Source organism: Lycorma delicatula, chromosome 3 (genome assembly GCF_047948215.1).
Source record: "Lycorma delicatula isolate Av1 chromosome 3, ASM4794821v1, whole genome shotgun sequence".
Lineage (NCBI taxonomy): Eukaryota > Metazoa > Arthropoda > Insecta > Hemiptera > Fulgoridae > Lycorma > Lycorma delicatula.
In genome coordinates this window covers 168,437,573-168,925,159 of record NC_134457.1, presented here as the reverse complement: position 1 = coordinate 168,925,159, position 487,587 = coordinate 168,437,573, and the positions used below count along the sequence as shown (strand labels likewise).

Genomic DNA, 487,587 nt, shown 5'->3' with positions numbered 1-487,587 from the left:
TAAAATAACATAAAAATCATGTAAAATAATGGACCAAAAACAAAGACTTGCTGTAGAATTGACATCACAAAGACAGATACTGGTTCAACAAAATATTAATATAGTTACAAAAACAAACCTAATAAATGCACAGTGTTTAATAAGTTTATCTGATGCTGCATTTTTAGAATTATGACACATTAAAGATTAGTAAAGGTACAATTCTAGTTTTAATTTTGAAAAAAGAAGGAAAACAATGGTTTTGATGGAAAAACATGTAACAATTAATGTGTGAATTCACTAACTACCTGAACATGTAGCTGTTTTCGACATTTTCTTCTGCTCCTTAGCTATGAAATGGGATAGGTATACACAAATTCCAAATGTACAAAAGTGTTTTTATTCCTGTTCAACAAAGCACGATTTTTTTCAATAATCTACATTTTTGTTTAAATTACACACAAAATGAAAAAGGAATTCTCTCAATCAGTGTACTAAGATATACTAAATAACATCCATAGCAATAAACATTATGACAGACAAATAATTGAATAATTGCTTTAGAGGGAAAGAGAACCAGACAATTTTCAACGGATTAGAAAGACTAATAAGAAAATAGAAGTTTTCAAATAGCTATGAGATAGTACACTGATAATTTGTCTAATTTAATTGATGATATATATTTGCTAAGTTACTAAACTATGAATCAATGAAAATTAGGAAAGACAGCAACAAGGATCCTCACAAAGTCAATAACAATAATTACAATATACCTCGCAATAGCACTTACTAATCATTTCACTATAACTTCTTGAAAAGAATATCACATACTAAGACAATGCAAAATAAAGACAAACATAAATAGTCACTTGACCACATGGAATCAAAAATAAATTCCACAAAGCTTAGAAGTTATAACAATGCTAAATGGCATTCTCTTTGGAAAGGAGTTATGATTTTTCTATTAATCACTACTCAAAGAAAACAAATTAAAGAAGAAAGTAAAACAGGAATTTGAGGAATCTTACAGAAATAGTTGAGGCTATTTCTACTGACTAACTGGAGCCAATAAGTGAAGCTGAATCTGAATTATCTAAGCAACCTCAGTGGTGGAGCAGTAGCATCTCTACCTTTCATCTGGAAGATTCTAGGTTCAAATTTCAGTCAGGTTTGGGAATTTTTAACTTGTTATAACAATCACTTCTCATTACAAAAAAGCTAGAGGGGAGGGTAGCTGTCAATGAGAATCATTTTGTAGTTGGCAGATTAAAAAAAATAAATAATAAAAGTGAAATAATAATGAGAAACACACACTTCATACATGCAGGTTTTGTGTATTTTTTTTTTATCAATACTATCAAAAAATATGATATCAAAGGTAAGAGGATGTTGACTGCTACTTTTTGGGTCTTATACCAAAAAATCTAAAAACTCATCTGCAAGTCAAATGTTCTGCTAGATGTTTGATATTTTTTTAATAACTAGCAAGAATGTTTATATAACTCAAGCTGCTTTCTGCCTGGGAAGAAGACAATTATTAAGAAATTAAAAGACTTCAAATCTGAAATTATTTATCAAAAAGTAAGAAATATAAAATAAAAGCTGCAAATCAAATTCAAAACCTTAATTCATTTTACCCACATTAATTTTTCCCAGTTTTTGTTAACAAATTTTATGTATTTATTTAATTGTTTATAAATAAATTTTTCCTTATAAGAGAAATATATCAGTCAAACAGTTTAAAATATAATCGAAATGATCAGACAAATAACATGAATTTAAAAATTTATTTCAAAAGAGTCAGTCATCCGGATTACTTCAATCTAAATTCACTTAATGAGATAGATTCACCACACTAGAACAGTCATTACTGAGCTATCCCTACTTTTAAGTTATTTCTGAGAAATTATTTTTAATTTTATATATTTTTAAATTCTGCTTATCATTCATTAAATAAATAAAGATATCATCAAATGATATGAAGATTTCACTTTAATTAAGTATTAAAATAAAGAGTGATTTTATTAATAAAATTCTATAATCAGTAACACTTTCCAATAAATTTAAATGTTAATCTACAAGTCATCTTATCTAACTAAAAAAATGAAAAAAAGATTCACTAAACAGATTCAAGGTTTTATTGGGTATGTGGAAGAAATTTCAGCTTCCAGCAGCACAAACTAGCTTTAAATAATTATAACAATTTATAATAAATAAGATATTGTAAAAATTAAAAAATCTCAAAAATGTATAACTAAATAATACATATATTTATTTAAAAACTCATCGAAGATAGTTTCATGCATTAAAAGTTAATTCATTAGCATATTAGTTAAAAATTTATCATATTTGTGATGTTCTTTTCAACTTTCGTCAACACATCGTCAAAAAAACACCAACTGTTTATTTGCATTAGAGTAATGCTCATAAGGTTTCTGCTGAGTAGTATTTTTAATTAATACTAAACTAGTTTAATTTGTTTAGTTCACATTATTCAAGGATTTAAATGATTGAGACTTAAAAAATTTTAAAAAGATTAGCCTAAAAATACTAAACTAACTTAAAACATTTATAATAGGATTTTATATACTTCCTACTTCATACAAATATGAGACAGAACAAAAACTACTAGATAGAAAATATAAAAGATTTCCACTTATTAAGAAATTATACACATGTATTATTTATAAACTACTGCTTAAATGAATTTCAATATAAACAAATATATTCTGAAAAAAAACTACAAAAGGAACTTATTAAGAATTATGCTGTTTTTACAAGGAATCTTTTTAAAGTTATAAAAAAAACAATAAATATGCAGCAGCAACATTTAGGGTTAAATGTAATGAAAGTGGCATAAGTCATGGGGAATATCAGTAAACCTAATCCCTTGTAAATTGACAATCTATAATGACTGTAGGGCCAAATCCACTTAACCCTTTCCACTTATTTGATGACCTCACATCAATCAAAATTTTTTTTTCCCATTCCACTTGTATGTCGATGCTATATCAATATTTTTTTATTGCCTTCTATATTTAACTTTCGTTAATTTTGTAAACTGTTGCTATCTATTAATAGATTTAGTAATCTTTTCTTGTCTTTTTTACAAAGTAACAAATTTTAAATTGCATTGATAAAGAAAGTGTGAATATAAAAAAAAAATGTGAACATGTATTCTGTATGTTATGACTGCCATGTTTGTTGTTTACGTGATAAACTAAATGCTCATGATGATTGATTGTGCTTATATTCATTTTTTATTTTTTACGTTCTTTATAATATTCTGTTTTACTTAAAACAGTATCTGTATCATTAGTATTTGTATAATACTAATTAACATTATATGTATAATTTAGATAATCTGCATGATTTTTATTTACGTTTTACTTAAGGGTTAGTGAATTATTTATTTGATTTTTTTATGTTCAACAATATTTTGTTCATTGTATAAGTGAGGTTATTGTAAAAATTATGTTTTCTGTGTTTATTTGCATATGATTTTATTATTGTCTTACAATAATGGATAAGGCTGGTTGTAGTAAAAGCTTACTTTTGAAATAGAAAATGTATTTGATCTTGAATTTCCTGATTGTAACAGTAAAAGTGTTAGCAGTGCTTCAGAGGTTAGTCCTCTTCCCATGCTTGAAAACCCGAGTGATTCTGATGAATCTAATATTGATGGAACTATACACAGGCCTACTGATAACGAAGATTTTGATTTACCCCTGGTTGGATGAAATATAATAGTAATATAAGGGAATATGGGAAATTAAAATATTTTTATATTTTCCTTACATTAAAGTATCAGGTTATCAACCTCCTATATTGGCCTTGATAAACCTAATAAATCAATTTTTTGGGTTATTTTTTAATAATGAGCTAAAAATGAAATAGCAAGTGAAACAAAGAAATGTGTCAGTAATAGACAAAATGAAATACATTGTTCAATACTTACAGACTAAATTTGTAGAATATTTCATTCCTCCTTGTGAATTATCTGTTGATGAAAGCATAGTTGCTTTGAAAGGTATTGTATTCATTTAAGAGGGATGGTAATGGGAAATAGGAAATGTAAATAGTAAATGGACAATATAAAGAAATATTAGCATTTACAAGTAATAAAAATATGAAAACACACTTGGCATAATAAGTGCAATGTTATTATGTGAAGCATTTAATACGCATTGCTTCTGTAAATGTAGAATGTAAATTAAAAGAAAATATAGCAAACAATTGAAAAGCCTGCAGTTGTAAATGAATATAATCATTTTATGGGCGGTGTGGACACTGCTGACCACCCACTGTACTGCAAGTTATCAGTTAAGCAGAAAAAAAAAAAATGGTGGAGAAAATTGTTTTTCTGGTTGTTTGAGGTTTCTGCAGTGAACAGTTGCGTTTTGTATAAAATGTATTCATAGAATAATAATGAAAATATATTGTCAATAAAAAGTACAGGGAAAAGCTTATATAGTCCAAATAGCTGGCGATGTATGTAATGAACATCAACAAATGCGTGGCCCTTCCTCATCATCTGATGATCAAAAACGACTAAATAAAATTCCACAATTTATTGCAAAGCATCCAAAGTTAACTAACAAGTATTGTGCAGCATGCAGCAACCACAAATTTCAAAGAGGAGGAAGAAACCAGTTGGATTTACCAAACACACTCACAGATACTTGGGTTATATCATAGCGATTGCTTTGAATGGTATCATACACACAAAAAGTCCAACATATATTAAGGCGAAGAAAGTTGTATAAAACTGTTTCAATTATGAAAATGTATAAAAAATAATTGTTAGAAATTAGATAATTTGTTATAAAACCGATATATAAAAAAATGTTAAAAATGAATAAATAATGACGAGTGGTACAGGCTAAAAGGTAGAAAACAATATGAGGGGAAAGGGTTACAAATACCTAATTAAACCATCAACTCAAAATTTTGTTTGACCAATCTGAGTAGAATCAGTGGTTTAACCAAGTCTAGGCCATGCTTTAAAAATTGATCAAAAAATAAAAATTAAAATAAGCTGGAATAATAGACGATACAGATTTAGATGAGCTCTCTCTTTTTCCTGTTTTGGCCTCCGATAACTACCGTTCAGATAATACTTCAGGGGATGAATGAGGATGATATGTATGAGTGTAAATGAAGTGTAGTCTTGTACAGTCTCAGTTCGACCATTACTGAGATGTGTAGTTAATTGAAATCCAACCACCAAAGAACACCGGTATCCACGACCTAGTATTCAAATCCGTGTAAAAATAACTGACTTCACTAGGACTTGAATGCTGGAACTCTTGACTTCCAAATCAGATGATTTGGGAAGATGGGTTCACCACTAGACCAACGCAGTGGGTTAGATTTAGACAGCTGGTTGATTTAATAGTTTTCATAATGTATTTGTCTCTACCAAATTTATAAAATTTACATTTACAATATAAAATTTACCTTTTAGAATGGTTTAACTTATATGTATACTTCAGATACTATTTACTACATTCTCTTCGTTCACAACCGAATTAGCATTTTCTCTATGTGTATCTGGCAGATAATTTTTCTGTTTACTAATATATTTATCTACTTTGTTTTATCAATTTCCAGTTTTGATATATATAAATTTAAACACAAGGGGCTTTAGTTGTTTGTGAAGCTATTTTCCACACATCAGTTTTCCAATTATATTTTTAGCTTGTTTTAGAGTGTTACTTTTATAGTTTATTAATGTAAATAATTAATTTAACCAATAAAAGAAAACTTAGATGTTTAGTCTTGTATACTAATTCTGTAACTATGTTGTTACTGTTTGACTGATATTACACTCACTTGTTACTTTAAGTTAGTATTTAAAAAATTTTTTTTTTTTTTTATTAAGCTTAGTTTTTATTACAAATATTAAATTTTTAGTTTTTATTAATATTAATGTTTGTTAAATTACTTCATCTATTAGTATTTATTTATTGACTGATTTAGACATTTGTGAAAGAACACATTAATATAAAAAATAACTACAGCCCACACGGTACACTGTGTAGAAAAAACTCATCATGTTGAAAGGTTAAAAAACTATATAAATCTTAAATTTAAAAAAAAAAACTAATATATTTTAGTTTATCTGAGTAAACAGAATTCTTTTTTATTTCTACTCCTTGTGACTAAAGGAAAAAAATATGTGCTCTATTTGACTGCTTTCTCAATTTTTAGTTTTATCATATGATAGCTTTGTCTTTCAATATTTTTATCAAATAAAAAATAGCCTAATGTAATCTTTAACTGAACCAGAAACTATAGAATATCTTACATTTAAATCTCAGATGAATTGATTAAAGTTAATTGCACTATATGTTAGCATAGATGTCAAATTTATTTGACACAAAAAGCACGTTACATTCTAAACAAAAATAAATAAATAAATTTAATGTTAAAATCCTTTCTAAATATTTAGCTAGACTGTACACAATAGGTTCCTACTGAATAAGATAATAATAAGTAAGAGATTGTTACCTACAGATTGTAAATCATCAACAAAAGTAGCCATAGTAGTTATTAAACAATTATTATAAATCTATTACATTCTAATGTACAATAGTTTTAATAATTATCAGTAAATATAAACAGAACTGGTATAGAAATGTCCTATTTATGGGTGAGTTTTTGAAAAACCTACTGATAAAATAATAATAATACCATTAAAATTTTGTGGCTTTATTTAAAACTAACCATTCTTTTAAAACACTCAATAGAAATACTTAAAAGTGTAATTATCACCTAAATCTAATTACAATTTTTTTTAATAATATTAACGGTTTACAGACTGATTGTTTTAGTGGTATCTTCAGTTGCATTAGAAATTAATATGGGTAGATCACACCTCTTTTCTGATCACTAAGTCTGTACCATTCACTTCAGAAAATTTTTGAAGTATGATACCAACTGTAATTTTTAATATTTTATTATAAATTTATTTAAAATTAATTAACATATTTATAAGAAGTCTATTCTTTCATAATATAAAACTGTTAATCTCTGCTGATCTCATATTTAGTAATTCCTCATATTTAGTAATCCAGCCATACTGATAAGATATCATTAAAATTTTGCAATTTTTGTTTTCTTTCTTTATATTATTAAAAGAAGTTTTATTTTTAAACTGCTACATATTTATAATTATTATCAAACATCCATAACAGGACATTAAGTAAGAATAAATGTCAACAGCTGAAGAACCATACTTAATAAACCAATTTTTATGGAACACTAAATTAAACAAGTACAATTCAACTCTTCAATTGCATCCTGTTGACAGTACAGGAAGATAATTACAACAGAACTTCCATATCAATTTAAAAATGATCAAACATATAAAATATTAATCATAATATTAAATCAAATAATTCAATAAATAAAACTTCAAATTCATTAAAAAAAAAAATGAATACAGTGACCCAATACAAAAATATTTAAATCAGTAACTTAACATTACTCTCAACAATTATGATTTTTCTCTGTCTGATTATTATAAGCAATTGTATTTATTTAGGATTCATATTTTATGTAGTTAAACTTATTAAATTTATTGTTTTAAGTGATCTTTTCTAATCTTTTTAATACAATTTATTTTATTACATTTTCAAGAAAGTATTATAACAACCAATTTGAAGTACTACTTCTAAGAGTAACTGTTAGTTACAAATTATAATTATATTAAATGGTAAAAAACAAAATTAATGAAATTAACAATTTTATACAAACTGATTTCAGTTTTATTAAATAATACAAACCAAAATAATAAATCAATTTTTTTCTAAAAAATAACTTCTTTTGTTTTCTAAATTTAGTAACAAATTCATTCAGAATGTAAGTTTCCATATAAAGTAAAGCAGATTTAAAAAAAAATAATAATTTAATTCTAAAGTAACTATTACAGTATATAAAAAACTTATCTTTTGGGTATGTAAAGAAATGAAAGTTAAAATGTAAAATGCACTATAAATATTCACTTCTGAATTAGATAAAAATTAGAGTTGCAACATTTTTTTTGCTTGATATGTATAAATTAAATTTAAAGATTTAATATGATTAATTTTAGAACAAAAATAATCATTTTTTAAATTATTTTGTAAGAAATAAAATTTTCCTATGTTAATAAATACCGATTAGAATTAACCACAAAAATTATTACTTTAATGAATAAACATTAATATCCTTTAACATTATACAGTGCTGAAATTCTTCATCGGATTAGAATTGGAAGAAAATATACAATCATGAAAAATTCATCAAAACCAATCTTAAGTCAAAAACCATCTGGAAAAATCTGGCGTAAAATCCACATGAGAAACAAAGTATATAAAATAGATTTCCAAACAAAAATGGTTATTTTAAATATAGGAGAATAAGTTCTTTATTAAGTATATTTTTCCTACTTGTTTAAAAAAATTATATAAATATAAATTAATTTATGACAGTCAGTAATAAATGGAACATGTATATATTTAACCTGGGAATACATTTAATTTTGTTATTAATACTATTTGATTATTATTATTATTTGTGTGTGTTATATATATCAATATATATCAATTTGATAATAAAATATAAAATGAAAATAAAATTTCTTTCATCAATTAAAAGAAAATAATAAATTAACTTACCACAATTAACTGTAAAAGTTAGTAATCTTTTTAAGTCTGAATACAGAGTATTTTTTAAACATATTAATTTATATTTAAAAAAATAAATAAAATATATTTAAAAAACTATAATAATAGAATTAAACTATGTTTATTTTCAAAATAATAAATAAGGAAAAAATAGTATAGAAATTTACAGTATACCTTTTTTTATGTAACATACAAATCTACTGAATTGCAACAAATATGACAATACATCATAATATAATATAGTAATAATAATAATAATAATAATAATAATAATAATAATAATAAATAATAATAACAGTGACAGATCATTCATTCGATATGCCTCTTTTATATTTATAATAATACAAAAAATAAAATTAATCTTAATATTATTTATTCTAATAATAATCAATGTAACTAAATAACTATGACTTGTTCCTAAGATTTCTATAGTTAATAATAAAAATAATAGTACAAGTAACAGTAATAGTACTAATTTTTTTAATTTTAGTGGAAGTTGTTAACTGTAGTTCTAACAGCAGCAGCAGCAGCAGCAATAGTAGTAGTAGTAGTAGTAGTAGTAGTAGTAGTAGTAGTACAAATAATAACAATATCAATGTTGAAGTTGTTAACTGTAGTTAGAGTAGTAGTAATATAAATAATAACAATATCAATTATGTTAATTAACTCTATTTGGAACAAATCTTTGGCCAGTGTTTTATTCATATTATATGGCAACTCATCTTAACCAGCTGATGGTTGTCCATAAAATACAATACTAATATTATTAATAATAGTAATAGTAGTAGTAACAATAATAATAATAATAATCTTTAATTCTAGCAATACACAATAATAATACAATACAATAACATGTATATATATGATTGTCACATTTGTCACAACTAACAGTCCTCCGGTCAACACTTTGTAGTCTTAATATTATTACCATTATGATGCCGCACTATATAGCCATTAGGCGTGGGCGTAGTGCTACCATTACTTACTTTACTGCTGCCGCTCGATTGCGGCTGCTTAAAATCCTCATCATCACTTAATGAAAAGTCTTCTACCTCCCTTGTAATACACAAAGGTGTATCTTCCCCACCCATAGCCCCGACACTAGTTGAACCACCTCTTAGTTCGACCCCTTCCTCACTATGATAAAATGAAACGGAGGGAAAATCAGGGTCAGCATCATTCAATAAACAAGAGACTAAATCAAGAAAATTTGGCCGTAATGTCGGCTTATGCTGCCAACATAACCTCATCAGATTATATAGTTTATCAGGACAGTCATCAGGCCGCTCCATAACACCACCGTCTTTGACATACTTTAACACTTGGTCATTGGATAGACCCTGAATAGTAAAGAAGAAAACAAACAATTATAAACCATAATATTTACAAATCAAAAATAATATTCAGATCATATCACTACTATCTTATAAAGGTTTTCTTTTTACATTACATTTTATGAAACAACATAGAAACTGGAAACTTACACATTGTTCATTCAGCCAGAAGCAAACCAATAATTAAGTCAAACTCTCAACTTCCAAGACAAATGGTTATCTTTGTCAGCCATTTTTATCATCAGTTTTCATTGATTTTTTAACTTTAACACTCAATAAATATTTCATTCCCCATCTCAAAAAACATTTTCTGTCAAATTTACTGTATACTGACTTTTTTTCTTTTTAAATAGAATACCCAAGAATAATGTCAATAAGAAACTTCAGATAACTTGGAATACCATACCACCATTCATAACATAACATAATTAATGTATGACTTATTCTATCTAAGTAAACTGTTTATTTGATAACATAAAGCTAGAAAAATGTAATAATTTTTTAATTATTATTGAAGTTATGTTCTTTTACTATTCTGCAAAAAAAAGTTAATATATGTTTTTGAACTGACATAGTCTAAAATTGTTGGTCCTTTATAGAATGGCAAGTATAGATTTATGAATTTACATATTAACCTTTTGAATTAAAAGGTCAGTAATTGAATCAACAATTTACTACTTTTGACATTTTTTTCATTAATATTTAGATCCCACAAGTTTTAGAAAATTATTTATGTAATTAATACTTATGCAGTCTAGTAAAATCTATACAAATGTAAGAACAGCAAAATTGGAGCTAAGAAGAAATCATTATGTACCATTAACACAAGAATCTTACACTTAATTTATACAGATCCCTCACGTACTCATGCACAGCTGAAAAAGTGAACAACAATCTTTCTTCTAGCTGTGAGTCAGATACAATTACATAATTAGCAGTAACAAATGTGATAAAAAATTTATCAAAATTTTAAAATAAAAACTATATTTTTCAACAAGATAAAGTTCAATCAACCATGAGACATAATTATTTTATATTGTATCAAAAAACTAACTTACAAAATATATCATAATTACTATTATGGAGTTAAGTAGCATAGACTACAAACCTGATAAGGCTGTGATGCTAAAGTCGCCATCTCCCATAAAACAACACCAAAACTCCAAACATCTGAGCTAGTTGAGAATACACCATCTTTTAAACTTTCAGGTGCCATCCATCGGACTGGTAGAAGGCCTTTTGTACCTATTGCAACAAGATTTCAAGATTTATCAGATCATTGCAGTAAATGGCAAATGTGATCTTGTACTTAAAAAAATATCTTTGCAAGCTTAACACAAAATCTATTTTCATAAAATAAAAAATAATCAGAACTCATTTTTAAAATATCAGTGGTAATTACTAGGATAATTACAAAGTATCAGTAGATAATTACAAAGGATCTATATTATATAGTAAACACAGTCTATAACAGAGCTCTTCATAATGAAAATTTCTCTCTTAACGAAACAACTGGCTGATCCCTTCACAACTGCTATACCAATCAATGAATTATAGTATTATGCAAAAGAGCCAAAATTCTTCAATAATAGTAGAAAAATATGTATCCACAATTACTTTTGATAATGGGCCTGGCCCATTTTTCAAGGCTTAACAACAAAATATAACTCTTTAAATAAAAAAAAGTTACACTTGATCTCAAATGCTGGTTTTTCCCTTTCTATGAATTTTATAAATAACTTTCTTTATTGACAAATCAAAGCTGCTGACAATTCAGCATCACACTCAGTGACCTGCCTTTGCTTTGTAGGCCATTAACACTGGCCTAAATCAAGTAATGTAATAAGCAATGAAGTGATGCACATCACCTATATTCAGTAGCAGAACTGCAGTTCTCATTAAGAAATTCTTGGAATTTGTAACTTGTCTAAAAACTTCAGATAATATATGGACAATAGAGCGAACTGAGTTTCACTATTTAAATTACCATTATTATTAAAAAATTCATAATTCAGATACAGTAGTTATTGTATTTTTATGTAGTGTAACACTACCATACAGTAGGTTCAGTATTTGCAATATATTTACAATATATTCTTCCACTTTATTAAAGCTCCTTTTCTCATAATTAAAATTATTCAGCTGTTAGAAGTAAGAAATTTGATATTTGCCATAATTTTTGTTAGATTTCTTCTACAGTAGGAAAAGTATATTACTTAAGTAAACTACTAAAGAAACAATAATAGTAAAAAAACTTGAGCACTGATTTACAATTTTCTAGATGGAAATTCTTCAGCAATTTCAACAGCAATGAAATTCATACTTTCTGATTAATGGCTTGAAAAGTGAAATTCCTCACTAAAAATGTTGATGTAGAAATTTTTAAAGGTTCTGATAACCAACTACAAAAATTTTAAACATCACAATCTCCTATTTGACAAAATTAATGGTGAATATTGATTGGTAATTATCCTCTTCAGTTGCAAGTTTTATATTCAGTACCTGCTGCAAACAGAAGTCAGTGTTATGCTAAAATACATCAAAACAAACCTATAGTGTCCTAAGCTTATTTGGAACTTGGTTGCAGAATAATTTCTTAGACTTGTAAATTATCTTTGTTATCATATGGGATGAGAATGTTTTCAATGACATTATCTAAGTAAATTTTGTTGCTAGTTCATCATGAGCCTTTGGATATTTGTCAGTATCAAAAAAATGTACTAAAAGATACTGCAACACATATTGTTTAATTCATTAACTATCACTTTCATCATCTGCTTCAGAAATTTTTGTGCAAAGTAAAACCAGGATGTCAAGAGTGTTAAATATTTTAAAAATATGTAGTCCTTTTATTTACTTATCACTCACTAGTAACTTCCATCTATCAGTTCCTGTCACACTGGCACAAAATGGAAGTTACTCTTCTTTTCTTTTTTTTTTTTACAATTTTACAATTATCCACTCAACAAAAATGTTGACTTAATGTCAACATTTTTTTTTTCTAATATCATTGGAAAAAAAATTAGAATTAAAATATTTAATATTTTACAAGTGATTTTGCAGGCAATTGCTGAAAGTCAACATTAACCTGAACTTCTTGTCAGAAAACATTACATTATAGCGTCAGTGTGGTTATTTTTTACATGTATTTCTTCATAATATAGTAACATCATAATTTTATTTTATTTCAACTGTTCATGAATAAATGTTTTTCATGGATAAATGCTGGCAGTAGAAGACTTCTGGGAATAAAAAAATATGAACAATTTAAAAAGAAAGGATGGATGAAAGCCATTAGTGGAAAGCCTAACATGGGTTTTAGTGCCAATAGATTGATGAAGTATGAAATGAAATATATAAATAAAAGTATAAATGAAATGAAGTAAGAAAATTTATTAAATTTTGCCTTAAAATAGATCAATGGAACAGTTGTCAGGGACAGTTTCCCAATATTTCAATGGATACCTTATGTTCTTAAGCACATTTACTGAAGCAGGACCACTCTGAGAGCAAAATATTATCTAAGTCACATTATTGTCTATGGTAACACTAATGAACTGCAATCAAATCATAATAATATTTGCTCTAAAACTGACTTACCTTTCCTATAGTAGTCTGTCTCATATATATCTCTTGTCATTCCAAAATCACCTATTTTAACAGTTAGATCTTCAGCCACCATACAATTACGAGCAGCTAGATCACGATGAACAAATTTTTTTGCAGAGAGATATGCCATACCATCTGCTATTTCTACAGCCATTTGAAGAATTCTCTAAAAATATAATAAATATAATATAAATACAAAATAAATCAGTTAAAACCCTAATATAGGGACTTCAAATGCTAGTGTCCATGATTTAGACAGTACTAATTAAAATATATGAATAAGATAATAGCAAATCAAAATTTAAAAAAATAAACAAAATAAGATAAATGAGGAAATAAATCTTTCTCATTTGATGCTTCTCCAAAAAAAATCATGACTTAACACAATTTTTACAAAACTACATTTTTCTACTTTGGGATGGAAATGCTTTCCTTCAAAAAGAAAAGCTAATAAAAAATTCTCATAATAATTGCAACAATAGGAAATAGCATGACGAATTAAAGCTTACTACCCTACCAGGGAACTAAAGAAAGCTAAACACAGATACTACTTGATCAGAAAAAAAATTATTTTCAAAGATGGATTACTGTTTCCAACCTGATTTACAAGTTTTCAAATCCACAAAAAAAAACTAGCTGTATAGAATATAAATAAACTGACTTTACTGAGCTTTATAATTAGACACCTTTACTTATTCTGTAACAGATTCATGTTCTTTTCTATCATTGCAGAACCTATTTCTGTCAAGAAATATAGGTTGAAAAAATTAAAAACTTGAATGATAACTAAGAAAAGAATTCAACTTCTTGATTTACGTCTTAACTACCAGTTAAGTGTCTAAGACTTAAGTTACAAAGATCCTTAATTAATTAACTCAGAAACACAATCCACACACACACACAATCTCTCTCTCTCTCTCTTTGCAAAAACCAAATTCAATATTGATGTTGCTTTGATGGAAAATTTTAAATGTAAAACATTTCATCTCCATAAAAAGTAAAATACATTCCAATCTCAGATCGGGATACTGTTGTATTTATTGTAACAAAAAATGAGAAATTTGAAAATACTGTATATATTTTATTATATAAAAAATGTAATTACTTCATACTCTATATATATGTATATTATTCATTTTTTATGTTCTTAAAACAACATCAATCGTCGCTAACAATATCCTGCATTGCTAAATGTACATGCCATGCAAGTTAATTCAACCATGTACATACTGTTATTACGAGAATAGTTATTGTTTTAACAGCAAGTAGCTTTTGTTTCATTTTCACTAACATGACATACTCTTTCATTGATTTTCAACATTGAGAATATTTTTTAATTATTTATTGCCTCAAATTAACAACTTAATAATAACTTTCAATAACACAAATAATAACCACTGTTAATCTATTTTATTTTATAACTTAAATTCTTAATTTTTTTATATTAAATTTTATAATTAGAATTTTTGGATCACTCCTTTCTCTAAGTTTTAAGTGTATATTAGAGCAGGATCATTTGATCAGCTATCCATAATTATATAAAACAAAAAAATTATCATTAGTAACTTAAAAATTAAAGCATTGTCCCAAATATCCTAAATTTAAATTAGTATATAAGAGTGTATAATACTGAATAAAAAATAATAAATCATACTAATTTTAAAAAACTTTTAAATAAAAAAAGTTTGTATTAGTTTTCAGATATAAAAAAAATAAAACTTGAATAAATTTATCATTATTAGTTTTTTTGGTTGTACTATTTTTTTTAAATTTTTTTAAAGCCATTGTTTATGCCATCACTGTCCTGTCACCGTCATCGTTGTGGTAGTAGTTGTTTTTGTTGTTATAATTATTGTGTCTGTAATTTATTTTTTTATTATTACCTTGCTGCTTTTTTTACACTACACCTTTGGCCATATACCTTACAGATTAGAGTAACAAACAATACTTAAAATATATGTAATCCCCCTATAAGCCAGTAGCAGCATACTATCATCTATATCTGCCTCCACCACAGTGGTCAACGCAACAGGTACCCCAGAGACAATCATATATGCTTTCTCCAAGTCAAAGAAGACACAAGGAATTCGCACAGGATAAAAGAATTTTGGATAACAGTTTCAAGAGTGATTCAGTGACTGATGGAAGATTTGTCATAACAGAATCTGCACTGTTCCATAACAGTGTAAAGAGAGGACAGTCTATGGTTCACCATTCTTTCAGCCATTTGCATAAAACACTCATTACCATATCACTACTATATGGAAGATGGAGTGATAACTGTAGGCATATTATTTATCTTTTCTAGCCATGTAGTATGGTAAATGATAAACCTATGTAACAATGTTATATAGAATTAGCTAAATGGAATAGCAATAGCAGCCAAATACTATCATTTTCAAGGAACAGTGTAATGAAAGTATTTTATATCAACACTCTCCTATATACAGACTTAAGTATTCTCCACACACACACACACACATATATATACACACACACACACTTAAGTATTCTCCAAATAACAAACTAGTTAATTCATTGCATAATTTGTATATCTGAAATTTTAAACTGTTTTAGCAGGTGCAAGAAGTTTAACAGCATGTTTGCCAAAATATTAGCTACATCATTGATAGATTCGCCTAGTTTTCTTCACATGATTAAAGTAGGTGTTGCTGTGCTAATCAATTAAATTGGGCAGGAGACATTTAGTGACTAAAAAACTTATATTTGATGCAATATAAAGTTTAAATGATAGGTGTTTTAAAATGACAATTCTCTCACCCTTAAAGAAGGAGGTTGTTTAATAACATCATCTGTAACGTCTGGCCGATGTGATCTCAAATATGATTTGAGATCACCATTAGCCATTAATTCCATTACAACCAAGGTAGGCTGCCCTTTAGAGACAACTCCAAGCAAGCGTACAACATGATAAGTGTTGAATGCCCTGAAAAATGTTTAAAATAACAATAATTACCAAAATGCCAAATTCAATAATGAATAATGAATAAAATAGTATAAATAATAAAATAGTGGTTTAACTCCCTCTGCTAGTCAGAAGCTACTTATTTACTTATTATTTCATTCACAATATATATGTGACTGAAATAGCAATTTTTTTACACCAGCTGTTCTAAGATAATGTAAATACCTAAGTTAAAATTCATTTAAACAACAGTTACTTATAACTGGATTCAAATGCCTGGGTTTAAGCCAACTATAAGACAGGGTAATATAAAAAAATATATATATTTATTATTTATAACCAATTTCTTCCAACCACACTTCTGGCAAATAGGAAGTCCGACACAAAAATGATTGACTTGCATCATGTGTAGTGATGCATACTACACTACTGACATCAGCCTATGATTATAAAGAAAGAAGTGATAAACCACTGCTACCACAACTTACAAATAAGCACAAATCAATTCACTAAAAGAAACAAATGAACACTGAACACTACACACTACACAGAGTTATAGCAAAACATAATTCAGCTGCTAAACCATCAGTTTGCCCAACCAACAGATGTAGTACGTTTTCCCTGATGTACTAAAATTATCTATTGCTTCAGATTTTTGTGAATTTTATTCAGTAAATACAACTTATTAAAAATGATATGGTAATTCATATAATTTTTTTTTTGGAACCTATTTAATCTAGAATTTATTGCTTTTAAATGAATGACAACTATTTAATTTTATTTATTTTTAATATAAATTCATAAACTAATTACTGTCTGAAAGAAAAGCAGTTAGATTTCATATAATCATTAAATATTTGAAAAATGTATCTACTACTAATGTTTTGATGATAATTCCAATAATATAACTTATCACATATGATTGCAAAATAATTCCATATGAAATAAATCAACCTTTATTACACATGCTTTTAGTATAATGTAACCTATTTTGTTTTTTACCTCAGTTAAGCCTTGAATTACATCTCTACTTTTCAGCATTTCCTTTTGTCTGTCAAAAATGTTTTTATCAAACATATTTAAAAATAAAATAGTTTTTAGATGTTAAAACATGATTACTGAATGTAAATAGAGACAAAATAGATGGATTAATGGGATGCAAGACTCTAAACATATGTGTACTGGATATGACAGATTGACCTATCCATACATCTACTTTTTATTAATGTTTAACAGATCATTTTTTTTTAGTTTTATTTTTGTGTATTACATGTTTGAAAAAGTAAAACTGATATTAGAGAAGACATTTCATTCAAAATTTTAACACAAAAAGAAGAGGTGATATGAAATAACAGGTAGTATAAGTATTTCAACCACATGTTGTAAACAGCATGTATAGAAACTAAATCCATAAGAGCATCCTGTTGACAGCCTGCAGCTTTAACAATACAAGCCTGATCTCATACAATACAATAAAGCATTAGGTTAGTAAAGTCATTACTACTTGCTAATATTTTCTATTTTCTGGATTGCTATCATAACTTAACATCACACTTTAGCTGACTGTAGAACTGCAGATTGACTGGCTAACTTTTATCATTACAAATAGATGTACAAATAGATGGATGAGAAGAGTAAATCTATTCAACTTTTTTTATTGCTTTTATAACTCATATTTAGAGTAGGACTATACTATTATTACCAGACGAATTTCTGAATGTCAAAGGTTAAATTTCTGTAAGTAATTGAATAATAAAATAAATTATGGTTTATTTTTTTTTTAGGAATAATGCAAATACTGTAAACACCTACATCCAGTGATAGAGGCCTTTTACCTTATTTTTTTTTTATAAATAATTATATAAATAATATTTTTTATAATCACAGGAGGGGCTAATTAAGTCTTGTGAGAGAGAATATGATACATGAAATTTATAACACATAAAAAAAAACCGTATGATTTATCTATAAAATAAAAAATGTATTTTATTTTAATCAATATCTATGTAACTATCTAATAAGAAATCAGTTTTAGAAAATCAGTAATAAGAAATCAGAATTATCATGAAATAAAGGTTATCAAGAGAAACATCTACAACTTGCACCCCAAACAGATACTAAATTAAATATTTATATTTGTCCATACATTCTGCTTGTATAAATCTGTCACAGAAAAACTTGCTTACTAGCGTACATAAAAATTTAGACAGTTATGAAAGTGATGATTCTACTATTTTTTTAGTAATGTAAGTTCATTAGTAGATAGGGTTTGCTTCAAACAGGAAAGGAAGTGGCTGTCAGAACAAAGAAAATCTCTTTAACACTGACTGAGCTTTACATTAACTGATAGCACATTCTGTACATGAATAGTTGGCTACTTTCATACCCATATATTTATTTAGTCATAAATCAAGCATTATTAAATTTTAAAGACTTTACTTACTTCATAACAGATGCTTCATTTAAAAATTCCATTCGTTCTCTATCTGTGGCATTATCAGTAACTGTTTTAATAGCGCAAGGTTTGTTAGATTCATTTGGTACAATGTTATGAGCTATACCTTCATACACCATACCGAAAGATCCCTGACCTAACTCTCTTATAAGTTCAATCTGGTTCCTTGGAACTTCCCATTCATCAGGTACATATGCTACAGAATGAGTAAAAAAAAATATTAACATTAATCATATTAGTATTAGTATTCAGTAACAATAAAACAAATTCAAAGACAAGATAAATACACTGACAAGTAATAAATAATTCTTTTAAAAGTCTACCATTTTATAAAAAGTTGAACACATCAAAAAATTTAGAAAAAAATATTTTTATAAATAAATAAGAAACAAAAAGATAACTTTCTTGGGATGCAAATGACTTCATGGGGTATTGCATTTAACTTCAGTAGTAAAACAAATTTTGGAAAAAAGTACTATAGTATAGTACTTATAAGTATATGTAGTAAGTATGTATTTGTTGTTTTTCGTCAGTATGTATTGTACTGAAATATTTTTTTGGCAGTAGTAAACTGTTTCACTTCACAAAAGAAGTTCAAAACTGTGATGACATATAAAATGAGAATCATATTTATAAAAAAACCAAGAAATTATTACAAAAATTTTATTTAGATCCGACAACTGCTTGCACATGAGGAAGTGAATCGAGAAAATTCCACATGTAAATAAACTATAAAATGTAGTACTATTGTAAATACCTAGCCTATCATCTGATACATAAATAATTACTTTGCTTTTAGAAACACCTTAGTGTATTTCATTTAGTAATACGAGGCATATTCATAAAATAAGGGTCAATGGCTTATATTTAAATATTAGCAGGTCTGAACACAGTTTCACACAGCAAGGCCATCTATCAGCTTTTTACAAAGCCACTGCAGTTGTTGTTTTGATTCATTAGTCGTTTGCCTGCCAGTGAATGCAGATCATAATATCTGCGACAATCGTTTCTCCTGCCAGTTGTAAAGTGCACGCTGTGATTCAATTTTTGTGTGCAAAAGGATCTTTAGCTGTTAAAATTCATCAGGAGTTGTGCGTAGTATTGGGACCTTCAGTAATGAATGAAGAAAAGGTTAGACAATGGTGTTGAGACTTTAGAAATGGCTGCACGAATGTGCATGATGAAGAGTGGAGTGACAGGCCCAGTATTCAGACCGACAAAATCGTTGAACAAGTGAACCGAAAACTGTGATGTGATTGGCGATTGATGATTAGTGCTCTGGCTGATGAATTTCCACATGTTTTACGACTTCTATCTACATAACTGTCACAGAAAAGCTCGGATATCACTAACTGTGTGCAAGGTGGGTACCAAAAATGTTCACTGACCAACACAAAGAGCAAAGAATGTGCAGTGGATGAGCATTTTTTGACTGCTACTGACAAGATGATTTATTTTCCTACATTGTTACAGGCGACTACATGTAAATATCCCACACCAATGCAGAATCGAAACAATAATCAATGCAGTGGCGCCATTAAAGTTCCCTAAAACCAAAAACGTTTAAGCAACCTCCATACTCAAGTTGAAAAATGTTGGCTACCATTTTTTGGGACAAAAAAGGCATCATTTTGATCGATTTCATGGAATGTGGATCATCAATTACAGCTGATGTATTTTGCAAAATGTTTACCAAACAGATGGGCAATCCAAAACTGACGACGTGGGAAACTGTAGTCTGACATAATCCTCCTTCAAGACAACACACGTTCTCACAACACTGCCTTAACAAAGAAGAAGATTCAAGATTTTCATTGGGAACTTTTGACCACCCTCCATACAGTCCTGACCTTGCACCCAGTAATTGCTTCCTCTTCTTGCATTTGAAAAAGTGACTTGGTGGACAACAGTTTGAAAATGACGAGGACCTCAAGACTGCTGTTGTCAAATGGTTCAATTCCCAAACGGCGAACTTTTATGCAGAGGGGTTAAAGAAACCAGTGCAGCATTATGATATGAAATGTGCTTAGAACTGAATGGCGATTATGTGGAAAAGTGAAGTAGATATGTAGTAAACTAAAACTGTATGTAAAACCCTTTTCTCACGAGTTAATTTTTTTTAATGACCAAACAGCCCTTACTTTATAGATATGCCTCATATCTATTTACGTATCACAAAAATACAAGGTTTGTCAGTTTGAGAACTAATCAAATATTTAAGTGTATTTTTATTATTATCAAAAGTAATACTTACTATTTCTTGCTACTATAGGGCACACAGAAAATTTATTTGATACACTAAATTTGTCTAACTATTAAAAATGATTCCTTTGAAAAGGAAACATAAATTAATTAGAACAAGCATTTATGACTCATATTTTTTGTACAGAATTATGTTCTTTAAATTAATTTTTTGTACTGAAAGCCAGCTTTCTAGCATAGCATAATACTAGAAAGCTTTACTTTCCAGCACAGTAAGTTTCATCACCTGCAATAATATGAGTAAGAAATTATCTCATTTCCTTTCATTTTGATCCCAAAACAACAAAACAGTATCTGTTCGGTTTGCTTTATGTTGGAACAGTAAGAATGTGTATTTCACCCAAAGTTTTGTGTTCTAGAGATGAAAGATATTAAAATTTTGTGCTTGTGGTATAAGAAACATGTGGAAAATCTTCATATATATTATCAAGAGAATATACCAATCAAGTCTGACAAATTTTTCAGTGTAAAGCAACAAAATATCAATACCATTCACATGTCCAGTTACTTTATCATAATAGACATTCTCTACTTTCAATGAGGGTCTACTTTGAGTTTAACCCTTGTAATATGAGAGCATAACTGGGCCATCTTTTAAAGAAGAAACATACTTTTAAAGACTGGCAAAGCTACAGTTGTGAATTTTAATCCATATTTATTACTAATCTTGTCTGATTATTCACCTGGTATGATAACAAATCAAAAATTTGTTGATCACAATTATACGATAAACTGTTGAAACACACTTGATAAATTATTTACAATTCACTTTTAGATTACATATTAATTCTTTTTCAAAGAACCTTTTCATAACTAAATTATTTAATACCACTGGTTCTGAAGAAGGTTCTTCAACTTTCTGAAGAAGTAATTCCACAATTAGACCTGAAGAGATGTCTTGGAAGAACAGTTTCCATGAAATGTGAAAAGGTGTTGTACATGATTTTTAAAATTCAGAAGTTTTTTATGTTAGCTCCAACAACAGACAGAGAGAATATCATAGAAAGTAACATAAGACAAAAAACAACCAATCACTGCTAAAAGCTCAATTGAATTGCACTTGAGTGCTCATGGTAGAGAAAACTTACCCAAAATGACATACAATTGTGATGTATGAATCATATGAGCAAGATATGTAAGTTTTATAAGCCTGTTATTTTATTCACTAAATTTGTCTTATAATAAATGTCAAATATATCTTCAATTTTTTATTTTTATTTTTAGGCTGAGCCAGGAGTATTTTTACAGTTAACATTTTAACTGTATTATTTTTAACTGTATTTTTAACATTTTAAGCAAACTATTTTTTTTTTCATAAATACAATTCTTGTACAGTCTATCTACATTATATGAATATAGAAACTATAGAGAGGTGAAATTTCTAAGAACATGGGATATATCACATCTTAGAACACATTGTTTACACTTAAGTTTACACACAGATCCCCTATAAAGTTTTCATAAAATTCACAATTTTTTTAATGAGCTGGTTGAGTGAGCAATTAGCTATGTATTTAATCAACTGTTATATAACTATTCTATGAAGTTACAAGTTCAGTTCCAAACTGTAAGAAATAATCTCTTTCATTAAATCTTGATTTCTATCCTGTATTTCCATAGTTATTTAGTGTGCAGGTATATGAGGTTTGATAAAAAAAAGTGGCCATTGTATAGCTGAGTAGGTCCAGAATTTTAAACCATGGAAATGTTTATCTACTTTCTGGTGATTCCCTAGGGGCATCATCAGAAAAGTTGTCCCTAAGGGTTAGGTTAGGTTAGCTTTGTATAGCAACATATGTTCAGAACCAATCACTTACCTTTATGCCAACACTGCCTTTAAAAAAATTGTGTATCACATTCTCGTCTTTCACTGAATATCTAAACAGGTACTCTCTCAAATAGCCTTCCATATGGTCCTTCTTCTTGCCAAATGCGTTCACATCAAAATATATAATTTTTCCTCCATTTCTTTATTTTTAAGTCATTACTACATTTTCCCCACTGTGTCTTCAAATTCAATAATCCATGTCTCCACAAATTTTAATATATCTGCTTCCTTCCCAACATAGTACATATAAAGTTGAAAATAGAAATATCACATCTGATACACGTGCCTGCCATTATTCTATACGGGTAACTACTTGAATCGCTGTATATATCCTCCCTCATGCACACTTCTGCTTAGTGCATATAATCCCAACAATATAACATATCGATCAGTTTTACAGTGTATTTTTATTAAATACCTCCTCCAATTGCATGAATAACCATTACTCTTTGATTACTTCAAACTTCTCTCCTGTAAATTTTCCAATATTTACCTAGTTTTTGATCTAGTCTGCTATACATAAACCAAAATGATACACTGAATTCTAGTTTTTCTCAAAAAATCTTAATTTATTTATCAATATTGATTTTGTCTTCAAAATACTCCCCTTCAGATATAATACATTTGTGCCAGCACTTTTACCAATACTCAAAGGATTTCTAGAACTCAATAATCGATATGGCATTTAGCTCCTTCGGGCGATTCTGTTTTTATCTCTTCAATGTTGGTGAAACATTGTCCTTTCTTGGTTCTTTTCAGCTTGAGGAATAGGAAGTCATAGAGTCATGTCTGGCAATTACAGAGGCTGAGGCATCATAACAGTGTTGTTTTTGGCCAAAAATTCACCAACAAGCAGTGAAGTGTGAGCAGGTGCATTATTGTGGTGTAAATGCCATGAATTGTTTTGTTACAAATCCCAAGCGTTTTCTTCAGATTGCTTCATGCAAACAGCATATAACTTCTAGGTAGTACTCCTTATTGACTGTAGTACAACCTGGTGGCAAAAACTCATGATACATTAAGTCTTTGAAATCAGAAAACACAGTGATCAGAACCTTCACATTTAATCAAGCCTTGAGATTGAGAGCTTTTTTGGGTTTTGGCTCTTCAGAAAGCTTCCATTGGAACAATTGGGCTTTAGTTTCAACGTCATACCCATACACTCATGTTTCATCACCAGTTATGATCACTTTGACCAGTTTTGGATTATCATTCACTTCATTCAACAACTCCTGAGCAATGTACATTCAGCCCTGCTTTTGATCAAAATTCAACAATTTTGGAACAAATTTTGTTGCCACACAACAAAACATGCACAAAGCATTCAAAAAAATTGCTTGTAATGAGCCAAATGATATGCCAGCACATCAGCAACCTCTCTAATAGTGATTAGGTAATTTTCCATAATAATTTTCTTCACTTTTTCATCATTGTCATAAGTTGTTGATGTGCTGTAACATCCAAAACGCTCATCAATGTCTCACGGCCGCCCTCTTCGAAATATTTGTACCTCTTGTAAACATTTGTTTTATTTATAGAAGAATCACCAAAAACAAGTCAACATTTCCAATACGGTGCTGCACTTTATTGCAAAATTTAATGCAAATTTTGGTCCACTTTTCCACAAGTTAAAAATTGCTGAACATATCAAAACACATGTAATCTTTTTGACAGCCAGCAATAAACTAAGCATCCAACATGGCTACTAATGTAAATATATGTTAGGGTCAAATGTACCAACACAACAAAAACAAAAATTGTAACAATTGGACTTATACAGCTCAGGAAATTTAAAAACTTTGTGTATTTTTTATCAAACCTTATACTTAGATCATTATGGTGTAATTAATGACACTATCTCAATAGCGTATCTCATAGAGGTATTACAGCATCTATTTAACTTCTCAGAAATGAAGTTACTCAACAGAAATATCACAGTTTAAGTCAATATATGATCTTTACAAAATGGAGGCATATGCAGATATGAAAAGTTGGTGTATAATGGAAAAAGGAAGAACTTGGATAAAACAAAATTGAGTTATGATTGAAAAACACTGAACAAAAGAATGCAAGATAAAGGATGTATTTTAGGGTGCTAAAATGTAAAACTGAACTGATGTGATGATAGTTAAGAGATTTAAAGGGAGAAAAGCTTTCTACAACAGCACTTCAACACTGGAAGATAGAACACTGATTAAGTAAAACTGGATGACCTTAACAAATAAGAACACTGAAAACTGAATACATATTTTTAAATTAAAATTTTTATCTGGGTCATTAACTGGGTCACTTTATAGACCACATCAAAACAATCATAATGATCTTACAATTCCAACATCAGCTTTGATAACTTAAACTATTAATTAACTATAAATACAAGTAATAGTTTATTTAAATTAAATAATATACTTACCAGTGCTAACATACTCAGGGTTGACAGTTGCTATTAATCTATTTTTAGGTATACCTCTGTTATACTGTCTACGTAGATATATAACCATTACACAAAGCACAAAAAGTAGTACACCAACAATAACACCAACTATTATTTGCAACTTTGAAACAGCTGGAGGACCCTACACATAAAAAAATAATAATAAATAAAACAAACCAAATAAGAAGGTAATCACCACACTTTTTACAAGTAAACTAAAATTAATTAAAAAGATTATTAAAGAAAGCCACAAAGATTCCATTAACTGTAATTTACTGTATTTTCTTCATTTAAAAAAGTATCCTCTAATCTTAAAATGTACATGTTTAAAAATTAGACAAAAGGAATTAAATTTAGATGAATTACATGCCAAGTCATAGTTTATATGGTTAGATTTTAAACAACTACTGATTTTTTTTTTTTTTTACTGTAACCTTTAGTGGTTTAAATTAATATTATTTCTGTTTACTGAGCACTCCTTTTCTGAAATGTTATTTTTTATAAATGGTTCTTTTTATGTGAATATAATCATTTAAAATACACAGTCATGCAAAATCCTGACCATTTTGTTTTTTGAGCAGCAGGGAAGGAGGCCTACTCAAAAATTTCAAATGGGTCCAATGGTCATTTGATATATCATTTTAAAGAGTTTGATGAGACAAGAAAAATGATATAATTAAAACTTAATTTTGATCACCCAGTTCAAAATGATGGCCAACAATCTGTTTGCTACAGATAGCTAGAACTTTCATTATTTGAGATATCCTGATTATCTCTCTGGAAATTATATCCAATCAGAGAGGCTAACTCAGTAAGCTCCAATTTAGAGTATTATGCCTTCAGGGGGGATAGGGGGCAGCTTAAAAATCTAAATGGGATATATGATCTCGTGATGTTATTTTAAAGGTTTGTGAGACAAACAAAACTGTATAAATAAAGTTAAATTATGATTATTTAAACCAAAATGGTGACTACAAATGACATTAAGTTAAAAAAAAAAATTGAAAAAATTAATTATTAAAATTTTTTAAATAATATTTTTAATTAAACTTCGTTCTGAAGAATTTTATTTAATTTAGGCAAATAATAGTTCACAATTTAATTACTTTTTCACATACAATTTATTCTTATCTTTCATTTTAAAAAAGTCCTATGATCTCATGAATTAAAAATACCATCTAATAACATTATTTCACTTAAAACATTTACTGTTTCTCACCTCACATTAATGTTTAAACTACCCTCCCTGCTCCTTCATGCAGTAACATAAGACGTTACTGCATGATGATGACCATTTTATTTTTATTTTACGTTATCTGTTTGTGTATTATATCTGAGAGCACAAAACAATTTTTTCACAATTTTATCTTAACACCTGGGCTGCTAGCAGCCATTTTGTTTAAGAAAATCTGCTATTTTTGTTGTTTTCAAGGGTTAGCGATAAGTTAAATAACTTTTTTATTTATTAAGATAATAACTTAAAACAAGTCATCTTATTCTAAATGAAACCATTTACAATTCATGTGTGACCAAACATTTGGTAGGTTTTGAGAAAATAACCTAAAACTTAATTAGAAAATTCTGTTTTGATTAGAATAAATTAACTTCAGAAATTTTTTTTCATACTAACGATGAATACACAATTAAATATCTTTTTCCACAAAGTTGCAACAGTTTACTAAACTCTGTAAAAATTTGACATCTTTCACATTCATCCTTTAGGCTTTATGAGCCTTCAAATATTGATATTTGGCCAAAATAGGTGATATTGAAATTGGCATATCTCAAAAAGAACTAAACAAAAAAATCTGAAATTTTCTCAAAATATACTTCCAATAACTGGTAATTAGAATATAAAATTACATCACTGTGTTTTGAGCAGAAAATACAAAAAGTACAGTAAAAAGACCAAATGACGCAGACAACAAAGTTATTAAAATAAAAAAATAAAAATTGGGAATGTGAGGCTGTTAAAACAGTTAACAGCCTCTGGGACAAATCTTTTGTTTATAATAAATATTTTAAAAAATTGCAAGCAGTTATTTGATACCTCTATATATATATATATATATATATATATATATATATATATATATATATATATATATATATATATATATATATATAGAGGTATAAATAAAGTATATATAAAGGCTTATAGCCTTTTTTCAGAAATAATTTTGAAATCAAACATTATTAGGCTAGCCTATTCAGTTTTTTTTAAATTTATATATATATTTACAGTGTATATATATAATAACATTATATATTTTTTAATATAATATAAGTTCAGGGTCATGCCTGACAATTTAAAAACACATTACAACATGAAAGAAACAAGTTTATCCACAGGAGTACCGCTGGAGCTCATTTGTTCAGTAGTTGTGTTAGTGAGTGGTTGTCACTCACGGTAGTCAAGTCAGGGATAGTGCTTTATTTAATAATACCTGGAGCAAAGGTTTTTGTTTAGAATTGTTTTTTTATTATGTTATTATGTCAACAAAAAAGTACAATGGAGTGTTCTGTTGGTGTTTTTGTTAATGAAGTTTGTCGTAAAAAAAATTACTCTCCATTTTCCAAAGAGGTTTTTCAAGTAAGTCACCTACCTACAAACAAACAAATATTGATCAAGTTGAAAGTTGATCAAAGTACCACTTCAATTTGTCAGTACCATAAAAATAAGTATATAGAAAAATACAACCATATTTTTGGAAAAGTCTGCTGTAATCCTTTACCAGTACAGGAACATAAACAGCCACTAAAAAAAAGTTTAAGAGAGATTCAGCTTGACTATCTTGAAGGGGCAAAGCAATTTGAGGTTATTTGATCCCAGGCAAATCTCTTTACCCTTCATGCTACAAAAAAATATTTACTGCAGCAGAGAATCACTTAAGACATGACAATGACTTTGCTAAGACTGATTCAGTAGGATTTTCAGAGACCCCCTTTAAATGAAATAAACTCATGTTTATTGAAAACTCATGACAGACTCATGTTTGTCATGAATTGGATATTTCCCCAGTCACAAAAATAATAAAGCTAAACAAGACCCGAAAGGTTCCTGCTTTACAAAAAAAAAACTAAAAATTTCAAATGCAGTCAAAAGAAAACTAGAGGAATCATTTGATGAAAAGTTAACTGAAGTTGTACTTCCCTCTACCAGTAACTATGTATGAGTATGGGTATGAATATGTTAAATTAATAAAAAACCTTAAAGAAAAATGTGCCTTAAGTAGTAAAGAAGAAAAAATTAAAATAATTAGTTTACTACCTGAGTCTTGGTCAACGAAAAAAAATTGTGATGAGTTTAATGTAACAGATTATTTGGTACGACTTACAAGGGATCTAGTGAAATCTCAGGGAATTCTTTCTGATTTGGCCAAAAAAAGCAGGCAATCCTTTGACTAAGAAGGTTGTTAATGCTGTGACAGAATTCTGTCAAGAAGATAATATATATAGATATCCAGGAAAGAAAGATTGTGTTTCTATTGGTAATAAAAAGTATAAACAAAAGAGGTTGTTCTTATTAACACTAAATGAGTTATCTGTGCAAGTCAAACAGCAATTTCCTTAGTAGATAATTGGGCGTTCTTCATTCTGTGCTTTGAGGCCTAAGCGGTATGTGTTGCCAGGAGCTGTGTGTACACACAATGTATGCATATTTAAATATCACCAGAATGTGAAACTTATGACTGAAGGCTTGAAAATAAATCTTAACAACAAAAATTTATTGGACTTAATGGCCTGTAGTAATGAAAAAGAAGCTTGCATGTTTGATAAATGCAAACCATGTCCAGAACCTGAGCTATTAAAAGAAATGCTCCAAAATGGACTAAAAGACCTACCAGATAAAATATCATTTAAACAATGGATTAGCACTGATAGAGCTAACTTGATCACTGAAGTTTTACCATTGGAAGAATTTTTTGTAGTTCTGATAGAAAAGCTATTATTCTAAAGAAACACCACTTTATCTTTAAAGTTGAGTCAAAGTACTTAAAAGACCTGAAACATTCAACGGCAAACAAAGAAGACTGCATAGCTCTGGGCAATTTTCACCTTCGACGTTCAAAATGAAATCCAGAGCTACCATTGGAGTAACCCCCAAGTTACCTTGCACCCTTTTGTGTATTGTTACTTAAATGATGATGAAATTTGTCACTGAAGCCTTGATGTTATAAGCAACTGCTTAAGACTATAGTACTAAGCTGTGTACAGTTTTGAAATGTCAAAAAAAATTATTTATTTTAGCAATGGAGCTGGCAGTCCATAAAAACAAAAAAAAAACTTTTTGAATCTTTGATATTACTTCAAAGATTTTGGTCTTGAAGCAGAGTGGAATTTTTTAGCTACATATCATGAAAGGAATGCCTGTGATGGTATTGGAAGGTCTATAAAAAGGGTTGTTTCTATGGCAAGTTTGCGAAGACCATATTCAGACCACATAAACTTCAGCAGAAGAATTGTTTAAATTTTGTTCTGAAGAAATGAAAGGGATTGTCTATGTATTAGTACCTTTAGAAGTAGAATCAAATAAAGCAAAACTGAGTCAAAGATTTAAAACCTATAAAAAGGCTCCAGAAACTAGAACATATCACAAGTTCGTTCCACAAGATCCTAGCACAATACAGTGTTATGAACACTCAAAAAATAACACTTACATTGACTACAGTAGCGTGTGTTTATGATCATAACTGGTGGATTGGTGAAGTTACAAGATGTGAGTTTGGAAAACAGTGACTTGATACATTTCTACCATCCACATGATCCTTAAACATCATTCAAGATTTTAAAAACTGACAGACTGTGGGTACCAGTGACAAAGATTTTGAGGAAGTTATCACCAATGGAATTTACAACTATGACAGGTCAAGGTTACAACATAACCGACAACTTATCTCAAAAAATATCTACGCTCAACACAATGGTTTCTCTTGGACAGCTGCAGTAAAGTTCTTTTTATCATAACTCTCAAGGAAAGACACTTATACTTTATTATTATAGAATATATTAGCCCTACTAAGTAAGTGGATTAGTTTTACTGGGTAGCAGTAGAAGTGTTAAAATTTCAAAATTTTTTGGACTCAATTTGTAGTTAAACACAATAATAAAATCTTATATGTTAATTACCAGCTAATAAAAGTATATTTTGAGAAAATTTCTGATTTTTTTTTGTTCAGTCCTTTCTGAGATATGCCAATTTGAAAATCGGCTATTTTGGCCAAATATCAATATCTGAAGGCTTGTAAAACCTAAAGGATGAATGTGAAAGGTCTCAAATTTTTTTACAGAGTCTAGTAAACTATTGCAACTTTGTGAAAAAAGATATTGAAGTTGTGTTTTCATTGTTTCTAATCTTGTTAATTTATTCTAATCAAAATAGAATTTTCTAATTAAGTTTTAGGCTATTTCCTTAAAGCCTACCAAATTTTTGGTTACAACATTAATTGTAGATAGTTTCATTTAGAATAAGATGACTTGTTTTAAGTTATTATCTTAATAAATAAAAAAGTTATTTAACTTATCGCTAACCCTTGAAAACACCAAAAATGGCAGATTTTCTTAAACAAAATAGCTGCTAGCAGCCCAGGTGTTAATGATAAAATTGTGATAAAAGTTGTTTTGTGCTCTCAGATATAACACACAAACAGAAAACATACAAATAAAAATAATATAAAATATGTCAGCAACAAATTATTTTGTTATTGGTTGATTTCATTTGGACTGAACTCAGTTATTGTTGAGCTATGGCCGATCACGAATGTTGTCTAATTCACAGCACACTAAAGTTGTGCTTCTTTATGCTGAATCAAAAAGTGTTATAGTGATTCAGCAACAATTCTGAATTAATTTTAACACTCAGACTCTAGCAACAAATAATTCTCAATTTATACTATAAATTTGAGGAAGAAGGCAGCATAAAGGAAGAGAAACGACAACGTAAAGCAGCTTCCATTCGTTGGAAAATATTGAAGCACTTCAGAGTTGCCATGCAAGGTAGTTTGGTAAGTCTACATAACAAGCCTCATGAAAAATGGGAATATCTCGTCATACAGTACAAATTATGTTACGCAATGATGTCAAACTGTTTCCATACAAATTGACTGTCCTGCAAAGGTTAACACAACCTAACAAGCAAAAAAAGATTGGAGTTTGCACAGTGGTCAGAAGGGAAAGATTATGTTCTGTTAAAACTTCTGGTTTTCAGACAAGGCCTATTTTCATATTGATGGGACTGTTAACAAACAATGTCTGTTTTTGGGCAATAGTAGCACCACAAATTGTGCATGAAAAACAACATGGGCCTAAAGTTACCATTTGGACAGTTTTATCCGGTCACGGATTGATAGGGCCAGTGTTTTTCAACATTTAATTTTTAACTCTACTTGGATATGTAAGAAATGATTTTCCACCCAAACTGCTTGCAACTGAGTTGCCTACAGATGCTCAATGGCTTATGCAAGATGGTGGAACCCAACACACCGCTTCTGTTGGGTTGGATTTTTTGAATTCAGTTTTTGGTAATCATGTAATTTCAAATCACATCCAGACCGCCACAATCCAAGTTTCTTTTGGCCACCTTTGAGCCTGGATTTAAATCCTTGTGATTTTTCTCATGATGATATTTAAAGAGAAACTTTCCATTAAGACTTCCAAATTTTACAGAAAAGCGTATGTGAACAGTTCAATTGTGTGAAGAGATTCAAGAGCACGTGTGTAGCAGTCATCACAAATATACACACTCGCCTTGAAGAGGTTTTCACGCATAACAGCGGCCATGCTGAACATGTTATGCAGTAAAAGAACTTTCCACAAACTCTGCACTTGGTATGTAAAGCTGTTATCATATAAATTAAAAAAATAAATAAGTAATCCATAATTTAAATATGTCAATTTATTGGGCATCACTCTGTTGTAAAAGAAATGGACATGATAAAAATATTCTGATTAAAAAATAAAAGAGGTTAGTCTTCACACAGGGGAGCTGAGCTGCACAAAAATAATTTCAAATAATTTAAAGAAAGATTTAAGTTATTACAATTAATCTATAAAAGGCAAATTTATATTTCTGGCCAAGCTCCAGTTAAAAAATGTTTATTAATCATGTTTGGTGGGGGTATATTAATACTAAAGTGCAAATTTTTGTATCTTCTTAATAAGGGAGAACGAAACTGACTATCTCTTCAATAACTGACAGAGAAGCCACTTCTACAATGTTACCTAGGAACTGTATAGCAGAAGATGGTAGCAATGGGTAGATAAAACCACTCTTCAAGGTAATATCTATAAATTCAGAATGGCATCCTAATTAAAAATGAATATCCACAAGAAAATTTAAGTAAAAGTTAAAATAATTATCAGGTTATACATTATCAATACAGGTTATACATTATACATTATCAATAAATTTTGCAATTGATAGATAATGAAATATTAATTTTTAATTTCTAGAAAAAAGGAAATTTTCAACAAAACAGCAAGCATTAAAATAAATTTTACACAAGCCCAAATCTTACATGATATATTAAAAAAATGAATTTAAGAAACTATTACTCACTTTAATTTGAAAATACTGGACAGAAGTAAAATCACCATTACCAGCAAGTGACGTTGCATGAACTTTTAGACTGTAATTACCAGGTGTTAAATTTTGCAGAGTGTATGATTTACCTTGTTCAAGGAAGTCACGTCGAGTGATACATTCAATAATAGGTTTAACCTGTAAAATGTCAATAAAAAAGCTACAACAACATAAATTTAAATAATAATAATAATGATGTGAACCATTACACTACAAAAAAATTGATATCTCACTAAGTAATGAAGTAATCAACATTATTAACAATGAAACTAAGCACAACAAGTTTCATATCATAAAATTAAAATTCAGCTTAAAGAGTAAGAAAATATTAAAAACTAGTAATGAATCGTATTTATTATAAATTAAAATTCTGTAATGTACTTTATATTCTGTATTTTGAAACAAAAACTTGGAACAAAAATATATTCTCTCTTTCAAGGCAAATAACCAAGTATGGTAAAGAAATTAGCAAAGTAAAAAAGAGCTTACCTAATAAAAATTATATTCAAAGAGAAAAAATAAAACTAAATAATTGTAAAAATTAAATAAAGACAAATGTTTTAGTAAGTTATATCATTTTAAGGGTAAAAAAAGATATATACTGCGTTTAAATTGTTAGAATTTTTAATGAACAAACCAGGGAGATTATCCCCCACACAGCAGCAGAAACAGACACCACACTACAGATCTATAATAGATGTAAACCATTATGTACTTTTTCTAAAAATGTTAAAATAAATAGATACAGTACAGTAAACTGTACACAGAACAGTTTAAATAAAAGAAACACACACAACTAAAAAGCTGTAAAGATCTGTTATTAAAGAAATAAAACAGAAAAAACAAATTAAGACTAAATACTGTATGGATGTATATGAGCGCTTTACATACAGATTGAAACCTTTTATTAACAGACACTTCCCAATAATGGGCAACTCTACATTAGGCAAATTTACAATTTCCAGTCTCTTGAAATAGTGTTTCTTAAAATAAATTAATCCAATCTATGATCACTCTAAAAAAATGTACTCATAAAGATGGTTAACTACCATTTACAATACTCTCTTTAAATTTACTACCACCACACCAACTGAATTGTCAGATCCTAATCCATCAAACATTAGTGTAACACTAGTATTCAGTACTTCATAAGCAGAGTGATTAAATCAGAAATTATTTTTTTATAATTATTTGAATTGTAAATAATACTGAAAAAGATCCAGCCTGAAGTGTTAAATAACTCCAACTGAACAAAAGATCAGAATTTCAATGATAGTCTGATAACTTTAAAATTTAAATTTATTTCTTTCATCCAAATAATGCAAATGAATATTTACCATAATAACAAACAAGATGTAATGAGATATTAACTAATAGTTAAATGGGTAGAGTTGTGGAGTATTTCCAAATGAACTAATAAAACCATGGGTTAACTTAAATAACCGGACTAAAAGCATCAAAAGATGAGTTCTTCATACTAAATATCTTATATTGACAATTTCGGTTTTCCTTTAAATATCAAAGTTCATTGCTGACATCATCTGGTCACTTAATTTGTTACACTGTTTTAACTAATATTTCACAAAACATTTAAAATGCAAACAGATTGCACCATTCATGAACATCATGATGTTGTTCAACTTTTCTTTAGAAACTAAATTGGCTTCTATTCATTGCCCAATATTCCAGCATGACTATGAACTCAGCAAAAACTAACTTATATTTTACAATTTTCCAACATGAAGTTAAATAACTGAACATCTGAAATAATCAGATGAATTGTAAACACAACTGTTATGTTTAAAATGCACTGACTGAATAACATTAAATTGTAGGGCCAAAAATTATGGATTAAATTCAACAATAAATGTGCTAGTTTTACGGTAATGACACAATATACAGTTTTTACAAAAGCATAACCAGCACACTTGTTTAACACCATCAGTGTAAATCAGTATATTTAATTTCATTTAGCAAATGGGATTAGGAAGTTCTTGCTTGATTTAAAGGCCTTGTAATTTTATAAATTTATACAGTTATTTCTCGTTGACCCAACAATAATTTTGTGTATTATTCTTTTATAAGCACACAACATATTAAACTACAACAGGAAACAACTGGGCTCCACTGTGTGAGGTTCTATGATACAAATAAGAAAAAAAATTATTCTGGAAATTTTTTTTTTAGAAACTATTGAGTGAAACTAAATTCTGTAAAAGAATTACAGAAAAAAACAGTCAGGGGTGTCAGCATGTCACAACTGAAAATATTTGTTAGTTAAATAAACTAGTAAAAGCTGTTTATTTTACAGATGTTACACATTAACATTTATGAACATCTACACTGTTCAAGGACAATTAATTAAATCAAAGAACGTATGAAAATACGTAACTATATTTAACTGCTCTTAAAGATCTGAATGTAAAAGGTAAATATTTTGTTAATCAAACAATACCAAATAATTAAGTAAATTGTGAAAATAAAATAAAAATGTTATTTAAATTACATGGATGAATTATTTAACATTAATCTCATCATTATAAACATTGACTGAGTACTTTTAAATACTTCAAAAAATAGGGCAGTGAGGTAAAACATGTAGCAAAAGTGTGACTAGGTACTACTCACATTTTCTATATCCACAAGACGATATTCAATTTGATAAGTTACAATCAAACCGTTTGGAGATGGAGGTTCATCCCACCATATTTTCACAGCACCTAAAGTGTGATTAGACATTTCAACAACACGATGATTCAATGTAGGTATTGCATCTGCTGGTACTAAAAAAAATAATAAATAAAACAAGAATATTAAAAAAACTTTAAAAAGGTTAAAAAAAGTCAAAATTAATAAAAAATATTAATACTATCTTCCATCAAACCAGACAATATATCATAATTCCTATAAGAAGGTCTGCAGGGTGTGTGGATTGCTCCTATAAACAATCTCTTTAAAGTAACCCCACAGAAAGAAGTCTGGACTAGTCAGATCAGAAAATCTTGGTGGCCACAATCCTTTAGAAATGATTCTTCCACCGAAAAATATCTTGAAGCATCTCCATAGTAGAGCAAGCTGTACTGTCCTGTTGCAACCAGCAGTCATGCTCATACTCTGGATGGAGTTGGATAATTTCTTGGAAGATAGCAGCACACAGTTTTTTGCAAAAACAAGGGTCCTATTATTTATCACATTGAAACTGCACACCATACTTACTTTATTTCATAAAAGTATTATAATACATTAATATAGATTCCAAACAGAGGTCTTCCTGTGGTTTCCCTTGATCCTACCAAGCAAAGAAATTCATTTTCATTAACATACCTACTTTGTTACTATGAAATAACATACCTACTACAACCAAACACTATGTATAAGTATGTTAAGAACTGAATAAAGACAAGAACTTATTTACTGAAAATGACTTTCGTTTAAGGAGGAAGAAAGAAGTTTGTCAAGGATTTTTTAATATCTTAGAATATTATTGTTTTATTTTATTCTAAACTAAGCAACTATAAACTAAGGAAAGCATAACTAATATTATATATATATGTATAATATATTATGCTATGATTACCATGTTGTAGTGTTCTAGCTGTAACTATTGATTTATCACTACAGTTACTTGAAAGTGAAGTATTTTCATTAGGAACTCTTTCTCGACACGCACGTATACTAATTGTGTACTGAGCAAAGTGCTGCAAATTTCTCACTACTAATAGATTTTGGCCCCAAACCACATGTTTGAATGATTTAAACGTTTCTGAAACAGAAAGTAGATGCTTTTCTTAATGCAATAAATTATTTTTACATTTTCATATGCGCTACTTCAAATTCCAACAAGCAAATGGAAGCAAGTAATTGATTAATAAATAGTTTGAAATAACTAATAAACCATAAATAATTGTTTGTTAATTATAACAAACAATTCTATATCAAATTCTACATAGTTTTAATTCAAAGAAAAAAATCTTGATCATTATCATCTGGTGTTCTGCCTGGCAGGAGGTTCCTTAAGTCACCAGTATTTCCATCCATACCTGAAAAGCCTTCCCCTCTGTTCCCCCATAGTTTCCAATCTTCAGCTTATCTATTAACTTCATTCTTCTTCTCCCTTATTTTCTTTCTCCTTTTAAACTAACACTTCCAAAGCAGTTTCTAACATTTTGCTTCCTCTAATTATATGGCCCAACTGATTTCTTTTTCTTTTTTTTACTTCCTACATAAGTGATATTTTTCTTTAATCTATTTAAATTAACATTGAGTTTGATTATGCAAACAATCAAACTTAATTTACTGTTAATTTAAATAACAATTAAATAAGAAAATCTTACAAAAAAAAAGAATATGATGTAAATAAAAACTTAATCTCCATCTACCTTTCTTTCTTCAGGTGTTAATCCTGAATAATTCATCCTCTTTAAAATAAAATTCATAGGTTAATTTGCTCTAGGCCATGATTCAAACTTCGGCTCCCATGTGACATTTTAATAATAAATTTCTTTGTCAAAAATGATTTTTCTTAATCTCCTCGCTTCCTACTCACGAAAACAATATTTCTGCTAAGAAATACAGGTTTTTTTCTTAACTGTACTATAATGCTTTACACAATCAAAAATAAATTTTTTTAATTTATTATCAGACTGGTTTCAGTATGGTGGTTATCCCGCTGATATCAAACACAAAATGCAATGGCAAGATAATTTGCTTGTTAAAACTAGACTTATGCAAACATTTTTTTATTAAAATGTCTGCATGGAGTTACAGTGAAATGTAAAAAAAAGAAAATTGAGTTCATTAAATTAACAAAATCAGTGTCGCTAAAAACTCTATGCTACTTCATCTTTTAACCCAGAACAAAGAGACAGAATTAATTAAAGGAAATAACACTAAGGAAAAAATAATAAACAATAAATTAATAATAACAAGAATAAGATTAGATATTTATATTCTTAAAAAAACTGACGCGATTACCTACCTTTATCATCTTTAATGTTATTTTCTGTATTTGTAACTGTTGTTGCAACTTTACTCTGTTCTGTTTCTGGGTACTCATTATTACCATTAAATAATTTACCATCCTTTTCTATTTCCCTTTTTACTCTAGTCCTAAAAAAAATTATATGAAGGAACAATTTTAATTACATATCACAATCCTCAATTTAAAATATCAAAATATTTCTAAAAACAAAACAAAAAATACACATATATATGTAAAATAAATACTGAAGCCACCAATAATGATGGTAACAATTAGTGTAAACAAATATAATAGTAAAACAACATTTTTGTATTAAAAATCTACCTTTTAACATAAACCAAGTTGTGAAGATTGTTTTCAAAATGTATTTGAAATTGCGCTTCTTTGTCTCTAGCTTCAATATCAGGCGGCTTTTTTCCATCTTTACAGTTACATTCTTCAGTTCTATCTCCATCTTTAACTTCATTAAATTCAGTGTTTGTCATATCAACATGTTTTGTCTCAGTTAAACTCAGTGCTATAATAGTAATAAACACAAAGCCAAATTAGTACACTGACAGATGAATAATATTAAATTTAATTCAAGAACACTTTTTAAAGAATAGCCGAAATAAGAATAATCAGTATAGACAGACAATGAAAATACAACACTTACCTATGATAATTTATTTATGGACAAAGTAAAGATTAAGACAATATGCATAATATATGCTAATTTGATTCACTTTTTGCAAAAGTGATAAATAAGATATAGCAATACAATCAAAAATTACTCCTGGTAGGAAATGAAGTGGAATCACCTTAAAAATTGCACAAATAAAATTCATTGAATACTGTGTTGAAAGTTGTTTTGTGTTGTTTTTGCATCACTACAACATAATTACAAGCTACAAGTACAGTTATTGTAGTATTAAAGAAGAGATGGGTTAAAAATGCAGAAATTTAAAAGAACAGCAAATCCTCTTAATACAATTCTTATATTAGTTTCTATATTAATTTTGTTTCACGTTGCTCAAGAAGTTATGTGATATAAATGAGAATGTGTCAGATCAGTAATCATGCACACAACGCTTCAAATTCGACTTCATATACATACATATTTTTTTGTTTTTTTTTTTTTTAATTTAAATATATTGATTGATAAATAATTATTAACCTCTCTAAAAATTTTTGAATTAAAATGAAAAGTACATAAATTTTATTTCACTAAATAACTTCTGATTTTTTTTATTGTCATTATTGAATTATTATTAATTGTAAAAGTTTTTTTTTTACAATCATAGGTTAATAATTAATTATTAATAAATCAATAAAATAAAATAAGTTAAAAAATATATATGTACTGAAGTTGGATTTGAACTGATGTTTTGCTTTCCCCTTGTAAGATCCAAATAATTCATTAATTAAAATTTTATTTGGCTATAACTCTAGAACCAATGAAAATAAGTATCACTTATGGTATATCATTGAAAAGTTCTCAATAAGGGCTTATTACCGCAATTAAGTCCAAAATCCAAAGTTTTTGGATTTTGGGATTTTTTGGTCAAGTTGATTTTAATAAAAAGGGGAAGTACACAACTAGATGTTACATCAGTCCTAAATCCAAAATTTTAACATTCTACACCTAATCATTTTTGAGTTATGCGAGATACATACATATATACAGATGTCATGCCAAACTAGTCAAAATGGATTCAGGGATGTAAAAATGGATATTTCTGTTGAAATCTGAAAACTGTAATTTTTCACAATACAATACTTCTTTTATTTCATACAAGGAAGTAAAAGTAAGTATGGAATCTTTATTATGTAAAATTTAATATTCATTTTCAATTCATTTTTAGTAACTTTTTTTAAACAATAATAAAAATGATAAACAAATAATGATTAAATTTTTTCAACTTACGTTCTTTGCAGTAATTTCTTTGTTGCAAGAAGTTTTGATCATCTCTCTCCCAAGTTCCTTGAATAATGTAGTGAGTTACGTTGCCATTTGGTTGATTTGGTGGAAACCAACTTATAACTAACTCATGGCTAGAATTTGAGTAAGCCTTTGGTAATATTGGTTTTGTTGGTGCTATAAAGACACAATACAATGAATTTTTTAAAAAGTAAAATACTATAACAAAAATTTATTCTAGGATAATAGGACATTCCCAAATCAATAAAAATTTCATTGGTTGTATATTAAAATATAAATTTCAGATTTTTTTCTTAATATAAGAAACCAGAAATGTCTAATGTAAGAAATAAGGCACTGATATACCAAAAGAAATATTTGCAAAATGTTATATTCCTATACATAATTAGGTGTAGATTAAAATATAAAACCCACTTACCACAATCTTTTAATGTGTCCTAGTGCTTTCGAAAACAAATTCCATCTTCAGGAACTTAAAATTATTTTATTAACTAGAACTTTGTCGTTATGAGTAGAATTGTTATGTAAAGTGTGTAAAATATATAAAGATGGTCATCATGGGTAAAAGTTGCATCAACCTAACGTCCTGTCATAAAGAATGTCTCCACCATTATGGTAAAATGGAAGGGGAACGGTATGGTCAACTAACTCTATAGTTATTGTTTAGTACTTGTTTATATACAAGTACTATTTCAAGTACTGCTTCTGTAGACTAATTGAGTTAAAGAACAGTGGTTCAGTTTTGCTTAAATTAGTACAATCCAAATCTATTTCATGGGTTATTATGTCAATATAGCTGTCAATGAAAATCATTAAAGTGAATTAAAATAAAAGTATATAATCACAATGGCAAAATGCTATCACACCTCATCAGCCAACACAGCAGTATGGTAATGTCTTCTGTTTCCGTTTGGAACATGGGTTTGAATTCCAGTCAAAAGCAATTTGCAGAACACTTATACTAGTTTTCTGAACTACTTTGGTAAATTACACCATTACACAGAAAAAAGCTTTATATAATCGATGATAATTATTTACTAATCTATATTTTATTTTTAAGATATACTAATCATAAATAAGATTACCAGTTATAGAAACAGAAAAATGAAAGATGTTCAGAAATCATTGATCTAAAAATGAAAAATAACAGAATTTAGATATATAAAAGCACAAAAAATTCTAAAAAACAATGATGTTGAGAAACATTTAAGTGGTAAAGGATAAGAACTGTTTATCCAAAATGTAGACAGGAAAATAAAAATAAAATATTCTGCAGAGTGGTTTCAAGTGGAAATAAGGGTGATACAATAAACTTTCTGTAAGAACTAATATTTACTGATGGATGTAAACAAAAAGTTTGAAGAAGAATTAAAAGATTAACATTTTTTTATGATAAAAATCTATGGGCATCTGACAGATTCTATTATAATATAAAGAGAAAGGAGAAGGCCAATGTATAGAAAGTTAGAAATATGGAATAGAATAATACCTTATGATGAGAATAAGATGAAAGCACGATTATGTGTTACTATCTAAATAATACACATGTATTATTGTTAATGTTTTACCACTGCTAATGTTTTATAAATATAAATTTAGATTTTATCTTAAAAATCAGCCTGTTCAATATAAGTCAATATTTTTGTAACTAACTGCAAAGTTAAATTAAATAAATATTTTTTGCAAGGTTAATGTTTTTGTCATATTTTATCAACTGCCATGGCTAATAGCCATTAACAAGTAATTACCAATTACCAACAAGTAATTTACCATAACTCTTCAATTTAGTGATCTACAGGAACTAATTTATTAACAAGATTTTTTCCTTACTTCGTAAACTTCAACTTGAATGCTATTCCATGAGATATTCCAAGATTAGTATTACCATCAGAGAGTAATGGATTGTAGTTTACTATCAAGCACAAAACCAAATGGCTTCTTACGATTAGATTGTTGAAACAAACTTGGGTCCAACAAAAACATTAGAATATCTATGGGAACTTTTTAAATATTGGAATCAATTAACCCATTTAATGTAGACAGCCTAGACAGTACCAATCCAGCTCAAATTGCACCATCCATAGACTAGCTCCCTGCTTCACATTACTTTGTTCCCACCATCTACATTTGACCATCATTCATCCAAAAAATTATAAAAGGAAAATCATATGTACTGTTTGAAAAAATTTACAATCAGAAAGTTATATTTTAATTTTTATAGATTTTAATCTTTTTTTTTTTTTATTAAATTTGCAAAATGTCGACAATCTCAAATTTTATCTTTAAAGTACCATCAATTTTGATATTGTATGTAAATAATTTTTTTTTTAAACATTTCATACTAAAAAAATCTGCTACATGAACATAATTGAAAATATGATTTAATTCATTTTAATTAGATTTTACTCTATACTGAGGTAGAAGAATTTGGGAAGTAGAATTACTAAAGATGGACGAAGCAGGAGTGACATAAAATGCCAAATAGCACGGGGGAAATGAGCTTTCAGTCAGAAATATAATTTGTTTACATCAAAAATTAATTTAAATGTCAGGAAAAGATTTTTGAAAGTATATGTTTGGAGCGTCGCTTCATATGGAAGTGAAACTTGGATGATCAGAGTACCTGAGAAGAAAAAAATTAGAAGCTTTTGAAATGTTGCGGCAAATTGATGAAGAAAGAAGCATTTGAAAAATATAGTTAAAAGAAGAGACAGACTTAAAGGCCACATATTAAGGCATCCTGGAATAGTCTCTTTTATATTAGAGGGTAGGGTAGAAGGAAAAAATTGTATAGGCAGGCAACATTTGGAATATGTAAAACAAATTTTTAGGGATGTGGGATGTAGGGGTTATACCGAAATGAAACGACTAGGCACTAGATAGGGAATCTTGGAGAGCTGCATCAAACCAGTCAAATGACTGAAGACAAAAAAAACTCTATACTAATAATTATTTTCCTTAATTAGAGTTTAGAGAATTCAAAATTTTCATAATAGAATATTACCTTTTGTGCACACATTACTTAAAAATTTGAAAATGAAAAAGATTAAGTTCAGATGAAGTAAGAAATGAATAAAAGAGAATAAATAAAAAATTTGCAGACCAGTTTGCAATGACTTATGTATAGTTATATAAGTTATTGTAATTCCCCATAATGACCTATATTTTTGATACAAATTTATAAAAATTAATTATTCTATTTGAAAATCATTCTACTACTGAATTTATCCTCAGTAAAGAATTTCCTCCAGATCCACAAAATACTCAATTAAACATAGAATCACTACCAAATACAAATGACTGTGCAACATTAGCATTATACATATATATATATATATATCTTTTTATAATCAACTGACAAAAAAATATTTACTTTTGATTAAATAAAGCTTCATAACACAAATTCTTATCAAATTAATAAAATGTTAGATTATATTTATTCAAAATAACTGACATTTTTATTTTTTGTGCAAATTAAACCAGTACCTGCTTTTCAAAATTCTAAAACTCGAATTGTTTTGCTTTTTTATTTATATACACAGCATTTAGATAGTTTAGCCTCTATATAGCGAATATATATTTTTGTATAATTGTAAAGGAAAAATATAGAATATAAAGTGATGAAGAGAGAAAAGTCTGACATTTATGCTAAATGCATGATCCATTTAAGACAAGTAATGATTACAATATTTTATGCCAAATAGATAAACAGTTTGATCCATATGTGCATTTATTTTTTGTCAAAGTCTAATTGATTAAGTTTTTTTTATCTTATTTTTAAGTTGGATAAACAATCTATCTTCAACTGGGATCCACTCAAGTATATAACATATGTGCAACATAAATTATTTTTCTTACATGAATATTACAGAATACAATGACAAAAGATACTTCCATTGCATAACTTAAAACATCACTTTACCTAATTAAAACTCTATTAACAGTACAACTTGATTATAGATAATTTTCTTTCTTTAAACAATAATAATGATGGTCTACACATAATACTCACTATCAGGATCAGTGCGAAAATACTGTATTGGACTCTGTGCACCAGTTTTCTCAGTAGCAATAGTATAAGTTTTTACATAGAAGGCATACTGAGTATATGGCTTTAACCTGGTCAATATGTGCCTAAGTGGCTCATTTTTTGGAGTGTCTTGAAGAGGTACATCATCTACTAGCCACCTAAATTACAACAAAATAAAAAAAAAATTAAATTTAAATTTTATCATTGATATCTAGCAACCATACCTTACTAATGACAGTTAATGGGTTTCTAAGAATACAATTTTCCAAATCATTAACAACAAATATTGGACTTACACAAATCAAAATATATAATGTTTTCAAGACAACAAAATGTTGTAATCAGAAACAAGATATGCTAATTTTTTTTAACTTAAGTATATGCCAAGAATTAAAACTAAAATCAAAATAAATAATATAAAAATGAAATTAGTGTTCCTCTAATTAAAGACCTTGTAATTATAGAAGAGATATTAAGGTCTAGGAGATATAATCAATTTATAATTCTGCTATCCATAATATCAGGTGAACAGTAAAATCATTCGTAACTAGGACTAATTTAGATAAAATTCTGGATATGAGAGAAAAATCACTTTCTCATTAATTCTGCATTCGTAAAAAGTGAAGCTATATTTTAAATTACAAGCTTTCCTTGATTTTTCAGGGGATATTTGATAACACCTACCATAAACTTTTAACAAAAAATCATTTTACAAATGATCACTCCTTTAACCAAAATGTAAACATTTACCAAAATTTTAGAGGTGTCCCCAGTCGACATCTGTTTTAATGATGTGTCTGACCAGACATTACATAGGAACTCATTTATTTACTTAACACCTCTAGATTACAGTGGAATAAAAAGGAACAGTTTTTTTTTTATTTGATTAAGAAGCTGTCAATTATTTTATACTGCTTTTATTTAAATAATTAATCTAGAAATGGAATCGGTGACTGTTTAAAGCTTCAAGGCCATCATCAAAGTAGTGACGGTATGTAGTAGCTTTTGTAAAATTTGCTACAACCTTCTAAAATTTTTAATTATGATATACAAGTTAAATTATCTCAGAAACTACAAGTTTTATGAGAAACTGTAAATGGGGAACCTTCCCTAGATTTTTCCCTACATTAAAAAAACAGTATTACCAATTTTAAAATCTTTACCCTTTTTCCAATATTACTATCAATTTCATTACCACAAATGGAAAGATCATGTTTTTATGGCATTTTTGGGTAGAAAATAATATTTTAAGACATTTTTATTTTTGGGTATTTATTTCTGAATGCAGACATTATGGAGCAACTAGTAGACAATTCTAATATCAAATATGGTGCCATCTGTACTATTTTAAATGAAGAACTATGTATAAGTAAGTGATTATAAAATAATATTTTCTAAGTTCAAAAATTAATTGAAGTGGAAAATAACGTAAAGATAGGATTAAAAGATTTTTACCTAGAACAGTGTGGTTTCAGCTTTATTTTTAGGAAGGAAGAATTGCAGTGTCAGTTATAACAGTTTTCAAAATGGCCACCATTAATAAAAATGCAGGCAGTTATATTCCTGACAACACCATTAACAGCTTTTGAAAATGTGTTGTGATGGATGTTGTACAAAATTTTGACTAAGTTGTTATTTCTTCCACAGAAGCATACCAAAATATGTACAACTGGTCTTTCATATACCACAGAAAGTAATCTACTGGGAAAGGTATGAACTTCTTGCTAATCAAGCAGTAACACCTTGATTAGTAATCCGCCAGTATTGGAAATGATCATTTAAAAATTTGTTTATCTCACCAAAGTTGGCACAGAAGCTCCATTTTGTTGGAAATACATTTTACATTTGCAAATCTAAAGGTAAGTCATCAATAGATGGCAGTATAATGTCCTCCAACAATAGATGGTACCAAGCTCCCATAAGATTTCCCTTCTAGAAAAGCAAAGCCAAAATTTGTTGCTGATGATGGCACACCAGTAGTTTATGAAAAATCTTACTTGATTGTGTTCAGTAAATGGCAATTAATGGGTTTTCTTTGATCAATAATGGTTGTTTTTCAACAGTGCATTCCATTATTGGAGAAATTGGTTTCATCACACCAGATAATACAAGATAAAAAATTAGGATAATTCACAATTTTTTTGCAATCCAACTGTTGAATTCAAACCTTCTTCCTTCTTTCTTCTTCATCAGGCATCATAGTGAAAAACTGCAGGTTTATACACAAGGTAACTACGTTTCTGTAACATACTTGCTATTGAGCCACATACAGGTAGCAATTGTTTCCCTTGCGGAAGATGTAGGGTATGCTTTAAAGAAGATAAAATATTGGTCTCAATATTTTCAGCAACAACTCTGTTCTGGCAGACCCAGACTCTGTTCTGTTCTAAAGCTTTCTGGCAGACTCTGTTCTGAAATAACCCCTTACTTCGCAGACTTCCAACTAATCTTGAAAATAATTTATGGTGAAGTAGATGTCCATCAGGTTAAAGCTGTACATTTGTATTTCTGGGTAATGTTGAATTTCTGTTACTTAAAAAAAAAATAAATTTCCAGTACATCCACTTTTTTGTAATGATCAGACTGCATTATTAAAATAAACATTATACAAACACATGATAAAATACAAATAGAGTATTGCATACTAAAGTTTAACTTTTTCACAACAATTCACTAATGAATAAGGATGACACATTAACCATCAATGAGTTTACAGCTAAATTCAAGAAATTTTTTAACAATGGAAAAACCAGCTGTTAATAATTTGGCAATAAAATTGCATTTATTGTTTTTGCAAGTTTGCAATTGACAGCCCACAGCTCCCTTAGCTGACAATTATCAGCTGCATTTAGAAAAAAATACCCAGTAATAAAAATGACTTCAAATGGAAACTTCATTTTTATTGCATTTTTGGGTAAAAAATTAGTAGTATTTTTACTTTTTACACAAAAATGCAATAAAAATGAGGTTTCCATTTGAAATAATGAAGTTGGCTGCCATATTGGAAAAAGGACGAAGATTTCAAAAATGGTAATACTGTCTTTTTAATGTAGGGAAAATCTAAGGAAGGTTCCCTGTTTAAAATTTCTCATGAAACTTATTTGTACTTTCTGAGATCCCAATGGTGGTCATCTTGAGTTAATCACTTATACATTTATAACCAACTAGAATGGAAATATGATGAACCCTTAATGCCAATTTTGAAAAATTGTAAAAGATTTGGCATTCATTTCAAACCATATATTCTGTTCAAACAATGTATGTTTCCTTTGTTATATAACAAAGACCAACCTATATTTTACGTACATCTTTCATATGAATTAAAAGTACATAGTCATACACACCCGTCTTTACCACAAGCGTCTCGCCCATCATAAAGCGTTACATTCTGATAAGGTGCCTCGATATAAAATAACACATAACTTAACAGAGTACGTGAGTCATAATGTTCAAATTGATTCCATTCTATAAGAGCACCACACGAATGTTTTTTTGTCACTCTTGCTTCTAATTCTGAAATGGTACCTGAAAAAAAGTTTTAAAATAAGAATAATTTTACCAATAACAATCAAACATCATAAATGCATTTACCAAACATTAAAATAATTTTTTCACATTCTAGAGAGATTTAACAGAGCAAGTTCAGAAGTAATGCGAAATAATGTGAAGTGATAATGAAATACATGAAGCTTACATTAGTTACTTTTAGTGTTAAGCTTACATTAGTTTCATATTATTATTATTTTAATCCTTGGAACAGCGAATCAATTCAATAAATCACAGTACTATGAGGTGATTTTTTCCAACCCAAATCACCAATCGTTATGAGTGCAGAACAATATAAGATATTGATCTATTTTATGGCTTTTCCACTGCTGTGTTATTGCTAAAACAGTATTTATTCCAATTTGTATAAGTCTTCTGCAAACATGGTGAATGTGACTATACCTGAGCAGTTTCATCATGATTTTTGAGATTCACCATTTCATATTGACAGTGTAATGTAACAGAAAAATTAACTAGTTAATGGTATATGAATGGTCGTAAGTACTTACTTAAGAAAAAAAATTGGGTATATCTGTTGGAATGGCTAAAATCCCTTAAAATATATGAAAAATATATACATTTTTCTCAGCAGAAAAGTGCTTGGCTGCATGAAAAATGCAGACTAGAAAAAAGTAAATTTTTCTAACATGAAAAGACAGCAGTTCAAGAATTAAACCAGAAAAAGTAACTGGTTCAAAAATTTCTTCAAATTACAAGCAGGCAATATTGAAAATAGTTCAGCCTACATAATCATACAGGTAAGAAAGTTTCAGTGTTAAAGTAACAAAATACATGATTGGTGGACTTCCAAAAACCCATCAACCACATGTGTAATTCCTCTAGATAACAGAAATATTGGAAACAACATCTAAGATAAGACTAATAAGCTAAATATTCTTCAAGAAATAAAATGTTCTTCAACTTATTATATACTTAATATTTATGTGCCTTCATTGATAATGAAATAATACCACATGATATTAACAAGGCAGCACCATGGCATGTACAGCCAGACATTCAATGAATCTCCAAACAGTTTTTAGTGATAAAATCATTCCACCAAATACCTGGTTTCCTTATTCATTAAAATTTAGGCCGTAGATGTTTACTTTAGCTACAAAAACAACATTCTTTACAAAAAATCTCAAATATTGGTTTTTCATGCACTATCACCAATTTCATCAGGAATATTACACATGAAGAAACGGTGAAAGAAATAATTTTTTTTATTCTGATTGTTAAGTAAAAATATATTATTTAGATTACATCAACACAAAATAAATTATAAATATAAAAATAAATGTGTTTAAAGCCCAAATTAATTATTTAAATAACACATGGCATAAGATTTAAGATAAGCAACATAAAAATTTACTACAAAATAATTCACAATTCAGAAGCTGCTATTGAAAATTATTTTGAGTACATATTTATATACACGTTGAATGGGATGCAGATAACAAAAGGTTTTTTGTTTTTTATTTTTAATTAGTATTATTTAAAAATTCATCAACAAAATAATATTGTTCTCATGAAAGAAAAATCTTTTAATTGCATTTTAAGTAAATTGGTGGATTTAAGATTTTTCAAATGTTTTAGTAACTTATTAAAAATGGAAATAGTAACATAATAAGACCTTTTCTTGTAGTGAAGTATTGTATTGAGTCATACAGAATCAGCTCCACTGTCTGGTTTAGTAAAGGTGAATATTGTTATTTTTTAAGAATAAATGATCACTTATTTTAGAAAAAATTGCACATTCATAAATATAAACACAAGAGTAAATTAACATAATATTTCATTTTGTAAGTACAGTAATCCCTCGCTATTCGCAGGGGTTCCATCTGCATTAATAATGTGAATAACAAAACCGCGAATAGCAAAACCAAATTTATATGGCAAAAAGGGGATTACATTCTTAAATAACCTTAAGTCAATTTTTTATGCTACAGTACCTATTAAAAACCTACATACTAACATACGAGATCTGTTCAGAAAAAACTGAATATATTTAATTACATGCAAACTGAGATATTTAGTGGTGTACGGTTGGCAGCACTGTGTTTCACATAACCTCCTTTGCAACCATATGTTCTTGGATTGTTGTTTATCTTGTTTAGTTTCTGTGTTATTGTTATCTGAGTGCAATGTGTTTATATATATGTGGTGATTTTTGTAACATATAATTTTCAGGAGCAACAATATAACATAAAATTTTGCATGAAACTGAGGAAAAACTTTCACAGAAATGTTTCAATTTTTGAAACAAGCTTACGGAGATGATGCCCTGGGTCATAGACAATGTTACAATTGGTTTTCACGATTTAAAAGTGGTCGTCAGTTAATTGAAGATAAAACTCAACCAGGAAGGTCTTTGACTTCAACTGATGACATCCACATTCAGAAAATCAACAATCTGGTGCATGCAAATTGCCGATTGACTGTTGACTGTCAGAGAACTTGCAGAAGAGGTTAGCATTTTGATTCTATCATGCAATGACATTTTGACTGAACAGCAGAAATAATCTCGAGCGGAGGATGTTTGTCAGCAATTTCTTCAACATGCCAATGACGATGAAACAATCATGCAAAGATTCATAATAGGAGAAATAAGCTGGGTTTATGGCTACGACACTGAGACAAAAGTTCAATCACCACAATGGATTGGTAAAGGATCTCCACACCCCAAAAAAGTACATCAGTCTCGATCAAGGTCAAAGTGATATTCTCAGTTTTTTTTTTTATTTTAATGGAATTAGTCATTTTAAATTCTTGCCTCAAGGTGGAATAGTGAACTGTGCATACTGTCAAGATGTTTTACAACAGTTACATGAAAAAATCTGCAAAGAGAACAGAGCTCTGATGAGACAACTCATGGTTCCTTTACCAAGACAATGCGCCTGGACACTTAGCTTAGTCAATTTATCAGTTTTGTGCGAAAAATCAGATGACTGTCCACCCTCAGCCACCCTACTCATACCTGGCTCCTTGCAATTTTTCCTTGTTTCTGAAATTAAAATCATTGATGAAAGGATGCGATTATGAAACTGTTGATGACAAAGCAAATTCGTTACAGACCTTAAAGGCCATTTCAAATGAAGCTATACAGGAACACTTCGGCGAAGTGAAAACACCACTGGAAAAGTCTGTGAATAGGGAAGGGGAGTACTTTGAAGGGTACAAGGGCCAATAATTTTTATAATTAATAATAAAGATTAAAAAAATAAAGTTAGACTATTTTCTGAACAGACGTTGTATTACATGCTTATGAATAAGTGTAGCTATAATAAATATGTTTTATTTACGTACAGTATTGTATTTTTATTCAAGTCATGTTATTTTGAACAATGAAAAACTTAGGCACAGTATGTATAAAACTGTTAACACTAAACACTAACTAAGAACAGAATCTTTTAACCACATAATGTAGGCCTATGTTAACTTATTTATTCTTCAAAAAAAAAAACTAGTAATTTTTGTTTGTTTTTAATTTTTTCTTTACACAATTCACAATATGGTGCTTCAACCTGTCATTTAAAATTTACTGACTACTCTTGAAAAGGGTCCGTTTCAGAAACTTTTATAATTAGTTGCGTGGCTAGACAAAAATTTCATTTACAGATTTTAAGTTTAGTAATTCACTTGTAACTTCTTTATTTTTGCCTTCATCTTCCAGAGTAGGTAAAGGCTGTGTTTCCAGTTCTTCATATTCTTTTTCTGTGAGCTCTTCCTTGTCACAGTGTATCAGCTCCTGAACATCTGAACTATCAATTTGATTTAAACCTTCACTTTGAATTTTATGTGCTATTTGTACAATATTGTTCACAGTTTTATCAGCAGTTTTGTTTTCTTTCGTTTTTCAGTTTTCATTTTTTTCTTAGCAATGTCAGACCACAGATTCTGCCAGCATGCATTGATCACTGATGGTTTAATTTTATCAACTGACTCCTTAATAATTGCAATGCAACCTGCAATGGTATAATTTTACCACCACTGACACAGTTAATGAATTATCCACATCTGTTTCATTTATAAATCCATCATCACAGATAAAAGACTTTGAAACCAGCAATGATCCCTTGATCCAAAGACTGAATCACAGCTGACGTGTTTGGTGGCAGAAATAACACTTCTACAATAGGATTCATAACTTTTACTTCTAGATGTATTGGAGCATTATCAATTAAAAGAAGAACTTTAAGTGGCAAAAACTTTGTTTTCAGATAAAGTTCAACATGTTTCACAAAAAAAAGAAACCACTCAATAAAAAAAGATGCTGTTACCCGTGCTTTTTTATTTGATTTCCATAAAACCGGTAAATGATTTTTTGTCTTTACTTTTCAACATCCTTGGATAACGATTTGCAAACAATAGTTGGTTTCAGCATGAAGTCACCACTATTATTGCAGTAAAATAGGACTGTCAAACAATCTTTAGATTTTTTAAACCGGGAGTGGACTTTTCCTTTTTTGGTAGAAAGGTTCATGAAGGCATCCTCAACATAAGCCTGTTTCATCTGTTTTAAAAACTTGATCTGCTAAATATCCTCTTGCAGGATATTATAATATCCTATTGCAGGATATGAGGTTATGCAGTTGTTCTGGAAATGAACATACTATGCTAACATTGTGCAGGGAAAATCATTTCTTGACTTTTCAAGCAAGCCTGTGCTAGTATAAAATGTAAATGCACTGGTCCTAGTTTCATTCTCAAATTTAAAAAAGTGGTCGTATAATAATTGTCCTTTTTCTTAGATAAGAAGTGAACTGAAAAGTACCCTTTTTTCGCATTTGATCTTTGATCCATAAATTAAAAGCTTTTTCAATGTTTTTGGAACAACACACAGACAGAACTTTAGCTGATTGAGAAGAACTTATCATTACACTTGCCCATATCTTTCTTTACTTTTCTTTTTATAGTGAACAATTGATTGATTAATGTTAAAACAGTTTTGCTACTGAAGCTATGCTTTCACCAGTTTTCAGTTTATCAAGAAGGTATACATTTTTTTTCTTTTCTTTTTGTTGTTCACTTTGGACATTTTTGTTTAATAAACACCGAAGACTTTGTAACAACAACAAAAAAAAACAATAACCATGACACATGTCTTGGAACTTACTAAAACCACATACAAACCAAATGTATATGCTCAATATCACAACTAAGACTTGCTGTTTGGTTATTTTCACTGTACATACTGAACTTGAGAAAAAGACATAAGTAGCCCACATGCCAACTGCTGTAGTTTGCAGATGAGTCGGGACTGGCACCAAGATTGGTAACATCAACAGAGCAGTGGCTGGTGGTATCCATATTTTCTTTATCATCATAATTAGGGTACAATTAAAATAACAATTTTTCACAAAAAATACACATGACATAAACGTCAGGTAAATCTATTATTTACTACTATTATTAAAATAAATGTTATGTTTATTATTAAATTATTATCCTGCTATGCTGATAACCTCTTTCCAAATGCAGATGAAGATATTGTTTTCAAGTTATAAAAGTAGTATAGTAACAACAAAACATTTGATAAGTACTGTACTAAATGTTAATTTTTTTTTATTAATTTGCAGTTATAGTGTAAAATTCATTCTTTAGAAAATTGGAAGAGGCAACCGTCAATAGCAAGGAATTACTGCATAGGTTTATAATAATCAAACTTGTGAATGTCAAATAATGATCTGACAGCCCATTATTGTATCTTAAATCTGATGGATCTTAAATCTTTTGTATCTGACTTTTTGATGGAACCCCAAAAGATGACATTATACTTTACACAAGAATATTACTGTAAGATTAAAATTAAGTATACATATTACTGATAATTTTAAGAAAGATGAGAAATTTGATGATGAAAAAAGAATTTATTAAAAAATTATATGAATGATTGATGAATTTATTCATCAATGATAATATAATTTCATTAATAATGCACAAGCAAAAATATAAGTAAGAATCTATACAACCGATACATTAGTAGCTCTTGGAAAATCGTCTCAAATCCTCCCACCCCCCCACTTCTGGTTTTGATTTTCAAGAAATAAGAAGACAGGAAGAGTTGAAAAAGTTAATAATACTTACAAGCAACTTTATCCCCATTTGAGTTAGATGCTACCTCCATTTCACTAAACGGCAACAAATTGGCATGCTTCCTTAAACTTTCAATTTTATAGATACAAAGCTTTGGATTAAAATGGAAAAAAAGTTTTCCATTTCTGATTTCTAAAGAAATATTTCTTGTCTCAAAATCCCAAAGCTCTACTAAATTCTGATTATCCAAAACAACCAATGCATTCCTAAAAATAAAAAATGATTTAAAACAGTAACTACTTGAGTACAAGAAAAACTACATAAATTAATATTTATAACAAATAAACCACATAATGTAATGCATTGTTTTCCTAAAAATGTTCTAACAATTTAAATTTATTATTATTATTAATATCTCAAGTTTATAATTTAGATAAATCTCAAGTTAGACTAATAACTAAATTATTAATATCAAAGATGAACATTTAATAATAAAGAAACTAAATTTACACAACTAAAATCTATAATTCATACTTGAAATTAAAAAAAAAATAACTATATACTATCTGAACATATAACTTAAATACAGGTTGATTCAAATAAACGGGAAATTTTGAAAGTTGTGTAGGTAGCCGTGGGCGATTGGTACCACTTGATAAGTGGCGCCAGCCTCTCTAACCTAACCTGCCATTTAGTTGTCATGGATCCTTGGAGTGGTGCGCAACGTGCATTTGCTATCAAAGCGTTTTACAAAAACAATGACAGTGTGGAGGGAGCGCGTAGAGAATTTCGCTGTCATTTTAATCTGGGACGGCACGACCGTGTTCCATCAGCACATGCAATTAAAACATGGATATCTAATTTTGAGGAAACTGGTTCGGCAATGAAGAAGAAACCTCCAGGCCTTCAGCGAACCGTCCATACACCACAGAATGTTCAAGCTTTACAAGATGCTGTCACACGAAGTCCACATCGGTCAATCCGTCGTCTCTCAGCATCTTTACAATTGTATAGTTCAAGTGTTCGAAGAATGTTAGTGAAGGACTTGCAATACCATCCATACAAGTTGCAGATCGTTCAGGAACTGAAACCGAACGATGCAATTGTGCGAGCATAATTCTGTAATGTAATGCTTCAGAAGATAAATGGTAACGAAGAATTTGTTCACAAACTGTGGATGTCAGACGAAGTGCATTTCCATCTCAGTGGATTTGGTAACGAGCAAAATTTCAGATACTGGGCTCAAGAAAATCCTACGCAGCTACACCAGCGTCCGTTGCACACCCAGAAAGTGACCGTGCGGTGTGCTATGTCATCTTACGGTGTTGTAGGCCCTTATTTTTTTGAGGATGACAACGATCTTGTGATTACAGTGACGTCGGCTCGTTACGTAGCCATGCTTGAAACCTTTGTTGTGGAACAACAAAAGAGATTTCCACTAATTCTTAACACAGCCTGGTTTCAACAAGATGGAGCAACATCACATACTGCACGAATATCGATGGCAGCTGTATGCCGATTGTTTGGACAACGTGTCATTTCACGAAATGGTGACATTAGATAGCCTCCCAGATCGCCTGATCTCTCAGCTTGCAATTACTTTTTGTGGGGTCATCTTAAAAGCAAAGTGTTCCACAGTAGACCTGCTACAACGGAAGAACTGAAGGCAAAGATCCGAGAAGCAATTGCGGAAATTCCAGATGAGATGTTACGTCAAACTATGAACAATTTAACGAAGAGACTTCGTGAGTGTTTACGTAGAAGAGGAGGTCACCTGGAAGATGTCATCTTTAAAAAATAAACTAAAATGTATGTATCCTAAAATGGCAACTTTTGTACAATTACATGAAATAAAATTCATTTTCTAAAAAAAATTGTTCATTAACATTATTTAATGAACAAATTTTTGAACAAAGGAAATTTTTTAAATTTCCCGTTTCTTTGAATCACCCTGTATTAATAACACTGGTATTTAACATAAATATATAAGCATAAAAAACTATAATCATCCACGTTAATAGAAGTGACATAACAATTAACAAATAACACAAATATTATACATAATAAGGAATGATTAAAAATTAAAACAAATTAAACTTTAGCTAAACAAAATAATAAAGATAAAAACTACAGAAGTAGTATATACAAAAACAACAGATTTAACCTTTAGTTGGTGAGGTGACATTTCACAGACACAAATGGTGAGGTGACATGATTTTGACACGCCTTAATTTTTTGTTACTTTTTACATCACTTTTAAGTAAATTTTTAATATTAGTTATCATCAAGTGAAAAAAGCTCCTTAAAACATTAATAATTTAAACCACTTTTTAATACAGTAAAATACTTTTATACAGTAACTGAGGGACTGAGGGGTTTCGCTATACCACCTAATGTTTGGAGCAACTTTCATACGACTCACAGAAACTGGGATTCTACCAATATATGTTCTGGTCAAAACAAAGGGTAGTGATTGAATGTTCACCATCAACAAAGATAAGCAATAACAGCGGTTTCATGAATTTATATAAATATACAATAATGTAGGATCCAAAGCCAAATTCCAACAAGGAAGTAAAAGATTATATACAATTTGAGTGGTTGGCTGTATATCATTACTGATTTACAGCCCTTGTTGGGTAAAGTTAACAAAAAACACAGCTCGTATTTGCCAAAAGAAATTGGACTTTAATGAGAAAGAAAACAATTGAACTTATGTTAAATCATAACCTTAAAAACTAAAAAGAAATTATGAAATTAACATAACTTAATGATACATAAGAATATCAACTGAAATCAGCATATCAGTAATAATAATATTAAATGTGATTTACAATTATATACTTAGAAAAACAAAACATCAATAAACATAGTATGACTGGCAAACTATTGCATTACTGACATATGCTGTAATATTGAAAAAATTAGCAATGAACAAATGTCATTAACTTAGAAAAATAAATTACAGTAGATCTTAATTGGCACTGGCCTTTTCTAATTTATGAACATCATCAAACTTAGCACTAAATAATTAAAACTAGCAATTCTAGTTTAGTGTAGAAAAAAGGCCACAATAATATTCTAGTACAAAAAAGTTAATTACAATAATCAAATTGAAATAAGTAAACATATAAGTAGAGTTCAAGCTTTCTTGAAAATATAAAATTACAAAGAAGTCCTAAAACATAACTGCACATCAGGAGTAATTTGCTTTAGGTTAATTTAAGAGAAGTAATATGAATACAGTTCATGATCAGAAAAGAAATAATCTCAGCGATTAACAAGTTACAAATTATAGAGTTAATTACAATAACAACAAATTGAAATAATTAAGCACGTAAAATATGTTGCAGCTGAACAATGACACAACCTTATATAAGTCACATGTAGTGACTGCACATAAGTGAATAAATGGTTTTTAAACCAAACTTGAGATTGAAAATGCATAAGGTACGATGAACTGAATGTTCCACAAATTTTAATGAAAAAATAACTGTTTAACGTAATAAATAATGAAAATTGAACTTGCCTGTAGCACACAAAAATTAGCAAGAGACGAACTCGTGAATGAAGGTAAATGAATACATCCAGTAATCCTGGGCGTAGTCTGCAGTGGTGTATCAGGAATGCAGGGGTGAGACGTGGTTTAGAGGTTGAGCAGGATTGGTGTCTCAAAAATATAGCAACGAGTTTGGAGAGATTCTGCATCTATGAAAATGTAATCAGCAGCTCGAGAAGATTTGGCGTCAATAGAATTGGCAGTATGTAGTGATTGAAATACTTTCAACAGAGAGGTAATATAGTGAATTTGAAGAATAACTTAACAAAGAAACGAGGCTGGACGAACATAGAAAACTGTGAAATCACAAAAACTGACGAGTAGAACTAGAGAATATTTTGACAGAGAAATACCACAACGTTTATGAAGACGAAGAAAGTATTAACATTATACGAGCGAAAGAGAACATCGAATCCTGGTCCTCCAACTCTGGAGGACCAGGATCCGCACAGCGTGAAAGTCAGGACTAGAATGACAAACTGGCGTGGTGAGAAGTAGGGGAAGCGAACAAAGCAATGGACAGAAGAGTGTGTGTGTGTTGACAACAAGAGTAGTGTCTAAGTGTTAGTATGAGAACGATTAGAGAAAACATGTGGAATTCAGGAACGAAGACATAATAAAAATAATTTACAAGCAAGCAGACCACTAAAGAATTACGTAAGATTGATAAAATAATTTCTGAATACGCAAGTTGAAGAAATGACATCAGGGCAGAAGAAGAGAAATAGACTTCTAGGAACTATGACAATATTGAAATTGGTTAAGAATAAAAAAACACTTAAGAATAATATATATAATAAGACTAAACAGCAATAAAATAATGCGTGATAGAAATAAGCTAACGCCAATATGATGATGCAACAGTCAGTCAAGCTGGAGCCTGAGAGAAATGATATCGAAAATAAACCCAACAACCTATTTAAAAATACATATAGATAAGCCTTACAAAAAATGCAAAATAAAATTACCAAGCCTGTAAACTACAAGACTCGACCATAACCTTGAATTCAATGGAATAAAACGACTTTACGCAAACGGCGTAAACAGCCCTAAAGTACACGAATTTACAATACAACTAAGATAAAGCCTGGAATACAATTTGAACAACATTTATTAAAGTGCAATATAATTAATATGAAAAAATACTTCATAGTTTGAAATAATTAACCCATTAAATGAGATCCTACATGAATAAGTTTCCATTCTAGGGGTTAGTACCTTTATATATATTCTTAGAAGGATATAAAGGTGGTTTCTACTAGAAAATATGATAACTAGGTAATTGGCGGCTGAAATCATTCTGATTTACAGCTTTTACTTTTCCATTGTTAGATGATTGTCTGTAGTTTCAAAGGAATTTCTGACAAAAAGAATCGCATGGTTGCAAATCTGGGGAATTTGGTCTTGGAATCCTAAAGTAGGAAAACCAAAAAATAAAAAATTTTGAGTTGATTTTTATTTTGCTTTGTTCATTTTATTTAGATTTGAAAGCATACAGTTTATTTTATTAATATTATATAAAAATACAGATGAATGTAATATGATAATAATAATAACAATAAGTAATAAAATTTAAAAAAAACTGAAATAAAAAAAAGTTGTAGTTTAGTCTTCATAGCAGTTAGTGCAAATCTTTTTCAGACAGTCTAAACATGCAGGATTTTAACATTCATAGCACAAATACGATGTCCGTTTCTTCTTTTTTGCAGGGCAGATATTGCATGTCTTTCGTCTTGCAGCCTTCTGGAAGTTGTTTAAAGTACCTCAGATTCTTCTTGCAATTTAAAAATTCTTTTTAATGAAATTCATATATCTTGAGAAATTCTTTTATTATAAAATCTTCACACTGCATGGGCAGAAACTAATTTTATTGCTACTACTTTGAGATAGTCAAAGCATCTGTTATAATACTGTATGTCTTTCTACTGGTAAGCGATATAAGAATTCTCTGCAAAAATATCTATTAATCTGTAGAACAAAACCATTAGCCACCTGTTTATATGCCGGATACAAGAGTAATTATTACACATATTGTCTAAGCCATCAACCCCATTTTTGTAGCATAATAGTAGGATATAATCTCAGGCTTATTATTTACATGGTCATCACCTTTATTATGATGATAGAACTAATATGTGTTACTGCTCTGTTATGTTTTGGTACATAAGAAATCAAGGTCATTTGTTTAGTAAAGCCATATAAACTTTCCCCAATTTTTTATTTTTTGTCAGGGAGAAATTCAGCTGGAATTTCTCATCTTCTTTTATTTAGGGTGCCAACATATGTTAGCCCTTTACCTCCCAGTTTTTCGACCAAGTCAGTTGATGAAAACCAATTGTCCCCAGTAATGTTTCTATTTGAGCCATAAAGGGGTTTTGCCAGTCATATTGCAGACTGTATTGGTTTGGAAAATTTGTTTTCTTCTGACAATCCAATTCCATCAGAACCCTTACCACTGTAAATGTGCGCATTATATAAATAACTAGTTTGCAAGGCTGTAATACACATCATTTTAGTCCATATTTATTTGGTTTTTTGGCATAAACAATTTGAACACACATCTGCCTTGGAACAGGACTAACATTTCATCTTCGCAAGCATTTTAACCGATGGAGTAAATGCACTGACAGTTAACAATAATAACATAAATACTTCTGTAAACAAAGCTGCTTTGTAAATGGTTTTTCTCTGAACTCTTGTTTCAGAATTGTCAAATCTTAGAACAGTGAGTAACTTTTCTGATATTACTAATCAAAAGATTTCTCAACTTGTTCCATCAGTAGAAAGAATTGAGTCGATGCTTTCGCGGTTACATTTGTATATTGCTGTACGAAGCAGTATTCCTATAAGTGCTTTAATTCAACAATATCACTGTCATTCAGTGCAATAATATTTGGATTTTTGTATCTTGTTCTCAAAGAAGGCAGTTTTTTGTTTGTCCACTCCGTAATAATATGTAAAATATCATCAGAAAATACTTTATTCCATACTCCAACTACACTTTCATTTCAAATATTACATCTGTTACCAATTCGTAATGTATTATGTGCCGTAACTCAGACATTTACTTCTTCTCAGTTCTACTTTAGACCATCTAAAATTGGATTTACTCAGATAAATGTTTTCATCTACATCCCCAAGTTTATCAATCCCTTCATTTTCACCACCTCCTGAAAAATCGACCTCAGAAACTATATCATACATTCATTCCGATCAACAGCCTATTCCACATTTCCTACAGCAACTACCGCTTGATTTCCAACTGTAACCCATTCTTGATTACCATTTTCACCTTTCTCCCTATTTAGACCTGTAATTGGTTCATCAATGTCCATATTCTCACTTTCCCATCCATCCAGTTTGCAAAAAATTGCTTCTTCAAAATTCTGATCATTCATGTTCAGTTTTACAGTGAAAAAGATAAATATGATTTGCTAATAAAATTGAAACAACTAGATGCAAAGAAATTTATATTTAAGCAAAAATCTGTATTATTTGATCATTTTAGAAAGGAAATTATTACATAAATGGTGAGCACGTCAGTCTGACATCAGATACTCGATTGAGAAAAAAAAGACACAATAAAAACTCTCATCGCATGGGAGACACAATCTAAATACAACCAAAGAAGAACCACCTACTGCAAAGCACACTTCATTATGTGATCAAGGGTGGGGGTAATCACATAGCAACCAGATGGGCACTGTCATTTTGATGTCACCTTACCAGTTGCAGGTAAATTTCAAATTGTTTTCAAAACAAATTCAAAATAAATAAAAAAAAATCAGATCTTAGAAATTAAATAAAAATATGGTAGTAAATTTATGATTGTATATCAAATAAAAATCCAATTAAACATTTTATGCCTGAAATTCATACATTAATATTATAAATTAATCATTCAATAGGATTGAATTCACTGAATATATCAAGGTTTTCAGAAATGGAAATTCAATGATAATTAATATAGCAGAAAAATTAACAAACACACAAATAAAATACTTAGAAATTAATTTAGAAATACTTAATAGCTAACAATAATGGCACTGAAAATAATAAAATAGAAAAAGAAAAATATTATATGAGGGTCATTCAATAATTATACAAACAGCTGCACAGTAAAAATGGTTTATTAAGTAAATACAATCTTTTTGTTTACTGTTCCACATAATCCCCACCAACTTCACTGCACTTGTCCCATCTTTTCATGAGTCTTCTTATCCCCTCAACGAAGAATTCATTACCTTGATCTCAAAACCAGTTTTGTACTTTCTTTTTTTACCTCTTTGTTGTCATTCAACTTGATGACACACAAAGCTTCTTTCATTGGATCAAACAGATAAAATCCGAAGGGGCAAAAGTCACAGCTGTAAGGAGGATGAGGTAGGAGCTCCCAACCCACTTCTCCAATAGTTAACAGCATCAGTTGTGCCGTATGAAGTCCGAGCGTTGTCTTGAAGAAGAAGCACGCCTTTCCTCTGCCATCGACATCCTCTTCAATGTTGACTATGTTCTCAATCATGGCTGAGTAGTATAGGCTGTTGATAATGCATTGCTCCTCCAAATAATCACAGAAAATCAGACCATGGGCACTCCAAAATATGGTTAACAACCAGCCAATGGTTGCGTTTTGAATTTCTTATGGACAGACAATTCAGGGTGTTTCCACTGCATGCTTTGACTTTTGGATTCCAGCTCAAAATGATGTATCCAAGTTTCATCACAAGTTAAAATCTTGTCCAAAAATGCATCACGTTCATTATTGAAATGATTTTGAGTTCAGTGCAAATGCGAAATCTCTTGGCTTGGTAATGAATGGTAAGCTCTCTGGGAACCCACCTTGCACAAGTTTTATGGTAGTTCAGTTAGTTTTGAATGCTAGAATGAGTTGTGCCAACTCTTGCTCAACATTTTATATTTTCAGCATTTTGTTGAATTGTATTTCATCGGTCTTCTTGGATAAGTGAATCAATACGAGAATCTAACACCAAGATTGACACTGTTACCAGATGCCTGGAGCAGTGCTCATCAGTCATGCTTTTGCAGCCACTTTTAAACTTTTCCACCCATACATAAAAATTTGCACAGTTCATCCAACTACTGCCATATTGTTTGTCCATTCAAGAGAATATTTATGACAGTTGTACACTTTCTAAAAGTAAAAATCGGATCACAGATCACTGTTCTTCAAAAGTACTTTCTTCAAGCACATATAGCATCGCAACTAAGACTTCAGAGGTTATTTTTATGTAAATATTAATCGAACAGCTGACTAACATTCTTTGCAAGGTTGCCAACTATCACTTATAAAAGTTTCAATTGCCTGCATTAAGCATTTCCTTCACTAAAAATGTTTGTTTAATTATTAAATGACCCTCATAATTACAAACTTAAAATGAAAACATAAGATGAACTTAGAGAAAATTCGAATTGTAGGTTGCACTATTATAAATTTATTTTAGTAAAATTTTATATTAAATTCAATTCAGGCACAAAAAGTTTTTAGATAGAGAACTAAATATTTACTACAGAAATTATAAATTAATGGGAATGGGAAAAGGATAATAAAGCAAGTTTTAGAATCATGTTGCATGATGGAATTGTATTAAAGGAGGTAACAATAAGACATTCTTACCAATTACAACTCTAGTGATTTATATATTGTAAATGATTTGTAAGTGAAATAGCACTTCCTCAACCAAACCATTAGGTCTTTACACGTATTTATAAATAAATAATAATAATAATGGTAAAATAAAAACTAATACTTACTTATTATTTTCCAAAAAGTTGCCATGTATTATTCTTAACTTTTTTAAGAAGTTAAGTGACACAATAGGAAAGGATCTAACAATTTTTAAGTAACCATTAATTTCTTCAATCATATTTAAATTTTCTTCAAGTTCTTTTACAACATTGCCTGTAATCAAAAAAGAAAAAAATAATAATGATAAAAGATAAATAGTGATATTAATCAAATTATATACGAATTCGGCAAGAAGTTCCTTTACATTAATTATAAAATTATTAAGATAGGTGCAGCTTACCTTCTATGCATCTAAAACAGCTATGGGTTCCACCATGTTCAGAGCACAGCTGTATATGTCCTTGTCTGGTTGTTCATTTGTAACAGCATGTCTAGGTTGATCATTTCAATACTGACTGAATAGCATTTTGAAACTGCTCCATGTAGATATATTTACATTTTTGGATCTCTTCTTTTCCTAAACCCCAAAGTGCATTGCCAGGTTAGCTGAGATCAGGGCTTCTTGCTGCCAAGGTAATAGAGCCAATAACTCAAATTGTCATCCCAACCCAAATCATAACATGAAGCAGATGGTGTTAATTTACTTAAAAAGGAGAGGATTGTCTTTCGCCCAGAATAAAATATTTTGGTTACAAGATATTCGATCAATTGCCTGAGACACTCGTCTGAGAACAAGATTTTTTTTTATTGTTTAATCTTGGAAAGTGTTCAAACAATAAATAACATGCATAAAATGTTGATCAAGGTCATTCTCACACAGCTCATTAACATGTGGCCAGAAAAAACATTTAGCTTTCAAATCCTTCCGTATATGGACTCGCACTGTCGATCTTGCAATGCCAAATTCTGCAGAACATTTGCACATTGATTTCATCAGTTATCGTTGAATCAATGCCTCCACAGCAGCACACGTCTCAGCTCGAGTGCTCGGCCTCCCACTCCATGATACATCAAAAACACTTCCTGTTCCAATAGTCTTCTTTTCCCACGTCAATAACATTTGCCATGATGGCAACAATTACCTAAAATGCACAAAGAAGTGCATTCATTATGTTCTCCAATGTTTTAGCAGTGTGTGGATGTTTGTAGACTCACACGGAAACTAAAAAACACTCTTTAACAGTGAACTCACTCGTATCCACCATCATCCACACTTGACTATGGCTAAGGTCATCCCACCATAGAATGAACATAACGGATTATCCCTACCACAGCTTATCCTCACCAGTTTTTCCAGCAGCAGTGAATGATATCAGAAATGAGCAGTAGAGCCCAATTAAGCTGAATTTATTACAATGTAAAGATACTTCCTGCCCACCCAGTACAAGACAAAATAAATGCATAAATCACAAGTCACATAACAAAGTAACACACAAATGCAGAACAAAGAGTCATAATGTATATATGAAGTTTTAATCAGTAACAGGAAATTTATTTGTAAACTGAGTCTTAGTCAATAAATTAAGTGTATTAAGAGCAATAACAGAATTAATATTGCTCACTGACACTAACTTTTATATATGCCACCAGAGGAAGTCTGGTTTAACAGTAAATAGTTTAGTTACTATCATACAATACACAATTCAACAGATAAGCGAGCCCGCTGTGACTTCATCCTATTCCCCAAGCTGGAAAGAACCATGAAAGGCAATGTTTTGCCGACACTGAAAAGCTAAAGACAGAATTGTTGAAGGAACTAAATGCCATACCAGAAATTGCGTTCCAGAGTGCTTTGAAAATTGGAAATCGTTGGCACAAATGTGTTATATCTGAAAAGAAGCAATTTGATGGTGACAAAATCAATACTAATGAATAAATAAATATGTTTTGAGAAAAACTAAAATTCTGCATATCCTTTTATCAAACCTTATATATTATTATTTTAGATCACCCAACTTATTATGAGTCACTAACTAAATCACCTTCTGTAGAAATAATTACAGAATATGAATTACAGAAAACAGATTGAATCTTATTTTAGTATCTCAGTTATCAATATTGGATTACTTATTCTCCAGATATTAGCGATTTAATAGACAATTTTTTTGTTTCAAAATTTTTGTAGCTAAGTAAAACGTAATTATTCATAGTAAATGCTTCCTATAGTACGCTACGTATAAAATTAAAATTGCTTTAAATTATAATGTTATCTATATATTTCAAATAAAACTAAGAAAATCCAATTTGTGCTACTATAATAGCAGCTCATTATCTCCATTTTTCTGTTTTTCATACTTTGTTTTTTTGTTGAAACTAAATAGAATTTTCTTTCCTCCAACTTGCAAAACGTTTTCATTTGTGAATTTTACTAGGAATATATTTTAGTAAAAAATTTCAAAAACCAAGAAAAAATGTAAAAAATTTTCATAGGAAGAATTTTTGGAAGTTTGAAAGAAATTTCATTCTGGATGATTTATATAACACTTTATATATATATATATATACAGGCGTTTCATTTTAAATGCCCCAGGCATTTTCTCATAAAATACACACAATACAAAAAAATGACCTAAAAAAAGGTTACTCAGATTGGAGGGGGACAACTCATCATGACCTTGTATTTGATCTCGACTTTTATTTCAAGGTTAATATATTTTTTTCAAATGGAATGACATATTTTTGACCCCACAAATGAAAAGAGCAAAACAGTTTTCATTGAAATGTATGGTCACAATATGACTTTGGACCTTTTTTCAGGGCGTTTCATTTAATCGCCCCAGGCAATTTTTTCGTAAACTACACACAATACAAAAATATGGTCTACACAGAAGTTACTCATATTGAAGGACACCTTGTAGTGACCTTGTATTTGACCCTGAACTAGGCATTGACCTTGTTTCAAATGGATGTATTTTGATGATTGTATGTAATGGAATATAATGTAATTTATGTATTTTGGATGAAATGTATTTTTCAAACGGAATGATCTATTTTTGAACCCATCACTGAAAAAAGCAGAAAATTTTACATTGAAATATGTAGTCACTCATATGACCTTGGACCTTTTTTAAAGGTCATATGGTTAACCACCTGAGATAGTGTTATATGATAGTGTAAGGTCATTTTTATTGCTCTCTCCCATAGTTTGTTAAGTGAATATAAATATTCAGATTATTGTAAAGTAAATATAAGAGTATTGCATGACCTTCAAAAACGTGTAACTCGTTAGCCATGTGACCTTCAAAAAAGGTCCAAGATCATTTGTGTGACTGCATATTTCAATGTAAAATTTTCAGCTCTTTTCATTGATGGGGTCAAAAATATATCATTCTATTTGAAAAAATCATTTTAACCTTGAGGTGTCCCCTCCAATCTGAATAACTTTTGTTTAGGTCATTTTTTTATATTGCACGTAGTTTACAAGAAAATCACCTGGGGCAAGTATAATGAAACTTCCTAATTTACCGTAAATATATATTTGTTATTGTATTTGTCCATATTCTCCTCTGTACCAATTATGTCAAAGACAAAAGTATATAACACAGTTTTCCACCAACAGTACAGAATTCAATAATGTCTCTTACCTTATGATTATTGTTTTTCAATTTTAAGAGCGCTTTCAAGGGTTTCCCCTCATTGTCAGTTAACAAAAACTTTTTAAAATCACACATTAACTCAAAAACATTAAAGTTGCTGCATATTACAAAAGTATGTAGTTCAAAAATTAAAATAAAATACTTCATGTCCCCAGCCACACATACATTAATGTACTCATAGCATAAAGTAAAAAGCATTATTGAATTCTGTATTGTCAGTGGAAAACTGTGTTATACTTTTGTCTTTGATACATATATTTATGTATTTTTCTTTTAACTAAAAATTAATCAGAATTCTTGCTTACTGCTTTTATTTTTTTGTTATCTCATGTTTAGTACTTGGAAATCTCCTTTTTTGAATTTGAGAGCTTTGTGGAAACGACGATTGACTGCAGAGAATTTATTTAAAATTTAAATTTAAAAATATATTTAAGAAATGTACAAAAAAAAAATAGTAAAAGGTATTTTGTTCAGGTGCTAGAATGCAATTTGTTAAATTATTTATTAATATATAAAAGTAATATACTGGCTGTATTAATTTTTTTGATTTTAATATCATCATAAAACAATTACAGTTTGACAGTTAGTACAGCCCAGTATTAGTCTCATCATTCTCATTTCATTAACTGGATTCGAATAACCATAGTACAATGAAGTTTAAAAATGTGCCACATTCGAACTTATAAATAGATTCTATAACAATTTCTGTAACAAATACATTCTGTAACAATGCAGAAATGCATAAATGTTTGAATAAGAAGTTATTTATTTGAATAAATAACATACTTGCAATTTTTTATTAATTAAATATTTAAATTATGTGATTTAGAGGCTAAACAATTATACTTTCTTTTCTTTTTCTGTTTAGCCTCTGGAACCACCATAAAGTATTACTTCAGAGGATGAATGAGGATGATATGTATGAATGTAAATGAAGTGTAGTCTTGTACAGTCTCAGGTCGACCCCATTTCTGAGATGTGTGGTTAATTGAAACCCAACCACCAAAGAACACCGGTACTCACAATCTAGTAATTAAATCTGTATAAAAGTAACTAACTGCCTTTACTAGGATTTGAACCTTGACTTTAAAATCACCTGATTTGCAATGATGAGACCACTAGACCAACCTAGTGGGTAAACAAATATACTGGCAATGCTCTGATAACTGAATAAAATCCATATAACTTTAGAGTACAAAAAGCAATTTTTTTGTACTTAATATTACTTTGTTAAAATTAAAATTCAAGTGTGTGTGTTAACGAATAGCAACTACACATAGAACTGCCAAAACAAAGAAACTAAATTTACGTAAAAAAATAGAAATGTATTAAAATAAAATCTAGGAAATTCATTAAGTGTGTTTGCGTGCAAAAATTTCAGTATTAAAATTATTTCAGTTTAAATTAACCGAAACAAAAACTTATCTCAGATTATAAATCAGAAATAACAGGTAAAAAAAAAACAAAATTTTTATAAGAATCTTCCATGTATGTATGTACATGAAGTATGGAATATGAGAGGGTTACTTTTCATAATACATTATTATAAATTACAAATTGAAATTGTATTTCAACTAAAAAAACATTAAAATAAATAAAACTTTCTCAAACATTTTGAAACATTGATTAAAAAAGAGTATCACTGCAACTAAAATAATGCTCGTTAAATACTTATTTTATTAAAATGTATACTCTTTTAGCATATTATTTAAATAAATAAATTTTAAATATATAATGTAATGAAAAAGTTATTTTTAATTAATCCAAGCTATTACAAATATTACAAGCTTACAAATATTAAGTAAAGAGTTTAATAGGAAATAAAAACATAATCGTAAATATAGCCTAAAAAAGGTTCTCTTTTTTTCTTTTTTAATTTTAAATCATACCTTAATATTTTTAAATGTTTTCTTTTAAGATAATTACTCTCATGGAAGTAACAGTGGTAGTAATTAATGCAAAAATAGGTTTTAGTGACACATCATGTTGCATTGAACAACAAAGACAGAGATAGAGATAAGAAGTTTACATATATTAAAATACTGCATTTATTTTACATTTACTGCGGTACATGACAATCCATAAGCTTGTAATTTAATTCATAAAAATAATTATTATTAGAATGGCAAAGTTTAACATTACAAGAAATTTATTTTTTTCTTTATGAATAACATCATCTTTAATCTATCAGATATTTATAAAATTGGTGTGACAGTTAAGAACGCATATTGAGGGAAAAATAAAATATAATAAAATAACATATTGAGGGAGAAAATAAATTTAAAGAAAACATAAAATACTTGGAATTCAGGTTAGATATAAAACAACTAGAAGAAATTCAGAGTTATAAAACCGACAGAATTTTAAAATAGTCCCTCACGGAACAAAAATTGTTAACTTGCTTTCAGAAAAGTAACTTACTCAAACGAAGTCAAAAGAAAGAATAACTAACTGAACTTATTCGGTATCTGTAAAAAGTTTTAAATTTAATCCTTCGACAGTGATAAACTTAAAAAATATTACTACTCTATCTAAATAATTTTCTTATTTATTTACTGAAAAAAAATAATAAAAAGATTGTCATCGATTTGATTACATTAATTTACTTTTCCTATAACAAAAGTTTGAAAATTATTTCATCCTGATAATTTTTAATTTAGAAAAAAATGATTTATTAAAAGATTAAAACATTTACAACATAAATTTATAAAATAACAATTTTATGGCTGATATTTTTATTACCTACATATATTCTGATAAGGTTTTAAAACTGAACATTACCATGTTAGTAATGTCCAGTTGAAGAAAGATTTTTTTTTTTTAATTCAAAGATGAGATTATAACAGTAAAAGGTTATAAAATTCTAAAATAACCAAAAATCCAACAAGGTTAACAAATAAATATGCAGTAAATACATATGTGTGTGTGTGTGTGTGTGAGAGAGAGAGAGAGAGAGAGAATGAATTATTTCCATTCCTTCTACTGTATAATGTTTTAAATAATTACTTTAAAATAGTTCAAAAATTTTAATGTAATAAAATTCATTTAAGTAATTAGACTCCAAATCTGGGGTACGGCATGTGCCAGCAATAGAGATTATGAAGGGTGTCCAGAATAAATTTGCAAGACGCATTACACAGGCACCATGGTTCACACGGAACAATGAAATTCTCGAAGAATTAGGGTTACCATGAGTTCAAGGAAGTTGATCGATTTGCAAGAACAAAATAAGACTTAACAACCACGTAAACTATTTAGCTGTTGACCTCTTAGACAATGGGGAAGTAAGGCGATTAAAGAGGATACATGAATTGGACCTATGAACCTAATAGAAACACTCAGGATGAAGTGCCTCTTCTTAAGTTGTACATCATTAAAGTATTTATGTTTATTTTTATGATCATTTATGAGTGTAATGTAATTTATTCCTATGTTAATATTTTTATGCTATAATTTCATTTGTAGTACTGGACATTATTATGATTTCTAGTTCATTACTGGCGATTTTATCAATGCTTATGCTACCTTTGATTTACTATTGTTGTCCAGAATGTATTTAATTAAGGTATTTCAAGAGAAACTCCTTTTTTAAGTTGATTGTTGTGATGAAATTTACTTATGGTTTCTAATTTATGACACCAATTGAAAATATGAAATAAAAAAAAAGTAGTAACAAAAAAATTGGTAGTGAAATTAAAAATCATGAAAAGAATAATGATATTCAATAACCACACATTTTAATGAAGTCAGACATTTTAATAAGCTGTTTTCCAGTGACAACTATATGTATTATATAAAGGCTGAAATATTATTTTAGTGTATAACAATAAACTATTATTAAAATTTTTGAAAGCTTTTTCATGGAATGAAAAACTTTGAGAATCTCAAAGTTGAGAATTATTTTCTGGAAAGTCTACTGTTCTATATTATATTAGTAATAAAAGAGCAAATAATGCATTAGTTTCTACGCTTAAGAAGAAATATTGGTGTCAAATCGACAGTTTGTAGTGGCCAGATGGAAGCTCCTCTGCCTGTCTAGCTTTCTGGAAACTTGTTGAGTACAATTTGCACAACTTCTGCATGTTGTGGAGGGGCTCCATCCTACTGGAAAATTATGAACTCCATATTTTCAATGTGCAGAAACATAATTCTGGATTTTCTGAACCCCATATTCAAACATTATGGCGATTCACAACTCAGTGAACATGATGAAATGTTGCATCAGAAAATAAAATGCACTGCAGTTAGTTTTCAGCACCAGAAATGAAGTCTTACATGGTTGTAACACATCAAGCTCTTTATGGCTTATTGTTAGGTTTAATTTAATGGAGGAACTATAGTTTTTTATAAGCACAAAGTTTCAATTCCTTCTAAATAAAATCATGGACAATGCTTTTAGAAACGTTTAGTTTATGACTAACACTACAAACTGAACAATTTGGATTTTGTTGGAAAGACAGTTGATTTCTTTTTGTTTTCAGTACATGTTTTTGGCCTAACTGGCTAACCAGGTCCTTTCAAAACACTTCATTTTCTAAAAACTTTTCACACCACTTACATATGCTTTTATCACTTGGAGAATTTCTATAACTGACTTGTGTATGATTTCTCTGTACAATAGTAGTAAATGCATTCTGCTTTCTCTCATGGCAACATCATGTACTGAAGCCAAGGCTCATAACAACTTGGCTAGTGCAATATTTTAATGTAACTGCTATCGAATGGAGATTGTGTACACTAAAATTTAATGGTTATCGCTTCAAGATTATATATAAACACTATTGAAGGCTGAAAAATAAAAACTACATTCATTTTTGAAACCCCAGATTTCTTTTTTGGACATCTATTATTTAAATATAAACTTAAAAGTTTTAAAATCCATAACAATTTAATTTTATAAAGTTTATCATTATAATACAATATAAATTAACAAATACTCACTGCCACCACGTATTTGAATCTCCAATGAACTCTTGATGTAAGTGCAACCTCTCAATTTCTGAGCAGAAGCTATACTGTCCACACTCAGACCTTCACATTCTTTTTTACAAGGTCCTAATAAAAAAATAAAAAAAAAGGATTACATTTAACTTAAAATCTCAAATGGAGTTAGATAATTTGTATCTGGGTTTATAGTATTTGAAATCTCACAATTCGGGAAAAACTTACAAGTATTTCTTTAATATGCTTAAAAATGTGCTACAAGATATACTTAAGGAAACAAAAAACTATATTATTAAATGACTAAAACAAAAACCTATAAATATGAAACTAATTAGTCTACCATAATAGTATTGTATTAAGTTAACATGAAAATGATTATGTTTCCAGGTTTAACAGAACTGGATTATTTTAATATTTAATTTTTTTTTAAGAATAAGCAACTTGTCACTTCCTTCTATGAAAAGTAGAAGTAATGTGATCGGGAAAAATTTTGGTTTTCAGATTTCAACGGAAATATCCATTTTAACCATCTCTGAATCCATTTTAATTAGTTTCAACGTGATGTCTGTACATACACATGTATGTATGTACGTATCTCATTTAACTTAAAAACGATTAGCCATAGGTGATGAAATTTTGGATTTAGGGCTGTTATAACATCTATTTGTACACCTTCCCCTTTTGATTGCAATCGACTGAATTAAAAGGGTCAAACAAAGCCAGTAATCCTAAAAAATCTGGATTTTGGATTTTTTCTTAACTTCAGTAATAAGACCTCATTGAATGCTTTTCAACAATGTATCATGAGTGGTACTTATTTTCATTGGTTCCAGAGTTATAGCCAAATTAAATTTTAATTAATGTAATATTCACATCAGTTCAAATCAGACTTCACTCCTTTTTTTATTTTTTTAACTTTTTTAAATTTATTTTTATTTAATTTTTTTTTTTTTTTTTATTATTAAATATATTAATTTATTTACAATTATTAACCCATGATTGTAAAAAAAAATTACAATAAATAATTACTCAATAATAAAAAAAAAAAAAATATGAAAAATATTAAGTTATATTAGTGAAAAAGAATTTTATGTACTTTTAAAAATGTATATATGTAATTTAAAAGGTATTATTACATATATATATATATATATATATATATATATATATATATATATATAAAATAGAGTTGATGAAACATCTGATTATTTAATATTAACTAAAAATTATAATTTAGAATCATATTATTTTTTGGATTTTTTATTTTAATTTTATTTAATTATTCTGGAATTTCTGTTAAATTTTATCTACAATAAAGTTAACTACAGAGTGACTGAAAAATAGATCCTCACAAGAACAACATATACACTGAGACATACATGCTCAATCTTTAATAAATTGCAAAATATTCTTATCTTTTAGTTCATTATGCCTCTTTTGTTGTCAGACAATATTCTCTCTTAAGTTGGAGTGATCATCATTTCATTTGTATTTTTGTTGCCAATCATTTAATCATTCTTTGGTTTGATATAATTCTTCTGATCTTAGTTTGTGTACACGTTCTCTAGTTTTCAAATTTTTTCTCTCTTTATATTCATCACACTCTTAATCTTAATCTTTTTATTCTTTCCTTGGTCTTAATGTTTTCTTCCTCTTTATATTTATCATTTTCTCTTAATCTTTTTATTCTTTCTTTGGTTTTAACATTTTCTTCCTCTTTATATTTATCTTCTTGTCGTTTTTTTGAGATATATTTCTTTATGTTATCTTTCTTTTTCCTGTATTTCTTCTTCATTTTTGATTATTCACCAAATAATCCAATAACAAAACTGAATATTTTACACCATAAGGTCAAAATTAACACATGCAGCCAGTATACAGGAATTCACTAAACAGAATAGTTTAATTAATTATTATTAACTTTAAAATGTATAAATGTATAATCGTTAATCTCCTCTATGAATCATGAGACCTTGCCGTTGGTGAGGAGGCTTGAGTGCTCAGGGATACAGAGTAGCTGGACCGAAGGTGCAACCATATCGGAGAGGTAACTGTTGAGAGCCAGACTAAGGAATGATTCCTGAAAGAGGGCAGCAGCTCTTTCAGTAGTTGTTAGGGGCGTGAGTCAGAATGACTTAAACGACCATATCAACATCACTCAGTCCTCTGAGTACTGCGCAGCTGAAAGCAATGGAAAACTACAGCTGATTTTTATCCAAGAAAATGTGGCTCTCTGCATTTTCATATAGCAATGATGGAGGCGCCTTCCTTGGTAAAATATTCCGGAGGTAAACTAGTCCCTCGTTCGGATCTCCGGATGGGGACTACTAAGGAAGGGGTCACCAGAAAATTAAAAAATAACATTCTACGAATCGGAGCGTGGAATATTAGAAGTTTAAAAAAGGTTGGTTGGCTAGAAAATTTAAAAAGGGAAATGGATAGGATAAATGTGGATGTAGTAGGAATTAGTGAGGTTCGGTGGGAAGAGGAAGGCGACTTTTGGTCAGGTGATTTTAGAATAATTAACTCAGCTTCAAATAATGGGCAGGCAGGAGTAGGTTTCATAATGAACAAGAAGATAGGGAAGAGAGTAGAGTATTTCAAAACGCATAGCGATAGAATCATTGTAATAAGGATAAAATCAAAACCTAAACTGACAACGATTGTTAACGTCTATATGCCTACAAGCGCCCATGATGATGATCAGGTAGAGTGTGTATACGAAGAGATTGATGAAGCAATTAAACACGTAAAAGGAGATGAAAATTTAATAATAGTTGAATTGGAATGCAAGCATTGGAAAATGCAAGGAATGAAATATAGTGGGTGAATACGGGCTGGGCAAAAGAAATGAAAGAGGGGACTGAATTATAGAGTTTTGCACGAAGTATAATTTAGTAATTGCCAACACCCAATTTAAAAATCATAATAGAAGAATATACACTTGGAAAAAGCCAGGCGATACTGCAAGGTATCAGATAGATTATATCATGGTTAAGCAAAGACTTAGAAATCAACTTGTTAACTGCAAAACTTACCCTGGAGCAGACATTGATAGCGACCATAATTTGGTGATAATGAAATGTAGATTGGGGTTTAAAAACCTGAAGAAAAGGTGTCAGATGAATCGGTGGAATTTAGAGAAACTTGAGGAAGAGGAGGTAATGAAGATTTTTGAGGAGGACATCGCAAGAGGTCTGAGTAAAAAAGATAAGGTAGAAAATGTAGAAGAAGAGTGGGAGAATGTTAAAAAGGAAATTCTTAAATCAGCAGAAGCAAACTTAGGCGGAATAAAGAGAACTGGTAGAAAACCTTGGGTTTCAGACGATATATTGCAGCTGATGGATGAACATAGAAAATATAAGAATGCTAGTGATGAAGAAAGTAAAAGGAACTATCGGCAATTAGGAAATGCTATAAACAGGAAGTGCAAACTGGCAAATGAAGAGTGGATTAAAGAAAAGTGTTCAGAAGTGGAAAGAGAAATGAACATTGGTAAAATAGACGGAGCATACAGGAAAGTTAAGGAAAATTTTGGGGTACATAAATTAAAATCTAATAATGTGTTAAACAAAGATGGTACACCAATATATAATATGAAAGGTAAAGTCGATAGATGGGTGGAATATATTGAAGAGTTATACGGAGGAAATGAATTAGAAAATGGTGTTATAGAGGAAGAAGAGGAAGTTGAGGAGGATGAAATGGGAGAAACAATAGTGAGATCTGAATTTAAGAGAGCACTAAAAGATTTAAATGGCAGAAAGGCTCCTGAAATAGACTGAATACCTGTAGAATTACTGCACAGTGCAGGTGAGAAAGCGATTGATAGATTATACAAACTGGTGTGTAATATTTATGAAAAAGGGGAATTTCCATCAGACTTCAAAAAAGTGTTATAATCATGATACCAAAGAAAGCAGGGGCAGATAAATGTGAAGAATACAGAACAATTAGTTTAACTAGTCATGCATCAAAAATCTTAACTAGACTTCTATACAGAAGAATTGAGAGGAGAGTGGAAGAAGTGTTAGGAGAAGATCAATTTGGTTTCAGGAAAAGTATAGGGACAAGGGAAGCAATTTTAGGCCTCAGATTAATAGTAGAAGGAAGATTAAAGAAAAACAAACCAACATACTTGGCGTTTATAGACCTAGAAAAGGCATTCGATAACGTAGACTGGAATAAAATGTTCAGCATTTAAAAAAAATTAGGGTTCAAATACAGAGATAGAAGAACAATTGCTAACATGTACAGGAACCAAACAGCAACAGTAATAATCGAAGAACATAAGAAAGAAGCCGTAATAAGAAAGGGAGTCCGACAAGGATATTCCCTATCTCCGTTACTTTTTAATCTTTACATGGAACTAGCAGTTAATGATGTTAAAGAACAATTTAGATTCGGAGTAACAGTACAAGGTGAAAAGATAAAGATGCTACGATTTGCTGATGATATAGTAATTCTAGCTGAGAGTAAAAAGGATTTAGAAGAAACAATGAACGGCATAGATGAAGTCCTACGCAAGAACTATCGCATGAAAATAAACAAGAACAAAACAAAAGTAATGAAATGTAGTAGAAATAACAAAAATGGACCACTGAATGTGAAAATAGGAGGAGAAAAGATTATGGAGGTAGAAGAATTTTGTTATTTGGGAAGTAGAATTACTAAAAATGGACGAAGCAGGAGCGATATAAAATTCCAAATAGCACAAGCGAAACGACCCTTCAGTAAGAAATATAATTTGTTTACATCAAATTAATTTAAATGTCAGGAAAAGATTTTTGAAAGTATATGTTTGGAGTGTCGCTTTATATGAAGTGAAACTTGGACAATCGGAGTATCTGAGAAGAAAAGATTAGAAGCTTTTGAATTGTGGTGCTATAGGAGAATGTTAAAAATCAGATGGGTGGATAAAGTGACAAATGAAGAGGTATTGCGGCAAATAGATGAAGAAAGAAGCATTTGGAAAAATATAGTTAAAAGAAGAGACAGACTTATAGGCCACATACTAAGGCATCCTGGAATAGTCGCTTTAATATTGGAAGGACAGGTAGAAGGGAAAAATTGTGTAGGCAGGCCACGTTTGGAATATGTAAAACAAATTGTTAGGGATGTGGGATGTAGGATGTAGAGGGTATACTGAAATGAAACGACTAGCACTAGATAGGGAATCTTGGAGAGCTGCATCAAACCAGTCAAATGACTGAAGACAAAAAAATAAAAATAATGGTTAAATGTGTATATGTAATTTAATAGGCATACAAGGAAGTCATGTGGTGTCCACATCAGACTTTTTTTATCTTAGGTTCATAAATATAAAAACATGGTTAAATTAGTATTTTTAATTTAATAAATATCAATCTACATGATTCATATTTGTGGGCCCCCAACAACGATTTAACAGTCCATTTTTGAACAAGAAACTTGTTCTGATTTATTAAAGGAGCCCCAGAAATGATATATAGTACAACCTTGTTTAATCGAACCCCATTCAACCAGACATTCGATCAATCCACACTGATATCGGGAAAGGCATTTTTAATAATAAAATATGTACTGTAATACAGTAGTACATAGTATATTAAATTTTTTTAAATAAATTATATGAAGAACTACAGTAGTAGGCCTACTGTATAATGTATCCATTTTACTGGCAGTTAGTTTGTACCACAGGTTTTACATACTGTAGTACTTAAAAAATAAACAATATTCAGTTTCACAGATGTATTTATTAATGTTATTATAAATGGATTAATAATTATTTACAGTTGCTTCGCTTTTCAGTTAGTCCAGTTAGTTCTTCACTTTCATATCCATTTTCAGATCCAGAATTAGGTCTTTGTCCTCTTCATTTTCCCATGAGATATCATCTTCCATCCCATACATATTGTTTGAACTTTTTTTAAAGCTTTTAATCACTAGCTTGAAGATATATTTTCCCATGCACTCAGTATCCATTTACAGACCAAGAAGAAAGATTATCTTTTAATTCGTCCAGTGAGTGAAAATGAAGAAGAATAAAATCGTTTCAATATCTTTAAAAGGCTTATTAATACATATATCTAATGGCTGAAAGAGAGAAGTTAATCCTCCTGGAAAAATGACTAATTCAGAATTATTTTTCGATAAGGAATTTTTCACAATTTCAGTTAAATGTCCCTGAAAGCTAACAAGGACAAGCATAGATTTTACTATCTTTCACAAGCTTTTGGGTCTCTGAAACTACACCAGTTTCAATCTCTCACCATTAAATGAGTATCTATCCATCCATTTTCATTACATCAAACAAATTCTCTTTGGGAAATTTTCTTAGAGCAGTCTTTTTCTTGAAAATAGCAAAAGGTGGATATTTTGTTCTATTTGCTAATATGGCAAGTATAACTAACTGTACACCTTTGTTTTTTGCAACCACCACTTTGAACACTTCTTTCACCAAACTTATAGTTGAATTCTGTGGCATTTCAATGTATACATGCATTTGATCAGCGTTAACTATTTCTGATAATTCAAACTGAATTTTTTGTGCAAGCAAATAATGTAACATTGAAATTCTATAAGTTTTTCTTTGTAAGCATCTAGCAATCTTTGAGAAAAACCATTCATCCGTCTTCTTATAGTCAAACCAAATTTACATATAAATTTTTGAAACTAACCTCTGCTAGTTGTAAGATTCCAAATATAACCTGCTAAAGCTATTTGTTTCACCTTTATAATGTGCATCTCTGTAGAAACTGCAAAACAACTTTTCCTTTTTTCTGTAATAAACAAAAATAGCTCTTGCTCTAATTCAGGAATTTCCCAGATTTCAGTCGACCATTCTTTTTTTGAAGAACCGCCAAGCAATAAATCCTTTTTCTTTCACCAATCTTAATTAAATACATGACTCATCAATGATATATTTTTTACCATCTGCTCAGTTACCAATAATTTGAGCTGATACAAACTTTTAATTTTTCAGCAAAGGTAAAGGAAAGAAGTATTTTCTTGTTTGAAATATAACTTTTAATCAAAAGATATGTTATTAAAAAGGAAGAGGAATGTGACTGAAATGTGATGTTTACAAGTTTGAAATTAACTGAATATTGCAAGGTAAACAAAAAGCATGAAGGAAATTCACTTGAAATGAATAAAACTAAAAAATGAAATGTGTCATATTTCCAGAAACTCATTTCATTCTATGTATTTTTTTACAGAATGAAAAACTAATAAAAGAAACATAACAGTATTTTGTTTTTTGTTTTTTTTTAACCTCCGGGACCACCATTAGGTATTGCTTCAGAGGATGAGATGAATGACAATTTTTGTAGCATGTGAAAGTGCCATGCCTGACTGGGTTTTGAACCCAGGACCTCTGGATGATAGGCTGAGATGCTACCTCTCACACCACGGAGACTGGCATAACAGAATTAATTATTCCTTATACTATTCCTCTAGTGGCAGAGGCAGGTATTATCATAAAATTCATTTTTTTTACATTTTGCATCTGATTTTGTATATTTCATACTCACAGTTATGTACGACACTGGCTTGTAAAATAATAATGAAATATCATTCAAGCAGTAATGACACTGGTCAATATGATTTTTTTCTCACGAGTACCAATAGGTGTACTTAATGCAGTTTTTATCCTGTTTTCAAATATATATTCGGAATTTCTCCATCTCCCATAGTTATTTTTATTATTTTAATTTTTTTAAATATCTTAAAACATTTTTTCATTCATTTGTCCATTGTCAAGTAAAAGCCCCTAGACTATTGTAAATATGATGGAACCAAATGAGCTAACTCAAAGGGTAGCATTGCTACTGTTGTGCAGGTTCAGATGTATATAGATACGTAAAAACGTGATCTAGTGTAGCACACACTCTTCAGAACGATGCCAGTTGTGAAATAGTAGTGAACCAATAATCACATCATCATGAGTGCTTTGTGTATCTGAATTATTGTGTAATACATAATTACAACTTTATTTCTTTTAATTAGTCATTAGTTACAAAATGCCTAGAGTTTGTTTAAATCATCCTAACAATTTTTGCTATGTATGTGATGAAGTGACGCTCAAGTCCCAAAGGCGAAACCTTACTTCATTAGTAAAAAAGTTTATGAACTTTATTTTGGGTGTAAAGTCGGGGACCAAAGAAGGGCAGGCCCTTCTTCAACCCCGGCTCCACATATTTGTTGTTTATCATGTTGTAGGCTTCTCACTGCATGGATAAATGGTACACGCCACTTTGGTGGTGATTTGAAGGTAATTGCCCTTATTCTTGGTTGCAGCTTGGTTACACAAAATACTGTTGTTTTTTGTGTGAAGAAAAAACCATTTCATTAGAAAAGAATGGCCTAAACACGAATCACTCATTCCTGAACAGAAAAATGTAAAACATGACCAATTGTGTAATCCTAAAAATGTGTATCTACCTCAATTACATATCAAAATAGGATTAATGAAGAATTTTGTCAGGGTCATGGACAATACTCCTGGTTTCATGTTAATTAAAGAAGGGATATTTGTGGGTTCACAAATACGATGACTAATGCATGATGAAAAGTTTGAGGAACTACTGAATCCACTGAAGAAAGTAGCTTGGCAGCTTGGCAAAATGTTACTCAAAAGATTTTTGGTAAATTGAAAGGCAGAAAATTACCATGATATTATCAACGATCTTATAAAAATTTGGGTTTTAATATGTCCTTAATAGTAGATTTCCTGCACTAGCACCTAGATTTCTTCCTGGAAAATCTTGGCGCAGTGAGTGATGAGCATGAGGAACACTTCCATCAGGAAGTTTCAGCTATGAAAAAGAGGTATCAAGGTAAATGGAATCCTAATATCCTGGCCAATTATTGTTGGACCATCAAGAGGGATGCTCCACAGACAAAATATAGCAGAAAATTGTCATTTCTTACTTTCTATGCGAGTCAAATGTTGGAATATTATGTAATTAGGAATGCAGAAAGTATTAAAATTTTTTAAATTATAAATGCCTGTCTCTGGGATACCTTGTGTGATGGAGAAAAACTGATATCATATTTGAATTGAAGGGTAAAAATACTATCAGAATCACATATTTTTCTTCCCGAGACAAAAAAAAATTTTTTTGTTACCCAGTGCAATCATTCAATCATTATAATGATTTGAATACCTACAACCAGAAATTTTAAATTGAAAATCATGAAAAATGCTGCAGGGCTTATGCACATAAATATGGTAAAATACAAGATTTTTTGTTCCAGAACTTTTCGACTGCACCATCACAGCTGTCAATTACATCAACAAACACCAGCAAATTTGGAAATGTTTACACTACTTTAAATAATACTTAATAAAACAACCATTAGGGAAAACTTCAGTCAATAGTTAAACATTTTATGTTTCAAAAAAACCATCTTCATATTTACCAGATTCATCAAAACAAAACAAATTCAAGTTTAAAAAAATACAGAGTGTATATTTGCACGAATAGTGTATAATAAACAATTTCCAAAGAAATAAAAATGTTAAAATGTAACAAATTTATAATTACAGTAAACATATTTTGTTGTCTTATTTACTAATTTCATAAATTTTGATTTAAACAAGGTGCTCATTAAAGGTCCTTAAATTCAAGTTTTGATTTTTTTTTTTAAATAATGTAAATATCAATTACTTATTCTAATACTAATAGTTCATACTTGTTGCTTCTTTTTTTCTGACTGCAATTTTTAATTATACTCCTTTCAACTTTAGTTATTCAATCAATAAGTAGCATTCTAAAGTGAACTGTTTTTAATTAAATATAAATTGCCATCTGTCAATAGTAACTAATGTGTTATCAATCTACAAATATCTGAAAAGTATGTAATATGAGGTATTTATGATTTTTAATAATATGAGGTTTTACAAAAGCTCTAAGATTAGCCTTTAAAAATTAATAAATTACCTTAGAAATGATTGGTTTTATTCCCTTCAAAATACTCTTCAACCATGGACAATGTGTTCTACTATTTTTTCCACAATTGGAAAAATTTCTAAGAATCATATACGAGTAGTATTTACTACCTTCAGAGATCTGCCTGGATCTCTTTAAAGGTCTCAAAACATTGTCTCTTAAGCTTATATTTCATCTTCAGAAACAATAAGAAGTCACAAGGGTAAAGTTTAGCGAGCAGGGAGGGTAAGGAACTACTGTTGTGTTAATAAGACAACAAAAATTTATGCAAACATGATGTACAAGTGGATGCAATTTTTATGGTGCAGGAACTGAGATTTGTTAGTCCACTTGTCAGGATGTTTCCATCAGATATTCTCTCCCAGAATCTTTTCATAGAACTGTCTGTTCATAGTTTGACCTGGAGGAAGAAATCCTTTGGGCATGTTGCCAACAAGGATAAAAAAAAAGCAAAATCAACATTGACTTGATGTTGCTTCAAACCTGCCCTGTATTCTTTGGCTGTAATGGTGTTGGACTCTTCAATTGCGATAACTGCTGCCATTATTTCAGAATTTTAGCCATAAACCCACCATTCATTATAATTAATGATGTCGGAGATGGAAACTTGGGTTAATTTCAGAAAATTGTTACAGTTCATGCAGACTATAAAAAAAATGCTAATTTTGTTCAATCCTGAGTAGCCTTGGAAAAATCTCATGGTAATTCTCCATACATTGAGTTGCTATGATAAAATTCATTAACAAACACCACATAACAGTACTATAATCTCACAGAATCATGGATTCTTCCTCGTAAGTCTGGCAGGATGACTTCACACATTTTTTTTACATTCTGAAGTGAACTGGCAGCCACGGAAGATAAGTATGCTTGTCATCATAAAGTGACTTATCCATTTTTAAAACCCTTGAAATAATATACATTTAGGTTTATACTAAAGCATACTTACCAAATGCTCATTTCATCATTTAGTAAATTTCTGTGGCACCTTGCCCAGCCTGAAGCAGAATTTGATACAAACTCATTGGTCTTCAATGTCATTCATTTTCATCCACTTATGAATCACAAAATGACACAAGTAAACAATTACAAAAAAACACAAAATCACAGATCCAATTAACATAAAGCCACTTGGCCAACCAAGTAACAAGAAAAAAAATTTTCCACTGCTGTAAAACTGATCCACATATTTTTAAATTTTAGGTAGCACCTCATACATCACTAAAATTAGAACTTTTAGCAAACCTTTTTTTTGTATTGTAAATTTAAGCTGAAAATACTATAACTTAATATAATCATAAACTGTTTTATTCTAAATCAAGCTAATTTACAAAATAAGTATATGAATTATATGCAAACATAAAGTGAAATGTTTAAAAAATAAATAACAAACCTTTGCAACGTTCACAAGAGTAGTATTTTTCTCCAGGTGGCGATTCAATTTTAACTTCCATATAATTCAAAGGACATTCTAAACGACACTCATTTTCAAAAGGTATCCATGGCTTTAATCGCATATCTTCATTTGCTTTTTCTCTAGGTTTTGGCATATCGTAACATTCACTCTCCAGTACACATCTTCTATTCAAATACTAAAAAAGAACAAGTAAAAAAAAAAAAATGTTTACTACAAAATAAATACTCTTAAAAAAAATTTCATTACTAAATAAATTTTATACAGTTACTACTATCAAAAATAATATAATCAAATAGTGCCTTACACTACTTTATTCTTATACACTATTTCTTATTCTTATTATCTTATACACTATTTTATTTATTTTTTAAATACAATGAATTGTTACATTGGATGATACCAATATAACCATTGTAAACCCCAAACTGAAACTAATGATAATTTAATGGAACGGAACGCAAGGATAGCAAGAAAATTTGTATCTTCCTACTAATCGCAGAACTTGGTCAAATGCCCCTTGGTGCTGTTTTTCATTTTTCAGACAGGTTATTATTTATTTAGTGGTAGTTATTATTATTCTGTTTTATTTATGGATGGAATTATTAGCTGTGTTCCAGTCCTTTAGACCAGGGAGAATTTGTTGACTGCGGCTGACCATGGGAGACTAGTCACATATGAACTTTGTTTTCCTGAAGTGATTCCACTTCAGTCCATCCCCTGAAGTCCTTTTGGTGCTAGTGCTTTCTGGCTTAGCAGGAATGCACCTTTTGGGGGCCCTAGTGTTTGGAGGATGCAATGCGCTCCCCCTCATCCCCTTTGTCATTACATGATAATGTAATGACAAGTATAAATTTAATAGATAAAGCATTCATTCAAAAAGCAGTACAACCATAAGATGATAAGAGAAATCATGAATATCTCTCAACATCTGGTCATTTTGTAATTTGCAATAATTTTGATCAAGACAAAAAATGTGCTGTGGTTTGCACAACCAACTGGCAGTTAACAGCAATCAGATAAAAAACATAATTTGAATAAAATAAATAAGATAAACTAAATCCTCACTAATTTGGACTGACATAAATTAAGTTAAATAAAATTCTGAATATACGGATTTTTGTTTAAAGTAAAATTAATTTCTTCTAAAAGTACTGTATGTTATTTGTAAAGGAAATGTAATTTCTTGTGTTGAGGGATATCAGCAGTTGTTTTAGATAGTGATTCATTTCTGTTAATCATTTAAAAATGTTTACATTCAATGCAGCTATTTATTAATATAACTACATTATAATTTTTGTATTGTATTTTATTTCTTACACTCTAATTAGCATTTAAAAGTACATATATTTGTTGTAAACAAAAAAAAATGTGTATGTTTTTATTACAAATATATATAAACAGTAAGTCCTTATTACATTTTTTGTTTGCATTCTTATAAAATAACTTAATTTATACTTTTCCCTAGCAAATATCTTACATGGTTGGTCCAAAAAAAGATGTTCTGGGAGATAAAACAAAACTAATCAACATCAAAACAATTTAATGGATAAAGATAAGCTGTTTTTGTACTACAAAAAATGATAAGTTATAAAATGTTAATGTATTGCTGTTACTAATTTCTACCAGTGACATAATCACATATCACAGCTATATAACTTTAACATCGAGTTTGTAATTTTAAGGTTAAAACAAATTACACACACTACTCATATTTTAACTTGTACATAAATTAAGGAGGAATAAGGATCCCATCCTTAAGTGACAGGCACTAAAACTACTAATTAGACTTATTCTGATCAGGAAATGTATTCCCTAGGAAAATCAACATTGTTGCAAGGTTACAATAGTGTTTATTCAACCACAAAAGGAACATAAAAAAGTAGAGTGTGGGTGGGTAGTCTGAGAATAATCAATTGAAATAGCATCAGTGATAGAGGCAAATCCGGTATTACCCAAAACTACACTTATAAGATGTTTACTTCAGGCATAAATTGGCCATTCTGTTCAAACCCTCTTGCGTAAGATAACAAAAAGAGTTTAGAAGAAAAAGTATAACAATTCTTAATTAACTAATTATTAAATATCCATCAACATATTGTTTTTCTTCCAGAAATAAAAACCCAAAATTATGAGAACAGGCATGAGGAACATCACACTTATCACTAGTACATTACATTACATCACTAGTGCAAGCACAATTTCTATTCAGCTTTCCATTGGAAGGGATGGGTTACACAAAATAAAGATCACTTTTATATTTACCTTAAATGTATTTCTAGGGCAAGCTGTTAAGCACTTATCTTGAAATAATACACCACGACAAGCAACACAACCTGTGTTACCTGTGCTATTGCAACCACCGGTACAGTTTTCATCGCAGCAAGTTCCATCAGCCATACAAGCTTGACCTTGTTTACAATGTGGACACACTACAAAAAAAAAATATTAAAAAATACAACACATTTTTATTTTAAATGCAACTGATATTAAATGACTGGCTTTTACTATACAAAAATCAATAGGATTCATATCATTATTGAAAGTTTACCTGCTAGTATTTTATAATTATTTTTTTAATGATATAATTCCAAATAAATAGCAAAAAATAAAAGCAAACCTATGTAAATCTAATCCATTTAGAAGGTATAATTAGCTTACAGTACCAATCGATGAACACTACCACAACTGCAACAATAAGCATTATTATCTAAGTTAAAAAGCAATAAATAAAGTAAATTAGATTCACTTTATCAAAAAATTAATAATTTTATTTTTTACGCCAACCATTGTGAACAAAACACCATCACAAAAATAAGCTTAATTTAGAAGTATATTTGAAATATAAATATCTTTAATATTTCATATATTCCCATTATATTTTCTCACAAATGTTCTTAATTAGCAAAGGAAAGATATAAAACTACTGCTATAAAAATCTGAACCTTGGGGGGCAAAAAATAAATAAAAAACCTTGTAAATTTCAAAACATTCTTTTTTCTTTTGTAAAAAAAAACTTTTTATAGTTTCTGTCTTTTTCATCACTGAGGAAAAGGTTACATATATTTTCATTTATTTATTTACATAGTAACAAGAGAAAAATATAGTATAATACCTACCAAAGGGCAGAAAAAATTCATTAATAATACTGTTCTTTTGGTAGAAGCCAAAAATTTGTTTGAAGAAATTCTAAATGACATGGATTTTAGTGCAAGCAGATCAGACTGAACATTTTTAAAGAGAGAAATTTATGGTAGAATCTTATAAAGAGATAACAAACTACACTATTTGTAATTTTTATTTTTAATTTGGTAATACACAAGATATTAATAATTGTTCAGGAAGACAAAAAATTAAATATATATAACAGATAATTAAGGATAGGCAAAGAAGCAAACATGCCAAAGTTAAAAGATTAGCACAGAATGGAAAGGAATTATTGAAAATAGTATCAAACTAGTTAAATGAATGATGACAAAAAAAATTAAAGTGTATAAATGATTTATGCATTTGAAAAGTCCTTATGCTCTTCATTGTACTTTAACCAAAATATACTAAAATAATTTAATGCATGCAGAATACTGTGGCATTATTGTCATTGTCAACCCATTAAAGTAATCCAGTCTCAGCAGCTATGACTATGCAACATGAATTTTAAAACAACATATGACAATTACTATAACATTAAAATAAGAGTGAATAAATGAAACAGAATATATGAATGAGCAAATAAGTGAATGAACTCGTAGTAATATTAGTAAGATACTGCCATTGGTTAATTCTTCAGAACAGCATTGCAGCAAAATAATAACCGGAAATGTGCAGCAGTTTTTTTTATAAAATTAGTTTTTCCAGATGCTTTTTAGTTTGAACACCAAGAAGGAAATGAAACTAAAATAATGCAATTTGAAATTAAAAAAATAATGTAACAAATGTAGCATTTATCTTGATATCTATTTTTCTTTTTTAATAATCATTACATCATTACGTAAAAATTGTGGAGGTGAACACAATTCCAATTAGATATGACATAGATCCTTTAATCATAACATATGATTAATCATTCTGAAGCTGGATCAGTGCATTGCACAATGCAAAGATACACCACATGACATCCTCAATTCACCCAATAAGCATCTCTGTCAATAGTTTTGCTTCCTGTGCAAAACTCACACAGGAAAAATTTCCCTGGGTAGATCCACAGGTGCACAGGGTCCCCACCCTAGTAATCAGATGGAATCAGGGTAGAAGACCTAACTCCCATGGCACCTCCTCAAAGAAAAAGGAATAAAAATCAAGGAAAATAGTGACCATCAACCCACAGAGGACTGCCACTGATTCAGACTGATCAGGGTATTTTACTGCCTTGCTTAGAAACAAAACTGAATATTACAAATCTACAAACAGACTATATATATATATATATATATATATATATATATATATATATATCAGTAAATGTCACTTTCCAATGAGAAATCCAAATAAAAAAATTTAAACAAATTATTTAGTCTTACATTTCTGACAATGTTGACTGTTCCAACAAAGCGAATCCCCAGTACTACTTGTAGGACAAATCTGTGTTGTTGGGCATATTGGACATTCATTCTTCTTTTTATTACCCTATAAAAAAAAACCAAGCACATAATTCAGAAATTAAACATTTGACAACAATTTTTTACACTTTCTTTTTTTTTCAAAAACTTAGACAAATTTTAAAAAAGTACAAATAATTTCAAGAATTATCAAAGCTAAAATGTAAGATGATCGACAAAATAAAAGATCTCCTTTACTTGTCCCTGAGATGTGACAGCAGCTGATGTACAGATATTTGCAACTGATTTCTTAAAATGTAATGGAAGATAGTTTACTTAATTTTTTTTTTTCTAAAACACTTTCTTTTTTTTTAAAGCTTGTGATAGAACCAGTAAGGTTAATATTTTTCCTAAACCCTCTCATTTTCCTATCAGAAAGTTAAAACTTTCCAATACCGAAATAATTGACAATTGAAATAATTTTTTATAAATAAATGGAATAATTTAATTTAATGATTTATTTATACCTATTTAATTTATTTTTTTTTAATAAAACAATTGACACGTCTTCCTCTTTTTTGTATTACCAAGTTCCACCAGTAACTAACTGAAATTATGATGTGACTAATAATTGCTCCAAGAACTCTGGTCCTGCCTAATATAGTTGGTTGACATCCAAATAATGAAGCTCAACAGAGCTTTACAAATTTGGTTATTCAACTTATTGTGAAAATATCTACTTTTTTAAATCTGAACCTCTTAGAATATTGTTTAAAGTATGAAAAATAAAGAACAAAAAAAAATTTAAATGCTGAATCTAAAAATATTTATATAAACAGATATGTAATACAGATTCTTTTTTTACAATGAGATGATACAAATATATAAACTACGCCTATAAATTATATTATGATTATGAATGTTGGTCAAGCAGTGAAAAATACTAATTTTAAATTGCTGAAAAAGACCACAATGAAAGGGATTAGAACATAAACCATCAGCAATAAATTTTTAACCAGATAAAATATTCCTAAGTCTGATAAAAATGAAGGCAGGTAAATGAAGAAAGGATTGTGATCTCATCAAAATCTGCTAATAACAAGGCTAAATAATCACTATATAAATTTCTACAGTTATTTGACTGAAATTTAGGCAACTGATGGCAAAAAATCTGCAGGTGGTTTATCAGTTACTTACAGAATATAATAAAGTATGATAAGTATAAATACGAGTTTATAGTAGTTATAGGAGAAAAATTTTGATTAAGTTGATCTTTTTGTCTGAATTTTAAATAAATTATTTTTTCATAAAATAATAATATGTAAATAACACAGAATAAACCTGCTGAATGTGCATAATGTATAATTCTTACAAAGGAATGAACACATCATTTGTAATAGTAATATTAATCAGAACAGTTTCTTGTCTGTTAATTAAGTACAGAAGACTGATTTTCTAGTACATTATTTATTTTACCCATAATTTTCAATTCTGAATTATCATGATTTCACAATATATATATATATATATATATATATATACAGTTCATGAAAACACTTCACTCAAATCAATCATTAATATTTTTACTGAATTTCTACCAACAATAAACATTACCACATTCCTTCCAGATTTTGTAGAAAAATAGCAAATAAAAGTTAAAACCCAAAATAGATTTAACTCAATTTTAAGAAAAGAATGACTATATGAAGTAAACATTTTTTATTTTCTTTTAACTTACCATAATGTAATGTCCATCGATACTCATATGGGCTATTTTATTCCAATCAATTGTGTCAACAAAACAAAGTGATGGATTTTTATTTAAATAAACTGCACCTCGTAATATATCTGTTAATGATTTCAGACCGAGTTCCTGAAAAATCACAAAACAAAACATTAAACTTGTGGCTTAATAAATTAACAATATAGAATTCAGCACTGCAATTAATCAATCTCAGTCCTGTGGAAATAACCACAGAAAAGTGACTGAGCCACTTGTAAGAAAAAAAAATTTAAGAAGTTGCAATGTTATTTTTGAAAATTTGCAGAGATGGTTAAGACCATGTATGTTACTTCCTGAATTACAATTACTACACAGGTACTTGGTATAAGACTAATGAAGTGAAAGAGGTTCAATCTTTACAGAAAAAAACCACCAGAGTTAGAACCCAAGACCTAATATGGAAAACAGTAATCTGACACCTACAGCACGTGACCGGCCATTATAATTCCATATAAAATCTAACAATAGAGCAATAATAAAGATTCCAAAAATACTTCATCAGCTTTCCAGTACCTTCTAACTTTATATTAATTAAATAAGCATTGTTACATTACATTTTTATTCAGTTTATCAACAAAAAAGATAACTGATTTGGGAACCATTATAATCAATTACTCAAAGATTTCAAGATAGTTGTATTAAAATGTTTATAAAATAATTACAATAAAAAGAATTAAGCCTACCTGCAGATGTAACATTTCAAATATAACTAATGCGTAGTTGAAGAACAAAGTATTTCCACGGATTACAGCAAGGTTAGGAAAAATATGAGATAGTGATCGTAATCCATTGACTCTATACAGTAGAAGATAGCCAGTAATCTCTCGTAGTTCAGGAAATGAGATATTGGCGTATTCACTCTCGTTTGCTTTATCTATCAATACGATCTGCACAAATCCTTCTACAACACGGCAACCGTTTAACTGAGAAAACTCCCGAACTGAATTTCTAATATCCCGACTCTGACACACTGAAACAGAAAAAGAAATAAACAAAATATAATATAAATGCTTAAATAAGTTATTTTTAATAGATAACTTATCTACTGGTGGTCAGAAACTTAGTAAATTAAAATTTCACATAAACACAAAACACTTAAAGGTTATGTTGTACAGGTGAATAAAAAGATAAGCTACCTCCAATCCTGAAAAACCTAACTGTAAGAAAAACCAAGATAATTGAGAAATTAATCAATCTTGAACATACATTTCTTTAAAACCACATTTGATCAGCAATTACACAAATCTTTACTTCTCAATATTGCCTCAAAAGAAAGAATTCATCAACTGTTCAGAATAAACTTAAAATATCTATATGAACTGGATAAATAAACCTCAAACAAGCAAATACCAAGTTATAATGTTAAAAAGAAAGATATTCTCATTGACTTCCTTAACTGTCTTCCACTGCACGATATGTGTTCACAGCAGTGCAATAATACATGTACCTAAGCGCATTTGTAAAATTGACAAATTTCCAAAACCCAGGTCGATCACATTAAAGAAAAATCAGTCCATCTTACAATCATTAGGTAGTAAATATATAAATAAAAGATTTTAGTATTCCTTTCTAAACACAATTAAAAGTAGTTCAAAAAAAAAAAATATATATATATATATCAAAGATGAAAGTTAAAACCTAGCTTTCCACCAGCAGTACAGAATCTAACAATGTTTTTTTTTTACTTTATCTTATTGTTTCTCCAAATTTTACATTAAAAGTGCTTTTCAGGGTTTCCCTCATCATCAGTTAATCAAAATGTTTTTGAAAAATTACACATTAAAATTAAAAACTGTCACATATTCTACAACAAAATGTAGTCAAAAATTAAAATAAATATGACTGCATATTTTACAATATGCGACAATTTTTAATGTTTTAATTTAAAAAAAAAATTTAAACCCTCAAAAGCGCTTTAATGTAAAAATTGGAGAAACAATAAGATAAGGTAAGAAACATTGTTACATACTGTACTGCTGGTGGAAAGCTAGGTTTTACTTTTGTTTTTGATAAAATTAGTACACAGGAAAATATAGACAATCCAATAAAAAAAGAATTAATTTTACTAAATTAATGTGTATACATATATATATATATTTCAAAAAACTTCATAAGGGAATATTAAAAAATTATAAAAAAGAAAAAATAATAAACTTAGGAAACAAAAAGTTGCAAAGGAAAGTATATAAAGAATACCAGCAACATTAATTACAATCAATTTAAGATTACTTTACTTCCCATCTTGGTAATGAAGATTCTGGTATAGTGTTCAAAGAGAAAATGTCATATAAGTTTAACTAAATTATTAAAGCCCCACAACATAGTCCATTAAGAAAAATATATAAATAACTTGGCTGAATATAATACTGGATGGACAACACAAAAAATACCAATGCTTACTGGTATTTCATTAAAGAGAAAAATGAAAGTGATATGCATAAAATAAAAGTTACATAACCATACAATTTAAAATATCACATCACCAAAATAATCTAAAACTAATTATTTAATTAGTACAGAATTCAAAGGTAAGATTAAGAATTGTGTTCCACAACACTATCTTATTATAACTCAGCAATAATTTTTATAACAGAATCAAATTAGAAAGTTTAGGATCATTTTATATAAGAACTTTCAACCGATCTTAATAGAAGGGAAAATAAAAACTTCAAACAATATCACAACTAAAAAAATCACTCTATAATCTACAAATTTCTTCAATGATAGCCCCAAAAAAATCACTGTTTAAAATGTTGAATAAAAGAAACCAAACTAAGATCCTATTAACCCATAAAGTTAAAAACTTCCCTTTTAATTACTTTGTTATCAATAATGTCAAATAAAAATAATAATAAAAAACTTTTATAAAATCTTAAATGAAATCATAATAAAATGTGCAATCGAAAGGAATTCAATTATGTATACCCATTTATACCCTTTTCGTAATAATAAAAAGTTAATTCGATGACTTACTGCCAAAATATAATGTAATAATTCAATATTTATGGAGAATAAGATTAGTCTATTGAGTTGACCCACCGGGTTGGTCCAGTGGATAAACTTGTCATCATAAATCAGCTGATTTTGAAGTCAGGAGTTATAAGGTTCATATCCTAGTAAAGGCAGTTACTTTTATACAAATTTGAATACTAGATTGTAGATACCGGTGTTCTTTGGTGGTTTGGTTTCAATTAACCACACAACTGTAGTTTTGACCATACAGGTTAAAACTATACATCATTCTCTGAAGTTAATACCTTACAGTGGTTCTGGAAACTAAACAGAAAAGGAAAACCATCAAGTTCTGAGTTCTTGGTCACGAATGAATTAATAAAAATTTATTTATAAAAACAGTGACAAGTAATATTTATTTATTTTTTTTTAAAATCATCCTTGAATTTATCCACTCAAGCAATGTAAAATGGTATTTTTACAATTATATCATTGTGGGAAGTTTTTATTACCTCAACACACCTGGACTGACAGGGTCCTATTATCAAGACTTATTTACTGATCTGGTTTTACGTCATGATTACATAACAATATTGGTCAGTAAAAACACAAAAATAAACATTCATTTAATAACAATAATAAAAAAACCTATATTCTTTTATATATCCTCTAATACAGTTTGTAATTAGAAATTAAATGTATTTTATTATAATTAATGAATATTTGTTATTTAATTAACAATTCAAACCTCCACTTTGTACTTATGATGAAAAATTTATTGTATTCAAAGTTATTTTTTCGAACTTTGAGAACTCTTCAAATTTTTAATTTTACAGAATTAAGAATTTGAAACCAGATTCTATCAGTTTCTATAAATATTAATTGGGAATTAATTATAATGAATTGAATAATTTTATTTTGACGAAGAATTAACTAAATATGCTTCTGCTTACTTACTATTTGAATCAAACAAAAAATAAAAACAACTAACCAATGTTGAAGTGACTGAGATCCTTATACTAAAAAGGGACTGAACCAAAAATAAACTCAGAAAATTAATTTAAACAAACTCAGATGATAATTAATTAATCAGACATACCTCACTGATCTCTTCAAACCTCTGCCCCACAGATCACCAATCATCGACAGATAAATATATTAAAAAATGGCCTGTATCATTTGATATAAAGATTAATTATTACCGTAATAATTTACATCATGGTTACTAGAGTCTAATTTTTGTATGAAATCTTCTTTTCATCTTAAAAAAACTAAATTTGTTTCCACATCTACAATTATTTTAAAATATTACATATGCAGTGATAAATGTGCAATTTCAGACTACAAAATAATTTGTCTACCTTCAATGCCTGGAGTTAAATATTCATTGTTTTTTGTGTTTGTTTTTAGGTTCTCTGGAAACAAATAAAGAACTGTCTGATTCATAACTCAATTACAAAAATTTTAATCAGACTTCCCCAACAACAAGCTGCAATTGAAACAAAAAATGTTGATACCTTTTTTCATCGCATCATGAGTTCTTTTAATAGTAGTAAGCCGGTAAATAATTGTCTTCCACATTTTGACTTTAATAGGAGTATTTTCAAAAGGAGATTTATATTCAACCTGACAAGATCTTTAACCATATTTTTATACAAATAATACTTAAACTTTTTAATCATCCAAAAAAGAAATGATACCAATAACACTACCTCAGTTTTATTAAATATAAACTTCACTAACTTACGGGTTATAAAAAGTATTGAAAATTATGTAGGTTGAAAAACAAATAAATGAAATTTTAAAAAGAAAATTTAACACATAAAGCAACCAAGAACTAGAAATAACCATGAAGATAAAAGTAAATTTAAAAAAACTGTAATAAACAGTAAAAAATACATAAAACTGTGACACATTAATAGAGTATCAGTAAAAAAAAAAAAAAGTAAGGGATTCAATAACAAAGAAAATAAATTTTATACAATGGAATGGAATGCAAAGTTGGCAGGAGTCTATTACTCCCTACTTTATCGCAGAACCTGGACAGAGTCCCTTGCTGCTGGATCATTCTAATCGGGCTTGTTTTTAAAAGGGTTATTTTTTTTTTTTAATCTCGGATCTAATTTTTCAAGTTTTGTCTATTATTATTTTAGTGAATTTAAGACGGATTTAATTGCATTCCAATCCGTTGTTAAACCAGCGTTATCGAACCCATTTCATGGGCCGACCGCGGAAGGCTAGGCTTATAAAGCCTGTCCTCCCGACGTAATTCCCCTTCAGACCGTCCACTGAAGTCCTTTCGGTGCTAACTCTTTAATAGGCTAGCAGGAATACGCCACAACGGGGCACTAGCTATAAGGAGGGAGCAATGCGTCCCCTTTTCCGGAGGAGTCGCAATTGCTGGGATATTTTGTCTTACTGTAAGTTTTTTTTAAAATTTAGACCGCGTTTTTGTTTTATGCGCGACTTACCGTGTTTGACGTCTTCAAACTATATAACTCGCGAAAACTTTTTACTCGCGACCCCGGAAACGCGTCTGACGCACTATTCCGTTTATGGCTCATGCGATATGGAGGCCCCTAAGCCTGGTTTGTCGATTTTCGGCTACCGCACCGCACCATCACGGTGGTTCGTCCAGTACGGCGTGAGGCCGCTTCCTTACAACATTTTATACAAAAGAATTTTAAAATTAATTAAAATTAAAAACAATTAAGGACCCATAATGATTCAGAAAAACACATTGATTATTATCTTGATAGTAAGTTAAAGTGATAATAACGATCTTAAAATTTTGTAGATACATTTTGTCAACTAAGACCACAACATTAAAGAATGACTAAACCAAGATTTAAAAAATTAAAATTGACAGATATTCGAACGAGCCCTCATAATATCGGTAACATCCGGTTGAACAATTTATCTATTTCAGTTGAATACTTCTACAAACAATATAATTTTGGGAACGGGCGAAAGTTTTCCTTAACGAAATCTGATTCTCGTCTCAGGAACTCTTTAGTAATCTAAAGAGGAAAGCAATTTTTCAATGTATATTGAAAATCTATGTTTTTAACAGCTTTCTATACAATCATTGAAAAGTAAAGTATCGTCCCATCTCGGGTAAAGATATCCGATCTCATGAGGGATGTGAGCGAGTTGGATACTCACTACTCGGAGGGAATCGAAGGTTCTCCGAGTACTGCAATTAATGGGATGGTCGTTTGTCTCACTTCGCCGTCCCTCTATGAGTAAATCGTTCCTTAACATCGTCCATTCCTCTCGTTTATCATTAGATCCTTTCCTCGACGGTGATTTTCGATCTTTTAATGGTGATTTTCGATCTTTTAATTTCGATCCGTGATAAAGGTGTGAATACCTTTTTTTTATTCATGAGTTGTAGTTTGATGGCGGCAGATCTAGATATATATCTGTCGGGGGACTCAAAAAAAAAAACAGCCTATCCATTTTCCATTAAACGGTCGTATAAAAAAAAAACCATAACCTGGGGCCGAGAAAAGCGGCGGCCTTTTAATTCTTCCTTATACGATACGACACAAAACGTATTTATATTACAGTTTTACCTCCAATAAGATTATTAAAAAATAATTTCATTGATAACGAGAAAAAGTAAAGTGTGTTTGACGGTTATCCAGAGTCGCTCATAAGAACAGAAGAACTAGTTTTGAAGAAAATTTTCAGGATGAAAGTTCATTTTTATCCTAAGTAATTCTAAAAGTCTAGGCATAATCTAAAAATAAAACACCAAAGGAGACCTCCCCAAATTTTAACAAAAAATTGTTTGAAGCTTTATTAATTAGCTAAGACACATAATTTTATCGAAAATTAAACTACAAAAGCAATAAAGATGCTTTTTTTAAACAGTTTTGACATTTGTAAGAGGATTTCGCTTTCTCTTATAAAAGTAAGTACAGAGTATTTATTCGTTCGGATTGACTTTAAAAACACAATTCGTGTGAAAAAAATAACATCAAATAACATTTGAAACAACCGTAATCTTGAACGGGCATTTCTCTTTCTACTTGTAATAGTTATTAAAAACAGTTTTAAATCGACCTGGTGGTCTTAAGCACGTTTTCATGAAACAATATTTAATCGGCCTGCGAGGAAATGCTAGCGGCATAATGAACAGTAACAGTAATATGGAGAAGCTGGGTAAAGTTAAAAATAAAATAACGAAATTTCACGTATTGAAATTATAACCAATATGATATTAAAACTAACATGTGTTCTCGATCAACTTACCTCGTTCCTCTCCGCAAAGATTTGACATTTTTTAAGTACTATTTCAACCGATTCACATTCCTCGTTAAAATAAATACATAAAACTGCTCGAGGTCCACACATCAAAATCTCTACATTACAGTCGATCTTTACTAGATTACGTTACAACTTAAACAGAAATATTAAAATAAATAATTATAAAAAAACAGAGAAGAAAAACATAAGTTTTCGATTGAATTCTCTACATCGGTAATGTGAATGGTTTCTTTTTTTTTTTTTAACTGATATAAACTTACCGATCTTATACAATCTTAGATGCGAGGCAAAATATTTGATATCTTATCGATGAAGACAGTTTTTTTTTTTAATTTTAAAAAGCAATTTCAAACTAATTTATTACTTTAATTTAAAATTAATAAAATAATTAATTGTACTTTGATGTTTCTATAACAATCTAGTTATCTTACAACATAATTTTCATATACATATATGTGTGTCATACACACCTACAACTGATGCTGTCATACAATATTATAAAAAGGTTAAATAATTTATGGTATTTCCGACCACTACCATCACCACATCATTATTCAATACAGTCATATCTATAAATATAGAAGGATTTTCTATTACCATCACATCTACCCCACTTACTAATTTTTTAATTCTTAAAGAGAAACATTTATAAACTTCATTGTCTTCATCCATCTCAAAACAACACTCGAGTCACCAAAACCCACGTAATTCGATGCAAATATAAAGATAAATTTAGAGAAAATTATAGACTTCATATCAATATGTACACGGCCAATCTCCGTGGCGGAACGAAAGCGTCTCCATTTTTAATCAGAGGTTCTAAGCGCGAGACCCGATCAGAAATTGAATTTTTTTCAAGCGCTACAAATATTAATATTGTCATCGATAGGAAGTTGTTACATGATGCCAGCCAGAATAAACGGGGTTAATTGCGTCAGGCTTTCTCTCCTTCAAGTCAATTACAAGCATTTATCATATCTATTCATTGTTCCGAAGGAACAGATTGTAGATAATTATTCTGTCAAAAAAAATCTGTGAAATATTATCTTACCGCTTGATGCTGTCATTGTCCAAATTTCGAATTATTATTAAGATAGTCTACTCACTAACAAACTTTACTGTATATTTTACAGATTACCGGTAAGGAGAATAAGACTAATAAAATTTGTTCCCCCCCTCCCAACAATGATTATAATATTGGTAAAATGAAGAAGTTATTCACGAAATATGCATCTCCTTTTTATCGATTTATGTTTGACACAACTGACACGTTTTTATGAATTATTTTCCGTAAATTAAAATAATAGAATGCAACTTATATTGCAACACAAGATATTTACCTTTTTGATGCAAAACTAAAAGTAAACTGACAAACCGGCCCTTAACTCTGGATTTCAGAGTAAGCCGACTTTTGATAACCCCAATGTATTCACTACGAAGTATCAAACACAATTTTTAGTTTCTGAAACGTCAAATTTTTTAAAATTTTAATAATTTTATTACGTATGCATATCTATAATCTGTTAAGTACAAACTGACTAAATAATTTCACGCGTTAGAAATACATGAATATTATCTAATTATTTATTTCATACACATTTAAATCTTCAAACAATAAATCTATAAAAAGTAATTAAGATGTTTAACGTCAGATATAATTTTTTTTTAGATTATTTCAATAGTTAACATATCTAAGTATCTAAAATCGATGATTACAGTTTTAAAACTAAAATTACACATTATACAAGTAGAATGAAAAACAACATTCAATTTAATAATGATAATTAAAAAAAAAAGAATGAAGTCAAATTTAAATAATATAAAACGATTCAAAGTATAATGTTACATAATTGCACAATTTTTTAAACTAATATATATATAGAGAGAGAGAGAGAGAGAGAATACAATTTAGCTCGATTAAATTTAGAAATAACGCACTGAAAATCGACCAAAAACATAACGTCTCATAATACAAAATGAGATTCTTTTATTCGTATGCAAAACAACACATGAAATGTATATATATATATTTACATATAAATTAATCGTATTTTCTTTCTCATATGTAGTCTTCTATGGTAACGTATTACAAAATGCGCAAAAACCTGTCTCAAACATGAACGTAATTATTATAATTATTATTAAAGGATAATATATATTAAAAACGGTTAAAAAAAATTACATAAGTGCTCTGTACAGTAATAACGTATCAGATTACGTTAGTACTTATGAACACCTACAGAGCTCAGCACTATTGCAAACTATAAAGAAATGCGCAGAATGTAATGAAAGTAGTTAGGGAGAAAACCTGGAAATTTTAACTACTATTAATCTTAAAACATCATAACATATAATTAAGAGTCCAGTAATGTCAATTAAAAGTGTAATTCAACACTGAAGAAAAAATGCAAACGCAAAAGTTATTTTAAAATTGGTAAGGAATTAACAGATCCTATCTGCCAAACACCAAAATAGAAATTGTTTTTATTAATTTAAGGTAAAGGAAAAAGCGAATCTCGATAAAATTCTCAGAGATTTTATATGTACAACTTTTAATAACACAAATTTTCATCTAAACTTTTACCACCTCGCATGAATCCGCTCAAAGCTAATGACTTAATTTAAGCTAATGACTTAATTTAACAACAGCAACAGTAAATCATGTACGACAAAAAGTTTTTGAAATTACTACTCGTAATATATATTTTATTTTTGCTCCTTTTAGCGCAACTCGTTACATTATTTTCAAATTAATTAAAATGAATCATATACAACCATATTTGTTCCATAAAAAAAATCGATTTCTTATATTTTTGAGTTTTTTGTTCATTAATTTACTTACCGTACACGGGTGTTCACTCAAAGACACAATAACACAACTATGAAAAAAAATTATTAATGAATAAATAAATTTGAAGGAATTGAGTTTGAAAGGAAATAAAATTTGTAGTCCTCGGCAAATATTTTCTTCACAGAGCAGTAAATAAGTATCCCTTAAATAAGTATAGTTTACCTTAAAATTTATCAAACTTTTACAGAAAAAATCGATCGGTGAATTAAACGTCGGGCGCACTTCCTCATGAAACTCGACTACAGTATTTAGTTCCATAGCTTCCACCGCATAATTTTCGAACTCCTTTAAGTTGTCTCTGTCATTCATTCAACACAATCATCAACAACAGCAAATTACTTGGTTGCAGGTCGGTGGTACTCGTTTGCAGCGCGAGACGTTCAACTGATAACACCTTGCCTTTCAAACGGTGTCAGTAAACCCTCTGATGTTCAATATTGGTCAATTTATGCTTTTTGGATTTGCCGTGATCTGTTTCACTCTCTCGTAGGCGTTTGCGATACTTCTGAACACGTCTCATTATACAAAATGAGGTTGTTCTATTCATATGCAAATCAACACATGGAATATATATATATATATAAAATTATAATATTTTTGTATTAAAAATACATAAATTATTCGTATTTTCTTTCTTTTCAACAACATTTTTCTTTCAACAAAATTAGCACAAAACTGTATCAAACATGAACGCAATTATTGTAATTATTATTAAATAAATAATATATATTAAAAACGGCTAAAAAATTACACAAGTGCTCTGTTCAGAAATAACATACAGATTACGTTAGTACTGCGACATTTCGTCTTAACAGATAAATTTTACAACTTTAATTACGATCTTTAAACAATATTATCGCTATTACAGTAAACTAGATACATGGTACTCGACAAGAGAATTTCAGCGACACCTCATTCAACGTTCCATCACATCGAAGTCCAGAAATATGTATATTTTAGGTCACATCTACGGGCGCAAAAGAAACCTACTACTTTTCCCCCTTTACCTTTGTTTCTTCAATTGTCAGATGATATAACCGTAGATTTTTGTCGTTTAGAAGATATTGCAATTTCAAACGTTACATGAAAATGTAAGGCACGATTTTCTGGTCGGAGGGCCTACCTGCCGGTCTGAAAGGAAAAACGTATTATTCTACATCGATATACGAAACGAAGACCGGACAATCTTTTGTCTTCAATTAATTGTAATGTTTAATCTTGGATTTTTGCATTCTACCTGCAGGCCAAAGAACAAGGAATTACATTCCACAATACCGAATCCGGCCGATGAAAGACGGAGAATATGGCAAGAACCAAGCGGATAATAGAAAACCTAAACTCACCAACCATCCTTCTTTCCTTCAACTTACAATTGTGGTATATCGCTAGCACATGCTGCGACTTCCTCCACAGTGAAGGGAGTGTTATTGCACCCTCCAATAACTAGAGTCACATCAGGCGCATTCTTGCTAGACCGAAAGGCTTTCAGTGGACGGACTGAAGAGAAATCGCGCCGGGAGAAAGGCGCAAATACCTTGCTAATCTCCCAAGGATAGCCCAAGTACTGATAAATGATGATAGATCAATACTGATGAAAGATCATACGATAGATCCGATCGTAGTACTGATAATAGATCAATTTGAAATTGATCTGCTCTGCAAGGATCGAAATGTACAAATTAAACAAAACTAATATATAACGGACACTAAGTAAACAGATACCCGCTTGATAATATGAAAGACCCAGGAACAAAGGACTGTTGTACAGTTTCTGCGATTAATAGGAAATATATATGCCCCATTATCCTAGCCTTCCGTTCCATAATTGCATAATTCAATAAACGCATGATTGTTACACAAAAAGCAAACTGATGATAATAATAATAATAATAATAACAACCACCAATAAAAATTTGTAATTAATTAAATCCTAAATATGTTAACAATATTTTGACAAAAATAGATCGATAAGTTGATTAGGATTCAATGGCAACCGACTCATTTCGTTTGGAAATATAATTATTACTTTTGTACAATGGAGTCCAATAAAAAGTCAACAATTTTCTTAAACCCCTTCATCAGCTTTCGTTATTTGAGAATTTATTCCGCCGTGTCGGAAGTTCCAACTTGCCGGCCTATCTAGCTTTATGGTCTATACAATTCAACTATTCCCATAAGCATGTACCAAAAACTGCAAGAAAAAGGCCGAGGAGTAAAATTATTTTTATTTTTCCTCATGTGTATGTCGCTATCTGTTCAACTACTGAACAATAAGTAACTCCCCCCCCCCACAACCGATGATATGTATGACGTGTAAATTAGGTGTAATCTTGTACAGACTTAGGCAGACCATTCCTTAGATGTGTGGTTAATTGAATCCCAACACTAAAGTACACCGGTATTCACTGTGTAAAAGCAACTCGCTTTAACTAGGATTCGAACTTCAGAACCATCAACTTCAAAAAATGAGCTGTTTTGCGACAACTGACTTGTGACGATGAGTTAACCGCTAATGGAATAAAATGCAATCAAAACTCAATCAATCGACTAGAGTTTACTGTTATTCTTTTTTCTTTTGATAAAAATGCTGCAAACGGAAGCCAACCAATCAGGAATCATTTTATTCGGTCTCATCCATGTAGTTCTGTAATGACATATTTTCTGTTTCATGCTACCGATTTCAAATTAGTCGTTACTTTTTATTATAACTGACGGAATAATATAAGTTAAAATTTTCATAACTTTTTTTCATTTATGTTTTGTTTCAAAATATTTTATTTTTTTGACTACAAACGTAGTGAACAACGAGTTGACTTATGGAGTTGTTGACTAACGGAGGCCGTTGTAAGACCTGAACGATCTCTGTACACATCAATATAAGGGAATGCTGAAGCATATATTTTTTTATTCTAAATTGATTTTTAAACAAAAAAAAGTTCTCTAGAGTCTATAATTAAACTGATAGTTACTGTAAAAAAATCGATCGGATTCGATACTTGCAGAAGGAGCAGCCGACCATTTTATGGGCAAAACCCGCCGCCATATTAACGTATGAAACGATATGAATTTTTAAGAGAAAAAATAAAAGTCCATTACTTTAAAATTTTATGCAGATTAATTTTCGGTACTGTTTTCTGAAATTACGGAGCGCTGGTTCGATTTAATAGAGAATTACAACAAAACAGCGTAAAACTAGGATTTTCTGGGTTTACATAAAAATATAAACGTCAAGTTACTTATTATCTTAATAAAATAATACAGGCTTTTTATTTGGGATAAGAATGGGAACTAGAGGACTAAAGATTAACTGTTCTGCTTTCGCTGATGATTAAGCACAATTAGCTAATAAATGGAAAAAAGACGAACAACAAATTAACGAATTAGAAAAACAAGCTGCTAAAACGGGATTAAAAATCGTGTTTGAGAAAACGAAAATTTTGACTAATGATAAAAACTACCCGAATTTTCTTAGTATAAATAATAAAAAATAAAGAAAGTGGATAACTTCAAATATCTCGGAGAATGGATCGGTTGGAAACCTTTAAATAAAAAGGCGTTAACAGTTACGGCTAATAAAATTGAATTAGATTTCCGACTAACGAAAAACATATAAAAAACAAGTCTTTATAGTGGAACTCAAAATTTCGACACTATAAAACAGCGATAAAGCCAGAAGCACTCTATCGGCAGAAACCCTAAGACTGTGCAACAAAGTCTAATTGAAAATGTAGGAAAAAAAGAAAGGAAAATTATAAGGAAAAAATTTTTTTATTATAAGAAAAGTTTTAAATAATCAGGTAAAATTAATTCCAAATAACAAACTTTATACTAAAATTGAAAAATTATCAGACACGATAAGAAAGTGGCGAATTGGACTTTACTCCCTCTTTATTTAGTAAGAATAAGATCGATTAAACAGTTCTTTTTTTGTTCCAAAGTAAAATAACGAAAGGCAAACGGTTCACACAAATCCAAGATGATCTGAAAGAACTGAAGATAAATGAAGAAATTATAAGAGAAAGAGAAATTTCAAAGAGAATATTAAACGACGAAAATAAAAGGATCCAAGAAGTGCCAAAACTCAAGAACAACAGAGCTGAACGTTTTGAAGAACGAAGGAAAGAGATATCAGAAAGAGTGAAGAGATACTGGGCAGATAGAAAAAAAGAAAAACCGCCAACAAATAAATGATCTAACATGTTCCAAGGTGAACTATTCGGAGAATAAAACTACGAGTATATATAGGCTTTAATTTGGTATACAATATGATTTTTTTTTTTTTTTTTTTTTTTTTTATAAAATTATCACAATTAAAATTAAGATGTTTTCTTTCATTACCGAACTACAACTATTATTTTATTCGTATGCGAAGGCAGAAGGGATGAAATGAAAGATGATAACAAGAAGATTTTCAAATATTTTGAGAAGAAATAAGACGACAGAGAAAGGCATAGAGAAAGAAAAAGGAGCAAACCTTCCTCACGATCATAATCATCACCGTCAACAACATGGAATTACTGTAGTACCTCGGCCTCTATCCTTCGCTGTTCGCACGAAGCCCCTCCACCGCCGACCACCGTGCCAAGGTTTCATTCACCTCGGCCACCCCTCCATCGATCTACACCACCACCACCTGACACACAACTGCGCACTTCACTAATTCAACCGTCAAACTATGCCGCTGGACAACTTCACTAATGCCGCCGCAGCTCGCTCTAAATTTTATTACGATTGCAAACGTACACGCAGACAAATATGTATACTTTCACAGTTGATATGAACATGAAGCATAAACTATTGAATATTACTTTATGCGAAAGGAAAACTTGGGTTTATTCAAAATAAATGAAATTAAATTAATATTACGTTAAAATGAAATTATTTATTTTAAAATAAAACATATCATTACAATTTATTACACAAATTTTCTGAAAACATATCATGACACCCTTTTCCCACATAAATCACTACGAATCAACCAATCGATCAACTTAATTCAACATCAAACGTGAATGCGATGAAAAATACAAATTATCGAAAAAGCATTTATTTATCTTCTTCTTTAATTGAAAAATGTAATCTAAACAAATTAATGACGCAGTCACTTATTTGATATTAGAATCGACTAAACACGTTTCATTATCTTGACTTCGTTAGGATTAGAAATTTTATGTTTTACGCTCGATTATTACGCGTACATGTAAAGAAAAAATTAAGGCATTTTAATCCTGCGATCAAAAAAAAATTGTACTTTCTTGAAAAGGGCCTTAAACAATAAACAGATTTCAGATGATCTGGAATCATCCTAGAGTAATCAATTTATGCCGTATCCGAATATATGTTTATGTATAAATTCATCCGTACAATAAAACCCCTTTCCAGCTAATTTATTATTTAGAGATCTTCTGTTTTAAAATAATGGACAGAACATCGACTGATTATTGTATTTATGATCACTAATCTCCTTACATAAATTAATATTAATAGAAAAACTTTTTAATCTGGAAAATGTTTTTCTAGTTTTGTGAAATCGAATAAAAAATAAACAATAAATATATTAAAATTTTATAAAACTCATATTTATAAACCACTAGACTATCTGCCGGGTTAGTTTAGTAGTTAAACTTGTCATCCCAAAATCAGCTGAATTTCGAAGTCAAGAATTCTAAGGTTCAAGTCTTTGTAAAGGGAGTTGACTTTATATGAATTAGAATACTAGACTGTGGATACCGGTGTTCTTTAATGGTTGCGTTTCAATTAATCACACGTGTCAGGAGTGGTCGACCTGAGTCTATTCAGGATTAAATGGTTACCAGTACATATAGACTTACATTTACCATGGAATCTTTTAGACGTAGACATCTTTTTACTTTTATTATTTTTCATAGGCGAAAAATGCTTCCGCGTTATCAACGCCCGGAGACTATGTAATTCTTGGAATAAACAAAGATATATATCACATTATATATCTCAAAGTAATACAATAACCATCTGATTTACGGCAATTAGCATGAATAGCTGAAACTAACTACAGCAATTCAAATATTTGAATGCAAACGGACAGCCTTAAGAAACCGCAAAACATAAGACAACAACATTTCATTACCCCCTAAAATGGTTCGTACGTCAGCCTCTAGATGAAACTTGCGACGCAATGCCGCATAACAGATACAATCCACAAGGATGTGGTGTAGACGTAGAAATCGCACATTACACAAAATTATACTGCTTTTCAATTAAATTTAAGCTGCTTATAAACTAATTTAATCAAACGATCTTAAGGAATTCCTAATTCACTGCTGAAGTGTTTCCCAGATCTAAATTTCCGTAGATTTAAACGCCTTGTTCCAATTAACATTTTGTTTCAACCTTTTGCTAAACACTGTTCAATTTTTCTAAAGGGCCTTATTTTTCTTTATGTTTTACGTCTAATTCTATTTTAACCTACATTTCTCTTCGCTTTAAAAAAATTCCAAGAAAACTAAATAAAACCGTTTCGTTTATTGAGCTACAACAAATAATACCTTCGGTTAAAATTTTAACATCGAAGATAAATTTAAGCTCAGTAACTTGTCTTGATAAGGCTAGCCGCTTCCGTACCGAACGCTGAGCTACAAGACATACAATGAATAAAAATATATCAAAGCACAGAAAAAAAATGTGAACAAATTTATAAAAAGGTATATTCCCCCGTCGATTAAAGAGATGTAAAAAAGCATAATTTCATATAACAGAAAAGGGTTCATTAATTTGTCGATTTACATTATTTATCCCAGGACTTCTTGTGACTGTGATGCATAAAAAGCAATACGGTACGAAAGGACTCGGTCAAAATGGACTTCTCTAAAAGCAATGTTTACAGGATACAACCGTTCTCTACGATGAATATCATCGGCGCTTCAGTGAGGTTGTCATGTCGCCATATATCTGGTTCATCAAAGAAGGAAAGGTTAATCACTTCTCATTTACTCTTGTGAGCCTGACACGAGATACTTCTTATTCTTCAAAACGACCACGTCATTTTCAGGATTAACCTTTGGCTCGTCTCAGATCCCCTACGACTGTTACTGTTGTAGTAGCACTTAATGTAGATCAGGAAACGATAAGGATTAGAGTAAAATCACGGGAAGTGGTAGGCGAAAAAACGTATTACAATAGAAAATAGTTTTTAAGTTCTATGCAATAAAACTGTCTAAAGGTGTAACCACAATTTTGCATGAAACAGCATGATAAGTCACGCCCATAACATTTTTTCCCCTTACAATCCAAATAAGTTAATAATTTACACGAAATAAATAGGTCTATAACTTTTAAAGATTTTTGAGCAAAACAAGAAAAGAGAAGTTAACATTCTATGTAATACAATCTTCTTCATCCCTTAATCAGCTTAGATTAAATTAGAGCCCAACATTAATCACACCAGTTCACAGAGTCGTTTATGTTGTTAATTTAACATTAAAATGTACCAGAAGTATGATAGTAGTAGACAATAGATTTGAAAGTCACAACATAAGCCATGTTTTCCCATATTGTCGTTTGTAAATTTTACCACTGATTTTTTTTTTCAATTAAAAAATAGCATATAACTTTCAGTCTTTAATAATTACTGTTCATTTTAAGAAAAGGGTATTACAGCTTCAATAACCTTTTACCAAGTTGTAGAGATGTGGTTTTCCTTTTTTTTTATTCAGAAGTCCAACTTATCTAAAAAGAAGTTTTGGCATATCATCCGATAAATCAATGTAATAATTATTTTTAAAAATGCACTTGACAATAACCTGTAAATTATTTCTGAACTAAGGGACCTCAAATTATTATCCGATACTTCCACCGATCGAACGATAAAAAGGCATATTTATTTAAATTATAAATTAAAGTACGGTCGAAATGTAATTCAATAAAATTATTATATAAAGTAAATTGTAGATTAAAAAATTGAAGACAATATGTTTTTGTTTACGTTAACGTAAATAAAAATCTTTGAAATTTTCAAACTGATAAAAAAAGTAATGTTTTTGGTGTACGTTCTTGAGCTCACTGAAAATACTTAGCGCGGCACATTCCATTAATCGCTTTATTTACACTCCGATAAAATAATTTTTACCTTTTCTTATAAAAATGAATTCCTCTTTCCAAAAATATAACTGATAAGAGTTTTCACTCTAAAGATTTCTCCTACAAAACTTTGTTTTGTCTCTGACCTCCTTAACAAATTTTTAACTTAAAAGAGCATATGAGAAACCCGGTTAAAAAAATAAAAACATTGAAATTCGTCAGTTTTTTTCTTCTTATATTTTGTCGGAGAAACAATTTTTCCATAAGATTTAAATTTTTTTAATAGTTTAAAATATAATAGTTTTTAATACCTTATGTATTTAATTGTCGCCGTTATATTCCCTAGATCTTTTATTAGGACGAAACCACGATTATCTTTTTTAAACAAAAAAACGTATTTCTTAAAAGCTTTCTGTCTCCTCTATCTAACAGTTCCTCTCGCTTATGTTTTACAATGGATTCCATTTCTAACTAAGATCCTACCGGGAAAGATATATCCTACACTAATATCGAGGATATACGTTTTACTACTAACAAATACATCGCCAAAAAATATTTCAGCCAACTACTTCGCAAAATACTTATTTAGGAATTCAAAAATGGACCTAAGAAAAATACAGAACAACGCTAAACTAACAAAAAAATTGGCCGATCGAATATGACGGAAAAATTATTAGCTTCTCCTTATGGAAAATAACATTTTCTCAACACAGTGTGTATATTATGAACAAATTTTGTGATGGTTAATAAGTTTATTATTTTTATTATCTTATCCCTGTTGAGGCCTGTTCGATCGGGAATAGGTAGCATAGAGAGGTTTTTTGTCCTCGGTAGAGGTGGTTTGCCGATCCAACCCTGGTTTGGAACGGTTTTTTTTTTACATCAGACATAACACAAACACGGATTAATACTTATGCTATTGCGCCTTCAAAAAATTGAATATGCAATTTTAAAGACATAATTGGCATTTATCTGTCATCTTAGTTCTGAAATTTCAAACGAAAGAAACTCCTTTTCAACATCATAATAAATTATGCCTCCCTCTGAACTGCACAATTATTTTTTAATTTTTTTAATAAAATTGTAATTTGTTACAAGGAAATAAAAAAAATTGACGGAACAGATATACTCTTTCCTTGTATCATTCATACATTTGCAATATAAAAGATTTTAAGCTGATTATCAGTTATACTACAAAAATAAAGCGTTTTAAAGAGGCAGCCCCTCTAATAATGCTAATTTTCAACGTTATACCAAAAAAAATTTCAATAAACTAGTTAAAAAACGACATAAGTGGAAAATTTAAGTCATATAGAGAACAATAATTAGTTATTTTCAACATGAATGTGTTTACGGAACCTTCACTGTTTATGTTACAATGTCTCTTCTAACAAAATATTCATCCGTATTAAATGAGCATCTCTTCCAAATTTATTTTCTACACTAAACTTTTTCACTAAAACTATACTATTGTATAAATTAAATTTCCACTTATCAACAATTTAAAAAGTGTAAATCCTAGTACTTTCGGAGCTGTTACTCCATCTTCAGGGACTTTCTAAAAAATGTTAATGTAAAAACTACACTAGCAAAGTTTTGTACTTTATCATAGATTAAATTAATAAAAAATACATTATTTAATTAAAACACAAAAAAGCATCGGAAAAATCAAAATTCTGAATATTAAATCTATTACATAATTTTAATACCTTAATAATTAAAAAAAATCTTCAAATATATTTTTAACAGGTTTTAACTTTCTTATACGGGTGTTTCGTAATGTTGTTTTATTATTATAACCTGACAAATGATAACGTCTTTTGAAATAATTTTTAGGTTTTTCTTAATTGTTTCCATTAAAATTAAAAAAAAAAACTTGCATTATTTTAAACAAACATAATGGTGTTATCTTCCTTTTCCATTAATTTGAAGCCGTTAATATAACGGATTGCTTCACAAAAAAGGGGTACGTTATTTTATTGCTTTAATCTACCTGTCCCATACTTTATTACGTCTGATGAATATAAAGCACCGATTATTGTTACTTTCTCTCCGAGTGATAATGTTCATAATACAACTCTTTTGAAAAGAATGAAACCGTCACAAACTAAATATCACTCGTATTTCGGTGGGCTTGGCATGCTGATATGCAACCACAGCTTTACATTTAGCTCTACGAAGAAGCGCCAATAGGAAATCAATTCCGTTTACGCTTCACTTTCTTCAGTAAGTCATCACGGGATCCTTGATTTTATTGACAACGATCGGTTAACGAATAAATTAAATCGGTAACAGCTTTTGACAAAACACAACTCTTTTGTGGCATAGTATTTTCTCCTTTTTTCCCCAAAAGCTCTGTACAAGCTCAGAACATGTAGCAGCAATCTACAAACCGATTCCTTATTTATAAGACATACTGTAATCCACAAAAAATAACCACATTTATTTGTTGATTATTAAGACTGGTAATATTTTTTTAAGTACACAAACCGTAACTGGATGCTTCCTTAAAACTAATTCATCAGTATATTTACGTATCTTTTATATTTATATGTATATTTACGTAAATGTTTACAGTATTGGGCTTGTATCACACATAAGAATTATTGTCAACGGTAATGGCTTCAAAAACATTTTTAATCAGAATAATTTTAGTTGCTTACTAATTGTTTGTCGAAGAAAAATCACTAAAAATGTAAATAATGATAGATTTGGAAAAGGAATTCAATGAATATTTTTCACAGGCGAACGACCAGAAATCTTATTATATTCCAAACATCAACAAACAATGCAGCATTAGAGGATCTCTAAAACATTTACTTAATTTTGTAAAAAATCCAACAAAAACCATAAGGCCATACGTAGTTTTTAACGATGTAGAATGATAGAAAAAGAACAATTATAACCAGATAACAAAGAGGTCTAGGAAAACAGAAAAAGTAAGCCAGAATGGATAAAACATTCATAACAAAGAAAAAAATTAAAAAGAAGGAATCCCATAAAAGAGATAAAAATACATAAATATATGAACGTAGTTTACTTTCAATAAACAGTAATCATACAAATAAAAACGTGAATAATTCAAGGTTAACTGAAAAGAAGCTCCCACAAAAATTAGAAAAATAAAACGCATTAAAAAATATTCTAAAAACATTTGCTAAAAGGGAATACAAATTCTGCTTACTTAGCAGATACGGCCCATTAGTAGCCACATATAGATATTTTTGACTGCCCTTAGCCTCAAATTTACAAATCTAAATTAGTTTAATGATACAAGAAAACAAATACGAACGATATTATTTCATTCGTAAGCAGGTGAAAATAAAAACTAAATTTAAATTAGAAGGTTCCGATTCAATCACAATTTCTTATCCACGCGTTCATATCATCAATAGGATAACAATTCACAAAATTGGAAAATGAGGTAACGAGATATACGGTATATCTCGATGATATGGAATCATTAACATATAACTGTAAAAACAAATAAAAAATATATTACATTTTTTTAAAAACACCACTCTTAAATTAAATGCATTAAAAGGTAAAAAATAATTTCAGGACCCTATCACAGAATGGATTTGACAACAAGCTTTGATAGTGATATGTAATGGTGTAGTGGGGAGCAAATATTTGTTCATTAACAACATGAGCTCCCCAGTCTTTAGCCCATGCATATGAAAAAATTGGCAAAAACATCAAATTTTTAATTTGAAGCTATGACTTTAACATAATCTTACATATCACCATCAAAGTTTGTTGTCAAATCCATTCTGAGATACTGTCCTAAAATTATTTTTTACCTCTTAGTGCGTTTAATTTAAGAGTTTTAAAAAAAATTGTTTTTTTATTTTTTATTTGCCACTTTTTGGGGTTTGAACGATCTTTCAAAGTTTTCATATCTCCAATTTCCAATACCGCAGACAAGAGTATAGGCAGCTTTAAAAGTTCATATATCTTTTTAAAATATTACTGTATACATTCATATGCACTACAAACATCACAAACAGCTCAAATCTTAGGTCTCTACTCTCACATATTAAAATCTCTCAAGCATTCATACACTGAACTAATCAATAATGCCACTCATTACACCAAACGAAATTCCGGATTTCCAAACTCCAGCCACAATTTAACAAAAGTTGCGGGAAATTTTTTTTTCACCGTGTGTGCAGTCGAGTATTCAAGTTCTGTCGGCCGCAAAATTACTTTTTGATTTTTTTTTTGTACTTTCTTGAATCTTTTTGATGTTTCTTTTTGGAGTTTTAAGGTCATTTTGATATTAGTTTGTAATCTACGCGGGGAAAATGCGCACTTCCTACTTATGATCGAAGAGGACTAACGACTAGCTCATAAGTATCATGAATCTTCAGACATAAATATTGAATGTAACGGTTATATGAAATTTGAATTTTTGCCTCGGCCGTAAAAAAAAAATACTTTTGTTCACTTAATTGAAATGATAAACATGGATAATTTTTTCATTAAGAAAATATGCATGTAAACGAGGTTCCAAGGGTTCCAAGTTCAAGGGGCATTTTTTTTTTTCACTAATTAATGCATAAAAAATTAACGCTAAAATGTGTTGTCGGCAGAAGCAAACCTGTAGGCAAAATTTCAGAGCGAATGGATAAGCGGAAGTGCTTCAAAATTTGACTGAAAGGTATCGTACCATGAATCTCACATACATAGTCCAAGAGCAAGTTAATATAAGAGTGGTAACAGTAAAAAAAAGACAAAATTTCCAAGCATATTAGCGAGTAACAGCATTTTATCGGTGTTTATATTCTATTATAAAATATACGTTACACCAAAACCCGTACAGTTAGTTAATGCAGTGATGATGATTAGCACGGTAGATAAGTTAACATTCCTAAAATATTTTGAGAGAATATCTGAGAGTATCGATGTTTTAATTTCTGTTAATCGTAAACCATTAGTGTACAAAAACATTGAAGCTATTTTCTTCACAGCAGTTTTGACTGCTCAAAATGAGTGTAATGTATTTAGGGTGTATATGTATGTTTGTTTATGTTGTTGTATGTATGTCTGTTGTGAAGTGTCATAATATATATGTTTAAATAAATTTAAAAAACGCTATACAATATACAAAATTGTCACCCGCACGCTCTTTAATAATTATCCTATATTGATAATTATCCTATAATAAAGAGCGAGGTTTTTTTTTAATGTCGTCGTGTTTTTTAATTTTTATTATTTATCATTTGTTAAAAACTTCATAAAAAAATATTGTAAAATTAAACCGTAAAATAAAATTTCTTAGCGGAGATCCTAAAATTCATAAAATTTGATTTTGTTAAGAATCAAACTTTTCTGACACGAATTTTTTTTAAAAACGGTTTTATACTATTTTTCGTTAATAAATGCAAGAATTGAATTATAAACAAATAATAATAATTCGCTGTCCATGAAATGACTAAAAAAAATACGAATTAACCTTTTGTAATAGTCGAGGTTTATGTGGCCTTGATATCACATCACTAGACACCTTTAACTGGTGATCATAAGAGAATTTTATACGATAAAAAATGCAGAAACACCTCCATTTTCCTCGGTCTGATTTACTTATTCAAAAGATGGTGTTGAAAACCCCCATTAACCGACTAACAAAAAGAAATAATGTAAAAAAGGTCACTGAAAGGAATTTATTAATATCATTTATTTTGTGAAAAGAATGAATGACTTAAATGAACCTTTAACTTTAAATAATAATCACTGTTTTAATTAGAAAATGAACCTTCCAACATTTTAACTTGACTGTGCAATTTAAATCAAATAACAAGTTTTATTTCTCTTTATCCAATAAAATTATTACCTTAATAATTTTTATGAAACTATATAATGAAATTAAAAAAAAAAATAGATAAAATTTCCATAAAAAAAATCGATAAATTAAACAGTACGATATTTAATCTATTTTACAGAAATTTTTATTTCCATTGTGATATTCTTCAAAAATATAATATCGGGACTTAAAATAATCAATCACTTCTACAAAATTATTTGTATGGAGCTGCTACTGAGTTTTTTTTAATTATGTCCTCGCATGGAAAGCAATTCTGGAAAAAATAAAAGAAACTCTTTCGATTTATTAGATATCAAAATGTCTAATTCCTGATCGCCGATAATTTTTTGTAATTTATCATTATAAAATTAGGGAGACTTTAAAAAAAAACATGGGATTGAATAATAAAGGAGGAATTGTAAACGCAAATCGAATTCAATAAATCGAATTCATAAAGGAATTTAAGGGGCTAGGCTGTTTCTATTTGGTTGAAGACAAAATTTTAGTCGAATGACTATAAAGAATTTTATAATTTCTTAATCTTCTTGGAAAAAAAGAAAACATGATTACGCAAGCAAAATTCCTCTGTAACATGACAATTACTTCGGTTAGGTACATTTAAAAAAAGCTGACAACATAGTTGTTTCTGATGCACGGCTTACACACATAACAAATGGCGACAGTCCACTAATTAAACTAATGTAATCTCACAACTTATATAGAACGAATTTTGCTTGAAGGTCGGCAGACTGGTATAGCCGCGAGGCTAAACGCACCAGATACCGAATCAACCGGGCGATCGAGTTCGAGACCCAGCCAGACCTAGTTACTTTTTTACACTTTATATATTATTCTTTTTATTTAATTCTACCGCTCACCTGTGACGCCACAACTTAGCAGACGACTACAATAGAATTTTTGCGGTGGGGATTCGATTTTCCAAAAACGTTTTTGCAGATATTATTTTTTAATTGTTAAGAAATACGCCTAAGAAAAATATATGACCTTAATTAGGCGAAATCTCGAAATACTGAGGTTACCTTGCTTTACAGCCTCGCCCCCTTGACTGTTCAGTTGAAAATTTAATGGTATCAAGCCCCCACTCCCACACATATAAGTTATCTGACCAAGTTTGGTAAAAGTCGGTCCAGTAGTTTTGGAGATATAAGGTGATTTAGAGGCCAGCACCGAACACACGTACATACGGTACATTAACATAAGGAAAATTTCCATCCGATTTTTTGGGTTCCTTAGGTGTCAAAACGTAAAGATCCGATGAAAATCGCACATGTCCAACAAATTGGACCGATTAAAATATTTTTCCTTCTAAAGCTATAGCTCTGTTATGGCCCTATCTAGACGGGAACATAAAAATAATAACCCACCCGTTTGGTCTAGTGGTAAATTCGTCGTCGTAAATCAGCTGATTCGGAGTCCAAGTTCTCAGGTTCAAATCCTAATAAAAGTAGTTAGTTGCAAAAAGGTATTAGGTTTCAATTAACCACACGTCTAAGGAATGGTCGGCCTGAGTTTGTTCAAGACTGCACATTTACCGGTACAGTTATATTACACTGACAAGTCGCTAATGACTTTAATTGTTGATGCGACTGAAAGAAAAAAAAAAAAAAATATATATATATATATATATATATTAGTTTTGCAGCTAAAACAAGACAATAATTTATTAAACCAAAAAAATTTGCCTATTCATTTCAAATCAAAGCACAAAGAACGATCTGTTTTTCCATTTTTTTATGCGAATTTTTTTTTATCAGAGCAACAAGAAAAAAATTCAATGTATTTCAAGTTATTGAGGAAACTGTTTCTGATTATAAAAATAATAGAATGAAAAATCTGTGTTCTAAACATTTTTTTTAAGACGTAATTTATTAATTTATTTAAACTATGGTATTAAAAACTAAAAACATCCTTGATTTACTGAGGTAGTTTAGAAAAAAAAAGAAAGAAATACTAAACAGTAAACAACAACAGCAGAGGTAAAAATAATCTTTAAAAAAAGGAAGGTTGTACAGAGCTATACAATATCAGGCCATTTCGTATCATGTACTAAAAATAAATCTGTAATGGCTAAAATTAAACTGAATAAACAAGTTAGTCGATAGTATTAAATGAACTCAATTGGATGTCAAATTTATTTCATTTTATAGAAAGAACCTTTAGACATTTACATATTTTTCATTAATACAGAAACTAAACAAATATAAATCAAATCCTAAGTGAGCAAATTAATGATAAATAAATAAATAATATTTTTTTTTTAAAGTTACATTATTTTAATATTTAAATAATATAAAAATTGTTTAATTTTGTTTCATGATAATCCTTTAATAAATTATTTAAATCATGAAAACCGCTTACAAAAATTTTTTTATCTAAGTTAATAATCCTGAAATTTGAACATTCAATCTTATTAAGTGCAAGAGTAAAAATTATCAGTACCTTACAATAACTCAAATTGTTATGTTCTGAGTACAATATGAAACCAGTTTTTTTTTTTATTAAAAAAAAAAGAAAAACTGAAAATATTTATCACCGTTAATTTTTATCATTATTAATCTTCCGACAATAAATTTAGATATTTCATAATTTTTTTCCTATGAGGGGGACAGAGTCACGAAAATGCTTCCCAACATAAAAACTACATTTTTACAGGAAGCTATTAACATTCATTTATAAAAATAATTAAATAAAATTGTCACATTATTTTATATTTCCGCCAGGATTATCATAATTTATTTGAGTGTATTTTCTGCCCTTCCTAGCATTGTCACTCTATTCGTAGTTGACCGTTTCGGAGTACCTCATAGCTTGTTACAGACAACAGCAACTGTAGAAAAAACAGAAGAATTACAGTCAAAATGTTATTACGCATTAGTTTCACTTTTCTAAACATCGATTAAAAACATTTTGTGACCGAGATGCCGAAGGACGAATGAATTTTTTTCCTCTCTAACGAAAGATTACTCGTATTCGACATAACGCTACTATGAAACGACTCCGTTTTTTCCACTAAACCCAACACGAACTTTTCCAAAATTACTGGTATGAAGAGTACACGAAAAATGAATATTTAAAGTTTTTTTTTTAATGAGATGTGCAGACATTAACTAGTATGATCATTTAACCTGAATGGAAATTTGTAACGTATGAAAAATGCCATGCCTGACCAGGATTTGAACCCAGGATCTCCGAGTGAAAGGCGGAGACGCTACGACTCGCGCCACGGAGGCCAGAAGTTCACTATCTATCTTTCTTTAACTTACCTCCAACATTTTTAATATTTAGTTTTATATAATCCTATATATTACGAGTTAATGGATTCGGTCATGCGCAAGGATTAAAGAAATATTCATAAAGAAATATCGGTATATAAACATACTTAAATAAACGGAATCGATCGACATAAATCAACCAAAAATGTTGAAGGACCACTCTTCAAACCCAGTTTAAGCCTACACTAAGCTGCGTGAGGCTTTGGACTACTTAAGTTGTGGCTCTGTAATGAAGGATAGGCTTGTTCAAGTCTAGCTGCTAAGACATCTACGCTCTTTAGTGTTCTGTCTTGTGTTGCGTCTGGGTTGTGGGCTGCCTGATCGCCGGGGTTGGGGATCATCGTGGTTACCCTTCCGTGCGGCTTGGCTTTCCTTCTTCTGGAACATGCGACGGGGAGGCATGTTCCGAGTGATGCAGGAAGGTTGGTATCGGGCATGTCGCTAACAGGGGGGGATTTTTCAGTCGGTCCTGGCTTGATCGACCCCGGTCGGTTTGGCTGGAACCTGACGTAACCACATACGGGTGCGTTGTGGTACAGCGAGCAGATTTTTTGGCCTCCTCCTATGTAAAACCCAAACAAAAAAAAAAAAAAAATCCCAGTTAAGTTGCGAATTGGATAACGATGTCGTAAGCTACTACAACACTAAACTTTCATCGTTAACAGCACCGATTCAAGAATGACATGCATAATAACTAATAACAGAAAGAATAAATGTTATATTATAATAGGAATTACAACCTATCGAGAGAAAATGCAAACACAAATTAAAGCAATAAAAAAAATTAATTAAATATTTATTAGGTCTGTTGTGGTTTTCTTAATTTATAATCTTAGTTTATAGGGATTAATAAAATATGTATAAGTATTAGTTTCAAACAATCAAAAGTTTAAAATCACCGTCGATCGATCGAAGCATCACTGATAATTTATTTTTTAAAGCACCAATGTAATAATCAATAAATAATGTAATAGAACTTCTGCTGTTCAGTTAAAAAAAAAAACCATTCAATTTTATACCCATTATTTCTACCCCGCTTTATAAGAGTGAAGATTATTTTAACGAAATTTAGAATTTGAAACATAGAAATAACTACTGAACAATAGAAGGCATCAAAAAAAAAAAAAATCATCGATTTTTAAATTTAGACAGAAAAAAATTAATTCTGGGTTCGAATCCTGGTCAGGTATGACATTTTTCATACGCTAAAAATTTTCATTCTCATGGTGCAAAATGACCAAAGCAGTCGACGCCCGTCATCTCACAAAAAATTAAGAAATTAGGGAGAAAAAGAAATTATTTCAAGAAGAATTCAAGATAGCCGATTCTGGGCTAAAAAATCAAAAAGATAATTAGAGGTTATGTTACATACAACCACGTGCAGTGTAAAGCAAAAGAAAAAAATCCCTTTCGGCAAGCCGTAAGGAAGAGGTAGATTTCATCGGTGCTAAGTAGGGGATAAAAAAGAGTTCCCCCTTAAAGTTAGAAAAATTTCAATACGACAACGGTTGCATGTGAAAAAAGCTTCACATTTTTAGCATACGACAAGTCCCATCTTCTTAGAATTCCATAATTTTGATCACCCTTGCCGTGAGGGTTGGTCATATCAAAAATTGTTTCAGACAAAAGTTTTAGGTAATGTTTAGAGGACTAACGACCACTTAAAACCGATTCGATACTATGCCTATTAAGGGAGATATGATTTTTTTTTGTCTTCGAAACCCCATTTTTTCCACCCCCTGGACCGATGGTTAGCGATATCAAAACACTTTAGATACGTTTTAGGCCCTCATACAAAGAATAGTAGGAACTTTAAACAAATTCATTATTTTTTTTAATAATAAAGTTATAACGATATCTTTTTTTCGAAAAAGCCCCCCCTAGTACCCCCCCTCACGGTCCGATTTTGCCCATTAACGAACTCGATCGAGATTTTGAGTTGTTATATTTTATGCATCAATTTGAAAATGATTGGTGCAAAATTACGGCAGTTACCGTGTACACAAGAAAGTGAAGTGAAGTGTGTGTGTGTGCGCGTGCGTAAACTATTGAACTGACAGTGATTTTTGTGTCTGGGAAGATGGGAATCGTGAAAATATGTCGAAATTTTCCGGAAATCGAATTATGGTGCCCATTACAATAGGTAGCTTTGTTATGAAATCTTACCTGAAAGTACAATAAAAGCGTGATCTGTAATAAAATTTATCTTATAATGTAGGGTAAACAATGATCGATTTAAACATAACCGATACCCTGATACAATACAATACTCCTAATACTGTTAATAACACTCCTTAAAATTAATGAAGATAATTTTTTTTGTCTTCAGTCATTTGACTGGTTTGATGCAGCTCTCCAAGATTCCCTACCTAGTGCTAGTCGTTTCATTTCAGTATACCCTCTACATCCTACATCCCTAACAATTTGTTTTACATATTCCAAACGTGGCCTGCCTACACAATTTTTCCCTTCTACCTGTCCTTCCAATATTAAAGCGACTATTCCAGGATGCCTTAGTATGTGGCCTATAAGTCTGTCTCTTCTTTTAACTATATTTTTCCAAATGCTTCTTTCTTCATCTATTTGCCGCAGTACCTCTTCATTTGTCACTTTATCCACCTATCTGATTTTTAACATTCTCCTGTAGCACCACATTTCAAAAGCTTCTAATCTTTTCTTCTCAGATACTCCGATCGTCCAAGTTTCACTTCCACATAAAGCGACACTCCAAACATACACTTTCAAAAATCTTTTCCTGACATTTAAACTAATTTTTGATGTAAACAAATTATATTTCTTACTGAAGGCTCGTTTAGCTTGTGCTATTCGGCATTTTATATCGCTCCTGCTTCGTCCTTAAGAAGCTTAAAAAAATGAAGATAAAGATTACAAAAATTTCAGAAAGCCGTATCGAAGGAGCATAAACAAAAATCAAACAAGAATTTCGATTCTGAAAAAAAACGTAGATCAATAATTTAAAAAATTAAAAATATTAAGAAAGACCGCGAATATAAATTAATGCTTAGAATAAAATACGTAATTAGTGAACCGCACCGGATTGAGATGAACAGACAAAGTCAGGATTTCATTCCTCTAAAAGCGAGAGAAAATATAAATAATGAATAATACTCTTCAGTGGTTTTAATACAGGACTTTCGGAATGGGGATTTAACCCTCTCACCGATTCCTTCGACAGTTAATTAGCATGCAAGGTATATGCGGCAAATAATAGCCGATTATTTTTTATATTCGTACTTCACAAATTAACCCGTCTGTTTTAAATCTAATTAACCTAAACGTTTCAAGACTTTTTACAACACTGTTTACGACATAATTGGGAATATCAATCGGCGGGTTTCTTTTTTTCTAGTCACGAGATGAAGCTACATCATCAACGGATATGAAATCAACATAAATTTACGGAATTCACGAGTACGTCTGTCTTCCAATATAATTAAATTAATTTATTAGAAATTTAACTCTAATTAAAATTTAATTTATTATACACACTGTACGGGCGATATTGTCATTACGATATTTTTCTAAGGACGAACAATCAAAAACCTAAATTTAAAGGAAAATCAAAAATATAACCAGATGTAATAAAACCGTTGTATATTACTTCTACCACACATTATCGTAGTTTCGTTAAACGGCAAAAAAAAATACAGGTTATAAAAAAAATTAAGATCAAGAAAAGATACTGTAATACATACAAACAAACTGTAAAGGACTGACAGTAGTACCGAATATAGGATAAGAGGGTTTGTTTGGCGGGCTACGTGCAGGATCAAGCGTAAACAACAAAACGGAAGTGTATCGGCATCGGCAGTCAGTGGCCGAGGGAAAAGAGGAGAAGAGTACGGTTTACCTTCTCCATCCCCTTAGATAGAAAACGTCTCACTGTATAATGCGTACTCAAGATCGCGCCTTCCGTAATTAATTACAATGAAAGTGATTCTATTCATAAAAAAAATAATACTAGCACAGCGGCCGGTGATCTATCCCACTAATATAAAAATAAGTATGTAACTAAAAAATATTAATAATGGACATTATATTTTTTATAACCTATGTTCTTGCAAAAACATAATTATGTCTCCATATTATACTACAACAACAATAATAATAATACATCCATGAATAACGGAGAATAATAATTCCCACGCTGATGTATTTCTCAACAAGAAACCACAAAAGTTTCTTTTTTCGTGAAAATGAACAAACATCGTCATATTTTTAATAAACAACGCAAAAAGTAAAAAAAAAAATCATTTCTCTTTTAACAACTAAACTAAATAACCATACCATATTAAAAATATTATAGCCTACTCCAACGCACTTTGGCGACAGAAGCTGATGAAAAACCACTTTTCAAGCTTCAAGCATTTTCAAAAAAAAAAGTCGATATTTATTAAAAGTCGTTACGGGAAAAAACAATTTCTTTGTTCCTCTTCAGTCCCTGATGTGCTAAAAAGAAAATTTACAACTAATAAATCGGCCGGGTATTGAGTACTATTGCATAAAGAAAACCGTAAAGAAATTCGTTAATCCGTTCAAAGTTTACTGTAAAGTCGCAGAATCTAAATAAATTACAGATAAAATGTATTGCGTATATTAACTATTATCCAATGAAGAAAGCTGACGACAATATAAAACAGAAGAAACTAGAAAAAGCATTAATAATAACCAGTTAACCGGATAGAATATGAAAAAATTATCTTTCGTTCATACGAAAAGTAATTTTTAACACCGTGGAAAAAGAATGGCATTTATATGATTTTTATTAACAGTTTTAACTATTTTCCTTACAGGAAAAATACATTTATAATCTAATTAAGACGGTTTTCATGACTAAGTGATCAGGAAAAAAGAAATATATAGAAAAATGTCTGCTTTCCGGAAAATATAACGATGTAATCATTCTCCGAGATACAACCTTAATGTTGTAACAAATAAATAAAATAAATTAGCCAAAAAAAATGAATTTTTACACAAATCGGATGGCAGAAAATAGGCACAAACACTTCAGTCTATAATTTGCTGTATTGCAAAAAAATGTAAAGGATGAAATAACTGAAGAATTAGTTAAGAAATATTTTATTTAATATTGTATCAAAATTTTATAGCAATGAGGATATTTTGTGGAAAAATAAAATAACTCACCTTCTATTTGGCGTACTATATCTTTTCCGATGAGTTTAAAGATGAAGAAGTTAATGAATTTGAAGATTTAAGATGTGTGTATCATGTAAGTAGGTAAAATTTTAGCGAGTGGTTTTATTCCCTTTTCAATTTTCTGTTAATCAAAGAGATGCCATCTCAAATCATTACTGAAATTCTTTCTTTAAAAAAATGGAAGATAAAGAAAAGTATTCTTTTTTTATTGCTTTTAAATCTAACTCTGATATACGCTAATGTGTAACACAAAAATCTGATGTGGACACCGCATGAATTCCTTGTACGCCTACTGAGTTACATATACACATTTTTTTTCTTTTTTTTCTTATTGTTATTATTGAATTATTATTTATTGTAATTTTTTTTTCAATCGGAGGTTAATAATTATTAATAAATCAATATATTTAAATAAAAAAAAGGAGATGAATTCTGATTCGAACCGATGTACCTTCCCCTTGTAAGATCCAAATATTTCATTAATTACAATTTTATTTGGCTGTAACTCTGGAATCTATGAAAATAAGTACTAATTATGATATGTCGTTGAAAAACTCTCAAAGAGGGCTTATTACTGCAGTTAAGAGAAAGTCCAAAATCCAAATTGGTTTGGATTTCACTCGAAACTAGTCAAAATGGATTCATGGATGGCTATAATGGATATTTCCGTTGAAATCTGAAAAACGAAATTTTTCGCGATCACAATACTTCCTTTACTTCGTACTAGGAAATTAAAATAATTTTTTTTTGATAACTTTTTTGTAAACTCGAATTTATGCAGGTGTTAAACGGACAAAAAATTCCGAAAGGGTTCCTTATAACTGTTTTCTTGTTGTCTTCACAAAAAAAAAAATCAGAAGTTATTAATGAAATAAAATTTTATACACTTTTCATTTAAAAAAATTGTGTATATGTAATTTAATAGGCGTACAATAAAGTCATGTGGTGTCATCAGATTTTTTTGATTTTTCTTTTAGTTAAAAAAAAATCTCTATGTAATTTGAGTACGTAGGTTAAGAAAAACATAAACCCCAATCGATTTTACACAACCAAAGTAAATAAATTACTTAGTCCTTCTTGGGCAATCATGTAAAAACACTATTAAGACAACTTCACGAGTATGCGATACAAGGTTTCTGAATTGTTCAGAATGAAGCGTTGAGATGCGAGTTAATAAAAAACAACTCATTTATCTAATAGATTTTTCAAATTGATTTAAACATATATATATATATATATATATATAGCCTAACACATAACCGGTAACGTAAAGATTCCAACGCGGGGTCATACATCTAAATCGGTTCAGCCGTTGGGCTGCTACAATGGAACATACATACACATTCTTATGCATTAACTCCTTCTTGGACAGACGTATAAGACCCCAATCGATTTTTTTACCATTACTATGATGAAAGGGATCAGCTTGATCCCTATCAGCTAAAGATATAGCACGCCAAGTATAATACAAAGAGAAAAGTGATAACGCAGAGTGAGCGTGATTCAATTTGAATAAATATACTTATATGATTTAAAAGAATAATAATGTTAAGCGAAAATATTCTTTAAAGCGACACTATTTGGTCACAAATTTAACATTTAATCATAAAAACTTTACTCTTACGTTATCTTTTAACATGTTTTATTTTTCTGGGTTTCCTAGTTTTACAAACAAGGTGTAAGGATTACAAGCAGAAAATTTGTCATGGTAATTAAAAATGTTTAAATATATATATATTTTTTTTAAAAAAACTTAAAACTTCAACTAACCGCTTGTAATAAACAATGTTGGATTAACCTCCTCGACTCAGTGGGGGAACTTATATAACGACATATTAAACTGTGTAACTATAAATAAGCAGAGAAAATTGATAAAATTAATAAAATTATATTATTAGAACGATAAAAAAAAGTGAAATAATAAATTAATAAGCTATATAAAGCAACACGTGTATGAGGACAAGCACACATACGTGGCATAAATGCAAATCGCACCGTTCAAAAGTTAATTATCATTATGTAACGGCTAAAAATTATAATAATATCTAATAATAACTACACGTATAAAATTACGCATATTGGCAGATTTCTGTATTCAACTCATAATAATATGAAACGATGCCTCGCACAGCAATATATTGGTTACGTAATTTAATAGAAAATCATCAATCATTTTTATAGAATAACCACTCTTTACCTCTCTACTGAATCATTGAGGAGTTGTGATTTATTTTTAATCTTATCCAAAAATTTAATGAAAATTTTAACTGAAGAATTCCACAACTTATTTTTTTATCAGCACATTATTTTTCTCGACACGTTTCCAAACCAAATTTACTCAATATCAAATTTTGGGTAAAAATATATCTGATGTTCTTTAGTGACACGGATCCTACTTCTTACTTTGTATAAAATATGTTACGTAAAGCTATTAAAAAAACAAAGTAGTTCAAAGCGAAAAATACATTTCACAGATAGCAGTCAAATGTTGAATATCTGGTTTAATATTTAAATACATATTCTGCTTTTAAGTTACAAATAAAGCGTAGTTATCGAGCTTCATAAACCGATTACATCATGTTTCCTGTTGAAAAAATAAAAAGCATTCAAAAAAATATTTTTTTGAATGCATATATGTAAAAGATTTGAATACGATAAGAAAAATATTTTAATTCGAAGTACTAAACAATTAACTATATTGATCGCTCAATTTTCCACGTTCATAATATTCTTTCCAGAAAAGGTCCTTATTTAAAGATAAAAAGTAAAATTATAAAGTTAACAAAATTCTGAAGCACAGGATTAATTTAATATTTTCAGGGCGATACCCAGATATTATGATGTAAAGTACCCGACTTTTGTAAAGTACATGAGCTTTACGTTTACATTATTTTAAATTTAAATACCTTTGCCCGAATCCTATTCGAGTGCCATATCATCCTGTCAAGTATTTTAATTTTTACTTTCCTGACATCATAGCTCTAAAGGCAAGAAGGAAAGTACGGTAATGTCAAAAAATAGGATATTATTTTTTTTTATTTCTCGACGTTTCATGACCCATGAACCCCAGCAAACAAGAAAAGGGGAAGAAAGGGCCAACACATGTATGTTCGTACATACATGTGTTGGCGGGCACTTTTATTTAGTTTTATGATATTACCACATACGCTTGAAGCTTGCGCGTGGGGATATGGAATTTTATGAAAAATGCCTTGCCTGACCGAGGTTAAAACCCGGGATCTCCAGATAAAAGGCCGCGACGCTACCACACCACCACGAAGATCGGTACGGTAAACGTTTGATAGGATAAGCCTATTTTGATGAAATTTGGAACAGACTCGTGTATATAGGGCAATTTGTTGGTAAAAGTCTGGGGTCAATTTACTTAAAATATTTTTAAACAACCCTATTTTATTTAAGCTCAGTACAGGGTACCTTAACTTCTTTAAAAAAAACCTTGCTCCCCAAATTCGCCCTCTTTCCCGAAAATCGAAAAAGCTATCTTTTTATTTATTGCATATTTGTAACAGAATCTTTTTTTTTGTCTTCCTGGGCATAATATTAGTGCAAGCGACCACAAAAAAACCTTTAGGAATAATCTTGGAGAAAGGGGAGCCAATTAAAGTTTAAAAATGTCGATTTTTGAAATTTTTTAAAACTTTTTTGGTTTATTTGAACTTTTAAAAATAATGTTGCAATAAAATTTCATCATAATTCACCCCCCACCACCAAAAAAATAATCTTAGGTAACTTTTTATCGATTGAACATTTTTCATTGGATTTTTCTTGTTTCTTCCATTTAACGTAGTAAACGTAAACAAATCAAAAGAATTTCTTGGGAGATGATTTTGGTGGAGGGGATCAGAAAAAGTTTAAATTTTTTAAATTTTGTATTCTTTTTCCATATATCATTATTTTTCCACTGTACTATAAGAATATAAGAAAGTATAAAAACTTTGTTGTAATCTTTTTTCTTAGTCCACTGGTAACGTCACTTAACGGGTTTGCTTCGTTGAAGAATATAATTCTAAATTGAAAATCAATCTATCGACTAAAATCGAATTCCGTTACTTGTCGTTGCAATACCAATTACTACTATTGTTACTACTAGTCGATCTCCACGGCGGAGTGGTAGCGTCTCTGCCTTTTATTCGGAGATTTGGGTTCGAGTCCTTGTCAGGTAACACATTTTTTCACTAGCTACAAAAATTAATTATTATCCATCGGCAGCTTTTCTCACTCAAGTCAATTATGAACATTCACCATATCTATTCATTGTTCTGCGATCAAATACTGTAGATTATTAAAAAAAAATTGTTACGCACGATTTTGTTAGAAAACATATAATTTTAATGAATGAAAACAATATTCGTGATGTAATGGATAATTGTATACATTAATAATAAAACAATGAAAGAAATTGTATGGAATCGGTTGCTTTGAAATTAGCAAAAATGGGCGAAGAAACCACCATCTCGGAGTATCGATAGAACTGTAGCTCGACACTTTGCTGGTTTAAAGAAAGTGAAAAAAGAAAAGAAAAAAGATTTTGGTGTGAAGATTTTGGATGTGAACTGTTTTCCTCACTGAACAACGGTTTAAAAAATTCTTCTATAATATTCTTACTATTCTTTATTTGTTCTTTATTATTTTTCTTTTTTCATACGGTGGATAAATTTTAATTAACTTAAATGTTAATTTTACCTGTATAATATAACCACTACTTTTGTTGTAGAAGTCTCCAAAAGAGATACACCTGCAGTAAATGCAAATTAAACTCCAAGAAAATAAGCTGGACTGTTACATATACAAAAGTGTTTTTAAAGAACAAGTTTCCAGGTTTAATTTCAAATAACATCCGCTAGTATAAACTAAAGAATAGTTTAACTTTTTTTTTAAGTAAAAAACAGTCTGTCTACATTATTAAACCCTCTATCTTACATTAATCTTTTATTTAAAAAAAAAAAAAAAAACAATTTGGAAATCAATGTGGTTAACAGTGAAAAGCAATGAGAATTTTTTCTCATTGTCTCACTTAATCGTGACAAGTGTTAAAATGTAAACCAAAACTGTCTAACTTTATCTAGAATATCTACTAACTTTAATCATTTCCATTTAGGTTTTAATTAGTAGATAAAGCTCACGTCTAATCAATAGGGACTTGATTATTTGTTTTTAGAAAAGGACTGCGGAAAATTGCTGTGTATTATCTTTTACGATCTTTTCTTCAGAAAATTCTAACCTAGATTGCAACTATTCATGACGTTAACTCAAAGAGAGAGAAATAATGAAACGTACGTTCTGAATATTGTCCTCCTTTAAATATTATTCAATGAAAATATTTACTACGTTTTATACACTAAACAGTTTTTATTTTATCTGTTCTACAACAAAAGGAAGGCACTAACCCGGGAACAGATAGAAATCTATTTAAGAATTAGTAAAATATCGATAATAGTTAATGGAACTGAATAGCTAAGATAAGGCACGGCAGCTGTTAAAACTACTGTTACTACACGAATAGCACTAAACTAAGTGAAGAAAAAATATCTATGCGTTTATCTATCACTGAAGAATACTGCATAAAAAATTTAGAAAATCGTAATAATAATACTACTTCTACTATGCTACGATTATAATATGCAAACACACTGTAATATAAGTTAATTAAAAAAAAAAGAGCAAAGAATCTCAATAAACAGTATATTAAAATTAACAGGTTCTACTTGTATCCTACTTCTTCACGTTGCAAACTTCACTCTACTTTTTCTTTGAAAAAAACTTTTAAGACTTGAATTTTTCTATAATTATCAGAATAACGAAAAAAGGTAGGACATATTGCTTGAATCAAATATAGTCTCGAAATTCGAAATAAATTTTTATCCCCATAAAAAGCACCTACTACAGCATTATTAAACTGACTTATGTTATGACAGAATGTTTCTTTTTTTGTTAATTATTACCGGTTTTTTATCGGTTATAATATTTTTATTTTTTTTCTTAAATGAAACAAAAACGTCGTAAATTGTTTTTTTTTTCATAATCATTTCATTGCATGTCATAATTAAATTATGATTTTTTAAAAGAAAACATTTAACGAAAGGTGAAAAATTTTCCACCCGATATTATCGTGCACAAGAAAAGGGATGGATGAATAATGAATTATTACCGGACTGAATTCCAGTATTAATCCTCTTAGTACTGGGTGCGCCGACCAGGCGCTTTATTACGAAAAAAACTCCATACTTATTACGGACACTTTTAGGGGATCATCCGTTTTTTTCCTAGGGGAAAAACGTTTCCGCGTTATCATCGCCCGGACACTATATTTCTTGTAGTAAACAAAGATATATCACATTATATATCTCAAAGTAATTCAATAACCTACTACTTTACGGCAATTGGAATGAACAGCTGAAATTCACTACAGTAATTTAAATATAAGTGCGAGTTTAAGCGGACTGCTCTAAGAAACTGTAAATCTAAAGATACAAACATTTCATTATCCCCCGAGACGGTTTGTATATTATACCCTAGGTCAGGGGTCGGCAACCTGCGGCTCGCGAGCCACATGCTTCTTTGGATGTGAAGCTGCGGCTCTTTAGTTCCATACGCAAATATTATTTATTTTATAAAAAAAAAAAAAAAACATTTAAAAATCGTTCTGAATCGATTAACAAGGATTAGGCACCGATTCTATCGCTTTGCCACTTGTACTCGCTTTTCACCGCACCCCTCCACCGTGACACGCGTCGTCACTGTCGTCAGTCCGTCAGAAGCTCTCGAATGACACCGTCGTTGGATGTTTCTATGTTAGGTGTAAGTACCTACCCACCGGGTTGGTCTAGTGGTGAACGCGTCTTCCCAAATCAGTTGATTTGTAAGTCGAGAGTTACAGCGTTCAAGTCCTAGTAAAGCCAGATATTTTTACACGGATTTGAATACTAGATCGTGGATACCGGTGTTCTTTGGCGGTTGGGTTTCAATTAACCACACATCTCAGGAATGGTCAAACTGAGAATGTACAAGACCACACTTCATTTACACTCATACATACATATCATCCTCATTCATCCTCCGAAGAATTATCTTAACGGTAGTTACCGGAGGTTAAACAAGAAAAAAAAGGGAGGTGTAAGTACCTATAAATTGTTATTTAATAAACCTATTTTCGAAAAAATTTTGTGGTTCTTTAAAAACACGGAAATTTTGTAAATTGTAATTTTTGACTCTTCTGACTCAAAAGGTTGCCGACCCCTGCCCTAGGTTAAACTTGCAATGCAATGCCGCATAACAGATACAATCCACAAGGATGTGGTGCACAGTTAGTTGGCAGTCCCAACAAGCACGAACTGGTTCATCTGTCTGAGTCATCAGATATCCGTGAGTGAGCTTAGTGTACCGTAGCAAACGGCAGATAATAACCTCCTCTCGACGGTTATTTCTGAATGAGGAGCTCCACGGTGAAACAGTGTTTTTAGTAATCGGGTAAAGTTTATTGTTCATGGTAGCATTCTAACTACTTTGCTACTCATCACGAACACCCGCTTCAGGAAACAGACAAGATAGTTAGGAGCGACGCGATCGGTAAAAGGAGGCTGGAAACATGCTTCCGCCGCACTATCAGCGCGCTCATTGACTGTAATTCCAATGTGGCTGGGGATCCAGCAGATCACTGTTATATTACGTCTAATCATTTGCGAAATGACACAATGAATTTCACAGACAACAGGGTGTCTAGAGTGCACGTCATTAAACGCCCGACTGTACGGCACTCGTGGAATCTCAGCAAACAAAAACATACCGATATATTGGGTGAAATTATATGTAAGGCTTTATTAATAGCGTACAGTTCTGCAACGAAAATACTGGTGATGCTGGGAAATTCAAACATGTATATTCTGTTGCCAACCACGAATCCACAACCAACAGAATCAAAGTTTCTAGAACCGTCCGTATACACTGTAACTTCAGGATTCACGCAATTTTTAATATTATAAAATTAATTTTGCATGAGTACCGGATTTGTGTACTGTTTATTATAAGACAAAGATCAAAACAGTAATTAAAGGTCGGGGATCATACAACCGACGATGTGAAACGATGAACGATCGATAGTAAGTTTGATCAGGTTATTATTCCTGGTGGAATGACATCTATTCTTCAACCTGTAGATATTTCCGGAAACCGATCACTTAAAATCAAACTCCGTAAAAAAGAGTACACAAACCGGATAGTAAACACCACTACAGTAAAATTAAGAAACCCTCTTCGATACAGATTTGTGAGTGGATTATTGCGGCTTGGTTAGATAATTTGATTAAAAATTCGTTAAGGAATGTTGTAAATTGCGAACTCTCTTGATGGAAGTGAGAATGATTATTTGTGGTTAAGTGATTACGAAGATAATTACAGTTCTACGGATGACGGAAACTCGAGCGCTGATGACAATAATTAATGTAAATACCTACTACAATTTCTATGTTTGTAATTAAATTTTTACAGTATAAAGTGATTTACTATAAATAACATATATTGTTATTCGTTCAATCTTCTACGGTTATTTTGTTAATAAAACGCAAAAAAATTGACGATTTTTTTTATACTTTTTTTATTTTTCCCAACCTGGGTGCGCGTTTTACATAAATACGACACGTGAAACACGGGTGTATACACGGTTTTTAATTGAAGTGATGTTAATAAATTTTACTTAAACGTTTTTCGGAGAAACTAAACATTAATTTCATAATAATAATAACAGTAGATATATAAAATAACATTCAGAAATGAATAAATCAACTATATCTAACGCAATTAATCTGACATTTACAAACATAACAAATAATATTGTGTAATAAATAAACTAGAAATGACATATAAGTAAGTATTGAAGGACATAGCGTAACTAAGTTCCTGCACTAAGTAATTCTTTATAAAAATAATTGAATAAGATTCACTAGCAATTTTAGTTCTGGAACAACCCGTTTAATATTTAGTTTCGTAAATCAATAATAATGCATTCTCTAAAATGTAATGTATAACTACAGAATCAGAATATTTGTCATAAAATAATTTAAATTATTTTCAAAAAGCCATTAATAACATATTTAAAAAATGTCCAAAGGTATATTTAATATTTAGTTTCGTAAATCAATAATAATGCATTCTCTAAAATGTAATGTATAACTACAGAATCAGAATATTTGTCATAAAATAATTTAAATTATTTTCAAAAAGCCATTAATAACATATTTAAAAAATGTCCAAAGGTATATTTAATAAATTTAATTATTATTATATATCATTAAATTCAAAAAACATTTTTGATAAATTATAATTTGTCATAATCCAATCAATCATAAATCTAAGATATCTACACTCACATATCCATAATCAAACTGTAATTTATGGTGTATATGTTAACGTGAAAGTTCAAAATTAGATAATGTCAATATTATCCGGTAAATATCAACACATACCAAATACGTCGGTGAAAAACCGAAATATTTACTTATGTTATTTATTATACATTCAGAATATGTCGGTATATGACGACAAACACAGATAAGCTCTGGTGGGGGGGTCGAAAAGATAACTAAAGATTAAAAAAAAAAAAAATTACTCAGTACCAATCTCTAAGGTAAATAGATTACGAGAAACCCTAGTAAAAAAAGGAAGTTTAAATTAAAGCCAAACATAATCTGCGCTCGCTAACCTCGTCTAATTAATGATAAATGTACAAATTATATATATTATTCTCCAACAATGGAGGCGATAAATCAAATTCACAGCATTCAGCATGCACTGATGGTGAAAAATGAATAAAAATATTTTTATTAAAAACTTAACTAAGAGCAAACCATCTGATCACTTATTTGTATCGTTATCGTTCATTCATGCAGTTAACATTTTCTGTGTATTCTGATCAGCCCATTCAATTTATAAAATCCTGAAAATTTGATTAAATTTTTTTATAAATGCGGAGAATTTGATTAGTTGCGTCCAGTCTTGGATGGAGAATGACATATATAATTTGTATATTTAATGTTTATTAGACGAGGTTAGCGAGCGTAGGATATGTTTGGCTTAAATTTAAACTTACTTTTTTTTTACGAGGGTTTCACATAATCTATTTACCTTTCAGATTGATACTGGGTGATTTTTTTTTAATTTCTAGTTATCGTTGACCCCCACCACAGCGTATCTGTGTTTGTCGATATATACCGGCGAAAGTCCGAATAAGCAAATATTTCGGTCTTTGATCGACGTATTTGGTATGTGTCGACAATCACCGGAAAATATCGACATTCGTCAGATATAGGTCTTTCACAATAATATATATATATTTGTGATATTTCACACACAATCATATATTTATAATATTTTCATATATTTGTGATATTTCTATTAGAAATGTATATATAGATTTAAAAAAAAAGAAATACTACAAATATTTCTACTTTACACTCCAGTATTAGTCGAAATATTTTCTTTTAACCTTTTGTAAATCTTATTTAAGAACACGTTACGTAATAATACTAGTACCTCATTACACCACTAGAAAAAGAAATGAAAAAATTAATAAATACTGCCCCCGCTATAATTTTTTTTATGTATTCGTATCAGAAATATCAAAATTAATTTTAGCAGGTTATTTTATGGGAAAGTTATATAACAGTGACAACCTTGTTAAAAATGAAAGAGGTAGACTAAGCGGGTAATCCATTGTCTCGTCGGACGCATTCTTAAGTGAAGCCTTAGCTGAGCCGTTTGCTTGTTCGGTTACTTCACTTACGTAGTATTAATGAATGATCTCTAACGATCGGAACGTTTCATTCTGGTGAAATTTATTTTTTACTCAAATAAACAAGCAACCAGTACTTGTACTTGTTATGAATAATAAATGTCTCTAAAATACACGTACCTGATCGAAAATAAAAATATATTCATTAATTTTTGTATTTGTTTATTTATTCATTCGTTTGTTTGTTTCTTTATATAATTAATTTATCAGTGAACAACCCCAAATGAGAAAACGCTTGTGTTACCGTTACAATAAATTACAAAAAAAAGATACGACCCAAAGTGCACAATTAAAAATACAATTTAAAAAAAATTAGATAAATAAATAAAAAACAATAATAAGAAATATCCTCGGTATAAAAACTGTATCAAATAACCACTGGCATTATCATCTCGAAAACGACCACAGGAAACAGACCTTTCCCGTAATTACTAGCACAAGTAGTTGTGATATTTTATGTAAACGATTCCTTCCTTTTTCTTTCTTTTTCCTGTTTAGCCTCCGGTAATTACCGTTCAGATAATACTTCAGAGGATGAATGAGGATGATATGTATGAGTGTAAATGAAGTGCATTCTTGTACAGTCTCAGGTTGACCTTCCTGAGATGTGTGATTAATTGAAACCCAACCACAACAGAACACCAGTATCCATAATCTAGTATTCAAATCCGTGTAAAAATAACTGACTTTAGGTCAAATATAAAACAGGCGTGAATCATCGTCGTTAAATTACAACCGCTGAACTGAGATGTTACAAAACGTGTTGGAAATCCAATAAATATATGCATATATAAATTGATTTAACTGTAAACTGCGTTTGACTCCTTACAATAACAAGTGAACCTGAACTACATCAGGACTGGTCGGCCTAAGACTGCCAAGATCAGTATTTGAATGAGTGAACAATAACTTTATTGTCAATACCAATATTTAAGTAGTAAATGAACGAACAACAATTTGAAGGGAAATAAACCTTTATTATCCCTGTACAAAATATGGCATAAGAAGAATTACAATATATAATTAGAAAACATAACATCTGCAAATGATAACCTGTGCGCATGTATGAACCACTTTATACAATATTTTTAAAAAGAGAATGTACAAATTAAAACTATTTTTAAAATAATAATATAAAAATTTTTGAAAATTTTCTTTATACTTTTCAGTCATACTTTAATTAAATTATCATACATTGCATGAGTTTAATTAGTATGTAAATTTGGATTTCAAAAGATAACATCATATATTGAAATTTCTGATAGATATATTTATAAAATAGAAAACAAATTTTAAATCAAACCTGTATATATATGAGTTTTGAAGAAATGATCTTAAAATCGAAACCATAAATACTATCGGTTTTGTCATCTGCGACCCCAAAAACTCCGTATAGCCGTTTTGTAGATTTTGCAATTTTTTACACCCGTACCCTTAATTTACCCCTGTACGGGGAGATGTTTGCATAAGTATTAGTGGAATACTGTATTGCCACCCGACCTTAGTAAGTGTGCCAAATTACATCAATCGGCAATGTCAGGAAGTATGTTAAATTAAGGACGCAAGATTTGAGGACAAACATGAAAAAGAAAACAGTGAGTTAAAGAAAAGCAAGTAACAAATAGTAACTAGAAGTTCCTATCTAAATAAATAAACTTTCTTACAAACAAAAACTTAATCGTTAAAGATTGAGATCGATTAAAATTTAAACTTATTATCTTGGAAAAATGACGAAATAATAAAACAAAGAACATAAGAATACTACAACAAATGAGCACCCGCAATCATGCATTAAAATTCAACATTCTAGATTTGGTAATATCAAGAACAAACAAGTATATTAAGATGATGTAATAAATAATTGCATTGATATATACTTTTATGCTTAGTATATTGTATAAATTGGAGTAAAATGAATATTGTTATATCTGTTATGTTGTTAACACTACTTGTAACAATATAAAATAATAATACTAAATAATATTAGTATTAATATTATAACTATAATTATAAATTTACCCTTAATAAGTTTGTCTTCCTTAGTTTGAATTAGCTCCGCTATAGGATAGGATTATGTATAAAAAAACCAAAACGTTATTCAGATTGGATTAGAAAATTAACTGATTATGTACCATTTAGACACGATCGCAGAAACATGTATAGAATAGTGATTCATACACATTATTCACTCATCTATTTCTTTAAGGTTTTTTGTTTACGCCGCTATACTTAAATTTAGCAGGAATAAGATTTATTAGTTTAACATAAATATAAATGAAATGTCTTCTGCAGACCGATAGGTAATTTCAGGGTATTATTAAGGTGATACTAGATGGCCTTAGATTATATGAATCACTAGTATTAAAGAGGTTTCAATTTTTGTTAATATATAAAACTTTTGACGTAGAGCTGTCACATTGTTAAACCCTTAAATTCCCAGAACGAGTCAGCTGTAGCGTAAAAAATATTTAAACGTTTATAAACTAAATAAGCTTTTTTTAATTGATCCGAACAACAAAAAATAACATGGAAAAATGAAACGAGTCTTACTGACTCAGAAAGACAAAATTTTACAAATAGTAATAAAATTATCTGCACTAACAAGAAAAACTTTAGCTTTTATCACTGAAAAATGAAATTTACAAAAACGAAATTCTTTAAAATTTGATAAAAGAAATCATAATAACTAGAAAACCGGAGAAAAAAAATTTTTAAAGTTCAATTATTTTGTTTTAATAACTATTTGTAAACGAATATTATCTTCTGTAATTACCAAGTCAAAATAACTCAAAGTGCAATTTATTGAACTACGTGCAAGCCTAGAAAATTATTAGAAAATGGCATTTGAATTTCACTGATTAATGAATAAAATCCTTCATACATTAATAACCAATTTTAAATACATTCTCATCCAATCGTGCTAACTTTCTAAACAATGTTATTCGCTCTTTAAAAATAACGTGTAAATATATTTCACGATAGGAAATTTTCATGAACTTAGCGAAGATCTTGAGAAGGAAAACATATGCTATTTTCATAAATCAACCGGAAATATTGAAAAGCCAACGAGTAAATCTTGATTCAGAAAAATAATAAACATAAATTAAATTTTAAATCCTATAATTCCGAGGAAATACTGAGAATATCAATCATCAATTTCAGTTATAACACTGTATTATTATTGTAAAGTACAATAATAAAAACAGATGTTAAAAGTTAGGATATGATAATGTATATTGCAACATCACGATATCGTATACATAAATATACATATAGCACAGTAATGCAGACTATTATGACACAACTAATGAGAATACGGGTCGTATTGTAACCATATAATGATCCTAATCATATAAAATAGACAACGTATCCGTATTGACAGCTGGAAATGGTAGTCGTCTCTTAAGTACATGTCGGCAGATGATACTGCAAAACGAGTTACCAGCATGAGGCTACAAAATAACAATCAGCAAACAAGTTATTATTATTATTTTTATTCACGAATCATTCTCTTTTTATAGGTGTAATTTTACACAACAAAAATGTAGAATGTGCATAGCATTTTTAAAAATAGATTTTTATATACTGTACGTACATTAAAAAAAAGTCAAACCTCGCACACCAATTTCCCGCTTAAAAGAACAATAATATTTTCAATACTTTTTCGACGACGGGCGTCGATAATAGTAAATTAAAAATATTAAAGAAGTAAAATACGTTTTTAATAAATTCATTCAAAACGTTTTCAGTCGTCTTAACGAGCTTCTTCAATTATTATTAGTGCAGCTGTTCTGACCATGTAATCAAATGTTACTGCTGGCGGTTTTTTTTATTTTTTTATTAAGACAGGTATTTAGAACACGATTGAAAAGTGCATTGGATAGTTATTGTGAGTTTATTCGTATTTCATAATGTTCAAATAGGTTAAAAAGTGGTCAGTGTTGACTTTACGCTGCTATGGAAGTCATTTGAATTTTCATTACGTTTTTGTTTGCAACTACCTCTAGTTTGACTAATATAGAAAGAACATTGTACGATCGGTACAGTTCAATTTACACATCCAAGAGAACAGTCACCGAACATAGTGATGTTCGGTGACTGTTCTGTGTGTAACGATCTGTTTTGCTGTTATACTGACTGAAGGGTATATTTGTACTCGGCTTTTTATTTCCTTGTACGAAGTAAAGGAAGTATTGTGATCGCGAAAAAATTTGGCTTTCTGATTTCAACGGAAATATCCATTTTGACCATCTCTGAATCCATTTTGATTAGTTTCGGCGTGACGTCTGAACGTATGTACGAATGTATCTCGTGTAACTCAAAAACGATTAGCCGTAGGATGTTGAAATTTTTTATTTAGGACTGTTGTAACATCTAGTTGTGCAAATCCCCTTGATTGAAATCGACTGGAACAAGTCTTCAAAAAAGCCCAAAATCCAGAAAATTTGGATTTTGGTGTTCTTCTTAACTGCAGCAATAGCCCCTCAATGAGAGCTTTCCAACGATATATCAAAAGTGGTACTTATTTTGATTGATTCCAGAGTTATAGCCAAATAAAATTTTTATTAATGAAATATTTGCATCTTACAAGGGGAAGGCACATCAGTTTGAATTAGACTTCATATCCTTCTTTTCTAACTTTTTTTAAAATTTAAAAATATTGATTTATTAATTATTAACTTCTGATTGTAAAAAAACGTTTTACGATAAATAATAATAATTCAATAATAACAATAAAAAAAAAGATATTAAAAAATATCAGAAGTTATTAATGAAATAAAACTTTATGTACTTTTCATTTTTTTAGAAATGTGACATGTAATTTAATAGGCGTACAAGGAAGTCATGTGGTGTCCACATCAGTTTTTTTTTTAAATTGGTCACTTATCTTCCCTAAGGCTTTGTTTGTGTGTTACTGATGTATATATTCTCTGTTACGTTTATCTCTGTTTTTATTTTTATTTATTTCTTATAGGAATGTGTCTGTACTTGAAATGTTATATCCGCTTGTTTGCGTAAGTGTAAAGTTAATCTGTTGTGTCCAGTGTTGAGTTCGGTATCTTTCCGTTAAATGCCCGCCACTAGATAACTTTTCCACTAAAACACGTTTTATTCACAGAAAACTACGCACTAGCTAATTTTTTTATTTTTTTTTTTATTAAAACTGTATGTAATGATGTAACTTACCCATTTTGAAAGCCAAAAAGCGTCAATATAGTATATCTTCAAAGGAGTTGACGTCGTTTACGAACTGCCGCCGCCAGAAAAATTCACGGATAGCAAACCAACAACGGGGTTGCCGTTCCAGATTTGATGACTGAAAATCCTCACCGGTTGAATAAGCGCCCACTACACGATGAGAATATCGGTGTGTGGTGTACTATTTCTGGTAATCTTATAATGGGGAAATTATTTTTCGACAAGGTTGTCAATATAGAAGTGTACGTAAAATTTTCAAAGAATTCTACGCTTAGTTAAAAAACAGATCATTAAAAAGAGTTCGCCTTCTTCCAATAAGACATCACACAACAAACGGTACACCAGTACGCGTTGATCCGACTTTTACAAAACGAACTTTCGGCAAAGGCCGGTGGTCACCGCGTTCCACAAACCTTTCTAGTTGAGATTTTTTCCTTTGGGACTCTTTGAAGGATATAGTTTATGAATTTAATCTTATAAGATTAAATTCATAAACTATATGATTGTCACAAATGTGTTATCATTGTAACAAATCATTGTTTGATTTGGTTTTTTTTCTTTTCCTTTATTTATGATTTTTCTTTCATGTATTTTGGGTGAAACTAATCGTTCTCAGTTTGATTTTTCTGAAGGTGAGTCTGAGCTAGTTTCTCGATTTAATGTTAAGTATAGATCATTTAGATTTTCTTTATTTTTTTTTTGTCTGAGTATAGAAATATGATGTTTATGTGATTTTTTACTTGTTTAGTTTTCTTGAGAGGTGATTGTATAATTTCGTTTTTTGTTAAGGTTATTTTTATTATTTATTCTTTTGTTTGGGAGCGAAGGGAAAATTCAACCAGAAACCGACAGTAATGACATCGTTTATGCCAGGTGACTCAGTATGATCATTAGTCCACAAAAATGCATCACTCTGCAAGGCACTTCGAAGATCTTTTGTAAAAATATCGTAAATATGTAAATTTTGCTAATGTAAACACGGAGTTTAATTTTATTTACTTTTTCATTTCGTTCATAAAATGTTAAAAGGCCGTAATTGTGTTTACTTCGTACGCATTTTGGTTTTAAGCTGCTCATCCGGTATTTCCGGTTCGTAAACCGAACATTCAATCTCCATCGTTGAGTCGAAACCACCGACAGCCACAGGATTTTTCAACAATTTTGATCAGAAACTTTTTGGAATTGTTCCAATCGACAGTGGTATTTTGATCTGGTTCGAGTTCATATTCGAGAAAAAATTAATCCCAATATATTAGAATTACCCTAAATAAATGAACACTATAACGTATGGAAAACACGTTCCTTACAATCACGCCTCTTAACTAAAGAGCATCTTTACGCGGCATTCGAAATCGTTACTTCTTCAGTGCTCTCTGATTTCTGAAATAGTTGGAATCATGTCATGTCCATGTTTACATTTCTTGTATCGCAGGGATATCCGAACTGCTGCAGAAAAATTACTGCATCTATTTTTCTGCGACACAAATCAAGATATTCAAATATATTTGCCGAAATATTCCCCGTGGTCTGTAACTAGATAAATGATGAAAATGAAAGGTGACCTCATTTCTGTATACGGATTTAGATAAAGGTCAGGTGTACTCGTAATAAGAAATACAGAGTAAACTGAAGTAAAATTTATTCATAACCGGTATAATAATCAAGAAAAACAACACTAACAAAGTATCATTTTTATAGATAATTTACTTACGGTATTTCATTTCTTACACAGCAACAAAAAACGGTAATGAATTTGTTCGTACTTATTATTGTATTGTACTAAGTAATGTATTTATTTGTTCGTACAAACTATATTACAGAGTAATATAACGTCATGTTTGTTGTCTGTGAGATGAGTGCAAAATAAACTCTTTCACCTAGGATAGTAGAAAGAAGAGAACCTAATTCACCCTCACACACATAAACGTTTCCTGAAACTAATCGACCCTACTCTTCAACCCCCTACCTATCCTTCTAGGCATTTAGAAAAATATATAAACCCAATATTCCTAAACGTAATAGTGAAATTATTAAAAATATTTTATTTCAGAATCTGATACAAAAAAAATAAATAATAATTTTAGATTAGAAGGACAAATCAAAATAAATAAATGTATTAAATTGAAATTAAATAAGTTTAATTTTGAAATCAAACATAAAACAAACCGGTGTTTGATATTTTTTCCAATTAAACAACTCATCGAAAATCATAAATAGTATCTTTTTTACGTCCAAAAACTTTTCGCGAATTATTTATGAAAAGAATTGTTATTAAATAACTATAATTTATAATTAAATTATAATTATTGTACTAATGTACATGGTAATTTATAAACGAATTAAATATCCATTTTACAGTGTCAATCCTAAATTAAAATAAATTAAAGAAATAATTACGATAAAACTTAAGACAGCAAAATTAGTAATATTTGGGAAACGGTGACTGTTATATTGAATAATAAAGAATATTTCACAACTAATTTAATTTTAAAAGAAATTAGTAAAAATTAAAAGACGAAAGGATAGTCTAATCTGTGAGACTGTAAAAAACATATTTGTAATACATTTTTTTATCTGACTGATTTGTAATTTAATTTTCACGATAGGATAGGAGTAAAATAGTTTTGCAAATGAAAACCTAACTTCAAATTATTAATGCCATAATATTTTGCCTTGTTCTTAACAGAGTACTCGAGTATTCGTCGTCATTTCTGTTACATCATTACTGAAATTCTCGTTCCGATTAATTTTAGTCGATTTTGTATTTGTCATTTTGAGCTAAACATTAAACACTTAAAAGACGTTGGATTACACCGGTTTACGATCGAGGAATATTTTAACGTATGGTGATCAAAAAAAGGATAGAGGAGAAAGTTATGAAGAAGTCAAAGGGAAATTTTGGCTTTTGTTTCAAAAAATTAGCTCTAACTAAGGTTAATCTACTTATTTTGCAGAGGAAGAGTTCCTAAAGCAGTGTTGTATTTTTTGCACAACGTAGTGTAAAAATTACAGCAAAAAATACGATGGTAATTTCAGTAACAGTCTTGACGAGTCTCTTCTTAAATTCACAACAACAAAAAAACGATACGGAGAGCGATCAGGAATTTTAACATAAACATTGAGATGAGTAGTTTATCGAAATATTTTTAGTCGAAATTTTAAATTGTATTTACGGTAAATTAACGCATTTTTTCACAATTCTTGGAAGAATCAAGAAAATAAATAATTCTCGAATTTCCAAAGATTTCGTATTTATAAAATAACAAATCGATAATCATCCGAGATTTCGGAGATCATAAGAGACGTAATATAGAAATCAGTTTGTAATCTACGATTCCGTTCCAACAGATTGCTATTCGATGACATTCTGGCGGTCGTCATTCAGGTTCAGGTACTTCCTTGACCACCCTCCTTATGGTAACTCGTACGACACTCCCAAAACATTAACTAGAATTATTTATTCGTTCGTGTTAATTAGTAAAATCCGGTCGAACTTATTTCGATGAAAAAATTCCCTCCTTAAATAACAAATCTATTTAGGTCGACAATTATTTATTTTCCTCAAAATATATATATAGAATACAAAGTAAATAAATACCGTGTGATTTTAATGTCGATGAAAAATATGCGACAAACAACAAATGCCGATTAAATTAATTAAATTTAATAACATAAACGGAATGTCGATGACCTTGGCCTTCTCTGGAATTCCATCCATGTGGAATGAAAGAATTATCGAAGGAAAGAGAAGAGAACGAGTAGAAGCGAGTCGGCCGTACAAGAGAGGAAGGGCAAGAGTGCGCAGTCACTTCGACGGTGGCACGTTGCGGCCGCTCGATCTCTTTACTCATACCGGCTCGAGTTCTTTCTCTTAATACAAAAATAAAGAACATCGATTAAAAACTGAACAAAACTATACGAGAACGGATTAAAATACTCAACGATTAATTAATAATAAATAACTTGCAACATCTACACCATAGAAATCGAGGAAAAAGGGGAAACAGTACACTACAAAATGTGACCTACTGGAAACATAAAACTGTATGTAACTTTAACAGTACAACCGTTACAATACAACAGAAATATAATATCCTGCAAAAGTAAAAAGAATATCCATTCTCAATGAAAAAAGACCATAGCATAATTATTCCTAAGCTTCATGAATTATTCCTTAAGCGTCAAAAAAACAAAGCGACAAAACAAAAAACTTGCAAATTTATGAGGTCCCGCTAGATGACATTCGCTTCAACAAATAATTTAAATGTATTTTGATTCTATTTTTTTTTTTTTAAGGATATCTTATCAACAACACGCCTTCTGACCAATAGTTTTGAAATGGCATCCGTAAATGTGAATCGCTTTAAATTAATAAATCTATTTCTTTAATAATTTTATAAAAACTGATCACAAGTTTATTAAAAAACATGCAGAATAATAAATAGAATTGTTTTACGAAAAAACAACATAACTAAATATATATATACTCGTATATACACGAGGTCTGTGAATAAAGTAATGAGACTGATCCAGAAAAATCTTTTATTTACAATTCAATTACACATCTTCGAAATAGTTCTCTAGGGAAGCCACGCAACGCATCAAACGGGTTTTTCACTCTTCATAGCAGTGTTGGAACTCAGAAACCGGAATATCCTTCTGATGGTTGGTTACATTTTTTTTAATGTTTTCTACTGTTCCAAAATGGTATCATTTGAGGTGTTTTTTTTTTAAGTCGGAAAGAGTTAAACGTCTCAGGAACTCAAGTCAGGTAAACAAGGTTGAGGAAATACAGGAATGTTTTTCTTTACCAAAAACTCATTTATTGAGAGTCCAGTGAGATAAGGATTCACATGATGCAGCAACCAATTGTCTTTGATGGCTGGTCTCATGCGGGCAACTCTTTTTCACAGTCTTTCAAGAATTTCTCGGTAAACATATTGATTTACAGTCTGTCCTGTAGGTAAAAACTCCTTATGGACAATGCCATTACCATCGAAGAAACAAATTAGCACGGTTTTGATTTTTATTTGCTCATTTTTGGCTTTTTTGGGACATTAGTGAGTTAGAAGTGTGCCAATCCTTGCTCGGGCGTTTTGTTTGTGGGTCGTACTCAAATATCCAGGATTCATCACCAGTAATAACATTTTTTAGAAAATCAGGATCAGTTTCAATGCCCCCTAAAAGATCGCGGCACACTTCCATCCTGTTGTTTTTCTGTTCAACAGTGAGTCTTTAGGGACCAATTTTGCACAAAATGTTTTCATGTCCCATTCGTTTGTCAAAATTTGATGGACTGTGATACGGTACAAATTCAATTGTTCTGCTATCATTCTGACAGTTAATCGCCGGTCGTACCGTATCAAGTCTCTGATTCGCTCAACACTGTCGTCACTTTTTGACGTTAACGGCCTTCAAGAGCGTGGATCGTCCGTAACTGATACCCGGCTATATGAAAATGCTTTAAACCATCGAAAAACTTGGGCTCATGACAAAGCGTCATCTCCATACGCCCTTTTCAATTTTTGAACAGTTTCAGTAGTATAGCATTATCACAGAGTTTAACACAAAACTTGATTGCACAACGTTGCTTATAATTAGTATGACTCATTTTTATAACGCACAACAAAAACTCGTTTCATAACAGTTTTTTTACGTCTCATGTGGCAACAATAGACTAAAAATATTAATACCTAATATAAATCAGCAGTTCATACAGCCATACGTTTACTAGTTACTTTACAGTGTTGCCACTTTGGCTACGAGGACATGTTCTGGTGAAAATAATTTTAAAAAAAGTCGATATAAACATAAGTCCGGAATCGCTTTGTTTTCCAGTAACGGCTAGCGAAAGATTTCAGCTCTTCTAATAAAAAGAAGCTCTACTGTAATTTTTGAGACGCAAATTAACGAGTCAAGTTGGTGGTTTCTGATGTAATTTGCGCTGGTAAATAGGATAAAACAGGTCCCACAACTGTAACTCCAGTAGGTTTTATGATATCCGACGTAAAACAAAAAATTTGGTATCGAAAAACAAGTTTTTTTCAAGTTTGTACTACTACTACAATAGCATTGTTAAATGACTAATAAATCCGGAAGATTTAGTGACAAAACTTGTTTTTCGACAAAGAATTTTGCGTTTTACGTCGGATATCTTAAAAAGGGACTTGTTTCATCCTACTTCCCAGCTCAAATTATTTAAGAAACCACCAACTTTAATCCTTAATTTGGGTCCCAAAAATTACAGTAGGACTTTGTTTTTATTTTAAAAACTAATATCCGGACAAAATATATCGCTAGCCGTAACTCAAAAACAAAAGGTTTCCATATCGATGTTTATATGAACTTTTTTTCATTATTTTCATCAATAGAACATGTCCTGAAGGTTTCTCGTGAAAACACCTATATTAATTCGGTACTAAATTACAATAATTCAGCTTAATATTATGCTGAATTCAGTAATTCAACTTCAATAATTTTTTCTAAATAAAATGCATATCACATAACTTAAATTTTCAATCGGATTACGCAGATCCATAACAGAAGATGATGAGCACACATTTGTAACAATACACTAATTACGATCACCTATAGCAAGTAACAGTTCATCAACGAAAACGACCGTGACATCACCTAAATGACAAGGGCCGTAACACTGCTTGCAGCAGTAACATTATAATAACTGTAATACGGATATGATGTAAATGAGTGTTCAACTTCGATGTTGATACCACAATCGATTTCAGATATGCGCTTATTCGTCGATGATCTACTACTGAATTATCGAAGTAGCTCCCTGGAAACTACTGCGTCAAATGTATTTTTATAAGACAACGAATTATTTCCGTATCCGTACTACGTACTACCAACGTTTTACGACATATTACTGGTGCTTTTGTCTCATTTTTCTACCAGATATTAAAAGTATTAATGGATATTTTAAGCTAAAATATAAAATAGTTCAAAAAATCCTGCTGTTCACTGTAGTAACAACGCTCCCCAACCCCTAATGGTACGGCAATATTTAAAAGCAAAGAAAAAGTTGTTAATGATTCCGATAAATCAAATAAACGTGCAATATACATTTAAAAAAATGTTTTGTAAGTGAACACACGCATACATTTTTTCTCACTGAACAATTGTGTAACGTATAATTTGTGTAACGAATAAATTGCACTACTGATTCTCGGTGGCCCAAAAGTCGCAATACAGCCTATAAATTCAAAAGTTGTAAAGAAAATGAAACATTTCGATAAACCAACGTAAATTAGGTATGAGGTATCTTTGGGGCATAACACAACAATGGCCGCCATTTTGAATCGCCGTTTATTTAAATGGAAAGGGGGTCATTTGACGTATCAAAAAAGATTGAAATTTTATCAGGAATTCATTTCTGCAACCAGATTCCGTAGGATTTATTGGCATCCAAACGTTTGAAAATCTTATTATTCTCTTTCAGGTGACGTACGATGGCTTTGACGAAGGAAGAGCGAATTGAGGTGATCCTGATATCTGGCGAACGAAGCAGTAGAGTCGTTGCAGCAGATTTCAACAGGCGCCACCCATAGAAACCATCGATTTCGCATAACACTACTGCATGTCTCATATCTAAATTCAAGGAAGTTGGAAATGTGTCCGACAGGTAACGTAGTGGTCGCCCCAAATCTTCCACTGATGAGACAGCCACGACGATCGTCTTGGCTGCCTTTTCAAAGAGCCTAAAACGCAGCAATAGACAGACGTCTTGCAAGAGAAATTGGTGTTAGTCGTTCCTCCTTTCTGCGTATTCTTCATAGCAACAAATGGCATCCATTTAAAATGGAAATGGCGCAAAAACATTCTGAGAATGACCCAGACAGACGTGTAGAGATTTTTACGTGGGCATTAAGTCAGTATCAGAACTACCCTACATTCCCACAGAGTATCCTATTCGGTGAAGAAGCAATGTTTTATGTCAGTGGCGAGGTGAACTGGCAGAATCACCGATATTGGTGTGATGAAAATCCCCACTGGATTGAACCATCTGATGTTGTTGGAAATGTTAAAATTACGGTCTGGTGTGCGATATGGGATTCCCGTGTGGTTGAACTAATCTTCATCGATAAAAACGCAATATTCGTCGAGCGGTACTTGGATATGCTGAGAGACATTGTCTTTCCTTCCCTTTTAAATGAAGATGGAACATTCCCATAGTTTTTTCAACAAGATGGTACTCCGCTACACTTTGGGCTAAATGTTTGTCAATGGCTCGATGTCCAGTTTTCTGGGCAATAGATTGGTCGGCGTGGCCCAGTGGAATATCCACCAAGATCACTAGACCTAACACCTATGGACTTTTATTTATGGGGGCATTTGAAGCAACTTGTTTACGCGGAGAAGATTCGTGTTGTTCACCATCTGCAACAAAGAATTAAGCTGTGCTGCACGGAAATCGCATTAGAAGTGCTTCTGCGAGTGTCTGTTGACTGGATTAAGCGTAAGGAGTTACGCAACCAACAAAACGGTCGACGTATTGAACACATCATGTAGCCCTCCAGTGTCAGTGTTGGATGCCAATAACTCCTACACCGTAACAGTTACGTGAAATCTGATTACAGAAATGAATTCCTGGTAAAATTTCAATATATTTTGATACGTCACACGATCCCTTCCCATTTAAATAAATGGACGGCGATTCAAATTGGCGGTCACGGGCAAAAGGCATAACACAACCGTGTTATGGGTTGTGGGCCCTCATACTTAATTTACGTTGGTGTATCCTGATGTTTCATTTTCTTTACAGCTTCTGAAATAATAGGCTGTACTGCAACTTTTGGACCACCCTTATAATTATATAACAAGATGTTAGAAAAAAATCTTAGATAATACGATCTTATAATCTAAGGAAAAATTTAATCGGAGAAATTTTTAATAAGTAAAACGAAAAACTAAAAGAAAATATTCGTAACTTCAAAACGAATATTTTTCGAAGTTTCGTAAATTTAGGTCTAACGTATTTTATCTTTTTATAATAAAAAAAAAATAATAAACCATATTCTAAACCTATGACGTAAAGTAAATCCAAGTAAAACCACAAAAAAAAAGTTAAGTAAAAAAAAAAACATTTAGTAAGAGGACGGTGAAATTTGAAAATCGTACAACCGTAACATAAACGCCCCAGCTTTTCTGTTGAGAAAGTTCAAGGTGGTACGAAATCCTTTTCTTTTTACGTTAACATTTATGTTCGTAACCTTCGATAGTGAGAGAACTATTCTAGCGATAGTAAATGTGTAATAAAAGTTACACGTGGCACTTAAAGTTACTGCGGAAAGAGGGGGAGGGAGAAACAACGCGCCCATAAAAGAAAGACGGTTCGAGGGAATAACAGAAAAGAAACGAGAGGAAGGGAATATCTATTATGTAAATATAATATGCTTATTTTTACGCACTCATAACGGAACTTAATAAAAACGATACAAGGTGAAGGCGAACAGTTACTGTCACAAATGAACTTTTATCGCTCGTGCAATGAGTCTTTGTAACTCGTGCATTTTATGTAGTAATAAAAATCTACAGTACACTTGAATACCGGGGTAATTTATAACCGACGCATATTACTACGACGACGCGAAGGCTTACCCGTGTTAACAGTTTTATTATGTACAGAAACGTACATCTACGCAGAAAAAAAACAAGACACATACAAAGAGACGTTATTTAAATGCTTACACGTGTCGCTGCAATTCATTAAAAATATTAATCAAAAATAAGAGGCCGCCGTCGTTAAAAAAAAAACTTTACGCCGCATTATAGCCTAAATATAGTACACGACTACGCATATAACTATTATATCTTTTATAACAAAACTATTCAGCCGTTTTAAAGATGCAAATAACTTACACGAGAAAAACAGGAAATAAAATTAATGCGTTTGTCTCTAATTAAGTCTACATAAAATAACAGAAATAGTAATATAATTTTAAGAAGAAAAAATTTTCGATAAGAATATCTGATCAAATCAAAGGCGAAGCAAATAGATTTTTCCGTAAAATATTAGAAGTAATCGATTTCCAAAATCTCAGCAGGAAAACGGAAATACCAGCATCAATACCATAATTATTTCCAAATATTTACAATAAGGTATAAGTGATCCATTGAAAAGCAAAATAGTACGCCTATAAATCAGTGAATAATTATATACATTTTGATTAAAAGAAAAAAAATATACGATATTCTGATCGATCACTTAAAAAATTGTTACTGTAAAAAAAGACACAAGAAAAGCCAAGAGAATAAATAACATTTCAAACGATTTCGGGCGTGCCTTATCTCAGTTACCAAATTCCTCTTCAGTTTAAGACTGCTCAAACTAACGTTTAAAAAAAGTTCACACTCTTGAGTAACAAAAAAAAACCCACTTTTCCATCACGTAAATCCTATAACCTGGAAGTGAAAAGGAAAAATGTAATTAATCGGATGAAAGGTGATTTTTTTATTAAGTTGTGAGTTGTTAAAACTTGAAATCACCCATCTTAAAATCTCAAACAAAGAAGTTGTTTTAATTCGGATAAAAAAAACAGTATACGCAAACATATATAAGCGATAAAGAGATCTTACTGTAAGCACTCTCATAAAAAAAAAATCTGCTGTAACATAGAAACTATAAAATTCGGATCACAACTACTAATTGTAAATTACACTTATTAGTTTTTAAACATATGATTTATCTTCTACCGTACAACAGCTGCATACGACAAGAATTGTAAATAACGGATCACCTAACTACCATACGTAATGCCTTTCATCCGCATTCCGTAAAAAAAACAGATAAACCTGAAGCTTATGTAACAGTAATAACAACGTTAATATTAGTAATTAATCGTAACAATACAAAACTAAAACTTTTCTACGGAACTGACTTTACATACATATTTTATTTAGATAATTAAAAGAAAAAAATAAGACGTAATAGTAAGATAAAAACAGTAACAAGAACGCTACTACTTGTCTGGCTCCCATGGAAATGTGTATTCTTAGCAGCAGATATAATGCGTATCAGAAGTGATGTTAATGGAAAAAACCTTATATTTTTCCGAGAATAAGATTCCTATTTCAAGCGATGAAAATATTCATTTACGCCAGTAAAGTATATATAATTTACTGATATCCATAGCGCGAGGAGTAGCATCTCGACCTTTCATCCGGACGTCCCGGGTACGAATCCCGGTCAGAGATGGCATTTTCACGCTCTACAAAAGTGTCATTTCATCTCGTCCTCTGAAGCAATACCTAACGGTGGTCCCGGAGGCTTAAAAAAGGAATATATAATTTCATCTTATATAGTAAAAAATTTAAATATACACAGTAAATAAAATTTACGTTATACTATTTAATTTTATACGATAAAATAAAATTCTATAAATATGAAACTATATTGACTACCGTACCTTACCGATGATGTACAAGTAAACAAAGTAAATAAATATTCACCCAACAATTACCACAGCGTAAAAAGTCTTTTACGCCGTGGTAATTGTGACACAATCAGTCGATTGTGTTACATAAAAGTATCAGAAAAGAGTATATATATATATATATATATATATATATATATATATCACAAACAGTTGTATAACAGACCATGAAAGAGCAAATTATATAACTTTGGGTAGCTCTTGAATGTCACCTGCTTCATGCGACGGAGCTTCGACTGCCAACACGTAAGAAAGTAATTTTGCAAAATACAGTACGGTCAATAATGTTGACGACTATTTTAAAGATTCGAAAAACTAGACATTAATGAGAATTGTACAGCAAAAAAATTGGAATTATCTGAACGTAGTGGTTATGCAATCATATAAAGCAAGAAGTCGTAAAACTTAACTGTTAAAATTACAGAAACAAGAAAGAGGAAAAGAAGTTTTGGTATAACCGTTGTAAAAGAGAGGCAAAGAAAGAACACTAATTGAAAGAAAATGGAAAAACAGAATTAGAATGTAATACGCTATACCAACGAGATAAAAAAATTCTACGCGTTTTATTACGTTTTTATTATAATAAAGAATAGATTTCTTAAGTAAAAAAAAAAAAAAAACTCTTACAGATAAAGCGAATTTTTAGTTTTATTTCCGTGGACGTAAACAATCAAAACAAAAACTCGACTTTAAATTTATTAAAAGGTCTACCTTCGTTTGTATCGACATTTTTTCTTTTTCTGTTTGGCCTCCGGAACCACCTTAAGGTATTACTTCAGAGGACGATATGTATAAATGTGAATGTAGTTGTACAGTCTCAGGTCGAACACTCCTGAGAGGTGTGGTTATTTGAAACCCAACCACCAAAGAACACCGGTATCCACGATCTATTATTCAAATCCGTATAAAAGTAAATGCCTTTGCTAGGATTTGAACCTTAACCTTTTATCGATTTGTTTTTTGTTTTTTTTTTAACCTCCGGAACCACCGTTAGATATTACTTCAGAAAATGATGAATGATTTTGTAGCATGTGTGGAAATTCCATCCCTGACCGGGATTCGAACCCGGGACCTCCAAATGAAAAGCCGAGACGCTAGCACTCGCGCCACGGAGGCCGGCTGTGGAAAATCGACCTTGGGAAAACTTAACGTAACGTATTAATCGATAAAACAATCGGATCGATTGCTTTCGATTGCGATAAGTCCTGAGATATAGGTACTGAAAATCACGGAAGATGCCGAGAGGCGCCGCCTATGATTTACCTTTACATAGTCAGAAAACGCCCAAATTCTGTATACAAAATAATAATGATATTTATTATAATAACCGTGCAGCATGGCTCTTTCTTTAAATAAAAAATATTAATTTTGTTTTAATTTAAGTACTAACTTTGTTAAGTATTAATTTTCTTAGTCTGTTTTAATTTAAGTATTAATTTTGTTTTGCTTTTATCATACTTTTGCAATCGATCACGATCAGGAAATTTCTGAAGACAGGAAAGAGGAATAGATGATCGCTTAACGTAGATCCGGTTCACCTTCCTAAAGCTTTCAGGATGTATTTTAATACTCGATGGTAACAGTAAAGAAGACGATTTAAACCACCTACTTACAGGTTTATTCTTATAAAAAAGTATTTTTAAATCTTTCAGTGATGCACTGCATCCTAATGATTACTTTGGATCAACGGAATTATATCACAAATTTATTTTAAGATAAAAAAAAATTTATAATAATATATAATTTATTTAAAACTTCTTTGGTGGAGTTAAATTATTTGGTACTACAAATAACGTTACTATATTTACAGATACATTCTACAAGAGTACACAGTAATCGGGCACGGAGGCAATATAGCGTACGTGAACTTCATGTGTGGTCGGTCTGCACTCAACAGTTATACTATGGGTAACCAATAAATAATAATGTAAGCGTAGTAGAGGTCTTCACAGAAAGTAAACTACGAACGGTCGGGATGTTTATTAATTAAAATTCAATAGCTGTATGATTCCATAAACACGATTAAACATTTACATCCTTTCTCTTTCTGTGTTTTATACTAGGTATTATTTCTATTAATATTTTATGAGAAAGATTATTTTAATTTTTTTTGGTCATCCGAAACGAAACGCTTCTCTAGTCATTTCTATTCCCCACGCCAATTGTTTAAATGTTACATTATCTGCTACATCTTACATCGGCAATTACTCGATTTACATGAATTCTAATATGTTTCCCGTTACAGTAGTTATCTTTCCACATTTCCTGCAGTAATGAAATTCAAACATCCGGGTTTGTCGAATGAGAGAATCTTCTTTTTCCGCAGATGTATAAATACATCGTGAAATGTTATTCCCTGCTATAAAACATATTTTATTCCTAAATTGACGCTCAATAACGACTTCTTTTTTGTCAGCTCATTTCGCTTATCACGCTTAGTTTGTTTTTACATCACCCTCACTTCGTTTATCCTTCTTATTTACTGAAACAAGCTAAATAAAATTCATCAACTCCTATCATGTAGGTAGTTTTTATTCGATTAAATAATTCATTAAAATTCTAATACAAATATGAATAAAAAGTATAAACAAGCAGAATAAATTTTCTTCATTCATATAATTTTGAACTATTTCTTAATTAACAACATTCTTCCCTATTTTCTAATCAATAAGATCATTCGATAACAACCAAATACGTAAAGATTACATAATTAACACAATTTATAAACAACAAAAATACAATTCTAGATCGATTCTTCATTGTTATGATACTTAAATACTTCTAGATTATGTTTCTCATGTCTAGAAGATTGCTGCCGATTAAAAATTCCATTAAATTCATCCCTCCATAACTAATTTGTAATTTTAAAGATTATTTTAATTAATGGGATAGTTAACAATGTTTAATTATGATAATTTATTAATTATTATATGTTTCCTTATCGTTTCATAATTAATAGGATTCTTAATAGTTTCTAAATCGGTAGGATCCAAGACCGTATGATAATTAAAATGATTCTTGACCCATCATAACATACTTGAGTATTTATAAATTAATTCCATTCATTTTTTAATTAATATACTCCGATTTCTGACTATTTCACAATTAGCAGTGATTATTTCTTGGTCGTCTATAAGAATATCATACCTTAGAAGGAAGGAGATCATACTATTGTGATTAATAGAGAAGTCAAAAGAAATAGGTCATCACGCTGTTCAAGTCGCCGCCAAGTAACAGCCTGCTTGGAGTGGCAACGATTACTAACCAACGTAAGTTGCATCATGTTTATGCTATTGAGATGACTAATCATGGTGTGCCAATGTTTCAGAAAACAATTGTATAGGGTGACGTTTGGGCTGAACACCCACGGTCGCCGTTACATCGCGGTTACTCTCTTCCTTTCCTGTTTAACCTCCAGTAACTACCGTTTAGATAATTCTTCAGAGAATGAATGAGGATGATATGTATGAGTGTAAATGAAGTGTAGTCTTGTACATTCTCAGTTCAACCATTCCTGAGATGTGTGGTTAATTGAAACCCAACCACCAAAGAACACCGGTATCCACGATCTAGTATTCAAATCCGTGTAAAAATAACTGGCTTTACTAGGACTTGAACGCTGTAACTCTCGACTTTCCAAATCAGCTGATTTAGGAAGACGCGTTAACCACTAGACCAACCCGATGGGTTTACTTCGCGGTTACTGTACACGTCCAATTACACGTCTGCTATTAGCATCCCTTCTGATATCGTCCTATGCCTTGGACAAGGAAATTCAAACAGTAAGGCATTGTTACGAGCCAATAGAATCGTGAGCTTTCCCAGCTGCGTCATAGGGTGGGGGTGGATCTGCTAACATATCTTGTGTGTGTGTGTGTGTGTGTGTGCGCGCGCGCGCGCGTGCATTGAGACGGCGTAAAAACTATTCCGGAAAACAAATAAAGTAGGCACGATTACTTTTCAGATATAAAAGTTTCATGAATTTTTCTGCCTATTCGAACTCAATTTTCCCTTTATAATAAATGAGTAAATGATCGGAGAAAGATGTTTTGAAAGAGGTATAGAATTGAACTTGTGTTTTATAGATATAGAAAAGGTATTCGACAGAGTACAATGAGAAACGTTATTTGAGACTGAAAGAAAAAAGAGTTGAGAGAGTTGATTGGAAGGACAGGAGAATAATTAGAAAATTGTATATGAAGAAAAAAGCAGCTGTGAAAATAAATAAGAATCTCACTCATATGTTAGAATCAGGAAGAGGAGTGAGGCAAGGCTGCTGTTTATCACCAACACTGTTTATCCTTAATTTAAAGAAATGTTGAAAGAAATATTGGATGACCAAAAATGAGTAACCGTTAAGGAAGAAATATAAATTATGTCAGATTTTCTGATGATCTGCTGATTGTAGCTGAAGACACTCAGACAATACAAGGAATGATAAAATAACTGAAAGAAGGGATTAAGGAATACGGGATGAAAATAGATGTAAAGAAAACAAAAGTTATGAAGGTGAATGACAGGGTGAATGAGAGGAATGAGAGGGTGAATGAGGGCAGAAAGAAAATTGAACCGGTAAAAAGATACAGATATCTAGGGACAGTACTAACTGAAGACTGGCGGAGTAAAGAAGAGATTAAGACAATTGAGAAGGCAAAGAAAACATTTTTTTGAAAGAAAAAACCTAATCTGCAGCAACATGGATCTGAACCTGAGAAAGAGATTGGTAAAATGACATGTTTGGAGTATAGTTTTGCACGGTAGTGAAACAGTGACGCTGCGGAAAAAGGAAAAAGATAAAACCGAGGCTTTTGAGATGTAGGTCTGGAGAAGGGTGAAGAAGATAAAACGGGTGGACAGGAATAAGTATTAAGAAGAATAAATGAGAACAGACAATACTGGCAACTACCAGAAGGAGGAAAGGAAATTGGATCGGCATGTAATGAAGGGAAAAGGAATAATAAATACAATACTTGAAGGCTCCGCTGAAGATGAAAAAAGAAAAGGAAAGAGGCTGACGTTAATAAATGACACAAAGGTTAAGATGAGACGAAAAGAAAAGCATAGGACAAAAAACAGATGGAGACAACAATGCTACCAGGGACCTGCCAACTGGCAGAACACTACCTCATTTTGAATATAAGAATACGTCAGTAAAGCGAGAATATTTAAAAGCTTGGTTATTTATTTGTCGTTTGGGGGAGGAGGCTGAACATTTCAGTCTTTTATTGCCATTTAATAAACACGGATCACCGATAAAGTACACATCGTGGTTTCTATGTTCAACCGTATTATAAAAATGGTGACACCACGAATACAATAAAAAGGTCATTTCACAACTGCGGAATAAATTTCCCGCGGTCCAACAATCCGCGTCATGAGCAGCTACCCTTTGTTAAAGTTACAAAGTTTGACAAAACTGTGTCCGTATTACCTACAGGAGCAGCAGAACGTATTAGAACGCCAGAGAAAATTGATCGAATTCGAACTGCAATATCACACAATCCAAAACGTTCTGTGACTAAACGTGCATTAACACTGAATATCAGAGAACCATCGATCCCTCAAGTCTTACACAAAGAGATCCTTTTTCAAAGGACAAATTTACTAACCATCGTATATTATAAAGGGAAGTCGTAAATTGAATTCGGATAGGTAGAAAAATTCATGAAACTTTTATACCTGAAAAGTACTCGTGCATACTTTATTTGTTTTCCGCAATAGGTTTTACGCCGTCTCAATGCATGCATATAGATAAATTTTCAAAGGTGACAATTTTTTTTTTTTAAAGAGCAAAGAGTTTTCACCTCTATAAAATTCAAATTATTCAGGAATTAAAAAAGTTGATTTGGTTGCCCGCATGAATTTTTGTCAAGATATGTTGCGGCTTTTGGATGGTGTTGAAAACTTACAACCATTTGTTTATGTCAGTTGAAACTCATTTTCACCTGAACGGCTAAAAATAGGCAGAATATAGAGCGCACTTCAATCCGTTGCATAATCCGAAGGTCACAGGTATGATGTATCGTCTTCTTGCATCACTGGATCGTTCTTTTTTTTTCAAAACAATCGAGCAAACTGCAACCGTTATTGCAGCACGTTAATCAAGCACGATAACAGCATTTTTGAGGCAATATTAATAATTTCCACAAATTACCTGGTTCCAGCAAAGACGGTGCTACAAGTCATCCGTTTCTGTGTCGATTACTGCTTTAAAAGAACTCTTTCCGAACCATATCATATCCAAAAATGGGGAAAATGTTTGACCGGCTAGATCTCTGATTTGTGCGCATGAATTTATTCAAAAGTAAGGTGTATGACGAGCGACCGCAAAAGTTAGCGGAACTATAATTAATAATCTAAGAATATGCACGCAATAAACCGGCCCTGATACGGCGAGTAATGAAAAATTTTCAATTAGACTACAAGAATTCGTAGGTTGTATGGTGTCCACTGATAAGCGCTATTTAAAAAAAATAAAAAGGTACGTCTTGCCTAACAAAAAACGGTAAATAAATTCATGTTAAAATAAAAATAACCATGGTCTATCCAGAGGGGGACAAGCGGGAAGAGCTGCCCCCATTTCCCAGATGGAGTTTTTTTTGAAACAAAATATATATATAAATAAATGATTTTTGAAAAATTTAAAATTAAACAGCATTTTGAAAGAAACTAATTACAACATAGATACGCTCAAACCATCTGTGAGTAGATTTAAGAACTACTGTTACATGCTGGCGCCACCTTTCTAGAGGCAACAGGAGTTTTCTAGAATATTCTTGTCACTCTCGTCTCATTTCACGACACAACGGGAATATTCTAGAAGCAATCTAACAAGTATATAAGAGCGCACGCATTTTTGGTCATAGTCAGTGCAGTTGTTACTTTCAAAAAGTGTGTAAGTGGTATATGCAATTTTCTACGACTGTAAAGTTTGTTTTTTCGTGCCGGCCACCTGCTATCAACTTTATTATAAGGAATGGACATTAGAAAACGTTTTTGGTAAGTAGCCTACTGTGAAATTTATCACATGCTTTTATTTAACTTGCAATGTATGCACCGTAAATTTACACAAGCATTCGTCATTTGTTTTGGTTATCCACGCTTGGAAGTACTATGCCACTGTGAAATTCTTTTGGATCTTTCAACATAAAACAGAGTTTCGTATTTAAGTTTATAATTTTTGTTAAGTTATTCCAAATAATCAGTACTTTTGATGAATAATTAAAAATAATTCTGAAATCTGAATGATGGAGTACTTATCGACAATTTACGCAATCGAAGCAGGTGATCTACAACTAAAAGACCACTTTGAGTATGGACCGAAAACGCGTCATACCCGATTACCTATCATCCAAAATTAAATAACTGGCCTATGTGGCGCTAGAAAATATCCTCACAAAGAAGCTTGCGTTTACAGCAGTTTGCCTGAAGAAACAGAATTTACAAGAGTTTTAAATTTCCTCCTTAATTGACGTATGAATAAGGGTTTTCACATTCTTATGGGAATGTGAAAAAACATGTGGGAAATATATTGTGCGAATAAAAATTTATGTAAACGTTTATTTAAAATATACGTTTGTGTTATTTTGTGGGAACATCGATTAACAATTATATGCAATTGTAGTTTTATGGCTAATCTTTGATAAAGCAGAGTGTTTATTTTTGTTCTCTCTAAACAAATACAATTTATATAAACGCTATTCAAATATAATTAACTATGCCTGATAAATTTGTTTAATTTGACTTTGTTTTATATCATGTTAAACTTATTATTCATATAATTTACAAACTTAATAACAATAATATTTATTTATTCATTCATTCATCCATCGCAATTAACTAAAGTCAAATTATTTTTTTGGGATTAGGGTTGAATAATGAATTTTCAGCAAACGAATACTAAACCTCACCAGAATTTGAATCCAGAATCTTCTCGATGAAAAGCAGCGATGCGACCACTCCCGCCACAAAGATCATTAGAGTAATAACTGCTTTACTACAAATAAATATAAATTAAGTTACAGAAAAATAGATTGCTGACTTTCTACTCATTAATATTAAAATTCGAAAATTAGACTTATAATGTTATTGGTATTAACTGTATAAATGTTATGTATCACTAAAAATTTGTAGGAAAACTATCATGACACAAGACTCGGCTTAAACGGTATTACGATTATCAAGAAAACCAAGTATTCTACACAAACCTTAATAAAGGAATCGAGGAATAAAATGCTTTTCATGATTCCACCTATAATAAATAAATTTGGCCGTTAGGTCATGTTCAACCCTTGGGGATTGCAATTCCTTGGAATTTTCCTGGCAGGTTTTACGGGTGGTTTTCCATTGCCTTCCCAAAGTGGTTAATTGAAGGCCCAGTCACCAAATAACACCGGTACACACAGTCTGGTATTCATATCCATATAAAAGCAACTACCTTTACAAGGACTCGAACCTTAGAAACTCTCCACTTCAAAAATCAGCTGATTTTGCGATGACGAGTTTAACAACTAAACTTATCCGGCGGTTGATGCCTTCTTTATTGAGCTAATAAACCTGCCTAAATACAATTAATAAGTATTCACCCGTATGTACGTAAGTGTCGACATCACTCGGTTCGACTACAAAACGTCCAATAGAGAAAGATTCATGCTCTTGTAACTCATATGGAAGCTGCAGTCAGAAGATAGGATAAAAAACAAGCATTTAGGAAGAAACAAGTATTGATAATAATAAAAATAATAATAATAGTACGATCAACAATGAACACAATGGCACAAAAAGAGATGAATTTCAAAATTCTAAATAATAAAAAATTCGAAATATTGTACAAAATAGAATTGTAAAATAATAACTGTAATCTAATTTAGAGTAATTACGGATACAATATATATTCAAGCCCTAGTTAAGAATTTTTAACTTTAAAAATACACCTAAATTAAAATTCTTGATTTTGCAATCTTTATTTATTAAATGATTAATATTAATTACGTAATAATGAATTATAATGAACAAAACATGAAAAAGGTAATAAATTAAACAAGCATAAATAAAAGTACAACGATTATTATTTTTGTCCATTATTGTTGTAGATAAGTGTAAATGTTTTCAGGTTCGGTAGTAATGCAGTCTCGCCCTTCTTAACACAAGCTTTTATTTTCATTGTACGCACTATACGTACACGTAAGTCTGCGCAATTCCAATGCACAGCCAAGCCGGTGGGTTACATTACAATAAACAGTCATCGACTTGCTTTACACAACTGAAACTATACACTGAGCAAAACAACAGGTGAGAATAGCCAAATAGTACTGAAATACTTTATTCTTTCGAGTGGTACTACAAAACCAGATAAACGTTACTTATCAATGGATAAAATACTATTACGTTAATTAAAAAAAGATACCGGTGAATATATTTTAAGTTAAACTAAACGAACAACAACAATATTAACCAATATTAACAATAGTATTAAAGTAATAATATTAACCACTACTACACACCATACACCCGAATGAAAGACAAATCTATATGTATCAATTTTATTAATTAATATTCATACCATCAATTTATTTAATCATATATACAGAGTCTATCACGAAGTTCTCCCGGGACTTTCACAACCCATTCTACTCGTGAAAATAGTAGAAAAGTCCATATAAACATATGTCCTAAAATGCTTCGTTTGCGAATTACGGCTAGCGAAAGGTTTTCGCTCGGATTTAGCTAGCCGGTAAAATGAAATCGTACTGAAAATGTTAGGACGTTTATTAAGGGGCAGAATTAGTGAATACTTACGGTTATCGACCTGAAAAATCGAATAAAAAAGGTTTTAGAACCGTATCTGCAGCAGTGTTTGAGAAATGTTGGATGAAAACCGTTAAATTAGGTAAAAAAATGCGTTTATTTTATATGAAATATGCAATAACATTCTTAAATTAGTAATAAACACGTAGAATGTTTAAACAAAACTTTTAGAAAATTAAATCCTGAACAAAACAGTGTAAGATAAGTTGAATAAAACAAAAAAAGTTGAAAAAATTCTAATTTTATTTAAAAACAGTAAACCAGACCAAAGTGCATTACACATACAAGTTTATAATAATTGCTCAAAAATTAACCCGCCACTTTCAACATATTTTTTGGCATGCTTCTGTTCTGTTTTTGTTGCTCTTTTTAGTTCTTCATGGCTGTTCTTAAGTTACTCCGCCGCACTCATAATGCGAACAATTAATTCCTCACGAGAATGTATTTTTGTTTTGTATAAAATATTTTTCATTCATTCCCAGATGCAAAAATCTAAACGTATTAGATCAGGCGATCTTGGTGACCAGGAATTTAGACCTCCGCGATCGAACCGTTTCTCAGGAAAATGATGATTTAAGTGAGTGGAAAAGCCATAAGCGAATTGGGGAGGCGCCCATCAACTTGCTTGAAGTAAACTTTGCGTCTCAGCGCTAGAGAACATCTTCATGTAGCTGGCAATTATTTTTGAAGAAAGTGCAAATAGGTCTCAGTATTTAAACGGCCATGTAATATGGACGGTCGAAACAGCTGATTCTGAAGAAGGCCGGCACACCATACATTGACGCTAAATCGTGTTGAAAATTGCCCTCCACCGTTTCATGAGGATTTTCTGCACATGTATGTTCATTTCATAACCACTTGAAAGAAATCTGCCTCGTCGGTAAACAAAGCATACTTGTAGAGTTATTGATTTGTACTTCACCAACTTTAGAACTCCAAGCGAACTGTTTGCTGGGTGTAGAAGATGTTGAACTGTCTGTTTATGGTAAGGATATACTCGTACTTTGGTTTTTTTAAGTGTCCGACAAACCATCCAATGCGAAACTCCGATCCGCTTAGAAAGACGTCGTGTACTGGCCTGGACTGCATTAAACTGCATTGAAAAAAATTTCCTAAATAACAGCGTCGCGTTGGACAGTTCTTCCATAGCTGGTACTAATATTAGACAGTGAACTTGTTTCCCGAAGACTACGAAACGTCGCGCTAACTGTTTTGGGATCTGGGATTCTGCGTTTCGGAAAACGTATCTCATATTTTAGACAGCAGCTGTATCATTACTCAAAATTATTACCATATCAACGTGTTCCTCTGTTTTAAATACGTACGGCATTACTTCAACGGTAAACCGATCAGGTTCAAATTATAATTCACAGAAAACCTTCGCTAAGTTTACAGTACCCGATATACTTAATGAACAGAATTATTTAAACACTAATACAATGATTTAGATACTAATATTAATGCATTGTTGATCAACTGTTGTTATTTTATTACAACTTTGAAAGAACAATTTTCAAATAATTTATTGTATTTCTGTCAATAAAAAAATTATTATCTATTAATTTTTATTTATTTATTTTTATTTTACAATTGCTGTGTAATTTCCATTTTAATTTTTTTAAATTTTTTAACAGTATATTTTTTATAAATTTTTCACATCACCAAAAAAGAATTTGGTTTTGTTTACATTAAATAAGTATTTTCTGACAAATGTAGTAATACACTGTTTCTAAATAAAATTCTAATTTTTCTCACCTTTCTTTGTTTTATTCAAATTATCTTACACCGTTTATTTCAAAATTAAATTCTCTGCAAGTTTTGTTTTAACATTTTATGTGTTTATTACCCGTTTAACAAAGTTATTGTACATCAAACAAAAACATAGGGTTTTTTATCCCAGTTTATTGTTTTTCGCCCCAGATTTCTCCAAAACTACTGCAGATACCGCCGTTCTACCTATTTTATTAGATTTTTTCAGGTCAAACACCATAAGAAACCCCTACTTCTGCCCTATAATTAACGTTCTAAAAATTTCAGCATGACCTCATTTCACCGGGATAGCTGAAACCCGAACGAAACATTTCACTAGCCGTAACTCGCAAACGAAGCATTTTAGGACGTATACTTTTTCTTTTTTTTTTTTTTTTAGGACCAATATACTTTTTCTATTATTTTTACGAGTAGAACAGGTTATGAAAGTCCCGGAGGAACTTCGTGATACACTCTATATATAATTTGATTATAAAGCGATATCACTAGACGAGCACATAAGAGGAAGAACGTAAATCAATCTCGATGTAAAACAGAAACTTAACGGAAGTGAAGGTAAAACATTTGCGCGTTCTCATGAAGGACAGCGCGAGCAAGCACTATAAATAACACATTACAATAAATATATCATAAATAAATAATAACTATAAAATGGAAGATCACCACATGTAGTTAATTATATCTGCAATAATGCTTATTATGAATAGTAATAAATTTAATGTAAATAGTTATATAAAAAAATTAACTACCGTAACATCTGTACTTATATAATTTATATTTAAAGCGATACAGACAAAGAAAAAATACACACACACAATTTATTAATTTAGTTTAATCTTTGTTCCTTTTCAGTAATTAAAAAGAGTATATTTGCATGTATAATGTGATTATTTTAACATAATCTGATTATCAGAATTCGTTATAAAAATACATCTTACAATGAAAAATAAACTCTGAGTTTACAACCACTGTATATTTGCTCGATGTAAAGTACTTTTACATGTACACTTTTAAAGCTTGCTTTTTTCTGCATATAATAGCGAACAGTTAACTCTTTACTATATTTATTAAAGAATTGCAAAACTGTTTGTAATATAGAAAACTTACCTTATTTTTAGCTTTATTTTTACCTTTCTAGCGCTATAGCAGAGCTATTATGATAGCTTACATACACACCTAGAAAGGAGAATATTGTAATCGGTCCAGTTTGGGCATAAGCAGTTTTCACCGTTTCACCGTAGACGTTTTGACACCTAACGAACCCAAAAAAAAGCAAAAACCGGATGGTAATTTTCCGGATGTTCGTATCTCTCTCTCTCTCTCTCTCTCTATGTGTGTTTGGTGTCGTACTCTAAATAATCTTATATCTCCAAAACTATTTAACCGATTTTAACCAAACTTGGTCAGTTTACTTCTATGTATGGGACATTGATGCAAATAAATTTTCAACTTAAAAGATGTATGCATGTGTAACCCGCGTGACGGGAAAGTCCTACAATGTGTTGTCAGCTTTTTTAAGTAGATGAAAAACAATTAAATTAAATATATCGTTTTTAAATCTTTCTTTAATTAAAATTATTTCTGTGGCGAATTGCTACGGATGAAACGGTCTACAAACAAGTGGATCCGATTCTCAATACAATGGAAAAAAAAAATGATTTCCCATTTTTTCCACGTATTAAGAATGCTTGAGAACCGAATTCTAAAACAACTGGTCACAAGGAATATTAACAAAAAAACCTGTGGAAAATATGTTGGAGAAATCCAAAGAGATCTTCAAGAAATTGACTTGAGGGTTGACGACGCCTATGATAAAATGAAAATTAACTAAGCACTTCAAAACAATAGATTCAACGTTAAAAAATTAGAAAGGCATAACAAATTGGTGGTCAGGAAGCAACGATCCGATAGAATGAAGAAATACTGGGAAAATCGAAAGGCCAGACTAATATAGAAATTCAAGAGGAACTGAAATATAGATCACTAAAGTGGTCCAATGTGGCCTCAAAAAAATAAATAATAGTATATTTTTTATTTAACATAAACATGTCATCTATGTTTTATCTTTACCCAACAAATTTCTTTTAGTATGATCTATAAAAGATCCTCTATGATTCACATAAGTTATATTTAAGATAAACCAAACAGCTGTATGTATGCTTCTAAAGTTACATGCAGACATTTTATAATGAAAAAAAATCATATTGATATAGTCGTTTTATAAGGTGAGAGGGAGTTATAAACGGTTGCACCTTTGCCACAAACGAAAATAACATTTTAACGATTAAATCGCTTGTTCAACTAGTTACAGTTTCATCCCCAAAACCGGATGAAATTAATATTAATATCATTAAAATACAAGAAGAATATTTCATAATATGACATTTTTACTGAGATGTTTGTCATAACAACGAACAAAATAAATGAAAAACATTGCAATAAACAACTAGGAAATCAGTGAAAAATAATGTTAACAAAAATAAACGCGATAAACATTTGATAACAGTTGTAAGCATCTTACTGACAAGATTTTTGTTTAGCGTTGACTTATTTTAAAACTACTGACAATCACCAGTTATGAACATAATAATTTTACATTATATTTTCATTTTAATTCCCATTTATAAAAATTTATATGCACAACTATAAAATTCGTAATTAATCAGTAATCCCTGATGATGGAGGAATAATCCGAAAGCGCTTGGACAGTCAATACACACAATTGTTGGTAAGTGGATACTTTATTTTTATATAAAACTTAAGCATATCATAAATAAGAATAAATACACAAACAAAAAAACAGATCGTAAGGATTCGTAAGGAGATATTAATCATAAGGAGATTAACAGATTAATAAATGTTCTATTTCTTTAGATTTAGAACAATCACAGTTCCAAACATACGTATGCAAAAAAAAAACATTAATATTAAATAAAAAATTCATTATAGCTCAGAAAAATCACTAATCGGTCACATATTTTTCACTGCAATAAGGCAGTGTGCCCACCAAATTTTAAGATTCGTTTTTCCTGACTTTTCTTGACCGATTTAGTAAAAATTTCTTGACTCGTAATTTAATCTGAAAAATATATACGTATTTTATTTTTTTGCAGCCTCCACCATTACCAAAGCTGCCCAACCCACGCTATTTTTATTATTTATATTTACATTCATTATTAAAGTTTTATTTTTTAATGATTTTTTTACAATATACATTTAAAAGTCCATTTGACCGCCTCTCCCCATCTGTACAATTCTATTTAATTGCTTCATCAAAAACAAATCGTACTGCATAATTTATACAACGCAGCTGATTTTACAGAATGCCATCAAAGTATGCTGCAAGGCCATGATTAGTGAGTGATATAAGGGAATTTAACAGCTCCAAGCTGGAATTTTGACTTTATACAACTATCAGGAAACATAATTTTAAAAACTGGTCCAGTATCGTCACATGAACTTAAGGATAACTTGTTTTGTACAACATTAAAAACTCACATAAGCTCCGCCTTATAAACATCGTCTTTATAACAAAAAGAAGTAATTCTGTTGTCATTTTGCATAAATGAAGTCGAGGATTCAAATGTATCATTTGATGCTGAAATGTTATCGCTCTGAACAGAAGATCCAGGCAAAGAACACAATGATGTATCACAACCACCGTTCTCACAACTGTTGATCAAAGTTTAGGTCTAATTTTTTGAAGTATCACTGGAAAAAGAAAAGGTTTTCAATGAAGGCTGAAATTCCTTATCTTAATTATTTCATTACACTGCTTTCCCCAACTGACCGAAGTCACTGCCTTTCGGACCATACTGCCAGCTCAAAATGTTTTTTATGCACGTCATAAAAAGCAGGATACACATCTCAATCGGCTAAATTTTGCGTCCAAGTTCATATCTAACCACAGGTCATTAAACAGAGTCTTTTTAGTTTTAAAAGCAATTAATTACCTAAAATACAACAAAAAAAATCATGGTGGTTTGACAGAAATTCCAAGAAAACTATTAACAATCTTTAAATCTTTGCAATGGTAACTTTTTTTTAAATTTCACCGGTGAAAAAATTAACTGCAAAATGAAATATTCCTTCTTTAATATAATAAAATAATTAGGGAATGTAAATAAGAACAGGACATGTTATTGGCTGCGGACCTGCGACTGTGGCGTTTAAGAAAGTTTGGCGACCTCGACTACTGCACAACACAAATGTTCACAGACCATGGGAACTTTGGAAGCTATCTACATCGTATTGGAAGGCAGACAACCCCAACTGTATGTTATGTAAGGGACGTTGGACAACCTCAGCTGTAAGGACTGGTACGCCTTGATGTGCTAGCTCCGATGATCAGTTGGAGACTCCGTATATGACGTGTACCGTTGTGACAGTTCCCTGTTGTGATGAAGATCTTCAGAACCCGTCATCCACTAGGAAGGAGATAAGACCAAAGTCCCGGTGGGGGATCCTCTTGGAGACCCCTCGTTTGAGACATAAGGCACAGACAAGACCGGGACCCGGCCTTCGGCGTAGGGATAAAGGGTGCAGATTAGTTAGATCCGGAGTCTCTTCACTGAGGGTTAGAGGCTAGCACAATAAAAAAGATCCAATCGGCGGGCCGACCTGCCTTGCCGGACGTACAGCTGGTGGGCGGGAAGACCCATTAGAGTTACAGGACACTCCCCTGAGCTGAGTTATACTTAGCTGTGAGTCCGCTTCATGGGAGGGGAAAAATGGCTGCTTGATCCACGACGTTGCAATGTACTGGGCGATGGGGTCGCCACTTCACGACATCGGAAAAGTGTATCAAATATATTTTGGCATTACTTACAAAATACTCCTTCATTAATAACACAATCTTAATTCGGTAATAAAAAATGAAATTCTATGAATTTTTTTTGCAATTTTTCCAGCCTTTTCCTGATTATTTCTAAAAATTCCAGTCTTTTCCTGCCTGTGGGAAGCATGTTAAGGTAGTGTAGTACAAACTACCTTACTTTCCAGTAATAATTAATATTTCCTTTTACTTTTATAAAGGGAAATTTACGCAAAAATAAAATAACAAAACAAATCTCTAAAAATGGCTTTCGGTGGAAAAACATTCACGTAAGAAGTCTCAGAAAAAAGGATTAACATAACCTATAAAGATGAAGGCAAACTTGTATAGATGAAGGATTGTTTCTAAGAAATTACAGAAATCTGCGATTAAATTTAATAATATTATGAAATAATTAATTAATAAGAAGAATGGAATTACAAAACACGTTAAATTCATTAAATCCATTTTTCGAACGAATGAAATAAGTTCAATACGAATACTTCCCACCATCATTAACAAGTTTTTAATTTTTCATGTTAAAACCTAACCGTATGTAGGGAGAACGCCAGCCTTCTGGAATTATGAAATAATTCAGAAAAGGTTAACGATTGTAAACTTGTGCAAACGAGATAAAAGTACATGCGAACGAATGACATACCGATATAAAGACGGATGGCATTTATATAAATATTAGGAAGGTTTTATAAATATATAAGTTAAGCTTCGAACTCAACAAGTTCCCTTTTTATAAAAGGACTTTTTATTTAATATAATTAATTTTATACACTCTATTGTAATAATTTAATAATACATTTGTTTCGCGTACAAGCTAACAAATTATTTAATAAGATGTTAACAAGTAATTGTGTTTACCAAATGAGTACAAGACGAATCTTATATGGTGAAATCTAACTTAGTATTAAACAATATTATTTTAATAAAGATAAAAGGTTGCAGCTACAAGACATTCCTGAGTGTAATGATTTCCTGTAAATAACTGATATCCAGGCGCTCGTGGCAATTATCACATATGTGTTCAGCTATTTACTGTACTATAACTTATATAAATAAATATAATTAGTTTTTAACAAATCAAAATGAATATATATGAAAATAAACACAAGTAGATAAATTTAATTATTTACAACAGACTATAATACGGTGAGTTAAAGAGAATTCACCCGAAGTTAAACCGCAATAAATTCTCAATAAACCGCCGCAAGAAATACAATGTACACAAAACCAAAAGCTTAAACGTTTTACATTACTTTATAAATAAAGTTACTCGAATAATAATAATAAAGACAACGTTTGTATTCTCGAGGAAGACGCAGGAAACACGATTTTTGCGGCCTTATTTTTAGTATTTTAGCTATTTCAGCCGCTAGAACTTTGATAAAACTCTTTATTCCAGCCGCTAGAACCTTGATAAAGCTCTTTTATCGTATGTTTACACGTGTTAAAATATGTTTCTCTCTCCTAACTGATCAAGTTTCAGGTAGTTTCGTACAATATTTTGGTGTCAGCAGGCCTTTAAATAAATTTTTTACCGCTATATCATATTGTACTATAGAAATGGTTTTTTAAAATTGAGAGTTTAACAACAGAAATTTAATAATAAGGCTGTTCTTAAAAGCAGAATCACATTTCTGTAGAATACAGAAAAGGTAAGATTAAAATTTATAAAAATGTAAAATCAAGTCACAGGTCTTGAACATTACGCGAGAGAATAAAATACACCTGGTGGCGTAAGGGACATGCCACCCCAGGCATGTCCTTTACGCCACTGCTATCGTAGTGTCTTACAAGTTGCCTTAAGTAAATGGAAAACCAACGTAACAGTTCATTTATTAGATAAAATTGCTCTGAAATATCAACCACCAATACTGAAATCCATATCATTTATTAACTAATTTATAACAGTTTCAATATTTGTATCATTCACATAAACTGTTTACTGTTGCGCGTACCTACGTACACATACAAAAAACTGAAACTTACTGTAAAATTTGTTTTTACACGACTGCCCGAAAAGGACTATAATGTATTTAGGGCGTATGTATGTGTTTATTCCACCGTAGTATCTCAACAACTGAACCAATGTATGACCCCGCGTTGGAATCCTTACATTACCGGGAGTGTTACAGGCGCTATATATATATTTTTTTCTTTTTGTTCTTTAAATAAATTTTTAAAAAATGAAAAAATTATACTACAAGTATATGCAAATACCACATAAAACATGTTCACTCCCACGAGTGATAATTTAATTGTCCTATATTACAGAGCAATGTTTTTTTTTTTTTGGCAACCATGTTTTTTAATTTTTAATATTTCTCTCTACTTCACACGCTGTAAGGCAACATAAATGTACTACAATCACATTTGTTAGTTTATTATGCAGACATCTGAAATTTAATTTGTTGAAAACGATACATAATTATTGCGTGTTATTACGACTACTCACATTTCTTTCTTAATAATACGTATTGTTTTGATAAATTTTTATTTCGTTATTGCTGCGACGAAATTACGCGCTCGCTCGCGCACATGCATACACACCAAAAATAATTAAAGCATTATGAACTAATGAAGAAACTAGAGAAGGTAAGTACACCGGCTGCAGGAACGCAAAAGGAAAAAGAAAAGTGATCTATATATATCATATCGCGTTGTGTGTGAGAGAGATATAATGAGCTTTTGTTATTATAGTTATCCTTTTTCTTAATAAATGCAATTTATACGACTTAGTATTTATATAAAACAACAGTTTGCAATCTAATGGTCAAAATAAAACGAGTCAATAATGGTGATCCATTATTTTAACATACTTAAACCGTAAATTCTATAGAAATTATTTGTTGAAGTTCTAGTGGCCGTAAATAACCGAATATAAAACAAAAATGCTAGTGTTTTCCATGTTTTTCTCGACAATCTAAACGTCCCATTTATACCAATTGTGAAGTTATTTGAATAAGTTTTTTTTATAAATTAATGAAGAAGATACATTGCATTTCTTTATGAAGATTTATTGAAAAATTACAGCTGCATAAGTTTGACGCGTTGTTTCATTTGCCATAATATATATATACAATAGCATAAAAATAAATCAAATTTTAATAACACAATTTTAATTTTTAACAACGCACAAAAACTGCGATGAATTATACTCTTATAAACAACAAGCTCAATAGTATAATTTTGAATTGAGTGTACCTGGTCAAGTTTGCGTACTAGAATCTTACTAAGGTTGTTAATCAGCGAATCACTTTGTAGTGTACATATTTATTACTAATGAATATTTAAACGTTAATTGATTCATATTAATGTATATAGAAAACTATATAATCCATAGTTTAAGCTTTTGACAGGTAAGAAAATTACCACTTACTTATACGTGACCTTGGCCGTGAAATTGTCTCCAGAGGTTTAATTTGTGCGTACCGGCTGTTGACTGTTCATTTATATTCATAAACAAATATAAAATTAGAAATTTAAATAAATGTAAATAAGAATATAAATTATAAATGTACTAAACGGAAGCGCAATTTCTTGTCATAGTTTAGAAAATGCTTCGCGAATAGGTATAACAAGGTCTACTTTTGGGGGGAAGAACTTCATGTTGTTGGGGAGTGACGATCAATAAACATAAATGATCTAGGCACTAAGTATTATCATCAAATAGTCGTCTAACAACAATTTCATACAAAAAAATAACTGGTTTAGATGAATGAGTAACATTCATCTCTCATTTTTATGGCAATAAATGTTTTATTGAGGATTCCTGATTCTTACTTGGGTCTTTATTACAAACAAAGAATTTTTTTTAAACTCCAGCATACAGCACACCAGATTACACGGCTGTTAAACATTTTTATTACAAAATCTAATTTTTTTATTAAATCTAAACTTATTTTATAACTAAATCTTAATTTTTTATTACAAAAAGGATTCAAGAATTCTTAAGTACTGTAATTTTAGTATATTTCATTATTATATGTGAATTATAAACGAATTTCCAAAAAGTCAGCTATTTAAAATAAAAACCATTATATTAAAATAAGTAGAATACGAAATCGAAACTGGGCGCTGGAGAAATGAAAAACAAAAGTGAATAAAAGCTGCTAAGAAAAATACTTCCAAATTTCGCCCAAAGTAAAGTAAAAAATAAACTATAACTTGGGATCTGTTAACATAGATTAATTTAATCGAATTAAAGACACACTTGGAAAACTAGATTAAAACGTATTTTTATGAACTGTACATAATAATCCTATTTTTCATTAAATTCTAATCGCATAATTTTATAATACAATAGCTAATCTGGCTGCACGAGGTCGAACTGTAATCTATTATTGCACTCAATCGTCAAGTAATGTCTAGTAGAATATCATTTTTGAACTGAATAAGGCGACTTGCAGGAAAAAAATATTCTAAATTCATTACAAAATGAGAATAAGTAAATTATATTGCATACAGACAAGGTCATTCCCTGTTATATTAGTTAGCTACCGGCACTGTAATAGATTTAACTGTTACATTAAGAAGTGCATCAGATTTTCTTCAGATCCATCAGTTTAAAATATACCGAAAACAAAACATAAATAGTAAAATAACTTCTAATAATAAATCAACACAAGCCCACAAAGTAAATAAAACGAATAAAAGCAACCCCCTTTATAAAATCTTCGCAACGTAAAACAATAGAAGCTATTTTGCCATCAAAACATAAACAAAGAGGCGCTTTTAACAAGTAAAAATGTCCTCCTTATTTAATATAACATTTTTTTTTAACAAAAAAAAAATATTTCACCGACTCGTTTTTGAAAACGTACTCTTTCTTAATTCAATAATTTTTTCACCAAACGGAATCAAAAAATATCCGATAAGAACATGCATCATAACTTACAGCGACACACAGAAACGAAGAATACTGACCAAAATTAAACTAATGTTACAAAAAACGACAACCTGGATACGTACCTGCAAAAAAATACCAAAAAGAAAATTACAAACTGATTTTGTTAATCAATACTCATGCTAATTACAAACAATACATAAAAAACTGAATAAATTAATTTTATGTAAGCTTACAGCTTATACAAAGTAATTAAACTTTTTCGCTTCCTGAGTTTCCTTTTTTGTCTCCATCGAGTACTTTCAGAAAGATTTCTGCTTCTTCAGAACATAATTTTTTAATTATAATAAAAAATAAAATTAATTTATTATATAAAATTCCGTAAAATAAATTAATCGAAATAAATAATTATTATAATTAAAACGAGATAACGATTGAAAATTAAAAAACACGACTACAAAAACATTGCTCTTTAATACAGGACAATTAAAGAGCGCGCAGGTGACAATTTTGTATATAGTATAATTTTTTTCTAAATGTATTTAAAAAATATATATATATAATCAGAGTGAATGAATATTTCTCAGTTGGATATTATAAGAAAAACAGGAACACAAAACATTCAGATCATAAATAAATCACTACGTAGATGATGAAAATAAATACAAATACACAGATAAAATATTTAGATCACGAATATTCTATCTTAAATCTTATATTCTAGATCATAAATCTTCAGGTAAACCAACCATTATAGATTTTTTTTACAATATCACAATTATTACGTAAAATAAAATACATGACACTACGTTTCCCTTCAAATGTGAAGCTTTATCAAGTGCAACTACAAAAACATTACCTACATATTTATATGATCCACACTATTGGACTGGTCAGTACACAATAATTACTGCCTTACACCCTTCAGTTATCGTATTATTTACCTAAGCCGGAAATTTCATAATTAGATAATTAATAGGATACATATAACTAAATAGCCGTTCCTTTATAAATCAATATCTAATCTTACATAGTAATCATTCATCAACTTTATTTATATTAGATATATTATATTTTAGTAGCATACAGTCCACTTAAAACACTTAAGATCTGATCTGTTATTATATATATAATAATATCTAATCTGGCTGCAGGAAGCCGTTATGTAATCCATTATTGCACTCAATCGTCAAGTAATCTCTGGTAGAATATTATTTTTGAACTGAATAAGGCGACTGGCAGGATAAAAAATAGACTACATTCATTACAAAATAAGGAAAAGCAGTTTATATTGCATGCAGACAAGGTCATTCCCTGTAGCAGTTATGCCGATAACGCGAATATCGCGTAGCTCGCTTAAACAGCAGTATAGCTAGCAACACTGTTGTAATACATTTATCTGTAAAAATAATAAGTGCTTCAGATTTTCATCAAGTCCCTCAGTTTAAAATTTACACAAAACATATACATAATAATTACAATTGAGACCTTTATATTGACATGACGAATAATTTTGATATTATTATTACCTTTTGACGATCAATTATTAAATTTATAATTTTTTTTTTTAATTCATGTTAGTATAATTAATGATATGTGGAGTAAATTAATATAATTATAACACATCAATGTTCCTGAGGATGGATTACTAACCCGAAAGCGCTCGAACATACTATTAAATATTTTTGGCAAGTGGAAACTATAATATAAATAATAAAACAGACCTCTAACAAAATCAACACGGGCCCAAGAAGTAAATAAAACGAATAAAGCAACCCCCTTTGTAAAACCTTCGCAACGTAAAACAATAGAATCTATGTTTTCACCAAAACAAAATCAAAGGAGCGCTTTAAACAAGTAAAAATTTCATCCTTTATTTAACGCACCATTTTTTTTTTGTTGAGCAAATAAAGAATATCCCATCGACTGATCTAATATAAAGAAAATATCAATATAATGGTATATTAAACTAACATCTTCAGGCAGATACCTAAATTTTCTATCAACACAACCAATATCACATAAAATATAATAGTCAAGAATCTTACAGACTAATAAATTTTAAAAACCGCGAATAATATATAAATAAACCAGAAAATATAAAAAAGCGAAAAATCTATTAATAAATAATTATTATCTGGAAAATATCATAAATAAAATATTTAAAAATAAATTCACAAACATTATAATTATATATCAGGCAACCATCCTAATAAAAATAATAAGAATGAGAATTATGTTGCGTTACCATAAGTCGCAGATCTGTCAGAAAAGATTAAAAAATTGCTACAAAAGGATTCTGCAATAGCCCATCGAAATTACAACAATCTGAATAGTATGTTTTCTAAATTAAAATCGCCGATAGAAAAATCAACAAGCCAACGTAGTATACAGCATTCCGTGTAAAGATTGTAACGCGTTGTACACTAAACAATCATCTCAATACCTTAAAAAAAGAATAGACGCCCGTAAATAAGGAAAAAGGCAGTGACAGCGCTCTCAAAACACACAATAGCACATAAACAGTCGTTTGATTTCAATAGCACCAAAATATTAGACAAAGAACAAAATACACATAAAAGGACCACTCTCGAAGTGATATACATCAAGAAAAATACAAACGCTGTCAACAATAGAACGGACAGAGCCACATTAAGCAATATATATGTTAATTTATTTATTTTTTTTAATTATATATTTATATTATAAATTTAGTTTTAAGGAAAATAATATTTAATGTTCGTAATTTTTGAGTAAAATATGTGCATTGTAAAGGTTTCAATACAGAGGAAATAGCAATCAGGTTATATAAAGAGATACACATATAATTATCTAAAGATAAGATGTCATGTGTGGTAGGGGAATCTATTACAATAAGGGTGGAAACAAAATATTGTTATCTAGGATTGGTAAATCAGTTTATTTGTTAGTGTGCAAGAGAATTCTGTATAATGTGTGAATGAATGTGTATTGTCACCTGAAGAAGCTTCGAGAATTCTGAAACGTAGTGAATTTAATTTATAAGTTTGTATAGATGATTGGTTAATCCAAGAGATTAAAAAAGATAATTTTACGTAAAATATGTCTTATATTTAATTCTATCCAATCAAGAGGAAAATAAATAAATAAATTACATTTAAGTTAATGTGTATATATATATATATATATATATATATATATATAATGTATATATACATTCATTCACATTTATATAACCTATGACACTACCAAGAAGGTAAGAATTCCAATGCGGAGTCATACATCTAAATTGGTTCAACCGTTGAGCTGCTATGGTGGAACAAACAAACATACATACATAAACCCTAAATACATTACACTCATTTTTGTGCAGTCGTATATAAAGACCGTACTGAAAAAGCGGAGATTTCTGGTAAAATACTCTGCGAGAAACGAGAAAAAGAAAAAGCAACGAGAAGAAAAATTTAACAAATGAATATATTTTACTAGGATAAACGAGTCATCTATTGCATACAGAAATATGTAAATCCATATAACTACAAATCGTTTGTATTTACAGTTCGACTTACTCGCCATAAGTAAGCACAAACAAAATTTCTGATTTGGAACAGACGAATTTAAGTCGATTAAGATAAGCGTACAAGTAAGTTGTTTTTCCTTAAAAAATCTAGAAAGAAGTGAATCCGTCTGTTAGACGAACGGTATTGCATGCATATTGTATTTGAGAATTCCATCATCTACCGTGCATTTTCTTAGGGTTATTAACGAATATATATTTATTAAGTGTAGAAACATCTTCCAAATAATATCTACCGAAAGATATAACGAACAAACCTATTAACCTAAACCGTTTTCTTAACGGATGTTTTTTTTTTTGTTGAACAACAGTTAAATGTTACCCGCTGCCTGTTGTTAGATCAAAAGAAAAGTAATCTTTCTTCGTGTGATAAGTTGTGGACAGAATCTCATAGACACGATTCGATTAAAGAAATGTGTAATTGACCAGTCAGAACGTTAACAAATTAAATTTTTTTTTTTGATCGTTTGATCGACGTATTTATAAAAGCAGTCGTGGTGTAGTAAATTATAATGGGAATAAATACAAATATGAGTACCGATTACGTTAATTTATCTACGTTGTCTTAATTCTTAAAATCAAGTATACCGGTACATCATTATTCTACTAACTAAAATCGACAGTCTTTATTTTATTCTTCGTCTCAGGATAACTCTGAGGAAGTGTCCTACCACCGGTCGATAGTGTTTTTATATAATTATTCATACTATTCCAGACTTATCTTTAAAGTAATATTTCCTTAATTCTTCTTCCTTAATCCTTCAACAGAGTGAATCTTTTTTAATATATCAACATATTTAGCATATCTACACTCATGTTTTGATAAGAGATTATCACGCGGTTAAAATGAGATCATGCATGTTAGCGACCTGAATTTTCAGTTTTTTGTCTGTTTAAACTATTGTAATGTATTTTTATGTCCAGATAGCTGGACAATTATTGCTGGGGTTTCAAGTTAGCATCCGATCGTTACAAAACCTACAAAACTGATTTTAATAAAACCGCTTGATATTTATTTTATTCTAGTTAATTTAAACTTTTTTTGGGGATTGCACCCCTTTTAAAAGAATACATTTTTAATCTTTTTTTAACGTTTTGACCACATCCTATTAAAAATATACTGAAATGAAAAAACAGGCGTGCCAAAAGAATTTCGAAACGTTTTCGTTTAAAATTACTTCGCTGGTCATTTTTAAAAACCTTTCTACGTTATAAGTCAATGTAGGATACAAGTCAATGTTGGACCTTAAAGTTAGTTTTTCGTAATTCTTGATTCTGCTTAGGTCAGATTCAAGAATTTGCCTCCAATAAACTTAATCTCCACCGGTACATCCATTTCTAGAGCACAGTATCCTAAATAGTCGACAGATCTACGCTACAAATCCACCGGGTTGGTCTACTGGTGAATGCAACTTCCCAAATCAGCTGATTTGGAAGCGTTCCAGCGTTCAGGTCCTAGTAAAGGCAGTTATACGGATTTGAATACTAGATCGTGGATATCGGTGTTCTTTGGTGGTTGGGTTTCAATTAACTACACAGCTCAGGAATGGTCGAACTGAGACTGTACAAGACTAAAACTTCATTTATACTCATACATATCATCCTTATTCATCCTCTGAAGTAATACCTGAACGGTAATTCCCGGAGGCTAAACAGGGAAAAGAAAGAAAAGAGATCTATGTCTATAACCAAATGATGTAGGACTCATTCCTACATTCACAAGAAGAAAATTAAATTTGACAAATACCGGAGATGTGTTTGTTTCTGCCTACAATTTATTAATAAAAAAAGACAGCATACAGATTTATAAATAGATAAAAATAACATTCAAAATAACTGAAACTTCAGTAAAACTTTATTTTTTTTAATTTTTACTGGGATCTGCGCATATTATCATATTTTTTTAATTTAAGAAGGTTTTTAAAATTAATATAATAAAAGTGATTGAATATATATAACCGATGCAATTCTACACAATTACTTCATACGATTTCTTAAACACACAAAAGCGTTTTCTATAGAACTGGTAGTGACCGGACGAAACCAGGCATATCTGGTGAGAAATGTGCACTTAAGAAAAAGATTCAACGTTAAAAATAATATATTATTCTATTGTAAAATAGCCACACTCTTGTGTGATCTGTGCATATGAAATTGAAAATCATCTTCATAACGTTTTAATAAGAATATTCGGGCACGAAAACCTCTATCGATACGCACAACATAACGAGCATGTCGTGAAACGATGTCAACAGATAAATACGTTCCGCGTAAAAGCCGAAACGTGGGTGAACAGAAGTGGGTAGAATGAAAGCAAATAACATAACGCTGCAACATAATTAGAAACACTACGGGACTACCGCATAGCGATAAACAACAAACAACACAGTGCTAGCAACTGCACGGATCTAAAATACGATATCGATCGCAGCAAGCGCTAAAGAGGTAACAAGACCGGACTATAAGAACAAGGAAAGTCAGTCCATCTACCAAGTTCCGTTTGGCATTATTTTTAAAACGTAAATAAATAATCGATGAAAAAAATAATAAAATAAGTGTAATAGGGAAAAAACTTGGATAGAATAATATGAGGCACCTCTAATATTATGACCTCGGTCGAAATAGATACAAAAACAACAGGCCTGTATAGTACAGTCATACGCTATAGAATTATAAAACCCTCCCTCCGCCACAAATTAACGCCTGACAAAAACAACAACAAACAACACAGCTGCGTTAAGTAAATAAACAGCTGATTATAACCGGTTCGACACAAGTAACCTTACTAAATTAGAACGTACTTGTTTTTATGTATATGTAATTCATAAAAATAACTTATTACTAAGAAACGTCCATTATTAAAATTCCCGATACGCATTCGACAATCTTGAAACCGATCAATCGTATTAACAAATAATAAGGTTTTCTCTAAAAAAAGATTCTACCTGAAATTTTACGAGTACTTAGAACGGGAAATAATAACGGGTTTGCATCAGTTACCGATTACAAATTATTTTGTCAAAATCTGTTGATTATTTTTAGCAAAATACATTTTTAATGTATTTAGTGGTCGCATACAGCACATACCGGTCGACTTTCCCCTTCTACCAGGCAGTAAATTATAAATAAAATACAGCGTAATAAAAAGGCAGCTTTAAAATAGATTTGTCAAGCGATTAGAATAAACGGCATCCGTAAATGGTAAATTATCAAATAATCATGACGTTAAAACTACTATGTTAACTACCGCGTAAAAATCTTCCACTGACCTATTGACCCGTCACACGCATATAAGCTATTCACACCGATTAACTCCACGACCAACGATAACACGAACTACATTTTTTTTTTCATTCAATAAAAATACCGCTCTACAATGCTTATTAATGATTAATTATTTCTTCAATCCAACGTAATATTCACAAGAAAACAACTTTTTTTGAGTCTGTATACAGTAGGTAGAGTTTTGAGTTTTTCGGTATCTTAATTTTAGTGATAAATGGGAAGAATAAAGTACAATTAGCTTAATTAACTACTCGTGCATCAAAAATCTTAGCTAGAATTCAGTACAGAAGAATTGAGAGGAGAGTGGAAGAAGTGTTAGGAGAATTTGGTTTCACGAAAATTATAGGGACAAGTGAAGCAATTTTAGCGCTCAGATTAATAGTAAGTAGAAGGAAGATTATAGAAAAACAAACCAATATACTTGGCATTTATAAACCTAGAAAAGGCATTCGATAACGTACACTGGAATAAAATGTTCAGCATTTTAAAAAAAAATTGGGGTTCAAGTACAGAGTAGAAGAACAATTGCTAACATTTACAGGAACCAAACAGCAAGAGTAATAATTGAAGAACATAAGAAAGAAGCCGTAATAAAAAAGGGAGTCGGACAAGGATGTTCCCTATCCCCGTTACTTTTTAATATTTACATGGAACTAGCAATTAATGATGTTTAAGAACAATTTAGATCCGGAGTAACAGTAAAAGGTGAAAAGATAAAGATGCTACGATTTGCTGATGATATAGTAATTCCAGCTGAGAGTAAAAAAAATGTAGAAGAAACAACAAACGGCATTGATGATGTCCTACGCAAGAACTACCGCATGAAAATAAACAAGAACTAAACGAAAGTAATGAAATGTAGTAAAAATAATGTATATGGACCACTGAATATAAAAATAGGAAGAGAAAAGATTACGGAGGTAAAAGAGCAATTTTGTTATTTGGGAAGTGGAATTACTAAAGATGAACGAAGCAGGAGCGATATAAAATGCCGAACAGCACAAGCGAAACGAGCCTTCAGTCAGAAATATAATTTATTTACATCAAACATTAATTTAAACATCAGGAAAACATTTTTGAAAGTATATGTTTGGAGCGTAACTTTATATGAAAGTGAAACTTGGACGATCGGAGTACCTGAGAAGAAAAGATTAGAAGCTTTTGTGACAAATGAAGAGGGGTGTTGCGCAAACTGATGAAAAAATAAGCATTTGGAAAAATATACTTAAAAGAAGATACAGACTTATAGGCTACATATCTTAATATGTAGCCTATAAGTCTGTATATTCTGCAATAGTCGCTTTAATATTTGAGGGACAGGTAAATTAGAAAAATTGTGCAGGCAGGCAACGTTTGGAGTATGTAAAACAAATTGTTAAGGATATAGGAAGTATATACCGAAATGAAACGAATGGCACTAGATAGGAAATCTTGGAGAGCTACAACAAACCAGCCAAATGATTGAAAACAAAAAAAAAATTAAGTGATACCTATCGGTTTTGCACCTCAAGTAGGGCGTACCCCCTGACGCGGCACTCGGACTTACCCGCTCGAACCCCTCTCCCACTAGGGACAGCACTGGACCTTTATGTCGTAGAGGTTTTGCTACTTTTTGATAACCGAATGCATTATAAAAGACGAAGGAAAACGGTAGGTATTCTGAATCAATTAATTTATTAAAATTAAATAGAAATTAAAGTATATAAGTTCAAGTTTCATTAATTAAAAGCCGTCGATAAAATACGAAAAACAATATTATTGCTCATAAACATGTTATATGTAATAAGTTATATGTAAATATTCAGACTATTGAGGGGTAATAAGTAAACATTAAGCAAGAAAGTTACCGGTTGAGGACAATTAAAAAATTTAACAAAAAAAAGAAAGACAGATCACTTTAATCATTCTAAGACAACAAATACACCTCCCTGTTAAACAAAAGTAATATGAACTGATATATATCCACAAGTATGAGCATTAAAAGTCATAAAATAAAAAACAAAAAAATTCAAATTTAAGATTTAAAAATACAAAACAAAAAAAGAAGATTTTTCTTGGTTAGCAGTAAAAAGGGAAAGAAGTTCAAAAAAGTAAAAGTTGTAAAATCAATCACATTCGTGAAAGTTTCATATAGTTTGTTAAATTATTATATTAATATAAAGGTTAGGTTTTTTTTTTTGGATATCGATGAGATTATTATATCGCATAAAATTACAAACATGTTAAAAATGCACAAAACCAAAATCCGCATATAGCCTGCTGCGAGCTGAAATCCCAAGCCTGTAAATATGAATTATTTAATAACAATACCTACAGACTAACTTGCAATCTAATAGTTTTAATATTTGCCCGTGATCATAAAACGTTTTTGATTTCCAAAACTGCCAAAAACACCTTTTGCTTATGTGAAGTCTAAGGTAATATACATGATTCTCCCCCCCACCTATTGCATTAAGGAATCCGATTGGGTTTATATAATCTGGCAGTAAAGTTATTTAAACAAACTGAAAGAGAACTATTCGGTAATTTTTTTAAAAATTAAAGACCAAAACTTCATTAAAAAAATTATCAAACCCTATATATAAATACGCGAAACTTATGAAGTCGCCTAATTTTGAAACGATTCGGCTTTTCAAGACCTATGAAGCGGCAACAAATTGTTAATGTGTATCAGGTCCATAACCGAAACCCATCGGGTCGGTCAAGCGGTGAAATTGTCGTCGCAAATCATCGACTTCGATTTCGAAGTCGAGAGTTCTAAGGTTCAAATCCTAGTAAAGACAGTTACTTTTATATGGATTTAATACTCTGTGTGTGGGTTCCCGTGATGGAGCGGGGACTCCTGGGGTCCGTTAGGTATGAATGAAAGAAAAGACCGAGACCCGGCCGGCGGTGTGGGTTCCTGGATACGCTTTGGCGGCTTCGGCTCCTGCGCCGTCGGTTTGAGGCTGGCAAAAGGAAAGACCGAGACCCGGTCTCCGGCGGGGGGGCTGGGAACGGCATAGGCGGGCCTGGTTTCTTCCGTTGGAGATTAGAGGCAGGCAATTAAAAGATCCGGAAAGGACACGTCCCCGAGTCGAGTATACTTAATTGGATGTCTGGCTCGGGGATGAAGGGGAAAAAATATGGATTTAATACTAGATCGTGGATACCGGCGTTCTTTAATGATTGGGTTTCAATTAACCACACATCTCAAGAATAGTCGACCTGAGACTGTACAAGATTATATTCATTCATGCTTATCATTCTCATTCATCCTCTGAAGTAATACCTTATCGTGGTTCCGGAGGCTAAATAGAAAAAGAAAGGTCCATAACCGAACGGTAGTAAGCGATCCGATATGAAACACTAGTTGTTCCCGAAAATGATATAGCTGAAATAGAAAATTAAAAATCCCTTCTCCCAGGTTTACTAGGGAAAAGTGAGATGAAAGCGATTTTCCGCTTTCTGCTTTTATCACAAAGCTGAATACATTTTTGCACTACATACCAAGCCCACCAAAATGAAGGTGATATTCAACTGTTTGTAGAGCTCCACTCACCAAAGGGGACTGGTTGTATAATGTAAATCATCACCCTCAAACAAACACGAATAGTAACTTTTGATCGATTCCGATTATACATCAAGTGTTTTAAATGCGTTACAGCGGTAAGAAATATTTTAAAGCCGTATCGAAAGCAAAAAACTAATGCACTATTTCCTGCCGTGAATGATCCCATATTCCTTCTCGTTGGAGGAAAGAACCGACACAAATAAACTTTTTTTACACTACACAATTGATACAGGCCTTACTCAAAACGCAAATTCAGAGAGCCCATATATATCATGATGCCATTAACTTTTCTCACCTGAAAGACTGTGTAGTACTTAATGAAAAAAAGTATAAGGTAATCTTTTAAAACGATAGTTTTAACATTCCGTAATATCATAAGAATCAATTAATTAAGATGCAAACGGAGAAAATATAAACTCGTAGCAAAAGCTAAATACTCGGCCGGAATCGGAGTTCCGACTAATTGCTGTATGAAGAGGACAAGAGATGTACAAAACTGCGTGATATATTATCAGTACGTGTAGAATTCATTTAAGAAATACTAGTACCTCTATTATCTGTTGGAAGTAGGTAATCCTTACGAATATGAAAATTAAAAATAAACAGTATGACGCTCATTCGTGTATTTTCAAAACAAAAACTAGAATTTAAAAGAAATATTTATTTTGATCGAGAACTACAATGAAAATGTCAGCTAAAATTGTCGAGCTAAACGTGCAGATATCAAAACGCCTTCTTAAAAAAAATCCGTTAGAATAATTACTAAAAATTAAGAAACGGTTTATTGAATAAACCGCAATTCATGCACGCGTTACTAGTACGAGCATAGAAAGCAAACGAGTGCAGATAGCACCACCTAATGCGGTGCATTATCGATACTTTTACTACAAACCGGCTAAGTTAAGCTTTCTCTTGCGCGTGGAAACGTGCCAATTGTTGCAAAATACTCCAACCGAGCTAGTAAATATATTCAAATGGCAAATACGACCTTCATAATTTTAAAAGAGACACATGCAAACATACATGTATGAAAGAGCGGACGTGCATACATCCAAGATAACGCGTGCAAGAGTTAGATCCTGTAGGACACGTGCCGGTAATGTGGTAATAACTAACTTATTACCGTACATTCATACTGCAATTTAAGTCCACGAACCACCAACTTAACTTTTTTTTTAAACAAGCACGACAGCTTTAAAATTAATCGGCACTGTATAACTACTCTTGAATTAAAATCATATTTTAAAAATATATTTGGATTGTAAATACGGGAGGTATTTCTCAAATTTGTAGTTCAGATCGAATAATGATAAAAAGTATAAGATAGTTTTATTAGCATATTATATAACATTTCATCTTTAATATTTCATTAGCTACCCTCACGTTTTAACCACCAACACTAATTTAGTTCTTTCTAGAGCTAAATTAACTGTCCTTGGTTCAGATAACAAGGATGATCACCTGTCAATATATTTAAATTTTAAAAAAAGAGATGAAGTCCGATTCGAACCGATGTGCCTTCCACGTTTAAGATCCAGATATTTCATTAATTCAACTTTTATTTGGTTATAACTCCAGAACCAATGAAAATAAGAACAATGAAAATAAGGAGGTGCACAACTACATGTTACAACATTCCTAAATCCAAAATTTCAATATTCTACGTCTAATAATTTTTGAGTTTTGCGGGATACGTACGTACGTACAGACTTCACGCCGAAGATAGACAAAATGGATTCAGGAATGGTCAAAATGGATATTTCCATTGAAATCTGAAAACCGAAATTTTTCGCTATTACAATACTTCGTTTACTTCGTACAAGGAAGTAAAAAAGAGCAACCAATTTTTTTCGAAGCAGTAGCCTAACTATATATTACAAAAATTTGTGATTCTTAAATCGTGTTATTAGATGCAATATTTAATTTTTTTTTTTTTTTTAATGTACATTTTCTTTAAGCATTTTAAAGGGGTTTCTAGGTACTCTTTTCCTCATTTTCACGGTTGTATTGAGTTGATTTTCTCGGTACTCTTATTATCAAAAATTTGCTTTCAAAGAAAAAATTAATTGTTAATTTTCTTAGACTATTTTTTATATTCACGAATTACGCTGATTTTTTTTTTGAGTAAATTGATTTTTTGAAACCTTTCCTTGTTTATAGTTACATTAAAGATAAAACGTTCGATAAAATTTAAATTAAGTAATAACTCTTCTTTAATATCAACATACTCCGGGGTTGTAGATGTATACTAAGTGCATTTCAGGCGGCTCACGTACATAAATATCCAGAGTAACAACGAAATACCATCAGCAATATCATACACATGTCTGAGGTACATATATCACTCAGTGTCGCACATTTTATCTCGTCATAAACATTCATCGTTACTATCCGGTAGTTTCTGTAAACCATTTCACGTATGTTTAGAACGATGTAAAAAAAAACGTTTCTATGCAAGATCAGGTTAGTAAAACCATTCTCACCGACAGACTTCTGTATGTACCGTTTGTCTACCGATAGGACCGGGCATTAGCAGTAAAAAAAAAAACCTATCTAATAATAAACAATTTAATATTAACATTCGTGTTACATGTATCTTTAAATAATTCATACATATTTTAGTGGGGAGCTCAATTTACAGCGAGCTCAAGGATATTTTACTTGTACGATCCAAAACGATACGGATACCTCATTTTTGTTGATGGGTAAAGTTAATAAAGCGATCAAGCTTGATGCCAAGCGCATCATCACGTTGTGTACCGTGGTGTGAAATGAGTTGAGTTGCAATAAATGCCTAAACCACACATCTCGATAGAACTTTCTATATAGACTACCTTCCTCCCATCTCTCTCACTCACTAATTCTCTCTCACTCTATCTCTCTCTACATAAACGCGCAACTTTTATTTTTTAACGAAAGAGCTCTATCTGCTCTGCGAAGAGAACTATTTACTCTATGACAGCTACAGGCCTGCGTCCAATGCTACCTTACTCCTTTATTTTTTTACAGAAATGTATCTTTTAGTTAGAGAATAACATCAAGGCTGTCCGGAATTCGAACCCACAACCTTAGTGAAATCCAATTAAACCTACACCTTGCAGTCGATTTCTCTGCAACTAAAAAATTTTAATAATTACAGTTGGTCATGATGTCATTTAATCCTGGTTATAAATTTAGTACTCTACTTAGCTATTCCGATCCGGAAAATGATATAAGATTTTTTAAAGTTTCTCAATTCTGAACAAAACAAAATTTTGCATGGAAGGGCATCCGCTTTTTGTACTTGCATAAAATTACCCGGTGAAACTAAAAAAAAAAGCGAAAAAGGAAGTTTACTTTCAAATTTGAGTATGAGGGTTATCCTTAATATTAAGTCGAAACTAAATGTATTATTACTTCTTTATTATTTCAGTGAAAAGATCTCTCACTTAAATTTTCATTTTTAATGGTCTGTAATTTATTTTTCGTTTCTAAAAAAATAATTTAGAATCTCTCAATTCCAACATTTGAATCCGTAAGTCGATAGTTTAACACGGAAAGAATATTTAGAATAATAAAATTTTGAATATTTAAACAAAGACACAATTCTTCATGACTCGACCTTTCATAACAACGGTCGAACGGTGGAGAGGTAAGCGGCAATGCTGCAAGTGGAAGGTGACAATAGAAATTTAGATGTTTTTTTTTTAAAGAGAAATTGGAAATAATTCGGATTGAATACAATAGATCCCGTAATCGGTCTAGGAGGAGGGATAAAAGGTCGAAGGGAAAATGGGATGGCCGATTTCATTGAGGGACCCCGTACCTATTTCCTAGCAGGCAGGTGTGGTATTTCTAGCCCCAGGACATCACAAAATCTATACAAGACTTGTATCACGTAGGTAAATTTCAATTCCCAAAACAAGGACGTAGAAAGCCTATACATAGCCTTGCAATATTTATACCTGATTGTAAACATATCGTAAACGGAAATCAAAGCCATCTTATGACACACCACAACATATTCTACGGTACATCTACCTGGAGAGATTCAAAATATATTTTCCTAAATATCCCAATACTTAAAATCTGCTTAACGAATAAAATTTAATTAAAAAAAAAAAATGAATCGCAAATATAAAAATTCTGTTTCATATTTCCTTATCCTTTAATGTATAATTGAATTTAAATTTAAATGTCTGTTCACATCTAGAGAGAGATTTTTAAAGAAGATCTTTATCTGTGTTTTGCCTAGATTGATAATTAGAAATCTTCTTTGAGAAATTAATTTGTGTATTCAAAATGTAAGCAGATATTTTAGTGTAAAAAAAAAATCCATTCTTTTACTAACTTTCTTTCTACTCTTTTACCATTGGGTTTTCTTTGCAAACGTATATCTATATCTAATTACCAGAGCAATGAAAGAAACGTAAAAAGCCGTTAAAAATATTCAGTAAAACAAAAATTAATTACAACTGGAATGTAAATGTAACTCTGGCACGGATCACAATCATTCTATGAATTGCATCAAAAGTTTAAAAATTTAATTACAAAACATTTATAATAAAGAAAGAGAAGTGAAAGGAGACAAAAATATATATTAGATTAACAATTTACACACATATATTTTAAATTAACTTTAAATGCTTTATTCTGAAATAATATAAATATGTTTTAATTTTTTTTTCCGATGAATGCATTACAATTAAAAAAAATATCAGACCATAGTTGTCCATTTCATCTTCTTTTTCCAATGGTAAAGAGAAAATGATTTTGTTCCCTCAAATATTTACCGCTGTGGCCTTCAAAACAGATTGTTTTTTAGTCTTAAGACAAAGTAACGAAACCGACTTGCGTCAGATTTTCTGCTCAAAACATAAGTTATTTTTTGTGAAAACTGATAAAATCAGTTCATAACTGTAAGATACACATTTCACAAAATTGTTTTAATTCTTTTTTTTGACAGTCCATTCCAAGATAAAATAATTGTCAAATGTCTATAAAAATATATATTAAGGTAAAGACATCTGACAATCACTTTATTAAATCACTAAAATATTGTCTGTTTAAACTTTTCATAAGATCTTATTACTGAAATTTTGTAGATTAATTAAAAAAAGGAGTAAAACTCTTGATTTCAAAAATCAAAGAATTACTTTTACTACTAATAACGCATGAAATTTATAACCAAATCGTTTTAAATTCTGCAACGTTATTCTTTATAATGTATTAAACAGATTGCCAATTTATTTCAGCTTGAATGTAAAAATGATTGCGAGCACAGTGTAAAAGGTTGGTTGCCCAAAAATAATTGGTAACGTTTTCTTCTCCCCACTATGTTATCTGAGTAAAAATAAAAAAATAAGAAATATGCTCATCATAACGTTAGTTTAATATTTAATTTACAATATTTGTAAAGATACCGAAAAAGTACTCCCATTTATTATCGATACTACCTCCGTATTTGCGAAAATATCATATCTTCATAACAAGCGCATTAAAATTACGGAAAGTAAGAAAGTTAGTGATCCGAAATTAGGCTGATTCATTTAAAACATGGTGAAGAATCAATCATGCTGCAACAGTTCTGAAACAGTTTTGATGTGGATTTGATAAAGTATAATCGGTCAAAGTAAAGACTTCTGAAGCAGATCTAAAAATAGACTGTTTTTCAGAATTAACAAAAACCTTACAAGAAAAATAAAGTTGAAAAATGAAAAAAAGGCAATTAACGACAAAAATTGAACGAACGAAATTTTTATGTACATTTTATGAAAAACTGAAAGTTCAGTACCGATATATTTATCCTCTAACTTCAAGGCACACTTATTTAATAGAAACAGTAAGTTAGAGGTCTCGAAAACAAATAGTCCGTCATAATGCGTTTAAAATAAAAATTTTATTGATTTTAACCGACTTGAATAATGACAGAGTAAAATATTTTAAATAGATGTGTATATCAAAGAGGCATATCCTAAGACAACCGGAGTCAATCGATTTGATAGTATAACGAAAATGTCAACTGTAGAACCTGAATAACGAGACAAAATCGATATAATATCGATATACAGGGTCATTCACGGGAACCGGATGTTTTTGAAGTGGGTTGTACTCGAGCGTTCTTGGTGGGAGAGACACGTGGCTGGTGTCTGACGTTTCCTTTGTTCATAGCATTTGCATTTTAGTCGTTGAGATGGAGCCGTGGACGCTAGACCAACGCCTGTACGCGTATGACAGTTTTGTGCGAAATGACCAATCCGTAACTGCTGTTCAGCGAGATTTCCGCAGTCAGTTTAATATCCATCATAATGCAAGTGCCCCTACTCGTAACACAATATTGCGATGGGTAAACAACCTTCGAACAAGCGGTACAATATTGAAGAAGAAACCACCGGGTCCCCGACGAACTGCTAGCACTCCGGAGAACATCGAACGAGTAAGGGAAGCCATTGTCAGAAGCCCACGCCGCTCTATTCAGAGGCATTCAGCAGCGCTTCAAATGAGCACAAGTACGGTAAGACGAATTTTGCATACAGACCTGCATTTCCATCCTTACAAGATAGCCGTCGTGCAGCAGTTAAACGAGCAAGATTTCACGCAGCGATTACAATTTTGTCGACAAATGCTTACTATTTTTGAAGAAAATGAAAATTTGTTTTTGTTAATGAGTGACGAAGCCGAGTTTCATCTGAATGGCTTCGTCAACAAACAGAATTGCCGGTATTGGGCAGAAAGAAACCCACATCAGTTTCACGAGAGACCACTTCATAGCCCAAAGGTGAGTGTCTGGTGTGCAAATAGGTCGGTGTTATTGGACTATATTTTTTTGAAGAAAATGACGCTGCCGTAACTGTAACAGCTGATCGTTACTTTGCGATGTTGAATACGTTTTTCATCCCTGAGTTACGAAACCGAGGAATGGATTTTCAAAATGTGTTATTCCAGCAGGATGGAGCTACAGCGCACACAGCGAGAGCAACGATGTCTGTTCTCCGTAACTTGTTTCCGGGACGGATCGTTTCCAGATTAGGCGACATTTGTTGGCCCCCTCGGTCCCTCGACTTGAGTAGTTGTGATTTTTTTCTGCGGGGGTTTCTGAAATCGCGTGTGTACGGCAATAAACCGCGTACATTGGAGGACCTAAGGATCGCAATTCGTCATGACGTCACCCAGATTGATGTAGACATGCTGCAAAGAATTGAGGCCAGTTACCGTGAAAGGCTACAACAATGTATTGCCCAAAATGGACATCACTTGCCGGACATAATTTTTCGTTCATGAGTAAGTAACACATGCTTTGATTTAACAAGTGTTTCAGTACCAATAAAATTTTTTTAAAGTAAATATTCAATTATTTATGATTATTTTAAAAACATCCGGTTCCCGTGAATGACCCTATATATAAAGTAAACAAAGATAATCTTAAGATATAGATAATAAATTAGCAGAAAACATAAGGAATTAGAGAAATGCAAACTCATGCACTTGAAAACTGATGAGTAATTACACGTTTAGTATACTGTATTTCTAACCAATATTTCTAAATAGGACAATACTACTCGTAAAATAATGAGCATTAATAAGGTTAAATAGAGGAACAAAATGTTCTCCTATTCAGATAAACTGCATTTTAAAGGTTTATGCAAGAATATATGTCTGGGAATTACTTTTATTATAATCAGAAGGATCTACATAATTCAATAAACGCTTTAAATTCATCAACAAAACACGATAGGTAAAACATATTTTTTTGAATCTATATATAATTTCCGAGTCTTAATCGAATCAAATATATTAAATGACAAAATGTTTAACCGATCTGTCAAAACGAAAAACTTTTTTTTAGTAACGCTATTGTTTGAACTGTAAGTCTGTGAGAGCTTTTAAATGTTAAAAAATAAAACTAACCAATACCGGTAAAACAACCTTGGCTTTTCAAACAAGTCTAATACATCGGTGACTGCTACAAGTCCATTTTATTCCACATTTATTTCATTTATATTAACTTATAAATAATTTTTGTTGTTTTTAATGTCTCTTCTAAAAAAATGTTAATAGTAATAATAACACAGAATAGTAAAAAAAATCTTACAAAGAGAGAAATCAACTAAAGAACACGTATTACATACATCGGGTGTTAACAAAGTATAGCAACTATAAATAACTTTCCGACAATTGAGTATACAAAAATTAAGTTCTATAAATGCTCCTGTCTAAAAACGACCTATTTTTCAGCTTAAGGCTATCCTTTACAGGCACCCGGGTAGAGATTCGTAGGGAGTGGGCAACATTTACGCAGAAATCAGAAAAAGCTTTCACGAACAACCGATCAACTTTCAAGTAATTATTGAAAAGAATAAGCGATTAAAATTCGTCTTACGTGATAATACAAAACGTTGATTGTCATCACCGGCCGACTCGGCGGAGTGGTAGCTTCTTTCCCATTTATCCAAAAACTTTTTGATACGTTCAAATTATCATATTTCTGCGCAAAAATCTTAAAATGATTACAAAAAGTTTAATAATAAATGAAAACACAAAGCCGATTACTTAGCTACCGTTACAAGAAAAATACTTCAGGAAAAATAATAAAATACAGTAAAAGAAGTACGATACAAGTGGGCCGATCCCACATCCCATACTGGAGAGTGGAGTTAGATTAACAGTCATATAAATGTAAATAGTAAAGACAAATATAGTGATTTATAAAAATTTAGTCTTTCTGAATATATTGACTATTAAGCAAAAAGAGACCTATTGAACACATTTGTACTTTGATTCCAAACAAAATATAAATGCACTCAGGTGGATGCTATTTAAAGAACGATTAAAGAAAAAAGGGAGAACAAGTAGTACTGAAGCTGCGGGTGGATAACATAAACAAGAAGGGAAAATGTAGAACTATAAAGAGAGCCCAAGAGTACAAAGAAAGATGGAAAGTTACCGTGTCATGAGCTGCCTAATAATAGAAGTACGGGGCGGTAATCGGTGACCGCGAGTAATATACTCCTCTCTCTCTTTTACTGTTTAACCTCCGGAACCACCGTAAGGTATTACGTAAGAGGATGAATGAGGATGATATGTATGAATGTAGATGAAATGTAGTCTTGCACAGTCTCAGGTCGACCGTTCCTAAGATGTGTGGTTAATTGAAACCCAACCACACCAAGGAACACCGATATCCAAGATATAGTATTCAATTCCGTATAAAAGTAACCGCCTTTAGTAGGATTTGAACCTTAGAACTCTCGACTTCGAAATCAGCTGATTTGCGATGACGAGTTAACCACTAGGACCAGCCCGGTGGACTGGGTAGTATACTCCTGTAAGTGGATATCGCTACAGTGGCAGAGGAAATACTTGAATATTACGAATTGCCGATACCGATTTCTTCGCAACTATCATGATAACTGTCTTATATAGGACATCATATAGTTTTTTTTTATTACGAAATTAGCTAACAAAATAATACGAACAACGAAACAGATTTAAATTATTAGAATAAAACTAATAGAGCCTACTAATATAAAATTTTGTTAAATAAAAAGAAGTTCTATTATGAGTAAAATCAATAAAAAAAACATGTGAAAATTAAATTTTGTCAGTAATTTAATCTGCTTACCTGCTTCTCCTGTCACGATATCAAACAAAAAAAGTGAACAGCATCGACAGAATATTCTACTGTACACGCAAAATAAGTCTCGTTTCATTATTTCAATGACTACCCAAATTTCCCTGCGTTACTGTCGAAATCAATATTAGTAACTTTTGTCAAAAAAAATATTTTCTTACTAAAAAATAACTATTCATAAACACATTCTTTATTAATACTATTCGCTTTATAAATTTGAAAATAGTTTTTAACTTAATAACTCGCTTCGATAGTTTTATTTTCTCCTATATACACTTTTTTTTCTCTAAACATAAGCAAATTCATTTCATTACTCAAATTTCTTCAAAAAAAAAAAAAAAACTAAGATAAACTGTAGGAAAACACAATTTACAGTATTTTTAACATAACTCGATTAAAAATAAAATATGTTCTTACCATAAGCACGTTATAAAGGGAAGAAAAAAGATTACTACTGATCGATAAAGTATTTTTATAACTTAAAATACGTTTAAATAATTAGCGCCAAGTCGAGAGAAGATGACAACTTTATAAAAAATGATTACAGGGAATTTCTTAGACTTAAAATCCAATACAGCGCCTGTATCTTCTTATTTTCAACTTGATCGCTTCAGTATTTCCTATTCGCAGCACTTTAGCCGTGATTTTAAAAGATTTTTTTAATTTCAAACACTATTTCATCCACATCAGGATAGTGGTTACTTTTAATTACTATATCGATTTTATTATTCGGTTAATTTAATAATGTTTTTTTTTTTTTAATTTTTAAGTATACCTGATGTAAATTGATATTATTTGAAAAAATATATAATATATTCCTATTACTAGAAAATCGTTGGTCGAGAAACGCCCAAATCGGGCGAGATACTAAATAAATTTGCTCATCAGGTGGTAAATACGTTTTACCACTAGAATTTTTTGCGCATCTCATACACAAGGAAAATAGTAGTACATAAAAATGTATTTTTCTTTAGTTTTCTAAAAAATGTTTAAGATTAAATGAAAGTAAAAAGGGTTAAAGATAAAAGGATGACACTTTCCATGAGTTACCCGTTATTATGAAGCTCAATGTACTTCAAACTCGCTGGTAATTTCCACTGCCGGTTCTCAACAATGCAACTAGTAAAACCGTCAACAATTCTCACCTAAACATTCATATTAAAAATTACAAAATAAATATCTTAAAATAAAGTTTGTGGCAAATCATTAACTTGTAAAACAAATAATTTGAAGAATAGAACAAATAAAACACCTTAATTCTTTACAATTAGTGACAACACTTCCACGTCTTATAAGTATAACGTTTTCAGGCAAAAATTTCTTAAGATTGCCAGAATTACATTTTCATAAAAATGTATCCTGAAACCTCAAAAGCTTAATGTGTGTGTATACGCGCGCGCGTGTGAGTAATACGTATAAGATCTAACGATTGTAATAGCTGATTAAGAGAAACTATTAATGTCTTTGATGATTAATTTAACATCATATTTAATGATTAAAAGAATCTGAAGACCACAACAACAACGCTACTTTTCTTTACGGCATCAGAAAACATTTCAGTAAAGTTAAAGTTTAGAGAAATATCTTTGGTCGAGACAATCTAATGCTCAAATTCCATTTCTATATAGTTTTATTTTTGTTGATTCTCAACTTTACACTAGTTTTTTACTTAAAAAATTTAACCTTTCTTTTAAATTTTACTGGATCACAAATATAAAATTCCTCCTTAATCATTACATATATTTTTACGGATTAAATAACAAAAAATAACGAATCTGTTCCAGTTATCTCATTATCCAGCCAAAAGATATAAATACAAAATGTAGTGTATAAAATAGCTCGTCTTTAATTTACTTTATTGATAATAAGTAACTGCTCAAATAAGAGAGGCGGATAATTATTATTATTAGTAATAAATTAATAAGATTTAATGACAGTCGTAGGCTAGTAATAACAGTAGTATATAAGACAACTATGTTTAAGAAAACCAAATTTAGAACAGTGAGGTTTCTGGTGGTAATCCAACTCCAGACTTCCTGATTGTTAGTCCAATTTTATAACATCGAGTCAATTACATCATATCGTTGTATGTGTGCGTGTTGTAAAATCATCAGTTATTCAAAATTTAAAATCTGAACGCTTTATGAGATAGTAAACAAAAACTCATTTTCCCTTTAATCTAAAAAAGGCTGTAAAAATGTTTTTACAGAACTGTATCCTACTACATTATTTCTTTAATTACTTCAAGAAATAATCTTAACATGTGCTTTTAATAAATTGTATAACCTATGCGGAGTAACAGTACATGAAACCCAAAGGATAATTTATACGTACAAAAGACATAATATATTTACAAAAAGACAGCAATCATTTTTTTTTTTAATATACTGCTACATAAAAAAATACAACATTAATTTGTACAAATGAACTCGATTTAGTTTATAAATGAAATCAGTTACATCATAAAGAAACTAAGTGTTTTGTTCTCAGCATATTTTTTTCTTTTTTAAAGGTTAAAAAAAAATATGTACTGTATTAAATTATTCATTGTATGGCTGGGTTTCCTGTTTGAAATATTTCCATATTTAAATATTCATTTAAAACAGAGCGCGCGTGGACACAAAAAATAGTCACCGTTCGTTCGACACTTTCTTTTCAACCGTACGACAAATTACAGCTAGCAGCTTAATGGCAAAATCATATTAGATTTTGAACGCTTATATGAAAACATTTAAGTGTTGTGATATTTAATTAGTATTCCTTAATTATCAAGACGGTTTTTTGGGAGGAAAACTAAGAAATTTGAAAAACCAATTGAATGCTGTATTTTAAATATAAAACGTAACTAAATTAGAAAATTACTTATAAAATTTCATAAACGACAAAGTATAATAAACGACAAAGTATTGCCGGATTGAAGCCGAACACAATATTGCGTCGAGTTATTGTTTATTACTGGATGAATTTTTAAACATCACAAGTATTATTTTCATCTCAACGGAAAGCTTGAGAATTCTCAAATCCCCCTCATATTCAAGCTAAGCCCATAATAATAAATACTATAAAAAAGTTACTTTTTTCCCACTTCTGTCTGCGAGACAATTGAACGGTTATAAACTTGTTGGTATGAAACATGAATCATTGATTAACATCACAATGAAATTTAGGTAAGCAAATTTAACTTTTAAAAAGAGTAGTTCCCGCGCAGATTGGAAGGGATATTTCAGATACGATGAGGAACCAGACTGTTGCAGCGCCGTAGTGAGACAAAACACACGTAACTTGCGATTGATTTAAGATCTTATGATGTGACTGAAGACTGAATATACCGTTCTGTATATTCCCACTATATTTGCTCATCAAGCTAACACATGCCCAGAGACAAGTAAAATGAACTACTGTTTATCAACCAACTACGCTTTCGAAACTTAAGACTTACTGTAGTCGGTACTAAAATTACTAGGAAAAGTTATAATTGAGATAGTTTTTTCACCAAGCCGAAATATGTTGCTGTAAATAAGCCAAGCCACCGCGGTGATATTCGACCAAACAAATGACTCCACTCTGTTCATCACAGGAACTGGCTATACGGTACTAACTTCATCGTTACTCTTGAAGAAAGCAAAACTAATCGACGCCTGTTGCCTTTTAGATATTTTTCAAACTTTACAGAAAAAAAAAGGGATAAACATTGTAAAGAAAAACAATTAATGTACTGGTTTCTATTGAAGTTTAATACCTCAATGCAACGGTGTATTTCTTTGTTTATATAAGTAAATTTAGGTTTTTACTTTCTATATGATAAACAAGGAACAATTCCTTTCTTAATTTTCTTTATTTAAAACGTTTGACACTTTTATGTTAACAATATCATCGCCATTATCAGCACCTATGCGATTCCCTCCGGTGAGGGTAGTGCAACGCATCCTCCAAAAACTTGAGCCCCATCAGAAGCACTCCTGTTAGGCCCAAAGACGCTATCACCGACAGGCCTTCAGCGGACGGAATGAAAGGGAATCGTGCCGGAAGAAAGCGCATACCTTGCTAGTCTACCAAGGTCAGTCCAAGTAAAGTTTTCAAACTGGTCTGAAAGGATCGGAACACAATTCACAATTCCTTCCATAATCAAAACTAATGTATGAACGTTATTAACAAACAAATACCCACCAGATAATAAAAAAGACCAGCAGTAAGGCACTGTTGTCCGGGCTTTGCGATCACTAGGGGATAAATAAATCCCCCGCGATCCATGCGTTCCGTTCCTTTAACATTATTATCGATTACATTTTACATTTATTGTCATTAGAAACGATATGATTTTTAGATTAATTAATTATTATTTCTAACGATTCAACAAAGGCAAATCTATAAATTCATATCGACGAACAAAAAGATCATCCATCACTTTTTCGTAAATCACTTTTCGGGCTCCACGACGGGCCGGAAGCTTTTCTATCAAATCTCCTAAGTTTTTCTATCGTTTAAATAAATGATAAAAAGAAACCCGGACATACTAATTAATTCAAATATGATGGACAAAGAGAATAATGACATATGATGAATGCTTTACTTAAGTATTTTTGTATAAAATTCTGTCATTTATTTAACGAATTTTGGATTTAATAACTGAACGATAGCGTATATATTAAGTGCGTTTTGCTTGTTTATATTAATGATATAAATAAATACCAGAACTAATTTATATCGGGTCAGGACAAGCAGCTTCCTTATAACGAGCGGTGGAACAGGTTTTATAAAAAAATAAACCTCTTAAAAACTACAAATATAAAATCAACACAAAATCTAGTGGCTAATATTTTTTTTTTTTGACTATATCTGTAGGTTGTTTAAATAAAATAATAGTAATACTACTATGTATCTGCAGAAAAACATATGAAGACTATTTAATAGATTTTGAACTCTAAACTCGTGAGATACATTGATGGTGGTCTTGTGGATAACTTTTAAAATTTACTATATTACTAATTCTAGGGGAAAAAGTATTGAACATAATACTCAAGGGCAATTGATCATTAACAAAAGACAGATTAAAAAATTATTGATAATTACATAACTCATTTCTGACTACTTCTAAATAGCGGAAAAGCGCTTCTATGAAATATTTTCTCCAAAACTGGGCGATGGTAAAATACTACTGGTCAAAAGGATTAATATAAATCACTATTCTATTTGTTAGTAGTGCGTGGATGTAAGAGTAAATCGTCTTGACTCAGTAAAAAATTGTTGATTATTTGTACAACCGAGATCGTCATCATAGTTGTTTTATGGTAGCCTAGTACTTCTTAGCGTTCAAGAATCGTAATAGCATCAATAATTAATCTAGGATGATTACTTCAGTCATTTTTAAATCAATTTATTTATTTATTTTAATTTTATTTTTTGCATAGTTTGATTACTTCACAAAATTATTGCTTGTATTTATTACTATGGAACACAAACAATTCTGTTTGTTTTTTTTATTCATAATTTCTTTTACACTGTAATAAAAATTACAGTTGCTTTTGTACCTATAAAGCAACTTGTCCTGATTGACTGATTTATCAACGCCCAGCAAAAACTACATGAATATAAATTTATGAAAATTTGTATACACGTTCATCTTATGGTTTAAGTTGAAACTACGAATCGACTTTTTAAAATTCCGCGTTTAAAGGGTTAAAATGGAGTAATAACGAAATTTACTATATATTTTTTTTAATTTCTCAGTAACAATTGAAGATATAAGCTTGATCTTTCGTGCATGTAATTTTCATGTGAACATCTAAAAACTTTTCTAAAAAATTTTACGAAATTCAACCTTGAAAGGGGTGAGGAAAGGTAAAATAAATGTTGAATAATGATTGTAAATTTTTTGAATATCTCGTTTAGTACATTTCTGACTGTACTAAACGAGATATTCACTAGATTTGAGCTTGCAAGTACTCTTCAGATAAATATCTAAAAACTATTTTCGGATTATTTTTTTTTTAATTTCGATTTTTTAACGGATGCGATGGTGTACAGCAGGGCGGCTCAACCAACACACAGCGACTGCCACTGTTATTATATGTGCGAGTAGACAGACTGCACTGCACCTACCTCCTGTTAGTTGACTAAAAAAATATAAAATATATAAAAATTGACCGCGACGAGAAAGTAACCATAAAGAGCGGACGACCAGCGACGGGGATGGTAGTATGGTAGTATGTATGTATGTATGTATGTATATATATATATATATATACTACCATATACGTTTACATCATTTATGGTAAAATATTAAAAAGTTAAAGAAATAAACGTTTGGTGAGTTCTGCTTCGCTGAAGAGTTTGAAGATTAATTTCATGAATAATCTTGTTTTCAGTAAATTTTACCGTTTCGTAATTTAATTTTATTAGTTTTTATTTAACAAAATAAAATTTAAAAAACTTACCCTTTTTACTACTTTTAAAACTAACTCTAGTTTACGCCTTATCTATTCTTATTTTATTATTTACGTACAAATAAAGAAAAATATTCTATACGTATCTATTCTACTGTTCAACACTCGTCTAACCTGGCCGTATTAAGACCACAACTTTTAACCAAAACAAGGGCACCCTCGACGGTTTATCGCTTTTATCAAGTAATTTATTAATCAAAACTCATCTGTAAAAACGTAACCCAATAAATATAATCTAGTGTTTAAAAAATGGTTTTCTAATTTAAAAAAAAAGACATTTACAACATTAAAGACACTACTCCGCGTTTTATTTATCGAGTTATTGAAAACTACCTGTAATCCCATAAAAATTTTACTATTAAGCAGTAACAAAAAAACAGTTGTTCTGAAAAAAAATCGTAAACATGATATTTAGAAGAACCGGAATTCCGTCTAAACTTGTCCACATAAGCGGATTAATTTTGTAAAGTATCAGTTGTAAATCAATAACTCAAATAATTTAACTGAAAAGTCATTTGAGACCTCATTCTAAATCAGTTAAACCTGTAAAGATAAAATCTAAACAAAACACGGCCCCGTTAAAATTTTTTATAAAGTATACTCTAAAATAAACAAGCAGCTCTCTTAACGGATGACCGCGAGAAGTAGTAATCTGCCAAAAATAAAAATAAGGTCGGTGAAATAGAAGGTCCATATTATACGTATTTATTACCCTGACAGATTCACTGGACATTATGATTACTATTATTTTACAGTAATAATAAATTCTTAATACCATTACCCGCGTGAACATATCGTAATAATAATAATAAACGAAAATATTTCTTTTACAACGTAAGCAATATCCACCGGTTCGATTTTATCAATTAAATATTCACGAAAAATAAGTTACGATTTTTATGCAGATATTACTTTGAGATTTACAGAAATTAACTTATGTAGAAATCCTTATAATAAAATTTTACAATAATGCGTACTTTTTTAGTTAACTGTCTCTACCGCCGAGATAGAAGGCTGCCGAAAGAAAAATATTAAGATTTTTTGTTTATACTTACGGTACATATCTAAACTACTTCATATTTTACAACAAACTACAACTAGCTTACAGTTTACTGAAACTTTTATTTAATATGAGAATTTTAATTTTCTAAATCCTTTCACTCATTCAGTATGATCAGGACGAACTAATACAAACGAAATTAGAGCAAGAAATTCTCATCTTATATTACGGTTTCTAACCGAACAGAATACGTTAAAACACAAGAATTCAAATGGCAAGAATGGATTCTTGTTCCTTTAAATAACAACAGAGGAAAACATTAAAAGACGAAAGATATAAGAAATCGGTTATCTTTGTAACTGATGTAAACAAACTGTTCTTACGCACGGTTATGTCGGCAAAACAAATTTTACTACGACTAATATACAAATTATCAGTCTCTCGATACGATCAAGGGTCAACAAGGATTTGAAAATTATAGATAACCAGTCGATAAGATTATCAAGAAATAAATATTATCAATTTCATTTCATAGAATATAAATTCTAAACAGACTTAAGTTCCGACATAAGTTTACTCAGAAAATATACAAAATAACGCTTAATTCTTATACCGAATATTTTGTGGTACTTTCTTGTTAGATTTAGTAGTTCAATCTCAGTGGTGGCTCGCAGCTAAAATTAGTGGGGGTGCTGCTCCACAAAATGATTTTTTTAGGCCTTTTCAAGGCCATGGTTAAAGTTTTCTGTAAAATAAAAGAACCGAAAAAATGAATTAAATAGAATAAGTGGAAGCAGGATACTAATCTAATTCTAAACTTTATCACATTCAAGAATATGGTTTACAGTTTAAGCGAATAAATAATAAAACGTCAATACAAATAAATTTTTTAGTATTATTAGATAATAACTTAATAAAATTTGCGCTTAAAAACACTATAGTCCAGTAGTAGTGCTTAATTTAAACCTCTATGTACACAGAAACAAATGCATAATTTTACTAATTACTTTCTATTTCGCCCTTCCAGCTTGTTTTTGGACAGATTTGGCAATCAAAGAGCCCTTGCTTTCCGTCATCTTCTGATCACTACTGAAAAAACAACTAATACTCAAATTCCTTCCACCGACTAAACAAGAAAAGAGAACGAACAAGGAACGTTCATACCCACACGGAGCAAAAAAAAACTACCTTCCACCAGCACGCCAATCGAGACTGCGGAATCGATGTACTCTCTCTCCTTCGCAGCCTCACGTGCAGTTACGTATGTGCGCATGCGCACAACAGCCAAACATCACGCCGCTGGAACTGTGAAGCGCACAGTTCCATACAAAGAGTTTTGTATTTTTTTCATAAACTGATGGATGGCTACTAACATTAAGCTTACGGATTTATAATCCGTAAGCTTATTTTACAAGTATAAAGAAAGAATTAAATAAAAAAGGAATCGTTATATTAAATGATAATAATAATATTAGGTTGAAAAATCTAATAACAGGTGGAAATAGGGAGTGCTTTAGTTCCACGGTACCTATACGCGAGCCGCCACATTTCTATCTATTAAAAATAGATACCGTTAAATAATAAGAACAGAAAAGTTACAAGAAATTATGTAATTTCTAAAAAAAATTATTAATCGGGGGTAATTTCATAACATGTCCACTGAATAAGATGTCCGTCCGAGCAGATGTCGTAATTAATATTTTTTTTTAAATTGAATAAATTAAAATCTCGAGGAAAACCTGTTATCTTGAAAACAAGAAACTCGGAAAAACTTGGAGGATAAATAAAATGATTTATTTAGAAAAATACCGTTCAAAAAACGATTCAAACTTTATATTTTTTTAATGAACTTCCGACACTAGAGAAAATTCAATCGTCACGTTGAACTCTTCACCGTGTTTGCAGTAACCCACAATTTAATAATACATCTAAAAAGACAAATTCAATTTTACTAAATAGGAAAAAACTATTTTACTTGAGTTTAAAATAAATGCTATTAATAGGAAGCTGCCGCGCTGAATTGTTTTAATGGTCTCAAGAACACAGCTATCCTAGTGGGCGATATGGAGAAAAGCATAAGGAAGTAACAGAGTAGAACATTTGTATACATTTGTTCCGAACATAAATGGTGTAGACTTTTGGGTTACAAAAAGAATAGTGAATGCTTATGACCCGTGATAATAAATAAAAACAAATTTCCAAGAAAAGGCTTCTCTTCATTTTCTAAAGAATTAGGTGTAAATATTATAAATTATATTTTCGACCTATACTAAATACACTGAAAATAGATAAGTACCACCGTTATTTTTTATTAAGTTTATAACGACTATTTTAATCGTGTTAACACCGGTTAAATTTCAATTTCAGTTCAGGTTTTGTTAATTTTAGGCAAAATTAAAATTGAATTTGAAATTGCTATTTTTTTCTCCTTTAAACCTGGATATATGCGTTAGATAATTAATCTTGAATGCTCTAATATTACATAATAACATTACAACTTCAAAGTTATAAGACCTCTTCGAATAAAACGTGTATCCGTCCGGTCATTTCAATGTTAATTACTGAACGGTGTATACGATCACTACCAAATTTTCCACTCTTCATTATTTTACAAATCTCGATCGAGTTTGATGATGAATTGAATTTCTCCAGAATTTATTGGTTTAAACACATTTTTTTCAATTAATAATTAATGAAAAAACGTAAGAGTTCATTCCATGAAATATTCAATATCCGAGAAGTAAATTGAATTTTTAACAGACTCAGAATAGTGTTACATATACCCGGTCCAACAGCATGTTTTTTTAGATGTCAACATATGCTTAACTATTTCTTTTTAATATAAATATGTAATTTTTACGCTACTCATTTTCGGGACGGGTAAGCCTTCTTATATGTTCAAAATAGGTATACTACATATTACGGGACTACGCAACAATTTTGTTTACAGTTGAGAAAAGGAAAAAATAATTTCTTTATTATTGTTAAATATAATCATGTAATTTATAATATTTAATACATTTTAAAACAACAGAAACACGATTATCATGAAATACTACATCTTACATCAGTAGATTATATAAGACCGAGTGGTTATTTATTTATTCAATAATCACTGAATGTAATTTACCGCTAGAATACAAGCTGTACCGGACTCCGTGGCGCGAGTGGTAGCGTCACGACCCATCATCCGGAGGTCCCGTGTTCAATCCCAGTCAGGCATGGCATTTTCACACGCTACAAAAATTGTCATTCATCTCATTCGCTGAAGCAATACCTAACCGTGGTCCCGGAGGTAAAAAAGAAAAAATACCAGCTGTATACTAATCCACCAAATTCAAAATAAAATCGCATACCGCTAGGTATTACATTGCGTACCGGTCATATTGACTATTCATAAGGGGGCGGGAGGCTGAATTGATTTAGATTTAGATTATGTAATGAAACATTTGACAAATAGCAAAACCGTTTTTTTTTTTTTTGGACACAATCTATTAATCCATATTATATAATCCATATAAAGATAATGAATAAGTACGTATATAGAAACATAGATCTAGTTCTGCTACTGGAAATCCTTAACCACATCTACACTACAGAAATATACAGCAACACTTTGCAACAGCAATCGGTTTTACAATTAAAACCTTGAATTTCGTGAACCATGATGGTATTGAAAAAAACAAAAGTGTTGAATATTGTATGATTCCTTCTCCAATGGTAAAGGAGAAAAAAAATAAGTAACATTGAAACGATTGGCAACAATCTTTTTTTAATGTATAATAAAGATTTTTGCGAATTGTATGATGGCACCGAAACAATTGTAATCGCGGCGTTCCGAAACTCGTTGAAGTTTATACTGCCAAAAGCTGTATACAATTAATTGATAATTATAAATATCAAAGTCCTTGGAATCTACATAAATGCAGACACACAAATATATATATTTGATGATGCAAGTATAAAAAATGATGCCTAGAAGTCTATACGGTTAAACTAGTGAATGCCCAAGTCAGGACGAAGCCGAAGTAAAGTATGAAACATGGTGGCCCAGTTTGACAGGAAGAAAAATAAATTTTATTTTTCTTGCAAAAGAAAGTACGCCAAGAGGTCAGTGTACATTTTGTTATTCTTTCTTTTAAACAAAATGCGCCAGTGCAAGGAGGGAGGAGCTAAAAATAAGTTGAACAAATACAGTGTTTTTAGATAAAACTTTTAGAGTGAATTAGTTAAATGAAATTAAATAGTCAAATTCCTAATAATTGTTATTCTGCAAAGGAAACGTTAAAATTTTACGAAGAAATACGTAAAATCTTGTATAATTTTCTTTTTCTTCGGACTATTAATTTTTTGCAATTTTTTTTTACGAGATAAAATTAAATTTCCCTTAATTCTCTTCCTTGTGATCATTTAAAATTTACAACAAGGTGTGATAGTAATCATCTCCAGTCGCCAGAAAACGCGATGTAACAGCTAATGGTTCTTGTGAAAATAATCGCCTAATAAAAATTCGTTCAGCTTTACTAATTAAACGCGCAATTTTTTCAAGCGGTAACTTTATATCCGAGACAGATATGCGTAGAAAATAATTAAAGCATCTATTAATAATTTTGCATTTCTCCCGATGAAAGATCGTCGTTCCGTAAACCCGCTAATATTTTTATCCTTTTTTTCAAACTCAGACGAACCCTGATTTAAGTTTTTGTTTTGAGGAATCGTCTAAAATGATAAAAACCGCTGCAGCGACGTTTTTTTATTATTTCCAATGTCATCTCTCTTAATGTATGGAATATTCTTGACTGGATGTAAAAGTAGACAAAGCTGATTCATTTGCAATGCAACGCTTCTTTGTTTAAAACTGAACAAATAAGCCATCTTTTATATATTCTCAACCGCTTCACATTTTGCCCTAGTATTCTCAAATATATTAATAAATTTATAGCATAAACACCATTATGCTCTTGGAATGCTCTTGCTTTGGAATATATTATTATGAGGGCTGTCCAGAAAGTAACTTCCGTTTTGAAATAAAAAAAACAACCAAATTAAAAAAAAAAAAATTTTATTATATACATTTTTTAAACTATTTTTCTACATAGTCGCCATTTAAATTGAGGCACTTCACAACGATGCAGAAGCTTTTCAATTCCTTCTCTGTAGAAATCTGCCGCCTTAAATTTTTGGCACCCCCTGTACAAAACTTGTAATGACCAAGTTTTCCCGACATAATTTCATGTAGTAAACTTCGTGAAATTTGGGGGAAATAAGAGAGACTACCGTAATCGTAATGCGGCGGTTTTTACGAATTTTATCGTTGATTTTCATCACCAGTTCATCAGTCACAAGGCTAAGCCGACCACTGCGATTCTCATCATGAACATTGGTGCGGCCATTTTTAAACTGAATGCACTACTGCCTCACTCCACCGTCACTCATTACTCCATCTCCACCTCACAATGTTGCCGATGAATTTCAATTGGTTTGAAGTTTTTTGCCAGTAAAAACCTAATCGCTGAACGCATCTCACAACTCGCGGAATTTTCTATTGAAGCGCCCATTTCGATAATTCACCACGAACAAAGTAGAAAAATCACAGTCCACCCGCTACGACAGCTTGATGCGAACTGAGTGTAGAAACATTTTAACGCCAAGATGGTGGCTCTAACGTAAGTTTTTTTTTCTGAACCACCCTCGTATATACATATTTCATTTTTTTGCAGCCTCCATCATCCCCACAGCTGTCAAACTCTCCCTTTTTTTATTATTATTATTACATTCATTTTTAAAGTTTATTTTTTATTATTTTTTTACAATATACATTTAAAATTAGGTTATTTTTTGTGATAAATTGTTTCAGTAAATTACATTGCAAAGTACAAAAAAAACTAACAATATTTCTTAAATAACAATGAACATCATGATAACTAAAAGTAACACAGACAAGAAATAAAAACTAACTAAAAAAATTTTTGAAAATAACTGGCTCGCACCTAAGATTGCTTAAAAGTTTTCCACAAAAACTAGCCTACATTTTTTAGCAAGGTATACAGAAAACAATATTTAATAACTTGGTTTGCACGAAAATACTAAAAAACAGATTTCAATTTAATAAAGAATATGTGTAATCACAACTAGAAGGAAAACTAAAATCGCTGTGACAAAAAGTAAGATAAGAAAACTAGAAGAGAACACCTTATTTATACAGAAAACAAACATTATTAACATTTATTTGAAAAATATTTTGTCATTATTATTCTAACGTATATAAAAAAAATAATAATTATATCAGATCTCATTACGGATTATATTTGTATAAAACAGGGTAACCTTTCTTCAATATCTTTAGGTTCCTAATGGTTTGCATTTTTCTAAACGTTTAATTTTAGCGGCTATCTGTTCTTCTGCTAAAATTGTAGCTCTCAATTTGTCCTTTTTCCTCTAGTTTTTTTATTTCTGCTTGCATTTTTCTTTTCAGGGCTCTATTTTGTTCTTTTTGAGAGAAGCTTTTTCTTTTTTTTCTACAAGACACCTTCATATCGTCTTCTAGAACTTCTCACTGCAGTGAGAACGTTTTTGGTAATGAAAAGATTCTTCTTGTCCCCCCAACATCTAAAATTGTACAAAAAAATTTCGTTGATAAATTACTGTCACTTCGTGCAAATTCTCTACAAGAAGAGATTTGTTAGTGGAAAAGCCACCTCTGAAAGTGTAATTCGCTGAATTTTTTTGCAATTTCTCCTGACGTTTCCTGACTAAGTTTATATTTCCTGACTTTTCCTACCTGTGGGAACCATGTATTACGTAGTTCCGTAAACTTTGTTGTACAAATAAAAATTATTAGATCAACTCTGGATCCCCAATTTAAATCGAAAAATTGCTCCCACATAATAAAAATTATTCTTTGTACACATTCATTTACATCATCAGAATGAAGGTCCTTCATTTTCTCTAATAAATTCTAATTTATATCCTTTAATGAGAAAGTTACAACGGTCGGAAATTTATACAATCTATAAAAGAGCAAAAATCCTAGGCTAAGTCTAAATATAACTGAAGTTTGTGACCAGCTTATCCGCGTTAACTTACAATCATATTTGTTCTATAATTTCCTTTATGACGTTCACCATTCTGCTGGAAAAACTTTACATATTTTCTTTAGTAATAGAAACGAAAGTCCTTTAATGTACAGGAGAATAAATTTGAATATATAAAAATAAAAGAAAAATGTTAAGGGCTTACTTGAATAAAAAAAAAGTTTTTATACTTCAATTACCTTTATTTCAATACATATTATTTAAATTTAATAATTTTGAACGAAACTGGATGCTGTTTTAGAGTTAATCCAATAGGATAAAAAGAAACATTAATACACTCATTAACAGACACAGAAAACCGTTATATAATAAACTAGCATTCCGGTTGGGGCTTCGTCCGCGCTATATGGTTATTTGCGTTTCCCGTCGCGGTCTTCCTATCTAGCCAGAGAGCTCTCTGTCCCCTGGATCTCCTTGTGTTCATTGAACTCATGCTTGTTAGAATAATAATAAATAAAAAATATCAGTGTATTGTAATTTCTTCAGAGCAACAGTTTGATCAGTACAGGACCCGAAACTTTGAATGATGAATGCGGGTTTCAAGATAGTCTACCTCTCTCTTAAAAATAGTAGTTATAGCTAACCAACTAAGGACGGGTAACAACCCGTCTTTCGTTCGAGTAAAATTGTATTTTGCCCGGTTCTTAGCGTTACTCAACAAACATCTCAACCCCCCCCCCCCCCCGAGTGGAGAAGATGCCGCCTCGTAGCGTGTCAGGTCGCTACACCACCCCCTCCGTTCCTTGCCAACAATGGCTTTAACGGAGGACAACTTCTTGCCCTCAAACCGATCACATTCCACAGTGTTCAGCCCGGCCACGTGAGATGCCACCGATGCAGATTGCAGATGCCCTGAGGGACACTTACATCAGTAAATTCAGCCCGAGAGATAGTATTGAGTTCTGCCTTCCGAAGAAGACATCTGACACCTAAAGCTACCACGTTGCCCACAGGAACTAAGCTAAAAGCCTACTCGCGGAAGATCGAAGACCCCGCGCCTGTCACCTTTAAGCCCTAAACTACACCCTAGTGCGTAGATGCATTAAGTATGCCACGACAGCATATCAATCTGCAAAATTCAGTCACCCGCAAACGAGTTATTCAACAAACACCATAAAAGAGGTGACCATACTTCGTTTCTCTTTTTTTTTAAATCTTTCTATTTTATGTTTTTTTTGTCAAAAAACCGCAGACAGCCGTGTCGTACTTACAGTAACAGTGACAGTGGTTGTGTTGGTTGACCCGCCGCGCGTACACTGTCGCACTCCTTAAAAAAATTGAAATTCACAAAATTTTTTTGTGAATTTCAATTTTTTTTAAGATAAATATCAAAAATGATTTTTTTATATTTATCTAAAGAATATTTTGCAAGCCCAAATCTATAGAATATCTCGTATATATATATATATATATATATATATATAAATATAATGTATAATTGGTAATTAAAACATATTTTAAAACAATGAGTTTAAAACAACGGTATTAATTGTTTAAGCGTCTAACATACAAACAATTAACAGGTAATAATAAAAGTATTTACATGATATTTATCATACCTTTGGATGCAATACAGACACCTTACTAAATCATTCAATGCAAATACTGTATTCTTAATAGTAATACAAAAAAAACGAAAACTACAGTTTGATAAGTTGTTTATACATATAGTCTTAGCAGGTAGACAGTTAATGCCGATGTTTTGCATTGAGAAAAGACTAGTTCTACGAGTAAGTTAATTCTTACAGAACGCCACACGCTTCTGTTTTGCGGCTGACAAGACTGAAGAATTAAAGAATGCTTTATGTTCGCAATTTAGCTATTATATATTGTAAAGTAACAATGATATATTTACAATCAATATTGTTAGAGATAATAATAAATTATACAACAGTTTTAGAAGATCCCAATTTTTCCTTCTATGTAAATGTCTATTAATTTTAAAAATTTAAACAATTTGACAATTTAAACGGGGTCGTCAATAAAACACTATTTTCACTACCTCAATCTTTCGACAAAGCAATTTTTTGAACTACTTTGAAAATATCCACTACGGACTGAACCGGTTTAAGGAATCAAATGTTACAACATATGAAGTATGAAGCTATAATTAATTACCTCTTGGTTACTACAAAATTTAATAAAAATGAAAGATGAACGTATCAAAAACGTAACCAATTCGTAATTAAAATTGTGCCAAACAATACCATTAAAAAAATTAATCACACTAAATTAATATTATTTTATGCAAGATTTGTTATTTTAAAACGCAATTAATAAAAAATTGTTTAAATAAGAAACGCATAACATATGTATCATATTAATTAGAAATCTTTTTATCATTTCTTTTATATTATACGCGTATACTATTTGTTAAGGTAAAAAAAGGTATTTTCTTTCTTTAGAAAACTATAGCCAAAAAAAATTTATTTTTAAAAGAATAAACTCAAAAGAGAAATATCTTAAAACCAAACAATGAACTGTACCTGGCCGGATCAAATACGGTAAGATGAATTTTCAAAATAAAAGTATAAGCTGTTATTCGATGGCTAGAATAGATTGATTTTTTTTTTCAAATATATTCTAACTTTAAAAAAGAAATAAATTCAAAAAATACTATTATACAATCGAATCTAGCTACACTAAACGAAGGTTATTCATTATTCATTTGCAGATTCAGGTAAAAAACTAAGCATGCGTGGTGCGTGTGTAAAGCGAGAGCTAATAAAATAAAAAATTCAAACCGCACCAGTAAAAAATATATTATCTAAATGCAATTATCTCTTTGTAATTTAATAATTTTCTTTAATTTCTTTCTATCTGTAAAGCAAATACAAAGTATTATTTTTATCTGCTGATAAACAGAAGATAATGATTTAATTACTTTTACACTAATTGAATTGGTTTGAGAATCCTCCGCATTTTTTAATTCTGAAAAATGTTTTCAGAAGGCTACTTTATTTAAATAATTTAAGCCGATACTACTTAACATATTTTTTAAGGAAATCGGTTTAAGGTACATAATCAGTGATTGGCGGGAGCAAAAATCTAAATATATAAGGAATACTAGTATATTAAAAAAAAACCGTTGACGTGAAGTAGGGGATATTTTACAGAATATCTTTTTCTTTTTTTTTGTCTTCAGTCATTTGACTGGTTTGATGCAGCTCTCCAAGATTCCCTACCCAGTGCCAGTCGTTACAGAACATCTAATTGTTAATAAATTTCTAAGAATTGTTATGACAGAAAAAATGCAATAAATGAACAATGAGCAATTTCATTCAAATAGTAAGCGGTTGAAAATCGACGAACTTAATTTAAATTAGGTGGCTTGGATTCAATTCCACGCACAGATAAAAATGTACCGTAATTTCATTTAATCTCGAAATAGTAGTTTTCTTATAAGCCCTAATTTAAAAGCGGTTTGTTAACAAATTAATTAATTAATTCTGATGCGTTTCTAGCATCCCTGTCGTGGCTTCGCCCGCGCTATACGGTTACTTCGTTTCCCATCGTGATCAGGGGATACTTAGCCGGTCATGGCTCGCTTCGCTCGTCCTTCCCGTATAGCCAGAGCTCTGCCCCTTGGCTCCCGCTGTGTTCATTAAACTCATCTTATGAAATTATAATTTAAAAAATTCTAGAAATTAGCTTTTAGATATACACATGAAGATTACAACACCAAACATCAAGCTGATAACTTCAATTGTTACCGAAAAATTAAAAAAAAAAAAAAATAGCAAATTTCATTGTTACTCCATTTTAACACGGTATTTCAAAAATCCTTTCTTAGTGTGTATTTAAATCGTAAGAAGAATTTGAATAGAAATTTTCATCAATTTATCTGCAGTAATTTTTTTTTGTTGGACGTTGATGAATCAGTCAGTGAGGACAAGTTGCTTTATAGGTACAGATTTAAATATTCTTGTCAGTAATCCAATGCAAAAACGGGTTCATTGTTGAAAAGTAACAATTTACTTTCTTTTTGTAATCGGACTGTACACTGACTCGGACATACTCTGTTAATACCCCACTGCTTGGTACCTTATTATCGTAGATATTAAGAAACGATTCAATAAATAACAGATATTACATTAACATAATCGCATCGTTTATGATTCATTCCATATTACATAATTTGAGTAACGAGTAAGAAATTATAGAACCGTAGGAATAACCGAATCCGATGGAATGGATTTTCACACGAAAATCATTAAATTTAATTTAATATTTAATTAGCTGTATATATTCAATATAATTCTGTATTTTTCTACAGGTATTATCATGTAAAATGGAAAACATAATCAAACTTTTCACTAGTAAACAATCATTTGATGAGATATATTATCTAATAGAATTATTTCAAATTACATTTAAATGATAGAAATCATTAAAACGGTTACAAATAAATGTACAGTAAATGTAATCTATCAAATTTTCTAAAATAATAATTATTTAACTTCAGCCCTACAGTGCTATAATATGGATACAAGCCAGAAAATAGTCTCTTGAAATCGACTACCGACTGGCTGGAATGATGATTACCGACTGGCTTTAACGATAAAGAAGACATCAACGAATCCTTAAAATTTTATCGTCATGCTGGATTTCATGATATTCTAAATTGTTGTAAAAATTTATCTTTCAGCATTTAAAAATTCGAATGAGATAGAAGAAATGATGAGTAAAATAATTATGAAAAAAGTATCTCGCATAACTGCAAAAATCAATAAATCTTATCGGGTGATTACAGTTTACATGTTTCAGAGTTTCGTTAGTTTTTCCAACATAGTTACAACGTATTTACAACTAACTTTTTTTTTTTAACCTCTGGGACCACTGTTACGTATTAACTTCAGAGGATGAGATGAATGATCATTTTTGTAGCGTGTGAAAATACCATGCCTGACTGGAATTCGAACCCGGAACCTCCGGATGAAAAGCAAGACGCTACCCCTCGCGCCACAGAAGCCGGCAATTTACAACTAACTTAGAATCAAGAAAGCGAACGTTATCCGTTCGCCTACGATTTCCTCCCTTTATTTCAAACTTTATGAGAAAAATGAAATAATATAATTATAATTAACTGCATTCCATCAGATTCCGTGAAGCAATAACAATTTTATTTCATAATTATACATGTCATTAAAACAAACGATGAAGAAGGGAATTAAGGACGCAGAGTTTTCCGGTAAACATCCGCTACAATGTTATCTTATTAATATATGAAGTTTCGATAAAGTTAGCTCTTTACTGAACAATCAGCTTGCTTCCACGCCATCTTCAGCGATTCCCCACTTCTAACAATGCAGAAACTAATTCCACTTCTTTCTTCCACTTTCTATCAATTCCCAGCAATAACTCATATTCTATTTTAAATGACTATCTTCACAATTCAATTGTAATCCATAGAAATTAATAAATAAAGTTTTGTTTCTTTAATCGTCCTTAAATCTGAACTATTCCCTATTAACAAAATTACGACTTCAAAAAAAATAAGATTACTGTATAAATACACAACTTATAATTTATTTATGGTTAATAATATTTCTCAATGTAAAAAAAAATGATTATACTACAAATATTACAATTTTTTGTACACTTTTATTGTAGGGGTAAAAAATCTAATGAATCTCTCCTAGTACTCGGTCCAAAACTACACTTTATAACGGCTGGCAACTTCATATTATTACATTTTTGAATTGTCAAAACGAGAAACGACGTGCGTACACACGTGTAATCTATTCATAAGGCATAAAATGCATTAATTTTTCCTAAATAAAACATATTGCGAATTCGGAGAAAAACAAATTCGGATAAAATTGTTTATCGAAGTGCAATCGTATAACAAAAAAAAGTGAATATTTTGTTGAATGTTTAACAGACAAATAAAATTTGCAACATGATCGAGTAGGAAATCTAATTTCCATAATTTAAATGTCGATTTCACATTCTTTATTGGAATTATTTGACTCTTTTTTTTCTGTTTTAAATAAAATTTACCTTACTTTTACTAAATAAAAAGTCATTTACTGGTTGATAAATAATTGATTACTTGTTAAATATATAATAAATGATAATAAAATGGAAATTGAGGATCTGAAATAATTTAAGAGTAATTCTTTCTAATTAGTTCCTTTTTATTTACTAAGGTAAATGAAGAAACTTAACATCAACATTCTTTTCAATCAAGTATTTTTATAATTTCTTTTTACTAATATTGTATTCTATAAAAAGTAATTATAATGTTTCATATACTAGATCACTGTTTTCACAGTCGTAGTCTCTAAAACTACACTGTTTTTACCGACGTATCTTAGTCACTACCATTTATTCTTTTGCTGAAATGCAAACGGATTTCCAAATAAATTGTAAAAATCACCGCTGCGCCCGTCAGATTTTCTAACGGGATGTCGGGGGAGACTTTTCTTTACGTTCTGGAGTTTACTTAACACGATTCTTTAATGGTTTTATATATATATATATATACGTACATACATACGTAAAAGATTTTTACGCCCACTCTATTAGACGCAAATGTTAACCGATTTTGACAAAACTTAGTGGGTTGATGTAAACCGGTCGGAAATAGAGCCCTATTGATTTTCAAGCGAATCGGTTCACAGGAACCGGCGTTAAAAGCAAAAACTGGGGTTTTGCATATGTTTGCAAGGTTTTCGTGTTGTAACATAAAGGGTGACTAACGCATGTCACCCTTCAAGTCAAAATGAAAGCCAAAATTATTTTTTTGCGAGCACCACCAGGTGCAAGCTGATTTTTCAATGGTTCCAAAACATCACCTTTGTAGCCCAAACCAGATTTTTCGAGTACTGCCAGGTGCGAAACGGTTTCTCTACAGTTCTTTAGTTTAGCAATACCAAAATGTGATCTGTTGGTGTCCAAGAATTTGGTTTTCAAATTTTAATCTTTTTTGGTCAATTTGAACCTAACTTTTTTGTGAGCACGGCTTCAAAACTACACAAATTTGGGTAACAGATCTAAGTGGTTGTTGGAAAGTAGCAGTGTTAAGCAACTGATTCAATCACAACTCAACAGCTATGTGAAAAGGAGAAAGAAAGAAAAAACAAATAAAAAAAGTATAATGTATTTATTGGAACAATACACAGTACCTCAAAGTATTGTAAAAGAATACATCTTACTAACATGACATGAAATACAAAAATACACTGCCCGTCAGCTAAAACACCAAAAGCAATATTATTTTCAAAAAATCTGATGTGGACAACACATGACTTCCTTGAACACCTATTAAACTATATTTACACATTTTTTTTAAACTGAAAAGTGCATTAAAAACTTCTTATATTTTTTCTTTTTTGTTATTGAATTATTATTCATCGTACTTTTTTTTTCAATGAGAGGTTAATAATTATTAATAAATCAATATATTTAAATTAAAAAAAAGTTGAAAAAAAAGAGATGAAGTCTGATTCGAACTGATGTGCCTTCCCCTAAGATCCAAATATTTCATTAATTAAAATTTCATTTGGATATAACTGTGGAACCAATGAAAATACGTACCAGTTATGATATATCGTTGAAAAACTCTCAATGAGGGCTTACTGCAGTTAAGAAAAGGCCAAAATCCAAATTGTTTTGGATTTTGGTTTTTTTTGGACACTTCGTTCAATCGATTGCAGTCAAAAGGGGAGATACACAACTAGATGTTACAACAGTCCTAAATCAAAAATTTCAACACCCTACGACTAATCGTTTTTGAGTTATGCGAAATGCATACGTACGTACAGACGTCAGGCCCGAAACTAGTTAAAATGGATTCTGAAATAGGGATGGTCAAAATAGATCCGTTGAAACCAAAAAACCGAAATTTTTCGCGAGCACAATACTTCCTTTACTTCGTACAAGGAAGTAAAAGCATTACAGTAGTGCAACATCCTTTCTTTCTTAACTAAACCTGGAAATCCATACTTCTGAATAACTTACTGCGACAGAGTTTTTAATTTAGTGGCTGAACAGAAATCGTAATATGAACTCATTTTCTCCAGTTTATTCAAGTATGCTAGCTAAACTGAAAAAAAAAAGACTGGAATTTTAATTTTGTATCACAGTAGAGATAACATTTTTAGTTGCTTTGTTTCAACGGACGAGTTTAATAAATAGACTTTTATTTTTTCCAGGTTTTTATAAATCCATTTAAAATTTTAACAATTAAATTTTTATACAAGTTAACGAAATAAACGTGTTTCCATTGACATAGTACCTCAAGAAAATATTAAAATTGTATGACCCATAATATTATTGAAATTTATCGGTTTGTCGTTGAGATACAGAAAGTTCTAAAAATAATTTTCATTCAATCTTCCCAGCATATTAATCTAAAAGATAGGGGAGTGCATGTTTAATGTAATATTAATTACCGAATGGCTGAAATAGTTTACCTCATATCACAGTGGATTGGTAATTAAAGATTACATAAAATTTTATTTATCTATAATTTTTTTCAATTTCTGAATTTTCTATTAATTTTATCCAGTAAATGCCTTACAGTTATTGCAGCATTTCTTTTAATCACTATTTTGTTAATATTTAGATATTATATCAACCGATTGTAAAATGTAAAATAAAATAAGAATGAAAATGTACAGAATAACAAGAAATTTACAAATTATAATAAAGTTCATAAGATGTGAAAAAATATTACACAAGTCATACTAATCATACCTCAAGGACTATTGACATCAAAGAAAAAAAATTATGTACAAATTAAAGAAAAATTATAACTGAATTTCATGAAAGTCTGACAACCCAATAATAACAACTGTTTATTCAGTTACTAACTGTAACAATAACGATGTAATTTCATATTACTTTCATATCGTTAAAAACAGTTAATACAGAACCGGAGAGGTTACTGAGAAATAACACAAGGTCATTCGTCTTCAGGCTGGTGGTAACATCAAAGGGAATTGCGCAAGATGGAAAAAAGGGAAATCAAAATAAAGAGTATGATTGTCATCGAATTTCATCAAGTGGTGAAAAAAGACGATAATTAATAAGGTCATAACACAATTAAGCTTGTCTGTGCGAAGGATAAAAGAATAAAACAAGAGAAAAATAATATAATCGTACAATACAAAACAAATATTATATCAGAAAAGTTATGAACGTCATAGACTCACGAGTTCGTAAACAACTACGTGTTCACCCAGTGGAAAGTAGTGTATTAATCTATGTACGTCAACCGATAGCGTATGGGTGGTACCACTTCAAATAACAATAATTAATTATTTTCATTTTTCAGTGTAATTTTCTTCTCGGAAACTGGCAACGAGGAAATAACACTAATTCTCTTATAACTATATTTGCTACTGTCCTTTATCTTCTGACAACACTGATGTATAAGTACTGTACATATTTAATACTAACACGAATCGAATAGACTTTCACAGACTAAATACATAGTATTTTTTTTTTCTCTTACTATTAATAATATTAATTTTTCGTAGATTTTTTGGTCATTGGCATTATTTTTTCCTTCAGTTAATAACACATGATCATGACTAATGGAGATATATTCTTTTACATGGCATAACTAAAAATATTAACTAAGAAAGCTACCTATTGTAATCGGTACCATGATGCGACTTCCGGAAAATTTCGACATATCTTCGCGTTTCACATCCCCCAGACTCCAAAACCACCGACAATTCAAAAGTTTATATATATATATATATTTTTTTTTTTTCACTTTCTTGCGGACACACGATAACGGCCGTAATTTTCCGCCAATCATTTTCAAATTAATACATAAAATATAACGACCCAAAATCTCGGTCGAGTTCATTAATGGGCAAAATCGGATTATTGGAATGGAAGTTGGGAGAGACTTTTTCGAAAAAACAAAATATCGCTATAACTTTCTTATAAAGTAAAATATCGGATTCGTTTAAAAGTTCCTACTATTCTCTGGATAAGTTTTTTATATCACCAACCATTGGCCCAAGGGGTGGAAAAAATGGAGTTTCGAAGACAAAAAAATCATACCTTCCTTAATAGGCACAGTATCAAATCGGTTTAAAGTGGTCGTTAGTGCTCTGAACATTAACTCAAACTTTGGTCTGAAACAATTTTTGATATGACCATTCCTTACGGCAAGGGATGACCAATACATTGCCGGAATTGTAAGATGGGGCTTGTCGTATGCTAAACATGTGAAACTTTTTTTCACATGCAACCATTGTCGTATTGAGGACATTTGAACTTTAAGGTGGAAATATTTTTTAACCCCTACTTAGCACCGGTAAAATCTACTTCCGCTTTCCGGCGTGCCGAAAGGATTTTTTATACATTTACTATTTATGAGTATTACGTACCTTAACAGTATGCGACATTTATACATTAGTTAGCGGTAGGGGAAAGAATAGGGTAAATGTAGGCTGCTAACGAATGGCGTTATCAGAAATGCACGGATTACATTCGAATTCTACCTACATTCATCCTAATATTTCTAACGGTTATTCAGATCTTACGATTACATAGTTTCTGACTATATGTACGATATAGTATTGAATATGCATTGACGAGGAAGAATTTTAAAACAAAGTAATATGGTTACGACCAGCGTCATTTCAAAACGGTTTCGACTATTACATAAATCAAAATAAAGAGCATCTACGTATGTAATGGAATCAATATCGAGAATCGACTCAAAAATTGGAATATGAGATACAGTACTAAGTAAGTTAACTTTAACGTGAAATGTATAAATTGTACGGGGCATGTTTAGTTTCATGAAAACGAAATTGTTATAATTAACTAATGGATTAAAAAATACGTACGTATAACATTCGTAGTTACACTTTCTGGTTATTTGACAGCAACTTTCATCTAAAAATGAATACTAAAAATTATTTTAATATTTATTGTGACGTATCTCATTTTTGGATCCTAAGATTCATAATATTACCTCCTCCATTACAAGTATCACAATCCCACAGATCATTAGCCTCTTCTCTTTTGAGCTGAGGTGGTATAGATAGTTTCACAAGACGAAATATATTAAATAGTTATTATGACTATTAACGAGCCGATCATTCTCGGTACAATTCGGATTTCCTTTTTTGAGAGTAATGATGTTCACTGTATAACTGGTCCCTCCGGTGAACAGAGTAGCGTCATTTTTATTTTGGTGGCATAGGAATGCTGATACGCAGCTGTTCATTTGGTTCGGCAATGGGAAATCTCTTCATACCTCGCTTTCCTTAGTCTATCACGGGATGCTAGCTATTCCTGTAAATTATTACGTCATATTCAGAAGTGATTTGTGATTCATGTCAGATAACCAACAACTATTCCAGTTATGACATTAAACATGCATGCACAATTTGTAACCAAGTACGCGGGAACACACGTACATCTGACAGAATGAAGTGGTTATGACCATTTAGTTCGTATTTATGTGAAAATGTGAAGCTTTACGATGAAGATATGAGAATGAAATCGATTTCAATGCGAATAAAAAAAATGAAATTCAATATAACTGGTTTTTATTCTTTTTTATAATTCGGTTGACTAGATAAAATCAAAGTACGATTTTTAAACCGCGCAAGGCGTATTAATTAACAAAATTTAAAAACATTTTTTAAGAACCGTTATTCAAAACAAATTGGTCACTAAAAATCGACACGTTAAGGTAATTAGCAACGAACGAACGCAAACAGTAAAAAAAATTTTCTTTACGACAATATATCAAAGTGATTTTTATAATATAATATCAAAGGGAAGGCCCTAAAATATAAATATTAATTTTTTCTAGTAGTTTTACTAACAAATAGAAAAAAATACGAATTGTCGTCGTATAGTGAATAAGTTTCCTATCCAAATTTCAGGGGTGATCATATATTAACTTATATTTGATAACTAATTCCATAATTATAATTTATTTCTTAGCAAAGAGTAATAACAAATTTGAAGTTGAAAATGGCAAAATTTATAAAAATCCAGATCTTGGAGCGGGTATTTTCTTAGAATTACTTTATCGATATAATTTGAATGGTATTAAAAAAAACATGCCGACAAAAAAGTTTCTGCAAGTTCAACTCATTTCTAGACCCACAATCCGTGGGTTCGGATTTAGCCCGATTACAATACTTTTCTTCTCTTTCATGGATTGTTAACAGCTAAAAAACAAAAATAATTATTTGTTAACAGAAAGTAAAAATAATATGCATTTGTATAATCTGTTCAATCTAAATCGACACAGTGTTCCAATAACGTTTATAACATAAGAAAATAACATTTAAGATATTAATTAACCAAAAAGGATACATGTTTTTCATTTATTTATTTTTTTTGTATAAGCTATACAGAAAAATTCGATGAAACATATATATATATATATCACGCAATACATGCATTTCATGCCAGGAAATATACAATAAAAATTAAACTGTAGTATAGTCGATTTTTTACTACAAAAGAGTACATAAAAATTAATTTAACTTAAATCTTGCTTCCACAGGAATTTAAACAATTCCTTTACATTAAACTTTACATTATTCGGTGACAGCAAAAAGGCATATAATTAACGAAAAAAGTTGCAATAACTACTTTTACGAGAAACAAAAATTCCAAAAAACGGAATTCGAAATTACGGCTGTACTTAAAAAATAAAAACTTGTACGAAAAATTAAAACCTAGTATTACCGACAGAATATTATAAATATAAATGAAAAAAGTTTGGAAACAAAGGAATCAAAAAGAAAAAACTCTCACAAAATACAACTCTAACTCAAATCAAGGAAACAGCACCGTATAACAATAGTACTATTGCTGTTACAACTAGTGAATTATTCGCAACGACAACGAAAACAAGTTTAGCGCGGAACGGTATTGTTGTTATTATAAACACATATACAGAAATTCCTTCTCAAAAGTTTAGAAAAAAGAAGAAAAAAATGAAGCGGGAGAGGTACATAACATAAAGAAAAAAGGAAGGAGGGAGATGGGATAAAAGATTCCTGGAAGGTGGATGGCGGTCGACCGAGAATAGCGGGGTGGGTTTTATATTTCTTAGAATTTCAGAAACTACCTACGATGGCGACCACACCCCGCTACGAATTTCTTCCGATGAAGGCATAACAGGCAAACAAGTAGGCACTGATATACGGTATACGCAAGATAGGAGGGGCGACAGGCAGGCAACGAAGCGCCGCAAACAATACCCTTACAACTGAACAATTTCAAAATATCCTCCCTTATTAGACCATCCAGTTTAATACCGTGCTACTAAGAGTTTAATTATAGCGAAAAATATTATTCGTTCCCTATTAGGAAAAATATCGGAAATTATAAAATATATTGCATAATTTAATTTATAAAACCTTTATAAATTTATTTATTAGGATAAAACAATCCGAGGCATAGAAAAAAAAAGAATTATAATATCGAAATGTACACTCACTAGCAAATTACAAATTATCAATATTATAATTAATAATTACACTATAAGATTTATAGAGAAGAAAATAAATAACATTTTATAATGCAACTAGCAGTACTCACGATCAGAAATTTAACAAGTTCTTTTTTTTATGAGGAAATTAGGGAATTGAACGGTTAATACCATTTTCATTCATAAAATTAATATTTTTTTCTTCGTAGGTTTGGTTAATATACCCGAAAATGAAACAGCAAATTAAGTTTACAACTACCTTTCTTTCTTTTTCCTGTTTAGCCTCCGGAAACTACCGTTTAGATAATTCTTCAGAGGATGAATGAGGATGATATGTATGAATGTAAATGAAGTGTAGTCTTGTACATTCTCAGTTCGACCATTCCTGGGATGTGTGGTTAATTGAAACCCAACCACCAAAGAACACCGGTATCTACGATTTAGTATTCAAGTCCGTGTAAAAATAGCTGGCTTTACTAGGACTTGAACGCTGTAACTCTCGACTTCCAAATCAGCTGATTTGGGAAGACGCGTTAACCACTAGACCACTACCTAGAAGGATCACACGCAACAAAAAATAGTTAGGGAAGTTTGTAAATTTTAAAAGAAACTATTACATTTTAATATATTTCATGCATAAATTTAGAGTAAAATTATATTTCGACTATCAAGACGATTCAATCCGACATTATATCATCAGAATTAATCAATCAATCGTAACACAACGCACAACAGCCGTAATCAATGATTTCATCGTACAACCATAATCTTTGAAATTTTATAAAAATTAAACCAAACATCCTAAATAATGTGGGAAGAAATAATTCGGACATATTTAATTTAGCAATCAGCAAGTGCGAGCTAATAGAATATTCAAAATCGACCAAACTACTACTCATCAAAGTTTAAAAAAAATGTGAATACGGAGATATGCAGTAGTTCTACCTGATTTTAATAAATTTAATAAAGAGCTTAGGAAAGAACACTGCTAAAAACCTTTGTATGAAGCATCTTTTTACTGGAGTGTCGACATGGGGGTTGGAGAGGAAAGAGGCCGAAGCTTTTGAATGTCTTTCATCTTTTGAAGCTTTTGAAATGGTTATCAAGCTTTTGAAAGTCCGATGAGTAAACTGATGAGACGAATAATGTCCAAATGAAAAGGTGTTAAGGAGGGTCGATACAGCGAAGCCTTCTCTTACATATTTTAAAGCAAAGAAGAGGGGAATACGTTCATTTGTTAACACGATGGGTTAATTAAAGCAATACTAGAAGGTACTGAGGAAAGGAAAAACGCTAGCGGTAGACTAATACTGAGGTATATCTATCAGATACGGATCGTGGAATTTACATGGAGTTGAAGTGACTTGCGGAGAATCGTAACGTATACAGATCAGCTACAAACCGACCTTAGGATTGACAACAAAAGACGAAGAAAGCTCTATCGGGATATTTGAAGAAGTGTTGAACCGAAAATTACAGTGGAGGAGATAATGTACCGCGACATGATGTCATCGTAGGTAGCAGCAACAAGAAGCCAGTCGCCAGTTCTGCAATCAATTCCCGTTCTCCGTGTCAACTGAGTTTTCTAAAATTTGATGAGTAATACCTCGCTTTTACTTAATGATGATGATTTGATGATTTATCAAAGTTAACATCGAAATCATCATCACCTTAAAGGTGCATAGCATCTATCAGTATACCAATTGCTTTGTATATTTTTATTCTACAGGCAAACACTAAGGATTAGTAATTTTTAATAAAATCGGAAATGTCATTTATATAATTAATTGTAAATATATTATATTTATTAATATAATAATAATAATAATAATAATAATAATAATTAAAAACATAATTGTATAATTAATTATACATTACGAAGGGCATAATTCTAATAGGTGTTTAAAAGGAATAGAGGAACTGTTTCAACGCTTACAAACTAAATAAGAAACTTATAACGTACATTAAAATAATAAATAATTAAATTAATAAGTAAAGAAATATTTATTTCACAAAAGACTTAACCTTAAAAAATGTATTAATATTATTAAGACAAATTAGTAGAGTGAAATGCCCTAACTAAACTAATGAATTTATTTTACACAAAACAAAACAATATGGTTGATATATACAGGCATTTAATTTTAAAGTGCCGGTGTGCAGACACATAAAGGCATAAGGATAATAGAATTTTACAAAGTTAACGCTCCAATATTTTATGTGTATCTAGAATAAGATACGGGAAAGTTTTTTACGCAGATAACATTACATTCGGATATTTTTTTTATTTTTAAGCCTTTGCGACCATCTTTAGTTATTGCCTTTGTAGCTTGTGAAAATGCCATGCAAATTCGGGATTCGAATCCGGGACCTCTGGATGAAAGGCGGAGACGCTACCATTCGCGCCACAGAGGCCGGCGTGTTCGGATAGTAGCTAACGCACCACAAAACTACTTATGAAATTTTAATTTTTAAAACTGTTCATCGTAGCAGACGAATAATTTTAGTTTTTTTTAATCGTATCAACAAAAAACAGATCTTTTCACACAATTTGAGTTTCAGTCTGTTTGAACTATACCATCAATTTTTTTTGTGAAAAAATAGATTAATCAGACTTTTTCGATCAATTACACCAATAATTCCACAAACTTTTCCGAGTCGCGGCGACCTTTTTCAATTAAAATTTTTCCATGGCGCCCGACTCTTGTAAACGTATGACTACTCGTAAGTAAGATAAAAATAAATAATACTGGAGTATATTCATTTTTTTTTTTTTTTGAACTATATTAACATTAAATTAATAATTATAAATATCTTGGTTCAATAAATTATGAAGCTTTTACAATATTTCGCGGCGCACAGTTTTGGTAATCACTGAATAGTACAATAAAAGAGAAATTTCTTCCAGAACACAATAAAAATATGGCGTCATTTTTTTTCGTTTTTCAGACTTGCAAAAGTCAATGGTAATGACGTTTCATCAAGGATAATTAGAAGAAAAAAAAATTGTTTATAATAAAAAATTTTTACGAAAACATATAATACACCGAGTGAGTAAACGTGCAAAAATTGGTTAAAAATTTACTAGCAACATAAATAAAAATATTCATGAAACTGCTATCGAATCCGACCAATAAGTGAACGATACAGGCTGCAACAATAATAGCCGACGTTGGCACCGACATTTCATGTGTAAAACAGGGGGATAATAAAACAGCACGCGGCGTAATACATTAGGTACAACCCAATAATACGACCTCAATATGCACCCACATACATAATCTCAGCACCATCAGCTCTAAGAATATGCAGGTGAGCTGGCGAGCCTTGGGCTTTCCGTTTTAATAAAAATTTTAAACATATACGAAACTAAATCCCAAGTTTTAAAAGAATAGTCATAAAAATGTCATGTTTTTCGCTTTTACACGATCGAAGAGTGTCATATAAATTCTACCACTATTCGAACGGAGGTAAATAAATTCGTTTGTTTTACTGAATACTACGTAACTGAAACCGCAACGAAACTGATCAAAACTCAGTTTATAGATAACAATCATTCTACTGTAGCCATATGTTGCAAAATACTTTGATTTTACAACACTGGAACGTGAATATCAGAAGGACCATATGAAGTGGGGGAAAACATACATGCATTATCTGATGGAACTATCAAACCAAACAGATTCGTTCGGTAAGTGTACTCGTACACGGTGGTTCAACTTCGAATGGAGAAGGTCGATAAGTTGTTCTGGATTTATTTGGCTATTTAAGTCTTTGTATTATTGAAGTACGTTGAGTGTAGCACGTAGGCACGCGTTTATTCTACATCGCGTACGTATATTTAGGGTAAAAAAACGTCGATAGAATCTGCAGTTTTTTATGCAAATTATTTAATTTTATCGTACTTCTATCATTACATCCGTATAACTCAATTATTCACTCCTAGATATACCCTTTTTGTAATTTTTACAAAAGAAACAAGAGATAAATACTAAAAATTAAAAAATACAACTACCAAAAAACATTGCTAACAAACATGGTTCCTTACCTGGTACGATAATTAAAGAGCATGCGGATGACAGTTTTGTATATAGTTATTTTTCATTTTTTTCAAATTTATTATATATATAGCCTATGACACTCCCGGTCACGTAACAATTCCAACGCGGGGTCATAGATCATACATCTAAATACGTTCAGCCTTTTAGCTGCTTCGGTGGAACAAACATACATACACCCTAATGCATTACACTTATTTTTGGGCAGTCGTATAAATAGTTTATTTTAACATGTTTTTAATAAAGGCTACTTTTATGTAAAACGATTTTAATCTTCCTGCATTACAGTCCCAGTTTCAAAATAATTTTTTATTCCGTTAAGTTAAATAAAAGAAACGATTTCTTACGATTAGAAAAGAAACTGACAATTTCCAAGTTTTCCTTAACCTGCAATTTGTATGAAGTAATGATTATCTTTAGATAAGCTTAATATTTTCAAAAGAAATAAACAAACAAATCATTAACACTTTATATACGTTTGGTAGTAAATTCCTGCCTATTCTGAAAAAAGTTTACATATCAATTATATTTTATATATATATATATATATCATACACACACAATAATAAAAATAAACATCAAATAACGTAACAATACAACGAATAACAAATATAATGATATACAAACAAGATTTATATAAAACGCAATGACCACAATATTTCTCAGAATAATACTTAAAATTATTATATATAAAATTTGATAGTTGGGAGTCGCACAGAGGAGAGGAGAATTTAATAAACAAAAATTTTGTACTATCACAACTGCTTCAATTTTCGACAGCTTTATACTAAGTTTTTTTTTTAATCCAAAGAAATTTAAACAAATTAAAGTAATACATGATTTTAACTGGTACAACTTAAACTAATTACAGTATAGCCAACAAATAAATGTATGCGGTTGAAAATGTACATTTACTTTACACTTACAGAAGATTAAAATATTACAAAAATGTATTAAAAATTTGATATTACCCAATAACTCAATGATATGCATGATAATTCAATCTTTTCTTTGTAAAATGTACCTATTTCATACACGGTATTATTCTTTAATAACCTAAAATTTTACATCTAAGTTAATTTGCTAAGATCGTAAATTTGCAAATGAATATCTCACCAAACACTCCATTCAAAAAAATAATTTTCATAGAGTGAAGCAACATCCAGTTTCAACTCGACCTTTTAGCACTTCTTCTGTTTTTTTTTTTTTTATGAAAATTTTCAAGCTGCGGAGCTGCCGTTCGTCCATCTTGCACGGATGGGTGGTAGCAATGAGGTATGGGGGGACTCCTTAACTCCTACGTAGAAAATGACCGAGTTCCGGCAAGGATAACCTCTTCAGAGGTACCCCTGTTAGAGGCATTGGCATTCCCGACCGAGTCCCGGCTTGTGGGACGGAGCCCAGGAACGGCATAGTCGGACCTGATCCACTCGTCCTACAGTTTAGAGGCAAACGATTGAATTAAGATCCAACCGGTGGACCGACCTGCCCCGAGGCCCGTTATACTTGATTGTAGATCCGGCCCGGGGTAGTAGGGAGAAAAAAAAGATGCTTGCAATTAGACAGATCCGCGAACGCCTAACTTTTTTTCAAAAAACTTTCCGTTTCAAAATGTGAACTACGGCCGTAAAGGGCCGCCGATTTTCAACCCTCATTGACCGAGACACCGCCTGGCGAGTCCTCTTGTACATACTACTTTGTAGATCGAATATTAGGTTTGCAGTACATTTATAGAATGCGCTGTATGTAATTAAAAATAATTTTGGTAAAAAAACGTGACAATGGGGAATACTTCTACGTCGTCATAGATCAGCGATCTCAGATTTTCCTGGAAACAGCAGAAATAATATCGATAATACAGTAAGATTATATTTCTCTCTTTTTTTCTGTTTAGCCTCCGGAACCACCGTAAGGTATTACTTTAGAGGATGAATGAGTATGATATGTATGAATGAGAATGAAGTGTAGTAGGTCGACCGACCACTCCTGAGAGTGATTAACTAAAACCCAACCGCACCAAAGAACACCGGTATCCACGATCTAGTATTCAAATCCGTATAAAAGTAGGGAATATTTACTAGGATTTGAACCTTAGAACTCTCTACTTCGAAATCCGCTGATTTTCGATGACAAGTTAGCCACTAGACCAGCCCGGTGGGCAGTAAAGTTATATTTGGAACCGATTACGATGAAGAAGTCAGACTTTTTTACTTTATTTTAATTTTCGATTTTTTGTTTTAAATCTGTTTAATTCATTACAAAATAAGCGAGGACTATCGTTCACGGGGAAAGAATTCCGGGCGAAGTTTGATAACTTACTTTCTAATCGGATAGCAGACGGGGTATAATTATTTTTATTTACAAGAACGACTAAATCGACAACCGATTTCAGATAACTCTAATAAAATTCAATGCCGGCCGAGTCAACGGGAAACGACTGAAATTAAAAGCGGCACGACGAACTGAATAACTGCAGGCCACGCGAAATTGTTTAAAACCTATGCAAGTAAACGACTCTCCAATAGATTCAAGTATACGGAAATGCCATTAGCGCGCGCACGATACTTAGAAATGAATAAACTATTAAAGATAAATACACCGCTACAACGACGCCTATCTTATTATACGATACCAACGGCGCGCAAAAAGAATGACACGACTAAAAAAAAACCGGGCATTCTTGAACACACACGTAAGAGGTTCTGCTTATACCTAAGAATAGAGTACTTGGTAGTTTATCCTAACTGTAAATCCCGACAATTAAAGAATTCCAAGAAACATATTATATTAATAATAGCCTGAATTTCGAATGTTTATTTTAATAGGAATTTTTTTACGTAATACGATATACGGAGAATCCGAACTAGAAAGTATTTATAAAGTCGGAACTTAATTAAAATGTAATAGGGCCTAATACGAGTATAAGAATAATGCGATAATTACCCGCTATATCGAGTAATATCGATTACCAATCTATGGATCACAGATGATACTAAGATTACCTTCTCCAATTCCACTGAACACTCAGTTTCCTTTTTGGACTCATTTCATCGGTACGATAATCCTTACCGCTTGACGTCACTCTTCTAATCCGAATATATTACTACATCCCTAGTCCTAAGTTACCCGTTTTGTATATTGCAGTCTTCTTCTACAGTTTGTGCATCTATCCCTTTATCAACAAATTATCAAAAATTAGTATTTTTCTCCTCTCGTATTAGACTTGATACCTCTTTATAGTGTTATTTTTAAACTAATATTTAAATCCTGTAAAATAAATTTCAAAGACCTGTTCTTTTCCTACGTGGTATTCCCGTCGCATATGTTGTAACCTCTACTACAGAAACTTTGACTTGATTATTAATTGAATAAATTTTTATTGAATTATATTTTTTTAAATCTTATCGCGTTTATCTGTACTTTAATTTTACCTCCTTAAGAGATCGGAAATAACCTAATAACAACGCAGTATGGAAATACAAAATCATTCTTCTCGATCGATTATGAACGGTAAAAATATTACAAATCGAAATCTGAACCCTTCATTTAGTTCAAAATTTCACAATTATTGGCTTTTGTGCTATTTTAAAAATTTCTGTTAATTTCGGTTTTTTCTCGATAGAATTTTGGTCATGTAACCGGTAAACTTCAGCCCTCCCGAGAAATGTCCTTCCTAGTACGGCATAATTTAAATGAACTCAAGAGCGTGTATTTCTTTAATTTATCACGAAAATAGTATAGTGACAGAAACCAGTACAGGTTTAAACCGATATTCTGTATTTATCTGTTACACTCATCGTGCGGAAAGGTGTTCACTCTAAACCTGATTATCAAATTGTACATTTCTAAATAAATTAATATAAAGTAGCTAACGTAAACAGCCGACCGTTATTTTAAAATAAGTAAAACCGTTCACCGTTCAAAGCTTAACTACACCTTGATTTACTTATTTTGTATTTTCTCTTTAACCATGTATTCAATTATATATTTTAGCATTACAATGATTTTATCTGTAAACAAATAATATTAATGATGATTTTAATGTTCACATTTAATTTTGTTTCTTATCGAATATAACTTATCGTCTATTTTTAAAAATAGTTTTTAACGATACTATATGTCCGAAATAAGACGTCAATTATTTTAACAATAATTTTGTTTTTTATAATTTTTATTTTTATTCCTTGTACGAAGAAAAGGAAGTATTGTGATCGCAAAAAAAAAGATTTCAGATTTCAACGGAAATATCCATTTTGACTATCACTGAATACATTTTGACTAGTTTCGGCGCGACATCTGTACGTACGTAACTATCTACGTAAATGTACGCATGCATTTATGTAAATATGTACGTACATACGTAACATCTAGTTGTGCACCTCCCTTTTTGATTGCAATCGACTGAACCAAGTGTTCAAAAAAGCCAAAATCCAAAAGATTTGGATTTTGGACTTTTTCTTCTGGCAGTAATAAGCCTTCATTGAGAACTTTTCAACGATATATCATAAGTGATATTCGTTGGTTCCAGAGTTATAGCCAAATGAAATTTTAATTAATGAAATATCTGGATCTTAGAAGGAAAACGTACATCGGTTCGAATCGGACTTCATCTTCTTTTTTTTTTAATTTAAATATATCGATTTATAATAATTATTAACCTCTGATTGTAAAAAAAATTACGATAAATAATAATTCAATAATAATAGTAAAAAATATCAGAAGTTATTAATGAAATAAAATTTTATGTACGTTTCATTTTTTTAAATGAGTATACATAATTTAATAGGCGTAAAGGGAAGATATGTGGTGCCCACATCAGACGTTTTTGTAACTAAAATTCAATGATGTCAACTCATTTTCTTTTATTTAGGAAAATTACAATTATAATTTTTAATGGATTACAATTAACGCCTGCGATCAAGGATTCTTCTCCCTTCGCAGACAGTGGCAAATTATTTAATATTTATTTAATTATTGTAATTTTTTTAATACTTTAATTTTATTTTTGATTAATTGTTTTGAATTTTTATATCCTAGAATTTGTCATTTTACATTTTTTTTCTTTTAGTTAAAATATAAAATCAGTTTTTGAAACACTCGACCGATTCTTCCAGTTTTTAACTTCTCTGGATCATCCTTTTAAACAAAATAAAACTATCATCAAAAAAATAAATATAAAAAAGATAACGAAATTTAAAAAAAATTCCTATACTTAGAATCAAAAACACATCATGCTCAAAAAAAAAGGATCAGCCTACCCTTTTCTTTTGACAGTCATGTTCTACTTTTCTAGATGATCATTCATCCCAACAAACTTAGGAACAAAAAATAATCGAATTTTCAGATGCCTTCAGGACAAGTTTCCGTCGCTAACGTCTTTCAGCGTTGTCTTTGGTTTCTTTTCTTACAATTTCATGAAACCATTTGTGCTATTACTCCTTCAACCATTTCTTCGTTAGGATCATCTCTTAATTCTTCATTATTACTAACGTAATAACTCTACAGATTATCGTGTAGCAATTCTTTCTATTTAACTAATCAAAATAATACTCATCAGACTCTGAGACATTCAATTAATCAAACGTCATTGACGGATGTTTTAGACTAAACACCAACCCCAACCGAATGTAAATTTTACGAAGCACGGCTATAGTGATTACGTAAGAGTTCTAAGAAAATAATAAATTGTTCTACTTTCTCTTTTATACACTTCTATTATTTTTATGAAATTACTTTTAATTTTCTAAGTAAAATTCAGGTCCGAACTCCGCATCTCAAAAATAACCGGAAGCATAGCTTGGAGAAGCAAGAGTAGTTGTGCACCGATAAGAAATATGCAGACATAAAAATTTAGCATGTGTAAAATTTTCGTAGGTTAGAGACGAAGGAGATAAACGTAGAATTACGGTTACTGTGATACACATTTCGCCATAATAATAATAATAATTTTTTTTTTCAAGTATTTATTTCATTAAATTTACATTTTTATAGGATCCCCTAAACTGAAACAGCAGTTTGTCTGGGGTTTCCATATAAATAACAAATACAAATTCAAAACAAAAAGAAAAAACCCAGAAATAATCCCATTAAAAAATAAAAAAGTCTCATAACTTAAGATTAATTAACAAGATAAAATAAAAAAATCTGCTTATTCTCATAAACATTAATATTATACTCTTCAATTTTCTCGTTCATGTTACTAAAAAATAATAGTTAAACAAAAATTAAGATAATAATAAAATTAGTTTTATATATGATGTATGGTAATTATATCTTGTTTTGAGTCAGGGTTTAATTTTCTGACAACACCATCACCAGAGAGCGATTAGAATTTCGTTTGTATAATAATTACCTGTTACATTAAACAACAAAAACCATAATTTTATTCAACTAATAGCATTTAAGTGTTGAACTATAATATTTTAAGCTAATACATTTTTTAACAGTTTTTTTAAAAACTTTTTCAATATTTGTTTATCTCTCCTGTAATAAGATTAAAAGAATAATTTAATCGATTTAGGAATAACTTAATTTTTCTCAACGTCTTCGTCCATTTGGGCGTGTTTGGACCAACAGTACTCCAGTTAACTAACAATTTTTCAAGAAGCAGCTAAGCCGGTATGATTACTTTAAAGAAAAAAAGAGGGAAAAACTGGTATATTCGTTTTCATAAGCAGAATAAGAAAAACTAAAAACTAAATAAAATAATTGATTATAAGGAGAGAATGATATTTAAAAAAAGAATCGTTTAAAACAACTACTGCAAAAGGAAAGAATTGCAACAACTACGTTAAAAGATAGCCTTTGTAACTTGTACCGCTGCTAGTAAGACGAGTAACCGAATATTAATTTTCATGAGGCAGTTATCATACATATATATATTATACGCACTAGGACAAAATATGTATTACACGCTTTCTTACAATGTCAATTAATCAAGATCTTAATAGTAGTCGCTTATAATCATTCACTAGTGTTCGTTAATAGAAAATCGGAAAGAGAATAAAATAACCACCCCTTCGTTTTTTAGCGTTATTATGAAGAGCGTTTCAAACTCATCGGTAAAGATATAGCGTCCCAAATAACAACACAGAATGACATCCACTCACGTATTTATTCTTTAATTGTAACATAAATAAATAACTTGTTAACAACAAACAATAAAAGAAAATATTAATAACAGTAATAAAAAACAGAGTACGACTTTCTTTTTAAATATGCGCATTCATAAACTAGGACTGCTTTTACTCGGAAAGCAAAATACCGAATTCCTTGATCAGAACGTACGATAGAGTAGTAGGTTGGCAAGCCGCGGCAAAACAGAATTATTATCCCTGCTGTGTTATGATAGCAACACTATTTATGTTAAAATGTTAATGTGAGACATTATTTCCAACACATATATACACCACTGAACAGCAGACATTATTTACTTAGTAACCCAACCTATTAAAAGCTTAAAATATACAACAGAGCATGCATACCGATTTTTTTTTTGTCTTTAGAAAAAAGCCGACTCTTGTTTTTAATTAGTAGTAAATCGTCAGTTTATAATAATAATAATACTGATAATAATAATAATAATAACAATAATAAGGGCGTGGCCAATTTTGACAATCGAAAGCAAACACTAGAGCAGAACGTAGAAAAGAAAAGAGCAGTGTCATGCTTCAAAGCTAACGAACTGTAAAGTAAATAAGCGATACCTATTGCGGTAGGATAAATCCAACATCAGCATATCATCATTCCTAATATAGTAATGATTTGGTATTCAAACTACAATAATTTGTTTCAGTAGATGTAAGACTATTATTGCACTAGCAGCTGCTTGCTCCGTCAGCAGGCCTGATTTACATATTTTCTGTATAACTTTTATTACGTAAATCAGATTTTTATAATTAAAGTAAAGCGAAATATTAAAAGAAAATCCATTTCATATCAAGAACAGAAGAGGCAATTTATTTTGAACCTCACCAAAAAACTCACACTTTTCAAAAATATCTTAGACGAATGTGATTTGAAGACGCTAAGGGATCAGGAAACAATATACGAATTGGAAAAAGTGATGCTGGAAAAAATGAGAATGGAAGATAAACCAAATGTAATGCGGATGATAAGAGGATGAAAATTAAGAAGAGTTTAAAGGAAACAGCAAAAGAGAGATTAGGGTTTTAAAGCAGGAACAGAATACGAAAAGAATAAGTTACAAGTGAAATGCTAGACAAGGTAAATGAAAGGAGAAAGTAGACAAATTTACAAACAGATGAAGGAAGAAGGAAATACAGAAAGTTGAATAATGAACTAAGAAGGCAAAATGAGAAAGCTAAGGAAAATGGCTCGGGGGAAAATGTACAGCGATAGAAAATTTGTAAAAAGAAGGGAGATATGAGCTAATACATAAAGAAGCTTCAGAAGTTGATTTTAAAAAGAAACGGGGGAAGAAAATGTAGAGAGGCAAAGGATGAAGAAACACTTAATGAGAAGGAAGAAATAAAAATTAGATGGGAAAAATACATTGCGGATTCACACGCGTTACGAGTAAAGCCAAGAGAAATAGATATGGGACTGGGAGAAGAATACTAAAAAGTTCATGAAAAAAGAGGAATAAAGATCAGAGGAATAACAGTAGAATGTATAAATTTTGGTGATGACGGTACTGGCGGAGAGCCCACGTTAACTAAATTAAATGCTTGATGACTTAAATGAAACTTGCGAAAGTCAAGGTAAGAATATAAAAAAAAAATAAGAGAAAATATATGGTATTAGGTGGAAAAGAAGAGAGCATTGAGATTAAGATAGCAAATGAAGTTTTAGAACAGGTGAAGAAATTTCAGTACTTATGGAGCTTTATAATCGATCTGACTCGCATAGTAGAAATTAAAACAAGAACATCAAGAATTAAGCAGACATTTAATAAAAAGGGAAAACTGCTGGGTGGAAAGTTAAACTTAGCGTTAAGGAAGAGATAATGAAATGTTTTATTTGAAGTGTGATGCTCAAAGGAGCTGGAACGTGGACGATGAGAAAGGCAAACAGAAAACCAAATGATGCTTTTTAGATTTGAATGTGGCGCAGAATGATAAAGGTCAGATGATAAGACCATGTAATAAGTGAAGAATCGGAGAAAACAAGAAAATTCTAAATGTGATTGAATATAGGAAAAGAAACCGGCTAGGACATTGTATGAGGTGTTTATTAGTGGCTTGGTGAACGGAAGGAATAGAAGAGGAAGGAAGAAATTTCAAATACGGATGGGATTTTGGAAAAGGGAAAATATGCTGAAACAAACAGATTAGCAAAGGATTGAACAAGATGGAGAGCACCGGTCGTGACAGGACCTGCCCTACGACAGAACACTGTGAAAATGAATACATTAACACAGATGAATATTGTTAGAAATTTCATTCTATTTAATTTAGTATTTAGGAGGATTTTTAACAGAATATTTTGTCTGAGAGAACACTAATTTTAACACATTATATTTCTTAGAGAACACTATCAAAGTGTACTATTCACCAACAAAGGAGCGGAACCCTCGCGTAGAACTTCTAGCAATATTTTAATTCTATAGATATTAAAAGATGTTGTTTCCAACTAAATACAGTTTAACTTTTGATCGCAGAAATTCTTTTTTAAAGCGCATCTTCAATTAGAAACAGCGTTAAAATAACTATAAAGTAAGGATATAGATCAAAATTAATGACGTATTTAAAATAAATGTTGTAACAGAACTACGAATGTTTTTCGTTTCTTTATAAACACAACACTAGTATTGAAAAGTGATTGACCTCCTATTTACAAGTCGTTAAACCTTTTTAAAAACGAACAAACCGTCCCCGATCAATTTGTTACAAATAGACAAACGGGAAAGTAAAAAAGTAAAATCACATCTCCAAGCCTAACATCCATAAAACACACACAAAAAAAACATATATTAAACTTTGAACAAACACAATGTTTCAAACTTCATGAAAACAAATATGCACAAATTAATACTTTTTGGTTACACGTTTTTTATAAACATACGAGGCTCGGCTAATAAATTTTGGAGACAAGCGTACTACACGGAGACAAAAGGTACTATCGAGTTGGGAGTGACAGCAAATGATGTAAAATCCCTCTCTACAAACCTGCGATAATGCGTGGAAATCCTTTTACCGGCTTGTTTTCAGTAAAATGTAAAATGGATTTGAGTAAGGTCAATATGTCAACACGGTTAAAACAGCGCGCAGTGATCGAAATTTTAACAGCGGAAAATGTGAATCCTACGAATATGTTTCATCGTTTAAAAGCAATTTACGGTAGTGAAACTGTTGACAGGAGTACTGTGAATAAGTGGACGTTGAAATTTCGCAAATTTGAAGCTGTTAAAGCGACAATTGAGGACGCACTCGCAGCGGACGACCAGTTTCTGTGACTGACGAGAAACATCAAAAGGAGGTGGACGATTTGCTTCAAATTGACCGGCGAATCACTCAGCAACATAATGCTATTCAGTTAAGCATATCTAAAGAACGAGTAGGCCATATTGTCGAGCAATTGGGTTAACGTAAAATCTGTGCACGGTGGGACTGCGCAAACTCTATTAAGGCTCCCCGCAAGCTGAAGTTTTAGCCTATTCCGCATCCGCCATAATCTCCGGATTTGGCTCCGTGCGACTTCCACTTCTTCCTTCATCTCAAGAGGGATCTCAAAAGTAATCATTAAACCACCGATGATGAGGCGAAGGAAGCTGTGACCACTTGGATCCGAGAAAGACCGCCAGAATGTTTCAGTGAGGAATGCAAAAACTTGTCACTAGTTGAGAAAAATGTATCAGTGTAAACGGGGATTTTATTGAAAAATAAATACTGCATTTTGTAGGTAAGGTACTGTACTTTTATTCATTTTTTATTTTATTCCAAATCTCTTTTCATTCCCATGTACGCATATATGTGCAAAGTTTATCAGCCGAGCATCGTAGTTTTAATTTTTTTACACGATTAATTAATTAGATATATCTTAAGTTCAGCGGAAAAACACTTCCCATGAAAATTGATAATTCAATTCGTTTTTTTCCTTATAATATATTATTCTACATATAAATAAATTACATATTTATTTATACAGTAATTCTTTTCCCTTTCTTTTTGTGGCCTAATTATTTTATACACTTTGGCTAATCTAATTATTATATTTTTTTTTATTTGACGGAATTCGAATGACGACCACTCGTGAAAAAAGTTTTCCCCGACTAAAAGGTTCAAAGTTCGACGTTTGAAACCGTTTCATAAACTTTTCGTATGTTTGCCAATTCCAAAATATTTTTTATTAAATCGGTAAAGATAACCGTGACTCGGCAGCTAGAAAACAAAAAAAAAACCCAGAAAGCTAACTATTTTTTTTTATACTGGTTTACAATACGTATAACATTTTATACGTTGGGTTCTACGCTTTACATTTTGTAAGTATTTTACTACAAAATTTATAACTATTAATAGTAATTTTTTAACGCACAGCAATATGTAAAAAAAACCATGAATAAAGTCATTTTTAACCAACTTTAAAAACAAAGCATCATTTGGGTTTTATCAGTTGTTTGCGATAACAATTTTTTGCCTCTACTTACAGAGTCGTAAAATAATTTTCTGAGTGAAGTAGGTAAAAAAAGGTCAGGATAATAAAAAGTTCAGTTATCATTACAGCTACAAAGTAATATTTAAACTGTAGTAGGGAACTATTTTTAATTTAAGATTATAATCGACGACTATTAGTTAATAGACAAGGGAAGTTGTGTTTCGAATTCACCGAACACAAATCACAATGTACATAAAAGATAATAAGTGCGTTCGGAAAGTCGCTATGCAGTGTGCTTAGAATTATGTGGTCCGTTCTGTTCTTTCGGTTAGGTTGATTGCGATGTGTTTCATTGGGCGTTACTTAGTAATAAACATAGACGTCAGTTTTGTTGACTCCTGATTGAACGTGTTTCGTATCGTTTTGTATTGTTTATTTATAGGAATCAATAGTTGCGAGAAACGTAATGGCTATTTCGGTAGAGGAACGCATTTTTCTCGCTGAACACGAGAACATAAAACTATAAGAAAAGAACTGAAACTTTTCCCCTACAAAGTAATATGTTCAAGAACTGAAACCTACAGATCACGTTAAAGATTAATTCGTAGTAAGTGGTTTAAAAGTTTTATTAACCAAAATTCCTTAGGTAATCTCGACATTACGATTTTTATTTGTTTCATCTGGATGAGTAAAATAATTCACAAAATACACGACTGTGGTCGACAACTTTTTTTTCTTTTTCCTGTTTAGCCTCCGGTAACTACCGTTTAGATAATTCTTCAGAGGATGAAATGTATGAGTGTAAATGAAGTGTAGTCTTGTACATTCTCAGTTCGACCATTCCTGAGATGTGTGGTTAATTGAAACCCAACCACCAAAGAACACCGGTATCCACGATCTAGTATTCAAATCCGTGTAAAAATAACTGGCTTTACTAGGACTTGAACGCTGTAACTCTCGACTTCCAAATCAGCTGATTTAGGAAGACGCGTTAACCACTAGACCAACCCGGTGGGTGGCCGACAACTAATCCCCATAAATTACACGAACAGTCTTTACACGAAGCGAAAATTGAAGTCTCGGACGGTGTGAGTAAACCGCACATTGTGGGTCCAATATTTTTTGGAAAATACAGTTAATAGTGATCGTTACTGTTCTGTTTTAATAAAGTTCCTTAGTCGATTAATAGAAGTGGAAATTAATCACGGTTGGTTCTAGCAAGATAACGCAACAGCTAACAAGTCGATGCCTTTTTACGAAATGTCTTTAGTGAACGAATCATTTCGAGGGGTTCGTGGCCTGCACGATTGCCCGATCTGACACCTAAAAACTACTTTCTATGATTGGGGGGGGGGGGCAGCGAAACAAGCACTGTATCGCAACAAACCACGCACGATTGTCGAACTAAAAACCTCAATAACGGCATACGTACGAGACATTCCAGTACATCAGCTGGTTAAAGTGTTTCAAAACAAATGGAAACGGGTTTCAGAGTCGTGTTAATGTTCGAAGATTTTTAATACCTTTTATAAACTATTCCAGTTATTGTCATATCACTTTTTATAAAGTAAGGAAATAAAAATACAAAGTAATAATTAAGAAGGTTTTATCATCATTACACTTCCATAATTCCTGTGCAAACCAACTTTCCGAACTTACTGTACAAGAAAAACGTTTTAACACCGGATTAAGGTACAAACACATAAAAAAATGGCAAAAGTTTCAGATAATATTTCCGGTTAACCGGAATGATAAGAGCTAAAAAATTAATCGTCCTCAAAAATGCGAAAATTATTTATCCTTAAAAAGAAAAAATCACGAATTAGCATTATGTAGCTTTATTATTGCTCATTTATCATATCAAAATAGTAATATAACTTTTAATTCTTTTATAATAAATGATAAGCGAATAAATCTGATCGATCGAGCTGTCAGAAGAAAATTTGTTAAAAACAAAGCGGCTATTTCATGATTATGAGAAAAAAGAAGAATATTTCAAAATTTTACAAGAAAACACTACCGCAGGTACTACACATATTATTGTATTTAATAAATAAGCCGGTATGCTAAAACAGAATTATTAAATAATTCTATGAAAATCTGATAATGGGAAAAACGTAACCGGAAAATAGTATAAAGGAAGATAGAGATTAGAATAAATAAAACTGAAAATATAATACGCGGCAAATACATTGAGATTAACAAGAAGGAATAGAACGGCAAAGGGATTCCAAACCGGTTAAGCGATTTAAAAAAATATGTACCAAGCTGATGATCACTCTTATCAAATAGAATCAATTTTTCTCTATAGATTGAAACGGATTATACGGTTGATTTAATTTTATACGTTCCGCTACAAAATTTTTTGACTCCAAGTAATTCAAGGACCATTACTCTCATTCACAGAAACCAGGAAACGTCCCGATTTTTATTAAAGCCAAGAAAATGTCAAACAGCTGTATATCTGTTTGATCCATCCTCCTTCCGAAATTGTACAATTATTTAACCGCCTGTACACGCTGGACTTCCTCCGGAAAGAGAAGCGCATTGCTTCCTATAAATACTAGGGTCCCCTAAAGGCGCATTCCTGCTAGGTAGAAAGGCTCTAGAACCGAAAGGACTTCAGGAGATGGACTGAAGAGGAATCATGTCGAGAGAAACAAGCTAACACGCGGGTAGTCTACCAAGGTCAGCCCCGGTCAAATAGTTTTTCCCGGTATAAAGGGTAGGAACGCAGCAAATAATTCCGTCTATAAATAAAACAGAATAATTATAACCGCCACTAAATAGATAATTACCAGCCAGTCAAAAGAAAGATACAGCATCAAGGGAGTTTTATCCAGGTTCTACGATCAGTAGGAAGATATATAATTTTCCCGCTATCCTTGCGTTCCGTTCAAAGTAAGGGCCAATTTTCAACCGGGCCAAGGCTTAAATTTTAAACACAATATTCAGTTTGTAATCAGGTCAAAACGTCTTCAGCCACGGAAGTCTAACATTCACAATAACAATAAATGAAATCGTTTTTATCGTACTATATTTCCAGCGGAAATTTTTGTCCCGATAAAGTTTTTCGTTAAAAGTAGAAACGTATTTAACGTTAAGACTTTAAAGGTGCGCCGCCGATTTTGAATCAGTGTCAGTGTTATTGAGGGTTATACTATTACTCGGATGTTTCAGAAGCAGAACATTCGACTGTAATTACAATGTAACAACACCATTCACTACGATCAGACTATCCTCATTTTCATATAAGTAAAAAACTGTCGGTAATCGTTAAATAAATATCCGGTTTATTGTTTTACATCTTTTACTAAAAATCAGTTTAATGAAAAATGCTTCCAAACCGTCTAAACTAATTTAGTTATCGTGTTAATAATTAATAATAAAATATTTTTATAGTAGCCGGAGTACAAAGTTATTTAAATGAAATTAAAAAGAAAAAAGTAACTAAAAGTTCAGTAAGAAATCAATTTTTTCGGAAAATAGGTCACAATGAAAGTAGATTATGTCGTTATCAAAGTAATTTCGTATTTCAGATCTCTTAATAATAACCTATAATCGCTTACCACGAATTTTTTTTGCAATAAAATTACTTTACAAACTTTACAGTACAAATGAATTTCTGCAACAGATTTATTCAGTATTATGCATATATTAATAACAATGTATGCTATTAATGACAATGCATAAAAAAATGAAAACCAAAATTTTACAGCAATTAACAAAAAATCTGATGTGAACACTACATGATTTCCTTGCACGTCTATTAAATTACATATTCACATCTGTTTAAATAAATAAAATTTTATTTCAATAACTTCTGATTTTTTTCATATTTTTTTATTGTTATTATTATTATTATTAAATCAATATTATAAATTAAAAAAAAAAAAAAGGTGATGAAGTCGGATTTGAACCGATGTGCCTTCCCCTTGCAAGATCCAAATATTTCATTTATTAAACTTTTATTTAGCGATAACTCTGGAACCAAAGAAAATAAGTACCATTTATGATACATCGGTGAAAAGCTTTCAATGAGGGATTATTACTGCAGTTAAGAAAAAGTCCAAAATCCAAATTGTTTTGGATTTTGGGCTTTTTTTGGATACTTTTGGTCCAGTTGATTGCAATTAAAAGGGGAGGTGCACAACTAGATGTTACAACACTCCCAAATCCAAAATTTCAACATCCTACGGCTAATCGTTTTCGAGTTATGCGAGATACGTACGTACAGATGTCACGCGAAAACTAGTCAAAATGAATTCAGGGATGGTCAAATTGGATATTTCAGTTGAAATTTGAAAAGTGAAATTTTAGGTTGAGATACATCATTTTAAGATAAGCGCATTTTCATAATTCCGAAGGGATACGGTTTACTTTCGGAAAATAATTAGGATTAAATTTTGTAAATTATTCCAAAACTAAATATCTGTTTTTCCCCTTTTAGTATTATTATTATTCCGCCCGTAAATGTTTAAATTACACAGTATTTTAATAAATTAAAAAAAAAAAATCGCAATTTACTTCTTAATTCAAGTTCGATTAATCTTGGGGAGCGCAGCGATGTAACAAATAAAAATTTACATAAAAAATTCAACTTCATTATGTTCACCGATTATTTAACATGTCCTTGTATCCTAGTAAATTACAGCATCAAAATACTAACTCGCCGAACAATGACTATAGCAAACGGGAAAATTGGCGAATAATTGAATAACTAAAAAAACAATGTAGTTAACACATAATACTATATTTTAATATTTATTAATATCACCATCTGACAACAAAATTGCATGACGATGATTACTATAATGATTTTAACAGGAATGGTCTGGGGGGGATGATGACGATCAAGTAAGATTGTGATGGCCATGAAACAAATAAGACATGACATTGAAAAATAATTGTAAAACTATATATATATATATATATAGTTTTACAATACACTTATTTACTATTATTATATAAAAAGAAATAGTACTGCAGTGACTAAGTACTGTTGTGTAGTGTGACGGATTGCAATACGGAACAAAATTGCAGCGCAAGGTAATACTCGACAATACACACAAAACAACAAACTACGAAGGACGGCCTTGCAAAAGCATACTTATTAATAGAAAACTGTTAATATTAGTACTGCAATTATATTTCACAGCATTTAATAGTACAGTGTGTAATTTTAAACCGCAATAAAATAAATTAAAATAACAACGACAAAAATAATAAAAGAGAAAAATCAAATGACGCCGTTATTGTAAACGTCGAATACTATAATACGATAAATTAAATAAAAACAACGTCGTTCTTACTCCTAAGAGGAAATATATACTAACTAATTCTAATAAAAATAGATAAATTATTTTCCCGCAACTGCGTAGTACCCGTTTCCTTGATACTGATAGTACGTCCGCAAGATATTTCGACGAGTTAAAAATTGTAACATTTGGCTCGGGCTAATTTTAAACTACTTAGTACACGTAGAAATTTCACAATTTCTTTGGTGAAATTGAAAGGTGGGAACGATAACCAACAAATCTTAATGACTGTCCAACAATCAAAACTTCATGAACAAATCGAGTGAGCGACATTGAAATCGCGTTAATGCCAAACGGACAACTATCCGAAACTATAGTCGTTGAAGGTCATATCCCGTTTAAAGCTGCGGTACAAGCTTAGCCTCAAAAATACCGTTATGAATCGATTGATTTTCTTTTTTATATTCGATCAATTATTATTATTATTTTTTTGTTTTATTACAAAATGAATCCGTTTATCAGAAACTTCTAAAGTTTCTACAAATCGTAACGCATTTCAGGATGAAAAAAGTATTTTTAACAATGACTTTAAACAAGAATGCGAAAAATAAATTGTTCATTTATGACAATAAAGTGTAAAATTCTTTAAAGTACAAGTTTTTAATGCAAAAAGGAACATAAATACATATTAAGAGAAACGTTTGTTCGTATATGGAACTTTATTATAAGAATGTTTGTTTAAAATAAATATCTATGCCATCAGGGAAAAATATTAGCCTGAATAATAGGATGAAGACAGTCAAATGATAATTGACTGAGCAGAACTTTATTATGAATACGTTGTACACCTGCCATACCACTGAAATAGGCAAGAGATATATCCTCAACGCTGTTGGAATATATATATATATATATATATATATATATATATATATATATATATACACAGGATGATTCAGGAGGATAGGACAATACTTTGACAACTCATTCTAGAGGCTAAAAATAATAAAAAAGTTCATATAAACATAGATCCGAAAACGCTTCGTTAGAGATTTATATAGGGTGAAAGATTTCGCCCGAGATTCAGTTCCTACGGGTAAATTAAGGCTTTCTGAAATTCTGGGAAGGTCAATTAAGGGGCAAATTAATTGTTTCTTATGGTTTTTGAGCTGGGAAATCGAAAACAATAGGTCCCAGAATTGTATCTCTCTTAGTTTCCAAGATATCTCATGTAAAACGCCAAAAATAGGGTCAAACAAACTCTTTTTTTACATTTGACGTACAATAACGTTGTTAAAATGGCAATAAAGCATACATTTTTTAAACATAAATTGTAGAGAATTTAATTATAAGAAGATTGATGAAAATAATGTCAACAGAAAACATATAACATTTTAAACATGTCGACTTTTATTAACAAAACAGATTAATTTTTAACAGATGGAAAAAAAACTTTTTCGTTATGTACAGTAGAAAGAATACTTACTGTTTTTTATGATAATGATAAAATGCTGCTTAGAAGTAGTATTTCAGGTGGTCTAATAACTTTCAAAAATCCCACCGTTGTGTTCAATGCACTTTTCAACGCGTTGTACTAGATTTTGTGTTGCCAGTCTAACGGTATCTTTGCGTTCCTTGATTATAGCTGCAGCGTTGAGAATGCGAGCAATCAGTTCACCGCGTGTGTCTACTTTTTGCTTGTAAACCTCATTTTTCAACCATTCCCACAAACAATAATCCAACCGAGTAAGATCTGAGGATCTCGGTGGCCAATAAATTAGCCCTCCACGTCCTATCCATTTACCAGCAAACTTTTCATCAAGACATAGGCAATGTCTTGAAATAAGGCACTAATGAAATAAGGCGTATTTCATTAGTGAAATGTGTAGGAGCTCTATCAAATTGGTAATACATTTCAATTCGTTTTGCTAAGGGGATATTTTCCAGCAATATAATAAATTCATTACGTAAAAATTCCAGATAATTTCTCCCAATGACACGATGTTGTAGTGTGAAAGGACCAATTAATCGGTCATCTATGATACCACACCAAACATTCACTGAAAATCGTTGCTGGAAATTTTTTTCCACTGTAGCATGTGGATTTTCTTCAGACACCTATGCGCATTCCGTGTGTTGTTTATTCCGTTACGAGTGAAAGTAGCTTCATCCGAAAATAGTATAAATGGAATTAAATGTTGATTCCTATTAACCCATTGGCAAAACTGCAGCCGGCAGGCGTAGTCACCAGGCTGGAGATGTTGCACTTTCTGAATATGAAAAGGATGCAATCCATTATTATTTAATGTCCTCCATACTCTACTTTGTGAAATATTGAGCCGTGTTGCAATTAATCTATGCTCTTTGCCGGACTACGTTGAACCATCTGCAGATTGTTTTCACCTTCATCAGCATGATTTGCTTGTCGTTCAAATGAAATATGAGCGCTGGGAAGTGTACCATTCTCACGAAGATTATTAAAAATTCTAATAAATACTGTACGATTTGGTACAACACGACCAGGATACTTATGTCGATATTCCGTAACCGCTGCCGCAGCACTTCCATTGCAAATCCATAGATGAAAATCATGTCTGCATATTCGGCATTATTCAAAACAAAACTAAACAGAATTTCACTTTTTTTAACAGAATTGATTTTTATGCACTGCAAAATGAATACAAAATTACACTTCTTAACAGTTTCCTGAAATCTTTACGATAAGAATTCGACGTAATACTGCGAACACGATTGATCAGCGAAAGGTTATTTATATTTAACACATTACCACAATTAACTGACAATAGTGAGTAGTATTTAAACAAATTGTGATGAAAAAAATCAGTGATGCCAACTTGTTTTCCGTAGGTCTAAAATTATTATACCTACTAAACATATCTGTTTTCTTTTTCTGTAACATTTTCTTCTAAGTTTTCGTCGGTTTTGTTGTTAACAAAAGTCGACATGTATAAAATTTTATTTGTTTTCTGTTGACATTATTTACATCAATCTTCTGATAATTAAATTCTCTACAATTTATGTTTAAAAAATGTATGATTTATTGCCATTTTAACAACGTTATTGTACGTCAAACGTAAAAAAATGTGTATTTTGACACTATTTTTGACGTTTTACATGGGATATCTTAGAAACTAAGAGAGATACAATTCTGGGACCTATTGTTTTCGATTTTCCAGCGGAAAAACCATAAGAAACAATTAAATTTGCCCCTTAATTGACCTTCCCAGAATTTCAGAAAGCCTTAATTTACCCGGAGGAACTGAAACTCGGGCGAAATCTTTCACCATGTATAACTCGCTAACGAAGCGTTTTCGGATCTATGTTTATATGAACTTTTTTATTATTTTTAGCCTCTAGAATGAGTTGACAAAGTATTCTCCTGAATTACTCTGTATGTATATATATATATATATATATATATATATATATACACTAGTCGGCCCGTCTAGCCAGAACCTGGATCTTCAGGGCACAGGTCGACCCAGACGAATCTCGGAATCAAGAGACCTACCCCATGGTCGCAGAGCTCGCTTCGCTTGCCATTCCCATTTTTCCAGGGTGACCGGCGCCTTCGGCACCCGCAGAACTTGCTTCGGTAGCCATTGCCATCTACTCAGAGGGCTCCATCCCCTGGACCTCGTACAACGTACAGTACGAGGTTAACGTACAGTATGAGGATAACATACAATCCTCAAGGTTGTGAGAATAATACTGATAAATAATAATTACAATATTTAGGTTTTATAGGAACCTGAAAAAGAAACTAAATTACAAAACATAAAATAATAGTAACTATGGTAACTAAAGTACACACCTCTGACGACGAAAACTTCATAACGTATTTCTTTGCCGCGATGGCAGCAATATAATAATAGAGTAAAAGGATTAATTTATTTTTTCCTTAATATATTTTAATACAAGCTGATAATTTTTTGCCTGTTTTTTCCTCCACTAAATGTAATAAAAATTATTATTAATAAATAATAATAGTAAATTAATACAAATTATTAGCTTGCAGTACGGTGGGCAAGCGTTCTTCTGGGTTAATTGTCTACAATAACTTGATTGTTTTTCAACGGATTTTTACAAATGAGATGTCATTTTGTTTAAAATAAAATGCTTAATATATTTTGTATTAAGTAAAAATTTGATCAAACAAATAATTACAATGATACTGAAGATTAAAAAAATTAAGATGGCCGCTATTTTGAAATTTTTGAAGTTGATGTATTCGAAATTTTTTATTTTTTAAAAATGAGACACTACTCTTAGATATGTCAAATTTAATTAAAGTAGGTTTACCTGTTCTTGAGAAATAATTTTTTTTGTTGAGAATCACAAAATGGAGTCAAGAAGGAAAACAAAGCAAAATAGACTTAAGTCTATATAAATGTTTTTGCTCATATTGGTGTCCTGAATCAGTACCTAAAGTTCGGTGAATACGTTACGGGACACCCGTACGTATATAATAATAAGGAATAGATTTTTAATTTCGAACATTATGATACAATTATTTACTTCCTTTACAAGACGAAATTTCTTGTACTACACCTCAAAGCAGACAACAGTAAATGAACATGCTGCCTTACAACTCACATCAACGATATACAATATTACAATCGTAGGCCTATATTTAGTATGGAGAGCCAAGGATAATCTACTTAGTAAAAAATATTCAATGTAAACAAAATACAGAAAGGGAAGGCCAAAAAAGTAGGAGAAAACAAAAAATTCTTACGTCACATTATGTCTACACAGTGTTTTTATTTTTTTATTTTTATCGGTCACACAGTTTTGACACGGCAGTTTCCCCTGAAGCATGCCTGACGCAGCAGTCAACCTATCTCAGAATTCGTCACAATAAAGATTACTTACACTATCCATCTGTAACTGGCCATAAAAGGAAAAAAGACGCATATTGACCCGTGAACAAGAGTGTCTGTTGTCACACACACGCGTACGCATCTATCAATTTCCGTCATCGGCCAAACGCCCCACACAAATTTTATCTCACGTACAACGTTTACAATAAGCCTGTTTATTCGAACATTCAAAACGAAGAGAAAAAATGTATAATACTTTTTCTTATTATAAATCTTTTTCAAAGTTCGAAAAATTTTTACAGTTCGTGACATTTTAAGAGTTTTTCAGAATAAGGAAGCTTGAGAATGTGTCGATGGTCTCAAAATGAATAATTATAAAGAACCTACAAACCATATATGTGGACGGTTTTTATTTTTATTCTGTTATTAAACAAAATTCCTTTCTTTGGTTTTATCTGTTTTCAACAGGTAAAAGTTGGAAAGATGATTTTAAAAAGTCAATATCTTATTTATAAGTCAAGCAATACGATAGAAATCACCGCTTATTAATCGATTTAGAATGTAAATCAAACACATAATACCATAAAACTCATGTAATTAAAATAGTGCATAACAAGTCTTTATTTAAAATTAATAAAAAAAAGCATACAAAAAACGGAGTTGAAAAATATCACCACCCCAATTCTACTTAACTCGCTACTGCTGCAACTCTACTACTACTACTATTATTACTACTAAACCGTAAAAATCGTGCGTACTGATAGGGGATGAAGTATTAAAAAGGGGAAACAACGACAACCGACTGGTCTCGAATATCGAGCTAAAAAGGGTGCGTAGCTGCCAACACCCCCAAGATAGGGTGCGAGGACGTTGACCCCGACAGACGTAACATACTTGTTTCAATACTACTCTGCAGTAACCGTCCGCGTCCGTCCCTCATCATTCACGATTCCTTCCTCGTTCCCTGACACATCCCCTATTATTATTATTATGCTGCTACTATTACGGGGGCGACGCCGTATGTTTCAAACATGCGGCGTCGTTGTACGGTCACATGGAAAGCCATGCTTTATGATTTTATACTTACGATACTACTATGAGTAAATAAAGCCGTTATTATTTTTATAGACTCGTCTGACATATAATATACACCAGAAACACGTTACAACTCATCAAGTAAAATAAGTACATCGACATAAGAACAAATCGGCTATTGATTTTTTCTTGCACATTGTCAGCGTAATTTATTTTTTCTGTATTTTATATATATATATATATATATATATACATATTTTTATTTATTATTTCGTATAAATAAAAATTACACTTAAAAAACTAAGAACTATTTCATTTATCATATAATTTAATTAAAAATAAATAATTACATTTTTATTTTAGCATTCTATTTATTTAATACAGTCCACAATAAAACATGACGTAGCTTTTATTTAGAATATCATTCCCGCATATACCAAATCCTAATTTCCTATCTACGACAGGGACATCTTCTTAGACAGAATCATCACTGATGACGAAACATGGATCCATCATTACGTGCCGGAGAGAAAACGACAGAGTATGGAATGGAAACATCCAAATTCGCCCTGCAAAAAAAAGTTCAAGATCCAACCGTCCGAAGGAAAACTGATGCTTACGGTTTTTTGAAACTCACAAAGCCCAGTACTGGAACATTATGAGGAAAGGGGCACGACAATAAACAGTGCGCGTTACAGTGAGATGCTTACTGCCAAGCTGAAGCCTGCAACTCGAAGCAAACGCCGAGGACTGCTGTCAAAAGGTGTTGTGTTGTTGCACGACAATGCCTGTCCACATACTGCTGAAACTCAAATTTGAAGTACCACCTCATCCTCCGTATAGTCCTGATCTTGCCCCTTCTGACTAACACTTATTTGGTCCACTCAAAGAGGCATTACGGGGCCGTCGATTTACCTCGGACGAAACAGTGAAAGAAGGCGGTGCATTCCTGGCTCGCAGCTCAACCTAAAACCTTCTTTTATGAGGGCATCAGGAAGCTTGTGCAACGATGGATTAAGTGCGTTGAAATGCAAGGGGACTATGTTGAAAAATTTTGTACACGTAAGTTTCCTGTTTGTATTACAATAAAATTTATAACTACAGTATGGATAATAATTGACTTATCCTCGTATATAAGAACCTCCGTCTCAAAAACGGGTAAATATTCTGCATCTACCATGTGGGACAAAATGTTACCTCAAATTATTATTCACTTACCCACGCTTTAATATACGATATTTATATTTTTAATCAATTTTAGAGACATCACTATCTGATAATAAGATTTAATTAAGCTCAATGAAATACAGAAATCCATTTTAGTCTTTCATAGGCTGGAAAATCTTAGAGTAAGGCAATGGTTGAAAATAAAATAATACAACAGCAGATCTAATCGATCATTTATTTTTATTTATAAAATATAAAATCATGGTAATAACAATTGACGACGAAGACGTCTAACATTACATCTCGACTAGATAGCTGATTGGATTTTACGATAGTTTTAGATAGATATATTTGCGGGCCGAATCATATTTATGTAAGATACTTTTAATAAAAAATCTGATGTGGACACCATATGACTTCCTTGAACGCCTATTAAATTTATACATTCATTTTTCTAAAATGAAAAGTACATAACATTTTTATCATTAAATAACTTCTGATATTTCTTCATATTCTTTTTTTTTAATGTGATTATAGAATTATTATTTATCGTAAAAATTCTTTTACTAACAGAGGTTAATGATTAATTATTAATGAATCAATATATTTAAATTATAAAAAAAAAGTTGATGAAGTCTGATTCGAACCGATATGCCTTCCCCTGCAAAATCCAAATATTTCATTAATTAAAATTTTATTTGACTATAACTCTGGAACCAATGAAAATAAGTACGAATTAAGATACATATTGAAAATCTCTCAATGAGAGATTATTAATTAAGTAATAATAAGCCCTATTACTGCAGTTAAGAAAAAAGTCCAATATCCAATTTTTTTGGATTTTAGACTTTTTTGGACACTTTTGGTTCAGTCGATTGCAATCAAACGGGGGAAATGTACAACTAGATGTTACAACAGTCCTAAATCCAAAGTTTTCAACACCCTACGGCTAACCTTTTTTGAGTTAAGCGAGATACATACGTCAGACGTCACGCCAAAATTAGTCAAAATGGATTTAGGGATACTCAAAATAGGTATTTCCGTTGAAATCTGAAAACCGAAATTTTTCGCGACACAATACTTCCTTTTCTTAGTACAAGGAAGTAAAAGAATTTGTAAATTTTTTACCAGTAAAAATATATCCTTAATTTTTTTGGTATTAACAATTTTTGGTCTCAAGAGGTAAAATTATTATTTTATCTTTCTGTTAATGGTGTTTGACCGATTTCTCTCCGACAGCTGAGTAAACCATCCACTTCGACAGAAACTACAACATGAAAATATTTACTGAAATCGTTTTGGGTACCCGAGCTATAAGTAAAATGATACATAGACGCATCGAACCATTTTAGATGAACCCGTCAAATAATATGCAGAATACAGAACCAGTAATAAAGTCGACGCGAAGTAATCACGTTTTTTATTTTATACAAATATATTTTATAATTATAATTATGTATTAAAATCAAGCAAAAAATAAAATAAAAAAAAACAACGTAACGAGTAAATAAAGCCAATTACATCCGAAATAACGCGCGAAAGATAAGTTTCGAAAATTAAACTGTAAAATACCGGTAAGAAAATTCTGTTAATAATATACAAGAGATTTTGGTTTAAAACTACCATAAAAAAATAAAAATTATCATAGCGCAAGTAAAATTAATTATTACAATGATTTGATTTAATTATTCCTATTCGAATTTTTAAACGCTTGACACTAATCAAATTATTTATTGATTATTCATTCCCAACGATCCTGCTTAGATCTTTAGATAACGCCACGTTTTGATAAATATCACGTAACCTGAAATAGCTTGTTCGTGTCGCAATACGGGTTAAAGAACAACATTTAAAGCTTTACTTTAATATACTCTAAGTTTATTCACAAAATAATATAATAATAATAATAATAACAAAACTCTGAATCATGTAATATTACCCAATAGAATAGTGCAGTTTAAAGTGCAGCACTGTTTATTGTTTTGTGATAACAACAATTTATAATACAATTATTAACAATAATTTTGTGATAAAATATGCTTTAAAAGAGCCTCTCTCACAATCTGGAAAACACTGATGAATCATAAATAAAAACACTGTCTTTAATCGTACGTTCTTATTATTTTATAACTTGCATGTTATAAAGAAGATTACGAAAATAAATTCAGAAACAGCCTCTAAATTTTTTTCTAATAATTAGAAAAGTTTGGAAAGAAGATTCCAAGTATCAGAATTGGAATTGTATCGCGTTTTAGCGGACATGAAACGGAGAGAATACACACATAAAAACCGTAAGATACCATTCACAACTCAAGATCCGAATTATGAATGATTTTCTTTTTAAAAAAAATAGAAAATAAATATCTGAGCTTGTACACAGGCAACAGATTAATATTCAGGCACTTCAGGAGCACTACAAAAACAAATAAACCTGTGTTTTTTCTCCCAGAAAAATTTCGAATAAGAAAAGTTCGATTATAAGGTGGACAAATGAAGGTTTGCAAAATTTTAAATCGATAATAAAATGAAGGTTGCGTCGTCATTTTCTCCTATTAAAAAACAATTAACTTAAAAAAATAGATTTAAAAAAATAAAACACTAGTTAGTGTTCATGTCATAAGAAATGAACCCAATAGGTCCACTGCCGATTCGTGGGGGATGTGGATTGTCTATTCCCAATCGTGGCGGAGTGGTAGCGTTATGGCCTTTCATCCGGATGTCCCAGATTCGAATTCCGGTCAGGCATAACTTTTTTCATATTCTACGATTCCATATCTCCTAAGAATTTCCATATCTCACGTACAAACATCAAGCTTATGTGGCGATATCATCATCAAGCAAGCAAGGCTCGGAGCGCCCCACAGGGTTACTTACTTGAAGATAAGTCGACTTTCGTGTACGGTCAAAGTTGACGGAAAACTAAGTATACTAATTATCTATAATAGAACTTTTCCTTTTCTTAGAAAAAAGTTATGCCGTTTTTAATTCTCCAATTAATAACTTATCTTCATTTCCGATTATACATAAATAGCTAAGAGATATACTTAAGTTCAACTTTTAACTTATCCTGAATTGAATACGAAGTCAGAGTGAATGTAATTAAAAATCCATCAAAAAAACCAGACACGAAAATCCGCACGACTATTTCAAACCATCACGGTCATAGAAATATTAACAGATTTGATTGGTTTAAATTAAAATTATTACAAAGAAACTCAAGTAAAGTAACTTACATTAAATTAGTATGTGAAAGTCGCATTGTTAAGATGAGAAAAATTCCATAATTTATTTTTGAACGAAGTATGAAAGTGTGATAATTTATCAGTGATTAGAACATAAAACATAATACTGATCAGAAGGGTCATGTAAGAACGAGGCATATTCATAAAGTAAGGACCGTTTGGTCATTAAATAAAATTAACTCGTGAGAAAAGGTTTTTACTTACAGTTTTAGTTTACTACATATCTACTTCACTTTTCCACAAAATCGCCGTTCAGTTCTAAGCACTTTTCGTAACGCTACAACAGTTTCTTTAACCACTCTGCATAGAAGTTCGCCACCTGGGAATTGAATCTTTTTCTTGTTTAAGGCAGCGGTGTGAGGGCGCGCGTTGTGAAGGAGGATTACGCCGGACCACAGTTTCCCGCGTCGTCGATTTTGGATCGTATGTCTCAGTTTGATGAGCATTTCGCACATCAGCTGTAATTGTTGATCCACGATTTATGAAACAAGCAGAATTACGCCCTTTCCGTCCTAAAAAAATGGTAATCAACATTTTTCGACTCGAGTACGGGGAGATTGCTTAAACCTTTTCGGTTTTGGGGAACTTGAATGGCGCCGCTGTATTGACTGGTGTTTCAATTCTGCGTTGGTGCAAGATATCCACGTCTCGTCGCTCGTAAAGTGTGGGAAAACAAATCATCTTTATATTGTTGATAGCGGTCAAAAACGCTCATCCACCGCACATTTTTTGCTTTTTGTGTTGGTCGGTGAGCATTTTCAGTACCCAACTTGCACACAATTTGTGATATCAGAGATTTTCTGTGACAATCGTGCAGATAGAGGTGTGCAACATGCGGAAATTCATCAGCCAGATCAATAATCGTCAATCGTCGATCACATAGCAGTTTTCGGTTCAGTTGTTCAACGATTTCGTCGGTCTGAATACTGGGCCTGCCACTCCGCTCCACATTTGTGCAGCCATTTTTAAAGTCTTGACACCATTGTCTAACTGAGTGGTGGTCTGCTGTGGTTTGGTGGTGGTCTAACTCCCGATGAATTTCAACAGCTGAAGATCCTTTTGTACGCAAAGATCGAATCACAGCGTGCACTTCAGAATTGGCGGAAGAAATGATTGTCGCGGACATTCTGATCTGCATTCACTGGCAGGCAAACAACTACAGTGGCTTCGTAAATAGCCGATAGATTACCCTGTACGCGTGAAAATGTGCTCAAACCCGCTTATATTTAAATATAAGTCCTTACTTTATGAATACGCCTCGTAGTATCCGTGTAATACAATCAATGGTAACGAAGAACTGCGGGGTCATCCGATATTCACAAAGTTTATCCCTTTTTGTAATTTAAAAATAAAAAACATTGTAGACGGTTAATTCATCACATAAACTTTATTTCTTATGCTTGAGAATATGAAGTGAAATTTTATAACGTAACAAAAATATTACGTCACCAGGATTTAAACCTGACTTACTTATTTTTTTTAATAAAGATAAATCTTAAAGAAAAGTACTGACAGTTGATTTAACGTCTAACCCCTAAATCATTTTTATGTAAACCATACGTAATTTATAACGAAATTTTTCAGTACGAGGAAACAAGTATTCTATTTTTATCTAATTTATAGACAAGTTTTGGAAGCATTTAGTGAAAAAGCTTTATAGAATAGAGCTAACTGTAAGGATACTGAAGTATTTTACCTTCATCAGTAATTTGTCAGATGTTTAACAAAGAATATTAGTTTTAATCTCTGTACGTCTTGGACAACGCAGTATAACTATAAACGTGTAACTGCTTAGTTGTAAATTATCAACAAAGAAATAAAGGTAAAAACGATATCACACTAATAATAGAGAATAAAAATTAATTTGAAAATAAACGCAAAAAGGAAAAAGCTGGAAAGTGAAAAAACCCGAGGCGTTAACAGATAACGATGCGATGATGACGCAAGAACGGCTGTTAGTACACATTGACATAATAGGATGCAGCTGTTTTTTTGCAAAATTCCTTATCGACAGATGTAAATAAAACAAAGCCAAATATAGAAAACATCCATCTATATAAACAGGCTACTTTTACTCGTGTCTATTGAAAACTGACTACGATAACACGAGATTAAATGTATTTCACAACAGTTACGCATACCCGTGTCGTAAATTAACGCACATAATAAATTCGATATTATCAATAAGTTAAATGAGCAATAAAGAAAAATTACGGAAAATTAAATAAAAAATTAATACCCGTCGTGTATGTTAACGACGGGTAAATCAATACCATACACTATTTTAACAGCTCTTAAAATTGCCGAGATTCTGTATAAATTATTTTACAACATTACAACAGTTTACAATTATAATATTTCTATAAAGATGCCATTATATTAAATGGATAAGGAAATATTAAGAAGCGGAAATAAAATGGGATTACAATAAACAAATCTATTAAAAAGAATGTAAGATAAACTTTCAGGCTTTTTTAAGTTTTCAAATCTACCCTATATAAGAAAAAATATGAGACGCGATTCTGCTGCTGAAAAATACAAAAATAGCTTAAAAAACCCGTATAAACACACACATACACACACACACGCACATTGTTTTTAACATCTATTCTACTGCATTGACGTTCTGTATATATTGCACTGTTTCTTAACAAAGTATTATATTAATTTGTTGCATTGAACTATATGTGTCAATCTTACATATAAATAATGCATGTTATATACTTGAGATATAAAAAAGGTACCAGTAAGAAAAGCTATGCTCTGAAAGTAATAAATAATGTTCATTACACAGGCAGTCATTACGGTAAATACAATCAAGGTTTTACTCGTAGAACTGAATATAAACTCCACTTCAGAGACCTCGGCACTTCGATATGCATACTGCATTCTGCTCAGTAATTGAAGGTAACGAAAAACTGCTTCATTCAAAATTTTCTCGATTAAATTCGACGGGTTAGAACTGACAAGAGATAAATATTAAAAATTAAAAAACACGACAGCCAAAAAAAAAAAAAACACACTGCTCTTTAATTTACGATAATTAAAGAGCGCGCGGGTGACAATTTTGTACATAGTATTTGTGCATAGCATAATTTTTTAAAATTTATTTAAACACACGCACATATAGCCTATGACACTCCCGGTAATCTAAGGATTCCCCACGGGGTCATACATATCGGTCCAACGTTGAGCCGGTACGGTAGAACAAACATACATAAAGCCTAAATACATTACAATCCTTTTTGAGCAGTCATGTAAAAATTGGTGTCTTTTTTTGTCTTTCTGAAACTACTTGAAAAGTGTAGTCAATACACAGTATATTGACTACAGTTTTTTGTGGACAGTTATATGTCTACAAATAAGACATATAACTCCTCACAACGCTATAAAACTCTCGGTCATAAAGCCCACATTTTCAGTTAAAAATTAAAGTCCAGTTGATCAAAAAGATTTAAAGCGAATAAAGTTGAACATAAGAAACTTTAATGCATTGTCTATATTCGAATATGTCGCAAAATTTTATTTATTTAAAAAAATACCCGACACCCACATAATAAAAAAACTATTTTATACATCAATTACAATACTTACAAAAAAATCTGTTATACGTAATTTAATTTTTGAATTCGTTTCTAAAGTTACCCTCGCATAAAAATATAACAGATTTCGAAAAAAAAAAGAAAAAGGTTTTAAATTTATGCAAAAATGTTTTAGATATGAAGGTTTTATGACTTATTACGGTTAATTTCACAGAAAATTTTTAAGCAAAGAAAATATTTAATTTTATAAAACCTCCAAAATCACAACATTTAAAGCTTAAATTCTCAGAAGAGACAATTTTGTCATAGCATACTTTGCTAAAATATATGAGAAATAGGGTTAAAAAACGTAACATTCCGTAAATGTTAACGGATAAAATCAATACAAATAATAACTTATTTTGTTAGTACTTCATTAGAAAAAAAAACAACAAAAAACCAGTAATTGCTTTCATAATATGTAAATAAATTTGTTTAATTAAATTACTTTTAGAAATAATTATATTTTATTCAAGAAGGAAACACGCACACTTGCGTGCAAGTTACGGGCGACATACGACGGCGTTGAGCATTCACTCATTAAAAAAAAAAATTATAACAATAATAATAAAATCGTGCTATCAGGTGTTAATAAAGCATATAAGCGCATATACGCATACACTAAACTAAATCGTGTTGACTTATTTCAGAAACTAGAATTAGAGAAAGTAACAATTTTAAGTTAGAATAGTTATCACCATTACGTGACATAGTACACTACTTAATAACAACAGGTTTTAATTATATTAATTAATTATTAACAAGTCAACACAACCCGCGTCAAAATAATAATTTTATTATAATATCCGCATTTAAAAGATATTCATTATTTAAGGTGTACAATCGTGCTCATATTCCTAAAAAAAAATTAAAATAATAATAAACGTTAGATAGCTTTTGGGTCGCCTAATAATTAATATTCCTGGATTGTTTGTGTCTAAAACCTTAAAGATAAAATTTAAAGAGTAAAAACTGGCTTTTTCATTCAGAATAATCTAAAATTAATGTAGTTATTACTGTAGTTTATTATTCTTAGAAAAAGATTTCTTTAACATGTAAAGCGTGTTTTCCTTAAATTCAAAATTAAATTAGATTTATTGTTTATCGACACAAATTAATTTTTTAATATCAAGAAAAAATATAATTAAAAGCAGTTTTCTTTACAAAGAAGGAAAGCTTAATTATTCATGAAATATTAACTTCAGAATAATTGACGTTTAACTTCTGGAAAATTAATAAATCCATATAAAGCAAATAATTTCCAAACGTAGAAATTCATGGAAAATATACATCGCCTACCTAATAAATTGAATTTAAAAACCTATTTATTATTCAAATCGGTTCCAGAAAAAAACCTACATTTTTCTTTTTTCTAAAAACACGATCTTAATTTAATAAATAGTGGTATAATAACGTAAAGGAATGTCTGCCGCAATTAGAATTCAGAAAACAAATTTTATACTCTGAAAATTGAAAATAGATTCTAGAAAAAAAAGTAACGAATTAAAATTTGTGAAAAAATATTAATACGGATTAATGATCAACCACACATTACTAATTAAGAAAGGATCGTGATTCCAAATTATCCAGAAATGGTCGAGAATCAGTCTGATTAATTAGAAACCATTTATGTGGTTCAACAGTTTTCGTAATGGTAGAAACCATGGATAAATATTACCTGATAAATCCTTCTAACCGAACTAAATTATTTCGTATTAAAAAAAAAAAATCAGCAACAACTTACTTAAATCGATCTAAATTTAATGAAGTGATTGAGAAAAAAACAATAACGTGAATTCGCACTGATTGTTGTCCAAACACTCAACTCTTATAGATGAAACGAAAATAGAATACAAGATCGCCGAACACAAGACTGCTCTTCATAGTTTTCTCACACGTCAGTTTTATCATTAGAGATGCTAAATGAAGTTGCAGGATCCAGATTCTAGTTGAGTAAAACGTAAAATTACATTTCTTCCGACATGAATACTTGTGTAACCGTCGTGCCTATACACTAGTCTCTATACGATAGAGACTAGTGTAATAAAGTAAATTGTTCTTAATTAGCAAGTACATGTAGACGTATAATTATAATCCTTCACAATCAACATTTATTAATATGAGGAGATTAGAACTGAAATTATCTTAGTTAATTTATTGAATATTACGAAGGATTAGAAGTCCTGACTTCTATCGAACAAAATAAATACAGATAGAGGGAACAAAAGAAGTTTCCTCATTTTTAACATGTATCCGACGAGCGCCTAAAGAACTGTTAAAAACCACTCGGAAAGAACGGATTTAGAATAAAGGAAAAGGATGATCAGTGATAAAGAGACGATCTACCCAGGAGCATTCAGATTACCTGCAGACAACGGGGCCCATCCTGGCCACAAACATCCGTAAAAATCGTGGATGGAAACGATACATAACTTTTCAACGAAGATCACATAAAATATACGCTCCAACAAATTGTAGCGATTTTCAACCTAATATTAAAGAGCTGCCTGTAGCGAGGCGTAAGCTTTATTAAGGAAAACCTTCGCCTACCCACAGAATTCTGTGGTATGTGGAAGGAAATATCCAACTGAACTACAGGAACTGCTCGCCAAGATCTCACTACAAGAGGGATAGCTTCGTCCGTAAAATTAATTTGAAGTATTATTCAGAATATTTGTTGTTTGTGTACAGCACTACGTTCGAGCTGAAATACCATACCTATAAAAGTCCTGTTACTTATTCCAGTATTTAGTAGACCGCTTGCAATCTCATGATTTAATATTTATCACATGATTATAACATGCTTTAGGGTTTCGGTTTTACATAAGACGTTTCCTGCGAATGGGCAGTTTTGTTTGTTTATTGGATATTCTGCTCCCCCTACATACTGCTCAGTATGGGACTACAGATTCAGTTCATACAATACTTTTAAAAGTATTGTATGAACATACAATACTGAAAAAGATCAAGTTAATAGTTGCTTGTTTAATTCATTCTCACAATTATATGATGTAATATTAAAAGAAACTGATGTAAACATATTTTCTATAATTTTTTAAACCTCTGACACTCCCCATGCAAATGACGAAATCTTCAATTTACGCTGGTTAATAAAAATGATTATCATTATGCAAAATCTAGAACAATGCTAAGGATAGTTTGACCCAAAAAGTTATTAATTTTTAACAGTACTTTACGATGATTAGCGGTGACTCACTAAAAAAAATAACATTTCATAACATACGATGTGTGTGAGAAAAGTAATGAGATTGGTAACACTGCGAGCGATCAGGCAACGCTATGCCTACCGGTCTGTGCTAGACCGGTTTGTTCATCCCTTCCACATGCTCAGTACGAGTTTCAATTCCGTTCAGCCAACACATTATTTTTGACAGCGTCATTAGTGAAGTTTTGTTACGAAAATGGAGCATCAGAATTTAGAGAAACGTTGTGGAATCAAGTCTTGTGTTAAACTTGGGGGATCCGCGAATGTGACCTTTGAAAAGTTGAAACAGGCCTATGGGGAACATTGCTTATCAAGAGCACAAGTTTTCCGCTGGCACAAATCATTTAAGGCCGAGAACACGTTGAAGATAAACCTCGCTCAGGGAGACCTTCAACTTCAAAATCTGACGAAAACGTAGAGCGTGTGAGGGTTCTTGTGAGATCAGACCGTCGTTTAACAATAAGGATGATGAGTGAACAGTTAAATTTAAACACTTTCACCGTACATCAAATTTTGAGAGACGATTTGGACATGCGAAATGTTTGTGCGAAATTGGTGCCGAAAAACTTCACAACGGAACAGAAGGGCAATTGAAGAAACGTGGGCGTTGATCTTCTTCAGAGGATTGACAATGACCAAGAATTCTTCAATCGTGTGATCACAGGTGATGAATCCTGGATATTTGAGTACGATCCTAAAACAAAGCGGCAAAACGAAGAGTGGCTTACTCCGTCATCTCCTCGACCGAAAAAATTTCGAATGAGCATATCAAAGATCAAAACCATGCTGATTTGCTTTTTTAATAGTAGGGGTATCGTGCATCAAGAATTTGTTCCTCCAGGACAAACTGTCAACTAAGTGTTTTACAATGGTGTCCTTGAAAAGCTCAGAAAAGAGTGATTCACGTGAGACCAGACATTGCAGACAAGTGGATGCTTCAGCATGACAATGGCCCGTTTCACACGGCCATTACCATCAAGGAATTTTTGACCTCAAAACGCATTCCTACTGTTCCTCAACCTCCCCTATTCACCTGATTTGAGTCCTTGTGACTTTTCCTTTTTCCGAAATTGAACCATATCTTAAAAAGACGTCAGTTTGGAACACTGGAGAACATTCAAAAGACTCGTGACCGACCAGTTGAAAGTCCTACCAGTTGAAGCCTTCCAGCGCTGCTACCAGGAGTTGGAACAACGACTCCGCCGGTGTATAGCTGCCCAAGGGAACTACTTTGAAGGGGATAATATTGCTGTTTGAAAAAATAAAAACTTTGGTAAGTAAAACGTCAGTCTCATTACTGGTCTAACACACCTCGTATTACAGTCAATGTAATTTTTAGGGCAAAAATTTCCCGTCTAGAATTACAATTTAAACAGTGGTTGTAATTGTAGACTATAAAATAAAAGCATTGGTAGCTAATGAAATTCTGTAGAAAAGTAATACAGTATTATATTATTTTAAAATTATTTTGTTTTTTTAGAAGCAGCTAACTCGCAATTAATTATCATTAAAACCGCCCACCATAACCTCACTATCGTGTAACAACAACATCACTTTTCCAAGAAAATTCGCTGCGTCAGTTATACATTGGAATGGACAGCCTACACTACGATTACTATATTATCAACAGCAAACAATGATAACAGTAGTTTACTGTTTTCATGTAAAAGATCAGTAGCAATGGAGTGAACTGTGTTACGGTAACTTTTAAAGATAACAGAATTAATAGTATCAGACGATACTTGAGGAACTTAAGAACATGAAAAAAAAACGACTGTTACACATTTTCTTCGGTGCAAAAACCTAAACCTACGAGTTTTCAAAAGTGCAAAGTCAACTCGCTTTGATTCCCGTTAGTTATTGTAAGTTATACCAAAGTATCTCAATAAAACCTTTTTGGCTAGAAGAATCAGATACTGCAATTAGTAGTCCTTGAAAAACACGTGTTCAAACAGGTTATAATTATTACAAGGAAAATAAATTACAATAAAAACAAAGTAGAACTGAAAAAAACGATATGGTTGCTTACGGTGGAATATCCTCAGACTGAGAAAATCGTCCTAAAATACTTTGTTTCAGCTTCTGCGGTTCGAAAATCACAATATATTTGATTCGGTGAACCAATTGCCGAAGAAAAATATTTCCCCTGGAGCTGGATTCGTCTTCAAAGATTGCCTCAGGTTGCCTCAGATTGCCTCGGTTACACAGCGATGTTAATCTCGATGTACGAGCGATATGAGATATAAGACGATAAGGCCTATCGGCTGTCACAGTGAACTTTTTGATGTTATTTCTGTGCTTCTAAAGTGAAGGGAGGTATGCTAACAGCCCCTCGTGGTCCCCAAAACTCAGATAAGTTTTCGCTCAAGGATCAACAGCCGAGAAAATAGCCACGCCTCCTGCTCTATTCTCTAACTTAGACCTCCGAAAGAACCAGGTGCCATGTAGTCCTGCTCACAATTACACAAAGAAATTAATCAATAAAAAAAAATGCTGATGAAGCATTGGGTGGATCAAGCGATAGCAAATTTTAACCAATTAAAAAAAATGTGTTTTTTGTTTTAATTATTTCACCTTCATATTTACAAAATATGCCCATCGGTTGGTCTAGTGATTAACTCGTCGTCGCAAATCAGTTGTTTAACAGTTGATTTTCGAAGTCGAAGTTTCTGAGGTTCGAATCCTAGTAAAAACAAATTGCTTTTACACGGATTTGAATACCAGAGAATGGATATCGGTGTACTTTGATGGTTAGGTTTCAATTAATCATACGTCTCAGAAGTGGTCGGCCTAAGTCTGTACAAGAAATGTCATAACATCATCAGCATCCCATTGGGCCGTGGGAGGCTTAATGTTCACTAGTTGAACAAATTGCAACGTACACATTATGGAAAGAAATTTGAAAAAAACTAACCTTCTACTACTATTTGTACTATGACTCGAGATAAAAGTTCAAAAAGTGTTTCTAGAATATTATCTATGTTTTTCTTACACCAATGATTCTATTCTGTACAACTATTAGCAATATAAATCATCGGACACATTATATGTTATAAACACATTCGTACTGAAGACTACATATGATTATGTTTGTCCTTGAATGAAGAAATTATATTTTATTTAACTAATAATTACCTCCTTCTTCTCGTTTAATCGATATATCTGTATCAGGCCTGAGTTGTGCGGCAGTAGCGACGGATAAACATAACAGCAACAAAAACGGTAACGTCCACGACACATCGTCACCGCACCCAAAACACGAACCGCTCGATGTCCACAATAACACGCACCGTTTACAGTCAAAAAATGATGAGGATGTCGAAGATGACGCGGGCCTTCCACATATTCCGGGCCTTCTTGTCGCTCCTGAACGACCTGCAACAAAATAATAAAGAATATTGGTAAGAGTACAATTATATCATTAATAAATACTACAATTTGATATTTATTCTCACAATAACCTATAAAATAAATAGCCTAATCAATACTTGTAAAAAAAATCGCAGTTCCGTAACATTAGTATAGATGCACCGAACAAGAACTATACTGTTAAGAATAATGACACAAAAAAAAATTCAATTAACTCTGAAAGCAGGAGAAAATAGTAAACCACCCAAAAAATTATTCTCTTACGATGAACTCATCCTACAAAAGCAGCATGTTTTACACAGTTTCAACACAACTGAAAGAACCGCAGAAAGTTTCCTATGGGTCCTTGAAAAATACCTTTACAAATGGATCTGCTAAAAAAATGAGGTAAGAATCATTTCACACAGTTTTATTCGATGCTGTTGCAGAATAACATCAAACTACGTCATTTGATATTAGCTTCATTTATTCAGTTTTATCCAGATTAATGAACATAACATTTAGCACTTTCAGAAAACAAAGAATCAATCAAAGTATACGAATTATAATTCCTGGTTTAGCAACGGATGAAAATATCATAAAATATTATGGGTAGTTTAAAAATACAAAACTGAACGCATTTGGAAAAGCGTTTTTGTCGCTAACTCGCTCTTAATTACTGATGTAACAAAAAAGGTTACAAGGCATTACTGAGACGTTTCAATGAGAAGTACATGATAACAAAACCGTTGATACAGACAAGTCTAGCACGATCAGAGAAAGCTAAAGAACTTATATCACTTTCGCTTCGTACACAGGACTGAATTCTAGCGGTCGCCGTCTCATGGTGCTTTATCCATCACTACGTGGAACCATCGGTAAGAAATTCCCAAACGTCGCTTCTATCCGATCATCAAACATCTTACAACCGATCGCTCGACGCCACGGGTTTAGGTGCGAGCAGGGAGCGTTTCCTCTGCCGACATTGGACTAAATGTTTGTAGCGATAATTATTTGACATTAAGTTATTAGACTGCGTTACGGCATACCATCCACGACCCGACGACGCTCCTACGGGTCGCTGATAGTCTTTCCTGAAATCTCTCTTCTATAACTTGTTCCTTCACCTACCACTTATTACTAGGAGTCCAATGATGAGAACGGCAAAAACTAAAATGAAAAGAATAATCAACCTATATATCGACTACACAAACGAACACAAATATTGCTCTGAATACAGCCGGGATATCAGTTTATTAGAGAAGGTGTTTTCCGATCCATAAATTTTTAACAAAACGGGAAAATAACATCACAATAAAATATATAATTCATCATACGAGAGAGAAGAGAAAAAAAAATATACAGGTCTAATTAGTTTTTCGTGGAATAAAGGCTTGGGGCTTCACCTTTTTTTACGAATAAACAGAAATATGAAACGATTATACATGTATTCATTCTGACATTTAAAAAAAATCTGTAAATCTCATTATAAGAAACAAGTTTTTAATTAACGATAGAAACAACTTCAAATGTATAAAAGAATTTAGTCAATAAATAAAACGAAGCATGCCACAACAACGTAAAAATGTGTTTTATATTCTTTAATAATTTTTGTTTTTTTTTCGGTTACGCCGAGTAGCAATTATCTGCCTCACTATTTTGTATTTTCTTCATTAAGAAAAGATAAAGGAAGATTATTAGAGAGAGATCTTAAAATTATGTTAAAAGATTTCTGAAAATAATAAAGGCTAAGCACGGAATCGAACCCAACAATGAGTTATCAAAACTTTTAATGGGGACATGAATATATGTGTATGTGAAAACGAGATATAGGCACAATACATATTGTGTAACAAAAAATTTTTTTGTCGATCTCCGTGGTGGAGTGAAGTGTCTCGATCTTTCATCAGGAGCTCTCGGCTCGAATCCCGGTCAGGGACGTCATTTTTCATACGCTACAAAAAAAACTTGTTAAGGTCAAACGATTTTCGATTCCAAGATGATGAAACTTAAGAAAAAACTTCTGTATAAATCAAGCTATCAGAAATTATACTAAGAATATAGATTTTATAAAAATAAAATAAATAAGACAGAAAAGTTAAAAAAAAAAATAAAAAAATTTTATTATATGAGAAACAAACAACACGACTGCCAAAAAAAAAACATTACTGACAAACATTACTCTTTAATAAAGGATAATTACAGAGCGTGTGGGAGGTAATTTGGTATATATATAGTATTTCTATGTAATATAAATTTTTTTCCAATTTTTTAAATTTATTTAAACACACACACATATATATATAGAGCTTATGACACTCCCGGTAATGTATGTCAAATTCCTCTTGCTTAAGTAAAGAATTAAATGTAGAAAAATAGCCGTGCAAAATAAAATCATTAGTTAAGGGAATAATCGAGTGATACAGCATAACTATAAAAGATCCTTGATCGTTTCCAGGACGACGTGAGGTCGCCACAAACTGTTGGAATGTAAGGAATGTACAACAGAACGACGATGGCGACAGATGACCGGAGTGTAACAGCACGAGATGCAATAATAATGCAGTACGATTGCGACTGAGACAGCAAGTACTGCTATGCTGCATGCAGAGACTGTAGTATTACTATTGCCATTGCTTCAAGGAGGTGCACCGCCAGAACACCGTTCATAGTAACAGCACACAACAAACCCGATGTAACGATTCAGACGATTGTTAAACACAGTACGATAGGTTAAATCTAAAACTCAACAGGTGGTATGGAAATAAGCTTAACTGTAATTTAACTCTGGTATTCTGTTCCGTTTGTAAAAATTCACAATCGATAAACGACGGTATTTCAATCTACCAAATTTACGGCCCAATTATTTAATTAATTAAATAACGGCTCGGATCAGAAAAAAAGTCAACGTTTAATTAATAACAGTTTATTAAAAATAAATCTGAATAACGTAGATCGAAATAGCCAAAGCTTAATTTTAAATAGTAATGAATTTTTCACTCTCATTTTTCACGTATCAATAATATTTATCTGATAAATATTTATTCCATTTTTGGATAAGAAAATTAAAAATATACTTTTACCTACACAATATGAACGGTTAAAAATTTGAAATGGGTTCGATTTAAACATTTTTTTTTTAGTTCCCTAAATTACTAAAGATTTTAAACAGCTTTTTCTTCTTTAAGATTCTTCGAATGAGTGGGAATGTAAGTAAAAATTTTGTCAAAATATGGATCGCTTAATTCAATTACGTCAAATTATTAAATAAAAAGTTCAAAAATTACAAGAAAAGCTGGCGCTTTTTTCGTTGATAAACGTATCTTTGTTGAAGGCAATCTCTGTTTCAAATTTTAATTTCTAGAAAGCCAACAGGAGATTCTTTTGTCGATGCCTAAAAGCAAAAAAAAAAAAAAGAGCAGATATGTAAAGGATTACATTTTTTTACAATAATTATTTTATTAAAAAGTACTCCATTAATCGACTTAAGTTTTCTGATCGCAGTTAAAAAATTCTTCTCGGTGTTCAAAAAAAAATTAGATTTAGGCCACCAACTCGATGGTCAAAGAAAAGAAAAAAATATAGGTTCTCCTACGCTGAAAATCGGAGAATTATTAACCTGTGCGAATAATCCATGAAAACTGAAAACGAAACGTAATTTAATAATAGTTGGTTCAACTACGTCGTACATAACCTACGTTTGCACTATCAACTTATGAAAAGATATTAAATTTTATTCAGATCACATGCAATTAACTTTACGTCTGATCTGGAAAAAAAAACAGTCAAAGGGTAATGAATTAACAATATATAAAGATATAATACTTTCGTAGTATAAAGATAAAAAAAATGTGGTAAGACAAAATCGTGGTAAGACAAAAAAAATTGAGAAGTAAAAGTGCAATTAAAGGCTACCACAAATACAGAAACTATTTATTAGGTCATAGTAGGAACAGTGAAACCAGTCATGTAAAGAATTTGGAGGAGGTAACCTTGAATTATAAGTTAAATCGGGTAGGGAACAAGAAAATTATTAGATAAAAGTTGAGGAGAATATTATTCAACATGGTTGTAAAAATAGTAAGAATTACGAAAGAATGGAATGAGGCGGGTGTGATCTAACGGCCTACTAAAGAATCGGAATAGGGGTAAATGAAAAAGAAGACGTAACGCGTCAGGGATCAATCGATAAACGAAAATTCATCATGTACATTCACTGTTGGCGTCTTACCTACTTTACGCTTAAGGCTCTAGCTGTTTATCCATAATTCTCTCTAGATATTTTTCTTCTCATATCATTCCCATACTCTTCTTCTGTTTCCCTTTACTGTTTCTTCTTACTTACATATAAAAAAAAGATTTGCCCTCTTCAAATTTGACAAATCAAAAAATATCAAGTAAGATTTAAAATATTTAAAAAAATTCTACGTCACAGTGGACTCAAAAAGTTATTTTGAACACATCTAAGGATAAACAAATTATTTTTATCGTTTTAGTGTACCGTATAATTACTTTTGATCTATATTTTAAAAACATATTAAATTTTACCTGTTATTAAATTTCTACATCCCCATAACATTTCTTAAAATTTGCACAACCCGTTGTCACTTTGATACGTAATACATGCAATGCTCCAGTAACAGGGATCACAAACAAACAAAACACCGAGTTACAACTAGCTACCCTTTACCAGTCATAGTTTGATAAAAAGAAGTTTTAAAATAAAATGTTTTCAACGTACATAATCAGCAAATCTTTCGGTACTAGCTCCCTAGTACAAGACATGACTATCGTCGTTCATTCACTTCGTCACGTACGAAAACCAACCATAAATTGTTATCCTAACCAAGAAGTTCGTTACAAGTTCGCCGGTAAGAACCACAGAACTGGACGGCACGGTCAATGAACTATGTTTACAGTTCTAAACATGAACTAACCTAAACGTGAAATGAAAATGTGGAAAAAAATAAAAAAATAAGCGTAAAAACATTGTATTTCAGTTCAATTAAATTTGAAATAACAAATACTTTCAAAAAATACCTCGAATATTGTTAGAAAATTTTTCCCCATTTGATGAACCGCGGGATTCGAATATATCACTTTTTTTTAAAGGTGACTTTACTAATCGCGCCGCTAGGTATTGTACTTGATAGTACATATAGCGTAAAAAAACGTAATAATATGTACTTGAAATAATAAAATTTTAAATAAAATATACTACAGCTTGATTTAACAATAAATGCTCTTACGTAAATGGAAGTACTGAAGATGAAAATGTTTTTTTTTTTATTCCCATTACATAAAAATGAAAGTATTAGTTTACAAGAGATTACAGATGCTAATAAAACACAAAGAACACGAACAGTAGGAAAGTGTTGCAAATGTAGCAACAAAGATTTGTTACATAAATTCGATTGCTAAAATTTTTATTCTACTATTAGAACTATTTGAACTAATTGCTAGAAAGAAAAAAAAGGTTCATTTAATAATAATATAAAAAGTGTGTCAACGGATACGATAAAAATCGAGGGTTGCACTTACAAAGAAATAACACACGGATCACATGGAATTACATAGTTACATCACGGATCTTCAATTCGTGAAGGTCATTATACTAGTTTTATTAAAAAAGGAAAAATATGGTATTAAGTGAATGATACAAAAAAAAAAAAAAAATTGTTCGAAAAATTAAAAAATTGTATATTTGTTTGTTCTACAAAGGGAATAAATTGTTATAATAAATCCATAAGATAACAATGGGTAATTCAAAAAATAAAAAATAAACAATGATATCCAAAAAAAATTACAATGAAATTGTAAACCGTACGGTAAAAGTCTCGCAGATATTTCTTCCAAACCGTAGTGGTGAACGCGTCTTCCCAAATCAGCTGATTTGGGTCAAGTTCTAGTAAAGACAGTTACTTTTAAACGGATTTGAATACTAGATCGTGATACCGGTGTTCTTTGGTGGTTGGGTTTCAATTAACCACGCATCTCATGAATGGTAGAACTGAGACTGTACAAGACTACACTTCATTTACACTCATACATATCATCCTCACTCATCCTCTGAAGTAATACCTGAACGGTATTCCCGGAGGCTAAACAGGAAAAAAAAGAAAGATATTTCTTCCGCTCAAAAAAAAAATCTGTAATAGAAATAAAATTACTTTAACATAATGATACTGATATAAAGAAAAAAAGGTGAGACACTACATTTCTATTATCAAAATCCGTTATTAACTTAGAATTTTGTTTAAAAAAAAATACATGTTAAATATATGTAATAGACAATAGATAATAAACCATGTTAAAGCGTTCCATATAATAAGCAAAAAATAATAGAAAAATTTGTTACAAAACTCTTACCGGCCCGATTTCATTTATTAAACAACGAAATCGGGCCGGTAAAAGTTTTGTAACAAATTTTTCTATTTTTTTTTATATGGAACTTATTATATGGAACGCTTAAACATTCTTTACTAACTATTATTGTGTATCTATTGTCTATCAAATATATTTAACATGTATTTTTGTTTTAAACAAAATTCTAAGTTAATAACAGATTTTGATAATAGAAATGTAGTCTCACTTTTTTTTTAATATCAGTATCATTTTGTTAAAAACACTATTTATTTTTTTTTTTTGAACGGAAGAAATATCCGCGAGACTCTTACGGTACGGTTAACAATTTCTTTGTATTTTTTTTGGATTCGAGTTACATTTAATACCAAAAGACTTTAATTTTCTAAAAACACTTCTAATTTATTATCATTAACATTATTGCTAAATAGAACAATAAAATAATTCGTAGAAAACGATTATAAATGATAATGATAATATTAAGTAATAAAAAATTAAACATAAGTACAACATATGAAATACTGTTATTGATTTATTAATAATAGAATGAAAACAACAATCTGTAATTGATAGAAAGTGAACAATAAACATAACAAATCTAATCTAGAGTTAAATATTTTCCTGATATAAAAACGTCAACAATTTTATTAATGCAATAGTAGTAATAAACAACATTAAGTTTTCTTTTGATAAACAGCATTAAGTTTTCTTTGACATTAAATAATGTATAATAAACATAAGTAACTACCGTCCACGACGATCGGACGGAAAAGTGCGCAAGCGTAAGCGACAACTATTATATATAGTATACCGACCAGGTGGCCGGGTCAAACTTTACATAAAAAAAAATTATATAAATATAAATCGCAGAACAATAGTATTCAACGGGTCTATAGCGACAAGAGCGAGCGCGCATACACATTTTATTAAAACGCACTGTACGATATATAACACATTCAAAAGAAACGTTTTACTTATTTAATACAGTTTGCGTTAAAGCACAAATTATACTTAATGAAATTAAAATGCTAATTTTTAACTACAAATAACATTCTCAGACTTAAACGCCCTAATTTTTATTGCCAGCAGAACGCGGATGTAAATCTCTTTCGAGCAGTTAGTTAGGATTTCATTACGTCGGGGCTCGGTACAAATTATGATGGTAATAGTAAATTACGATGAAACGCTTGCCTTTAAAAAGTAATACATGGAAAAAAGAACTTATAAAGCATTAAAATGTATATTTTTCTACATTACAGAAGCGAGCAACCATTTCTTTGAAAAAGTCCTGGAGGAGTTATTAAAAAATACGCTCATACGTATCGACTCATAATATAAACTCTCCGTTTTTAGTCTATTTTGCCGATTATCACAGTTTCATAACTTCGATGGGTGATCGCGTAATAAAATCCGTATTTAAGTATATCTAAGAATACATTTTCCTTGTAGTTTAAATAATAATACAACTTTTTTTGTGTCTGCCATTTATTTGTAAAAAAAAAATTGTTGTCGGCTCTATAAAAAATAGAATTTATTTTTTCACTGAAATGTTTAAAAAATTTATGCCACGTAAATACTTTTATCTTTCAATAAACAACGATGGAAATGGGTTCTGAAAAAGATAAAATCATTCATAATACTCCTACGAACCGTACCCGAATTATTTGACCGATTAATTCGGTTTCCAGGAAGAATAGCACGTACCATCTATTCACCACTCAGTTTTTTCCACCGATAAAGATAAAAAGTTTGATCGTCTTAGCCCATTCCCTATAGACTACCAGATTCTTTCTGAGCAGTAAAACGGAATTTTATCGGGGTTCATTAGATATTAAGTCAAATTAATGCACTGCAACACGGTGAAAAAAAAATGATTGTACATAAAACCAATAACTCAACCTGACATTTAAAAAATATTTATCCATAAAATTCATTAAGAATGGTAAAAAATTTAATGAAATTAACTGGCCTTTCATCTATCGATATTGTGTTTCTTATTTATTATTATTTTATTTATTTTTATTTGTCTATTATTATTATTATCGTATTAACAATATTATTATAATAATATTTATTATTTATTAATATTATTATTTTTGTACTGTAACTGGGCTTTCATCTATCGATATTGTTTTTCTTTATTATAATACTTTATTTTATATCTGTTTATTCCGTGTTTAGCAGTTGCCTAAAAAGATAATACAGTAAGTATCTTTAATAGTGACATTGAATATAATGACATATCAGATATAGTGACCAAAAACTTGTCTCTTGGTAGGTTTCGTATTCTGTTAATGCATAAAAACAGTATGTACATTATTTATAATGACATCGGTTGTAGTGACATGTTATGTGGTTATTATGACTTACTTTTCCTATTACAATGCAACATTTTATCGTTTATAATGATGGACAGAAGTGACTTATCGGTAATGTAGTAGAGTATATCTACATTGTAACTACAGAAATATTTTGACGGTTCATTTTTTTTCTTATATATGTACTGCTTTTAACTACTTCATGTACTAGATTATTGTAAACTGAAGCACTCACATTCAGTTGTTATTATTCTTTTGCTATGAGGGTATCATACCGTGCGGGTACAGAACTTTATTTTACGTATCCTGTGTAATTCATTCAATGGCGATTTAATTATGACTTCGCCAAAAACATTCACGATAGAAGAATAGGCACATATTATCAGGAGGGTAGAGAATGGCGTAACTAATAAGGACATTCCCCATGAATTAGGCGTAGTTCAATCGACAATATCGGTGATATGGAAGAACCGTGAAAACTTTTTAAACAAATTCTATGAAATCGAAAAAAATTACTACCTAGTCAACATAATGATGTAAAGCAAAATAATCGATTTTTTACCATTTTTGTCTATTTTGTATTACTCTATCGTGTTTGTATTTATTATTGCATGGTTTTTTTTTTTTTTTTTAAATAATATTTTTGCGGAAATAATTATTATTGTTACTGTATTACAATACCCGCGGGGATGGCTTATTAAAGTAGAACCACCAAGCTACCTAAACATCGGTTATTGTGACTATCGGTTATGACCTAAAATCGTAGGTCCCTTGGAAGTCGCTATAAATGATATTTGCTGTATAATATTATAATAAAAAAAATATACTCGCACATAAACAAATACTTTTTTTATTGTAATCATATTATATTTTACGAGTGGTGGGTAGAATTAGGGTGTTAAAATACATTATACGTATATGTACATATATTAGGAAAGTGAAGTGTCTAGCCAGTAACTGAGCCAGCAAACATTTACTGATGCCAAATAACAAGAGCTGTGTTAAATGAACTGTTGCTGTGACGTATTTGATATATATGTGACACATCCCGTCGGTAATCGGTAGTATGTTATGTATGTGTACGTGTGTGATATACGCCGTGTAAAAGTTTAATTAGTATTTTCTGTTACGGTGATATCTAAGGAAATTTACATAGCAAACACTTTAAAAATAGAAATTATTTTTCTTAAAATTACTTTTAATATAAAAATTCCTTTTATTGTTGTTAAAATTATTTTTATTAAAAAAATTATATTTGAGGAGTATAACATAACATACATAATAATAAGCTTGTTTTTTGTTACCTGATGAATATTTCTTGAAGATATCTGATAATTTTTTATTGAAACGTTGGTATTCATTCAAGAAGAAATTAATAACGCACATATTTTTTGAAATACTGTAGAATAAAAGCCACAGATAAGTGTGGTTGACGTAAATTTTTTCAAAAGATTAACATCGGCTGAATTTTTCTTTTAATACGAAGACCATAAGTTGCACAACTATGGCGACTATAATCATGAAACTATAACAGTCTTATAAAATTCCATATTAACTTATTTGGATGATAATTTCAATGAGATGAAGTGAATTTTTTATAAAAAGGTTTTAACACATAACGCAATAAATCTTTTCTTATTGCGCGCCGTTTCTCTTAAAATTAAAAATAACTTATTTCCTTTTACTAGTTTTGCAACTGCGTTATAATATTATGAATTAAAGTTACATTTATCTACAAACAGAGCACTTTCTTTCATTTCAACGGAATTATAAGAACAGTTAAAAGTTTTTAATTTTTATTTCAAAGCATCCTATTTTAAATTACATTATAAAATGTGTTTTTTATGCAAATTGAAATTATGTAAATAAATAAAAATTTAAAAAAGAGAGAAAAAAATATTTATATACATAATATGTACACACATATATGAAAGCGAAATAAAAAAATTGCGTAATACCCTTAATTTTTTTTGTGTTTAGAATTTTTCCGGGAAAATTAATATTTCAAATTATGAAAGGAAGTCGCCAGAATGAAGATAATGAGAAAAGTCGGGAATAAATAAGTTTCACATATTTTATACGAAATTAATACAACATGAAATTTTTTTTTTCTGAATGAAAAAAGAAACCAATCTGTTGATTTACAGTAGCATCAAAAGGATTCCCTATTCATCACGGACGATTTATCCCTCAAATCGCTCGTTAAAGCCCCAAGCAGACAAATAATCATTAGTAATTCTAAATAATTATATATTTTTTTAAATTCTAGCACAATAAACCCATAAAAGAAACGTCGTAAACAATCGCAAGTAACAAACAAGCTATCTCTAATAATTCGGTCAAAAAGTACTAACACAATCAGCAATCAATCTAAGAAGAAACATTCAGTGAAAAGAAAAACTAAAAAACCAGTTAAAATAGATCGGATGGATAACTGTGATAACAGAAGAAATCTTAACATAGAAATCATGATAACGATTTTATGCATAATAAAAATCAATTTTGGAGTTCTATCATTTTTTTTATCGATTAAGCAAGCCCCTAAGAGGCTACCGATAATAATAGAATAATCACTTCTTTAGTTTCTTTTTTTTAGATGTTTCAGTTTCACGTCTGGCTCACTATATCATTTTCTGTGACTAGCTGTTTACGTTCTTCAGATTACTTTCTGCCAACTCTTCTGGTTTTTTTTTCTGAAAAACTTTTATAATTCTGAATGTTTACTAAAGAAAACTCTATCATTAATCATTTCACCTGTAACGTTTAACTTTATAATTTATTTTTTTAACTTTTTTCACTCATACACAACTGTTTTTTAATTTATTCATTTTATCAAAAATTCTTTTTGTTAGACTATCATTGCCCATTCTAAAAATGTGACCATAAAACCGTAAGCGTCATTTCCTAATTGTGTTTGAAATTCTTTCTATATTGTAATCTATAGTTTGCCAAAAAAGTATTGAACTGTTGGAGGCCAAAATTGAGAATGCATTTTTACTTCCTTGTACGAAGTAAAAGAAGTATTGTGATCGCGAAAAATTTCGGTTTTCAGATTTCAACGGAAATATCCATTTTGACCATCCCTGAATCCATTTTGACTAGTTTAGCCGTAGGATGTTGAAATTTTAAATTTAGGACTGTTGTAACATCTAGTTGTGCACCTCCGTTTTTGATTGCAATCGACTGGACCAAAAATGTCCAACAAAGCACAAAATCCAAATATTTTGGATTTTGGAAATTTTCTTAACTGCAGTAATAAGCCCCTCGTTGAGAACTTTTCAACGATATATCATAAATGGTACTTATTTTCATTGGTTCCAAAGTTATAGTAAAATAAAATTTTAATTAATGAAATATTTGGATCTTACAAGGGAAAGGTATATCGATTCGAATCCGACTTCATCTTTTTTTTAACTTTTCTTAATTTAAATATATTGAATTTATTAACAATTATTAACCACTGATTGTAAAAACGTTTTCACAATAAATAATCCAATAATAACAATAAAAAAAATAAATATATTAAAAAATATCAGAAGTTATTAATGAAATAAAATGTTATGTACTTTTCATTTTAAAAAATGTGTATATGTAATTTAATAAACGTACAAGGAAGTCATGAGGTGTCCATACCAGATTTTTTGTTACTGGCAAATAACATTATGAGACCACATAAGCACCTTTTTTTCTATGATCTGTCATTTTTCCGACAACACCGTAATCCCGTCAGAATAGAACTTTTGTGGTTTCTGGTCAAAAAATTGTGATACGTCGTTTTCACGGGCCTCTTACCTTATCACCATTCAGGGAATTCGGCAGTGACCGAAATTAATCATAGTCAGATGGTCCGAGTTATATGGTGGGTACATTAAAACCTTCCAGTGAAGTTCTCTCAAATTTTGATGGGTCGTTAAAGATATGCAGTTTGACGTTGTCCTTTCAGTAGTACATTCTAGTATGGAATTTTATTATTAATCGTTTAGAGGAATTATTAACATATTACAGAATTTAACGCACCTGAGAAGGAAGAATTATATTTCTATTAGACGAATATTTAATAATGAGACGTAAAGAATTTATTTGAAAACACCGCGCTGGTTCCTGATTACAACCACAAGTGGTGTTAGGTTTAATATAAAAAGAATTCAAATTTTGTACAACATTTCAACATGTAACCGTTTTTAATATTAATACTAAAATGTGGTAAAAATAAAATCAGTTTTAAAGTGAAAAGCTCCCGTTAAAAATTAACATTGTTTTAAAATTTTTCTAAACCTAACAGGAACTATTAGCACAATTTCGAAATTTTGAAACTTAAAACCCCATAAAACTTGCATTTTCAATAAGAAACTAAAAATATTTGTCATCTGTTGAAGAAAATTATCGAACGATAAACGTACAACAAAATTTGCAAAATGTATTTAATATCCTGAGTTAGATTACCGTACTTTTGTAGACAGGTTACTTATTTTGGGGATACAACTGCAGAGCATTTATTATTAAAGTTCAAACATCTCAACAAGCTCTCTGCCGCGACTCCCACCAAACACCAAGGCAATATCAAATTAAGATTTCATTTAAAAAAAAGTTTTCAACGTAAATACTCCGAAGGTACTTTTTTAGACTTTTTTTAAAGGACCTTGAGTGACGTTATTTGAAAATAAAGAAGAACTAAATTTTCCTGGATAATTCAAGTAGCTACTCGATTTTAGTACATATTCGCGAAAAATTGGCACAACGTACGAATAGCAAGTCGTTTCCTCTACGTTTCTGTTCCCATATAAAGAATGAAATTACACACGAATGGACAGTCTTAAAACAGAAGCGAACGCGCGTGGTATCTACACGGAGGTCGTACGTACGGACTGGAACGAGCGGAGCGCAGCAACAAAACTACTAGAATAGCTCCCACGGCCAAGGGCATTCCCCTTAAAGCGCCTTGCACACCAAAGCCACATAAATATCGCCACATGTTATACACAGATAGGCCGCCTGCCACTATCTCCTCCTCTTCAATGGACACGAGCCGCCCTGGTGATTGTCCTGCCGGACCAGCTTGCACAGACGTTCACAAAAAAAAAAGAACATACTAAAAGCAACAATCATCTCCTTTCATCAAAGTTGTGTAAATTAATGCGTCTTTCCTGTACAGGATAACTAAACCTAACGATGATGGAACTGAAAATCCAGCACCGAAATGAATTTTATACTCTAACAAGTTACAATTATTTTGTTTGAATGAAGATCCCAGAATTAAATTTATATAATCGTATTCGTTATTAAATAAGTTTTTTCTTTCTTAATTTTTTAAAAAATCATGTAGAAACTTCCGTAATTTTTTTTTTAGTCTTGTTTTATCATGTTCCCCGCATGACATGAATAAATCAAACTTTTGAAGCAATTATACAGAAATTTTATACGTAAAACCAAACTTTTAGTTATTAAACTCCAACCTTATAACAACTTCCTTGCATTTATTATTATTTACAATTTCTATAACATAATCCACGGTTTGATGCGATATTTGATGACATCAATTAGAAGAATAGTTATTTTTAACAGAATCAGACCAACCTACTTATCGGTGTAATTACCAATGTAATAATTACTATAATAAAAGAAAATTAAAATGGAGGGATTACTAATTGAGTTCACTATTTTAAGCGAATAATTTGCTTAAAAGCCATAGGTATAACATTAAGTATAACAAAAATACTTATAATCTAATAAGCACTACGAAAAAGATATATGCTGCTAAGCATATACTTTTTCATACATACGCTACACATATAACGTTTAGTCATAAATTACGTAGATGAGTTTTTATCAGGTTATACAAATTACATGAAATATTTTCCTTTTGTAAAATTTTTCAATTAAAAATTTACAATAGAATCAGTATAAATGCTATCAACTGATTTTTTTTTTATAAAAACGAATGCAGCAATATTTTATGAAACTTCAACTCGTAATGTTGGATGAAGTTTTAGATAATTAGCAAACAACAGAACTGTACGTTCTACCGAAAACGTTTTAATAAGTCCAAACCTCTTTTAAAACGAGACAATTTAGAAGTACGAATTATTTCCTACAACGAAGATTTTCTGAATTTGTTTTAAAAGCCTATGCTGATTTGAAAATGGTAGTAAAGAATGGGCGGCTAATAAGTATCTTAATATGCCGACCTCCGTGGCGCGAGTGGTAGCGTTTCGGCCTTTCATCCGGAGGTCCCGGGTTCGAATCCCGGTCAGACATGGCATTTTCACACAAGCTACACATCATTCATCTCATCCTCTGAAGCAATACCTAACGGTGGCCCGGAGGTAAAAAAAGGTATTTTAGTTGTACAATAAAGTTAATTCTGGATTGAAAATATCTGATGTGGACACCACATGATTTCCTTGTACGCCTGTTAAATTACATATACACATTTTTTGCTTCACTTCATTTAAATTATTTCATTTGAAAGTGAGATACTCCGCCAATTTTTTTAATAAATTAAACAGTTGCACAATTGCTGAAATATTAGGATGTTGTAAAAGTCCCTTTATTACTCGTATCACTAAATCAGTATTATTCGTATCTCAGCGAGTTACTGATTAACAAAAATTTCAGATTTCTAGTGTGTCGTACAAATAAAAGTTAATAATAATTAAACTATTCCGTTTGGTGAATTGTACAATTACAAATGTTAATTTCGACCTTATGGTGTAAAATATTCAGTTCTTATTACTGGATTATCTGATGAATAATCAAAAATTAAAAAGAAACAATCATACAGGAAAAAGAAAGATAACATGAAGAAATGTATCTAAAAAAACGACAAGAAGATAAATATGAAGAGGAAGAAAATGCTAAGAACAAGGGAAAAAGTAAGAGAAGATGATAAAAATAAAGAGGAAAAAAACGTTAAGGAAAGAATAAAAAGATTAAGAGAGGATGATACATATAAGGAGAAAAAATTTTAAAACTACAGAACGAATACACAAATTAAGATCAGAAGATTTATATCAAACCAAAGAGAGATTAAATGATCGTCAACAAAAAAACCATTAAACGAAATTATGATCAACTTCGACTTAGGGAGAATATTGTCCGATAATATCAGAAGAGTAATGAACTAAAAGATAAGAAATTTCTGCAGTTTATTAAAAATCGGGAATGTATGCCGCAATGTATATGTTGTTCTCATGATCTATTTTTCAGTTATTTTGTACCTGACTTTAATGTAAATAAGATTAAATAGAAATTCTAGCACAATTAAATAAAATTAAACTAAAAAGTCCAAAAATAATACTATCTAAATATAATTTTCAATTAATATTAAACAATCAGATGTTTCACCAAATCTATTACATATACACATATGAAATAATGACTATTAAATTTACATATACATATTTTTAAAAGATCATAAAATTTTATTTCACTAATAACATCGATTTTTTTTTAATATATATATTTTTTATTGTTATTATTGAATGATTATTTATTGTAAACCTTTTTTACAATCATCGGTTAATAATTATTAATAAATCAATAAGTTTAATTTAAAAAAAAATAAAATAAAAAAGTTAAAAAATAAAAAAATATGATGCCTGATTCCAACCGATGTGCCTTCCCCTTACAGATTCAAATATTTCACCAATTACAATTTCATTTGGTATAACTCTGGAACCGATGAAAATAATAAGTACCATTTATGACATATCGTTGAAAAGCTCTCAATGAGGGCTTATTACTGCAGTTAAGAAAAAGTCCAAAATCCAAATCTTTTTTGGAATATGGGCTTTTTTGGATACTTCCGGTCCACTCGATTACAATCAAAAGGGGAAGTGCACAATTAGATATTAAAACGGTCCTAAATCCTGCGGTTAATTGTTTTTGAGTTATGCGAGATACATACGTACGTACAGACGTCACATCGAAACTAGTCAAAATGGATTCAGGGATGGTCAAAATGGATTTTTCCGTTGAAATCTGAAATTTTTAACGATCACAATACTTATTTTACTTCGTACAAGGAAATAAAAACTGCTTAGAGAGGCTGCAATAAACATAAATAATGGTTACAGACAAATTAAGATGCGTTGCCAAACTATTCATAGATTGCAATTCGATGTTAGCACAGGAAGCAGCAGCATACCTTGCATTGTCTCTTCCTCTTTCTTCGCAGTTACATCTTTATTGACATCACTCCTATGGCAGAATTTGTCATGATGCCGAAATCAAATTCTTTACTAAACGAAATGAATAACGAGTTTAAATATATATTTATAAAAATATGCTTAACGATTGAGATTTCAATAAAAATGTACTAGTTTTACATAAAAGTATATTTATTTATTTGTTAGTTTTAGTACTAATCTACATAGTTGTTAATCGGACACAATCAAGTAATCTTACTGACTTTTGTTATGGTAAAATGGTTAGCACAACTGCTACTTTTTAGTAACATTATTACAACGGGTCCAGTTCGAAATGCTTTTCTTATGGGAGAAAGAAAGCATTTGTCTCTTCCATAAATTGCACTCTGATCCAAAAATTACAGATATCACTATTCTTAGATAAATAAATATATATATATTTATACGTACTATTTTTATATATTTTTTTTATACTATTCTAAAATATGGCAATTTTCCTTTTAAGTAAAAAAGTTCAAATTCAAATTTCTCGTAAACGGTATCATGTAAAATAAAATGTATATGAATCAAAACAATTGAGTTTTTTACGTAGCTGAATTTTTCTTTACACATGTTTTGTAAAATGCACTTCTGAGCTGAAAAAAAATCATGAAATACGTATTTTTACCAACAATAATCCTACGATTTTACCAGACATAGCGATTATAACAAAATTCAAGAAAACCATTTAATGAAAAATGTAATTTTTTTCAGACATTTAAAATTTTTAAATTAAAAATTTAATACAATTTAAAGAAAATCATTAAAAATTTTAGAAAGATATCATTAGGAAAACCACTTTTCTTCCTGATGGGACCCCTAAATGGATTTTCCAATGAAAATTCAAAAATCAGATTTTTGTTCGGTTACATAACTTTCACTAGATTCCAGGTATAAATTTGAGAAAATAAAAGCCGGTAAATCGAAATAAAATTCAGTAACTTACAGTCTGCTTTTATAAATCTCCATTTCAGGAATCCATAACTATAATATGTTAACTAATAAGCTTATTTTTTGAAAACTTATGAACCGACTGATGGAAAAACTGATTTTAAAAAATTTAGTAAAATTTTATCTTTTCAACGATAATGTTAAGTTTAAACTTTTTAAAGAAAATATTTTGGAATTAAGGAAATTATCCATAAAAATACTTCACTTTTATCTTTTCCCGTAGTTTAATTTCAAAGTTCCGTAGCTTCCTTAACGTTGATAATTAAGTAAAGATAAGAACAGAAATCTGTTTGTCATTAAAGTATTTAAAAATATTTTTCCAATGCTGGATTTCAGTGTGATGTCATTAAAAAAAAAAAAAAAAAACTATCTTGGCTTTCCGTAAAGATGGGAAAACGTTTTTGCACGAATCCCGTTTTAAAAACACTGTATATACATATGTTTCATACTCTCAATCAAAAACTGGTTAGAAAAAGGCCTGGTGAAAGAAACAAATTTTTATTAATATTGCTGGTAATCTCGACTGTCGTTAGAAAAGACGACAGTCGTTTTACTTCAACAAAGAATATAGCACGGATATCACATTTATCTATATAACTATTTCCCTTCCTAGCACTGTGTATTAAGAAGCGGTACTTAAAAAAATTCTTTTAAATAATGCTATGACTATCACAAAAATTAACTAGTTAGCTACGAACTTAGGTCGCTTTTCAGAAACCAAAACCGCCGACTAATCCATAATTACGCCATCCCTGTACTTGCGATCTGTTTTTTCAGGCGTTTCTTACAGGCATTATGTCGAGTTAGGTAAAAGTCTAAAAAGAGTAAATTTTATTAATAGTTTTTCGTCCCTTTTTTAAAGACAAATTCATGAAATAAAATAATATTGCAAAGGATTAAAAACAAATACTGGGGAATACAATAAGACAACTTTCGATTCTTTACAGGGGATTTTGAAACTAATTAAATTCGTCGGCAAACTTATAACAAGACCGGAGTAGTTATGGATACGGTTAGATGTTTTCGAGTTTGGTATCATATGTGGATTTCATCCCGTGAAGCACGGGACGCCGTGAGAAATATATTTATAGCTGTTTGGTATTTCATCATTTATTTTAATGGTAATTCATGCATTATTTTTAAATTCAATACACACTTAAAATTAGAAGAAGAAAAAGTATTAAAACAAAACGTAGAATTATTACGGAAAAAATACGTTTTTTTATTTCAAGGTTTTAATTTACTCTCCGAATAAAACATTATTAAAAAAAATTTAATATATTCATCAAATTTTAGCAAATAACAAGACGGTACTTCTTTGGTTATGTTAGTAAAACACAACACCCGCTATAATTTGTAATGAAATAGACAGATTTATCGTATCAGTCAACAACAAGTACTAGTATTGCTACTGCTACTACTACTACTACAGCTATTTTTGATCCGACTGGAAATCCTCCTCATGTTTACCTTGTCCTTGTCGGAGGTCACTGACTCCGACCACGATGATGGAATGTCGGTCGGGTTTTTTTATTGAAAAAAGTTTTTTTTTTCATTTATTATTTTCTTACTCGCGGGAACGAATAATTTTTTTTTAATATTAACAATAGTAATAATAATAAGAAAGTTTTTTTTCATCCATTTAATTACGAATAAAGAATGCCATTACTTGAATGAAGAACTAATAATACATTTTTAAAAACAATAACAAGCATTTTTATAAAATTCATTATACTAACAAATATCTGTCATAAAAACAACGTAGTTAACTTAAACCACGGTAAGGAAATTAATGTTGAGTAGTAACACTAGAAACACAGCAACGAGAATCGCAGTTGAATGACCTCGACGTGTATGTGTCTGTTTATATATATATATATATATATATTAGCATTAGCAGAAGTCAAGTGCATTCCTGGGATGAGTGAATAACAAGAGCGGAAGGCTGCACTGCTTAATGCCGTTGCTGATCTGCAACGATGTACAGACGACCACCTACCACACTCTTAAGAAAATTTCAACGACCTAACCTGCAATGCATTACAACGTAGAACTTTAACTTAAGTACCACAGGCTAGCCACGACGTTTTTGTAACTTTTTACGAAATGTATGACACCGAAAATCTTGAAACTAAAGCGATTACGCTCATATTAAAATGTTTGATATCGTTCCATGTTGTACGGGATCGTAATTTACCAAAATGTCTTTTCTAATTATAGCCATTAATCCTAAAATTCCTTTTTCGTTCATTTGTATTTTAGTTTACATTCCCGTCAGTTACTTCAGCAGGACTTGGGTTTGATTCCCGATAAGATTGTGTCATTTTTTTCATCATTTCATCTTTGTCATTAAAATACATATGTATGTTATGATGAATTATCGCTTTACTAAATTAAATAATAAATTTAGATAAAACAAGGATGAGCATAAAATACACCAACGATTGAGAATAAAAGCGTGAATTTACACCAAAAAAAAAAACCTTTTCTCTATAAAGGAAACACGTTGGTTACCTAATGAACCATTAGAAAGGCAGAATTTTTATAAAATGTCAAAAAATTTAAAAGGATCAAGGTTCTACTGATTGACTGTATGAATCCTAATAAATAAAGCGTTTTAAATACTCCGAAACTTGTAAAACTGAAAACTCCATAACCATACTCACAAGTAACATACATTCCTTGGCAGACTTATCCGTATAAGTGAAGGGAAACTTTGTGGTTTTTCGTTCTTTTCTTTACCGAGTTCTAAATAGGTTTACGTATCACCATGGCAGGACCTTCGAAATGAAGGGAATATTCAGCCCTAAAAATGACACCTTCACTCTGTTCACCATTACGACTGTCTATATAAAACTCTGACTGGTACCCGAAATGATCTAGATATTGCTCACCTAAAATAAAGACTAGGACAGATAATGTAATAATAAAACAAAGAGATATAATAAAGAAGAAATATTGCATTTTTCATAATTAAATATTATTAATAAACAAAAGTAAATTTTTTTTTTTTTTTTTACAAATTACCGCGATTTTTTTTTACAATAAATCGATCGTTTCTCAAATTTTTATGAAGTCGCTATAAAAATATTTGTAAAACAACCTTAAGATATGCTGTTTAGTTTACATGAAGAATGTAAATGTACGTTTCAGTGGCTTGAGTGATAAATTTTTCTCAGGAATCCGATATTCGTCGAACCGTTTTCCCCAGGAAGTTATTTCGAAGAGTTTCTGGCCATTGTAGTAAAGAATTAAATTTAATAGATAAAGGAAAAACTACCGCAGATTTGTAAGTCTACAAGTTAAATTAGAACTAGTATCCAAATCGTACTTTAGTATCCCATTCTAATCGTATTTTACTATCTCTCGAGTGCGAAAACCTCAATTTTTAAGGTTACTTAAGTACTGCTTACGTACTATATGATTACACTATACCGCCGAGCATAGATTCACCTCAGTCGATGCGAAACGAACAGAATTTTAGTCGATCCGCATGTGTTCTACACCACAAGAATATTGCATTGAGGGAGAATTGGAGTTTGAATTTGAGTTTGGGACACAGAAAGCTAAACTCTGAAACTTTATTCATTGGGTAATCATCGGTTGTATTATTTTTAGATCAATAACTCAAACATCACCAAGAAATGAACACGGGTTACTAGTAGAGATCATGTATGTTGTTGTAAGATGCAACAAGGGGGTAATAGGTAAAAAATTTAACTACTTCAGTTTTGCGTGATTTTTTCTCGAAAACTAGAAAGTTTTTTCAAGGTATTTCAAACAGCCGCAACAGTAAACTGAAAATAAAAATTAAAAATTGCATTTTAACTGCATATGAAAGAACATAAATAGTGAGCATTTTCAGTATTTTAATTATTTTATATTACTTACTGTAAATCTCAGGAGTGGAAACTATCGATCGTTCTGTATTCTGTGTCTAGAATTAATTCGAAAACCTAGTAAATTACGAAAACTACGAGAATAGAATTAGGAAAAATGTAGGGTACCTACATCATGCTGGAAAATATTGGCATCTGGCCAAAAAAGAAACTTTCTAGAACGTTTATCTGAAAGAAAAAATCATTAATCAGTTTTAATAATAATTTTTTTCCCTTTTCTTGAGGTTTATTGGATTTTGGTAGGGGTCAACCACTCCAGTGCGGGTCTGAAGAGACATTCTGTCAAAAAAATTGCATTTCGAATTTATTTTTTCACGAATAATGATGGAGAAAAACGTTCTGTGCTTGTGAACGTATATAAGTACATTTTAATATATAAATAACATTATTATCCGTTATCTGGACTCGAGTGGGGAAGTTGTAATTGATGTTTGTTAAGTTGTACACGTGGGAAAGAAGTGAGGGCGTTTATTACATACAGATTTTACATGTTTATGCAGTACGTTTAATGAGTTACGGATATGAATATGCAAGCAAACTTTACATGTGCTGCATAAACTTAGTATACTGCACTTTACTTGCGCACTGACCTGTCTATAAGCTGAAAATTCTTGCTTTCTTTGTACGAATATTTTATTTTCCTACCTACAATATTAGAAGTAACACCTATTTGTATTAGTATAACTTTTTATCAACGTTTCAAAACTTAGACTTTCCATATTAAATATATAAAAATTATTAATTAATTAAGGCGTAACTTAGTAAATTTTACATTTAAATAAAAAAAATAAACCAATAAAAGCTTTCTCACTGGTTTTGCTAAAATCCTGTAATTACTTTTTATAAGTAGGATTGCTTTGTTTTAAAGTTGCAGCAATTTTCGTAAAATAACTATCAAAAATTTATTTCAACCGAGCGAGCGATAACTGGATACATAATAATTTGAAGTAAACCTAATGATAAATGCAAGACCAAATTTTCTACAAAAAAAATACATTTTTTAAATCCACTTCTCAAGCAATTTTATTTGATACCTTGAGTTTCAGACAATTCTGGTACTTTGGTTTAGAAAAAAACGAAATTCATGAATACAGTTGCAATCATTGAGGAATGATAGCGGCAAAAACTAATAAATAAACAACCTACCACACAAATACATTTTACGTTGCTATTGGCTAGACAGAAATAACTTCCTTAAAAAAAAAAAAAAAGTTTTAAAAGTACTGTGATATCGATTGGCAAATATTTTAATTACTTTTAGAAGTGGAATGAAGACATATTTTCAAAATGTTTAAATCTAAATTATTTTCGAAATTTTGCCTACTAAATTTAAAAGGTTAATTTACTCTTTTAAGTAACAATTGCAGGAGTAAATGAGTCGTTTTCCGTTGACCACAGCTGTTTACCCCAATTCGTACAAGTGATCTATTATTTTGATCGCATTATCGTTATTTACTTCTAATTAATATTTATGTATTGTTATTCCTGAAACACTGAATCACATACACCCATCACATAACGTATTATTTAAGAGCAAAGTAAGTATTTATCAAAAATATAAGCGTGTATATATATATATATATATATATATATATATATATATATATATATATATATATATATAGGCAAATGAATAAGATAAACTTTATGGGAATAAAATGATGAGAGAGCGCTGGGAATTAGCATGTGGGATTTGGGGCGTAGATACAAAGAAGGTGAATATGAAAGTGATAGATATTTAGAAGAAAAAAAAAACGATAGGTTTTATTAGATGATTACCTTTTTATTGGTTTGATTCTATTTTTTCCGAATTCTTTTTACGCGGAAGTCATCCAGACAAAAGTATAGCAAACCTGTTCCAGCAAGGCGCTTTTTCCTTTACTTACAGCTGTACATCTATTCCCTTCCGCCAAACGCCTTGCTGTAACTGCTCGGCTATACTTCTTCAAGTTTTCTGTCCGATAGTATATATATATATATATATATATGTATATATATTACGTACATACATACATATAACTTTTAACACCCATCAAAGATGTACAGAAATGTGGTTAATAAACAGAGTGTATCAGAAGTTCTCCCAGGACTTTCAAGCCGATTCTACTCGTGAATTTAATGGAAAAAGGTCATATAAACATATACCCTAAAATGCTTCGTTTGCGAGTAACGGCTAGTGAAAGATTTCGCTAGGATTTCAGCTACCCCAGAGAAATGAGATCGTAATGAATGTTTAAAACTTTAATTAAGGGGCAGAATTAGCGATTTCTCCTGGTTTTTAACCTGAAAAATTCAATTAAATAGGTCCCAGAACCGTACTTGCAGTAGTGTTTGAGAAATCTAGGGTGAAAATCAATAAATTGGAGTAAAAATCCCTGTTTTTCATGTATGACATACGTAAAACTTTTAAATAAAAGATATAGAGAACTTTATTCTGAACATCAACACTGCACAATACTGTATTAGTGTTTACTGTAAATCATTCTGTAAGGTACATTAAGTATATCGGGTACTGTGAACTGTGCTGTCGTAAACGAATGTTTTTTGTGAATTTTAATGTGAACGTGATCGGTTTGGCACGGAAGTAATGCCGTACTTATTTATAAAAGAGGAATAAGCTGATATGGTATTCATTTTGGGTATGTGTAATTATGATGCTACAGCAGCTGTAGTAGAATATGAAATACATTTTCCGAATCGAAGGATTCCAGATCCCAAAACAAGTGCGACTTTTCGCAATCTTCGGGAAACAGGTTCACTACCTAGGATTCGTACCAGCTACGAACGATCTGTCTAACACGACGCTGATATTGATGACATTATTATCGATGAAGTTCAGCGCAGTCCAAGCGTCAGTATACGATGTCTTTCTAAGCGGATCGGGGTTTCGCATTTGACGGTTTGAAGCACACTTAACCAGAATAAAGTTTTATCTTTATCATAAACAGGCAGTTAAAGATCTACACCTTGGAGACTAAGGTGTTTATACAGACACCTTAGGCTTTTGAAGCAAAAAAATAAATGTTACTATGCGGAAGACAGAATTAAAGCCAAAATGTTTTAGCAAACTTGGGAGCTGAAGAACACGTCTAAGCTGCGTAAAAATGAATTATTTCGTGCTATATATTTTTTTTCCGAAAATAAGTTTTTCAGAAAAAATCTTAAATGGATGTTATCTAAATAGATGTACAGTGATAAAATTCTACTTTATGTTAACATTACAGAATCTAAAAGTCGATAACCATCGAGCCGTATTAAAAATGATAATAAAGTTGAACATAAAATAATATTAAAGCACAATAGCTTATTACTGTACACCATGGTTGGCAAACTTTTCCCAGTCGCGGCGCCCTTTTTCAATTAAAATTTTTCCATGGCGCAGTACCCGAAATAAAAGTACGAGTAATCGTATGTAAGAAATAAAAATAAATAAAACTCGTATATCTTCATTAATTTTTTACTTTATTAACATTAAATTAATGTTTATAAATGTCTTAGTTCAGTTAATTAAAAAGCTTTTACAATATTTCGCGGTGCCCCGGTGAAGAGGCCGCGGTGCAGTTTGGGAATCACTGCTAAAACATTTAGTCCATAAATTCCACTAATATCTACTCCATAGTCCTATTCTGCTTATAAAAGATTTTTTACGTTATCAAAGACTACTGAAAGTGTTAACTGCAGTTAATTATTCCGATGTAAGCCTATACATTGACCGGATACTTAAGTTTTAAGAGAGTGTGAATATTGTGTCTGTCTACAAATAACCTCAAGTGTTTAGAAAAAGGAGGCTAAATAATCCTTTAAATAAGTCTGTTCACAATATGCTTTTGCATGCTGAGATAAACCGTGTGCATGGTGCTTCACTAATCTACTAAAACTAAAAATTTATATTATTTCCTTCTCCGTAAGATGATCTATTAATATACCAAATTTCTAAAACTGATAACAAGAAGTACAATATATTTGTATTCACTAAAGAGTGCATAAACGTAATACAAAAAATTATTGATCGATCGACGACGAAAGGTGAACAACTTTAAGCGATTAGAACCGAAGATTGAATATAACCTTACCTGGGTGAAAAAAAAAAAATGTTTCTGTGTGGTATGAAGCAAAGTCGAATCAATTCAGTTGCAATCTCAGTTTAATTGTTGTAAGTATGAGACATCGTGTGTTACACAGCGACAAGAGAATATTAATCGAAACAATTTAACCGATATTTTTAAACCAAAATGAAATGAATGCGGTGAATGGGTTCTCCGGTTTTGTCAACCGGAGAATTTTATTTAATGAAAATTTAAATAAAAACTCACGGTGAGCAATAAATAAGAATTTTCAAAATTTGTTTACTATAATCAAAATTTATAATAAATATGCATGAAAGTTAAAAGTATGGTGTCGACTCTTGGAGTTCTGTGTGCGTCAATTAAATTCCAAAAAATAACGAGAAAGGACGGGAAAAAAAGGAAATGTAATTATCCTTTTTAAATTGAAATAGCATAAACCGATTCCAGCCATTTGACATTCACCGTTTCTCGGTTCTACATTCCACAACCTTATTCCTTAAAAAAAAATATATATATCTATAATAAAAATATTCCTACTATATTCAAAATAAAGGAGCGAACTTAAAAAAATATTATTATTTTTATGTAACTTTTAAACAATTTAAAAAAGTTGTTCGAGAGATGTTTCCGAAAATTTATAAGACACAGATAATCGATCATGTTAAAATGGCGTAACAGGTATGCAACAAAATATCTTGCAAAACAGAGGCTGAGTAAACTGAATAATAGGTGAATTTTTTTATTGTTTTATTTATTTTTTAACAGTATTATGTCATAAACTTTTTCAGCAAATTATCAAGGTCGACCGGGACGACTTCAGAAGTTGACTTTATTTTATTTTTTCTTGCAATAACGAACACATGGATAAAATCAAAAGAAATTTATGAAATCATTAGAAATCAAAAAAGAAATTATGGAAAAAAAACAATGTAAAATTTTAGAACAACATACATTTCTATAAAAATTAACGAGAAATTTTTACTAAATTTTTAAATCCAAATTATCAAGCTTTAATCCAGTTTGCACTAACTTTACGAATGAAAAAGAGCCTAATAATTAATAATCAAAAAAATGTAATACAATTAACTAAATATTCTGAAAACCTGCTGAACTGCCCCCGACTCTGATGAAAACTTTAACTTCCAGAAAAATAACAGAAACTTTCAAATTCCCCAACCACGAAACGCAGCGGAAGTAAAAGAAATTATAAAATTACTTAAAAATACTAAAACGTGTGGAGAAGAGAGTATAGTTGCAGAAATGCTGAAATATTCCAACGATGAACTGAGCGAAAAACTGGAAAGAATCTTAAAGAATTCTGGGAAACAGAACGAATTTCAGGAGATTGGAAAAACGCTATAGTACATCTCCTCCACAAAAAAAAGAAATAAAACAAACACCAACAACTGTAGAGGAATTTCACTGTTGTCAGACCCACACAAAGTTTTGTTGAAAATATTAATTAAAATACAACCGATAATAGAAAAAGAAATCGGAGAATATCAAGGTGGATTTAGATCTGGAAGTTGTGCTGAGCAAATTTTTAATCTAAAACAAATTTTACTATACCAAAAAATTAAAAACTCAAAATTAGTTTAATTTTTATAGATTTTAAGAAAACCTAAGACTCCGTTCACAAGGAATATCTACTTAAAATCCTTGCAATAAACATTATAAAAGAACCATTAACAAACAAAATAGATCAAAAGTGAAATTCTTAGGGGAACTTTCAGAACCATTCAAAATTAAAACTGAAGTAAGGCAAGGAGATGTACTGTCACCAAACCTCTTTAATTGTGTCCTTGAAAAAGTTAAAAGAAAACGGGAGAAAGAACAAAAACTTAAACATACATGATAAATAAAAATGGGCGCTAGCTATAAATAAATTCATAAAAACAAACATACTGGCCTTCGCAGATGATGCTGCAATTTTTGCAAGAGTATAATTGCTAAAATCAAAATTAAAAAACTAAGTACAAGCAAAGCTGAACTTCAAATTTCTTATGAAAAAACTAACTGGTTTTCCAATGACAAAGAGAAGAGAACTCAAACCCGTAAAATTTTCGACAACAAAGAAATACACGTGAGTAGAGTCAAAAATTTAAATATTTGGGAGAAATCATAACACGAATGTACTGGAAAAAAAAATGGGATGAAGAATAGAGTACGAAAATGGAAACTTCCTATCATCTCACAAATATCATTTAAAATAAAAAATCCCTGTCATATAACTCCAAACTGAAACACAATAAAATGTAGACCTACCAGAAACACTGTATAAGGCAGAATGTCTGCAATTTTTTTTTCAAACAAGAAATAGCAAAAGTAGAAAAACTTTTAAATCAAAATATGAAGATGAAATTTACAAAGTGAAAATAAATTTACAAACATACAGAAAAGATAGGGGACTTAATCCGAAAAAGACGGTCACAGTTTTATAGACATTTATGCAGAACCCACCGGGTTGTTCCAGTGGTGAACGCGTCTTCCCAAATCAGCTGTTTTGGAAGTCGAGAGCTCCAGCGTTCAAGTCCTTGTAAAGATTTTATAGTGGGGTGTTAAGATTTGTACTTGACATGAGCTCCCCAACTCTTTAGGCCATTTATCACGCATATTAAAAAATTGACAAAACATCAAATTTTTAATTTGAAGCTATGACTTTCACATAATCTTACATATCACCATCAAAGCTTTTTGTCAGATCCATTCTGAGATACCGTCCTAAAATTATTTTTTACCTTTAAGTGCATTTAATTTAAGAGTGGTGTTTTAACAAATCTTTTACATTTTTTTTTTTTTCTACTTTTTAGTGCAGTGAATCTAAGAGTGGTTTTAAAAAAGTTTTAATTACATTTTTTTATTTTCTACTTTTTAGTCTTCATAAGTTTATACTTTACAGCTGCGCTAGCGCACACGTTTGAGCGATCTTTCTAAGTTTCATGCCTCCAATTTCCAATACCGCAGACAAGAGGAGTATAGGCAACTTTAAAAGTTTATATACGTTAAAATATTACTGTATATACTCATATACACTTCAAACTTTACAAACATCGCAAATCTTAGCTCTCGAGTCTCACATATTAAAATCTCTCATGCATTCTACACTGAATCAGTCATTAATGTCACTCAACACAACAAATGAAATTCCGGATATCCAAACTTCAGCCATAATTTAACAAAAGATGCGGGAAATTTTTTTTTCAACGAGTGTGCGGTCTCGTGTTCAAGTTCTGTCGGCAGCAAAATTACTTTTTTGATGTTTTTTTTGCAATTTTAAGGTAATTTTGATCTTCGTTTGTGCAAAAAAATGCCCGGGGAAAATGCGCAATTCTCACTTATAATCGAAGAGGAGTAATACTTTTAGTTACTAGCTCAAAAGTATCACGAGTCGTCAGACACAAATACTGTAACGGTTATAAGAAATTTGAATTTTTGCCCCAGCCGTAGAAAAAATACTTTTGTTCAATTAAATCAACTGAAACGATAATATTACAATTCTGAATAATTCTTTCACTATGAAAATATGCATGTAACCAAAGTTGCAAAAGTTCAAGGGGCATTTATTTCTCACTGATTAGCGCATCTTAATGACTTGAAAATGTTGCTAAAATGTGTTGTCATCAGGAGAAAACATGTTTACAAACTTTCAAAGTAAATGGATAAGCGAAGTGCTTCAAAATTCGACTGAAAGATTCCGTACCATGAATTTCACATACATAGTCCAAGTACGAGTGAATATAAGAGTGGTAATAAATAAATTTTTGTTCAGTTATTCCATTAATTTGAACAACTGCTTATCGTCAGGAATATTCAGGTTTAAAAGTTAAAATCCTACGTACGTGCAATAAATTATATTTAAGAGTATAGGTACTGCAGAATGGAACCGATAACAATTAACTAAAATTTTAACCAGCTCTGAATATGATAAGGGTTGAATGATTCATGTATATCAACAGTAACAACACTACTGTTGTTTCTCAGGGTCTCAATTTCTCTTTCTTATACCTTAAAATGCTGTTTAAAGAAAAATCCTAGTCAGTAATTTGCTTATTTATTCACACAGTATTACGGCATGCATTCATTATTATCTTTAATAATAAGGTGTCATTCAGGGACTGTAGCATAATCAGATCGTAGTTTTTTTTTTTAACTCTATAAATAAGTTGTCTTTTCACTTAATAACTTCCACTTCGACCCTTTTATAACTTAGTTGTTTTAGATTTTATTAAGAAATATAAATTTAAATGTATGAAAAAATTCTGATCTGTCAAAATACTACTACGTAAGAAAATGAAAAATAAAATTATAGAGCAGTAAATTATAATTATGAATTTTATATTACAAAAGTTTAAACAAATAAAACTGAAAGAAAAGGCTAATTAAAAAAAAAAACTTCAATTGATAAAAATTCGGTATAATTTTTCTCAAGACACCTTACTACGCTTTTCTGTCATATTTTAGAAATAATGGTCGTAAAAATCAAGATCTTATCCTTTTCTTTGTTCAATTCTCCTCTCAATGGAATAAAAAAAATTAACAAAAATTAAATAACGCCGATTGTACCTTACAAGTTATCATAATATTCTGTATGATGAACAATTTAAGAACCACAAAAAGTCGAATAGTATTTGTTCATTAGTCTTTGAAAACATTTACTCATATTTCTTCCCAAAACATTCCTTACATCGAGAATTTTGTATAAACACACCACTAGCTAAAAAGTATATAATTCAACGTGAAATTAGATTACGAAACAGTGTCACGAATAAAAAAAGGCATTCTCTTAATTAATTTGACAGATTTAATTGCAAATATTACATTTAAAACAAGAAGCACAGGAAACCATATCTTACAATTTATTGACAAATATCAAAATCATATTTTTTAAATAATTATGGAAATATTTTCTATAAAAAGAAAAAAAATTTAACTTCAAATTATTTTTTTCAAAAACCTTCCATCGAATAACTATAAAAATGACCAGTACATGTTTTAAAATTACTGGCACGGTTTACTTACACAATTCGTAATGCTAATTCTAAAAAAGTCACCAAAATGGTTTCATGTAAAGATGTGTCTGGATAATTTTAAGAAACGATTACATAAAGCGCTTTTGCAGTATACCCCGATGAGTACAAATAAGGAGGATTACTATTAAAATAACAAAATGGAGTGGGAGGTTGCACGTGGAGGGCACCTGGCTCCCAGCCTAAAGTATGAAGTGTGGTTGCTGTGCATGCGACGCAGCAGTCCTGCACCGAATCATATGAGTAAGCCAAACCGTTTTAAACATTCACGTAAAAGAAAAATTTATAATAATTGTGTAATATCAAAAAGATTGATAATATAAATAAATATATTTGTAATAACAGTAACATTTCACCCACGGTTACTCAATCGACGGGAACTTGATGGAGACATTTCGCCTTTTTTATTGAAAATCGATGTGCCGGTTCACACTGAACAAAAGGAATCTTGAAAATATCTTTGATAATATTATCTGAAGATTCATGTATATTTGTCAAGCGTGGACATGTCTGCAAGACGACACTTAATGAACCTTCTCAAAGTAACTGAAATTTTAACTGCGGATAAAATTTAAATTGAAATATTCAATTAATAAAGATGAAATAATATTTATTATTATAAATCCCAATATTTCTTAAGATTGTGATGCGTGTAAATACCAAAACATATAAGAGATAGAATTTCTTTCTCTGAAAGTAATGAAGTTTGCTATACAGCCAGCCCCTGCGGTGAATATAATAAAGGAATCGTATGCAGCACTTGTATTTTTATTCGGTAGATTTGTCATGAAGACAACTAAGTGAAGGGACTTCACTCCTCACTTTCCCAGTATGCCTGGCACGGGATAAGTTATTCTTGAAGGTAGATATGTAACCTCCGAAGTAAATATCATCAGATCGTTCACAATCATTAGAATAAATAAATCTATGCTCATTTTTACTTTCTTGTACGAAGTACAGGAAGTATCGTGGTCACGAAAAATTTCGATTTTAACATTTATACGGAAATATCCATTTTGACCAATCCTGAATCCATTTTAACTAGTTTTGGCGTGACGTCTTATGTACATATGTATCTCGAAAACGATTAGCAGTAGGATGTTGAAATTTTGAATTTAGGACTGTTTTAACAACTAGTTGTGCACCTCCCCTTTTGTTTGCAATAGATTGAACCAAAAGTGTTCAAAAGCTTTTTTGAACACTATGTGTTCAAAGTGTCAAAATCCAAATATTTTTGGATTTTGAACTTTTTCTTAACTGCATAATAAGCCCTCATTGAGAGCTTTTCTACGATATGTAATAAGTGGTATTTATTTTCACTGGTTTCAGAGTTACAGCCACATAAAAATTTAATTAATGAAATATTTGAATCTTACAAGGGCAAGGCAAATCGGTTGAAATCCCACTTCATCTCCTTTTATTCATTTTAATATATTGATTTGTTAATTATAATTACCCTGTGATTGTAAATAAATTTTGCAATAAAAATATTTCAGTAATACCAATAAAAAAGAAAAAAACATTGGAAAAAATATCAGAAGTTATTAATGAAATAAAATTTTATGTCCTTTTTATTTAAAAAAAAAAATGTGTACATATAATTTAATAGGCGTAAAGAGAGTTATGCGGTGTCCGCATCAGATATTTTTAATACGATGAATTCTTCTAAATTATCGCTAAAATGATCCGTACATGTTAAAATATTTTTTTCTGAAAAATATTCTCATAGAACAATCCTAAAAAGAAAAAAGAACAAGATAAAAAATGTTCTGAAATCCGTCTACACAAACAAAATGCCAATCTAATCTACTAAAAACAGTGATACTATAGAAATTACTACAATAAAGTCTTTCTTTCTTTTTCCTGTTTAGCCTCTGGTAATTACCTTTCACATAATACTTCAGAGGATGAATGAGGAAAATATGTATGACTGTAAATGAAGAGTAGTAGTCTTGTACAATCTCAATTCGACCATTCCTGAGATGTAAGGTTAATTGAAACCCAACCACCAAAAATCACCGATATCCACGATCTAGTACAAATCCGTGTAAAAATAACTGACTATACTAGGACCTGAACATTGGAACTCTCGACTTCCAAATCAGCTGACTTAGAAAGACATGTTCACCAGTAGACCAACCCGATGGGCCAAACTAGAATAAAGTCTAAAATTCTTATTGTAACTTACTTCTTCGTTTAAAAAATACCTTGTAGTGTACCTTCACGAAATAAAAATTAATATCCGTTATCGGTTATAACTATGCGGTCGGAAGATCCACATCTAAAGCGATCAGCATAGCTTACCAAAAGTTTCTGTAAAATAGGATTACCTATATAAGATTATCGTTAGTGGGTTACACAATATTTTTTAAGATATATTTTTTTTAAATATTTTTATTTACAGTTATTTTATGTAGTTTAATTTTTAACAGTTAACATTTTCATAATAATATTATATCTTTTTTAAAATATTTAAACTGAGACCAAAGTAGAACCGTCTCATACGTGTCCATCCGGTTAAGGATGCGGAATTATCACAAAGGGTAGGATTGTCCCTGTGCGCAATTTCCGAAAAACAAAATTATCGATAAAAGAACAAAATTATCAGTAATTTTCTTAATAAAAACTAATATAAGAGTAATCACTGCAGATGAAACTCTTAAGGTCTATCCAAATGATACGTTGTAAGAAACAGACATCCTGACAAACATACAAACTGGATTAAATAAACACACCTGTTACGTAATATTGAAGACAACAAAAATCAGACGTAAACGAATTTATTTACTATTACAAAATGCTATGATAATTTATAATAAATAATTACATTATTTAATAAATAAAAACCATCCTACATACGTGAAAAAAAAGTATTACCACGAGCAATCTTAAGATGTATGTATTACTTAAAGTTATGAAAGCCTACTCGTCGGAAAACAACTAGGTCAACAGCAACAACATGGCAACTTATTTAGACTACATACAAATAAGTGACACATTTATCTAATTTTTAAAATTTATCTTTCAAGGTCCTATTAAAAAAAATTAGAATAATAATAATAATAATAATAATGATGATGATAATGGATAATTATATTATTACTAAATGTTACATTACGGTATAAACCTACAAGTTTGTTGTGCTTGTGAACCTCACGGTTCATTGGCTTTTGTTACGCCATTTTAACAATTAACTGAATCACTAATCCGACTCTCATACTACTACTACTATTTTAATAGTAATACAAGCGTTAATAACTGTAGTAAGTTACAGCCAATTTTACATTTGTAACCGTCGCCTAACTCGAAACTGAACCGTTTACGGGATAGAAAATATAAATATTTTTATATTTACAATCTAACAGTCCGAATAGTGTAGCGTTTACAGAGTAATTATAATGATGTATTCAAATTACGTTTTAAACTGTTTAGGTCAATTTCTAAACAACGAAATCGTTCTTTATAAAATTAATTTTAAACAATTTTTCACTTTTACCGATCGGTTACAACTAAAAATAAATCCCTTTCGGCACGCCGGAAGGCGGAGGTAGATTTCACCAGTGCTAAGTAGGAGATAATAAAAATTTCCACCTTAAAGTTAATAAAAACTTCAAATTTACTCGATACGACAACAGTTGCATGTGAAAAAAATTTCACGTTTAGCATACAACAAGCCCCAACTTCTTACAACTCTAGCAACATTTCGGTTATCCCTTGCCGTATGGGTTGGTCACATCAAAAATTGTTTCAAACAAAGGTTTTAGGTAATGTTTAGAGGACAAACGATCACTTTAAACCGATTCGATAATATGCTTATTAAAGGAGGTATGATTCTTTTTTGTCTTCGAAACCCCAATTTTTCAACCCCATGGGCTAATGGCTGGTGATATCAAAAAACTTTACTTAGATAGGTTTTAGGTCCTTATCCAAAGAATAACAGTAGGAAATTTAAACGAATTCGATATTTTACTCAATAAGAAAGTTAATAAAAAAAAAAAAAAAAAAAAAAAAAGTAGCGATATTTTATTTTTTCGAAAAAGCCCCCCATTTCCACCCCATGGCCCTAATTTGACCGTTAACGAACTCGACCGAGATTTTGGGACGAGTTCTTTTTAAGCAACAATTTTAAAGTGATTGGCGCAAAATTACGGCAGTTATCGTGTCCACAAGAAAGTGAAATATATATATATATATATAAACTTTTGAACTGACGGTGGTTTTAGAGTCTGGGGGATGTGAAACGCGAAGATATGTCGAAATTTTCCGGAAGTCGAATCATGGAACCCACTACAATAAGTAGCTTTCTTATGAAATCTACCTAACACGACACCTAAGCGACACAGAGAGTAAATAATAAAGATTAAAAAAAAATTAAATAAATAAATTACAATGATCAAATTTCCAAAACATAATTCAATTCTTATACAAGTCTTTGAAATTTCATACGTGTTTATTTAATTTTAATGAAACCTTCAAGATGTACCATCACAAAAAAAACAATATCGGAAAACTGAATCCACCGTTCAAAAGTAATTCCTTAAAAGTTAATCGCAAAAAAAATCAAAATTTTAAACATTTTTCCATTTAATTTTTTCAGTAAGTGTTTACCGAGTGAACAAATACGATAAAAAATTTATCAGCAGCAAAAAAAAAAAAAATTATAATAATATTAAGCGGATCGTGTTATTTTTTTATCATATGTTACGTAAATCGAAACTAAAAAATATTAGGACAAAACATAATTGTTTATAGACACCTACGGGATCAATTGCATGGAAAACTCAATATTACACCATATAATATTTATCATAATTATCGAAGTTGTACAATCTGAAAAATCGTTGACAAAGTAAATTCTCAGTCGTTATTACTCGTCAAAGTTTGGAAAATTCAGTTGATACGCAAGGTGAGGATGGACTGTTGGCTACTGGCTTTTTGTTACCTACAACATCCTGTCGAACTGTTCAGTCCCAACATTATTTCAGTCACCCCCAGATACAACATTCCGCATTTAAATGTTTACGCTTCCTAAACACAATTATCGTTCGCCTAAGTTTCCAATAATTCTTTACTGCAGTTGAGGCTGGAATTTTTTTTTAGAAAAAAGCAGTGTCTCATTTCATATTTGTGATTTTAATGTTTATATTAAAAAAATACAATTTTCAGTCAATATTTTGCAAATTAAAAATATTTAAATAAAAAAAACCCCTAAAATTATGATAATTTATTACACGATAAATGTCAATTTCCGAAACAGTTAATTTTTTTGAAAAATGGTTTTTAATTTTTATATATATTCGTACCGTATGTGCAGCACACCATTAGTTCAGAAGGATGTTTAATTGACTAAAACAGCGTTTCTCAACGTGGGGGTCGCGAAATTAATCTTCAACTTTACACGTAAACAATAATTTAATCATTTATGAGAAAAAATTATTTATTATATACATTTATAAACACACATGCAAAGAAAATAAATTAATAAAATAAGTTAATTATCTCAATATATAAGTGTAAAATTTAGTTAACTATTCGCTCATAAATTATTAACACAAAACAATCTTAGAAAAAAATTAAAAAAATTTTTAAATAAAAAAAATGTATTACAAATTTAGAGAAGTAAATCGGTTGTTACTTTACAACATCGTTTCTCAACCTGGGAGGTAGCGGTGATATGAAAGGGGTATCGCGAAATTAGCCTAAAACTTTACATGTAAACAATAATTAAATCCATTTAGAAAAATAAAATACTATAAACATTTTACTTACATTTATAAGTACACATGTAACGAAAATAAATTAACGAGATGGTTGCGTTAGTTTTTCATTTAAAAGTTTCTCAACATGTGGATCTATGTTAAAAAAACACAAATGCAAATTGTTTTCACAGAGATAAGACGTGACGAAAGGGATAAATATTTTCAAAGATTCGGTGACTAAATTTTCATATTCACTTCGACGAACAAACTGTTTGCTTTGAAGGCGGATAATTGAAGCTTCTTAATGAAAGCACGAACCTTGTCTGTCATTAATAAAATGTTTTTATTGCCACCTTGTAAATTCACTCTTTTAAATGCGAAAATACATCCGTTAAGAAAGCCAACAGCAACAACTAATTATTCTGTACAAACATTGAGAATGGAAAACATTGTTTATCGTGGAAAAATATTATTTATTTATCTAGCAATTCCATTAACCGGGTTAACACTTCCCCCTACGATAACCATCTGACTTCTATATGGAAAAGAAGAGATTTTTTATTTTCTTCCATTTCGTCGCGTAGTATTGCAATCAGCCTATTCTGTAACGGTCGACTTTTACAAAGAAATTGTTTGAGATTTTCCGGCACATTGAGACATTCCGGCATGTCTGTGAAGGAAGCAGTGCGTCCATTCCGCCCTTGGTGTAAGACGATCTATTATTTTTTTTCAGAAATCATCTGTTCTTTCGTGTTATTGCCTTTGCACCATCTCTACATACTGCATCACATTTTGTCCAGTCTGTGTCACAGTTTTTAGTAGCTTCATAAAAAACATTAAAAAGACGACCTGTTGCATGATCAGATAATGATTTGAAAAATAATACATTTTCTTTGACTGATCTGTTCCTATGGTATTCATATCTAACAAAACATAAGAACTGAGAAATGTTTGCCATACCCATTGATTCATCAAATTAAATACTAAAAATTTCATTTGAACTCGCTTGCTGAAATATCTGATAATTCAGCCATGTCAGCGAATATCAGCAGCCATGTTACCGATTCACCTTGATACTGTGTCGTTAAAAAGCGGATTTTTTAAAGTTTCTTTGTTTTTTCACGCCATTAGAACACAGGCCATATTCAATTGCAGCAGGACATACGAGGTTTTCTGTGATTGTATGGGGTTTGAACATCTTAGCTATTCTTAAAGCTATGAGATAAGATGTTTCGCGTACACGCGAAACATCTTATCTCATAGCTTTAATCAGAATGGCTTGATTTACAAATAGCACCTTGTTGAATTCTCAAAATATATTAAAAAAAAATATCCTTTCCAAAATTTCCAAGGGTTTGTTTGCTTTTATAATATTCATTATTTTTATAATATTCGACTTTCCCGTCATGCGACTAAAGCCGCTTTCCGGGAAGTCGTGCAACTGTGGGTTGTTTCTGATACACGGCTTACACACAATTTAATTTATTTATCATTCCATTTAAATAAAATATTTTTTCGTTTATTTAATTCAATGATTCTAACTAAAGCGCGCGCGCAAGCCGTATTTAATTCGCGCGGGAGTGGTGGTAGTATGGCAACGGTCGGCACTAACTAAACTAAATGTGATTTTACAACTTACATAGAACAAATTTCGCAATTGCGATTTGCAGACAGGTGTAACTGCAAGGCATAATGCATCAAGTACCGAGTCAACCTGACGATCGAGTTCGAGAACTAGCCGGAAGACGAAGTGCATTTTTACACTTTAAATATTAATCATTTATTTAATTCTACCGCTCACCTGTGACGTCACAACATAAAAGAAGACTACAACAGCTGTTCGTCAATGCTACACTAGAGCTCCTTCTGGTGACAAGGAGTACTATTGACGCAGTATGCCTACTAAGTGACTAGTTTAGAGTATTTTTTGGGATGAGGATGCAATTTTGAAATTTTTTTGCAAACGATTCTATTTTTTAATTTTTAACAAATGTGCCTTAGAAAAATATGACCTTAATTAGGCGAAATTTCGAGATACTGAGGGTGACTTAGCTCTCACTTCTTTGATCTTTTAAGTTGAAAATTGAATGGTATCAATGCCCCATATAAAGTAATATGACTACGTTTTGTCAAAATCATTCCAGTAGTTCTGGAGGTATAAGGTGATTTAGAGGGCGACACCCAACACACATACATGTAAATACGAACATCCGGAAAATTTCCATCCGGTTTTTTGGATTCCTTAGGTGTAAAAACGTCAAGATCCGGTGAAAACCGCATTACCCAAATTGGGCCGATTACAATACTTTCCCTTCTAGAGCTATAGCGCTATTTAGACGGGAAAGCGTAATATTATAAATAAATATTATCTTCACAAAATGTTTTTAAAAATTTTAACTCACAACAAACAGAAGCAACGCTCAATATATTTCAAATATTTTAAAAAGATGCACACAGTTTTACAGAATAAGATAATATATATTTGTACCAAACACTTGAAAGAAGTAATACTAAACTATTAACGCAGAAAATAGAGAATGCAGCATACAAAAGAACGCAGTACAAGTACCCACGCGACGACTATTTTGCGCCAATTAATTGCCGTCGAAATTCTGAGAACGATAAAATCCGTAGCAAATGGTTATCATAGCAGGAAGAAACAGGAGTCTGATATATAGTTTACAAAATATTACAGTAAAACATATTTCTTTTTTTTTACATTTTGACTGATGGACACCGTAATATTAAAACTTCAATATTAAAAGTGTTATTCATCTTGTGTTTAACACTTGTTTCGAAGTAAGGAATAACAAAATTCACAGTTAATTATTGATCTGTATCCAAGGTCAAGCTTCCTAATTCGATAGCGAAGTTTTTTAACAATCATTTGCAGAGTGATGATCATATTACATTAATAATAATCATTAAAACCAGTAAACATTTTAACGAATAAACAACATAAAAAAAATTTTTAAGTAGTACAATAAACGAATATTGGATGAACTCATATCACCCGATCCAAAATAGAAGAAAGGAAAACATTGTGGTCATTTGTTAGAAAAAAAACGTCGCAGTTTTCTCATCATTCAAAAATAAAACCTTCCGAATCGAACGTTTAAGTATGTACACGACGTATAAACAAACACGCTAAAGAAAAACATAAGAATAAAATAGGACGCGGTCGGATACACAAGCCGCATGTAAAGGAGAGGGGTCAAAAAGAAGCTCTATAGCTGGAGGAACGACCCTTCAAGGTCAACTTTGTGTCCTCCAATCTTCTTCCAGAGCAAACACCAATTACAGTACTACATCTACCTCAACAACACCGCAACGTACGAGAGCGCACTAACACACTCACGGGGACAACTTCTATTGGCGGTGTCACTTCACAAAAGTTCAGGCTCCTTTACTAATAATATGAAAGACAAGAAAAGAAACACCTGCCGTAAACAAAAAAAAAGAAGCTGACCCTAGCCACGGCGAAATATATATGTATATATAATATACATAAAACAAGCCACTACACGGCAACTGTCCAATTAAAATTACGATACTTGGAAATAACAAGATTTCAATAAAACATTCATTTATAATATATATTAATTTCTTCTATATATGTTTAAATGATCTAACCGATCAACATCAAATTTGAAACTAATGTATATATTTTAATTAATTTCCAAATTCATTAAAAAAAGGATGTAAGTTAAACATATATATATATATATATATATATATATATATATATATATATATATATATATATATAGAGTAGCCAAAAAGATTAAAAATGAGTACTGACGAAAATGGTTTACCCAATAAATTCTGTGCTTAATCAACAACAAGAACATAGAGAACAACTCCAAATTTCTAAAGCAACATTTTGAGGATATAATTTTTTTTTTATTGGTACTTACAATTAGTAGCACGTGTGGTACTGAAAATGAAAACTATGTAAAGCTAAATATAAAGCAAGACTAAAAAATTACAAGTGTACATATAATAATAATGTTAATTTTTTTGGTTTCCTCTATTTTCTGCAAGGGAAAAATTTCTGCATTAAACTGCAATTGTGAAAATTATCAAACGACTTTTTTTTTGTAACCGGTAATGTAATTTAACAATTTGAAAAAATGAAATTTACATTATCACAAAAAATTTGCTAACAGGCCGAGTAGTGCTCACACATTAACCATAATGAGTCGAGTCTTTTAAGACAGATAAAGGAACATGAAATTCTTGAAGAAAGAACTCTGAGGATATAATTTTAATGCGTTGCCGACTAATTGATCAACGTACAATAAGTCGGCGCCATGAATTTCAGGCTTTAAAAGACTTTCATAAAATTAATAATTATTTATACAGAGTGAGCAACATAAAACCGAACCCATAACGTAACCGTTGCAGAATCGATTGGTAATGTTGCAATGAAATTTTATGAATGATACGGATAAATTAAATAAGAAGAACATAAAAACGTAATTTAAATGTTGCATTTATTTACCTTACTGTTACAAAAGAAGTTCAAAATGGCCACCCTGGGCATCGATGCACTTTTGTGCTCGACTCATCATATTGAGAGTCGTCTGACCCAAAACGTTGTTATCATTTGCGTTGATTTCTCGTTGAATGTTGAACCTTCAGTTCATCAATATTGTGCGTATTAGATGCATAAATTCTTTCCTTTAAGTAGCCCCAAAAGAAAAAATCGCAAGTACTACTCTGGGGAAAGTAGAGGCCACGTCCTCTGCTGACAGCACGTTGTCTGTCTCCTTCAGTTGTTGGACAGTTGTAACGCGGAACGGTTTCAATTTTAATTCATGAAGAATTTTACAGCAAGATGTGTATTCAACACTAGATTGTTGGGATAATTTGCGTCGTGATTTTTTTGGACCGAAAGTAATTCTCTGTCAACATTGGCTATAGACTGTGGAGTCCTAACGGAAGGTTGCATATTTCGTTTTGCATTTGAAACCGAACCTGTACGCCATTTTTTAACTAAATCGTGTATACTTCTTCTTCTTTTTCCTGTTTAGCCTCCGGTAACTACCGTTTAGATAATTCTTCAGAGGATGAATGAGGATGATATGTATGAGTGTAAATGAAGTGTTAGTCTTGTACATTCTCAGTTCGACCATTCCTGAGATGTGTGGTTAATTGAAACCCAACCACCAAAGAACACCGGTATCCACGATCTAGTATTCAAATCCATGTAAAAATATCTGGCTTTACTAGGATTGAACGCTGTAACTTTCGACTTCCAAATCAGCTGATTTGGGAAGACGCGTTAACCACTAGACCAACCCGGTGGGTAAAATCGTGTATACTATTCTTCGCTGGGATAACGGCAGTCGGAAATTTTTTTCGAGTACTTGACGCGATTCTTCAAACGATCCAGAACGAATAAAGACCTCAACTATAGTTATCCTCTCCTGGATTGAATAAGGCATTTTATACAAACACAACTTTTTTTCCTCTGCTCCTCTGGGTTGGTCGGACTGGTAAGTTTTTCTCAAACGCAGAGGAATGTCCGTTGCTGTAACGAGCCTCCCCACCTACCGACATGGCAAGTCGCCCGTTGGATCTTTATCTTTTAGTTGCCCACTCTAATGGGTAGTGTCTAAGCACTCCCCACCGGTTCCGGGTCTTTTCTTATATTCATTCTCCTACTCACCCTTGGAATCTCCAGCGTTCATTGGTGCCGACACACCTAAGCATGCCGGACCTCGCGACTGGGGCTACGCACCCGAGCCATAGGCTAGAAACTTGATTCCGTCCCTCCTCGTCTTTCAGCCAAAGTATTTCCGACGAAATTTCCTGCACCCGTCTCCACTGATCTTCCTACGCTAGCATATAATTGATCAGTGGCCGGTGTCAATTCCCCCATGCCTGCTCTTATCCTCTACACCCTCCTTCCGGACAATGGAAAACAATGTATTCAACAGTATCTTCTTCCGGAGAGTGCATGCAATACGGTGCATTTCTCCTCCTGAATTTATGAAAATGGCTCTCGAAGTTACAGTCTCCGGTAATAATTTGTGAAATATAGAAATTTATTTTCTACCATACCATGCTGGTGTATCAGGAATGACCCGCCTGGTTCATTGCGAGACCACTCCTGTTCACCTCTTTCACACGAATTATTCACAGCTTTTTCTCGGGCCTCAGCCTTACACCCCTGTACAAGTCTGTTCTCTCTGCCACCTGTAGCTCTATCGGGGGTACAGAAGTAATGACACACAGCGCCTCGTGTGAAACTGTGCGATACGCCTACACTATTCCCAGCGGGGATCTACTGTGTACACGTTGCAATCTGGTCAGATTACGTTTTACCCTGAGTGCTGCTTCTCAAACTGAGGCAGCATGTAACAACGAGGATATAGCTGCCGACACAATTAATCGCCGCTTCGAAGCTCTTGGAGCTCGCTGCGACGTCATCAACAGTCTCAGTGCTTTAATTGTATTCTCAGTTTTTGTACAACTCGCTAGTATATGATCCGTAAATTTACATCCCTTGTCAATCAACACCCCTAAGTGTGTTACTTTATTGCTAGCCTGTATTCTTTGGTCCTCTAACTGCAGGTTTATGGGATTTACCTTTCTTCTCCCAGTCAATATGATATATGTACGTTTGTTGGGAGCGAGCCTTAGACAGTGGTCACACATCGACGAGTTCACCAACTACAGCGCCCGATTGCCTCCCTCTTCGAATTCATTTTCCGTCCTACACAAACACAACTGCACTCACAATAATACGCTGCACAAAACGTATAGTGCACTGGCACGTAATCACCCGACAAACGGCAGCAATAATCAGTAGTAACATATACACCAACTAGTCGCGCTAGTTGTGTGAGAGTCTTTCATAAATAGTGGGGTAGCGGTTTCATTATGGGTTCGGTTTTATGTTGCTCAACCTGTATAATTATCGTAAAAAAAGCCAATTTAATAAAAATAGAAGTGTTTTATAAACTTTGTTTCAGTTTTCCTGGAAACTGAGGAATAAGTAACTTATAAAAAAAAAGCTTTTTATAAATCAACTGATGTCAAGATCACTTTTTTTAGTATTACCTCCGGGAAATGTGTATTTATGTAAAATAAAGTATAACATTTTCTTTTTCTACAATAAATAAAATTAAGACTGACAATTTAATTACATTAATAAGGAAAACAAATGAATTTTTCGTCCACAAAAATATAAACGTATAAACGCGATACCGTTAAATTTGTTAAAATAACCAGTGTTATTACGGACACCAAATACAGTGTATAATTTTCGTTCACTCTAAAAAATTACGTTACATCTGTATTAATTATTAATGTTACACCCTGGCTCTTACTTCATCTATGTACATTTTCGTCTTTGGTTTACTAAAAACCTAATCAAAAAAATTTTTTTTTTTCAGTAGGGCGACTCACAAAATTTTACATCCTGGATACTACATTTTCATTTTTTAGTTTGAAAAAACTATGCCTGGAGTAAAATAATAGAAAATTAATCGGATACGAGATCTCAATCCATGTAAATTTTTAAACGGCGTTCGTATTAAAAAAAATCACCCAAAAAATACAGCTTATAATTCACATCGCTGCATTTATAAACCTTCGATCAAGCGAAGTGTTCTACATAGAAACCGAACGCGGAATATTGACGGGGAGCTTCCATTTCGTCACCGATTAATTTCTGGAACTACATCTCAGTCCCTTTTCTAAGGAAAGATAACTAATAATATCAGAGACATAATCGACAAGCTGTTTGGCAGGAAGGAGGCAGGTAGGCGGTATGACGCAAATCAGAATACACAAGTAAAATGGTAGCTGTATAATATACGTAGTTAGTAACCGAAAAAATCTAAGCACTTCTATCACTTGGATCTAACTGAAATTTACCTACCGACCTAATTACATAACCCAGATTATATTTAGCATCAATCCAAACCGTTTATGAAAAAGTGCCGAAAAACTACGCTGATATATACTCGTATATATATTTAAATAGTTAATGATTGATATTAATATTATCATATAATGATAATAATTGTTAATAGATAAATATGTATACATCAACGTAGTTTTTCGGCATTCTTTCATATATATATATATATATATATATTTTAAAATTTAAATAAGAAGACTTTTTCTTTAGTTTTTAGTAATTTTAGCATTGAAAATTTTCATCCTAAATTCTTTTACATAGCAGGAACCATATATATATATATATATATATATTTTTTTATTTTCTGGAATTAATAATAAGGAATTTTTAGGAATAAAATAAAGCTTAAATTTATCGGCAAACACGATTAAGTATTACAACATTTAAACATCGGAAACTTTTTACAACTGGAATGTAATATTACAAAAGCATAGGCTTATAACATATAAACAAATAATTTCAATAACTGTAATCAATTTTACAGATGAAGAAATAAAAACTATAGCTATAAATAGAGCAAGACGATAAACAAGGAAAATAACTAAAGAATTTACGTAATAACAACAATAATAGTTTTATTTATTGTGAACATAAAAGGTAAAGGAAAAATTTTTAAATAAATATTTTTAACTTATTTACTAATATTTGGTAAACAGATATACAAACAAAGACGAATTAATTAAATAATAGTAAGATAATTATTGTCCAGTATTACTGTAAAATTTTACGTCAATAATAAATACAATTCATCGATGATCCGAACGTGATACATCAATATCGACAAATATTCAAAACTGTATTTTTACAAGCAGATACATGTTTCATGAAGAAAAGTTACATATTTCAGAAATATCTTATTTATTCAACTGCTGGCGAACTGTTAATCCATGATTGCGAACATTTACCAATGGAGGAATGGAGATACGGCTACAAAAAAAAATCGACCGCCAGTTGAAATACTGAAGAAGTTTGTGCATGGGAATATGGAATGGAAATTTTTAGTGATTGAAAAAAATCATGCCTGACCAGGATTCGAACCCAGGACCTCCGGATGAAAGGTCATGTTACCACTTCGCCACAAATTTTTTTCGGAATTTTTCAATCCGAAAGTTTTTTCACATCTTGGAAAATGTTTTAATAAACAAATCAGTAAATAAGACACTTTACGGATATACAGCAAAATGTTTACCTGTATATTTCAGATTCTAATTTTTATTGAAAACCGTGTCAATACGTCACGTTTTGTTACTTAGAAATTATAACGGATAAATTTACATTGTAACTCCACAGAAATTGTTCTTTAAAAGAACTTTTCCGAGTAAGTCGTAGTAACTTCTTCAAGAGAATTTACCAGTAGTACTGAATTAATTACAACCGTCCTAGAAAGCCATTAAAAGTCAAAAATTTCTATTAAAATAATAACAGCAATAATAGCACTGGCTGATATGATTTATTGATAATGTTCTTTTTATGTTTCATTTCACTAGTTATTAAAATATGTATTCGCAGAAACGTCCTACCACGTCCCATTTCCGAGTGCTTGTTAACCTTTCTACCAGTAAACCTGTTTTGAATTACTGGAATTGTTTACACCTGGCTTTACTGGATATTTCTACCTCATTCTACAAGCCTTTAAAGACTGTTATGTTTTTTAAAGATTAGTTTGATTCTGTCTTGGGTACAGTCCTTTAGTGATTTTGTTACATTTTATATAAAATGGAAATTTCTAATCGTCACTGTTGCAAACCTCCAGCGGATAATTTTTGCTATATATGTAGAGGATTTACTTTAAAATCACAGACCCGATCTATATCTGTGGAATTCAAAAATGCCTACTTTTTATATTTTAAGTGTCAAATTGGAGATAACGATAACGTTGGGCACCTTATCTTTGCTGAACGAGTTATGGCTTAAATCAGTGTAGTCGGCATTTTTATACCTTTTCTTTCTTTTTCTTGTTTAGCCTCCGGCAATTACCTTTCAGATAATACTTGAGAGGATAAATGAGATGATATGTATGAGTGTAAATGAAGTGTAGCCTTGTACAGTCTCAGTTCGACCATTCCTGAAATGTGTGGTTAATTGAAACCCAACCACCGAAGAACACCGGTATCCACAATCTAGTATTCAAATTCCGTGTAAAAATAGCTGATTACTAGGACTTGAACGCTGGAAGTCTCGACTTCCAAATCAGCTGATTTGGGAAGACGCATTCACCAATAGACCTACCCGGTGGGTTAGCCTTTTTATACCTACCGCCCACTTTTGTGTCTGTTAATAGTAAAATTTTCTAACCGCCCACCAGTTCCACAGTAATGGTGATTTATAAAGTAGGAAAGTAACTTTACTTTACAAAGCCAAGTTACAGCAAGCTAAAGCATATAATAATAATAATTACTTACTAAATACTTTATGTCGGACTTTAGCTAAGTTTACAAAATAAATATAAATAAAACTTTAAAGAACAAATCTTTATAAAACAACTTAGGTAGTTAAATCTATCTTTTTATTTATACTTTGCATACATAGAAGCATGACTGATGAAATTACATTCAATTAATTAAATTATTACTGAGATCCGTAGGACTGGTGCTGCGAAACTAAATACTAGATATTTGGCTCAATTTTTGTAAGGAACAAACGAAGGTCTCCTCTTTCGGAACTATTCGGCGGTTTCTTTCTTTGGTCGTAATATGATTAACAGCACTAAAGACTGATTCCACAAGATATGAGGGGTAGTGAAAGGTATCAATCAATAAACTGAATAACATTTCCCACACATTTGGATATAAGACAGGCATTTTTTTATTTTGCCATAGGTTTTCATATCCACCATTAACGAATTTATGTTTACTTTCTTCATAATATCTAATTTCTTCTTCTTGGCAAGTTGTATCAACCTCTTCAATATTTGCAGTAAAAGGAGTAATACGCCTTCAATTTCAAAATATCTTCAAATCGTTTTTCCATGTCCAATATAAGTTCGTTGAAGTGGCTACTGAATCTGTCAATATCCTCTGGAGTTAATCATTTTTTATAGATGATAATTAGGAAACTGATGAAATTCTCTCCTCAATAGATTACAAGGAAGTAGTTCAAGTTTGTTAATAAATAATGACACAAATACATTGACAACCTGTAAGAGTTTTATTAGCTCTTTGAACTAGCAAAATTGACACAATATATCTCTTGAAAATATCTGCCAAATAAAAGGTATCATTCATTACTGTTTTTAACTGTTGACACAAATTGGTCTAATTATTACTTTCAAAAAATTGTATAACACTATCATATAATGCAACAAAACGAGCCAAATATGTATCTTTTGACAGACACCGGACTTCTGTGGGAAAAAGTAACCTATTAAAATCTTTATTATTGTCCTGGCAAAGCTGTCGAAATATTCTAATATTTTTTGCATTAAATTTTATCTTGTTTGCGGCTCGAATTATTATAGTTAATGATGAATGGAGGCTAGTACTTAGATGTTTTCCTACAAGATGTTGTCTGTGCACCACCCAGTGAATACATAAACATTTGGCACTTCTTCCTTTAAATAAGCAAGAAATCTACGATAGCGACCTACCATTGATTGTCTCCAAAAGTAGCGAATGCAACAATATTATTCAACGGAATGTTATTTTTTGTAAAGTATGATTTCACAGTATTAAATTTATATAATCCTCTTGTATCTATAATGACATTAATTGGGAATAGCATTTCTTCTCGTAGTGTATTGTCTTCATCAAAATAACGTACATATGTCATCAAAAACCATTATCTACAATGGTAGACTCAACCAACTGCATGAAAAATGAAGAGTTTTGAAAAATACTTTTACTTTTTACTTTTGAAGAACACGACTAAGTTTTTTCAACATTAATTGCCATTTGTTCAATTTGTCGCTTTAGTGTGCTATCGCTTACGGGCAACGTTTTTAAAATTTCAGGTACATCCTGATGTGTTACTGTTGAGATAAATTATTTTATAGAGGGCATTATTATAGTTTCTCCAATATTATAGCTTTTACCACTTTTTGCAATTAATTGTGAAACCCGATAAACGGTAATTAATCAATCTTCGCTGCATATTGTTTCTTAAATGATGCAAAGATTGTTGAACGATTTTGAAATTTTGTATTTATTTCCTGAAAATATTCAATGGGCATGTCTATCATTTAGATGCTTTGTCGAAAGATGTTTTCGCAATCGACTTGGCTTCATTGCCTCACTGGAGGTTTTATGACACAATAAACACACTGGATGTTGTTTATTTACAACAGATTCTATGAAACCCATCTTCAGATACTCCGGCAAATAGCCAAGAATGTATTTCTTTTTTTGAGACATGGACTCACAATATTTTGAAGTATAAGCAAATTGAAATTTATATTACCAGTTCATTATTACTCGCTTAGCTAATAACTATATAATTTATATTAATATATTTACTCAATTTCACAATACTTTTGAAGCTGTAGGCACGTGCTCATCCTCACAAATCTAACTGCGTACTGACCAGATGCGCGAGCTATTTTGAGACAAGGCTCTTTTGTTTGCGGTTACACTATAGCGCCATTTACTTTCACTTACGTAACGTGAACTAAACTTATACGCGGGAGATACAAATAGTATTTTCTGAAATTTTAACTGCCACGGGGAATTTTATGAAAACCTAATGAAAATATTTTTAAATAATGCTATGAATTTTTTTTAAGTCAATTAAATTAAAAAAAAGGTAAAGAGTTACAATATCGGACAAAACCCCTGCCGTCCACTGTGAAAGCTGGAACGCCCACTAATAGGCGGTAGGGACCAGGTTGACTACCACTGGCTTAAATCTGGCACATTGAATGTATGGCAAGAACCTTCTACCCCGTTTGCTATTCCTATGGTGGGGAGAGAACCTTCTGTCCGTGTAAGTGATTGCTACTTCTTTATGCATTACTAAAACAGAGGGAATATTTTCAGAAAAGCAAAAGGGCCAAATTTAGTATCCAGATTTTCCTTCAGCATTACGGCCCATTTCTCACAGTCCGGAATTACCGGTGCCGATTACATCTTTAAACCTGGATAAGGTTATGTTTCCAGATGATACTTATTCTTCGTCAAGGTCTAATTCAAAATTTCCTGAGCTCAGTAGTAAGTGACCCTATGATTTTACCAATCACCAGTGGCCTCATTTAATAACTAAAAACGTATTAAATGATTCGTTACGTAACCTGAATTTGTTAAAACAAAAGCTGAACTTCTTATTTCCAGACTACAAGGGAACCTGTTAGATAAAAACACAAGAATTTCTCTTTACCAAAAATAGAATATAACATTTTCAAGTTTTTATAAAATAGATGGATGGCTATATGGCTAAAATGGATGGATAGCGTCTGATACGATATTAATGAACTTAATATGGAACATAAACCTTCAGAGTGACGTATTGTTATACATTCATGTAAATGCAGCCTAAAAGCAGTTTTGCTTTCTAATGTACACGAAAAATCAACCATTCGTTTAGTTCATTCTGTGACAATAAAATAAAAACCATGATAACTTGGTTACTATACTACATTAATTTAAATTTGAAGAGTATCGGTGAAATATTTGTGATTTAAGACTGGTAGATATATTGCTAGGGTTTCAAAGGGGTTTTACAAAGTATTGTCGTTTTTTATGCTTACGGAACAGTCGAGCAACACAAGAGCATTTCATTATGAAAGATTGGCCTCATAGAACTTCTTTTTTCTCAGGTACTTCAAATATAAAGTATGCTCCCATCGTTGATCCAAAAAAGTTTCACCAAGTTTGGACTAATAAAAGACTTTTTTAAATCTATGGACATAGAAGGTAATGGTTTCAATTACATAAAAAACTATTTCCCAGTTAAGTGATGCAAAACCTTCAATTTTGATGTAAAATCTTTATTGGACCTCAATAAAAAAAAACTTTTAAGAGATCCCCTTTTTATAGAAAAATTAATTGACAACGTAGTCGTAGCTGGGAACTGTTTTGTAAGTGTAGTGAAGGGATTTCTGGGTAATAATAGAGATGATAACTATAAAACCCTCATTAACTTAAAAGCCTATGAATTACTAAGTTGTCGCATGTCCTTAAAAAGTTTACACTCTCAATTGTATTTTTCAAGGAAAATTTAGTGCAGTTAAATGATGAACAAGAAAAGAGGTTTCACCAGGAAATTAGGACAATGGAAACACGATACCAGGGACGCTGTGACCCATCTATGATTTTTGGTTTTTAAAAATAGAAGGTTTCACTGAACACAAGAGAAAAAAGTGAAATATTTTATCTCTATACGGTACCTTAATGTAACATTTTATATTTTTTATTGCGTATGGTCCTTAATAAAACGTGTTTAATAAGATTTTACTTATTTTATACGTAAAATATGTACATATATTTTTTATTCAATACACATTACATGGCAAAAATATGTCGTCTTCTGTTATTAGTCAAGCCCGCAACCCTTGCAACAAAAAAGCTGCACATGTTAAAGTATTTTACATATAATTTTCGAATTTTGGGCCACTAAATAATTTAAATCAGCTAATTTCATCAATTTTACTTAAAAAAAGTTTACATTTGTGGAATAGTGAGTTGGAATAATATACAGTAGATTATTAATAATAATATAAATAATGGAACGTATTATATTTAATCTGATTATTTAATCAATGGCTTTTGTAAAATTTAATTTTTGTTCATTTCAGATCGCTCGACTGTGTGGTGATGGTTTTATTAATTTTATAAATAAATCAAATTTGATTACAACAATACATGAAACGAAAAACAGAACGTAAACAGAATGTATTAATCGATCACACATTATTCCTAACCTATTTAGGACTAGCACCATTTATAATATTGCTACCGGTAATTCAAATGTAGAAGGCCTATCTTAATTTGAATAAAAAAAAAAAAATTGCCATATAGTTTGAAATTTAATATATATAATTTTTTAATTAAATAATTTTATTTTTTTAATCATGATACGAGGAAGACCTCAATTTTACGAGCGTCATAAAATTTTAAACCGATACTATAAGTTAAGGAGTAAGGTTTTAATATGATTTACGAACTTCTAATTTTATACAGAAATAATTTCAGAAATACATAATGTTACGTAAATATGTTTCCCAAAAATAATTTGCAAATTTACCGTTGTACAACATAAATTGCCATGTTACTCAGCACTAAACACAATCGCACAAGCACGAGGATATTTCTAAAGTAAATACCGTTGGGAAATTTCTCTCCTTAAGGTTGGCGAACCTGTGTCGTTCATGACGACGCTAGTTATGTACACACTGCATTGTTGTCTGTAAGTTGTCGCGTTGTAGTGTCTTTGATTACGTAAGAGTTATTACTTTATAAAATGAATAGGAAAATCGATGTTGTCGCCGACTGTGAAATACGTGGGGTCACACGTTTTTTTAAAACATCAAAACATTAAGTCGGCTGAAATTCATAGGCAGTTGGTTGCTGTGTACGTTGATAATGTAATGAATGAAAGAAACGTCCGAAATGGTGTGAAAGATTTAGAAATAACAAAATTAATGCGCACGATGAAGTTCGGGGAGGCCCTCTATAAACATCGAGGGCTTGTTGAAACGCGTCGATGATGAAATCAGAAAAGATCGTCGCTCAACGATTTCCGACCTGGCCTTTCTTTTTGATGATGTTTCAGGAGCTGTTATCGGTCGCATTGTTCATGACCATTTAGGTTTCAGAAAGGTTTGCGGACGTCGGGTGCTGCACGTCTTAACGGAACGTCACAAAAAAATCCGAATGGGATCCGCTTTGGGATTTTTGATGCGCTACACAGAAAAAAGTGATGAGTTCCGTAATTCATTTGTTACCGGCGATGAAACATGGATTTCGTACTACACGCCAGAGAGAAAACGGTAGTCAAGTAAATGGCGTTATCCTCAATCACCATCCAGACCGACAATGGTCAAGCCACAGCCATTTGGACGCAAACTGATGGCCACAGCCTTTTGGGATCGGTTTGGCATACTGTTATCGATTTCAGGCCACATGAAACGACTATAAATGCAGAAGCCTACTCCGAAACTCTACGTAAGTTTTGCCGCCCCATTCAAAATCGGTGACGTGGGCGGCTGACCGACGTCGTCATCGTCCTGCTGTACGATAATGCAAGTCCACATGTTGCGTGTCCGACACGGGATTTACTGGGAAATATACGATCATCCACCATATAGTCCGGACTTAGCTCCTTCTGATTACCATCTGTTTGTGAAATTTTTTGGTGGAAACAATTCGCGGGTGACGACGAACTTAAAAGTGCTGTTAAGCAGTGGCTAAATGGACTGACGGCAAAAGAATACGACGAGGGTATATTGAAGCAATGTATCGCTACGATAAATATCTTAATTCATATGCCGATTATACAGAGAAGTAGTATAAGGTATGTAGTTTGAGAAATAAAAAATATTTTATAAAGTTTTCAGAATTAATTATTTACAATGAAACGGTCTTTACTTTAGAGATAATCTCTCGTAAAAAAGTCGTTAATACAGAGTTACTGTAATAAAAGTGACTACAAATAAAATTAATACTAAAACAACACGAACTAATATTTGTCCCCTAACTGTCTTTCCTCTATACTACTGAAGTCGCCGTCAAACATTTAAAGCAACTGTTTCAGATAAATTTATTTTATAAAAATCAAATTGAATTGCTTTTTTTAGTTCCTTTAGTGTCGTCAAGGTTTATTTTTGCAAAACCTGAGAAGATAAAAGCGTAATAACTGATATAACTCCCATTTCTATGAAGCTTGGCTGCCTATTCAGTTTCCATTCATTTCACATAAAAACATCATACAGTTACAAAATATTACTAAAATAATAAGCAAAACTATAATATAACTAAAACCATGTAAAAAAAAAAATTATCAATTAAAGCATTATCGTCAGTATAACTTGACAGAACATAATCGTGCTAAAAAAAGAGAAAAATTCAAACTTATCAATATTTAACGTTTAACAATGCGTCCGATAATAAAGTTCTTCACAAGAAGACTTGATTAAGGGCAAAAATTTCTGTTCATTTCAGACTCTGAACAACAGATGTTTAATAACGAGTTTATTTTCTGGATTTGTTGCAGTTTCATACCTACTTGATATGGGACGGTCCGTAAACTATATTCTTCTAAATGTTACCGTAAATTACAGACTGCAATGCGATTTAACAAAACCGAGTAAACCAGCTATTCAATTTTTAATAACTGCATTAGAGAACTATTTTTAAAGGTAATAATACATTTTTATTTTGTTACATTTTACCTTCGATTAACTATATAATTAGAAGAACAAAGAGTAATATAAATTATAGACGGACTGAAAAAGGATATTTTATTAATGTTCAATGTTCACTAACGGTAAATTTAAGAAGATAACGAAATAAAGGCGTAACAGATTATAACAACATCTTTTAAAGAACAATCTAGGTTTAAAATCATTCTGGGTAAAAAAAAAAATCCGTTTCATTTTGTACATTCTTCATTTATGTTATTTCACACTTCGCTTGTTCAAAAGCAACTTTAAAATCTTAAAATAAAGCATTATCTCGCAACCCCTTCTAAATAATTTATCGAGTTTCAATTTTTCCTAATCGCACAGTAAACCTTGGGAATACATTCAAACGAAAGAATTTAATTTTCAGCAGAGCATTATTTTCCATCCCTCGACGGTAAAAGTAAAATAATTAATCATTTTTCAAGTTTCAGTAATCCGAGTAGGATAAAATAGTTTTACTAATTTAGCTCAAAATTAAACATAAAATCAGACTTTAAAATTATTTTAAGTGTACGGAAAACTTGAGCGAATCTGTCGGTCGATCGATCGAGAGTTACTTTATTATACAAGAATTTCATTTAACTATTATCAGTACGCAGAAATTTATTCTAAATATATAAAAGGTAGTAGTAATAAATAAGGAATAAGCAATAATAGAAGAAGCAGTAGGAAGCAGAAGGTAATAGCAAATAGGAGTAAAATATCAATTCAATGTTCTTTTCATTTTAGTTTTAATACTTAACGTATTACTCAAAAATTTAACGATTACTCGAAACACATTAGGAAAAATGATAAAATACTAGATGGTAGAGGAGAAAACCCAACATTCTTTATGATAAACAAAATACCACAGTAAAAAGTTTTAAGAAAGTTGAACCACGCGCAAGGAAAATAAGGGAACCAACGTTAATTCATTACTATACCTTTTAGTGTGAAGAACAACGATGGAATTATTAAAACGAAGTAAATTATTTAAATGAATAAATAAAGATTTCATTGGTCTATAATTAATTTTTTTTTAATTTTTTCGTTAAAACTTTTTGTAAGGGAAAAGATAACAATAAAAATATGTTTACGAAGAAACCTTAGCAAATATCATAAACGTTCTTAGCAAAACGTTATACATATAACAAAGGGGCATATTTCCCGGTACAATCTATTAATAATAGTGCATCACTCCGATGTAAATTTCAGTTTTTTACGCGTGAGATAACATTACCGGGAAAATGAATGAATAATACTGAAGTGTATAAAAAAAAATGTGTTCAAGTACAACAAAAAAAATGTTTCCCATAATTATACAATATCCGAACACGAAAATAAGCAAAATTTCTTCACGTACCTTCAATTAATTCTAGTAATTCAATTTCATGAGTTATTAGAGAGAAATCATTTCTATGACGTTCTCGTCAACCTGTGCTTACTTTTACACGAAAATATCGCTGTATTTATTGTTATTCAAGACAGGTCAAAAAACAATCCGTAGTAAAATAATAATCCGATGTTTTGTTTAAAAAAAAAGAAACATTTTCTATCGGTTAAGTATTCTGATTATACTCGTCATATTATACCGTTACCGACGAAATTGAAGGTCAAAGATTTGACCTATCACAAGGGTAAAAACTAGTGTTCTCGTTTATTTTTTATTTTTTTAATTATGCTTTTTCATCATTGTGAAACACATACTGTATGTTTCAAATCCACGAAACTGCATAATGTAACCATTTGTCGAACTTAATGTATCCGCGTGATTCAAAAAAGTCTTCACAACCTTAAAAACATGTACAAATTAATTAATATAACTTATAGATTCAGTTGAGATTTCATATCATAGAAAACACATCTAATCTGTCACCCAACATTCATTTTGGTTCGATATGGCATCCATTTGTAAAACGACACACATCCCACATAAAGTCGATTTCATTCCTTTAATTTGGACGTTACCTCTATAGCATTGGCGTTAATTCGAAGTCTTAGTTCGACAAGATCAACAGGCAAAGGCGATACATAAACCCGATCTTTAATGAAACACCACAAGAAAAAATATAGCGGGATCAAATCTGGGGAGCGAAGTGGCCATCATGCGATTGGACCTTGACGACCGATCCACAGACCTGGGAATCGAGTATCAAGAAAATCTCAGATTTTCTTGATACTCGATTCTAAGCGATAGTGAGGTGGAGGTGGTGCCTCGTTTTGTTGATAGTAATGGCGTCCATCTTGGTCATCATCGTTTAACTGAGGAATTAGAAAATTTTGAAGCACGTCCAGATAAACGATACCATTTACGGCTGCCTCCAGCAAGAACGGGCTGTTCTGTCTGAAAGAAAAACAATCAGTCTTAACGAAGGTTTGTTGCCAAGAGTAAATTGTATGGCTATTAGAAGGTTCCCTACCATACTCTCTACAAAACTTACGCTGAACTGCAGTCGCTGACTGTAAATCGTGAGACTAAAACACACAGCGATCACGCTCCGCACCGGTAAATGTATTCATTTTTAACAATGGTGACAACGCTGGCAGCCGAATTCGGTAATAATGAACTATGAGCCTAAAGTTGATAAGTTTTGCTATGAAATGAGAACTCAACCGAATCTAAGTTATATGTTACTTTTAAATGCTTTTAAAGTTGTGACGTCCTTTTTGAATCACTCGATATTTTAATTCCTAAGGTACCAACCGGACAAATCACCTATTAAGGCATGCTTAGAGTATGAAGTAAATTATTTTATTTTTTTATATTCAGTATATAATTCTGGATTGTTGAATGGTTCCTATATTTTTATAGTCTACTTGTTTATTAAGAGAAATTGTAAATAAATTCACACATTTATTATTATTATTATTATTAATGTCAACAAAATGTTAAAAATAAAAAAAGTTATATCAACTACCGACTAGTTAATTCGATTTTATACCAGTGTCAAAGACAGAAAAATTCTTTAAAAAAAAGCTCTATTAAACTCTTATAAAAATCTTTTCGAACTGACTTTTACCAAACGTTTCTTGACCGACCAGTAAAAAAAACTACATCGCTGATTAAATAATATTTGTAAATAAACATGGGGTGAAATATTTCGAATATACTGCACGAACGGTCTATGATGTACTATAATTTGCAAAAAAATCGATCAGTCAATTTGTTTTATGATCAGCAGCACCGAATACTGTTTACTACACATGGTTGTTGCACGACTTTCCTCTCCGAAGCAGTAAATTAATTGTTTTTTTTTACTTCCTTGTACGAAGAAAAGGAAGTATTGTGATCGCGAAAGATTTCGGGTTTCAGATTTCAATGGAAATATCCATTTTGACCAGTTTCGGCGTGACGTCTGTACTTACGTACGTATGAATCTCGCTTAACTCAAAAACGATTAACCATAGGATGTTGAAATTTTGGATTTGGGGCTGTTGTAACATCCAGCTGTGCAACTCCCCTTTTGATTGCAATGGACAGGGCCAAAAATGTGTATAAAGTCAGACCTCTAAACAAAGCGGGGTTTCATTCAATTTTGAAACATTTGGATTTTGGACTTTTTCTTAACTGCAGTAATAAGCCCTCGTTGAGAGCGTTTCAACGATTTATCATAAGTGCTACTTATTTTAATTTGTTTCTTTCAGAGTTATAGCCAAATGAAATTTTAATTAATGAAATATTTGGGTCTACAATGCAAAGACATATCGGTTCAAATCCGACTTCATCTCCTTTTTTTTTAATTTAAATATACTGATTTATTAATAATTATTAACTTCTGATTGTCAAAAATATTTTACAATAAATAATAATTCAATAACAATAAAAAAAAAAAAAAAAAAATGTAAAAAATACCAAGTTATTATGAAATAAAACTTTATGTACTATTCATTAAAAAAAATTGTGTATATGTAATTTAACAGACGCACAAATCATGTGGTGTCCACATCAAAATCTTTAGATCTCAAATACAACGATTTCTTCCCAGTCGTAAAATGGATTACAATTAATAATTACTACAACACTTTCTGATGTAGCTTATTATCACAAAAAAAAACATACCAGTTGGTTTACAGAACGATTTCAGATGTGGTACATCGCCTAATCTAATTTCAACCAGATAATCAACTCATCAGTACGGCTGAAGAGCATTCCGATTAAAAATCGTAATAGTATCAAAATATCTACTGGATCATAAAGTATGGAAGTATATTCAGAAATTTAATTTCTATTTGAAACCACAATCGGTGTTTCAAAACCGAAAAGATTTAAAAAAAGAAGCTAATAGCTATTTTAACAAAACCTAAAATTTGTTATAAATACCTTGTTGATGAATGCAATCGATCAAAATGTATCCCGACAAACTTACCTATAAACAAAAAAATAAATAAATAAAATAAACAAAGGAGTAAACATCATAATAAAATAAGGATTTTTAAATTAATTATTGAACTATTTCAATGCCAGTATAAATTTTGTCCGGAGGTGAGCATTTATATTCCGTATTTTTTAAAACAAAGAACATATTTAGAAAATAAAATTATGTACATATGGATTCGTAGAATGACAACATCCTCGATCTACTGAATTCGTAGAAAATCGGTCGTGGCAGGAGTATAAAGTCAAGGCTGCCGGAGGGATATTATTATCCTCAACCGCACATAGAGATTAAAGCACTAATTTCATTACTATTCTCAATCATGAATAACTCAAAAATATAGTAATCTAAGAATTAATACTAATAAAATAATAATTACTGAGTAAGTAATTGTTATAAGAAATATTAATACAAAAAATAATAATAATAAACGAATAAATATAATGAAGGCCGAATACATATTTGTGTTCTTAGAAATACAACTGTAATAGTGGTCGGTTATTTATCACAACTTCAGCCTTAACTAGGGTCGTATTTTTAAAAGCACAGGATGATGGAAAATAGGTATAAAATAACATCCGGTAAAAAAAACCAACAAAAACCGTTTTCTTTGATTTTTTTATGTAGATTACAAAATTTTAATCTACAATGAAAATTGTATGAAATAGTTTTAATGAATATGATCGGTATTCGAACCCATAATATTTCAACTTAAAGGTAGAGATGCTATCACTCTGAAACGTAGTTTGGCATACTATGAATACATATATTAGCTTTATTTTAGTTATAAAATTTAATTCAAATAATTTACTATATATCTTAAATTATTTACGCTTCTTGGCACCGGAATCATCAGCAAGGTTTACATTGTAATATCGTTAATATCGCACGTTTCCGGTTTCGTTAAAAACGAATCTGATATCCCATTTTCTATTTTCTGATCTGCAACAATTTGGAAAAATTTCAGAACCAATTTTCTTTATTGTGTTAGTTTAAAACAAAAACTACAGGGTGTCCCATATAAAACGCAACCCAACCTTATATTGGTAGGTATTGAAATAATAAAAAGGCATGTGTAAATGTAAATGTAATTTTTATTATTACCATCCATTACCTTACATTTAGAGTAAATGTTGGAAGTGGCCGCCATCTTCTTGAATATAAGCTTCAATTCTTTTTACAGCGTTTCTTGCAACTATTTCAAAGTTTGTGGCTGGATATTTAATACAGCTTGTTCAATATTGACTTTCAATTGTTCAAGTGTTCGTGGTTTGTTGCTGTAGGCTTTTTATTTGAGGTAACCCCATAGAAAAAAATCCACCGCAGTCAAATCTGGAGATCTTGGTGGCCACAAGCCTCGACCGATAACACGATTACCAAAGAATTCCTCAGCGAAATCAGAAGTTGAACCTGCGTAGTGCGATGTCGCACCGTCATGTTGTAGCCAGCAGTGTCTGTCTTCCTCTTCCAAGAGTGCAACGAACTGAAATAAAATAGGACCGATTATTTTCTTCCGCGATATCGCGCACCACACGCCCAACTTCTGCGGGTGTAATTGTTTTTCGTGATAAACGAGGGGATTTTCAGCACTCCAAATTCTACTGTTTTGGCTGTTTACGTAGCCATCCAAATGAAACCGTGCTTCATCCGTGAAAAATAACGAATCCATAACATTAGTTTCCTCACGCAGAAATCGACGGAACCGTTGACAATATTGTAGCCGTTTTCTTTGTGGGGCTCAAGAAGTTGATGAACCGTTTGAATGCGATAAGGTCGTAATTGTAATTGTTTGGTCGCTCGATGAACAGTTGATTTAGACAAATTAATTTCAGCAGACAAACGTCTGATCAATTTATTTGGCGAGGCGAGTAATCGGTCTTTGATTTCAGTGACTGTATCTGTATTCAACACTGACGCAGATCTTTTTTGTGTTCCTTGTTATTAACAAATCCAGTCTCTCTAAATTTTGCAATTAACCTTAACAGATGTTTTGTTAGGAGCTGGTTTATCTGGGTACTTATGACGAAACAAATCTTGCACTGCAACCACTGATTTCGTACTGAAGTACGATTCAACAATGAAAACACGTTCATCTAGCGAAAACACCATCTTGTCTCTAGCAATACACTGAACGTTATGGTTGCATTGTTGTTACTATCGGTAGTGTTCTACTGGGTCGCCGCGATGTTCAGATGTTGGACGAGTCGAATGATTGATGGGTTACGTTTTATATGGGACACTGTGTAAGACAATAGGGCGAATAAAACTTGGGTGTATTTCCTTTCCAGATTTCCTCCACTCCAAAAAAGTTAAAAAACAATAACAATTCTGACAGCAGAGTAAACCTATTAGTTATATGGTAATTGCTTTTTTAATAAATAATTTAAAATTATTATTTTATTTAAAACTCTGAGCAAAACTGACGAAAATTCCTAAATCTTACGCAATAAACAACTGTTTCAAAAAAGAGCATTCATACAGATCGTACAAGTCTTGTACCCATAATTTATAATTTTACATTAAAACATTTAAACTCAAAATCAGCCAAGTTTACATTTACGTCTTAAATACGGCAAGATTATGTTAACTTGCCTTGTTATGTTAGCCGGGCTGAAAGCGTTCTGTATATATCTCTACATAATAAACAACATACATCCGAATTGCAAGGGACATAACCTGAACAAAACTACTCTTTACCGAAAAAAAAATACATCTAACTAAATACAATGGCTATTTATATAATTTTTGTGGAGAAAAATTTCAGAAAAATTTATGGAAAGAAATAAAGATATGTTCAGAGTGGAAAAAAGAGCTCAATTCTTAGCTGATATTCTATGAATCACAGTGTTTTTAAGAATGAAGATATGAAGCATAAATTTTAAATAAATTAGTTTTAAATTCTAATAATTGAGAATTCTAAATCCAACGATTTACCTGACGAGACATGGTAAACCTAAACGTAGTAATTCATTATTGAGAAAATTGAGCATTAAATGTTCGCTAAAGGATGTAAAGAGATAGGCTGATAGATTCAGATATGGATATACTTCCCAAGCCCCACCCTCCAGAAATGTAAAAACTTTCACGCTTATGGAATCAGAGATCGCAAGAAAGCTGTGTTCCTTGTTCGTGTAGTAAATGTCCTTCTAACTTGTTATCCTGGATCGCGAAGCCAAGTCATGTTATTAATCAAAAACAAATAGTGGTAGAAAGGCACTGTTGAAAAGCTGATGATCAATCGCACGGGAAGACAAGCGCTAATCTTCTGAATCACCCCGAAATATGAAGATAGGATAAAAATAAAATTATGGACGTACTTTCTTGAGAAAGCCGCTGAAACCAATTCTTTAAAATGTTCCTATAATTACGAAACAAATAATATAAAATAATTTGTAATATTAATTACAGATTAGTTCTATTTACAAAAAAAAAACCAATAGTTATGAAATTGTATAACAACATTCTTTCAACACTTTCGATGATAAAATTTAGAAGTTATTTTGAAAAAAAGTTTTTTTAGAAAATTGATGAGCTTTTCAGCAGCCCGACACAAAAGAGAATTTGGCACTCGGATTTATGTAACGCGCAATTCTCTTTTGCCATTTTTCCTTTCGTTTTTCTAAATGTTTACAATTTTTTTCTGGTTTGATGATATCACCACAGAAGTTTGAAGCTTGTACGTGCGATATGGAAATGGGATTTTGTTACGTATGAAAAATGCCATGCCTGACCGGGATTCGAACCCAGGACCTCCGGATGAAAGGACGAGACGTTACGACTTCGCCACGAAGATCGAGGAATTAATAATGAACAAGTTTGTCACGAATTGAACAAAGATAACTAAATAAAAAAATTAATTAAGTAATATTTAAATGTTTTCGTAATCCGCCTCTACATCAGAAATTTAGGTTACGTCGGCAACATTGTTTTTGCGGTGCATTCTCATAAAAGGATAAAACGTTATCCACCACTCCCGCTGAAATAATAAAATGAAATTTTAAAAAAGCTACTTTAAACCTTCATGTCGTATACATACATGATGGCTTTTTTAAGGTTTATAATTACTTTAAACAGCAAATGTTGAGCAACAGAAGATTAATCAGCTAATTATATTTATCTTTGTATTTTTAACAAGTTGTTAATTTAAAGTTTTAATATATTTAAGCAATTCATTACTTGAATTAATTACTGTAGATACAATTTACGTTACCAGATAATTTCTTTCTTTATACAAATTTCTTTATATATATATAAAAATATATATATACACACGTGTGTGTGTGTGTGTGTGTGTGTGTGTGTGTGTGTGTGTGTGTGTGTGTGTGTGTGTGTGTGTGTATGTGTGTGTAAAATTTGTTTCTGATATGAATAAAAATAAAATTAAATAATTAGATGAATTATATAAATATATTATAGTTAAACAAACCGGAAACCACAATATAAAATTTAACGTCTTAAAATAGATATCAAACAGGAAAAACGTTAATTCCAGATTTCAATTTGTGGTTTTCCCGTTTACTATTAACCGATCAATAATAAAATAGTTTATCATTAATGTCATTATCAGACAACAAAAAATTCCAATTATCTGAGAACGTACTGTTAGATTTAAAATACAGGAAGTAAAAATATAAGACAAACTTGTAAATTTTAATATTTATCTATTTTTACGTACTAGCAGTGTGACGATAAGATTACGATTTCATTTTCAAAGTAGTTCAAGAAGAGCCATTATTTTAATGAAGCTTGGAAGAATTTATTTGAATAATAACTGAAATGTAATAATAATACAGTTTTTTTTTTTAATTACTGCCCTTAACCCTTTTAATGGTTTTTGTCATAATATTATAACGGGAACAAAAGTGACAAAAAGGACCGCTGACGTAATATAATGATGCGCAGTTTTGCCCGGTTTTATTTCAATCAGAATATGTCGACTTGTTAGTTATAGTAACTTTTGCTACCAATATTAGTGCAAGTTATTAGTTTAAAAACAGTCTGTTTTTATAAATGAACGTGAAATATTTGTTATTTTAAATGAATATTTCTAGTAGTCATTTCTACGTCTGTCAAGCAAAAAAGTTTAGTTTTCTTTTCTTCTTTTAGGTAACCTAAGATTTTTTCAGCTGTGGATTTATCAAAAGAATAACTAACTAAATTAATAATTATATTTATTGGATTTATGCGTGTTTGGAACATTATATTAGACTGTGATAGAGTTTGTATGCGTACGAAAACTTTTTCAAAAAAATAACAATAACGCCTGCAGCAAATGATGAAGAAATATATAGGCTGTTCGAGTATTTACAGTCGATGAGGTTGCAGACCGCAGTCCAGATGCTGGTGGTGATGCGTATGTTAATTTGCTACTTTGTGGCAGTTCTATCGAGGGAGAAACTTATATAATGAGTCAAACTTCAATTGTAAATGCTGATATTTTACAAGACAATCAGATGTAAATGCTGCAGGAGAAGATCCCAATAATGTATTCAGTTTATTCAAATTGTTTACAACTGATGAAATTATTGATAAGTTGTTCATCAAACTAATAATTATGCTAAAAATGTAATAAAAAACGAAATTCTGAAATAAAGTTCTAAAGATTTCACAGTTGAAAACCTGTTGATGAGTATTTCTTTTGATTGATGTTTACATTATGTATGGGATCATTTGGAAACCTGAAGTTGAAAAATACTGCACAAGTAAATCTCTTTTTTCAACCCCAGGTTTACCTAACATTATACCCTACAATCGCCTAAAATTGTTGTTAAGGTTTTTATATTTTACAAGCGATGAAAATTTACTAAAAAATTACATAAAATAAAATCAATTTTCGATTATGTGAGCGACAAATATTGGACTATTTATAGCCATGAGAGAGAAATGGCCAGTGATGAAAGCTTCTTACAACGGAAAGGTAGAGTTTTAGACAGTTTCCTCGTACCAAAAGGGTCAGATATAGAATTAAAACCGTCAGAATCCAAGGCAGGAAACACTTTTATTTTATGTTGGCAAAGAAACAGAACTGAGTATAACACATTAAAAAGGTAGGTTAGATTTTTTTTAAATGAATAAAACTTGTTTTGCGCGGACAATAAAAAAAAGCACACAACAGAGTTGTAGTACTTTCACGTCACGCGGCTTTTTTCTTATGCACCGCTTACATACACGTACAAACATAACTTAATCTAAAATATTTATAATTTTATTTAAATATAATATTTTCTCGTTTATTTAACTCAATGATTCTAACTAAAGCGCACGCGCATACCATATTTCCTTCGCGAGGGTGTGGCGGTATTATCAGCCACTTTAAATATTATTTAGTTATTTAATTCTACCGGACACCTGTCACATCACTACACAGCCGTCGACTACAGTAGCTATTCGTCAGTGCGACACTATCGCTCCTTGTGGTGAGAGGGAGTACTAATGACATAGTATACCCACTTAGCCGCTAGTTTATTTAGAGCATTTTTTGGGGTGGGGGTGCGATCCTGCAAAAAAATGGTTTTTAAATATTATTTTTTAATTGTTAACAAATGAGCCTAAAAAAAATATGACCTTAATTAGGCGAAATCTCGAGATACTGTGAGCGACCTTGCTCTACAGCTTCACCCCCTTGATCTTTTAAGTTGAAAATTTAACGGCATCAATGGCCCATTCATAGAAGTAATCTGACCAAGTTTGTCACGATCGTTCCAGTAGTTCTGGAGATATAAGGTGATTTAGATGCCAACACCGAACGCGCGCGCGCCCGTACAAACATTAACATCCGGAAAATTTCCATCCTGTTTTTGGGTTCCTTAGGAGTCAAAACGTAAAGATCAGATGATTACTGCATACGCCCAAATTGGACCGATTACAATACCATTCTAAAGCTACAGCGCTAGACGGGAAAGTAAAAATTTTAGATCGTAAAATCAGAATATGTCAAAAATTGAAAGCAGTAAGAGGTTTAAGTAAACTCAAAGTGTTTTGAGAAAATTTTAGTGAACATGCAGAAAAAGAGTTATTTTTTCAAAAACGATAATACATGGAATTAGAAATAGAAAATTCAGTGTAACTATAAAATTATAAATGAGAAAAAATTAAAGGTTATCGAAGAAAAAAAGGAGCAGATCATTCAAACCTCAAAAAAATCTGTATATTGATGGTCGCCTCTAAAATCCGGAAAATGTTTTCGAACTACGTTTCTCTCCGTATGTGTTTCTGACCATGACATTCGATTTTAAAGTTCGGCAATGTTAAGTCCGAACTACAATATAATATTTCCATTTAAAAGTTTGTTTCCTTTCATGAATGATTAAAAGTCAAGAATATTGATAAAACAAAATTAATCTTAAATAATTACTAATACAGTAAACAGTTTATTGGAAAAACGGCATTTTAATTTTTTTTTTTTTTAATAGAAAATTTAATTATGAACTGAAATTAATATAAACTAAAAACAGAGATTAGAAGAGAGTGAAGGACTTATAAATGCAGCTTGGTGCGCATTACATAAAATAATTTCATTTTAAACTACTTCTAAATAATTACTTACGATTACTTAAAATAAAAATTTCCGATTAGTTACTCTTCATCAAATATTTGAAAAGGTAATTAAATTCAATAAAAGTTTTGTTTAAAATTAAAGTAATCTATTCATAAAATCAATGAATGAAAAAAGTTCACTTCATCTAGTGGGCGTTTTAATAAGGAAAGGAGCGGACTACTGTGCGCTTTTCGTACACTTCCTCATGACCCTATATATACAAAAAAATTCGTATTAAAAAAAATTATTTTCGGTATATAACATAACACTTCGGCTTACGAGAAAAGACCTTATTATTGTTTTCAGTTTCTAAAGAAAATACTTACACATCTAAACAAAATCTTCCAACTAACTTATTTAAAATTAAATTAAAGTATTAACTTTTAAGAATAATATCACTCCGTTGAAGAGTTTTAAGTATTAGGTGAACCTGAATTATTTACATAAGTGTTTAATTTAAACCAAAATATATACTCAAATATTTAGAAATTAATCCATTGAAAACCGTTAATTTATTTTGTACCGATATTATTTATTTTGAAAGTAGTAATTAAAAAAAAAAAACGCTATTTTCTTTTATATAAATACGGACTACAATTTTTTTTCTCCATCTACGCATAATCTATATAAAGCACAGTTACGTTACGATCTGAGTAAAGTAGATATTTATTTACAAGAAAAAGTGTAATGAGAGGGTGAAATTGACACTTCACAACATACACGTCTTACTAAAAACATCAGACTTGCTTCCTACCAATAAAAACGTGTACACACATGTTGTACATACGTGTACAACATGTGTGTACACATCCAACAGTACACAAGTGTGCAATACAAGTGTAAAATAGTAAAAGTGTATTGCTAAATATTTGTCAACCAGTTTTTAAACAGTATAAAGAGGATTAAATTATACACCCTAAGTATCCATTAGTTTGTAAATTACTTTGCGGTTAGTTTTACAGGAAGGCGAACATAATGATTAAAAAAAAATCAAACATTTTTTACTTCCTTGTACGAAGTAATGGAAATACTGTGATCGCGAAAACTTTCAGATTTCAACGGAAATATCCATTTTGACCATCCCTGAATCAATTGTGACTAGTTTGAACGAACGTACGTATGTATCTCCATTATCTCAAAAACTATTAGCCGTAGGATGTTGAAATTTTGGATTTAGGACTGTTATAACATCTAGTTAAGCACCTCGCTCTTTGCAATCAACTGAACCAAAAGTGTCCAAAAAAACCCATATTCCAAAAAAATTTACATTTTGGACTTTTTCTTAACTGCGCCCTCATTGAGAGCTTTTTAACGATGTATCATACATGGTACTTATTTTCATTAGTTACAGGGTTAGAGCAAAATAATATTTTAATTAATGAAATATTTGGATCTTACTCGGGGAAGCTACATCGGTTCGAATCAAACTTCATCTCCTTTTTTTTACTTTTTTTTATTTCATTTAAATAAATAGATTTATTAATCATTATTAACCTCTCATTGTAAAAAAAATTACGATAAATAATAATTCAATAACAATAAAAAAAAAGAAAAAATATCAGAAGTTATTAATGAAATAAAATTTTATGTACTTTTCATTTTTAAAAAATATGTGTATGAAATTTAATAGGCGTACAAGGAAGTCATGTGATGTCCACATTAGATTTTTTCACAACGTAAAATTTAGCATTTGCAGAGACCATTTTTTAAATCACACTTAAAAGGAACTAGAATCGTTTTAAATTAAAGCATTACAACGACAGATGAAAAAGTTGCAATGATATGAGGTAAAACACGAACCTTTATGCCTCCCGCTAATGGATCCCCGATCGGATCTTGGGAAATGAATGTTTCAATAAATTTCTTTTTTGATCGTAAATATTTTTACACACACCAAATTTAACGGATCGTTTTTTTAATTAACTAACTACTTTTTAACAAATTTAAGTGTTTAACTTTTATTTTTTTTATCTAATTTTGGAAGTAAGTAAAATTCCGCTATTGTTAATCGTTTACGCATTATTACAATTAAAATTATTACTACTGTTATTGGTTATCGTTAATTATTCCTGTAAATACTATTATCGTATTATGCTTAAGTAAGTACGTTCTTCATATCCCTCAGTCTTATAAAAATGAGAGGCAGTACGCGTTTAAAATTAAATAAACAATCAAATTAATAACAGTATAAACTTATGTACATAACAAGTATCTCAGGTTGCAATAAAAATAAAGTGCAATTAGCTTAACCAAACCCACTGGGGTTACCGGCCTCCGTGGCGCGAGTGGTAGCGTCTCGCCCTTTTATCCAGAGGTCCCGGGTTCGAATTCCGGTCAGGCATGACATTTTGATACGCTAAAAAAAAATTGTCCATCATCTCATCCTCTGAAGTTATACCTAACAGTGGTCTCGAAAGTTAAAAAAAAACCCACCGGAGTTAGTCTAGTGGTGAATTCGTAACTTCAAATCAGCTGATTTCGAAGACGAGAGTTCTAAGGTTTAAATCCTAATAAAGGCAATTACTTTTATATGGATTTGAATACTGGATCGTGGATACCGGTGTTCTTTGGTGGTTGGGTTTCAATTAACAACACGTCTCAGGAATGGTCGACCAGACGCTGTACAAGACTACACTTCATTTACATTGATACATATCATCCTCATTCATTTTCTGAAATAATACCATAACGGTGGTTCCGGAGGCTAAACAGAAAAAGAAAGAAGATTAGCTTACCTATCCCCTCCTAAACTAATAAAACCTTTTACTTATAAATTAATTAGCAAAACACATAGTAATTCATCCAAATTACTAATTATTAACTAATTTTAATTCACAAAAAATTAATCTGCGTAAGAGGATAACACAACAGTGATATATAATTTTAAACGTAGTAAATTATTTTAATCAGATATCTTGTAATTAGAATGTTTAAAACTAAAGAATGTTTAAATTAGTAAATATCTTTTATTTTTTGTAAAGACTAAGTCATAATTAATTATAAAAAATTTCCTTACACAATAATCCAGATTTATGTGAACAGTACCTTGGCACGTCACCTAGAGAGCATAGTCGACAGATATATTAAGGTTCAAGTCGAACAGTCAATTTTTACAATAAAATATTATTAAATATTTATAAACGAACCGAGAATATCCGAAGTGTTAACTTTATGATACAAGGTGGCAAAAAAAAAGAAAAATAACCCGCTCCTAACAAACTTTGCTAATAATACAATTATTAATTTCAATTTACCCTAAATACATATTATCTAAACAGAGTAAACATTTAGATCTTAAAAAATCTTTTGAACGAGCGCAACTTCGCTACAAGATGTTAAATATTTTATTGTGGATTGGGAAAAAAAATCAGTTTTAAAAGTTTCTTCTTTTAAAAATAATATACAAGTGTACTTATCAAAAAATAAACTGAACATTATAAAATATTAGTTTGTAATTTATGGAAAGGTTGTCAGCCATAAATTGAAATTATTTCTAGTTTTATTTAATGTTTTGTTTTAACTTTTTAAATTGTTATAGACTACGGTATATCATGTTAAGGAGGAGAAAACGTTTTTTATCATTTCCATCACGGGGTTAATTCCACCACAACTCGTTTTTGTATTTCTATTAATTTTACAATTCAACAGCAATAAACAGTTCCTTCATTCTAAACAAGTGTTTGGAACAAAAGTATTTGGTCGGCCCTGGATTCTAATTACGTACAAAAAATTTATTATTGATATTTGAGATTTTTTTTTGTGGGCGAAAAACGCCTGGGCGTTATCATCGCCCGGAATTTTATTAATAAAAGGGTAAAATAACTCCAAAATAATAAAACTAATAAGGTGTAAATTTAATATTAATCATGTAACAAAAATTTATTAAAACAAGAGTCAAGAAGGTACAATAAAACTCAAAACTAATACTGCAGACGAAGAGTCTTTAAAATATAAAAGTTAAAATAATCGAATAAAGAAACTATATACTATTGAGGTTTGTTTGTACTGTATACATCCTTACCATTTAGTAAACTATGACGAGTGCTATAAATGTTTAAATTAACGTATAAAATTACAAAGAGCTAGTTAAGTACGCAACAGTTGGATAAATCACATGGTATATACTTTTAGGATATAGAGAGGGGTTTCCTTAATGAAGCCCAAAGAAAAAGTAACTTGTTGCAACGTATATAAATACAGATAAAAAAGCTCCCGCCTCTGGCTAAATATAGCTTGATCTCAAAAGAAATTGTTGGGAAGATGGATTTCACTTACAAGAAGGAGCAGAATTCCTCCTTCGGGTGGGTTGTCTAGTTTCGCTGTTTTGGTGTTGGTGACTGTTCTTTCAATCGTCCATTCCTTTCCTTTAAAACTCACAGTTTAGGTTTTTTTGTACATACCCACTGAATCCATTTTAAGGATTTGGAACCTCTAGCACTATTGTATGATTAGTATTTGTCTGGTTTGATGGGGTCGGCTACACCTTTTTCTTTTACCTGTTTAGCCTCCGGGAATTACGATCAGGTATTAATTCAGAGGATGAATGAGGATGATATGTATGACTGTAAATGAGGCTGTATGTGAGACTGTAAATGTCTTGTACAGTCTCAGTTCGAGCATTCCTGAGATGTGTGGTTAATTGAAACCCGACCACCAAAGAACACCGGATCCACGATCTAGTATTCAAATCCGTATAAATATATGTGACTTTACTAGGACGAACGCTGGAACTATCGACTTCCAGATCAGCTGATCTGAGAAGACGCGTTCACCACTAAGACCTGTCTGGGGAAGACACTCGTTCACCTGTCTTAGGTTTACATCTAAGACCTGTCTGAAGAAGTTTCTTTTTTTTTATCTTGTTGCTATACAAAAACCACAACACGGCACTAATGTGATTCTCCACAATCATTCTTGTCTTAATATTACTCGATTCAGATATTTTAAAGAATTACCTAAACAACCCTAAAAAATTACTTTTTCTTACAAATTCAATATCGATACAGTAATCAAAAATGTTTTTTAAAGGTTCTCGTTGATATTTTAAAATCACCGAACCTAGACTGATAGTCTCTAAGTATAAGCTACTGAACGTTTAAATTTAATACAGAAATCTTTTCTTTTTCAGTAAACGGTTCATCTTTACCGAACAGATAAAGCTGATAAACAGTTGTAGGATTAGTTCTACAAATGTGGGTTGGTCCTAACGCACGGCTTACACACGCAACTTAATTTAAACGCAACTTAATATTATAAGAAAATTTTATATTTATTTAAATATAATATTTTTTCGTTTATTTAATTCAATGATTCTAATTTGCGTGGGTGTGCGGCATTAACAGTGACGGTCGGCACTAACTAAACTAATGTAATTTCACAACTTACATATAACAAATTTCGCTTGTACGGTCGGTACTAGTGTAGCCGCGAGTTTTAACGCACCATATACCGAGTAGACCGGGCGATTCAGTCCGAGACCCAGCCACACCGAGTTGCTTTCTTACACTTTAAATATTATTCATTTATTTAATTCTACCGCTCACCTGACACGTCCCAAAAAAGGATACGACTACAATACCATTTTTTGGGATGGAGGTGCTATTTTGCAAAAATCTTTTTTATAATTATTTTTTAATTTTTTTTAAAAATGTGCCTAAGAAAAATATGACCTTAATTACGCGAAATCTTAAGATAGTGAAGGGGACTTTGTTCTACAGCCTCCCTCTTTGCTAAACATTTAATGACATCAATGCCCCTGACCAAGTTTGATCAAAATCGGCCCGGTAGTTCTGGAGATATATAATTAAGATGATTTAGAATCCAACACCGAACACATACACTGTATACGAACATTAACATCCGGAAAATTTCCAACTGGTTGTTTAGGTGTCAAAACGTCAAGATCCGGTGAAAACCGCATGTGCCCAAATTGGACCGACTACAATAATTTCCCTTCTAGAGCTATAATCTGCTACATCTAGACGGGAAAGTAAAAATAAGAGTTAAAAATTGCACAATTTTGTTGAAAAAAGAAGCACATACAATTTTTTTTTTGTAGAAAATAAATTACAAATTAATCATATTAAATTAGATAAATATTTTTTTTTGTTAATTTTATTTCTTAACGTTATAACATTTAAATAATATTGCCTGCTTTTTTTTAGGTTTTTTCGCCTGTCTTTTGAAACCAATGGATATTTATATATATAAAATCATTATTAATGAAACAATTTTTTCCCTGCCAATATAATAAATATTATACTATTTATCTTTCATTCTACAGAATGAATGAGCGCGCCCGCGCGCATTGTTTGCAGTGCTGTCTGCGACCTACTTGACTAACCGGGCGAAGCGATATAGCGGAAGGAAATTATAAGAATTTTAGAGAGGAAAGTTTTCAAATGTTTTTCTTTTATTTACTCCTCCACTTCAACCTATATTTCTTTATTATTACATTCTTGTACATTATGAATTTACTTTCCTTTGCCGTTCAACCATATTTTGTTCGCTAAGTAAAACTAAATGAAAGACTTTTTTTTATTTATTACTTAACAACAAGCAGTTAAATTACCCGAATTCATTCCGGATATTTATTTAATCCGACCAATTACAGAGAATTTTTTATTCGATTATACTGATGATGATACGATGTAAAAATTAAAAAAATTCCAAATACTAGATGAGTATCGAACCAGTACCAATTTATTATTAAGTTTCGTTATAATCAGTTTCAAACCGTTGTGTTTTTCAACATCGTTTTAAATGTTATAGTTTTATATATATATATATATATATATATATATGTGTGTGTGTGTGTGTGTGTGTGTGTGTGTGTGTGTGTGTGTGTGTGTGTGTGTGTGTGTGTGTGTTAATATGAATGATATATATGTTAATGTTAAGGTTTTATGTTTATATTACAGGCTGATAACTATCTACTTAGTGTCGCAGCCCGAATACAAAAAAAAAAAATTATATGAAAAGGATACACTTAAAGACTAGTCCTATTAATACACTTAAAGCTACAGGCTTCAATAAAACTCCAGCAAGAATTAAAGTTCTGGAACACGTAAACAATTGACCTTACTTATAAATGTAGTTGGTACGTTTGTTATTAAATACTAATAATAAATTTGAAATATTTAATATTCATTGAAGTCATTAGTAACAGTCTGGATACAAAATACAGATCTTACGGTAGACGTAAATAATATTTTAAAAGATACAGATAACCAGTTCTTTTACCCGATTCAGGATGCGGGTTATACAAAAGGTAAACCTCAGGTATTTAAGTTAAGAAACGTAATTTTTACAGTGCATTCGTAAAGTTCTTGTGCACTGGAATTATAGAAGTGTAACGGCGAAACTTTCTTAATTATTATTTTTATTTTAATTTTAATATTTTACAGAAACGGGTATTATCATTTTTTGTAATACCCGTTGGAATAATTTATAAGTGTTATTATAACTGGAGTAGTTTATAAAAGGTGTTGAAAATGACCTCCTTCAACATCAATACTACACCGCAAAGTTTCAAATTGTTTTCTAACACTAACCAGCTGATGTACTAGAATGTTTCGTACGTATGCCGTTATTGCGGTTTTTAATTTGTCAATCGGTCGTGGTCTGTAACGATACATTATTTGTTTCGCTACATCCCATAGAAAGAAATCTGGGGGTGTCAATAAGCGCTGTGGTGCTATCTTGTTGGAAACAACCGTGATCGATTTCCACTCATGTTAACCGGCTAATGAATCTTGTTAAAACAACACAATAACGATAACTATTATCTGTTTTTTCAAAAAAGATTGGACCCACAATGAGCTTCTACTCACACCGACCCAAACTCCAATTTTCGCTACGAGTAAAGATTATTCGTGTAATTTATGGGGGTTACTTGTCGAGCACAGTCGTGTATTTTGTGAATTAATATACCCTCCCAGATGAAACCACGCTACATCGGTAAAAAAAAATCGTAGTTTCGGGAATACCTAATTTTTGTTAATAAATCGTTTAAACCGATGACAATAATTTAGCCTTTTGACATGATCTGTATATTTTCAGTTCTTGAACAGACATTACTTTGCGGGGGAAAAGTTTCAGTTTTTTCTTACAGTTTAATGTGCGGTAGCAAGTCCGATATCTTGATGCTGTGCTAACTTACGCATTGAAAAAAACATGAGGTCGCTAGGCTACGGAAAATGTGAAAAGTAGGATACGTTGAAATCCCAAAAGATAACTACTAGAACCTTATTTATAAATTCATAAAAGTATTCTGGAAAAAAATTTACTTCATTTATCATCTCATTAGAATGTAATATCCAGAAAATTTAAGGCCAAGACTTAATTCATCTGGAAAAAATTAACAAACAGTAAGGAATTAAAAGCGAATCAAATTACATTCGACTAGTATTAACCAGTATACAGTTCGATAAAAGTTAACCCATTAAAAAGAAATAATCGCAAAAGATTAGATAATCGATGTTAAAAGTTTAGGTGTATTTAAAAGAAAATTATAAAACAAACACCTATGAAATGAAATGCAGGCAGTAAATATAAGTTCGAATAAACAGTCGAATGCAGTTGTTGCAGAAACGTGTTGTTATTTTTATCACACTTTTCTAAAATATGTAAAGAGGAAGCCACACAGCAGCAATTGAGCCAAAAATAACTCTCGGTAATGATGACGATCATGATGATATACCCGATCCACTCGACACGAGAACATAAACCTCCGAAAAACAAATAAACAAGCACAGCTGCGCATGTCCATTACGAATCAATGGACAAATAAAAAAATAAATATACACACAGTAAAACTCAGCTACGAATGAATCATTAGCTGTAATACGTATAGCGTCAGAAATTAATTTCTACGAAACGTAATAGTTAAATGTAATACTAAAACTCTACCGGATGCGATTAATGAATTCTTAAAACATTATAAATATTTAAATAGGTCCGAATACTAATAACTCAAGTCTTAATAATTCAGAGAATTTATTATTTAACATTTGATAATAAAAATATACAATTTTTTAATTGTACAGAAACATAACCAAGACGTGATAACACATCACGCATTTCTAGCATTAATTTTGTTTAATTAAATCGTGTATCCCCTTGAATAAAATGTTTTGATAAAAAAATAATTTATTTGCTTAAGACATATTTTGTTATAGGGGTAGCGATAAAGTACTTGTTCATTCGGGGGGGGGGGGGGGGAAAGGCGGAAAAAGTTTAGTCCAGCGATGATATTAAATTTTTGCTGCCGTCGGTTTTTCTCTGCTAGCCCCGTCCAAAAAAAAAACTTTCAATCAACAACAAAGAGTTCAAACTAGAATTATGTACAATGTTACTAAAACACGGACTGAAAAAATGGGGCAAGAAAATAACTATATTCACACATTTACGAAAATAAAGCATTTTAAACGTCATTTACGTTTACAGTTTTTAAATAGATAAATAGTATAGTTGAGATGGATTAACTTTGATTAAGATAGTATAAAATCCTAACCATGTAACCGTATTTCTCTGGTAGTGTAGAAGTTTTGCACGAAAGAACCTCGTAAAGCTGAAGGTAAACACTAGTTGCTAGATTGTAATTTTCCAGTTAAATTCTTCATAAGTAGGATTGTAAGGCGGGGACTCATCGGGTTGGTCTAGTGGTGAACGCGTCTTCCCAAATCAGCTGATTTGGAAGTCGAGAGTTCCAGCGTTCAAGTCCTAGTAAAGCCAGCTATTTTTACACGGACTTGAAAACTAAATCGTGGATACCGGTGTTCTTTGGTGGTTGGGTTTCAATTAACCACCCATCTCAGGTATGGTCGAATTGAGACTGTACAAGACTACACTTCATTCACACTCATATATATCATCCTCATTCATCCTCTGAAGTATTATCTAAAAGGTAGTTACCGGAGGCTAAACAGGAAAAATAAAAGCAGGAAGAGAAGAAGAAAAGGATTGTAAGGGAGGAAAATACACACACATATATATATATATATATATATATATATGTGTGTGTGTGTGTGTGTGTGTTCACATATTTGTTACTGTGAAAAGAAATCTCTATTTTTTCCTTCTTAAATGATTGAAACATCAAAAGGTTTTACTGTAATAACAAGGAAAATTTAATTTCTTTGGAACGAATCCTGGTTTCACATCTCGATAGTCGGATTTTTTGTTTACATGTAATTTCATGTAAACAATAATCAACTAATTTAATTGGTGTGCATTATTTTATTTTATTTGTAAATATTAATCATTGTTACGAAACCTTTAAAAATATAATAAGGCGTATGTTTAATATACTGAAAAATATATTTTGCAACATTTAACACATTATTTTCTGAAATAAAAATAATTCGTGAAGTGATGATTCAGAAATTAGGATTTACGCGTAGCTTTTTATTCTTTCGGTCTTTTATTGCAAAACTTTGGAAAAATTTTAAAAGGTTAAAAACCAGGTAAAGTAACTCATAGCCTGAGTTCTTAAAATCACATTATGGCTTATCTTGGAAGCCACTGAAAATGTTAAATATGAACGTAAATACAGAGTACCTTTTGCAGTAATCTCTGCTAAACCAACGGAATTTTGCTTAAGTGCGCTCTTGACTCGGCTCAAAAACCCTAATGTGTAGCTTCATCTAGAATACCGAAAACGAACTAAGTGTATGACGAACTAACGTTTATGAAGCCAAAAGGAACAGAAAATTCTGGAATAGTTTGAATGCATACAAGTACCCGCAAGTGAAAAAACTGCTGTGCTACAAGCTGACAAAGATAGGCTATGAGAACTAGCCAAGCAGAGAAAAATACATAAATGTGGACTAGGTTATGGTGGAATATGTTTTAAAGACAAGCGTTTTGTTTTATTTTAGGAAAAACCTAATTTAATAAAGAAATACGATTTCTCAAATACGTTGAACTGTACTTCAGATATCGTTTAAATAACAAAAAGAAAACATTCTATTTTCATATATAATTGCAGAAATGTTGGGTAAAACTATGAAATTATTCATTTATATAAAAAAACAAAGCACAACCAATTATTGTACAAAATTTTCCTTCCATCAGAATATAAACAGAATTACAGTACTTTTTCGGAATCCGACAGCCCCCTTTAATCAATGTATAGTGGGTATTTGCAGAGAAATTATACATACAATCTAACCAAACTTAATCGCTAGTCAAGGTTAGCGAGCGAAACGAGTTTAGGTTAAGTTTGGTAAGATCATATTTATAATTATTAGCATAATGCTTATATTGGATCTGTCAGGTACATTCAATTACGGGTACAATACTCGTGATTGAATAAAATCGACGAGTAGAAATAAAAAATACATTAGCGAGAGTATGTTAAGTTCGGTTAGATTATATATATGTGACCCACCGGGTTGGTCTAGTGGTGAACGCATCTTCCCAAATCGGCTGATTTGGAAGTCAAAGTTCCAGCGTTCAAGTTTAGTAAAGGCAGTTACTTTTATACGGATTTGAATACTACATCGTGGATATCAGTGTTCTTAGGTGGTCGGGTTTCAATTAACCACACATGTCAGGAATGGTCGAACTGTGATTGTACAAGACTATACTTCATTTACAGCCATACATATTATCCTCATTCATCCTCTGAAGTAATAACTAAACGGTAATTCCCGGAGGCTAAACAGAAAAAAAGGAATATATATATATATATATATATATATATATATATATATATATATATATATATATATATATATATGTGTGTGTGTGTGTGTGTGTGTGAATAATTTCTCTGCAAATACCCACTGATTTGAAGAAAAAAAATTGGAAAATAAGTGGCTTGTCAGATTCCGAAAAAGAACCGAATTCCAAATTAAAACATATATATAAATCTCTATTCTAGCCGTAATGTTGCACATCAAAAATGATAAATTTAACTATAGTAAGATAGATTGTTTCAACAACCTTTCCAGCTATTTTTAAACTTAACATCTTCAGAGATAGGTTGACTGATTTATTCATTAATCAGACGATGTAAAAAATTAAAATTAAAAAAACCCTAATTCACGTTGATAAATGTACTCGTTTTGTTTTAGTAATTTGGAATATAGAATACGAAAATTGCATTACAACATGATTGTACTGAATTTTCGTGGCACTAAATCTTTGTTTTCAGTTAAATCAGCTGATCAGCTGATCAGCTGTGCAACTGTTATTATTTATTATTATTATTCCTAATTTTTATGTTGCAAACTGTTCACTAATGAACAATAAGCAACCCTCTCCCATCATGACCCAATGATATAAATGAGGTGTAATCTTGTACAGACTCAGGCCGACCATTCGTGACATGTATCGTTAATTAAAACCCAACCACCAAAGAACACCGATATCCATTAGAGCCCGGTGAGCTTTAACAATGCGTCTACTAAATTATCAATAGCCTTATTTACTTATTCAAGTTATTGTCATTTTAAAAGAAACGATTACTAGCAAATTATTTTCTCAGTGAACGTACAGTACAATACATATTACAAAGATAAAGAAATGAAGTATTTCTTTACCGTTGTATTATAAAGAAATAAAGTACGAAATAGGAATCTATCACAATTAAGAAAGAGTTTATCACCATTTTAAGGAGAAATGCTTTAAATATTTTAGAGGAAGGTTGTGCTATACGACGTTCCCCGTAGAATGATTGCTTTTTTATAAATTTTACTTGTTACTTTAGTTGAATCCTTTTTGGTTACTTCGAAAACGATTTTAGTCAAATGAAGAAAAATTAAAAGAGTAACTTTACGTTCTATAACTTTGAATACGGGATGAGTATAAATGCGCTTAATTTAATACAATCATAAAACCGTGCCAAATCACAGCTGATACTGTACTCCGTTATGATTATTTATGTGGAATGATTTAGACTATGTAATTTAATTCATTTATTATTAATTAATCTTACTGTACTATAATTTAATGATAAATACAGAGTAACATAGTGCGCAAGAAATTTAGGAGGATCTAGAAAGGAAAGAGGAGCTTGGAACAGACATTAGACGCGTAGTTGCTCGCATGAAAGCATTTTTATTTTTATAATACAGGAATATTAGAAGACGTTATGTGAAGTAATAAATAACTTTATTATCACGGTCCAAGATCATAATTATCGCGGGTTATCTCTCTTGTACATTATTTATACAATCTATATTATATGAAGAAATAGCTATCAGTAATCAAGTTGTTTAATAGAGATCATTAATCGATAAAAATAATCATTACTAGAGATAATATGGATTAATACCGCATAATTAAAAATAGTATTACTATTATTACCGCTTACAATAAACAATAACAGACTAATACAGATAGCGCGTACGACGCCTGTTACAAAATATTACCATTAATGGGAATACAGATGGCCAAACACGACACAGCATTTTTTTCATCTAAAAATAACATGCAGACACCATAATGAAACAGAACTTAACCGATTATTCGACTAATATACCAGTTTTACTTTTTAAGGTACAGATTAGTAGCTGCTTATCTTTCTTGAGATATTTCAAACTACTACTATTAATTTTTATTAAATAGAATTACAAAAATTAATGCGATGATGTAAGCACAAAAGTTTACATCACAAAAATAATATAGCGGTGTGAATTCTCATTCAAGTTACGTTCTTCACTGCCAAGAAGACTTTACAGCAAGCGTTCTCATATACTTCTGCTAAGCAGTTATTTTTTCCTTGAAAAGCCTTTTATATAGCATGAATATTTGATTATATCTCAATACGTTATGTTTGAAAATAGGATTTAGAGGAAAAATTACATACAAAAATTCTCTACAGAGAGATTTATTAAATTTAGAATATTATACGAAATAAGAAAAAAGGGTCATTATTTTTTAATAAATAAGTGCCATTTTAAACACACTTCTAATAATATTTAAATATTTACACACGATTTATTAACAAACGATTGTAAATTATTCTGATTTCTAACAATTAATGGGTATATTAGCGATCAAACTTACTTCCGTTTACCAGATGTGAAGATAATCTACTAACAGTCGACAAATAGTACAGCTAATTCGCAGTCGGGCAAAGAGTAATATAAGAAGATGCTAATAAAATTTTCTTATTCGTAAAATAGATGGAGAAGCCAGAAATGTCAGAGTGTTAACGGAAAGAACTTAACCGTAAATTCGTTTAACCTAAATATGTGATGTACTCTTTTCAAATTCGAATTAGAACTACACTCCTCATGTATCGGCCGCAGATAATCCAAATGAATCATACCTTATTTTGTTTAATTTGAATTATCTACGGCCAATTATTATGTTTAACTACATTTCTTGAACTGGATGTCAATTAATTTGAAATTTCACATTACAATATAATTTTAAAATTAACATCAGACGGCATTTTTCTGGAGTTAAACTTTTCGACAAAGAGCCAAATCACTCGATCCTGCGAAATTTTTAGGATTCTTAAGGCTATGAACTTCCCTGACAAAAATTTAAAGTTTGTAGATCGCTTAGAAATCCCGATAGATTAAAACAAAGCACCGCGTTTCCTCCATTGCTCACCTACTTCGGCCTATCCTGAAATGTTCTGACAACGAAAATTAATAGAGATAACAGATTTAAAGTAAACGTAGACAAAAACTCAACTGGTAATTCCTAACGATATAAAGAACGGTTCAAAATCTGTACCGAACTAAATCAGAAGTTACAGCACACAATTTAACGGAAATAAAAAAAATCCCTTTCGGCAGCCCGGAAGGTGGAGGTACATTTCACCGGTGCTAAGTAGGGGATAAAAAATATTTACACTTTAAAGTTAAGAAAACTTCAAATTTACTCAATACGACAGTAATTAGTTGCATGTGAAAAAGTTTCACATATTTAGCATACGACAAGCCCCATCTTCTTACAATTCAAGCAACATTTTTGGTCATCCCTTGTCGTAAGGGTTGGTCATGTCAAAAATTGTTTCAAAAGTTTTAGGTAATGTTTAGAAGACTAACGACCACTTCAAACCGATTCGATACTGTATCTATTAAGGGAGGTATGATTTTTTTTGTCTTCGAAACCCCATTTTTTACACCAACTTGGCCAATGGTTTGTGATATCAAAAAACATTACCTAGATAAGTTTTAGGCCCTTATCCAAAGAATAGTAGATATTTTACTTAATAAGAAAGTTATAGCATTATTTTGTTTTTTCGAAAAAACCCGTTAACGAACTCACCTAGATTTTGGGTCGTTATATTTTATGTATCAATTTGAAAGTGATTGGCGCAAAATTACGGCAGTTATTGTGTCTACAAGAAAGTGAAAAAAAAAAAAAATTATATATATATATATACATATATAAATGTATATATATTTTTGAACTGATGGTTTTAGGGTCTGGGAGATGTGAAATGCGAAGATATGTCAACATTTTCCGAAGTCGAATCATGGTACCCATTACACCATGATTCACATTAACAACAAAAACTTCAAAATCTTGAACATTTTAGTTATTACTTGAATTGTGATTTTCAACACAACTCTAACCCCCAATGTTTTCCTTTTTTAAAAGGAGAAATGATATAATTTTATATCTCAAAAAAAAAAAAATTAATAAATCCTTCGTGCGCTGTATGCAGCCACCCGGTGCACCACGTGGTCCGCTCTGCGCCAATAGCAGGTAAACCAAAAATGTAGGCACATACACCAAACAAACAAACCCGCGCACCAACCTTTTTTTATGGGAAAGATAACGATTTGGTTATTTTTGATTCATTTATTAGGAAATAAAATTCAAGCGAGAAAACGGATCGGTGTTCCTTCTAGAAGGGTTGGCATTCTCGGCTTATTTTTTAACGGTATAAAGCCCGAGTTTGGTCAAACCAAATTGTGAAGTTCACTGAAAACGGATAAGTCGTTTGAAAGTTGACTGATTAGATAAACAAAAATTAATTATTTACTCTATCGACAGTTATGTTATATTGTTTTAATTTATTAATGATCTACGGTAAAACGGGAATTTTTTGGAGATAAGCTTTTTATTAGTTCTTTAAATTCTATTTTTTTTTAAAGTAAAAACGAAAAATTTAGGAAATTTCCTGAAAGAAAAAAGAGAAGTTTAGTAATTATGAAGATATAATACATTATAAAAAATTAAGGGTTCATCCTTTACCAGCGACTGCCACCATTATTTATAATTAGTTTGTATGAAAGGTCTGCGTCTTAAAAAACGGTCTGTACATACAACCTGCTGAAATTATTCGAAATTGTGCGTACGCTACACGATGAACGCAAATTTATATTCATGTTTTACCAAAAAGTGAAATTAATCGAACACAGAAATTTTTTTCTACTTAACACGTTTTTTACGTATTAAAAATAATGCCGTGAAAAAGTTAACGTAAATTCATAGGAGTACTCATATAAATACAATACTCATCAGTAATCGATTATACAAACAAATCATTAGTAAGAATAATAATCGATATCTACGTTGTAAACATGCTGTTTACAACCGGCCGAACACATTACGCAATACATTTTAGAAGAGGGTTAATCAGATAAATATTTCTCTAAGATATTACACAGCTGTAAATTATTCTGAAATATAATTCTAAATACTGGAGAAATCATGAATCAACATTCAAATAATATTTTCCAGCTTAGGTTAGCTTATTTTTATTTTTAACTAATCATCTGAACATATAAATTACAAAAAAATAACAAAAACTTCTGTAAAATTTATAAGCTTTAATTTTTTTTCTAGTAAAATATATTTTGAGCGATTAAACGGCAAAAACACAATTTTTCTTTACAGAAGAAAAAGCCCACAAATATTTTAATTAAAAATATATATACGAGGGTAAGTCAATTATTATCCGTTAGTTATATTTTTATTTATGTTGGTAGTACTGTTGTGTTGCGTAGATGACGCATGCATGGTTTAATTGTTATATCTGTGCTGGTTTGATGCTGCTAGGTTAGTTCCGTTATCGCTGCCCTGCCGTTAACCACGGCTGTTCCGCTTCCTGTTTGCACCAAAGAACAGCAACGTTCAGCGATCCGTTTTTGTGGTCGGAAGGTGTATCAGGGGTCGAAATTCATCGCAGACTTTCGGTACAGTACGGGAACAGTGTGTTGCCGCAACGGAGTGTCTACGAATGGATTGAAAAATTCAAAAATGGTCGCACAAATGTTACGCACGACGAAGGAGCCGGACGACCGTTTACCGCCACAAATAAGAAAAACATTGAGCGTTAACGTGACATGGTTTTCTTAGAAAAACTAGTAACTATTGATGAAGTGGCACATCGTCTGCAAATTAGTCACGATTCTGCCTACAAAATCATCCACAACAGACTTGGGTTTCATAAAGTCTGTGCAAGATGGGTCCCAAAACAACTCACACAGTCGCATAAACAAACGCGCTTGGACATCTGCCGAAAACATTTGGATCGCTATGGTAACGATCGGGACATCTTCTTAGACAGAATCATCACCGGTGACGAAATATGGATCTATCATTACGAGCGGAATAGCAAAACGGCAGAGTTTGGAATGGACATCCATATTCGACCTGCAAAAAAAATTTCAAGACCCAACCGTCCGCAGGAAAACTGATGCTTACGGGTCTCACAAGGCCCAGTACTGGAACATTATGAGTAAAGGGGCACGACAATAAACAGTGCGCGTTACAGTAAGATGCTTACTGCCAAGCTGAAGCCTGCAATTCAAAGCAAACGCCGCAAGGTGTTGTGTTGTTGCATGACAATGCCCGTTCACATACTGCTGCCCACACAGCTGAAAAGCTCTAGAAACTTAACTTTGAAGTACTGGCTCATCCTCTGTATAGTCCTAATCTTGCCTCTTCTGACTACCATTTGTCTGACTACTCAAAGAGGCATTACGGGGCGTCGATTTACCTCGGACGAAACAGTGAAATAAGGGGTGCATTCCTGGCTCAGAGCTCAACCGAAAACCTTCTTTGATAAGGGCATCAGGAAGCTTGTGCAACGATGGACCAAGTGCGATGAAATGCAAGGGGACTATGTTGAAAAATGATGTACACGTAAGTTTTCTATTTGTATTGCAATAAAATTTATAACTACATTGCGGATAATAATTGACTTACCCTCGTACAATAGTCATACCTGATGCCACACACGGCAAGTAAATTCACTTTAAAAGTTCGTTAATAAAATCGATACCCCGTTTCTTATGGGATTTATTTTTATTTGAGTTAGGATGATAAGGTAATTGTTTGCATTCGAATAAAACACAAATATCTTAGAAAGAATTTTCATAAACATGAACTTTAATACGTAATAAAACACACACATATATAGGTAAGTAGTTATTTACATTTTATAAATATAAATAATTTAGGTAATTCATCAATAATTACTCGAAATTCATATCTCTATATTGCTGTAAAAAAATAAATAATGTAGTAAATTGCATCCTAAAAACAGAATCATTGTTTTCTTCCACGTTTGATACTTTCGGAATGATCTGTGGTTCAGAACTTTTTGTAGGAATTAAATTAAAAACATAATTAAAATTCGGCGAGGTAAATAATACCTCGCCGATATAAAACATCTTGATACATTATTTATATTTAGTGATTATTAGGTTTTTTATAACGGTGATCGAGGCTGTTAACAACACCGTTCTTTATTTTTAATATTCAACTATGGTTTTTAATTTAATAAAACATTCTGGTGAGGCAGAGGTCTCTACGAGAAAGTACGAGACGTAAGGGAAAATTATAACGAAATAGTAAGTGGAAAATGTCTATTAATGATCTGTATTGATGAATGAAGAACTTTTAGTATTTCTACAATTTGGCCAAAATCAGAATACAGGTGAACAATATATGCGACATTTAAATTTTTGCTGAACAGGGACGTTATGTAAAATAATTTTATTTTTATGATTTTTTTGAGAATATATAAAAATCTATCACGAATGTCATAAAATATGATGAATCTGTACCAATAATAAAGTTCAGAATAAATAAATTGAGTGATAAAAGAAATAAAAAACACAATGAATTGCTAATTTTATGATATTATAGTAAAATTATTGTTGGAAAAATAATCACGCTATTATTGTAGGGGGGAAACCTTCGTAAAATATGGATGGTCTTAAATAGGCAAAGCCTTGGGTGAGCAGAAAGAACACTTAAAATTATTATTAACTATGCACAAAGATTACAAGTAGTTGTAGTAGTACGTGGTAGGGGTAGTGGTGGTTTTGGGGTGGAAGTGGTGGCGGCGTGGTAGTAGCCTGAATTTACACCTTACCCCTTTGACCTTTTACAACTGACATAAACTGAACTAAAATCGACAGCGCACAACTACAAAACATTACGATGAACATAACGCAGAACAATACACAAATCGATGGATGATACACTCACACACCACTGCCTTTGGTATACGATATTAAACGTTACACATGCTACACCTATCACCTTTTATCACACCATCGCTAGCGCCGCCGCCACCATTTAACGTAACAACACAAACACACAAGCAGCACGTGGCTATAGTAATTATTATTGTATATCGAATACCGTACAACGAAAAATACAAACTACGCCGCTATTTGAATCGGTGGAGAAGGGGTGAGGAAACATATAGAGAAAGACGATGAAGAGCGAAGTGGAGGAAGTAAAATCGATACGTAACAGCTGTGACGTCATACCGCATCCTTTAATACTAAAACACTTTCAGCTACTGCTGCTGATGTACTAATATTTTTTTTATAAGCCACAACATACCGTGCCGATTATGTAAACAAGTAAAACCCTCACAATAAATAAATTACAAAAACAATGAATTACGAATTAATTCTTATAGAGATCGATTTCAAATCGATTTTCTAATTACAAGCAGGAAATAATAAATTTACTGAATGTGAAAAGATGAAGAAAACGTCTCAAGAGGAGAGTGGTTCTACAGATTTCCACCTGGTGAATGTTCTCACATAGTACGACTCCTCTTAAATCTGCTGTTACTGAACACCTTCCTAAACTTCTCCACTAATTATATATATGTATAATATAAATATACGTGCAAGTGCTTTGTATTAAAGCATATCATTAAAATAATAAACATCATATAATAATTGTGGTAAAACACCTAATTAAAAAAAAATATATTTTTTAAGCTTAATAATTCATTCCAAAGATTAAAAGCCCCTCCTAGTATTCAAGCAAATACTCAAATAATAAATGGAATGATTTCAATTATTTATAAATAACGATTATTCAAGTCATTAAATATAAAATAGGTACGATAAGAAACAATTACTCGCTTTTTAAAAATGTTGATCAATAATTCTTCCTACTTGGAAGAATTAATAAATCTTACGATAATTGATGTTTTAACAAATGAAAAAGATTTGCCTGTGAAAAGTTTGAGGATATCAACGTCGGGTTATAATTGGAAATGGAAAGGAAATGTGCATTACGAAAATATTAATTTTGTCAGTTTTGTTTTTCTCAAAATTAAAAAAAAAAAAACTTAATTACAAATACATTTATAACAATCACTGGGAAAACATGATTATCTTATCTTTTTAAACATTATTTATCCAATATGATACATTATCAAACGAATTCAAAATAAAATATATATATATATATATATATATATAGATAATACAACATAACAAGCGACCAACAACAGTTTTTTTTTCTTTTTTTATTAAAATGTTGTATATGTCCCCTTGTTCGGAATACGCGGGATATATCTTGATACATACTCTTAAGTCGATTTAAAGAAAGCAAACCGCAACATTTTAAAACTTACACATCAAAACACATCCGTTCATATCTACACCGTTAAAACTTCGCTTAACAATGGCAAATTGTGTAAAGCATTCGTTCTCAAAGTGGGTGATAACGCCACCTTATGGGCGCTGGAAGCCTTCAGGGAGGGAGGACGATACAAGGCCCACAGAAAATTGGGGAGACATTCAAACGGTCTAGGAAGGCGATAGCTAATTTTAAAACAGGCAAAAATTATGTTTTCCGGAAATTTCAAAGTAAAATGTACCTTTAAACTCTCTCTTTTTCTGTTTAGCCTCCGGAACCACCGTAACGTGTTATTTCAACGAGGATGATATGTATGAATATAAATAAAGTGTAGTCTTCTACAGTCTCAGGTCGACCGTTCCTGAGATATGCGGTTAACTGAAAAACCCAACTACCAAAGAACACCGATATCCACGATCCAGTATTCAAATCCGAATATAAGTAGTAACTGCCTTTATTAGAATTTGAACCTTAGAACTTCCGACTTGAAATCAACTGATTTGCGATGACGAGTTTAATCGCTAGACTAACCCGGTAGGTTAAGTTTCAACTCAGAAATAGAATATACCACGTTTAAAAACAATAATTGCAATTTGCTGTTTTTAAGAGCATATCATCATGAAAACAGCGATTACAGTTATTATTTTTAACAGATGGTACGTTTAACAATTTTTGGAGGCTCTAGAAACGCTTATTCTCAATGTGGGTGGAGGGCGAAAACGTTTCAGAATCAATGGTGTAGAGCATTTTTTCTAGAGAAAAATATGCTATAAAACTACGATCGACGAAGCCTAAATATGTGTCGTCAAAACTTTTAAATATACTGCGATGTATAACCTACCGGTCTGACCGATGTAAAAATTGGGGATGATCATTTTATTAACAAATTATGGCAACAATTGAGACTGGCTCGGTTTAATCCAAAAAAACAGCAAACCAGTTATCTTTCACGTACGTATAAATTTTAAACAAAATAATATCGACCTGCTTTTGATCTTTTGTAAAATTTCTCAGATATGCTGTAATCAATTAGCTTTATGTATTTCATTATTAACTCACTTTTTCAAGCCGAATTTCACTTTTAAAAAGTATACGAAATTTATTACAGTAATTTATATATATCTTTTATTAACTACTCTGTAACCGTTTTAAAATATATACATCTATATAATACAAAATAAACATCTACATCTCGTATAATAGAAATTATAATATCTCATTATCTATCAGAAAAAGTGATTCTTCTTAGAAAAATTCTTTTATTACAGAAAAAAAATGAAGCGTATTATTGAAAATTCGATTTTTTTTTTAGCGTAAAAAGGAAACTTACGACATAACGTATCCTACATGTAGATCTAATCTAAGACAGCTTTCACTTTACAGCACCAGTAAATGATACAGAGAAAAAAAGGTAATTATTATTATTATTACAAAATACAATTATTTATTTAACACTAATAAATAAAATCTACAGTGATGTCTATCAGTGTTTCATCCGGAAGGTTTTGGGTTCGAATTCCGGTCACTCAGAATTTTTCGTAACTTAAAAAATTCATAAATAATCGTTATTAAGCGGTTTTCGTGTAGTTACTAAAATAAATAATTTACAGAAAAATAGGGAAGAAATAATTGTAATTTCAGTGGTTAATAACAGTGTAAAAAATTAACTCCTTATAAAAAGTCAGGCTACAGTATTATGTAATAAGACAAAAGAGTAGTAAGTAATATGGCAAATTAAACGTAATATACCAAGAATTAATATGAACGTCATTTTTTGAAAATTAAAAAGATTATTACAATTTATTTTGCTAGTAAATAATGATTGTAATTTTTCTTTTTATTAATAGATAATGTTAACCGTATCTCAAATAATGGTAACGACTGATTGAAACGGTACAATTTAACAAACAGTAGCATCGATTGATATTCTCATTATACAATAAAAATAATGTAATAAGGACATAACTACACATCAGCGACAGTTTTTTTTTTTTGGGGGGGGGTCAAATTAAAAACTGATTTCACAAAAAAATATAAGACTTTCCTTAAAGCTCAAAACATTTTCTGCATTTATTTCTTACTCTACGATAAAAAAAAAAAACTAGAAAACTTAAAAAGTCATTACATAGTAATGACTTCTGTAGTTTTTTCAAGCCTCTTTCCATGAAAGAGGCGTTAGGCATCGCGATTAACTTTACGACTAAAGATAAAAATATTTTAAACAAAACTTTTTCAAGAAATTATTATTTCCCTTCAAATTACATTTTCTTCCTTCAAAATTGTACGAATTACAGTAATTATAAAGCTTGCATACTTTACGTCCAAGAAATCAATAATTTATTCCAAATATTTTTTTCGTACAAATATAATTGTTTAACTAAAGGATAAGAAGGTGATTTTCCTTTCAGTTTAAATAATCATAAAAATCTATAATTAAAGATTATCGCAATAAATCTGATTTTCCTTTTTGATTTAATTTGTATGAACTGGTGAGAAAATCGTAATCTTAAATGAATGCGGAAGTCTCATTCAATATAATAGTCGATTACTAATCGACGCTATATTCCGTAAGCCTAGAAACAAAAGGTCGTTAGGCGTGGTACCTCCTCATATTCCGCCATATCGGAAAGTTTAATTTATAATAATTTTCAAACGCCATAATAAAATAAAACGATGCTTAACTCTGATTATTCGGAAAATCGGAATTTTAGTTTGACCACAGTCAATACCTAGCCCCGATCAGCATTTTCTCCGCACTTTCCATATTATTATTTTGAAACATAATTTTTGTCAGCAAACTTTTGTAGATATTTTAAAAAGTAAAAACACTATTTAAAAAATATTATCAAAAAATACAACACATATTTAAAAAGTTTCATTTCAAAAAAAATACAATAGATAACATTAAATATATAAATAATTAAAACATAAAGAAATAAAATAGATTGATTTTAAAAAACGCCGAATTAATAAAAATAATTTAAAAGAAAACATTTTTTAATTGAATTTAATATTAAAATGTTTTCTCCTCAGCTTCTCTTCTACAAAATCTATTATGAGTTCTTTTTCAACAGCTATCATAGCCAGTCCACCGTCAGATATTACTTCAGAGGATGATATGTATGAGTGTAAGTGAAGTGTAGTCTTGTACAGTCTCAGGTCGACCATTTCTTCTAACCTACCGGGTTGGTCTACTGGTGATCGCGTCTTTCCAAATCAGCTGATTTGGAAGACAAGAGTTCCAGCGTTCAAATCCTAGTAAAGGCAGTTACTTTTATACGGATTTGAATACTTGATCGTGAATACCGGTGTCCTTTGGTGGTTAGGTTTCAATTAACCACACATCTCAGGAATGATCGAACTGAGACTGTCTAAGACTAAACTTCATTTACACTTATACATATCCTAATTCATCCTCTGCAGTAATACCTGAACGGTAATTTCCGGAGGCTAAACAGGAACAGAAAGAAGGTCGGCCACCTTATGTAACCTTCGGGTCCACCATTATGTATTGCTTCAGAGGATGAAATGAATGATATGAAGCGTGTATGATAATGCCATGCCCGATCAGGATTCGAACCCGGGACCTCCGGATGAAAGGCCGAGACGCTAGTCCTCTTAACATATCTTGAGCCACTGTTGATCTCAAGTAATTTTTAATTTACAAAACCGTCTATAGATAGATAGATTTTTTGTAATTTTCTTTTTCATGCTACATTTCTGCCAGTCGGTTACAAAAATAATTGTTTTTCTCAAAACGGACTTAGTGCATGAAAAAAATATATTTGCGTTATTGCACTCTTTGTCGGCAAATATTGACGACACTTGTCAATGTTTGCCGATAAAGACATGTTTAAGGCCTCCAATACATTTATTACCCATTTCAGGCACTCGGAACGCTTGCCGCCCCCACGCGCTTCCATTTAACACATTGAAGGGTCGCCTAACTTCTTCTGCAGCGTGTTATCACGTTCATGTTTTATCATCTTTTTATTTGTTTTTATAAAGGTTATTTTTTCTCTACAACTATTTTTCCACCCCCTGAAATCTGCCGCTCTAGGCAAAAGTCCAGTTTTCCCATACCTAGGTTTGGGTCTGATCAAGACGTACAAACAATTACTAACGGTTTTTGAGTTATCTATAGATTAGTAATGTTATTTATTTTGCAAAACATCTACTTATCCAGATAGAAATCAAGCCACATTAAACCGTTTAATCAAGATTCTATTTAAACATAATTATTTTGTATTCGATATAATAATAGTAGGTGTGCGCTACAAGAAGGCTACAAGAAGGTAACTGTAAAGCTTTAAAATTACATAAAAGCCACGAACGACCGAATAATAATGTATAAGACATTGAATGGAGACCCAAGGACCTGAAAGCCAATTTATAACAGTACCAAATTAACGTCTACGACTACGTCTAGCCGCTGAGGCAGCGATTCTCGTTGCCATGGCCACCGTTTATTTATTTCATTTTTTAATATATCAGCGTAAGGTCAAGCGATTAATGCCGTACACCTATAATAGTAAGACATCATTAAAATATAACCGCATTAAATACAAGCAGTATATGCTGTTTTAATATATAATCACAAGGACGGCAATATTTGTTTCCTAATCGGACAATATAATTAGACGAACGCGTCTGGAGGTTACTACTCACCGCAATCATCCTATCCAGTCCTCTAATGCTGCTGTTATTATATTCCACATTCGAGTGACCGTGACATTTCACCGATAATTCACTGGCATCGAGTTAAATTAAGTAACGTGTAACATATGCGAATAAAAATTTTTTTTCCGCCGCACCGGCAGTTAGCTTAAGAAAAAAAGACACGAAAATCCACAAATATAAAAGTGAAATTTTATCTCTACATACCATAAAATATTCTTTTTCCATTATATGTAAGTTGTATTGAAAGTTTCCGAATCAACCTATAATTCTAACTGACTTTCTTTCAAGGACGGCATGATTTAACAAAGATATTTGCTGGATGAATCTATTTTAATGAAGTGAAGGATGTCAAACCAAAATACTTATGGGAAGCTATGCTCCTCTTTTTCTTTTACAGAAAGAAAAAATAAATCTAAAGAATAAAAGTCTAAGGTTATTATTACATATGGGAAACCTTTTGCCCAAAAAAGGATTTTTTTTGTTGAAAATTCGAACGCAACTCTTCAGAAAAATTTCAAGGGGTAGTAATTAAAGCAAATTAATTGTGAAACTTTTACAAACAAAATTATTATACGGAAATTTTAATGAGGAAAAATGTACAAATAATAGGTTTACTTCTCACACTTGTACCTGTTTTTATGCTCACGTACGCGAACGATGACAGGGAAATCACGTAGAAGTATTACAACTCAATGCGTACTTAGTAATAATATAATAAATTCAATAACAAAATGACAGAGAAATGCATAATATTTAATAAAATGAAACAAATAATGATTAACGTCGTGAATAGTAAAAAAAAGAAATAATTAATGAGAATAAACAGGTTTATAAAAATAAATGAAAGCTATCAAGATAGAGCGACCGGTTTTATTTGCGAAATAAATAACACGTTAAACAAACATACTCGTATAAATTAAATTATTAACTTAGTCCAATAATGTGATGTAAAATAAATAAATAAGTTTTTCAATGATCCAATGAAATTATACGAATTCTCAAATTAATTTTTTTTTATTTACCCTTAGTTTAATAATGAATCGTATTCGTTTGACAAACGATGTCGTAGTTTGTAACAAAGATTTTTTTTTAATTTTTGATATATTTTCGGATTATTACAAAAAAGTTCTAACCGATTGAATTTGTTTCTACTTTCGTCTGAACTAAGCGAGATCTAACGCTTATTTGTAATTTTCCTATAAACAATCAAAACACATACGAACCAATGTAAAATGTAAAAACATCTGGACCTGCCCCGCAGCAATATCATCGGCGAAGTGGGTTTACATAAAAACTGTATTCCATCACCATTATATAGAATGTTTTCAATATTATAAATGTACTTCGCCTCCTGTTGTAAAACGTTTAGCATGATGTGAAATTGCAATGCATTTTTTAAAGAATAACTTATTAAAGTAGTGACTAATTACAAACTCAAGTGCAAATAAACAAATAAGATCGTAAATTAAATTCGTTCCTAAATAAAAATTTTGAAATCGTAATTTTTACCTATATAAAAATTTAGCAGACTAAATTTTTTGCCTATTTTGTATTAGTTGTTTTACAGAGAAGTGAAAGCTACTGTTTTACATATTCATACATTTAACTGCAAATCGTTTTATAATTCTATTTGGTAGGATGGATTTCAGCCGTCTCGATTTTTTTGTTGTAAAATAGAGAAAACCTTTGCTAGTTCAGAAATACTTCCGAGGCTAAATACAAAAAATATACTTTTATAGAAAAAATCTCAAGTCTTAATCGCATTACAGTATGATAATAAATTAACTAAGAGCTGCACATTTTATGAAAATACATTTGTAGTTAATAGCAACGCAAAAATAAGTCAATAAGAAGAATTATTTACAATAATTAAAATCGATAATCACGCACAACTTACAAGTAAGCAGTAAAATAAGGGTAATTACCGTTAAAATTGGTTGTTTATTTTTATACCGTACACTCCGGAAGGAAGGTTTCGATAGCATATTTGTTCGTCCCCGTAAAACTCCCGAATGGCTGTACCAATTTACATGAAATTGATATCTAAGGATTCATCGAAACGATTCATTGAAACGATTTACAATCGTAAATTTAGAAACTACCAAACTCCACATTTCTGTGAAACAGTAAAATCGTTCAAAATACAAAAACGATGAGAAAAATCATACAATCACTAGAATACTTGTTTTATAATTATTTCGTAAATTTACAAACAAATGAGAAAAAACATTCCTTAAAAAAAAGAAGAAAACGTGAAAACACGTGGGTCGTTTCTGATGCACGGCTTACAAATACGTAAACACACACAACTTAATTTTAAATATTTATAATTTTATTTAAATATAATATTTTTTCATTTATTTAATTCAATTATTCTAACTACAGCGCGCGCACATATCGTATTTAATTCACGCGAGCGTGGCGATACTACAGGCGAATGTCGGCAGTAACTGCACTAATGTAATTTCACAATTTACATACAACAAATTTCGTTTGTACAGTCGGCACACTGGTTTAGCCGATCGCCCGAGTAAATCGGGCGATCGAGTACGAGGCCAGACCGAATTACTTCTTTATACCAAATATTATTCATTTATATAATTCTACCACCACCTGTGGCGTAACAACATAGCAGACGACTACAACAGCATTTTTTGGGGGTGAGAGTGGGATCTTGCAAAACGTTTTTTCGCAAATATTGTTATTTTTTAATCATTAAAAAGTGTGCCTAAGAAAAATGTGACTTTAATTTCAAGGTCAGTATCTTGAGATCACCCTCAAAATCTACAGTCTCACCCTCTCGACCTTTTAAGTTGAAAATTTAACGACATCAATTTTCCATATATAGATCTAATCTGACCAAGTTTGGTAAATATCTGTCCAGTAGTTCTGGAAATATAAGGTGATCTAGAGGACAACAACGAACACACACACACACACACACACATGTGAACATAAACATCCGAAAAATTTCAATCTGGTTTTTTGGGTTCCTTAGTTGCGAAAATGTCAAGATCCGGAGAAAACCACATATTCCTAAATTGCACCGATTAAAATACTTCCCCTACTAGAACTAGTAGGAATAGCGCTAGAACTACTAGCGCTATAGCCTCTGCTATAGCGCTATCTAGAGGGGAAAATAGTAAATATATATAATATAGAAAAACTAAAATAGTAATAATTTTTTAGTTTTTGGAAATAATTTCATTATAATTATAAGATAATAAAATTATAATTAATACTATATATTTAAAGGTTATATTCTAAATAAAATTTTAAAATTAAAAACAGCTCTGTTTAAATTATATCAATGTTATGAATGCGATTCTACTACGGGAGTAGTATGAAAAGTGTGTCAAGTTTAAATGAAAACGCACTTAACCAATATTTGTACGTCAACGAGACTGAAATATTACAACTAATCTGGAAAGCGAACTAAAGCGGTAGAAATCCAATAGAACATATTAAAATAGAAGCCGAAAAGGGTGACGTAAAAACCGTAAAGAGATGTAGTACCATCTCAAAGGTTAGCGGGCAAGCCATTTACATTCGTTTACGAAAATGAGAACGATGTCCGACCATAATAGTGCGCGTGCAATAAACTTCGGTAGTAAAAGTGACCATCGTAGATTTAGACGCATTTGAAGAGACCTGTACGTTAGTATGGTACTACAATATTAATCTTCTGGCCGGTGGGCCGGCTTGGACGAGACGATAATAAATATCTACTAACCTAACCTTATTCGCCATCGTTAACCCTGTCGCCATTACTACTGTATTCACTAAAACATCAGTAAAAACGGTATGACGTCAGAAAGAATTCATCGCAAATCATGCGACAATAAAGATATTACAATAAAACGAACTGTTTACATACCTACCGTAATAACAGTTGTTATATAATACGCACACGGTATGAACAGATGTTAAAGCGATCGGTTTCTCGATTATCTTTGTTATCGTTCTAAAAAGTTTTCAGATCGCTAACACTTAAACGGTAAACGATCAATGAAAATGTAAATCTAAGAAAAATAATACTTTTTTGATTTTCTATATATATATACAGAATAATTGAAAGAAGTATTATTTTTTTAAATTTTTAGTGGTTTTTTTTCTGAAGTTGTTTGTTTTTTGTTTGCTTTATTAATTTTCTTCAGCGGAAGTACGGAAGAGGATACACATAAAAAAAAACAAACAGTCAGTTACATAATTTATAAAAATTCACAATTTGTAAATTTATTATCAAATCATATTAATTTAAAACAGTCTTCTTCTGTTGATTTTTCAGGTACACACTTTTAAAAGGTTTTTTAAAATTATTCTTATTTACAATTCATATTGTACTGATTTTTAAATTTATTTTAATTATAATAAATAAAACAATTATGCATTAAAATCCTTTTCTTGAACAGTTTAATTTGATTCTCTCAACTTAATGAGTTTTGATTTCTATTACTGCAAAAAAAAAGTGTATACCATCCACCATTTTTGTATTTAAATATCTATATACAATGTATCTCATACGGATGGTTGGAGGCAAATGTTACACCGATTTCATGAAAATTTGTAATGACTACCTAGAATTACAGACAATAAACACACACAGGCATACTTCCCCATATTTATTACTATACTTCTAGTTGCGTTGTATAAGAATTCTACTATCTCTATCAATCTCGATTCTACAGGTTAATATAAATCTACGATCAATATAGTATGAAAATAATTTAAACGCTAATGTAAATTATACAAGCGTAATCGGTAATGTCTTCTTTATAAGAAATTATATAAATTAATAGATCCATAATAAATACACGGAAAGAGTTTATTATTTCATAAAATATTACGAAAGTCGATCTGAACACAAAAAAAATTTGAAATAAAACTCGGTACACAAGTTATACTCTTTTTTTAATGAGTTGCATATAAAGTTAAAAACCTGTTCAAATCTATTATTACATTTAATCACGAATATCGGTTGAACATTTTTATAAGGCAGATGCAAACACATCCTTAAAGCAATCGTTTTAGACAGTCTAGCAAATTACAAATGTATTTAGAAAAAGTTACACAAAAATATTAGCTTGGATTTCAATTTAGATACTGTAAATTACTATGATTAATGGAGACCACGATATAAAAATCACTAAATAAAAACCTGCAGCCATTTTGAATGAGACTAAAAGATTTTTTTCCAGAAGTCTCCGTAAGGTATATGTTTTTGGAAAAATACTGTAAAATGAAACTACGATAAAGAAACACTCGTTTCCAAGTCGCATCCTAGAACAATTGAGTGGAGACGAGCTGGACGGGTTGTAAAGTTCCGTCGAATATTTACACAAGCCGCACAGTTCCTGATATAACTAGAATTAATTTTCAGGAAGCCTGAAGTTACGCTCTGTTGTCATAATATCTGCGGGAATAGCAATTAGTTGTACCTTCTTCTAAGCAGGCTTACGTAAAATCGTTCAACTATAATGTGCGTTTCAACCAGGGTAAAGATAATCCAAAAAATTCAGGCGAGATGAGTGCCTATTGCCGGAAACTGATCTGAGATACTCGTTTCGACGTGAAATATTGTTTGATTTACTGTCACTAATCGGGTAAATCGTGACATCATCACCACGTGAACCAGAAATACCCCCTCTACCAGAAATTTACTGTAAAACTTTGCTAAATGCACATCGGATCCATATTACGGGAATTTTTGAGTTACTGTCGTCTTTGAGTTATTGAATTTTGATGGAGACGACACTACCAGAAAACCGTTTCTATCCAGTTGTACAAAAAGTCTGATCTAAGGTCAGTAAATTTTTTAATACCGAACCTTTCTAATAATAACGTTACAATATAAAATCGTATCCATATCAGATTCTTTATGATCTTCCGTTAAAAGCGATGATTTTCGTCGATTGTACGGCAAAAATACAATGAAACGCAATGTAACACCACAAAAAGGTCATAAATCCTACGAGACACGAATACGATTATGAAACAAATGTGGACGGATCTGTAAGCTAATTAAATTGCATATGGAATGAAAAGCTACAAAAACGTGACCCGATAGGGATACGATGAGTTAGTGGAACAGAAAGACGGTAAACACAAACATACAAGTATTATTAGTCGAATAATAATTTCTTTAGAGCTCTTTCCAGGAAACAGTTCTAAATATTACGATTTTTACTTAATTTTCCCCAGAATAAAACATATAGTTACGTTTTAAAAAATAAAGTTTAATCAAAACGTAACTTAAAGATATCTGGAAAGAGAGTCCGACCAGCTGAACTGACAAAACTAAAACAAATAATAAATTTAAAATCGAAATGACCAAAAAGAAGTTAGGGCAAAATCTGTAAAAATCAAAACAATGGTGGGCCATATTCTTAGAATTAATTCATAGTCTGTTAACTATTTGCTACAAGAACGGACGGAGAATTAAAACGGCAAGGAAAAGTAAAAATAAAGTGCAGCAAATAATGAGAAAAATGAAAAAAATTAAAAATACTTAACGGGTTACAAAATAAAGTAAGTATCGAAGCGTTATTGGAATTAAGATTTAATTAAGTTAATAAACGCTAAACCTGAAGCGACGACTACCTTTTAAACGTGCATCCACGCATGTATCTGAATTAAGAAATCTTCATGACAGATTTTATAGATACGGATTAATGAAACGACCCGTATCCGTATCACGTCATTATGCGGTCAGGTATACGCGTCACTATGCGTGAGATAGATACAAGTGTGGAACCGCTTAATAGATATAATAAAGACGGTAATTTACCGTAAATAAAACTATTAATGTACAAGTGACTGCGCGATGAGCTTCATATGCGACATATCTTCCTAACACGAACAACATATAACTCCTGTCGCCGTCTCGGTTAGATAATTTTATCAAAGATTTATCAGCTGTAATATTAATAAGAATATTAATCAGTAATAAAACAGATAACATATTTATTATTTTTTAATACATTTTTTTTAAAAGAATAATTGAAAACAGCTTAATAGTTAAATAATGAAAAAAAATTCTTATCGATATTTACACGACTGCGTAATAATTTTATGTAACAAGACACTCATTTATATCATGCGTATAAATGCCTGCAAGGGGATACCGTGTTAAATAATCGGTGTTTAGCGAGTCATTCGCACACTAGTCTTCACAATTATAACAAAATGCTTTCAGTTCGTTGGTGTAAATCCATAAAACTCTTATAAGCGAAATTTCTAATACTTGTTCTTTTCTTAATTTATTCATATAACGATAAATATATTTCCTAAAAATTGTTTGGGAACTTTATTACCGTTAACGAAGGAAAAATGTAATTCGATTTTCGGTTTAAGTTAATCGTGTTTCCCTTCGGGTAGGTATTTATGAGAAAATATATCAGGTGCAATTATCAATATAAAATATCCTTCCGAGAAGATATTCCGCTTATTTTTAATATGAAAGCTTCTTTTTCAGCATTCTAATATGATGGGATAACGAGTTATAAGATTTAAAAAGCGGACACTTCCGTTCCGAAATTTCTTATCAAAGTATTGCTTCAGAAGAAAAAACAGAATTTTATTCATAACTCTTGTTTAAGTATAAAAATCGATATAGTTGTAAAGCTATCTGTCTATACATAATTTATGTACAGCAAATGATCACACTTTATACGTCGACTCCAGCTGGATGGTTGTTTGGATAGGAAAAGTGACCCGACCGAATATATATTACAAAACAGCAGAATAAAATGAAACTACTATTTACGGTTAATTTAGTTTGGAAGAGTATAATGTACCCCCACGAATAAATATCAAATAACCCCGTTAAAAATAATTAATACGTATTGCCTGAAAAAGTTAAATGTTTTAATAATTTTTACATTTGAGTTTTCTTTTAATTTTTTTTTTTATTTTTTACAGTAAAAGTAAAAAAAAGAGCGGACCGAGACCAAATGTTATTACAATTTTGAATAAAACGCAACGGTATGAAACAAGATTATGAAGAAATTATTTATATATATATATATATATATATATATATATATATATATATATATATATATATATATATATATATATATATATAGCTATTAACAAATTATAGATGATAATAACAAAATCATCTCTTCTGCTTTTAATTAAGCAAATTTTCATAACATATCTTCCGTAGATTAAACGTAAAAATGTAATAATTCGGAATAGGAAGTTTAAAAAGTAACCAATTCTAGGGAAATTTCCGTTTAAAAAAACACAGACATCTACAGAAACCACAATTACTACAAATTAAAAATATTATTTACACATTACATATTCTAACATTCAGATTAACTGTGGGTACGTGTATGTACGCGAAAGAAAGATAGCGACATTCTCGATAATAATAATTATGATGTGAAACAAGTGCAAAATCGGTTCCCACAGTTAACAAATTCAACAAACGAACGACCCGGCCACCTATAAACAGTAAATACTCATCGATGTCTGCCCCACAATTTCACAGTAACATTGAAACGCCGTCAAATTTACTTCGTTGTAGTAACTTATGTAAATAGGTTTGATATAGCCTGTATCGATATCTGGTATTAACTTAACCGGTACAATAATAGTTATCTTGATTTTTCTTAATGAAACCAGTCAATAAAACTGAATTTTTATTACATTATTATTATTAATAATAATATACTCGCTCGTAACGTATAAACAGGGTTTCATTAAATATTTTAATTTATTTATAGTAAATTACCATATAAAATTATATTGTATTCATATGAAATTAAAATATCACTTCTAGGTGAATCTATAGTTAAAATCCATAAAGGTCTGGCAAATAAATTAAAAAATAAGGAAAAGGATAGTTATCGACAAAAAAGTACATCGGATAACCACAGAGTGATCAAATCTACAAACAAAATTCTTAAAAGCCCTGAATATATTTATCATCCATCTCGAACACAATTCCTCAGGAGGTAAAATATCTTCATCAGCTTGCGATAAACAAATTACTGATTAACGATTGCGTGTCGACCGGCTCAAATATTATTAAACCTTTTTTCTCTAGTTACTAAAACCTTATTTTTTTCTTTTTCTGTTTAGTCTCCGGGCATCACCGTCAGGTATTACTTCAGAGGATGAATGAGGATGATATGTATGAGTGTAAGTGAAGTGTAGTCTTGTGCCGTCTCAGTTCGACCATTCCTGAGATGTGTGATTAATTGAAGCCCAACCACCAAAGAACACCGGTATCCGCGATCTAGTATTCAAATCCTGTGTAAAAATAACCAACTTTACTAGGAGTTAATAAAACCCTCTCTGAGAATAAGTTCACGCTTTCCTAGGGGATGAAAAATTCTCACCCATCCCATAATTACACCACGTTGGGGGAAATATCCAATTTAACAAAAAAAAAAAAAAAAAAAACTATATATATATATATACAGGTGATTCAGGGAAAGGGTACTATAAGTTACGAAGTTTGTGTCAATGGCCCTGGGAGAAAGTCAGGATTGAATAATTTATATAAGCCAGTTATTACGCCTTCTTTGTTTATCATGGATACTTCGAATGGTACGCAACGTGCTTTTGCAATCAAACCGTTTTATAAAATAATGACAGTGTGGAGGCTGCGCGAAGAGAATTTCGTCGCCAGTTTAATTTAGGACGCCACGATCGTATACCGTCAGCATATTCAATTAACAATGGATACCTAATTTTGAAGAAAGAAGTTCGGCAATGAAAAAGAAACCTCCAGGCAGTTTGCGGACGGTTCGTACGCTAGACAATATCAGACTACTCGAGTTGCTGTCATAAGAAACGCACACCGTTCAATTTGTCGTCATGAAGTGTCTTTACGGTCGCATAGTTCAAGTGTTTTCTTTTTTGTTTGTTTAACCTCCGGGACCCCATTAGGTATTGCTTCAGAGGATGAGATGGATGATTTGTAGCGTGTGTGAAAATGCCATGCCTGACTGGTATTCGAACCCGGAACGTCCGGATGAAAGGCCGAGACATTGCCACGGAGGCCGGCTTAGTTCAAGTGTTGGAAAAATACTGTTGTAGGACTTATTTTACCACACGTACAAGTTTTAGACCGTCCAGGAATTGAAACCGAACGATCACATAACGCGCTATCAATTCCGTGAACGAAAGATTGTAAAGAAAAACGAGAACAATGATATTTTTAACAAACTGTCCACGACGGATGAAACCCCATTTCAACCTTAATGAATTTGTTAATTAACAAGATACTCATTTTTGAGCAGAAGAAAATCATAAAAGTAACATCAGCACCTACTACACAGCATCAAAATTACCGTGTGATGTGCTGTGTCATCGTATGACATAACACGCCTTATCTTTTTGAAAACGAGCATGGTCTCACGATTACCGTCGCATCAGATCTATACGTCACCACGCTGAAAACCCTGCTGCTACAAAAGAACTAAAACCCAAGATTCGAACAGCAATTGCTGACATTCCTGCTGAAATTTTGCTTCGAACGATGCAGAGTTTCATTACAACACTGCAGGAATAATCTGCAGTGAATGCAGAATGCAGGAGTGTCTGCAGGAATGATGCAGAATTTTGGAACAATAGAAAACAAAAAAAAACTTAACCGACTAACAAAAGGATATGCCGTTTTCTGAGTTCCAAAACTGCTACGAAGAGTGGGAAACCCGTTTGAAGCGTTACGTGGCTTCCCAAGGGAACTACCATCGAAGATGGAGAGTCCACGTTTACATCTTCGAAACTCGGACTTCGGACTCAACATCTTTCTTTATTTACAATCCAATTATAATTGGATTGTAAATAAAATGTTTTTCAGAACAGTCTCATTACTTTATTTACAGACTTCGTATAACTAACAAGAGTCTTAAAGTCGGCCGCTGTCAAATGCAAGTTCAGTTTCTCTGTGTTATTCAGCACAGCCTGATTCCAGGGTTTTTACAGTTACACGAACTTAACTGGTGAAAATATATGAAATCTTTAAATGGATAATTAAAGACAGAATATCAATGAACAGTAACCACCAAGCATTTCTAATGAAAGAAAAAGCAAAGATATTAGCGAATGGATAAAAATCAAAATAAAGAAATGAGCTGCCTATTTCCATCGAGTAAAACCAGATCCATCAACGCATCAAATATATATTGATTATGATAAAATATTGCATAAAAAAAAGAAAAAAACTTTTATAGAATATCTATTAGAACTTGTACAGTCTAGATACGGGATACCAGGTTTATGAATTCTCTTTAAGGTTGATGCCGCTGGGTCGATTAAAAAAAAAAGAATAGATGTATAAAATACAAAAAATTCAATATTGCAATTTTTACACTTCTTTGGAAGTTAAAAATGGGCCACCAAAATTCCAATGAAATCGGGATTTTCTGGAAGACGTAATAAAAAGTATTTACACAAACTTAAAGGAAAAATTTTGAATATTTTCTGTAGCAGAAATGAATAAGAAAACTAAAGAATAAAGAAAATAAGAGAATACGAAGTTAGAGAATTTAACGGTAACGTAGAAATGAAGAACTACTGTAGAATATAAGAAAATACGTATAAAATAAAATACCATCGTGGACTTGTAATATAGTATATTATGCGTAGTTGATTACAAATCGCCACCATCACACAAACGTCTTATTAAACCCCGATAAACTTTATCTGCTGTAAGTAGATAAATTTTAATGAAAGTCAAAAGACACCGTTTAACAATCAGAAAACCTGTTTTGATCGGTGACATTTGACAACGTGCCAGGCCGACGCGCATCCAATTAAGTACAATTTATTACCAAAGTACAGCTTCTCCACAGAAACGAAAATAACGTAATGCTAATTTACTAAGTGACTCTTACAACCGTAGTAATAGCAGTAGTGATTTTCTATTAAACTCTGAACAGAAGACGTCGGAAAATTAACGTACTACAAATCTGAACGTGACGTTAAATCTCACAGGAGGAAGAAAGTATTACATATAAGTCAGTGTAGAAACATATAAGATATATAGGATAGCTGGCCTCGTGGCGCGAATGGTAGCGTCTCGGCCTTCTATCAAGAGGATCCGGGTTCGAATCCCGATAAAGCGTGGCATTTTAACATGCTACAAAATTGTCATTTCTTAAAACGTACAATTTTAAGAAATGAAAAACTGTTTTTTCATTAAAAAAAAAGAGGGAAATAAAATTGTATGAAGAGGAAAATGAAGTAATACCCAACGGTGGTCGCGGAGCTGATGAGGCTAGGTCTTTACAATTAAAAAAATAAAATCACGCCTTAATTTTTACGTTACTTAGGCTAGAAGAAAATATTTGCGTTTAATAATACCCATACATTACTATATTATAAATTACCATATTAGTTTGTTATATTCCTCCTGTTTAACTCTTATCCGCATAACAATAAGACTTCAAATCCCAAGCGTTTTACGAAATTTCTACCATTATATAAGTTTTTTCATATTTTCTTTTTCAATAAAATACAAGTTACCATAAAAAAAACTTATTTTAAATAATTCGTCGATTAAGTGTATTAATATCGTCCAAATTTTAAATAAATTTTACCTTTCAACGAGTAATAAAACTGCTCCGATATTTTACTTGTAAATCTCAGAAAAAAATTAAAAGAATCGGCATCAATATAGATTTGATTTTAATTTCATGAATATAAGTTGAAGAGTTATGCACGAGTGCTTTTTTTGTCTTCAGTCATTTGAGTGGTTTGATGCAGCTCTTCAAGATTTCCAATCTAGTTGCAGTTGTTTCATTTCGGTATACCCCCTACACCTCCCTAACAATTTGTTCTGCATGAGTACATAACGCAGAAAATCGAATAAACAAAACGGGATTATCTGCACATTCAGTATTTTAATGCGTAATTAACTCATAAAATTTACCGAAAATTCAAAAGACAACTATAAAAGTGGACAACGAGTTTCACAGTAACGGAATTTATTATACAGTGTCCCACGAAGAAACTGAGAAACGTTCAGGAACATGTTCTACTGGTGAAAATTTCACATAAACATAGGTCTGAAAATGTTTTGTTTTCGAGTTACGGCTAGCGAATGATTTCACCCGATATTCAGCTCTTCTAATAAAAAGAATCCTACTGTAATTTTTAAGACCCAAATTATAGATCCTACATTAAAAAGTAAATTAAAACTTTTAAAATTAGGTTTTTTATTGAAGAAAAACAAGACGGAAAATTGAATTATTCTTTCTTTACCTAATAAACATTATTCAATTAAAACCTTAAGGAAGATGCATATGTTCATTTCTTGAAAAATAATTTGCCTGTTTTTTTTTTTTGGAGGATGTACAAACTAAATTGTAAATGATTTTACAGTATGATGGTGCAAACCCACCGGGTTGGTCTAGTGGTTAACGCGTCTTCCCAAATCAGTTGATTTGGAAATCGAGAGTTACAGCGTTCAAGTCCTAGTAAAGCCAGTTATTTTTACACGGATTTGAATACTAGATCGTGGATACCGGTGTTCTTTGGTGGTTGGGTTTCAATTGCCCACACATCTCAGGAATGGTCGAACTGAGAATGTACAAGACTACACTCATACATATCATCCTCATTCATCCTCTTAAGAATTATCTAAACGGTAGTTACCGGAGGCTAAACAAGAAAAAGAAAGCAAAGTATGATGGGGCAACGTCACATTTTTCTTCAGAAGCTAGAAATCACTCGAATGCTAATTTCTTAAACTGGATTGGACGCGGTGGACCGATCGACTGGCCAACACGATCACCTGACTTAACGCCACCAGATTACTTCATTTGGAGCCATATGAAGACGACAGTACACGAACAAAACGTTAATACTAAAGAAGAATTATTCATTAAAATACGAAATCCTATTAAATTTATACGAAACAATCCTGAGGTGGTACGGAAATATTTTACATCAGGGAGAGTGCTTTGTACATTGTGAAGGAGGGATTTTCGAACAATAACTGCAACTAAGGTTTGTTATTCTGTTACCATTAATCATCTCATGTATTTTATTTTTTTTTGTTTTGCTATATTAATGTTTTTTTAGATAGAGAAAATATAATGCGATTTTCTGTCTATTCGTCCGTTTTCCTTCAATAAAAAACAGATTTTTAAAACTTTTTATTGGCTGTGTAAGATTAATGTTCCTAGAATTAAATTCTCTATAAGTTTTGTTACTGAATCTTCCGCATTTAATAGTCACTTAAGAAATTTATTGTATTACAAATCTAAAAAAACTTGTTTTTCGACACCGAATTATGTGTTTTACGTCGGATATCTTAAAACCTACTAGAGTTACAGTTCTAAGATTATCCTATTTTCCAGCTTAAATTACATAAGAAACCACTAACTTTACTCCTTAATTTGGGTTCCAAAAATTACAGTAGGGTTTCTTCTTATTAGAAGAGCTGAATTCCGGCGAAATTTTTCGCTATCCGTAATTCGAAAACAAACCGTTTCCAAACCTATGTTTATGTAAACTTCTTTCATTATTTTCACCAGTAGAACCGTCCTGAAAGTTTTTTCCGTTTTTTTTTTGTGGGACACCTGTATGAATTAATGAAACCGTAATGAATTCAATAATTCGTAGACTTACACCTGTAAAAGAAAAAAGCACTGCCATCAAGATAAAATTATACGCTAATTTTTTTGAAATCTTCATTACGCGATTTTTCAGTTTATATATTTATTTCGATAGACTTGCAAGCAAAGGTAATTCGAAAAGACTAAGTTTTCTACTGGAGACAATTTCTACCAAAAATATTTTATTCAAGATCATTATACTATAACATATAATATTTTACGAGATGCCTAAAACAGTAAGAAAAGTACGGTTATACAATAAAAAGAAAAATCAACGTCAAGTACGATATAAGACAATCTATTTTAATTATATACTCGTATAATACGCACTATAATATTACAGTTTTAGGCTCTGTAAATAATAGAAAATTATTTCCCAAAATAAGAAAAAATCATTTCTAAATACTAATCACCTCATATCAGACATATAAGAAAAAGGAGAAGTGAGTCGTTCTCCAACCCCTTCTTCATAGAGCGAACTTTGCCGTGCCAATCCCACAAGATATATCGTGTTAATAAAGAATTTTAAACATGTTTTCTCGAAAAATTATGTAAAAAAAATAGGCCACCCAATCCCTGCAAGTGAAATCGTTTCATCCACTCACACTCACGTGACGTAACCGCATCTGTTTAAATTTCAATAATTTTAAATGTATTTTCTCATTTCTAAAAAAACACGCCGTAACGAACAGTATTTTCATAACACATAAGTACTGATGGGATATATGAATTACAATACGCAAATAACAAATGAAAGCTAAAACTATTTATTCAGCGAACGGATTTAAACGGTCGACTAAAAAAGGTCACCGCCTCCAAGAGAGGACTTTCTGGACGGGTTCCAAAATTCAGAATGGAAAGCAAAGTGATTTCGACATGTTACTTCGGTAGAGTGCCTGTTAGGGACAGCCTACCACTGACTAGGCTGGGAAGTAATTATTTTAATGTTTGCAGCATATCTTAACCGCCGTGAAAAAAAATTCCAACGATTTTTTATGTAGCTCAATTTCGGAATTAATTAAAAACAAACTGAGATTTAAGCAAAATTAAACAAAAAATAGAAAACATTACTATGCGATCAAGTACAACGGTTTACTAACAATCTAGTATATCAAAAGTAAAAAAAATTAATCGGTTTAATTAAAATAGGAATAGATGAAATATCTGAATAGAATAACAAAACCATTACCCGATTAGATCGGGCGAAATATTTCAAACTTTATATGTAGCTTATTTCAGTCGAGCAGTAGTACTTCTTGAGTTTCGAAACCTTAAAAAAACACTTATCGAATTATTAAGCTTGAAAAAAGAACATTTGTTTTATATAAGAAAACAAATAATTAAATGTATTCTTAGAAATTAACTAATTCAATTAACAACTTCTCCCTGCTATCCTGGATAGGAATTAAACCTGCACCAACTTTAAGCAGAAATCAAAATCACCTCTTCAGCGGTCTCCCCACACTTGTCTTTCCTCTTGGATTATAATAACTTGCTTAACCCGACTATCATTATCCGGTCTAGTTAAATGCTGAAGCCGATTTTTGACGAGCAATTCGTTCATTACCAGAATTAAAAATCATCCCATCTAGAACAACCTTTTAGTGATCTAAGAAATCGCATCTCTGCTCCCTGAACTTTTGAATTAATTCTCGCGCGATCAACTCGTACCTCACTTGCATACATTATCAGTAGGGACAGTTAATACTTTATATAACTTCAGCGATGTATCTGTTCCAACTTTATTATTCCACACGTATTTTGAAAATTCGGAATTTTTTTTTTTGCATCTATATCTAACCTGAAGCTGCTGTCGCATGCTAAATATTTAAAATGTGAAACCTGTTCAATCGGTTTGTTTTCCAAAATTACTTTTGATCTTATCGGATCATAATCTTATCGGATGTAAAATGATATTTTACAATTACATCGAACTACATATGTTATTCAATTCGTATAAAGATCGCTGTAAAGCTTCTTCCGAGGGCTATATAAGCTGATCGTCTGCAAAGAGTAATGTATTTAAAACGGTTGTTTTATAAATACTACTTTTCCATTGTCTCACAACGTCGTCAATGTAAATATTAAAAACTGTAGACGATAAACTAGCCTCGTCTTATACCTATTTTAGTATCTTCCAGTCCACTACTGTTAAAGCCATCATTTATTACAATTTTTGTTTTAATATACAGACCTTTAATCACTTTTATTAAATGAAGCGGATAACCCCTTTTTATCATAATTTCCCAGAGCTTCTCCCTTAAAGACGATCAAAAGCTTTTTCATAATCAAATGTAATGTATGATTCCACACCAAACTCCATCCTCTTTTCAATTACTTGACTAAGTAGTGCACACTTTTTAAACAGAATTTAGTAGGCTTATTCATCTGTAATTTTCGCATTTTGTACTGTCGCCTTTCTTAAAAATATTATAACCTGTCCAACTTTCCAAAACTCGGGTATTGTGCAGGACTTCCAGCACGTATTGTAAATATACAACAATCTAAAATGAAGTATCGGTTTACCGTACTTCAACAACTCGACATTTATACTGCCTGTACCGGCTGCCTTTCTACTCCGGGTTTGTTTCAATGCCATACGAAGTTCCTTCAAAGTTATATAATCCCTATTGTAAGCATAATCCGACCAATCGATTTCCTCTTGTACATCATCTCTATACCACAAATCGTGATTTGTTCGATCTTAATTGTACGTATCAGAGCAGCTGCTACTTTTCAAATCTATTGAAATGTTTCCCCTTCTTATAACCGAAGGTTTACCTTCCATGAATATCGCTTTTAACCGCGCTTGCAAATCTATCCCATTACTCCTGGAATGCGTTACAACGATTTCTTTTTTTCTTATTAATTTCTTCATTTTCTTCTGTTTATTTTGGTTAACAGGCGAGTTTGTTTTGTTTTTTCTCTGGATTCTATTTAAATCTTCACGCGCAAGCCTTACAACCCCTTACGCTTCTTTATGCACTTTAAAAACTTCTTTTCCTATCTTGTTCAGACCCTATTAGTTCTTCTCCACCTTGCTCAAAGTCTTAATGTTGAGGTGACCGTAAAATGACCACAACCTACTATACCTTCTCCGCGCCTCACTGTAGCATATATGTTGACCTATGCTGCAGATCAGCACTACTGCTGACCTCAACTTATCATTCACAGTAATATAAATCTATGTACATTTATATATATCGATTTAATAACACGAACCGACTAGGTATATTTATGAATATTCTTTTTCCTAAAAAGGGAGTTACTTATTTTAAATCTATTAAAACTAACAAACCTAAGTATGTTATTTAACAACAAAACATTAAATAACACACATGAATGCGTATAAATTAACAAAGAAGACCCTTTATCGGTATTTACACACCGATGACCATCCAGTTATTATCTCCCTTACGCAAATAAAAACCATACGGCCACTATCAATTATTCCTACAATAATTAACAGTAAACTAACGATAGTTTCTAATTCAAATATACGATAAACATTTAACATAATCAAACGCTAAAAAAATTTCTAATACTTTTGTCTAATCAAAACCTAACTTATTAAGGAACGGATGGGTATATACAAGTAAATTTGTAATGGGCGTAACGTTTAATAATATTAACTTACCTTCCACCATTTACAGTGGCCGTAAAAATAAAATGCGGTGTAATGTTTTACAATTAAAGAATGACAACATTTATATGTAAGTAAAATACCCATTAGGTTAAACTGAAAAGTTTCAAAACTATTTTTTAAAACAAAAAAACAATCCGTTTAATTCCAAGTTTCCTTTCAAAGTTCTACTGGTAAATAAGTAAAGTAACATTTCGCATTTCTAATCAGTGGCGGCTCGTAGTTAAAATTAGTAGGGGTGCTGCTCCAGAAAAACTTTTTCTCGACCTTTTTAAGGCCACGGTTAAAGTTTTCTGTAAAATAAAAGAACCGAAAAAAAAATGAATCAAACAGAATAGCTGGAAGCGGGATAATAATCTAATTCTACACTTTATCACATTCAAGAATAAAGTACACACCATATGCATATATGTGCTTTTTAAGCACATTGTGCTTAAAAACCCTATTCGGATTAACCGAAGATAATATTTTTACAGATAATATTTTTTAGTATTATTAGATAATAACTTAATAAAATGTCCCCATAAAAACACTATTGTCCAATGGTGCTTAATTTAAATTTCTATGTACACAGAAACAAATACATAATTAGTTTTTACTAATTACCGTCTCTTTCGCCCTTCCAGCATGTTTTTGGACAGATTTGGCAATCAAAGAAGCCTTGCTTACCGCCATCTTCTGATCGCTAATGAATAAAACAACTAAATCACTTTTATACTCCTTCTACCGACTAAACTAAAAAAGGGAACGAACAAGGAACGTTCCATACAACGCGAAGTAAAAAAAAAAAAAAACTTTCCACCAGCATGCCAGAGTCGGCACTGCGGGAACGACAGTGCTCTCTCTCCCTCGTAGCCTCGCGTGCAAGTTCCTATGTGCGCATGCGCACAATAGAAAAACACCACGCAGCTGGGACTGTAAAGCGCACAGTTCCATACAAAGATTTTTTTATATTTTTCATAAACTGGGAGATGGCTACTGACGTTAAGCTTAACAATTATATATTGTACAGGTATAAAGAAAGAATTAAAGAAAAATGGACTCATTATATTAAAAATGTTATTTACAATATAAAGTGAAAATAGGAGTTGCTGCAGTTCCGCAGTGCCTACACACGAGCCGCCACTGTGTCTAATTACAACACGGTAATATAGAATTCTTCTAACCATTAAAAAAAAAAACATATTTCAAATTCCTTAGAAACTGAATCTGAAAGAGTTTCGTTGATCCAAATAGATATCCTGAATTTTTCAGCGGGGCTTACAAATAGATTTTTTCTTTACAGAGTACCTTTAAATAGTAAGTTAAATTGCTAGTGTAAGTTTATGAAATATTACAAAAGGTTGAAAAAAGAATTTTACTTCCTGTAGTCGAACAAAATTTAAGAAAACCAAAAATACAAACTTGGAATACAGGCATTACAGTCTACTAATTCTACAAACTTTATCTTCTTACTTAAAGAATAATATTCATCAATTAAGGAAATATAAAACTAAGTAAAAAATATGGCACAAATTATGAACAAATTCTTTTCTTACGTACGATAAAAAAAGAAGATTATCATGAAACATAATACAATCAAATATTTTGTTAGCAATATTTTAATTTTTGCTGTATACAGTTTCTTTCTTCATTAAACACTCCAAGAAACGGACAAAGGAAGGTTCAATTTGTCAAATATGTGACGATTTTACGTTACGTATGTTTTTTTAGATTTCGATTATTTTTTTCTTTTATTATTTTGTAAAGGAAACCCTGTGATGGTTAAGTTTTCCTAGTACATTACTTTCACATATCTGAAATAGAAAGTCTGAAACGAAAATTTAGACAATATATTAAAAGAAGACTTCTTTTTTGTCATCATCATTATTTCTTCGTACTGGAATGCTGTAGCCTAATACTTATCAGAGAAAGTTGGAGTTTCTCTGATAAGTTTAACAACGTGAATATTAAAAAAAAAAGAAAAGTTAGTTGAAACGCAGGAATTGCATATTCCTAACGGCTTCAGCTGTTGGGTAGGAGTTAATTTCATGTATTCAGTAGTCTTTTTCTTATTTTTATCAAGATGCTGATCTCATGGTCTAAGTTTCTTGTGGAAGGTGTTGTTCCACACGGTCGTTGTCTTTATGTTTTTATATACATTCCACATTTAAAAAAAAAAATACTCAATTCTTTAAATTTCTTCTTTTCAAAGTCGGTTTTGGGAAAAGTCGGATTGGTAAGTTCTTGAGAATGGTTTGTTTTTTTCGGTCATAACGTCAAAAACTAGAATTTAGTGAAACTGAATAATATTATTTTTTAATTTGTAATCTTCTTTTAGTGATATCTCATTATTTCTTCATTTACTTTCCACTTTAAGTCTTAAATATAATTTATTTTAAAACAGGGATATTTTTTCCGCTTAATTTGTTTATACGATTTTATTTTTTTCATAAAACAACTATAGAAATGATTTTTACGATTCAAGATTTCTTTTATGCTATAAAATATCGATATAAACAATATCGACATCATAATATCGTTTTGAACATTCATGAATTTTTATAAAATATAATTTTTCTTTTTTCTGAATGATTTTAATTTTTTTTTTTGAAATGCTTTTAAGTATTCCAAAATTAAGTTTTCGCAAATCCAAGTAAATTTAAGTTTTCGTAAATCTTTATAAATACGGAAAATGTCGGATTCTATGAAACAGTAACATAATAAAAACGATTTAAATAATGTAGAGAGAAAAATTCTTGACGATTTAAGTCAAAACTTTAAAAAAAATAAGCCGATCTACGTGGCGGAGTGGTAGCTTCAGGCCTTTCTTTCATCCGGTGCTCCCGGATTAGAATCGCGGTCAGGCATGACACTTTTCATATGCTACAAAATTTCCATTTCATATTCTCAGGAACAAACTTCGAAATTATATGGTGAAATTAATCGTCCAAAAAAAGTCAAAGCTTATTTAGCCTCTTTTAACATTTCTAATTAAAAATTGCCAATGTAAATTGCATTATATTTATGTATTTTCTAATACTTATCGCTAATTTAGAAAGGAAGTAACCCTTTTTTTTATTTTTAGAACAGATGATTTAAAAATGGTGGCTCAAACTTAACGATTTTTACCTACAACAGCCTTGATATCAGTTTTAAATGTACGGTACGCTTGTAATTTGTTATGATATCATTAAATAACTTGTAGTTATCAAACTAAGTATTCTCTTTAAAATCTCGCATTTATTTATAATTTAAAAAAAAAACTGAACTAGCACAAAACAGCCGTACGTTTATAATAAATTTCAAATCTGTGTAAGCTTAAAGATTCGCTGTACTGAATATCACGCAGGCATCAGAAACTCACTACTGATGGTAATCATTATCAAAAAGATTAAATTAATATTAAATGGCTAGTGATACATAAAGTCTAGACAACGTTATTTGCATTTGCGATTCACGCATCATTTAATCGAGTTTTTCTAAGAGACATATACGTGCTTGCTCTAGATCATGCAATTAATTATTTCAAGCTGTAAATCTACCGTCATTCCAAACTATGTATATTGTTAACGTTTTGGGGGCTACATAAACAGTATACACGTGAAAAGTGTATTTTATATCGATAACGCTTTTTTATCTGTAATTAACTCATTAAAAATGTACTTAATTTTTGTTTATTTATAGGCATAAAGCTTTAATAATAAACTAGCGATTATAATTTCAATGCCAAGTTCACGTTCATGATCGTTAAAGCAGTAAATGTTGTTTTAATGGTAATAAAACTTTTATTACTATTTATATAGTTCTATGTCGAATGAGAAAATAAATCCTGTTTTAATTATTAACCCGTGAAAAAGTCGATATCAAAAGCTAAATGATAACAGTTCAATAAATACACCATATCGAAATAATAGCCTAATCATACGAACTTAAACGAAAAGAAGTACTCTGTTTATTTGATGACTATTCGTGTACGAAGTCACCAAATGCTAGTCGCGTTACACCCTTCACTGATAAGTTTTAATAATAAAATAAAAAATTAAAAGATCTAAATTTCCATTTACCACACAAACACGCGCGCGCAGGCACCGCACACACACAAAACTTACATAGCATACTCAGTTATTTTTAAAAAAAAGCTTTGTTTAATAAAATAAGAAATATATTATTAAATTTTAGATAAATGGAATCGTAATAAAGAGAAAGATCCACCGAAGAAGGGGGCAGTAAAGGCAGAAAACGAACAAGCTCCAATAAAATAAGGATGTATCTATCCCCACTACTTTTTAAAAACGTCTGGAGAATAATTAATAAAGGAAATATAAGAAAACAGTGAATCCGATATAATAGTAAAACAGTAAAAAAATAAAATGCTAATTTTAACAGAGATGTTATTTTTGGTGAGACTAGGAATAGATTTAGACGGGTCATATTAATGGGTATAATCCTATTGTGGGAGGAGAAATTCAATTTTAAGTAGACAAAAGGAAAATGAAGATAATGAAGTGCGATCAAAAGGAAAAATTAATATCATGATTGATAAATTAAGAACACTGGAAGTTGAAGAAACGTTGTAACTCAATCGGTACAAATCCAAAGGGTACATGAAGCAAATAACAATATCAAAAACAAATCGGGGCTCATCCGGAAAACTATTACGCAGAAGAAAGTTTGCTGATACTAAACGGACAGTTAGAAAATAAAAAGACATTCCTTAAAATATTTACAAAATGTAGCTTTCTGTGGTAGTAAAACTGGACGATAGCACAGTCACACAAAAACAATATAGCTTTTGAAAAATATCTTGAAAATTAAATTTTTAAGACTATTCTTCTTCTTTGTCATCGCTGCTTAATATCGGAGGGTTGCAGCGTAACAAATCACAGTCTAATATCATTGTGATATTCAAAGTATTTTTGCACAAAAATTCAAGAAAACCAGTTGGAAAACTTAAGGTAAAAACAAATGTATACATTTCCACTTCTCCTTTCTTATCTTATCAAAACGCAAGCATTTAATTTTACAGTTCCTTGTAAGTTTTGAAATTTTTTATACGAGCAACGCTTTTTGAAGGGTTATCGAAATTTTAAATAAAACTAAAAAAAATGCCCCTAAAATGTAAAACAGTAATATTTTTAACAATTCTCTAAACTTTTGAAGTCTGAGCCAAATTATGGTTAATAAGTAGGTAGTTGTTTTTAATTTGGCACAGACTTTAAAAGTCTAATTTTAAACAACATTATTAAATAATGTCGTAATATTTTTTTTACTTTTTATGGAGGTTCAATCTTTTAAGTAGGTCTCGAAAAAATGCTAACCGTTTTAAAAAAGGTCGAAACCCCCACATCTTGGCAAATATATAAAAGGATGCAGAGAAATGATGTTATTACGTACGTATTACGGAAATGAGGAAACGCAATCTTATATATAGGAAAGTCGAAATAGGGTAACTCAATATTTTTAATTTCTGTAAGAAAAATATAAGCGATATTTCCCATCACTCGCAGTCACATTTATAAGTGTACTAACAATTCCGAACCTTTCTTCCATAGAACAATGTACGTTTACGTATAGATACAAAAAAAATAATCGCATCGGTATTTTTTCCCAAGTAAATAATTATGATAAAATTACGCAACAATCAATCAGAACAATCTTTTTTCCTTTTTTATTAAAAAAAAAGAAGAGCATTCGTTAACTAAAACATGCGTGACGTCAACTCCAACCGGACTGTCACTACTGACAACTGATAAGTGAAAGGGTTAAATATCAAACGTAATTTTTTTTCTCTTTGTTTATTTTTATTAATAAATTTTTTTTAATGTAAATTACTTTTTTTATTAGATATTGTAGTGGCGTGTGCGGTTTTGCGTGCGCCCAATATCTTCGATATTTTTATCATATATTGTTTTATATAATCGTAGATAAATATTTGATAGCAAGAACTTTTTCTGGGTAACATGGTAATTAAACTATTCAATAGAATTAACACAAGTTAAATTCTAATTATAAATCATTACATGCAAGGGACCAGACTACGTCCAAATCTACGGTCTACGATATAAATAAATAAAATAAAAAAATTATTAATAATAAATTTTGTTTTTCACGTCTTTATGATGCGTGTATGTTCGTTATGATATAAATAATAAGTATTTTTCTATAATAATATGGTTGCCCAGGATTTACATGTACCTTTTCTTCTAGCAAGGTTCTCTTAATTCAGGTCAACTCGTTTTGATTAATCGTATAGGAAAACGAAACTCTGTTTCATTAAAAAAAAAAATCGTCTTCAAAACAAGAAATCTTTCTTCAGAATGTTGTAATACAGTATATACTACAGCTAACATTACTTTATACAGTAGTAATGTAACAGTACAGAAATTGTGATTTTGTGAAACCCAAATAATCCTAATTTAACATTTAATTTCAATGAAAAAAGAATAACATTAAAATAAAAAATATTTAAAAAAAAAACATGGGTATAATAATGCATATAAAACTAATTTAAAATAATAAACAATTAAATATACGTATTAAAAAAATACAAACCCATGTAATAATTCAGGAATTCACAATGTAAAATTTAACGATTGAAATAATATATAAACGACAAATTATTAATTTTATTAAAATAAATCGAAACTACAAAGCTTGGGAAAATAATTTAAACCAAATTTACGTAAAAAAAAGAACGAAATTTAAAAAATTTAAGACAATATTGAAATATTTAAGTAAATGAAAAGATGTGAGAGTAGTTAAGAAAAATATTATATATTAAAAAATTTTTTAAAATCATAAAAAATTAATTAATGAATTAAGCCAAATTGATAATAACGATAGATTATTTTACTTTTTATTTAAATAATAATAACAATAAATAAAGTTTAACAGTTATGTTATCTAATATAATAAATTACTACTTTTTCATACATTAAGTAATTTTCAAACATTTTATTAACAGATGTTCAATCAATAAGTTATTAAATAATAAATTTTAAAAAATTAATTTTGTTTTTAATGTGTTAATTAAACTAAGATGGCGCTTGCGTAGAAAAGCGGTTTTTATTATCCCTTTTTCTCATGTAATTTCATTACACGAGAAAATCGTAAGGTTAGGTTAGGTGTAACCTTACGATATAATTATATGGACTAAATTTATTACAAAAAAAGTTATTAATCTACAAAACAAATAAATAATATTTAAGTTTCTAAAAAAGAAAGTATTAAAATAATTTTTTTTCATTATCTATCCCAGTTTTTCATTAGCCTGCGACATATACTTGTGTAATGCGTCTAAAATATAAGACTCCAGAGAGAGTTTTTCCTCTAAAAGTAATAATATTCGTTGTATAACCGATCTCCGCAATGAACAGACTAAGGTATAACTCGCGTCGTTCTAAAATCAGCTGGCACACAGATAAATACAGAAAATCAGAATGAAGAAAGAAACCACTTTCCCATTAAGACTGTTTTCAGGTACTCATCATTGCGAATGGTTATATAGTCTTTGAGAAATTTATGAAAATTAAAGAGGTAAATTAAAGAGTGTTTCATGTCTATTATTTGAACAATAAGTGTTAGCGAATAATTAACTATTTCTAAGAAAAATTAACCATTTTTATTAAAAAGTATATCCGTCTTACATTCGGTAAAATCGACGCAGCCAAAAATTAAATAAAAATGTCTCTTTTATAAGTAGAAGGTCAAAATAAGACTCAAAGATTACGCATCACAAGAAGCACATAAACATTCATCAGAATGTACAAGATATCAGTAGCAATGGTAACTGAAAAATCGTAAAAAATTTAAAGACCATAGACAATACGATTAATGATTAAAATATTTTTGCTTAAGTTATAATTTTAATCTTAATTATGAAATGAACTGTATCGATTGAAAAATAATGCAAATACCGAGATTAATTTACCTTTTCAAGTGTTACTAGAAAAAAAACACTCCAAAATTAGTTGTACCATTCATGAAAGAAACAATATAAAAAAACGAGAAGAGTGGAATAAGATAAAACAAACAATACAATACATATTTTTAACAGATGAAAATTTTCTCCGTAATACGGCCCAAAATTTTGTTTAATAACAGTAAAACAGCCATCCTTCTTTTTATCTCTTACGTGCATAAATTTATATGAGCGCGCACTTGAAAAATGAAAGAAATGGGATGAAATAGAATAACATATGGTTAAGCAGGTAGGAAGGTAGAAAGACGGGGAGTGAGGCAGGGGACAACCAGACGGGCAGAAAAATAAATTGAACCTAATTTTAATTGTAAATCCGTCTGAGCCACAGCAACAGCAGCGGTTCGATAGTATAACTTATTTCTAGACTATAACGTAGCATACAGATTTGGTTTATCACCATCTTTGGCGCTGTCTTCGCTTTGGAAACGACTACAAACAATCTAAATATAACCAAAGTCTACAGTTTTCTTTAATAAAATAAAATTTGCCAAAATTGTACGATACAAACAAGCCTATTCCTAGCACAACTAACATATATTTAGAGAATATAAAAATTAAACACAGTTTCGACACATTTTCTCGTTTAATGACAAATTAATGTCAGATTTAGTTTAATCCATCCAATAATGGAAATCAGATTTTTAAGCTCACAAATTTAATTTAAAATAAACGCAAACGTAAGCGAATTAACAACGAACAATATCATTTCATTAATTCTATCGTTCCTAATTTTAGATTCATATTCGCTATCGTACCAAAAATATGAAAAACTGTATTATCAACGTAACAAATTATGTGAATTCTATTAATTTTTTAACTTAAAAATTGGACAGATAAACGTGATTTGATGAACTTAGTTGAAAAGAACAACTATGCTTAAAAAAGCACTATTGATACGAATGAATAATTAAATCCGCACCAGTAAGCATTCGTGTAATTCACGTTCAAGTTTACGGGATGTACATTAAGAAAAAGAGAATCAGTAGCGCTGATCTGTAAACTACTGAAAATTACACTTCTAGTTTATAGATGTGACATCAGCGCACGGGTGAGTACACCCTCGCTATCAATTAAACAATTCATTGACGTCATTCATTTAAAACTCCTCAAAATGCAAAAATAAGTTTTATAATAAACAAACTAAGCGTTTCGTAACGACGTTTACTTATGGTGAAAAAAATAATCTAAATAGAAAAACTGTCATATCTATATTTAATTAAGTAAATAAATGAATTATCTAATTTCTTAAGTCGCGTAATGAAGAATATTACGGAAAGGTATATTCACTTACGCTCTTTTACAAGCAATTTAAAAATCCTGCTGAAGGTAGCAAGAATTAACATCTTACTTTTTTTTTAAATAATTAATTTTTATAGGGATAGAGATGAAAAAATACATTTATACGTGGTTGTTTAAACAAACTGTTTCTTTAAAAGTTATAATATAAAATAAATGCCTGAAGCGTTGAATATCCTTAATTCGTAGACATTTTTTTTTTTTACTTTCCATCGATAAATCACTCAATATTGTCAAAAAAATTCTTTTTTTTAATTCATAATAACACATTTTTATTTACAAAAAAGAATATGTTTAAATACTTTTCTCGTAAACAAGTTTAAAAGTAATACTTTCATACAAAATTTCTAATTCGGACGAGGGTTCGTCTTGATTAAGTAGCTGTAGAATAATTCGAAGAAGAGAATTCGATTTAAAACTTGATCTCTACTTAGAAAAAAACAAAAGTTGATAATGATAACAACGAAAATTTCCTCACATCTTCAGTGTCGCATACATCAATTAAAATTTTAAATATTTTAGTTTATAATGCAAAATTTCGGTAATATTGCCGCGCATAAAGTGCACGTTTTTTTGTAGTATTATAAAGATGAGAGCTTTCGGATGCTGCACCAATATCTATTATATAGGGTACCTAATGATTCGTCTCAATTATGCGAGTAAGGTACATGACGGTATGAAGAAAAAAACTGATGCGACACTGGATACAATATAAACCGAGTTGAAAAGATATCAATATTTCACAATAAATCGCTATTCAATTAATATATTATTTACAAATAAGATAAAATGCGTACGGTCAAAAATTACATTTTAATTGTTAAATAATCAGCAATAAATATTCCAGAATTAGTAGTAAAACGTGTCAAGAATATTAAACGCAAAAATAAATAACTTAAGAAATAATAAATAAAAAATAACGCTCTTAAAAACAAAACGAAGAAATTAAAAAAAGGTTTATTTATATTTACGACATAAAACTGAAAAAAATTGATACTTGGATATCAGCTGAGCGAGCAGATAAAAAAGATTAAATACTATAAACTTACTTTACTGCTTTGTAAGTATAGTTTTGTTTATTTTTTTTTTTTTTGTGTTTGCCGTAGCACTTTATTGTTAAAATATATATTTTTTACTTATCACATATTAACAACTGTCGGCTGATTAACTTCAGAAACGAGAAAATAGTTTTTGATATGGTATATGGTTAGCGATATCTTTAAACAGTTCTTAAATGAATTCTTTGACGATTTATTATTCAAATAACCGTTAAACATAGTCCAAGCTTGCTGCGTATTACAAATAATCACGAATATAATTTCAAAAGTTAACACAAAAATTTAATTTAAAAATCATTTAATAAATCAATAAAAAGAAAATTAATATAATTATGTGTATACTTATAAAAATATTCAATATAGAAATATAGGAACTTACGTATTAACGCCACCGCAGCCACAGCTATATTTAAAAACAAAGTAAGTCAATCGGATTTCGATGGAAAATGAACAGTCTCTTTATTAATTTGAATAAATGGTTATTTATATTTATTTATTTTATAAATATAATTTAACCAAACTTAACCTACGCTCGCTAACCTTGACTAATTAACACCGTATTTTTTTGAGTATTTATTTAATAAATTCAGTAATTATTGCAATTATTTATTATTTAAATACGCAAAAAATTACGGTGTTAATTAGTCAAGGTTAGCGAGCGAAGCAAGCGTAGGTTAAGTTTGGTTAAATTATATTTATAAATAATATTAAATATAAATAACCATTTATTAAAATCAGTAAAGAGACTGTTTTGAATCTACGTTAAACTTTAGAGTATTAACACCGAAATCCGATTGACTACTTTGTTCTTAAAGCTGTAGCTGCGGTGGCGTTAATACGTAAGTACCGAAATATATTATGTATTAAGCTAATTGAAGTAGCTATTATTAATATTATATAAAATCTGTTCTTTTTATTATTATACTCTACGTTTTGCGACATTTATCCGTGTTTATTAAAAATTATTATTTAAATCATATTTAAAACGGACGCTTTCAATGCAGCTTTGTCAACGTCTTACTAAAAATGTAACTATTAAAATAATAATTATAAAATACTTTGTCTGTTTAAAAAAAAAAAAAATTCAGTAACTATCACTCAAAACAAAATAATTTATTTTTAATTAAATAAAATTATATTTTAATATTTCACCCATAAAATGCAAAATTGCAGTATTATTAAAGTTATTCGTGCAAGACATAATATCTTCAATTAGTCAATAAATTAGTTTTATACGTAAACATTTTTATAAAACAACTCCTGACGACGCTTATATTTAAATGTAAATTTCACGTAATTCATATTTAATTACAATCAAATATTAAAATAAATGTTCATCAATATACAGATATTTGGGCTGCAATGTTTTTTACATATATAAACCTATAATTTCCCAATATAACTGTGTATTCTACCAAATCTTTGGAAACCTTTAACATTCATACAATTTATACTCTAAATTTTGATTAAAATAAATTATTGGCGACTATTACTGTTACTTAGATTTTAATTTTCAAACGTTAACACTGTCCGATAAATTGTACTCGACTTTAATTAGAAAGGTGAGTTTTAAAAATACCAGTACGAAAGTGTATTGAGATTTATAGGGCAGAAAATTTTACCAACAAAAATATCGCGCATAAAAATCTGAATCGGAGTCAAGATGGTTACGGAAATTGGACGAAAATCGTAATTTTTAACGCATTACTATCCCTGATTATTTACACATATCTATGAACAATCCTACGGCGGCGTAAATAAAATATTTTTTATTATAATCGCTAAACAATAGTCTGTGTGCGTGATGTGTGTGCGCGCGCGCGTGTGTGATCAGGTTTGCTTTTGACGGATAAAAAAGGGAACTGCCCCGGTGTTATGGATCAAGAGAATCGAAGTAAAATCAAAACATCATAAAATTACACAATGATTTAAGAAATAAAAAATACATTTGATTAACTAATATATATCTTATTAAATAAAATAACTAAAAATAACGCTACTATAAATAAAATCAATCTAGAAAATACAATTTATACAATCTGGTATATAAAAGTGAAATTTAATTCGTATACAAAGGTACTACGGTAAATTCACCCCACCATTATCCCATTCAACAACAAAAAAATACTACGCAATACGAATTTAATCAATAAATTAAACGAACTAATAGTAAACCTACAAGTAACTTTGTTAAGATTTTAACATTATATATTCAACCCGTTCAAATTCTATAAGTAAAAAAATAATGATTTATTATTTACATTATAAATCTGGATAACTAAATTTTTTCATTAACTACTTAAGATAATATTAAAATTATAATTATTTTTGTCAACAGATTATAGTTTTATATCTGTACAAAAAAAATATGTACAAGCTAATAAGATAGAAAAAAAGTGTTGCATAATCTTCATTTTTTTAATAGTAATTTTTGTTAGCATTTAGTTGTTTTGTAACTAAAAATGAAATTTTTAGAATTTGATCGCGTTTTAATTTAATTCAAATTACCAACATAACGACGCATAATAATATATTTTCTGAAGAAAGTTAAATTCTTTTTGGTGCAGCAATATATTTATACAATTATCGGCTAAAAAACACGATACGAAATTGGTTAATTAAAAAAAAAAACAAAACAAAACGATAACTTCATAACGATGCACAATATGTTTAGTAACATTGATAACAACCAATTAAAGAAGGTAACAAAAAAATAAATATCTATCTGAAGAATCTGCATGCATAGTACGCAAAAAAAGTGAACGGTGTAATAAACAATAGTAGCCCCTTTCCGGGCCTCATAACAACCGAACGTGCCACAAACAACATAACTTACTAACTACATACAGTCAAAATAACGTTTGTTATATTCACGGTTGTAAATAATTGCATAGAATGAAATCTAGGCTAGGCATTGCTTTGCACATGCTGGCCACCAAGCCAGGTTTCACAATAAAGACGCAATAGCCCTACATTTAGATCCAATCCGTTTACAGCGACTTCCCGAACCTATTTTATACCTTAATTACTTTTACCCGCCCGTAAAAATCAAACAAACGATCTGTTTATTATTTATTTATCTACAAAATTTGAGTTAATGAGTATTTTCATTAAAATAAAATCTATAACGAGTAAATAAATATTTACAGCCGCATGACGAAATATGCATTATTTATTGCATTACTGATATTTGTGAACTTCTAAAAAATATTTGTTTAATAAAATCCTCTTTAAGCTATCTGTTTGTTACAAAAACAAAATAACTAATAATTCGATTGTTTTTTCACGTCCGTGATATAATAGATATTTAAGTAAAAAAGAAATGAATAAAAACTTAAATTAATAAATATATCTTAAATCAAATAACGTTTGATAATCTAAATTTTATTAATGAAAAAATTAAATAAGGCAATTCCAAATGAATTATTGTCGAAATACCCCACTTAATCCTCGTAATTATAAATTCAAAAAATAAACAACATATTTTTTTTAAATAATTTTTGTAGAGATCTGCAAAGTAGGTAAATAAATCTTTGATACAGTTAATCTCACGATTAAATACAACTAAACCTCGTAAAGATGGTGTTTTATATTAATTTCTCTACTGATTATCGTGTACAATAAAAAAACTGATAATTCATAAAATTAACGATTATTTTTAATAAAAAAAAATTGTAAAAACGAATCGATTTACTAGAATGATAGTGTTACTAAGCTATAGTATCAAATATGCTATGAATGGAAACCAGCGTGCATCCGAAGCACGCTGGAGCGATCCCAGCGATTCATCGCAGGATTAATTCTGAATACTCAAAATAAAATAAACGCGCGTATCGTAAGTTTACAGAAATCACTCACCAGCTTTAGGACGTTGAACACTGCAATGACAGTAGGCCGAATCCTCCATCTGGTCTGGCCGTTTAAGTCAAAGGAACGGAAGAAGGCATCGCACAAGAGCGTACAGTAGTTGTTATTGTTTACAATTTGTGTTGGCCCGATAAGAAGAGATGGAAGGCATGGCGGGCGGTTGTGCAGAGTTTATCTGCAACGACGTAGTAAGGCCACTCCCAAATACAACTCCATTCATAAACCCGGGACTGGCCGTAAAGTAATGAAACACGCACACACACTCGATATATGACACTGTACCGCGTAAATAACTTCACCAATAATTCAAAACTGCACTAAACACTGGAAATAACATCCGTTTAACACTGAAATAATTACATTCCACGCGAGCTCAGAAAACAACGTACACAGACTGGTCTTCACGACGGACTGTGGGTTCCCACTCTGAGCGTCGATTGGTTCCTTCCGCGCAGGTATTCTGCGCAACTCCGACGTCACACGCTTCGTCGCTATAGCAACGTGACGTAATATAGAGACAAACACGAGGCCCGTCACAACATTGGAATTGGGTCAGACACCCGGCCCGAGTTCTGCGACGTCATTCATTCTATTCCGTCTATAATACGGCCACTACTCTCGTCTCGTCAGCCGTATTCTCACTATCGCTGCGAGTGCCGCTTTACTCCCTTCCCTCCTTCACGACCATTCAGTGATGCCGAATGTCGTCGCTCGCTATTTCGTGTTAATACCTGACCGAGTATCATCTATCGCTTGCTGGACGCCTAACAAAATCTAAATAAACATTTCAGAAAGAAAAAAAGCTTATGATTTTTTACATTTTACTTATCAAAAAAAAAGAAGAGTAATCTTATACCGAATACGATTTCCTTCAACTGTACATCCTTTTCATAATTTTTTTTACATAAAGTATAAAGTGATTATCGGACAATAAGATCACCTTTCCTCTGGAACGAGTAAAAAAGTACGGTTCAATATAGTGAATTAATCATCAAAACAAACTTATAATCTCAAACCTTTCTGCCTCTTAAAGAAAAAAAATTACAATTAGAATTTATTAGAAATAGTATGTACTTTTTATAGTTATTCATAGATAAACTCATTTATTAAGATAATAATTACAACATACGGATGAATAAAATTCACAAATGAGATATTCAAACACCTACTCCCAAGGAGGACCCGAATAATAATAATAAACAAAACCACAGGAAACATTATCCGACCAGTTTCCCTATCAGTTCGACTAACCGCAAATTTAATTGCAGGACACTTATTAATAACATCTTCTTTTTATATTGATCCATTATTCTTCTTTTATTAGAGATTTTTTTTTAAGCTAAAGCATCCTTAGAAATGTTATTTTAAATGTATGAAGATACATAGATATTTTTGCGCAAATATTATGCTAACTCCTTAATAGTTTTTAACGATTTAATACCTCCCCAACTTCTGTAAAAAAAAAATCTTTTAAGCTATATAATTTTATTGTTTTCATCAGCTGCTGTTCTTGAATGATTTTATGCGTTCTTCATATTTTTTTTTTAATCTGCGTTGTTCTAATCGCAATCTATTTTTTCTCTGATTTCTAATCTTTATCTGATCAGACAGTCTTTAATTTTCATCCTTTATTAATTCCATTAATAAATATAAACTTTTGAGGCTTTAGCAATTAACACGTTAAGTTAATTAATTTTAATACTAAGAAATTTTTCAGACACTCCCTCAACTCAGTGAAGGAAATATTTTCACTAATCTGTTTCTATCGTCCCAGTTGACAAAAAAAAAAAAATAAATAAAAAAAAATTAAAAAAAAAAACAATTATATAAAAATTAAAGCAAAAAAGCTACCAACGAAAGTTTGGTAACGAATATTAACAGTTAGTGATTAAAAGTAATTCTACATATTATTAAGATTAATTTTTTTGTATGTATATAATCCCTAACATAGCTTAATTCTCCATCCTAAATGTTTTGTTGCTTTTCAACAATCCTCTCGGAATTAAAGTGAATGCATGTAAATAATGTAACGATAAGGTAACAACACAGGTTGCATATTTATATATTTCTTCTTAAATGTATTCAAAGTTATCACGTACTAAGATAAAGGGATTTCTAAAATTTCCCATTATTTCTAGATTTCCTTTATTTTCACAAATATAAATGGAGATCTCACTACTAGCAAACAAAACAAGAACGAACCCGGATGAAGACAACCTTGAAGCTAACAGTCGTAGAACTAAATAAAACAATGATTAATTATTATAAACAAGTATTTGTTCAAGACTATTTACGTACGTTCGTTTTTGTAGATGCACTTATTATTCTCATTGTAACAGCAAAAATTTCACCAATTGTTTCAGCTTTTTTACTCTATTTTGCGGTCTTTTGTTTAATAAGGGGAGGGGGGTTAGAGTGTAACTAATAAGGTTTTTATTCTGTTTGCATTTTACACACTAAGTTTATATATATATATATACTTTTTTTTTAATTGTTAAACAACTTAATATTTTTGTTTTGTTTTCGAGACAATAACGTACTACAAAAGAGTAATTAAATTAATTATCTATTACCTTATAACATTTATGTGAACTATTTAAAAATTATAACTGTTCAGTTAGTTGTAAAAAAGGATTTTTTCACTGAAAACAACGAGCGCTGGAACTAATATTATTTACACATTTTTTGTGGAAGATAGATAGTTTTTGATAACGTTACAGTAAATAGTAGAATTGAAGTTTAAAACAAAATAACAGACAGACATATCGGTAACTAAACAGATTTGAACCTAATGCTTATTTTTATTTTTAAAATTTATTTACGTAACGAATGCGCAATAGAAATATTAATAATATTTTATATAAGTTTTAAACAAAATTTCGTTTAAAATTCTGCATTAATAAAATTATTAATAGTACAAAAATAACCTAAACAGCCTATAATGATAGAAATAAAGAGAGATCACATCTCCCTTGCGCACGCGTAAACACGCACACAAAATAAAAATTGAGAAAGACTAAATGGAAAATTAATTTCACAGGAACCTCTTTCAAATATCAATGAAAAATGATGACATTTGTAAGAGACAAATCAATAACACAGCAGTAGTAGTAATACGTCTGTAGTAAATCACACGAAACAGGAAAGAAAACAAAGTTATTATGATAATTGATTCAACGGGCGATTTCATAGTTGCAGTATAAAATTCCATAACAAAACTAGATTCGGTAAACAATTAAAGGTCAAGCAAATAAAATTGGTCTGGAAAAAAATAAAAATTTAACTTTCTTATTTTTTTGTTTGGAAGAAACTTGTTTTAATAAGTTAGAATCCTATTTTTCTTCACGTGTTATTTTTGTTTGACCACGGTGAAACAAAATTAGAGGTTATATGGGCCGCTTACGAAAATAATAATCATTTACAGGAAATATGGTGGTTCAAACTAAACTTTTTCATTAACCTTAAGCGAAATAAAAAGTCATTTTCAAAGGTTTATTTTATTAATCTTTATTATGGATCCTGAAAAAATCTTTCTTAAATTAGAAACGAGCATAAATTAGAGAGAGAGAGAGAGAGAGAGAGAGAGAGAGAGAGAGAGAGAGAGAGAGAGACAGACAGACAGACAGACAAAGTTTTAGAGTAAAGAACATCATTAAATTATAACTGCTAAGTAATTATATGTACGGTAGACATTAAAAAATCTGCATTTATATATTTTCCTAGCCGATTACAAAATTTCTGTATAGCTTTGTAAAGTCAACAGACAACTTTATATGCTGAGTTTTCCTCAGCATATAAAAAGGGGAGGTGAAAGAGACTAAAATCAAGTTGGCTTTCTCTTGGAGTCATGATGTTCACTTTACAGCCAATCTCTGTTATGAGTAATGTGAAATTGTTTATAATCTTTCAAACAATATTATGTAACTCTGTGAAAAATGGAACTTTAATTTGACTTTCAAAACGTTTGGCTTATGCCATCTTCGGGAGTATCTTTTTTCTTATGTCAAGTTGACTGCAGCCCTTTTGATTTTGGCCACCAAAACAATGTCAGTAACCATCTGTCACAAAATCTAGTGAACTCTAGATCAATAAAATTGAAGTAATGACAATAGTTATACGAAAAATCTATACTTTTAAGCTATATCTTCCTGTTCAAACGTTTTTTTCCCGATCGAACTCGTTTTCGCGATTACCATGAACACAGTATAGAGATAATTTGTTTGTAATCACCTATTTAAAAATCCAGTTAGGATCTTAGACATCCACTAAGAAATTTTTTTTTTAAATTTCAATCACCAAAGTATTTGAGCTTAAATATTCAGACACCGGTAAATTGACTGCCTAAATAACTTATACTACGTCTAATTTCTTAAAGATCCGGTAGAAACTGAACAATTCATAAATTTCTATCGTTATTTTATTAAATAATTTTTGAATATTAAATTTTATGGATTTAAAAAAATTCAACTCCTACCAAATAAATTTTTAGGTTACTTATTTAATTGTTCGATTGAATCCTGTACAGTATTTTTTATAAAGAAGGTAATTAAACAAATTTCCAAAACCGAAATTTCGGTAGTCCCGCTAAATGTCGCATACATATATTGCGTCGTATTACAACGAGATTACGTACGTTACGAGAGATTAAGAAATCCGAAGCGTTTTTTACTCGCTACACATTCACGCAATTAATTGCACGCATTCCTCATCAAGGTTACATTGACTACAGGTTCTGGTATCCTCAACAAGAACCTTAGGTGTAATGAGTGTGACCTTTCTCGGACCTTTTTTTAAACACAAGGGGCGACCGGTAACCGCCTGAAAGACGTTGCCTCGATCGCACCCGTGTGTCGTGGCGTAGAAATGTCCTCCTATCTTTAAACTCTTCTTTACGTCCACCCGTCGGGGTCCCCCCTGGTTCATCAGAACATCCCGACTTTCCCTTCTGGAATGCCGAAATGCCCCTTCCCAGGAGGGCTACCCTATCCTACAGGGTCCGAGTATGCTCCCCACACATACCCCCCCCCCCGTCACACGCGCCCATCTCTCACACCTTGAGGGTAAAGAGTGTGACTTACATCCAAAAAATCTTACAGAAAAAGAAGAAATTAAGGAAAACGAAGGGATGATGAAAAATTTCTATTTATTTAACGAGGAACTGAAGAACATGTAATACAGCACTACAATGCAACTCTCCTATAGGTAACTTCAAGGTCCTTTTTCGAGAACGATACCCTCCAGTCCTTACTGCTGCTCCATGTTATTACCTCCCTTGGCGGCCTTCTTTCGTTAATTACTTTTTTGATCTTTGTCTGTATCATAAAAAGAACACAAATACGGTTATCTTACAAAACGAATTTTACAATGTTATAAATATCGTGAAACGGCTCTAGAAACGTTGGGTCAGTTGGTTGTGCTTTTACGGTTGGCAATAGAACATACATGTTTTACCTTCCCAGCATCGCCAGTATTTTCGTTGCAGAACTATATGACATTAATAAGGCTTTATATGTAATTATCCCAACATTTCGACACGTTCTTGTTTGCTCGGATTCCATGAATGCCTTACAGGCGATTAATGACGTGTACTCCAAACACCCTGTTATCTGTGGGATTCAGTGTGTTATTTCGCAAATGAATCACCGTAATACAACGGTGAGCTACTGCTGGATACCCAGCCATATTGGAATTTCAGGCAATGAGCGAGCTGATGGTGCGGCAAATGTGGGTTTTTTCCAGCTTCCTTTCACCAATTCCGTCGCTTCGAACGATCTTTTCTAAAGAGGGCGGTACATGGTGAGAGTCAAAGTGAATGGGATATATGAGGCTCCTATGAGGCTACTATTGTATTGGGAAAGGATCTCCCAATCGACATAGTGGTGAAAGTTCAGGCGGCCATGCGGAGATTGCGAAAAGGTAGGGAGGCCTAGGTATTTGGGATGCGGTTTCGGGCCGGGCCAGTTCCAGAGCGGAATGGTGATCACAATGTACCGGATCTAAATTTCGAACATTTGCCCATCTCCCGCCTGCGGACGAGGCTTCAGAGCCTTGCGATGGAAGCACGGCAGCAAGAATGGAATACCACCACTAAGGGACACAGTCTTTGTATAAATTTATACAGGACCTGTGGAAAAAGTATACAAGTTCATTATTTTTTCACCTGAGCAACGGGGACCCAGGTGCTCATCGACCATGTTAATTTGAAATAATATCTTTTTAGGTTCCGTCTGGCAACTGATGAGCTGTGTGTCTGAGGGGAGGTCCAGTCGAACGAACATATGGTGTTCTACTGCCCTCTTAGAGGGTCCCCAGAACTCGGGTCACCCTAGAACATAAAGGTCAAAGGGAAAACTGGTCACCCACAAGCGGCGAGTCAATGTGGCATGAGCCGCATTGTCGGACCGTGTGGATGTTCTTTGATTCAGTTGCGATGTTCAGTTGATATCAGTAGTTTACCTAAGGGAATGGCTCATACCATTTTGCTGTGGAAAGCTACCCTCTTGAAATACGGTCGGCCATCGACCAATAGCTCCAAGCGGCTATAAATGGTGGACAGACACTTACTGGCATTCAGCGACCTAGGCGTAGCAGCAAATTTCTGACCTTAAAATTAAGTTGACGATATAAGTTTTATATTTATGACGGTCATATATTGTAGTACTGACGGGGTACGTCTACCCAGTTTAGTTTAATATATGATCTGTGAACAGCTGGACACAAAGCAGATGGTGTGTTGTACCGTGCTTATACTGTTCACGCTATTAGGTTAGCTCTAGGATCTAATTAGGAGACCGGTCACATAAACGTTCCGAAGCACATTAGCCCAGTTATTCAGTCTTATGCTTTAGGGCAACCGATTGGGATGGTAGCAGGAGTAATGCCAGTAAGCCAAATTCGAAGTATGTTCGAGAACAATGCAATGATGTTATCGAATGTCTTGCGGTTTATAAAGACCGTGCATCTTGATTCAAAAATTTAATTAATAATACGATCCTTATGTCTGTATATACCATTTGGCGAATGCCAGATTTTTATTTTGTTCTTTGAAGTTTCCTTCTTTAATACGTCATGGAATCTTTCCATCTATAGAAAAAGTCAATTTTATTATCTTAATTAAAATTATTAACGCGATGTATCTTTTTGTTTTTATTTCCCTTTTACCATACGCTACAGACATTTTCCTTTTAAGACGTATTTTTACGTCGCTGGGTTTTAGTTTTTAATTTATTTTTAACTGTAGATTATTCAAATTTTGTTCGGGTGATGATAATGCGAAAGCGTTTTTTGCCCAGAAAAACCACAAAAAGAATTTCGAGAGAGGGCGTCAATCCTACACGCGAACATTGGAAGGTAGAGGGAATTTTATATGTATTGTTTAAAATACATGCTACAACAAAAATTGTTTTTCCTTCAAAAATTAAAGAAGACCCACTTGAAAAGTAACTTAAATAGCACATGAATCAAAATTAAAAATAGACCGTTACGCTAGACACAGGAGGTGAATCACAAATGCAAACACACATCCTAAACAGACCTAACATGGAGATTCCAAAAATGCCCTAGGAATTTATGAAATCATTTTAAGCTATCCTTCCAGTTAAAATTGCTCACTGAATGTTGATTATTATTTTTTAAAAATAAATGAGAACTGTTTTGTTTGGGATATGGATTTTAGACTCGCTTATTTCTATCACGCCAACTCTTTGCTTCGTGAGTTTTCATATGATCTCTTCCAATACTGTCTAGCCATTGTGCAGCCTACAAAAAAAACCTGTTAACATAGACGAATGGAGTACATATAATCTCAGAATTAAAGATTTCTTACTTCGTCTTCTTTTTTTTTTACTTGACATAAAATTTATTAAGTGTTAAAAAAAATGAATAAAACACAAATAATAAGCAGGGCATATAAAATATTCCTATTTTTGTTTGGTTTTATTTTTTAACGAATGCACATAATACTATTCAAATGAAATTTATTTCTTATTTACATTTTGTTTTTACTTTCTTCTACATTTTTAGAAAAAATTACGTAATAATGTCATTTTAGAGCGAATAACATTAAATTACATTTTAATGCCATTTTAAACCAGCGTTAGAAGAAATTTATTTTAAGTGGGACTACATCAATATTATGTTATGTTCTTAATCAATTAAAGTTTTATTAGATCGGTTTATTGTGAGAAGAAAAGCTATTTTCGATATTGGTAATACAACTATATCGATTACACGGCGGATGAACATAAGCAGTATCGATGACGATACCGCTTATGTTTATTTAAAACGATTTATACGGATAATTTTTAATTTATTTATATATAAGGTAAAGCAATGAACTGTAAAGTACACAATATCTTTACTACAAAACAAATAGTAAATAAGACCTATTCTTGTAATCCATACAGTTTGTCATAGACTGTCGAGTTTATACGAACGCGTGTGTGTTTGTGTGTGCATTCAGTATACCAATTAATGCTATCACGTCTATGCAGTTTATGGATACACGTGTGCATATATATTATCATATATAAATGACAATAATATTGTTTTATAGAATTAGCTATTGCGTTAACAGGAAATGAATCCACGATTTAACATTACACAAAAAGTCTCGTTTACGATTAGTTAGGTAAATTAAAAGTATTGTAAATAAATAATTTTTAAAAATAATTTTAGATTACAAAAAAAATTGTACCAAAAGAATAGGTTTGCTAAAACAGCTAAACCTATGAATATAAGCTAAAATAATACACAGTGTATTTCGTTTCTTGATGCAAGAAGATAGACGTAACCAGAATGTAAGAAGAACGACAATTCCTAAGGAACAAAAATAGATAAGAATATTTTTTAAGATGAACCTCGGAAAAGGAATGAAAAGGAAATAGACAGCATTCTTTAGCGAAGCTTTTCTTAAGTAATACGGGTTTGAACAAAACAATATGAAACAAAAGGATAATTGGAAATCTTTTTTCCCTTTGATGGCTTATGGTGAACATTATACCTTTTCACGACAGTTTAAAATTTAAATTGTCTTCAAAACTGCTGCCCGTCTTTTCTGGACCATTTTTTTTTTTTACTGAGAGACAATTTTTCTCTTAAATAATTCTTTAAAGATCCGTCGTAACTTCTTCATCCTTCTTCTTCTTAGCGAGGAAGAAGAAGGATGAATTAATAGATGAAGTGAAGATTGGACAGTATAAGGAGACGAAGGAGAAGGCTTGGGACAGAAATGGATGAAGACAGAGGTGACATAAGGTACATGCCGCCAGTTTGAATACCAGATGATAATGAAGCCAAATTTACTCTTTCAGTAAGGATTCGCCGAGACAAGAATTTTTTACTGTTTTACACTTATTTAAATAGCTCTATTTAAAATATTTGTTTTGTAGCTTTTCTTAATGTAAATAACGTTTATTATCAGTTAAGATATCTTTTTTATTTTATTATTTTTTCATGTCTTTATTTTTTAATCGTCTTTTTTAATTTAGTTTCTATTGTTTATACGAGTATATATGTATAAAATTAAATTTTTAAATGAAATTAAATTGGTAAATTTATAAGTAGTTTTGACTAAACTTGGTCAGATTACTTCAGTATATACGCCATTGATATGCCATTAAATTTTCAGCTTAAAAAGGTCAAGGGAGTGCTGTAGAGCAAGATCACGCTCATTAGTTCAAGATTTCACCTAATTAAGGTCTTATTCTTCTTAGGCACATTTTTTAACAATTAAAGAATAATATTTGAAAAAAAACTCTTTGCAAAATCGCTCCTCCACCCCAAAAAATGCTGTAAACTAGTGACTAAGTGGGTATACTGCGCCAACACATTACCAGACCTTTTGTTTCTTCATCCTACGTCCTCTAAATTGGAAAATTTCATAATTACCGGTTTAGTTGTTTTTATCTCCTCTAAAAGAACTTTAGGTTCAGCACATTATAATGTCCACGGTGACGCGGGCTCAGGGTTGTTCTTGATGGCCACCTTCTTAACAGTTGCCTGCACGGGTTACTATCCGAATTTTAGACTGAAGAATAAAAACATCTCGTTCAAACGGCTGATATAGTATTTAGGAATCAGTTGTAATCTGAGCATTTGCCAAATTATTTGTTATTATTCCCGAGCCTTTTTCGAGGTAAATTTTTCTTTAGTGATTTGTATTTTTCCATAAGAATTTTTATAGTATGATTAGCAGCTTTAGTCCCTGAACCATTTGTGAATCCGCACTGGTTCAATGTTATGGTTTTTAAATAATATGCTACAAAATTTGACTGGATTTATTATCCGTAATCTTGTAACTATTTTAACCTTTTTTTGAGTTATTTTTTATTACGTGTTCGATAACAAAACTGAAAGTACGAAACTCGATAGTGTGAATCTAAAATACTTGACTCATATGAGTCCCACTGTTCTACCGATGTACGACCGTATATTATTACAGTAATTGTTTGTGTTACCTGTTTTGTTATTGATTGAATAGTACATTCACTCAGATAAACACACACACACACACACATCATTTAACTAAAAACAGTGGGAGAGCAGAATGAGAGGTCAATGAACTGACGTCAATTCCGTATCAATAAAGCTATTCAACATACTATCACTACTAAGCATTAAATTTACATAAATGCATATAAAATATATATGTATATATATATATAAAGTATTTCAGCGGAGAGTTTGCATTTATTCTACATGTGCACAGCTCTCCACTGCCTGTTAGCTAAAAGCTTTTTATGATTATCACTGACGGACTTCTTGCTAACTATAATGAGGAATTATGGGCTACTTATATGTTTTACAGGAATCATTATTATTTTTATTTGATTCGTCTATAGTTTCACTGATAAACATAATTACTATAAATTCTATATTCTAACAGTAAACCTTGGTAATGATATTTGTCATGATTACTGACATTATTTTTAGATTTAAACAACAACATTAAAAATTAACATCTAGAATGTGCAAAAAAATAATTTAATGTGCATTATTTATATTTTAACTAAAAACAGTATCTAACTTGTAATATATTAACAGAATTTATTGTAATGCAATATATTGAGTAGTATTTTTATGTCCTTAAACGAAGTAAAGGAAGTATTCTGATCGCGAAAAATTTCAGTTTTCAGATTTCAGCGGAAATATCCATTCTGACCATCCCTGAATCCATTTTGCCTAGTTTCGGCGTGACGTCTGTACGTACGTATCTCGCATAACTCAAAAACGGTTAGTCGTAGGATGTTGAAATATCGGATTTAGGACTATTGTAACATCTAGTTCAGCACCTCCCCTTTTCATTGTAGTCGACTGAACCAAAAGTGTCCGAAAAAGCCCAAAAACATTTGGATTTTAGACTTCATAACTGCAGTAATAATTCTTCATTGAGAGTTTTTCAACAATGTATCATACGTGGTATTTATTTTCTTTGGTTCCGGAGTTGTAGCGAAATAAAATTATAATTAATGAAATATCTGGTTCTTAGAAGGGGAAGGCACATCGGTTCGAATCAGACTTCATCTCCTTTGTTATAATTTAAATATATTGATTTGTTAATAATTATTAACTTCTGACTGTAAAAAAAAAATTCTACGATAAATAATAGTTCAATAATAACAATAAAAATAAATGAATATGAAAAAATATCAGAAGTTATCAATGAAATAAAATTTTACGTACTTTTCATTAAAAAAAAATTGTTTATATGTAATTTAATAGGCGTACAAGGAAGTCATGTGGTGTTCATATCAGATATTTTTGTCTAAAAAATGTTTAAATATGTATATATATATATATATATATATATATATTAAAGTTTTATCTTAATTACGATAAAATTTAGTTTATGAACATTTAAGCTGAGTTATGTATTCATATGCTGAGTGATGTATTTATTTACAAGATGTACATATATATATATACAATTTTTTTATATAAAATGTTTCTCAGGTCTTCATGAAATCCTAAATGTTAATCCAAAAATAATCTTGCGAAATTCCATTATAAAAATAGAAATTCAGTAAATTGGGAGGTTAAACTGTATTACTTCAAACGGTCTGTACATAGTTTCATCAACTGATAAACTTTCTAGATTCTTGTGAACATAGTTAGAAAATGTTTTCATTGAGCATCATCAGTTAGTAACGATATATACTAATTAATCTCCACCAACAATAAAAGATCGCTCTAAAGTAGTAAAGAAATCACTGAACTGATATCCACTTACTTTGTCTCGGTAGACAATGGGAAGCATATGTAGTTGCATTTGATGGGAAGTGGGCAAATGTCTCTGCGGTAACAATATTTATAGGCTGAAAAAAGCACTGATGAAGTTTGAAGTATTTTATCGAATTTTTTCACAAAAACGGTTGTACCTCTATGAGCCCGCCCGATGCGTGATTTTTTATATATACACACACACATACATACAAATCACGACAATAAAGGTTATTAAAAAAAAAAATGGAAAATATGTTAAATAACAAAACCACCCGGAGAGAAATAAAAAAGGATACGACCAATAAATATCAGCTAGAAAATAATAAAATAGCCAAAACTTTGTCTGCACGTGGGTGTATAACAAAAGATGAAGCGAAACTAACAAGTATCAATAACGCAATACTGCCAATAATCTACTACAGTTAATACAATTACATAAAAATGATTATCCTACCAGACCTATGGTAGTACAAGCTACAAAGTCTGACGTACAAGCTATCCAAATTTTTGGTTAAAATATTACAATAAATAATCGGAAAAAGAAATAGTACTTCAAAGATTCATGGGAATTCCACAAATTTATTAATAAGCAAACAATACCCACACACCACAAATTAATTTCGCAAATGGAATGAAATTGAAAAAATAACTAAAATTAAAAAAAAGAGAATTTTTAGAATGTATAAATATTTGCATAGATATTGTGTATTTTATATTTACAAATAAATTATATAAACAATTCCATGGTTTAACGATGGGATCACCAATCTCAGCCTGCTTAGCAAATGTAGCTACGGGATATTTAGAAAATAAAGTATTAGAGAAATTAATTACTAAGGTCTCATTCTATAAAAAATATGTAGATGACATTCTAGTATGTGCACATGAAGAGGATATTGATTTAATATTAAAAAAAATTAAACTTATTTAATGGATATAACAATTTACAAAGGAATTTAAGATTAACAATAGTATAAACTTTTTGGATTTAACAATAACTCATTTCAAAAAAAAAATCAACAAAATGGTGTATAAAACCAAATTCTTCAGGCAGATACCTAAATTTTCTATCAACGCAACCTACATAAAAAATTAATAGTCAAGAATCTTTCAGAGTAATAAAATTTACAAACCCAAAATATCATAAATAAAATATAATTCATAAACATTATAATAATGTCAGCTAACCATCCTAATAAAAATAATAAGAGTGACAATTCTGTTGCATTACTATATGTCGCAGATGTGTCAAAAAATATTAAAAATTGCTACAAAAGGATTTCGCAACAGCCCATCAAAATTACAACAATCTGAATAGTATGTTTTCTAAATTAAAATCGCATAGAAAAAAATCAACAATCCAACGTAGTATACAGCGTTCTTTGCAAAGTTTGTAACGCGTTGTACATTGGACAATCATCTCAATGCCTTAAAAACAATTAGAAACCCATAAATATAGAAAAAAGAAAGTGACAGTGCTCACGAAACATACAATTGAACATAAATACTCGTTCGATTTCAACAGTACAAAAATATTAAACAAAGAACAAAATAGATCTAAAAGGACCACTTTAGAAATGATATACTTCAAGAAAAATACAAATGCTGTCAACAATAGAACGGACATTTAATTTAAAAAGTCATATTTATATTTTTAATTTAGTTTTAAGGAAAATAATGCTTAATGTTTGTAATTTTTGAGAAAATTATGTGCACTGTAAATGTTTCAATACACAGGAAATAGCAATCAGGTTATGTAGATACATATAATTATCTAAAAATAAGATGAGTCATGTATAAGTAGGTGGAATCTATTACAACAAGGGTGGGAATTAAATATTGTTATCTAGGATGGGTGGACCAGTTAATTTCTTAGTAAGAAAAATTTGTATGATGTGTATATCAATGAGTATTGTCACCTGAGGAAGCTTATAGAATTCTAAGTGAAACGTATGTATTTAATTTATAATTCTGTATAGTTGATTGGTTAACCCAAGAGATTAATAAAGGTAATATTTTTAAGTAAAATATGTCTTATCATACTTAATTCTGTACAATCAAGAGGAAAAAAAATTAAATAAATTACATTTAAGTTAATATTCTTATAAAACACACACATACACACACACACACACACACACACACACACACACAAACACACATTTAATACATATATTAAAAGTTCTATACGTAAATCTTGATTGAGGTAAAAGCATAATCTTTATTTTCTTTATATTGAAAAACCCTCACTCTTTACCTTCTTTCCGGCAAACCATTCGCAATCCAGATATGTATTTGTAATGATTGACGAATGATTTATGAGACAGTTGTGGAAGAATGAGGTCAATAAATCGAATCATCACTTGACCTATAAGAAATTAAAATCGATTAAACATTTGTTAAATTACGGAAGGTAATTTAATGAATTTAAATTGTCATCTATTTCTCTAGATGGAAGGGGTCAAAGTTCCCTGTTGCGATTTCCGTATAAGATACTGCAGATAAGGTCTATTTATAGCACTGAAAGTATGCGTGAGTGTCTGTTTTTTGTTTATCATTTCCCATTGCTTTGAAAATATGATTTGGATTTTATATTAGTTTTTAGATCGTTGATAAATTAGACATACTTTGTTATATGATCCAGTCCACAATTAACACACCTCTAATGCTAATTACACTGATTTTTTGTATGACTAGAAAACGTTGACACTGTTTACACTGAATTATTTTTTCTTCTTGTTCGGTTCCTTTAAGTCAAAAATAGTATGATTTAAGTGGTTTATATTACATATATATAAAAATATTAAGTTCGTTTGTGTACGGCTTCAAAAACTCAAAATGTTCTGCACCGATTGAGCTCAAATTTTAGAAAGATATATAACCCGGATCAAAGATTGTTTTCATCTATTTTTAATAAATCTACCTATCTATTTTTAATTTGTACATTTTTAATTTGGAAATGTAAACAAAGGAAAACCAATCAGATCAATGCAAGATGGCCGCTGTCAAATACAACGACCAAATTTCTTTGAATTATATTTAACAGCTAAAACATCTATATTTTAGTATAAAAAAAACACGATAAAAAAAAATTTAGCACGATATATAACCCGCATCAAAGATTGTTTTCATCTATTTTTAATAAATCTATCTATTTTTAATTTGCACAGTTTTTTTAATAAATAAGAGACTAATAAATCAGATGGAAATGTAAACAAAGGAAAACCAATCAGATCAATACAAGATGGCCGCTGTCAAACACAACGACCAATCACAAAGAGCCGGTATAGCCGTTGCCAATGTAAACAAAATCACAACTGATTAAGTAACAAATTTCTTTGAATTATATTTAACAGCTAAAACATCTGTATTTTATTAAAAAAAAACAAAAAAAACACCAAAACAAAAAGAAAGCCACCAAGGAGGCTGACTTACAGTAAATAAATCAAAACACCCAACTTTCTTATAGCCCAGATAGACTTAAGACTATGCAAACAAAAAAAGTCGAAATAACCAAATACACAGAAAATAATATCCCTACATAATGACCAAAAAATCCATTGTTAGGTTATTTTTTTTAATATATATATGACCAAACAATCGTTTTTTGGTCATTTAGCGTTCTTTGCTATGTAAAAGCAAAGAACGAAATTCACAAATAGTAACACTGAAACCACACAACTAAGTATTCGTTTTTTTTTGTTTTTTCTAACCTCCGAAACCACCGTTATGCATTGCTTCAGATGATGATATGAATGATTTATAGCATATGAAAATGTCATGCCTGACCGGGATTCGAACTCGGAACCACCGGATTAAAGTCCGAGACGTTACCACTCGCGCCACGGAGGCCGGCAAACATATTCGTTAGGAACCGAATAAAAACACGACTTACCAATATGGCGTTATGTGTCAAACCAATTTTATACGGACTATAATTACTTTTAATACGCGAAACCCTTTGCAATGATTGATTATTCCTTTTGAACTAAGCCACATTTTGATAAAATTGTTTTTCTATAACACGGCTAGAATTCTTTTCGTTTAATGATAAGAAGCGTTGTCGAAGACAATAACTGAATTCTCTTCCATAGGACATAATACTCCGCTAAACTATTTCTAAATAATTCAAATTCGTGTAATTTTTTTACGAATCGCGTTTTTATCAAAATCTCACCTTTTTCTCAATTGACCTGTGGGGTTTTGTTTTCTTTGGAGACCGTAATTCATTAGTAGATTCATACTCGAGAATCACGTTGTACACTGAAGCAGCACAATTTCTACTTACGTTAGCAGTTTATTAACATCTGAAATCAACGCCGTTTGATTATTCTGTAATTTGTAAACATTACTCTGCTTTTGCAAGCATTTAAAATGATGTGTTTTTTCGCACGACTTAAGGGCTTTTTTCGCAGCCCACAAATCTTCTTTATATGTAAAAATGTTAAGTTCGTTTGTGTACGCTTCAAAAACTCAAAATGTTCTGCACCGATTGAGCACAAATTTTAGCACGATATGTAACCCGCATCAAAGATTGTTTTTATCTATTTTTCGCATCAATCACATACCCGCGACCGCGAGAAAACAGTTTTTTAACGGTCAGCTGTGTACCAGTGACCGCGCCATCTGCCGGAAGCGAGGGGAACACTTGCCATACTAGCTAACGACAACCGCAGTCACATGTGAAACAATACCTGTTCCCAATTACATTGTTTATTAACAAAAAAAAAAAAAAACGTATCCACTTGCATCTGATTCAGATTATTATACAATCTGAATTAAATATTCACTTTAATCGAGGTGCTTTTGTGTGGTCGTGTCGTGATTGAGCTGCGCCTTTCACCAAGCTCTGAATTAATTAGAAAACGACCAACAGTGGGATATATGTATTAATGACGCGTGCAACACTGCACATCCAAACCAAATTATTATTCGCAATTATATTGACCGCTTGCTTCCCTTCATCTCCCACAGAATTATGGGAAAGATATCGATCGCATATGGCTGAGGATATTTTGCATAGAGTACGCCTAGAAAATACCAATATGACCATGGAATTTACAGAAGGCATTTACAACGAAGCATTGATAAATATTGAAGACAAGTGCTTGGCTATTGCAAATAAAGTTCTTAGTCAATTGGGAATGCCAGCACCCACCCGAGCTGCGATTGCTTCATTTGATGGACTTACGCCGTGAACAGAGTTACAACATTGGTGATCTTCAGTCATATGTCCAATCAAACATTCCCAAATTAACGCATGAACAGAAAGGCATTTATGATCGCATAATGCAAATGATAAATGACGGAGTTTGGGGGGGACCTTCTTCTTGGATGCGCCAGGAGGAACTGGGAATCAAAAATCGGTTCGATCAAAAAATGACAATTATCCTGTTGCGGAATATTAATCAGCCAAAACTCTGCAACGGCATGCGACTTGCAGTTAAGAAATTGATGAATAATGTAGTGGAAGCAACGATTTTAACGGGGCCTTTCGCAGGTGAAGATATCCTCATTTCTTGAATACCCATAATCCCGACCAATACACCATTTTAATTTAAAAGATTGCAATTCCCAATTCGATTGGCATTTGCAATCACAATCAATAAAGCTCAAGGTCAATCTTTAGAATTGTGTGGTTTAGATTTAGATGCGGATTGCTTCTCACATGGGTAACTATATGTTGCGTGTTCCCGAGTCGGCAAACCAGATAGCCTTTATATCTACGCAGACAGTGGAAAAACAAAAAATATTGTTTATCCACAAGTATTGCAAAATTAAACTTCTATGAAACGTATGCTTTGTTTTATTTCTCATTTCTCATCCATGCAACCACAATGTGCCACAGTGAAGCGTGGCGGGTATATATATATATATATATATATATATACACTATTGATTCTGATTCGAAATCGGTATAAATAAAGGAAGAAGGTAGTTTGTAGACCGATTGTTAATCGTCGAACCGTTGCCCTAGAATTTCCTATCTCTTGATTTCATCTTTATTTTCAGAGTGACGAACTCTTAATACGATCCTGTTCGAATTTTCATTAATATCAGTGAATTATGACTTATATTTCCATATTTTTAGTTAAAAATGATTCTGTAAATTTCAGAATTTCTTGCTTAAATTGTACTGATTGATAAAATTTCGATTTATGAATTAATTTCATAGCTGTATGCTTCAAGTGTCCGTACTATTAATATCATTATTATTAAAATTGTTACTAACAATTTCCTGACAGAATATTTTTTAATTCTAAAATAGAATTTATACTTGTACAAAATAGCTCTATTTTGGAGTTGAAAAATAATGATTTTTCTACTGTTCACATTGTTTTGATCGTCAATCGCCAACACTGGACATTTGTCAGGCTTTCGACAAAGTTTGAAACTATTTTTCAAATTAAAAGGACTTCCAGTACATTTTATATCTGGCTAAATTCATACTTTAGAAGAACAAGTTTTCAACTTAAATTTCACGATGAATTAACTCAGGTTTACCAACAAATAGCTTCCTTGGATAGTTGCTGTACTATTTTTATACATCAGCTCAACTTAATAATCCAGAAATCATCATACTGATTGTATCATAACTCTTGAGCTATGCTACAAGAAGAAAAGCACGATAATCAGCCAAAAAATGGGATATGGGATTTTTTATCTTTTTTCGATGTTTCATGACTCAGAAACCTCAGATACAAAAAAACGGTGTGGGGTAATGTTCCAACACACGTTCGTATGTACGTGCATTGGCGAGTTTGAGCATAATAACTTTTGACTGGATAATCCGATTTTGATGAAATTTTGTACAGAGAATCGTTATGGAGTAATTTGTCGGTAAAATTTTGGGTTTAATATCTCCAGGAGGTAGGGTAGATAGTTTTATGGAGTCAATTTTCTCAAAATTCTGCAAACATAACCCTACTTTATAATAAACCTTAGTACATGCGTTCATGCTTCTTACCAGTTTTTTAACAAATTTACCCCAAAATTCCCCCTACCCAAAAATCTAAAAAGCTATTTTTTTATTTACTGCGTATTTTTAGCCGTTTGTTTTTTACGTCTTCCAAGCATACTCATCATCAACTCATCATCGCATGTCAGCTGATTTCGAAGTAGAAAGTTCTAAGGTTCAAATCCTAGTAAAGGCAATTACTTTTTACGGATTTCAATACTAGATAGTGAATACCGGTGTTCTTTGGTGGTTAGGTTTCAATTAATCACACATCTCAGGAGCGGTGGACTTGAGTCTGTACAAGACTACACTTCACTTATGTTCATACATATCATTCTTAATCATCCTATTAAATAATAACTTACGGTGGTTCCGGAAGCTAAAAAAAATAATCTGATGTGGACACCAATGACTTCCTTGTACACCTACAAAAATGTGTGTATGTTAAATAACATACACACATTTTTTTTCTGCTCTTTATTTAAATTTATTTCATTGAATATTATTGAAATAAAGTGATCAATTCTTTGAACAGTTACACAGAAAAATGGCCCTAAAAATTTCCTTAGCATTTTATATTAGTTTATATATTAATTTTGTTTCACGTCACTCAAGTAAATGTGTGAGGTAAGTGAGAATGTGTCGGATCCGTAACCATCGGTTCGAATCCGACTTCATATATATATATATATATATATTTTTTTTTTTTAATTTAAATATATTGATTTATTAATAATTATTAATCTCTGATGGTAAAACTTTTTGAATTAAAATGAAAAGTATAAAAATTTTATTCTACTTATTCTAAACTAATAACTTCAGAATTTTTTTCATTATTTTATTGTATTGTTATTATTGAATTATTATTTATTGTAAAGATCTTTTTTTTACATTAAGAGGTTAATAATTATTAATAAATCAATATAAAAAAAAAAAAAATGTTATAAAGAAATATATGTATATGAAGTCGGATTCTAACCGATATGCCTTTGATCAAAATATTTCATTAATTAAAATTTTATTTGGCTATAACTCTGGAACCAACGAAAATAAGTACCGCTTATGACAGATATATCTTGAAAAGCTCTCAACAAGGGCTTATTACTGCAGTAAGGAAAAAATCCTAATGTTTCAGAATTGAAACCCCGCTTTATTTAGAGGTCTGACTGTGAACACATTTTTGGCCCAGTCGATTGCAATCAAAAGGAGAGGTACAAAACTTAATGCTCCAACAGTCCTAAAAACAAAATTTCAAAATTCTACGGCTAATAGTTTTTTAGTTATGCAAGATATGTACATACAGACGTCACGCTGAAACTAGTAAAAATGGATTCAGGGATGGTCAAAATGGATATTTCCGTTGAACTCTGAAAACCGAAATTTTTCGCGATTTCAATACTTTCTTTACTTCGTACAACAAAGTAAAAAAGAGAAGAGAGGCATGGTACTAGTCAAGTAATAAAAAAAAACTTTTGAGGCAATATTGTGTGTAAGAAGCCGATCAAAGTTTAAAATTATTGATTTTTTGAAATTTTTAAAACGTTTTTGGTTTATTTTCATTATGGAAGAATAAATAACCACTGCTAAGAAAGTATTACAACTTTGTTGTCAGCTTCATTTGTATTTCTGACAGTAAGCAGTCCAGTCGAAATTTGCTTTACTAAAAAATTAGAGGTAAAAACGGAGAGAGGTATGAAAAAAATTGTCATATGATTTAGTTTGTGACTAGCAGAATTCGAAGTTAAATAAAACTGGTCATGAAATTCAAATGTATTTCAGATAAAATATTGTTGAATTTAATAATGAATTCAATTTATTTCCAACTATGTTATGTGACATTTTATATTATTTTTGTTAAATATGAGTAATTTGTAAATGTAAATATACTATTTTATCAGTTGTAATATTAAGTATTTAAATTTATAGTTTAATTATAATATTTATTTTTATTATAATTATTATTGTTGTTATTTATATTGAATTGCCAATACATCAATCTATATTTCGGGAAAATAACTGATTATTATGATAATATTGTCATATGTATTACTATTATGATTAAAACGTTGATATTCTAGGGTAAAGTACTTTCCTAGAAATTGTACAAGATTAACAAATTTATACATTTATATTTCAGCATTCCCTTTCATTATTATACAAAGAACTGTACAGATAATGGTTGACATGGTTTTTATGTAAATATTTATGTAAACGCTGTTTTAGTGTTTCATTTTACTTGTTATTAAAATATCTCTATTCACAGAAATGTCCTACCGCGTTGCATTTGTGAGTACCACCTGTTTCAATTACCTGGAATTGTTTACACCTGACTTCACTGGGTATTCCCACCGTATTCTTCGAGCCTTTAAAGCCGATTGTGCTTTAAACTTGGACAACATTACGTTTCCCGATGATCCTTATTCTTCAGGATCTGATTCACAACCCTGAGACCACGAAACATTCTTATTAATTAGTTTGATTTTTCCCCTGTTAAAGAAGTATTAAGACTTTTTTTACATAAAAAATGTAAAACTCGCCTGTTCGTTTATGCCATGCTTATTATGGTGTAATTATTGTTTTAGTCCTATTCTTCAGTCATAATTTTTTTTTTAATAATAAAATGTTATATATACAAGGCGAAATGGAGTACAAGTCCCTAAGTAATATAATTTTACTTGATTGAATTTATGTGGCTACAATTGTTCTATAAAGCTGTTTGTTTTTTTTTACTTCCTTGTACGCGAAAAAATTTCGGTTTTCAGATACCAAAGGAAATATCCATTTTGACTTTGCCTGAATCCATAACTCAGAAACGACTAGCCGTAGTATGTTGAAATTTTAGATTTAGGACTGTTGTAACATCTAGTTGTGCACCTCCCCTTTTAATTACAATCGAATGGACCAAAAGTGTCCAAAAAAACTCAAAAATCAAAAATACTTGATTTTGGACATTTTCTTAACTGTAGTAATAAGCCTTCATTGAGAACTTTTCAACGATATATCATAAGAGGTGCTTATTTTCATTGGTTCCAGAGTTATAGCCAAATGATATTTTAATTAATGAAATATTTGGATCTTACTCGGGGAAGGCACATCGGTTCGAATCAGATTTTATCTCCTTTTTTATTTTTTTAACTTTTATAATTTTTTATATTTTTTTATTAATTATATTGATTTATTATTAATTATTAAACCGTTATTGTAAAAAAAACAATTTACAATAAATAATTATTCAGTAATAACAATAAAAAAAAATGAAATAAAATCAGAAGTTATTAGTGAAATAAAATTTTATGTACTTTTAAAAAAGTGTATATGCAATTTAATAGGCATTATTACGTATGTGTATATGTAATAGATTAGGTGAAGGATCTGATTAATTAATATTAATTGAAAATTATTATTTAGAATCGTATTATTTTTGGATTTTCTTTTTTAACTTTATTTAATTATTCTGGAATTTCTGTTTAATTTTATCTACATTAAAGTTAACTATAGAGTGATTGAAAAACAGACCCTCACAAGAATATATACACTGAGGCATATATGCCCGATCTTTATATTAATAAATTGCAAAAAGATTTGTTTTCTTTTTGTTCATTATTTCTCTGATATTGTCGGACAATATTCTCCCTAAGTCAGAGTTAATCATCATTTCGTTTATTTGTTTTTTTGCCAATCATTTAATCGCTCTTTGGTTTGTGTACACGTTCTCTAGTTTTAAAATTTTCTCTCTCTTTATGTTCATCATCCTCTCTTACTCTTTTTATTCTTTCCTTGGTCTTCTTCTCTTGTCGAGTGAAGTTCTATTGCACTACTCGTTCGATGCACTTCATCGTCCTATTTAATTAATCATTGACATATTCACGTTTGATTTATTAATAATTATTAACCTCTGATTGTAAAACATTTTTTACGATACATTGGAATTCTATAAGTTATTAATGAAATAAAATTTTATATACTTTTAAAAATGTGTATGTAATTTAATAGGCGTGCAAGGAAGTCATGTAGGTCCACATCAGATTTTTAATTTAAAACATAATATTATATTCTTCAAGCTTCCTCAATGAATTATGCGTATGTGTAGTTATGTTTTTTACTGAAAATTAAGTAATAAAAAGTTTAGAAAATTCATAAGATGGCCGCCTCGGTGGCATAGATTATAAGGTGCTTATCTGTTAGACTGAGGTTCGATTATCGGGTAAAATCTGGAAAACTTATAACGAGATAGCTTCAAAGAAATTATTAGTGGCTTTAGAAGCTAATTCGCCTAAAAAAAATCTTAAAACTTCTAATACTCGTCATAAAAAAATAATAAAGCCATTCCTGTAATTAAATTAAAATACATTTAAGAAAAGGGATGTCAGTAAAATAAAAAGAAATTAATGGAAATATACACAAAATAAAAATCAAATAAATAAATGAGTTACTTGTGCTGTTGAACTTTCTATGAGAAACTATTGTATGAATTCCTACTAAAACCGCGCGGTTATATTTTACTTGTTAGAAAATGCTGCCTAAATACGGAAAAAATCCAAAGCTTTTTACTTCCTTGTACGAAGTAAAGGAAGTATTGTGATCGCGAAGTATCGCGAAAAACTTCGGTTTTCAGATTTCAACGGAAATACCCATTTTGACCATCCCTGAATACATTTTGACTAGTTTTGGCGTGACGTCTGTACGTACGTACGTATGTATCTCGCATAACTCAAAAACGATCAGCTGTAGTATGTTGAAATTTCGGATTTAGGACTGTTGTAACATCTAGTTGAGCACCTTCCCTTTTGATTGCAATCGACTGAACCAAAAATGTTTAAAAAGCCCAAAATCCAAAAGATTTGAATTTTGGACTTTTTCTTAACTGCAGTAATAAGCTCTCATTGAGGGGTTTTCAACGATATAACATAAATGGTAGTAATTTTAATTGGTTCCAAAGTTACAGCCAAATAAAATTTTAATTAATGAAATATTTGGATCTTACACGGGGAAGCCAAATCGGTTCGAGTCCGACTTCATTTCCTTTATTTTTTTAACTTAATTATATTGATTTATTAATAATTGATTAATAATTTTTACTATCAGACTTTACAATCTCTGATTGTAAAAAAGAATTACAATAATAACAATTACTATTGATGGGATTTAAATAATGCGTTTTTGTATACCGACCAGATGAACATATTTAATAAAAATATAATCGACAAACGTGTTATCATAAATAGATAAAGGAAAGTCCTTGTCGTTTACATCAAGTCTTTCTAAAAAGAAAAAACTGTGATTTCTGGAATTATAAGAGTCAATGGACTGTATTATTATTTTTTTTTAATAACTATTATTCCTCAAAAAAACAATTCTGTTAAGGGTAATAACTGTACCTACGACATGATGTGGTTAAGGTTTAATCGGTTTTAGGGGCCGATTACCATTTGTTTTCTCACAAATTAACACCACAAATAATACTCTGTAAAAATATAAAGTATTTTGAATTCGGTCTTTCAGTACATTAATAACATCAATAAATCGCAACAAGTTACCAGAAATCTACTAAAAATAATCGGTACACGCTTGAGAGTCGGAGTATATGGACACTTTTGCTTCTTCTAAACTGTGGATTATTTTATTCTATCTCGTTTTTCATGTTAATCCTAAAGTAAATGATTTTATAAAGTTTTGGCTAAAATAGAATTCAGAAAAAGCGCTAAATGTACACCATCTGTATATTGAAGTTTATCAATGATGTACTGTAAATAAATAATTTCAATAATTATTTTGATGACATCGTTGTTATGTAAATTATTTCAGTCTTCAACTGACGTTGCCGCTTAACATGATTAATGCATCGATAAAATTCAATCGACATATTAATATGAATATAATCGACATTATTATTTCAGAAAATATGTGTACGGATTAGAAAAAAAATTACGGTGCATTTTTCGTTAAAAGTTATACACCGTTAAAAAGCAGAAAAAACGGTTAAGCTGTACCATATTCTCAGCCGTGCCAAAAATGTTCGGGAGCACCAAATACCTGATCTGAATCGATGCCTGACACGTAAAACTATTTATTAGATTACGGTACTTAAGGGAGGTTATAAAAATACCACTTGAACGTAAATACGATAAATGCAATTCGCACTCTTCTACATGTAACCTAGTAATAATAATTACCGCCTCCGGTTCTATAAATAGATTTAACAACATGCAGTTAAAAATCATCCGTAAGATAAAAACCATTACCGTAATAGGAATAACAGTTTTGCATTTACAATATGTAGCGTAACTGCAACAATTTGTGCACAAAGATAAATGGAATATAATACTTTTACAGGACATTGTACAACGCTGTACACGTGCCGTAGAATAACGTCACATTTAGGCTTAACGCTACACGTGCAGCTATTATTTGTTACATTAAATGCAATAATTTTATTTATGGTGACAAAAATAATAGAAGATTGAATTACCTATCAAAACACTAATTTATTTTAATAAATAACGAATATAACATTGTAAATGATACTAGACAATAAATTTAAAAAAAATATATATTTAGTTATTTATTTATTTATTACATCCAGACACCCAGTTTTTAATTCCCCACCTAGTGGAAAAGTAAATATGTGGCTCCTATGTACTTTAATATGTGCTCTATAACTTTAATGAGAACTTTCTCATGTTACAGAAGCACATATCGTTCTATAATCTTATATAGATCGATCAAAATATAGTCTTTTTTAAGATTTGTGCCTTAAGGAGAGATTTAAAAAATAGATTTAAATAAACTGTAAATAATCTACGACAAAATTATTTATTCCAATGCTCCCAAGTCTAAAAAATAATTTTTGTCATTGTTGCGTATATATATGTCGGCCTGGTTTTTTAACTCAGGACCCGTTGACCGTTTTTCTTAAAACTTGGTAGAGTGGTACTACCTTGGAGGGATACACTGTATTAAAGTTTTGCAAAAATTGGAAAAAGGGGTATGGGTGTTTTGGCTGAAATAAAATTTGAATTTTTTACTGCGGCACCTTAGCAAAATTTTCTCTTACATAAGTTGTTCATTTCAGATCACAAATTACCAAAAAAATTTATTTAGTGTAGTTTCGGGAAGAATACTAAATTCCTCCAAAGGGTAGTGGGATGTATATGTACTTGATATATTTTTCTTTTTTTTTAGCTACATCATGCTTTTTAAGAGGAATTAATGGGAGTTTTCTGCATCTATATTTTCTACCAGTAGTATAATTTCTATCAATAGGCTTTCCGAAAATAATATATTTTCTATCAATGGGTCTTCAAACCACTATAAAAATATTTTGCCATCCACTACAATGGTTTGTGGTGACAAAAAAATTTTAGGTAGATTTCATAAGAAAACTACCTATTGTAATGGATACAATGATTCGACTTCCGGAAATTTTCGATATATCTTCGCGTTTCACATCCCCCCGACCCCAAAGCCACCGTCACTTCAAAATTTTACATACACATATATATATATTTCACTTTCTTGTGGACACGATAGCTGCCGTAATTTTGCACCAATCACTTTCAAATTGATACATAAAATATAAAAACACAAAATCTCGGTTGAGTTCGTTAATGTGCAAAATCGAACCGTGGGAGTTGAAATCAGGGGGGGGGGGTTCGAAAAAACAAATATCGCTATAACTTTCTTATTAAATAAAATGTCGAATTCGTTTAAAGTTCTACTATTCTTTGGATAAGAGTCTAAAACTTATCCAAGTAAAGTTTTTTGATATCACCAACCATTGGCCCAAGGGGGTTGAAAAAATGGGGTTTTGAAGACAAAAAAATTCATACCTTCCTTAATAGGCATATATATTTATGCCTATTTAAGTGTATATATATATATATATATATATATATATATATATATATAAAAGATTAAGACTATATTTTTGTATTTTTAAACAGTCTAAAAAAGTTTTTTTTTTTAATTTATCACCATTTAATATGCACGCGCATACCGTATTTAATTAGCGCGGATGTGGCGGTACTAGCGGCGACTGTCGGCACTAACTAAACTAATGTAATTTTACAACTTACACAAAACAAATTTTGCTTGTCGGTCGGCAGACTGGTGTAGCCGCGGATTATTTCTTAAAATTAATTTTACCTGAATGCTTCCCACTTGAGTATGAGAGCCCCTAAAATAGAAAAAAGAAGTTTTTTGGTAATTTAAAATTTTTAATGCTCAAAACGTATTTTGTTAAACAATAAAGTCACTAAAATAATATCCTTCTCGATGTTCTCAAATTAAAAAAAAATAAATTTAATCATATAATTTAATTCTGATTTTAATTTATTTACAATCAATTCTAGTGAGTACTTTATCATTTCAAAAACCCTGATGCATAAGCTTCCAAATTTTCAAAAACTTGAAAACATTTTTTTTTTTAGAAATAGTGATGCTTATTAGTATCACAAAAGTGTTTAAATTTGCTTTATTTTGTTATCAAAAAAATTACTTTTTGTTGAGCATCTTGATTTCAAAAACTAAAATTAAAAGACTTAAATATAATCAAACAAGAAGTAATTGATTGTTTAATAAAAAAAAAAAAAGCTAACAATATAGTTGTAGGACTTTCCTGCATGTGTTTCGGGAAAGTCCTACACATGTGGGTTGTTTCTGATGCACGGCTTACACACACAACTTAATTTAAAGTATTTATCATTTTATTTAAATTTACAATTTTTTCGTTTACTTAAATGATTCTAACTGAAGCGCGCACGCATACCGTTTTTAATTAGTGCGGATGTGGCGGTACTAGCGGTGACGGTCGGTACTAACTAAACTAATGCGATTTTACAACTTACACAGAATAAAATTTGCTTATTGGTCGGCAGCTGGTGCAGCCGCGAGTGTTAACGCACGAGGTACCGAATGACCCGGCCGATCGAGTTCGAAATTCAGCCAAACCGAGTTACTTCTTTACACATTAAACATTATTTAGTTCTACCGCTCACCTGTGACCTCACAACATAGTTTAGAGCTTTTGTTTGTGGTGGGGTGGGGGATTTTGCAAAAATCTTTTTTGGAAATATTATTATTTTTTAATTGTTAACAAATGTGCCTAAGAAACATATGACCTTAATTAGGCGAAATCTCTAGATACTGAGGGTGACCTTACTCTACAGCCTCACCACCGTGACCTTTTAGTTGAAAATTTGATGCCATCAATGCCCTTAGGAGTAATCTGACCAAGTTTGGTCAAAATCGGTCCAGTAGTTCTGGAGATATAATGTGATTTAGAGGCTGACATCGAACACACTCACGTAAATACGAACCGGAAAATTTCCATTCGGTTTTTTGGGTTCCTTAGGTGTCAAAACGTCAAGATCCGGTGAAAACCACATATGCCCAAATTGTATCGCTTATAATAATTTCCCTTTTAGAGTTATAGCGCTAATAGAGGGGAAAGTAAAATCTTTATTCAATAACATTAAAATTTATTACGATGCATGTTTTTATTTATATGTCGATGAAGAAATATTTGAAGCTGATTAATAGAACATTTTTGGTTGATATTTTGTAACATATTCATACATTGTATGTTTTCTTTCTCCTGGGTACTGAAGTTTATATTTTTGAGCTTTTTGTTTATTCGTAAAGCATTTTTCATTTAATATTTTATACAAATCTTGTCGTATTTTTGATTCATTGTAACTTTGTTCTTCCGGTTCTTTCCAAAACATAGAGACGTCATAAAGGCCAAGAAAAGAATCCACAGCGGTAATCAATTTTTTAGCTTTGAACTTTGTGAAATATTGTTTTCATATTTATGCTGTATAATTTTAATAAAGATTTGAAATCCATTTTCTTAAGGCGGAATTGATTCAAACTGTCATATACGTGAATAATTATTTCACCATTATAATGTGTACTTATCTAATGCTGCGGTAAATTGATTTCTATGATCTTTATGCTATTAAATTGAAGTATGATTTCGACATTTTTAGAGGAGACTGGTTTAAGTAATAAGGAAACTCGATAAAATAGATTTCTTATGATACAAACTTTGTAAAATGTTTTATAATATTTTGAAATATTGATATAACAGTTTAGTATAAAAATGTGGAGGTAAAATTTCTGCATTAATCAAATAAATAAATCGGTTCCTGCAGATTACTGAATGCAAGAAATATTAGGCGCCGATTTCATGGAATACTATTTGTATTTATTAGTGGCTAATGGCCATACTACTCGATGCCACTTAAAAAACCTGTTATTAATAAAATCTGGTTAATTTTTTTTCTAATTCATACTATACTGCTTCATAACAAAGTCGGTTACTAATTCAGACAGTTTTTGATTCAGTTTAATACTTCCGCAAATCACCCGATTCTGTGACTAGAAAAGGGGTTTTCCTTTACCTATGCAAAATAATCGATAATTGCAATGTTTCCAATTTGGAGTGGATGCTGCTCAAATTACGACAGGAGAAAGCGGTAAAGATACCCGATGAATTTTAGGTGATTTCGACGCCTACTGCCGACAGGGGAACTGAAGGACTTCTTTAGGTGGTTATTCTGTTATATTCTATCCCTTTTTCCTTGGTAATTTTCTACGGTTCTGCCTGAACGATATCTGGATCCGTGTCAGGTCCTTAGAACTGTAGAATCTTAGAACCCGGAATCGATGGAACAATAAATAACGCATCCTTGAAAATTTATGTGGTTTGATGGTGGAAGGGTAATGCACATATACCTTTGTAGGGACCTTTTTTTCTATCCGAGGTAATAAAAATAAGTCCAACCTAAGGCCTACGTGAATATCCGATAAATTCGGGTCTCCAAATACAATTACAAAAACAATTAAAATTGAGCAATTTGTCTTTTATACGTTCACACAAATGAGTTCTATATTACTGTTAAATGAAATCGGAATACACAATGACCGTTCTAATCAAGTAAAAGCAATTATGAGAATAACTTCACTCAGATTTGTATCTGAGTTCTATAGCATCTTAATAACGATGGTACCGCAGTAATGATAATCGTGTATAATGTATAGGAATATGTACATAGAGCAGAGGGTGTGTAAGAGCACAGATGTACTTGGTTAAGAATCGCTTTTTTCTCTAAGTACTCTTGCATCTGTAATCAGAATGTTAAAATTAGGTCAAATTCAATTCTCAGCCGAAGCAGATGTAGCAACAGCAGAAACGTAACTGCTACATAAAAAAATTAAAATTTTTACAACATGAAATTAATTTCATGTTAAACATGAAAGGATACATCTTCCAAAATTAAATTAATCCAAATTATTTCAAAGTTTAGGCCTATGATTCCTCTATTGGAGATTAAATATGTTATTCGAACAATTGATATATTTTCGATCCCCTGGTTCTAAATAATTGAAATAACATTTAAGATTTCTCAAAGTCCTACGATTCAAGGGATTTACGAGGAAATTTTTTATGATCCTTCCCAGTTAAACGCCTTCAGTTTCCATTCAAGGTCGTTTTCCCAGCAAGGCCTTTTCCTTGTTTCTGTGGGGAAAAAACCAAGTCTGCGGGTACAGGTGTTTTTTTTTTTTGGTGAGAGGGGGTGGAAAGGGGGCTTGGACTCGGATATCACTATTTCTGTTAGTTCAGTTATATACTGCCTACTCCAGGTGAGCTCCTAATTATTTATTTATTCTTAATTTAGTAACTACAGACAAACCACCCAATTACAGTCATTTATGAAAGATGAACTTCTAGTGTGAAAAATAATAAGCCAGAATGGGATTCGAACTCAGAACCTTTTTATTAAAAGACGAAGACTGTATCACAGTTAGGCTGTTAGATGCATTACAATAAATTTATCTAGATTGCGTGGGAGATATAAAATCCGATATAAAAATAAATAAATGTTTCCTAAAGGTTTTATAAAAACGTTTTACTTTAATCTTTTCTTTTAACTAATTTAGGAAAATGCACTCTTGGGAATATTTTGAATTAAGATTAAGCGTACATTTCAACAAAGATTAAAATGAATTTTTCCAGTAAATGTCCTTAAAAATCTTTCAGATTTTAATTGATGATTTTAGAATGTTGCATAAAATATTACATGTACACGACTTACTTATTTTGAAATATGCATATTTTGACATAAATTATTATCAATAAAAAAAAGTGTTTAGTAATCGTTGCTGTAATTACTATTAAAAATTATAAAAAGTTACAGGAAAGGGAATGACATTGTTTATGAATCCCCGGTTTACGAGTAGGAAGACTTTATAAAAGAGTAGAGATAGGGGTTGTAGGGTGCAATACGGGCATCAGATTGCGTGATGAAAACATCGTGTTGTTTTATCGTGCGGCAAAAGAAAAAGACATCTGGTGGGAATACGACATGGTCGTAAGCCCATCACAGAATCTTCACATCGCAATAAAACAGAGTATAAAAGCGCCATATCGAAACAGACGAGAGTCGAGATTAAATATCGATAGCAGGGGTGGAGTAGTTTACCCGTTAAGGAGGTCAAAAAGAACAACAAACCGAAAGACGAACGGGGAACGTTACGATGCGCGCGCATATCCTAGGCGAGTATTTTATTGATCGTATCGTGAGGGGGGACCCGACCCCCGGCCACCTCGCCGTCAAAACACAGACTAACCGTAGTACGGCTGACGTTTCATCGGGTCGGGTGTGGCCCATTCACAGCGCACCACGCGGGGCCTATCTGCTCCACATGTATCTATCCGTCTAACATTAGTGTAAAGACACCACACGCAATAAAAACAAAGTAATAATTAGAAAACGCATTTGCTTTCTCGTACAAGAAGTGTAAGAAGGCTGACGATACGATAAACAAATTTCGCAGAATATTACGCACGAATCGAGGATCCTTTAATCAAAAAGAAAAAAGCTTTTTAAAAACTTGACTTAATGCTTAACTTGATCGTACTAGAATTTGCAACAGTTGAATTTATTGAGCATCACAATTATTTTTGTAGCACAAATTTAGAAGTACGGTAACATTTTAAAAAAAGTTATCGTTTTCTAAAACAGTTTCTAAAGGTTTATTCCCCGTCTGTTGCTATCGACACTAAAATGCTATTATTTAAATCGATTTCAAATTTTCTCAATAAGGGGATAATTTTTGATAAATTTTTAGGTGCAATATGTGTGTATAGTAAATGGCACACACCAAATGGTTAGACAACCTGACAGAGACCCACTCACTCACAAAATGATAGAACCATTCTCAAGAATAACAAGCATCCTATGATTATCATGTAAAGTGATTGATTTCTCGTTGATTTATTCTCTGTGAGACCTGTACACTATTGTATATCAGATTGCCAACCGAAATAGGGGTTTTGTTCATGTATTTAAAAAAAATTATTTATATATTATTATACATTTTTTCAATATTAAAATTTATTTTTCTTTTCAAAATTTAACTTATTTTATTTATAATTTATTTTATTGATTCAATAAACTTGTAATATAAAAAATATTTCTTATTATCAACAAAATTTCTTTTTTATTTAAAACTATTATCTCGAGAATCTCATCATATTTATCAATTACCATTACATATATATATATATATATATATATATATATATATATATATATGGTGTTTTTTTTTAATTTGGCGCCAACTCTTAAAAGTCGAAATAAGTAGAGAATTAAAATTGAAAGAGCGTTTTTTCAACGTGATTTTATAAAAACTAGTTTTTATTCTATCCTTTATTTATTTTATCCTCGATCGCCTCAGAAATAACTTTTCGCTTAATTGTTTAACTCCTAACAGCTGAAAGCCGACTCTCTGGACATTTTTTCGTTAGTTATAAAATTCATTATAATTTCTACCTGTTTATTTTTATAATTTCTAGCAGAAATTAAAAGTATGTTGTTAATATGATTTAAACATTTATTAAAAATAAATTAACATGTTTACCTTTAATTAAACAGCACGTCAATACGATCGACGTGATATAATATTTAGCGGGAATAGCAGCAAATGTTAGAAAAACGTACAAAAAATAAATATCTAATGACGTTACATATTACTGTTTAGATTTGTTATTAAGAATAAGGTCGCAAAGTGTAGGAACTAATCTGCTGGCGCTTTAAGTTTACGCACTACGAAGAGAGTAGCAGTTCGGAAGCTTGGTCTTGTGACGGTTCAATTCAACCCCCTTTAAAGTGGAGTAAAGAGAAAAAATATAGGGTCGAAAACGAGCCTATATTCAGCGTAGAGCAATGACCCCGACAATGATGACGATTAAAGCGCATCGCATCGCCTTTCTATCTACTTCCATCGTCTCTCGCACCCACCGCTCGTCGCTACGCTCCAGAACATCCGGTCGGTTACCCGTCCCGTTGCTGCTACCAATTAATTTTTCAAATTGCTGAAGTTCTTTCATATTTGAATAAATAATTTTTTTCCGTTATTCTACTTCCATAAGATGCTCTGTACTTTTTTTTAAAAAAGATTCCTTTTTTCCTTCAATAGGAGTAACCAAATTGTTTTAGCTAAAATCCTACTCATTTTTTGAAAATAAAAAATCTTATTTCCAGTAAAATTCTTTCATTGTTAACAAAAATCATAATATTGTAACCCTACTGGACTGGTCCAATGGTTAACTGGTCGTCGAAAAACGGCTGATTTTCTAAGTCGAATATTCTGAGGTAAAATCCCAGTAAAGGTTAGTTGCTTTTATACTGATCTGAATGTACTAGATAGTGGGTACCGATGAAGTTTGGTGGTTGGGGTTCAATTGAACACACGTCTCAGAAATGTCGGCCTGACAACTAGACTAACCTCATGAATGTACAAGACTACATTTCATTTACATGTCATATATAATCATCCTCATCGTTCCATTAGGCCGTCGGAGGTAGTTGCTTACTGTTCACTAGCTGAACAGATTGCAACGTACACATAAGCAAAAAAAAATTGTAAGATAAGATTAAACAGAATTGTTTAGTAAAATGTAAATTGAAAAGATAAAACCCAAATTTTTCTTAACATATATATAATTTTTTTTACGTAAGGCTAACAGTTTTTGATTCTAATACTGAAGGTTTCAACCAGGATTATTTTTCAGTTGTATCAGCTATTTTTTATACCTTATATTAGCCGATGAAATTTCAACTACAATTTACTTGAGAGTTAAGTTCATTGGGTATTGTTTACATTTCTTTAAATAAATAACCTTTATATAAGAGATTAATTACCGTTATTTGCATTACTTAATAACCGGAACTAATCTTCATCCGGATAATAAATTCACAGAAAAATGAGGAAGGCATTTAAAAACCGGTCGTTTTGTTTACGTAATTTAATCTGTAAAATTAAAATGAAAAGATTTTCCCTGTTAAAAAATCAACGGTGATCAGCCTTTTTGTTTGTTTAATAATACTCGTATCTAAAAGGATTTTGAACTTAAAAAGAACTCTGAAGAATTATTATTATGAGAAGTTCCCCTTCATCACTTTTGTTTATATCCGGTAGATTTTTTCATGAACGCTTTTTATTTGATGAAATAAAACTGGAAACGAATTCAAAATTTTATCTGTGCATATTATATCTAACGGAATATATTACAAAACAAACCTAACCAAAACCGTAATTCATGTACAAACTAGAAACAACAGTTACCCGATCAGATGGAAAAAATAGCAGTCACAATAATTATCGGAATGTAACGGCAACTTGAACGTATTTTGCGAGTACTTGTACGAAATAAAAAGAATAGTTAAGCATTATATGACTACAATTTCAGTTTAATAAGCATTATCCCGCCTGATCCCTCCCCACTTAACACCAAAAAAATGGGAAAAATCGGTGTTTAAATGAAGGTTTTTGAATAGAAGTTATTTTAAACTATACGTTTTCAGTTCCTCTTGTCGCATATAGGAAGGGAATGCAAGCGTTGTAACTTATGTTTAAAAAAACTCTGTTGCAGTAATTGCGTCAGAAGGGCGGTTTTAATTATGAAAGAATGGGTATTACACTACTGTAATGAAATTTTCTAATATGTCACCTTTCAAATTGCAACATGAAAACGTCCCGGAAACCCAGTTTTTTGCCTCTAACTCCGGTTCCTGTGAACAGATTTGCTTGAAAACCAGTAGGGCACTATTTCCAATATTTTTACATCACCCCACCAAGTTTCGTCAAAATCGGTTAAGATTCGCGCCCGGTAGAGTGGGCGAAAAAATCTTACACATGTATATCAGTGGAACGGAACGAAGCATTGCCGGAAATTTATGTATCCAACCTCTAATCGGAGAACCTGGTTAATAGCCCCTTACTGCTGGATCTTTCTTAATATCGCGGGTATATGTTTATTTTTGTCGGTTATACATTCATTAGTTTTGTTGGAAGACGGAATTGTGGATTGATTTCCGGTTCTTCAGACCAGTTTGAAAACTAACTCGGGCTGAACTTGAGAAGCCTGTTGGAGCGCCTTTCGGCCTAGCAAGAATGCGTCTGATAGGACCCTAGTTACTGGAGGATGCAATGCACTTCCCTCATCGGAGGGAGTATGTGTATATGTATATAAGCATTGCAGAATCGTGTTCAGAAGACTTCAAATCGTAAAGTAAAACAGTAGTGATTTCTACAAATTCTTTCGAAATCCGCAAAAATAAACTATTTTAAGGTAAATTTGGTTCGATTGGACATTAATAGCTAGTTATTCAGGGATTTTTACTTTTATCGGATGGAGTTTATGTCATTGTGTTCTATTCTGATAATGGAGTGTCGTTTATCGCTTCGGTTTTGCTTGTCATTATCATTCTGCTTCTTTTTCTTTTCTTAATTTTTTACCTTCTTAAAAAAAGAATAAAAGTATAATCTGTCTTTTACATTCTTCGCATTAATGTCCATATATTTATTTCTTTCCGAAAATTATACTGTTATTTATTAAAGTGCAGGCTGTATTGCACGTATAAAACTTTAAAGTTCAATTATTATTGATTTTAATTCTCATTATTTATTCTATTAGAAGAATACGAAACTACAAACAAACAGATAGGAAACTAATTAAAAAAATTATGGGAAAGCAATGTACAATACCCTACCGTGCACAATACCCTACCGATATTGGAACTCAGAGTATAAATGTTCAATACACTAAATGCGATGGAAATTGACGATTTGTTAGGGAATAGAGATCGGCGTAGTTTGTGTTTTGAAAAAGATCCAAAGCTTTAATTGACGTAATTTACATATCCGTAAATCATAATGTCATAGCTTAATTAGTATGTTCTGGACTGTTTTCTCCAAAGGCGTTAACGTTTCGGCGTAAGACCTATAACGGTCTCTGAAGGAGATCGGTATACTTAAGCTGGTCGATATCAAATTCAAAGTCGACTAATACACTTTCAAGATGAATCGGCAAAGTTCCTCCGTAATAATTATTTCCAAATCGTTCGTAGATCATAAGCTACAGTGCATTAAGACCCAACTTTCCTTGTGATTCGACTTTTGACTACCTGCTACAGATTTATGAGCTAAATTTGAACTGTATTTATTATTTTTTTATGGGGATACTCAAAAATTGCTAAACTAAATTCCAGGTCTCGAATTTTAAATCCGTAATCCTGTGAAATCGAAAGCGGTAACTCATAACTCTATAGGAAAAGGAAACTGTTCAAAAATTTATATGCTGTGTAGTGGACTGCTTCTTTTTATAATGGATCCCACTAAATAAAAATAAATTAGAAGCTGTGTAGAAAATTTGAAAAATGTTGATAAAAACCCTTGTTAATAAAATACATTTTTGAACGTGAAACGCTACATTTTATTTTAAAAAATCACAGAATATTTTCGATAGAAATCTTAAAAAAATGTTTCTACTTTAATTTCTCCTCACTAATGATTCTAAGGCAATCTATTTTTTGGCCCGTAAAATAAAAGATATTTTTTAGGAATGCAAGGGCGGCCTTCCTACCCGTAAAAAAACCATAATAAGATGAAACAGTGTTAAACCATCGGATATAGAGAAATTTAAAAATGTTCGAAACGTTTCCTAATTTTATAGACTAGATTTTTAAAAATATTATTTTAATTATTTTTAATATTTCCCCGTTAACAGTTCATTCCTTTTTGTATTTTCTGAGGTCAGCGAGTAATAAGGATATAATAATAATAATAATAAGGATATATAATAATAATAAGGATATAATAAGGCAGGATATAATAATAATCAACAACGTATATGATTATAAATCGATTTAATACTTATGAAAATTAAAAGAGAGTAATAAGAACGTAATAGAAATGAGGTCGAATTAATCTGACGGGAGGTAAATGTAGGCGAGGAAAAATAGGATGGGCATGGGCGTAGTAAACAAAAACTGTACTCTGACAACAGCAGCCGCACGTGGCAAAGTTTATTCCCTGATCGATAGGGAAGAATACAGGACACGGAACAAGGGCGCTGGCCGGGTATCCCGTTCCGTTCCTGTTCCCGTCCGTACTCTAGCTTGAATTCAACTCGTGGTGACATTCCGATAGACTGCTTCCATCGACTCTTACTAATTACCGATTAATATTTCTTCAACAGGTCGTTACTTCTATCGATTGAACAGAAGTAATGTATGAAAAATTAAATTTGGAGGCGTAAAGTAGAAGCAAGTAAATTATACGAAATTCCAAGGAACACTTATTTCTTATTTTACTCCAACATTAACGTCAATAAAAATAATTCTATTCGTTTACAGAAAAATGTATTCATAAATGCCATTTTTCACTCATAAAATGAAAAATCTTGCATTAATTATTTTCTTTCTCCAACAATAAACGTGAATAGTATCGTTGAAAATTTTCTGTCTCATGGTGTAAAAGAGCGAGATCGGTCAACATGTGTGAAGAAGTATGATCTTTACTGTATTCAAATATGATTGAATGCACGTCCACATTACTTTAGCGGTGTGTTAGGTTAAACGGCCCTACATTAAAGATAATGTAATTATCTTTACAACCCATCTGCTTAAAACATAATTTCGAAAAGAGAATACTGGGCCAAATAAACAATAACTTAAAAATTTTGGAGTCGGATAGACCGGCAGAAAAATGTATATAAATCTGCACCAAAGAATTGACAACGTATTAGCAGTGTATAATTTTGATAATAATTTAAGAAACTGTTTGCGTAATCTGGAATATATACATACATTTGAATAAGGTAATCAAAACTATTAAACATTAAAAAACAAATTAAAAATTTAAATGAAATCGTTAAATTTAAGTTAAATCGTTAATTTAAAGGATAAATAATTTCTACCTTTTCTAACAAAAGTAAATTTTTGAAAAAACGTTTTAGTTAATTTTTTTTTTAAAGTAGTTTTTACCATTTTAAAGAATTACTTTTTTTTCTTTCATCAATTTTAATTAAAAAAAAAAATGCAGACTAAAAAAGGCGATTGCAAAAAATCTAAAGGCGAGAAATCTCATCTTGGTAAAAATAAGGAAAGGAATATTGGAAATATAAGACCCATATTTCTTTGTGATCCGACTTTTGACTACCTGCTACAGATTTATGAACTAAATTTGAACTGTATTTATTACTTTTTTATGGGGATACTCAAAAATTGCTAAACTAAATTCCAGGTCTCGAATTTTAAACCCGTAATCCTGCGAAATCGAAAGCGGTAACTCATAACTCTATAGGAAAAGGAAACTTGTTAAAAAATTTATATGCTGTGTAGTAGACTGCTTCTTTCTATAATGGACCCCATTAAGTAAAAAAAAATTAGAAGCTGTGTAGAAAACATGAAAAATTTTGATAAAAACCCTTGTTAATATAATACATTTTTGAACGTGAAACGCTACATGTAATTTAAAAATTCACAAAATATTTTAGATAGAAATCTTAAAAAAATGTTTCTACTTTAATTTCTCTCCACTAATGATTCTAATGCCATATATTTTTTTGCCCGTAAAATGAAAAATATTTTTTAGAAATGCAAGGGCGGCATCCCTACCAGCAAAAAACCATAATAAGATGAAACGGTCTTTAAACCATCGGATATAGAAAAATTTAAAAATCGAACTTTTTACTACTGTCGCTAGAAAAATTCTCAGAGTAACAAAATAGTGATTACAAGAACTGTTGTAGACGTTAACCGACTTACTCCCAATAGCCAGTTAAAGAATGTGTGTTACAAATAATACAATAACCTTTTCTTTTTTCTTCTGTTTAGCCTCCGGAACCACGTAAGGTATTACTTCAGAAGATAAATAAGGATGATTTGTATGAATGTAAATGAAGTGTAATCTTGTACAGTTTCAGGTCGACAATTCCTGAAACGTGTGGTTAATTGAAACCCAACAACCAAAGAACACCGATATCCGTGACCTAGTATTCAAATCCGTATTTAAAGATGTCAGGCTTCCCCATGATCTTTATCGGATGATTTGAAAAAATTCTGATGTGGACAACACCTGACTTCCTTGAATGCCTATTAAATTACATATATATTTTATTACATTTTTTTTTCATATATTTCTTTATTATTGAATTATTATTTATTGTAAAAGTTTTTTTTTCAATCACAGGAGAATAATTATGTATTCAAATTAAAAAAAAATTTTTTTAAATAGAAATGTAGTCTTTTGGTTCTCGCCGATGTGCCTTACTTTTGAAAAATCCATATATTTCATTAATTAAACTTTTATTGGGCTATAACTCTGGAACTAATGAAAATAAGTACCACTTATGATATATCGTTGAAAAGCTCTCAATGAGGGCTTATTGCTGCAGTTAAGAAAAAAGTCTAAAATTCAATTTTTTTGGATTTTGGGATTTTTTTGGACACTTTTGGTCCAGTCGTTTGTAAGGACGTAATAAAAGGTTATTCTTAGGCAATATATCTACCGTTTGTTTACATCTAGGCAAGTTACAAATTAAGCTTCATCAAACGGTTCTAAAACACGTATAAGCAATCTACAAACAAAATTAAAACGATTGTAGCCTTCTGCAAGGTAAAAGAATAAAGTCCCGTAGAATACTAACGGATTTATTCATAACATTTTTATACACTGTTCACAAAAAGGTTGTTCTTTTTCAATTACTTCATGTTCAATGTACTTTGTTAAATGTAATTATAAACCTTAATGTAATAAATTTAGTTATAAACATTTCCATTAATTTTTGGGACAGAAGGCACAGATCCGACCGATGAGATGATATTCTGTCCGGATAAAGCAAACAATTATTTTGCTGTAAAGTTTATTTAAATGTAATCATTTACTAAGAATTTCAGAGAAAGTCAATCGAGACAGTTTTGGTTTTTAAATAAGAATAGTAAGGAAAAAATATCAACACTACAGTAAGCAGATAACTCGATAAGTCAACGCCGCTTATTATGACTAATCAGTATCCCTCAACCAGCAGCGTATCAAAACTCTTTCTTAACTTTAATAATTCTTTAACTTGGTTAAGGGAATAGCCTATTCGTGTATTATTATCTATTATAGACTTTTCAAAGTGTCTCGGAAACTGAATCAACATTATTCTTAAAAACTGCTGTAACATCTAAGCTCCTTGAACTGGAACGATGTAACATAACCAAAAAAAGAAGAAAAATGTAAGATTGTCGTCAATGAAATATTTTCTATGTTAAAAGTTAGACGGTGCACGTACAATATGATCCCAGAGAAGATAATTTAAAAATAAAGTCGACTAGAAATCAGGTAATTTTATCTTTTTAACATCTGTAAAGTTTCCAAAAAAAAAAATTAAAAATAAAATAAAATATAAAACAAATGATACATGGATAAATGTATTAATTCGGAGTTAACAATTTTTAAAACAATGTATCATGTGTAATTAATTAGCGCCGATGAACCAGACTTTTTTAAAAGCCACAGTTTATAGCCATTTTACTTTTTATGGAGTATGTCATACATTATAGTTAAATATAAATACAAAGTTGCGCAGATCGGATGTTAAAAAGTATTAAACCTAGAAGAATCGTAATTGCGAGTTTTTACCTCAGTTTCGTGTTGGTCTCAATGTTAGAAATTTTATACAAACATTTCCTCCCTAATTAATGACGAAATTAAAAATGGATATAGATACGATTTTCTCAAGTCTTGAAAAACAATATTAGAAAATTGAAACATAACGAAAACACACACACACACACACACACACACACACACACACACACACACAATTAAATAAATTAATAGGAATTGTATAATGGATTAGAATTGAACGATGCGTGCTGTGTTGAACGGCGGGTCATTGAACCGACTGATCCTGCCTGAATAATGCATTAGTCATTTCAGTTGTTCACTGCAGAGTAAAAAAAAACTAAAATAGTCTTGAATAATTATAAAAATTAAGAATCTGTGAGTTATTCTTGATGGACCCATAATTATGCTCATGAATATGAATCTTAATAACTCGCTTAATGATAAGGTTAAAATACCGAGGGTAGTCTTATTTTACTCCACAATGAATTCTGATAACATTTCATCTCACGAAAGTTTTTTTTTTTTTAAATTTGAAGAAAAACTAAACAAAGTACAGTATTTTATACTTTCATAAAATTTAATCTAACTGTATATGAAGATGGTGGGTAGCCTACGGGAACTGCCTCATGGCAGATAAACATATTTACAAATTGTATTAATAATTGTGGCATTTAAATTTTCGTTAGAAAAGATTACAGCCGTCTTTATTTCTGTTCATAAAAGCTTTCAGAATTTTAGAGGGCTCTCAAACATTTGTCTACTGTTTGACCATCAAACCGAAACCACTTAAACGAAACCTCTTTTAAAATCAAGAAAATATCTGCTGTAAGTTTGATAATTCTGTTTAGATAATTTTTTTTTCTCTTAATTGATGATCTATACATGAAAAATGATAAGATATAACTCTTGTATAACCATTTTTTCTGATTAAACGCGTTAACGTCTTTTTGTATGAGACTATGGTTTAATAATTCACTTTCCAGAAATGTTAAAAATTCAACGAAGATCTTATTTTAATCTTTATCAATTTTCTGCTGACAGAATTATTTAAAATTTTTTTAATAAAATTTAAAGTAGAAACATTTAATGTAAGCGAATAAATCTGTCCTTCTTTTACTATTTTTTGACAAAACTCGACTTTACGCCCAATTAACAGTTCCCAAACGTCCAAAGATATTTATTGTTAACCATTTACTAACCGTTCCTTTCTCATAATACTTGCTCATAATTATGAAACTGTATATAAAAATGAAAATGCATTACGGTAACTATTTTGCGTCAGTAGGTTTGAACCAAAATTTTACAAGAAAATGACTTTCAGGAACATCATCTAAAAAAAATCCACAATTGCGTGGAACATTATTTAATGCATTAACATGAAGTTATTGAACAATAATAATAATAGTAGTAATTCTGTAAAGTTAAAAATAACTTAAGTAAGATGTTATTTAATTATTAACATAGAATAACTGTATGCAGGAATCCCATACTCAGGCTAAAACTTTCTATATAACACTCATTGTGCATAACTAGAGACCGGATTATATGCATTTGCATATTAAACCTATTCTCATCGGTTATCACATATTTTCCTTAAAATCTAGTGATGATGTATTTCGCTATATTTACAATATTTTTCGGTGGGTACCTAGTTAATAAATGAAATCTTCCATTGTAGCTGGTCTATTAGCCTTACGGCTAATAGGTTTGGTTACGGCTAATAGGCTCCTAAGAGCCTTACGGCTCTTGGAGCGCACTTAGCAGCCGCGCGTCTATGGTTTTGATAGGATAATATTATTACGAGACCAAATAAAACCCAGACTCACGCGAGACAAAGACGGACGATACCGTTCTGCGTCGCGCACGCCTACTGCAGCCCTCCTTCCACTAGGCAATTAAATTACGCAAATTATTCTTGACGCGCTCATCGCATTAGTTTAGTTTTTTATTTATTTCATCAAAGTTTAATGTGTACCACGCTTCCCGAAAAAAAAGTGTCTCTTCGTAGATAGCTGACTATCCTGGAACATTTACGACGGAAATGTTTTATATTGTGAAGTTTGCGAGAAAAATATTACGTGCACAAAAAAGTTTCAAATAGACCAGCATGTCAATACAAGTCTTTACATCGCAGGATTGCAAAAGAAAGGCCTACGAGGACAACTTATAACAGCGGCAAATAGCAGTGATTTCACTTGAAAGGTAAACAGAAAAACTACTTTAGCATGGATTTATGTAAAACATTGCTTACAAGTAATATTCCTCTTCAAAAACTTACAAATCTTACCTTCAAAGATTTTCTGAGAAAATATTGCTTGAAACAAAATATAAGCGATGAAACAACATTGCGTAAAAATTATATACAAACAATTTACCTACATGTTCTGGAAGAAATACGCAATGAACTCAAGGATAGCATTATTTGGATTTCAGCTGACGAAATTACCGACAGTTGTGGCCGTTACATTTTGAATTTAATTGTCGGTGGATCAAAACTAGAGCCTTCTTCTTCCTATCTGGTGGGCTACACAGACCTTGAAAAGACAAATCATTCTACGATCGCCAGATTTGTGAATGAGCATATAAAAAAAAATATTTCCTGAATCTTCTGCAGATGAAAAAGTGTTTATATTTCTCTCAGATGCTGCTCTCTATATGATCAAGACAGCCAAAGCCTTCCAAATATTTTATCCCAGATTTATTCATGTGACGTGGTTTGTTCACGGAGTACATCGATTCGCCGAAGAAGTAATCGATCCACGTTTGTGAATGTAAATAAACTGATTTCATCAACAAAGAAACTGTTTCTTAAGACATCTGCTCGCAATAAGGCCTATAAAGAAAAACTGTCAAATGTGCTTTTACCTCCGGAACCAGTGGTAACTCGATGGAAAACGTGGATTGAAGCTGTACTGTTTTACAATGGACATTTCGAGGCCATCAAAGGAGTAGTATACGACTTCGATAGTGCAGAGGCTATGGTAGTTTATCAGTCCAAAGAAGCATTTAACGATTATAGAATAAAAGAAAAAAACATAGCTGCGATTAGCACTCATTTTTCCCACATACCTGCAAGTATTAAAAAGCTTGAAACTCAAGGTTTGGCGTTGACTGAATCTATTCATTTAATGAATAAAATCCGCCAAATGAACCCCGCATTGCCAGAAGTATTCCGGTGTAAACTTAAAGAAAAATTTGAAAACATTTTGAACAATAACCCAGGTTTTGAACCTTTGTGTCAAACTGGCAGTTTTATTAATGGAACGGGTGAACCTTTGCCAGAAACAATAAGTGCTAACATAGCACCCAAATTCAAACACTGCCCAGTTACCTCAGTGGATGTGGCACGATCCTTTTCCACTTATAAAAATACTTTTTTTGAGTGAACGAAAACACAATCTTAGTACCAAACATTTGGAACAGTATCTGATTGTTTACGTTTACAAACGTAACAAAATGTTAAATAATTGTTAATTGTCGAATTTATGTTATTCAACTGCTTACTAATGGTATGCTGATTTTGAAATAAATAAAAAATTACTATTTTTCTATTATTTAAAGTTGCATATTTTGACATTTTTCATGCATATTTTAAACATTTTTTATGCATATTTCAAGAATTTTGTGTTGCATATAATTCCGTCTTTATACATAATATACTGTTTTATTATAGAAAAGGGTACATTATCCTGTTGCTAAATGTGATCTTCCCGGTTATTCTTATGGATGTGACGCATGGGGTGTGTCCCCCTTATGGATGTGTTCTTATGGTTTTTTTAAAGTACAAGATGCGCTAGAGTTGCTTTTTCGGGGAGTAAGGATTTTTAAAATACAGCCATTTCCTGCGGTGAATAGAATGAAGGTATCACTTATACGACTGAATTTCAAGGACTTTACATGCAGATATGCAACAATATATCAGGTAATTCAAAAGGGACTTAACAATTTTAAAATATATTAGATAACTTACGTTTTTGGTCGAGGTCTCATTTAATAAAAAAACACATCAGGTTTTGACTCGCATAGTTCATTAGTACAGAATTCCGCCAACAGCGCTGTCACCAGTGTAATTAAAAATGGATATATTTATTGGTTCGGAACGTTTCACGATTAGCAGTTAGCAGCTGCAGTTCAGCATAATTTTGGTAGAGAGTACGATAGGGAGCCTCCTAGTAGGCGTACAATTTGCTCTTGGGCACTAAACCTTCTTAAACAGTAAACGGTAACGTTTATCTGAATACGCTTCAAAATTTTCTAATCTCTCATTTAGACGATGATGACCAAGATGGACACTATTACTATCTGCAAGACGGGGCACCACCTCTCTGCCGCCTAGAAGTTCGAGATTATTTTTTGTACTCGATTTCCAGGTCAGTGGATCGGTCGTGAAGGTCCAATCGCATGGCCACCTCATTCCCCAGATTTGACCCCGCTACACTTTTTCTTCTTGGGTTTCATTAAAGATCGGGTTTGTGTCTCGCCTTTTCCTGCTGATCTTGTCTAGCTATGACTTCGAATTAACACCGCAGCTGCAGAGGTAACGACCTATTTTCTAGCTACAGTCTGGAATGAAATCGACTTCAGGTGGGATGTATGTCGCATTACATATTGAAGCCATATCGAATCGAAGTGTATGTTGGGTGACAAACTTGATCCGCGTTTAATGTAATGAGACCGCAAGCGAATCTGGTAAGTTATCTCAATTAATTGTTATATGCTTTTAAAGTTGTGAAGTCCTTTTTGAATCACCCGTTATTTGACTCTGTAAAGACCCATCGAGAACACTTCATTTTCACTTTCCATATTAAACATGGCATTGTATAATTATTATTTGTTATTACAGCTGTTTTGGTTTATTATTTTTTGGATGACTTATGAGTCGTGTCTGGTCGCCTACAACAATTATCGTTATGGTACTTAATGTAGATACATAAACATATACATATGCAAGATATTTACCTACAAACATTTTACATTAAGAACTTTCAATGTGCCCGAATATAAATAATTATTGAACTAGAAAAATTTCATTATGCCAATTATTAGCACTGTTTATACTGCATGGTTTGTGTACTGTATATTTTGTTACAGGTCTTTTACCTTCCCGAGCGGTTTTTTTGGAATAATGTCTTAATAATACACGTTTTTTATTCAATTAATTTTTTGTTTTTCTTTTTAATCATCATTTTTTACTAAAATGCGATCATTTATAAACGGCTAAAAATTCTAAAACTGAAAGTAAAGAACGATCAATCAGTAGTTAATCGCAAATTTGTTTTGCAATTTTAGTAGAAATCTACGAAGTCAGAAAGACATCTATAAAATGATACTATCTGTTATTCTTAAAATTTCTCAGTAGCAAACTTTATAAACGGAATGTGATTGGTCATATCAATAGAAAATTGATATGAGACATTATTAGTTACAGTTAAATGAGTTAAACGGTTAAATGAGACCTTTCTTTATTTTTTAACGTTTCGTTAAAATGTTTATCTACTAACTTATCGAAAAAATGTAACGAGTTAAATTCAGAAAAACTGGAGATAAGAGTATCCACTTCTAGACTTTAGAAAAGGAGAGCTTACCAACCCTGCTATAAATGATTATTACTATATAACTAGAAGTTATTACGCTACCGCCAACTAGATCGATTACTTCTATTTATTAAACAGCCACCATGATTATTTTCTCCGATCGTTATCACTTTCTCTGTTTGACAGTTTTGAATAAAGTCTTTAACTACTGCTGTTTATTATTTATTTATTTATTTCATTATGTGTCTAAACTGGCTTTTAGCAAAAACCGATAGAAATTATGGTGAGACAACTTTCTTCGTTATATTTCTTAAACGTGACTTAGCAGTGATAAATCACTTTCTTTGGAAAAATACCAACTAATAAAAAAAACATATTTATTTACCGTTCCTTTTTGATGAATTATACTAGTTATAAATACATATTACAAAACTATTCTTGTAAGTAATAGTATGGATTGAAACTCTTTTCTGGATAAACTGGAATTAAATTATATAGAAATAAAGATATATTTTATTATATATATTATTTATTTGTTTGATCCTTATTACAAGAATCTAGTATTAATACGTATGCCCTAATAAGTTCCTTGAAATTTTGAGACAGGTTTATAATTTTTGTAGTGAAATAGGTAATCTTGTTATACATAAACCATACGTTCTTTACAGTTTTTGTTCCCAGAAATATGAATTCAACAGCGGCCGCCAACGTCTTTTTTGTTGTTAATGTATAAATAAGGAGAGCTTTCATTTTTTCGCTGTTATTAACGAACATCCAATCATTTTAACGAATAAGTATTTTCAGTTTGGAAATTATTATTAATAAAGAATAGTAAAATTTGACAGCCTTAAAATCTAGATTACTGTGTTTCTAGAAAAGGAATTAGGGGGTAGTTTGGGATTGAATATTGAGAGAGAGAGAGAGGAATCACGAGATAATAGAAGAATATACACGTGGAAAAAGTCGGGGAATAATGAAAGGTATCAGATAGATTATATCATGGTTAAGAAAAGATTTAGAAATCAACTCGTCGACTGCAAAGCTTTCCCTGGAGCAGATATTGATAGCGATCATAATTTAGTGATAATGAAATGCAGATTGGGGTTTAAAAACCTGTAGAAAAGGTGTCAGATGAATCGGTGGAATTTATAGAAGCTTGAGGAAGAGGAGGTAAAGAAGATTTTTGAGGAGGACATCGTAAGAAGTCTGAATAAAAAAGGTAAGGTAGAAAATATAGAAGAAGAATGGGAGAATGTTAAAGAGGAAATTCCTAAATCAGCAGAAGCGAACTTAGGAACAAAGAGAACTGGTAGAAAACCTTGGATTTCAGACGATATATTGCAGCTGATGGATGAACGTAGAAAATATAAGAATGCTAGTGATGAAGAAACGGAACTATCAAAAATTAAGAAATACTATAAAAAGGAAGTGCAAATTTGCGAAAGAAAAGTGGATTAAAGGTAAGTGTTCAGAAATGGAAAGAGAAATGATCATTGGTAAAATAGACGAAGCATACAGGAAAGTTTGGAAGGGACAATTTTATGGTACATAAATTAAATCTAATAATGTGTTAAACAAAGATGGAACACCGATTTATAATACGAAAGGAAAGGTCGATAGGTGGGTGGAATATATTGAAGAGATACGGTATTATACAAACTGGTATTATAGACGAAGAAGAGAAAGTCGAAGAGGATGAAAATGGAGATACAATACCGAGATCTGAATTTAAGAGAGCATTAAAAGATTTGAATGGAAGAAAGGCTCCTGGGATAGATACCTGCAGAATTACTGCGCAGTGCAGGTGAGGAAGCGATAGATAGATTATACAAACTGGTGTGTAATATTTACGAAAAAGGAGACGTTCCATCAGACATCAAAAAGAGTGTTATAGTCATGATACCAAAGAAAGACGGTGCAGATAAGTGGGAAAAATACAGAACAATTAGCTTAACTACTCATGCTTCAAAATTCTTAACTAGAATTCAGTACAGAAGAATTGAGAGGAGAGTGGAAGAAGTGTTAGACGAAGACCAGTTTGGTTTCATGAAAATTATAGGAACAAGGGAAGCAATTTTAGCCCTCAGATTAATAGTAGAAGGAAGATTATAGAAAAATAAACCAATATACTTGGCATTTATAGACCTTGAAAAGGCATTCGATAACGTAGACTGGAATAAAATGTTCAGCATTTTAATAAAATTAGGGTTGAAGTACAGAGATAGAAGAACAATTGCTAACATTTACAGGAACCAAATAGCAACAGTAATAATTGAAGAAAGAAGCATAAGAAAGAAGCCGTATTAAAAAAAGGAGTCTGACAAGGATGTTCCCTATCCCCGTTACTTTTTAACCTTTACATAGAACTAGCTGTTAATGATGTTAAAGAACAATTTAGATCCGGAGACACAATGTAAGGTGAAAAGATAAAGATGTTACGATTTGCCGATGATATAGTAATTCTTGCTGAGAGTAAATAAGATTTAGAAGAAACAGTGAATGGCACGGATAAGTCCTACGCAAGAACTACCGCATGAAAATAAACAAGAACAAAACTAAAGTAATGAAATGTAGTAAAAATAATGTAGATGAACCATTGAATATAAAAATAGGAAGAGAAAAGATTACGGAGGTAGAAGAATTTTGTTACTTGGGAAGTAGAATTACTAAAGATGGACGAAGCAGGAGCGATATAAAATGCCGAATAGCACAGGTGAAACGAGGTTTCAGTCAAAAATATGATTTACTTACATTAAAAATTAATTTAAACGTCAGGAAAACATTTTTGAAAGTATAAGTTTGGAGTGTAGCTTTATGTGGAAGTGAAACTTGGACGATCGGATTACCTGAGAAGAAAAGATTAGAAGCTTTTGAAATGTGGTTCTACAGGAGAATATTAAAAATCATTGGGTGAATAAAGTGACAATTGAAGAGGTGTTGCCGCAAACTGATGAAGAGAGAAGCATTTGGAAAAATGCAGTTAAAAGAAGAGACAAACTTATTGGCCACACATTAAGGCATCCTGGAATAGTCACTTTAATATTGGAGGGATATTTAGATGGGAAAAATTGTGCAGGTAGGCAACGTTTGGAATATGTAAACCAAATTTTTAGGGATGTAGGATGTAAGGGGTATACCGTAATGAAAACTGGCACTAGATCGGGAATGTTAACCCACCGGGTTCGTCTAGTGGTTAACGCGTCTTCCCAAATCAGCTGATTTGGAAGTCGAGAGTTACAGCGTTCAAGTCCTAGTAAAGCCAGTTATTTTTACACGGATTTAAATACTAGATCGTGGATACCGGTGTTCTTTGGTGGTTGGGTTTCAATTAACCACACATCTCAGGAATGGTCGAACTGAGAATGTACAAGACTACACTTCTTTTACACTCATACATATCATCCTCATTCATCCTCTGAAGAATTATCTAAACGGTAGTTACCGGAGGCTAAACAGGAAAAAGAAAAAGAAAGAAGATCGGGAATGTTGGAGAGCTGCATCAAACCCGTCAAATGACTGAAGAAAAAAAAAAAATATGGGAAATGTTCTTTAAATGTACGTTAGTACAAAGAAGGAGAGCCTTTTTTTTTACAGAAAATACATTTTCCAATATGAAACGTACATACTAGTATAAAAATATTCGAGAGTAAAAATATTTGTATTCAAAGTTGAACGGTTTAAAGGGGCAAAACATGGGATCATAGAAAACCACAAAGGGAAAGAATAAAGGACTATAAAAATTTTGTTGTACAAGAATGTGAAAATTTATTGGGCTGGTAAAATTCGAAATAAACATGTTTTAAAATAAATCGAAGAAAAAAGAAATGTTTGTCGATCTCCGCGGCTGAGTGGTAGCATCTCAGTCTTTTATCTGTAGGTTCTGAGTTCGAATCCTGATCAGGCATGCATTTTTCATAAGCTACAAATGTCCATTCTCTTAGGGAAAAATGACCAAAGTAGTCGATGCCCGAAAAAATAAGAGAAAATATCTGTGGAAAATTTTACATTTTTGAACAACAAAATTTTACAACCAGATTTGCTAAGTCATACGTTAAGGAGCCTAAGGTTAGCTAATTTAGTAATAGGAAGTAAAAACAGTACGGATATAGATAAACAAACGTTAGGTATTAAAAAAGAGAAGAAGAAAATTAACGTCGATGAAGCCAGCTTAGTTGGAGTGGAAGAGACGACCGCCCGTCTCACCCGTCAATCTTCATTACTGTTTCCTCAAGTTAAAATATAACATATTACGTTAAAAAAATAATGCATACCATCGTAATCTAATAAACGAAATGAATACAGTAGTGTACATCCCACATCTTTCAGATAATTTTTAATCCTTTAACAAAACCTATTCTTAATTTGTATGAAGTTGATAAAAATGAGAAATTAAAAAATGGCCGATTGACATCGAGAAACACCATTTTGTTCATTAAATTTACAAGATATCCACTACATATATTCTTTTCTTATAAACATAGATAATTATAAGATCACCATTATATTATCATTCTTCCAGCCCAGGTAATCACCGCAAGATAACTTACAGCGCAAAGTAGAAAGGGACAAACTAGAAAAGGTCATTAAACTGTTATTATGAAAAAAGAAAATTAATTTGTTAAAATGAATTTTGATAAATAGCATATTTACATTGGATAGCAGATAATAGAATAGTAAAAATAGATTATATTTTGTATATATTACTACAGTATATATTACTGTGTTTAAATTAATAATTAATATATATATATATATATATATATATATATATATATATATATATACATTTAGCATCTCGGAGACCGTTAAAACTTGACTAAATAATGTATTATTTAATTAATACATTTAATGTTAATTTCACCACGCGCAGTCAGTAGATGATTGACGTTGTTCATTAAAGGTTTATTTATTTGGATTTCCATACGTTAGGCGTCAATCAGTTTGCGAAATAAAATGGAGGATGCCGTAGCGGTTTCCATAACACCTACCCTTCCAACCACCCACAACTCACATACAAACATAATCTTGAGAAGAGGCGTGAATGATGACGTATACTGGATTGTTGTTTTGTAAGATAACAAACAATACAAGTTATGTCTTGCTTATTTCTTTTATTTATACTCAGTGACGCAAAAGAAAGAAGGAATATCGATTATTCGAATTTCAATATGGGAGTTGAGACACTAAACGAGCGGATATCGGTCTTCGTTTGTGCTATCCAGAAAAAATATATAGATTGTTAAGAAAATTAAGCATATTTACGTAGAGCCAGTATTTTTTTTTTAATGAATGACTTTTTTGAATTACCAAAGTGAAATCTCCTTAAGCGATTTAAAATCTATAAATTTTTCATTTGGATTAACCTGTGTTTACCTATGATAACTTCCAATAGGTTGAACTGATTTCAGTAAGGCACAGCTGGATCGTTCATTTAATCCTGATAGCGGTACGTGTTTTGTTGGAAATGTAGTAAAAAATTTAATTGAAAACCACGATCGGCCTCTACTTCGAAACGTATCGTTCATATACTTATCCCAACCGCTTAAATTCTACATCTCGTTTTTAGAATAAGATTCAGTCGGTATCGGGTAAAATCAGTCGGGACGGAGTGTAAAACGTACTTTTGCGCAAGTAACTGAATCGATACTTTTTATTGCTAGATATGAATCGACTAAATAAATATTGTACATACAACACGATACAACAATTTTTTGTGTGAATCTGGCTGAAAGGTTTATAGTCAGGAAAGTTTTACTTAATGCCACACAATTCCAGAAACAGGAAGGTTGTTCCTTTAGAAACATTATACTAGCTCTCCAGTGGCTTTAATTTCCGGGGAAAAATCTTCTGATGCATCGCACATTTATTTAAGCCGGTCAAGAAAAAATCGTCGATCAATAATTTTTACTCGTGGATGGAGCTGCTCCCACTATGTCTAAAAATTCTCCGATCTAAGTAGGGATTGTATACGTCAATACAGATTTATTTAGTCGCATCCTTTGTTGCGAAATGTTAGATCGATTTAAAGTGAAGCATACATGTAGGAGTTTTTCTTTTCCTGTTTAGCCGGTAACTACCGTTTAGATAATACTTCAGAGGATGAATGAGGATGATATGTATGAGTGTGAATGAAGTGCAGTCTTGTACATTCTCAGTTCGACCATACCTGAGATGTGTGGTTAATTGAAACCCAACCACCAAAGAACACCGGTATCCACAATCTAGTATTCAAGTCCGTGTAAAAATAGCTTGCTTTATTAGGACTTGAACGCTGGAACTCTCGACTTCCAAATCAGCTGATTTGGGAAGACGCGTTCACCACTAGACCAACCCGGTGGGTTACATATAGGAGTTCTAAATTCAATGTTCTCCACGCATTGAGATCGCCATTATTTAGAATTAAGAAAAGGCTGATGGCCAAGGACAACCGTGAAACCGATAGCGTAAGTTAAACAAGTTCCATGTGATTGTAACCATATTTCGTTGAAATCTGGTTACCGAAATCTTTCACGATCAGAATATTTACTTTACGTAATATTCTATATTTTTACTACAAAGAAGTAAAAATCAATTGGTATACCGTGATTTATTGTAAAGTAACTAATTTTTTTACTCGTATATTTTTAATATAAGATATACAGAATTAAGACAAAAGAGGTATGATTTTATAATTAGATAGCAATGATTTTTAAAAAAATCACATGTCAGATGTTATCTTTTACAGTTATACTATCGTAACGGCTAACTTTTGTAGTAGTATAGTAGCTATTTTGGAAATAACAAACATATAATGCGGGTTGATTAAAAGAATACGTCCAAAGTCGTCGAAAGAATACGACCACAGTAAAGTCGAATACTTGACGGAACTGCATATTTAAATACTAATTGTCAAGCGAAACTCTAATACAAGAATTCAGATCCGTTGGATTTTTTTGTCAACCGAACTATAATTTTACTTACGGCTATCGTAATCTTCAATTTGGTAATCGGTAAGTCTAATACATACGAATTATTTTATTACAGTAGAGAAAAAAATTTCTTTAATAATAATTTCTCAAACGTTTTTTTTTCCTGTTTAGCCTCCGGTAACTACCGTTTAGATAATACTTCAGAGGATGAATGAGGATGATATGTATGAGTGTAGTCTTGTACATTCTCAGTTCGACCATTCCTGAGATGTGTGGTTAATTGAAACCCAACCACCAAAGAACACCGGTATCCACGATCTAGCATTCAAATCCATGTAAAAATAACTGGCTTTACTAGGACTTGAACGCTGGAACTCTCGGCTTCCAAATCAGCTGATCTGGGAAGACGCCCTCACCACTAGACCAACCCGGTGGGTCAAACGTTTTATATCTATCTTTAATGATTTACACGTATGCGAGGATTAACTTAGCGAAACACAAAACGTTATGTAAAGTCGGTTACGTTATGAATTTCCCGTGAGTTAACGATTCACGGGAAATTAGTATCTCAGGCGGATTGCCTGAGACAAGCTCTTTTGTTAACTGATGACTAATTTGAAAGAATTTTAATCTCTGTATCTTCGTTCAAGTTGACTTGAAACTGTACTAATTTTTTAGCATTTCTAGAGAAATGTTAACAGAGAACTCACTTTCTATTTACTTCACTGTTTATCATTACGTTGTTAATATATAGCCTACAACTTTTTCGAAAAGGGTCACTTGTGGATAGAGGTTTTATATTTATGTGGTATACTTTGAAAAGATTTAACAATGATATGACTTACTATAAATTAAATATGGAAATATGAGGGTTGTTTTATAAGTTTTTAATGACACCTTCGTGCATCGTCTTAATGCCATAGTAATATGTTTTGAAGATAAAAAAAAACAGGAAGAAACGGTAATAGGTAATAATTGTACAATAAATAGGGCTCTATAAAAGATCTCCTTAAAACAAAATAATGACTTTTTAAATATTATTCTTGTAATAAAGAATTTAATATAATCAGGGCGTTTCCTTGATTATAAGGAAACGATTATTTACTTGTAATTGGTTGTATACTTGAAACGCCTCTAAGCTATATAAGCAACATACGCGTGCGCGCATTTAAATAAAAACTTAAAAATTAACAAAACGTGACGAAAATTTGGAAATCTTTTTAAGTTTTAGAAAGAAATATCGATAAAAATATCATAGATTATCATGCATAAATTATAAGAACCGTAAATAAAAGCAAAATATTGTTTGCTTGTTTTTATTTCATACCGCTAAGCAGCGCTGTTAACGCATTGCAATACCTACTGCACATTCTCTGTATTCAGTAGTTTTAGGAGGTCTTTTAATATATATATGTAAACTGTGTTACCTACTGTAAAGACCGCGCTGGCAGGATGGAATAGTGCATAAACGATCAACGGTCGTGAGACACGAGGCCCTGCACGCGACATGATTCAGTGTACAATACGTAACAGTGTGTGCTAATTAATATAACAAAAACAAATACCTACCTATACGACATTCGATTAAAATATCTTTTGTTTTAAATAAAATGATTTTTCATTTCACAAAAGAAAATAAACAAATATGTTATTTGATTTTCACAAAATTATTTTGTGTATTATTTATTATTCCTTTACTTTTACATGAATACATGATTATTGTTGTATTTTGTTTGTATCACCAGAGGAAATTACTGTATATCAAAACAACTGTTATCATTTTTGAAATAATTTTATGAAATTCAAATAACTTATTTATTTTCTTTTCTGAAGATAGATTTTCATCAAGTAACGGCTTTATCCATCGATTAATTTTTTATTAACATTAAAAACTGTAAAGAAATATTTATTCTACATACTTTGTTAACGAGTTAAAAAACCAAAGTTAACCTCATTTTTACTTCCTTGTACTAAGTAAAGGAAATATTGTGAACGCAAAAAATTTCGGTTTTCAGTTTTCAACTGATGGTCAAATATTTTGACCATCCCTGAATCCATTTTGACTAGTTTCGGCGTGACGTCTGTACGTACGTATGTATCTCGCATAACTCAAAAACGATTATCCGTAGAATGTTGACATTTTTTATTTTGGACTGTTGTAACATCTAGTTGTGCACCTCCCCTTTTGATTGCAATTGACTGGACCAAAAGTGTACAAAAAAGCCCTAAATCCAAAACAATTTGGATTTTGGACTTTTTCTTAACTGCAGTATTCAGTCGTCATTGAGAGCTATTAAATGGTGTATCATAAGTGGTACTTATTTTCACTGATTCCAGTTACAGCAAAAAAATGTAATTAATGAAATATTTGGATTATGCAAGAGGAAGGAATATCGGTTCAAATCCGACTTTATTTCCTTTTTTTTTAATTTAAATATGTTGATTTATTAATAATTATTAATTATATTAGTAATATTATTATGTAATTATATAATAAAAAATGTGTATAAGTAATTTAATAGGCGAACAAGGAAGTCATGTGGTGTCCACATCACATTTTTTATCACACAGACTACTTCTTGAAAAGTTTTACTAATTGTAAATTGACAAAAATTCAAATCTGAATTTATTCTTACAGTAAGTATTTCGGATGCATTCCTTTTACTTATAAATACGAGAAGAAAATACTTTCCTAAACCAGATTTTTAACATGAAACTCAAAATAAGGTTCGGTTTTCATTTTCATTTATGCTGGAACCTACATGGTGCAGAACTATTTTTAGGTAACGTGAATGTACGTTTATCTCACCTGCTATGCAGTTCCTTACCGATATCAGGATCTGACCGTATGAAGCTAAATTAGATGACGGAGGATAGGCTTTTCTTAAAAGCCAGTCACAATTTAATTGTAACTAGTAAAAAAAATCGTTATGAAAAAATCGGCTTTAAAAACGAAACCGGGTATTTATAAAAATAAGAAAAGGAATGTAGACTAGACAAACAATTTAATGAAAATATTACCGAGCGTCTGATAAGGCTTTCTGGAACGCCATATATATATTTTAGATCACTACTATTTAAGTTGATGATCGCTAATAAGTTTATCGATTAAAAATTTGATAAAACTTGGCTGTTTGCAGCGAGTTCCAAAAAAAGCTTTTTTTTTAGTCAATTCGTCTTATTAAATGCGCAGTCTTGGTGACTGAACGGGTCAAATGTTAATAAAAAAGGGTAATTTTGAGCTAGTAGAAACCACCGACTTACCACGTACAAATACATAAAAAACAAGAATAAAGATACTTTTTTACAATATAAAAAACTTCCTATTGATCTCTTATAACGCAATATTTCAACTTTCGTAAAAATGACGAATAAACAAACCTTATATAGTTACGTATATGACTAGTTAATAGTTATAGTCATACGATTTGTATAGGTTAACTAAATTCGACTACAAAATCACGATCAGTTTTGCCTTGTATTTGCACGATTACAATTATATATTCATAATCTTTTATACATTATGTTTTTTTTCCAGAAATAACGTCAATTTAAAAGAGTATTCGAACTAACTGATTCACTATTGCCAAGAAAGAACTTTGTTGTAGAAGCGGGGTCGCCAGGTGTTGGTGAAGGAAACAGATTGTAGCAAATACCATCCAAAAGACAACCTGTTTACTCGTCCTATCTGTTTTTAGGCTTTACTATCATCTCGGATATGGTCTTCCAATCTTTCACTAATCGTGGAAAAATAATTTAAATCTTCGTAAGTATCTTTCCCTCGGCATTCTTTTATATTCTGTCTCTGTCAGTTGTGGTGTTGCAGTTTTGCAATATCTAGCTTTTCCGCTGTTACAGTTGTTATTTTCGCATGTAGATATTAAGTTCAGTTTATTTATCATTCTGTACTAGGTCAAACGGTAAACGGTCTCTTGTCCTCCACAAAAACTTCAGTCTAGATTCTTGAATTTACCTTTCATTTCATTTCATCTTTTATTATCCATGATGCCCATAAAAAGGAGTAAAATTAAAATGCGGTTTTCACTTAATTTAAAAATAAAAATATCAAAGGTAGGTTTCCCATCACGAAAACCGATTATTTAAAACAAAGTGCGAAATTATTTTGTTTCCTGAAGTAGATTCGAGTCGTAAAACCCTAATGCATTAATTTAATGAAAGATTAATTTAATTTAGTCGTTGCTCATTACTAAGATAACTAAAAAAAATTCAATGATGAAATTCCACGTGCTGCAATCTGTTTCCTCCACCGGCACGTGGCGACCCCGCTTCTACAACAAAGTGCTTTCTTGGCAATAGTGAATCAATTTGTTCGAATACTGTTTTAAACTGATTCGATAAATTTAATGCGGGCTTCTCTTTACTAGTTTTATTGAATTTAGTCTCTTAGAACCGGGTATTATTATTTTTAAATATTCATTAAGTGTTGGAATCGGTTGGCGCTCGGGAAATCATCTCGTTAACAAATTACGAAACAATCGGTGGGATGACTGGGCCAGAACAATACAAATACTATGAATAGAATAATAAATAGAAAACAAAAAAAAAACTGTCTGTATAAACGATGACAAAACACAAACGAGTTTTTTTTTTGATAAATAATGTATTATATAAATCGATCGCCTCGTTTCAAAAGACAACTGAATTGAATCAAATAAATATGTGAAAGATACACTTAGGTTCCAGGATCTTATAATCAACCGACTAGGTTTCAATTTATACATTTTTACTAATTTCTGATTATTATGATATATTTTCATTTTTAAAATAAAATTAAGAAGATTCAGATTCCAAAAATAAAAAAAAATTCGTTTTAAAGTCTGAAACATATTTTGAAACCCTACATTCGGAATAAATATATGTAATAGACAATTGATGTGCAATAATAGATAATTTAGAGAATTAAAAAAAATTGTTTCATCTTCAGTACTTTCATTAACATAAGAGCATTTATTATTAAAACGAGCTGTAGTATATTTTCTTTTAAATTTTATTATTTCAAGTACATTACCAAGTTTTTGTGCGCTACCTAGAACTATCAAGTACTTTTACCTAGCAGCGCGATTTGTAAACCCACCTTTTTGAGGAAAAGTGACGTATTCAAGTTTTGCGGTTCATCAAATGGAAGAAAAAAACATCTAACAAAATTCGAGGTATTTCTTGAAAGTATTCTTTATTACAAATCTAACTGAACTGAAATATAATGTTTTCATGCTTATTTTTTATTTTTTTTCTGATTTTTATATCACTTTTAGATTAGGATTTGTTTAGAACTGTAAAAATAGTTTGCTGACTTCGCCGTGTCGTCAAATTCTGCGGACTATTACCGGCAAAGTTCTAACGAACTTCTTGATACGGGAACATGCTACGCAAATTACGGAGATGGAGAAGCCTAGCAAGTTTAATAAACTTTTTCTGCCTAAGAATAATTTTTAACATAAGTTTTACAGCCCACACAAGAAAAGGGGCTGTTCTGAAAACTAATACAACAAAATCAACCTTTCAAAACGTATTCGAATATTAGAATAAAATAATATTTGCAACTGCTTTATACGAAAACTAAGTTATAAATAAGCAGTTCTGATTAAATAGCAAAAACGAATACCTGGAAGAACTCTAATAGATTACACATAAGAAATTTTTTTTTTAAATTTATCAAATTAATTATTGTAAGACATTTTATATGACATATACTCCCGCGCAAGTGACAAGTTTCATATTCCTAATAACAAACTTCTTGAATTTTTTTTTTGATTTGCATTAGGGGAAATTGTTGGGATTAACAACGTACTTACCAATTAGGAACAATGCTCATCGTAAATTTCACAATAAGAGATTATTTTTCCTCATTCCGCTTGTTTTGTTTTTGTTTTTAACCTCCGGGACCACCGTTACGTACTGCTTCAAAGGATGAGATGAATGATTTGTAGCGTGTGTGAAAATGCCTTGCCTGACCAGGATTCGAACCCGGGACCTTCGGATGAAAGGCAGAGACGCTACCAGTCGCGCCACGGAGGAGGCAATTAACTACACTCCCCTTTCCGCTGGACTGCACAAAAGGTAATATTAAATCAAGTTACAGCAAGAATATTTATTTTTACTCCTAAAACTAATTAAAAAAGATGTATTTCGTTTAATTAAGGATAATTGGATATTTTATTTTGTTCGTGCAAGCAGTATGCGAATCTCCATGAATAAATCAAAATATAAATTCAATTCAAATTATCTAAATTTAATTATGATCAATTAAATTGTAACGGAGGCCCGTTTTGCTCAATAATATAATTGGTAACAGTAAATACACATTTTTTTTACATGTACCTTTGCGGGGTTAAAAAACGAGATGAATTTTTATGAGCTTACTTATACAGAAGGCTACTTATTTTTTTTTTATCAGCTTAACGTTTACTATCATACTATGCACATATAATCAATATCTACTTAATCATTTACAAATATAAAAAATTCTATTGGAAAACTTTTTATTTTGAATTTATAAGATCTGAGGAATGATTCTCTTCACCGTTTTTAAAAAAAATCTAAAACTGGTTTGATCTTGGCCGCGATTTAAACTCAGACGAAGTAACATTTCGTTACTTGCTCTTGATCAGAAAAAATGTTTTGGCGTTTTCTCACATAAATACTAGTTTAGTATTATGTTTTTTTAAACAAATAACAAAAAAAGATAATCTTAAAAAAAAATTAATATTTTTCTCTCGATATTTCGATTTTTTTTGTTATTATATTGCTTATAATAGAAGTGAAAACAGTTACAAAACTGGTATCATACTGTTTTAATGAAGATTTCTAAGTAGGACCCCATGTTAGTTTGTTTTGACTATTATTTAACTAAAAACTACTGTAGCAACAGATTGTAAGCATCGATTTTAAAATGTGACAGATTGCAAGACCTAACAATTGTAATATTTTTATAATTAAGGAAATAACAAAATATGTCACATCTATATTTTAGAGACAGACAGAAAATGTTTCACATCTGACAGAACGTGTAGTTCGATCACGTATGAACGGGCCAATTCGATCTTTAAAAATATTCATTGACTTATTATAATTCTAATTAAAAAATAAAAACTCCAAGATATATTCATCAGACACAGCAGGGTATAATGTTTATTACTAACGTATAAAAGCTTTTTTAGTTGAAAGATAAAAGACAATTTATACTTTTTTGTTAATCTTAATCTTCCATTAAAATTTTTCTCTGGTTTTCATGTTTTTTAAAGTTAAAAAAAATCCATTTTAATACGTTATCCACTTCAAGAGTAAATTTATTCAGTCTTAATGTTCTACCACTGGGGCAGGTCCTGTCACGGCTGCTGCTCTTCACCTAGTTGTATCCTTTGCAAACCTCTTTGTTCCAGCATATTTTTCCTTTTACATAATCCTATTCATCGTTTGAAATCTCTTCCTTCCTCTTCTTTCCCTTCCATTCACTAAGCCACTAATTACCTTCTTATACAATGTCCTAGACGGTTCCTTTTCCTACATACAATCACATTTAGCATTTTCCTGTTCTCTCCGATTCTCCTTAATACCTCTTTATTTGTTACATTGTTTTTCCATCTGACATTTATCGTTCTGCGCCACACCCACATCTCAAAAGCCTCAATTCGTTTCTCATCATCCACGTTTTAGCTCTATACAGCATCATACTCCGAACAAGACATTTCATTAATCTCATCCTAACGCTAAGTTTAACTTTCCACACTTCAGTCTTCCCTTCTTATTAAATGTCTGTTTATTTCTTGATATTCTTATTTTAATTTTTACTATGCAAGTCAGGTCATCTGTTATAAAGCTCCCTAAGTACTGAAATTTCTTCACCTGTACTAATATTTAATTTCCTACCTTAATGTCAATCCTCTTTTCTTTGTATACCACCTTATACCATGCATTTCGTCTTTTGTTTGATCCTCAAAGTCTGACTATCGCAAGCTACATTTAAGTCATCGAGCACTTCATTTAGTTTACTTGGGCTTTCCGCCAGTACCGCCATGTCATCAGTGAAACTTACACATTCTATTATTTTTCTTCCCCCGATCTTTATTCCTCTCTTTCCATTCAGACAGCATTTAAGTATTTCTTCCAGATGTATACTAACAGTGTTTGTGACGTGCAGCATACCTGCTTCACTCCCCTTCCAGTCACTCTTCTTCCTGTCATTTCGTCTCCTACCCTCACTTTTAATCTCTGGTTATAGTACAGATTTTTTATTAGGCGCCTCTCTTTCCAGTCAACTCTTTATTTTCCAAACTTAGCAGTAATTTATCCCACCTTACACTATCAAACGCCTTTTCTTGATCGACAAATGCAATATTAACTTTCCACCTCCTTTCATATATCTCTCACCTATTACTCTTAGCAGCCCTGTAGTGTCTCTTATTCCGACACCTCTTGTAAACTCACACTGTTCTTCCTCAGTACTGCCATCCATTTTATTGTACGAGTACAATAAAATTATTTAGAGCCCTTAGCAATGAATGAGGTATTAGGCTAATCGTTCTATATTCTTCAGATATCTTTCATTTCTTTTCTTTTCTATCGGTCCGTTAATGTGTCCCGGAAGCCCTCCGGCCACTTTCCTTCCTCAAGTATTTCATTTCATAGATCTAGTGATAACAATTCTCCTGTCTATCCTAATGCTTTGAACAGTTCAAATGGTATTTCATCACATCCCTAGGTTTTTCCTTTTCTCATCATTTTAATTGACTCATTTATTTCAGTTTTTAATACACTGTACCCTTCTTGATCTTCATGAACTTTGTATATCCTTACATTCTCATATCTATTTTAAGAATATAATAAAAATAAATATGAGTTCACACTTTATCAGAAGTTATGCCCTGATGTCTGTAGTAGACGATTAAGTAGGTTATTTGTGTGACCCGATTAAAATATTTATTTTACGAAAAACGTATTACAAAAATATTGCTCATAATTTCATTGAACATTAAAAAAAATGTATGCGTACCAAAAATATTCAAAAGAAAACGAGCGAGTTCAATTAAAAGAAAGATTAAACATAAAAAAATTATTTCGGACTATAATGTTAAAAAAAAAATTAAATAGTGTAATGATACACTCCTTTCAAATTATGTTTGGAGTAAGTCCATCAATGTCAAAGAAATCAACAGTGAAAAAATATTTTTTTTCGTTCATTGGATTTTGAGCTATATTTCAGTAGTATTTAAGATCGAGATATGTATTACAGGCCTAGAATTGATTTGTCACAAATTTTAGCAAATTTCACCAACCCGCAGTACATTTCACTATATTTTAATTCATTTCTAAGCGTTTAGTGTGAAAGGATGTCATTCTACTCGTGAGTAGTGTGTATTTATTTTTTAACAATGTGTGAGAAAAAATACAGTTCATATCCTGTAGGAATACTATATTATACTCGAATGTACACTACTTTCATTCAACATTTTTCTTCAGTTTTTATGTTTTTTGAATGGTAGGCGTCTACCGAACCCACCGAACGAACGCTCGCATGTTTAGCGCACATTAAAATTAATCACACAACATACTATCAAATGCAGGTTCCGCCTTTATTTGATAACACATAATGGAGTATTTTTTATAGTCCGAGTTAAAAAGAATAAGTTTCCGGGGTTTTTAATTAAAAAATATTTAAGAAATGTTGTTGAAAATTAGTCTTTAAAGTTTTGCAGAAATTTAAATTCCTAATTGAATGATACGATGCAGAATTTAAAGTACGTTTTGTTTTCTAAAATCAATTTCTTCACATTTTCGGCTTTTCTTAGAAAGGTTTAGCATTACTTATATTATCGGATACCTTTCCTAACGCCACAACGGCTGCAGGATGCCAGTACACACGATTCCATTAATTTTATTTATTTTCGCGACAGAAAAAATCTTATGTGGACAACACATTACTACCTTGTGCGCCTATTAAATTATATTTATACATTTTTTTAAAATGAAAAGTACATAAAATTTTATTTCATTAAAAACTTTTTTTTCTGTTACTACTGAATTATTAATCATTGTAAAATTTTTTTACAATGAGAAGTTAATAATTATTAATAAATCAATATATTTAAGTTAAAAAAAAGGAGATGAAGTCTGATTCGAACCAATCCCTAAGATCCAGATATTTCGTTAATTAAATTTTTATTTGGCTATAACTCTGGAACCAATAAAAATAAGTACCACTTACGATATATCGTTAAAAAGCTCTCAATGAGAGCTTATTACTGCAGTTAAGAAAAAGCCCAAAATCCAAATGTTTAGGGATTTTGGGCTTTTTTGGACATTTTTGGTTCAGTCGATTGCAATCAAAAGGGGAGGTGCACAACTAGATGTTACAACAGTCCTAGATTTAAAATTTCAACATGGAACCGCTAATCGTTTTTGTTATGCGAGATACATAAGTACATACAGTCGTCACGCCGAAACTAGTCAAAATGGATTCAGGGATGATCAAAATAGATATTTCAGTTGAAATCTGAAAACCGAAATATTTCGCAATCACAGTACTTTACCTTGTAAAAGGAAGTAAAAATTTAATTTCGGTTGTAATCGGTACATAAATAAGGCTGCTAATTGTTCTGTGTTTATAATGATTTTAAAATCTTAAATAAAAACTTAATTTTTAACTACAAAAAAAAAGATCTTTTGTTTAATTAATTAGCAGCAATATTAATTTCCTTGTTTCTACATTATTCGATCGACTGAGATTATTATAGTGTTTTGTTTTTTTTTGTATTCTGGAACAAAAATACTATTTAAAAGTATTTCAGCAAAGAAGTAATAAAAATAACCATTTTGTAAGAAAACTTCTATCACCAAAGAACTAAGTTTAATAAGTAATCAAAAATAACATGTAGAGGTAAACGAAAGCCTGCCTGCTCAGTTAACAGGCAAAACTCTGCGAATAATAAAACTCATAGCTAGATTTGATTTTTGTCACAATTAAAACTTAGGCGATGTTTAAAAAAAAGCATCAAATTTAGGATGGTGTGCGCCGTTCTCTCCTGGGTCAGAAAGGGCTTTTTATAATTTTCTTGTTTCTATATTATCACAATTTCAGTTTTCCGATTTTAATACTCCTATTCTACTCTTAGCAGAAGGTACACACCTACTTGTTACCGGTATACTTATGTCAAAATAAATTTACAAAAAAAGTTGACATAAAAAAGAATTACAATTTTAAGAAATAAGAATATAATGTGATTTAGATAACACAAAATCTCGGTAACGAATACTCCACGAATGCAAATAAGACTTTCTAATACAATTTTTTTTTAAAAACAGCCTGAAATATTTTTGATAAAATTTAACGAAATTTAGATTTTGTAAAATAAAACCTTTATTGTTTTTTCTTATATTTAATTCTTGTTTATATATTTTTGTGTCTACGAAGCGATTTTGTACTATATAAAAAAATAAATGATATCGATAGATCCGATTAATCAACTTTTAATATTATGCCTATTACTAAACGAGTTAAAGAAGAGTAAAGATGGTAGGTATAATGCATTGTCTTCCAAAAGAAGGGAAACAAACAATTTATTGCTTTTCACTAATTGTCCCAGTCTTTCATACAGCTGTGACACATGTAAAGCATCTTAAGTACAAGTAGCTTTCAATTAAATCTATTATATTCACTACATAGCCAGTCGTCTCGTTGGTGAATTGAATGGTCTAAAAGAGCAACTGAATCTGTATTTCGGTAGGCTTAGCTTATTAATGTGCGAAAATATATTAGGTTCAGTGAAGAAAACGCTAAACAGTTTCATTCCTCTTTCTGTAGTAACTCTGTTATGGAATGTTTGTTACTCTTCAGGAAGCGTATACGATTTTAAGAAATGGCATATTTCTAATTCGCAGGTCATCTACAACAATTATGAAATCTTTCGTTAAAAGTAAAATGAATAAATCAGGAATAATTAAGTAAATAAATCTGTTTTCTTAAGAAAAAACTGTCATTATTGGTTTTGTATTATATCTATTATGCCTTCTTTTTCTGTTTAGCCTCCGGAACCACCGTAAGGTATTACTTCGGAGGATGATACGTATGACTGTAAATGAAATGTAGTCTTGTACAGTCTCAGGTCGACCACTCCTCAGATGTGTGGTTAATTGAAACCAAACCACCAAAGAATACCGGTATCCACGATCTAGTATTCAAATCTGTATAAAAGTAATTGCCTTTACTATGATTTAAACTTTAGAATTATCGACTTCGAAAACAACTGATTTCTGATGACGAGTTCATCACTAAATCAACCCGGTGGTTATATCTGTTATGCTGTGTATAGTTAGGCGACTTTTTATCCAGAGGTTCCGGGTTCGAATCCCGGTCAGGCATGGCATTTTGACACGCTATTTGTCATTCATCTCATCCTATGAAGCAATACCTAACAATGGTTCCGGAATAAAAAAGGGACTTTTTAAAAAAATATTTACGTCGCGGTAAATAATAATTTAAGGTTAATAATATTAATTAATATTAATAATTATTTATTATCTAAATAGATACTATTTTTTATGGCTATGACGCACGTGAAACACCTGACATACAAGTAGCAAGGAATCGTTTTTGCTGAAAGTAATAATGTTCATTATATAACCAGTCCTAATCAGATAGACAAAGATACTGACAATATACCGATTCACTTTTCATTTTCCCTAGTAAGCGGGGCACCGATTCGAATCCCGGTCAGGGATGGCATTTTACACGCTACAAAAATTTTCATTTCATCTCATTCTCTACAGCAATACCTAACGGTGGTTCCGGAGGCTAAAAAAATGTAAGCTCGGCACTAGTCGTTTGTTAATTTTTAGAAGTAACTCCGCCATTTTTGTAACCGACACGTGTAGTGATCGGTCATTTACAACCATCATCAGGTTACGGCACTCATAGAGACACTAAAGCAAGCACGACCAGTACTACGTCTTCGCAATAACCTTCATTCACTAATCTTCATATGAATTTAATTTTTTGAGTTTCTGTCAATTAATTATCACAATATATAATTATTACAGAATAACTACAGAATAATTTCAAATAAAATTTTATGTTCGGTGGCATTGGAAATTTCCAACTTAGTAGAATAATTATGACCACTGGACAAATATTTAAGCCGTTGAAAATGAAAAGAGTGCTACCCCTTTTGGAGGAGGAAGCGGAGTTAAAATGGATTTTAACTCCGCTTCCTCCTTCAAAAAGGAGCAAAAGGTATTTTTGTATTTTGTTTTTTTTTCTGAGAAGATACGGTGCTTGTGTATTTTAGATCGGCACTAAAATTCGAGTAGTAAATTATTTTAGTTGATTTGAGGAGAAAACACTGGTACAAAAAAAATCATCGTTCCGATAATTCTAATCAATACAGCGGGTCCTTAAACACCAATATTCAACGAAGTAGATACAGATTTCATTACATTGTAATAATATAAAAACAATACGTTTATAATAATGTTTCCATAATAAAAAATATGCATGTATTTGAACTTGAATATTTTGTTAAGCCTTATTTTAGCTTTAAAACAGTTCTAAAATATTGATAAATTCACGTAAAAGACAGACTGATAAATAGCATTTAAAGAATTTTTTTCTTATAAGATTTATCTATCAGCCCGTTTAGTTTTTATTTGACTCTGGTTTTATTTTCTTTCTTTTTTTTTTAATATAATTTTATTTGACACTTAGAATAAATTTTTATTTTTTTCAAGACGATAGTAAAAAATGAGATATTTAAAATAAAAAAGATTAAAATAGTCTGTTCCAACAAAAAACTAAATAGGTAATATTTTATTAATTTTCATTAACTATTAAATAATCATTTTGCCGAAAAAGTATTTTATAACAATAGCCAAAGATACTGGTGTTCTTTGGTGGTTGGGTTTCAATTAACCACACATCTCAGGAACGGTCGACCTGAGACTACAAGACTACACTTCATTTAGATTCATACATATCATCCTCTGAAGTAATACCTTACGGAGGTTTCGGAAGCTAAACAGAAAAAGAAGCTAAAGCAAGAAGAAGAAAATTTTAAATAAATTATTTAAACATTTCTATTTTTTTGTAGTGAACTACATAACCTAAAAACATACATTTTATCATTTAACTTAATTCTGTAAATTTATTTGCATCAAAAAAACTTATTCCAACATTTATTCTGTACAAGAATATGTAAAAAAAATACTTGCTTTATGATTTCGTGATGGGAAAATTTATTGCAGAGTAATTTCATGGAAACCATATTTCCAGACATCACTCGTATAAAATCAAATATACTAAACCGGGATAACGCTTCTTTGAGACGCGGATGGTAGAATAACGAAAATACTGTGAGGGACAGTTAAGTGTGATATCGTTAGGTAAAAAAAATATTTTTTGCAAGCATGTAAGTATATAAAAAATTGTATTACCGGCATCGTGCTGCTATCCAGAGAGCAATCTCAAAAACATTACTTCACAGTAATTAGGAAAAAAAGGGTTTACGTGAGCTAAACTTTGTTTGTTTTCCTAGATGGCTTCACCTAGGAAATTCACGACGCATATTGTGATCTCTGTAATAGTTTTGGTAATTTCTGTAGTAGTTTTTGAAGGTCAGAACTTTGGCAAGAGATTAATATTTTTAACGGATACTTTTATCAAACATTCAATTTATTTTTTGAGGAGGAATCACACAGATATAGCATGCACAAAGGATCTTGAACCTTTTTGAAAAAAAGTGTTAGCTTTTGATGATTGATTTTTTCCTGGCTCAAATTAAACGATCTTGAGATATTATCGGATGTAGAAGCTGAACTATCAAAACACTCTCGTAACAAGGTAATTTTAAGATATAACTAAATTTTTTTCTAAATTAATTACATTAAACCAATGAAGAGATTCAAAGAATGATAGTTAATATATCTAATTTCATAATCAACGTTACTCAAGAGTGATTCGCAACATGACCGGTCGTTTTTAACCTTTTCAACTGTGAAGCTTGCGCATTTATTTCAAAGGAAAGGTTAAACAGTAACCCAATCGGATTATAAGTTCATATTAGTTGAAGATGAATTTGAATTAGCAACATATAAATCAGAAAACTACTTCACTACTATTAAACTGTCCCCGACATCTATTTACGGTCATAATATCGTAACAAGACTGGTTATAACGGAACTGAACAAAGGATTCCTGTTACTTAAGAAGAAAACAATAAAAAATATGATAACGGGAGAATCCAGAAAGAAACTAAAAGAAACCCATTTAGTAAAGGTAACAGGTCCATTTAACGGATCAGGAGAGTTTTTGAATGCACCAAGGTTTTTGGCAAAGGTTTTTGAATGCATAAGAACGAAAGGGCTCGGTCAATCGTACTCACGCTTCGAGTTGGGTCCGGTCCGGCAGGTAAAAAGGATAGGAGTATAAATACTCCGGGGAAGACAAGTTAAAAATCAGTTTTGCAAACCAGTCTAGCGAGACGTTACGACGTCAGTTCAGCGAGATGCCAGTCAGCAAGACCATTCTGCGAGGAGCACAGTGAAGGAGCGACTTTCCAGTGAATTAAATTCGATACGACTAAGGTGATGCTACAAGTAATTCCAAGTACACGAAAACAAGAAATGATTCGGTGAGTTAATGTAAGATTATTAGTGAAAGAGATAATGTACTAAATTTCCTTCATAAATTGTTAGGGTAGTTTTATTTGTGAACAGCAAAGGTATTTGCAGTGAAAGAACTTGTCTTACGCATTGTACTATTATTATTTATAAAAAAACTAGTGGTTAAAAGTGTTTAGATTAGCGGTCATGCTATAACTTTTATCAATCAGACTGAATTCTGGTTTTAATTACTGTAAATAAATCCTGACGATTACTTAAGTTCTGTTTTGTATGTAATCTTTGTTTACTGACATTTATGATTATTTGATTGTTATTGACATGTAACATTATTATTGTTTACTGTTGCCATTATTGTCTATTATTCTGATTATTATTGTGGTTGTGATCACTATGATTAATATTTATTTATTTACTATTTTTCGTTAATTGTTTTATTATTGTCGTTTATTATTATTATTATTATTATTATTATTATTATTACTATTCTCATTGTTATTGATTTGTCTTGTTTTATTTATGTTTTTAAACCAATAAACTGTAATTATATAAACATTATAATTGTCAATCTCTCAATATTCTGATCGAGCCGTGAACAGGCGACAATATCTTCTTTCCTTATTTACGAAATTCGTAAATATTTAAAATTAAAATTGAAATAAAAATGATAGGAATATTGTTTATTTTTATTTGCCTATATTATTTATTTAAAAAATGATTATTGTACAGAATGAATTAGAATCAAGCTAAAGCAGCAGGCTAAAAACAGTTGAAGAAACTTTTCGTAAGAACGAGAAACGGAAACTTTAATTTCAAACGTGTGCATTCTCGATATCGAGCGTCGTCTTCACTCTTAATACCTTTTATTGTCAAACCGATTGACCTCCGGGAAGCGATAATAAAATACCGACACTAGAAATAACTGACATCACACGCGTTCTCCTCTCCACACTCCTGCACCAATCACCCTAGACCGATCGAAACAAAACTAACAGCCGCATCATTAACAACGATTAACCCGATTAAATAATCGACCACCATCATCTATTACGATGATCTAGCGACGGATCGAGGTATAATTCGGTTTATATCTGATCCCATTCGGTACATTTCAGATAAATAATTGATAATTATCTTACGTACCGTGTTATCCGCATACAACCGCGTTGACCGTTGGTTTTTATCCAAGAAAAATATTTTTATATATAAAACAACAGTCTTATATTTTAAAAGGGCAGTTTTTTATTATGCGTCGATGTTAATTCTATATGTACACAGATATCGTGGCAGATTCAAATTCTTCCTTGTACAGTATTTAGAAATTTGTACCAGGAAATCCAATAACGTTTTGGTGCTGAACAATTGTTTATGTAAATTGTTCTGAAAATATAGAAAGTCGATCTGGGAAGTAAACATTTAAAGTTAAAGGCGTATTTTATTTACATTATTTAGCTCAAATTTCCAGGACGTGTCCAAGACGATTGATATACATTGTGGAACTATACTAAATTTGTTTCGTGGACTTATGCCGATGATAATATCAGTCATTGTTTAGATAGGTACGCTTTCAAAGGGGAATAAAGATAACCGTAACTTATTTATAACGGTTTCATTAGTTGGCTTCGCTAGTATAAAGTAGGCTTTGTGAAAGTTTGATGTCAGTACTTAAAGATTAAACAAACCGTTGCTAACTTATCTATTGCGTATAGAATTCAAATTACTAATATAATTAATTAGTATGATTAAGAATTCAAATCGATCGCGAAAAAGAAATCCGAATCAAAAATAATTGTGGGAAATAAATGTGATTGAAAATTTTTCTAGTTTTCTAGTTTATACTGAACACCAGTATCGTGGATACCGGTGTTCTTTGGTGGTTGAGTTTCAATTAACCACACTTCTCAGGTGTGGTCGATCTGAGACTGTACAAGACTACACTTCATTCACATTCATACATATCATTCTCATTCATCTTCTGCAGTAATACCTTACGGTGGTTCCGGAGGTTAAACAGAAAAGAGAAAGTTTACTAGTTTATAAAAAAATCCCAACGAAGGAAGAAGCAGAGTTGTCAATTGCATTTCCTTTAAAATATATTCTGTTTTTACAATTATTAGCTGAAGACAATGTAATCGATTGTGTTGGTTACTCTAAATTTTATAACAAATTTTATAAAAAATGGCGAATTTTTCATTCGCCATTTATTAATACGACAACGCTCCAGATCGCAACTTATCGTGATTCTTGGAAAAATACTAGATCGAACAACTTCAGTAGACTCCTTATTCATCAGACATGGTTATCTGAAATTTTTGGTTCTTTATTAAGCTTAAAGTTCCGCTTAAAGCAAAGAAATTTGAAGATAGAGAAACGATCAAAAGAAATGGGTCAAGAAAACTTATGATGCTCGCTAAAAATGACTTTGAAAATGCTTCCAAAATGGAAACGTCGTTGGGATAAGTGTGTTAGATCAAAAGGGACCTACTTTTAAGAGAACAAGTTATTGTATTAAATAGGTTCAGTATTTTTGAGTTTATGTCGGATACTTTTTGATCACACTTCGTATACTGGCGAACAATCAGATGGGTCACTATGGCCTAAAAGTCACGACCACAAAAATGGCTACAATAACTCGAAGAAACTTTTCAGAAAATGATTAACAAATTAAATGAAGTGACAGACAAATCAAATTTATTTAAGTATGATATATGAGAAACGAAACAATCGGGCTTGTAAAGAGAACGTTGTTTATGACATGAACTAAACCGATATAGATATAATCTATCAATCACAAAAAAATAAACCAAAAAGCAAGAAATTAAAATTGTTATTAATGCGCCTGCACGACTACATGCACCTTTTTTCTTTTTCCTGTTTAGCCTACGGTAATTACCGTTCAGATAATACTTCAGAGGATGAATGAAGATGATATGATATGAGTGTAAATGAACTGTAGTCTTGTACAGTCTCAGTTCGACCATTCCTGAGATCTGTGATTAATTAAAACCCAACCACCAAAGAACACCGGTATCCACAATCTAGTATTCAAGTCCGTGTAAAAATAGCTGGCTTTATTAGGACTTGAACGCTGGAACTCTCGACTTCCAAATCAGCTGATTTGGGAAGACGCGTTCACCACTAGACCAACCCGGTGGATCACTCTATATCAACGATTTGTACTATCCTTAAAAATAAGGATTAGATTAAGGAGATGCTTCAAAGGGTTTCACAAGAATTTCTATGCAACGATCACATATTATCGACGATGTTGGAAGATTGCTACTCATATGGATCAACGAAAAGCAAATCCAAGGTGACACTATTAACGAAAACATAATTTATGAGAAGGCAAAAATAATTTTTGCCAACCTCATTAAGAAGAAGCCAGGATCACCGACGGACGAACAAGAAGCATTCAAGGCAAGCCGTGGGTGGTTCAAGATGTTTAAGAGAAGAACCGGCATCCAAGCAATGTGAGGAACGGAGAAGCAGCAAGCTCAGTCATAAAGGCAGCCGAGAACTTCATCGGCGTATTCAAGACGTTTGTGAATTCTGAGGGTTTTCTGCCGCAGCAGGTTTTTGATTGCGATGAGATGGAGTCGGGATTGGAAAAAGATACCGAAGCAAACTTATATTACAACAGAGGAGAAGGCATTGCCGGGCCAAAAGCCAATGAAAAACCGACTTACGCTGTTGTGCAAATGCAAGTGGCGATTTGAAAATTAAACCGCTGCTCGTTTACTTTTCGGACAATCCAAGAGCCTTCAAGAAATATTAATTCCAGAAGAGCAGGCTAAATGTCATGTGGAGGTCCAATTACAAGGCTTGGGTAACTCGTTACAATTTTACAGATTGGATCAATGAAATGTTTGGTCCGTCTGTATAAAAATATCTCCTTGTGATGAATTTGCCACTTCGTGCCTTGCTTGTTATGGAAAACGCTCCTGCACGTCCTCCAGGCCTAAAAGATGACCTCCTTGAAGAATTTAAATTCATCAAGATACAGTTTTTGCCTCCAAGCACCACTCCTTTACTGCAGTCAATGGACCAGCAGGTCATTTTAGATTTAAAAAGCTTTACACTAAAGCGCTCTTCGAACGTTGTTTTGAGATAACTGAAGGAACCAATCTCACTCTCAGAGAGTTTTGGAAAGACCACTTTCACATCGTTGCCTAACTCAAGATGATCGACAAGGCATGGGAGGGGGTCATCAAGAGAATCCTTATTTCTGCATGAAAGAAGCTTTGGCCGGACAGCGTTGTCGTGCGCGACTCAGAGGGGTTTAAACAAGTGCCTGTGGGGCCTGTAATCGATAAGTTAGTATCTCTGACCAAGATTATGAGGCTAGAGGTGACATCGATGAGCTAGTGGAAGAGCACAGCCAGGAGCTGACCACTGAAGAACTTATCGAATTGCATTCTGTGTCACAGCAAGAGGTTTTGGAGGAGATTTCGTCAGAGGAGCAGGAATAACAGCCTCAGTAGAGCAACAACCTTCCAGTGAAATAAGAGAGATACTGAAAGCGTGGGAAACTCTTGCATCGTACATTAAGAACCATCATCCTATTAAGGCAGTAGCTATGCGCGCTAAAAATTTATTTAACGATAATGCTGTGTCTCATTTTCGCCAAATGTTGAAGCGTAAGCAAACACAAATGTCTTTTGGCAACTTTCTTGTACAAAAGGATATACAAGTATTATAGATAATAAGTTACATTATTGTAAATTTGAATATTTGTTCAGAACGGAACGCATTATCCTATTTTACATTGATTCCTACGATAAAAATTGTTTCACATTACGAGTAATATTCGGGAACAAATTATACGCTCGTTAAGCTAGGTTCCACTGTAATTTTAAAGCATACTGCACAGCGACTTTCTGAACGCACTTTACAACTCGTAAGAAATGATTAGACGACCAAATTACTTATGAACTAACAGCAGTTATGTAGCACTTATTAAACAGTCCAGATATACATAAAAAAGAATACTATTTATTCCGTTATGTAATAAAGATAATTTATTTATCATATTCAGTTTATCAAAACATAAATTATTAAAAATTTAAAAAACAGAACTATTCCGGACTTAAATAGCTATTACTTGTAAAATAACTTATAAATGAATAACTATTGGTTAAAAAAAAGCCAAAATGAATGAGAACAATGTTAAAAAAATACCTAAATGTTAGTGATAAATAGTTTTTATCATTTTTTGCGCGTTTCACACGATTGGGAAGTCAGTCTAATGAGTACTTTTGTTTTTTTTTTAGTTTACCTTTAGTTTTCTGAAGAGCAACAAATTCCAGTAATGAAATTAAACTCTGCAATTTAACAAAAATGTAAATACCACCCTCAATTTTTTACCTTTATTGTGAACACAGGTTTTTAAACTTCAAACTTATTTAGAAATATAGAACGCGACTAGAAATTATAAAATTAATAATTATTAAGAAGACAACAGAGTATTCTTTTATAAAAAACCATATAACTGATTGCTCTAAATAATTCTTTGGTGCTGTAATTACATCGGGTATGATTTTAGGATAGCATCATCGAGATAACTTTATCTTCGGTTTAAACAGAGAGCGTTTCGTACTTTACATTCATTTTTTTATTAATGTCAAATAGAAATTGCGTCTTATTTGGGATTCCCTCATTGGGGGATATAGTTTAATAAAAAATTTCAGAGAACAACAAGAAGAAAGTAAATTTGAAACAATTTTTTTTTTACTGATAAATTAATTTACCACAGAAGCTTGTAGTTGGGAATATAAAGATGGAAATTTGTAATGAATGAAAAATGAAACGGCTGATCGGGATTCGAACATGGGATCTCCGGATGAAAAGCCGAGACGACATCATTTCGCCAAGGAGATTTTCGTAATAACTATTAATTTAGTTTTGAAATCTTGGCTTGCGGTTCCCTTCCGGACTAATAAATACGTCTGGTACCCTAAGAAATTCCAGGCATTTCACGTGGTAAAATATAATGCATCTTTCTTTCTTTCTTTTCCATAAAAATAGATGGCGCATGGGTTTGTTTGTTGGGCCTTCATTTTTATTTTAGCTGCTATTGGAGCAGAGCGGACCAATGGTAGCGTGCCAGGCAGCTGCGCGCAGCACACGAACGATTCATTCGTTCAAACGATTTATACTTCTCGAACGGTTCATTCCTTCGAACGATTTATACGTGTTGATACGAATGATTATCTAAAATGGCATTTGTGTTTTGGGGATAAATAAGGAAAACGTTGGGGTTAGAGATACGTTAAAAAATCACAACTCAAGAAAAAACCAAAAATTTTCAGGGTTTTGAAGCTTTTCGTTGTAAAAGTCTTTGTCGTTGTTAGTATGAAAATTTAAGAACGTAATTTGGTTACAATCGGCAAAAACATTTAATAAAATCATGTGGAATGAAAGATATAAACCGTGTAACATTTAGTCGGTTATAGATGATATATTTTCGATTCTTTTAAATCAGTCGTCGATGCTTTAACATCCTCAATGATGACGCAATCGGGTAAATCCATGGCGTAAGCTCAGAACTGATGCTACGCCTCGTTAATAATCGGGGCCTCCTTCAGTCGGCCCCCGGGCCATGGCCAGGCTAGCATCGGTCGAAAATAATATAACATAAATGCTTTACAACAATAAAATTGGAATTTTAAAACGGTCTAAAAGTAAACTATTACACAGAAACTCCGAATAAGAGGGCACAATCTGTTCGAGGTAGACTATAAAACAACTAAACTTTAAAGAAAAACCAATTACGTATTAAGTTTACAACGAATGTGTTTGTGTGTGCGCGCACAGACACACTGAAGCATATTTCGGTGATCGACCATAAATGCAACAGATTAAAATAAATTATTATTGGTTAACTGATAAGGTCGACGGATCAATTGGCATCTGACCGTCTACAATTGACCCACTGGTTAACATCAATGTCGGTTTAGTGATGAAATAACAATAATTATAATAACGACTTTTATTTACGACGTAGAACTAGTAGAATAACGGTGTTAAAGAAACCAGCGATGTTAAAACTTTAGGGAGACATTTACACTTCAATCGTTACCGAGGTAGACTATAAGAATTGCGTGAGTTTCCAATAATAAATTTACACTTGTTGACGTGATTTTTGTAACATTAATGAAAACGTTTTTTTGTGTTTCGTTTTAGTAGTTATTAAAATATCTCTGTTCATAGAAATGCCCTACCACGTCCCATTTCGGAGTACCTGTTATCCTGTTTTGAATTACCTGAAATTAGTTAATTTTTGGCTTTAATGGGTATTTTCACCACAGTCTACGGGTCTTTAAGACTCTGTTATATTTCTTTAAAGTATAGTCTGATTCTGTCTTGCAAGTATCTTTTAGTGATTCTATTATATTTTATATAAAATGGGAAGCTCTAATCGTCGATGTTGAAAAAATCCAGCGGATAAGTTTTGTTTTATATATGAAAGTTGACTTTAAATTCACAGAGTAGATATATATTAAAGGAAGTCAAAAAGGCTGCTTTTTATATCTCAAGTGCTATATTGGAGATCAAGATAAACATTGGGCTCTTCATTTTTGATGTGCGAGTTGTCACGAAAATCTTGTGCAGTGCATGCATGGCAAGAAAAATTCTATGCCGTTTGCTGTTCCTATGGTGAAGAGAGAACCTTCTGACCGTGTAAGTGATTGCTACTTCTGCATTACTAAAACAGAGGAGCGATTCAAAAAAGCAAAAGGGCAAAATTGGGCATTTAAATTTGACTTCAGTAATAAGGCCCATTCCTCACAGCTAGGAATTACCGGTGTGCCGATTACGCCTTTAAGCTTGGACAACGTTACTTTACCCTATGGATCACATTATTCATCAGACTCAGATTCATAACTTCTTGAGACCGCTAATGGTGACCCTCCGTATTTACCAATCACCAGTGAGCCTCATTTAATAATTGAAAACGAATTAAATGAATGGTATGCGACCTGAGTTTGTTAAACAGAAATTTACTCTATAATACCGGTTTCGGGGAAATGGATCATTATTTAATTAAACTAAATTTTATTTTATTACATTTTTTACGATTTATTAGGTTCTTAAAGTCATTTCCGGGGTAGAAAAATCCAGTATCATAATTATCTACTTTGTATTCTTCCTTTATACATAATCATCTTATTGATAGTTGATGTAATTTAGTAAAGATGGCAGAAATATGAGGTTTTTTGGAATTTGGATCTTTACAGCCGTTTTTCCCGATCGGTTCAGGCGGAAGCCAATACCAGCTTAAAGGTCCGTTAACGTTCCTATATGCTAATAGCAAGTAATAATGTACGCCCATAACAATCTACGTAGATACCAATAGACACTGCGATTAATCATTTGGATAATAATAGTACGAGTACAACCTAATTAAAAATAATGTGTTTATGAGATTAAAATACCAACAGTAATGTACGAAGGATTGTACAGATTACAGATGTTTGTAGCTAATAAAGCTGGCGGACACCCACCGCCATTTCAGTAAAATAAAATGTAATTCACCTTGAACGTACGATAAGCACATTATACAAATTATTCATTGGGTAAAAATATCAAAGCATCAATAAAAAATCCAATAAGGTAGGACTACATAATAACAAATACAGAGTAATTTATGAATGTTTACGTGTTTTATATATATGCGATACACGTGAAACTATAATTAAAATGATGAAAATAGTAAAACAGATAACATAAAATTTTATTATACGAGGTAATACGGTCACTATTAATTTATTAAAATAGATTACGGCATTTTTTGATTATGAATAAATTAAATACCGTTTGTTATTAATGAATAAATCGATTCGGTTATGTATTTATGAAATAATAAAGTCGATTATTAATATGTAAAACACATTACGGTATTTCGATGACCTTCAGAATAGCATTAACGTAGACAAAGAGTAAACAGATATTAAAAATATTAAAAGAAATTCGTAGTTACAGCGCGCGCTGATCGATGCAAATACCCAGATCCCCTTAAGGCCGGTCTACACTGGACGAAAAAACGTGAGCGATTGCTTATTTAAGTCGGTAGTCGCTCCATAATTATCATTATCAAATAAAACGGTTCAAATCTCATTTGTTGGACTAATGTGAACCAACCGTTAAAAAACTGCTTACTAAAATTCTGAAGTTTAAAAAAATATATTTTCAGTCTTTCGAGATGTCAGAAGCTGTTTTTCAAAAATAATTCGATAGATTTTTTTTTTATGAAGAAAAAATCGAAATACTGAAGGTTTTCGCTTCGATTAATCTTAGCTTATTTTTCTGTAAAGATTTTTATGTTTTTAGTTATGAATTTGTAAATGATTTATATTAATTTATGAAACTGACGTCAAACGTTGGTCGAGCTTGTTTTTTAAAAATAAATAATTTTCATGAAACAAATCAAAATATTGATTTACAGTTATGATGAATTATATCTTCCTTATTTTTTGGAAAATATGCACGAATTATCATCGTAAGCGTTTACTACAGTTCTATCTCCGAAAATATGATTGATTAAATTTTATATTAAATGTGAAAGAATGTGGGAAAAATGCAAAGCGCTTTTATCAATAATAATTAATATTAAAAAAAAATAATTCTAAATGAATCAAAACTACTACTACTACTACTACTAGACTCATAACTATCAAAGCATTATCTACGTTTTAAATAGGTATAAAATTATTCTAAAGAACTGAAGAGGGCATAAATCACAATATTTGTGTAATCCAGTAACAAGGATTACTGTGAATTAAATTGAAATAATATTCTAGATCACGGAAATCCTTTCAAACTTTTTTTAGTATACATTATCTGGTCAATTTATTTTGAATTCAAAATTCAGAACCGCTACATTATTAAACCGATTCCATAATATTTTTGCCTAACCCAGTCGACTCAGAATTAATGAATTATACAAACATTTAAACGAATCCGCATCCATAAAACAATTGCGGAATCTTAAAATAAATCCCGCCGAAGAATGCAATTTATTAATCAAAACATAGCCGAGGTGATTTTAAAAGTTATATAAAAAAAATCACATTATGATCCATACTGACATCATTGATCGCTTCTCGGCCTCTGGCCCCGTGCTGTAAAACTTGTCTTTACTGCTACCGGTAGCGATAATTTCTACAAGTACAGCGTGTCTGCGTTCACATCGTCGGGTCTGGCTCTGAGGCTGATGGTTTGGGGAGGATCGAGGAGATGAGAATTTAGTCCGCATGGACTAAATTCTCCTCAAAGAAGGAGTCTCGGATATCGGTGGAGGCTCGACAGTTAGTCGACTCTTACCTGTCCGAATGTAATTTGATGGTTGCTGAGCTGGCTTTAAAGTGTGAAAGCCTCCATGGCACCAACCGGGCCCTTGATACAGTTGTGTCAAGGGTCTCAGGCAAGGTCGACCAGGTGGTGGAGGGAGTCAGGGGTTTCAAGCCGGTGACGCGGGAAACTCTTGGAGAACTTCACAAAACTATTAAACGGGTGGAGGAGAAGGTTAAGAAACCTATCTCCTTTGCCGCGGAAACTGTCGCCCCTGGGCCTAAGCGGCTTAGTCCACCGCTTCCAGTACAGGCTCCAGCTACAAAAATTAAGAGGGCCACTGTCAACGTGGTCCCGATCACACCTAGTCCGGGGGCTTCGTCAGCAATGACGGAGCTAACCTTGAAAAAGATCTTGGAGCCGAGGAAAGAAAAGTTCCAAATTTACCGGGTCACGAAAACAAGGGACAATGGCGTTTTGGTGGAGGTTGTAAACGAGCAGCAGGCAAAGCGGCTGCTGGAGGCCGACGGTCTTAAGAAGACCGGGCTGAAGGCTCAGTTGCTGGCCGAGCGGAGGCCGGAAATATTGGTCTACGATTTCCTGAGGGCAACGAGGGTAGAGGAGCCCAAAATCCTCAGGGCCATACACAGCCAAAATCCTGTGTTGCATATGGCTATCCAACTTTTTATGGCTAAGCCAACTTTTTGGCTTTTTACTTTCTCAAGGGGACCAGGTGGTCCGGCAGTTGGGGCAGAAAGAGTCTCCAAAGAGCCACTGGATAATTGAGACCTTGCCAAAGATCCGGCAAGTCTTGGTGGCCGGTGGTCGGCTGTTCCTTGGGTGAACCTCTTGCAGGATTGTCGACCAAACAGAAATACCCCGATGCTTCAAATGTCAGGGCCTTGGCCACACCTCCCTCTGCTGTAGAGGGAGGTGTGGCCCACAATCAGAGATGTGTAGTCATTGCGCCTTTGCTGGGCACAAGGCTGCTAACTGCCCTAATGAGGCCGCGCCTGCGAAGTGCGCTTCCTATGCCTTGGTGAAAGTCTTTGATGCCGGATACCGGGTCGGGGGCAAGCAATGCAGGACACACGACATAGCCCGGGCGAAGATCGTAAATAATACGGCATATGCGACACCTGCATCATTCCCGGGCGGTCACCAAAGAAGCCATGAGGATCCTTGAGGAGTACAACCTCAAGGTCCTCTTGGTCCAAGAGCTGTATTCGGTCAAGGATAGGGTGGTCGGCTTCCACGGAGTTGATATTATTCAATCTCGTGAGGGACGGCCGCTCTCTTCGATTGTGGTCGGCTCAGTTTCGTTGGGTGTCTTCTGGATGCCCCACTTTTCTGATGAGAAATTTACTGCCGTGCGAGTCACGAAGAGTACGCTCAATGTCGTCAGGTTATTTCCAGCTTGGATGGAGTATCGACGACTTGGTGGCAAAGTTGGGCTGGATCCTGAATTGTCTCCCGGGCATCAGGGTGCTGGTTGCTTTGGACGCTAACGCCAAGTCTTCCGCCAATTATTCAGCACTCACTGATCCCAGAGGCGCTGGTCCCAGAGTTCGTTGAAATCAGGAACCTCTATTTGCTTAACGTGGCAGAACAACCGCCGACTTTCTCTTCCGAACTGGGGGAAAGTTACATCGACGTCACCTTGGTGACAGGCGATCTACTTCGGAATACAAGTAATTTAACTGTCGGGCCCGAGGCCAGTGTGAGTAATCTTAGTCTTATAACCTATGAGATCGCTTACGGAGGCGATCTAAGAGCTCCAGATTCAGGTCGCTAAAACCTAAGAGGCCTGGATAAGGACAGACTGCGGCACGAGTAAGCGGCTGCCTTACAGAGGTTGGAATGGCGCATGGAGCAGAGGAAGGAGGTGGAATTGATGGCTGAACAACTCGGCGGGGCCATCAAGACTGGCTGCGATAGGGTACTACGGTGGCCTAGGCCAATGAACGGACCATTGGGTAGTAGCCAGTCTGGTCTGCGTGTGCCTAGAGCCATCATTGCCATTGCACGTGCTGTCCAGTGTTCGATGCGGGTTTGGTGGTCAGGACCACACATCTCTGGCGACTTACCACGCGTTCCTGGATACTCTGACTCCAGATTTTCCAGAGAGTGAAGCAGAAATCGGCGTCAGGGCGGGTGAGGTACCATTCCCTGGCGTACGGGCTGTGGATCCCGTAAATATAGACCGAGTGGTTTCTCGAATGGCACTGAGAAAGGCACCGGGGATTGATCAACTTGACCCGAATATTTTTTATCTTCTGCTGTTTGTCATAAGAGAGCAGCTTGGCAGGCTGTTCCCGGAGTGCCTTTGCAGGGGTTGCTTCCGACTCCTTGGAAGATGGCTTTGATGAGGGTGCTATTAAAATCAGGAAAGGATGCGAGTGAGGTCAGCAGTTATCGACCCATCAGCCTCTTGCCGGTAATCGGCAAGTTGCTTGAAAGGCTGGTTGTAGAAAGGCTCTGGGAAAACAGTGATATGAACTAACTTCTAAATTGAGGCCAGTATGGCTTCATGAAAAGGGATTGGCACCGAGGATTTCATCTGAAATGTTCTTGCCGAGGTGGATGGCGCCGGCAGTAAACATATTTTGGCAATTTTTATTGATATAGAGGCAGCATTTCCTTCCCTGTGTTGAGTTCTGTCCTCTATGAGTTGGAACCCCGCAATGTTCCCGTAGCCCTGCAAGCAGTAATACGTGACTACTTGTCTGATCATACTTCTCTGTTTAAGGAAGCGCACCTAATTGTGGAAAGGTAAGTCACCAACGGAAGCCCGCATGGTTCCGTTCTCGGTCCCTTGCTGTGGAACCTGGTATTCGACGGATTTCTGGGATTGACATTCTCGGAAGTGGTCATGGCCCAGGCTTGCCGATTACTGTCTACTTTTAGTTAGTGGTAATTCACGACCATAGCTAGACTACTGGGCGCAGGCGGTTTTGTCAACCTCAGAGGGCTTGATGGACATGCAATATTTAAAGATTTCTGTGCCCAAGGTGATGCAGGACTCTAGTTCGCCTAGGTACGCCTCTAGTTCGTTTTTAAGGGTAACAGGTGCCCAATTGCTTTCCAACCACGCGAATTTGAACCAATATTTGTATCGGTTCCATTTGGCAGCTAATGAGCTGTGCGTCTACGGGGAGGTCCAGTCGAACGAACACATGATGTTCGACTGCCCAGCTTATGGGGAAGGGCCAGAACTCAGCCCACCCTGGAACTTAGAGGTTAAGGGAAAAATTAGCTACTCATCGAATGGGTTGGTGGCGGGAGAAATTCCAAGCAAACCAATATTTCACTTCTGGGTAAAAAATATAAAAAATTTCTTTCGACATAAATTTTTTGTAAATTATTCTTTGCATATTACTGTATATAATATAAGTTATGATCCTGTTTTTAAATGTTTTATTGATTATATTTTGGTAAATAAAATTTTAAATAAATTTAAAGAAAATTAGCCTAAATATAGGTATATTTAAAAAAAATTATAAGTGAATGTGGCGTGAGCCGCATTTTCGGACCTTGTGGGAGTTCCTGGATGCCGTTGCTTTGTTTAACCGGCATCAGTAGTTTAAGGGATATAAGTATCCTACCGCTTGCTGTAGGAAGCTACCCTCGAGAAATGGCTGGTCATCGGTCAAATATAGCTCCAAGCGCTACAATATGATGGACAGGTACCTGGCATTCAGCGACCTAGGCGTGTCAGCAAATTGCTGTCCTTTACGGAATAAATTATAATTTTTTGACAAGTCATATATTTTAGTATGTAGACGGGGTGATATAGACTATAGGCGGGGTGATAAAGACTATAGGCGACGTAGACTACCCACTTTAGTAATATATGACAAGTGAGCGATGGGACACGCAAGCGACTGGTGTAGGGCACAACGCTTATTCCCCTCACGCAGTTAGGTAATCTCTAGGAACTAATTAGGATATTGGTCGCTAAACCGTTTTGAGGCATAGTAGCCGTTTGTGGTACGGACATTCGGTCTTATGCTTTAGGGCTACCGAATGGGGTGGTGGTCGAAGAAATACCAGACAAACCAATCATGATCCATAGAGATAAGCGGACGCTACACCGACCGGCCATCAAAAATTTGTTTCCTTCAAACTATCGATCGAATAAATTATTTTTTAATTGTTGATTTGCCTGCCCAACTCGTCAGCCTACAATGTCGGTCGGGTGGTAAAGTGAAAGATATCGAGCGGCTACCTCATACCGGTGACAAATGTTTGGCATTTATCATCGAAGATTTACACTCATTTCTCTTACATAAAATACTAAGAGTTCTTCAAACATTCTGATTAGTTCAATCAGTTAAAAAGAAAATAAATATAAAGAAGAAATTAATGGAAGAATTTCACATTTTCTACTTCCAAAAGGTCCGCAAATAAAGTAGCATAGTTTCCAAAGTTAAGCCTTCTTTTAAAACTGTAATCAACTCACATTTTCTTTTGTTTAATCATTTCCCTTATCTTCTCTAATAAAAAAATTTCATCTTCACTATTAAACATATTTTAATACTTCACAAAACCTCAAGAGGGCTATATACATAGATATCTGCATTGACTGCCAGACGAACCATCAACCAAAGGCAGTGTAATAGACGCACTCTGTTGAATCTGTGATTCGGACGGTGAAAAATAATTTAATATTGCAAAAGATGTCATCGTCGACGGAATAAAAAGTATTGTCTGAATCGTAGTAAACACTCGCTTAAATTTAGCAACCAATTTATGTGGCACCTACAGAGATGCTTTAGATCTCTCCAATAATTCGGACTCCACAACCAAGTTAATATTTACCAAGAACTCCGTGCAATCAACAAAAACAATTATTTAAAAATATTATATCAAAATAATTCATTCGGCGAAATAAAGAGCTCATAAAAATCCATATCATCGAAAAGTTTGATCTCTTTGAAATTCTTGAAATCGATTCATAATTGTTAGAATTATGGTTTAGTATTGAAACGTTTTGCATACGATTTGATAATTAACTTCACAAATTTATTGAATAGTAATTATGTTTGTTAAATAGCAAAATAGACTGATTTACCTACGTTTAAATTTAATATAAATCTCGTTGGAAAAAACACGAACAGTATACTTCCTGTTAAAATCATATACTTTACATTTAATAAAATTTCCATTTTTTCTCACTGATATATTTTTTATTTAGTCTGAAAGTGTTAGTAAACTATTTTTCAGTAGCTATAGCACGAAGAATATCTGTCTTAAAACCGATTGTACGTGCAATTATTGTTTCGCAGGAGATGTTGGAATCTCAAGAAACCGCCTCTAAACCAGATGAGCTTATAAATTGTTTAGTCCTAGATAGGGTTTTCTTTGTATAGCTGTTGTAGAGGATTTTCCTTAATAAGGGAAAGTAGTGGATGAGGAAAAACGATTTACTCGAAGAGGAACTGTAAAACGAGACAAACTGTTCCATTCGAAAAGTGCTTCAAAGGTCTGATCCAGGTGCTGAGGATCTGTCTCATTCACAATCCTTCGGAAGGAAGCGGTTTATTTAACCGCTGCTTTAAACTTTAAAGAAGCACGTTACTGACCGACATACGAAGCAAGAGTGCTTTTCTTTCAGATAATGAGTAGCCACCTCAAAGTAGGATCACTTTTTCTAAAGAAAAATTTTTAATAACCTTCAAAACTTTGTTTGAAGGTAATTTACAGGATAAACCGTTCAGCTAAACCGTTACTGAAGGATAACATCGAAAATAAAATATTTTGTAGCGATGCTGAAATAGTTCCTACTGATGTATACTCGGGAATGCGAAGGATTCTAAAGTAATGTAGCTACTATAATATCACAGTTCCGAACAATTTTCTACAATAGAAATCAGATTTATTTTAAAAACGTTATCTATGTAGACCATGTAATCTCCTAAAGCAGTGATTCCCAAACTGTGCGCCGGGGCCTCTTCACAGGGGCGCCGTGAAATATTGTAAAAGCTTCATAATTAATTGAACCGATTTATAATTAATAATTGAATGTTAAAAAAGTAAAAAAATAATGAAGATACACGAGTTTTATTTATTTTTATCTCTTACTTACGAGTAGTCATATTTTTACTTAGGGTAGAGCGCCATGGAAAAAATTTAATTGAAAAAGGGCGCCGCGACTCGGAAAAGTTTGGGAATCACTGTCCTAACGTATAGCTGATACCGCCGGCTGCTTGAATTCACACTACAATGCATAATTACAAAGTAGCCGACAGTGACGCGACTAAACAAGAAGGACTGCATTTTAGTCGGATCATAAGCAGAAGCTATGAGAAGAAAAATTTCATAAAATCCTAGGATGAATCTCAGCTGAGATTCATACTAGGTGTAAAGTAAAAATTTTTTTTTACCAGTGTTTTTTTTAGCGGCATGAGAATAATTAATTAATATAGAAGTCAAAAGCACCGAATCGTATCCCTAAACTTTTATTTTACCTTTATCCTATTATCTGCGTCGTTATTTTAAAGGGAATTGCAATTTCTTTATGTGTTCATTGATCATTATTCGAAAAGATTTTCGTACGCGCGTAGAACCGAAAGAAATTTTCCTTCAGACCTAGAACATAAAAAGATTTTTAAATATTTTTTTCGCGAACCATTATTTTTCGTTTTGGTTGGGTCCTCAGACGCTGACACGGCTTCCTGAGTCATTTACGATTCAGCAGGACGGGTTTTGTTTACCTACAAAAGCGACATAGACGGTGAGAAAGACAGATTCATAACAATTTTTGTTGTTCAACCCGTCGATTATCACGACTGAGAATAGCCGTAGAGAGCAACGGAATAAATAGATAATTAAAGGATCACATGTTAAAGGGTTTGTTTCATCATCGGCATGCGAAATAGTAATTTATATAATTAGATGATATTAACATTTGTTGAAAAGCAACATCTTTGAAACTACGACTGTAAATGTGTCGGATCCAGTTTTAATGATGCTAAGAAACTGAACGTCACCGTGATCTTAGCATCAAATAAAAGTTAAGAAGGTAACATCTGCTTGCGTGTTTACTCATCAAACTCCTCTCGAACGGTAGGATAAAAGAGGTGAGTAACTAGTCGTTGTCCGACGTATCGCTCGAACGCATTGTCCTACCTCAAGGAGGGCTACTCGAGGGCTTCCCGCGACGCAATACCGCAGGCAAGGTCGACCTATCGGTGTTCATCAGACGGCCTCGACTTAACCATCTCTTCACGGATTAGAAATTCTACGAGGCAATAGCAGAACTCTTTGTCATCGCAAACAATTTGCGTTACTGAAACATATGTAGCCGGTAAAATACGCTTTAAAAATAAAAATAATAAAAAAATTATTAACCTCACTGAAGTAAGTATAAACATAAAATAAGTGAATAAATACATCAAAAGAAATACTGTTGCCAGAATAAAACTGTACAATCGACCAAAAAGAACACTGGAATTCTGTTGAACTACCACTTCAGTCCGTATAGAAGATCAGGATGTTGTGTCTTATTAAAAGATGATATAAAAGTGAACTCACGGTTAAAATTTTAATCATCCAATTCTCTTTGATTCTCTTTGAGAAACAAAAGACTTAGTGATTTACAAAAAAATTTCTTTCTGGTATTCTTTGAAATAAGATTTATGATGTATTGTAACATAATACAATTATTTGATTAAAATGTAAGATATAATTATTTATTTACGACACAAATAATAAGAGTACGACTCATTATTTTATTACTTAAACGAAGTGTAGTCGAATATTTTATTTAATAAAAGCAAATGTTACAAGTACATTCAAATATACTTTTGCACACAATCTGCGACTAGGAGCAATTGTCAATCGTCATTATCTTTTCTGCATTGTTACCCAGATCAAAGCAATAAAAGTACACCTATTACATACACAATAATACAAATACTAACACAGCAAGTAGTAAAATAACAAGCGTTTATAAATGAAAATTGTAAGTTAGCAGAATTTATAAAATTAGTTGGGTACTACTAATAAATGTCACTCCAGGACTATTTTGGACTGCTTACCTCCAGTAGAGGTATAATAAATTTGATTAAAAAACTACTATTTCACTTTACGTATAAATTACAATGTAATTGCTAATTAATGATAAGAAAATTTCCCCCCTCGTTAAGTAGGACAGGTTTACACTGTATATTGTTTACAAATGTACACTTCTGCGCAAAAAGAAATACAGTAATTTTTTTAGTGATATACGTAAAGCATCTGACATACAAGTAGTACCTATCAAGAGATTCTTACTCTAATATTAACGATGTTCACTATACAGCCAACTTGTGTGGTAAAAAAATGAATGTGCAAATGAATTGTTATAGCAATGCATAAAATACATGCTTTTTGAAAGGCTCGCAAAGCTGAGAAGTAAAAATATACGTATGGTTAAAAAAAAAGGCAAAACGAAATAACTTTATTCCTTACTTTTCCTGATTAGTTTTATGTAAATATCGTTATTCATAAGAATGGCTACATTATTTTCACGACTGACTTGTGCTTTATGTAAGACATCTAAATACATTAGATTACAGCACCCAAAATACGTAAGTGTACAGAGAAAGAAGGTTTTTGAAAGTTCTTTTACACATCTACTAAGTTTTCTTGAATATTTTTTTTTTTTAGCTCCTGAGTAAAAAGGAGCTCATTGCAGAGTACGGGATTGGCAGTCCCAAGCTATCTGAGCTGGTTGCGATTGTGTTTCTAGATTTTGCAGTTTACAGTGGTGGCTGGGGGTATGACCGTGATCTGTTTTGCCAACGTTTTGCGGAGTGCGGACGGGGAGTGCTCATCCCTTTTCTCGGTTGTGGAGCTGGGTTGAGTGGGCTGCTGTGAGCTTGCTCTGCCGAAGTCTTGCGCGCCGTCTACTGTGTGTCAGTCACTTCGGCCCTTGGCAGGGATTGTCCTTTGGGTAAGGGTATCGGAGCCCTTACTGCTACGTGCGAGCCCTGGGATGTCGGTTTCGTGGGTCAGGCAGTACCTAACTCCCCGGGCCGGGTTAAATTTGCCGTTTATAACTTTCTCAATTTTTATAATTATTTAAATAAAATGTAAGATTTAACTTGGTTTTAGTTTACACACACCTGATAAGTGCCATGTCCTTCCAGCCAATCAACATGCTGAGTTTGATTTAGGGCATGCGCACCAACCAGTTCGTTGCGACTTCACATATACAATCTTTATCATGTTTTAACTTATCGAAACCGTATATGCCCCACATAGTTCAATCTACATTTACATTATTCAAACCTACTACTCATCGTTACATCATTTGGGCTTCAGCTTCCAAAGCTTACACACACAGCCTAGAGTTTGTGCTCTTACAATTTAAAAATTGTGAAATCATTCAAAGTGTAGTTAAAGTACGACTTAATGCAACTGCATCTTATTAAACATCAACTTAAATAACAATGTAAATGTTATTTATCTCTTAGAAAAAAAACATAAATCAAGAAAGCCTTTAAAAGAATTCCTCCTCCCTCACCATATCCAACCATCTTGGTTACAAACATTAAACAAGCTTTTGAGAGATTTAGGTCACCATTAAATCTTGTTGTAGCCAAAGCGGAGGTTTGGCTACAATAAGATTCACATTACATTCTCTAATAAAATGTTTACTGCTAGGCTGTTTGCTTCATGGAAGGCCTCTGTACTGTAATCCATTCGAGATCTCACTAGCAATCTTTACAATTTAAGCATACATGTTAATCTGCACCAAAATTAACCTGTTATTAACAAGATGTGACATGCAAAAGTTTTAAACAACAAATCTAGAGTTCTCATAAATTCTTAAACTGGTTCATGGGTTCAAAATCAATATAATTATTACTAATTTCATATGGTGCAATACTGAGATTTCTTTTTAATTTTAAAATGATTTTGGTATATTACATAATCATAAATAAAATTTAAAAAACAACATACACATGTTGGTTTAGAAATTAAAAATCTAACCTTGTATTCTTTGCCCAAATTTCTTCTTCCCCAGATTTCACTGGGAAAAATGTTTCACAGGAGGAAAATACTGACTTTGAATTAACTGTACAGTAAAAGATGATTTAAGAATAAAAATAATATCCAAAACCACCTAAGAATAATGAAAAAATAGTGGCATCAATACTATGTAAAATAAGGTTACGTGGATGCCTGAACTACCAAACTATTTATCACAGAAAAAAATCCTGATTTATGTATATCACAACACCTAATGATGATAAGCCAAAAGATTAATTTTATTTATAAGTCGATGATGAATTTTTCAAACCTTGTATGCACAAAACAAATCACTGTGGAAAAATTTTAAAATCAAACTACTTCATCAGAGACTCATGTGCTATCATAGCAACCGCTTACAAAAGATAAGTTATGAGTTACCATGGGTAAATGTTACTCATGGTGAATGATAATTTGGAACTAACTGAATGATACCGGGGAACTTATTGGTTATAAAAGATACTTTGTTCTCATAATACAAGTATTATTATATTAATATTAATAGTTGTAGATTTATAAAAAATTAACAGTAATTTTCTTTCTAATACCAAAATATTTTTACAATTCCATATAATTTTATGTAATAATATCACAGACATAATTAGTACATTTTATACAAAACTTACTTTGTTATAATTCATCAATAATACATTTCTAATAGACTATGATAAACATATCTAACATTTTCCAGAAAAAAATACGTACAGAAGTTTAGTGCCGAGTCTGTGTCAATGTTACAAACAACTGTCCCATTGAGTGATCTTGTAATAGAAGTCTTCATTCCTGGGATCAGTGAATGCTCTGTATACACCACTGAAAAATTTAAAGGATAGTTATTTAAATCTATCCATCCTTTCATCACTGAAAGGACAGTTTGAAGTTTGGAGACCATATGGTTTTTGTAAACCTACAAAAAGCTTATAACTCGGTGCCAGTGAAGAAATTGTTATTAGTGATTGAGTGACAAAGTTATTTAAAGTTAGTAACGGTTTATGTCAAGGTTGCTGCCTTTCTCCCACTCTGTTTAAGCTTTACTTGGATAAGGTATTGGAAGAATAGTAGAAAAAATGTACAAGGATGGAGTGGAGGTGGATGATGGGTGTATATATATATATATATATATATATATATATGTTGTTGTTTGCAGTGATCAGATCATGGCATCAGATTGGTTTGATATTAGTTATATATGGTAAGAGAACTGACGAGAGCTTTATTAAGTGGGGTTTGAAAATAAATTTTAGTAAGAGGAAGTATCTACTGGCTGGTGCTCAAGGAAATGACTTGGCTGTAGATGGGAATATCGTTGAGGCATGTGAAGACTTTAAGTACTACGGTTCTATATTATTTAAGTCATCATATAGTTTTGGGGTGGATGGCTATCCAGAAGTGCAATTCTTTGTGGTGGTCTGAAGGGATACAGAAAGAATGAGAAATGAGATGCATTGAGGTGAGATGAAGCATTGAGTGAGAAATGAGATGATCAGAAGAAGAATCGGCACAATTGGTACCGTGATTGATGTTTAGGAGGGAAGAAGACTACAATGATATGGGCATGTTTGGAGAATTGAGGAGTATAGATGGCCTAGGAGAATTTTGAATGGACTCCAGCAAAGAGGAGGAAACGTGGATGACCTCCAAAGCAATGGATGTCTGCAATGGAAAAAATTGAATGCTGAAACACTGAAAAAATATTTCTCTTGGTAATAAATGCTAAGTTGAAACCATAAATGAATGTAGTTTAACATGATTAATGTTTTTATGGAAAACACTGCTTTAAATGAAATAATGAGATGCCATTTAAATACATATGCAATGTATGAATCCATTATCCATTTTACAAGTTATTAATAATTATTATATTCTACTAAATGTGTCAAAATTAACTGTTAAAAACATGCAATCTAGTGCTTTACATAAAATTTTTGGTGGAAACTTAATGATTTTAATTTTATCATCTGCTATCACATCACACAATTATAATTGTAATTTTAAACAACTGTAATATATTCAGTAAAATACTTATAAAAAAAGAAAATTATTGATAGATGTTACATTGATCAAGGAATACTTATAAACCGTGCCTCAAAATGTTATTTTAAAACACGGTAATATAAAAAACAGAACTTCAAAATATATTGAAAACATCCTTATTGAAAGTGGTAGCTCACTAGCTTTCACCATGAAGGTTGCATTTGAATTCTACTAAGTTCACAAACTACAAATGTTTATTTTTCTTATTTCCACGCACAGGCCTTCAGAATACTTGTAATAAATTTTTTAAAAAAGTTTAATCTTTTTGGCTTCATTTAATACATTTTATTAAAAAAATATAATTTTTTTAAAAATCTGCAGAAAATCAGTGTAATAAAAAATATTCCATTCTTACAAATGCAAGTAGCTTCAAACATATCAGTCTAAGAGTTAATGGTATACATTCCTGTTATTTTATTATAAAAAATTTCAAAATATTCAGGTCATATAGTTTTTTCAATAATTTGTCTATAGGCAAAACACAGCCATTCAGTTATAAATCTATTTAAGGATAAATAACTACAGATTAATTCAGTGATATTAAAAATATCATTTGCAAACATATTGACCTCTAACGTACTCTATCTGAAAATGTTAAAAAACATGTATGTCTTTTTAACCAACTCTAGTTTTAATCATAGGGTGTTGTAAATTTATTGCAGAACTTAATACGTAAATATTAATTTAACATTACTTGTGAAGTTCACAAAAGCAGTAGGCAGTAATCCCAATTTGCCGGCCTTCATGGCACGAGTGGTAGTTGGCCTATCATTGGGAGGTCCCAGGTTTGAATCCCAGTCAGGCATGGCAATTTCACACACACTACAAATCATTCATCTCATCCTCTGAAGCAGTACCTAATGGTGGTCCTGGAGGTTAAAAGAAAGAAAAAAGTAGGTTAATCCCAGAACATCTTGTTTGCTTCATTTTATTTTTATTTTTTTCAATGTTGAACAAATTATTAACAAATTCATACATGATCATTAGTATAAAAATTTTATATTAAATAAAAAATATTTTGCATTTTAAGAATTTCATTTTAAGGGTTCTTTAGTTTTGTAAAAGCTAAAGAAATATTGAAAAAATCGTTAATATTTTAAGTCTAGAAGAACATCATCACAAACGAATTTGACATGATTAGTATTTTTATTTATTTCCATGAATGATCTTGAGTTTTATGAGCAATTTTATGTATGCTAAAGAAATTACATAATGTACAAGTTATCAAGTTAATCTAAACATATACTCATAACCTCACTTTAATGAAATATCATACTTTTAACAATATTCAGTTTTATATTTAGAAGCTAAGGAGATGTTACTTGTAGAAGGTAATCACTTGAAATTTAACTAAAGAAACTGCTCTACTATTCAATAGATTTGTAATTGCTTAGAATAACATTTTACTATTTTATTATTCTTACTGCTTTTGGGATAAGTTGTAAAATATCTCCAAATTAAAAAAAGGTTAGTAGAGCTATTATAAATTTCATGTATGTTTTATTTTAATGAATCCTTTAATTATGAACAGTTAATTATTTTGCTAAGACCATAATATTTAGTTAAACTTTATTAAAGATAAATTAATTTGACATGTTTTTAATTTTTTCCAGGCCAAACTTTAGGCTGCAGAAAAATAGAGAAGGTGTCAAGATCCTGAATGAATTTGGACGTACAGAGAAAAACAGAAAAGATAACAAAAAAACATTAATGTAATTTAAATCTTAAGAAGCAGAAGTGAAAAATTTATATTATTTTAATAAAAATGTATTAATTACTTTATCTTGAAATTATAAATAAAAAATGCAGCTTCTCTGATTTTTAAAATGTTTGAGGTCATAGTTTCTAATAATGCGACTGCTAATTTGCATGTACGTGAAAGTAAAAAATTGATAACTAAGAAACTGAATATTTTGGAATGCATTTCAAGTACTATTTATTTTTAATTCACAAGAACCATTAATTATTGTCATCATTACATAACAGAAATAGACTTATCTTATAAAATATTTGCACGCAGTAGTGAGTTTCAATCAGACTTGATTTACAGCAATGAATTAGTTTCAAAATGCAAATTAAAAGAAAAGACTTAATCCATTCCTTTTAAAAGAAAAAGATTAGTAAATAAATACAAGCGACAACATCAATTAAAAAAAAAAATCAGTTTGAAAAGTGTTAAAAATAAAATAAGGAAACTTATTTTTCATGAAACTTCGACAACTTCTTTCAGAAGTATGTATAAAGGCATCATAAAAGGAAAAGAAGCGAAAAAAGATGTCTCAGGACAATTTTGACATCAAAACTGATAAGCCAATATCGGTTACATAGCTTAACGTTCTGTTCCAAAAAAAACAATGGTCATAAAAAAATTTAAAAAACAGTTGAGAATGAAGAATGATATGCAATTTCAATTTTTTTTTTCGTGAAGATATGAGTTGCATACTGCTGGGGTAAAGTAAAAATAGTATTTAAAGAAATAAAAAACCCAGGAGGTACCTTCTGCGTTCATTGAAAGATCTGTATAACAACTTTATTAATGTGTACAATGGAAATACAAAAAATTCCTAGCCTGTCATCACCATGAAATGCCCATTTTATAAGCACAAAACTTTGATAAGCAATCAGTTAACTGTATATATGGCTCTCTGTAAAACGTGTGCAAATAATAAAATCAAGGGTGGGACAAAGTAGATTAAGAGACAGAAAAACTGAAAGGAACTGGAAAGATCCAATATAAAGGAAAAAACATTTAGCAATAAAAATGTCTGGAACTATTAGACAATTATTACATACAAGGAGTAGCTGATCTATAATGGTTACTGGAATGTAACGGGAAAACAAAATGTCTCACAAAGTGACAGGTGCTGCCATCTTGTAGTTTCATTCCCCTACTACTAACATTCTAAAACTCATTAAACCAAATGTTATCTCATTTTCTCTAAGTTGCTGTTGTAAAGCAGAATACATCAACAAGTCCAAAACAACACACAGCAATTGCATTTTTAACAAAAGCTGGTAAAGCCTGTTTCTGTGAGTGGCCAATGAGACGGACCAAAAGGAGATGGATGAATTGATTCAAAATGACCTTCACATCACACAATAATGCATCCAGATAGGTATATCAAAGATACATTGTTGCACTATTTGCTACCATAAAATCTGTTTGTGGTGGGTGCCACACAAACTCATAGAAATGAACAAATAGTAATAAAAAGAATGTTGTGAACAGCTCTGACATGTCATTGTAATGAGGAAGATTATTTCCTTTTCAATTATGACCCAAGAGAAAAATGGATGAAAATGGTGTACCAGCACTATGGTTTGCCACAATAAAAAAACTCAAAACACAACCATCTGCAAAAAAATTATCTGGACAATATTCTGCAATTCCAAACACATATAAATGATTGACTACCAGAAGCTGAGTTGACTGTAAATTCTGTTTGATGCATAGAAATGTTAAAATGCCCTAGAAGACCTGTATATTTTATGTTATGTTCAACAGCCATTAAGTCTGCAACACAATATTGCTCAGCCACACACATTGTGTGCAACTACCAAGGCTCTTATGAGGTTGAAATTTGTACTTATACTATGCAATCTATACTCACCAGATTTGGTGCCCTGCGATTTTCACTTTGTTCTGCAATTTAAGAGGGATGTTAATGGCTTTAATTTCACCAAGGATGATGAACTAAAGAAGGCAGTGAGATTGTAAATCAAGGAAAGAGAGCCAGAATTATTTATTGATGGAATAAGAAAACTAATCACCATTGGGAGAAATGTTAGCTGTAAATGAAGGTAAAGTGGAAAAATAAATGTAAATTTTTTATCTAATAAAAAGCATTTTTACACCAAATTTTTTTTCATTTGTGAGTTATGCATTATATTTCAGCCTCCTCTCATACATTTGCTAAAGCATGATAAAATTCAAAAAGCATATATTTAATAAAAAAATTAATTCAAGCTAATAAAAAATTAAAAGAACATTTAAATAATAATGAATTTTTTATTCATATTGATTTTTCTTACAAATGTATGCAACTAAGAATAGAAATCCAGACTTTACATTTTGGTTTTTTGAGTTACCTAACAAGTTTGCACACGGGTGTTATGTATTTCAAAGATCAGAAACCGTTTTCATTCTGTACAATTTTGGCTAGGATGAATTATAAACCTCCAGTCAGATGGGCTAACAGACTCAATACTGAAGTTGTTAAAAAAAAATGTTTCACATGTAAATACAATACTTTTTTCTGATGAGCTTATTACCCAGTGCATAGAGAAACAAAATTTTTATTTGTTTTTATTGAATCATTAGATTTAAAATCTAAACTTTAAAAGTATCAATGAAGCTGAGGATAATGTTTGTCCCGATTTATCAATTTCATGTTGATCGTAGTGTACAATGTAACTTAGCATACAAACCATTATAAATTTAATAACATAAAACAGGAAGAAATGAGAAAAATTGGTAGTTAAAAAAAACAAACAATCCATTTTGACAATATTACCTGTAAGCTGCTAAAAGATATTTTCAATTATTTTGACAAATTCCTGTTTTGTATTGTATATAGTAATTAAAGGAATTCCTGTTAAGTATTGTATATAGTAATTAAAGGTATTTTGAAATATGGAATGAGTAAAAGTATCTTTTATTAGACCTATTCCAAAGATACCTGAAATATCAAAGAGTTAAGACAACTAAAAGAAATAATTAGCTTGTTATATATTGAAAAACTATTGCGTAATTATCTACAGATCGGATAGATAATTTATATAGGAAAATTATTAAAGATGAACCAGTTTTTTGGATGTCAAGAAAATCATAGACTGTGTTTTATTTCATTCTCAATAACCAGAGATGCAGTGAGGATAAAATGCAGTTTCTAATGATTTGATGGGCTTTTGAAATTATCAGCAGCAATATATTGTTGCAGAAGTTTTGCAATGTAGGCACAAGAGAAAAAATTCTGAAATGGTTAAAGAATTAATTCACAAATAGATCTCACTTTACTAAAATTTAAGCTGATAATCTGGTGTACCTCTGTAAATATTGTAGATTTTATTTACACTGTACATATTTTCAATACAAAATTAAATAAAATGTAATATGATGTAAACACAGTATTACTTATCAGAGTTTAGAAAGCTCAGTTGATGAGCAGGTTGGGGATGGATTGCTAAACTGGTGGAGGAAGCACAAGAAATATCGTTCATGTAAGTTCACCAGTGGCGGCTCATATATAGGCACTGTGTAACTGCAGCACCCCTAATTTCCACTTCATATTATTGATAACATTTAATATAATGAGTCCTTTTTTCTTTAATTCATTCTTTATACTTTTACAATACATAATCCTCTAATTAGGTGAATACGGGCTGGGCAAAAGGAATGAAAGAGGGGACAGACTTATAGAGTTTTGCATAAAGTACAATTTAGTAATTGCCAACACCCAATTTAAAAATCATAATAGAAGAATATACACTTGGAGAAAGCCAGGCGATACTGCAAGGTATCAGATAGATTATATCATGGTTAAGCAAAGATTTAGGAATCAACTCGTTGACTGCAAAACTTACCCTGGAGCAGACATTGATAGTGACCATAATTTGGTGATAATGAAATGTAAATTGGGATTTAAAAACGTGAAGAAAAGATGTCAGATGAATCGGTGGAATTTAGAGAAGCTTGAGGAAGAGGAGGTAAAGTAGATTTCTGAGGAGGACATTGCAAGAGGCCTGAGTAAAAAAGATAAGGTAGAAAATGTAGAAGAAGAATGGGAGAATGTTAAAAAGGAAATTATTAAATCAGCAGAAGCGAACTTAGGCGGAACAAAGAGAACTGGTAGAAAACCTTCGGTTTCAGATGATATATTGCAGCTGATGGATGAACGTAGAAAATATAAGAATGCTAGTGATGAAGAAAGTAAAAGGAACTACCGACAATTAAGAAATGCTATAAACAGGAAGTGCAAACTAGCGAAAGAAGAGTGGATTAAAGAAAAGTGTTCAGAAGTGGAAAGAGAAATGAACATTGGTAAAATAAACAGAGCATACAGGAAAGTTAAGGAAAATTTTGGGGTACATAAATTAAAATCTAATAATGTTTAAACAAACATGGTACACCAATATGTAATACGAAAGGTAAAGTCGATAGGTGGGTGGAATATATTGAAGAGTTATACGGAGGAAATGAATTAGAAAATGGTGTTATAGAGGAAGAAGAGGAAGTTGAGGAGGATGAAATGGGAGAAACAATACTGAGATCTGAATTTAAGAGAGCATTAAAAGCTTTAAATGGCAGAAAGGCTCCTGGAATAGATGGAATACCTGTAGAATTACTGCACTGCGCAGGTGAGGAAGCGATTGATAGATTATACAAGCTGGTGTGTAATATTTATGAAAAAGGAGACGTTCCATCAGACATCAAAAAGAGTGTTATAGTCATGATACCAAAGAAAGCAGGGGCAGATAAATGTGAAGAATACAGAACAATTAGTTTAACTAGTCATGCATCAAAAATCTTAACTAGAATTCTATACAGAAGAATTGAGAGGAGAGTGGAAGAAGTGTTAGGAGAAGACCAATTTGGTTTCAGGAAAAGTATAGGGACAAGGGAAGCAATTTTAGGCCTCAGATTAATAGTAGAAGAAAGATTAAAGAAAAACAAACCAACATACTTAGCGTTTATAGACCTAGAAAAGGCATTCAATTACTTAGACTGGAATAAAATGTTCAGCATTTTAAAAAAATTAGGGTTCAAATACAGAGATAGAAGAACAATTGCTAACATGTACAGGAACCAAACAGCAACAGTAATAATCGAAGAACGTAAGAAAGAAGCCATAATAAGAAAGGGAGTCCGACAAGGATGTTCCCTATCTCCGTTACTTTTTAATCTTTACATGGAACTAGCAGTTAATGATGTTAAAGAACAATTTAGATTTGGAGTAACAGTACAAGGTGAAAAGATAAAGATGCTACGATTTGCTGATGATATAGTAATTCTAGCTGAGAGTAAAAAGGATTTAGAAGAAACAATGAACGGCATAGATGAAGTCCTACGCAAGAACTATCGCATGAAAATAAACAAGAACAAAACAAAAGTAATGAAATGTATTAGAAATAACAAAAATGGACCACTGAATGTGAAAATAGGAGGAGAAAAGATTATGGAGGTAGAAGAATTTTGTTATTTGGGAAGTAGAATTACTAAAAATGGACGAAGCAGGAGCGATATAAAATGCTGAATAGCACAAGCGAAACGAGGCTTCAGTCAGAAATATAATTTGTTTACATCAAAAATTAATTTAAATGTCAGTAAATAATTTTTAAAAGTATATGTTTGGAGTGTCGCTTTATATGGAAGTGAAGCTTGGACAATTGGAGTATCTGAGAAGAAAAGATAGCTTTTGAAATGTGGTGCTATAGGAGAATGTTAAAAATCAGATGGGTGGATAAAGTGACAAATGAAGAGGTATTGCGGCAAATAGATGAAGAAAGAAGCATTTGAAAAAATATAGTTAAAAGAAGAGACAGACTTATAGGCCACATACTAAGGCATCCTGGAATAGTCGCTTTAATATTGGAAGGACAGGTAGAAGGAAACAATTGTGTAGGCAGGCCACGTTTGGAATATGTAAAACAAATTGTTAGGGATGTAAGATGTAGGGGGTATACTGAAATGAAACGACTAGCACTAGATAGGGAATCTTGGAGAGCTGCATCAAACCAGTCAAATGACTGAAGACAAAAAAAAAATCCTCTAATGTCAGTAGCCATCCCCCTGTTTATGAAAACGATACAAAAATCTTTGTATGGAACTGTGCGCTTCATAGTTCCAGCGACATGGTGTTTGGCTGTTGGGCGCATGTGCACATAGGAACCTGCACACAAGGCTGCGAGGGAGAGAGAGCACTGTCACTCCTGCAGTGCTAACCCTGGCGTGTTGGTGGAAGGTAGTTTTTTTTTTAGTCCACATGTGATCAAGAAGAAAATTATTGATCTTTTCATGCAATTAAAACAAGAATGGATTTCATTTTTAAATGAATAGATCAAGCTTGAACTGTAACAATTTAGGTTAAGGTAATTAAAAAATGTTTAATTTTGTTCTTTTAGGGTCTTATCAAGTTTCTGCATAAATTTTCTTTTTACACATGTTTGTTTCCTTTTACACAATTTTAAAACAAAGGCTAAAAATTTTCTGGAGCAGCACTCCTTCTTTTTTTAGCTATGAGCTGTCACTGAAGTTCACTGTTAGGTGAACATGTCTACACTGTAAAAATAATGGAAAATGGTCATGCTACTATCAGAAAACAGTGTCAGCTAAATGTCTGTAAAATGTGAGAAGTGGAAATTTGTAAAACATTGTTTCACTTGATGTTGCCCTAAAACCTAAATACATTATGTCAAAATTTGTGCTGCAGTTGCTAACCAAGAAATAAAAATCGCATCTATGTCTGTTGGGAACTTTTGGGTAAGTAAGATGATAGCAAAAAAACTTTAATACAATCATTTCAGAAGTGGGAAAACAACACTTCAACCAAAAATTAATGCAACAAAGTTACTCCAAAACTAGGTCATGTTGCTTTCACTTTCTTGTTTCTCATCAGTTCAACAGACAATAAAGAATTTTACTTTGTAGAGTTTATAATAGGTAGTGAGGAAGAAACAGCTGGAGGGAAGAGACATAAATTGATGGATGTTTTACCTCCTCATATACTGTTCCTTATTAAGTTTACTTTTTGGCAAAATACACTTCTTTCTTTTTCCTGTTTAGCCCCTGGTAATTATCTTTCAGATAATACTTCAGAGGATGAAATGTACGAGTGTAAATGAAGTGTAGTCTTGTACTGTCTCAGTTCAACCATTCCTAAGATGTGTGGTTAATTGAAACCCAACCACCAAAGAACACCGGTATCCACGATCTAGTATTCAAATCCGTGTAAAAATCACTGACTTTACTAGGATTTGAACGCTGGAACTCTCAACTTCCAAATCAGCTGATTTGGGAAGACGCGTTCACCATTAGACCAACCCGGTGGGTTGGATAAACTACACTATATACTTATTCCGTAATCCTTCTACATTTCACAATTTGCTTCCTACAGACTTCTTTTTAAAACTAAAAACAGCTTTTAAAAGTTGCTATTTTATGAAAAATCTAAGAAATTAAAGAAAACTACTACGAGACCTATGTTATATTGAACAGAAAGATTTCTGGAAGCTTACCATCAGTAAGAAAATAATGCTGGAATAAGCTGTTGATAGCAGAGGGAAATACTTTGAAGGTAAGCCACAATAAAATATTAGTTATCATATAAATACTTTTTTAAAATAAGGTTTGGTTTCTTTATGTCCATCCTTTGTACAAGGTAAAAACTAACAGAAAAGACCCAATAAGTTGTATTCACACACAGGAGTACGGCAAACATTTGTTTTCTTTTATTATCTGTTTTAATGATAGTTTTATTTATATATCTAGTTATTTTGGGTTATTCTTATTTACTTAATCACACTTATTTCATATTATTTATTCATTTTTAGGCTTTAATATTTTGATTTCTCTTTTTTTTAAAAACTAAGAAACAAGGATAAGATTTTTTTTAATTTAGGGTTCTATTTCATCTGAATCATCTGTATCACTATTGTTTGATGACTGAGATTCACTGGTACTGCTTTAGCTATTATTGTTAGCTATAGTAAACCTTTTGTTTTGAATGCTGGCAATTCTGTCAGTTTCATATTAAATTCTGTTCAAAATTCTGAAGGCAGATTTCCTGCACTGCTTCCAATATTCAACTGGTAATTCAGAAAATGTTTTCTCAACCATTTTGTTCTTATTATATTTTACTGATCTAACATCGTTTCTTTGTAGATTTACTATCTATTCTTGGCTAAATTAGCTCAATCAGGTTCAGTTTAGGATAGTACAGTGGCAGTCTTAAAACAATATGACTATAATAAATTCAGTATATTGTCAAAATAATGTTCTTTAGAGCAGGATTTTAATCATACTAATTCCTTCAGTTCTGTTTTTATCATTCTGTTGGGCACTGAATATTCAGTTTTGTAGCATACTAAAAGCTCTTGTCTTCTGCAGTATGAATTTGGCTTTATTTGTAATTTTATGTTATTTCAGCAAACATTGGCAATTATCAAACTGAATAAAGTGGAACATTTGATATTAACCATTTTTCTTAGTTGTCAGTATTCTCCTTACTTTTGGTACAATTTAAAAATCAAGTGCATTCATTACTTCTCTTGTAGCACTACTGCTGTGTACCAGTATCAGCCTTGAACCTTTGGATATGGGTTTTTTGTAGTCATTAACAGAGTCATCAATCCAACCATAACTTTTTACTTGTTTTGGACTGTATGAAAAAGAATAATTGTTCTTCCTTTCTAAATTTTATTTGCTTTAAATAATTTACTTGTTTAAATTTATATCATATTTTTATATCAAAATGTTCCTATTATTTTCAGCATTCTTCCATCTAAAACCCATATTACTCAGATTCATATGTACAAGACGTTACTCTGAAGCAAAGACCGTTTCATTGTAAAATAATTTATTCTAAAAACATTATAAATAATTTTTATTTCTCTTAAACTACTTAACTTATACTACTTCTCTATATAATCAGATGTTTATCACAGTGATACACCAGCTTCAAACTACACTTGTCGTATTCTTCTAATGCCAGTCCATTTAGCCACTAATTAACATCATTTTTAAGTTCATCGTAATCCGCGAATTGCTTACCACTCAAAAATTCTTTCAATTTCCCAAACATATGGTAATCAGAAGAAGCTTAAGTCCAGACTATATGGTGGGTGATCATAAATTTCCCATCCAAATGTTTTCAGTAAATTCCGTGTCGGACCCGCAACATGTGGACATGTAATAATGTGGAGCAGGACGACGGCGTCGGTCAGCCGCCCAAACCGCCGATTTTGAACGTAAGTTACTATAACTTACGTAGAGTTTCGCAGTAGGCTTCTGCATTTATAGACGTAACACGTTGCATGAAATCAATCCGATCCCAAAAGACTATGGCCATCAGTTTGCGTCCAAATGTCTGTGGCTTGACCTTTGTTGGTGATTGAGGATAACGCCATTCACTTGACTGCCGTTTTCTTTCTGGCGTGTAATACGAAATCCAAGTTTCATCGCCGGTACCATTGAATGAAAGTTGATCTCGTTTCCTTTTTCTGAGTAGCGCATCAAAACTTCCAAAGCAGATCCCATTCGGAATTTTTTGTGACGTTCCGTTAAGACGTTCGGCAACCAACGTGCACAAACCTTTCTGAAACCTAAACGGTCATGAACAATGCAACCAATAACAGTTCTTGAAACATCAGGATAAAGGGCCAGGTCGGAAATCATTGAGCTTTCTGTACCTTTTCTGATTTCATCATCGACGCGTTTCAACAAGTCCTCAGTGATTATCGAGGGCCTCCGCGAACGTTCTTCATCATGCACGTTAATTCTGTTATTTCTAAGCCTTTCCCACCATTTTCGGATATTTCATTCATTACATTATCGCCGTACACAGCAACCAACTGCCTATGAATCTCAGCCGGTTTAACGTTGTGATGGTTTAAAAAACCTATGACTATGTATTTCACAATCGGCGACAATATCGATTTTCCTATTCATTTTATAACGTAATAACTCATAGGTAATCAAAGACACTGCAACGCGACAACTTATGACACGACAACAACGGAGCGTGTACATTACTAGCGTGGCCATGAACGACACGAGGTTCGCCAACCTTAGGGAGAGAAATTTCCCAGCGGTCTTTACTTTAGAGATATCCCTCGTGTATGTTAATTTTTTTCATTCTCTTCAGACGTAGTGAAAGTTTCTTTCTTGGATTTCTTGATTTTCTTCAATTATTCTGTTGTAAACGTTCATTATTAAATATTTGCTTCGACTTAAGTTTCTTCTCATCCTAACCTGTGGTTAAATCTGGAAAAGACATTAAAGGCGTCGTTCTCTTATCCTCCCACTATCGAATATCATTAACTCACAATTTATATTACATTTATTGCTGCACGTATAAAAGACGGTATTAAAAAAATGTACAGCTCAAGTTCATGTTCAATCCTATAAGTTTTAAGATAGTCCCCACCAAGACGGGTGAAATTAGTTAATTAATTATTAACCAACTAGTTAATTGGTGCAATTATGATTATTAACTTAGATTTTATCAAACTTGTTCATACAGGTCTAATACATTATTGTACTGCGGGGTATTGTACTTTGGATTGTTTGATATGCATTTTTAAAATTACGTTAGTACAATATAAATTGTTTGAGAAGTGTTGCACTGTAGTAATAATTACAATTCGGCAACACTATGAATCTTCTTACGAATGTGTTTGAATTGTTTTATCAATAGATAAAATGAATTGTGTCCGTCTGTTTCAACATTCTGGTTTTTTTTCAGAACATAACTGTGTAATTAGGGGCACGATGTAATGCAAAATATTTTGAATAACGAGAACGGCGGCAGCGAGATACATGGTTGCAGGTCTCTAAAACTAAGCCCTGAAAAATGTTTGCTATTTATTTATTCATGGAGCTATGAAATGACGAAAGAGCCTTCCGTAAACGCGAATTAAATATCAACCACAATATCAGCGGAACTGGAACAATTACCTAAGTAAAGTTTGTGCAAACCGCTTTTAAAATCAAATCGCGTAACTGGTTCAGAGTAGAGGTCGACGAGTCTTTTCGTAAGGAGGAAGAACTAGCCGGCCTCCATGGCGTGAGAGCTAACATCTCGGCCTTTCATCTAGAGGTCCCGAATTCGAATCCCGGTCAGACATGGCATTTTCACACACTACAAAATTGCCATTTCATCTCATCCTCTGAAATAATCCCTAACGGTAGACGTGGAGGATTAAAAAAGGGAGGAAGAACGTCAGCAGAGTTCCTCAGGAGCAATAGG

At 31.3% G+C, this 487,587-nt stretch overlaps 1 protein-coding gene across 1 annotated transcript; it reads right to left on the bottom strand.

Moving 5' to 3' along the window:
* Positions 1-9,148: 9,148 nt before the first annotated feature.
* On the bottom strand, positions 9,149-383,457 carry LOC142322189 (insulin-like receptor). Its single transcript, XM_075360979.1, has 24 exons — positions 383,052-383,457; positions 259,267-259,506; positions 89,755-90,041; positions 89,027-89,161; positions 87,271-87,376; positions 85,019-85,185; positions 82,733-82,931; positions 71,402-71,515; positions 62,930-63,077; positions 53,650-53,864; positions 47,358-47,538; positions 43,996-44,171; positions 39,969-40,139; positions 38,387-38,579; positions 38,060-38,190; positions 36,659-36,844; positions 35,710-35,864; positions 33,058-33,219; positions 25,479-25,641; positions 18,964-19,171; positions 16,376-16,541; positions 13,586-13,760; positions 11,094-11,230; positions 9,149-9,991 (listed from the first exon to the last, which is right to left on the bottom strand). The coding sequence occupies exons 1-24, from the start codon at positions 383,098-383,100 to the stop codon at positions 9,551-9,553; spliced, it is 4,305 nt and encodes a 1,434-aa protein (XP_075217094.1). The 5' UTR covers positions 383,101-383,457; the 3' UTR covers positions 9,149-9,550.
* Between the last annotated feature and the right edge of the window lie 104,130 nt (positions 383,458-487,587).

What these genes read in the sequence shown, in the direction of transcription:
- LOC142322189 (XM_075360979.1), bottom strand. Translation starts at nt 383,100, where the DNA reads ATGGAGGATTCGGCCTACTGTCATTGCAGTGTTCAACGTCCTAAAGCT. An exon ending in CAGTCAACATTGTCAGAAAT is followed by an intron (nt 85,186 to 87,270) that starts GTAAGACTAAAT and finishes TTTTTTTTGTAG; the next exon opens with TGTGTCCACATTGTAAACAA. An exon ending in AGCTAGAACACTACAACATG is followed by an intron (nt 35,865 to 36,658) that starts GTAATCATAGCA and finishes TATTTTTTTTAG; the next exon opens with TACCAGCAGATGCAATACCT.